Here is a 576,716-nt window from a genome sequence, read left to right on the forward strand (position 1 = left end):
CAGTTACTTATGTAACTGATCCTTTGCACATGCTATCCGGTTTGTACATACAGCAGTGACTACTGCTCATACAAATTAGCCCACAACTGGTCTCCTAATGTATTTTTCACAATGTTTCCAGTAGATTTTGTTTCATTTTCAGACTCCTAAATACAGTCTATGGCACTATCTGTTGTTATGATGTTGGAGTACATTTAAGTGACATCACAAAGAATGACTTTCAACTACTAATTTTCCTGTTCCTAATTAATCAGTATCATCTTTGAAGGATAGAGATGATAGCTATCAAGGTAGATCACAGGTCTTTTTGGGTAGTGAATTCCACCACCTCAGAGATGAATTATGCATAAAATAGTTGGATGAATCTAACATATTTTTTTAGAAGACTAGCCAAATATAGGTATGACCTTTGGATGTGAGAAGCCACTTTTCTTACTTGTTGGTTCACATTTATTACACACAACATTGTACTTAATCATTTTATGGTGCATCTTATCGTGATGCATCACCTTAATACACAGTGTGACTGTCTATACAGCCAATAATAGAAGGGCGAAATGTAATGTGCCAAACTCTGGCTCAGATAAAACATTGACAGTTGGCAGAGGAAGTACATTAAAGTTAAATAGATTATTTTTGGAAAGCAGGAACATCTAATGCCATTCTTTAAGTAATGTTATACATTCTCACATGCACTCTTTGTACGAGAACAGTGGGGACACCAGCTGTAATGTTCTTAAAACACAAATAACTGCACCAAAGGGCAGATAGTATTTGCCAGCAAAGGACACATCTTAATCATCCACTCTGTAAACCTTCCAGGAAGATGCATGAGGTTCTGTCATGGCACACCAGACTTAATGGGGCATCTAGGAGGCCACTTGGCCAATGGATTATGTATATAGGGCAATAATTCCACTCCCACAATAAGAATCTAGGCTACCCCATTTATGCTCATGTCTCCACCATCCCCTAGTGATTAGGTTTTTCTTTAATATTTGAGAGGAGTGAATCCTCCTGCTTCCCAACTGCAACATGGAGTGCAATTATCTTGCTCCTTGCCACACTGGCAGATTTCTGCCCAGTAGAACTTAAGCAGCAGGCAGAAATGTATCACATTGTGTGACCAACTGGTGGTCAGAATGGCTGAGTTACCTCTAACTAGAAGGAGATTTTGCAGAGAACTTAGAAGGCACTAGTTTCAGCAATGACTGCATTTTGGAAGACAGAATTAGATTCGGCATGTTATTGATAAATTGGAGAATTGGTCTGAAATAAATAAGATAAAATTCAATAAAGGCAAGTACAAAGTACTACACTTATGAAGGAAAAAATACAAGATGGGGGAACCATTGGGTAGGCAGCAGGAGCAGAAAAATATCTGGAGCTTATAGTGGATCACAAACTGAATATGAGCCAACAATATAATGTTGCAGTGGAAAAAAGCAAATGTCATTCTGGGATGTATTAACAGGAGTCTGTATATAAGAATTAGGAGGTAATTGTTCTACTCTGCTTGGAACTGGTGAGGCCTCAGCTGGAGTTCTGTGTTCAGTTTGGGCACTTTAAGAATGTTGTGAACAAACTGGAGAGAGTCCAGTGGAGATCAATAAAATAAGAGATAATTTATTCTAAACTTATGAGGCAAGACTGAAAGGATTGGAAATGTTTAGTCTAGTGACGAGAAAACTAAAGGGGGATGTAAGTCTTCAAATATGTGAAATGTTGTTATAAAGTGTCCTTTGAGGGTATGACAAGAAATAATAGGCTTAGTTTTCAGTAATGGAGATTCAGGTTAGATATTAGATATCTCTATAAGGAATGGTCTAGGTATAGTTAGTCATGCAGGAGACTGGACTAGATCACCTGTCCAGGATCCTTCCTGCTCTATGTTTCTATGATGTTATGAGAATTCCAGGGTCCAATTGCAGACCTAGATGCAAAGGACAGCTGAGCAAACAGACATCAGCTAACACAATTATGAAAAGCATGTAGTTGGGTGGCATGTCCAAGTCAGCAGGTACAAGAAAGGAGTTAACTGGCGATTCCTCTTCATTAAGAAATACATTGGAGATTATTCAGAGACCCCACTGGGGAAAGCTCGTAATGGTGGCTCTCAAAGGTTCCAGATCATGGTGGACTTTGGTGTTAGCCCTCAGTGACTTCCTTAGGTGTTCAGTCGAATGAGGTGAGGACAGCAACAGAAAGCCAGAGACTTATCCAGTCTATTGTTCATGATCAGGCTGGCTGATAGGCGACCGCTTTTGCTTCTCTCAGTGGTAGGAGTAATCTGAAGCAGTATGAGGTGGCATTGCAACCTCTCCCCCTCCTCGTCCAGAATAGCATAGGACAGCCTGAGGGCTGCTATGCTGAATGGTCAAAATATCTGCCACAAAAGGGGACAGGAGAAATCTATAATTTAGAGAATTAAAAATATGCCATCTTGTTCTACCTTTCTTTGTAGCTACAAAACTATATACTAAGGGCTACATTGTGCCTTAGCTGAATGCCTTAGGCAAGGATCATTTTGTAGCTGTGCCACCAGGGTGGACCTTTAGGAAAAAATTGCTGCCCTGCTCCACCTTGTCTCAGAGAGGCACAACATTTGTGCCACTCTTTCCCAGGTGAAGATTATCATCACTCTCCCACCTCCATCCTCATCCTGAGGCCTTGCTAGCTCTGCTGACTTGTGCATTGGGAGGGCAGTCATGTTTCCAGCTATTAACTTTCCTCTCCACTGACTACAAACCCACCCCTTTAGGAAGCGGGGAGTGGTGAGGGAAAGAAGACTGAACATGCAGCCATTCCCCTGTACCTGAGCTGAGATAGAGCCAGGCAGTGAAGAGGGGTGTGTGTTGTGTGATGGAAGGTTGTTATGCCCCATTGTAGCTGTGTTAGTTTCAGGCACAAGCTAGCCCACTCGATTTAAGAAACATAAGAACTATTATAGTAATTAGAGGTAGGAATAGTAACATGCCAAGGTTTAGACAGACACTTGAATTTGCATTTATAGTATGCTAGGAATTACTTATATGCTAATAATAATAATAATAATAATAACTGTAGGGTAAATTTCTGCCAAGTTTGATCAAGATTTCCAAAAGGACACAGGAAAATCCTAGTAGGATTATAAAAACTAGAGAGAGAGAGAAAAAAATACACATTACAGTCACTCCCTGTTCTCTGTGAGCAAAAGTTATCCCATTGTTAAGAAAAACACATTCCTGTGCCATGGATTAGACTGGCTGATTTATGTGTGACATTTATGTGTGATATTAGCCCATAAATCTGAACCCATTTCGCAAAACCTTGTATTACTACCAGTTACCAGCAGGCATATGATTGCTATATTTTAACAGCGGGGAGAAAATAAGGGGCTACGTGGTTAAAATAGGCCAGTTTCTCAATTGTGTTTGTAATATTTGTGGGGTACGTCCTTTTTGCATGTACAAATCCCCATCCTAACACCTGCTGCTGTAGGCAAAACACTTACCTGATCCGTCAGAGAAATTGCCTCTTTGCATGCTCCAGTGTGTGCATGCAAATGGAGGTTCCCACAGATACCCAGGAGGAAATTAAGGAGGTCCATAAGTAGGGCTGTCTGAAAAAGAATAGTATTGTTTTGCAAAAAATTCCAATCTGTATTGGAAAGCAACCCCATCTGGCTGAGAGTAGTGACTTGAACCTGGATCTCCCACATCCCAGGTGATATCAGCTGTTCTGGAGAAAGTGGGTGAATTTCTCTCTTTCTCAGATTAAAAGTTTCATCCTGGAGCTAATAAACCTTCTGTGAAAAGTTTCAGTTTTGCTGAATCTGCATTTTCCAACAGAAAATGTTGTTGAAAAATTCCTGACCTGCTCTAAAAATAAGACACAATTAGGAATAAAAAAGATGCTGTTTTTCACAGCTCATGTTCTGAACACACTTCTCTTATAACTAGGGATTTTATTCAATATTCAATTTTAGCTGAATTAATTAAGAGATTGGGGGGGGTAGTGATCCCACTTTCATGTAGTTTGTCTTGCCCATCATAAGAGCTACTGAGATTGCTTCTTAACTTCTGGGGATCTTTCATTTAGTCTGGCCACCCATCATGAGAGATACCACGGTTCTTTCTTGAAGTACCAAAGCTGAGTCTTACAAAGCTTTTATATAATTTCAACATAGATTTTAATATTCATAGAGGGAATAAGCCAGGCTTCATAGAGAGAGAAGAAAGGTGCTTTCGGTATGACTGCTTTTAGATATTGTCTCTTACACTGCATTATTCAGGAGACAAGAATATAAATCAGACAGAGATGTAGCCTGATGAAATCTACCAATCATTTCTTTCTCAGCATCTGGTTTCCCATATCAAGTACGATTTTGTAATTCAAACAGCTGAATATATGTTTTATCCATTAACGAAGGAAGACCATGGTCTAATGATGACAATTAAATATTGAAGATGAAAGGAACATTTGCAATAGTATCTTTTTATTCAGCACACTGGAATGCAAGACAAAAACAAATGGAATGGAAAAAATATGATTTTGTGGTACAGGTAGGTAAAATATCATTGCTTTAAAATAAATGGAAATTTGTACTGAATCATAGGCAGGAGTTTTTGATTGTGTGTGTTCAATGAAGCAAAAGTCTGATTGAGCGCCATGAGCTCTTTAAGAAACCCTCCACTGACTCAGGAAAGTGAAGGACATATCTGATGTAGTGAGAAACATACAATAACTCGTGCTTTGGGGTTTCTCTTTCTTACTTTGGCTGTGGCTACATCTTTCATTTTCTGTTCCTAAATCTCCCTAATACCCACCTCACACCAAATCTAAATTTCTACATCAGAAATCCCCCCCTTAATGATATGTTCTCCACCCACATCACATTAGGTCACATTCTTAATCACCTATCAGTATGCTAACACCTGTCAACTGGACCATATCTGCCATTTTTGTTGGAAAAGTTCCACTCTTGTTTGACTGTCTCCTCCAAGACAACAGTGGGAAGGTTAACTTTTTTATTTACCAAACTTCTTTCTCAAAATGTAATTGTAAATGTGGAATCATCATTGAGCAGTGTTTCTTGTTCCTGTTCTCATTACCAACTATGCCACCATAGGTCCTAACCACATCAGCCACACCTGCACATCTACTAATGTGATATATGCCATCATGTGCCAGCAATGCCCCTCTGCCATGTACATTGGCCAGACCAGACTGTCTCTACGCAAAAGAATAAATGGACACAAATCAGACATCAAGAATGGTAACATTCAAAAACCAGTAGGAGAGCACTTCAGTCTCCCTGGACACTCAGTAACAGACTTGAAAGTCACCATATTTCAAAAAAAAAACTTCAAAAACAAACATCAGCACGAAACTGCAGAGCTGGAACTCATATGCAAACTTGAAACTATCAGACTAGGCTTGAATAGAGACTGGGAGTGACTAGCCCACTACAAAAAATAATGTTTCCTCTTTTGGCATCGCACCTTCTCATCAATTATTGTGAATTGGACTCATCCACCCTGATTGAATTACCTCGTTAACACTTGCCCTCCTCACTGTGATGTAACTCACCCATCCTTGCATGTGTGTATATACCTACCTAACTGTAGTTTCCATTTCATGCATCTGACGAAGTGGGTTTCTGCCCACGAAAGCTTATGCCCAAATACATTTGTTAGTCTTTAAGGTGCCACAGAACTCTCATTTTGTTTCTAGTGTGGTTCTTCAGGGATCAGTTCTTGATTCTACACTATTTACAATTTTTATTAAGAACTTGAAAAAAAAACAAAATCATCACTGATAAAGTTTGCATACAACACAACAATTATGGGAATGGTAAATAATGAAGAGGACAGGTGACTGATACTGAGAAGTCTGGATAGCTTGGTAAGCTGCGTACAACAAACAATATGTATTTTAACATGGCTAATTGTAAATGTATATATCTAGAAACAAAGAATGTAGGCCATGCTTACAGGATGGGGACTCTGTCCTGGGAAGCAATGACTCTGAAAAAGGTCTGAGGGTGGCAGAGGATAATCAGTTGAACATGAGCTCCCAGTGTGACGCTGTGGCCAAAGGACTAATGAGATCCTTGGATGAATAAACAAGGGAATCTTGAGTAGGAAGTTATTTTACTGGTGAGGTCTGTGACCACTGTTGAAATACTGTGTCCAATTCTGTTTCCACAATTCAGGAAGGATGTTGATAAATTGGAGAGGCTTCAGTGAAAGGCCATGAGAGAATGATTAAAGGTTAGAAAACATGCCTTAAGGAGCTCAGTCTATTTACCTTAACAAACAGAAGGTTAAAGGATGACTTGGTTAGTCTATAAGTACCTACACGGGGAACAAATATTTGATAATGGGTTCTTCAGCCTATGAGAGAAAGGTCCAACATGACCCAATGCCTAGAAATTGACTCTAAACAAATTAAGACTAGAAGTAGGGTGTAATTTTTTAACAATGAGAATAATTAACCATTGGCACAATTTACCAAGGGATTTCCATCACTGGCAAAATATTTAAATCAAGATTGGATTTTTTTTCTGAAAGATATGCTCTAAGAATTATTTTAGGGAAGAACTGTGGCCTGTGTGTTATTCAGGATGTCATGCCAGATGGTCACAATGGTTCTTTCTGCCCTTTGAATCTATGAAAGGAATATACAGAGCTCCCATCTCCTTCCTTCCATTGCAGGCCCTTCATTTTGTGAAGTAGACAATTCCCAACTGCATCTGGCGACCAAAAAAAAAGGGGGGGCTGGAGAAGAGAAGTGTAAAATAATTGTATTCTTCAAAAGAATGTGTAGATATCTTAAATTGTTAAAGACTCCGGGCCAAATTTTCAAGCCTAGGGCCCCAGTTCAGGAAAGCACGTTACCAAATGCCTAAATGCTTTCCTGAATAGGGATTATTTTTGTTTCTTTGTTTTCCTAAATCAAGGCCTGGGTACCTTCATTTAGGTTCCTAAATTAAAATGGCTTGACTTTCAGTGGTCCTGAGCACCCATAATTCCTATTGAAGTAAAAGATTTTAGATTACAATAACCATAGCTATTATGACAATGATTTAAAAAAAAGAAAAAATGGAGCTGAAACTATTAACCATCATGAAAAATAGCAATACTTTCAATACAATTATTTACTTAATGCTTTTGGCATAATTAAGTAGACTTTACAGCTTCAAGAAATAATTCAAAATAAGAGACGGAAGATTTATTTATTTATTCTTATTATTTTGGTATGGTGCTCTAGGCTGAATGTGACAGAAGCTACACTGGTCTCATGCATTTTATTTAACTTGTCTAGGTAGGGCAATAAATTAACAATGAACTAAAATATGTTAGGAGAAGATGTTTATCCACATCCAGAGTGGTCATTTGGGAAATAGTTGATACAAGTTGTGGAGACTTATCAGTTAATTTGTTTACTATAAATGAAACAATAGAGAACCAATTCAATACAGAGAAAATGGCTAATGAAGAAATTTGATTGTCAAACTAGTCGTTGAACAAAACAATCATGAACTCTTCAGTTTTCACGTCTTTCACATCCAAAATTCTTTCAAACTAGCAGTGAGATCATACATATGTATGTGAATTAAGACACCACATAAAATGTATCTTTTAAATGAATAATATATCAAGATGATGAGACAGCAGAAATCAAGATTTTGTCAGGATCAATAAGGGAGTAAACTGCTGCTGCTACTCTACTAATTCAAGATACAAATTGTTCATTTCTTTACTGTTGTGAGAGCTACTGTCAGAGAACCATTATACAATCAGGCAGCATAGAGTTTATGCAAGTGTATATACACAAGAATAAATTTAAACTGCACCCATTACCTGCATGTCACTTGAGTATATTCCTAGTTGTCTGGGATATCAGTGTACTGTACTATATGAATCTGCCTAACAAGTGATGGATGCATTAGGAATATTAGAAATTGAAAATGAAATATATCTCTGTATCAGTGTGTGGGTATCATGTCTGAAAAGCTATTGTTACTAATTTTGCAAAGTCAAGTACTCAAAAGTTAGGACATGCCACAGGTCTCTTTTCTTATTCAGTAGATACTGTAAGTGAATAAAGTAAATTTATGTAGATTCTGATTATCTGAAGAATTCATAATCACAGAAAGGAAATATTTGTTCAATTGTCTCGAACCTTTCCTAACTTAAAATGCTAGTTGACAGCCTCCAAAAGGAATGATCCAGTCTCAGTTTGCAAAAGGGGCTAGGACTATATTACATCTCTCCTCTTTGTAGCTATTTATAGGGTCCCATAGTATCCTCACAACAATCCTTTGATGCATGGAAGTATTATTTTGTATGAGGGATGAGGACCAGAGGAACACAGAGATTATATAATTTGCCCGAAGTCACACAGGAAATGCATGGCAGAGCTATACATTGAAACCAGGTCTCCTGAATTCCACTCCCATACATTAGTCACAAGACTTTCCTTCCAATTCCAGTTTGCACCAGGTGAGCATCTAGTCCTTTATCTTTCCAGGTTTTAGGATACCTAATATAATTTCAGATAGGACTCTAAGGTTGTATCATGGTTAAAATATACCTTAGTGTGGATGCAAGTGCACCACTATAAATGTGCTTTTATTGGTAGATTTTATTCCCTTACAGGAAGAGGCATAAGTTATATGGGTACAAGCCATCTTTACACTAGTATAACTGTGCCCAAACTAGAGGCCACACTTGTAAAACTACTGTGTTAAAAAAAAAAATCATACACCTAATCCGCAATGTTTTATGCCAGGATAAAATCTGTCTGCCTCCCAGAACTAACTATGCTGTTTAACTCTTAGTTCAAGTGCATTTTACTTTATTCTCATTTTACACAAAATAATTAATGTATATAGAGTCTTAATTAATATTGTTACAGTAGTTTGAGAGGTAACTAACAAACAGTATGTAATTATTTAAGTAGCCTTTTATCTGTTTTTGTTTTTCCTCTGAAATTTTTACTGCTTGACTTCATTCCAGAGAAGCAGAAGATTCAGGGCTTGTCTTCACTTACCTCTGAGATTCGGTAGCAGTCGACCAGAGTTACTCAAGCTACGCAAAAAACTTGCATAACTCCCATCGACCTCTCTGCTTCTCTTCTGCACACCGTTTTCACTGCACTGCGCAGTGCTACACCACTTGAGGAGGTGGTCTTAATATGTGGATTTCTGGATCGACTGAGCGGATCTTTACTGACTGCTCAGTCGATCCAGAGAAGTCAATCTGATGATGGCGAATTTGCCACTGTCAGTGAAGACATAGCCTCATAGAGTACCTCCATGTTCCTACTTTCGACTGTAGCTGGGCCCAGGAAGCTCTAGATGAGTTTGAACTGTGGGTTCAAATCCAGACTGCCTAGATAAAGTCTGTAAGCACAGAATTATGACTATTAAGAAAACCTTTGCAAGGATATTCAAGTAAGAATACTTTGTGTGGTCCCATTTTTCATTCCTGGCTAACCCAGAACTCCCAGTGAAAATAAGGCATGTTTGAGGTGTATAAGAAATGCAGCACTGAGCTATTTAGCAATAATTTTCTTTTAAAGCTGTTTTCTCACCTGTAATTTTCTGATCCTGTTCTTCCTAAATTACAACTATTTGGATCATAAGAAAAACAAATTGTGCTGTTAGAAGCTAGTTTTACTTTACGATTCAGGAGTGATTATTGTTCTGTGATTTTTTTTTAAATTTATCTTTTAATCCAGATATACATTTTCAGAGCAACATTCCATAGGCTTATGATTTTTATCTGCACTAAAGGCTAAATGTTATCAGTTTATTTCTCCTAATATGCCTGGAAGGGAAATATTGTTTTGGCCAGAGGGATTGAGAAACATTTTACCACACCCAGTTAAGCTTTCCCTCTGCTTCAGTCATAGTGCACCAAGGATGGATTAAGATTTCTTATTCACACAGAAGAGTTTCAACTTCATCCCCCCTAAACAAGACAAAAACGACTAAATAATGATGCTTATAAGCACTTTGAAAATGTACAAAAATGTATTTTCTTCTTTCTCTTTTCCTTTCACATCCCCTAACCTAAAGTCCAAATACCTATAAGATAAAGGATGTATAATATAACAATTGTTTATGCCTTCTACCAAGTCGGTACATTCTGTAACTTGGCACTTCTGACAACCTTAGGGTATTTCATTATGGTGCTATTTCCTATTTTAAAACCAAATTTTATTTACAACAGCTCTTGGTAGCTTGTGTGCTGCAGTAGGAAGGTTTCAAGGGATACAAAATCAAAGTTCTTCCATAACTAAAAATTACGGTCTCAAAGATACTGAGGGGGTGAGGATTTGTGTATTTTGTTTTAAATGAAGGGTAGACTATAGTGGAATGGAAAACTGAAGCACGGCTCTACACAGAAAATAAAAGCAGCAAATGGCTCATTTGCTCTCTTTCCATTTGCACAATGGTAATAAAAATGCCAAACAGATTGATTTTTAGGCAAATACTACACTGCAGTAAAGTCAAGATTACAAGAGCAGATGTATTAATACACAATATTTTTCTTGCAATCCTGCCTTTGTACCACATTTTCAGTTGTGTTAGGGAGGGGTTGAGAGGGGTATCATTTTAATTTAAATTGGGGGCAGCCGTTTGAGTTTTACATTAAAAAGGAATATGACTTTCTCTGAGAAAGATGCATAGAATATGAATTTTGTAGTTCACACAAGGCTTTCTAGGTAGAATAATTAGACTTTATTAACCAGAAAATTCCACACAAACTGAAGAGGGGAACAAAATCTAGTATGTTCCAGTAAACAGACCGCTAAATGAATTAGGTGCATACATATTTTAAGGTGCTGTGATACAAATCCCATTGGTTTTAACAGAACGTAGTGTATGTGTGTGGGGGGAAGGGTTGTTTTGTTTTTCCCAGCTATATTATGATCCTCTGTAATGCAAATTAAAGGTTGAATGTTCAGCAGATTCATAAAATACAATATGTATAATATTTCATAATTTCACTATTTTCACAGCAGTAATTCAGGTCATATCAGTAATTTCTTAAATATAAACTTCTGGTTTCATTATATAGAGACTCACTGTGGTTTCACTCTTGGCGTGCAGAGTGTAAGCTTCAGAGCAATTAAAATAAAAATATCCATTTAGCCGTTTTATTAAAGGACAATAGAAATAAAGGCTGAAATGATCCCACAAGTGCTCAGCATATTCATTGGGTCAGTGCAGAGAGCGCTTGCTGGTTTAGACTCGATGGGCTTGATTCAAAGCTACTGCAGTCAATCAGAATAGTTTAATTGACTAAAATGGGCTTTGGATTTGCTTCTAAGTTACAGGTCACATTAGGAATGTTCATTAAGTATATAACTCCAGGCAGCCTCAGGTACACATGGATTGCTATTTACTTTTTCTTTCATGAAGTCTAACCAGAATTTTCATCATTAAAGAGTATATGTATTTATTCATTAGTACTGTATAAGTGCCAAACAAATGGGATGTTCATATCTGCTAAAAGACTTTGAAATATCTTTTCCTTAATGAAAAATGGAAATTCATATCAGAAAAACATTAAGGGCCTGGTTATCTGAAGTGCTGTACTAACTCTCTTGTACCTTAGTGAAATGTAGGTGCTGGAGAAGGCTGAAGAACAGTGGACTGATGTTTTCAATTCTTGTTGTTTTCATTAGCTGTTCCATATTAAGCTCCAGGACAAGATTAGACATGAGGATAGCCATAGCTGAATCCAGCATCTGTCTCTTCAGCAGTGGTTCAATTTCTGTAGCTTTCTTCATACAGACGTGTTATTAGAATGGCAGACCAATGAATTACGAAGTGTGTTTATCAAGAAATGCCACTATGTGGCTTGAGATCTCATGGTTGCTTTGGTAAGATTGCCAGTGACGGAGAAACTGAGTATTCAGCCAGATCACATTAAGGAGCTAGCTAGAGATTAAGCTGTGGGGTGCTCACTCTGCAAGGAGGCTACGACCCTTTGGGATTTGCCATGGCAATGATGATGATGAGTACCCTAAATTCCCTTTGATTTTCATGGGGTTTGAGGATGCTCAGTACAGCACGTGATTAGAACCCAAATGTGAAATCCTGGCAACGATGAAGTCAAAGACAAACCCCCCATTGACTTCATTCGAACTAAGATTTTAGCCCATATCTGCACTATTTAGACACAATAGGATTCCACCTGATTAGCTAGGTATTGAAGATTTAAGGCCACGTGCTGTTCTCAATTCATTGTCTCAGTCATTGACATTGATAGAATGATGTGTGAACAGAACTCTAATGGTGAATGAAAATAGCTTTTTAATACAAAGATGTAACATTGGTGTCTTCATCTGAATGCCTGAATTAACTCCTTAATCTGAAATTTCAGTATTTCCTCTCCCCCTTTTTTTTTAACTATTTTTTGATGTGTCTGTCCATAGTCACATGACACTTTGCTCATGCTCAGATGTCTCATTGTGCTTCAGACTAGTAACATCCATACAAATGAATTCTGAAGGCTGGAGTCTGCCTGTGAAAATCACTTATTTTTTTTCTTCCGTAATGTGGACACAGTTACAGTTTCCCCCTTATACTTTCGTATAAGGAGATTAAAACCAATTAACTAAACCTGAAATAAGTCTTTACATTTGTGCTCATCCTTGATGTTCTCATACTACAAAACCTAGGCATCTATGGATACAAAACTGCTGAAGCATCAAAATAAAGGGTGGGTGTGTGTGTGTGACAGAGAGGGAGAGCGAGCATGTGTGTGTTTTTAGGGTGCACAGAGAATCATGAAATGAGAATCATAGGCAGAGAAGGTGTTTTACTATGCAGGAATCTAGACATATTAGCAACCATGGTTTTAATTCATTACAAAGGCAATTACACAGGAGACCAGTGAGTAACAACTGTAGGCATAGTATCCTATATTTCCAAGGAAAATATTAATAGAAACAAGACAAACCCTCATTTGGTTTTGTTAAAAGTCCCATAATAACATATATTTGACTGGGAAGTGAGAGAAAGGGGTATGTTTCTTCAAAGACGGAATGAAGTTAGGAAACATAATCCTCTTCCATCCCTAAAAAGAAAGTAGCACCAATCTTGTGAAAATGCAGGAAAAAGAAAACTTAAAATTTTGCCAAGCTTTCCTAAGCTGCTCATACTTCCACCATGACTATATTCACTTATCTTTTGTTTGTTTCTTTAATGTAAAATATGTAATCTTAACTCTGTTTCTTGTGTGTAGGGACTATGATATATTCTTCAGTAACATGACCACTTACTGTGTTATGAGAAGCAGTATTTTCTATGACCTTAGATATACATTTCTGATATCTTGTACTTCACATCTAGTAGTAATTTACTCCTAAAATAGTCCCATTAAAGTAAATGAGATTCCATACAACAGTTTTTCCTGGGGACTGCTCTATCTGGCTACAGCTATATACCCCTTGTGTAATGCTGTGGCTCTGGAACAAGTGCATAGTGTTTCAGACACTATTGAATCTGTATTCATATCCTCCTACCTTCTTCCCCTCTCCTTGCTGCTGCTTGTGCTGAGATTGCTACCTCACTTCCAAACACATATAGTGTATATCTTTATATATGGCCAGATAGACCATATTTGTCCTGAAGGTGATTCACCAAATATGCAGACAACGAATATGGTTGATAGTACATACTACTTCAATCATTCATGAGAATAAAAAAAACAGAACCCTCAATGTTTGTAGAAATGGCAACACAGCAGGTTTGGATTTAAACATAAATTGAATTTAGCAAACATCTTAGTGAATACATTTTTATGTTCTTCCCTCATTTCTAAGTTTGGTTTTTTTTACAGCAGCAAACTATTTAGATAATGTTATGAATCAAATGAGATGGTGTATGGTACTGGACCTAATGATATGATAGTAAAACATAAATGTACAAAAAAATCTAATTAAGGCCTCGATTCAAAGAGGTACTTAACCATGTGCCTAAATTTAGTCAGACCATTAAATGCCTAACTTTGGAAATTTCAGTCTTTTTAGATGACTATTTTATTTTGGATGATAACAGTACAGAATTCCTAGAACTATTTAAACTTGTCAGTTGTCTTGGAGACGAGCATCTAAAAGTATAACTTCCTACATTCTGGGGGCCTGACATCAACACATTCACATTTTCATGTTGTCTTTTTGCTGGAGGCAGACATATAATTATAATTACACAAGCCTTAGCCTCTTGATGGGATCAGGTTAGACAGTCAAGGACAGAAATTATGGCTGGTTATAAAAAAATATGATGTGTGTTTAAACCAAATTGAGTTATTTAATGAGCAGCTTTAGAAAAATGGATGGTACCCCATCATGCCACTAAAGCATATTGAGTGGCTCAAGGGAAAAATGTTGTGCGTAAGCTTTAATTAATTTTCACTTTAAAATCCTCAGAGATAAAGAAAAAAGTCTGTGACACGTGCTGTTAATAGTATACGCCAGTTCCGAGGACATACAGAAAAATGAAAGCTATTCTGATCATGCTGACACATTTTTTTCTGGACAGTTTGTATTATTTCTCCATTTATGCTTTAGTTCATGTTTTTAAATTGTGGCATGTTAGCAAAAAGTCATTTGGATAGATTTTTAACTGGTATAAATTAGCATAGCTCTTTGAGTCAAACCACTGAAGCTCCGTTACAGCAGTTGAAGATCTGGACCATTGTGTATTGACTAAACCTTTTGATTGCTAAATAATTTGGTGCCCAGATACCACCTTAATAGGCACATTAAAAATACCTAAGATAAATTAGATTTTGTGTTTAAACTATTTTGATTCACAGTGGTAATTTTATTGATATAGAAATGTTAAATATTTTCATATTTTTCAAATCTTAGTAATTTCTAAAAAAATTTTAAAAGAGTGATCTCAAAGAAACAACGTTGTTCATTGTGTGGGGTACCAGTCAATAATAAGATTTAGTGCAATTGTACAACCATGATGAGTTTTGGGGGTTTTACTGACTGGGAGTTCAGAATTTTTTTTCATTTTTTTTAAAAATTTTTTTTCTAAATAGGTATAAAAAAGTGCCTGTCTCACATGCTAGATGCTTTTTAAAATGATTTCTTTTTTAAATAAAGGAATATAGAATCAATGAAACAACAAATTATGCCCAACAGCTAATCCAGCAGCAACCCCCAAGACAACATAGCTGTAGTAAACCTCCCTTTCTCCATCTTGCCCCCAAAACAATCCTCAATAAGCCCCTTCTTCCTCCACTGCACAAATAAAACAATAAGCTCTGATTGTCAAGAAATTCAGGCTATTTCAGACCAAAGGAGAAGCATCAGGTTTCAAAGATTAGGGTGCTACCACCAGTCTTCCTTCTATCAGGGGTCCTATCTTGAGCCCTTCTGCTGATCAGTTGTGTTGATATGGCACAAGGAAAATGACAGTTTCTTAGGCAGACAAGGATCCTACATCAGTTTGGCATTGCACTGCCAAGTACAGCAATGCCTAAATAGTTTTTAAAATCTGTGCCTTAGTGGCTTGGGTCCTAAGTCACATTTTCACAAAGGATTTAGGATTTAGTGCCATTGACTGTCTAGGCCTTAGGGCTTAGTCTTTTAATGTCCTGTGAACTCGGGACCCTATCCAGAAAAACACATATGCACGTGGTTAACTGTAAGCATACTGAGACTATTAATGTGCTTAAAGTTAACACGTGCTTTGCTGAATCAGGGCCGAGAGCATATGATCATCAAGGACTGAGCACTTTTAGGCCAAAAGCAGCACCTGAAATTCAACCCATTAACTAAAAAACAGGCAAAACACATTGAAGAGCACAGGCTTCATGTGCTCTCACTGAGATGTACCACTTAACAAGCATGGGCTACCGTGCTCTGTGCCTATGCAAATTTCAAAGTGCTAGTGTTGTTTTCTGGTCTAATCAGCACTGATGAAGACTGTTGCATAAACAGATATGACTTAAATTGAGCTACCTCATCCTGAAATAACCAAAAAAAGGAAATGCATATTAGGAGCTCCCAAACCGTAGGTCTCATCCTACAAACCCTCACCCACCCAAGAAGCCTATATACAAATAGCCCCATTGTCTTGAATTAGAGTATTTGGATGAGTGAAAGTTTATAGGATTGGGCCCCATGCTCCTTGCATGCTTAGGGTACATATTTTCAAGGCAAATAGCATATTACCCACAGAGCAGGAACTCAGTGTTGTTGTATTCCAAATATTCTTAGGTAAGGGTATTAGCATATCTTATATCAGGATCCCAGACTAAATTATTTAAGTTATCACAAGTTCTGCTTTGTCCATTTCCTAGTTGTTATACAAAAGCATATTTTCCTGGAAATAATGGACCTATGTATTATTTTTATGCATCAGCCGTATAAAACTACTATCTTGTACTATCTCCAAGGTATTAAAGTACCATAATATCACTGTTAAATTTCTATGTCAACTGTGAGCAGTTGGAATGAATTGAGATTAAGAAAATGACTGTTTTGCAGCAACTGAGAAACTTTCCATGAATAACTTTCAGATGATTTATATTCCCCATAAACTTGTAGTGATAAAAAAAATCAAGTTAAGGTTTATCAGGTAAAATTTTATTATACAGTTATTTTGAAATGCTGACCTAGAGTACTATTGGAAAAAAAAAACAACAATTCCATTGTAAATTTTTAGCTTTGCTGCTGAACACCATTTTCAGTTCATCCTGTTTATGCCGTGCCATGATAGGCTGTAATCTAATCTATAAAATGTAATCCATAAAGAAAAATAAGTATATTGAAGAAAAAGATACAGTGACAACAAAGAATCATTGTGACTAATATATGTAGTGCCTGATGATGTAATATGCTGAGCACCTCTTGTGAAATACAGAGCACCCTCAACTCCTGTTCAAAAGGACTTGAGGATGCCAGGCAGTTTCCAAAGGATCTCAGGACCTACAGAATTTGATACATCGAGAGAAATGGAGACTATACCTCTACTTCACAAAGCAAATTAAACTTGTTTTTTAAAAAGTGATCATATAATTAAAAAATACCTATTGTGAAACATAACTGTGAATCAGTGAGGAGATCTCAGAATTTTGAAGTACTTAACCTCAAAGGAAAATGTATTCTGTGTGACAAATTTGTGAAGTCTGTTTCATTAATATTGTTTTCAAATGAACATATGTTTAAGGAGCTGACTTAGGGTAAGCTTCAGTTTTTTTAGCTGGCTATGCATGCTTACATGTGATTACACTATAAATTTTCATTCAAAGAACACAAGTGTAAGTTTTTTTTATTTATGAACATCATTAGTCTATATAATGACATTAGAAAATAAATATGTTTTGCCTTTTCTGATTTTTAGATTACATTTCTTTTTTGGTGCAAATGAAAAGTAGGGTATCAGTTCAATAGCACTGCAAAATGAAGTGCTTTATCCACAAAACTGATTCAGGATGAGCAGGAGAAATGTAGGCTTTATAGATGGGAATTTCCAAAGTGCTCAGTATTACTCTAAATGAAATCAATGGTAAAACATCCACTGGAAGCAGAGTTAGGTCAATGCTGCCTGTTTCTGATATATCCCTTCATGTCAGGGCCTCGTTCTGTGCCGATTTCGGCCTTATCCTGAAAACACTTACTGGTGAATGTAGCACTTCTGTAGCTATAGAAATTCCCATTATGGGAGTATTCAGGGTGGTAAGTACTACATTCAGGTTTCAAGTCCAAGTCCTATAAATACTTGAAACCTATGCTTTACTTTAAGCACATGAGTAACCACAGTGACTTCAATGGGATTATTCACGTATATAAAAGTAAGTACATTCATAGGAGTTTATACAATTGGGTCATTAATCTTTGGCTTCCCTTCTACAGTTGCCAACAAGGGACCAATGTGATGGTAGTTTTTGAGGAATAGATCCCTTTCCACTAGTAATTTAATTGATACGAATAACATATTGCACATACAGTAGGCCACTAAGGCTTCTCATGTGGTAGTAATCCTTGGCTACTACTAGATGTCTGTAAAATAGTCACAATAAAGTCTGAAATGCTCAGAATTAGAGCATTTTTGTATTTCATAGTGAAATCAGAACTGGTCCCATTTTTATTAAATTCACAGGCCCGCTTCAAGTAAAATTATTTTCTACAAAATTGTGTAAATCTGTGACTCCTCCCCCCACTATATAGTACTTCCCACTTCCCCCCACAGACAACTGCATTGTGACTTGTGATAATTTAGTGATTTTCTTCGTCTCAGTTCCTAGAGTCCTGGGTTTATTTGAAAATCTCTGCTTGTATTGTTAAAGTAAGTTTCTGGGCTTCATATTTGTGGAGACAAGTAATAAAATGTGACCTCAATATATCCTTAGAAGATCAAAAGGCCAATAAAAAGAACAGAACAGATCTTTTTAAAAATCTCATGTTTTTTAAACCAGTTTCATGATTTTTTGGGAACTGACATTTGAACTTTTGCAATTGACCACACTATTTATAACACATACCGAGTAAAAAATCTCAATTGTACCGAATAGCTAAAAAGCTTTTTGGACACAGAAGACACCAAACGACACACATGTTCACTTAATCATGCCCAGTTTATCTGTGTGAGACAAGACACTGGCAGAATTAAGGGTTGGAACTAAACAAAATCAATGGTTATCCACACTGATAGAGGTTATCATTGTGAAATGGCCAAAAGAAAAATAATTGTGCCCATTACATATAGATGAAGCTCTTGGATCTCTGCAGAGGAGGTAAACTCTATATGGATGGAGTGGTTGCTCCATCTCCTTCTACCAGTATTGTGCCAAATAGCCCATATTTCCCAAGCCTACCAGATGGACTACCACTCAGGATAACCCATTCTGATGGACACCATCTTCCCAGAGCAAACCATCTGTTCCCTCCCCAACCTCTCCCAAATGTTTATCAAATTTTTTCTTCTCTTTTTGTTCTCTTATTTCAGTGGGGTTATATTCTGCTTAGAGGGTGGTTGTAGGATGCATACTCTGCAGGAAAGCCAGTGAGGGGCTGCTGTTTGGAGTACCTGATTTTTAAGTGAGTGACAAGTTGGTCCACCACTACTGAGATGAAATGACAAAACCAATTCACATGGTACTGTAGTCTGATAGTGAAAACACGAGGCCTGAGGGGGTTTGCTAACTAATCTTAACATGAAAGCACAAATTGAAGAGGCTTTGAAATCTCTGGTTTATCAACAGCATCACATGACAAATATTAAGCAGCTTATCATCCCTTAGAACATGACATTTTATCCACGATGAAAAGTGACAGCAATCACCACCTTTATGACATTTTCCTCCTCTGCAGGAACATAAGAACCTCATGGAATAACCATGCATTTCAAATCATACAGAGAAAAGAATCACTAATTTCATCTAAGACACTGGAAAACAAAGTTCTACACTTAAAACCAAAGTTATCAATCTAACTACAACACAAGAAAAACTTAAGGCTAAGCCTTTTCACCAAATAAAATGTTACATTAGGAACATTAAGGCTTACCTCTTCTCCATGATGGAGAGAAGGAATATGAAGAATCCTGGTTGAGTTGAAAACTGGCATTGTCAAAGATAAAACACACACATTGAGATCCTATATATACACACAGAGTATGGAAAATGTTTAGATGCAGTTGCTCAAATCACGAGGATTTAACTTTAATCCAGAAACTTCTATGTATGACTCAAAACCAGGTGATAATCCTGTTCAACAGGAAGACTTTACAGAATCTTTGACCACACTTTAAGTTTTGTGGCATTCAAAGACCAAACGAGACCACCCCATGGGTTGAATTTGTTAAAGTAGGCCTACCAGAAAAAGCTGGTCAAATAATGAATTTTTTGATTTGCTGGCAATTCCCAGAAATCAAAAGAAACTTTGGTTTCAAGTCAAACTGAAAACAATGTCTTTAAAAAAATTTTGACACCTCGAAAAGTAGGAAAATATTTGGAAATGTTTTGTTCACCCTGATTTGTAATGTGTCATTTTGATTTTGGGCAATTCCTCCCCACCCCATGTGATGTGGAGAAGGGATTCAAATTTTACTTTCACACTGCAGGAGAGTGCCCTAATTACTGGACTATGGGATATTTTGGGATAGGCCTTCTGTCTCTCCTATTGAAGCTGTTACACTATGTGTAAATAATAATTGAAGCAGGGATTTTAATTTTGTTCTCCCACATCCTAAGTGAGTTATCCAAACCACCATGCTATAGCGTTATTCTCACTCTCTTTCCCTGGCCCAATGACTATTCATTGTCATGAATATTGGCAGTTCATTGTCATTCATAATTTCCATTTCCAGAGCTTGGGAGAACATGGGGAGTGCAGTTTGGCTGGCTGCTTGCGGAAACACAAAGTGGGAGAAAGCTGTTTGTGCCATCACCGACTTGAGCACCTGCACATGCTCCAGCCACCACTTAGCCTTTAGACTGTACAATAATATGTATGAAGGTATGTAAAATGAAAAGGACTATCCTTCTGGACAAGCTGTGAGTTATTTTTTTTTACCTTCCCTTTTAACATTTTTTCACTCCTTTTTGTTCTTTTATCGCTACTTCTTTCTCAGGGTTCACCCAATGAAATTAATAGGCAGTAGGTTTAAAACAAACAAAGGGAAGGACTTCTTCACATGACACACAGTCAACCTGTAGAAATCATTGTCAGGGATGTTGTGAAGACCAAAACTATAACTGGTTTAAAAAAAGAACTAGGTAAGTTCAGGGAGGGTAGATCCATCAATGACTCTTAGCCAAGATGGTCAGGGATGCAACCCCATGCTTTGGGTTTCCCTAGCCTCTGTTTGCCAGAAGCTGGGAGTGGACAACAGGGGATGGATTACTCAATAATTGCCCTGTTCTGGTCATTCCCTCTGAAACACCTGGCACTGGCCACTGTTAGAAGAGGATAAGATGGACTATCGGTCTGACTCTGTATAGCCATTCTTATGTACTTTGTTTGTTCTCTCTTTCTGTTTTCGGCCTCGCTTTCATTTATTCACATTATTCTCTCCTATTATTGTGTTACACTTTTTTTCTTCTTTATAAAATATATTCTGCCCAACTTGCTGCCTTCCATTTTTCCTGTAGCATTGAACTTTACAGCCCTCTGATGTCCTCCTTTCTTATTAGTATGTGTTCTCCAAAGAACTGGTGCCATGTAATGTTTGATCAAATGGCAAATCATAGATTAGCTGCATCTGCACTATTGTTTTAAACTTAGCAAAGCATTTTAGGTACTAGTAGACAAGAAATCAGCATAAAATAAAGCACTGTTATTTAGGAAAAGTCAACAAATACTTTCCTCATTGTCCAATTTAATTTTGGTGTCACAGGAAACAGTGATACCCTGTCTGACTGAGATTACCCTCTGGTTCTTGTCTATGCTGATAAATAGTCCTGAAACGGAAAGCTCTGTCTTGTATTGGGCAGATTCAATACACTGTTGTATCACAGGGAACTGTTTGTGCAATTTCCTCCTATTATAACAGTAACAAAGCTATGCTGAAAGACACTTTACACTGTACAATGGTGGTGATGGGATATTGTGAAGAGCTATTGTAAGCATGAAAACTTATTCTATTTTTTATCATTTCTCAAGGATGGCTTTCTTTAAAAAGTACTGGTCCAGAAATGTACTATGTGCTTTGCTATTTAATCCATCCTCTTAAGGATGGGCAAACTGAATAAGAAATTTACTGAAGAACACTTATTTTAGTACTTTTCAATCAGATGAATATTGCCCAAATTAATATACTTGTGCAGTATATAAGAAATGAGATGTAAAAATGAGAAGAATGACAATGAAGGGCAACAAAAATGATACAGGGATTCTAGAAATGACTGAGGGAAGATAAATTTGCACAGTGTAGAAATGAAATGAAAAGACTCAAGGGATCATGATCATAGCCTATAAATACCTTCAAGGTGACAATATAAATGAAGAAGGAGAATAATTCACTAGAGCTGTATGGAACTTTCAAATCAAAGGACAAAATCTGAATGTGTACCACAGAGAAGTTTATGATTTATACCTCAATCAAATAGTTAATTTAATGCAGATGAAATAGAAGCATCTTAAAAGTTTTACGTTCATAATTTTCAACTCCATAATTTTTAATTAAATGCCTATGTAGCCTTCTTAGAACCAGAAAAAATAAGGATTAAAGTGAAATGCTTAGGAATCCTTTTCACATCATACTAACACAGAGAAACAGATAAATTGTCATTACTCAAATGATCGTCAGCAGCCACACCATACTTAAGATGGCAACTGAGTTTCTCTTTTAAGTATTATTTCTTATTATGCTTATTTGTGTTACAGCTTGTATAAAGCTAGGTCCTCATTATGTTAAGTGTTGTACTAACATACAGTAAAACACTGTCCAATCCCAAAAATGTTTTCTATGTTGCTTTTATAAGGTACATTTCATATTTGTGATGAGAAATATATTTAGAGCCATAAAAAATATTCCTTATTTTAGCCACAGAATAAAAACTACAAGTTCTCACTCTACTGTACTTCACTGACATGCTCAGCTATGATCTGGTGGAACCACCTCTTCAGGTAAAGGCATAACTTGCCCATTTGATCTATTTTATAAGGCGCCCATTATCATAATATCTGAGCACCTCATAATCTCCAAACTATTTTCCTTACAACAGCCTTGTGAGGTAAGGAGCTACTATTGTCCCCATTTTAGGGAAGACCCAGATCGTTAAAGGTATTTAGGCTCCTGACTTCAATGGAACATACTTTGAGGATCTGGGCCCAAGTGAAATGCCTAACATCACACAGGAAGAATGTGCCAGAGGAGGGATTTGTACCTGAATTAGACTAGTGTCCTAATCCCTGGACTATCCTTCCTCTCCCTCAGTCTTTGGCTTCCTCTCCTGTGACTGCTAAACAAGAATGCCCAACTGAGATAATAGTTGGTATGTGGATGCCTATCCACTGTGAACTGGGCTGAAACTAGTAATTCATTTTACACATACTACCAAACTGTTGTTAGATGGTAATAATTTTTAATGGTATTGAACTGGATTTCAATCAACTTTCACATTTCTTTGAAATGAGAAACAAAAAATGAATTATTCCTGAAGGCATATATTATTGCTACTTTTATTTTTTCCTAGGTTCCCATGCCTATCTTTTTTTATATCTAAGTGTGGTAATAACAAGGGAATGCTAAACATGTCCTGCTCTAGCAATACAATGTTGAGAAGAAATAGTAAACAATTGCTTTAGTAAACTAAACAATGCCAACACTATAGCAGCCTAATAATACCTTTCCTACAGGAAAACATAAGCAAAGAAACATACAAGGTATAATTTAATGATCTGTTGCTTTTTGTTGTTAGACAAAAGTCTGTTTCTGAGGTTCTTTTTTCTCCAATTAGGAAACATGTTAGCCTCTAAGCAATGTGATCCTTTTGTATCCTCTCATAGGGATGCACATTTTGTAGCAGTGGCAACAGAAGTCTAATGTGACACAGGCATTTTGAAACACTAAGATTTCTCTTGAGAGCTAGATTTCAGAACAAATTGGGCAGCTGATAAATATTTAGTCTCCAGATCTCAGAGTGATAGTTAAAATTGGTGATTTCGGAGTACTAAGAGAAAACAATTACCAACACTTGACTTGGAATGCAAACTTTTTTTTGTGAATGCTTTCAAAGACTATGTATGGGATTTATTTGCTTTTCCCTATAGATATTTTGCCAGCCTTGCCAAAAGTTGGCTTCTGAACAGAATTATGCCTACATCTTGCTAAGCAATAACCCTTGAACTAGAGAGCAGTGTTAGCAGTTCACTTGAGTGGGCTATTTTGTTTCTATTTTATAATTGGAAAAATGAAACAAACATGAATTTAGTCAAACTGTAATACTTTGAACACTATTCTGTAAAAAAGCTTTGATAAATATATTTTCTTAATTTCTTCACAAATTGCAGTAATTATATTCCAGTCAACAGTGAACACAGAGTAGGCCAACAAGAAGTTGAAGGAGATACCAGTCATTAGAGTACATAGAAAAGGTGCTTACACTAGCTATCTTTTCTCATCTTCTTTTCAATGGTGTAATGGGAAAAAAGTGGTGCTTGAAAGATTGATTAGAAAACATCATTTTCATTCTATTTGTACAATAAATACTTCAGAAACGATGGAATAAACACAGGTGTGCGGGTCAGAGAGTCCTTAGTTCTATTCATGTCTCACTGTTTGCCTTTGAGCCAGTTACTTCACTGCCCTGCCTCATGTTTCCCAATAAAATAGGTATTCGTCTAACTATTGCACTTAGATGGTCCCCCTTACTGAAGAATTTGAGCACTTCACACCCTTTAAATTATTTATGCTCACAACACCCCTGAGGTAGGGAAATAGATTTATAAATTATAAAACCTGTTGGGACCATTGTGATCTTCTACTCCAACATACTGCATAACATAGGCCATAGGACGTTACTGAAGCAATTCCTATTTGAACTACAGCATATCCTTTAAAAAACTATCTAATCTTGATTTTAAAATTGCCAGTGATGGAAAAAAATTGACAACCTTTGTTAAAATGTTCCGATGGTTTGCTTTTATTTGCACATTTATTCATAAGGGGAAAACATTACAGAGAAAACATATTTAAAACAATAGAAGAACCTTCAGGCATGCTAATAAGCTTACCTGTAATCACCCCTCAACTCCAGCAGAGGCCCTGGTAGGAGTCAGTCCTTCAAACCCCACCAACAGAACTTAGAACATAAAGAAATTAGAACTGATGCAATGGATAAGACAGAGTCTGTCTGGACAAAAATCAAATTGGGGAAGAAAACTGCTAGAGCTTTCCCTGGGATAGTGCTTGGGGTGTGCTATAGACACTGGGATCCAATTTGGATATGGATAGAGACCTCCTTAATGTTTTTAATGAAGTAAATATTACTTGGAACTGTGTGATTATAGGAAATTTTAATTTTTCATATATAGACTGTGTAGGAAGGCGCAATGGCCTTCCTCCGAGCCTGGGCCCAAGGAAGGGCCGCAAGGGCACGATCAGGCCTTGAACACGCCAGCAGCCCAGTCTGCCGGACAACCGGGCAGCCGTCCACCGATAGGTTCTGCCGGCCGGCCAACGCGGCAGCAGGGGGGCGGAGTCTCAGTAAGGACTGCAGCTACAGAAAGCAGGCCCTGTGGCTCAGAAGGGGGAGGGCTGCCAGTGGAGGCAGACGTACTGTCACGCCGGCTACAGCGAAGGTCCGAAAGGGGCCGGGCCTCCGCCCCAGGCGACCGCCTCTCAGCATCAAGGCCCCGGGAGCGACCCAAGTGGCCCGCCTCTAAGGGCTGGATAGGGCCTCCGGTCCCCCTTGACTGGCTGAGGCCTACAGGCCCGAAGGATTGGGCCCGGCCTCGGGGCCAGAGCGACTGGGACGAGCCCCCTGAAACTGAGGGCTGGGAGTTCCCCCCGGAAGCTGGCCTGGACTTGGAGGAGCTGCCGGACGCTGAACCCCCAGAGGCAGGACCAGACCTGGAGGAGTTGCCGGAGACTGAGCCCGAGCCCTGGGACCTGGAGAAGCTGTTCCTCGCCGAGGAGCTCCCTGCCTTACCGCCCATGGACGAAGAGGGACTGGCTGGTCTACCCCGGGCAGTGTATCCCGGCGACCCGGAAGAACTGGCAGACACAGGTACCGGGGAATACGGGGAGGAAGGAGCCCAGGGACAGCTATAGGTGTGGCTGTACAAGGGGTAAGCCCAGTCGGCGTGTTGCGGCAGGAGCCCCGCCGACTGAGTGGCAACGCCTTTGCCACTGCTAGGGCCCTGGGCTGGGATGCAGTGGAGTTGGGTGGGCCTGCGTTCCCCTCCCTTCCCCCTATCCTTGCCACCCCCAAAGAGCGAATATCATCTCCTGCCCACTTGACTCGAGGTCACTGCTCCTTACTCGCCCGCCCTGCTTGAGGGCCGGGGTGAAAGACTCCTGTCTCGCCCGCCCTGCCTTAGTGACCTTCTTCCGAGACTGCGCCCGAGGAAGGGCCACCAGAACCAGACCAGGCAGGAGCCCATTCTACAGACTGGAAGATTAGTGCTAGTAATAATAATAGGGCTCAGATTTTCCTGTATGTGATAGCTGACAGATTCCTTCACCAAATAGTTGCTGAACCAACAAGAGGAGATGCCATTTAAGATTCGGTATTGGTGAGTAGTGAGGGTCTCGTAGAAGAACCGGTTGTAGGGGACAGTCTTGGTTCGAGCAACCATGAGCTAATTCAGTTCAAACTAAATGGAATGATAAACAAAAATAGATCTGTGACTAAGGTCTTTGATTTCAAAAGGGCTAACTTACAAAAATTAAGGGAATTAGTTAGGAAAGTGGACGGGAACAAAGAAGTCATGGTTCTAAAGACGGTGGAGGGCTTGGAATTACTTCAAGTCAAAATGTCAGGAACTATCTGAATCCTGCATCCCAAGGAAGGGGAAAAATTTTATAGGCAAGGGTTGTAGACCAAGCTGGATTAGCAAACATCTCAGACAGCCAATTAAGAGAAAGCAGAAAGCCGACAAGAAGTGGAAGATGGGAGGAATCAGCAAGGGAAGATATTTCTTGGAGGTCAGAATGTGTAGAGACAAAGTGAGAAATGCCAAAATCCAAGTAGAGTTGGACCCTGGGAAAAGGAATTAAAACCAATAGTAAACGATCCTATAGCCATATAAACAGCAATAAAACAAAGAAAGAAGAAGTGGGACCGCTATGCACAGAGGATGGGGTGGAGGTTAAGGATAATCTAGGCATGGCCCAATATCTAATCAAATACTTTGCCTCAGTTTTTAATGAGGCTAATGAAAAGGTTAGGGATAGTGGGAGGGGGACTAATGGGTTTGAGGATATGAAGGTAGCAATTACCCCATCCAAGGTAGAAGCCAAACTTGAACTGCTTAATGGGACTAAATTGGGGGGCCCGGATAATCTCCATCCAAGGATATTAAAGGAACTAGCACAAGAAATTTGAAGCCCATTAGTAAGGATTTTTAATGAATTTGTAAACAAAGGGGTCGTACTGTATGACTGGAGAATTGCTAACATAATTCCTATTTTTAAGAATGCGATCTGGGTAATTACAGGCCTGTTTGTCTGACCTCAGTATGCAAGGTGTTGGAAAACATTTTGAAAGAGAAAGTAGTTAAGGACATCGAGGTTAATGGTAATTGGGACAAAATACAATATAGATTTGCAAAAGATAGATCGTGCCAGACCAACCTGATCTCCTTTTTTGAGAAGATAACAGATTTTTTTTAGACAAAGAGAATGCAGTGGATCTAAATTACCTATATTTCAGTAAGGCATTTAATATGATTCCACATGGGGAATTATTAGTTAAATTGGAAAAGGTGGGGATTAATATGAATATTGGAAGGTGGAAAAGGAAGTGGTTAAAGGGGAGACTACAAGGATGCATATTCAGAGATGAACTGTCAGGGTGGAGGAAGGTTTACTAGTGGAGTTCCTCAGGGATCGGACCAATCTTATTTAACCTTTTTATTGCTGACCTTGGCACAAAAAGCAGGAGTGTGCTAATAAAGTTTGCAGATGACACAAAGTTGGGAGGTATTGCTAATACAAAGAAGGACTGGGATATCATACAACAAGATCTAGATGACTTGTAAACTGAAGTATCGAAATAGGATGAAATTTAATAGTGGACTGTGCAAGGTCTTGCACTTAGGGACTAATAACAAAAACTTTTGCTATAAACTGGGGAAACATCAGTTGGAAGTGACAGAGGAAGAGCAGGGTCTGGGTATATCGGTTGATCACAGGATGACTATGAGCTGCCACTTTGATGTGGTTGTGAAAAAAGCTAATGCAGTCCTAGGATGCATCAGGCGAGGTATTTCCAGTAGAGATAGACAGGTGTTAGTACCGTTTTACAAGACATTGGTCAGAGTTCATCTGGAATACTGTGTGCAGTTCTGGTCTCCCATGTTTAAGAAAGATTAATTCAAACTGGAACAGGTGCAGAGAAGGGCTACCAGGATGATCCGAGGAATGGAAAACCTGCCTTATGAAAGGAGACTCAAAGAGCTTGGCTTGTTTAGCCTCACCAAAAGAAGGTTGAGGGGAGATATGATTGCTGTCTATAAATACATCAGAGGGATAAATACCAGGAGAGGAGTTATTTAAGTTCAGCACCAATGTGAACACAAGAACAAATGGATATAAACTGGCCATCAGGAAGTTTAGAATTTAAATTAAACAAAGATTTCTAACCATAAGAGGAGTGAAGTTCTGGAACAGCCTTCCAAGGGGAACAATGGGGGGAAAAACCTATCTGGCTTCAAGACTGAGCTTGTTAAGTTTATGGAAAGAGTGGTATGATGGGACAGCCTATTTTGCCTATTTTGGCAATTTACTGATCTTTGACTACTGGTGGTAAATATGCCCGATGACCTGTGAAGGGATGTTAGTTGTGGTGGGTTCTGAGTTGCTACAGATAATTCTTTCTGGGTATCTGTCTGGTGAGTCTTGCCCAGATGTTTTACTAATCACCCATATTTGGGGTCAGGAAGGAATTTCCCCTGACGGCAGATTGGAATAGGCGCTAGGGTTTTTTTGCCTTCCTCTGTAGGATGGGGCACGGGTCACTTGTTGGTGGATTCTCTGTACCTTGAAGTCTTTAAATCATTATTTGTGGACTTCAATAACTCAGTCTTAGGTGAGGGGTCTATTACAGATTAGGTTCTGTGACCTGTGTTGTGCAGGAAGTCAGACTAGATGATCATAATGATTCCTTCTGACCTTATAGTCTATGAGTCTATGAACAGTTTCTGCTCAGAACAAATACCCAGACTACAGAGATCAACCTGTATCTTCATACAGCGTGGGTCTTTGATATCCAACTATCAGGAACAGGAATCAGTAGATAATATTTCTCTCCCCAGTATGTTTTCTTTGAAAGTTTGGGTTTTTGAATAACCAGAGGAGTGCATTTGTTTTCACCTCCCCTGAGATATTTCCCAGGAATTCTACTTCACATGTATTGCCCCAAAACAATTGTTTGCCGCATTGTTCAGTATAGTCCTTTGATCATCCAGGTCCACAATAATATATAACCTTTTCATTTAATACAATAGACTCCAAAGATACATATACCTTTTCAGTATGTTTTTTAATGGTAGTGCAAGAAATTGCAATATCTATCACAACTATTATTTAGCCAGTTTTTAATCTATTTAATATGTACCATTTTGATTTTATATTTTTAGTTTCTTAATCAAAATATGGTGCATTACTAAATCATATACATTATAGAAGTTTATTACATTCTTTTTTCAACTATATTTGTAATCTCATACAAAAATTCAAATTAGTTTAGCAGGATCTATTTTCCAAAATCCCATAGATTAGCATTAATTATATTGTCTTCCTTTAATTCTTTATTAGCCATATCCCATATCAGCTGTTCCATTAATCTGCCTGGGACTGATGTCAGGCTGACAGTACTATAATTACATGGGTCATCTCATTTACCTTTGTAAATACTGCCAAAACATTAGCTAACTTCCAGTCTTCTGACCTTTTCAAGTGTCTAAGACTTATTGAAAATCAACATTAATGGTCCAAAGAGTTCCTTCTCCAGCTTTTTAAAAACTGTTAGATGCAAGTTATCCAGGCGTGCTGATTTCAAAATGTCTGACTTTAATAGTTGCTGTTTAACATCCTCCAGAGTAACTGTTGGAATGCAGAGTATTTTATAATCATCATATGATATGAACACATGATGTGGCTTTTTCCCAAATACAGAACAAACATATTTGTTCAACATGTCTACCTTTTCTGCATTATTATTGAGAATACTATAATTTCCATCTAGTAATGGACCAATACCATTTTTAGGATTTGTTTTGCTCTTAATGTACTTCAAAAAATCAAACAAACAAACAAACAAACAAAATCAACTTTTTCTTCATATTCCTTAAGTCTTCTGGCCATAGATATCTCCTTGTATCCTTTTGTATCTCTTATGAATTTTCCACTTTTCCAAGTTTCTAATTAATATTAATTTCTATCAATTTCCCTTTTGTCATTTGTGTATTCATAAATTTTCTAGACATTAAAGATCATGGACTGAATAGAAACACTGGTTTCGATGGTTTATTATAACAATCTATAACCCATTAACAATGACCCCGCATCTGCCTTTTCCCCTCTTTCCCTCATGACTGGAGGGGTGTTAATGATCACTTCACCTTGAATGGTCACTTGAAATATGTATTAACTGTTTATGTTAAACAATCTGATCCACCTTGTATTTAGCTGTGACAGTCTTTGTACATGTCCCAGACATGAAGTAGAGCTCTGTGTAAACTCGAAAGCTTGTCTCTCTCACCAACAGAATTTGGTCCAATAAAAGATATTACCTCACCCACCTTGTCTCTCTAATATCCTAGGACTGACACAGCTGCAACACCACATACAATATTTCTCAGTTGTGGCTTTTTTGGTATCTAGGATATGTTCTTAAACAGTTCCCAAGTATCATTCACATTTTTCTGTTTGATCCTTAATAAAGCTGAGATTTTACTTGTATTCAGTGTTTATATATTTACTCTAGAAATAAACCAAACTAGATCCAGATATGTATTGTAATATGTCTTCCCTAGAACAAGGTATTTTTAAATGTTAATTTCTTCGCTTAATTTTTGGGTTTTTTAGATGTCCACAGTCAGAAATTCCAATATTTGGATCAACTGTTTTTCATTAAAAAAAAAAAAAAGACCAAAAAACACTCTCCCAATTCATCCACACATCTTGCCCTGAAAAAATTGGAATGTTGGTAATGAAAGATTTGAGGGATCAAATGAGAAATACATTATCAGTTTCTTGTAGAAATTATGCTACAAGAGATTATTACAAAGTTTTTACTAAAACCAAACAGCCTCTGAGCAGTCGGTATTACTATAGCTAAATTTTCCCTTGCCAGGTTTGTAAATGTAGCTATTAAGTCATGTGTGATACAGCACAAATCACAATCAGATAAGTGATTACTTCCATTCTCTCCAACAGAACGGACTCCCTTCTATTTTTAATTTTCCATTATTCAAAAGAAGAGAAGGCGATGGAAATTCTGAAAAGATTTCCTCTGTGTAGTGAACATTTCCCCAAACCTCTCAAATGTTATGACAGGATTAGTTGTTTCAGCTGGGATTTACAATGGAGTCTAAGGGAGAAAAATGCCTAAATCCCATTGAAATCTCTGATAGTCCCATCCTTCATAGATGAATCTAGCCTTATCTGAACCGGTTAATGTTTATGTAGTTCCTAAGTGGGGGGGGGGGGGGGAGGTGTGGGTGTGTGTATAAACATATAATGTAGCTTCCTTTGGTGGGGCAGCAGCATTGGGGCCCCAGAGACAGGCTCCAGCCCAAACCCAAATGTCTCCTTTGCAAATATGTAGCCCCACAGCTGGAGTCTGAGTCATCTGACATGGGCGAGCCATGAGTACTAGTATAGTCATACCCTGTGTGACCCAGCCACTGGACAGTGACAGAGCACCACACTGTGTAAGCATGGATTGCAAAAACATTTGGGAAAAGAGGGGCCATTTGATTGTCATGTGCTATATAGCACTCAGGCACTTTGATTTCACTGCTGTGCTAGTAAATATTAAAACCCCTACAAAACCCATCCTGATGTGGGTGTATGTGTCTGAGAGAGAGAACCAAAATCCTGTTTGTATAAACCTAAGTGTTTTGTATCTATCAAATCCAGTCCTCTGAACCTATTAAACTGAGAAGTTCTTTGTGTGTTGGTTGGACCACAGTGGATGACCAATGAATGAATATATATATATACAATCAATAATAGAATGTATATAATGTCTTACTTTGACCTTGCTGACCTGTAGAGAATTGTGCTCACATGTCCAGAGAGGGACCTTTGATGTTTGGTAAGGGCTGTTTATGACGTCTCACCAATTAGAGAATACTGGTGATTGATAAGAGACATGTTATTGCAGAGGTCATCTGTGATTTATGAAATTACCCATTTTGAAGGTTTTAACTCCTTTGGAATTGCTTGTTACCAAGATGTTAATAATGATAATGACTGAGTTAGAAATCCCTTTACCTTATCAGTAAAGTAGCTTCTGTTCCCCACAAAGGAATTTCTTTATCCTATACCCTATGAAAGGGAAGAGTTTGTGGCAATTTAGTTCGAAGTGGACAAGCTGCTATCACTTCAGCAATTACAGAGAGTTTGCTAAAGTATGCTTTACTTTCTGTATTCTGTATTGTACTATGTTAATCTTTGGCTAATAATCTCAGATTAAATAATTCCAATAAAGACAATTATCTGACATTGCATATTATTAATATCATCATATTAAATTTGAACACGCAACAGCAACAACACAATTAATCTTAGCCTGTGCTAGGTGAGCTCAAGCATCCAGTGACAGAGGTGCCTGTGTATGTAATGGCACTGTTGAATCCAAATTTAGTGATGTGACTCAGACAGACACTCAGACACAGCAGGATCCTGACCTAGATTATTTGAGACCAAGTCTCCTTACATTTTACATTTATGTTCTAGCCGATCTAGACCAAATTCTCCTCTGTTAAACCAGTGCAACTCTTTTGACTTAAGTAGCATTGCATCAGTGTAGATGAGAGAAGATCATGGCTGTCCAATTCTTATTGCTTCTCACTAGTTAATCTCAGTTTTCAGTTTTTTCTGAACTCATGTCCTGAACTCATACTGCTTGAGGCTGTGATCTCATGAAATGTTATAAACTAAACAGGATTACTGGGAAAGAAACCCCAAGGAATAAAAGGGTCTGTAAGAAGTGATATTGTTGATTCATTAGGTGGTACTTTTCCCACTGAATCTGTACTGAATCAATGCCCCAATATTGTCACAGGGCACTGTGCAGCAGGATATTTTGGAAAAGTGAGAAACCTGGGATCCTGATCACTAAAAGATCCCAAGACACTTTCTCCAAGAGCCAGAGGATTAACCTTAGTGTCTTGGGTAAGTCCCAGCTGGGGCATGTTGGCTACCTAAATTTGTCCTGCTGAGTTTTACTTCTTTCAAAAAGACAATTATACCAGTTTTACACCAGTAAAATTTCATTAACTTAAGTGGAGTTACTCCAAATTCATATCAGTGCAAGTGAGGTCAGAATCATGCCCAGTCTCTAACATACTTTTGGATCCTTCAGAAATGATTGTACAATAATCTATGACTAATTCATTTTAACTATAAGAACTTTTAAATTATTACAGTTCAACTATAAAAAGAAAATAAAAGAGAAAAATTAGTCTCTTTAGTTAATTCAATAATCTAAAATAAGGAGTCTGTTCATGTATTTATTCCATTGAAAATGCAATTAAATACATTTATTTAAAGGATAAAATTTAGTGAAGTTGAGAAATATCAATAATTAATTGGTAATTAAATGTATATGGCTAATTTATTTTAAGATATTGATGTTAAAAGAATTAATTACATGTTCTTTATTAATCTAAAATGCGGTATTTTAAGTTTATATCCAGCAATAAGGTTTTTTCCTAACAGAGAAATGGACTTGTTGCATTATAATGGTGTTTTTGCAGATGGAACAACATAAGGTTTTGTTTAATCTGCATCTCATTGTTTTGTTTCTTCAACTAACTCACATTTTGTGGCTGCAGTTATCCCTCTGGGAGTCAAAATACGTGCAGTGGCAAAAGGCATGCATAAAGATATGCTGAAAAGGAAACATAGAACCTTTAAAAAAACAAAACAAAAACAAAAAAAAAAGGAAGGAAGGAAAAGCCAAAACATTACTGTCCTCTGAAATATACACTAATGTGCCAAACTTTTGGGCAAAGGAATATTGACAGACCAGCCATGGAAGAGTACTGCACATGCAAAGATCAAGCCACGAAGTAGACTTGGCAATGGTAATAAATCTGGTACCAAACCACAGCATAGGAAGCATCTCAAAATCCACCAAGGGTCTGCAAAATATATATATATTACTTCACATATGTCAAGCACTTCAGGAGGTGACTCTCAGGAAGCACCAAAAAAGTCAGGAAGAGAAACCAGAATGCCCAGACATATGTTTGGTGAGCATAACTGGTTTACTCAATGATGCCAAGTTTGCAGCTGCAAATTTGCCAAACCCACAATGCTTACTGAAAGAAGATATCATGAGGTACTTAACTCCATTAGCATTGGGGCTCTCATTTGTGTTCTCTTTAGGCATATATATTTGTATGCACAAGAGCGTATATTTCATTACAATCCAAAGTTAGAGAGGAAAGTTGCTTTATGAGAATCTACCTCATTATTTCATGATACCATCATAGTTACCACTAAATTAAAATGAGATTCTTAGAATGTGAAAGAAATAAACCAGCCCATTAAAACACCAGAAGTCTTTGATTATTTGAAATAAACTAAATGTTTTATTGCCTTTCTGTAGGAGACTCATTTTCCTTCCAAATTAGTCAAAAAATGTAGCTAAGAAGGAAGTGTCAAATGTAATTTTCTAAGAAGGTTCCTCAGAGCTAAACTCAGAGGGGTTGTAACTGTACTTAATGGAACCCTAAATGCTCAGGCTTTAACTTATTGCTCAGAAGACAATGGCAGGTGGGCTGCACCTCATCTCCAAACACAAAGCAAGGATATTATACCCTTGAATGTAGTTGGAAGTGATGGAGGGACCCAAATTTGCTGCACAGCAGATGTGCAAATAAGAAGAGTTGTAAGGAACAGTTTGTGCTCCTCTGCAGGGGCAATATGGAAATAGTGTCTTTTTTTTTTTTCTCCTTGCACACTGTAGCATTCCTAAAGACAGGCATAAAGACTAAATGAGCTACTGCTGGGAATGGGTAATGTTCTGAAACATACCTGTGTGGATCGGTGATAAGCCTTAACCCGCAGCATGTGCCAGCCTAGCAAATGCTCCCAATTAGTCATGATTTGCACCTGGAGAGGTGAGTCTCTAATTGGCACCTGGCTAGAGGGGGCAGAGCTAAGCCATAAGAAGAAGACTGAAGAGCTGGGGGGAGGGGTAGGAATATAAAACTGAGAGGTCTGTTTAGCTTGGAAAAGCCTAGGGTTAGAGTAACAGACAGAAGTGAGAGTAGGGCAAGCTTCTGCAAGGGAAGCCCTTGGATAGGGTTGGTGTAAGTATAAGGACAGGACTTCAGTAGCCTAACGGAGGAAGGGGAAGTGTCTAGATTCGTTTGAACTTGTATGTGATACCCTGGAAGGGGTTTGAACTTGGTTGAAAGACTGAATTAGAGGAGATCTGGAGTTAGGGGCAGGTAGGCAGGCAGCTATGAAGAGGCAGTGAAAACAAAGATAGGGATGACATCCTGCACTGATGTAAGGGAGCACTCCAACAATCAGTGAGCCCTACTACAGCATTCTAATGTCCTGCTTCAGCCAAACACATGCTTAACTTTAAGTATGTTAGTAATTCTATTAACTGTGGTGGGGTTTAAATGTTTTAGTGAATTGAAACCTAAGAAGTGATTCAAAGCCCACAGAAGTCAATGGCCAGTTTCCCATGGGCTGTGGGAGTTAGGACCTTTGAGAAGGGTGGCCTAAAAAAAGCCTAAAGGGCACTACAGATGAGTCTACAACCAAACTTTCACCCAAATACCTAATTCAGGTTTAACTCTAACTCAAGACTCTTGTTGATTTGCAAGTCTGTATGGATACACTCATTTTGGCTGCAGTGTCCTAGCTCAATTTAGTTTAAATCCAATAAAATATTGAAAGTAAAATTAATTTCAGTATAAATAGAGAACTCTTCATCCATAATAAGCATGTCCATATGCCCAGTTTCACATACTTTGTTAATTTGTGCATTAAGACTGATTTAATTATCTAGGTGAAAGTTAGTATGTGGTCATGCCTTAGGGCAATTGGTTTGACACCAAATATAAATGTAATAAAAGACCAAATAAAAAAATCAATTATTCTGGTTCTGTGTTGAATGATAAGTACAAACAAAATCAAAATAAACAGCTAGATACTTAACTAGCAAACAAACTACATGAATGTCAAGAGAAATACAAATAAAATTAATGTAATCAGTTTTGACAAGCTAGAATAAAACTGCAAGAGAAGATAAAAATATTTGCTGAAAAGTTTGTTACATTTGACCTCAAACTATACTAATCTGAAATGGAATTTCACCCAGAGGCATTTTCTAAAGTGGCAATAGATCATGAGAAAATCAAGCACTTAGATCTCAGTATCCACTAAGAAAACTATAGCTGCTATTAAATTCCTCAAAGCTCAAAAAGGCTCTTGAGGTTAATGGTTCTTTGCTCAGTTTTGCATATCCTAAAAAGATACTCGTTCTCCTAAACTCCTGAGATTATAGTCTGATTTTTAGTATCAAACCCTCCATCTGGCTTCTTCAATGAATCACTAATTATTTGTATAAAAGTGGTCAGTGTAGAGATTTTACTGATTGCAAAACAAAACCCAACCCCTTTCATAGAAAGATTAATACTAAGTTTCTTGCAACAAGATAGGATTTGTTGAAGCAAACTGTATATCCAGACCAGATCAATTTCCTGAAGTGTAGAATTAGCTGATTCTGTGATGCAACTTGATGTCGACAAGGCATTTGATACATACAGTGATAAATATTATGCTTATAAATGGTTTGGGTTGGGGCAAACTTTCATTTATCCCATTTGTATATGATTATAGTGGTACAACAGCCTAGACATATGCAATAATTCCCAAAGTGAGTTAAAAGTCTCCTCATAGGGATATTCAACCTTTCTTTCACAACTCCCATTCTCTCTGGTGTTATAAACTCTGGCAATCAAAATTAGGAAGGTTGATGTATAACCCAAAGACCAGGTTTTTAAAGGCTGAATTTCCTTTTTGCAACAGTGTGTGGTGACAATGTTTTGCTGCTTGATTGTACTTATATATCACAGTAAGATCCCGATAAAGTGACTTGAAGGTGTGGTATATTGCCATGGTAACAAGACAGCTTCCTGAGGCACTCTTATCTATACAACTATTTGAGTCTCAACTTGCAGCACTATGTTTTATGGCACTGCATTTCACTACGGAGCAGGCAGGCCATTCATCCAGCTTCAAACTGGACAGTTCTCTTTTTTGATGGTTTGTCTCCTGTCCAGTACTGAGACAACATTGGAGTGGTTTTTGACTGGTATCAAAAGGGGGATGACATTTGGAAAAGCACACTGCTCCACCCTGCCATTGTGACATTGTACAAGCCATGAGTGCAAAGTGACGCCAACTGGGGTGGGGCAGTGCACCAGCTTCAAAATACATTTTTTGTGCAGTGTGACCATGCATGCACTGTGCCTAAACCATTCCTGGGATTACTGGAACGTCCCCTATTCTGTGAACGCATGAGTGGCCACCTTCCTATGGAGCTGGAGAGAGAGTGGGTAACATGACAGATTTAAATCAAATCATAAGAGCTTCTGGTGGACTTATGTTGCTTATTTAGTAAATACATGCCTAACCGTTCTTACAATTTTTTTGTATATATACAGATTTTTATCTTTTCGTAATTAGCTTCTGAATTCTTGAGTTAGGCTATGCCTCACATTCCTAGGATGATAAGCTCCCATTGATCACACCTCTCAGCTGCAGCATAGATATATCCTAAATGATTTTATCATAGTCACAAAGAAAGTCTGTGGGGGAACAAGGACATGCACTTGGGCTTTCTGAGTCTTAGGCTAGCACCCGAACCACTATCCATCTGTCTTCTCTAATTTACAAGCCGGTGAAACTGTCCAGAGGAGTGATTGTTTTATTCTAGGTATTTGTAGCCTGTTTAAAAAAAAAAAAATGTTTCCCCCTCCTTGAATCTTTCTGAACTTGTTCTGCTCATCTCTAAACAGGAATGCATTAGCATTTATTACTCACAGGAATTAAGTGCTCAGGCATCCATACATCAAAGAGACAGTGGTGATTTATATCAGATATTCCAAATAAGGTTAGTAAGAATAATAATGTCTTGAACCATTATTTGATATAAAACTGCCCCCATTAGGACCAATATAAATATTGCTACAGACTATACGCCATACACTAATTTCTGAGAGATTGATAATTCAGTGTTCTGAACCCAGCTATTAAAATGTAATGGATTGGGGATTGAATTTATTACCTCTCATTTTTAATATGCACTGCCCATAATGCTTATCAAATAAAATGTTTTGTAACTTATATGCTGCTACTACTACCTTGGAGAAGTAGAAGATTACTGCATTTCTATTTTTCAAAAAAGAAAGGTGATAAATATATTACCTTTCCAATATTGCCTCCACTAGTCTTCACCTATCTGCAAGACAGTGTACCTTAAACACAAGTGATTTGATACATTGTTTCACTGAAAGAGTTTTTTTGAAGGCTAAATGTTAGTGGAAAAATGTCCTGAAATCACATTCAGTCAGTGAGAATAACGACAATAAAATAAAAATCCCGGTAACAATAATATCCGATTGTGTTTCCATATCAGATCTACCAAGAACAATTCAAAGATCTGGACTATTTAATGAGTAGCAGAAAATTCTTCTCTTTTATCTTAATTAACACGCCACCACTGTGAAATATACAGTTCTTGAACTGAGATAACCAGCTAATTATCTATTCTACAACATCAAACTTTTAACTATGTCCTAACTTTTTACCATTTCAAATGTCTTTCTTATTATTCTACTATTGTACTCCTGTGTAATCTCTCAGCATGACAATTCTCATTTGAGTTGGATAAAGTCTAGTATGTGATATATAAAATAAACCCACACAATGCTTTAATTTTTTCCTCCTTTCTGAGGGTAGATTTGCATTCAGAGAGAACATGCCACCTTATCCTGGATAATAATTTTGTTGTATGTGCAATGTTGACTCCATAAGCAAAGGCATGAAGACACTCCAGTGATTAAAAATAAAATTTGTATTATACCTCTGGAGGTGATAAATTTTACTTGGAACATATCTATATAGTGTTTAATTTATTTCCACTTTGTTCTATTTGGTTGGAATACCTCCTTTCTTTTCCCCATGTCATATGACGCATTTTTGGTGAAACGGTTTAAATGAAATGATAAATGCTGCTGACAGCATTGCTTCAAAATCTGGTTTAAAATGGATGTCAGTGTACAGAATATGTACAAATTATGCATGCAGGAAGATATGTGCCTTTCTTTTTTCTCTTTTGAACACTATGTACAATTTATTTATTTAATATTTAAAATGTACCTAATTGTCAAATCTCCATGTGCATGTACAAAATTGAGATAAGTATATAGAACCAGATTCTCAATTAGTGGAAGTTGGTGTGGCTCCAATGAAGTCAGTTTCTGCAGTTTTCAGAAAAGAATCATACATTAGCCCATAAATTTAAAATGCCAGCCACCCATCCATCCCTTGTCCACTGACACTTGTTCAGGAAAAATCCAGAGGATCAAGAACCATCCCGAAAGGTCAACAGATTTGGGATCTACTCAGAAAAGCAGGTGAAATGAATTCCAGAATCAAAAACCTTTGTCTAAGAATACTTTGACAAATGTGAGCTTAAGTTCCTCAGATGATCTCAGATACCACAATACTACCTAAGAGCAGCAGACTTATCTCTCCTAGCCAGAATCTAAACCATTGGGTGCTTTTAAAATAAGACATCACCTTGAATTGCTCCTGCAAGTGAATAAAGAGCTGGCATGGTTCCTGGAGAACTTGTTTAATATATTATCTGCAGTTAACACTTCTCAACAAAATGGCAGCAGCATTCTGCTTCTGCTTTAGCTTTGGGGGGGTGCTGTGGAGGACAATCCCTTGTACAGCGTATTCTGATAATACAACCTAGAAGTCCCCAAAAGCTGGCTAATCATCAGACGGTCCAGGTTGGAGACAAATTATATCAGCCATCTAAGAAGAAGTAGATGAATAAAAACAACGAGAGTCCTGTAGCACCTTAAAGACTAACAAATTTCTGCAGGCATAAGCTTTCGTGGGCTGCAAGCCACTTCGTCAGATGCATGAAATGGAAATCACAGATAGGAGGTATATGAATATAAACAAGGGTAAGAAACATAACAATGGGGAGGTCAAGTGCTAACAAAGTCAATACAGTTAGGGTAGATGAGGCCTATTCACAACCGTTGATTAGAAGGTGAGAATGTGTGAACAGTGACAATTACTTCTTGTAATGAGATAACAATTCCAAGTCCCTATTCAGACCAAGTCTGATTGTGTCAAGTTTGCATGAGTTCCAGTTCTGCAGTTTCTCACTGAAGTCTGTTTTTGTAGTTTTTTTGTTGAAGTATGGCAACTTTCAAGTCAGCTACATAGTGTCCTGGGAAATTAAAGTGCTCTCTGATTGGTTTATGGATGTTACCATTTTTCATGTCTGATTTGTGTCCATTTATTCTTTTGCGTAGTGACAATCCGGTTTGGCCAATGTACATGACAGAGGGGCATTGCTGGCACATGAATGGCATATATTATATTAGTAGATGGAACTTTTAGGTGAATAAATATTCTTTTGATCAACAATGGGTGGACCAAGAACAATTGTGGTTGCAAAAGTGCATCCACATCATGAATGGTATGGTGAAGGATGAAGAAACCTCCTTAAAAGTGAAAATAGAAACCACCCTAGCTGTACACTCAAAAACCTTATTCGAACCAGTAGTCATTACTTTTGCTTTGGGTGGATTAAGTTTCAGTTGTCTCGAAAGTCCCAGTCTTGGCCATGCACTGGGAAAGCAAAAACAGTGAATTATCCAAGGTTGATGAAAACAAGAAATAGAGCTGTTTGTTTCACTGCCATATTTGGTAACCACACAGTCCATGCTCACTTTTTTTGTATCCACTGATAGCCTCATCTACATGTTGAACAGGTAGGATAACAAACCCTATTAAATCCCACATGACAGAGCCATTGGGGCAGATGAATGATTTCCGAAAGAGAAAAGAACAATTTAGTACTTAGGATCTGCAGTCAGATTAACAAAGCTTTATGGCCTCTAGTATCCAAAGTATTTGGCAGATTTAGAAGAACCAGTATGGACACTCTTCCTCCACAAAGATATGGTGAAGTAACCAGTGTACCCAGGCCAAAAGTGGAGTGAAAGGGATTAAATAAATCTGAGAACTCCAGATGACTCTCACCAGCACTTTTTGCATTACAGTTCCCCAAAAGGGAAAATAGAGAGAGGGCAATAACTGGTGAGTTGGCTATGATGGTTATTTGAAGGTAAAAAATCATGATTATTTTGTTGAGGTAAACTGACATACCGAATTTTGCAGGGGGTGCATGAAAAATATTAATGAGCAATGAACCAAGTACGGTCTCTACTCAATATGATGTGTCAGCTTAAGTGCCTTATGTCATCTTAGCTACCACAGTGGTGTGTCAGGAGAGAAGAAGTCTCTCAAACAGCTAAGATCCAAGCCTTATAGACAAAATACAGTAACTTGAATTGCAACTGGAAGCAATTAAGAGCATTAGTCCAAATTGCCTGTTCCCAGCCAAAGTTTCATCCTGTCTCTCTCTATAACTTTACATAGTGAAACTGTCTGAAATTCAGCCAGTCAAATTTGCAGTCGATCTCCTACTGGTCCTTCTCCATCTATCTAAAGCCTTGAGCAAGCAGTTCCTCAGGCCTACTCCTGCATCATGCCCCAGTCATGCAGGAGTCACTTGTCCTCCGCAAGTTCCTGCTGTTTTCTGTGTGGGGTGTGCTCCCAATCAGCATGAGGGACTGCCCCAGGGTGCATTTGGAAGGACTTATCTACCAACACCTCGCTATTGCTGCTGCAATCCTGATGGTCATGCTACCTTTGCACTACTTTTCTCCCATCCGTCCACTGCTCTCATTGTCCTGGCTGATGGAAAAAGGGAAGATAGCTTTTCTCCTTGCCAACAAACCTTCAATATCACAACTGACAGGCAACCATGTGGCTGTAAGATCACAAACATGCCCCTGTCTGGCAGGTAAAGATGGCTCAATAACTTGTCCACAGCAATTGGTCCCTTACCTCAATATTTGATCACTTTACTCAATGTTTTGAAGTCTTGAATAAAAACAAAGTGTCTCCAGGCAAGGGACCTATCTGCTCTTTTAGTATTCCCTCTTCAAACTGCTGTCTTCTCCTATACTCCTCACTGTTGCTCATTCTGAGTGATTATTCAGCTATTCGCATGAAATTCCCTGTTTTCACTCTCCTGTCCTCTTTGTGCCTCTTAACACCCTCGCTACCAAACCAGTATATGTTGGTTGGGTGTGCAGGTGAACATTTAGGTGAGTACATGTGTATTTATGTACCCATATACATGTGAAAAAATGTTTTTACCTACACATTAATGCAAACAAAAGCTGTCTGCATCAGTGATGACAGAAAGGCGCCAAAAAAAAATCATGAGTGATAGTGGTTAGGGCACTGGCCTAGGATTTGTGAGACCTGGTTCATAACCCTGTTCTGCCACAAACTACCTGTGTGACATGGGACGAGTCACTTACCCAAGCTGTACTTCAGTTCTCTAGCTGTTAAAAAAAATCCCATTGAGATCCTTTCTTATATCAGAGGGGTATTCTGAAGATAAATGTTAGAGATTGTGAGGCACTGAGATACTATGGTAATGGGGGACATAGAAATACCTAAAATAGAACATGGCTGAATAGAATTGCAATTTCAAAGTCACCAGCATGTTTCTATTTTTCCCACAATTAATCCAGCTGCAATAATATACCATGGTGATGAGAGCAATGCAAATGGCGGGACAGACAGAGAAATATACAACAACTCTGGACTACATACAATGTACATGTCTCCAGTAAGAGGTAAAGACCAGGCAGCAGTGAGGCTGAAAAGGATCCATTGCCCTGGTGATCTGTAGGATTAAGGGTGGTTCTTGGCTAGGGAGAGAGAAACAAGGTTAGGGATCTTTGGGGAGAATCTGGCTAAGACTAGATGATGTGTTTGGGAAGGATGAAGCTAAGAAAAAGAGTTGGGTGGAAAGGTAGAGCAGTGAATTGGAAAAATTGAGGACCAAATTCCCTTCTGTCTATCTCTCTTAGGATTTTATACTGCTGCCCATCACCACCATGATATCTTCCAAGTAAAATGAATAGTACAGTCGGTCAAAAAAAAATTAAATGGAAGCATTTTCAAGCAGAAAATGTTGTCCCATTGAAGCTGAAACAGTTAGTAAAATCATATTGATTTTGCCCAAATTTCATTTTTGGAAAGAAATGGTGGTAAAAAGTTCTTTTGACTTTTTTTAATGTTTAGATTTGCAATTTATGCAATGTTTAGATTTCTTGTTTTGAAACAACTTTTCATTTCATTTGTTTTATTTTGTATAACATATAATATAAAATTAAAAATACAGTTGAAATTGAAACAAAACAATTCACTTGAGCCAAAACAAAAGTTTTTCTGGAATTTTCTTTCATGGAGAATTCCAAAATTAAGCTCTAATTTTCAGGAATATTCAAGTTTTCTTCCTCTTTTTTCCCCCCTCTTTCATATCCTGATTTTTTAGGTTACAAATAAAAATATAAATGAATCTTGTTTGTCAAAAATGTGTCATGTCAAAACACTCATTACAGAAACAATGTTAATAATACTTAATTCTGATTGGCTCTGAACCATAGCCCAATGACGTTAACATTTAAAAATTCCTACAGTGAAATCCTCATTGAAGTCAATGTCTTTTTGTCAGTTTTAAATAGGGGTTTTCAATAAGGCCCATATATTAGATCTCTCTCTCTCTTTTTTTTTTTTTTTTTTAAACTATGACCAGCATCTCCCTGAGATCTACAGATGAAAAAACACTCTAGGTAGAATTTTCAAAGGTGCCTAAGGAAGTAAGGCTCCTAACTCCTGTTGACATTCAGTGAGAGTTAGACTCCTTTGAAAATCCCACCTGGAGTATTGTTCATCTGTAGGTCTCTTAGAAATGTTAGTTAGATCATGAAAAAATAAATCTACCCAATTTACCCTAGGGGTAAAGGTACCATGACCCGGAGAGAAAATTCTGTTCATACCTTGGAAAACAAGGCATTAATTGTGGTGAAAGTACAACCTGTGATTGGGGGACTTCTAAAAAAGATAAATGGAAATGGCATTTGTACGAGTGCTGCATAAGGGCATCCACGCATATGAGCATTTCAAGATAGCAAGCACAGTAAATCAATATGCAGCCTGAAAGAACTCAAGGAAAAGCTATTTGGCTGGTGTATATATAGAACTAGGAATATTAAGTCTAATCTGCAGATGTAACTCTTCTGGGAACCTATGATGGGAAACAGCAGTAATTATTAACATAGAAAAGTCTCTGCAGAATGTAGGATTAGTTTGAATGAAAAAATGAGTATATTAGTGGCATAAGCACACTGGTTTTCAAAGCATAATGTAAGATGTCAGGGTTTTTGTGCGGGGTTTTTTTTTTGGTAGTTTTTTTGTTTGTTTGTTTAAAACAAAGCTATTTGTGCTAGTTTAAAGGATAATTTAGTATATTTGATTACATCTAGTTTTTGCTGTATTTCAGCAGTAGTATTTTTGCTTCTTTGTTGTAATTACAGGTTTGCTGTCACTTTCTTTATAGAATTCTATTTTCATTTGCTTATAGCTCAACAGAAAACAATGATTTTGAATTTAAACTTGGAATAGCGTGCTGCAGATATGATTTAACTAATGAGGACCATATTTGCATGGATTTTGTGTGCATATAATTATGCATTTTCAGTCACTTTCACATCAGTTTCCTTGTGCACTATTAATTAAGTGCTTGATTGATGGATGTACACAAACAAAAACTATATGTGTATAAACATGGGGATAAGTGAGAGTGGTCAAAATTTGTATTTGTAGGTGAGTGCATGCACACCACAAAAAGCCATATTTAAACAACTTGAACTTAATGCCTAAGACCAAAATTTTCAAATATAATTAGTAAATTTAGGTGCCCAATTTGAGACATCTTAAAAGGTTCCACATTTCAGAAAGTGCTGAGAATATGCCATATGAAAATCAGGCTGCTTGAAGGTGTCTCAAACTTGTAGGATGACTGGATATCCCAATTTTATAGGGACAGTCCTGATATTTGGGGCTTTGTATTATATAATTGCTTATTACCCCCCTTATTATATAGGTGCTTATTACCCCATCTCAATTTTTCACATTTACTATTTGGGCACCCTACAAACTGAGCAATCAAAATCACTAACTAGAGTGTTTGCTGGATTTGTTTTAAATCTTGGCCATAATTTTCAAAGAATGCATTGCAAACTCTTTTATTGGTTTGAGAGCAAAAACCATCAGTCACTGGCTGACTAGGTTTGCAAAATTAGTTACTTTAACAGGAAAAAAAAGCAGCCAGAGCCACAGCAGTACCAGGGCTCTGCTAAGTATAACTAGGGAGGTGGAAGGAGAAGAGGCAGAAATGAGACCTTAATCCACATTTGTGTTTTCTTGCACGTTAGGGCTGCAGGCGACCAATTTGACCACTGAATAATTTAAGATATATGCACATTGCACCTGGGAAGTATAATTACCCAGTAGGGTAGACACACATGCACTAGCTCTGCTCAAGCTAGCACGTAAAAATAGCTGTGCGGATGCGGTGGCACAGTCAGTGACTTGGGTTAGCTGCCCAAGTGCATACATACCCAGGGGGTCAGGTGTAATTGTACTCAGGCAGCTAGCCTGAGCAGCTGCCCATCCCACTGCAGCCACATTGCTATTTTTAGCATTCTTGCTCAAGCAGAGCTAACACAGGTATGTTTACCTGAGCAGGGAATAACACCTCACAGCTCCTGTATAGACCATCTTAGAGTAACCTCAGGACTGATATAATTTCATCCAGTTTGTAACAGCTCTCTAGAAATGAATATACCATTCCAAAATTGCCAGAACACTGCATGCTATGTGCACACCCAACTTCTTTTAGAGGACCGGGTGAGATTCCATCATACCAGGGAACCTTTCTGGCCCCTTTCTGAAAATGTTGTGAAGAAAAGAACCCACTTCAGGTGTCAGAGCCAATATACTAGAAATAACTAAATAAAGGAAATGTGAAACAATTTAATTAAAGGGAAAGGAATATTTATTTCCCTAACTAAAATCCTGTGTTACAACAGATATCCTTACTATAGCTGCTTTCTGTTGGAATTTGCATTCAAGCATTCATTTTTTCTACAAGAACAAAGACACTTAGCTTTTGTCTCTTTGTTATCTTTCGTAAGTTAGGACAATTGGAGCACCAGTCTATGGTAACTCTCAATCAAACCTAAGCTGGTGAGCAACAGCATCCGAATGTTACTGCCAGGTGCAGCCCCCTTCAGGACCAGATCCCTTAGAAGAGTCATAGCCTTCTGTGCTCTCATCCTGCAATGCCATCAGTTCCTTTCCTCTATCAGAAGCCTTGTCCCAGGAGCCAGGGAGCTGGGGTGAGTACAAACTCTCCCAGACACACCCTGCTTTCCACAGCAGCCACCCTAGCGTACCACACCCTAACAGATCCCACTCTACACATATCACCCATATGGAGGCAGCTTCCAGGGTGGCCTGTGAAAGGCTCCTGACCCTCAGAACCACCCCTTTCACCACAAGCCCCGGCAGCACCAGAATGCATCTTCAACAGTACACAAAGTGCACTAATGAACTTTTAGTGCAGACACACAGACCGTTAGTGTACAGCATGCTACAGTGCTGTAGATTTACCCCCACACTTGCCAGATGCTATCTCTCCATAGAGACAGCTTTTGTCATATATCTGTCATATATTGTTTTGTGTTGTATGTGTAGTGCATTGTTTCATTTTGGTAGGGTTTCTTTTTTTAAATAGGCATGCTGTTATGTACTTATGTTAGAGAAACGAAAGTCAAATAAATGTGCTTTTTATTTGGAGTAGAAGGTGATGAGGTTTGTGATGGAAGTGTTCCTGTGAAATGTATGTTTGAGTTTGGGCTTTTCTCTCTGTCTATGATTGAAGGGCCCAGTCCTGTTGACTTCACTGAGAGTTTTACCCTCAGGAAACTGTACAAGATAAGAGCCAATACATTCTGCCTTTTAAATAGCCTTGGCCTCAGGTCTGGCCTCTTATTTCTGTCCTCTCCTTTAGGTGTGTAAAACTACACTGTATTTTTCTCTTGTACATTTTAGCAAGCAGATTTAGGGTTTGTGACAGGTGCGAATGCCCTGGAGAGTGAAGTCTTCAATTTCCTTCCAGAATGGGTTCAGCACAGGTCAGCAGTGTTTATGCTCTTGGGCATCACTAATAAAGCATGAAGCAAATCCAAATGCATGCCCAGTTAGATACACAATTGCCTCTTTTGAGCATGCAACTCACAAGCATCTTTTCTTAAACAAAGTCTTAAATGTATCGGCTGCTCATTCTATAGTGTTCATTTGAAAGACACTTCGGATATGAAAGGGATACGGACAGTCATACAACAAGTAAGATTAAATCAGAGTTAATTATATGAGAAATCTAGATTTCTTTAAGGTTCACCTGTCTGGCTACAGATATAATGTCAGCTTATTAGATATATAGGGACATTAATTCCTCCTTTCTCATCTCTTATACAGTACAGGCCTAACTTATCCAGCGAGGCCCTTTCTGTTTTATCTTTCTTTTCCCTACCCTTTGAATCCCTTGTTGTCAGGCAAGACACAGTAACCTCTTCTCTGAGCCCAGCTGTTGTAGTTCTGCAATCTTGTACACTGGGACTTACTTAGTGCTTGTGACCAGTGTGTGCTCTTTTGAATTGATGTAAAGGGTTGGCAGAGCACAGACTCAGATATCTGAGATACAGAGATCTGCCATTCTTATATCTCAACCACATGTTTGCAGACAAACTTCTACTTGTACATTTGCATTACATTACAGGTTTGCCAGAAGTAGTCTCAGTAGGTTCAATACATATTACTCTTTCATATACATTATGAACTGTGGTCCCAATATAACGGGTCTGGAGAAATGTGTACTTTCTGTGTGTTGATGCCTTAATACCAACATACAGTGAACCATGCATATTATATAAAATATTAATATTAATTTGTAAATGATTGAATTTCTCTATATTCAATAATTCCAAAATATTTTGGAAAGCTTCTTTAGTTATTAAACTCTGAAATAAGTTTGGCTGACAAACCTATATAGGTTCTTACACCACCATCATAGAATCATAGAATATTAGAGTTGGAAGGGACCTCAGGAGGTCATCTAGTCCAACCCCCTGCTCAAAGCAGGACTAACCTCAGCTATATCATCCCAACCAGGGCTTTGTCAAGCCTCAGCTTAAAAACCTCTAAGGATGGAGATTCCACCACCTCCCTAGGTAACCTATTCCAGTGCTTCACCACCCTCCTAGTGAAAAACTTTTTCCTAATGTCCAACCTAGACCTCCCGCCCTGCAACTTGAGACCGTTGCTCCTTGTTCTGTCATCTGCCACCACCGAGAACAGCCTAGCCCCATCCTCCCTGGAACCCCCTTTCAGGTAGTTAAAGGCCGCTGTCAAATCCCCCCTCACTCTTCTCTTTTGCAGACTAAACAAGCCCAGTTCCCTCAGCTTCTCCTCATAAGTCCTGTGCTCCAGCCCCCTAATCATTTTTGTTGCCCTCCGCTGCACTCTCTCCAACTTGTCCACATCCTTTTTGTAGTGGGGGGCCCAAAACTGGACACAATATTCTAAATGTGGCCTCACCAATGCCGAATAGAGGGGAATAATCACTTCCCGTGACCTACTGGCAATGCCCCTCCTAATGCAGCCCAATATGCCATTAGCCTTCTTGACAACCATCATTACTATAGTATTTGAGTGCATTCAAGTACTGCATGTCATCCAAGGTTTGTTCTTTCTCTAATCCTCTTGACATGGTGTTTGTGTGTAGGGGGGGAAACAAATTCAGTATGCCACATAGTTTATCCATTCTACTAATACGTCAATCATTAATACAAAGGACAAGAGCTACGGGTACCTGTAGATAGTATATGATTATTGGGAGTGGTATAACAGGTCTTGTCAGAGTAGATAATTGCGGTGGTGGTCTTAGAAAGGCTTCATTTAATACTAAATGATTTTACTCTAACCATTACAGAACTCTAAAGCAATAGAAATCACACCTTTGTGCTGACCACAGCCTGCAGTTCCCTGAAATTCAAAGCCCCAACTTCCAAGAGGGAGAATGATTTTGGTCTCTGCACTCATACCCAGCACTCTTCAATAACAGTCACAGCTGCTCCACACACTTACAATCTGTCTCCCGCTCAGGACACAGGAGCCCTTTATTTGTTGGTATTATTGTATTTATTTATTTCTGTTGATTCCTGATTTCTACAATGTTGCCCGAGTGACTGATTTTCTCGAACTGTTAATGTTTGGAACTGGTTCCAAACGTATTGGATGCATTAGTCCTAGCTGCTATGGATGAGTGACTATACCAGTAAGACACAACCTGGCTGTCTTCTGAACCTCACGTGAGGTGAAATTTTGGCACCACTGAAGTCAATGAGAGTTTTGCTATTGACTGTAATAGGGACTGGATTTCACCCATACTGTCACACTGTGATTAAAACTCAAACAAGAGGGAAAAACTGAGTTCTCCAGAAATTCATAAATTATTTCTGATTTATTTGTTATAGTGTTAAAGGAAAAGCCACAGGAATGAAATATTTCTTGGACCCTGTGTGTGGCTGGAAAATCAGATTGGGGGTTTATAATACATTCACCTTTTGTGAAGGAGTTTTAAAAAATAATCTGGATACCATTTTACAGAAATGTGATGAATACGTACCTTGAGAACAAATATTACATGTGAAATTCAACAGTTCTTCACTTGTGTTCACTGAAGCTATAGATCAGCATAGGGAATAGACCTTAAAACAAAAAGCAAATCTTGTAAACTTGACTAGATCAGCTTGAATAGCTAAAGACAAGACTGCTTAGAGCTTCAGCCCTAGTTTGAAAGAATGACTGTTAAGAGATACACACTTAAGACTCCAGACTTAACATTAACCAAAGCGGTGCAGTATCTGCAGAGTTGCATAATTTATTTAGTAAGAAATTTTAAAAACAGTACAAAGCAGGATGGTGATGCAAGGGGGAAGGGAGCAGCAGCAGCTGAGTTGGATATCATTAAAGAAATGATACCTAAATAGTGTCACAGGAGAACTGCATAGATGGTCTGGCAATAGAAGGCAGGAGTGGGGCTGTGATGCTCTTTCTGAGTTAATATAAAGGGTGCCAAAAATATGAGAATATTACTGATTCAATGGGTTAACCTATCAATTATGGCTCCCAGACTAGAGGATTTTCTGTTATGCGGAAAATGCATCCAGTAAAAAATTAACACAAGTGAGGGATATTGTACAGAAATATGTTTTTGTATAAGGAACAGATTGCAGAAACTGTAACAGAAAAAACATTTTCCAACAGATGTAAAGCCAAGGAGGTTACTTAAGTCACAAGAATTCATGAAGCAAGCGTTTGATGAACTGTGTGTTGGAAGTGTCCCACATCAATACTGAAGGGGTGAAGGTGAGAGAATGGAAAGTAACTTAGGAAAAAGATGGAGACCCTGTTACAGCTAAGCAAGATACTGGAGACTAATCTAATATAAAGGAGCCTTTTGCCAAAAAAAGATAATGCCATCAAATGAAGAATAAATCCAAGAGGGAATAGGGTTGAGGGAAGGTTCAAATTATTTGGGATATCAATTATAGTATCTTCTCCATGTGGACAGCACCAGAGAAACTTTTTTTATTGCACCTTTCTAGCAAAAAGCACCAGACTCCATCTGACTCATGAATGAGCAGCAGGGGAGAGTGGGAGTTCCCTCCTTGCACATCCTGAAAGAGGTAGAATAGCAGCCCTGCACTGAAAGAGTGCAGGCACTGCTCTCTTAACACTCCTCCAAGGGTGTATATTTCTGCAAAAGAGGCCAGAGAAGTGGAAGGACCATGAGAGGTTGGGCCCCTTCCACTAACACCATCTAATTGATTGGCTCAGCTACGTAAGGGGTAATAAACTGCATGCCCAACAGGAAATAGCAACAAAGGCTGAGTGCCAGGGAACTGTAAGAGGTGTGTTCCCTTCCTAAAGTGGAATGCTTCCCAGTGTTCCCTTGTAGAGCACTGTAACTCAGCATTACTCCAACACAGGGCTATGCCTAATGTGTTTCCAATACTACTTCAATAAACATTTAGATCATCTTTTTTATTAAAAAAAAAAATCCCAAACCCTTCACCCCCTTTTTAGAAAGGCATGACATTTTTCAAAATAAACCCCCCAAACTTGAGAGAAGTATCCCTTTTGAAAAACGGACTTTTTTTTTTTTTTTTTTTTAAACTAAAATATTTGTATCCAAAACATGTTGATCAGCTCTAGCGCAATTGCTTGCCCACTGGAATTTAAGTGGTGAATATGTGGAAGAAGCCCTCTAAATAATAATGTGATGACTTTTCAAACTCGGGTGCCTACATTTTTATTTAGGAACATAAAGCAGCAGCCAGGATTTTAGGGCCTGAGACATGCAGTAGAATCAGGTCCTACACAGTGACAGCCCCACCCTCCCACAGATCACTCTCTTGTCTTCAGCCCTGTATCATCCCTGTTGGAAATGTCCACTCCCCCCAGAGACTCATCCTCCCACTTACAAGTTTTATTACCCCCATATCCCTTTTGTGTGTTGTTTCCCTCTCTGTTCCCGGGGATGGTGTTTTCCCCAATGTCTGTTTTCCCCCTTTTTTGCTGCCCTTTTCTCACTTTCTTTTATACACATACTTGTCCTCTTCTCTTAGTTTTTATTAATTCTCTCCATTTTTCTCCTCACTTCCCTTTTGCCTTCCCCAAGGTTTTGTTCTCAGCCCCTCCATTTCATGTCCCTACTGTTTATCTTTCACTACCTTGCCACTGCTCTATATGGTTGCCTTGACTTAACTTTAGGAAACAAAGTTTGAAAACCAGGCTCAATCGTGGCATGTCTCCCTCAACCTCCCATTCTGTTTACTCCTGATAAATGTGAATGCTTTTTTTTCTTTTTTTATAACCAGCTGGTTTCGAAGTTAAACCACCTAGTTCAATGAACTACATGTGGGCAACTCCAAATACTGAGGTATAGTACTCCCACTACTTCAGCCTATCTCCATTTCAAAGGGTTTGGGATTGTAAAAATGGCAGTGGTGTTTTCTTCCTGGGGAAAAAAAAAAGCTCCAATTAGTGGAAAAAGTGAACTTCTCATATACCTTGGTTTCCATTAGTCTTCATTATTAATAATACGTGCTAATGGCCATAAATAATAGATGCCCATAAAAGCTTTTGGAACACAGAAACCTAATGAACCCATTATACTTTACAAAACATGAGTTTTCTCTGCTTTTAAGTGTTGACAGGCTTTTAAAGGCACTTTCAATCTTGGAGTTTTCTAGTAGGCGTAAAACATTATTTCCAGCAACAGGCTGAACTTGTTTAAATTTCAATGACCCAAAATTGACAGCCAATGCATAGCTGTTTTTGGAAGCTGTTCAGTATTGTTGGTCTGGTTGGAAATGATGTTTAATTCCATTTCTGAGATTTATATGGAGATACACTGTAATAAATTAGATGCTTCTTTATTTTTATAATTAAACATAGACACAGAACTGAGAAACAAAAGTGAAAGAGGGTGAAATATCCAGTACCTCTTCCAAAAGAGTTTTAATCTTAGTCAGTATTTACAGTTGAATTCACTATTGATATGCTGTTTAAAGCATTGCATTGTATTCATTTTTTTTCATATTTAGAACTCAAAACAGTCTGTAGTGCACAGGGAGTTTAAGGCCTAGATCCTGTGAGGTGTTGAATCCCAGGTACTTCTGTGAAAGTGGAGCTGCACTGCCCCAGCGGGAGGATTACCATTATGCACTGGCAGTGTCAGATTTTCTTATTGTATCTAAGGAACATACACATTGTTACATCTCTTTAAAGCATGCAGCATTCTGTCCCCTCACACATGGGGCACAGTGGGGAAGGTGCCGTGGTTCAAGCCGCTCTCTGTGCCTCCTATCTCCTTCTGGCTGTGCACCACCGTGGTTAATAGTTGAGGAGTACTCCCTTAGTGAAGAGACTGCAGTTCTGCTGGCCACCTATGCAAGTGTGCACCCCAATAAAGCTTAGGCAGAATCTAAGGGCTTCCAGCTGAGGGCTCAAAGTGGAAGGCACCTAAAATTAGAGGACTCCCTTTGAAAGTGTTGGCTTTATGCATTTTTTTGAGTGGAAAAAGTTTTTGCATGATGAGCAAAGCTGGTTTGACTCAGCCCTTCTTCATTTTCAAACTCTCCCACCAAGTGTCAGCCGTTCTTTAAAAGATCATTTCAAACAAGCAGGAAGGCATTTAAAAATGGCGGCTAAGAAAACGAAGGCAAACTGGTTGTCAGAATATCTTTCATTTTGCCATATCTGTTTCATGAGTGTGTTGCACACACACAGAGCCCCGCAGGAAGACCCCAATCCTTTGTCAAAATGGCACAGACAGACCCCTGCACATGTGGAGCTCCATTGAGGTCAACAGAGCTCTTTGCAGGGGCTCCGGTCCCCCCGCGCAGAGCTCAGTGCTGGATCAAGGCCCAGGAGTTTGCAGTTATGAGTGCTCATCCGCTGCTGACTACTGTGAAAGTTATTTTTTATTAGTTGGTGTCCCAAGCCTGCATTTTTACACAACCCAAACTCCTATTAAACAGTGTAAAATATCTAAGAATGGCAATACCGGGTCAGCTCAGTGGTCTGTCTAGTCCAATGTTCTGTCTTCTGACAGTGGCTGGTACCAGATACTTCAGAGGGAATGAATAGAACAGGGTAATCATCGAGTGATCCATTCCCCATCATCCAGTCCCAGAATCTGGCAGTGAGAAGTTTAAGGGTACCTGGAAGTTTGGGGACACATTCCTGACCATCTTGGCTTAATAGCCATTGATGGATCTATCCTTCATGAACTTAAAGTAAGTAATGTAGGATCTGCACTTTGCTGTGTATTAGTTTGTCAAAAATATTTTCATGGCATAGTTTTCCACTGGAAAATACTGCTTTGTTGAAATTTGACATTTTTGTTGGTGATTTTTCCATTGAAAATTTCATCAATTTTTTTAAACGATTCAACATCTAAGTGGAAAAGTTTATGTTCTGACTTTATCGTTTCATTTTGTCTTTTCATTTTGTTTCACTTTGTAGAGGGCTTCATTAGGGCACCAGAAGCCAAACAGGCTGCAGTCAAACAGTCTCTCCGAACCTTCAGGTGGCTCTTCTGGGCTATCCAGGGGCCTGGCAGCAAGCCACAGTTCATCACCACCCCCAGTATTCCTTCAGGATCACCCAGGAGGCTGGAGCAAGAGGGAAGGATGGGGAACCCAGGCCCTCCCTTTCCATCTGTTTCCAGCCCAGGGCCCCAGGGGAAAAAGGTGGCTTAGTCCCTTCTAACTGTAACTCCAGATCAGCCTCAACTGGGCCACTTCCTGGCTTCCCTGTTTTCCCTTCTGCTTTACACAGTCTCGGTAGTTCAGGGCTTCAGCTGGGACTGGGGTGGGGGAATGCTTCCAGCTCACCCTCAGAGTCCAATTGTCCCATCTTAGTCAGGGGAAAGGGAATCCCGGCCAAGTCTTGCTCACAGTCCCGATCCTCCTCCTGTAGATTGTTCTGTCTCAAAGGCTGCCACCTGCCTTCCTTCATGCAGCCAGTCTCTCCTTCACACTCCCCCCTGCCAGGCTGTTGGGGCTCCCTTTTATGCGGGTCCTCCCTAGAGAGCATGCCCAGCAGCTGCTGAGGGCTGGGGCCTTCTTGGCCCAATATTATTCCACCACTCGTGTAACCTTAGTGTGGGGTCTGTAAATCCATCACACACTATAAATATTTTTATATGATATTGTATGTATTATATATAACATAAATACAATATAATATAAACCTAATTATATATATTATAATACATTTGAGAATGAAACACTTTCATAGGGTCAGTATGAGGTTTTGAAATTGAAATATTTTGAAATTTCCATTCCACAGAATATTCTGAGGTTTTGATTTTTTCATCCTGAATTAGGATATATTTTTTTAAAATGTTGGCATTTCCCATGGGAAGGAAACTTCATTTTCTTACCAGAACTATCATGTTTGTTTAATAATGATTGAGCAAAGTCAGAGGAGGGATGGCAGCAACATACCTGAAAATTTTACACTTAAAGTCCATGTCTTCTCTTTGGCAGCTAAAGCTCTTCAATTTATAGTGGGTATTCCAATAACACAAGTTGCAAAGTGCTGATTTGTAACTGCATTTATTCCCAATAATCACACTTTAAAATACAGTGAAAATAGCATGCAGAAGGACATAAATGATCTTTCTGGAGATGTGGTGAGATCTTTTTATTTACTTGTAGCAAAGTAGCACATTACTTTTATGAATGAACTCTGTACAGGTGTCCCCATAGTACAACTTCTTCAAAAACAAGCAAACAAAAACTGTTCTCTTTGTTTCCCTCATTGGAGACCCTACATATTTTCAATTAGCAACTATGGAACTTGCAGCATGACGCATGCAGTTGTACAGCCTTGGGCAAGCCATGTAACCTTTCTCTATTTACATGAATGATAATATTTACCTATTTACACAGGGTTCTGGTTTACATTAGTTCATTAGATAATTCTTGCCCCGTGATTCAAAATGAAAGTGCTAGCAATAAGCATTATCTCTCCTCACCATATGCAGGCTTCTGTCAGATATCCAAAGGAAACATGTGCGGTTTCAGAATAAAAATCCACAACAACCCCTACATTCACGGACAGTGCATTAAGTATAAAATATAATGTCAGATGATGTGTGTTGTATGAATGCATTATTGTGATATAGACTATATTATCTGTATTATTACAAAATGCATTTACTGTAACAGCGAAGGCTACATTTTAAAGTGTGCCTACCAAACCAACCACCCACAAACGCCAAAGCACATACACACCGTTTACATTTTGGCCTCTGTCATTTGTTTCTTAATGCATTTGTATGATATCTATGTTATTCTTTTAAAAAAATACATATAACTACTAGCAGTGAAGGTCAATAGACTAGTAGGAGGCACACGTTGCCCAGTAACAGACAAAACAATAGCTTTTGGTTGGCTGAACTTATGGAGGTGCTATTCCCTCCCTTCCTTTTCAGTCAGGAAAAATAGCCCATTACAAAATGAGTGATAAACCTTATCACAATATTACCCTTTGTTTAAAAAGTTGCTTTCTTTAAAAGATTCTTTCTTAGTTATATTTGCCATTGAACAAAGGGTGTATTGTTACAGTATTTGGTAATGAAGACTTAGGGTATGGTAAGTAATGTACCAATTTTTTCATTGGTTGCTCTACACAGTCCATGGCAGTGAGTCTCTGAGCCCACGTTGACAGACTCATGGTCACAGAGCTCATGCTATGGCATGTTGATGTTGTGGCTCCGGCTCTGTCACCCGTCCCCCCGGCCTAGGCTTCAGAGTCTGAGTTCCAGCCCGAGCCACAGCTTTAAAAGCACTGTCTTCACAGCTGTTTTTTTAGCGCCGTAACATGAGCCCTGTGACCCTGAGTTTATCAACCTAGGCTTGGAGTCTCACAGCTGCTGGCTGTGTAGATGTATCCTTAAGGTGGAATCCTGGCCTCACTGAAGTCAGTGGAAAAAGCTCTCTTTGACATCAGCAAGTTCAGGATTATGTCACCAGTAGAGTTAGGAAATGTGAATTTGATTTCTAACTGGGCTTTAAGACATTGTGGGCCAGTTCCTCAGCCGCTATCAACTACCATCCACCCCTATCAATGGGTGAGGGACCTTGATGGGGACAGTCCCAGTATCAAGGGAGGGAGACCTGGCCAAAGTTAAATAGGCAGCTCCTCCCCTGGGCTTCTCTGGTACCCATTGGCCAGCATTCCTCAGCTCTCAGGATTTAGCCCAGAGCAGGGGCCATTTGGAGCTTCTTTCAACTGTACCCATCCTTCCCACCCAAACTAGGGATGGGAAGATGTTGTGGGTCTAGCCGATCGCCTGGTCAGGAAGAAATTTTTTCTCCTATGGGCCAATTGGCAGAGGGCCAGGGAGTTTTTTTGCCTTCCTCACAGCACCTGCAAGCCACAGTGGGTTGAGTAGGAATGGGCTTAGTACCTGACTGAGGTAGCGGGGTGGAATTGCTTATTCATGACAACTCGTGGCTGGTTTCCAGTGTGGTTAAGAGACTAAAATGAATGGTTCCCATAGATAAAATACCTGGGGTTTTGGTGTTGAGCCTTAGGTTCATATGATAGGGTGAGACCTTGTGGCCTTTGTGATCCAAGATCAGATCATGTGGACTGAGGTCCCCACCCTGCTGTGCCCTCTGTCCCCCTTGCAACGGGGAGGGTGCTAGAATTCAGAGAGAGCTGAGTCCTGGTGAGTAGGCTGAGGAGAACCTACCTTGCGTTATGGGTTATATGGTAAGGAGCCCTTTAACCCTGGGGCCAGTTATGGGTTATATGGTAAGGAGTCCTGTAAATCCAGCACTGGAACCAATTAAATGCCTGGTATAGGAAAGTATAGGTTGTGCCCCTCCCTGTGTTAAAGTTTAATAAAAGTTGTGGCCTTCTGCTTAATGACCTACATGTATCTGTCCTCAGGTTGCTGCTGTGTCCATCAAGAGTCTTACAGGAGTCTTTCCATTGACTGCAGTGGATTTTTTGGACCAAGCAGCTGATGATACTTTACCACATGTTGAGAAATGAGAGTCCTGATTATTAATTCTCTGCTTTGCGTCTGTGTAACTACATTTACTTCAGTGGAGTCACTCCTTTAGCTTGGTGTCAGTGAGAGCGGAATCAGAGCTCATGTTGCCAAGTGGCTTCCTATAGCAAAGCCTGCACAAACAGCAACCCTTATGCAGGGCTAATTGATTATGCAACAATTTTTAAAAGACTGCCCCAAGATATCCCCACATGCACAGAGTACAATTCTGCTCTACCTTTAATAGAAGGTCACATCCATTAAGCAATTTTTAGCTTTGCAGTATCCAGAATGAGGGTGGAGAAAATAAAAGTATTCACAAAACATTTTAAGTGAAAGGATGAATCATAACAAAAAGATACAATGCAACTCATCTTTTCGTTTATATCTTGAGAAGGATGTTATGTTATGTTGGATGTGTCCATCCCTCTCCTTCAACCTGTATGTCACCACTGACTCAGCTGGAGTGAATACTTCACCTGCTCAACAGTGTGAATATGTTTCCCTCTAGTGGTGGCTGTAAACTTAATACTAAACTGCACAGATGTCACAATTTTACCAGAGACCGCCCGTGTATCATTGGTATTAAAATAAATCAGGGTTGTAGTCCAACACTGTGCCATGTAATGGTTAATAAATACATGGCTATAAAATATGAATGGACAAGATGGAGTGCAGATTAGAAAATGACTGCTATTTACAATTTTTGAGCCTGCTAGGAACAATATCTCCTGTCTGAAAATTTCAAGTAGTGTAACTAATACTGACTACGCTGCAGAAAGAAGGAACACAGTTTGTTCTGATGCTCTCTGTGGGATGAATTTTAAATGCATGCCAGATCAATTCTAACCTGAGCAAGCAATGAACAAATTGGTACATCACTTATCATACTTGCAAAGACTGGAAAACATCAAACACATATTTATGGCCTAATCCAACACCAACTGATGGCAATATGAGTCTTTCAATTGCCTGTGATGGGTTTTGTATCAGACCCTAAATGAACTACAAGTAGACAAAGTGGATAGTGCAATATTTTTTGTTAAAGATGGTAGAAAGAACTCACTGAATAATTTAGTAGTTTAATAAACAGAAGACTTTTAATAAGTTAAACAAATTATTACCCATTTTTCACTATTTGTGCAGCTTATAAATTGGGTGCATCATACATATATATTTAAGTTTTACAGAAATATTTAAATACAATATTTACAAGTAATATTTTTGTCACTATTCACATAGCTCAACACTCTATGACTAATAAATTAACAGAGGCTTTGGGGCAAAAACATCCTTGTTGTAGGTATTGGCAGGTCTTGCAAAAAACCCCAAAACATATTTATCTACCTTATTTAACAGTGAGTGACGTCATACCACCTAGGCACTTTATATATTTAGAAGAAGAATGATGGTTGTCATAAAGAAGCCCTGCCTGATATATCCTCCTGGAGCAGGCCTTGGAACCATAGGCACATCTGCCTCAGTTTCCTTCCTTCAGAGTCTCCAGAAATTGTACAAACAATTTTTCTGAGTACAAATAGCCCTTGTGGGGCTAATTTATTACAGAAGAAAGCACCATTTCCCTAAAGCATAATCAATCCCATAGTCATAGTCCAGATAGTACATCAAGTAGATCCCCGTCATCTCTCAGCATGCCCCAACTCTCCAGTACAGCTCTGGTGTCCCTGACACACTTGTGTTCAGCCCTTTTTCACCCTTCAGCTTTAGCTTTGTGGCTCAGAGAGCCAGCAGGCATCATCTTCCTCTGCTGCTCTCAGCCTTTCATCCTCTCCAGCCTTCTCTGGCCATGACTGTCAGGCTCAGGAAGGTCTGGCTTAGGTGTTTTTGAGTTCTGTGTACATAAATTATATTACAAAAATTATACCAGTCCATATTTTTCAATCGAAAATATTTTGCATAACTCAAATGTGGTGGTGTGAATTTTGCTGAAAGGTTGATTGCTTGGTAGCTCCCAATGAGAGTCAAAGAGCAAGGAAGGAAATTGGTTTCATAGTTTGTTTTTCAGTCTGAGCATAGGCCCAAATCAGCAAAGCATTTAATCATGCGCTTAAGTCCCACTGAAGTCAAATGGAGTTAAGCACATGCCAAAAGTTAAGTTCTTCGATGGACTGCTTAAGCAGGGCCATAGTTCTCTTGTGTTTTTGTCCTGTAAGGTTGCCTCCTCTGAGGTCTCTGATGCTGTGCATTTCACAGTATAGCAGTACCTTATTAATCATCTAGTAGAGAAAAAGAGAAGAACCAGTGGCTGGAAGTGAAGCCTGACAAATTTAATTGAGGAATTAGGCACACATTTTTATATAGTGAGTGTGAGTAACCCCTGGAACAGCTACCAAAGGAAGTGGTGTCTCCTCCATTTCTTGATGCTTTCAGATCAAGAGCGGATGATTTTCTGGAAGGTACACTTTAACTAAATGCATGCTAGAGGGCTGAGAACAGAGGTAACTGGATGAAATTTGCTGGCCTGTGATATACAGGAGGTCAGACTAGATGATTTAATGTTTCATTCAGGCCATAAACTCTATATCTATCAATAATTTTATTTTAATTCCCTAATGCTTTTTCTCTTCCAGTCTTCTCAACATTGCTATACTGATCTCAAGAAGCAGTCTGAGTGGAGCACAGTGACAATTCAGGGATCAATTTGCTTACATTTCTTAACATGTTCATTAATATTTGTTTCCTTTTTGGGGAACCTTACTGTTTGTACAATAGTCTGCACCTTACAAAACAGTTAATCCCCCCTTGCATGAGACTGGTGTGAGTACCCACTGATTCCAATGGCTGCCATTATAAGATTGGATGTGAATGTTAAAAAAAAAAAATTTTTGGTAATAAATTTTCTTTTTCTGGGCCATAGTAACAATTTATGATTTTTCTATAAATGTTGACCAAAGTACTCTGGGTTTCCTTGCAATTTCCATTGATAATTAAGGCATTTGCAATGCAGACTGTTTTCATAATGGCAGTAATAATGAGTAGCGGAGTAGCAGAGTAATAAATGAGTAGCAGAGTAATAAATGAGTAGCAGAGTAATAAAAATATAATGGCATAATAAAGTGAAATGCAGAGTAATAAAGTTATCTATCCAAAGTTAATAACAATAAGAAGAAAATAAATAATAAGTACAATCAAAGGATATCTAATAAAAGTTACAATGCACTTAATAAATAGTCACTTCTTTTGTTAGCAAAGAAATCTTGCTAAGATACTATATTGCATCAGCAATTTTATCAAATATCCACAACATTAGCTAAAGACATCCACATAGGTATTAAAGCTTTTAAAATATCTAAATAAAATATCTAAATATTTATATAAAGAACTTAAATGAAAAAGGGATGTTGCACATAAGTCCAGGTACATGGACAAGTACCTTTAAATATTCACAAATGCATCACTAGCATGGATATTTGGCTAGATTTTCCTGATAAAATGTTGATGGATTCCTGACACTTATCTTGTGATGCAGTATATTTGGCCAGCAGCAATTCCTACATTTACCCAAAGCTCTTTTCACCCTTCTACTGTGGCATTTTTGGGGGAACTGTTTGTCTTCAATATACCTTAAAGGTAATGATCAGGGTCCTTTCCTCCTATTGTGGAGTCTCAATAGAGTGGAGTCCCCACTGCTGACTATCCCCAGAGATGGGAGATGCTGCTCCTGTCGGGCTCCATTAGGGGTATCAAAATCCTTGATCATGCCCCTTCTGTCATCTCTAGGGAGGTCTGGGCTGTTCTCTTTCCCTCAGATCTTTGCTACCTGTTTCTGCCATAGCAGAAGGGGAGGTTTCTCAAAAGGGCACAACAACAACGATCCTTTCATCCCATCTGACTGATCCTGCCCACTGAGACAAGATGGAGATCTGGGGGAAAAAGTCAACCATGGCGTGGAAGGACTATCTCTATGGATAGGTGAAGAGTGCAAGCTTCCCCTCACACTGCATCCTTCAAGAGCACTTGCAAACACAAAACAAAATTCTGGATGAGCCCATATTAGTAGGGGGACGGGGGAATTGGGATGCCTGCAGAAACCCCTACATTTAGTAAAATTTGGTGGATGCCATCTTGGGGATTGATCTGAAGACTTGCTAAAAGTATGAGCTGCTACCGATTGAGCAAAAGTTCCATGCTGTTGTGGTAACAAATTCATATCCTCGGTGAATCAGTACAGAGTAGGACCTGTCGCACATGTTCACTAGCGCGTAGCATCATTTTCCTACTAACAAATCTGTAAGGACTTTTTTTTTAAATATCACTTTAACTATGTGGTAGCCTAGTTATTATTGACCCAGTGAGAGCATAGAAAGATACTAGAATAATTAAGCATTGTTTTTAACTAAGGCCTTGTCTACAGTAGAAAGTTTTGTCAACGAAAGTTTTGCCAGCATGCAGCCATCACTGTAATTAAATCGCTGTTGAGTGTCTTCACAGTCTTCTTTTGACAGTGGAGTACATTCACACTAGCAGCTATTTTGTTGACAAAGTAAGCAGTGCACTGTGGGTAGCTATCCCACTCTGCAACTGCATGCAGGGTGCTTTGGGAAGGGTTTGCAATGCCTCATGGGACAGACACAGCATCATATGATGAAGGTTTCTGAATCGCATCATTCCAAGAGCATCCTACTAATTTGATAGCTGCTTTTAAACTGCTCTGTCAGCCAAGCTGACACTGCTGAACACAAACACAAGAATCCCACAGAAGCGGGGTGGGGGAGAGAATGAATGAGTGAGTTTGTGTGTGTGTGTGTGTGTGTGTGAGAGAGACACACACACACATATACATGTAGAGATACAGACAGGAAGCGTGTGTTGGGGGACAGTGAATGTATTTAAATTCATCCTGTCTCTTTAAGTTCAGACAATAGCAGCTGGAAGCAACCAATCCCAAGGCCGAAGCTGCTACACAGACAGCTGATAGCTGGAGTCCCCCATTCTCCCACCCCCCTCAGCAGAGATGGCTCTGGTACACACTCAGTGACAGCCCCCCCTCCCTCTCCGTGGCTCTACATGGCATATCAGGAGTTACATCCTTCCCTTGTAGCTTAGGACAGGTAGGAAGGACTGTGTTTGCTGCACTGTGGAGTGAGCTCCACGGTGAATTAACTTGAAAACATCCTGGGGCTTTGAAAGGGGAGGGGCAGAGGCGGATGGCTGCAGGGCAGCTGAGCTCAAACTGCTTACCAGAGCGACAATCACAATGGCATGCTGGGATAATCGGGAGGCTATTTTTAGCGATATAACCTAAAGGGAGAGTCTACACATGTGCAAAAACTTTGCCAAAAAAGGCTCTATGCCTCTCATCTTGGTGGTTTTATTTTGTCACCAAAACAGGGCAGTTTTGTCAACAAAAGGGTCATTGCAGTGTATACGCCAGGATTGTTTTATCGACAAAAGGTTAGTTTTGTCGACAAAACTCTCTAATGTAAACGAGGCCTAAGTCTAAAATCTTTGCCTGGCTTCTGTGTCCATTGTCAGCAGCAGGAGTAGGAGTAAGTCTGGAAAAAGCTTTTTGTATGTTTGTGTTCTTGTTCAGTCTGCTTTGGCATGAGTATCTACTACACTGACATGTTGTTAACCATCTATAGAACAACAAGAATATACAGTGTACCTACTGCCAGCAGCAGTGGTTGCGGTGTTCCGGTGGGGAAGGGGAATTTTCAAAAGCACCAAAGTGACTTAGGAACTCAAGTCCTGTTGATTTTATTTTCACCTGTGCTCCTATGTCACTTAGATTTGTTTAAAAATTGTACCTGTACGTTCCATAGTAAACAGGTAAACAAAACAAAAAACCCCACAAAACAATTAGCTAAATATTCTAAAATATAAGATGTTGAGTCCTTAAAAAGCCTTAAATAAAGAAACAAAATGGTAATGTCGGAAGAAGTTTAAAATATTTTGTGAAAGGTGCCTCTTTGGGTCTGGCTTACGTTTACTGAGGCAGTAGATTGTAACTGAAAGACTTACAGGATATCTTATAGCAGTGTTTCTCAGCCTTATAAGTAGCAAGTACCCCCTAACTTCTGAACATTTTAATAAGTACCTCCCAACACTCAATTTTCCACAGGATTTTATATTTACAGACTAATATGAGCCATATGTTGGAAGAAGGGCTGAGTATATAAGGCCATGATATGACAAATGTCAGATCTAGTGTGGGTAGGGTTACCACCTTTATTTACACAGGGGTGTGCAACTCAAGTATGTACCTGGACTAGAGGTGATGTTGGCTAAAGCTAGGAGGCTTTGAGTGGCATGTCAGTGCTGGGGAATATAAAGTACCGTGCCAAATTTTATGCCATAGATTTGAGAGGAGGAAGGGGTGAGAGAGAAACAGGAAAAAGGGTAACTGGTGAAATCTGGGGCTGTCATAGTTGTCAATTTCACTGCTCAGCTAGAGCAGTGAAATTGACAAGTTTTCTGAGCACTGGGCTTTGAGCCAGAGAGGGAGGCTGCCACCTGGGCAAGTTGCAGGCAGCTGAAACCTGGCTGCCAGCCTGGGAGGTGGGCGACTGCCACCCAATATGAGCTGGGGCAGAGGAGGCTTCGCTGGGACCAAGGGATGTGTCAGGTGGCTGCTGCCCGTCTTCAAGCCGGGGCACTGAAGGCTGTCAGCGTGAAGCCGGGGTGCAGATGGCTGCCACCCAGCTGTGAGGCCAGCTCACGAGACTCAGGAGGCTGCCACCGGGCTCCCACCTGGGAGCTGGGACCTGGCGGGAAGTGGGGGGCTGATGCCCACCTCCCCTAGAAGCTAGCAGCTGCCGCCCGCCTCCCAGCTGGGAGCTGGGACCAGACTGGAAGCGGGCAACTGCTGCATGCCTTCCCCAAAAGCCAGCAGCTGCCGCCCACCTCCCAGCTGGGAGATGTGACAGGGCAGGAAGCTGCCGCCTACCTTCCCCAGAAGCCGGGGGCTGCCACACACCTCCCATCTGGGATCTGGATGGAAGCAGGCTGCTGCCACCCAGCTTCCCCAGTAGTCGGCAGCTGCTGCCTGCCTCCTCTTCACTCTTTTTTTCCCTGGGTACCTCCTGCCTGTATCTCGCGTATCCCCAGGGGTACACATACCACAAGTTGAGAAACTGTTTTATAGTACTAAACAGGCTGTCTACAAAGAAACCAGGGAACTAAATAATTAAAGACAAGACACTTTCCTAAAAGATAGTGTGTGATAAAGAAAGTTTCTGTGTCCTTAAAGGGGTCTTTCTAGTTGAAATTGGTAGCTAGGAGAAAAATGTGCATGTATTTCATTATTTATATACAGCTATATTTCTAATGAGGCAAAATTGCTTGTCTTCCCATCTGTTTTCAGTCTTTTCCTGGGGATAGAATAAAAACCCTTTAATTCTTGCTCTCTGGAAGAGAGCAGATAGGCTGACTTAAACTATAAAGCAAAGAGCAGCTGAAGGTGTTAGAAGCCTACTGACAGAGTGATTTTAGTTGATTTGGGTCTAAGTAACTTTTATAATCTCTGCCCTGATTTAAGGCTGCATGCTGAAATTGTGTGTATATGAATTTATTCTATTAAAACACACACACACCAAAGTACACTAATAAATTACTCTTCACCTGAAAATTAAGACCCATAGTCAGTTCGCCACCTCTGTACCTTGTGGGTTTGAGAAATGCTGTTGTCATATGAAAGTTCATTCTATTTCCATGTTGTAACTGTAAATATATTATACTGAGTTCATTCTTATCAACAAATGGAAATGCATATATGTGTCCCCTGTAGCAAAAGGAATGATCAAACACACATAATAAATAAAATAATAATTAATAATATCTAGCTCTCGTATAACACCCTTTGTCTGAATAGCCATGTAATTCTGTACATAAGACCAAATCTTGGTCCCTCATTATTCAGCAGAAAAAGAGTGTGCAAGCCCCTTACTGGCCACATGCCTGCTCCACATCCGGTTGAGTGACTGATGCTGAGGATGCTTGTCTAGATGCATAGAGGGAGTAGAAGGAATCTGCACCCAACCTTCAAAAGCAAGTGTATTCATAATAATAAAATTGCAACCTCTAAGTAATCCTCTGCAATTCTTGCCTTCATTCCATCAAACCAAGCATTGGGAGGATATTGCAGCCCTAAAACTTCAAAGAGAGGGCTGGAAAGTGGGGGCCTGAGTCATGGAAAAAAATGTACATTCTGCCAGACAGGCTTGGAGTGCCACTGGGGACCCCTCTCTTTTGTCCCACTCATGTCTATGTGGAAATGGCTGTGTAAGAACTGTAGTCATGTTATGGACCTGATTTGGTTCCAGTTCATGGACACAAGCCTGGTCAGGATTTGGCCCATCAGTTCTCTGCAAATAGCAATTACTTTCAATACATTTATTGTGTGCATCAGTGTAAAACATAGAAATTGGAGTTGGGGGAGAATTTAAAACCAAAGAGAGGAGGAAGGCACCTACCTCCTGCTGACTTTCAATGGTTGGGCTACTGCCCTTTGTGACTTGAAAAATTACTCCCCAGTCAATAAAGACACTTAAGGCCATTCATTGTGCTGCAGATATTAGTTAAACATAGCATTTTAATTTCAATACAGTGTGATTAATACAGTAAGTTTGAGATGTTTCAAAATAACCTAAGGGATTTGGAAGCCCAGATCCCATTTAAAGTGGAAATTGGGCATATAAATCCCCTTGGCAGCTTTGAAAATCTCAGCCTCAATAAGGACTGTGAAATGGGTCAACTGCTACAATTTTTTTTTTTTTGTCCTCAAAACAAGAGAGCCCATCAAAAAGAAAAATGCTGAATTACTATTGGGAGGGAAATATAGCTGAACATATTGTATGGGGTTGGATTATGCCACATCCTATGAAGTATATATTGGGTGGAGAGGTTACAAAAAGGCTAGGTCCAGGCCTAATCTCAGTCTTTGCACTTTGTAAATCAAAGAATTTGAAATTGCACAGAGTGGGGTATGCGTGTAAGATACGACTGTCCTTTCCCATACCTGTTCTACTGTCCAGTGAAGTTGGTCCTACAGGATGTACAAATGGATGCTGCATTTTTTTTTTTCAAGGATACTATACTGACCAGCCCCACTCTGTATTGCAACCACCTATCCCTCACCCCAGCACTCCTAAGGCACATCTACAAGGCATGCTTCTTTCGCAGGCATGGATAGTACATATAGCAGAGCCTCCCTAGCATGGGTATAAATGTAGCCAAGGAAGAATGGTTTAGGAAAGTAAAGATATGCCTGACAGATGTAGGTATATAGGTGAGTACGCACCTGACCCATATTCTACTTGCCCAAATTGTGCATTGCCGGCTACACTGCTATTTTTAGTGGTCCTGCTGCCTCCACACTGCTGGAGTCTTTCTCTTCCACAGGAAAAGACTGCCCCAACAGAGAAAGGCCCTAGCAGTGGGGAAAAGACTCCGGCTGAATGGAAAAGCTCAGCCTTTCCCTGCAGCCGCAACCCCTTACTTCCCTCTTGCCAGTGCTGTTCTTTGCCTCCCGTTCCCCCACAGTGCTGTTCTTTGCCTTTCTCCACTGCCTCCCCTCAGACAGAGACTTTCACTATCACTTGTGCTACACACCGTGTAGTAGTGTTGATGCAGCCTGCTTTTTACTGCACCATGTAGCTACACATACACTACATGCCGCTTGCCAATCGTGTATAGTGTAGACAAAGCCCTAGAACATGTGTTCTTGTCTCAGGTGGCTGCTATCTCAGACAGCTTCTCCTCCAGAAGCTCCCACTAAGATGATGAATATCCACCTTGTAGTGTTACCCGTGAGTGTACGATAGATATATAGAGAGAGAAAGGAAAAGAGTAGATTATGAGCTTTTGGAGAAGGATTGTCTTTTTATCTTGTTTTGTGTATTGTACCTAGCAAAATGGAGCCCTGATCCCTGATCGGGGGTCCAGGCACTACTACAATACAAATAAATGCTTTAGCCAAACTAAAGTTATTGAGCTAAATACAGGGCTAACAGGGTGACGTTTACTGGCCTGTGAAATACAGCTCAGGCTCGACAATCTAATTGTCCCTTCTGGCCTTAAATTCTATGAATAAATAATATTCTGACACAAGTAATGATGCTGGCTTTAGCTAGCAAGGAGTTCTAATGACATCTCCATTATCATGCGAGAATTGCACAAGTGGATTGTGGTTACATCAGCTCCTCAAAAGGTGTGTGCTGCTTTGTTCAACTGTCTTTGTTTATGAATATACTTGACATGAGAGTGTTTTGTACTTTAAAATTGTCCCCATTCTACTGCTTGTACACAGGCCTATCTTTTTATTTCAGTGGGAGATTTGCTTACTTAGGCATTGAAAGACTGTGTCTAAGGAGTGCATTATAGTCATGCATCAGTTTTAACAATTTCTTTTCCACTAGGTGGAGCATTGTTATTGCGACAGATTTTTTGAAGCTGAGAGGAAGCTTGAGTAGAGAAAGACTGAGCTAGAGATCCAGAGCTGAACCAGAATCTTCCCAAAGTTTGGGGGATGATGCAAGATCCTGTATTGCAGTTGGGTTGATCTGTCCACTTCTCTTGCACACTCTCTCCGTTTAATCTATCATTACCATTCTCTAAGCTTAGATAGTAAAAGTGAATGGTTTAAAAGAAATGATACACAGAAATATGAAGTTTTTTTACATTTTCAGGAAGAAACCCAGTATTGTTGTGTTTGTGTGTGAGATGTGGGTTGCCAGGAGGTGGACTTAGGATATTGACTAGATGTTTAAGGAGGCAACATTTAATGACTGTTTTTTATACATGTGTACTGCATCATACCAAAACTTCATGAGATTCAGGGTCTGACAGACTCCAGAGGGAGCATATTTCATAGCCAAGAGCCCTCAACTGAGAGTGGCCTTTTTAGATGGCCATGTGTGGTATTTTGAAGAATGTATTTAAATTACCAGGGATCCCTTTAACTTTGTAAGGCATTTCCTGGTCCTGCTCGAAGCCTATGGGGCTCTGTAAAGCAAAGCGTGATCTGGGCCTTGAGCAGACAGACGGCCTGGAGTAAGGTGGGTTGAGTTGTACCTCTCTGTTTTAAGGAACAGACTTTTTTCTTTCTCTGTTGTGTTTTGTGTGTGTGTGTGTGTTAGGGTTCTGAGTTCCAAGAAATAGAATAGTATTGTGCTACAATCTTCCAGCGCAAGTATTTATGTTTTTACCTAACTTCTCTGTGTGTGTGCCTGATATCATGGAGTGTTAGATTCCAACAGCAATTATTTCCTAACCTAGCATGAAAATGGTGTGTGTAGTGTGTTGTTGGTGGCAGTGTAATGGGTACCAGCCATAACAGAGCACTGGCTGAGACTGGCACTGACCATTTATGGCTTAAAAGATCACAAACAGCTGTAATTGTAGTTGGAAGCATAAAGACTAAGCAAATTGCAACAGCTAACTGAGCCAGAACTACTTTTGACCACTACATCTACCTGAAGAGAGGATTGCTTTCAACTGGATATACATAGCTGTCACTGAGTTTGATTCACTCCATTGTCTTCAATAATTTCCTTAGCTAAAATCAGCTAAGTAGAACTGATTACTTGAAATGACCTTACTATCAATAATGGAGGCCTTAGACCCCACATGAAAATTTCATGAAATATTTTTTTTTTTTCTTACTTGCTAAATTTGTCTTTTTGGTAATCTATGATAAATGTTCATTTCCAAATAAATAGCCAAATGCTAAGGTGGTATAAACTCCCAAAAGCTCCATTGAAGTCTGTAATGCTACACTGATTTACACCTCCAGAAGTTCCAGGCCACAGGTTACTCAACCGTGGTCTTAAACATTTCAAGACTGCAATTCAGAAGGGCACCTGAGTCTCTGAACTTTGGTGAGGGAGCCCAATGGATTTCTGCCAACCATTTGATTGAAAGATCAAGACTGGGATCTTTTGTGTTCAGCAGCTAATGAAGAATGAGTGTACAATACTTCAAGATATATGGGATAGACTTGCATAAAGGTTGTGCAACTAAATAGGTCATATGCCCTCATATCACTGAAGTTCTCTTTCAAAAGAAGGTATGAGTGGGGAGCAAGTGGAATCTAAGTGCAAGCTGTTGTCCCAGGCAGGAGGAGTATGTAAAGGGTGTGGACAATGCAATTTACCCAGCATAAACTTTTCAAACAAGTGCACTTGGGTACAAAACTCTTTGGTGTGCAAATAATTTGCACCAGAAATTGTGCCTATAATTGCTTACAGCATGGGAGAAGTCAAGAGCAGCTGTTCTGCATTGCCTCATCAAATAAGCGATTCCACCTATGGCTCAAAAAAAGGGAGGAGGTCATGGCCCACCAACCAACCATATCCGCATCAGAATTCACAGGAAACAGGTTATCTTCCAGAATATGCTACAGAAGCAGCTCTTGCAAGAGTATACAACGAGGCACACAGATAATCCTGGACCTGCTGAAGGGCAGCAGCAATATCTTAAAAGTCACAAACACAGGAGGCAAGCTGTTGTAGTGGCTAGTGGTCATCGCCCAGTTGGTTTAGAATTCACTTATTGATGGCTACCATCTGCATAGAGCAATTTTTTTTCTGTCTTTTTCGAAATGTATAATAAAAAAAAACTGCTGTGAGTAAGACATCTGAATGTATTATTACTGATATCAGGACAAAGGAATGCCACTATAGAAGTGTATTGCTTTTAGGATTTAGGTACTGCTTTCTTTTTCCTTCCAATTTTGAACAGTGCAAGTTCTGAGTGAGGTTGTTAGCAGCATTAGTCACTTCGAATGGCCCCATGAGAGGCAGCAGCAACAGTACATCATGAGACAGGTCACCATGTCACAGAACTATGCCTCCTGGGCACTAGTTCCAGCACTCATGTTCTCTGCCTCTGGAAAAGAGGGAACAGGAAGGAGTTCTGTTCAGTAGAGCACATGTCAAATCTCTGATCAGAGGTGTGTCACGCCTCATTTGTCTCACACTTCCAGGCTGTGTCCATTTCCTGTCACTTCTTCTTCTTCAACATTTCCAGAAAGCAAAACCCTCATCAGTGTTCTCAACATCGCCCATATTGATTACCACAATCCTTATCTTACTATCTGGCCCCCTTGATACTTCCATCACCCCTCCAGCACATTCAGAATAACTGTTGAGACTATCTTGTTGATCCATCAATCTGTCAAGCTTGAATCTCTCCACTGGCTCCCCACTTCTTCACTCCATCAGGTTTACAAGACTTGCCATTGTCTTCAAAGCCCTGGATTATTGTCCCCAGTTTATTTATCATCCACACACCACCAGTGAGACAGCTGTATTGGAAAATAGAAATTCTCCCCCTTACAAAAAGGGGTACAAAAAGAACGAACAATTAGTGTTGTTATTCATCACCAATAGGTACACATTTCAACCTGCTGGTGAGTGAGCATTAAAGGCTCAGAACTATGAACCTTAGGTATTCTGATCCCAGTTGGGAGTATGGACCTGAAAGTGGAGAGCTCCAATAATATTTTCTTTTGGAGAATACTTTATTTTCACTCTGTTCCAAGTGTTTGATTCAGTCTTGTGACTAGATGTTTGCTGATAATTTTCTAAAGATAAGAGAACACTAATGAAATGGCTAAATTTAATGTTGGCTCATTATACAGTGTGTATAATAGTACAGTAATCTGTAGCTTCCAGCCATATCTAATTAACATACCAGATTCCCCCTTTCACTCCTATACGTCCACACATATTTGGAAAGTGGAAAATATATTTAGCAACCTAGTTGGTACCTCACATACTTGATACATCAGACAAAATTATATCTCCATTATTGCCTTGTGCACTATATACATCCTATCTGAAACATGACTGTTCCACTGGAATGTTAGCACATGAAATATAACAATTTTTAAAGAATATTAACAACATTCTGTCAGCGCACAGTAGGCAAAGTGGAAGATATCAGCAAGAAGGCTTTCATTGGACTCCACATGTGCATTTACCATAATTTACCTGTCACCCTAGTGCAGAAAAAAAATTTGAAGAGCTAAGTAGAATTTAAAAAAAAAAATGTATAGCATTCTGTAACTCACCTAAATTGTCTGAAATGATATGAATGGTGGCTGAAAAAAACCTAAGTGTACGCTGAATTCATAATGAACACCATTAGCAGCTGTGAGAAGCACAATGTGATGGAGCTTTTTAAAAGATGCGTAGATAAATGGAGTACCAAGAGGCAGGACAAGCACAGCTCTCCATGAGCTTATGGGATCCCACTGGCTTCCCCATTGATTATGTTAATTTTGTTAAGATATTAACAAAATCTTTTTCTTTCCTCTTACAGGGCTAACAAAAAGCACACAATATGTTTAATACAAACACTTCATCTTGCCTTAGCCAGTTGGGTTCCTGTTCACATAATGGTTAGTTCATTATTTAATGGTAATTGAGAGCAGTTGTGTTTAATGAGTTGGAATACAAGTAAATCAATAAAATGTTTATAGACATTGTTAGAAGAGTACAGTGCCTACCACCTATTGAAATGTGACGAGAAGTCTAAAACTTAGGTTCTGGAAATATAATGCAATTAATTTTTTGCAGTATTTTAGTCTTTAAGGTGTCACAGAATGTTTCAAAACTGATTACAAAATAGATTATCCATGAAAATAATATGCCAGCTAAACCATATGTTAAACAATATAAAAATTTCTGTTACTATAGCAAGACCGAAGTGAAATGGGTAAAGTGAAGCCCAGCTTTCATGGAAAATGACTGAGCAAATGGAAAATGTGGAATGAATAAAATTGGACTGTTGATGTAATAGGGTTTACAGACCACAAACTAAGGTTAAAGGTATGTTGGAACAGTGTAGAAGACTCTACTCCTCAGCAGCTGCCAGGCATGGTCCATATGAAGGACTTGCTTAAAAGGAAGCCCTATACGTCATATCAGAGGAAGAATGAAGGAGACTGGCTGCAAGAAGGCAGACATGTGGTATCTACTTACGCAGAGCCATCTGCGGGGTAGGACTGGGACTGTAAGTAAGACTCTGTTAGGATGCCAGCAGCCTGACCCTATCCCTTTCCCCTGATTAGGGGGAACAACTGAACTCTGAAAGTGAGATGGGAAGCCCCAATCCCACTTTTAGCTGAGGTTCTGAATTACTAAAACTGTGCAAGCAGAAGGCTGGGCTACGACCCAAACTGAAGGGAAAACTGGGAAGGTACAGAGATGTCCATGGGAGGCTGACCTGGAGTGGCTGCTAGAAGGGACTGAGTCACTACTTGTCTCTCTCCCATAGAGACCTGGTGGAGAGGGCAGGCCCAGATCCCCCTATCTTTCTTTCCTCCCCTCAGCCATCTGAGAGATTCCAGAAGACTCCAGGGGCAGAAGGGGAACAATCTGTGACTTGACCACTGGGCCCTCCTGACTGCCTGGAAGAGTGGTTCCAAAGCTCCAAGAGACTGTTTGGCCACAATTTGTCCACTTGACCTGCTGTCCCCCTATTGAAACCCACTACAGTCATATTAGAGAGGCTTAGGTAGTATAGTTCAGAGAGAAGAGAGAGGAATTGAAGCATCAAGAAGTCAATTAGATACAGACACTTATGGGGAAAAATAGAACAGTTTAAAACAAGGCTGATCTCCAAAGAATATAAGAATGCTACTGTAAACTGTAGGGTCTTGGTTAATTACTGTAGAATGTCTTTTTATAACATTCGAGTGTCTTTCCAGGCAATGGGGCAATATCAGAAAAGGATTTACCACCCACTATGGAGAGAGAACTATGATATTAAGTGGCTGTAAATGATGGGCTGAAGTAGCAGTGATGATATCAGAAAGCTGAAGGGATAGAGAAGAAGAAGTGAGGTACAAAGGCTGGAAGTTAGAGCTTGATAAATTCAAGTTCAAGGTGCACATTTTTACCAAAAGGTAACTAACCATTGGAACAACTTGACAAGGTATGTAATAGATTTCTCCATCACTTGAAATCTTTACATCAAGTGTGGATGTCTTTCTAAAAGATATGCTTTAATTCAGTCACATGTTATTAGGCTTGATGCAGTAATTACTGAGTGAAATTCTATGGCTTGAGTTATGAAGGACATCAAACTTGATGATTATAGTGGTCCTTTCTGGCCTTATCATTTATGATTTAATATATTATCTTGAAAATTAGTAGTGTGGTTTGGATTGGATTCTTTAATTGACAGGAATCATGTCAAGTTTCTGAAGATGAGACTGTTCCCATACCACAGATCTAATTGAACACATTCTCTTGGGCACCCTTAGAGTGCCTAACAAGACTGCTATTGGGGGGGACAAACTTCACTGGGCCTCATGTACTTATAAGCCTCTGAAGTCTGAAACAGGTCCAAGTATTGGCATTGGTTTGGGGTGCAGAGCCTCAGTCTACCACCTGCTCCTGAGAACTGACAAGTTGTGGTCCAACTGCCCAGTCCCTGGGACCAGTGCTGGCCCCTCAGAATCTCTCTATAGCTTTAGTACACTTTCACCCAGAACACCAGCTTTGTGGGCCTTCTGGGTCCACAATTTACTTCTTAAGGGACATATGAGAGGTGTAACCCATATAGACAAACAGACTGCAAAGAATTCAAAACCAGCATTGTTTTTCCTTTAGAAGCATGAAAAATATATTGTGAAAAAGTCAGATTAGATGGCTACAAGAGGGTGCTAGAAGGCCAGTATGTGAGCCCCAGAATGTGAAAGGCCCTTTTCCCACAAGCTGGGATCCCAGGAGATTACCTCAGGCCAATTAGAAGCACCTGAGCCCAATCAAAGTCAGCTCCAGGCCTATTAAAAGCCCGCCTCTGGTAGAGAGAACAGTGGAAAAGACATAAACTGTTGGAGAAGGTTTGTGACAGCAAGTAGGCAGACCTCTCTAACTCAGGCAACTGTGCTTCTCCCCCCAAGGGGAACACCCAAAACTGAGCACCAGCCCGGGGGAAGAACTGATACCCTCTCCCCAAGCCGCACTGCCGTGACTGCAGCTCCACAGAGGGGGGACCAGGGAAAGGTATTTCCCCAAGGTCTGGGTTTATAGACATATCTCCTCTCCCGCCCCTCCCCTCCCCTCCCCATATGTCAGAGGGGCATTTCTCAGGCCCGAACCAAGGCCCACCCCAACTGCTCCAAGATGGAAGCATTCAGGAGAGAAGCTAAAAGACTTGTCCAGGGTAGGTCAGATTTACCCCAGGCTTCTTTCACCAGAGAAGGGAGCCCTAGTCCATAGGACTGAAGGTGTGTCTTGCCACACTATATAAATATAATAAATTCAATGTGCATGTCCCTGCCTCAGTTTTCTCATACCTCCAGATTCTCCTTTAGGCTGGGATCAGAGTCCTCTGGAGCTACCCAGAGTTGTCCTGTGGCAGTGCATCGCTTGTCCTCTCAGCCATGGAGACTCTATCTCTCTATCTTTTCCAAGTTAGCTTTCTTTTAGGTTGGTTGGGTCTGCAGCTGAACCAAGCCTCCCCTGCAATGAAATCATGCCTGTCTCTTCCCGTCTGCTTCCCAAAGCTTCCTGTTTCTCTCTGAGTCTCTTGAGTTTGCATGCCGCCCTCCACCACCTGGTTTCTTTAGCCACTTTCTGGTAATTTTCCACCTTCCAAGCTGGAGGAAGTGGCTTCTCCCAGCTCTATCCAACCTCCTTAGCATGCCTATTGAGTGGTCAGCATATCTAGTCCGGGAGAAACTTGCTCACAGGTTTGTCAGCAGTGAAGGATACACAAAGTCATAGATACATTCTATAACACAGCAACTTCAATAAGAACAGCTTCACAATATCAACCAGAATTCATAAGTTGTACAGACAAATTGTCTGTTTCTGAGTATGGGTGAAGAGATGAGATGCTGAAGTTTGGGAATTAGGGCTGGATGGAAAAGACACTAGATGGTCTGAATCAATGTTAATCATAAACCAGAGTTTTGTCAGAACAGTAACTGAATTAAGGAAGTTTTATGTGTACAGTATTTCAAATGTGTTAACTGGCAGGTATAAGGACTTGGAAGATGCAGGAGTTAAAGAGAATATGGAATTAAACTGAGCCATTAAATATCTTACCCTACAGATGAATGTAAGATTTTTGCCAATGGGAACTGTGGTGATGCTGGAGATTTGACTGAGAATGGATTTGAAAAGTATTCATTTTGAGTTAAGACAAAAAGTCATAAGAGACAGATTTTTTTTAAAACTTATCTTTTTGATGGAAAAACTAAACTATATTATTGCTTTTTAGCTGTTTAAAATTATATATTAATTTATTGTAAACTCTCAAAAGAAAATGTTAAATCTCCAGCAAAACACTTCAGCATGAAATTCCACTGAACAAAACAACGAGTATAAAAGGTAAATCACAAACATGTAAATTAATTAAATACCATGAATGGATTAATGGACTGATAGAGTATTTTACATGGATCACTGGTACTGAGTGGGAGGCTAATATGTAGTAAATATTTGGACCCAAAATAATAATAGCCTATTTCCCTATCTCTAATCCCCTGGCGTGATCCCAAGATGTATTGGACCCATTTCCAGTAACCAGACAGTTTCCTTCCTTGGCTGGGAAGGAAGTGGTCCCCTGCTGCCCCTTGGTAAGTACGTAAGGGGGAGGGTGGAAGGAACAGGATTTGTAGATAAGGGGTTGTAATTATGTTGGTACCCAATATTTCTTCACTCACAATGGGTTCCATTTTTCCTATTCACCTTCTCCTCACCTTCAGGAAACTATTCTAATGGACTTAACACTCTATTCCCCTGATGTCTTTGAGAGTAACTACCCATTGTAGAGCACAGGATGGGGGAGGAAGGGGAAGGTAACAGACTTAAAAAAACCTCATGTTCCTCCTCCTCCAGGCTGGCTCTTTAACTATGTGACTGAGAAAATTTAGACACTAGGGCCCAGAGTGCACTGAGCTAAAGCGAAACCCCAATACTTAAGCTAGGACGAGGACTTTCTTAGTTCAGCCATGTTCTGGGCTACTGTATCTTATTCATAGACTTTTAAAGCCAGAAACAATTATTGTAATCACCTTGTTTGGCCTCCTGAATAACATAGACCATAGCACTTCACCCAGTAATTCCTGCCTCAAGCCAATGACTGCCGTTTTAATTGTAGCATATCTTTTAGGAAGATATCCAGTTTTGACTTAAATATTTTCAGTGATGGAGAATCCACCATATCCTTACATAAGTTGTTCCAGTCGTTAATTACCTTCACTGGTAAAAATTAAGTAGAACCTCAAAGATATTAACACCTCTGGAATGAAGGTTTTTCGTAACTCTGAAATGTTTGAAACTCTGAACAAAACATTATGGTACAGTACCCTGCAGTCAGTATCTTCCATCTGAGGCTGGGAGAGATCTCTGCAAAGGTGGCACCTGGCAGCTCTGCCTGGTTTGCAAGCAGCTTCCTGCCCTATTCCTGTTTCTTGCCTTTGAGCTGAACTGGGGAGGCCTGCCCTGAACCCTTGGCACTACAAGCCCCAGCTCTCAGCCACCTCTCCCTAGGGCTCTCCCTGCTCTGTGCACTGCCCGCTGCACTCCAGCCAGCTGCATGCCTCTCTCCCCTGCCCTTTGCATTCCCAGAGGTTCTGGAAGGACCCAGGAGTACAGCCATGGGCAAAGCTTGGGCCGCATCAGAGCACAGGCTGTGGCCCTTTAAAACTCTTCCAGAGTGCAGCGTGCAGACAGCAGCTCAAATTCTGGATCCTCGCTTCAAAATTCTGGCCAGGATTTTTCTGCAACAGCAGCAGCTCTCTGCAGCTTGGACTTTCCCAGGCTCAGGCTCTTTGGACTGAGCTTGCAAGCTTGTTCCCCTCCTGAGAGGGTTGGGGGTGCTTCTGCTCTGCATGCTCCAGTCAGGCTGCCTTGGGCTGGCAGCAGAGGTTGGGGACAGGAAACCCAGATGTGCTGACCTTTAAGTTGCAATCCAGGCACAGTATAGTATTTGCTTTCTCCTCCCTCCCTCCCCCCCATTGCTGCCTCATTGCTTACTTCCCGTTTCGCATAGTGTTCGGTTAACCAGCCAGTTCATAACTCTGGTGCTCATATCTTTGAGGTTCCACTGTAACTTATTTCCAGTCTGAATTTCAGCTTGCAACCATGGTATCTCTTATGCTTTTTTGGTTAAAGAGTTGTCTATCTAGAGTTGTCTTCTGCTAGATTAAAGAGATTAGAGAGACAAGGTGGGTGAGTATTATCTTTTATTGGACCAATATCTGTTGGTGAGTAAGACTGAGCTCTTCTTCAGGTCCAACGTGGCTACACCAACACAGCAAACACGATTAAAGAGATATCTCCTGTTTCTTCTCCCTGTATGAACTTGTAGACTGTGTCCAAGTCACTCTTCTATTTTATATAGGTCCTTATACCCTCATCAGTGGAGTATCAGAGCGCCTTCCAGTAGTACCTTAGGTGACATGGCTGACAGCTGTCATGTGTGGTTCATCCACTCTCTCGTCCTCTCCACAGGGTGCATGTTATGTGTGCAGTGTAGTGTTTTGTTACTAATTGCTTATTTAAATGTACATGCTGCTACATGTTCATACTAGAGAAGACAAGGTTGAAGAAATACACCTGACACTTGAAGCAGAAGGTAGTGTGGTTTGTGATGGTCCTTAGCTCCTGTGGAAACTTATTCCACTGTCTTGGTCCAGCCCCACAGAAATCTGTCTCCCACACAGACATACTATGGTTGAAATGTCAGAGGTGCTTGAGGAGCAGGATTGTTGATCAATATTAATCCTGGAACTTTAGATGATTTATTTTTTAGATATCCTATGCCTGAGCCAGTGAATGTATTCAAGTTCAAGGTCTTGGTCCTTATCTTCATCTCTACTCCATGGGAAGCGAGTGTAGAGAGTGGAGGATGGGTTGAATGTACTTGACATAGCCAGTGTTCCTGAGGAAATGCATTACAGTGTTCTGTAGTAGTTGGAGCTTCCTAAGTACTGAAGGTTTCATGCCTATTTAATCACTTCTTAATGTTTCTCCACAAAATTCCCAACTCAGCTGTAATCATAAACAAACTTGGTCAATTACCCATTGACAGCATTGCTTCAACAGCCAAGTAAGTATAACAAAAACTCATCAACTAAACTGCCATATTTTCCCATCACCCTGCTTTCTGCAACCCAGGGAGAAACGGTGAGCCTTGAAGCAAGCCATATCTTTTGGACTCTATACAGTCAGACTCACTCTGTTGGCTTTGATGCAATCTGGCTATTAAGATTTTAAAGGCCAGGCATTGTTTGCATATTGCACTGTATGTTAATATATGTCCGTGACTCACCAGTTCCACCTGAATCATTCACTCTCAGATAGTAACTTGTAACCGTGTGGCTAATGACTCCTCTCACAGATTTCCATATGCTATAGTTCCCCCCCACCCCCCAAATGCCAGTGAGATATGCTAGGTTTTACTATACTATGTAACTTGACATAATTTACTGGTTTTGTAAAAGACAAGAAGTTTCAAATGTCAGACTTTGTAAAATGTCAAAAGGTCTATGATGAAAATATAAATATGAGTTTAGGATTCAAAGTGCAGTCTTATTTGCTTTTTGCATTTCCAACTAGTTTATTGATTGATGCACAAGTAAGTGAGCACAAAGGCAAGTGTAAGACTGCGAGAAAGAAGATCTTTCAAACTGCACACACACAGAATCAGTACAAGTTCAAATGAAAGTGTCCCCTTTTTCGTATCTCTTCATTGCAAAAAGAGTCCAATAGAAACAGTGTGATATCCCAGAAATAATGGAGGCAGTCCCAGAGGGCAAGCTGAGGTACAAAAAGGAAAGCAAAAAAATTGATCAGTATATAATCTTTTTTCTCCCTGCACTCTATGGCTTTCAACAGGTATTGCAAAGGCAGACGATCAGTCTTCAGTATATGGTGTTTTCAACATGTTGAGCAAATCAGCATGTCAGTGGCATGGATGCAAGATTTTAACTGGGGAAGGGATGAGGTGGCAGAAGGAAGGATAAACATTCCAAGAAGAAGGATTCCAAAATGCCAGTATGGATTATAGTATTGTTGCATGACCTGACAGGCTCCTTCTTGATGGGTTAGTAGAAACAGGCAGAGTCCCTGGAATGGTGACACGGGAATGGGCTCAGTATTGTATTGTATCAGAACATGTATTTATTACTGGAGGAGGGGACTCATGGTGCTGTTGATTCCAAAACACTTTTGCCTTACATGCAGGCAAGAAGGACCACCCTGCTCCCCACAGCTTCCTGAGAACTAGGTCCTTTCCCTCTGGAAGAAGTCACAGCCTTGAGATGATATCTGTGCCACATATCCAGCCAGCCCAATAAGTCTGCCACACTGGTCGCATAAGGTTGCCCTGAGGATGGGCCCTAACAATTTCCTAGTGCTACCCTGGTGACAATTTTCCATTGGCTCCACAACTGCTCTCCATTCCAGTCAGTACAGCCTGGCTCTGAGCTTCTCTACCCGAGAATGTCTCCCACGTGGTTATAGTAGCATTTGTAACACATGGAGCACTAATAAAAGGGATAGATGGACTTTCCTGTCTTAAGTTTTGACACCTGACTACATTAGATAGCTAACAGGCCTCCTTTTGATTTGTTGTAAGAGAGGATCCCTGTCTTGCTCAGACTTCATGACCATCCCTGACATACTGTGTCACCCCTCTCAAAAATCATTATGGCATCTGTATTTCCATAAACCTTCTTTTCAAAATCTGATTGAGGGGGTATGTGCACCGGTCTTGGGCCCATTTTGCTAAGCTGGCTATTACTTGGTTTCTCTTTTGTTTTTATTTCCCCAGTTTAGTGCCATACTTTAAAATCAGAAGTTCTGTTATTAAATTAGCTATCCAGGCCAGTGTAGCTCCTTTTTGCAGTTTCAAGAGCGCATGCCAGAAACAAATCATACCTTCCCACCCAGTGGCTCCATAATTCTCTTAAATTTGTCAATATTTGCTATTCCTATGATCTGTCCTGGGATTACCCTTTCCACTCTTGAGGGGATTACTACATTCTCTGCTGTGGTTAACCCTACATACACCAGAGGCATCATTCAGACAAATTACAGGAAGATGTTTCTAATTATAGTGCATGTTTAATCCCCCATAATAAGGTTAACTCTATACTTCATCAGTAAATAAATCCCAACCACTGTCTCTTGATGAGAGTTCTGTGCCCCAATAAAGTCCCACACCAATTTAATGTTGCCAGATTATATAGTGGTTTGCCAGTTACCTATGACATCCAGCCTTTGGCCATTTGCTGCTCTGCCCACTCCAGATCAGGGAGTTGTTTCTGTGTTTTTTCCCTGGAAGCTTTCTATAGCCTTTTACATAATACAGAAATTTGTGCCTCAGAATTTATTAGGATCTTATATGAGACATCCCAACCCTCTCAGGGAGATAGCTACTACTCCCTGCAGTGACCAAGTTTATCTACAATTTGCTGATAGATTGTTTGTGGTGCTTTTTCCCAGCACCAGTCTGTCCAATAGCAGTTTTAGTCAGTGGGCAGTCCCATTTAAAATGTCAACACTTTCCACATTTCCAGCAGGCGTGAAACTCTGTGGCATTTGATAGTTAACTTTTTGCCCCATTGAACTCTGAGTAGGGCGTTGACTTGTTCCTCTAGACCAAAAATCTTCATATCTTCATCTCAGTGCCTTTTTATAGCTCTAGCGTTACCTGCGGTCTTCCCATTTGGAGCTGTCTGACTTCTCTGGTCAGTATTTCCTCTGCTTCCTGCAGAATTTTAATTGTATGGTTGATCCTTTCACCCTCTCTACTGTGTCCCTGAACTCCCTGGCCCCAGATCCTCGATGCTGTCCCCCCATGCCTTTCCTGCTCATGAACCTACTCTAGGTCACTTGCTAGCATCATGGCTTCAACAAATGTTTGCAATTTTGCACTCTGTAGCTGTATCTGGACATCTCTTCAGTCTATATTAGCAATGAAGTAGTCTCATGCTAGGCTGTCCCATCCTGTCCTGCATTCTGGATAGGCTTTTGCTGCTGGCTGCTTGAGCTGATGCTCACAGTCTCTGAGCATTTCTCTGGTCTGGAGTTTCTTGTCTGAAAATGCTGCTTGAGCCTAGTCTTCGTGTGAGAGAGGCACAAACTGCTGCTCCAATGCCTCTTTAAGGACTATATAATTGGTCTGCACTGCGTGGGGAACAGGCACATACAAACCTGTCATGCCCCACTTTTCAACAGCATCACTTCAAAAATCCACCTTCCCTCTCTGAGACCATTGATTCACTTTTACAGCCTGTTCAATGTATCCTATCCAGGCACACCAATCATCCTCACCCTGAGTATATGGTTCAGGCATAAAAGCAGGGCATTTTGGTCTGCATATTACCGTTCCTGAGCCCCCTGCTGCATGTCAGTCTCTTTGTTGCTATCATATGCCATTTCCCTTCCTTCGCCTACTACATGCTGCTCCTAACCTGCTGCCACGACTGTTGTGTGACCTCATGGTCTCCTCCTTTGTAGGTTAAAACAATCAGATAGAATCCCTGGAATGATGACACTGGCACAAGCTCAGTAACAACGGAAAATGTATATATTACTGGAAAAGGGGATAAAGTCAGTTCCCTTGCTGCTACTGATTCCAAAAAACTTCTGCCTTCCCTCCAGGCAGGAAGCATATCCCACACTCAGATGGCACTACATGGACACTATTTCTCCTCAGACATGAGTGATTTTTCTGACACACCAGAGAGAAAGAGGAATCAAATCTACTTAGGTCAGTGACTGGAGAGTATAGCTTACTTGCATGCTATCCCTATCCTCTCTAGGTCTCAGTGGGCTCTGACCATGGGACAAAGGCCTGATTCAAATCCCATTGGCTTCACTGGGCATAAAAGTCTAGGTGACAGCCAATTTAGCCATCTCCTGGATTCGTCAGGACAACATGGAGGTCTCCTTTGAAACTCTAAAGGGCTTGCATCGGACTTTGGATTTAGGCCTGTATATTTAACCATGGAAAACAAAAAACTAGATTGTATGGTCCCAACTGCAATCAAACAGCTGTTGTATATTCTTTGTGAAATAGTTATTTCTTTTAGAAGGAACTTCTTGGGAACACTTGGAATTACTCGTGTTAAAAGTATGTGCTCATATTTTTCCTTTCCAGCTATTCCCGATAAGCATAGTTCCTCCAGCAGTAATCTAAAGCAAACAGCCAAGTGACCAGCAGCTCTGAACCTTGCCACTAATTAGTTTTGTTCTACTACTGTGGATGGAGCATTCTGTTTCATATTGTTTGTATTTTATTTAAGTGTAATTGAGTAACATTGTGTGATATTTTTTTCCCTGGGACCTTCACATTAAAGAAATGTGTTTCTCATGAGACGTAACGTGCATTTTGAAATCAATAAATCTGCTCTAAATATGCAAAGTTACCTAGGTTTACATAGAAATGGTAAAAATTAGTCCCTGACAATCAGTACTAAGAGTTCTCGGTATTTAGTTTGATCAAAGTCATAAATGCCAGACACTCAAGTTATTTACTCATTAAAAGGATATATATTTTATTTTAGACAGAGTAACCACAGTGATAGGAAGGGCTTACTGTACACAGCAGAAGAATAAGCAGCAAGAAAGAAGTAACTCAAGAAGAAGATTGAAAGCTTACTTTTTGAGTTCTGTGGTCCCTGTAATTGTATTCAAGAATGTAAATGCATTGAACTTTTTTGGTTTTTTTTTTTTTGGTGGGGGGAGAGATTTCTTTTTAATAAAATTTACATCATGGAAAGAGATCTTTTTTCTTTTTTGGTAAATAATGACTTTTCAATACTTCAATTTATGCCTCACATACCAGATAGTCTCATCTTTCCATTATATTTCAGACTCATGCTGAATGGTTTTCATTTGCTAGTCTTCCTACTGTAAATGGAATTCATTAATCTGAGGCAAAAGTAATTATAACAAAGAACATAAAATATCAGATTATTAAGATGATATCTTTCTCTGTCTAGATGGGTTACTTCAATCCATTCATCATCTCACGAAAACACTGTTACTTCAGAAGGAATGTGGTCTGAATATAAATCTGGGGACATATGTAATAGTATGGGTTGTACTAAAGAAATAGAAACACTCAGGAATGATACATGCAGTGTACCTGATCTAGTGATAGGTTGATTATTAAAACTCTTGAAAGACAAATAGTAATGTCCAGGCATTTCACTTTTGTCATTGTGAGTTTTAAACTGGGACTCACATTGAATCAGATGTCATAAAGGATCAATTTCATGCCTTTGAAGACAGCCAGCATGAGGTGTGAACTATGTCCTCTGAGGGAATCTGACAGGCCATGGCAGCCATGCACTTTCAGTCTTGGACAGAGCCACCCACCATTCCAGCCTCCTACAGCTTCCAATGGTTCGACTGACTTTAGTTCTTTGTGGTTAAAGGAGAGCTAACATCATGGAGTTATTTTATTTTACTTTTACTACTTAGGACTTTTTCTATGACTGTCCTCAAGGTACAGGCTAGCCATATTCTCTGAAATTACCTCAGGCACGGGCCATGCAACCTGCTTCACTCACCATCCTTGAGTTAATGCCTCCAGTATCCCATTAATGCAACCTTTCCTTAACCTTTCTGTTAAGCACTAGAGACAAATTCAATAACTTGCTGAACTGATACTGCTGAGTATATTGATTCATATTGACTGATACTACTGAGTATATTGACTCTTAGGTCTCTGAACTTTGTTACCAAGAAACAAGGCTGAGGGACTTACCTGTGCATGGAACCCAGTAATATAAATGAGGCCATGGCATTAGATTGGTATCCATTGCTCACAGTGGTAGAATTAGCTGCCATGTTCTGTTCCCTGAAAACTCTTTTCCCAGATGAAACTAATTGGGTTAAATTGGTAAAAAGTTTCAGGCTGACCAAAACTCTGTTTTTTGGTGAATAAACTATTTGTATTTATAAACTTCTACCAGTTCTGTATCAGAGTGATTTTTCTGTAACTTTTTGCTCATGGTGATTTGCTTTGAACTCAAATAGATTGTCAGTGCAGATTTTTGTATGATCTTTTTGGGTGTCCTCTGTTTGGCAATATGTCAAATATCGTGTGCACTTCTTCTCCACAGCAATGTATTACTTGGCTTGCTTTCTCTCACGAAAGTCTAAAGCAGGGAAGAGACTTTCAAAACCATTTTTAACAGTTTTTCCCAGTAAACATCAAACGTTTTTGCCAATTCATGAGTGTCAAAGGTAAGAAAATGTAGTTGATTTTTTTGCTGTGTGTGACAGGTCTATTTACTGCTTTGTCGGTGTATGTGTGGTACATGTTTTTTTGCATGTGTGCGCATATTCAAGCAGACTTTAAAATTCAGACCTCCACATGTGAAATTATTTCTGTCTCTGACAGGTAGCTTCAGAAGTACTACCTGTGAGATTCTTAACTGATATTATTTAGCTGCATGATCACATCCCTGTTTTCAGATGTGTTGTCTACTTGTTTCAAATTAGGTGACTACAGGAAAACAGGTCCATGCACCCTGCTGCTTGGTTGTGAGCCTTAAATGACATAGCTCACTAGCACTGAAATCTTTTACAAAAAGGGTATATTTCCATGGAGCAGACACAGGGTGACAGCATATATATGTGAAACCTCTGCATAGTAGGAGTGTGTAAGAACACTATGGCTTCCAAAGGGACATATTATTGACTGCCCGTTTGTAGCAGAGGGTTACCTGTTTCTAATAGAAGAGGCTAGTGTAGGTAGAGTTTACAGATGGTATAGATAGTCCCCAAGTGTTCAAAAATCATTAATCAGTTATCCCTTCCACTCTAGTCTCATGATTCTTTAGCAAATCTCATGATTTATTGACTTTTGCCACAGCCATGAAGGATAGAAACCAGTTTTACATGACAGCTGAAATGCTCAAATAATCATATAAATCCAGGTGCTGTAAGGTAAACACTAAATATTAGTAGTCTTGCAATAAAATAACAGGTAGCTACTTTGTATGGGTGAAGTAGTCTCAAAGGAATTAACCTTTCTGTTTCATGAACACACGGTCCTTCCCACTCTGATTGGCCTGCCACAAAAACTGAGCTGTTGCTTCACCAGAATTCTGTCCCCAAATAAAACAAGAAAAAATCATTTCAACACAAGTTTTTCTTTGTAAGTAATATACAGGGTTTCAGCTTGTGGACTGTTGTAATACTGCATTGAAGCTCAGAGCAGAGTCCATTGTGCATAGGTAGTGATGTATCTTTTTGTCCTAAGGCAATTGCAAGGATGGTCTGTTTTCTTCTATCTTCCACAGTCTGAATGCCAGAAGTGGCTAAGAAGGTAAATCATACTATCCTGTTTTCTAAAATAGACGTGATGTGGCTAAGCAAAAATTGGAAATAAGGTCTCATGAAGATTCTGATATTTTGATTTGTTTTTAAATCCTGAATTGGTCAAAAACAGTATCAATTTTTTTTTTTTTAATGGAACAAAACATTCTGATTTTTTTTATGTCAAATGTCAAAATATTTTTTGTCAGTTTGACATTGAACTGAATCTGACCTGATGCATTTGTGCCTCATGAGGGTCACCTACTGTCTCTTCTCTATGACGTGGGTCTCCCTGGCTGGATCTTATCTCCCATGATGCACAGTAGTCACATGACTCCTGTAATGCATCACATAGCTTGGGAGACTGTGGCGTATGATGGGACAAGTAGTCCAACCACAGAGCTTGGCCCACAGAATGGCATGGGGACATGAGGCACCAGACTACAACTTCCATAAAGCTATGTGGCACCACAGGCTTGTGCAGTTTAATACTGAACTGATTCAAAATGAAACATTTCATTTTGTTTCAACAAACTCAAATATTTTAACTCAGGTCAAACTCGCTGGAAATGAAATATTTTGTTTAGATTTTATGTTGGGAAAATTTTTAAAAATTGAACAAAATTGAAATCTCCATGCAGAAAGTTTGATTTTCCAGAAATTGCTTTTTCTGTCAAAATCATTTCAATGGGAAAATCTCAGTGGTCGGTTTCATACAATGCAGTCATCTTGTGGAACTCATTCCCAGGGCATGTTATAAGGCCAAAACTAGAACAGAATTTTAAAAAAGAATGAGATAAGTTCACGAAGGATAGGTACATCAATGACTAATAGCTAAGATGGTCAGGGATGCAATGTCCCTATGTTGTCTGTAAGCTTTTGACAGACAGATGCTGGGACTGGACAACAGGGGATGGATCATGTGATAATTGCCCTATTCTGTTCATTCTGATGCATCTGGCATTGGCCACTATCAGAAGACAGGATACTGGGCTAGAAAGACCATTGGTCTGACCCAGTATGGCCATTCTTATGTTTCATGGTATAACAGTTATAAAGGCAGAGTAGAGGTAGAGACCAAAGAGCAACTGGCATTTAAGAGGAGTTAGATTTTACTGTTCAGGTAGATATCTCTATAAGCTCAGTGGCCCAATTCCAGTCTTTACAAGTCTTATTCACGAATGATTCCAGTAATATCAATAGAGTTAGTGTTTATTGGTGGGAGGCCAATAACAGATACGGACTGTCTCCAGAGGACAGTGTGCTATAACATCACAGATGCAAAGGTTGGGGGCATGCACAGTGCAGGCCAACAACCTCATTGGCAAAATATAGGGCTTCGTTCTTCTTTTACTTACTCCTATGCAACGCCATCAGCTGTAATAAGGTTGTATAGGAATAACTGGACAGAAAATTGGACCATTATGTTAGTAAAAAGATGGCTCTGAACTTTGCTGGAACACATCTTCAACTTTAGACTTTCAGCTACTAAGACTCTCGACTAGAACAAAAAAGACTGCCAAAGTTTCCACTACTTTTCATCTGACCATTGAACTGCCTGTGATTTAAAGCTCCATTATACTGCTGTAGTACTACTTGAAAACTAACAGTACAATGCCATCTCTTTCTTACACGCACATCACTTAGGACTTAGAAAGAGAGGCTAATGGAAAAGAAAGATTTCTGACTGAAAGCATCTTTTTGTGTCTTTGCCTCTCTCTGTCTCAAAAATAACCCCAGTAACATTTTTATTTTCAAACTGCCGATTAGAGGTCTTCCTTTTCTATGCTTTGAGTGATACCTTGCTGAGTGACTATTTCTGGTGTAATGACATCAGAGGCCTGATCTTCCCCAGTGCTTGGCCATCCTGTAGAATCATTTAGTCCCTATACCCAAAAAGCCCAATCTTTCAAGGTTCTGAGCAGAGTCTGCTCATGTTTTTTCTGACACACATTACACACATTTCCTTGATTAATTCTATTATACTTGTAAGGAACACAGCATAAGGGCTTTTTATATTTGATTGTAAAATATGAACTCCCCTGCAAAATCCATTACAATGGCTAAAACCACTATGATTAAACTGTTGTTAAACATGGCTAAACAATATGATAAAAGATACAGCCAACTTCCCTCACTATTCTATAAATATTTAATAAAACAATTTTTAAGCATTGTTTGTTAGAATTGCCAAACCATTGACAAATAATTGCTGTGTGCTCAAGAGAACCAAGAAAGTTTAGAGTGAGCTGCTGACAAACATCTTAATTATAACTCTCTGGAGATATGACACACATTAATATGAAAATCAAATTTAAAAGGGGATAATGGTGGACTGCCCATTTTGTTATCCTTCATCCTAAGAACTTATGATTTTTCTACACAGCTCAAATATCTCATCAGTATTCCAACAGATTTCCTTTATTTTAGTACAGAAAGTGATGGCCTATTTGCTTAAATATTTAGATGAGAATCATTACTGTTTCAGTCAAATATTGAAAATTGCAACTCTGGTGCAACATCATTGAAACCAGTGGAGTTACAAAAGGGGTGAAGTTAGCTCTATGTGCATCACACAGCTGAAACTGCACAGCGGAAGTCACAAATATTGTCTTTGGCTAGTTATTTAGGGCCAGATTCTGATATACCTCTTCAGATTGAGTATTACCATTGAAGTACAATGGAAGCATTTGTGGAGAAAGGTGCTGCTCATTGTGGGTAAGGATATCAGAATCTGATCCTTAATGAGGGATTTCTTTATATAAATGAGATTTCAGTTTTGGTATTTATGGGCCAGATTCACAGAGGGAGTTAGGTGCCCAAGTCTCAGTTTTACACACCGCTGCAACCCACAAAACCCTACTTGGCTGCCACCTAACCCTGTAGGCACCTACACTCACTCAGTGCCTAAATGTAAAACTGCCGAGGCACCTAAATTTATGCCTCTGGGCACACCTCACTCTAGGCATCCAGATGACTATCTCTTGCCTAAATCCCAGTGCAGTCCACAGACTGGAGGAAAATAGGTGCTTCTCTGCCTATCTTCCTCATGGGGCCCAATCCATAAGCATATGCTGAGCGTGCCTAACTCCACACAAAATAGCCAGTGGGAGAAGGCGGCCTCCATTATAATCTTTAGTCCACTGATTAGGGCACTTACATTGGAGAACCTGGTTCAATTCTTCCCTTTTCCTGGAAAGGAGAAAGGGTTTGAAAAGGGATTCTCTACCTCTCAGGTGAACGTCCTCACCACTTTACTATGGGGATATTCTGATGTGGATCATTCTCTTGCGGAACCCCTTTCACTGTAATTAAATATAAAGTAGGACAAAGGGTGTGAGAATGTCTCCATAGTCAAGTGAGAGAACTCACCTGAGAAGTGGGAAATCCCTGTCCAAATTGCTTCTTATCAGAGAGGGGAGAAATGGAACAAGGGTCTCCCACATTCTGGCTGAGCTCTGGGCTAAAGGTTACAAATGCATTATCCTCCTCTCCTGCACCTCAATTATTTTGTGTGGAGTTTCTTAGCATTGCAATGCTTGTCTGCTGAAGCATTCTGGGAGCATCACAAACAAACAAAAAATAATACATTAAAATTATAACTCAAAGATAATGTTACAATTCTGACTTATAGAGCTGGTGGTTTGGGGATGATATATATTACTCCCACCACATATCTGCTGCTTATTTTTTTAAAAAATCTAGAATATTTTCCCTACTCTTTTACTTCAGTCCCAGTCCTCCAGAGACTTAATATAGTAGAATGGACAATCTCAATTAGAGTTTGTTGGGGGAAAAGACACCTCTGCAAAAATTTCCATTTTGGGGTGTGGGGTGGAAGAAGGTCAAAACATTTTTGAAATGTGATATTTTTCAACAAGCTGTACTATGGATATGATATCTGCAAAGTTTTAACAAAAATTTACTTTCTGTGAACATTAACTTGACAGAAATTTGCTCAAACACATATTTACAGAAAGCAAACATAAAAGGTGGCCAAATATAGTTAAAGCAAACTTACTTAAAATATATATGCAAATAGCTGAACTTTTCCTCATATTTATTCCCCTTTAGTTAGAATATTACCTGTTTAATATGAAAAAAATAACTTTGATTGTCACATAAGGAATCCTATATATTGCATTATTGGCTCAGTGATGTAAATCTAGAACACAAAAAAATCTTGATTAGTGGCACTTTCTATATTTTAAGCTAGGAAAATCATGCAAGTTTTACACACCACTGCAATCCACAGTACCCCTAGCAGAAATAAAATTGCTCATACATATTTTAAGAAATAAAAGGCTTGTTCTTCCTCAGGAAATAAGATCATAAATAGACTGTTAGACGTTCATTAATGTATATTGTGCCAGGTGGTGTAAATCAGCATAGCTCCTTCTTAAGTCAATGCAACACTGATTTACAAATTGAGGATTTGGTCCACTGAATAAAAATACATGAATGTTAAAACTAAAATGTTAATTTCAATCTGCACTAGAATCTCACATCTTAAAATCCAGGCTTCAGGTGGAGGTATGAAATTTTCTTATGTTAGGTCCCAAGTGAACACTTGCCTACTGTACTTCACAAAAACAGTTTGGCTGACACATGAGATTTTTAACTGTTCCCCTGCTATCTGTCTTTTGCTTTCCTGAGAAATAAACTCAACTCCACAAGTCCATATATCTCTTCAGCACCCCAAAATGTTTAAAACAAAATGTTTGACTGGAAATATGATACCGAGATCTATTCAGCTCAGTTCAGGGAATGAACAAAGTAAATGTTAACATTTTTCATTACACATATATGTACACATTATATGAATCTCAAAATCCTCTTCAGGCACCAGCAGTTTCTCTGGAGAGTTTATTACACTTGATTATTCCACTTAAGTATTCATAAATATTTATTCACCAATTGATGTTCTAGATGTAATCTTTCAGTGTCTGGTACAAATATGTCACTAAAAAGAACAGTGAGGGAATTTGTAATTAGTAATTAGCGATCCAAACATATCACATGGAAATTTGAAATCTCAGTAGTATGCAGTAATCTTCAGCATCATATTTATGGATATTGTCAGTTTTCAAACACAAGCCACAATTACTGAATCCAACATGCATACCAAATGAATTATTGTGAAACTAAAATACTATATAACAGTGTAAATGCCCGATATGAACTACGATCTTCCAAAAACAAGGATACAAAGGGGCAGGGGATGGAGCAGAAGCAGATGATTATATCAGCAAAAAAGCAAAACTGAGGAAGAAAATAAACCAGAATGTTATAGCTGTAAGATCCCTAGACAAAGAAAGACAATTAGGTGATGCCCTGTGAAAGTAGCTAACTGGATTTAAAAAAGGTTAAGGGACATAGTAAAAGCCAGGAGACTATGAGGGGGGGATTTTTTAGCTGAACTTAAAAACAAAGAGCAAACTAATAACCTTCTAAATACTAAAATGCTAGGGAAAGTTTAAATAAGTTGGCAGCTACCAAAGTATTTGACTGAATCAAGGGGGTAATTATGGAGTGCCATTAGAACTAAGCAATGATGGGATAACAAAAAGCATTGGAGAAGATTAAAACTTGAGTGAATAATGACTAATTAGTAAACAAGAAAGAGAAAGCAAGCCATCAACAGCAGTTCTGGTTACATTTAAGGGAAGGACTCTAACTGAGAGAGTAATGTTAGTGTTTCAAATCTTTAGAACAAAACCATATGTCCTTCCTCCTCTAAGGTGCTATGTGTGCCAATATTATGGACATATAGCAAATGTTTGAAAAAGGGAAAATGAGATGTGGTAAATGTAGGGATGAATATGTCTATGAAAGTTGCAAAGAAGGAGCAAAGGTCAAGTGTACTAGTTGCAGTGGAACTCAGTTTGACAAACAGAAGGTGTACTGTGGCAAGACAAGCTAAGGAGATACAAAAGGCAAAAAATATTAATAACATCTTATGAAGAAGCTGTAAAGAGACTCACAAAATATCAGGCAGAGAAGGAAGAGAAAATCAGTACAGGAAATGCAGAACTGCGGACACTGCTTTACTCTACAGAAATATGATAAACACTGTAGAAAAAGATGATATACTAGTCATGCAAAAAGAAAGGTTTATTGTATTTATGATAGAAGTGATAAATTGCACATCACAAATATGGAAAAATCAGAAAAAGTGAAAATTATAGCATGGGCAGCAGAAAAGTACTTGTAGGCAATCTGCCAATGAACTGTAGTCATGCAATTTTCAATAAGGTTAATGATGAAATATGTCTAGTATGGGGATCACTATCTTTTGCTGGAATGCGCAAGTTTGATAGCATACGGTCAAGAACTAAAAGAAAATATCCTGGAAATGAAAACTAAATCAGATGGCATATGTATCCAGGAAACATGGTTTGTTAAAAAGCATACTTTTAAAATTCCAACGTGTATTATCTTTAGGAAAGACCAAAATCTAGGAAGGTTGAACTACATAGCAGTAGAGAATAAAGAAGTAGGTCTTGAATATAATGCTTTTGAAAACCCAATGCAGAGGAGAAATCTTTCTTTAAAGATTTATATCTATAACCCAGGTAGGAAATTTGAAAGCTTGGAGTTACAAGAAATAGTGAAGAATGCTAAGAGACCATATAGTATATGCAATGACCTAAATAGTCACATTAAATTGTGGGTCAGTAAGACAACTGACAACAATGGTGCATGCTTAGAAAAGTTCGCAGATGAAAACAATCTCGTGGTTATAAATTATGGCCCCCCAACTAGATTTAATGCAGAACACAATAGTTTATCTTGTTTAGCCCTGAGAATTATAACAGCAGATATTGCAAGTAGATGAAACTGGGAAATATATAAGGGAAGAAAAATGGGGAACGATCCTTTTCCTATACTTATTACTTTTCAAGGGCAACATAAAGTTTAAAGTAATGGTAAATTAACCACCAGGAATTTTAAGAAAGCTAACTGGGAGCTATTTACAGGTGTACTGAATTTGTGAATGTTCTTTGTGTAAGAGTTGACAGAGAATTTCAATGACAATGTAATAAAGGGATTAATAATAGAAGCCCTCATAGCCATACCTAAGATATTGAAGTACTTCAACACTAAAACCTCACTTCCATGGTGAAATGAGGATTGCAAAATGACAATTAGAAAAAGAAACAAAGACTACAGAAAAGTAAAACAAAAATACAATAAATAGTAAAGATGTGTAAAATAAGTAAGGGATCAGCACAAAGAATTATAAAACAATCAAAGAAAGTACTGCAGAAGGATAAATAAAGAGACCAAAATATCAGAAATTTACAAACAAATTAGAAGAATTAATGGAACTCAGACTAAGAGTAGTCACAACTCAGGTCTTATTGGGACTGACAAAATAGAAGTTCTGATAAATGAGAAAGTAGAATTTTAGCAAAAACTTTCTGAGGGGTGAGTAAAAATGAAAATCAAAGTGCTGCTTTTCCACCAGAGTATTATGTCGTAAACATGAAGATAGTATACTGAATGAATGGTTTTGAATGTGGGAACTTGAGAAAACTATTGATATCAGCAAGAAAACGTCTCCAGGTAAAGATAATATATGCAACATAATGTTTAAATATCTCTCTGCAAGCAGTTTGAGGATTTTTTTTCTATTATATACATATATCTATATGGGGAAAGGAGTGATATTGGTAGGGTGGAATCATGAAGTAGTAATTCCAGTATGAAAACCAGGTAAACTATCAACAAAAATAGATGCTTATAGACCTATTGCTTTGTGTCCTATCTGGGTAAAATTATGGAGAAGATGGTGAATGAAAGCTTGGTTGCCTACTTGGAAAACAATGGCATTATAGAGATGTTGCAGAATGGTTTTAGAAGAGAAAGATGCACCATTGATCACACTGTTAAATTAGAAACTGAAATAAAAAATAGCACGAGGCACAATGGTTTCATGATAGCTAGATATTGAAAAGGTGAATGACATGATATGGAGGGAAGGCTTCTTGTGCAAAAGTAGGTGCACTAGGGATAACGGGAAGAATAAAAGGACCATGAATAAAAGAATAAAAGGACCATGCAGTTCACAGTTGGGAAAGTTATGTCAACTATATACAATATTTAAAATGGTACACCACAGGGAAGTGTTATCAGCCCAACTTGATTTTATCTTATGATAAAATGATCTTGAAAAAAAAAATGTTGGTGTAAGTGTCACGCTCGGTGCAGATGAGAATGCTTTATGGGTTAGGAGCAGGAATACTGAGGTATCAGAAAAGAGACTCGATGAAGCATTATGAGAGACCCCTGACAGGGGAAATGAACGGGGTTTCGAGTTCTCCACTGCTAAAGCCAAAGGACTGTTCTTTACAAAAAACAAAAATTACAAAAGAATGTAAACCGCATCTGAATGGAGAACAAATAGATACAGTTAAAAGGTTTAAACTCCTAGGGGTAATGGTTGATAAATTACTTTGGAAAGATAATATAGACCGTATTAAAGATAAATGTAAAGGAAGGATTAACCCGCTGAAAAGTCTTGCCGGGAGTAACTGGGGGGAGGATAAGAAAATGTTGCTGATGGTATAAAGAGCCCTAATCAACCTTGTTATTGACAGTGGCTGTCAAGATTTTGCATCAGCATCAAAATCAGAACTTTAAAAATAAGATGTAATACAAGTCCAGTCACTACGAATAGTATGTGGTGCATTTATTACAACACCTCTATGCACACTACAGATACACTATGAATGAAATGACTGAACCTAACCTTCTGGGCCAAAGTAAATGGGAATTATAACGAGGAAAGAACCAAAACTAATTTGTGAGGATTGTTGGGAATCTGATTTGATAGGCAAACTAAATCACACAATGTTAGAATTCCACATGCCATTCAAATTAAAGCTTGGATACAGAAGCTGAAAGATAAGGAAAGGATAAAAAAACCTAGAAAAAGCCATGAGAAAATTAGTTATGGATGGAATGTTGCATGTCCAAATGTGGATTTAGATTTATTTTATAAATGTAAGGGTAAAAATGAGACCAGAGGTATAAAAAAATAAGTGTATCAACATATAGATGAAAAGTTGTGTCAGTTTTGTCAAATATATACAGATGTCAAATATATACAGTCAAAAAAAAAGAAAAAAAAACCAGGAAGTGTGCGTGGCGGTTTTAGACTATTCAGTCAAGTCTGCTTTGCCATTAAAAAAATGAAAAGAAGAAAAAGAAAGATAAAGAAAAGGAAGGGTGAAGGGAGTGATTGGGACAGATTGTGTCTGGGGAAGGGAAGCCAAGGTGGAGTGAAGCTAACTCCTGAGATGGGTCCCTGGAACAAGGGTCATGGTGCTTAGGGAAGCAGATCTGGGGCTACTGGCTGGCTCCAGGAAAGGTGCAGAGATGGGAAACTGTTGGGAGCAGGAGTGCCAGAGACCCTTGGCCAGGGTGGCTGTGAAGCCTGAAAGAAAGGAGTGAGTTAAAAGACTGTTTTACTTATTTGTGTTAAGAGAATAAACCTTCTTAAAGGAGACAAGGCCTGATTTATCAAAAGTACTGAGTGTTCACAGCTTTTATTTCAATGTGAGCTTCAGGTCCTCAGCACTTCTGAAAGTCAAGCCAGGTACTTAGGTGCCTTAAATATTGACTGGATTGCCTTTGCTCACAGGAAGAGTAAAGCTCCAAAAGATCCCTGCATGGAATTTCTCCCCAGTTATTGCACTGAAATGGGATCAGCCCTCCTTTCCCACAGAATTGGTCCGTGATCTGGCCCCAACCACTGGGTCCCCAAGATACATAGGAAGCCAAGGCTTCCCTAATGGCTCAAGAGTTCAAGTACCCCCCAGTCCTCCAGCCTGGTAATTACTGGCCCAGAAACTCTCATAGAAGAGGAGCCCAACCATGGAAGGGGTTCATAGGAAAGATAATCTCTGAGAACCAGTTGGGAAATAATATGTAGCCATCTGGCCATATTCCTGCTTAACAGGGAGCTGATAACTTCCTAGTTCTTATAGCCTCACCTTGCATGGATCCCAATCTAAAGGACTACTCTCCAGGTTGTGCTACCATGAAAGTGTCTGATTTCCACCCTCTCATGTATGGAGGGTACTTTCTGTACTCTGATCTTGCTAATACTTTGGTTTTATATACTCGGCTTTAGGCACCCAAGTTATAGAATATTGGCCATGCTGAACTTTTAGAGTTTAAACATTCAGTTTGATGATTAGAGAAAAAATGTTCTTTCAAAAACTGATTTTTTTTTCAAAAGTCCAATTTAAGTATATATTGTAACAGTAATTTTTTCTCAGTACTGTAGAAAGATGTTTATTTTATGCTGTTGCTCTCTCCCTCAGTTGACTTTCATAAGTGGGATAAGCTTTTAGTGATCTCATTTGCACACTGATCAGTACCTTCTTGCTCATTAACCTACCTGCTGTTTTCAATGTTTGCTTTCATTTGCACTATGTAAATATCTTCTAACAACTCCTATTACCCCTCCATGTGTAAGCAAAGAAACTATGGCCTGTCTACAAAAATAGTAGGTGAAAACCTATTTTTAATTATGTTGATAAAAGTTGTTTATCTTAACATATGAAAAGTCCCTTGAATTCCTCCCAGATACTGGTTAAAATAGGACAAATTCACAAATACTTATTCCTTCAGAGTTCGAAAGCTAACCTTTGCCAGGATAGCCTATACACTAAATGGGAAAGAGACCTTTTTTAATCTATTTTTTTCAGTATACAGACAAAAATATAAAAAAACTGTTGGAATATATATGAATATATATATAGGCAGATTTGGCAGCCTTTTCGTATTTACCTTGGCTGTGAGAAATAAATTGCATCTGGGGCTTTCTTACACCAGGAATATGTTGTTTATTAGCTGAATTGGTATAGATTAGTGGATCAGACATAGAATTATAGAAATGTAGGCCTGGAAGGAATCTCAAGATGTCCAGGCCCTTATGCTGAGGAAGGACCAAATATACTTAGATCATCCCTGAAAGCTGTTTGTCCAACCTGTTCTTAAAAATCTCAATGATAGGGATTCCATAACCTCCCTTGGAAGCCAACTCTACAAATTATCTACCCTTATAGTTATTTTTTCCCCCTAACAACTAATCTAAATCTCCCTTCCTGCAGATTAATCCTATTACAACTTGTTTTACCTTAAGTGGACGTGGAAAACAACTGATCACTTTTTATAGCAATTCTTTACATATTTGAAGACTATTATTAGGTCCCCACTCAGTCTTCATTTCTCAAGATTAAACATTTTTTAGATTAAATTTTTTAACCTTTCCTCATAGGTCAAGTTTTCTAATTTTTTTCTAATTTTTGTTGCTCTTCTCTGGACTCTTGTTACCGGGCTGTCCTCTTCGGCCCAGCCGCTGGGGGCCATCCCTTGGGTCCAGACTCCGGGGGAGGCCACAGTGCCTTCCAAACAGAGGGAACAGTTAGCTCTCTGAGGAGGCCTAACCCGACCCTCCGGCAGGGCTGGCAGCCAAGCAGTCTATCGCCCCGGCCCTCAGGCAGGGTGGGTGAGCCAGCGGTCTAGTGCTCTAACCCTTAGGCAGGGCGAGCAGGCAGTCTATTGCCCTGCCGGGTGGGCGAGCAGTCAATGGCGCCTGGCCCTTAGGCAGGGCGGGCGAGCAAGCAGTCAGTTGCTCTAACCCTTAGGCAGGGCGAGCAAGCAGTGGGTCCGCTCTCGGGAGCGGTCAGGAGGAGGAGGCTCTGCTGGGGTGGCTAGGGAAGGGGGACGCAGGCCTACCTGTCTCCACTGCGTCCCAGCCCAGGGCCCTAGTAGTGGCAAAGGTGTTGCCACTCAGTCGGCGGGGCTCCCGCCACAACACGCCAACGGGATTTGCCCCTGTCCCAGCCACCGACTATGGCTGTCCCTGGGCCACTTCCTCCCCGTATCCCCCGGTACCTGACTCCTCCGGGTCACTGGGGCACTCCGTTCGGGTAGGCCCGCCAGTCCTCCTCATCCACAGGCGGCAATGTGGGGAGCTCCTCTTCGAAGGGCAGCTCCTTTAGGTCATTGGGCGCAGGGAATGGCTCAGTTTCTGGCAGCTCCTCCAGGTCCTGTCCTGACTCAGGAGGCTCAGCGGCCAGCAGCTCTTCTAGGTCCTGTCCGGCCTCAGGGGGTGTCTTCCACCCAGGTTGCTCCGGGGGCTCTGCCCAGTCCCGGGGCTCCGGTGGCTCGGTCCAGTCCCGGGGTTCAGGTACCTTGGCCCAGTCTCTCTGGCTGGGTTGCCTGGTCCAGCTCCATGAAGGCTCTACCCAGTCTCCAGGCCTGGGTGGGGCCAGGAGTGGTCGGAGGCTCTGCTCCGGCCTAGGCATCTGCCGGTAGGGTAGCACATCTGTCTCCGGCAGCGGTCTCTCCCAGACTGAGCTCTGGGGCCTGTCCTTTATACAACCCCTTCCTGTAGGGGCTCCGCCCAGCTGCCGCTGGTTGCGGCCTGGTCCCTTGGTCCTATCGCAGCCTAGTCCCTTGGTTGCTAGGCAGACTTGTCTGCTGGGCCTGGTTTGGTCCACTCGGGCTGCTGGGGCCCTCTGTCGGGTTCTGCCTCCATGGGAGGCCACAGTGCCTTCTTACAACTCTTTAGACATCGTCCACATCTTTCCTAAAGTTTGTGCCCATACTTGGGACAATACTCCAGCTGATGCCTCACTAGTGCTGAATAGAGAAAGATAATTACCTCTCAGGTCTTACATGACACTCCTACTAATGTATCCCAGAATGATATTAACATTTTTCATAACTGCAACACATTGTTGACTCATATTAAATTTGTGATCTGCTATAACCCCTAGATCCTTTTCAGCAGTACGACCGCTCAACCAGTTATTCCCCATTTTGTAGTTATGCATTTGATTTTTCCTTCCTTAGTGTAGTACTTTCCACTTTTCTTTATTAAATTTCATCTTGTAGATTTCAAAGAACTTCTCCAACTTTTCAAGGTCATTTTTAATTCTAATCGGGTCCTTCAAAGTGCTTGCAACTCCTCCCAGTTTGGTGTCATCCAACAAATTTTATAAGCATACTCTGCACTTCATTATCCAAGTCATTAATGAAAATATTGAATAGTACTGGATACAGGACAGACCCCTGTGGGATCTCACTAAATAAACTCTCTCAGTTTGACAGTAAAACACAGATAATTACTTTTTTTGAGAATGTTCTTTCATCCAGTCATGCAGCTCCCTTAATAGTACTTAAATCTAGACCACATTTCCCTAGTTTGCTTACCAGACTGTGTCAAACACCTTACTAAAATCAAGATTACACCACTTGCATTGCTTCCACCCATCCACTAGACCAATAACTCTGTCAAAGAAGAAAGTTAGGTTGGTTTGACATGATTTGTTCTTGACAAATCCATCTTGGCTGTTCCTTATAACCCTGTTATCCTCTCAGTGCTTACAAACTGATTGTTTAATAATTTATTCCAGTATCTTTCCAGGTATCAAAGTTAGGCAGGGTGTTCTATAATTTGTTGGGTCCTCTTTGTTCCTTATGAAAAATGAGCATTTCTTACAGACTTTGTTTTATTAGAGATCAGTGTTTTATGTCTTCTTTTCATAATTTTTATACACTTAATTTTTTCGTTATTGTCTTTCCCAAGTGTAGTTTTTTTGTGGTTGGTTAGTTTTCGTGGCTGTCATTTCAATTCAGTAATTTGTTAATACAAACAATATTTTATAAATGGGGGGGGGGGGGGGAAATTACTTAAGTATGCAATCAAATATTAAATAAATAGCAATTTGATATATAGGAACTAAAGAGTTATGCCATACAGAATAGTTATTAAATACATAATTCATTGAATTTCTTCTCCTTAGGACTACGGTTTCAGTTTATATAAAGAGATGTCTATGTTCCAGCATCCATCATTATTCTTTCAGTTCAATAATAACTTCCCAATATATGGCCCTGATTCTGATTCCATTAATCCACGAAAAAAGTGGAGTAACTACATTAGCTTCCATGGAGTTACACATGATTTATAATATCATTAATGAGATCAGAATCTGGCACTATGTTTCTAGGTTAAAAAATATCTGATTTTAAAGATTCTGATTACCAGCAAGCTTTTCTTTGCTTAATTTGTGTATAAATTAGTCTCCATGGGCCTAGATTGCACTTGGCATAGTGCAGGAGGTGAGCTGTCAGGGAACTCATTGTGACTTCCTAAATTTCAGGGCAGATCTGCAGTGCTTTGAACCTCTATCATAGGTTAGAGTGGGAGGTTACACTACCTTAAACCAGCTGGCTAGGGACCCTAACAGAATGTTTGCTAGCTGAGCACAGCCAGAGTGCAGTGTGCTTTTGGCCCTGACAACCTTTCTACTGGGATGACTGAAGGATGTGGAAGGGGGCCAGCTAAGTTGGCTTAGTGCTAATTGATCTCTCATGCCCATGGAAACCTCAGATGGCTACACCCAGATGCTTTCTGATGCTTTTGTGTTGCCTGAAACTGACCAGAATAAAACCAAAAATCCAGTCCTAAATCTTTAGCATTGTTAGAGCTTAACATTGTATGCCATCTTAAAGCTTGGTTTCTAGGCTTCTGAATGATCTATTCAATTTCTAGTCCTAATGGTTTATGAAATGTTTGATTTTAAATCTATCACCAAATCCCCTTGGATCTCATGTCAAGCTTGACCTAAGCTCTGTAGACAAGGCTCTCTGTCTGGTTTCTGCAGGATTTTGGCCCACAGGCTGGTAATTCTCTGGCAGTACTAGATGCACTTTTTAAAACGGCCTTTTAGTGAATTAAATATGAAAACCAATAATACAGTTGGTACAGAATTCCTTTTATTACTTTATACTAAATAAAATACATTTTAGTTTAAATCACAATTTCATTTGTGTTACAAAATATTTTATTGACAAAAAATAACAAAGCTGACACCCCAAACCTCCTGAGTCAGTCTAGGGCAATTCTAGGCTCTGGTCCTACAGTGAACTCAGTGATAGTACAGCCTACACAGAGCTCATTTCAGGATCAGGGTCCACATGTGCACACAGTGAAAACCTTAAACTGATTCAGGATGACTGGCATGGATGCACTGAAACACTGATTCATTTGCTTAAGACTTATTGACTTGAATTAATGCTTAAGAGCTTTGTTGAATTTGGGCCTAAAACATTTGTGCTTCAGTTAGTACAAAACAATCAATTCAAGTACAAATGATTCAAGTCTCTACTGTAAACAAGGCCCTTGTATATGACCACTGTCCACATGGAAAAAAGGAGAATAATGTTCAAAATAACATTAAAAGGTGTTAGATCAATACATCAAATAAATCATTAAGGATTATTGTACAACAACATTGTAATTAATTTTGAAGTCATCTTGGTTGCTTAACTCATGCTAGTAGTTATTGTAGGGAAGGCATTCTAAGGAAGCATGTCCTATAATATCCTGAGATATACCGGTTCCATGTATAATCAGGAGACTTTAGTACATTGAATTCAGTCTGCCTCATTTCATTACCACTACACACACACCCACACAAATATAAAAAGAGAGCTCCAAAATTCCATTTTTCTTTAATTTGTAATTTCATAAAGCTATGTGTGATATATGTTCCATACTATGATATTGACTCTCTTAAAATACCTTTCAATATTAGTAATGATGTGGTAATCTTTTTTCCATTAGGAAAAAAGATAATGCATTAAACAGTGGTAAATAATGAGCATTAACTTCAATTATTTATCATTGTAAAGCACTGATTGCGTTTTGTGAAGATCTGTATAGTTTGAGCACAGTCAAATGCTCTGTTTCAAAACAGACTATAAATGTATCTAACTTTATTCTCTGAGTACATATTACTAAAAGATGCCAACCAAGTGTGTGTAAGTCACTTTTCTCCTTTCATATGCAGAGAACACTGTTTAATCTAATCCTTTAAAAGAATGGAGGAGGGCAACTTACTAACTAGTCTTCTAAGCCTTCATCTAATTTTCCTTTTCTCTTGGGTCATAAAATTTCTCATTAAATATGAAACATTTAGTATGACTAATCAATGCCACATCTGATGTTTTTGCTAATATTATTACCATATTAATTAGCTAATTACCCTAAAGCTGCCAGTGGCAATAAAGAGAAAGCAATACCGTAACCATTATTGTTGAGCTAAAAGATGGCAAAACTTGTTCTTCTTAAAGTAGATCTGAAATGAGCATTTAGTTCAAGATAATGTAACAAGGTAGCATTTGTTCATCATACACAACATTTGGTTTTTACAAAAAATGTTGTACAACAAAAAACAAAACAAAAACCAACCAACCAACTGAAACTCTTAAATAGCAAGGAAATGTGTTTCCTTTAGTGATAATTGTTAATTAGGTTTGTTTGTCTCCAAATACATTCCCTGTCTGACCATGGAATATAATCCCTCTGCCAGCTGAGATTCTTCATGTCAGAAGGAAATGGGAATTGCATGATTCTGAGCCCTGGTCTACACCTGGCGATTCGGCGGCAGTCAATGGGAGTTACGCAAGCTACTTTGCGTAGCTTGCATAACTCCCTTCGACTGCTGTGCTTTCCTTCTGCATGGTATCTTCTTGACTGGGTGGATTTACTCAGTCGACTTCCTGATCGATTGAGCGGGTCTACATTGACCACTCAATCAATCCAGAAAGATCGATCTGATGGCGGTGACTTTGCCACTGTCAGTATAGACATACTCTGAGAATTGTTAATAGACTACAGAACACCAGTTCATATTGATAGTGATTGAAACCCTCTGGTAAGTCTTTTAGTGGTCTCATTACAATACTTAATAAAGAGGTGTTCATGTGTACTGTAGGCCCTGATCCTGCAAGTGTATTCATGCAGGCACTAAAAAGGTAATGAAAACTGTTAAAATTACAAGTTATCACTTTAAGAGAGAGGAGTTTCCTCATCCTGCTTGCTGGCTAGGGAGCTCTGTACAAAAGTCAGAGATCTGTGTTTCAGTAGTCAGTGTGGAAACAAGCAGCCTGGAACAAAGTGGGGTGAGTAATGCCTCTCTGCCTTAGGGAGCTTCTCATCCATGTGGGCACTAATGATATGTCAAGAAGGCAGAACAGAAGTGACTATAGAGCCCTGGGAGTGAGGATGAAAAAGTTGGGAGTGCAGGTGGTGTTCTCAACAAACCTTCTGGTCATGGGTAGTGGCCCAGGCAAAGATAGCTACATCCTGGTGGTAAATATATGGCTGTGTGGATGCTGTCAGCAGAAGGTCTTCAGCTTCCTCGACTATGGGATACTGTTCCAAGAAGAAGGAATGCTGAGTAGAGAGGAGGTCCAACTATCAAAGGAGTGGAGGAGTATCTTTGTATACAGACTGGATAACCTAATGAGGGGGCTTGAAACGAGGTTCTAAAGGGGCAGGAAATACAAGTAAGTCCAAAACATGGAGATCTGGATGAAGGGTTGGAATCTGGGAGGAACATGGGCAATCGCAGCAGGGACAAAAGAAGAGACAAAAGGGAACATAGAGGGGAAATCTAATAAACAACTTAGATGTCTGTATACTAATGCAAGTAGTATGGGGAATAAACAGGAAGAATTAGAAATACTAGCAAGTAACCACAATTATGGCATAACTGGCATCACAGAAACTTGGTGGGATAATTCACATGACTGGAATATTAATATAGAAGGGTCATATTTGTTCAGGAAGGACAGGCAGGGAAAAAAGGGAGGAAGATTTGCTTTGTATGTTAAAGATGTATACACTTGCACTGAGGTTGAGATAAAAATGAGAGGCAGACCTGCTGAAAGTTTCTGTGTAAAGATAAAAGGGATAAAAAACAAAGGGGATGTCATGGTGTATATCTGTTATAGAGCACTTAACCAGGAAGAAGAGGTGGTGACTCCTTTTTTAAACAACTAACAAAATCATCCAAAACACAGAACTTGGTGGTGATGGGGGACTTCAACTACCCAGGCATGTTTTGGGAAAATAATACAGTATGGCACAGATTATCCAGCAACTCTTGGAATTTTTATTACAGAAGTTGGAGAAAACAATTAGGGCAGAGACTGCCCTGAATTTGATTCTGACAAACAGGGAAGAAGTTGAGACTCTGAAGGCGGAAGGCAACTTGAATGAAAATGATCAAGAAATGACAGGGTTCATGATTCTAAGGAATGGTAGGAGGAAAAACAGCAGAATAAAGACAATAGACTTCAAGAAGGCAGACTTTGGCAAACTCAGAGAACTGGCAGTTAAGATCCCATGTGAAGCAAGCTAAGGGAATAAAGAGTTCTGTTTTTTATTGTGGCAGAGTGGCAGATTTTTGAACACACATTATTAAGGGCACAAGAACAAACTATCCCAATGTGTAGGAAAAATAGGAAGTATGGTAAGAGACAGCTCTGATTAACCAGATCTTCAGCAACCCGAAACTCAAAAAAAGTCATACAAAAAGTGGAAACTAGGTCAAATTATAATGGTGAATATAAATCAATCAAACAAACAAAAACAACTACACAATCATGTAGGGACAAAATAAGAAAGAACAAAGCACAAAATGAGATTAAACTAGGTAGGAATAAAAAAGGGTACAAAAAAGCATTTTACAAATACATAAGAAGCAAGAGGAAGACCAAGGACATGGTATGCTCATACTCAATGAGAAAGGAAAGACAATAATAGAAAACATAGCAATCACCAAGTGTTAAATGACTTTTTTGTTTCAGTTTCCATCAAAAAAGTTAGCAGTGACTGGACAACTAACATAGTGAATGTATAAATGAGGTAGGATCTGAAGTAAAAATACAAAAAGAACAAATTAAGAATTTCTTAGACAAATTAGATGTCTTCAAGTTGGCAAGGACTGATGAAATATATCCTAGAATACTTAAAGAACAGGCTAAAGAGACCTCTGAGTCATTAGCGATTATCTTTGAAAACTCGTGGAGGATGGGAGAGATACCAGAGGACTGGGAAAGGGTAAATATAGTACCTAGCTATAAAAACGGGAATAAGAACAACCCAGGAAATTATAGATTAGTCAGCTTAACTTCAGTACTTAGAAAGATAATGGAGCAAATATTCAAACAATCAATGTGTAAGCATCTAGAGGAAAATAGGTAAAAAGTAATAGTCAGCATGAATTTGTCAAGAACAAATTATGTCAAACCTCCCCTAATATCTTTCTTTGACAGGATAACAAGTCTTGTGGATGTTGGGGAAGAAGTAGATTTCATATAATTCATCTTTAGGAAGGTTTTTGGTATTGCCTTGTTACCAAAAGAATTTAGAGAAGCCAATTTGTTATTAACGAGAGAACTTTAGAGTACAGGATTACCCCTAAAAACTACTGGTATAGTAGAAAAGTTCCAGAGGGGTAGTCGTGTTAGTCTATATACAGCAAAAACAACAAGAGTTCTGTAGCACCTTAAAGACTAACAAATTTCTGCGGGCATAAGCTTTCGTGGGCTGAAACCCACTTCGTCAGATGCATGGAATGTAAATCACAGATAGGAGATATATGTACACATCCAAGGGTAAGAAACATAACAATGGGGAGGGCAAATGCTAACAAAGTCAATTCAATTAGGGTAGATGAGGCCTATTCACAACCATTGATTAGAAGGTGAGAATGTGTGAACAGTGACAATTACTTCTTGTAATGAGATAACCATTCCAAGTCCCTCTTCAGACCCAGTCTGATTGTGTTAAGTTTGCATATGAGTTCCAGCTCTGTAGTTTCTCAATGAAGTCTGTTATTGAAGTTTTTTTTATAGAAGTATAGCAACTTTCAAGTCAGCTACAGAGTGTCTTGGGAGATTGAAGTGCACTCCTACTGGCTCATGGATGTTACCATTTTTCATGTCTGATTTGTGTCCATTTATTCTTTTGCGTAGTGACAGTCCGGTTTGGCCAACGTACATGGCAGAGGGGCATTGCTGGTACACGATGGCATATATTACATTAGTAGATGTGCAGGTGAATGAGCTCCTGATGGTGTGGCTGATGCGGTTAGGACCTGTGATGGTGTCACTAGAGTCGATGTGTGGGCAGAGTTGGCAACGGGATTTTTGCAGAGATAGGTTCCTGGGTTAGTCTTTTTGTTGTGTGGTGTATGGTTGCTAGTGAGTATTTGCTTCAAGTTGGGGGGCTGTCTGTAAGCAAGGATAGGCCTGCCTCCCATGGCTTGAACGAGTGAGGGATCATCTTCTAGGATAGGTTGTAGATCTTTAATGATGTATTGGAGAGATTTTAGCTTGGGGTTGTAGGTGATGGCCAGTGGTGTTCTGTTGTTTTCTTTTTTTGGGTCTTCTCTGTAGTAGGTGACTTCTGGGAACCTTTCTGGCTCTGTCAATTTGTTTCTTCACCTAAACATTCTTTAAAAATGTTTTATGGAGATCCTGTAGGTGTTTGTCTCTGTCTGAGGGATCGGAGCAAATCCGGTTGTATATTAGGGTTTGACTGTAGACAATGGATCATGTAATGTGTCCAGGGTGGAAGCTGGAGGCATGAAAATGTGTATTGAGGTCAGTTGGTTTTTGGTATAAGTTTTCCAGGGAGACAATCTTCCCTTGAAAAGACACCGATACAGCCTTTTATCAAGATAGAACACATAAGCTGTAATATTTCGAAAACAGATACCAAGTTTATTTAGAAGTGAATGGTTACATTAAATAGAAAGAAATAGAAATAAAGCATGACTTGTAACCGTATAACAATATATATATTTAGCAGAATACAACTATTATAAGATACGGTACAGAAAATAGTATTTAGACTACTAGAACATATACGGTATAAGAAAAACTATAACTTAGCACTGTATTACTTAGCACTGTTAATCTAACAATACATTAATTAATAACACACTATACATATGTTATTATTAGAAATCCTTAACAATCTATCATCCAGCAAACTTTAGCTAGGCGGTTGCTGGATGCGTAGAGAGGGAGAATCTCATTCAGACCATAAGCATCCAACTTTGACATGCAGACTCAGGTGGCCTTTTACTTACTCAACCTTTAAAATATCCCTCTATTCATCAGGGAAGGTCCTTCTGCTCTGTCCAAGGATTGCTAAAAGAGTTATCTCAGGCTCAGTCACAGAGCGGGGACTCAGGTAGCCCAGTTGCCTGTAAGTCCTAGACGTGTCTTTGCAGGATTATACCATAGAATGTCCAGACACTGATACCACTCTTTATTGGTTTAATTAATTACTGTTATTTTTGTTGTAATTTTAAACCCCTTCCGAGGCTTTTCTGCTACCCTTTTCACCTGATTATTCTGTCTAGCAGATTCAAATGTCTTGAGACAAAAATCTCTGGCTACAGTCTCACATGATCTTCTTGTAAACCAACTAGGGAAATATAGCCTAGATGAACCTAATATATGCACAACTGGCTGGAAAGCTGTACTTAGAGAGTAGTTATCAATGGTTCACAATTGAGCTGAAAGGGCATATCGAGTGGGGTCCCACAGGAATCTGTCCTGGATCCGTTTCTTTTCAATATCTTCATAAATTATTTGGATAATGCCATAGAGAGTGCACATATAAAGTCTGTGGATGAAACCAAGATGAGGGAGAGAGGGGTTGCAAGAGCTTTGAAGGATAGGATAAGAATTCAAAATGATCTTGAAAAACTAGAGAAATGGGCTGAATTAAATAGGATGAAATTCAATAAGGACAAGTGCCAAGTTCTACACTTAGGAAGGACTAATGAATTGCACAAATACAAAAAGAGAAATGACTGCCTAGGAAGGAGTACTGCAGAAAAAGATCTGGGGATTTAGTGGATCAGAAACTAAATATGAGTCAACAATGTAATACTGTTGAAAAAAAAGCAAACATCATTCTGGGATGTATTAGCAGGAGTGTTGTAAACAAGATATGAGAAGTTATTCTTCCACTCTACTCAGCACTCAACTGGAGTGTCGTGTCTGGGCACCACCCTTTGAGAAAGATGTGGACAAACTGAAGAAAGCCCAAAGGATTTTCAAAATGATTAAAGGTCTAGAAAACATGACCTAGGAGGAAAGATTAAAAATGGGTTTGTTTAGGCTGGAGAAGAGAAGACTAAGGCTGGACATATTAACTGTCTTTTAGTGCGTAAAAAAATTGTTATAAAGAGAAGGGTGATACATTGTTCTGCTTAACCATTAAGGGGAGAACAAGAAGTAATGAGCTTAAATTGCAGCAATGGAGATTTAGGTTAGACATTAGGAAAAACTTCCTACCTATAAGGATAGTTAAGCACTGCAACAAGTTACCTAGGGAGGTTGTGGAATACTCATTATTGAATGTTTTTAATAACACGTTAGACAAACATCTGTCAGGGATGACCTAGATACTCAGTCCTCTCTTAGTTCAGGGGATTGGACTGGATGACCTATCGATGAGTCTATGCTTCTTTAATAATGTGGAAATAATATCTAGAGTTACTAATACTTATCAACTACTCTAAAATCTCCAGATACCAGATACACACTCTTTTCTGTATATCTATCTGTCACTTGAGACCTTTGAAACCAGACTAGAAAAAGTATTATAAAATATATTGTGTAGGCAGGGGTGGTACTGGAACAGGATTTCCAAATTCTTCATAGTGTGACTGGCATTCCAACACAGGTTATCTGTGGACAGTTCACCTTCTAATTATGATCATGCAGACTATCTTCATTCTCTTTCACAAGTCCATACCATCTCCATTGCAACTACAGCAATTTCTAACATAGAAAGCTATTGCATGGAAAATGTTAGTATAAGCTGTCTTTTAGTGCAATTTTGCAGTGAAAATAATGAGAAGCCAGCACCATATGATCAGCCCATTCTTCACAAATCATAATTTGGGAACCTGTGGGCTAGAAGGAATAAGAACTCTGTATCTTTAATCTTTGTGATTCTGTACATACACACACTTATACACACACATATTAAAAAATAGTCACATTGTAGTATTGTTGCCACTACTATGCCAAATCCTTCCTTGAGACTTCATAGTCACAGGGCCAAATTCTGCTCTGAGTTACACCAGTGTAAAAGCAGAGTAACTCCTGCAATAGAATAATAGAAAGGATAATCTGCCTCATACATTCATATTTGAAATGAAATAGAGCAACTTTCACTACCAAACATAACCGTCCTATTTCTCTGAGTAAATTAATGAAGGTTTTTTGATACATAAGTCACTCTAGCTAAGTTTAAATTACATGGCTGAGAAAGGAATTCTAAAATTTACTTTAATTATTCAAATTTTCTTAGAAGCATGGCACTAAAACACTGAAAATAAAAGGCAAGTAATCACAAGCACAGGTGAAACCCAGGTAGACAAGCTCAGAGCTTCCAGCAAAAACATACAATTCTCTTAATAGCTCTGGTTAAAAAAATATTTTCTAAAAGGAGATAATAGGTCTGTTGCTAGTTTCAAAACAGTTTTTGGAGGGTGAGTGTCTTGAACTGTCACAAAATGTTGAATCCATCTTATCTATTAACAGCCTAGGGAAGACCATTTCCAGAATGCAAAAGTTTAAGACTGGAGTTCACTTCTCAGGGTTACAGCTTTTAATGGACTGGCTGTCACTGATAAGAAAATGATGGAGGAGCACAATGTTCTTGCAATCTCATTAGCTGGATGTATTGTGTGATGTTAAAGTTACCAACCTGCAGCATACTAACACATACCAGCAGCAGAGGAGTGAAGGAGAAAGCAATTTAAAGTTATATATGAAAGTTTTATACTTCAACTCTGGATTTAAAATAACCGTTTGCAACACACTATATTTTCATAATTTCTTCTGTGCCAGGAAAAGTTGAATCTGTTACTGTTTTAAGATACAATTCCATCAGCATTAAAAAAAGGAGAATGTTTTCTGGATGTGTTTTCCTGGAACAATGATGCTTTTTCATAGATTAAAGATTTCAGCAACACTGCCTTCTTCTTGAGAAAGAGACATGAATATACCCAAGTGACAAAGGGGGATTCAATCCTCACAACTGCTTGCCTAATACAGTTATTGGACTGTAAATATGACATTTTAAAAGTATTTACCTAGGGGAAAATCTAATTAGATGGACTGACCTTTAGTCGTTTACCCATCTCAATAAAAGTCCAGTATTTTATAATTGTCTGTAACAGAGATTGTTTAGAAATGACTTTAAAAACAATCTGATCACTTAATCTCCTCTTCACAAAATAAAGCATATGGCATACAATGCAAACTTTCATTCAGGATCCTGAATTATTAATATCTTCAGTCTAGATTGGCAACTACCATAAGAAACAGGCAAGTGGGAAATGAGAAATGCTGAAACATTCCCTTTATAATATTCTCTCCAAATTATTCATCAGAAAGATGGGTTGCCCACCTGTGAAAGGAGGAGGATGTTAAGATCCAGGTAGAACTTAATTATTCATCGGAGACAGAGGTTCACCTGTGTAGAGGTCCCATTCTTCTGCACCAATTCCACAAGTCCTTATAGCTTCCTGGTAGTATGCCTCTCCTTCCCAGGACTCTCCTTCCCAGGGCTGGTCCTAGATAGTCTCTATAAGAGTTCCCCAAGCAAAGAGATCCACAGAAATGTCCATATAGCTTCAAGGTATATTAACTTGCCTCAGTTGCCTATGGAGTTGGTGTAATGATTAGACCTATTCCCTCTGCTGAGACCATTTAGTCTTCTCCACATGTGTGGATTATGGACAACACAGAGACATCTACAGGGTCTTAGTAAGAGAGGCCAATATTGCAGAGACATTGGATATACCTCCCCTTTCCATGTGGGCAGGGGGAGATCAATGTACAGGTGTCCTTTATGCATGGATCTTGTGGGTGTGGGGGATGTTGAAGCTAGCAAAAGTCTTGGGATCATCTGTAGTCAGTGTGTCAGTTGCATGAGAGTATGTTCCTTTTGAATAATTGAAGGGGAATACAAATCTAATTTTAACTTTTTTCACAAAAGGGGGTAATTTTGATGCTGAATTGGGCATTATTATAGAATCTCTGGAAGGATATGGATGACATTTATGGGCCAAAATGTTGGGAGCATGACTCTGCTGTATCACTAGAGTTATAAAGAGCAAATAGATAAACTCCTCTAAAGTCTTGTCTACGTGTGTGTCAGGGAGCTGCCAGAATGTTTCCCTGCTGCCTCCCCACTACCGGAGCCTTTCTCTGCAGCAGGGAAAGGCTCTGGCAGAGGGACATTGCACAGCTAAAAATAGCAGTGTAGGTGGCAGATGCACTGTTTGGGCATGTAGAGAGCCATGTAGGATATACCCTAAGATTCTGGCATGTCTTTAGTCTAATCTCCTAAACAGCACCTCACCATCTACACCGCTATATATAACTGTATTAGGGGGCCATGCCATCTCTGTATTCTACGTGCTGCCATATGTGTAGACACAGCTTATGGTAGAACCACTTTCTGGATCTACCAGTGTTTCTTATCATATTATCAGATCAACTTCTGTTTGAGAGAGACCAGCTTTTGACTCACATAGATCTCTTCGTCAGGTCTGGGAAAGGTACGCCAGTCATCACAGTTAAATGCAAGATGAAAGAAATTGTTTAGCATAAGTAGTTAGCACATATTCTAAGGGACCATTCAAGTGAGAAAGGTTGTTAAGTCCTCTGAAGTGATAGGCCAAAATGGTTACCCTACCAACTCCCCTTTTTGTCCTTTCTTTAAATGGTCCTTTAAAATATGAGCTAACTACTTATGCTAAAAAATACTTTCCATCTTGCATTTAGCTGTGCTGCTCGAAGTACCTTTCCCAGACCTGAAGAAGATACCTATGTGGTTCAAAAACTTGTCTCTCTCATCAACTGAAGTTGGTCCAATAAAAGATATTACCTCACCAACTTTGTCAATCTAATATCTTTGTAGGAAGGTGCAGTGGCCTTCCTCTGAGCCTGGGCCCGCGGAAGGGCCACAGGCACCCAATCAGACTCTAGACGGGCCGGCAGCCCAGTCTGCCGGGCAACCAGACTGCTGGGCCCCGATAGGTCCTGCCGGGCGGCCAACCCGGCAGCAGGGGGGCGGAGCCTTAGGGAGGGCGGCAGCTATAAAAATCAGGCCCTACAGCCCAGAAGGGAGAAGGTTGCCGGCGGAGACAGACGCGCTGCCTCGCCGGCTGCAGCAAGGGGCTGAACCACGCCAGGCTACTGCCGCAGGTAACCCCCTCCCGGCCTTGCGGCCCCGGCGACACGCCTCTAAGGCTTGGGTTGGGCCTCCGGGCCCTCTGGACTGGCCGAGGTCTCCAGGCCCGAGGCGCTGGGCCCAGCCTCAGGCCCGCAGCGGCTGGGACGAACCCCCTGAACCGGAGAGCTGGGAGTTCCGTCCAGAAGCCAGTCCGGACCTGGACGAGCTGCCAGACGCCCAGCCCCTGGAGGCAGGAACCGACCTGGAGGAGTTGCCGGAGTCTGAACTGTACCCCCAGCCCTGCGATCTGGAGGAGCTGCCCCTCGCTGAGGAGCTCCCCAACCTACCCCCTGTCGACGCAGAAGGACTGACTGGCCTACCCCGTGCGGTGTACCCCGATGACCCCGAGGAGCCGACTGACCTAGGTACCGGGGAATCTGGGGAGAAAGGAGCCCAGGGACAGCCAGAGGTGTGGCTGTACTAGGGGTAACGCCCAGTCGGCGTGTTGCGGCAGGAGCCCCGCCGACTGAGTGGCAACCCCGTGCCACTGCTAGGGCCCTGGGCTGGGACGCAGTGGAGTTGGGTGGGCCTGCGTCCCCCTCCCCTCCCCCCTGATCCTTGCCAATCCCCAAAAGGGAATCAGCCTCTGCCGCCCGCTAAACTCGAGCCACTGCTCCTCGCTCGCCCGCCCTGCGTGAGGGCCGGGGTGAAAGGCTCCTCGCTCGCCCGCCCTGCGTGAGGGCCGGGGCGAAAGACTGAAAGACTAACATTCCCCTGTTGTGTAGGAAGGCTCAGTGGCCTTCCTTTGAGCCTGGGCCCGCGGAAGGGCCGCCAGGACTGGACCGGGCAGGAGCCCGTCCTACATCTTCTAATATCTACAACTACACATTATCATTATTATGCATATATTATCATAATATTTAGACGGTAGGGCAGGGATCTTCCCTCTCTTTTGTGTTTTGCCAGGAGCACTGTTGGTACATAACAAATAACACCATGATTTGTTAATATCGGACTGTGTGTGCTTGATTCAAGTCCTATTAAGGTCAGATTTACTTTGAATATTTGTTTTGTCCAATGAAAAATAAAGTACTGAAACCAGTGAAACAAATATGCACAGACACATGAAAGTATATCAGAGGAGTTACATATTTGCTTGCCTTCCTGTTTTGTTACTCTTGGAGCTGTGGAAGCATTACTCTCCCCATTAAGCACTTCATCTCACCCGTTATTCTCATACCCAAGTACTGCATTCTCTGTGGCAATTCTGACAACAATTAGAAAGGGTTGAAAGGGAAATAAAGGTCCATGTTTAAGGACTTAAAACGATCTCTCGCTGTTGGGGAATAAGATGAGACCTCCATGGACTAAATAAAGCACAGCTCTGATCCAGTCTGTCAGTGTTTATGTTCCTGTGATGGGCTTGGCATCTGTAGTATGAATTCATTAAGATAATTCCTTTTTCTCTGATGTCAAGGCTGCAAGCACACAGAAAATAAGGCATCAATATATTGTTTGTAAGATTTAATTTTCTGTTTAGCTTTTTTTTTTCTATTTAAATATTTTAAAATATCATAACCTATAATAACAAATTATAAATACGTCACAAAACATCGCCACAAAAATCTTGCCTTAGATGTGAAAAGTCCTCTAGTCTTCTTACTGTGCTTGACCTAGAGTAGATTGTATCCAGATGCATGAAGGAAGGGAAGATGATGTGAAAAGCTTGCCCATCTGTACTCCAGGGGGTGTAAGACGTCACACTCCCCCATCTCACACCAGCCATGAGAGCTGGTTAGCAGTGTTCTATGCGGTACCCCTATGGAAATGCAGCAGTAGGTTTGCTTGCTCCACACACAGTAGGGAACTGGAGGAAGGATTTGGGGCTAGTGCCTAAAGGGATCTGTTGAGCCCAAAACATGCAGAGGAGTAGGGGGGGAGAAGGAGGGGAGCTAAAGATACGTTTTCAAAAGTGGGTGACTCACATTAGAAAACCGAATCCATAATTAGGCACTTAAATAAAAGTGGCCTAATTTTCAGGGGGTATGGGTTGCCTTCCCACAAAGGAATATCAAAGAGATTGAAGAAGATTAAAAATGTAACAGAGTAAAATCAATTAAGCCCTTTGGAGGAAAATGTTACCAGTATTACCAGCCTAAAGAGATAAACAATTATGGGACCCCAAAAATCATGAGATTGTCCCCCCCAAATGTTATATTTTAAACAATCATCAAATCATGTTTTTTTCTGTCTGTCTTTTGGCTTTTTCACTCCCCTCTGCCAATGTGTGTGTGATAATATCAGGTTGAAGAATCAACTTTTAATGCATACAAAAATGCCTGCCTCTCCTAGGCTGCTAAGATGGAGACTGCACTTACCCTCTCCTCACCCTTGAGATAGGGGAACTGCCATCCATTCCCTATTACTGTCTTGACTCTTGTCTCTTCTAGTTTTATAGTTTATTTCTTTTGCTACAAGAAGGGCTGGCTGATCTCATTTATATATCATGATTCACACTCACACATAGAACTTATATTACTTCTTTTTAGGATTGATGAGTTACAGATCAATGTGTTAAAGAACTTTACATCAACTCCTGCTTTCTGAATTTAGCTGAACAGGGTGCAGAGTGTCAGGAGAAGGGTCTTAGACAAAAATTAGACACTCTACACAGCAGAATCATGTCATATCTTTTTATCCCAACATTGTATGCAACAGCAGAAGAGAAATAGGCTCTGTTACTACGTAAGAGTAAACTCATGTGTTTAAGGAGTACTGCAATAAAAGAAAAGCTGACATATTCACAAATAAGTATGAAATAATTAATCAGTGTAAGCTAATGGACAGCTAATCTGTACCCAACATCTTATGGACAACAGTGATATGTCATCTCCCTTCACTGAATATTTCAAAAATAGTAAGTGCTGAAAGTATTTTCAGTATTCCAAAAATGACCTATAATGACCGTGTTTCTATGCAAAACTTTGTCAACAATTCATATAAATAATAATGTCACAGAACAATCAAGCTGGAATTGGCTGAGCCTTTTGTAAGAAGCAACATCTTCCGGACACTCCTCCCTCTCCCACTTCGCTGGAACTTCTCTGCAGAGACTAAGCCGCATGTCCTGCCTCCTCATGTGGCAATTACTTGCTGTGATATGGTTTTCAAGAATTATCATTCATTGAATGTTCATTCAAAAAAGAAAAGACTTTATGATTTTCTGTAAGTACATCATACTCTTCTGAACTCCACATCATTAATCTTTTTTGTCTCTCTTTCCTTTGGTGTCTGTCTTAAGTGCCAGTCCTGGAAACACCAGTTCACCTGAGATGTTCTTAATCAAGCAATGCTTGTTCAGCCCTTAGATTCGAAATTAACTAGAAATGGTTGAGGGGAAAATGGAAGAATACTTTGTGACAACCTGGCCAATTTGTTTCTCCTTTTTTTGAGGAAAAATTTTCATTGACATTTGAAATTTTGGAAAACAAAGATTCTAGGCAATACTCTACTACTACTACTACTACTACTAGTAGTAGTAGTAGTAGTACTAAATGTTTACTTTTCAGATGAGCCTGAGTTACATGCCCCAGTCCCCATCGAACTTGAATTGGAGCTGGGTAATCCATTCCCTTAGAGAGTGAAAATTCCAGCTTAAGTGTATTATTAAATGTATCAAGTCCCTGAACTGCAATATATGGTTCAAAGTCGAGTGGTAAAAACTGACTTATAAATGTCAACGTCAGATGTCAGTGACAGATCTTTTCACAGGAAGACTCCAGGTTTTTTTCACAAGTGTCTCTCACTTTTGAGCTGTTCACTCACCTAGTGTTAGTGTTTGTTATGGGTTTTTTGGTCTATTTTTTGCAATGAATAATCAGAGACAGAATGATGCAAGAACATTTACATAGCAATTGTCCTTTTACTTTAATAGCTTCTGAAATAGAATGAACTTTATTTTTTCATCCCATGTTGCTTTCATATTGGAAAACATCACTCTGTGCTTGTTATTGAAATGAACCAAGACTATGCTCAGATAGTTTTACTCAGATAACACTAAAACTTTGTTCTAGTCTCTTTCCTCCCCGGCTGGCCATTTGATTGGGAAGAGACATGTGGGAGCCTGACTGTCTTCTCCCTTTTCTTGGTGATAAGCAGGGGAAATGTTGATCTCTGTCTTTGGGCACTGGAAGGCAGATCTTTCTTTTCTGTCTTCTCCCCATTGATTGGAGGGTAGCTCTCCACTTTCTTCCTTATTTCCATCCTCTGTTGTGAGGGATCGGTGAAGGATTTCCCCTATTCCGCCAATGATTTGTAGCTTTTATACCAGATAAACCATTTGTTTAGTACATTTGATACACACTCATTGCTCATCTCTTAAAAGTGATGTACTGTGTGCTCTGGCCAAATGCAGAGGTGATATAAATGTTGGGGTAAATTATGTGTCAGTTAAGTCCCTCTAGTTTAATTCATATCTTTCTACCCTCCTGTTATTTGCTTTCTCTGCTATACTGTTGCTTCTGTCTCTTCACTATGTAATTTATACACATTTACAAATTCTTAACTATGCCATTATTGCCAATTCTCATTATTTTATTGCAAGGCATAATATCAGGTATTTTTCTTAAAGCCCCAGCTCCACAAGTCATGTGAGCACATGGGAATCTTAGCTTTCATTAAAAGAAAACAATTGAGCTCTCATGGTTCCATAGAAAAGCTGTACCCCAAAACCTCAAAAACAAAACAGAAAAGAAGTCTCTCTCAAAAAACCCATGATATTTAAACTACCCTCACGATTTTAGAATGCTTAGTGTTGGCAATACTGCTACTTTCACTTCATGTTTGTGTGTGGGGATTCATTACAGGGATTCTGGCTACAGCTTCTGATGCTTTTATCCATGGTCTTACTACCTCCGAATGTGTTTGGGCAGGGAGAAAGCAACTATTAGCAGTATTTATGATGTGTAGAAGAGCTTGTTTTCAGTAGAAGATAATATACATATCTACACAACAATTCTATTTTCCTAATCTCTTCACTTTGCTAGGGTATTCTGTGTTGTAGGTAGGTCCTTGATGGTCAGTCGAATTGCCTAACATGTTCTGGTGTCTCTTTTTTTTTATAGCTGGGTATGTATCTTACACTGCATGAAGCATAATGTTAGCACAAGTTATTGCTAGTTAGTATGACCCAATGTGGTCACTGGCTACCCAGACATAACTTCTATCTTGCAAATACCAAATCCCAGAAGATTTTTTTCCCTGTCAGTTTCAAATAAAATAGAATCACTTCATCCCTCCTTTTAACTATCTAGCTGACATTATTTAAAGAAAATTAAATAGCTAGGTTTGTTTTGGAGAAATACCATCAATATGTTTGTCGCTTTTACAACGGCTTCTATTTGGCATATCTGCATAATATTTGGGAACAAAGAAGTTGATGCTGTTTGTTCATCTAAGGGAAAAACAGTTCATCAACCAGTCTACACAGAGCTGCTTGACAGTACATTATTATTTTTGCCAACAGTGCTGGAGAAAAAATATATTTTGACTAGGTATTATTTATCCCTAGGCTAGTATCAGTAAGAGCAGCTTCATATAACATGATTATTAAATGTAAATTTTTAATTAGGAGGTATTTGCACTATAAAAGACACTTTCATCTGTGAAGAAAGGATGTTTAAAACATTATCTCTGGTATTTGCACTTTTCAAAAATATTGTTTGAATTGCTGTATTTTCTTATATTGTTAATTTTTGTGGTGCATAAAATTCAAAACACATTCCTTTATAGCACCTTTTTCATTACTACTGTTATAGAGACTAGGAACTATGATCTAAATTAACATGATATAATGTATCATTTAATATTGTATGCAGGGACCAGATAAAGTTTTGTTATAGATCATAAGCAAAAGCCCATTAGTTTAGGATTAGTTATTTCAGTTCAGTAACAAAACCAATACATAAATAAATCACAGCTATTTTATATCACACTCTTTCTACCTATACCAAAGAAGGGAATATTTTCAAATCAGTGCACAGAGATAAAGTCTCTCAGTTGCCACTGATGCTAATGGAAGTTCCCAAATTAAAACCCTGAATGTCGCTTTGAAAATGTACTACTAATGCAGATAAAAGTACAGGTTTCTTCTTCTTCTGGGGCTCGACAAAGTCCTGTAGGATGTTTTTCCCTCCTGCCATTCTAATGTATACTTAGGTGGGCTCTGTGAAAGCTCTGCTCAGACACATCTTTAGTTTCCTACAAAAATAGTTCTCTTTGGTTCAAAAGTAGAAGCAGGCTTCATCAGATTTTTTCTTTCTTTTATACTCGTAGGATCCTGCCTTCCTTACCGTTCCTTCTTTTCATCTTCTTATAGGCCCTTTAAGTCTCCAAAGGGACATTCCCTGGAACAAAGAGTTCCCTGTCTGTATTGTTTCTTTGGGGAAAATTCCCAGTGGTTCCTGAAATGAAAGTGTGTTTGAATGAATTTGTCTGGGCGGGTTCACCTTGTTACCCCACTGAGATGTTTAGAAGGGCCAAACCCTTCTTGAGAAGGAGAACTGGAAGACCTCCTGGGATTGGCCTGTAGGGAAATGCTGACTCAAAGCCAGAATTCTGCCCACAGAGATGGTTTAGTTTTGTTTAAACTGCTTTTTTTCTTTGTCTGTGTTAAAGTTAATAATAAAAAAAAAATAATGGGACAATTTTCTATCTGAAAGAGCAGTTTTGTCAAAATCAAAATATTTTCTGGGAACATATCAATTTCCATTGACTTTTTGACAGACTAAAGTCTGAAAGTCTTGTTTTCACTTTTTTTTTTTCTCAATAAAATTGAAATGAAAGATTTTTACCTTATCATTTAATTGTATTATGTTTTGACTTATGATAATAAATGTAATTATATATATATATATATATATATATATATATATAACTTATTAACATTTGACATCTGTTATGTTTAATAATGTGTATTGCATTGTAACATTTTGTCATTATCAAAAAATAAATACTTGGATGGTTCTGATTCAACTTTTTTTTTAGGATTTCCATTCCACGGATAATTTGGAAATGTCAAGTTTTTGTTCCAATTCAAAAGGCTAACACATTTCAAAATGCCAGAATTTCCTGTGGGACAGAAGTTCCATTTTCTGGCCAGCTCTAGCCTATACTCTGAACCCTGTCTAGCTGTGCAGGATGAATGACTCCTAGACTCATCAGTCCTAAAGATCCCTAATGTGTCTAATGACTATAAATCCTAGTAAAGGGGAAATCCTTTTCTTTCATTTATAGCCTCAGTGTAAAATGTATATTCCTGGTGTGGGACTCCGAATTTCAACAGGATGCTAAGTGATATTCCACTTTTATATGTTGTAGGGCCTACTTACTCCACTTAATCTTCATGGAGAGTTAGGGGAGACTGAAGTACTGGCCAATACCTTGGGCTATTGATTGTATTCAGAGCTGCTGTTTGGTTGACAAAATGAACAAGATCTTTAATTTTAGGTTGTAATTTGAAATAACTTGTAGACGGCTGAGAACCTGTCTATGCATGCTGTTTGTTTAAAACAAAAGTAAATAAACACAAATATACGTCTCTGCTGTTGCAAGACATGTCTCCCTTAACTCAAAACCTTTACTGTGAGATGACAGGCTCTCCACTTTTAAAAATTTGCCACCATGCTTAGTTACAAGCCCCAGAACAGAAAACTTTGGCTAGCAATATTGGTTTGGCCTGGAAACTTCCATGTTTCCTCTGAAGACTAAGGAACATTTCTCTGTAATGTCTGCAGGAAATTGGTCAAACCATTTTTTAACTGTGGATCATTTAAAAAAATCCTGGTTTGAAATTTTGTTTTGCACCTTGCCTTGTAACTAACTACCCTTTCAATCTTTTCAGTTATATATATGGATTTTCAAGGAGATTTTTAGATATTTCAAGAAAACAAGATGCAATGAAACCAAGTTATTTATTTTGTATCTAACTATACATATACTGGAGCATATCTGAGCAGTTTGCTGTCTGGTGGCTGTTTACAGTTTAGAGGGAGCATACTGCGACCTTCTACAGACTGCATCAGCACTGTAACAGAAGTCTCCCTTAGTGCAAGTGGAAGAGCTTTATGGTGTTTATGGGTTTTTCTTTTTAATGTTAAAGACCAGGGATTTAGTCCCCAGACATGCAGTTTTGCATGGTTCATCTAGTAACTGGGAATTTGTAGTTAGAAATAAGTTCAGACTGGCACCCAACTGTGTGTTTCTTGAAACTATGAAGAAAATTGGTTAAGCTGTTTTTAACCACAAAAATTGCCCTAAACATAGAGCTACTCACTCCACAGTTCGGGTTGTAGCCAGAGTCCCATTATAACCATGCACTTTCTCCTTCACATGTTGATTATAGTGAGTTCTGTGATCACTTTCAGGATATATTAGAATAACTTTTGTAAATTTTGAAGGTAATTAATCAGATCATTTGTTATGGTGCCTAAAAATTACACTTTAAAAAAAGTAATGAACATGTCTAACTTTATTTGGGTCTGTACGTCTAGCTAAAATGATTGCAAAATGTAAAAGTTTCATGTACTGTTAAATATCACTAAAATCTAGGCCAGATAATAACTTGAAAATAAACTTGAAAACTTTTGTCCACAAAAGTAAGTGTTATTTGTAGCTGTATCAATGAATGCACTATAAAATCCATTTGGCCTATAGGCTATGCAGGGCAAGCAGAAGGGGAGGAGAAATGGGAATTGTCTGGGCAGAATAAATTCCAAAGGACAGAACAAGTTAGGGCAAAATGAAGATCACAGAAGTCTATACATGTCCAAGGCTTTGTGTGACAAGGAGAAGCAGAAATAGCCAGGGTCCTGTGACTGTATAGATTTCAGCCTTTCCACATGTCAGATGTATCTGTGGAGAGCACACATTAAATGGATTAAAAACTAGCTAACTGATAGGTTTCAAAATGTAACTGTAAATGTGTACATCTTGGAACAAAGAATATAGGCCATATATACAGGAGGGGGCTCTATCCAGGGAAGCAGTGACTCTGAAAAAAGATTTGGTAGGTAATCAGCTGAACCTGAGTTCCCAGCGTGACACTGCAGCCAAAAGAGCTTCTGTAATCCTGTGATGCATAAAGGGGAATCTCAAATAGAAGTAGAGAGGTTATTTTACCTCTGTATTTGGCACTGGTGTGACCACTGCTGGAATACTATGTCCAGTTCTGGTGTCCACAATTCAAAAAGGATGTCAATAAATTAGAAAGGTTCAGTGAAAAGCCACAAGAATGATTAAAGGATTAGAAACCATGCCTTACAGTGATAGATTCAAGGAGCTCAGTCAATTTAGTTTAACACAGAAAAGGATAAGGGGTGACTTTGTTTCAGTATATAAGTATTTACGTGAGGAACAAATATTTAATAATGAAATCTTCAATCTACCAGAGAGAGATATAATACTATCCAATGGCTGGAAGTTGAAGCTAGACAAATCAGACTGAAAATAAGGTGTAAATTTTTAATAGTGAGATAATTAATCATTGAAACAATTTACCAAGGGTCATGGTGGACTCTCTATCACTGACAATTTTAAAATCAAGATTGGATGCTTTTTCTAAAAAACATGCCCAAAGAATTATTTTGGAGAGATTCTATTGCTGTAGAGGGTGTCAAATTAGATTATCACATTGGTTTTTGCTCTGTATCTTTGGATAATTTCTTGAATCATTGTCTACAAATGGAAAATGCAATATATTCTCCAAGTATATTGATTCCCTTTGGCTGTCTGTGGAAAACTGGAATGTACTTGCCTGGTTTACTGAACTGGGATATTCTGAGTTTTATGGCCTATATTCTGGCGGTTTGGATGTGATCCGTGTGCGGAAATTGGGTTCTCTCCCCCACAAATGGAGGATGCATAATCTTCACTGTGATTTCCAGTATGTATAACAATGGTGGGAGCACAGATTGGGTTTTGTGCCGTGGTGGAATAGTAGATGAAGTTTCTGGACTTCATATAGAAAATAAAGAGAGATTTTGTGGTCTCTTGACCACAGTGGGTGGCTAAGCTGGGAGAAGTTTGTGTATATTGCATGTATATGGAGAATAAGAAAGAGAAAAGTTACTATTGTCTGTGGCTACCAATGGCTGTATGAATGCAAGATGGACTGCCTTTCCTTAACTATGAATGTCCATACTTTTAATACTTAGGTGTGTTTTATCTTTAACTCTACAATTCCTTAGTATACGTTCATAATAGCAACCAATCTTAAAGTTTATGACATCATTTGTTTTCTAATAGAAAAGAGAGCTCCAACTACAAAAAAATATTATTCTGGTTTGGATCTGGATTTTGAGCCATCAGCAGCATGTGGGAGGTGGTTTGGTTTGGGTCTGTCTCTGATATCTTGCCAAAGATAAAGACAGAACATGTCAAACTAGTTTTTAAATAACTAGAATGTACTATGATTCTATGATTCAACCTATAGAGGTCAGGGTTGTAAGGAAGTTCAAGGAAGAGGTTCTTATAGGCTGAGATGAACTCTTTTTCTCTCATAGAGATTTTATATCTGTTCTTTGTCTGCTTTCCTTAAACTAAAATTAGCCACTTGACTGAAAGTACATGTTTTGCTCTCTGTGGAGCGTAAAGAGTTACTTGCTTTCAATTCATCAAAATTCCTACCAATATTTTCTTGCATTTCTTGGGATGCATATTATGAACTTTTCACTTTCAAAACTATTTATACATACCACACATTCTTAACATTCTGGCACTTCTAACATCAGAAACTGTGACAATCTGTCCCCGGCAGAAGCTTCAAAAGGTCACCTAACACAATAACGTGCTCACCACCTAATAACTGAGCATCGTGTTTTTGTACTCTTCTTGAAACTTCAGGTCAGTGAATGACAGTGTGAGGTTATGAACCAGACCTTCCAAATGTACAACTAAACATTTTGTTCTTGAAGGACTTTCCTTCCAATGCCTGACTGAAGTCATTAACAATGACAAACTGTAACACCTGCAATCTTATAGGGTGCCAGAAACAGACAAGACAGAAATGCCACACAAAAAGGGACTGTTAAAATCCCACTGAATAAATGTGGAATGAGCAGATTGTACTACACTTCTGTGTTCCAGTTGTTACAGGAATAATTATAATTTTCTTATACTCAGACTGCCTGGCCAGCACTGTTTTGTTATCAGTTCTTCCTGGATTCTTATTTAACAAGGACACTTCTCCAAATGTAAGACGTGGGCTTAAATTGCAAGATTAAAGTTTCTATGCACATTAATATTTGCAGCTTTTGGATTTGGAGTTTGATTCTACCCCAGTAAACATGTCCCCTTTGTATAGGGTAGAACTATATCGACTGGATTAACTATATCAACAATAATCATTTTCAATCCATTTACAGATTGAATATCACTGATTTGTCCTCTCATCTGAACTCCAGCCCTCTGGCTTCCATTTGTCATCTTCCAACCCCTTCCTACACCTAGCTTTTCCTTTGGGTTTCCCCATGATAATTTGTTATCCTAATATTTAAATCCTCGTATTGAGAAGAAGCCATGAAAGTTGCCTTAAAAAAACCCATGCAGCTATGAAATTGGTATCATGGTAAAGCTCAAGAGGAAGAGGAGGGTTTGGTCAATTGTTTTGTTTCTACATTAATAAAAAATAATTCAACTCATTTTTCTTTTTTCAGTTAAAAATATAATCTTTATTTACATGGTTGTTGCTTAATAATCAAATCCCTCTTCAATTTCATGCAGACACAAATTTCTAAATTATCCAGTCTATTTGGATAACAGGAGCCAATTAAATTTGTACTACAGGGGATCTTCTCTGCATGCTTTTCTATTTCCTGTAGGGATTTAGATTTAGTACCTAAGATTTTTTTTCTTTTAAATAAATGCAGCTGACCTATCTAATTCAGATGGGGAACTTAGTATAGAGAACTGCCCCTCCTCTCACTGGCAGCCTTATAAGCCCCTTCATTCTCTAAATGAATTTTTTTCATCCCAATACTCCAGATCTTTGAAGGAAGGAATACAGTAAATTATCTCCTATCTTATAGGCAGCAATGGACCTAGGATTTTTCAGTGGTAATAGTATGCAAATATATACGTTATGCAAATGACTATGTAAATTAGAAGAATCTTTATGAAAGGTAGTCGAATGCATAGTCTCCGTTTTACACACAAAAAAAGGCTTAAAGATCCTAGCTTTTCACAAGGCAGTCTTTTGTATTTTCTATCACATTATTAATGTCCTCACTCAATTCAAGCACTTCTCAGCTAGCCAATTCAAGTGTAGTTTTTTCCTGAAAGTGATGCAAGAGTGTGAAAAACTTCTTCTATAGCTATAGTAAGAGACTAACAAATATTTGTATCAATATATGACTATTGTAAATGAATACTAGGTCACACTGAGCAAGAGTTTCACTAATGGTTTGGATATACACACCTTTCCTTGCCTGTATGGCCACCATTGCTGGTGTTGAACAGGCTCATGATGTTTATTATTAGTTAAATATGACAAATATGTCCCAGTTTACAAGAGCTGTATTGTACAGTACCGCAATGAACAGAGGCAATTTTACTCTGTGGTCCAAATCTTTTTAGCTGCATAGGAAATTCATTCAAAAATGGAAGAACTAATAATCCGCTGTAATATTGTAATACACTGGATGGTAGCTTGTTCCCAGTGTTTGTTATTTAGCAATATATAGCACTGGAAATGCTAGGCATACATCACATCCCATTTGTTTTGGTTTTCTTAAGTGTTTGTCAAATTCATTTTTATGAATTCACCTTGGTGATTAAGCTTGATTTCACTATTTTCAATATGATGGCTTACTACAAGGAACTCACTGTGCTATGCTGTATCCCACTGTTCTCCTTGGAGTCTGAAATCCAGACTCTTTCAAAACTACTGCAAGAATGTTGAAAGAGATAATAAGCTTTGTATTCTTTGTAAAGCATAAAGGAGGGTATTTGCCTCTCCTGTAGTCTCCCAGTATTTTATATGTTTATGAAAAAATTAGGGGAACCAGGGAGCAACATAATGATCAACCAGAAAGTGATCCAGACAGATCACTTTTATTTTGGCTTTGTTATATGTGAATGTTGTTGTTGCTGTTGCAATGGTACCCCTAACTCTACAAATTGCAGGAACCTCACTTGATTTACTGATCACCAGGTTTAGACAGTGATTGTATAATGGACAGAGAATGCTACTGGGAACTTGTATCACAAATTAATGCCTGGAGTCCAGAGAAGTATCAGTGAGTTCCACTAGCACTGCCCAAATTCATAGCCATTATCGTCCACGTTGTTTTCACCAATCGATCATCATCATCTCTTCTTTGATTCCCTGACTTCTGTAAACTGGTGGAAATCATTTCTAATGACCATATTGTGCATGTACCTAAAACGAAGTGTCACTTGTTCCTTTCCTCCTCACTGTATTGTTTTACATACAGTATCATAAACTTAGAATTGTTGTGTTTCATAAGTGCACCTTTTGTTTCTTGAAGAATATACTCATTCAGCCGATTATGAATTGGGTTTTTTAGTGTACTAAGAATTTTTGGGAACTATATTTTCCTTGTCACCATTGCCAATAAATGCATAGAAAATCACAAGCAGAATTCTATCATTTTGAATTATATCTCTTTCTCTGGCTCAGATAGAGTGGATCACCATTTTGTGATACAGATGATACTTCTCTAATAGGCTCTGGTTACAGCAAAATACTTAAACATGTGTTTGTTATTTAGCAATTTAAAGCACTGAAAATGCTTTGTGTATGTGAATAGTCTAAATGATATCAGTGTGGCTACTTGCTTGGTTGAAAAAAGACAGAAGCACCATCACAAAACGTTGTTCTCCAATATCTCAGAGCAAATATTATCCAGTTGCTCATATGATTTCATACATAATTTCTGCTTTGATCTGGCTGTGTTGACTGCAAATGTCAGATTCTCTTTTTTTTTTTTTACTTTCCTCCATGACATTTTTGCCACGCCCATGTTAGGTTGTTTTTTTTCTGATATTCCATTTTGCTGTGGTTTGAGAGTGAATCCAGCACTTTAGTAAAGTTCAGCAAGGCCTTTTCGACTAATATTCCCAACTTTTCTGAAACACTCCTGCCTTCCTATTGCCCTGAATGCATATATTACTTGCAGATAACTCTGTTATTTGCACTGCCATGAGAAGCTTCAGGAATGGGGAAGAACAGATTGCTCCAAAGATACAATATTGCTGTAGTCTCTACACTTTTTGGATAGACTGAAGTATAGCATAGGTGTGCCTTATGTGTGAAAAAGAACGTTGTGACATTCTTGGTCACTAATATAGCTGCTCAAAATAAAAGGAAGTAATGGAAATATTGACAAATTATAAGGTGTTTTCTGTTATATTATCTTATAATGTCCCAAGTTTTTGATTTTCAAGTTATTTAATTTATTTTCTCTAAATAATATTTTTGGATTTTAAATAGGAAATGTTCAAAAATCAATATTTTATATTTAAATATATTGCAAAAAATAAATTACAATATGTTTTAAGGAAAAAAGCAACAGACTACATTTTTACACTTAAATTTTCCATCAAAATGTTGAAACTGGGGACAAAGTAAACTCTCCCCAAAAAGGAAATGTTTTAATGAAAAATACCATTGCCAGAAATAGCTAAATTTGGATGAACCAGATGATGTGGGATCTGAACAGCAGAGTTCAGTTCTAGATTACCGATGAGATTATATTAATGCTAAAGAAGCTAAAAATGAGCAAACAAAAGAGATGGTTTGTCTGGTCACTTGGATGTGATTCAATACCTGGCAGTATCCAACTTTTAATGAAACCCGCTACTGTAATTGTGAAATCCAGGCAAAGGGCAAAGTAGAAGTGTTTTGATACTTGTTTTCTGCCTGCCATGATAAAGGCATCAACATACACATAAACACAGAACAATTTGATCAGGATAGCAAAACTTCTAAAAATATGCCTGTTTGCTATTAAATTGGCAAATAGGAAACACAAAAATAGATAGAAAGCAAGTTATCCTGAAGACTAAAAAAGGTAAAGTGACAATGACTCATTATAAAAAGCAAGGGAACTTGAACTCATATTATAATGCAACAAAGGTCAATGCATACATTTGCAGTGAGAGCTATGAGTGCACAGCATGGCAATATTAACTGGTAAGCTTATCCTATGTACTCGCCCCATAGGAAAAGGAGGCTTGGCAGGTATAATGGCTGAAATCCTGGCTCCACTGAAATTAATTGGGGTTTATGAGACGACAATTGTCTTCTCATGGTCATAACCATGCTGTTATAATGCTAAATCTTGTAAAAATGTAAGTAAAGGCTAATATAAAACAAAATGTTAGACCTGCCCTTCAAGAATGTAAAATACCAAATAGAATTCCATAGCGTGAAGTTGCCTGCCTTCCACTGTTGGTTGTAACCTGGACCTCTGCCTTAATATGAAAAACTATTGAGCTTTTGTTAGATTCTTAGTTGTTTTTGGACTGGGGGGCGTGTTTTTGCATCGTGTTCCAGTTTTCCTCCTGTGATTGGACTCCAGATTTAACCTATTACAGTTAATTAGTCTATTGATTATTCTGACCCTAATTATAGCATAGGACATATATAGATTTATTGTATGAAGAATATCTACAAATAAAAGCCTTTGTAATCCACAAAACCATAGATTTGTACCTGGCTCTAGAAATGAATCACAATTACAAGTTTTTATTGACTGACCCCATTTTGGAGTTGACACCTAATTCATTAAGGTTTTTTCTTTAAAAAAAAAAAATCCACCTATTTAGAGTGCCTCTTGCAGTTGAAAAACCATGCTTAAAATGCTAGCAGGCTGACAAATCTATTGTTCAAATCAAGTATATTATTGAATCCAAATATGCAAATACTGTATATCATGTTACAGAGTTAATTGTTTTTTTCAACATTGTTAAATTATTTTTGTCTTATTCTGCTCTTTGTATTTATAAGCTCTTGTACAGAGTGTTCTGGATACAAAAATAGCTTTAAATGCCTATCACAAATTATAGCTTATTCAAATAGATTAATTTATTACAACTACACAAAGGGGTTTTATTAAATATTCATTTTCTTCTATCAGCACTGATATTAGTAATTTAAGTTTGGCTATAGTGTAATCAATTAAAGTGAAACATGCTGTGAAAAAGGGAGCCTAGCACATTAATTTAATCTATTTTAGCTACTCCTGCTGTCTCAGAAATCATTTCTATGGTTACAAGGCATTTGTCAAAGTTTTCTAAAAGAAAAACATCCTGTGTTGCTGAACCCTCCCTAAATAAGGCTAATATTTTATTATTCTTTCCTGAAATACCTGGTCTGAGATTTCTATATATAATGTGTATCACACATTGTGTAAAACATCACCAATTTACATCTTAAACATACAGAATATGTGGCTGCTTGTAAAACTAACCAATAAGAGTGGCAAATCTTTTTCTAAGTATCCAGGTGCAGGTGACCAGGCCTCATCTGAAACATCAAACTGGTTAGTTTCTACCCTTTCTTGAGTCATGCTAAGAGATTTCAACTTGGGTTATAGGAGTACACGTTCTTAGTTCTAAGAGATGGATTCGTGAATATGTGAATTGTTCTTTCAATTCAGCTCCACCCAAAGACCTAACTTGGTCTCAGATATAGTTGTAACACTATTCTTACATGAAATATAGATTCAGATTGGAATGATGCTTCCTTGTGCCATTTCCTTGAGACCAGCCAGACTGAGCCTTGAATCTTAAGGAGAGCAGCTATCACTGGCTCCAACCAAATAATGGAGAACCAAATCTGTCTTGATCAATAAAGGAACTATGAGATCTTTCCTGGCTATGGCTAGGGATATTTCAATTATCAGAGAGATGGGGAAAAGTTTATTATTGGTATTACTGTAGTGCTGAAACACCCAATCAGGACTGTATATAAATATGACATGGTAACAATGTGTTTACAGTCTAAAAGAGAGAAAAGATTGAGAAAGAAAGACTATCACCTTAGAAGGGGAAAAGGGAAAAATAGATAAGTGAAGTGATCCAGGTATTCTGGGAACACTTGTTTGAAACCAGTTTCAAATTAGTGAACAGTGCTGGGATGGTGCTGAATTACTATATGTATTGAGGTGGACAAATTTGGTAAATCTGAGTACTAGAGGATTCTGGGTGCAGGGCTTCTTAGCATTAGACAGTGGAAAATCACTGAGTAGGCCGAACTTACACTTAGCATTGACGTGAGCCATGCATGAATGTTTACCCAGGCCCTGTGTCTGTAGCTGTGCTGATGTGGAAGACCAATGGTCATGGCCTGTGAACCAATGGCCTGTTCACCTAGTGTGTACATGTGGAAATGGGCAATGGTGAATTTGGAACTAACTGACCTGGATCAACTGACCCTGTAAAATTGTGTGACATTGAGTGCCCAGGTGAGTAGTTAATGAGAAAGTAGCTGTCAGCCGATCCCTGTAGCCCCTTCCCAAATTATGATAAGATATGATACGCTTGATGATACACGAGCGAAGCCTATTTTGGGGACATGTGACTCCTTTGGAACAAGGGCAAGTACTGGGGAATATCACATGTTATAGACTCTCTCGCACACGTATATCAAAAGAGGCAAGTGATACTGTTGGACAGAGGAGGGATTTTGGAGCCAGAGGGCCTCAGGATAGCTTCGAGGGATCCAGAAAACAGATCAAGGATCTGGAGGGAGAAAGAAGAAGGGAAGTAGTCACTGCCTAGAATTCGTAGCTATACTGCTTTGTTTGCTAATCAGGATACTATGTGGGGCCAGCATAGTTACTAAGTTTTTATGCTTAGGAAATTGAGGCTTATTAAGGGGAGGCATTGTATAACCTTTGCTGTTTATCTGTGATGCCTAGCTTCAATAAATAGCTTTGCATTGGAGAAACTAAATCTGAGTTTTCACTGGCAAGGATACTGCATGTTGTATCCAGCTGTGGGTGTGTGAATTGATCCCAGCTCATCATTGGTAGAGAATGCGGGCACTGTGTCAAGTGAAGTTTGGAAGCTATTGACTTTATTGATTTTTGAGTTGAAAGCAAAGTTTGAAGTTTGAAGCCGAAGCTGACTTTGTGATTTTGTGTATTTGAGTTAATGTTACAAAAAGGTTCTCAGATGAACAGAAAGGTTGTATATTTGCAGTCGTCAAGCCAAGAATGTTTTGTAAGTGTAAACAAGGTGGGTTTACCTCGGAGGTAAAGGAAACCTCCAACTCCCTGAAACCTCCAGGTCTAGCTGACAAGTCCCTATTGAAACAAGTGTGTGAAAACTTGGGGTCAGACTCATGGCTGTCTGATACTGTTCCCACTCCACATCAGGGAGGTTCTTTGAATGATTTGTTGTTGAAATATCAAAAGGGTTATAATCCTAAAAAGAAACAGATGATTTGTGCTGATATGTGGGCTATGTATCAAGCTGTAGATAAGCTTTTGGAAGAGCAAGATGTTTTGGAATGCAAACAGGAGATTTTGGAATAAGAATTGGAAAAGGTCAAAATACAGAAGAAAATAATAGATACAGTGGCCTCTGGAAATCTGTTAGTAGTCTCTGTGGTGGCTGCTCTGCTATTTGTGTGTGTGCTTGGAGCATCAGGGAGGAAATCAGTCCTTCTAATTGTGAGGGGAACCTCCCACATGGCCAATCTTCCCCTTACGGTAAGGGGTAATCCTGCCTTTTCATCCTTGTTCAAGGGGATAGTACTTAAGGCAGCAAGAGCAACAGAAGCTAGATGAAGCCCCACATTTCTCAAAGCCTGAAGTGTATATCTTCATCTTCAGGACATTTATATGGAGTTTAGATTTCTTGAAAGACCTAGAAATCTGATTGTGGTATTCATATGAGGGTTCCTAAATTAATGGTGACTTTATTTGTGGTCACCACAGTTTGAAATGGAAGAATCTGAAAGTGTTTTGTCTTTTTTTAGGTATTAAATACAGATTTTGTTGGGTGGCAATGACAAAAGCAGGAGCTGGTAGGGAGAACATGCCCCAGTTAATATAAGGCATAAAATATTAGATTCATAGCTTCTGGTGTGCACAAATTCCCGGTTAAAGTTATCTTTTACTGACTTTATAAAAACAATCAATCCTTATTCCCCCACCCCTCAAAAAAAACCAAATCTGTGTATTGTAGAGCAGGATGTACATATACCTTCCATCTGCTAACTGATATGTTCACTAGATTAATGTTCATTCTTGAGATGTACACAAGAATGACAAGTTATATGAAAAATAATGTTTTTTTTTTTTTTTGCTTTATGTCCATAGTGTTACTACCCTATTAGGGTATTTCTATGTTGAAATGTAAGCCCAGGCTCAGACTCAGTCTTAAGCCCTCCCCCATTCTATTTACATACAAATCTGTCTGACTTGGGCCAGTAAGCCCTCTGGACCCAGGCCCTGGGACTTGACAAGAGGGGTGGGTCCAAGCCCAAGTCCCAGTGGGACCTAGATCCAAAATGCATCATTTTGCAGTGTGAACCCAGTTCACTTATATCCTGAGAGTCTGCTAACACTATCCCATGGACCAGTGTTCCTAGCCTTTCTATCTGCAAGACTAGAAAATCAACTCCCAGTAAGTGGAAGCAACCCTCTGGTTCAGGTATAGCTGCTCGGCATTTTACCTTTCCATTTTAATTTGATCGTTGAGCTGCAAACAGATTGAATCACCTTCCTGCATTAGCTATGGCCACCAACAAGAAGAAATCCTTTGCCCAGGGCAAACCTTGCAACTGGACCAGTCAGATACTGGTAAATCTGTGGTGCAAGGCAAGTAAAATTTTTAATTCAATAAGAGTACCAGAAATTACTATGTGTATCAAGAAATAGTGGACAAGGTGGCAGTGTTGGGATTCAACAGACCGGTGACCAGTGCAGGAAGCAGATTAAGCAGCTTAAAATGACTTCTAGAAAGACAAGGATGAGAACCTGACTTCCGGGAACTTCCCATTATCCTGCCTCTTTTGTGAGGATTTTGACTGGGTGCTGCCGGCATTGCACCGAGCACTAAATCCTCAGTGATTCATGATAGCTTAGTCAGCAGGAATGGCAATCCTGTGGCCCCCAGATCTATTATTAGACCGGAGGAAAGCCTGCGGGGACCAGATCAGGCTAGCAAAGTGATGCTGGTGCTCATACCGGTTCCCAGGAAGGCTTTGCTGCTGGAGCAGTTGCAGCATCTCCTAGGTCCATGACCGGAGAGCTGTTTGATGAGTTCCTGGAGAAGGAGCCTGCCACAGAATCGGCAGCAGAAGAGGTGGAAATAGCCCCAGAGCTCGGTAAGTGTTTGGTCACATATTTGTTGTTCTTAATATATGACTAGGAGGGATGACCCAACGAGATTCTTATTACAAACCAGAAGTAGCAGTGGTATCACTCTTACCACTACCATGTAGAATTCAAAATGGAAACCAGGAAGCACAATCAACAACTAAAGAAGCATTTAACAATAACTTTTTTGCTAGATATGTGCACATTCTTACAAAGATGTGCTGAGGTGTTAAAAATAAGACCCTTATATTGCCTTCCCTGTTAGTACACTCCACTGGAGAAATCGGCAACACTACAGTGTTACTAGCCACCAGTAAACTGTAATGGGGGAGGGAGGAGGATACGTAGTGCATGGGTGACAAAAGCAACGTTTGAAAAATGGTGGGGAGTTGTATTATCTCCAGTAGTGTGCCATAAGTGAGGGGCTGGCTGTGCAGTTCTTTGAGAGTCCATGTTATCCTGTGTATTTTCATGTAGTCCACGGACAGATATAGCTAAAGCAGGCTGTATCAAGAGCTGAAGGGAGGCAACAATTCCTGTGCATGCTAATATAGCATCTTGTTGATTCCACCATGAATTTTGACCCAGTCCCCGGTGCTAATAGCAGTAAACTTTCCCATAGTAGGAACTCCAGATAGATAGAGCCCTGTGCAGATACAAATATATGGATCTGCATCCAATCTGCATCCGCAGGAACAAACTTTTACTCAACTTACAATCCGCCCTCCCCTCTTTAGATTTACCTGCATCCGCATCCACTCATCAGATGTAATGGAGCCAGCAGCCCTCCGTGAGCTGTTGAGCCCCTGCCACCCCAAAGATCTGATGAGCCCCACCTAACAGCTGATGAGCTCTCCCAGCTGCCCCTCCCACATAACAGCTGATCAGCTGCTGAGTCCTGCTAGCAGCCTAACAGCTGTGACCATCCAACTGTGATCCACAAGAAATGGTCCACAGATGTCCGCATTGCATCCGCAGATGTGGATATCTGGAGATATAAATTGGATATTTGCAGGGCGCTACAGATAGTCACATTTCAGGGAAGGGCATATTTTCTGGGCCACCCTTTATAGGACACCAGCCTACTCCAGTCGTAGATGTTTTGCTGAGCCACTATCAGCTTGAAAACCTCTGTGACATGCACATCTGACTTGTCACTGCTAGCTTGGAATAGAATGTCCCTTTGCCATTCAGGAACCTAAGTTTGTTATGTGTTTCAGAATGTGGGATGCCTGAAAGGATTGTTCCCCCAGGCTATAATGGTCTGCAATTTTTAAAGATATAGCATTTGTAAATTTCAACTTACCTTTGTGTGTGCATTCTTTTTACTCTCCTTAACTTGGTTAGACCCACAGAACTTCTGGGAAGTGAAGCATTCCTCTATATTCCTCAAGAATATATTAAACCTGAGTTTTACAAGTATCATCGTTCTGGCCTTGAGATTCTATAGGCACTTTTCTCTGAGGATACAATTAACCTTTTTGGAAGTATTCAGACAATGTACTTTTGGTGTCTGTTTTCAGATCCCTCCATCTCAGCAACTCAACCAGACTCCAGCAGGAGCCTGGGATTTTGAATTGTCATGGACTGGTCAAAGAGGATTTGGTTCTGTGATAAACTTATGGTGGACAGGGCCAACAAGCAGCTACAATAACAAAGGGGAAAGGATTCACAGCAAGTAGAAAGGCACAGACAGGCTGCAGAGCCTGAGGAGACAATTGTAGCATGTTAAGAGAGACTTGCAGTGCAGTTTTCTAGAGCAGGAATGTTGCTTGAGGGATGAAGGAAACAGCACAGCAGAAACACCTGTTTGAGAACATGCTTCCACTAATGGCCACAAGACTTCATGTTCCTGCTCCACCTGCACCATGTCCTGAGTCTTCTTTACTCTATCATGGCCTGCATAACAGGAATGCACTGGACAATAGCATGTTTGGGTGACCCATGCAACTGGGATTGAACACTAGTTGGATAGAGCAAAGGTACCCATGGTAGTCCTCCACTCCCATGCAACAAGCATAAGTGCATACTAAACATGCTATATTAGGAAAAAAGAACCACAGGAGGATAGGGGACATGGAAAAGTAAGGAATTTATTTGTTTGCACTGGTTTCACTGTTTTGTACTGGTCAATGTTTTGTGTTATGCACTTTATTTTATTACTGGTTTTGGTATTGATTTATTATTATATTATATTATATATTATATATTATTAATATATAAATATATTATATATATAATACAACCATGTTCACATATAAAATATAATATATTTTATTTAAAAAGTTTATTACTATCACTGCATCACATCATATAAAGTGTATTTTGAAGAATAAAGATAAAGACATGATAAGGCACAACTGAGAAGTTGCATCCAAACACAGTTTCTCAATACATCTATTCAAATTGATCCATAATGAAAATCCATAACTCATGTCACACATACCATCGTCCCTCATTGTTAAGTAGCCATCTCAACCTTAATTAACAATTCATGACAATCTCACACGACAATCACACACGCTGACTGTTGTACAGCGAAAGTCATATACTGTAAAAAGTTCTGTACAAATACATCTATACATGTCCTATTCTCCCTCTTCCATTGGTCTATGCAATTCATAATGTGGGCAGACAACACATCTCTGATTTCTGGTGCCCAAGTGCATCTTGCTCCAGCTTTGACAGGTGAACTTTCTGACTGACTGTACTAGTTCAGCAACCCATTAACTGTCATAGGTCCTTTCAGGGACAAATGGCTCATCACAAAGATTCACAAAGATTGTGATGAGCACAGCAAGCCACAATAATGCAGACAGCATTGATTACACTTGACTCAAATAGTTCTGTAAACAGTGCCAGCGGGATTTCAATCTGCCAATCACCATTCTATAACTGCTGAGCATGTAATTAAACCTTCTTTTGCCAGGGCCTCTGAGATCAGAAGTTTCCTAAACCAATGTAAAAGTCCCCTAGAATAACAGAGTGGACAGTTACTCCATTTATAACAATGTCATTTAGTGGGAATAATGTCCCAGTCTGTCCAGGCAAGTAGACTTCCCCTTGGTGGAAAACCCTAGCATCACAAACTTTTCCACTGCAGATCACGTTGGCATCCATAAATCAGTCTCTGTGGTCCATGGGGATCTGCATACCAATAAGTAGTACCGTTTGTGATTTATGTACTCATGTGCTCCTTGAGGAAGGCAGCCTATGGACACATGAGTCCTATCAATGGCCCCGGTGTAGTTGGAAACCACATTTTTTCAAAACCAGCAATAAACTTCAAGGATGTTTTTTATGACCGCCACCTTTGAGTAAATCACACACCTGATTTCCTCAGAAACCTCTGCCACCACTTTGCCCACAGTTGACTTTCCAACACTAAACAGATTAACAATTGACTTGAAACAATTTGGAGTTATGGCTATAGCAACCTGCTTGTAGGCTGACATGGTTACCCTTATGTGCATGTCATGACCCAGGAGGGTTGGGGCAAGATGGTCAGAAAGCTCCAGGAATGTAGCTTTCTTCATTCAGAAGTTCTGGAGTCACTGCTGCCTCCAGCAATCTGTGCTTGTGGCCTTGATCCAGAAGTGCCTGTCTACATAGAGGACATCAGTGGCTATCCCAAGAGTTGTGAGAGGCATCAGTCTGTTCAAGTCTTCCATGTTTGTATTGTCCTCCTCCTCCTCCTCCTCTTAATAGGTGCCTCAGGTAGGTCATAATATACTGCCAATATATCCACCATTGTCTTATGAATGCTCTGCCTATTTCCTGAAGCAGGAGTGAAAGCCCAAGCAAAATAAGTTCTTCAAGTGGTGACTCTTCCATGTTGCTGGCTCTTCCATGTCGCCGGGAGCATACAGAACCAAAATACAGCTTGGCAGGATTTGTTGCTGGGTTGCAGCAACTTCCTGTAAAATGCCACAGGATGGACAATCACTCACAGTGTACCACAAACAAATGGTTAGTGCAGCTACAGCTCAGGCGGGCAGGGCTTCAGGAAGCCTATAAGTTAGTTTGACTAGAGTGTGTGCAATGCAGTGTAGAAGCCTGAGTGCAGGTGTGAGAACTATGTCCAGAAATTCTAAACCTACGGTCAATATTCAGTGTAGATGCCTAATCCTGGGTTAACAAATACCCAGCCTGCAGGTTAAGTCCCACAGACCTTGGGCTTACTTGGAGGTCAGGTGAAAGTAAAGCTGTGAATAACCAAAAACTGGAAGAGAGCCAGCCCTAATATAATAAAGCATAAGAAAAATGGAATAAATGTATGTGTATTGTAAGTGGGGTTCTTAATTTGTCCATATAATGGCTTTTAAAATACTCAAAACATGGCAAAAATTACACTAACTCATCCAAGAGTCAAACCATTGGTTTCATCTAATAGCAAATAATTTTTGAAGTTAAAAAGTAGTTCCCACTACTATGACTGTTTCATGGTGAATGCATATATATACCTGAGAGAAACCAAAGTCTCTCTTTAACACTTTTTGTTTTGTTTAAGAACAATGTGTTAAATTAAATATCCATCAAAAGGCATCACAACCATACAGAACTTTTAGCAGCGGTCAACACAGAGCACAGTAATTACACCATCTTAGAAGCATCTAAATACTGTACCATGAACTGGAAAGACAACTTCTTTTAGTGGAAATCCCCTGCTAGTGTTATGATGAATGGGCTTCAGAGGTGCAAGTGCTTCAAAAAACCCAAAGTCATACATTGCAAAATATAAAAATTTCCCAGATTCTGGACCCAGGCTTGCTCCTAGCTGGCTTTGAATATGGAAAACACTATCTGTAGGCTAAGTATTAATATTGGGTGGGATTTTCAAAACATTGGCATAACTCTGCTCTCATTGAAATCAGTGGGAATTTTACCATTAACTTAGTGGGAGCAAAAGTGGGCTAATGATGATTGCTTTTAAAAATTCCCCTCAGTGCTGTTAAATGGCACATTCATTATACATTGTACTGCCTCTAGAGAATACAAGCATAAAGGCCAGATTCTATACTCCTGGTTCAGAAATGATTCCCCCTTGAAGATAATTTTCTCTGAGTATGGAAAGTCTGGGCCCCCAGTAGCTGAAAATAAACTTTGTGATTAGTCACTTTAACACTTCACATACTTTCTAGGGACAAATTCTGAGGTAGGATGTGCAATATATAATGCTTGGATATCATGGCACTATTTTAAAAAATAAACAAAGCCACCATGTTTTAGAAAAGAAAAATCCCTGTGTCCCTTGCGTACGTCAAAGAACTATGGTGCGGGCTCCCCCTCTCTAGTAGTTTATTCCAAATCCCACCCGTCGCCTTGGGGTGAAGAACTTTCCAGCAGGAATTCACCCAGATATCATTTCAACACCCTTACTGGAAAACAAACAGTTACATTTATCAGCACATGCACAGTCCAACTGCCCTTCCAACATTGGTCCCTGAATCAAAGCTCAGGGCACCTCCTTCCCTTTGGGCTCTGGCTGATTCTTGAATGAAATATGGGAAAGAGAGTAGTGACCCCACAGGCACTAAGCTAGCCTCCCAGTCCTAAACCCTAAACTATGGGCCAGCTGTGTCCTTGAAGCAGCAACAGCAGGAGTTTTTGTTCTGCAACCTATGCAATTTCAGATGGCATCTAGTTCTCCAGTTATTGTAGAGTTGGCAGCTGGAAGTAGGGCTGGGATGTACTGGCAGCTTTCTAAGCAACCAGGGTTGTGGAGGTTGTGTGTGTCTGTTTGAACAATGAGCTAATTCTTGAGTCAGCTGTGTATTTCTGTCCATGTTCTCAGTAAGTCTTCCCCACACATAGCACTAGAATACATTCGAAGTTCAATGCAAACAGATAATTTACATATAACATAGTATTGTTATGCCACTTTCCCTGTTCTCTAGAATACAAATATCCCCCCACAGAATCATGGGCTTGTTTCCAGCTCTGTATACAAGTATAGTAACGTACAATGTTTTAGTCCCTCCAGTGTGTGTGTGCGCACACAAGTCTTTAAATACTGTAAGTGACCCCTCAGCATTGCTAAGTTTTTTTTAGTTACTGCATAGTTCGTATTACTATTGTGACTTTTTTGGTTAGACACAACATGTTTTTCATGCCATATTCACCCTTGATTATTCATCTGGCCTACAAGCAAGTTGGAAGAAGTGATTTTTGGGCCCAGTACAGTTATCAGTGATCAGAATATGGCATGGTCTTTCTTACAACTTTCATGTGGAAAGATCTGTATCTTTCCTGGCTTAAACCCAGTTTTTGACTCTTGGGACTTAATTTAAGAAGTAATTTTGATTTAAGATTGTTAATTGCTTTATGACTCAAACTCAATGTGGAAACACTCTGGAAGCAAAATTATGCGACTTTTTAACATTTATGCACTGTGAGAAATAAACAGCTTGGGGTAAGCAGCAGGCATTTCAATATGTTTTATTTATTTATACACGGAACTTTAAGCATATGTCATTTTGATGGCATTTACATCATAATATATGTTGTTCAGTACAGTTATGCAAACCCATCAGAAACTGTCTGAATATCTACTGAATGTCAGGATGTAAACAGCTTACCAAACGTTTTTTCCTCCACATGGTTTACATCCTGTGGGCTCAGCTTTTCTATATAAAGAACGTAGCTAAGGAAATGTAGGTTTTAAAAAACATAATGGCCATCCTCAGAGAGAGTGTGTTTCCTTTTCTTAGTCCCAATGAGATACCGAAACCAAATAGATGTGAGGTTTCAATATGTGCCAGCAGTTAAAACAAAGAGAATGGGAAGAAAGTGGCCATTGGGAGAAATAAGTAAAAGGATTATGTCTAGATTAAGTTAAATACACTGGAAAATGTATTTTTTTGTGCAACAGATTTTGTTAGCAAAATATTCCTATTTCAATATTATAGTTTTGTTATAAATCAGCATATAGATCAAATATATGGGAACATAGTTCAATGTGTTCATTAATACAAGATTTATTGTTTTGTTTGGATATTAATAATATATACATGTTCCAGCTCTAGCATTTATTAAAAATAAATCCAATCCCTTGTTCCTTTCATCCAAGCTTCCTAAAGCTTCTTAAGCTTATAAGTCCCTGAGTTGTGCTGGGAATGATGAGAGTCATGACTTGAGAAGGGATGTCTGGAAATACTATGCCATTTTAATCCATAAAGTTTCATGGATGCTGTTGGGAATCAGATGGTCTCTGGGACTTGCCATATAAATACAATAGGTGTAGCCTGTACTTTGCTATCTTTCCAGTGCAGCAACTCCACAAAACTTTTTTTTTGCAACTCCACAAAACTTCAAGATAGTTCAGACAAAGCAGACTGTGAAGAGGTACAAAGGGATCTCACAAAATTGGGTGACTAGGCAACAAAATGGTAGATGAAATTCAGTGTTGATAAATGCAAAGTAGTGCACATTGGAAAACAATCTAATAATATAAAATGATGGGGTCTAAGCTAACTGTTACCATTCAAGAAAGATCTTGGAGTCATTTTGGATAGCTCTCTGAAAACATCCAGTTAATGTGCAGCAGCAGTCAAAAAAGCTAACAGATTTTTGAGAAGCATTAGGCAAGAGACAAATAATAAGACAGAGATTTTCATATCGCCTCTTTATAAATCCATCATACGCGTACATCTTGAATACTGCATACAGATCTGGTCACCCCATCTCAAACAATATATATTGGAATTGGAAAAGGTACAGAAAAGGGCAACAAAAATGATTAAGGTATGGAAATGCTTCCATATGAGGAGAGATTAATAAAACTTGGACTTTTCAGTTTGGAAAAGAGATGACTAAGGGGGATATGATGGAGGTCTATAAAATCATGACTGGTGTGGAGAAAGTAAATAAGGAAATGTTACTATTCCTTCTTATACAAAAACTATTGCCAAATAAAATTAACAGGCAGCAGGTTTAAAACAAACAGAAGGAAGTATTTCTTCACACAGCACACACTCAACCTGTGGAATTCCTTGCCAGAGGATTCAAAAAAGAACTAGATAAGTTCATGGAGGATAGGTCCATCAATGGCTATTAGCCAGAATAGGCAGGGATTGCTGTCTGCCAGAGGCTAGGAATGGCAGACATGATGATTCACTTGATGATTATCTGTTCTATTCATTCCTTCTGAAGCCCCTGGCAATGGCCATTGTTGGAAGACAGGATACTGGGCTAGATGGACCATTGGTCTGACCCAGTATGGCCATTCTTATGTTCTTATGTGGTCTGTTCACACATGCTCCCTTCCTGGCTGCTAGTGTTTCTGACAGGGCTAGTCAATCCACATCTCTGCCTTTTGAGCCTGATTCAATACTCATTGAAGCAATGGAATGCTTTAATTTGGCTTCAGTGGGAATTTAAATATAATTGGAACTTTCTTATCTAAGATTCCCTATATAAAAACTAAGTTTGGAATCCATTTAAACACAACAATGCAAAAGGGAAACTCAAAGTGAAACCAGCTAATTTCGTTTCATTCTATGCATTATATTTTGAGTTATGAGGTTTCATTAAAATTTGCAAGAATTAATCACAAGCATCCATATGAACTTGGGACAGGGACAGTCTTTTTGTGCTGTATGTATAGCACCTAGCACAATGGGGTCCTGGTCCCTGCCTATGGCTCTCAGGTGTTACAGTAATACAAAAAACAAAACAAAAACTATCACAAGTTTCATTATGAAATTAAAAAAAAATTAGTGAAACAGTCAAAAAATATGCCAGAGATAGTCTAGTTTCAGTGAAATGACATGAGTACAAAACAGAAGCTACTTCTGTTCCCAAGTTCCAGCCACCAAGAATCAACATTTTTCATGGTTTTAATTTTTGTTGTAAAACCTTCACATAAATCTTCTGTCCAATACATACATTCTTTATACCAGGTGAATATGTACTGTACAGAGTGGGATTTTGCTTCTAGGAGAAGAACTCCTCACCCACCTGAAGCAGCCGACACATTTCTTAAAACGTGTTACAGATAAAGTAGAAAGTTCTCCTAGGCTTAAAGTAGTAATATACTTAACCACTATGTCATATCCTACATCATCTACAAGAGCTACAGTCCCATTGTAGTTCATATAATACTATAAAAGGCAGATGATAGACATCCTTTATGGGAATACTCAGACAAATTGAGCCTGTAAGTAATAATGAAACCATAGCAACAATAGTTAGATAACACCCACATATAATATAAAATAATAAGTCTTGTTCCCAGCTGGAAAGCTGTCCAAATACTAAGGAGTCATCTCATTCCATTTTTTACTTCAACCACTGGAGAAGTGATAGGTACCTCTCGTTAAGAAAAACATGACAAATGTGAAATGACATCTGAAATGCAAACCTATGTACAAGTAAGAATCTTCCCCTTATTCCCAATTCCCAAAAGATAAATCTTATTTATTTATTTCCAGGCAATTTTAAGATTTCGGAGACTGAAGTTAACATACACATTTTATCAGAGTAGCCTTGCACTGTGAGTCTTAAGTGAGAAACCACATAAGTGATCTTTGGGAGAGGTCCATCACATAAACAGTAAGAGTTATTGCTTAATAAAAAGTTATTCTTGGCAGACTCCATCTTTTAGGAAGTGCATTAGTTGTGGAATTCTAATTTTAGGGAGAGTTATAAGGAAGTCCTACTTCATTTTTTTGTATTTGTGATACTGGTTTTTTTGGCCTGCAGCAGGAATTTTAAGTAATTTCAATCATTCCATCAGTGACCACATTAATATGCAAACACAGAATTACAGATATTGATGGTCCAACCTCTCTCTCTCTCTCTTTTTCTTCCCCACATTTTCTTCAGTTTATTAATAAGGAAGGACACTTATTTCAAAATTACCTCAAAATATATAGCAAAATGACATCAACTACGGAAAAGAAGTTAAGGGCCAGGTTCTTCAGATTCTTGAGGCCAGATTCTTCATTTGACCCTAGTCTTATAGTGGTATAACTGAGAGCAGAATTTTTCTCTTGATATAATCTGTCATATAAATGCAGATATGATATGAAAACACCAGGAAATGTCACAAAAGCGTTCCTCTAATGAAGGTTGACATGTCCAAATTAGTCCAAATCATGGAATTGGAGGAACTAATAAAGGGAAGGGAATGGGCAGAATAATGGCGGATTAAATTCACTGTTGGTAAGTATAATGCAATGCAGGGTGGAAAGAAAAATATGGACTATTCATATACTGGATGTTAAATTTAACTGTAACCACTCAGGAGAATTACCTGGATGCCACTGTGGACAGGTCATTGAAAATATTTGCTCAGTGTACAGTAGTAGAATTAAAGCAAAGAAATGTGTTAGGATTTATGAAGGATGAGAGAGAACAAAACATTATAGTTCCATCATTTAAATCAGTAATATGTCCCCACCTGGATTACTGTGTTAATTCTGATCATCCTACCTCAACAAGAATAGAAGAAAAATAGAAGGGATCCAGAGATAAGAAATACAAATATTAGTGGCATGGTAAGGAATTCCATGTAAAGTAAATAATATTAATGGGACTAGTTAGTCTAGAGATAGGACACATAGAAATGACAGGGTTATACAAATTATGTTTTTGAGAAAATAAATTGAACACTCCTATTTACCTCTCCTTTTAGTACATAAACATGGGGACATTCAGTTAAATTGAAGGGTAACACACTGAGAACTGATAAAAGGAAATAGTATTTTATGCAGCATATAACTCACCTGTGGAACTCCTTGCCAGTTGGTCTTAGTTTCTTCTGTTTTTTATTTATATTTTATTTTATTTTTTAGGGAGAAACTGCCTACTACTAATTGTATGTGATTGCTTCAGGTTGGAATTCAATAAACACACACAAATGTTGGCCTCCCCCTGCCTGCTGAGGCTTCAGAGTTCATTTATTCTTTCTTAATCCCTTTGGTTACAGGTTATTTTATTCCTCTCTATCTGCCTTAGAGGTGTAGAGAACTGGAGACTAGAGAGACTTTAGCCACCCAAAAAGTTGTAGGCATTTCATTAATAAAGGAAACACTTAGTTTGGAACAGAAGCTTATTTATTTCACTTTATTAAAAATGAACACTTTTATTCATGCTATAAAACTACTCATTGAATGGGTCATTGGGCCAATGAAGAACAAGACAGCTCTGCTGAAAGATGGCAATATCATAACTGATAAAGGGAAGCAACTGGAGAGGTGAATTGAGCACTATGGAATGATATATTCAAGGGAGTCTATAGTAGACCAAAGTGGGCTAGATAAATTACCCGGGTTTAAAGTTATGAAGACTTTGATGGATGCCAAACCTACACCAGAGGAACTTGAACAAAGCATCAAAAAGAATTCCAACAATAAAACTTCAGGATCAAATTGTTTACCTGCTGAAATCTACAAATATGCAAACAAAGGCTTGTGGCAAAGATTGTATGAGGTATTGCTACTCTGTTAGAAGGAAGAAACTGTTCTGCAAGATTTTAAGGATGCTTGTTTCATCCAACTCTATAAAAACAAAAGAGACAGAAATTATTGTGATACCACAGAGGTATATCCCTTCTTAACATCGTGGGAAAAATCATAAGCTACAGCTTTTACCTAGATTTTGAACTTTAGCAGAGAGAATCTATCCTCAGAGCCAGTGTGGCTTCTGTTTGGGAAGGTCCACTATAGACATCTGTAAGATAACTGCAGGAAAAATGCAGAGAGAAGCGTATTCCACTGTACATGGATTTTATAGATTAAACAAAAACTTTTGACATGGTTAGTTGGTCAGGGCTTTACATTGTTCTGAAGAAGCTTGATTGTCCACCTGTATTGCTAAACCTTATGAAATCCTTACACAATGGCATGAAGGCAACTGTAATGTATGAAAACCAAGAGTCTGACTCATTTAACATCAAGAATGGAGTGAACCAGGGCTGTGTACTGGCTCCTACATTGTTGAATATTTACTTCCCATTCCTACTTCAACATATGTTCCGTGATGTTTGAGAAGGTGTCTATTTTAGCACTTGACATGATGGAGATTGTTTAATATTTCAACGTTCGCACTAAGACGAAGGTGAAGGAGATCATCCTAAGGGACCTGTTGTTTGTATATGATGAAGCCTTTGTGTCTCACAGTGTTGATGCCCTACAACATCTTATTATTAAATTCTCTTATTCGTGCAAAATCTTTGGAAAAGAAATAAGCTTGAAGAGAACTGTTATGAACCAAGGCTCTTCAGAACCAATTCTAGATATCATCTTAAATGATATTCGTCTGGTTGTTGTTGACCAACTTTGCTACTTTGGCTCTATTATACCAGCAAAGTAGATCTGAGATGCTGAGCTCACTAGCAGAATTGACAAAACAGTCACAAACACCAGTCTTTTGCAAGACAGAGCCTGAAACAATAACAAACTGTCAACTAAAGTGAAAATTCGTATTTATGAAACGTGTGTTTTATCCACTCTTCTATATGGCTCAGAGACATGGACAATTTATGTCAAATATATAAAATACTAAACTGCTTTCATATCAGATCCTTACATAAAATTCTTCTAATAAGATGGCAAGACAGAGTGACAAATGTGGAAGGGTTAAATTGTGCTGGTATGTCATTTATAGGAATGTTGATTAGTAAGAAAAGGCTCAGATGGCTTAGACATGTCAAGCGAATGCCAGATTACAGGGTCCCAAACAGTGTGCTGTACTTTGAAGCTCACAAAGGGTCTTGAAAGAAAGGCAGACTGCAGTACAGAATTTGGGAAGCTTACAAGGAATCCTTGTATCCTTTGGAATCTCTATGGATGATTGGGAAAGGAGTAAAGAATGACTCTCTGGTGGGCAGAATCAGCTTGTAGATGGAGTGAGGCATTGCGAGGCAAACTGGATCAATCTTTGTGATGACTGGTGTCAGAGGAGGAAAGAATCTGCTGCTGACATTCAGAGCATTGTTAGTGTGTGGGTGTGCCCTATTTGTGGACGGGACTATCACTTGTGCATTGATCTCAGCAGCCAAAGAACTCGTCAGCGCATAAACCATGCTTTGTAAAGAGCGATGGTGCCATTCAGTTTGTTCTTAAAAGTTGTAAAAGAGTAGAAACAAATAATGCTGCTACTAAGCTTCAAAATAATGGAGCCATTGAAGATCATCAGGCCAGAATGTCCTCATTTTCCAAAGCTACACTCAGAGAAAGACTTAAGTCTTGACTGAGGAGGAGCCTCAGAAATGCTAATAGTACAAGGCAACTTTAATCAGCCTTTTTTTAAGTGACTTCATTTTAGCACCTTGAAAATACCTGCTTTCGTTTTATACTTCACTCTGTCACTACTCAGTAAGAATGGCATAGGATTGCAGAATTAAAACACACACACACACACACACACACACTCTCTTTCTCTCTCTCTCTCTCTTTTTGGAAGATTTGTTTTTAATTTTACTTACGTACCTCTCTGGTTTTCTCTCTCATCCACAAACATTGACAAACAAAAGACTACACATAACATGGCATCTGGAGTCCCTTTGACCACAGGCCTAATGGGAGTTAGGTCAGAGGCTGCAAAAGCAGAGCCAAAGATGCATGGCTCCATGATGTCTGGCCTCCCCTCTCACAACATAAGAACATAGAAAGATGAGATTGACCATACTATTTTCAAACTGTGATCTGCAGACTATGTCTAAGATTTCCAAAGGGGTCGGCATCTCCATTGAATTTTTTTAAATATTCCACAAATAAAAAAAGGCTGAAGACCACTCATCTACCCCAGTACCCTGTCTTCCAACAGTGCTTACTGAGAAGCAACAGAACATGGACATTTTCAAATGATCAACCCCAGTCATTCAGTCCCAGCTTCTGGCAATCAGAGATTTAAGGGAACCACCCAGAGCATGGTATTGCATTCCTGACCTGCATAGCTAATAGCCACTGATGGACCAATCTTCCATGAAAATATCTAATTATTTTTTGAACCCAGTTATACTTTTGGCCTCCACAAAATCTTCCAGCAATGTGTTCCACAGGCTAACTGTAAATTGTGCAAAGAAGTACTTCCTTATATTTCTTTTAAACTTGCTGCCTATTAAGTTCATTGGCTGACCCCGGGTTTTTCTGTTTTGTGGAGAGGTAACTAACATTTCCCTATTCACTTTCTCTACACCATTCATGATTTTATAAACCTGTCATATCTCCCTTTAGTGGTGTCTTTTTTCTAAGATGGACAGTCCCAGCCTTTTAAATCTGTCCTCGTATGGAAGATGTTCCATTCCCCCTAATAATTTTTATTGCCCTACTATTTACCTTTGCCAATTCCAATATATCTTTTCTGAGGTGGGTTGTCTAGAACTACACAAGGTATTTAAGGTGCAGCATACCCTGGACTCATAATGTGGCATTAGGATATGTTTTATTTTATTATCTATCCCTTTTCTAATGGTTTCTAACATTCTGTAGCTTTTTTTTACTGCTGCTGCATAATGAGCAGATGTTTTCAGAGAACTATGAATGGTGACTTCAAGATTTCTCTCTCAAGTGGCATCAGTTAATTTAGAAATCATCATTTTGTATGTATAGTGGGATTTTATTTCCTATCTTTTAACCAGTTATTGATTTATAACTCTTATCCCATGACTGTTTAGTTTGCTTAAAAGCCTTTGGTGTGGGACTTTGTCAAAGACTTTCTGAAAGTCCAAATACACTGTATAAACTGGATCACCTTTGTCTATATGCTTGTTGACACCCTCAGATAATTTTAATAGATTGGGGATTCATGATTTCCTTTTATAAAAGGCATGTTGACCATTCACTTTTTAAAAAGAGCACATGCAGCTTGTACAGAAGGAAGGGTGGTTAAAGAAAAAAAAGAGAAGAGCCAATCAGAAGGCTCGGGGAGTCAGTCTCCAAGGAGTAGCATCTGGCTGGGTGCATCGTGGGTCTCCCTAGATAGAGGGACTCAGAAGTTCTCATGCACAGACAAAGAGGTTCTGTAGTCTTCATAAGAAAAGGAGAGGAAACAGCCAGCCGGGGGAGCGGGGGGGCAGAAAAAGTGGGAGAAGCTCAGCTAGGTGAATCTCACACATCAGTTTGGAGAAAGGATTACATCTTCTGTGTTTGGAAGATGCTTAGTACAATTTGGGTATTACACAATCTAATTAATAGTAAAAAGATATAAACAAATGGAAGGTATTATCTAATAGCAGAAAAATGCTCAGCATGTTGAATCGAATTTCAAATTATATTTTTCTCTAAAACTTAAGCAGCAAACCTTTTCTATTCAGTATATTCATATCAGTTGGTGTGCAGAACCTTGCATGATTCATGAAGAGAAAGTAGGTATTTACAGTATGTAAATACTATGTAAATATGTCCCTGCTTGGAGACAGTCGTTGATGTTCAAGGACACCCTTCCTTCTCCAGATGAGATGCAATGAATGGAAAATGTTCCCAAATTCAGCAAACTCCATCTGACAAATTTTGCACCTAATATGCCAGTAAAACAAGTAAATTTATGTCCCCACCAGTCAGGGGCCATGGATTGGGTTTAAAGTATAAATCTAACAAAATGATCTGTACATAAATATAATTAATACAAAAGAGTTGATCTTATTCATAGAGGCCAGAGGTCCTCCCTGAAAAGGTAGCATTATGCAAGCCAAAAGAAGAACAGCAATAACAGTAATAACATAGCATCAGGATGATTCAGTGGTGATGTGGAAGTCCGGAAAGAAAGATTCTATAAATATTGAAGGGTCATGGTGATGAAAAGTGATGACACCTAGTGAAGTACACTCCTTCAGTCACATTCTCTCTTCCATTTTTACTTTGAGGAAATACGGATAGAAGAAATATGAGAATTTTCTTTACAGTTTGTAGTATAAGCACCAAATTTTCAGCTGCTGTCAATCAGTGTAGCTTCACTTAAATTAATGGAGCTATGCTAGGGTGAGGGGCATGGCTTGACTACTTTTAAGAAGTGGTCCTGTTCTAAATCAGAACAGTTGCTGCCAGAGCAGTCCGGAACATGGTGCCGACTGTGTGGTATCAATGCCACTGAAGTCTGACCCAGCCACTCCTCTGTCCAGCTGAAGGGGTGTCCAGACGTTAATCTGGATCTCCTAGGTCAGGTTCCTAACCAGTGGGCTATAGAGAGTCAAATTTTCTCTAAAACTTTCTAAAGGTCTTATTTCAAAACATTAAATTTTTTCATGAAATGGAATTATTTTCTGAACATCCCTGTTCTACAGTTAAAACTTAGGATGACCTAGCTATGTCACTGAGATGCAATTAAACCAATCTAACCACTGATGTAGACACCACCACATCAACAGAAGAACTCTTCCATCAACCTAGTTACCACCTCTTAATGGGGTAGATTTCTTAGAATGATGGAAAAATCCTTTCTGTTGATGTAATTATCTACACTACAGCACTGCAGCAGCCTACTGTCAACCTGACAAGACCGAAATGTGTGACACAGAACAAATATGAAGGACATAAAGTATTCATGCAGCACACAGTGTTCTCTATCCTAATTTCCATTATTTCTGATATTCATCATTTTTCAATGCTTTAATGAGGGGACACAAAATGTGTGTGGGACTTGGATAACCTTGGGACTAAAATGAGTAACATCCATTGAAATGAGGAACATTACTGAGGTATTCCTACATTTTATCAATTATTCCTGCTGTCCCTTTATCTCTAACTTAGGATCCTTTTATCCCAGGGCCTTCCAGGATTCTTGGTTGCTCAGGTCTTCCACAGTACTGTCCTCAGGGATCATAGAATATTAGAGTTGGAAGGGACCTCAGAAGGTCATGTAGTCCAACCCCCTGCTCAAAGCAGAACTAACCTCAGCTAAATTAACCCAGACAGGGCTTTGTCAAGCCGCAGCTTAAAAACCTCTAAAGATGGAGATTCCACCACCTCTCTAGGTAACCCATTCCAATGCTTCACCACTCTCCTAGTGAAAAACTTTTTTCCTAATATCCAACCTAGACCTCCCCCACTGCAACTTGAGACCATTGCTCCTTGTTCTGTCATCTACCACCGTTGAGAACAGCCTAGCTCCATCCTCCCTGGAACCCCCTTTCAGGTAGTTAAAGGCTCCTATCAAATCCCCCCTCATTCTTCTCTTTTGCAGAAGAAACAAACCTAGTTCCCTCAGCCTCTTGTGCTCCAGCCCCTTAATCATTTTTGTTGCCCTCCACTGGACTCTCTCCAACTTGTTCACATCCTTTCTGAAGTGGAGTGCCCAAAACTGGACACAATAGTCTCAATGGGGTCTCACCAATGCCGAATAGAGGGGAATAATCACTTCCCTCGATAAGCTGGCAATGCTTCTACTAATGCAGCCCAATATGCTTGTAATATGGCCATCTTATCCGGCCAGGTTGCTGCGGCCCTTCCTCGAGTCCAGACTCCGGGGGAAACCACAGTGCCTTCCTAAATGGGGAATAATTAGCTCTTGTGTGTGGGTCTTAGCCCTGGCCCTCGGGCAGGACGGGCAATCTAGCCAATCTGGTCTCTAGCCTTCCAAGCCCCCGGCGGCGTGAGGAACGTTGGCAGTCTATTGCCTCAGGCTCTGAGGCCAGCAAGCAGTTTAATGCCCTGATACCTTGGCAGGGTGGGCGAACCAGCAGTCTAGTGCCCCGGCCCTGAGGCAGGGCAGGCAAACAAGGAGTTCAATGGCCCGGCCCTCAGGCAGGGTGGGAGAGCAAGTAGTTCAAGGGCCCAGCCGTTAGGCAGGGCAGGCGAGCAAACAGTCTAATGCCCCTGCCCTTAGGCAGGGTGAGGCAGGCATGGATTCACTATCGGTAGCAGCTGGGAAGAGTACGCTTTCCCAGGGAAGCTAGGGAAGGTGGGAGGAGGATGCAGGCCCACCCATCTCCACTGTGTCCCAGCCAGGGCCCTAGCAGTGGCAAAGGAGTTGCCACTGAGTCGGTGGGGCTCCCGCCACAACACGCCAACGGGGTCTGTCCCCTGTCTCAGCCACTGACTCTGGGCCACTGACACTGGGCCACTTCTTCCCCATATCTCCAAGTACCTGTAATCTCCGGCTCCTCGGAGTCACAGGGGTCCTTGGCCCGCGGCAGGCCCACCAGTCCCTCCTCGTCCACTGGCGGCAAGGCGGGGAGCTCCTAGGCAGGAGGCAGCTCCTATAGGTCACAGGGCTCCTGGGGTGCTTTGGCGTCGGGCAGCTCTTCCAGGTCCTGTCCGACCTCTGGGAGTTCGGCATCAGGCAGCTCCTCCAGGTCCCATCTGGCCTCAGGGGGTATCTCCCATCCGGGTTGCTCGGGGGGCTCAGTCTAGTCAGTGGGGTTGGGTAGCCTGGTCCAGCCACCGGGGCCCGGAGGCCCTACCCAGTCTCTGGGCCCTGAGGCAGGATCAGGGAACGATTGGGGCCTCTGCTCTGGAAGGAAAGCGTCCCTGGTATCGGCTTGGCTCCAATCTAGCCTAGGCTTCAGCTGGCAGGGCAGCACATCTACCTCTGATGGCAGTCTCCTCCCTAGTGAGCTCCAGGGCCTGTCTTTTTATACTGCCCCTTCCTATAGAGACTCCACCCCGCTGTTGCTGATTAGGCTGGCCAGGCGGTCCTATCACTGCCCGGTCATTCAGTTGCTGGGCAGACTGGACTGCCGGCCTTATCACAGACCGGCTCTTCTGTTGCCAGGCGAACTTGCCTTCTGGGTCTTTTTTGGTCCAGCCGGGTCCCTGCGGCCCTGCCTTGGGTCCAGACTCCAGGGGAGGCCACAGCGCCTTCCTACAATGCTATTAGCCTTCTTGGCAACCAGGCACTTGCTGACTCATATCATAGCTTCTTATCCACTGTAACCCCCAGGTCCTTTTCTGCAGAACTGCTGCCTAGCCCGTCAGTCCCCAGTCTGTAGCTGTGCATGGGATTCTTCCGTCCTAAATACAGGACTCTGCACTTGTCCTTGTTGAACCTCATCAGATTTCTTTTGGCCCAATCCACCAATTTGTCTAGGTCACACTGTATCCTATCCCTACCTTCCAGAGGATCTACCACTTCCCCTAGCTTAGTGTCATTTCCAAACTTGCTGAGGGTGCAATCTATCCCATCTTCCAGATCATTAATGAAGATGTTGAACAAAACCAGCCCCAGGATCAACCCCTGGGGCACTCCACCTGTTACAGTCTGCCAGTTAGACATCAAGCCATTGATTACTACCCAGTGAGTCTGATGATCTAACCAGCTCTCTATCCATTTTATAGTCCATTCATCCAACCCATAATTCTTTAATTTGCTGATAAGAATACTGTGGGAGACTATATCAAAAGCTTTGCTAAAGTCAAGGTATATCATGTCCACCGCTTTCCCCACATCCACAGAACCAGTCACCTCTTCATAGAAGGCAATCAGGTTGATCTGGCATGACTTGCCCTTGGTGAATCCATGTTGACTCTTCCTGATCACCTTCTTCTCTTCCAGGTGCCTTAAAATGGATTTCTTGAGGACCTGCTCCATGATTTTTCAGGAATTGAGGTGAGGCTGAGCAGTCTGTAGTTCCCTAGATCCCCTTTCTTCCCTTTCTTGAAGAAGGGCACTATATTTGCCTTTTTCCAATCATCAGGGACCTCCCCCAATTGCCACGAGCTTTCAAAGATAATAGCCAATGGCTCTGAAGTCACATCAGCCAACTCCCTCAGCACCCTCGGATGCATTGCATCTGGCCCCATGGACTTGTGTATGTCCAGTCTTTCTAAATAGTCCTGGACCTGTTCCTTCAGCACTGAGGTATGTTCACCTCCTCCCCATTCTGTGCTGCCCAGTGCAGTAGTCTGAGAGCTGACCTTGTCTGTGAAGGCAGAGGCAAAAAAGGCATAGAGTACCTCAACTTTTTCCACATCTTCTGTCACTAGGTTGCCTTCCCCATTCCGTAAACGGCCCACAGTTTCCCTAATCTTCCTCTTGTTGGTAACATACCTGTAGAAACCCTTCTTGTTCCCTTTCATGTCCCTTGCTAGCTCCAATTCCAATTGTGCTGTGGCCTTCCTGATTTCATTCCTGCATGTTCAAGCAGTATTTTTATAATCCTCCCTAGTCATCTGACCAAGCTTCCACTTCTTGTAAGCTTCTTCTTTTTTTGTTTAATCTCACCAAAGACTTCTTTGTTAAACCAAGCTGGGCGTCTACAGATTTGCTATTCTTTCTGCCCATGAGGATGGTTTGTTCCTGTGCCCTCAGTAAGGTTTCTTTAAAATACAGCCAGCTCTTTTGGATTCCTTGGATGAAAGGAAGCAGTTGTGTTTCTGCTCCACCCTGCTGCTGCTCATGTGTGCTCTCCCCACAACCCTCATCCCCTTCACAGCTCCACTCAGACACATGGCAGAGGAGGAGGAGGAGCAGCTGAGGGCCAGGAAGCCTTCTTTAATCCAGGCAGTAGACCCAGAAGGCTGCCCTACCAGTTACCTCGCAGCATGTTGCAAAGAGACTAAGGTAATATTTTCCCAACCAGTTTCTACAGTGCCAGAGACTAAACAGGGGAGAGATGGAGAACAGTAGAGAGAAGGGAAAGGCTGGAGTCTATGGCTCAAGAGGAAATGTGCTTGAGACCCCTTTGGATCAGTGTAATTTCTATGCACAGAGACTGCAACTATCCTTGTCATCAGGTTCACAGGGATGAAAGCAACCCTTAGATATTACAGTTCTCTGGATATGTGCAAAAATAACAAGCTTCTTCCCTGGATCATAGTTTTATCTCTGTATCATAGCATGCTTAACATACCTAGTAATTCAACTCAAAAATAACTTGCTCATAAAATGTGCTTGAAAGGCCAGACGATTAGTAAAAGTTTACTTTATGCCTTTAAAAATTCTCCTCCTGTCCTCAACTCTCTGACTTTATAACCTCAGGGGATGTAATCCTTAAAATGCAGCTCATCTTCAATTAACAGAAAACATATGTACGTTCTTCATTAAAATTCCCAGGTATCGTGCAATGCAGTTCACTTCAGATTTTACAGTTAATTAAAGCCTCATACACATTTTCTGATTCTCCAGCTGGCACTGGAGAGTTTTAAAGCTTAGATCACTTTAGTTATTACACTGCTGAGAAGCTCGATAATAAACATTAATGGCCATACAGCTTTCTTACTGCCCATCCACAGTTATGGGAAGTTCATTGCTATAACCTCAACTGTTCTCACAATATAATTAGAAACAAATGGGGTCATGGGAGGGAACCTGAGCTGTCTTTGTTGGAATAGGATTGGGAAATTGCAGCTTGAAAAGGCACAAAGTTAGCTTTGACAGAGAAGTGTTGCTAGTTTTTAATCTACTTTTATAAAGTTCTAGGTATTTCTCTGAATCATATGTTCAGATACCATGGTGATGAATTCAGTCCACCACCCCAGGCAGAAAAGGCTGATTGATTTAAAGTTTTTCAATACAGTTTTAGAAATTTTATAGGGGGTAAGGGGAAATTGCTTTGCTTCTTCTTTGACTCCCTGTAGAAGTTACTCAGAAGACCATAAAAACATTTGTTTAAAAAAGAAAAAAAGGATCCTTTTGATTTTGAGTTCTAAGTATTAACCATGCATAAAAGAATCTCTGTTTTTCCTTTCTGCATAGCTGGAATGATCTCCAGAGGTACAATTTCAGTACTGAACCTCTTTGCCATAGTAGACACTTGAACTATTCAATTATTCTTCATATGAGTACTTCTGAATACCAGTGCCTCTTCCTCCAGGCCGTCTCTCTATCCATCTCGACTAATGCTGATCTGTTTTCTGGTTGGCTGCTCTCATCTCCTCTTAAATCTCTTCTTTCTCTGCTTATGCTTCTTATCTTCTTTCTGCATCCTTCTCATTTTCCCTGGATCCTCTTTTTATACTCAGTTGTGTCTCTACTAAATGACCACTCAGTCTGCTCTGAAGGCACCTTGATTTCCACATAACCTCAGAAAAATTTAATCTCTTCCCCCACCCCACCCTGCCCCTCAGTAGGCAGGACTTTCATGTGGCAGAATAACTATTTATATGTTTCAATTCATTTGAACAATGTAGGACCCTAACTCTAAATGGAATTTCCTGTATCTGATTGATCTAGGGTGACCAGATGTCCTCAGTTTATAGAGACAGTCCTGATATTCAGGGCTTTGTCTTATGAAGATGTCTATTACTCCCCATCCCCTGCCCTGATTTTTTGCTACCTGGTCACCCTAGATTGATCACATTCTATTTATATTAATCAGACCATGTAATGCCACTCTACGCAGTGATTCTGCTCTGAAGATGACTTTGTAATAATGCCCTTGCCCTGTGAGTTTCCATTTTAATGTAACGGTGACTTTCAGGTCAAATGTGCTCACTTTATAAATAATAAGATGTGCTTTTTTTTTTTTTTGTAATAATTAGCCTTACAAGCCCATCCTAGCGGCTGAAGGCTCAATTGGGTTCTTTGTTTTTCACTCACAATTACCAGTTTATTGGACTTGTACTTATGCTACTTTAATGTTTTCAAATTACATCCTCATTTATGCCTGGATAAAAGACAAAAGGTATCCACAAGCATAACTGAAGACAGAATTTGGGCATGAATTTGGAATTTGAGGTCTCAAACTACCCCCTGTTTTCAGGAGCCTGTCGCAATCACTCTATACAGGCAGTAAAGGAAACTATGTGTTCACGCTTAGGAGAATAATACTACTGTTTCTACAAGGTCAGTTAAAATATTGCTAAAAAAAGAAACCTTCCATTTCCTCATAAAGTTATACAACACCACACATATGTTATAGCCCTTCCATTGTACATTCAGAGTGCTGAGCCGATTTACTACAGACTTTCTTTAAATGCCAGTTGGGAAGGAAGACAAGGGAAGGAACCAAGGCACATTCCATTTGAAACTAGTTGTTTTTTGCTCACTCAGCTATAAAGTTATTACCGAGTAAAGGGAAATTGCAGTAAGAAACGTGTTCCTTCCCTATCAATCCATGACAACAATTCACCTAAATGTGTGGAATTGAAGCATTTGCTTCAGTCATTTTTCTATTAATCATCTTTTATTTCTTTAGATTGTGGGGGAAATGTGAGCTTTTCCCTCTCTGTGTACTTTCAAAATTTTGTATGCTGGCGTCCTAACCTTAGCTGGTATAAATTGGTATATGTCTATTGAAATTAATGGAGTTACACTGATTGACACCAGATGAGGACCTGACAGTGAAAGTAGCAAATACTTCAGTAGGCTTCAGAAGTGATTGTAACTGAATAATAAGTGGTGAACAGAAACTTCCCTGTCTTTACAGAATTATTGCACTCAGGATTTTCAAGCTAGATAGCATATGAATAAACATTCAACCAATGAAAACAGTTCATATCATGGGATCAAATTCTCATTGGATGTTTTATCCTGAGATCATGGAAATTGTATGTAGCATTATGTGAAAGGTCTATCTAATATATCTGGCCAGTCATTTTGATCACAGTTATTGGCTTAAGCCAGGAAGTTAGAATCTGGATTTGTGTACAAATCCAAACTTTCTGAGGAATGTAACAGAGGTTTTATGGTTCAAGTTTGTGCCTATATCTAGAAATGCATCCATACACAATGACTTTTATCACTCAATTGTCCTTTGAACCTTGCTGTCATGCTCAGAATATTCACAGACCATAAGGGCAATATTTTGGAAAAAGGAGGAAGTTTGTATTGACATTGGAAAAAAAAGAAAAGAATGTGCTTTAAAAGAATCATGCTGCTGTTTCTGTTGAAGATACATAGTTTCTGTTTTTCTTTCTTTCTGTCTTTATTGATAGTATTTACCCCCAACTGGCATTTATCTCTCTCTCTCTCTTTTTGTTGTGTCAAAGAAAAGGGCCATATGATGACTGGAACTGTTCAGGTGGACAAAAGGGGGAAAGGGTGCAAAGATCTTCCCCTCTTGCTCTCCCTTGTTGCCAATGCATACAATCCAGCCACAGTGTCCTGGGGAAGCATATAGGTGGACAGCCAGGGGCACAGAGTAAGTAGGTGCATCTTATTTTTACTCTGGAGCAAGGGACCAAATTGAGACTCTGTCATACTTTTATCCCTGATTTCTGCTTGGGATAGCACATCTACATACTGCATCTTACTCAGGACTCTTGCTAGCTTCATGATTTAGCCCAAAATAATTTCTTTCCCTCTTTGGTGTTTACACCCTTCAGATACTTGTAGCTGTTAATACATTCTTTATTCATTGTGTGTGTGTGTAATTTTCTCAGTCTTTTTCTAACTAATCACGCACACTAGCCCCCGATCATTCATGCTGCATGGCCAGGCAGGCTCCTTTCAGTCTCTGACAGGCCCAAAACAAATGTAAAAAGGTGCTCTGTATGTCAACTACACTTTTTGGCTACTTATCTTATGACACCTTACTCATTTCAAACATGGTGCATTACTATTATTTATTATGAAACAATTTTTAAAGAACCTTAAGTTTTTACGTGGTATTTCATGGTCCCTGCCCCAGGGAATTCATACTATAGCTTAAGACAAAGAAAAAGAGAGACGGGGATTTTTCATACATATTGGCTTGAATTTAAAAAAAAAAAAAAATAAATCACCAGCTTTGCCTGCTTTTGTGCACCTTTAGAACTCTCTCTTTGCTAGAATTTTAGGAAATTACTAAAATTAATGTTCATGGTGATAAGAGAGGTTTAAGTTAATAGAGAGAGTATCTGTGTTAAGCAATTTTTCTACTGGAAATGTATTTGCATCAGAAACCTGATTCTAACACACTCATCCAATATAGGAATATACCATTGGTAAATATATCTAAAAAACTATGTGAGATCTTTTTATCCAGTCAAATCTAACCCTTCTGGAATTCCAAAACTATAGCAAACTGCTTACAAACAGTTACAGAACAAAAAATCATTCACAAAGATTATTTGGAGAAAAGTAACAAATAACAATTTATTTTGAATACCTAGTAAATTGTAAGCTCTTAATAGATAATTCATAAACAGAAGATGAGGCTGAATTAATTAAATAAGTTATTCAGAATGAATTATTTGCTTATGTCTAAAAATAAAGCTATTTCTCTTTTGCCTTTTAAAATATGTGTTAGCTCTTATTAGGTTGGCATGGAAATGTTGGAGGGGAATAGAAAAGTGAGCGAGAATTTACCTGCTGGATAATATGTATGGTATGACATTCCATGCATGAGGCAGCATAGGGGCATTTACATGAGATGGCTATATTCTTAGATTGCTCACAGATATTAATTATATCACTTTTAATTCCCATGTTTATGTCCAGCTCCTTTCTTCCCTTCACAGGGAGACTTCATATTTGTTGTGACAGGTTAAAACTTTTCCAACTGAGTATAAGAATATAAAAATTCTAAATTATGTTGTAATATTTTCTGATAATAAATTTAATTCTTTGAATAAATCACAAATCAGTCAAAGAAAGACATATTTGACAGTTGCCCATATTATAGTAATATGTATGTGTGTATCATATTTGTCAATAAAACTATGCATACTTGACTAATTGATAAAGAAATATGGTTCCCAGTAATGTTACTCCTAGAGGAGACTGCGTAACAGATAAGGATAACAAATGTGTTAGTATGTTTAGATCATATACATTATTTACAGTGAAGGAGTGGAGATTCTTATCTCATAAAAATTCTAATGTTTTTCTCTTGTAAATGTGCCAGATGTTGAGTCATATAATATGAAAGGTTTAACATTAATTATTCAGATCATTTATCTGTCATTATATTCCCATATAGAACTGGAGTTGATAAATATAACTGCGTGAGCGGTGTAAGGATCCAAACTTTGATCAGAGCGAACACTTAAGCCTTTGTAGTTTAAAAATTTAAACAGAATGAAAAGGAACAACTTGTTTTGGAGATATTGGACCCTTTTAACACTGGGTATTTGAAAGACATTTGCTGTTGGAACAAGAAGATGGCTGCTTGATTATGAGCTTTGTGACAGGCTCTCTACTGCCTCTATGTCACTTTAAAAGGCATCTCAACTTACAGAGATGGCACCAAGACCTCCACATTTTAGAGCAAAATTATCTCACACACACACACATACACACACAAAAAAAACCCTAGAGAAACAGTGATCTTCCCCTCATTGAGAACAGAATGGCAGCTGAGCCAAGAGGCAAGGGGGAAAGATTCTGATCTCTCAAAACCATGTCAGAGGCCATAGGGCCAGATCCAAAACCAACTGAAATTAATGGAAGTCTTTCCATTGATTTAAATAGGAAATTGGCCTTACAAAAGCTCTTCAGGGGAAAGTGTTGGACCTAGAAAACAGATCCTGGTGGTGTAATCTGAAGATTCTAGGATTGCCTGAGAACATGGAGAAAGAAGTCTCATCTGAATTCCTACAACACACTGCCTCAGCTCCTAAAGATGCCCTGCGGAATAGGCTTGAACAACCAATGAGCACACAAAGCTCTGGCACCCAAGCTGAGGGAGAGGAGGATATCCTGCCCATCATAGAGCTACTCTATTGGCTCAGTACTCAAGTGTTTTTGTTACTCAAGGTCCGTAAGTTTGTGGGACTGGAATAGAAGCATCTCAAGAAAATCATGCTGCTCTCCAGGTAGAGCAAGAAAATTGTGAAAAAAGCCAGATGTTCCAGTAAACCAAGACTCTGGGTTTGTTTGTTTTTCATTTCCTTCCTGGCCATCTTCTACCTAGGACATGGGGGTCATTTAATAATCTTCAGGGCATATATGTGCTTCACAAAATCTCCTAGAAACACCAGATGCCCAGGAGCCAAGTTGCACACCTCACCAGTTGCTGCCACTTTGATCTTCTGGTCCCTGCCAGCCTTCCATTCCTACTTTCTACAGATGGAATTCTGATGACTCTCTCACTCCTGTTGCTTCAGTTAGTCCCAATTACACACAGCTGTGATCCCCTGCTTCTACATTTGCACAAACATCTCTCTGAACATGTATCTCCTTAGGTACTGTTCACTGAAGAAACTCTTGAGCTGTACTGGCTACTTATTATCTCCAAACTGTTGTGGCAGATATATAGAATGGGTTACAGTAAATGGAGCAATATCATACTCCCTGGAGGAATGGCTGGTAGGTGGAGTGGTTATGATATTGTGTTAGGCCTCAGGAAATCTAGGTTCAAGTTTCTCGCTCTGTCATAGATTTTTTCAGTGACCTTAGGAAGTCACTTAGGGAATGATCCTGTAAAATGCTGAACACATTGATCCTGACCCAGCAAAACACTTAAGCAAGTGTTTAACTGTAATTAAATGAAATAATTCAAGTGCTTAAAGCTAAGCAAGTGCTTTGCAGGATAAAGGTCAGAGTGTTCAGCAACTTTCAGGATCAAGACTTAATCTTCATCTTTGTTAGCCTTACTTAACAAATTGGGTTCAGTAGGGAGGCCTGCCTCTCCAATTTACTCTCTTGTTATGTTTGCCACAGAAATTAGACTAAACCTTTAGGGAATCACCAATCTCAGATAGAAATGAGAAAAAAATAGAGAGCTAGGCATAGTAATTACATGTGAAAGAGACAAACAAATCTGCATAAACAGTGAGCCATAGGTCAACATAAGCGTCCACCTACTGGTAAATTGAAGATGTAGCTGTGGGATGAGCATCCTTTTACTCTCTGCAAATGCATAAGACACTGAAGATTTCATGAAATGTCCAGGTAAAAACTCTTGAAAAATTCCATAACGTTTCAATTCAATGAATCTGCAAGAAAATTGGAACCTGATCAACAGCATCTTGAAATCAATGGGAGTCTTTCCCAACTTGAATGGATTTTGGATCAACCCTGAGTGAATAATTGTTTGAGGAAAAAGGATATATAGCAAATGGCAGCTGAGGAAGTTGGAAAGAAAGAGGATGAGCGTATAACTGGTGAAGGGAAAAAACTGATTCTAAAGGGTTACTGTCACAGACCCAAGTACAAATATTGTAATAGATTATGACCCTAACTCAAGAATTAGTAGTTGTGGGTCAGGACAAAGTCACAACTACTTAAGATTTGGAGCCAATCTATACCTTCAAGACAGTGGCACAGCTATGGGCACCCACATGGCCCCACAGTATGCCAACATTTTTATGGCTGACCTAGACCAGTGCTTCCTCAACACTCGTCCCCAAGCAACTCTACTTTACCTACACTACATTGATGACATTTTTGTCATCTGGACCCACAGGAAAGCATCACTTGAAGAATTCCACCAGGATTTCAATGATTTCCACCCAACCATCAACCTCAGCTTGGTCCGGTCCACACAAGAAATCCACTTCCTGGACACTACAATAGAAATAAAGGATGGTCATGTTAATACCACCCTATATTGGAAACCAACTGACCACAATACATGTCTGCATGCCTCCAGCTTCCACCCTGGACACATTACATGATCCATTGTCTGCAGCCAAGCCTTAAGATACAACTGGATTTGCTCCGATCCCTCAGACAGAGACAAACACCTACAGGTTCTCTATAAAACATTCTTAAAACTACAATACCCACCTGGAGAGGTGAAGAAACAAATTGACAGAGCCAGATGGGTACCCAGAAGTCACCTACAACAAGGACAGACCCAACAAAGAAAACAACAGAACACCACTGGCCATCACCTACAGATCCCAACTAAAATCTCTCCAACACATCATTAAGGATCTACAACCTATCCTATCAGATGATCCCTCACTTACTCAAGCTGTGGGAGGCAGACATATCCTTGCTTACAGACAGCCCCCCAACCTGAAGCAAGTACTCACTAGCAACCGTATGCCATACAAGATGAACACTAACCCAGGAACATGCTCCTGCAACAAACCCCGTTGCCAGCTCTGCCCACACATCGACTCTAGCGACACCATCACAGGTCCTAACCACATCAGCCACAGCATAAGGAGCTCATTCACCTGCACATCTACTAATGTAATATATGCCATCATGTGCCAGCAATGCCTCTCGGCCATATACATTGGCCAAACCGGACTGTCACTACACAAAGAATAAATGGACACAAATCAGACATAAAAAATGGTAACAAAAAAACTTCAAAAACAGACTTCAAAGAGAAAGGGTAGAACTGGAACTCATTTGCAAACTTGACACAATCAAACTGGGTCTAAATAGGGACTTGGAATGGTTATCTCATTACAAGAAGTGATTGTCACTGTTCACACATTCTCACCTCCTAATCAATGGCTGTGAATAGGCCTCAACTATTCTAACTGAATGGACTTTGCTTATACCTAACTTCCCCATTGTTGTTCCTTACCCTTAGATGTATATATATACCTCCTATCTGATTTCTGTTCCCTACATCTGACAAAGTGGGTTATAGCCCATGAAAGCTTATGCCTGCAGAAATTAAATTTGTTAGTCTTTAAAGTGCTACAGGACTCTTGTTGTTTTTGCTGTATACAGACTAACACGGCTACTGCTCTGGAACTTAAATTGCAAAGCACATTTTTGCAAAAAGATTGACCTAATATTCTAATGAGCACCACTGCCCCAAGATGAAGAGGAAAACCAAAACTTTGAAGAATAGTTCAGCATAGGAATAAAACAAAGTGGGAAAAAAAGATAATTTTGTTGATTCATACTTACATTTTTATTGTCAGTCTCCTAATTTATACAGTATGAGTTTTAATTACAGGCATATATAGAGAAGATAATATACCTATTAAAGAACATATCAAAGTGCTCTGGAAGCAAGATTTAAGGTTTACCCAAAGATACTCTATCTGTTTTAAAAATATTCCTCACTTTCTACTCTTAAAGATGAATAAAAAAGGGAAGCTGATAACTTAGAAAGGTTTCAAATTCTCTTATTTGAAAGTGAAGTATTCAGTTTTCTAACACAGTAGGAATTTCTACTGGATATTAAACTAAAGACCTGCCCCCAGTCAAGTAAATGGCAAAACTCCTATTGATATCAATGGGAGCAAAATAAAACCCTAGCTGTACTGCAATTATAAATCTCTAGAAAGTGAGAAAGTAGGTTTCAAGCCAATGTTACGGGTGTGGTTGACCCTTTGAAATAGTGAATGACTCAGTTGTAAGATGAAAAATAAAAGCAATTATTATATTAGTTGGGGGGGGGGAGGGCGGGAAGAATGAAAATAGTAAATAGCTATAGGCTAAGAAGGTGCTGGCTACCTGCAATTTCCACTGATTTTGTCTGGAGTCATGGGAGTTCAGCACCACTTGAAAATTAGGTTAGTGTACAATGAGGATCAGCACCCTGGAGCTTTTATTTGTCTTCAGTATTCCAACTCCTTAACTGAAGTTTGATGTAAAATGGTGTCAAAGCCTATTAGCCAATGTCCCAAAATGGAAATTCATCACTTCAAAACAAACTTGTAACATTAAGGTAGCTTGTTTAAATACTTCTGTAATGCCCTTTCCTCATCAATCAATTTACCTCCCAGCCCCACCATGACAGGATCTGCAGTTCCATGCAAGCTATCCTACTTTAAGTCTTGTATAAAGACTTAAATTCTGGATACAAACAAATGATGTCTGCATAGCATGAATAATTCATTTCTCTTAATGTCAGCCATCTCCTCTGAGGCTATTGACATTTTATCATCTGATTAACACATTGCTTACACTATTAGTCCGATCCTGCAAACCCTAACTCAGGTGAAATCCTACTGAAGCCCTTTGGATTATTCAAATGAATAAGAATCACTCATGTGATGGAAGGTTTTCAGAACTGGGCCTAATGTCTGCAAATGAAAGGCTTTGAAGACAAAGGTTAGGTCAAAGGAACAGCAAACTGTTATTCACACAAGCATTTCCACTGATTTCAGTGCTACTGATTAACCAACTGGATTAAAGACTGCAGAATGGGGCCCTGAATTTGTCAAATTCTAAATTCCAAACATATGAAAAAATCTTTGATGTGTTTTTAGGTTTGTCATGTAGCCAATTCATTCATTTTATCATTTATTTATTGTGCGATGTTATAATTAACTAACATGCTATGTCATATATAATCATTGTTTGCTAAATAGATTAAAATTGTAGGATTATAGAAGCATAAGATTGATCAGTAATTAGAAGGGATAATATGTATTAGGTATCTAACTAAGTAGGGCTGAAATGCAAAGCCTACAGGCTGAGGTCTGTAAAATGTCAGCTTAGCCATATGAAGCCACAGGCTTAAGAAATGCTTTACATAAGTAAGTGACCAAAGAATGACCCAATGCCACATGATTGTCGGAAAAGATGTGCCAATGGGTGGTATTGTGAAAAATTAACGGTAAGGGTAATTTTTTGCTTACAAGATACCTGGTAGTCACATTTTTCTACCAAATATCCTAACCGCAGGGTGTACTTTGTGTGTAAATGCTAATGAGGTATAGTCAGAATGACATTATAAAAAAGGGTGCCCTGATTGGGAAAAATGAGTTTCCTATGGGAAAACTCCAGCAGGAACCATCTCTCTTCCAATTATCAGCCAGCCATCAGACCTTTAGAATATCATTAAGGATGTGAATATAACTATATTTGTAACTTGTACATAGGTCTTTATAGAATTTCTATATGCCTGGGTAATCAAAACTTTAATTGTAACATTAATAAAACAAACTAAACCTTGTACTTGTAATCTATGTGTGGTCACTCTCTTTGGTTTTTATATGTTCCTAATGACTCTAAATCTGAAGCAAGTAGCAAAGGTGACTTTCACTCTGTCAAGTTTGAAACTATAGCCACCAAATACATTACTAAATTCACTTTAAAAAAATTAAAGGCTACAGTCAATATTAAGAATATTACTTCCACTCGTTTACAAATAGATTATGTTTGCTTTAATTAACATCCTGGTCTGATGATAACACACCAGGCTGTCCATATGGTCTGTTTTGACAATAAAAGAGGTATTAACTCATTTCCTGCTTATGATATTGATGCAGATGCAGATATACTTGCCGTTAATGTTTCTTCAGAACCTCTGCAGGCTGACTTTTTCTCTATATATTTACGCAGATATTTATTCAGATTTTTATCTGATATTCGTGACTAGGTATCTGTGAGGTGAGAAAAAGAAAAATGAGAGAGATATGATTCAAGGTAAGCAAACTATGAATTCCCTAAACAATTAAATGTACATTTCTGTTGCAAGGAGAAGAGAACTTCCTTTTTTCTTCTTTTTGTATTGAATGCATCCAGTAATGCTGTCTCTTTAAAACAAAAATAAAACAAAGGGATTTTTGACTTTGAAAGTTCTCTGTCCCACTACTTTCCTGTCCTGTTCTTTTTTTTAAATTTCCGTGGCAGTATAAAAACTAAACAAACAAACATTTCTGCTAGATAATGAGCACAATTGCCAAGTTGACAGCTTACCTGCATTTGGAAGATGAAACCCTAAGATTAATTCTGTGTTTGAGCCTATTCCCTTTGAAATCAATTGTAAAACTCCCACTGGCTTCAGTGGATCAGGATCAAGCCCTGTATCACCTGCCCATTCTTCAAACAAACTTAATACCTGTTGTTGGGTATTGAGCAAGTCACATGCTCCAGCCTTCATTTCACAAGGACATGAGGAATGGAAGAGCAGTAGGACTAAAGATGGCTCTGGAGAGAAAAAAAACACTAAGAATGGTAAGAGAAATGCACTGGAGAGAGAGATAATGACAGTGAGATATTCAGACACAGAGCTTCCTCTAAAACTAACTGAAGACAATAAGAGTATTTTCATTGACTTTAATGGGCTTTGGTTCAGGCCCAGTGAGAGGAGAGAAGGAGAAAAATCAACTGTGGAAAAGTTTTCTATGCAAAAATCTCAACCAAAACATTTTAAAAGAATGAAAAATTATCGAAAAAATTGTGTAAGGGGGAAAAACAGACAGTGACAGGACTTATTGACACTAACAAATGTTATCAAAATAATTTCCGCTAGTTCATCTGTTGCAGTGGTAGCTATAATGGGAACCATTATGTAAACAAGGATCCAGGAACTTCAGACATTTTTGCCACCATGTCAATTAAACTGATGTATCTAATCAAGGTAGCCCCAGTAGGAAATCTTTTTCTGTAATTACCTAAGGCCAACAAACAAATAAAAAAAGGAAATAAAATTGCATTGAATGTAGAAAAAATGTAGAATAGGAAGGAAATTGAGGGAAGAGGAATACCAGAACAACCAAGAAAGACTGGAGGGTTTTTTTAAATAATATTTAAATAACACCTTATACTATATTTTGAATTTGTTTTAATGGCGGTTTGGTTATTTTTAGCCATTTAACAAAAAATGAAGATGGTTGGATTTTGGGAAAAACGATTTTAAATTTAAGTGATTTTTAGTCAGTTACTGCAGATCTAATAATTGATAGCAGATATTACCAAAGAAAGAGTGATGACCATCTTGCCCTGGACCTATTGGTCCTACTCTGTTATAAAATATTACCAAAGTCACTTATGCGAAGTAACACTTGTTAAACTATTATGTCTGCCATTTTGAAATTAAGACAGCAGCAATATCTCAGCAAGGCAAAAGGGAGGAATTCAGCTAGCCAAACACAGTGAGTTGTACTCAGTGTCTCTAATGTTATTCAAATCAATACAAAAAATGTGGATCCCTCATGCCAAAGAATTTAGGAATATTAAAAGCAGATCTTTCCAGTAGTCATGTGTTTAGAACTGTCACAAAATGAATATTTTGTAAGGAGCATCAACTAAGCAGATTACAATTTATCTTTTGAGAAATGCATTAGAAATGTAGCACGTAATAACTAGTTGTAGGCACTATAAGTCCATGCCCTTATAGTGTCATAAGAAAAAAAATAATAAGGAGTCTGTTCCACTTCTTCTTAAAATATTAGGAGAAATCTGATGGCATGAGTTAATTTTACAGTTCTGTGAAACCTACCAATTTCAATGTGTAAGGATGTAGCCTAAAGTTTAGCTCATATGAGCAAGCAACCTGTGAGAGCTGCTTTAATGCTGAATTTACTCACATCCCAAAATTCTAAGTGAACCTTAAGCAATCCCAGTGAAACTTGATTACTTTTATACAGAACCATAAAAGCCACACTATCTCTCTCTTTTCGTACTGGTTTGTCTCTTTCAAGGGCTCCGGACTTCTTCACAAATTTCACCCTCCTTTCATTGTCTAATGGTGAGGAAAGGATGGTGGTCCTATAGTGTTTTCAGGAGAGTTCAGATCACCCAGCTTACTTTTCTAACTCTTCTGGAGGCAATCGATGGCCTGCTTATTCTGTCTTGGTTATGTCTCATCTGTAGACTGACTTGTGATCTATGATATTGATTACTGAAGAATTCCCAGTTAGCACTTTGAACATTGACAGGTTCTTGTCCCAAGATCAATCCTATATTATTCAAATTATGATATAGTTGGCCATCATTCTGGCTCTTCCCAAGGACTACATCTTTTTTTTTTCCTACTCATCCTAGGTTGGAATGAAACTTTTATAATATGTTACACTGATGCCTACTATGTCTGATGCATATTCACTAAGGGTTTTTCCCCTTTCCCTTATTTACATTTCCTCACCTTATTAATGTTGGAATGTCCTTTTATAGGTTGGTTTATCAATGATCTCAACATACAATATACGTCAATTCGTTGCCACAGCCCTTTTGTGGTTAGGTATCTGTGGATGTAGCTCATGTACCTATTATGTAAGTCAATTCATTGCCATGACACTCTTGTGGTTGGGTCATGTTCCTGTGGTCAGAAATTTCCCTTAAAAACTCTGTTTTAAGCTCCCCAATACTCAGGGTTTTTATTATCTGTGCAAAGTTCCTAGGCCTCAAACTTTAGGTAAATTTGTTGAAGCTAATGTCTTACAAGATACAGTTCTGTAGGTTCCTTGCATTACAGCTGAATATAATAAAGGCAGAATACAATGAAGGCAGGGCAGTGAATAAAATAAAGGTAAGCTAGACCTAACGGCTACAGTCGCCTCTTTGATAGGGTCCATTAACAACCACCAAATCATAGAAATTTAGGTCCATACCCCTCTGTTTAGACCCGTGCTTTATATAACACAATACATGGCCGGTAAAGGAGAATTGACATGTGCCCAATTAGTATATGTGCCTTTGTGATATAACAAAAATGTTGTCCTTGTGACCTTGCACTTCAATTGACCATAAAATATGTTTTTGATAATTGGTTATTACAATATTGGAATACTGGCCATAACTACTATATATCACCCTTCTCATAAAAGCCTGTCCCTTGGTTAGCTTGGTAGGCTATCAATAGCAATGATGACAGATTCTATTGGTAACTTCCCTCTGGCCACACAGCGATGTCTTCACCTTAAACATGTTCTTTGTGTCAATGAACTGAAACCCCTTTTCAAAGCAACAGGTCATTGGTGATGATATGGCCTCTACCCATTCATCTACGTCATCTCCCCCACCTCAGGGATAGTGAAGAGTAAAGGGAAACCCTTTTGCACAGCCATTGGAAAGAAAATATTGTTGCATGCATATTTAGGGCTGAATTTTGACCCTTGAAGACTCAAACACCAAAATCTAATAATTTTTTTAAGCCATGCTCATGATTTGTCAATGAATGGGGTTGTCAATATTGCTTCATATTTTCTTCTCACTGCCTGTGTCTGACTTCACTAACAAGTTTTATTCCAATAAAACTTAAGCAAATTAAGTCAGAAGTAGTCTAGTGAGGCTGCCCCTCTCCCCCTCCCCCCCTTCTTGGACAAGATAACTGGCGGTTACAGTCTGTCTTTAAACAGGATTAGAAATCTTTCATTCTTAGAAATCCTTTATTGATAGGTCTTCACACTGATTCATATCTCCAGTGGCATTGTCCTAGCATTAAACCCTCCTTTTGTGTCTCTTAAAGGACTTTGTGTGTTGTGTACTCTGTCTAGCTACCCTTTCTTGTTCAGGTGTCATAATTATGTTAAACAGTAGGTCTCTCTTCTAACCTCTCTTCTAACAATTAGCAGTGGGACACTATTTCATTCACATAATTACATTCATATCAGTCTACAATCTCCATTGTGCCATATGTTCTGGTTTACCAAATGTTTAATGTAAGTCAGTATCCCTTGATATTCAGGCTTTCAATTTCCTTCTTAGTAACATGGTTGCACACTCAGAATTTCAAAGGGACTGTCTTCCACTTCAAAGGCTGCATTCTGAAGTCTGATATCTGAGGTTTGTGAAAGGATTTTTTCCCTCCTCCCATCTTTCCATGTGTGTTTTGAGTAAACACCTTTAGGAGGCTAGTTCAGTTAGTTTTCTAATAAATCCTTCCAGACAAAGTAAAGTAGGTAGGGTAGAGACCTCCCTATTTTTAGGAGCTTTTTCAGATGCCAATTATTTTTCTCACCTGAGGTGGCTTCTGGCATTGTTTACAGTATTGTAGGCCAGCCAGATATTTTACACAGACACACAAATAAACTCCCCGAATACAGCCCCTATGATACTGTTCCAAACCCAGCAAATACATTTCCTAATCAGACAATTCAGACCATCACAATAACAATTAACAAATAAACTTATCATGCATAAATACAGATAAATATATAATGTAGAGATTTTAACCTATGCATGAGGGGTTAATATCAGTTAATCAGAACTGATATAGAAAAGAGATTAGCAGAAAACAGACAGCAACTTCTCTCCCTCTGTGTAGACTGCAATTACCATATTCCCTGATGGGCCCTTAATTATAGAATTCTGGTCTGACATAGCCCCAATTTGTACTTTCTAGACATGCTGCTAAGTCCTTTTTTCCTTTCAGTCAACTTGTGAGGAAGTGGCTTGCTGAGACTAGGAGAGGGATTGTTGATGGGTATTATTATTAAGAAGCTTAGATGAAGATTTAAAAAAATAGGTGCTTAAAGTTAGGATCATAAGTCCATAATTATAAGCCTAAATAAATAACATGATTTTTGAAAGTGCTGAGCAACCAGCAGCCCTCACAGATCCAGAAACTTGGATCTTGATACCATCAGACTTTGTGGGGTTTGAAATCCATATTTGAATTTTGTGACATGGGCCAGCTTTAGTAGATAATATATTAATGTAACAAAAATAAAATACAAAAGGAATACTGTTATGCTGGAAGGCTACTATCAATCATATATTTTTTCTATAAGTCAATCACAGACCCAGTTAAAACTGATGAGTATACTAAGCACCATTCATTCAGGCTAAATGGAAGGAACAATTAAATGTACCTTTGTGCACTGAAAGCTGAAATAATAGAAGCCATTCCCCATGTCACTCTAGCTAGCATGACAAGACTGGAGCAGAAGCTAAGCCACGTGGGCTGAAAGTTTTCCTTGAAGATTGATTGCAAATGCAGGGGGTGGGGTGTTGCTTGGTTGTGGTTGTGTGTATCTGTGTGTGTATGTGAAAGAGAGGCAGACAACAACTAGAAAGCCAAGGGAAAGAAAGACAAGCAGTGGAGAGTATGCCCCTGGGAAGAAGTGTACACTCTTTGAAAATAAATAGGATTGCTCCAAAGAAAGACCTGATTCAGATAATTAATTTCTCCTCCTCATGGAAGCAATCCGGCAAGGCCCCAAAAATTAGCAAACTGCTTGGTACAAAGAGGAGCAGTCCTGAGTCTGACAACTTCATAAAAACAGGAAGAAGAATGCCGGAAATACATTATGAAATACAACAGGTCAACATGATCTATGATGTAATTCTACTCACGTCACTAAGATGAATTAGGGATTAATTGGAGCACTCTCTGCAACATTTTAGAACAAGTGATCAGGTATGGGTAAGACCAATATTCAAGTCATATTTAATCTGATCCAGGAAATTCCTCTGAACCACATTATATACTGATATTTATTTTAAAAGGAATCTTTCACAAATTGAAACTCCAACTAGGTTCTGAATCATTGTATTTTTGCAGCCCTAGTTACAATAGTAACCTCACTGCATGAGACAGGGCTAAAGATACAATCCTGAAATTTAAAAACTAACAAACAAACAAACAAAAACCAGGTAGATTAATTGTCCATTTCAGGACAAATATAATTCCATATCAAAGTAATTCTAACTTCACAGTAATATGGTTGTCAACTTGTCATAGGATTTAGGGCATGAGCCTATTAAGAGTGAACCTCTCCTCTACTCACCCTGCAGTTATCCCATACCCAACATTTGAGATAGGTTTTTAAACTACATCTTTCCAGTTTCTGCATAGTCTTATACATTGCATGCATTATTTTATAACCCATGTTAGTATCATTCAAGGAAATTTTCTAAAAGACAATATTTTTCCAGAAATTCTTTTAGGTAGCATCCTAATATCAACACTAGAATAAATGCTTCCCACAGAGAATTCCTATATGAGCTCCGGCAAATGTGATACATGGGACTACAGGTCATATGAGAGAAGACATTATCAATGATGAGATCAACACAGCAAATGCATACATGGAAGATTTGAAGGAGGACATAGTGAAATTTGTAAAACTATCTGCTTCCCAAGCAAAATGGAGTACTTGTAGAGCTGGTCAGGGTACCCATCTCCAGTTTTGGGGAACAGATAACCAAAAATTTGTGGTAAAATACTCTGCTGATTCCCCCCCCCCCCCACTCTAAGTTCTCAGATGTTCCATTTTCCAAAGAAAAAATAGATTTTAAAAACAAATTAGACACTTACTCTGAAAATTTTCATTTTGTCAAAGTCCTCATTTTCCACTGAAAACCTTTCTGTTTAGTATTTCAACTGCATGAAAGAAGGCAATTCTGATGGAGGGAGACTGAGAAAATAGGAGCAATTAGGAAAAACGTTGCAAAGGGTAGAAGTAAAAGGGATGTAGGATTCAAATGAAGAAATGGAGACAGGTGCAGAGTTGTTCAGAGCTTTGAAGAGTATAATGAGGAATTTGCTTTCCATGTGCAAGGGTAGGCGGAGCTAATTAAACAGGATCTGTTAAAGGGGTAACATGGTCAGAGTTAGCTGATCCATTTCTACCATGTTTTCTTTTTTCCCTTTGCCATTTTGTTTTCCTTTTCCAAAGTCTTTTAAATATGTTAAGTGTTTTGTTTGTTGATGTACATATCAAACTTGAGATGGAGGGGATTGGTAATACAGAACAATATCTTTGTTAAAATTGGTTGAGGCCCCTAACCATAATGTACTTTATAGTTATTAAACATTAAATGTCAACTTTCTTTTACTCTATGGTTTGTTTCTTAAACTACCACTGCTCCATCAAAGTTCACCAGCAGGGAGAAATTAAGGACAGCTATAGCTGAGGAAGCTGTAAAAGAAGCAAGAAACCATTTTTCTGGACTGATTTTGGATTTCTTTCCCCTCTTTTCATCTGCATTAACATAACAAGTTTCCCAAGAGTTCTGATAGTGAGAAAGAGTGAAGTGGGGACAAATCAACTAAAGGTCAGTCCTGCTAAATCAGAGAAAAGACTTGGGTCCCCCACTGCCATGATCATAATTGAGCAGCATACTTTAAAGTGAGTTTAAGATTAAATGGATGAAAAGAATGGAATAAGCACACTGAGAACCAAGAAAACAGAAAAGAACATAACTTTTAGAATAATCATGGAGCTGATGTGGCTATCTCTACATGCACACACAGACACAGCTAAATTGTATTTCAAGACAATATACCAGCTTACTCAATGAACTTTAATTAGGACACATGTACCACTACCCAGAGAAGAGATTCATCCAACACAATTGTGAATGATTGTGTAGTAGTAGATTAACACAAAGTTTATTAAAGATTGTTTTCATTCAGTCAGTGAAAAGGCACCCCAATTTACATAAATAATATACAATTAGTGATGAAGCCTTAAATAAAAAAAAATAAGTTTCTGTTAATGTAATCATTCGACAGTTGGGTATATTTTCCATTACACTACTATCTTTACATAATATTAACAATTAGAAGCTGTGTGACAATTGTGCATATCACTATATTGATCATGTGCTGCTTTTTTTGTCTGCTTCAATCAATAAATAACAGGCAACGACTTGTTTGAGTGGATTATGCCACTAGTCTATTCCTATAATTGGATTCATGCTGTATACTGAACCCTTAGAATCCTATGCTGCCCTTGCAATACAATATACTTATAATACAACCTACACAACTCCGAAGCACGCTCCCAGTGCAAATAGTAGTTTATTATTTATTTAGATATATACACATGCTAAAAAAAGAGCACTTATCTACATGCTCTAGGTGTACTTGACATAACGTAAAAGTACCACAAAATCAATATCCAAGCATAACTGAAGTGCAGCAGTACCATTCATTATAACCCCCTATCAGCAAACCAAACAACTCAAACGCTCAGATCTCTTTTTCACTCCTGTCAACAGTATTATGAGCCCATCTCAGTTGATCAGCCAGGAGGTAATTTAACGCTAAAGGAAGGAAGAAGCAAAGGGCATGGCTAACACTGGACCTCCAGAGCTGCAAGTATTTGAGCTAAAGAAGCAAACTCTCTAGTTAACAGCTTTAACTAAACCATAATCTCTGGAGATTGGGCATAGTAAGTGACGTGTAGCTCCCACAAACCAGTGGGTTAGTGTAGGCAGAAATTTTGCAAATGCAAATTGAAGCTGCAAAAGGTTATGGCTCAGTTGCCAATGTAGCCCTTTTATTTCTGGACTCTAACAAATTAGTTAGTGCGTATACACTGCTGTGTCCACTTATTTCCTTTAAAATAACAAAATGTATAACATCGGAAAATAATCTGGTAAATCACCAGTTCAAAGAGTAATGTAATACTCTGCCTCTTCTAGCAGTGGAGATTTACACTGAGTAGCTATAATGTTGCAGATGTTTTTTACATACTTAAAACTGAAATTCTTGGTTGAAGTCAGGTCAATTTACTGATTTTATTTATTGACTCTGTGTTCCACTTTGAAAGACACATGTCTGAACAGCATTTAAGTCAGGGACTTTTGTGACTATCATTAAACATGATGTACAGTGGAAAAAATGTGGTGATGAATAAATATAGCTTTTATTAATTTATAAGATACTGTGTATGAGAATAGTATTTATTATTGATGAATATTGCTGGTCAGAACATGTTAACAAAAATAGTAGAATTAAAATTCAGGGTATTCTGTGCCTATTTATGTGATTTTAGTGCTTGTTGAAGGTGATGCTCCAGAGATAGTATGGATGAAGCACAGAGGATTCCATTAACAGTATTAACTTGTATTACTCTAGTGCCTAGAGACTTCAACCAAGATCCAAGATCCATTATGCTAGGCACTGACAAATACATTGTTGAGATAGTCCCTGCTCCAAGAACCTTATCATTTAAATTGGTAAGATTGTAATAAGTATTATTATCCCCATTTTACAGATGGGGAACTGAGGCACAGAATGATGAATTGACTTTCCCAAGTTTACACAGGAAATCTAAACCCAAGTCCTGAACTGAACTGAATGCAGATCTCTTGAGTCCTAATCCAGTGATTTGATCACTAGACTATCTTACCATAGAATAGCAACTCCATGGGCAATAAGAGTGAAAGCTTGCATTATACTTCCCACCGAAGTGCCTGAACTTTAAACTGCGGAGGTCTACTCTATATATAAAGGGTAATTAGCGTCATTAACTCTTGTTCTGTCTACTGAACTAGCCAAAAAGAAAGCTAATCAGTATCGATTGTGTTTCTTATTTGTACGATGTAGAACCTTGTCCACTGTGAACTGGATAGGCACCAAACTTATTCCACATAGGTCATTAAACAGCAACCTGCAGCTGTTAAGAACTTTGGTTACTATCAAAGTGACATAGATATAGTTATTTTTGTTAATGTGAACCAGAGTGTTTTTCGCTAAAGCTTTTAAAGCACGTACTCCATAAATTGCAGGAGCTACTTTGAACATATTTAATATACTCATAATTTAAAAGTAACAATTAAAATATATTAAACCTGTAATTGATGCTTTTCAGATTTGCATAAATCTGTTAAATACACAGACTGCTTCTCAATTGATCTCACTACTTTTAAACTTCCTCTTCTATATTTTATTTGATAATGGTAATTCCTGACTGGGACAAAGCTGTAGAAAAAATCAATGCAAGGTTCCAAAAGTCACAAGTATCTACACAGTTCTTGTGGGTCAAGTATATGATAGATTTCATGGCCACCAACCCTGACATTAAGGGTACAGAGGCACTCTCAGTATAAACACATCTTTGGAAGTTTCTCAAAAAATGTCCTTTTCAACTGAATTTTCATATGTGACACAAAAAATGATTTTCTTTCACCTCAGAAATGAAATTTCCCAACTCACACACATATAGAATCACACATTAGTTTGATTTGCAGAATGTTCAATAGTCAGTCCTGGATTAGTGACAGGTTTAACTTTCAATATCTCATGAGCCATTAGAGTTGAAATGGATGTTTTATCATGTTGGCAGTCTCCCTCTCCAGTGGCAGGCAGCAATCATTCCTAGCTCTGGCAAGTTGAAAAATATTGAACCATAAAATCATGACATTGCAAAGCAACCTTAGCTACTGTTTACTCTGCTATTCGTTGTTTATTATTTTTCTCTCTGAAGCTAATCACCTTATATAACCATTTAATTGTGTTATCTATTGTTGTGATTATCTTATATGTAATCAGTGTATGATGAATAGATTTAAGTTGTGGGTTATAGTTATAGGAATAAGTACGATAGTATTATAGGGCTATAAGGCTTACAAGCATTTGTGAGTGATGCGTGTGTATTGGATATATAAGCAAAGTAAGGTTGTAATACAAGGCCTGAAGGCTAAGGTCTGTAAGATTTTACCTAGCCACATTAGGTCTTAGGCCTAAAATAGGGTTGACATGAGGGCGTGACTCAAGAGTAATCCTGTACCGGAAAAGTTACAAGATGATAGTAAAATATGTGCTAATAGGTGATGTTCAGAAAGATATGCCACAATGTACCAATCAATACCACAAGATGCCTGACTGTGACATCATGGGAAATTTTGCAGTGACTGCAAGTTACCATGAGAACTTGTTGACGTAGATGCTAATGAAAATAAGGTGATAGCTTAGAAAAAGGGAGGTATCCAAAATTTTACAAGATATGGACGTCCAGATAAGGGAAAAGGGGTTGGAACACTCATGCATATGCATAAACATTATGGGCGTGAGTATTAAGCAGAATCCATCGGGACACTCTCCACTGGTGGCTACTAGTTGAGAGATCCACCTATGTTTATGGTACCCTTGGGGATGTGAGTATGAAAACATTGATGCAGAATATCTTATGCTATTCCTCTATCATCACTTATGTATCTTTAATTGTGGCTTTGATTATCTGAATAGTAAGGTTTTTAATAAAGGGATGATTGATAACTTGTAAATGCTGTTGTGGTCTCTGCTATCATTCCACATGTGCTCCTAGAGTCTTCAGTCCTAATGATGCTTCTAATAGTTGTTCTCTCCTGCTAATTCTCATAACTGTAGCCCTTAGGGAGTATGAATGCTTCACACAGCTGATTTAATTGGTAATACCACTGGTAATATCAACCCCTCAATAATATGAAGACTACATCTCCCTCTGAAGCCTGCACAGCTGATCTCAAGATGCTAATTCTATTTCTCTACACAAGTAATAAAAGAAATAATACAACTAAAAGTTAGCAAACCCTCTGAAACAATTATGAAAAAAAAATCTGTTAAATATGTGATATAAGCAAAGTAAAGAGGTTAATCTGATTATAATATAGAGGTTTTATTAGCACTTGTATGACTCTACCAAATGACTTTGCCACCTGACTTTGACCTGCCACCTGGGGATAATGCAGTCATAAATCTATATACCACACTATCGTGGTACATGTGTGTGAGTCACACACCCCTAAAGGTGTTATGCATTCAGGCACCAGCAACCAGGGAGTGTGATTCCTTTCCTTTTTGAGGGAGATTCAGGGCTTGTCTATATGGTAGGGTAACGTGGTCTACAGTTGGGGTATGGTTTCTAAAGCATACTAATGTTTTTTGTGCCTTAACTGATACCTGCAGACCCTACTGGAGCCCACTAAAGTTTCCCTAGTGTGCTCTAACATAGTATTGTTTCAAACAGCACAATGTTAAAGTGCACCTAAAGATTCTACATGGACCAATTAACATGCAGCATGTTTGTGCGCCTTAGAAATCATTCCCCTATAGAGTGCATTACCCCACTCTGTAGATAATCTCTCTGGTTTATAAGACCCATATCTTACATCTCAACTACATTTAAAGAACATTACAATTGCAAAGTCAAGTACTCGGAAAGTAAAAATGGCACCTAAGAGGACAATGCTTGTAGGTAAAGGGGAAAAGAAAGAACAGTAAAGAGAGCGGAGTAAGAGGGTGGGAAGACTAGACAGCAAAACATATTTGTTCTGAGAGGCATCAAGAAATACCAAACATGGTATCTTCGATTACACTTTAGCAAAGCCACCTTTCATAATATAACCACATTTAAATGTGTGAAAACACTGGTTTTTCAAGTTTAAAAATAGCCAGATGGAATTTACTTTTTTTTCTAGTTTTCATATGTACTTTTGGATTGAGAATGATCCTGGGAAATTTAACCCCAAAGCATATTTTTTGAAGTTCCAAGCACTGGAAATTAGGGACTTAAAATGAAAGGGCTTTCTTAGCCATGACTACCACACAAAAATGGTACTGCAATGCCATAGTACATATAAAGTATAGTTCAGATAAGTAGCAGATTAATTGACATTAATCTAATGCTTATTATTATTTATTTATTATTATATAAAATCACATACAAATATATAGGCATAGGTATACGTCCTATAGAACAAATATAAAAAACTGTAAATTCGTTACAATTTTGATATATATTTAAATAATATTAGGCAAATATGCACATTTTATTTTAGAGTTCTCAAAATACTTTACTTCAACATATTCTGATACATTTGGGTTCCTAAATTGAAAAGCAGGCAGTGCAAAACCATCATAAAAATGAACCAAGGCAAACTGTGCTCTCAGTAACACTGATACACTTTCTCTGGTGTAAATCAGAGCAAAATTTAGCCCTATAAATATATCTTTAAAGACTAATCAGATAAATCTCTCTAAGAATATCAAGCCTCATTTGGAAAGTGCATAATCCATAATTAGCTGCCTTTTCCAAAAGGGTTTTTAAAAATGTAGTTTCAGAGCAGATTACAGTCCAAGTCTGGTTTATGTGTGCATGAAATAATTGATTTGCACTACAGTGTGAGTTTTAGTGATTACCCACAAATGAATATTAAAAACCACATAATTTAAGCATTTGTTCTGATAGAGGCATTAAGTATTAAATGGTATTATGATTCTTTTTTTTTATCTTTCAGATTTTTATTATAAGCCAACAGTAAAGAACAGGTTTAAAAATTTAATCACTGATCTTTAGAATGAGAGGAAAAAATCACATCCTGTTATTCTCTTTTTTCCTCACCTATTACTTTGTTTTTCTTTACATTTCATTACGTGTTGTGAGATTAATTTCTTCAACTAAGCATAATGATGCTGTTCATCTAGTTTGCCCACCTACGCAATAAACTTTTGTACCCTGTAGTATGTTGCACCTTTACATTTAATTTTATTTAATATAGTTTAATTAAGGTTTGTTGATGGCTGAAACTGTTGTGGGATGCTGTAGCGTTACTCTGTCTTAAGAGGACCAATAATCAAGTAGGCTTCTGTAGGATATCATATTATTACTGGGGCTAGTTGAAAGTAACAAAGGCATTTCTGTAGAATGTTGCATGATGATTTTTATTGTGCTATTTTGCATTATCTGATGTTTTATTTTTCTCCAAAATGCTGGTTAAAAAGATATAGTTGTTTTCCCACGTAGAGTCATGCAAAACACCACATACAATTTTCTTTCGTGTGAAAATTTGTGTACAAAAAATTTCTGCTAGGAAGTTGAAGTGGTAAATCAATTATCTTTAATTCTTTCCTTGCATTAAACTGGTAGGTGAAGGGAACAGAGACATACATATTGAAAGCAGTAATGAGTTTTAGACCTCTGTTTTAACGGGAAAATTGTCTCTTGAAAAAATGTTTGTGACACAGTATTATTGCATATCATAGTCCCCTTACTTTCCACTACAGACTGGCTGCATAGAAGAGGGGACAAGTATAGTTCTTACTTCTCCTCACTCTCTCTCCTGTTTGCTCTGCCAGAACAGAGTGGAGAATCAAAATGGTGTTCTAATAAATAAAACTGAAGTGCTCCACAGAGCAATCTCTGCCAGACATTTAGAGTTGCTTCTGCAGTGCATTGTTTTGTAACACATTTTCAGAGGGAGTAATAACCACAGACTCTTAAGATTGAAGTAACTGTGTGCTATTACTTTCAAAATCCTAGTGGCACCATTATTCTAAGAGCATGTGGGCCATATAAATGCCACCAACCTCAGTTGAATGCAAAACTAGCTGAGACTTGAGAGGGCTCTGACTAAACAGAGTATATGGATTATGGAATTTCATATGAAACTTTGGGCCATATTGTGTCCCATACCTATGTGGTTGCACTTGGACATAAAGGGAGTAAAATGTCCCACAATTCTTCATTTTGTAGCCTCAATGGATAGACACTACAGGCATGTGGATAGACTGGGCTCCGTGGGACCACTACTTCTCCCCCACACATGTGGGCAGAACCTTGAATCTGGCAGCTTAGTCACACATGACGGGGAAATGTAATCTGCTGCTGATACAGGAAGTCATAGATGATTTACTTCCAGGAGCAAGTAGGGGTCAGGGATGGAACTGTGACTGTCTGAGGACACTAAGACAGACTGTCATTGCACAAGCTTTCTCTACAATGTCATCCACACTATTCTTTGTTGCTTATGAAATATAATAGGCTACATTCTTTAGGCTCTGTTTTGCTTCCAAGATCTGTTTGGCATGACAGTTATGGATCTGGTCATAGCTTCCTCATTCTGTGGATCATTCTGAGCTGGACTCAGTGGTTATTAGTGCAACCTTTGGGGTTGTTCTAACTTATGTCAATAGTGCATGGCCATTAAAAGACTATGCACCAGCTGAGCATCAGTATAGCAGAACTCCATCCTGGCCCCTTACTCCCCCTCATGCACCAGCTATGCTCAAGGCCAGGGGATAATTGGCCCAGGAGTTGGCTGTATCAGTTTCATGCCAACTGAGTGGTCTCCTCATCAGAAGAATTCCCAGCGTGCTGTTATGGCCACATTCAAGCTCCTTTACGCTGCCTGAAAACAAAGGAGCTGGATCAGAAATGAGAGTGCAGCCCAGTTTTCAAAATGTCTGGTAACTGCTATACTCTAGATCAGTGTTTCTTAACCTGAGGTTTTAGAGGGGTCACAAGTGCAGAGCTGGTATTGGGGGTGGCAAGAAAGGCAATTGCTTGGAGCCACAGGGGCGCCATGAAACTAAGTTACATGCCTCAGCCCCATGGGGGTGGGACTCAGGCTTCAGGGGTACAGTAGTTTGGAAAGGTTAAGAACCACTGCTCTAGATGAAGCTTTTCTGGATAAAAGGAGTGAGGGCAGGAGGAAACTTATTTAGGGTCAGATTTTAAAAGGTAAAAATAACAGCTAGGAGTCGACTTCCCATTGATCTTCAATGGGATTTAGGCTCCTAACGGCTATTTGTGTCTTTAAAAATATCTATACCTTCAATCTCATCTCTCTAGTGAGATGAAGCTACAACTATGGTTGAGGCAAAGCATTTAGGAAAAACATAGAAGTGTGGGAAACATTGATCCTGGCATTGCTATATTCAAATATATGCAACAGTCTTACTAACCTCAGAAGTGAAAATAAATATTGTGCATAAAATGGATAACTCATGCTTTGTTCTTAGCTTGTTTTTTATTCCTGCTGTCATCAACCCATATTTGAAGGGCTTACATAATTTGTTGTTGTTGTTTCCATGGTAGCAAAAAGATTGATTCTTCAGATATGGAAATCTCCATTTACTCTGAAAAGTATTTGCTGGCAAAATTGACATGGATCTAGCAATGAATGGAAAAGACCTCTCTCTCTCTCTCTTTTTTTCTTAAAAGAAAACAACAAAGATATTTGTCCACCTTACCTCACTAACCATGATATGCTTCCTTTGTGCTATACTTGCTCCTGGTTGAAATTTAGTGTGTCAATTTCTTTTCTGTTATAGGAGGCAGTTATTATCCTGGCCCTCAGACTTATATTACCATTGGTTTTTAATGCATATCTTGGGCCAGATTGTGTTCCGATTAAAGTGAATGGGAATTTTGTGACTTATTTCAGTGGAAGCCGGCCTGCTTCCTTACATTCCACACATATAGTATATTAAGTATTTGATTGTTTTAGATGAATGATGATGGACTTTGCCATCAATCAGTTATTTGGATTTGTGAATTTCTCTTCCAATCAATGTTCCAAAAAGTCACATAGACTATGCTTTTTACTGTATTTATACTGACCCCCTTTTTATTATACAAATCTCTTAATTAAATGTGAAAATCAATGGGGAAAAATCTCTCTGCCTTGGTCTCCCACCCATCTATATATATATATATATATATATATATATATATATATATATATTTTTGTAATTCCTTTTTATCCTTGATTTAAAATTGAAATCAGATAGACTTGCCTGAAAGCATGAAGGAAATTGAGTCAAGGCACCTGGTGAAAGTGAAATTGGGCCAGGAGTGTTTCTGTACTAGAAAATATAGTTGCTCCAATGTGAGCATGGGAAAAAAGTGGATTGGAAGAGTAAGAAGTTCATTGATTAATTTCTAATATTCTGTACATATGGATCTCCCCCATACAAGATGATGTTTTCAGATTTCAAACTATACCACTCTGACCGAGTCATAAACAGATCAAGATGTTAATTCCACTAATTTACTATAGGAAAAATATTCAAATGACTTGCTAAAGGAGAATGCTGTAAAGCACTGCAATTAACACCTCACAAGATATAAAATACTCACTAATGCTTTAAAAAGTTTAGTCTACTAATGATGCTCAATATGCATTAACATATTTTCCCATTTTTATGTGCCACACATCAGCAGTTATAAAAACAGTGATTACCATCAGCTTTATATCACTTTGAGAGTGCAAGTTGGTAACTGCCATTATCACAATCTCAGAAGCACCCCATGTTGAGCATCTCCACTGCACAGCTCTGTCAGCAAAGGCCAATAATGATTCAGCATGTTCTAGTTAATGTAGAAATATTTACTTTATGTAAGAACACATTTTGTAACAGTGAGAACCTCCAAACATTGAGGATCTTAACAAGGCTTAACAGATTTCCCTGCTGGACAAAATGTTCATAGTGATTAAACTGTGAATGGCTTCCATCATTCTCAGTCATAAAGTATATTGAATGACATAGTTCTTTGCACATTCAAACTTTATACTTTGTGAATGAGAATGATTGAATGGCAGCTTTGTACAGGCAAAGATGTGCATAAGGTAAAGCATGCACACACAAAAATATAAATGGCAAGAAGTTGAGAAAGATGTTATAAGCATTGAGAGTATCCTCAAAATTCTCTCAATATTATCACAGGTCTCACAATATTTGATACTTTTTCTTAAAGCCCTAACTCCTGCAGTTATGCCCAATTTTTAGCTTTCATTAAACAGAAAAAAAAGAGCAAGAGTACAGCCCCAATGGCTTCTGAGAAAAGCTTGAAAATGCAAACCCTAAGGTCTAAAAAAAAAAAAAAGCCAAGAAAAATAACCGAAAACAAATTATTTCTAAAAATCTCACAATGTTTATGCCCATCTCATGATTTTTTTTGAGCATTACTAATGACTTTTGAGCTCTTGGAGTTGGTGTTACTGATTTGGTAAAAGCACTTCTACACAAATTCCTCAATCAATTCTGCTAGAATGAACTCCTGTGCTCATGAAGTCTCATTTATGCCAATGAGGGTCCATGAAGGTGCAAGGTTCAACCAGCATGCATGGGATTTCAGGATCCGAGCTCCTAATCTCCTCTTCTGATGTTGTAGAACATTCACAAGCAGGTTGTAATCTCCTCTGTTTCATGCATATTTCAAATGTACACTATTTTAATAGATTTTTATGTCTTGTACTCTTATCGATTGAGTGCAACAGTTGGGATAAAATATCATCTAATTAAAACAGCAATGAGGAGGTTAGGAACCTGGAATGTTGGAACCAGTTTCTACCATATATACTTTGACTTTGCTATAAAGTCACTCTACACAGTAAATAAGGCATTATTAATGGAACTGAGAAAAAAAATTGGAGGACAAATTACTTTAAAAAAAAAAAAAATCTGTATTTTGTTATGACTTTTCATTTGTATAAAATATACCCAAGAGTTTCCAAACCATGGGCAGCAATTACTCTGTTTGATGTTAAAACTCTTATTTTATGAAGATGGATAGAAATCACATTTTTTGCTAGTCAGCAATAGTATTTATATATGGTGGATATTGTTGCATACACTATAAGCATTTAACACATGAATTGCAGGACAAAATTGCAGATTTCAGAGCCCTGTGAGATGAATTTATTAGATATATGTAAAAAATACTGCAGAAGTAAGTACAAATGAAATATGTGGTCCTTGAAGGTGATTAAAACCAGGAAATGGTATTGTGGAGAGAAGTTAGCCTCCATTCATTTTTTAAAATTATGTTTTAGTTCTCACATCTGTTATTTGCTTTTGTATTTTTGTAATCATTGTTCTCTTTCAAGACTGTATCCACAGACCCTAGATGTGAGTCATCTTCCATCTATAGCAGTAGGTGGCAGAATCAAAACTGATTGGATGGCTGACAAGGGACTATCCCCACCTTCTGAAGATCCCCTCAGTTTTGTTATGCCTCCTGTAGCTATTGGCAGGTCAGATGAATACAGCACCTACTGCAAGAGAGAGAACTTTTGTTAATTAGTCATTTAGTAACATTTGGTCTAATTTGGACTTATTGATCACCTCCCCCGCCCCCACCCCAAAAAAAAAAAAAAAAAAAAAGACCAAGAAGGCAGTTTGTCTCTTGCTAGAGTTACCACAGTACCCCTTCCATGACCATGTCATGACAGTGTAGAAGGCAAGACATGACCTTGACCAGACAGTGTAGAAGGTAAGGCTTGTGTTTTGTGCACTCCAGCCTCCTCATCTACTGTGACAGGAAAGGGTTTGCTTTGGCTACTTTCCCCAATGCCACTTCTGCGGGAGTTCCTCACCAGCAGGGAGTCAGACAGCCGAGTTGCAGTGATCTCCATGGACAGCAGGAAGATGAAAAGAGCCATTCAGACACCAAAGTCACTTTCATCAAAGGACAACAGCCCAATATGAGGAAACCATAAGTAGGACAGGCTGAATCTACCACCAACGGAGCAAGGAGTGGCTAATAAGACCATTTAGGGCACACGCCCCCTTCAACCACTCTTCTTAACACCCCCCTTCTCTTCCCTAATTGGGCAATTAGGTCTCAATCCCTTAGCCTCAGGTAAATCAGGAACTGTGAATGGAGTGGAATCATAGAAGATTAGGCTTGGAAGGGACCTCACGAGGTCATCTAGTCAAACCGCCTGCTCAAATCAGGAGCAACCCCAGTTAAATCATCCTAGCCAGGCCTCTATCAAGCTGGTCCGTAAAAACCCCTAAAGATGGAGATTACACCACCGCCCTAGGTAACCCATTCCAGTGCTTCACCACCCTCCTAATCAAAAGTTTTTTCCTAATATCCAACCTAGACCTCCCCCACTGCAACTTGAGACCATTGCTTCTAGTTCTGTCAACTGCCACCAGTGAGAACAGCTTAGCTCCATCCTCCCAGGAACCCCCTTTCAGGTAGTCAAAGACTGCTATCAAATCCCCCCTAATTCTTCTTTTCTGTAGACTAAACAAACCTAGTTCCCTCAGCCACTCCTCATAAGTCATGTGCTCCAGCCCCCTAATCATTTTTGTTGCCCTCCGCTGGACTATCTACAATTTGTCCATATCCTTTCTGTAGTGGGGGGCCCTAAACTGGACACAGTACTCCAAATGAGGCCTCACCAGTGCCGAATAGAAGGGAATAATAACTTCCCTCCATCTGCTGGCAATGCTTCTACTAATGCATCCCAATATGCTATTAGCCTTCTTGGCAATAAGGGCACACTGTTGTCTCATATCCAGCTTCTTATCCACTGTAACTCCCAGGTTCTTTTCTGCAGAACTGCTGCCTAGCTAGTCAGTCCCCAGTGTGCAGCAGTGCATGGGATTCTTGTGTTCTGAGTGCAGGATTCTGCACTTGTCCTGGTTGAATCTCATCAGATTTTTTCTTGGTCCAATCCTCCAATTTGTCTAAGTTATTCTGTGTCCTATCCCTACCCTCCAGAATATCTACCATTCCCCCAGTTTAGTGTCATCTGCAAACTTGCCGATGGTGCAATCCACCACATCCTCCAGATCATTAATGAAGATGTTGAACAAAACCGGCCGCAGCATTGACTCCTGGGGCACTCCGCTTGTTGGCTGCTGCCAACTAGACATTGAGCCATTCATCACTACCCATTGAGCCTGATGATCTAGCCAACTTTCCATCCATCTTATCGTCCCTTCATCCAGCCCACACTTCTTTAACTTGCTGATAAGAATACTGTGGGAGACCGTATCAAAAGATTTGCTAAAGACAAGGTATATTTTGTCCATCGCTTTCCCCACATCCACAGAGCCAGTCATCTCATCATAGAAGGTAATCAGGTTGGGTAGGCATGACTTTCCCTTGGTGAATCCATGCTGACTGTTCCTGATCACCTTCCTCTCTTCCAAAAGCCACAAAATGTATTATTGAGGACCATGGAGGACCTGCTCCATGATTTGGAGAGAAGGGAATCTCCCCCTAAAGAAGGAATTTCCTCTTGGATTAAGGGGCTCCTGAATTTGGCACAAAAAGCACCTTCCCCTCAGAGGCTGCCAACTTCCGAGCCTTGAGTAACAGCTATAGAAAAGAAGATGTTCACAGGACTCCTCATTTGACACAGGTTCCCAATACCCACTGCCCTCCAGCATCTGTAGTAAGGGCTTTACCAGTCCTCCTGCTAAGAGCAAAATAAAACAAAACTGAACAACCAACAAGGGTTGTAAGTGTTACTTGGCTGTTATGTAGACTTGGGGGTGGGGAGACTTCAGCAGGACTGTTGGAAACCCCTTCTGATACCAAGATCACTGAAAACAGCATAGCAGACCTGGTCAGGCCTCTCTGACAGAATACCTCACAGGCAATCAGAGGAATAGAGAAGTTGGCAGAAAAGGTCACCAAATGCCTCAGCTAACCAAACCGTGATTACACTGTGGTTGGCTATGCCACAAATGCCAGACTAACCAAATCCTACTTGTGCTGTGGGTCAGCCATGCCACTCCCACTGGGTTAATGAGACCAGGCTTATTGCAAGTCACCATGACACATACAGCCAGACCTGAGTTCCTTTTATTTCTCTTCCAGGATTTGAGCATTTTATAGTTTATATTTTCCAGCCTAGTTCCTTAGTCATGAGCACTCGAAAAGTTGGTTGTTTTTTTAAAGAAAGCTGAGAGTCTCATGTGATGTCTTGTCTCCAGGCTTTAAGAAAATTACCACTATCACAAGGCTCATGATAAAATTGCAAGAGTTGACAATTCTGAGTTTGACATTTGATTCAGTACAAATATAGTCATTTTGTTGAATTTCACAACAAAGTGCAATCTGATGGGTATAACATCACCTCACATGAAGTGGAAAAAAGTGGAATCCAAAATTTCGTTGAAATATTTTCCTCAGTTTCTCACTGTGCTGTGTCTGCTCTGTTAGATTTTGGAATATCTCTTTCTTATCAGTTTGACAATATTTCTAGATGGCTCAGGAAAGGTTCAAGGGAATAATTTAGCATTGGACTCATTTTATCCAAACCAGTTTGTCTATCCCTAGTATTAATCTTATATAGGACAACAAAATTCTTGTCCAGATCCTCAGCCCCATTCCAGTTCAGTTGAATGGTAGAGGATTCCCCTGGCATTGGGTAATCCAGGGATTATACATAGACTCCATAGCAGCTTCTGTGCCACACCTCCGTTACAGACTCTGTTGCACAGGGTGTATCTGGGATGCCCTTGTGCCATGGTGATATCCTGCTGCCAAAATGATTCTTTTAGGAAGGCAGCATTTATATGTTACAGCAGCGTGAGAGCTTGTCTAACTTGTGGTGGGGTCTAGGCCAGAATGGCAGCCCCAGGATCTGGGGTTCAATAGGAGGCTTGAAGCCACTTTTCCCACTCTCTCCATCATCTCCCCTAGTATGGCCTAAATATTCCCATTCAAAGGACATTCCTGGATAGGTATGTGGCACACTGCACCCCCATGTCCACCTTGTGGTGTGATTGTGTATCATTCATATGCACCTTATAGTGTAAATGTGTATTGTTAAGTGCAAGGTATGTCATGTAAGATGTTTCTGCAATGCTCATGGCATACTGAACATTATCATTATAGTGATATGTTTGATGCAATGTCATGTGTAGGGTTATGAGGCTCTGCTATGTGATATTCCCAAATATGTGTTTCATGGCTTGAGACAGATCCAGGCAAAACTTCCCAAGAGCAGAGGGGCAATTCGCGCCTCAATAAGGCTTGCATAGAAGAAGCCCAGGAACATGCCAGAGACAAAGGACTGGCCCAGACCTCAATAAACGGATCCACAAGGCACCTCTGTGATTCAGGACACGAAGGGAGTCATACAGGAATGTTGTTTGTCACCTGACCCTGTTGGGGAGGTGAGGCCCCAGAGGCTCCATTTTAAAAGGAGGGACATTTGGCTTTTCTCTCTCTCTTCCACTCTACAAACAACATCAAGCAACTGAAGTGTTGATCACAGGGGGAGGGCCTAGCTGGTGACAGACCAGCCAGCCTGTGGTGAGCATCATCTAACTTTGTAAGGTTGCTGAAAGTGTTAAGCTTAATCTAGAATGTGATTTGCCTTTTATTTACTTTTGATAACATTTGACCTGCTTTCCTCTGACTTATATTCACTTAAAATGTGGGAGTTCACACAGCGGAGCAACTGCAAGACGGGCTCCAAGAGTGAGGGATTGGGGTGACACAGCAATACACCAGTCCAGATTGCAGCGGGGAACATCACAAGGTAGTTTTCACTAAATTCTGAACATTGTTGTTTTCCACTTCTGGAATGGTATTTCACCTTTGAAATAACACATGGTGCAAAGGAACAGCAAACAGGTTTTCCTTTTACAGCTTCTGCCAACCAATTGATCATTTTAGATCCTGTAGAGTGTGGTAGATGAAAAATATCATATACTATGTTTTTATTCCTTCCCCTTGGGGTAACCACCATCCGGTAAAAAATGATGGAAACACTGCTGTGTTAAGCACAGTAGCATACCAGCTTTACTTTAACTTATTTGAAAATGGATCTTTTTTTTTTTTTTTTTTTGTAGTAACATCTATGGCACTGTAGCAAATTCAGTGAAACTGGATTAAACAAACACACATTAATTTGTTAATGTATCATATACAGTAGCATGTACAATTAAATGTATAAGGCTCAACATCGGATGTCTAGTGTTTCCTCTGAGGGCCTACTCCGAAATTGTTTGTGCATCCAAAATGCTTGTTGATTTCTTGATGCACCAAGAGTACAGCGTCACCTGTGTTATCAATAATGCAGCCTCCAGAAGGGACAAGAGGGAGTCCACATATATTTGACTATGTCATTCCCTATGGAGTTATGGTATGTATATGTGGTACATTTTTTAGTGTACCCAAGTGATTAGTCAAACTCTGCGGTCTTGCACTTTCTTTCAATTAGGAGGAGAAATTGGTGATGGAAGTCAGGTATCTTTGGTACAATCCTATTTTTTAAAAAGAATGTACAAAGTTCTGTTCCTCTTAACACAGGCGGAATCAAACAACAGGAGAATTTCTCTGTTGACAGTTCCATGCCTCCTTCAGCCAGAACTCAGTCCAAATGGCCTTTATCTGGCCTTTTCTCAGGGACACACTCCCTACGCTTGTTAAGGCAGTGTTAGACTTACTGCTTCTTTTCTGTGTCTGTTTCTGTGAATTTTTCCTTCTTTTCTCTCTCTCTTGCTCACCCCTCCCAATTCAAAACAATACCCAGCAAAACACCCTCTGCTCTCATGTGCCTTTATTTTGGGCAGTGATGTGTCTGTGTTTTAGGCGGAGGTTGCTGTTGTTTCAGAGTTCTAATTCCATAAAGGAGCTCAGTGATTTCTAACAACTATCTTAAATGAAGGATGATGATTACATCTACCAGCTTGTTTCATCCAACCGACAACAACAGCATTACATATATTAATGTAGAGTGTAGGCATTGGATTTCAGAGGTCTGTTTTTTATAAAGTAAGGCCAGAACTTTATGCACTTTTACCTCACTACACTTTCAGGCACAATTGTCAGAACTGCAGCACCAGTACTTGCAACATCATTCGGTGGTTCCCTGGCTGAACCCTGCTATCTTTTCCATCCCCTCATACCCTCTGCTCACTGCCACACACACTCCTCAACGGTGACTAATTTGCTCTCCAGGGCATGGAATAGGTCACATGTACGTAACTGGAGTGTGTGGGTGGAGAGTGGGGAGGGAGAAGTTAAAGAAATTTTAACTAGGAAGTTTTTTCTTACACAGGAATAGGAGGACAGGACCTGTGACATTATTTAGTCCAGGCAACAATAAATGGGGACATGTTCTAACAGTCCACTGAGGGCTATTGTTATTACCAAAGTGTTCTCTGTCAGAACAAAAAGAATCATGCACGTATCCCTAGCACTGAGCATAAGCATCACACTAGCATTTGTTGGATCTCCATGACTTATAGGTCAATTGATGCTTCGGGTTTGGCAATAAGTGGCAGAACAGTCCCTGCGTAATATCCTTCCATATCAGGCATTTGTGTGCTCAAATTAGGAATTATAGCCTCTACATGCCCAGTCTGCATGTGCAATTGCAGTAACTACACATGCAAATGTAAATGTGAAAATATTCATGCATGTCAGGTCTCACTTTATGAAAAGTTGGCTTGTCATGTATTTTATTAAAATTCCAATGGAGTGTTCATTTGATATTATCATAATCTGTCATTCCCAACTCCAGCAAAATTCCCATTGAAGTCAAGAGTAGATTTGCTTGGGTAAGGATTACAGAAATGGGACCCAAATGGATATTTTGTATTACTGATAGACATGTATTATATACAATACAAGTTTTAAACATTAATTTTTAATCCTTATTCTTTCTCCTAAAATAGTCTCTGCAGGAGAACCCTAATGAGGTTCAACTTTTTTTATTTAGTAGGGTCAGGTGACAATTGTATTAACATAATAATTACTTTAGTCATTTTATTTTATTTTATTTTAAATGAGTTTGTGCATTCCCACAGTACTTGCCATATAGTAGGCACAGTCCTAAGACAAGAGAACCACATCCCTACCCAAAAGCACTTGCAGACTAATAGAAAAGCAATATGAGAAGAGTGGGTGGGAGCATACCTGTAAACCTTCCAACTTGTGACTTCTCTATCTCAAGTATTTATCTGCCCCCCATCACCATAGTACCTCAGAATTCTCCTGTGAGATAGGGCAGTGTTATTATCCCCATTTTACAAATGGGGACCTGATGGGCCAAGTGACTTCCCCAAAGTCATAGAGGAAATCTATTGTGGAACAGGGAATTGAGCCCAGGTCTGCCAACTCCTAGGTTAGTACATTAAACACCAGCCCAGCCTTCCTTTCTATGTAATTCATCAGATGCTGAAATGTATGACAAATGACCAGACTGTGGCACATTTATATTGCATTGCACCATGATTGATGGATTTAAATGACTTACCCACAAAATTTGTATTTTATGGATGTTTTCTTTACAGGGATGTGATACTACCTGGGTAATTCTTTGATTAGGTAGCACCCATTTTATATACTCCGAGAAAAGAAAGCACAGACGAGGCTGTAAGCCATAGCTGGAGTTGGACCATTATTCAACGGAGAAAACCCAGGATCTGTTTACACAGTTTGTTAAACTAGGTCAGGAATCTGCAGCGCTTTATCACATTAAGTAACTGGGGCTATCCATATAAGTAAAGACTGGAGAATCAGAGCTTCAGTTTTCTCTTAAGCTTATCAGGTGGTGGCAAACAAGAAAAAAACCTCAAAAACTTTTAATGATGCCCAGAATGGTCTGTGCCTGTATAATAGGCTGGCCTTTAGAGAAACTTGTATCCCAGCTGTATTTTAAAGTATAACTGAACAAATAATACAGGATTTAAATGGCATGAGTTGCACTTGCTACCTAATTTATATACATACTAAAGCTGAAAATGAGGAAGCTCATTTGAAGATTCTGAATTCTTTGTTAAAACGGAACAAAATGTTTGTATTACAGGTGAAAAGGAAGAAATGTGCCTTTTTTCCAGTCTGAGGTGGTTTATTTAAATCATATGATTGCTGTGAAAAGTTTAAATCCTCTTCCACAGTACAATGAAGCAAATGTCTCAAGTAACTGTACTTAAAAAGGTCTCTGTATTGAGAGCCAATCTAGGTTCCTACTCAACTGCCTACGGTAATTAAACCAATGACACAATTATTTTTTTTTAAAAATAGAGTTTGAATTTGTACTCATGAATGTAACGAGACATTTGAGCAGACCAAGCAGCTATCAGTGTCAGCAAAGATTTTTAGTTATATTTGGATCACATGCCAGAGCTGCTGCTAGCATGAGCCACCCCATTTAATGAGTATAGGTTTAATCAAAGCACACAAAATGCCAGATGGGACTGAAAGAGACTGCATCACAGAAAATTATGGCCTCTGATTTTCATACTCCTTTGCAAAAAACCACTATTGTGAATTGCCTTATCTGCAAACCCAATGCTTTTGTTTTAAATCTTGGAGCAATCTGGGATTGTGACATCATCAAGCACCGGATGTCGAAAGCGTGTCAGTCTGTAGTCAATATTGAATTGCAATGAATTTCAGTGTCAAGTGTGCATCGCTATTCACTAGTACTACTAGCCAGGGATCATGTCTTTACTTGGGTGGAAAGCAAAGCTGGGGTGATCTTCCACATGTTGATACTACAGCAGCATTGGAACCTAACATAAAGACATGATTCACTATTAGAGTCCCCTGTTTTGATCTCCTGCACTAATTTTTGGATTCAGGGAGCTGAATACAGCTAGACAAGCCTCCAGAAATGTCTGAAATAGTTTTCAGGCCACTTAGGACCTTCCAGAAGCACTTTGGGAATCTGAGACAGGGAGATGGAGAGTATTTAGGGAGAAGAATACAGCCATTGTCAAAAACTGGAACTATTTCCCCAAGAGCAAAGAAATACTAGATAAAAGTTAATGGAAAGATAAAAGGATGATAAATTAAAATGACATTTAATTTTCATCCATATCAATCAAAATCCTAAATGTTACTGGGCCTGATTCTGATCGCACTTCTACCAGTTTTACACTGGCATAAATCCATTGACTTCAGACTTCTAATTCACCTCTTTATAAATTAGATGAAAATCTAGATCTCTGCTTAGTTTGGAAACCCTCAACTGAGCTGAACAAATGTTAAGTGTTAGTTGCTAATTATATCAGTAGAGTAGTACCTAAAAGCCTCCCTCAAGATCAGGGCTTCATTGTGCGAGGCGCTTTATAAAGACATAGGCCAGGTTTACATGAGAAACATTTGCCAATATAGTAATGTTGTCTGGATGTATGGGTTTTTTATGACTTTTCTATACCTGCAAAATCCCTGGTGCAGACACAGTTATAGCATCATGAATGTGCTTTGCCGGTATACCTAACTCAAATAATTTTCAAAGTATACATCGTAGTGCTGCTGCTGTAAACTAGCCTGGTTCTACTCTCCATCTTTCCTTGCAATTGTTTCCTCTTTCTGTGTACATGAGTCTGGATGAGAATCAACAGGAAGTGTGGCACTACATAATGTCCAGTAGGATGGTGGTGGCTTTAAACTTATTGCTGAAACTAAGCCCTTTACAACAGAGCCCCCTTTCATCAGTGGCATATTGAGGGGGAAGTGGGGAGGGGCAGGTCCCCAGGCACCAATCTGCAGGCGGGCACCGGGCCAGTGCTTCACCATGCTCAGGGGACGGGGGGATCCAGCCTTTCCAGTACCCTCTTTTGGAGGCCCAGTACAATTTGAGTTGCTTGACCACTGTCCTACAGGCCTAGCATAGCTTCAGTTGCTTGCTTGGCTATTCTGACCCCTGTAGTATGACATCTTCCAATTGGCAGAGCTGAATAGGACTACTGAATAACCTTGTAGATGTCTCAGTTTCTGCATACCACGGCACATATCAAGACAAAATACACAACATGTATTGCTTACAGCTACACATAGATAACAACAAGTTATCCTTGAACGTCTGGAGGTACACTGTTTCATTGCCAAGGGGCATACTTTTACTCTGCCCCTCTGATCACCAGATGTTGTTTTGACAACCCCAATTATCATGGTGAGAATGGAATGTAGTTAAGGGTGAAAACCCAATGTAGGTAATTAGCATATATGATAATGAGTAGAGAGATAATTAGGTGAAGGCTGTTTATGGAAGGATATAAGAAGTCACCACTTAGACAAAGGGGGTCGCTCCATCAACACCTGACTCTGCAGGAGGTGCTGCCAGTTGGACCAGAGGATCCATTGACTCCCTGGCGGGGCCCTTGAAGAAAGCCATTCCTGTATACAGCCTTCTGAGTAACTGCTTAGCTCTCCAGGCTGAGTGAACGTGATATATTGTAGTTAATTTTAGGCTTTGTATTTAACTATTATATTTATAGAAAACCTTGCACTTTAAACCTTATTGATCTGCAAATCGGGCGTACTGTGTCTCACTGGTATCCACACTGATCACAAAGTGTCCAGTACCAACACCCTCCACCCCCTGCACGTCATGAAGGGCCAGCCCATTACCACCCCCAGGCCAGGGGGTGAGGCTGCCCTGTCTGCCACGACACCAGGCTGCAGGGCTGGAGCAGCGGTTAAGTGCAGAGTGCTGGGCCAGCCATTCATGAGGGGAAGAGGGTGCAGGAGGCTGAGGGGTGGCTGCTCCTGCACCCCCCTCATGCATCATGAAAGGCCGGCTCAGCCTGCCCCCCCAGGCCAGGGGTTGAGACCACCTGTCTGAGCCAGTGCCAGGCTGTGGGGCTAGAACAGGATAGGTGGGCACTACGTAGCGGGTAAATGCAGGGAGCGGGAGTGGCACAGCCAAGTCTGCATTTGTGCCCCTGTGGCCTCACGCCCTCCACTGCTGGTACAGATCCCCCCCCCTTCCCCGAGCAGCTGGGAGGTGGCGCCAGACCCCTCTTGTCCTGCACGGGGGGCACGTGAGGTGTGGGGGGAGGAGATGCAAATGCAGGCTTGGCTCCCAGACACCAGAGACCCATGGTAAGCCACTGCCTTTCATCAACCTTCTGCAGTGTTCCTTTGAGATGTTCATATCCTTTCAGCAAGTGTTCACAGGCAGCTACTGTCAACTCCCAAAGGATCTTCTCTGTGGCAAAAATGTACTTGTTCTGTCAAACCATCACCACCACAATGTAGTACGAGCAGCAAACCAGGTGGTTGTGCTGCTAGTCACTTGCTCTTTTTAAACACAGGCTCAGGGTTTACCCATAATCTCTTGTATCTTTCAGTCCTACTCATTAGAGCTCACAGGTTTCAATGAGAGTGGCCTAGGATACTAGGGGAAAGAGGATGGCTTTATCTTGTTCTCTGCCTAGCCCAGTTTCCAGAAGACCATCTATGGATTTTCCAGAGCCTGGTGAGGATCGGGTTGAGTAAACAACGAGTGCCTGTTAAAGAGCACCTACTATCCTGTGAGAAATTCCAGTGAACCCTTTGACAATATAACATATGAATAACAGACAAATAAACATCCATAGTCATTACAGATGGAGAAAATATTAAAATAAATTTGTTAATTTCCTTGTAGGATCATTCTTATTATATTAGGAGTGGTTTGCTCAGTGCAGTCTTAAATGGCTTAATGGTAACGTTTCCACAACTTCCCTAGATAGGATCATATAAGAGCTACACTTTCATACCTCAAGTATTAAAGGGTAACAACGTTATTTCATATTAGTCATTTTGGGAAAGAGATGTTAATTTTGTGGGAATACTCCTTACTGACAATATGAGTAATACACTGAATTTCATGTACACATCGATACATCCATGTGTATGTCTAATTTCACTCAACAAAGGGCTACAATAGTTTGGAAAATATTTATTTTGTACTTTATGTATTATCCAAAGCAAATTTAGTGACAGGTTCAGGGGGAAAAAAAAAGCACATTGCCTGATTGAACTGCCTAGGCAAATCAGAATTATGCTTTCAGGCCCACCACCCTCTTCTATCTCCTTTTAAGACTGGAGATGATGGACTATCCCATGTAGGCATTAATAACACAGTTAGCAAGTATGCATATATTCTGTTTAATTCATCACTTTCTTTCCAGCGGAGTAAAACCCAAGAGAATAAATGTCCTGTCCAAATCAAATGAAGTATCATTTACAAAGTTTCTTTTCAACATGTCTTCAGGGACAAGTCTCTTATGAAGAAAGACATCCTTTGATTAAGTCTTAGAGTATTTCAAAACAAAGTCATATGTATCACTAATACAATCTGCATTATCAAAAAACAGAAAATATCCAGTCTTGTATGTCTTAGTTTGTGTCCTTCAGAGATTAACATTTTTATTCAGATAACTGTCTGATCATCTATATTTCAATTTTTAACTTTTTATATATTTCTCAGTCAAACAGATTATATTAAAAATTAGGCAGTCCTAAATATCTTATTTTTGTTCATATTGGGAATCCATGCATCTGTGTGGGTGCATTTGCACACACACACATACATACACACACAAAATCGTAGAATATAAAAGAATAGTTAATGGGTTTGTGCTTTAACATAGAATAGCAAAGTATATAGCTTGGGGAAAAGGCCAAAGGGACTTAATAAGGGCCATCCAGGAGCTAGCGCAGCACAAATAGAGGGAGGAAATAAGAACGCATGAGCTGACCACATGAGCTGACCAAAACCGGCTGGGCGAAAAACAGGAAGTGCCAACATGACATGTCACTTTGACATGTGGCAAGCTGAACAAGTAAACTGATCAGGTTGAGCAAGTAAACTGATCACCTTGAGGGTATTTAAACCCCAAAAGTCAGTCACACTTTGGACTGCAGCCCTCTGGGATCCTCGGTAGCTGGACTGAGCCCTTCTATGAGCCAGCAGCATCCAAGGGACGGCTAATACTTATTAGAGTCGACTCGGCCCAAGGGGCTTGGAAGAAAATGCATTCTGGGTAATGTATGAGAGTACATTTGCTTTAAGATAACCAGGAGTTTACAAACGACCATCTGTCTGTAAGCACGAGGGAGTAAGTAATTGAATTGTGTACTATAAGAAATGATTGCATGCATGGGAAAATATTAAGCCTTTGTATCTTTTTCTGGTTTTGTGTTTTTATTAGTTATGTCTATGCACTTTGTTATTTACTAATGAATAAATAAATAAGCAATATTTTTTCAGTTGAAGCCTTGTTCGCATTCTTGTTCGGTCACCCCCGTCCCTTGATCGAGGCAACTCCTCTGCTCCCGGAGCCCCACGACCCTAGAGTAAGAGCCTTACCGGCCGCTCTGGGTTCACGAAAATGTATGACACTGTGTTACTGTAATATTAAGGTCACAGTTTGAATAAAAAATCAAGGGATAACCCCCACTGAAATCAATGGCAAAACTGACATCAGCAGAGCAAACATTTCACACTAAGATATCCAAAAGTCCAGTTTTCAAAAGCACTGACTTTACTATTGAGCATCTTATAAAACAGTACATGCAACTAATTGTTGAAAAGCAAGGAATATTTTATATTATCTATTTAACAACAGAAATAGTTGAATATGAATTCAGGGGGTGGAGTATGTGTGGAAAATCACAAACATTTTGTGAATTCTAGGGTTTCAGCCATAGAGGAATCCAATAGATCTTACAGCAAGTCTGTGGATGACTACGACAGTTTCATAGAATGCATAGATCATGCTGAACAGTACATCACTGCCACTGAAAAGGGCCAAATATGCTGAGGAATCCACTTATTGAGCTCAGACCCACCTCTCTCCTTGCTTCTTTCTCTTCAAAGCCTCCACAGTCCTTTCACCCCACATTTTGTTCTTTATTCATTTTATTAAGTTATATACTGTCTTAATGAAAATCATGAGAGTAGGGTAGAGAATGAATGATTACATAGGAGAGGGGCCCAAAACAAGTGCCACTAGGGGCCCCAGATGTGCTTAAACCTATTCTGCCTGGAAGAAGAAAACTAATAATAATAATTAATAAAATCAGTGCTTGGTATCATCAAGGTAATATATAGATTCCCATTTCTCTTAGAAGGAGTGACAATTGTTTTCTAACTGGATTTTAAGCCATAACTGTGACTTAAAATTTCAGGCAGACTAATATAGTATATAAGTATGCTCCCCTCTTAATTAAGGATATCTTTCCTACATAGATAAAGAAAGAAAGAAAAAGAAAGAAAGAAAGATCACAGCATCAGCAAGACAATTTTTATTAGTTTTAATTAGTTGGAGAACCCTAGAGTTACTGGGCCAGATCCTCATTTGCTATAAATTGTTGTAGCTCATTCGGAGTCAGTGGAGCTTTGACAATTTACACCAGATGAGTACCTGGGCCATTGTGTAATAAGTTGTTACTTTATATAACAGAACTATGTCAATATACTTCTAACAAGACTTTTTTAAATTGTTTCACATTGTTTCCGCAATTTACAAATGTTTTCAGAAGATGCCCGTGAAAAGATAATGTGATGGCCAGTGACTGCTCATATAAGAACTTCTTCCTTTTCTCTTTCCCCCACCTTTTTCTTAGGGACAATCCTCAGTTGGTGTAAATCAGCATGGACTTTGATTGAGCTCTGCTGATTATTTATTCTTTATACTTAAATTCAGTTCTCCCTGATTTTGATAGTTTTATTCTCCACATTCCCTCAAATGATCCTTAATTTATATTTGCTGAAGGTGATGTTCCCCATGAGTCAGGAGAAACAGGCTGGCAAACACTATCTAATGAGAGGGAAAAGACCATTAGCAAACCAGGCCACTGACAGTTAATGTAAGCTCTTGTGATACCGATCTGTGATCCATGGTATTAAAATGAGCTGAATAATTCCTGATCTCTGAGGGCCAGATTCAATGTAAATTCCATCTGGCTTAAACTTCTCAGAATCTGTAAAAGTGTTGAGGAATTGACACCTACCAAAGAAATGTTCCACAACCTGGGAGTCCCAAACAATGAGAGAAATTGCTGATGAACTAATCTGATTGAACATAGGGAGAAGTTTCTAATGCAGGACATCAACAAAATGAATTGGAAAAGACGATGACAATCACAGATTACATTATGCAGTTTCACATGTAAGGTATTTCTAGCTGCATTTTAAGTAGGCTGAGAAAATTACAGACACAAAATGAGGAATTCAGGGCTTTTAATAACAACTAAAAGAATGACAAGGCCTGTAAAATTTCCTGCAGAATAAGTTAAATAAAACATATGGGGATTTGTAACAAGGTAAAATTTCTTTTTAAAAATAAATCCTTTGTACACCTCCCACAGGGCTATCTTGTGCCTTTTCACACAGTCCTGCATTTAGGGAGGTGTGCACGTTCCACAGTTCCTTTCCAATTATGCCCATGGCTGAGTAAGGCAAGGCCACAAGCTGGTCAACTGTAAATTTGTATGATCCCAATCTAGCATGCCTTACTCGCATGAGTCATCGTTGGTCACACAAGTGGTCTCATTGAAGTAAACGGGAATACTCATGAGAGTGATGATAATTCATTATTAGTATTTATTTTTTTATTATTTGTATCATCATAGCACACAGAAACCCTGGACCCATTGTGCTAAGGGCTGTACAAACACAGAACAAAAAGTCTGTGAATAAAATGAACATTACAGTCTGTGAATAAAATGTACAGGAGTGAGTCCTTAATGTGCATTTTGAATGTTAAGGAGAAAAAATTGAAACCATTTTCCTCTCCCCTCTCTCACCAACTACCACTCTTTTAGCTAAATCTCCTATTTTAGAAAAGCAGAAATTTCTCTCCTTAGTGCTCCATTTGGGTCATTTTTTTAATGTCAGTTGCACAGGTGGAAACCTGAAGTTACTCCACTGAAATCAATGGAGTTACACTGAAATCAGAATTTAGCACTAGACCTCCTTCTCTTTCTACCGACTTCAGATTAGGTTAATCTCTAGTTTAATCTTGATAGGCATTGGACATTATATTTGTTATTTAGATTATGTCTATGCTACAAATCACTTCAGTAAAAGTTATGTTGCTCAGGGTTTGGATTATTCATATAAGTTATACCAACCAGCAGCGCTGAGCCTGCCTGATGCCCAGCGGATGCAGCTGTGGGCAGCTAACTCGCGCAAGCTGAGCTCCCAACTCCTGGGCAGGGAGTCCTTCAGGGCCAGAGTTCTTCACCGCCCAACAGGGCTTCCGCCAGCACCAGCCAGTACGCCTTCACTTCCTATGGGGCTCCCGCAAGGAGGTCCCTGCCCCCCCAGGAGTGCTGAGAGCGAGGAGAGAGGTGAGGCATCGGGCACTGGGGAAGCGACCGTGCAGCCAGGGAACAGTGCAGGGCAGGGGGAGCTGGTCACTGGGGCAAGAGTAGGACGCACAAAATGCACCAAGCAGGAAGGCAGCTCTGCACGTCGCCTGGGGGTGCCTGGCAGCCTGGTTGTGTAGCCCCAAGTAGCAGCCATGCTCCTATTCGGGGGGGGCGGGGCTGCCTGGCCCGCCCCTCGCAAGAGACCCACACCAGAGAGGTGAGATCTGGGCCCCATCTTGGACCCCCTTGTGTGAGGGGTGGGGTGCTCCCCCGAGGGGATTCCTTCCATCCAGGCAAGTGCCGCAATTCAGGCTGAGAATTCAGCGATTGGGGTTCAGGTGGTGGGGCCCGCAACCCCTTTGTATAGGTGTGGTGGGTCAGGCGGGGTGGAAAATGAACACCCCCCCCACACACACAATGAGATAACGATGTTAATGGGAGTGTGGGGGGGCAGCACTACTCTTCCACATCCCCTGTCCCATTTGGTAACCAAAGAATCAGCCCCCACAAGACACCATCGCAGGGCATGGGGGGTATGTGTGGGGTGGGTGTTTGTGATGGAGTGTAAGTTGGGGAATGAATGGTGGATAGGCAGGCATAGGGTGTGTGTGGGATGCGTGGGATTGGTGTGCATCAATGCTTAATTTGTACACATTAACCACTGGCTACATTGGGGGTGCTATGAAGCCACACTGCCCCGGAAGGGAGGGAACTCAAGTAGGGATTGAACCTCAAAAAGCAACAATGTGCAGGCCGCACCTTGTGAAAATTTGCAGGCATACCATTCAGGGTATGTTCTGACATGCTTTCTTCCATACTCAAGGACCAATGCACATCTGCCTCTTAATGTTCAAAGTGCCTCTATCCTATCAGTCAAATCGCTTGTGAAAATTCAAGCCTTCCAGTACTAGCACCCACATAAAACTTTGTTTACTGAACAGTACCTATTTGTGTAATTCAATTGTAAGCTATTTAAAACATAGAACTATTGGTTTTTGTTGAAGATATTCTGTCTGCTGGAAAGTGCTGTGTATAGTCACAGTATTAATAATACAGGGACAGATGCTTTTCTTAGTAATGTTAGTGTAAATCTAGGATAACTCCTTTAAATTACATAGTAGAACTGGACACATGGAAAGATTTGATGAGAACAGAATTTGGCTGAGAGATCTTATATTTCTGATGGTTCTTCATCCCTTTGTATTCAGCTATTTTATTGTATGTTGGAAAACACTTCAGTAATTCTGTCTGATTGTTAACAGCTGCTCACTGCACTTTCCTGTATTTGGCTGTGCACTCCGCAGTTGCTTTTCTTCAGGTCTTTGAACTTACAGAAGTAAATTAGAAATGTAAATGTAATGCTGCAGTGTACTTGCATTTTTGAAAAATCTGTGTCCAACCAGCATTCATTTTAGCTTTATGGGAAACAGATATTTGTCAAAACCTACCAGGCTTACTGAGCTTTGAGAAGTCACAGGATTTAAATGGCTTGCTGTGGGGGAAATTGAGTGTGTGGGAGGCCCCTTAGGCTCCATCCATCTAATTAAGTAGAGCTTTCTTCTTGATCATTCTCATGTAAATATAGAATAAATCATCAGACTAGAATCACTCTGTTTACAAACCTTCTGCCAATCAGGAAGACAAATGATAAGAACAAATATTTTATGTTTATTTGCTGAATATGGTGTAGAAGATCATCTAACAGATTTCATGAATAAGAGTTGAATCTCTCCATGTAGTCTTGAAGACCTGCAGTCATTCCGAATGCTCTTAAAACACTATTTTTGCTGGGAAAATGCTCAGGTTTGAAAGTTCTAGAAAACTGGATTGGACAAAATTAACTGTTTAAACTTGTGAATCCAGGATTTGTTACTATTTTCAATCATAGCAGTACATTTTGTAATCACAGATTCTAGCAATGATTTTTTTCTCCTCTATCTTTCTCCCTCTGCTTCCCCCACCTACTCCTTTGGCATTAACAATGTTTTTAAAGCAGTCTCACATCACCAAAATAACAAAGCAAAACACTTTGTAATCTAGTAACAAAACAACAAAATAATTAAACATTATTAGTACTTTGTTCTGAATCAGCACTACATTAAATAATGAAGTTCATTTTATAAACCTCCAAAAATGTGTATACAGAGACATGTTCAGCCTGTCTTTAAAATAGTATCTTTAAACAATTTAGAAAAAAAGAAGTAAAATGCATGAAATGATATTGCATGACTTAGGCATAGAATTTTATATGTGGTCATATCATAGAATCATAAGTCTGAAAGGGACCTCGAGAGGTCATCTAGTCCAGTCCCCTGCACTCATGGCAGGACTAAGTAATATCTAGACCATCCCTGACAGGTGTTTGTCTAACCTGCTCTTAAAAATCTCCAGTGGTGGAGATTCCACAACCTCCTTAGGCAATTTATTCCAGTGATTAACCACCCTGACAGTTAGGAAGTTTTTTCTAATGTCCAACCTAAACCTCCCTTGCTGCAGTTTAAGCCCATTGCTTCTTGTCCTGTCCTCAGAGGTTAAGAAGAACAATTTTTCTCCCTCCTCCTTGTAACAAAATTTTATGTACTTGAAAGCTGTTATTATGTCCCCTCTCAGTCTTCTCTTCTCCAGACTAAACAAACCCAGTTCTTTCAGTCTTGCCTCATAGGTCATGTTTTCTAGACCTTTAATCATTTTTGTTGCTCTTCTCTGGACTTTCTTCAATTTGTCCACATCTTTCCTGAAATGTGGTTCCCAGAACTGGACACAATACCCCAGCTGAGGCCTATTCAGCACAGAGTAGCGTGGAAGAATTAATTCTTGTGTCTTACTTACAACACTTATTACACTGTTGATTAATATTTAGCTTGTGGTCCACTATGGCCCCCAGATCCCTTTCTGCAGTACTCCTTCCTAGGCAGTCATTTCCCATTTTGTACGCGTGCAACTGATTGTTCCTTCCTAAGTGGAGTACTTTGCATTTGTCCACATTGAATCTCATCTTATATACCTCAGACCAATTCTCCACGTTGTCCAGATCATTCTGAACTATAATTCTATCCCAACAAGCACTTGCAACCCTTCCCAGCTTGGTATTGTCCACAAACTTAATAAGTGTATTCTTTATGTCATTATCTAAATCACTGATGAAAATGTTGAACAGAACAGGATTCAGAACTGATCCTGCGGAACCCCACTCATTATGCCCTTCCAATCAGTTGTGCACCCACCTTAGAGTAGCTCCATCTACGTTGTATTTCCCTAGTTTATTTACAAGAAGGTCATGCGGGATAGTATCAAAAGCCTTACTAAAGTCAAGATATACCACATCTACCGCCTCCCCACTATCCACAAGGCTTGTCAACCTGTCAAAGAAAGCTATCAGGTTTGTTTGACATGATTTGGTCTTGACTGTTACTAATTACTTTATTATCTTCTAGATGTTTGAAATTGATTGCGTAATTATTTGCTCCATTATCCTTCTGGATACAGAAATTAAGCTGACTGTTCTATAATTCCCTGGTTTGTTGTTATTTCCCTTTTTGTAGACGGGCACTATATTTGCCCTTTTCCAATCTTCTGGAATATCTCCTGTCTTCCAAGACTTTTCAAAGATACTCGCTAATGGCTCAAATATATCCTCAGTCAGCTCTTTGAGTATTCATGCATTTAGAATCATAGACTCATAGAAGATTAGAGTTGGAAGGGACCTCAGAAGGTCATCTAGTCCAACCCCCTGCTCAAAGCAGGACTAACCTCAGCTAATTGAATCCAGCCAGGGCTTTGTCAAGCCGCAGCTTAAAAACCTCTAAAGATGGAGATTCCACCACCTCCCTAGGTAACCCATTACAGTGCTTCACCACCCTCCCAGTGAAAAGCTTTTTCCTAATATCCAAACTAGACCTCTCCCACTGCAACTTGAGACCATTGCTCCTTGTTCTGTCAGCTACTACCATTGAGAACAGCCTAGCTCCATCCTCCATGGAACCCCCTTTCAGGTAGTTTAAGCCTCCTATCAAATCCCCCCTCATTCTTCTCTTTTACAGACTAAACAAGCCTAGTTCCCTCAGCCTCTCCTCATAAGTCTTGTGCTCCAGCCCCCTAATCATTTTTGTTGCTCCTCACTGGACTCTCTCCAACTTGTCCACATCGTTTTTGTAGTGGGGGACCCAAAACTGGGCACAATACACCAACGTTGAATAGAGGGGAGTTATCACTTCCCTCCATCTGCTGATAATGATCCTGATAATGCAGCCCAATATGCTATTAGCCTTCTTGTCAACCAGGGCACCCTGATGACTCATATCCAGCTTCTTATCCACTGTAACCCCCAGGTCCTTTTCTGCAGAACTGCTGCCTAGCCTGTCGATCCTCAGTCTGTAGCTGTGCATGGGATTCTTCCGTCCTAAATGCAAGACTCTGCACTTGTCCTTGTTGAACCTCATTAGATTTCTTTTGGCCCAATCCTCCAGTTTGTTAAGGTCCTTCTGTATCCTATACCTACCTTTCAGGGTATCTACCACTCCCTCTAGCTTAGTGTCATCTGCAAACTTGTTGAGGGTGCAATCTACCCCATCCTCCAGATCATTAATGAAGATGTTGAACAAAACCGGGCCCAGGACCGACCCCTGGGGCACTCCGCTTGTGACCGGCTGCCAGCTAGACATCGAGCCATTGATCACTGCTTGTTGAGCCCTATGCTCTAGCCAGTTCTCTATCCATTTTATAGTTCATTCATCCAACCCATACTTCTTTAACTTGCTGATAAGAATACTGTGGGAGACTGTATCAAAAGCTTTGCTAAAGTCAAGGTATATCACGTTCAGCGCTTCCCCACATCCACAGAACCAGTCATCTCATCATAGAAGGTAATCAGATTGGTCAGCCATGACTTGCCCTTAGTGAATCCGTGTTGACTGTTCCTGATCATCTTCCCCTCTTCCAACTTCCTTAAAATGGATTCCTTGAGGACCTGCTCTATGATTTTTTCAGGGATTGAGGTGAGGCTGACCGGTCTGTAGTTCCTTGGATCCTTTTTCTTCCCTTTCTTGAAGATGGGCACTATATTTGCCTTTTTCCAATCTTCAGGGACCTCCCCTAATTGCCACGAGCTTTCAAAGATAATAGCCAATGGCTCTGAAATCACATCAGCCAGCTCCCTCAGCACCCTCAGATGCATTGCATCTGGCCCCATGGACTTGTGTATGTCCAGTCTTTCTAAATAGTCCTGGACCTGTTCCTTCAGCACTGAGGGATGTTCACCTCCTCCCCATTCTGTGCTGCCCAGTGCAGTAGTCTGAGAGCTGACCTTGTCTGTGAAGGCAGAGGCAAAAAAGGCATTGAGTACCTCAACTTTTTCCACATCTTCTTTCACTAGGTTGCCTCTCCCATTCCGTAAACAGCCCACACTTTCTCTAATAATCCTCTTGTTGGTAACATACCTGTAGAAACCCTTCTTGTTCCCTTTCATGTCCCTTGCTAGCTGCAACGCCAATTGCGCTGTGGCCTTCCTGATTTCATTCCTGCATGTTCAAGCAGTATTTTTATAATCCTCCCTAGTCATCTGACCAAGTTCCACTTCTTGTAAGCTTCTTTTTTTGTGTTTAAGCTCACTAAAGCCTTCTTTGTTAAGCCAAGCTGAATGCCTACCATATTTGCTATTCTTTCTGCACATCAGGATGGTTTGTTCCTGCTCCCTCAATAAGGTTTCTTTAATATACAGCCTGCTCTCTTGGATTCCTTTCCCCCTCATATTAGCCTCCCAGGGGATCCTGTCCATCAGCTCCCTCAGGGAGTCAAAGTCTGCTGCCTCATTTTCACAGGCATTTACTATGTTAGACATCCAATTGCCTCCAGCCTTCTTCATGAAAACCAAAACAAAGAAGTCATTTAGCACCTCTGCCATTTCCAAATTTTCTATTATTGTTTTTCCCCCCTCTTTGAATAACTGGCCTACCCTGTCATTGGTCTTCCTCTTGCTTCTAATGTATTTGTAGAATGTTTTCCTGTTACCCTTTTTGTCTCTAACTAGTTTAATCTCATTTTGTGCCTTGGTTTTTCCAATTTTGCCCCTGCATACTTGTGTTATTTGTTTATATTCATCCTTTGTCATTTGACCTAGTTTCCACTTTTTGTAGGACTCTTTTTTGACTTTTAGATCATTGAAGATCTCCTGGTTAATCCAGGATGGTCTCTTGCCATACTTCCTATCTTTCTTACCAATGGGATAAAAACACAAAGCTGTTCTTATTGTGGAGACTTTCCATTGTGCATACAGCAATGCACAACTAGAATTCATTTTCCTGTGATTTTTTTCTGCACTTGCCTTCTTATTACTGTTTATCATTAACTTTATTTATTTCCAGTGCAATCATCATCATATTTCTAGCTGGCTTATGATACCTACCCTGCCTTTTGTAAAATCCCTTTTCACATAAACAGGAGTTTCTTTTTCTCAGCACAACCTAAAGTTTCTCAAAGGTATGGAAATATAACAACGAGTGAGCCATCTTTTGAAGATCTACAAAGGATTAAATGAAGTATGAATGATACTAATTAGATCCAGTAACTTTAAAACAGTTTGACGATTCAGGAACTTCTAAAGGAAAGATAATCTCCTTTCTTCTTAGTTTGCCTTTTAACCTTTAGTGGTTACTTTTTATTCTCTTTCTATAACCAAATAAATAATTCCAGATAAAGATAAATCACATTTAGCATTTTTATTGGGGACAACTGGCAATTTTTTGATGTATACTATTGTTATATTTAACACAGTGCTATTCAAAATCTTGTTTCTTAAAACAAGTCTATAGTTCAGTTCTCTGCCTTCTGCTTAATGGTAGCAGAGAGGCTGCACTGAAAGATTAAACTTTCATAAGGGAGCGGTTCTTGAAGGACCTTACTTAATTGGACCCGATTCTGCCACTGCAGTGAGTGTTGCACATAAGTTATTGGACTCAATGTACACTTATGTAGGAATCACTGGATGAGATTCTGTAGCCTGTGTTAGGCAGGTCAGACACGATGATCATAGTGGTCTCTTCTAGTCTTAAAACCTATGTATCTGAGGATAAATTTTGACCCATGGCATCTGAAGGAAAGGAATATTGAAGAATCAATACTTCTCCTATACTTAAAGTAATACTGAATTGCTTTGAAACTAAAGTTCAAATTATATTCTACTGATTAGAAATGAATATGCTTCAGATTTGTAAAGATTTCCTTCTGGATAGTTTGAACTTGCCATTCTGTCACTCAAAGTATTTCTAAAAACAATACTATAACATGTCAAGATATATAGGTTGTCCCTGGAATTTGTGTCTTCATGTTTTGTTCTCTGTTGCAAAATCAGCCAGCTGAGTGTCCACACATTAAACCACAGAAACAGTCCTATTCCCAGAGAAGGATCTCCATATTCTTGCATGGCCCGAGTAAGAGCCAGTCAACGTCCTCAGAAAGAATTGTGATATTTCTCCTGGCAATGCACATTAACATGCCTGCAGTGCCCCCTTGGAAGAGCATGCCTTATACTTCCATCTCTGTGTCTAGACAACTCTACTCCCTTTACCCTTACCAGCAATGTGACAGACCCTCTGCTGCCTTTCTCCTTCAGCCAGCCTGTATTACAAACAGGGCTACAAGAAAGCAGGGTTCCAGTTATGGTCAGCCCAAACACAAAATCTCAACGGATGGCTTTTTATTTGCCTTTCCTTGAATGTAATCCAGAATTAGGGCTTGATCCTACTACCACCAGAGTTAATGACACTTTTGCCGTTGCCTTCAGTGGCAGCAAGATCAGGCCTTTGGCACTGATTCAGGAAAACACTTTAGTATGTGCTTCCCATTGGCCTTTAAATGTCAAGGTATACAATGAAGGACAAGGTGGCCAGCGAGGTAATGCGTTTTATTGGATCAACTTCTTGGTGAGAGAGACAAGCTTTCAAGCCATTCAGAGTTCTTCTTCAGGTCTGGGAAAGATACTCCCAGCCTAATTTAGTGCATCAGGGACATTGAGAATGAGACAGTAAAAATACTTGAAAAGTGTCATTAAAACACCAAACAAACAATTGGCATTATGCTTAGAACTTCACATTATGCATCATGAAATGCTTCATGTTGCACCTAATGCTCCAAGGTTTAAGACAAGCTCTGACTGGTTTAGAAGGAGACCTAATGTGGGGACAGATTATCTCACATCTGCCTAACACAAAGTTTCTTGCATTTTTCTCCGAGGTAACTGGTACTGGCCACTGTCAAAGACAGGACACTGGAGAAGCTGGATCACTGATCTGATCGAGTATGACAATTTCCAGGCACCTAACTAAGAAATTATGTTTGCTGTTATATATACCTCTACAGCTCGTGTAGCTAAAAATACATGTAGAATGTGTACAGTAATGTGGCAGGAGTTTGAGTGCCTTTTATTTCATGATAGATAGAAATGAAAAGAAAAGGCATCAATGCATAATGGCATCCAGCATGAAGCTTTAAATTGACAACTCCAACTGATTTCAAATTCCTTATACTTACAATTAAAGCTCTTTTATGACAGAAGATGAACCTTGAAGAAAGACAAGTGGAATGAACGAATTAAGTATCACCACAGTTATTTACCATTATATTGTGGTAGTGCCTAGAGGCTTCACCCAGGCCAGCACCATGTTGTGCTAGGCACCATACAAACACTTCACAAAGGACAATCTCTGCTCCAAAGAATAAATACAAGCAATATAAAAATAATATAAAAATAAAATAGTAGTTAGTAGTAGTAGTTAGCACTGTATTTATTTAGCAATGTATTTATTTAATTAAAGTCCTGCCAATAAGCCATTAATTTTTCTTGAATAAACTTGTCCGATACTAATAACTAGAATGTATTAATAACACACTATAAAAATGCTGCTGTAAAACACTGCAGGAGAAGTTTTTTTACTCAGAAAGATTCCAGCTCTTTGTTATGCTGCTAAAAGTAAGTATAAAAGAGTGTCCTAATTATATGGTTGCCGCAGTTACAGGGCTAACTGCAGCTGTGTCCCCTTTCTGGTTGCTCTGAGTGTTAACCCTTCACGTGTCAGCCTTTATTCCTTTACTTCTCCGGCGAATGATTCCTCAGTTCTCCTACATTTAGACTGAGTCCTGGGCTACTGTACCTTGGGTATCAACTGTGCTTACCCAGCAAGTCCTGCTGAGTTCAGCACCTGTTTTCTTTCCTTCAGGAGTCTGTGGCCGATGGTATGTATATAGTGACCAGAGAGCCTTCTTTAATCCAAAGTATTGTTTATTTAGACAGTAGGAACAAAGAATTATAGAAAAAAGGATTTTTAAAACAACAAGCAGTCTAACACATCTATCTTACCTAAAAGGTCACCATCCCCTGATGGTAACTTAGTAGGCCTAGTGTCTTCAGTAAGTCCCTGTGTTGGTCTGGCTCCCCCAAACAACTCCCTTGAACAATTATTTCTCTTGAGAGAGACCACTTTAAATTGCTATAGTTCATATGATCTGTATTTAACTGTTGTATGTTTTCTTTTTCTTGTTTAAGAAAAGGAAAGAAAGATTTAAAATGAGTTTTATTAAAGAAAGAAAAGAAAAAACCAGGCAGAGTGAAAACAGTTCCAGTCAGATGGGTTCCCTTTGATTGTGTCAACAAATATCTGAATGTTCCCCAGATAAAGAAGAACTGATAGTGGTTAGTAAATTTAAAGGTTTCTGAACAGTTTCTGAGTTCTGCAGTTCTAGGGGGGGAGAAGAGCAACCATGAAGGTCATTTTATTCCAGCATAAAGCATGTGTTTGTTTGCCCCTTTAATTTAGTCCAGCTGTTGCATTAAACCTATCAACCAATCAAAGAAAACCAACTAAATCTGAATTTTCTTTGTGGAGTTTATGAGATCCTCAAAGAAACCCACCTCCTTGATAAACTTTTCCTGTAATATGACTCTGAATTTTGGAAATGTTTGGTTAAAAGGACAATAAGATTTTTTTTTTTAAAGTGCGTGGGGGGGACTGAGCCACAATCACTGGCCACACTCCGACTCCTCTATGCCAGGCAGAAATGCTGGAGCAGCATAAAGGGGATCTAAAATCCTGATTCTGGCTCTGGGAAGATTCCCCTCCTACAGAAACTGAATAAGACAGCAATAAGGCTGTCTTAACAGGACCTCCTCACAAGCCCTGTGAGGGGGCATGCCTAGGGCAGGAGGGTCATATGGGGGCAGAGTTGCAGCATGCAGCAGTTCAGAGATTTCGGGCAGAACTGTAGCAGCCCTGTGAGATACTCATAACTTAAACAGGCCCCCATGTCTGCCTCAGATTTGCCAGTGGCTTCTACAGCCATTGCATCAGCAGCAAGGGATTGATAGGGTGCTTGAGTGGCTTAAAGCCATCGTACAGGCCCTAGTCCTTGGCTATGAGTGCTGTGGTGCATCTCTTAGAGCTGCAGAACAGAATCTCATCCCTGACTTTGTGATGTTTTCACTCTAAACATTTGTGAAAATGTATGCAATAACATTTCTGTAGTACATGACAATATATAAAAAATGAGCCTAAATGAAAAGTGGATGCCTAAAAACAGAATGGAAAATATTACACATTTTATGTCAGTTCATATTTACGTCACAAAATTTAAGAAAAATTATTTGAAACTTACAAGAAAAATAAAGATACTCAGTGAAAAATAAATAAAAATTATCACCCTCTAGAAAATTTAAGAAAGGTGCTCAAGCTACAAAGATTGAACCAGGATCCAAGATTCCTCTGATGCTGGGAGAGGAAACAGACCCAGAAGTGAGTTATATTATTATTAATCACCAGAGGGCATTATTAAAATTAGACTCACAAGTTCTGTTTAACAGAATGAAAAATTCTGGTTATTTGTGATATAGTTCCTATAGGAAGCTGCACACATAACTAGTAAATTTTGTTTACTGGATGGGTCTCTCTGACTGGAATTAGTTCTTAGGTGCAAAGCTACTGTCTACCAGATACACCATGGACACAGAGATCCGAGTCCTGCAGACGTATGTGAGTAACTTCTCAGAGGCAAGAATTTAATTTACTTCAATGGGACTATTCATATGAGTAAAAATCATGCATGTGCCTAAATGTTGCATGATCATAGCCAAAAACATTACAGTATCAAAAAAATACAGTTGACTTAACCCATGATAGATCAGACTGAAATGTATACAGCTGTGAGCATTAAGTTCTTAAATCTATAGCTAGGAAACATAAGATATTGTTTGTTGATTTTGAAAGATACTGAACATAGGCAACTCCCATTGACTTCAATGCAATGTGTAGGTATGCTGCACTCTTGAAAAGTGAGCCACCAGACGTGTAGCCTTTGTTTTTCAAATGTCTTCACTGGATGTATTTTGTAGCATGCGGCTTTGTGGAAATTCCAGTCAGCACAGTGGTCCATAGGAGAGCCCAGAGATAGGGAGCCTTCCATAACTTACATAGGCCCCCAGATCTCTCATTAAATACTGTCATTCTGAAACAGTGTATAACAGTGATTCTCAACCTTTCCAGATTATTGCACCCGTTTCAGAAGGCTAATGTATCTTGTGTACCACCAGCTTCACCTCACTTAAAAACTACTAGCTTACAAAATCAAACATAAAAATACAAAAGTGTCACAGCACACTATTATAAAAAAATGCTTACTTTCTCCTTTTTACCACATAAGTTTAAAATAAATTGCAATGCTCAGGTTGAGAAACACTGACATAATATATAGAGAAGTATAAACAGGTTATTTTCTGTATGAAATTATAGTTTGTACTGACTTTGCTAGTGCTTTTCATGTTGCCTGTTGTAAAACCTGGATATTTAGCTGAGTTGACATACTTCCTGGTAGGCCTCTGCATACTCCCAGGGGTTTGAGAACACATGGTTGAGAACCATTGGTGTATAACATGCTTTGGTTTATCAAAAGCCAGCTGACTAACCATTGTGCCCAACTCACACACCTTTTTTCTCTCTCATTCTAATGTTTTAATAAAATCAGGCCCATTTAGGGAGCAGAGTGAGGAGTGGAATTCACGAGTGCTTCTGTATGTTTACAACACTGCACCTTCATACACTGGCAGCTCAGTGTCAGACTTCAGAAATTATCAGAGAGCAAACCACTGATTGATATTTTTAATTGCATACTGTCAAGAGCCTACTGAGAAGGAAACAGAGGTATGAGCTCATGCTTTTTAGGTGTACGGACACAAGCTTATTTGTCAGAGATCCAATCTCCAGTGAACATCTTGCTGCAGCTTTTATTTTCAAGCTGATAGTAATATCAAATTAATGTTGCACTAGTATGCATTAAGACAGCAAAGCAAAATGTAAGGCCGTTTAAAAAAAATACAGCCAAAAAGGAATGGAAGAGGGAAGAAAGTTAATGATTTCACACAGCTAAAAAAATAATACTTTTCAAGACATGCTGTTACATATATACTGTATCAGGCATAATGCCTCAAAAAGTACATTGCAAACTGAGCTAAAATGCTGAATTCTTTCTCTGAAAGTAAAACTTTTTGTCCTTTGACTCTACAATAGGATTTTGGGAAACTAACCAGATTTTTGGCACTCTGGAATATAGTTCAAAAGTCAGCTGTTTGATTTTGGGCCACAACCTGACATCCTTACCCAGGAAAAAATTCCTGCAATCAGTGGGAATTTTGCTTGGGCTACAGATTTGGTCTCTTTAAAGGCTGATCAGGTCTTGAAACACAAACAAGTATTTATGATTATTTTCTTAAGTGTTTCCAATGACATAAAGATAGTCAAGCACTTATGGTAGTCATCTTATCCTTGAAAGTCAAGTGAATTAATTAATACATTACCTGTTATTCCATCCGTTGCACTTAGTATCCACGAAGCATACACTCAAATTCAAATATTTTGCTATTATGATATGTTAATAAGAACACTTTATATAAAAACTGAGTAATTTGGAGGCTGAGTGGTAGGTAGATGGTTAAGTATAATGAAAATACACTTTTATTTGAAGAAGTATAGTTCAGATGTTAGCAGTCCTGTGAAGATTCATTTTGAGAATTGCCTATCTTATTCATTTGGACCATGTCCCTCAAAGTATTATGTTTTGGAAGTACACCCAGTTAGGGTAGTATTTCCAAGCATGGTTTTACTGCCATGCTGTATGGATGTGTTCAGGGATGCACAGCTAAGAAAGTTCTTAAATCATGGTCAGAACAGTTAGTAGATACAGGGCAAGGAACACATTTTTTTTATTATTCTTATTGTGGAGGGGAGGAGTTGGAGGGTGTTGCCTTGTTTGTTTGTTTTTATTTCCCTGATTTCCATTTGAAATTACAGAAAGTTTACCTGTGTTGGGCACTAGCAGGCCTTACAGAAAATATCTGATGCTTAAGGTAGTGTCTCTTTAGTGACATTCTCTTTTAAAAATATTTTATTCAGTATTTATATTACAGTTGTGCTCATGACCAGAGTCAGACTGCGCTAGGTGAAAACAAAGACTGCCCCTGATCTGATTACTGAAACCTCTAATTACACAGTGTTTTTTTGGTGTTGGATGTGGATTCTCTGCAAGATTTCTGCAACTCAGCTGCTGTAGAATCTAATCCTGATTCAAAGACAGAGATGATGGTTTATTTTAAATTATGCTATAAGGAAGACAGAAATTTGATCCAGTCAATAACTGAGAGAAGATAAAGCCAGCATGTTTAATCTGAACCCTTTTGGAATTGCAGGGATTGCTTCAGATTTGGATCCCAAACTCCACTTTTTGTGTCTGACTGGGAACTAATTCCAGATTACAAATGAAGAGCAGAACTCTTTTCTTGTTCTCATTTGGATGCAGCCAGAATCTTCCAAGAATAGAGATTTTCAATTAAGATGATAAAATCTTGTGGCAGCACCTGATCCTTTGGGATTTCCACCATCTGTGGCCCAAATCTTGGAAGAAGACAGCTCAACATTTTGTCACTACTGAATGGAAGCTTGAGCCTGAAACCTGACCCTAATTTTAGCTTAGTCCTAATCAATATTGGGATCTTAAAAAATACCACTTCTGTGCCCTGCCTCTGGTTTGCAGAACTCAGGGATATTAGCTCCCTCAATAGTTTGATAACAATACCCTCCTTGCCTAACAGGAACATAGGAATGCCAGAGCAGAGCAGAGATCAATCTACCCAGTATCATGTCAGTAACCAGTAACAGCTGCTTTAGAAGAAGGTGCTACTCTTAAATAAAGGGAATAACCTGAGCACAGGGAAATTTTATTCCTAACCTCTTCCAGTTAATAGTTGGTTTTATGGCTGGAGCATGAGACTTTATATGTCTTATTTTTTATCCGGTTATAATTTGCTGGGATCATCTAAGCATATCTCACTAAATCAATTCCCTGCCATTTCAGGGGCTTTGGACATTGCTGCATCTCAGTGTCTCCTGTTATCTCCTTTATTTTAATTTCCTGAGGGGTGTAAATAACTTGGTCTAAGGCTATGTCTTTACTTAAGGCAGCATGTAGAGTATAGGCACTACCTGCATATCTACCTGTTTGAGTGAGGGAAGGCTCTGGCAGGGGAGAAGCAACAAGGATACTACATTGCTAAAAATAGATGGGAGGTGCCGTTTCCGTGTGTAGAGAGCCCATGTAGGTTATGTACCCTGGAGGGCTCAGGTGTTTAGCGCACACTACTCCATTCACGTACCTTGTGTCTCACCATCTCCATTGCTGTTTATACCTGTGCTAGCTGGGTGTGCAATATCTGTACTCTACACACCACTGTAAGTGTAAATGTACCTTAATTCTGGGTGAGGAGCTTGCTTTGGAGGTGGCTGGGTAGTGTTTAGTGGCTTGTGTTACCCAGGCAGTCAGACTAGATGATCTAGTGGTCCCTTTTGGCCTTAATCTTTGACTCCGTGTCTCTTACTGTGGATATTCTCATTATCCATAGTGTTATGGGCTGGCTGAAACCTTGTTTGGGGTTGAGTTAAACCCTTGTTAGAACTAACACGTAAGTGGCCACACCTAAAATAAGACCTAACAAAATCTGCCCAGAAACTAGCCTCGTGGGCAGTCGGTTCCATCGGGTATTGTGACCTGGGACAGGGGAGGAATTGTGCATGTGAGAAGGGGAGACAGAGGGAAAAGACAGAATACACAGGACCAGAGAAAAGACAAGAACAGAGACAGAGGCAAGAGAGCCAGGCAATAGCCAGTGAGCACAATGTGACCCTAGAAAAAGCTAGAGAGAGCTTTTGGGTCTGGTGCTGGCTAAAGAGGCTTGGGGCTGTAAGTTAAGAAATTGTTGTTTTTTTGTTCTTGGATGCTCCTGCGTTTGCAGGATTCTGTACATTCCTTGTCAATAGACAAGGTTGCATCAAAAGAAAAATATCAGACCCCACCTATTTCTGCTTCCAACAGTAACATCTCCAGGGCCCCAAAACTTGACTAGCTGCTCAGGTCAAAAAGGTATAACAATACCAATGTCTAATCCTTTTGAAATCCTGCTAAACTCTTGGCCTCAATGATATCTTCTGGTAAGAGGTTTCACATATTAATAATAGGCATTAGACAAAACAAAAAACTAACAAGGTCCTTTTATCAATTTTAATTTTTTTGCCTTTCAGACTCAGTGAATGTCCACTCTGGAGTGTAAAGTGGTAGGTAGGCAGAAAACAACACATAGTACAATAGCAGGAATGAAGGAAATGTTTGGCAAAGGACCCAATGGAATTTCTTTCTCATACAAAATTTGAGTGGTCTTGATTGCACCTTGGCTTTTAAAGTCTCGAACTATTAATGAGCAGTTTCTACGTTTAAAGCACTTCACAAACATTGACTAAGGCTCACTGAACAATAAGTTTCATAGACTTCAATTTACCTGTCTGAAAAGAATGCATTTGAACATGTGATTCCAGGGAGTCAAAGGTATGAAAACCCAGTGCTAGGAGAATCCTATCATCCACTCAACTTCTGTTTACCTCTAAATTAAAGCCAAGATCAAAAGCACACAAAATATCTACAGAACCCTTTATCTTTCTTGCCCTGTGTATTATGACTTAGCTTACTCTATTGCTCACTCATCTATGTGATCTGGCTCAAAATGAAATCATTGAAAGATCCCCAATGACTTCAGTAGGAGTTGGAGCAGATCCTCTGTTATGTATCTTCTGGTAGTTGTTCTCTTCTTAGCACCATTACATACATTGCATCTCAAGCTACGTTTGTTTGTTGTTGTTTGTTGACTTGTTTGTTGTTGTTTGTTGACTTGTGGTGATATTGTCTATTACAAGACTGGCTAAATACAAAATTGCCATTACATTTATTTCTAGAAGTTAGCATCATCTAGCAAGGGGCCTGTTTAATTGGCCATTGGCCATTTATAAAGAGTCACTAAATATCAGTAAGACAGTTGATACAGAAAAAAATATTCACAGAAATGTCACCAACAATGCCATGTGGGTGACCAGACTATATAGATATACTTTACTACAAGGTCATTCTTCCTTTGTCCTTATAAAGATACTGAATTGGGATTAGGAGACCTGGCTTCAGTTTCTGGAACTACCATACACTTGCTATGTGACTCTGGGCCAAGTACCTTAGACTTCTCCAAAACCTATTGAAGTCAATGGAAGTCAATGGAAAGCCTCCAGCAGGTTTGGATTAATCCTGTAAACTCCCTCTGTGGCTCAATTCTTATCCTGTAAAATGGGGGTGATATTGCATGCCTACTCATTGGAATTTTGTGAGGATATATGTTTCTGAGATATTCAGATACTATGATGTGGGCAACAAATTGATAGACACTCAGTATACAATGCTACTCACAGATATCTAGTGTAGATCTTTTGACAATGGATATGTCATGAACACAGAATATTGTATCTGAGATCTGCTTGCTAATAATCCATTAAGAGAATTTTCCCTACATTTATTAGGGACTTTTAAAAAATATAGACAAGATTTTCTGTAATTTATTTCAGAAAAGCTTAATCAGTTAAAATTTCTGAAAGATATAATTATATCTCACATAAAAATGTGTAATCACATTTTCAAAGGTGAAACGAGCTTGATGCCTTTCTTTTATTTAAGCTTTGCATATGACTCAGGCAATATAAATAATTGTCAAAGTTTTCCTTTATTGTGTTCTGCAGGTAAATTAGAGAAGTACACACTTAGGGTTTGAACTCTCAAAGTAGCATATCATCCTGTCTACCAAAGACAGAGAATAATAATTATTCAATCTATATATACTACATGCTAGTCTTTTATCCACCAAGTATTATCTAACTTCAAAGAGGATTTTTGTAAAAAATTACTGACAGAAACAGCATTCACCATGTTAGTTGGGAAAGATACAAAATAAGAAGAAAGGAGGCTGAAATATTACAAGCTATTTAACCCCCCTAAACATTTACATTGTCTTCTCCTCCTCCTCTCCCAGCTCCATTTTTTAAACAATATTTAACTTCATAAAAGAAAAGCGGAAAAGAGTGCTTTGGGCAGTGTCTATCCTGTTCTTTGTGATCAAAGAAGCTAACGGCCACTACACACTGTATGTATACCTGTGAGTGTTCTGAATTCCTGGCTTGTCCAATTCATGGTCAATACAAAACTTTACAGAATTTTTGTAGTTTATTATTCCTGCCTTCCTACCAGTTTGAGATTGTTTGGAGTGATATATGGCAAAAAAAGATTTAGGACTACATTGTCCCTTAATCTGCCCTGAGGAAGTGGCACCATGTAGTTTGGATGCACTCTAAAGCATACTGGGTGACTTTCAGTCACAATCCATATTTTGGACCTCACTTCCTTGCTTTGGAAGGAAACAGTTTGCTATTTGTCTGTATCATTGATAGATTACTTTCCTGTTCATACTGGCTCAGCTGTACTGGCCAGTACTTACATATAGGTATGGGGGGCAAGGAATGGAGATTTGGAAGTGCTCTTCAACTCACAAGTGTGTTCAGCACCTGACAAGATTGAGCCCTTAATGGTAAATGAATATATTTTAACTTAACAATTTCTAATTAAAAAAAAAAAAACCCTCAGTGGTAAAATGATCTTCAAATACATTCTATTTAATGTATTTATATTAAGTGTCTGACTGCTTTTTCAGGCCATATGAGAAAAATTATTTTAGAGTACATCATCATGGGACTAGAAATTATGTTGGAATGAATTAGCAAAATAACACATTTGAAAGAAATCATAGTTAATATAGAAGATGGAAGCAAATTATTTATTACATAATTAAATCTCTTTCTGCTTGCAATAGTGTGAGGAGATCACCATTTCCTGTAATGTATTCCTTATTCAACAAGTATCTTTTTGGAATGTTTTGCTCCATAGGTCGCAAGTATCCATGATATGTTGGTTGATTGAAATTCACCAGATAAATCATGTAAAATTGGTTCTGTTCTGTGACTGAATGAGTTCACAAGAGTGAATACTTTCACTGCTGACTTCAAACCTCTGGGGCAGATCCTCAGCTAATGTAAATTGCCATAACTACATTGAAATGAATGAGGATATGGCCCGTTTACACTTGTGATTTTAAAATTCTCATTTTGCTACCCTTTGATCATTCAAGTGTTCATGGAAACTAAACATAAAAGGGACAGGACATGGCGAATTCATTAAATATTTGTGGACTTCTGCCCCTCCCCCAATTATTTGTTCAGATCACATTAGAAAGTTCATCATCTTTACCTTTCACTGGATATAAACTATGCTGTGTGAACTCATTCCTTTTTATAGCATTACCAGAGATAGTGGCTGGTGGAAGGAGGAGGAAGTGAAAGGATTTTATTTGCATAAGCCTGATCTTGCTCCCACTAATATCAATGGCAAAATTCACATAGAAGTGATAGAATAAAGAATTGGGGCCTTACTTTGCCATTTATTTCTGTTCTACAAAGAATGCTTACAACAGAAGTATGGTTGCTTATTCAAGAAGATTATTGAATTCTCAGAAATGTCTCAGATTCATTAGTCCAACTGCAAAAAATATAAAAATGGATCTATATCCAGCATAATGAAAGGAGTCCACCAACACATAGCCTGATACATTATAGATATGTTTTTATTATATCTCTTCCAATACATTGATCTTCCAATAACTCATTGCTATTTGTTTTGCTAGAGACTGTCCTCTGATACATCTTATTTGCTAGAGACTGCCCTATGGTATGTAGCTTGTTGTTTTATGTCTGTTAAATTTATCCACTTACACATAGAGCAAATCCTGAAGTCCTTATTCAGAGAAAATGGTTTGACTAACAGTTCTCTAGCAGAGAATAGAAACAATGGACAGACCTGGGGCATAGTTTAGGCAGACATTATGTATGTATCACTTTAGAGCTCTGATTCTTTATATGTGTTATTAACTTTTCCAGGATCAACGTCGTTATTCACATACAATATATAGTATTAAAACCAAAGCACTAAAACCACTGCATACAGTTATAGAATGGCTCTGCCCAATCAATGTTCCATGGTGAGATGCTCAACTACTTTACACCAAATTTTGGAAGCACAATTTCAATCTGTTTTCTTTCTCCAGTAAATAGTTTTCAGCAGACATAGCATCTGATACCACTTTTTTCCCCAAGAAGCTTATGCAGAAGATGTACACTTACATTGTGAACACATTTCTTTTCAGCCCACTCAGTTCCTGTTTCCTCCCCCCCACCCATTATCTTAAGGTGCCCTTCAGATATATAATTAAACCTGAAGGAAAGATAAGTTTTATATTAAGTGTTTAATATACAGCAAGATTTTTTCCAGTGACTGCACAACTCCAGAACACATGGGGTGAAATCCTGGCCCCATTGAATTTTATGAGAGTTTTTCCAATGACTTCCGTAGAGACAGGATTTCACCCTTATTTTTTCAGAATAATGTAATCAATCAATCATTTTGGCAAACCCAAGCAGAGCCTCTACTGTTTTTTATGAACAATATAATGCTAAACTGCTCTAATTCAGAATCAGGGAACCCACTCCTTTTCTGCACCAAGCAAGGCTTGCCCAGAGAGTAGAATCTGGATCTATACCATTCATTTTATTCTCTAAGCTATTGCTTTAAAATAATTACAAGATTTTGTCCACGTTGTCCATGTTGTCTACTGTGAAATAAATGAAACTTTCACTGGGTAATTCCATGGATCATTGTCAATGAGTATAGACAAATCAATTTGAAAACCAGCATGATACTTTTTCTTTCACTCAGATTGAATATGAACTTTTATCTCCTTTCAGATTAATTGATTCCAACCATCTCACCTTGACTTAACACATTGCAGTAGTTGCCCCCACCTTCTACCCACCACAGTTCATCAATAACAAATGGAAGATATTTAGAAATATATAACCAGAGGAAATGTTTGTCATATCAGTATAAAGGTGTTAGGTATATGGGAACTAGGTATCTCCATTTTTTGGTAACTTTGAAAATCTCAGCCTCAAAGACTTATTCATGGGAGGGCTTTTCTTCTAGCCACCTCAAAAAGGAAATAAAAATTTCTTACCTGAAACCCAGGAGCCCAGATCCTCAGTTGATGTAAGTTGATGTAGCTTAATTAACTGTGTTCCTTTTTGCATCATCAGTCTTCAATTTATAAAAGCACTTTTAAGAAGTATTCTGATACAGGTGTTACATAGTTGTATCCTAGAAATATAAATTGTTATTAAAAATTTTTATTTGTAAAATGCAAATAACTTTGTATTGTTTTGTATATCACTGTCGTTAAGATTTTTGTGTGCTCTGGTGTTCAAACAGTTATTTTTCATTCTAAAAGTTAGTTTACCAATTCATATATTCAATGAAAGCCCCATCAGACTTGTATTGTTTAGTCATTCTAGGAATAATACAGTAATAAACCTATTGATTCTAGATTAGATTTTAGCCAAAAAGCTTGTTATTGTGCTGACAATATTTCAATAGGTCAATAAAATGAGGAAATACTGGGTAAGTCAGTCAATAACTTTAACAACGACAATTTGTTTACAAGCCAAAACTCCAAATCACTCAAAAATGCATGCAAATAGCTCTATTAAATCTAATCTGGGTTGAGAAGAGAGGATACTTAAGAGTATAATGAAAATTGAAGCTCTTCTTTAATTATCTCTATAAAGTGCTTCACCCTCAGCATAAAAAATACAGTTAATGCTTGTTGGGTAACACTCAACTTCTTAAAGAATGAGAATACTAGGTTTTGAGTTATTTTGTGTGTTTTTTCCCCTCAGTTTATGGCCCTGATTCAGCAAGGTACTTGCTTACCTTTAAGCACATGACTAGTAATATTAACAGTAACAGAACTACTTAGGTGCTTAACATTAGACGTGTGAATAAGTATATTGCATATTCCAGGGATTGGAGACAATGTTTTTATTTCAGAAGGTAGAGAAAACAACTAGGGGAAAGACTGTTCTACATTTGATTTTGACAAATAAGGAGAAACTGGTTGAGAATTTGAAAGCAGATCACAGCTTGGAGGAAAGTAATCATGAAATGATGAGTTCATGATTCTAAAGAATGTTAGGAGGGAAAATAGCAGAATTAAGACAATGGTTTTCAAAAGGCAGACTTTAACAAACTCAGGGAATTGGATGGTAATATCCCATGTGAAACAAGCATTAAAATAGTTCGAGAGAGATGACAGCTTTTCAAATAGACATTATTTAAGGGCACAAGAGCAAACTATCCCACAGGATAGGAAAGATATGAAGGAGGGCAAGAGACCAAAGACAAGGTAGGCCCATTACTCAATGAGGGGGGAAGACAATAATAAAATATATAGAAGTGGCAGAAGTACTAAATGTCTCTTTTGTTTCAGTTTTCACTAAAACATTTAGTACCGATTGGATGTTTAACCTAGTGAACACCAGTCAACAGTGTAACACTGTTGCAGAGAACACAACAACAACATTCTGGGATGTATTAGCAGAAATATTGTAAGCAAAACATGAGAAGTAATTCTTCCACTATACTCAACTGGAGTATTGTGTCCAGTTTTGGGCACCACATTTCAGGAAAGATGTGGACAAATTGAAGAAAGTCAAGAGGAAAGCAACAAAAGTGATTAAAGGTCTAGAAAACATGACCTGTGAAGAATGATTGAAAAAATTTGGTTTGTTTAGTGTGGCGAAGAGAAGACTGAGGGGCAACATGATAACAGTTTTCAAGTACATTAAAGGTTGTTACAAAGAGGACGGTGTAAAATAGTACTCATTAACCTCGGAGGATAGGACAAAAAACAATTTGCTTAAATTGCAGCAGAGGAGGTTTACGTTAGACATTAGGAAGAACTTCCGAACTGTCAGGGTAGTTATGCACTGGAACAAATTGCCTAGAGAAGTTGTGGAATCTCCTTCATTGGAGGTTTTTAAGAACAGGGTTAGACAACCACCCATCCGGAATGGTCTAGTTATTACTTAGTCCTGCCTTGAGTACAGGGGACTGGAGTCAATGACCTGTTGAGATACTTTCCAGTTCTACATTTCTATGATTCTAGGAATAACTTCAAGAGAGAACACACAATGGTAAGTGTCCTGGCAATGAGCCAACCTTTGAAAAGTCCAGTTTGGATAAGCATCCATAAGTGTAAAATACTTCTAATTGTTATCCAAACATAGGCCCTGATCCTTCACTTGAACTTACTGGTGTGGACTTCTGCTTTTGTTTGGAGCCCGGAGAGAGGGGAAGTTTGGCAGAAATATTTTCTTGGAGAGAGACAGAATCTGATTCTATCCCCTTTGTAGTTAGAATTACAAAATAGTTTCCACTCTAATCTTGTTTTTAATGTCTCTTCAATGGCTATCACTCATCTTTTCAGACTGGCATTTTCCAGTCTTGGGTTCTATCCAAACATTAATATCTTTAGAAAGCTTGCACAAAAATTTAGTGTTTTATATCAAGAGAATGATAAATAAATATAGTGATGTCATCATTTTAAACATCTTGGGACCTTTCTTTGAACAGCCAACAAAGCTGGTAATTCAGGCCATATCCTGAGAGCTGCTGAGTACCTGCAATTCCCATTGAAGTTGCATTAGGCCACACAAAGGATTTTTCCAGTCTCAGAATAGATGTCCTGAAAATATTGAAATCAATGCAAATTGAGAGATGCCTAAATTTAAATGCTTAAGTTTAGGGGCAAAAAATTAATTTTTTGTACTTAACCATGCAATCTTAACATTCTCTCAACACAGGCCTTTTAACTAGAATACAAATAGACTTGGAAGTTTTAGACTTTTATCTGTAAATGTTAGTAAACATTGATTTCACTGTACACAAACATAAATCAACAAAAAATATTTCTATAGATAATTGAAACTTATAGAGTAAGAAAAATGCTGCTTAAGAATTTTGTTCGATTTAAGGATATTTACTTTTTGTATTTTGATGTGTGATGTTAACAATTTGTTTTTTAATGGTTATTAAGCTAGAATTTTTCAATCTCAAAGTCTATATATAATAATTGTATTATTATATATTTTATTATATATAAAATAATTGTCTACCCCCCTATTGTATAGTTTTGAGAAACTTAACATTTACATCTAAATAGATAAAAATCTAAAAAATTGCTTGCAAATAAACATGGATTTTATCCATTGAAGTTATTAAAAAAATAAAACAAATTCTGTCAAGCATTATAAAATAAAAGCCAGGCAAAGAGAGTTAAAAACCCTCAATGTGAAATAGTTGCCATTTAAATTAAAACTAGATAAACAGAGGATTTACTCTAAATACAAAATCTCGCCTCCCCCCCTCACTCCCCCTCCCCCCAAAACCCTATGCTTTATCATCAGTCTTAATACTTAGAAGTCCCAAGCAAGATGGAGGTCCATTTTGTGCTCAACCAAGAAATAAATTGTCTATTTAAATTGTAAGCTGTTCCAAGCCCTGGAGGAAAGAATGGGGCATTATCACATTATTCACACGCAGAATTTGCCACACAGAAAGTCTGTGGCAAAGTCAGAAATTGAATCCCAGATGTCTTAAGTCCCACTTCAGTGGCTTAACCACAAGACCAACATTCCCCTCAAACGTTGAAGTGTGATATTGGTCCTGGGAACAAGCTGTACATATCCATGTGACTAAGTTATTTTATGTTCTGTAGGAATGATAAATACTGAGCATTCTGTACTAGTGTCTGCATTACTTCTATAGTAAATGTGGGTAGTGTTAAAAAGTAGACTAAAAAATCAAGTGTCCATAGTGTGTGGAGGTGGTGTATTTTATGCTGCGTCAGGATTTCAAAAAACAGTAATATTTTGATCATTTTAATAAAAATAGTTTTGTTAGGCAGCAAAAACTGCTGTTCTGGGTTGGAGTGAGGAAAGATATTTTCTTTTTGTTACCTCTTTTCACCCAAGCAGCCAGCCACACATTCAGGATCTTGTGAGTTAGGAGGAGAAGTTGGTGAGAGTCAGGTGTTTGCTTTAATGCAATGTTGCTTATTATATAAAAAAGTGTTTCTGTGAACATGGGAATGATCAAACAGGAGAAAGTGTCCTTGCTCACAGGCCTAAGCAAAAACAGTTCCACCAATCCAAACTCTAGCCCCATCATTTGAAACCCATTGGGCCATATGTTTCAGCAACTGCATGTGCCAGTGTTTTGGCTGCTACTGCTATTGGTTTAGCTACTTCTGTACATTTACCCTGAATGAAAGATGATGATGTCCAACCCATAACAACAAGGTATTATTATGATAGTCAAAAAATCTGAAGTGTCATTACTATTTTATGTGTGGCATGTCTTTACCTAAGCTAGCCAAACGGAAAATGCCAAACCAAGGGGTGTGTGCTAAGCACTGCCTCTTTCCCAAGGTAAGCGCCCAATTCCAGGCTGCAGGGAGGCACTTTGCATTGCTTGGAATTCTGAGCTACAAACCCTCTCTTGCTGGTAGGTGTTTATGCTGTGTTTGCAAGGAGGAGGAGATGCTCCTTCCCTCATAACTTTTGGCCTAGTGGTTAAGGTACTCACCTGTGATGCAGGAAGCTACCAGTTCCAGTCCCTTTCTGCCTCAGGGGAGAAAGGGTTATCTTCCTCCAGCTGAAGCTGTTCCACTGTGGATAAATAATTTTAAAAGTTAATGGAGCAGAGAGTTTGGATTCTGGGTTTCCAACCTCACAGGTGTGGACTTTAATCACCAGATTACAGAGTCACTCTCTCACCCAATTATTCTTCTGTTTTTTATTCACAGTGGAACAGTTTTGCTATGTGAGACTGAGGGAGCGCTACATAAGAATATCCCTTAGCCCAGTGGCTAAGGTACGCATTCTGGGGATTAGGCATCTAGGTGTTTAGCATGGAGCTGCAGTGCATATGCTCAGAGGGAGAAACATAGGCGCCAAAGGAACTTTCACTGCAAAAGTTTAGGCACCAAGCAGGTTTAGATGACTACAGGGTTTGGTGGCAGCTCAGCAGGGGTTTGGTGAATCCCAGTGGTGTCTAATTCAGGGATTTAGGTGCCTAAAATCCTTTTGTGGATCTAGTCTTAAATGCCTAATACTTAAGGACCAAATTTGTCTCTCAGTTACATAGGTTCAAATGTTGACTAACTTCAATGAAATATAAATTAAAGTAAATATAAATTCCCTTTACTCTGCCACACCAGTTACAAGTGAGTCTTACTATGTCTGAGAGTTCAGGGCCCTCCTCTGTTAGGCTATGAAGATTTCCAGCACTGATAGTGGTTTTCGTAGACTTGTATGGAGAGGTGACCTGAATAATCCATCCCTTTGCATCAGGACGGGTCTGATTTTGTTAATCCTGAACTACCTCTAATAGATCATAGGTGTCTGTTCCACCATGTTCCACCTGTCCATACAGGTGTCTATTCTGTACCCTGAATATCTCCAGTAATCCACCTCAGTGTTTTTCTAAGTATTGCCGAAGTATTCTCACATTAGGTAAAATATTTGGGAAAGTGTTACCAAATATTGCTTCCTCTATTTTAAATTTTTCAGGTTTCATAAACTCCCCTTACAAGATACCATTGTGACCATCTAGTCTGACCTCCTGCAAAAAAACACAAGCCATGGAACTTCCCATCCCCAAAGCATATCCTTTAGAAAAAACATCCAATCTTGATTTTCAAAAGTGTCAGTGATGGACAAACCACCATGACTCTTGATAAGTTGTTGCAGTAATTACTTATCCTTTAAAAATGTATACCTTATTTCCAGTCTGAGTTTGTCTAGCTTCAACTTCCAGCCATTGGATCATGTTATACCTTTCTCAAGAGCCCATTATCAAATATTTGTTCCCCATGTAGGTACTTCTAGACTATAATCAAGTCACATCTTAATGTTTTTTGTTAATCTAAATAGACTGACTTCTTTCAGTCTGACTATAAGGCATGCTTTCCTAATCATTTAATCATTCCTGTGGCTCTTCTTTGAATCCTTTCTCATTTATTATAATCCTTCTTCAACTGTGGACACCAGAACTAGATACAGTATTCCAGCAGCAGTTGTTTCCACCAGAAATGGGACTCTATGTGAAGTGGATTCCCTAGAAAGCACTGGGGAGGAAATGCAAATTCTCCCCTCTAAAGTCCCCATATTGAAGCTACACCCTGAAGGGAAAGACCCATTGCTGCTTATTACACAGCATTTCCTATATAGGCCTAGTTTATTCTTAAGGTAAAAGCACTATAGAGAAAAACACAAACAATAAAAGAACCTACATATATGCTAATAAGCCTACCAGAGTCCCCACCATCTGTCTTCAACATATGTTCTAGCAGACAAGTCCTTCAACATTCTTCGCCTCCCTCCCCCACCCCTCCAAAAAAAAGGGTCTATTTTGTGGTTACATGTTCATGACAGCCTCAGCTCAGAACAAGCATACTCATGAAAATTTAGTCAAGCCTTTATCCTGTTTGGGTTTTTTTGATCTGGAGTTTTCAGGAAGAGGTAATAAGCAGCAATGGGTCTCGCACCCCACCCCACAGGGTTAGCTTCAAAAGGGATACTTCAGAGGGGAGAATTTGCATTTCCCTCCTCCCAGATAATTTCTAGAAAATCCACTTCACATAGCATGTCCCAAAAAGACCTTTGAATCTCCTAAAACTTTCCATAGGTTTCATTAGTTGTTCTCTAGGGAAGTTGCATACAATTCTACAATAACACCATAATGGGGACATTCACCACTGAGCACCTCCCAGTGGCTTGGTGTGGTACCACAGTCCTTTTTTCACCCCTGGCACCACCTACAGGCTGCCAGCTGACCTTGGTGGGTTTTTGGTGGTTTTGGCCCTCCAGTCAAGTCATAAAGTCCAAATGAACCCCTTCCAGGATAGTAAGGAGTCCAATTAATGAAGCAGTAAATAGTCACGTTGCCCTCACTACGGTCTTCAGCTTTGGCATTGGGCCCTTTAAATTCAGCACTTTGTTTGGGGTGTCCCCTTCTTGGGATTTATACTACTGTGGCCAGTAGGGGAACCCAGGCCTGGCCACTATCCCAGATTCCAAGCCACAGACCCTATAAACAGCAGCTACACACTGCTTGATTTCAGGTCATTGCTATTTCTTCCCTGGGCCTCTTTCTATCTGGCCCCTTTTAACTTCACTCTTCCTTCAGGATTAAGATTCCTAGGTCCTCTCTCTCCCTTTGTTGCCAACCAGAGCATGGACAGTCCTGTCTAGTGGTGAATGTATGAGTTTGGTCTATGGGTAGAGCTGGGTCCAGGATGGGGAGAGAGTCCAGGAAACAAGCTGAGGTTCAGTACCAGAGGGACAGAATTCAAATGCCAGCGGGTCGACCAGATTTGTAAGCCAGAGGCAGAGCTGGAGGTTCGAAGCCAGAAGTCAGAGGACAGCAGCGACTGGAAGCAGGCAGGGACTGGAATAAGGGCAAGTACAGCTGCAGATGTGGTACACATTGAGCAGCCACTGATCTGCTGGGAGGCCAGGGTCATAAGCTGGGCTGCTAAACCAACAGCCAGTGAGGGGCTGTGGCCACTCTGTTAGTTTTAAGGCAGGGCTGCTGGGCTCATTGGTTGCCTAGCAGTGCAGTTAGTCAGGGAGCAGACCAAGAGCTGGTCCTAGGGGTTCCAGTCCCTAACATGCAACAAACTCAGCTTAAGCAGATGCAGCCAGAACCAAACTCTAACCTCAATCTCCTTTCACCAGAGCAGAGAACACCCTTCTGATCCCAGACTGGAACTGATCTACTAATGCCCTGCAGCAGCTTTTATCTGAGACTTCTGGGCTCTGATTGGCTGCTTCCATAAGACCTCTCTAGGCAAGCCTAGAGGACCCTTCTTCATTGCTCCTTTCCTGGGAAAGGGTATAGTAGGGCCATGGGGTCTCCTGTAGAGAGCTGCAAAGGTCAGATACACCCGTCACAAACACATATACAATTGCATTTTTAATACAGTGGTCCTCAAAGGTATTGAATTCAATTGAATAATATTGATCTTAATTCCATAATATTTGTCCAGGATAATAGAGGCTATAGAATGTCACAGTACACATTTACATTTAGACATATTAAAATGCATATTGTTTGCTTACATCCAGTTTACCAAACAATCCAGTTCATTCAGTATCAGTTAGCTATCCTCTTCATTATTTAACACTCCCTCAATATTTGTATCATCTGTAAAGTGATGATTTTATGTTTTCTTGCAGGTCACTAATAAAAATGTTACATAACATAGGGCCAAGAACCTATCCTCATGGGGCCCCACTAGAAACACACCCATTCGATTATGATTCCCTGTTTACAATTACATGTTGAGATCTACCAGTTAGCCAGCCTTTAATCTGTATGCAAGGTTACTTTTATATCATTCTAGTTTTTTAATCAAAATATTGTGCCAAATAAAACAGTCTTCAGAAGTCTCAGTATGTTACATCAACACTATTACCTTTATCAACCAAACTTGTAATCTCATCAAAAAAAGATATCAAGTTAGTTTGACAGGATGTATTTCCCACGAACCCTTGCTGATTGGCATTAATTATATTACCCTCCTTTTAATTCCTTATAAATCAAGTACTGTATCAGTTGTTCTATAACTTTCTCTGAGATTGATGTCAGATTGACGGCCCTATAGTTACCTGGATCCTCCCATTTATTCTTTTAAAATATTATCACAATATTAGCTTTCTTCCAGTTTTCTGGAACTTTCCTAGTGTTCCAAGACTTATTGCAAATCAACATTAATCATCCTGCAAACTCCTCAGTTTGATCTTTTAAATTCTTGGATGCAAGTTATCTAAATCAGCTGGTTTAAAAATGTCTAACTTTAGTGGCATGTTTAACATTCTCCTGAGTTGCTAGTGGAATGGAGACTGTTGGGGTAAAAGTGGGAAACTAACATCCAATTTAGACTTAATCAGTTTTGATATTTAATTATACAGTTTCAGACATAATTACTGTCACTTATAGTCTCTGAACATGCATTTATGCCAGGCAAATAATAACAGACAGGACTGAATTGGTAGGGACTCAAGTTACCACATTCATACCACCTTCATTCCTGTACTTCTGGATGGTCATTGACTCTTCTGATCCCTTGGTCTAGTTCTTCAGTCCCATTCCTTCAGTTTCTTGTCGAAAGTTTCTTTGATTTGGACCTTGTGTACTTAAGTCTTTTATACATTTGTACATTACAGATTACTTAATCTTTATCCAACGATTTGTAGCACATCACACCTTTGATTTTTATGTAATCCATATATTACATAGGAGAAGCATCAATGACCCAATTTCTGCATTTTTCCTGTGGGTTTTGAAGTTTGTGTGTTATGTTGTTTTGTTTCACCCTACCCTAGATCTTTCCAGAAAAAGGGTTGTTTTTATTATAACTATCATTACATGTTTGTGTACCTCTAATTACACCTTACACCATGGCACGTTACTTATTGTGCCCACAAAAATATTTTTTTAACAATTCAGCAATTGTCTATCAAATAAGAATTACCAAAAACACACCTAATTGTTACCTTATCTTTTCCCATTCTCTATTAATAATTACTAATTATTAAAATATAGCTCTCAAAGCTTTTAATATTACCATTAGCAAATATTCATTTTTATATTTTAGTATACATATGTGTTATCCTACTCTACCCCTAAATCTATTAATGGAGTAGGAATTGGAAAACTTGATAATTCTTCAATATCAACATTTCTTATTTTCTTTAAACATGGGTTTTCAAAAGCCTGTTTCATTCAAAGCCCAGTTTTGTTTGTGAATCAGTCCAAAAATAAACTTTATTAGAAATGTTCCAGTACTGCATTTTGAGAGATATCTCATTTTTAAGACCTTGATATTTAGTTGCTTTTAAGGGTACCCCAACAGAAAGAATATTATCATATGATATGAGTACATAATATTTTTCCCCCCAAATACAGAACAGAAATATTTATTGAGCATTTTTCATCATTATTTTGATAATTCTACCATTTCCATCCAGTAATGGATCAGTTCCATTGTTAGGATTATTTTTTCTTTTTAATACACTTTAAAAAAATCTTCTTATTGTCCATAACTCTGCTGGCCATAGATTTGTCCTTGTGTATCTTTACTTCCATTAATGATTTTCTACAATTCCTAGCTTCTGATTTATATTAATTACTGTCAACTTCCCCTTTCTTCCATTTGTTGTCTGTTATTAATTATTATTATTATGTATAGCTGCCTTCACTTCCTCTCTAAATCAGATAATTGTTTTAACCAATATGGCATTCTTCATAATTTGTTACTTTTTAGGCTTCTAGTAAAGTGTTCTTAAATAATTTCCAAATTTCCAAATACTTCTTTTATTAAATTCTTCTGCTAGCTGATTGGGCTCATAATTGTTTTCAAATTTGTGAAATTGGTCTTTTTAAAACACCAAGTATATTACTCATCTGGTCTTTATTCTGTTTGCACATTATAAACGTGATCCAATCAGGATCACTTGTGCCTAAGCTTCCATTATTTTTTAGTTCTGTGATCAGTCCTTCTTTATCAGTCAAGATGAGGTCTAGTATAGAATTCCCCCATGTTGGATGCAACACTTTTTAAATTAGGAAATTGTAATCTATAATATTTAGAAATTCCAGGAATATTTAATACTGAAAGCATGAGATGAGATCTCCAGCATATATCACTCAAATTTAAGTCCCCCATAATCACACAACCTTTTTTCCTCTACACATTATAGACAAGTGATTAAGAAGTCTGTCATCCTCTTCCCTAGTGTGATTCGGGGGGTCTGTAGCAGTTCCGACTAATACCCCATCTTGTGCTGTATCTGTTAGGACATTGATCCATAAGCATTCAAGATAATTTTCTTCCAAGTTATCAGTGACTTGGAAACAGATAATGTCTTTTTTTCCCACATTAAGTGCCATTCACTCTTCCTTTTTGCCCATTCAATCCTTCCTAAGCAGTTTATAACTATTGATATTAATATTGCAACCATGCAAATCACACCACTAGGTATCAGTAATACAAACTAGATCAAATTTATACTCACAAATTAATAATTGCAAGGTTAAATTTCTTCAGCGAAAATCTGGGCCTCTGCTAAGAGCAGTGCCAGGCAATGTGTAAGCTGCCCTAATCAAACAACTGAAGATTCATCCAGCATGGGGAATTATTTAAAGAATTTTAAAAAAAATAATAATGTAGACATTACAGGTATTAAGTAGCTATGGAGATTATTGATGGGTCATAAAGTCTATTGCTGCTAGACCACTTCAAATCCAAATCATTAATGGTTAAAAGTCACTATCATCTGAGAACTAGTTGGCGGCCCATTTGAAATTGAATCTGGTGTTCTCATTTCAGTGCTCAATATTCTATCTTTCTAGGTATTCATATGGCCTTCATTTCAACCTAGTGTGAACTGTCTCAGCAGGTAGGCTGGGGCTGACTGGGAACAGAGAGTGAACTGCCCTGTAGTGCTCGTACCAGTGGGATCGGGGTACCATGGTAGGGCAGTGTGAAGAGCCTGACTGCCCTGCTGTTAATCTTGTTGTTAAAATAAACAGACATTTTCAGTCTCCAGGCCTGGCAGCCTGGTGCTTTCTCAAGCACTAACTAGACAGGATCTATACTCATGGCAGCACCACCTCTGATTCTTCAGCCAATAAATGGTTTTTGGCTGTCAGAATGTGAAAGTGCTTGACAGCGATGTCTGCTAGTTCATTCCTTATTATCAATATAATAAAAACATTGGGTAGGACATATACTTTCATTAATGTTTGTAAAATGTCTTGAGGTCCATGAACAGAAGACACTATATAAGAGCAACATTATCATTTTGATGCAGTGAAGACTAAGACCCTGATCCTAGAAGCACTTAAGCATATGCTTAACTTTAGTCCCATTGTCATTCTGTCCTTAATCATGTCCTTATTTTATATAATTAGAACATGTATTAAAAGTTCATCCATTGTGAGTCAACCTGTGCAGTATCCTGAGTAAAAGCCTAAACTTGTGGGGGAGGGATGTTGCACTTATTTGTTTAAGTGACAATTTTCAAGTGCACTCCTTTAAAGTGCCTCCCAAATAATGACCTCAAGATCATGTTTGCAGAGATCACAGTTCAAAACCAGTTTTATTTTAAATGCCATCCACCCTGCAAGCTCAAATCAGGGTCTGAAGATCAAATTGTTCTTTGCTGGTTCTTTCATCATCAGTAGACCTGACTCAGCTAATGAGTAATGTAAGTCCAGTTATGAAAGGCACCTCAGGTGAATCTATAGTGCTACTCACTTAAGTCAAATTGCTGGTGATGATGTAACAGCCAGGAAAACACTGCTGGCCTGACAGTTTAAAAAAATTAAAAAGAGTGCATTTAAATTATAAACCTAGCAAATTTAGTCTGAAAAGCTTTGAAACAATAAACACTGAGCCTTAAGATGCCATTTTTGCAGTCCCTTTTTATAAAATATGGCTTTTGGCTTGGATTGGCCACCCAAAGGGAGGCAAGCACCTAAATCCCATTGACATTCTGCATCCTGAAATACAATGGAATTAAACTTCTTAGGCTTCTGTGACAATCTCAGCCTGAACATTTTACTTTATTCTATTGTCTCTGAATATATATAGCAAGTTGCCTGAAGACATGGCTTGTGTTGCATTCAGCTACCAGAATTCCAATCTTAAAATAAACATATATGCATTATTTAAGAGACATAGGGTTATAAGTTTTTCTTATTTTGTTTAAAAATATGTATTAAACCTCAAAAGGCTCTTCATTTAAAGCCTGAGAAATCCCAGAGCTATTTCCTACATTTACAAATGCTATCTAAGCAATTAAAAAGAACATAAATTATATCTATCTATATCGATATATAGGTTTTTAGATTAGCTACTGGTAAGGAATTAAACTGGAAATGTATGTTACTTGTTCCTATTACAAGTGTATGATTGGCAATGTTATTAAATACAGATGTACATGCCGGGTAATGTCTTCAGAATCACCTAAGTGATTTAGGAGACTAAATCCCATCTTTAAAAGTGGCTTAAGATTTAGGAGCCTAAATTCCTAGGCTCATAGGTCACTTAGATTGTTTTGAAAATTTTGCTAATAATGCATACATATTTAATTTTATTTGTCATTGATTTTAAGACAAATGTAAACACATAACAAATATGCTGATCATTTTTTCATTCTCTCTATAAATGTAAAGGCTACTGTGTATGTGAGATTAAAATTAATGGGGTCAAACTGTGCTATACACAGAATTTAAATTAACAGGCATATGGGATAGTCGTTTCATTGATTTGTTTAATTTGCTTTATGAAGTGTTCAAATATATTTAAACATTTCTCCTTGCTGTCGAACCCTTCATTTGTGTACAGTATCTATCCATCTATATACCTATATTTATAACTATTTGTAAAGATTCAGGTTTGGCTCAGACATGTAGAAAAAACAATTTCAGTTCACCTTATTTCCTTTGACATTGTCAGAATAAGTTTGTTTTCTTGTCTCTCATTTTCTTGTCAAGCACTTCCCTGTTTGCCTATTCCTTCTGTCTTTATGTCTCAGTTTCATTATCTTCTTTTGAATTTTAATCGTGTAGTGAAATATGAACCTCAAATGGTCTTAGGTGAAATTTTGACCCGACTGACTTCAATGGCAAAATTCCCATTGATTTCATCCTGGCCACGATTTCACCCCTGCAGTTCAGATCCAATTCAGATATATGCAACCAAGAATTCAGTGACTCATCAAATGTTCATTCATATTATCTGGTCCTCTTATCTTCAAAACTGGGCTGAAAATCTCAAATGTATGGACTTTCTTACGGGACTTCCAATATTTCCTTTTTCCAGATGGGCTGGAAATAAAATTTGAAAATCCTTTCTCATTGTATTTCAGAATTTCCACTTTTGGTTGAAGCAGAATCTGAACATGCCAGACATGATAAAGAATGCAAGAAAATGAAAAAAGAAAGTTAACTGAGTTTTTATGAATTGCAAAAAACATTGGTTTGAATTTGGGTTTGTTGAAAGTTCAGGGCGAGAGAAATGATTTTATCCAAACTAATATGTTCATCCATCCCTAGGTTTAAGTAATATGTCTGTTTATTCTTCCCAGTTAAGATTGAAGTCTTCTGTGCCCAACAGAGTATCAGTTTTATTATTGACTTAACTGTCGGAGGGGTTCTGAAACTTGAAAATTAAAGGAAACTCAGATTGATTTGAGTGAACTGCGGCTGAATGCAGTGTGAAAGTTGGCATTTTTTTCATACGAAAACCTTATCAGAAAAGTCCATTGATTGAACGATGATTTTGTACTGTGATCCTTGGTGGAAAGCACAACATGTACAGAAAATACAGGGGCTTGACAACTACTAATGCTGTTACACTGTGCTACCATGATACGCCCATCATTTTGCCCAAACTCACTCCATTCAAATCACAAAGGTTGAGGCGATTGCTGCTAGCAAGTGCTGTAGACCTGAAGTCAAGCAGTTCCATGACTTGAAAATCAAGTTCCCTCTGCTGCACAGAGTTTTATGTCACCAGCACAAACCATGTTTCATCACCATTAGACCAAATGCATTCTTCTAAATGCAAAAGATGCTGTTTGTGCTGTGTTACAATAAAGTTCTCAGTGAAAAAAAACCCCTAAAAACAGTCCATTGAGCCAGGCTGCAGGGGAATCTAAGATCTAGATTGTCTATAGCACCTTGTTTCCTCACCCCACTTACTGCTCAGAGATTCCCAACTTGGAAATGAAGATATTCCTATAGACCAATATCCTTTGTCTTTGCCTCATTTTCACTACTTATCCAAGAATCAGAAAAAATCTCTCAGCATCTTGCTCATCATAGCCCTGGTCTACACTTACCTGGAGATTTGGCAGCAGTCGACAGGAGTTACGCAAGCTATGTAGAGCTTAATTCTCGTCGACTGCTGTGCTTCCCTTCTGCGCGCATCAGTGCGTTCCCATCAACCATGTTCCCATCAATGCAGTTCTATGCCACTTGAGGGGATGGTTCACCAGCATCAACTTCTGAATCAATTGAGTGGGTGTCACTGACCAATCAATAGATCCAGATAGGTCGATCTGACAGCGGCAACTTTGCCGCCGTCGGTATAGACAAACCCATAGTCTAATTAGCAGTACAAGCAGTATTGTACCATGTACAAGCAGTATTCTGAGCCAGCTGGGGTGTGACTTGAAATGGGGAACTAGCACTGAATGTGTCGAGGACTAACGACTTGAATGCAGCAGAGACTGATACTGAGCACATCTTTGTTAGGGATGAGCAGCTCTCCTTCATCCTGCAATGTGCCCATATCTTTTGGTGACTGATTTGCTGTCTTTGTGATGTGCCATTTAGAAATATTAATTCAGTGAATTGTACATACTCACCATTTTCCAGTTTCCTTCTCCCTTTAGCGGGCCTGACTACAGCACAAGCATTTACACACCTTCGATTTATTCTCCTGGGACACACTACTTCTGGATAGCAGAACTCAGTGACAACTGTTGGAAAGGTGCCTTGGGTGTCCCACAATGCAGCGGTACATCAATGGGTGTAGAGAGTGCTGTGTAGATCCAGCACAAGATTTGTTCCACAAACTGATTTGCACGGTGTTCTCATAGCACCAATGCAGGCAAAGGGGAGGGCAGGGAGGACACCAACATTTCTGTGTACCATTTGTCCCCATAATGATGCACTTCACAGTGTAAGTGCATACTGTTGGTACTTGAGATAATAGAAAATAGGGATAGATGAATCTCCTAATATGTTAAGTTTTGATTTGGATAAGCCCCTCCCCCCCAAACTGGAGCGTCTTATCCAAACCTTTCTCGAAATATTTTGATATCTAGAGTGGTGCTGAGGCCATTCTGCATCACACAACCCCTCTCCTATAATGACTCCTGTTGCCTCCTACATGAAACTGTTTACATGAGAGAGTGTACTAGTAGCCCATTACTGTTTTCAGCACATAGTGGATATGCTTCTTCACTGTTTAACATCTTCACTAGACAGCCTTATACGTCCACTTCGTGTTATAGCCAGCAGGAACCTTCACTACTTTTCCTCTTTACATAGTGCCTGTAAGGCCTTCCCAACCCTCCTCTACCTTTTTCACGGGATTACCCAGTGGGCCTGCTTCCTCCCAAGTCCCAGCATGGAGGTGTCAGAAAATATAAGAATGGACTTTTTCAGCATTTCTAGTTCTGGTTCTAGACAGAAGCTGCAAGTGAAAACAGTATTTCTGAAGTTACTGCAGAAGAATGTTTAGTTCTGAAAAATGTGGGGAGTTTTCACAAAATTCTTGTTTTTGTTCTCCTAAACCTGTTCATATAATCATAGAATATTAGAGTTGGAAGGGATCTCAGGAGATCATCTAATCCAACCCACTGCTCAAAGCAGGACCAACCCCAGCTAAATCATCCCAGCCAGGGCTTTGTCAAGTCACAGATTAAAAACCTCTAAACCTGGATTTCCACCACCTCCCTAGGCAACCCATTCCAGTGAAAAAACGTTTCCTAATATCCAACCTAGACCTCCCCCACTGCAACTTGTGACCGTTGCACCTTGTTCTGTCAGCTACTACCATTGAGAACAGCCTAGCTCCCTGGAACCCCCTTTCAGGTAGTTAAAGGCTGCTATAAAATCCCCCCTCATTCTTCTCTTTTACAGACTAAACAAGTCTAGTTCCCTCAGCCTCTCCTCATAAATCCTATGCTCCAGCCCCCTAATCATTTTTATTGCCCTCCCCTGGACTCTCTCCAACTTGTCCACATCCTTTTAGTAGTGGGGTTCCCAAAACTGGACACAATACTCAAAATGCGGCCTCACCAATGCTGAATGGAGGGGAATAATCATTTCCCTCCATCTGCTGGCAATGCTCCTACTAATGCAGTCCAATATGCTATTAGCCTTCTTGGCAACCAGGGCACACTGCTGACTCAGATCCAGCTTCTTATCCACTGTAACGCCCAGGTCCTTTTCTGCAGAACTGCTGCCTTGCCCGTAGGTCCCCAGTTTGTAGTCGTGCACGGGATTCTTCCATCCTAAGTGCAGGACTCTGCACTTGTCCTTGTTGAACCTCATCTGATTTATTTTGGCCCAATCCTCCAATTTGTCTAGGTCACTCTGTATCCTATCCCTACCTTCCAGGGTATCTACCACTCCCCCAGCTTACTGTCATCTGCAAACTTGCTGAGGGTGCAATCTACCCCATCCTCCAGATCATTAATGAAGATGTTGAACAAAACCGACCCCAGGACCGACCCCGGGGGCACTCTGTTTGTTACCGGCTACCAGCTAGACATCGAGCCATTGATTACTACCCATTGAGCCCGATGATCTAGCCAGCTCTTTATCCATTTAATAGTCCATTCATCCAACCCATACTTCTTTAACTTGCTGATAAGAATACTGTGGGAGACTGTATCAAACGCTTTACTAAAGTCAAGGTATATCACATCCTCCACTTTCCCCACATCCACAAAGCCAGTCACCTCTTCATAGAAGGCAATCAGTTTGGTCAGGCATGACTTGCTCTTAGTGAATCCATGTTGACTGTTCCTGATCAACTTTCTCTCTTCCAAGTGCCTGTTGATCCATTTCTAATAGGTGAGGAGGAGAAGTTTAAAGGGAAGCACATAATCTGGTTTTCTGTACATCTGAGAATTTCTTTCAACAATGGAGGCCACAAGATTTACAAAGTGCTTAATAGGACAGTTGCAGAGATGTAGGATGATAAAGATCACACAGCCATTTGGGGTTGACAGAAGTGTGCTTTTATAACCTTATGACTAGAATCAGTGATTAGGCCACTCTTATACTTCCTTGACAATTCTGTGTTTTTAATTGTCTTTAAAGGTTGAAATTTAGCACCTGACATTGTCATGTTGTCATTTTTGCAGCCCCATTTACCTGTAAGTTCTGGCCTCAGCTGTTTTGGTTTTTAATCATGTGCAATATACAGTTTCTCATACTCAGCAAAAGTGCTAATACTGTAACTACCGTTTGGATGTCATGGCCACTCTATCACTGAAGCAAGCTGGCAGAGTGTGGGCTTATACTTAAGTAAGCCTTAGAACTTTCCCCAGTATGCATCACAAGCACGACTTACCTGTCATCTTACTTATATCAATTTGAATAATAAATCATAGTTGCTTTACTGTGATAGAATTCAGGAACATTTTCTCATTTAATAGCTTTCATCTTTATGATGTTCTATATAATGGATATCACTGTACATTAATGAGTTTGCCAGCAATATCACAAGATGTATGACCATCTACCTACTTCCTTTTTATCCCTGAATAGACGGCATGAATTTATCAGTTTTATAATTTCTCTTTACTTATATGGATTATATGGGTCTTTAAAAGTACATTGACACATTCTTCTTATTTAGTAATGTTTTCAGTGTACAGTCACCTTTGTGTTTTCTCATTTATAATGATGTACTATGTTTCAGGCAATATTCAGTATTTTGGTAATAATAGTGTGACCACACATGTGAAGTTATTTAATTTTAAAAATAGAATTAAAAATAGAGCTGGAGCATAAGAGACTTCATGTATTTTATTCACAGGATATTAAATGTTCACATCTGAAAAGCAATATTAAAAATAATGGACTGAATTTCTAATGTGCCTGTGTTTTAGAATCACCAGATGTTTCTGTAGGGATGCAGTACAAGGTCATTTTTTAGATTTTTTTTTTTTTTAAGAAAAGGTGTGAAACAAATCAAGGCAGTCTTGGAATACAGGAGCATAAACCAAGCAGATGGAAGAGTATTCTTCTCCAATAGGCTTTTAAACAAGCATTTGTGTTTTACATGAAATAAAAAATAATAAAATGGATACTAAAATATATGATGTAGATTTGAAACTTTTAATAACATTATTCAATGTGAACTTTGTGTTTAAAATTGCCATAGACAATGACAACAGCGAGTCTCTACTCTTGCTGGCATGACCTGAGGTGAAATATAACTGCATGAGCAATAGGCCAAAGATTATCCAACATTTGCTTAAAACATGTGATAAGAACAATGAGACCAGTGTTTCATAGCAGTAGTAGCTCTTGGGAGGTAAGCTTGATAGTTTTGTGTAAAACTTTGATTTTCATATTAGATGAGCTAAAGAACAAAAATGTTATGCCTGTGAAAAAGGGGGAAAAAAGCCACATACTCCATTGGGATGTTTTAAACATTTCCAAGTGGTTCCACAGTGACTGATGTTGCACTTTCACCATGGTTTTCCCCTTAGGTAGCAATTTTGCAAAGTTTTATGCACATAATTAATTTTACGCACTCTGAGTGGCCCCCATTGCACTGTTCATCTGCATCAAGTTAAGCATGTGTATAAGCTCTGGATCACAACGTTAGAAAGGCCCACTCTGCACAGGGATAGTCTATAGTTGAGAGAATACATGCTGTCATTTTTCTTAATCTTAATTAGAGCACAATCCTGCAACCATTACTCAGGCAAGTATCCCTTACTCATGCAAGTAGACTGTTAGCTCCTTGCATGAGTAAGGCTTGCAGGATTAGGAGATTGGTCCCCTTTGTTTTAGTGTAGAATGAGAGAGTCCTGATACCGATTTCAGTAAGGTCCCTTTACACACACTGGCAGTGTGAAGGGGCATTGAGGGGAGCAGAATCAGCCTCCTGTCAATATCTTCAGCACTGGTGATATCTCCAATCGGTTGAGAACATATATCATAGACTTTTACTCTGTGTGGCTTAACAGCAGCCACACTTTAGTGGCATAAATCTCTTGCACCTCCTCTGCTGAAAGATTTTTGAGCAGGGTGAGCAAAGATGAGCTATAATAGCCTGCTCTGGTCTGGATGAGGAAAAGACTGCTAATCCGGATTTTTTACAAAACTTTACAGAAATGAGATTCCCTGTTGTGCTTGATGTGTTAACATGGAGAAGTCTGTGTTACCGTATAAGTGTTTATAAATTACCTTTTTATTTGTGTCTCTAACGTTTGTACAGTATACTGCCAATACGGTTCTTAGATGTATAGACAAATTCAACAAAACAGTAGAATTGCCTGCAGGCTTTTCTATTAATATGCCACTTGTGGACTCTTTTGCTGCTCTGTGAATGTACCTCAGGATTCTTAGACATGTGGCAGTCTACATAGAGGAGAACAGATGAGCAAACCACTGATGATGGGTGATCAGTTTGGGCACATTCAGAAATGGTTGTTTGCTCCTTTGAACTTACTGCAAGTTCTCTTCTTCCAGTCTCTCTCCACTCACGTTAACCAAATCTTTCTTCCTTCTTCCCTACCCCACTCATTTTCAATGTTTCCTCCTCATGGGTCCATTTTCTGTATTGATAGATACGTTGGCTATTTATTCTTGTATCACATTTTTGTGTCTCTGTCAATGTTTTTGAGCATTTAACTTTTTTTTTTTTACTAGTTAATTTGTTCTTGTGCTTCCTGTGAAGTTTTTCCACAGTGAAACATGCAGTGAAGGAGGAATAGAGTTTCCCATGCCACCCACTTTGCTATCAAGGTAGGGGGCATATTCAGAGGATAGGAGGTATGGCTGTGATGCTCCTAAGTGGCATTTCTTGCCAGCTGTGGTCTCAGCTACTTGGCTCATAGCAGTAGGTATGATATTATTATTATTAATATATACCAGTAGTACCTATGGACGCTCAGCTCAGATGGGAGCCCTGTTGTGCTAAGCATTATACACACTACAGTAAAAGATAGTCCTTGTGATACGGAGCTAACAGTCTAAATAGAGAAGACAAGAAAAGGGTGGGAGGGGAAACAGAAGCCCAGAGAGTTTAAATGACTTGTCCAAGGTTGTGTGCTAAAGTAGAAGCAGCAGAAGTGGGACTAGCATCCAATACTCCCGACTTCCAATCCAGCACCCTACCTATTAGACCTATGCTGCTCCCCTCTGGCTGCTCTAACATACACCTGGGCACCTAGCAGCTCCAGGAATGGGGAAAATGTACATGTAAATCTTAAGTCACCTTTGGACACCTTCCCCATTAATTTGTGATGTGTGTGCCTCTGTCATAACACAGAATCTGGCTCATGAAGAATATCACAGTAATTAATGTATTTTTCTGTGTAGTGGTTTGCACAGTTATTTTATATATCTATGTTTTCTTTTCCCACACCCACTTTTTAAAAAAATATTGTAAATGAAAATCATGTACATCTAAGTAAAGGACAGTAACTTTAAAATGTAATTTACCCTTCCTATTCTACCGGCTATAAAATTCAGTAGCTCTGAAAAGCTCTAAATGATGCCTCCTAATCACAAAAGACAAGGCAACAATTGCCATTTTTTTCTTAAAGATTAAAGTTTATTACTTATTTACTGTGTAATATTTTGTCAGTCACCTCTTGACTATGCCTTCACAATCTTTATTTCATGGTATGAAATAAAATTGACCAAGTAAGTGATTTTTTTCTACATGCAGATTGCATGAATAATATTAATGGAAGCAGAGATTCATGACAACAAAGCAGTTAGGACCTGATCCAAATCCCACTGAAGTCAATGGAGAGACTCCCACTGACTTCAGTGGACTTTGGTTCAGACCCTTAATTGCTCTTAATACTTGATTGCTCAATGCATAAGAGAAAATGCAGTGTCTTTTTCGATCAGTTTCTTTCATTCATTCTTTCTCTCTCTTACTGTTACAGGCTCTGCTTTGTCTGAAAGAGATGAACAGAATGCTAAAGGCCAAATCCTCACAGGTATGGAGAGCCCTCAACTCCTGCTGACTTTAATGTATCTTGCAGACCTGTGCTGTCCATATGTAAGGCTGGAGAGCTTGCTCATCTTCTGTGATACAATAAATGTTACCTTAATCATGGCTAACTGGAGAGTTTTTAAAGATAACACACACACACGCTGTATTATGTACATTCAGTTCTGTGCCATGTTCTTGGAGTCCTCTGATTGGACACATAAATTGATTGCTTTCCTCTCTGTTGTGTAATTATATGATCTCCTTTGTACTTTTACATCTCCAGCCATCAGGAATCACTGCTGATTACCTCTGAGATAGTCAAAGAAGCCATCAGTCTGTCATTTTGATGATGAACTCAATCAGTTCACGTCTTTTAAAAAAGAAGCAAAAAAGCTATATTTGATGCAATGACCATTCATATATTGGGCACTCCCAACTAACTCAAAAGTTTAGGAGCTTCAGCACATTTCCTGAGCTCCAGATATCTATTCTGCCCATTTATTTAATATGAACATATTCTGTTTTGGAAGTAGAGTTGTAGAAGGAAATAGGGTGCTGGATAATTTTGAATTCTAATAGATTTTTAATTCCAGAATGATGCATTTTTACATGTTTAATAATATAAAATCTCATGTCCACTCCTGAGTAATGTAAATATGAGAATTGTACCTTAAATTGTCAAGTGTTCACTAATTTGGGGTGCTGAACCTCAGACACCTCAGGCCTGATTTTCAGCAGCACTGGACATCCACAGTTGGATCTGTGAGTGCCCAATATCTCTGAAAAGGAGCCACTATATATATTTAAAATTTGGGCACCCAAAATGAGCAAATCCATTTGAGAATGTTGGCCTTCATTTATACTAATGAAAGCATCCATCTGAGCAATTGGCTAATACAGTGTGCCAAATCTTGGGGGTCAGTATTCTGTCCTGTCTCAGGAAAATCTGTCATTGGTTGTAATGGAAAATTGACTTGTGTAAAGACTGAACATAATCTGAGACCCAGAAAGCATCCCCTCCCATGGAAATAGCTGTAGAAGGGAGCTCTGGTTAGGCAAACTCTGTGACATTTCTCTTGCAAAGGTCTTCCTGAATCACTCAAGGGAGAGAGAGAGGGAGCGTGATTTGTCCCCTCATTGAATAGACAGGGGGTGGGGTTTTTCTGTTTCCAAAACCTGTCAATCTCCTAAGATTAGTGTGGATCTCAGCAGAACTGACTGAGACCTATAGCCATCTCCATGGGGACCCCTGTCTCCACAATGGCTCTGCATGTCCCATGGAATGCTGCTACCAGAAGGGGCATGGCTCCCTGTGAGAGTCCCCTTGAAGGAAATTTCTCTAAGCATGGAGAGGATCCACAGGAAAAAGATAATGCAGGCTTGAGCTGTATTACCCATAACAAATACTATAACCTTCTCAAGACTGTGAAAAGATACCATGCAACCTCACCCCAGTTCCCTCTTTTTGCTGTGCAGAACCTGGACCTCAGAAGGAGGACAGGGAGGGAAAAATGTAGGTCTAAAGAAAGACGAATGAGGGATGGTGCTGTGGAGGCAAGTAACACCATCCCCTAAACATCCCATCTATGCACAGATCTGGCAGATAAAATTGCAGACTGAATAAAGAGTTTAGGTTTTGTCCCAATGTAAAGTTTGATTCTAGAGACTTAGTGCTACTGATTGAGTTCATTCTCGTAAGTTAATACAATTCTATTTTGTTAATTGTATATTTGTTTACCACATATACCTGGAGATATTAGCAACGCTTAGTGCCTCACCAACAGGGTCCACACAAGCCAGTTAGTGTGCAACATGTTGGTACGCACTCGAATTTACACCCCTCTAGTGTAGCCTAATGCACTGTGTAGAAAAGGCCTGAGATCACAAGTCAAATCCAATACATAAACTGCAAATCTAAGTTATTTTTTCCCTAATAGCTCACAGTACAGCATGACCTTCCAACTTCTAGTATGAGAAGAGTTCACTCCCAATCAGCCACACTTTGAATTACAGTGATCAAGTTATGCATGATGATTCCCCAGATACTACTGCAGGATAAAAAGGATGATTATTGCTTTTCCCTTTCCCTTCTTTCATACTATTTCTTACTGATTTGGTAATGGTAGCTGCACAAATGTCTTTGCATGTTTCATTGTCATCATTTTGCATTTCCCTACCCTCCTTTTTGGGTAAGATAAGATTGGCCTAATTATCCAGTGATGAAGATACATGTTCTGAGAGTGGGAAGAGATGGATCTGAGAGGTTAATAAATCAAAGTTACTTTTACAGTGGCTAATACTGATGTGGATAGGGAATCTTGTACTTTGCTTCAGCAGTAAAGAAATGTTCCTCAGCCTATACTCCATTTAAGGGGAATCCAAAATTCAGCATTATAGATGGGTAATTTACTATTAATAATTATTTATCTAGTGCTTACGAGTGCAGCAGTGTACAATACATAAACTTAAAGACAATCTCTGCCCCAAAGAACTTACATAAGGGTCAGTGTGATAAAGAGCTGTATTAAAGTATATTTCTTAATAGCTGAAAGACCCTTTTCTTGGATATCATTTTTTTGTTTATTTTTATATTTAAACACACACTTTCTCCTCTGTAAAGTGCCTCTTTGCAATCCCAGTTCATTTTGCCTTCTTTTTCATGGTTGCTGGTGGTGTAAAACGTTACTTGAAATACTACCCTTAGTCCATATATTAAGACTGGGGAAATTTTGCTATTGGCTCATCTAGGCATTGCTCCACTTGGGGAAAAAAAATTAGAAATTAAAAATCAAATTAAAAGTAATTTACCTTCAGCCCAATTATGGTTTTGATCCTAAGCCAATTGAAGTAGATGGAAAGCCTTACATTAAGTTCAACAGGTTAGACCTTGTTGGTACTTTTCTCAGCTACTGAACTCCACTGTTGATTATAGCATAGTCATCCTGTTTTCCAGGATGCACCAACATTTCCCTACAATTAAATGATTAGGTGTCCCCCATTGATCCCTCCCTCTTCCGCAAAACTTGAGATTCTACTGTACTCACAATTAAAAAAAAATTGATTTCATATTCAGTAAAGGTGAAGTTTCTCTGCTATGCCAAGGAACACGCACCACTTAAGATTTCAAAACAGGGTTTAAATGGAACTTAAGTGTGTATAAGCTTTCTACTAACCTTTTGCACGGAGGTGAATTTCACGCTTAGAGCCCAATCCTATAAGCGTTATTCATATTACACTCAAAAATCCATCTTAAAAGAACAAAATTAAGGTTGCAAAATCAAACACTCAAAAGTTAGGAAATGCCAGAATTAAGATGGTCGGTGCAACTTTCAGTTATCCCTCTTGTGTATATGCATGATGATACAGACTTTAATGACATACAATTTTGCCACAAAAAGGCACATCCCTCATACAATGGATACCCTCCTGTCAAATTTCGTGTCCCTGATCCAAAGTAGATGGGCACCAGAGCTTCTCATAGAAAAGATCATCAGAAATTTTTAACATAGGCAAAATAATATTCCTTCCCCATACTCATTCACCAAAACAGCAAAACCATTTGGATGAAATTTTCCAAAATAATCAGCCTAATGCAGATATTCAGCATGGAAAAATTCATCCCAAATGGTTGTCTGCCAAAGTTAACAACTGAAAACAAGGTCTTACAATGGAAAATGTTGGGCAACCCAATGCTACTGCTCCCACCTCTACTGAGTAGCCCTTTCTCAGGTGAGCTATTCCGTGGACTTCAAAGGGTCTATGTATGTGAGAAAGGACCACTCATAGAATATCGATATCAGGATCAGGCCCTAGATGTGTGTGACTGACAGACCATAAATCTTCTGTCTTCAGAGTAGACCCATGGACAGAGGATAGCTGAGCTTTCTCACACTGCCATGAAGGGACCTACCTTGAAATGTTATGAGATAATTCAACATTCATCCCCAAATTTCTCATTCAGCATGTAGCTTATCTAGTGATACTTGAGTCTACCAATGAGACTGTATTTCAGTTAGTGCCACAGTGATGATGGTCACCAGAGACTACTAATTCTTTCTGCATAGCTCATATTTTACAGCTGTTCTTTGTCACTCATATAAATTATTGCCTAGCTAAACTACAGACTTAGTATTGTCGGATGCTCCCAGGTCTAATTTCATTAAAATGAATCTTATACACACATATATGGGAAATGAGTCTAATGATATTAGCTAAGGAACTTACATCTGCTTCTTTGTACTAATGTTGCATGGCATCTGTGAAGGCAAAACTGGTTCTCATCTAGGATGTTAACCTCATTAATTTTTCAAATGATCTCAGAGCAGAAAACATATGTCTCTTGGCTACTGCGCTTTTGTATATGTTGTCAACAATAATATTGATCACGGTTCTATTAGATAAACAATTTGGCATAGTGCTAATTTTCAACTCTTTCAGTACACTGAGATATTTACAATGCAGTATATGTGCACATACATACACATATATGTATAATCAGTATGTTGGCAATCTATGGATAGTGACTAAGTCACTTTACTCTTGACTAAAAGAAGGACCCATTATTTGAAAATAACTAATTTATTCTTATTTAATTGCAGTTCATAATTATTTCAAACTCATCAAGATGACAAAAAAAAAGCCATGCTGTATTTTAAATATCTGTTTTCTCTGTTTATTAGCTTTTCATTTACACTTAAAATTTTGGCACAGCAAAATTTGCTGAAATAAGACACCAGTTTTTCAATACATGCCACCTGTTGTGTTATATTGGATGGTCTCATTATATTTTTTCCAAATAATCCCTGATGTTTGTGTGAAAAAAGTAAGATTTTCAGTATTACTTCAGACTTCAAAAGTATGGCTTCCTGGCACTTTGAGTTTTAAACAGGAGGTGTTGGTACCTCATTACTACAGGGTAATTGGCTTGGGATAGACACACAGTCATAGGGATGGTACTTCTGGTGCCTTTATGTTTTCTTGTTTCTGTCATTCTGAAATAGAATTCACAAAAGGCTGGATTATTCACAGTGAATCAGAATTCAGTTTAAATTGGAGGTGGGTGGACTATTCACAGCAAATAATTTGTTCTACCAATTTAACCTTCTTTTCCCCATATATTATCTATGAAGAAACTTTGATTTATCTGAACTTGTTTGCTATTCAAAATTGTTTGAATAATTGTTTGAAAACATATTTCAGCTTATGGATGTGGAGACAAAATCACATAGTGGTGTCTGCAGCGCTACGTGTACTGCCCTCCCCACGCGGATAAAGAGGCAGCCTGGGGAGGGTTGACTCAGCAGCACGAACCGCACACACCTGTCTCCTTATAAGGGGATGAAAGAACCTCACCTGCTGGTGCGTGGTCAGCAACTGCCAGGGAAAATTGTAATCACCTGGTTGGCTGGTCCATACCTGCCCGGGAAATCATGAGCACCTGGTTGGCTAAACTCCAAGCCATGACCTTAGAAGGTCATGCAGCAAATAGCAACCAATGGGGCTTAGCCTCTGCTGACCAGGGGAAACTATAAAAGTTCAAACCCAGGTGGCAGAAGGCAGAGAGGACTTGAATCCACCCGGCATCCTGCATATCTCCTGGTCGTGTCGGCTCGGCAGGCTGACGCATCTTCACTAGCCCGCTTCACTGTGAACTGATCACTCACAGTGGCTCTCTCCCGTTTGCAGTATCTAAAGCAAACGACAACTGAATTTGGCCAGCATGGTATACCTGTATATAGTGTTTGTGAGTATGGATTAACTGTCTGTTGTGTTTGTCTTGTAACTTCTTTGGGGAACTCCAAAACCGGGCACCCTAGTGTCACATGCTGGCAGCCATGCGTTGATCCAGGAGAGATCACAAAACGCTAAAGTCTTGGGTGGAGCATTTTGTCCTTTTGTGCATGGAGTTCTCCTGCCCTTTGCTATCACTGTTTGCTGTGCAATTGCTTGCTGTGAAACTGTTTATTATAGAAATAGAACTGTTTTATTATAAGGATAGGATTGTTTATTGTAAAATAAAGGGTTTATTGATTAAGCAAATCCCCAGAATCATCACTGTCTCGCTAACCCCCCGTATCCCAAACCGAACCTATCAGAGAGTTTTTCTCTCCGTTTCCACAATGGATTGTTCTCAAACTATTTCCTTCCTCTTTTATACTGTGGTGGAGGGTTGGGATAGTCAATGCAGGAAATTAAAATGAATAGGTTCGTGTAGTAGGCATAAACCCAGGCTGAGATGTTCAGTCTTAATTCCACTGGTGGTATTTTGAAACAAGCCTCAAATATAAGGTGTCTGACAAAAGATCCAGGCTCTGCTTCTTTGTGTCTTGCTGTTTAATGCAAACTTGGTTGCTAATAAAGTTAGTGTCATCAATGGCTTGTTCTGAGCTGACTTTGAAAAAATAACTGAGACTTGATTGGATAATCCAGCATGACTACTGTTGATATCACTGTCTCTAAACACAGGTACTGCTTAGTCTAAGACAAAGAGGTGATCGGGAGGTGCTGCAGCTGCATATTTTTTTCCATCTGATTGCACATACATAAGACCTTTTGTGTTGCAAAATATGTGTGTATATGTCCATTAGAGTCATCTTTTTTTCCAAATAAATAAATAAATACATTTTTGGAAAATTTTATTGTTGCAAATGTTACATTTGCATATTGTTTATCATTTATTGTTTCCAAAATTTTCTAAAAATGATTTTTTTTAAATTAGAACCAAAAAATCTCACCAGATGACTAAAACGACAAAAATCATTTAAAAATATTTCATATTTTGAAACTGGATAATGAGAAAAGGAAAAATTTTGATGAGAAATGTTCATAAAATTTTATGAAAAATGAAACAATACTTTAGAGATTTTCTTCCATATTTTTTTCACTTTTCATCTAGCTCTAGTTTCCATCTTGTATGAGATTCCTACAATGGGGTGAAGATGGGAGTCTGGTTGGTATACTGTCACACTGTCAGTAGTTGCTCATGAGCATATGTGCCAATCTCAGGGCAGACTTTCAAGAAGCAGGGCAAAAATCCCGACTGGTTGTATGTTCTATAATTAGATACACCAACTCAGTAACAAGTGTGAACTCCTAAAGCATCATAACAGTTTTACCATGGAATCAAAGACAGTCCCTTTTGGCACTCCAGTCTAACTTGCCTCCCAGGTAAACTGGATTTGGGAATAAATAGTCACTTACAGCAAAAATTACATCAATATTTAGGTTATTCCCAATCCCAAAGGATCAGTCACTTACCCCAGGTCAACTGTATTCCAATTTTCAAACCAAAGACAATACTTGTAGTCAATCCTGTAATAAACTAACTAAAGCTTTATTAATGAGGAAAAAAATAAGATTTATTTACAAGGTTAAAGGAGGTTAAACATGCATATACAAGTGAGGTGCAATCTTAAATTTAAAAAGTAATAGAAGCTTCTATAATAAGCAAGCTTTTATGTCCCCTAGGGCAAACCCAAGCCAAGCAACTTGGGATTTTCTTACTTATGGTTAAGAATCTTTGCTCCTCAGAGTCTAGACAACATAAAGACACCAATTTCTCCTGAACAGGCATTCCTTCCCCTGCATTCAAACTGTGATGGAACTCAGGCTTGTGGATCTACCCTCTTCAGGGGTATGGAGGTAGCAGTCAACAAAGTCTTGTGTCCACAAGGCTTGTCTGTAGACCTTCTTTTGTAGGAGAAGAGATACAACCTCTTGTGGTGAACTAGCATTTCACATTTGATAATGCTTCTCCCCTGACTCTGGGAAATTTGCGGTCTTAGCAAACATTTTTTATAGCTACAGAGCAAATATTTAAATATGACTTTATACCGTGGGATGCAAATATTATAAATAGGATTAATACATGCAGCATCCTACAAGCATTCCATAAAGTTTAAACACTAAACACATTTTTATAAATCTAATATATATTTAAACAATACCAACACACAGGTAAACCAGACGGGTTTCCAGCTATGCATTTGTCAGTGTTCAGTAAGGCTGAGGGCCTTGCCATGAGCTGGCACCTGGACTGCTAGCATCGGATGTGGGATTCCTACACAGGGGTGAAGATGAGGTTCTGGCTGGTGTATCTCTTTTCACTCTGCAGCCATGAAAAAGGAATCCCTTACTGGGCTGATTAGCTTCTCCCCGATGTGACATTGGAGTCACTGAAGCTGATCAGTTTCATAGTCATGTAGCTGATGATTCTTGTGGATTAACTCAGGATTTCATGCCTCCCCAGACAACTATGAGACTATCTCAGACAGGTTGCAGAAGGTTCATTTTAAATCTAAAAGCGGCAGTGTTACCTACCTGAGAGCACACTGGACTGGAACTCCTTGGCTTGTATTCTCAGCTCTGTCACTGGCCTAATGGGTAACCTTGGGCAAGTCACTTCAGTGCATTGTGTCTCAGTTTCTCCATCTGTAAAAAGAGGTTAATTTGTTAAATGCTTTGAGATCTATTGAGGAAAAGTACGTTCTAAGAGCTAGATAGTATTATTATATTATTGTTTGGATTAGCGGTAAATATCAGGGAGATGGAGATTATAGCATTGTCATGGACCAACTTTTACACTTTTAGGGCCTCAATCCACAAAGGCACTCACACATATGCTTAATATCTTTATTTTACTTTGTAGATAAAAATCACCCATATCAGGCCAGAGCTGTCTCCTGCCATGGAAGGAACAAATGCTGACTTTAAGTTACAGCCAGTATTGCTACCTGACATTAGTGAAAACACTTTTTTACAGAATTCACTGAGCCCTAAATTAGACTGTCATGAGACCGATTAGTTTCACAATGCTCATGATGTGATGTTGCAAGAAAAATCCTGTTTAGTATGAAATGAACTGCAAGTTGAGCCATTCACTCTATGAGTTTGGCTGAAGATTCAATGGCGGCATATCTATCATTCAGTTTATGAGCGAGCTGCTCTAAGTCAGAATGCCATTCATACCTAACAACACCACAGCATGATGGAATCCTAGCTGACCATAGGTTGTCAGTCACATCCTCTTGGTGAGGTAGCCAGGCCTGGCTGCATGGAGCTGTTTGTCTCACATGTGGATTGCAGACATAGATCACTACATGTCTGTGGGGACCTGGTACTCAATATTTCATAGGCAACTAGTTTTTGAGATAGAGTATCATACGTAGTAGAGCACCTGCCTTGCTGACATCTGCTAGCTGTCATCTTTTGACATCCTTTTGAATTTGTCTCACAGACATGTGGTGGAGGTGTGTACCCAGCGGAAGGCACAGCTTCCTAGACTACAGCACTCACCAATGTACTTCCACCTGCAGAAGGAAGCAGCGCTGCCTCCTCCTGCTTCCTTTAAAAAAAATCTAATTATACTATAAAAAGAACTTGAAGTTCTTTCTCTGTCCTCTACACTATAACAATGTACACTTCCACTCTTTACATGGGGGGAGGGGGGAGAATTAAATCACCTTGAATGTAGACAACTATTCAGGTATCATCTATAATGGATTTTTTATTTTATTATTAGTGAAGGTCATATAGGAATTTTGCTTTACCCAGTTGGCTTCTAAAATATTGAAGGTTAGAATTATTTTCCCATCTCAGAACTTCAAGAACAGCACATAAGGACCAAAGAACGCTCCAGTCTCATTAATTAATCAAGTCATGTCACAGCAGATCTTGTTAATCCATCCTCAGAGGAAACTCAAATGATGTTTCAATTCTCTATGCAAGAATAGACAGAACAGAGAATGGTGATAATGCTATACGATTACAGAGAGATGGGCAGCATTGGTGATACCAGAAATTAAACTAAATTATTTTTTTCCCCTCCAGCAACTCAAAGATTTATTTTTGGATGTTATCTCCATGAACTAATCTATTCAAAGGATACTAGTAGGATTTTATGTTGGTGCTGAATATTTCAAGGTGCTTGTATGTGGGGCTCTATAGAAAATAACATGAGTTATTAAATTTTAAGTCATTTTAGTGGTACAAGACTCAGCAAAATGTTTTGCCCATTACTGTTTCCATTCCAAGTAAGGAGAAAAAAATGTGTATGTTGGCAGGCGGGGTGGGGTGAAGAGGAAGAAAGGGAAGAAAAGTAAGTTGCTATGTATTTTCTTCTAGCTAGAAGCCCTATTTTTCTAGAATAACAAGAAGTAACAAGAATAATGAAGTTCAGCAGTTAGGTTATCTGAAGTGCAGTAGCTTAGTATTTCCAAGGGAGGTTAGGTTGGACATTAGGAAAAACATCCTAACTGTCAGGGTGGTTAATCACTGGAATACATTGCCTAAGGAGGTTGTGGAATCTCCATCATTGGAGATTTTTAAGAGCAGGTTAGACAAACACTTGTCAGGGATGGTCTAGATATTATTTAGTCCTGCAATGAGTGCAAGGGAGTGGACTAGATGACCTCTCGAGGTCTCTTCCAGCCCTATGATTCCATGATTTCATCATTAATAAATCTTTAAATTCTTAGTATATGCATAGTTCCCTTGAGGTTAATAGGATTTTTCATGTGTTTAAAGTTAAGCATGTGTTAAAGTAGTTGGCTGGTTTTGGGCAACGTGCAGAATACACACACAAACACACACAGTTCATGTAGGACATTAGTGCTGCAAAGTCCTTGAACTGGTCCTATGCACATGGGTGAATTTCACCTGTCATAAGGCAAGTGTGTTGTAAAATAATAAAACAATCCGACTGAGTGTATAATTCATTCACTGCTCATATTTCAGTGTCTATATCCAAACTGAAATGTTCTTTCCCAGCCTTATACAATTTAAGTTAGATGTAACTGGGCAGTTGTGTGGGACAGTGTAGTAAAGAAGACTTTCATTCCAGTTTTAAATATGAGAGAAGCCAACGTGTACTGTTGACAATTTTACATGGAAATTATCAATACGCTTAGAACAGGGTTGCATCTCCAGCATGGGCCTGATTCAAAGATCACTGAAGTCAGTGCAGAGACTCCATTCAACTTTATCAGCTTTAGATCCAACTCCAAATAAATTATCACTGTTGAAACATAAGGTAAAATCTGGCCCCAGTGAAATCAATGGTAGAACTCCCATCAACTTCTAAAAGGTCAGGATTTCATGCATAAACTTTCACAGACAGTTGTGCATAATCTACAGATTTAAATTTCTCTCCCATTTATCATTTCCCCTGCACAAGTCAAGCTCACCTGCATTTTTTCCATTAGTCCCAATCTTTCTAAAACAGCTACTGAGTCCTCTGAATTCCTGTATCATGTCATTTTGGTATATGTATCTCTTCAGCAGAAATAGAGCTGGGTAAATCATGCAACAAAGTTTCTGTGAGTACTTGTTCAAATTTGTAATTGAATTCACTTTGGCTGTCCCTTTGTTTATATTGCAAATATTTATGCAGTTGAGTTTTCCTGACGTGAGTGTTCTTGATGGGTGAAATTTGGATCCCAAATTCAAATACACACTGAGTCCAAATTTTAAATTCACATATATGAGTATTATCACAAGACGTGCTTGCACATTTCTCTAATCAAGGACCAAGAAAGCAAAAAACATCTGACCAATCAGAATTTACCAGCATAGCTGAAACAATTAAGCCAGCTGGTGTCTATGGGCAAAGCTTAATTGACATCAGTGTTTACACAAGCTGCGGATTTGGACCTGAACACCCAGCCAGTTCACTGTGAAGAGACCCAGAGTTTAAACATTTAGCAGAAAAAGCTGTTGAAAAACTAGAAAAATTGAATAAATCTGAGATGACTGAGATCAACTCTAGGATGTTTCATGATTATAAAATGAGACTAAATTTGTTACATAATTACTCATTGTGAACAATTTACTCAGCTCTGTTCAGGCATGCTACAATTGTCCTCATTCTTGGCCCTCAAAAGAAGTTTTCTTAGCTGCTGCTTCCAAGAATATCACCTCAATCATGACTAATTCATTAGCTTAATAAGCTGCCTCGTTCTAACATAATTAAATTTAATCATCCAATTCCTTCATTCCTAAGTGTCTCCTCGCTGGGTTGTTTAAGAACACAAACATACAGCCTATCCAAATGGCCCATTGATTACATAGTTCTGTTACACATTATACCAGGTTCTGAACTCCTGAACTGTCACCAGCTAAAAAGAATCCTGTTCAGGACTGCGGTGGCAAACTCCAAGGAAACTGCAGAGTATCAGAGCCGGTGCAAGGCATAAACAGACTAAGAAATTGCTTAGGGCCCTGAGCAGTTCAAGGGTTCCCCTCTATTTGCGTTTTATTATTATTATTTTCATAAGAACTTGCCTGCTTTGCTATTGGGTGCAAGGGGCAAAAATATTCCTGGGTAGGGCCCCAAATGGGCTAGCACCACCACTGCCTAGTATTGACGATATGGTAGATAGTACTTTCCCCTAAGAGTCCATACTGAGCCCAGGAATGAATACTACTGTCAACCTGGCCCATATTCAGCTTTGGTAGAACCCTACAGATTACAATGGAATCACATTAGGTATATATTTTGTCCCTATACAGAGGGTGCTGGTATCCTTCCTCTGCTGCTGCCTCCTCTCCATTAATTGCATCACAACAAACAGGCTATGATTTGTTGGTTGGCCCTTTCCTCAGAAACTCTTCTGGGTCATTCCCTTGCTCCTCTTCCTACAATCCCCTTTCATACTCCCACCCCCCATAAACCCTGCCTAGCTATTGAATCGAGGCATTTATACAGGGCTCCCTTTTGTGGAATGGGAGTGCTTGACTTATTCCTCTTGCCCTAAAACCCATCTATCCGACCCTTCCATGAACCCACCAAACACTTCTCTAGTACTCGCTCAGCTGGGTGTGTGGTGCTTCACAACAAATCTCTTTTACACAGTAGGCAAAGACCCAGCAGCTAGTGGAGAAGTGAATGGAGCCCCTTCATCTTATCTCCTGATTGACCCATGACTAGCTTGCAAGCTCATCAGCCAGTCCGGGAGCCAGGCCTTTGTCCAATTCTGAAAATACAGAGTGGGCACCCATCTTTCTGGCCAGGTCACAACCAAATACATTTGCCATTCAATGTCCATCTGCATGCACACTCCAAGCATCCATGATATAAGCACCTAGTGGGGACTTGTGTACTCATGAGTGTTTGAAAACAGAGCCCCTCAACTGGGTGTGACACTAAAACAGGAATAATTGCCTTACAGACCTCCTGTGGGTGTTAGGAGTCTTCTTGAATTAATGTTTTCAAAGTGCATTTGAATCCACAAGTACAAGGCACCATAAAGTATTGAAAACCAACTCTGCTTTTGACACTGAGGATCCTTGGCAAAGGGTCTCCTGCTCTGTGCAAACAGCTCTCAACTCCAACCTGACAAACTCCCTACACCAAATGCATGTCTTACAGGATATCTCGCCACAAAGAGTAACATGTATGGTTTCTACAGAAAACTCATAACTTGTCAAGACTCATAACCACTGTGAAATGAATATAGAGGTATTATTTAAGGTATAATGTATTTATATTGAAAGTATGCCTTATCTACTTGGAATAAAAATTAGTCACCTGGGGTAATGTGTCTCAGGGATTACCCATTCAATCAAGAGGGAGTCAACACCCCTCCCTAATGAGCTGGCTAGGTAATGCAAAGTTCTTTTGTCTGTCTTGCCACATCCCAGAACAGTCAATGGAAAACTATCAGAGACAACTGCAAGCAATCAAAACTACTTGGAGATTAAAAGAAACATTCTATCGGGTAGGGAGACCACCCTGGCTATGAATAAGGAAAAAAGACTGTTTATGTATAACCGAGCCCTTGTCTACACTACAAAGATGAGTTGATTTATGTTAGGTTGATTTACAGCCACTGCATAAATTACTGGGGTGGCTGATGTCCATACTACCCTCCTTGGGTTGGTGGTGTGCATCCCCACTAGCAGCACTTCCACTGATCTAAAAGGGGCAGTGTGGAGAACCGAGAGCCCAGACTTTCAGCTCTATTGACAGATCCCTGCTGGGAGCCCGGCTGCCCCACAAGCTCACAAGCTCTCCGCAGACCACTGAGAGCTGGGGAAAATGGCCTGGGGCTTCTCTTCTCCTTCTTCCCTGTTGGGAGCCAGAGGAAGCTGATCGTGGCTTATTCCCTCCTCCCCACCTGTAGCCAGGGGAACCCGCCTGGGAGTAGTTTCTTCTCTGCTCCCTACCAGGAGTCAGAGAAAGCTGTCCAGGACTTCTCCCCTTCCTGTTTCCCACCTGGAGCCAGGGTCCAGACCTCAGATCTTCTCCCTTCCCTGTTCCCCACTGGGAGCAGGGTCCAACTCCTGAGCTTCTCGCCCTGCTCTCATACTGGAGTGGGGTCCAGCAGCTCAGCTCTCTCGGAAAGTGGGGGGCAGCTGGGCTCTAGCTGCCCTGTTTTCTTTTAAAAAAATGAAGCCAACAGCCGATATAAGGAAAGCGTGTCTACTCTGCTACTCTGTCACCTTATCTACATCAACATAAGCCCTACACCTCTCATTGAAGTGGTTTTATTATGTCAGCATACCAGGAGAATTACACTGGCAGGAGAAGCATTTCAATGTGTACACCTCCACTGTTTAGTCGACAAAAACTGACTTTTGTCTACAAAACTCTATAGTGTAGACCAGTCTCAAGTGTAGGGACTCTAATCCATTCACTGAGGCAACACCTAGGAAGCAGGCAGCTTTCATGAACATTTTGATCCTGGTTCTTGTGAAACCAGCTAGCTCTGTAATAGGCTGAACTTTGTGCGGGAAACCTACTTTATTAGATAGGAGGGGTAACTATTGATAACTAGAACCAGATTAGAATTGTAAGATTTTATTATCTGTTGTAACTAGTTGTATCCGTCACTTTCTCTCACTTCTGGTTAAAGCATTATTAGTTCTTAAATAAACCTACTTTTGCTTTATAATAAGTGTTGTGTAGTTTACAGGGAATGGTAGTTTAAGCGGTAGTTTACAGAAAGCGGTAAAACTGATTAATTGGGGTACACTGCACCTTTGGATGCAGAGGATCTGGAATATCTGTGATCAGTCAGTGTCAGGGGCTGGATATTACAGGCAAACTGTTCAAAAGGCACTTAAAGATTGGAGTGCATACATTGTTAACCTGCAAGGTGAAATGAGGGCTGGCATAGCCCAGAGGGGAACTCTTGGGTGTCTGAAGAGCTGGCAGCATCAGGGTTACCACAAGAAAGACTAATGAAAACATTCATTCAGTGTGCAGCAGCAGTCAAAAAAGCTAACAGAAGGTTGGGAATCATTAGGAAAGGGATAGATAATAAAAAAAGAAAATATCATATTGCCTCTGCATAAATCCATGGTACGCCCACATCTTGAATACTGCATGCAGATCTGGTCATACCATCTCAAAAATATATATACTGGTACAGAAAAGGGCAACAAAAATGATTAGGAGCATAGAACAACTTCCATATGAGGAAAGATTAATAAGACTGGGACTTTTCAGCTTGGAAAAGAGACAACTAAGGGGGGTATGATAGAGTTCTATAAAATCATGGGTGATGTGGAAATTAAAGTAGGGAATTAGGAAATTAAATTAGGAAGTGTTATTCACTTGTCATAACACAAGAATTAGGGGGTCACCAAATGAAATTAATAGGCAGCAGGTTTACAATAAACAAAAGGAAATATTTCTTCACACAACACACAGTCAATCTGTGGAACTCTTTGTCAGAGGATGTTGTGAAGGACAAAACTATAACTTGATTTTTTTTTTTAAAAAAAACACTAGATAAATTCATGGAGGATAAATCCATCGATGGCCATTAGCTGAAATTTCCCTAGCCTCTGTTTGCCAGAAGCTGGGCATGGGCTGGAGGCAGCGCTGGGGACAGTTGGTAACAAGGAGACTCAGTTTCGGGTACCCTGAGAACTGTCACACTGCTTCATATATTTTTAGTGCCCTTTTATATGCATTTTTTTTAAAAAGCCTCCTTCCAATATAGCGCCTGATTCATATTTAACTTACTCCAGTATTAACTGGAAGTAACTCCATGGAAATCAGTGTAGCTTTATTGGTGTAAAATTATTATCAGCGAGATGAGAATCAAACACCATACACATACTATATAAAGAAGCAACAGAAAGAATGGTAACAAGCTCGTTCCTTCTACCATAGTCTTGAATAAAAGCCACCTTTGTCAAATATTGTAAAGAGGCAAGAGGAGAATTGAATAAGGAAAGGCCAGCTCAACATACCATTTAAATCTACTTTTCCTCTACTGCACAGAGATGTTTAGTTTATGTTCTAGTGGTAACTATAATTAAGAATACAGGAAAATATAAAAAAGTGATTTCCACATCATTTAGAGTTTGCTGGCTTGGTTTTTTTTCACACATTTCATTTGGGCCATTTGTTTTCCACTTTGAAAGGGAGAGCATTAAACATAATTAATTTTATTAAGGCTTTTGCATTTTGTTCACTAGTCAGTATTATATTAATTTTGGTGCAACCACTGTTTGGAAAGCAGGGTTTAGGGTCAAATCTTGGTTACTTGATTAACATAATCAGTCTAATTATTTATAATGGAACTATTTACATATGTAAAGCCAGCAAGATTTGATGTTTTTCCGCTGTCAGCATGTTTTTTTGTCTCCATTGTAGGTCTTCTCAGAATTCTTTCCATTTTCAAAAGCAATACTTTAAAAGCATATTCACATAGTTTTGCTCAAACCAGTTCTTTTATCCTATTGGCCATTTGTAGAGAATCATCACGTTTTTAATGTGTGTTCAATTAATGTGTGTTCAGTTGAATGTGTGTTCACTTCAATTAAAATGTACTAGCAAATCAATATTTTTATTTCAGTCCAAGCAAATTCATATTTTTCTGATGTGTTTTTTATTTTATTATTATTATTATTATTATTATTGCTTGATTAGCTTCTGAATCAGGACAAAGTCCATCCACATCTGCACAGTCTAGGTAGCAAAACATAGCTGGATGTGTTCGTTTGTTAATAGAGACATCTTGCTGTTGCTGAGGAGGATGCCATTAGAGATGTCTGCTGAACATGCTGTGGGACATTGTTTGCTGATCTTATTTGTGTAAAATCAATGTGTTCACTGTGATTGGTGCCTCACTCTTGCAAACGCTTGCAGTGCAGCATGTGCACAGTTTGGCTTAGTCCTAATCCTTTTTTGGTTGTTACTTACATTGTGGACATGGTGTTTCTGTTCGTGGGGACAAGACATTACCAGTGGTTAAAGCAGATTGAAATAGAAGGGGGAGCTTTCACTGCACCTGCCAAGAGAGAGGGGTATTATGGGGAAGTAGTTCTTAAATAATATAGGGGGCAGAGGGGGATCTCCCTGCTACTTAAAGCAGAGGAAGCAGAGCTATGCTCGCCGCACACCCTACTTCTTCTTACTTTAATCCCTGAGTGTGACTACTCCAGTGTAACTTCAATACATCATAGCTGAGTTCCCATTGGAAGTCCAAATATTGTACACTCCTGCTTGCTTGTTGTTTTGTCTGTTTCTCTCCCTTTTCTCTTTGTACAAGTGTACAGCTGCAGGCTATACTTTCAGCTCTTTTTAAAAAAATCTATTTTACTAATTCTATAAATATGTCTAATTTTAATTTAAAGGGTTCCCCCTTCTAAGGCACTGCATGATATAAAACATTATAATACAATAAAAAGCACCCCTTAACAGAAAGAGAACAAACCATTCAGGCCTGTCGCAAAAAGAAATATGCGGTGAATGTAATAAATATGAGGCCAAGAATGGTTACACTAAACAATATACTCATGCTTTGGGTAAAAAAAATTCCATTATTTTAAACATATTTAAAATATTGAGAAAGATATATGGATGCCATGGAAAGAGATTCCCAAATGCTGGGGCCTATCACTGTACAGATGTGATCAACTGATGGGCTAAAATATGATGCTGGGTCACTGAAACGGGTGTGGTGTCTGAACACAGAGATTTATAAGAACGAAGCTAAAGGAGCTACAGCAATTTACGTCAGCTGAGCTTCTGGACCCTTAAGGCTATAATATAGCCAAGGTCTACATCACTGGGATGCTAACAGTCCCAACTTCAATTGCTACTGAATGTAGAGTGTGAAAATGTCCACGATGATCACAGGCCATTTAGACTGTGAGTAAACATGATGCAGCATTCTGAGCAAGCTGCGAATGATAAATAAGACCTACTGTGAGGGAGCTGCACTGTTCATACACCTAACCAGGAAGAACAGGTGGATGAGGCTTTTTAAACAACTGACAAAATCATCCAAAGCACATGACTTGGTGGTGATGGGAGATTTCAACTACCCAGACATCTGTTGAGAAAATAACACAACAGGGTAAAGATTGTCCAACAAGTTCTTGGAATGTATTGGAGATAACTTTTTTTTTATTTCAGGAGGTAGAGAAAGCTACTAGGGGAGAGGCTGTTCTAGATTTGATTTTGCAAACAAGGAGGAACTGGTTGAAAATTTGAAAGTGGAAGGCAGCTTGGGTGAAAGTGATCATGAAATGGTAGAGTTCATTATTCTAAGGAATGATAGGAGGGGAAACAACACAATACAAATAATGGATTTCAAGAAGGCAGATTTTAGCAAACTCAGAAAGTTGGTAGGTAAGATTCCATGGAAAGCAAGTCTAAGAGGAAAAACCGTTCAAGCGAGTTGGCAGTTTTTCAAAGAGACATTATTAAGGGCACAAGAGCAAATTGTTCCACTAGATAGGAAGTATGGCAAGAGACCACCCTGGCTTAACCAGGAGATCTTCAATTATCTGAAACTCAAAAAAAGAGTCCTAAAAATAGTGGAAATGAGGTCAAATTACAAAGGATGAATATAAACAAATAACACAAGTATGTAGGGACAAAATTAGAAAGGTCAAGGCACAAAATGAGATTAAACTAGCTAGAGACAAATAAAGGATAACAAGAAAACATTCTACAAATACATTAGAAGTAAGAGGAAGATTCAGGACACAGTAAGCCCATTACTCAATGGTGGTGGTGGGGGAAACAATAACAGAAAATGTGCAAGTGGCAGAATGCTTAATGACTTTTTTGTTTCGGTTTTCACCAAAAAGTTTAGTAGCAATTGGATTGGAATATTGGAAGGAAATCTGACTCCTGACTTCCTGCTGCCAGGCCACTGGAGAGGAGGAAGGTCACTCCAGGCATAACCAATTGGCCCAGAGCGAATCAGATGTCCTGCTGCCAATTGACCAGCCCAGAGTTGGGGCTAGAAAAAGAACATACAAGCTGAGGCCTGAGCACATGTTGCTGCTGCTGTGGCTGATAAGAACAGACCTATCTTGGGGCTTGGGGATTAGCAGCCAGAACCTGGGGCCAGGGGACTGGCCCAGGTATCAGGCAAGGAGCACAGCTACCACAGCAGCTTAGATCCAGCTGAGTCATCCTACTGACCATTACAGTGACCACAGGTACTGGTGCCAGACAACACAGCAGAGGCTAAGAGTTCATACTCCAAGCTTACACTCAGTCCAAGCACCAGTGACCAGCACAAAGGTTTAGGGGGCTGGTTACACTGTTAACTTGTTAAAAGAGCACTAACCTGTACATTTAGGCATCAGGGTCTGGATATGTTGTACTGTTGCTGGGGTGTTTTATGACTTACCATAGCCCATCCGCCTTGAATTGTCCCTGGTACTGACTGAAGTATAGGCTCTGCTCAGATGAAAGGGCTTTCGTTGCTGAGTGCAACATTTTTTTCTGGGGTTTGTTCCTGCTTCCTGAAGTCTGTGGAAGGAAACCAAATGGTTTGAGCTTACACAGAGGCAACTGGAGCTTCCTCAGGCATGTGGTTTGGGATCTGGGATTCACTTAACCAGGTCTGGTTACCACATAGCAGCCAAATTTAAAATGCTGGACTACCCAGCAGATCGTACTATACATCATAACCCATCTCTCTAACTAATATCAGAAAATAGGTGTGTCTTACCTCCCATTTCTATCTTGAGAACAGGAGTTGTTCTCCTCTTATAATCAGCCTCCATAATCAAACAGTCTGAGGACTATTCAGCACTGGTAAGGCCTCATTTACCCAGTTTAGGGGCCCCGACTACAGAAGTGGGTGGTGAAGCACTGGATTGGGTTTCCTAGAGAGGTGGTGGAATCTCCATCCTGAGATGTTTTTAAGGTGCAGCTTGACAAAGCCCTGGCAGGGATGATTTAGTTGGGGTTGGTCCTGCTTTGAGCAGGGACTTGTAGTAAATGACTTCCTGAGGTTCCTTCCAACTCTAATCTTCTATGATTCTGTGGAAAAGCTGAGGTAAGGGAACATAAGTAAGTTGACAGGCGATATGCAAGGTATGTACCATAGCCACCGGCAGTGTAGACCAGGCCCGAGTCCCATGCTAGCATCTTAACTCCATTGAACTATCTTTCCCTCTCATTGCTTCCCCACCACAACCCACACACTCTTTGGTAGTCAGTTTTACCTTTCTCTCTTCCTTCCATAAGACAATTAAATTGTTCAGAAACAAACCCCCTAAATCAGCTTTTGATGTACACTATGTGAATTATTTGTATAGATTAATGGCAATACTATATATACACTTAACACTTTTACATCTCTTTTGAAGAACATAAGAAGTATGGACAAAAAGTAAAGGTGCCAAACCACTACCCATTGAAGTTAGTGGTAGTTATAGCATTGGCTTCAGTAGCCAGTGCATCTGACTTAAAATGTGTTATGAATTCTTTTGTAGTAAGAACTGTTCAAACTAAATTGTAAGTTACAGAACAAGTCATTTATCATAGGCTGAAATACATTAGCTTTGTGCAATTGTCAACAATCCGTGTCATGCCCGTGGGCGAAATAGTGTGATTATTATGAGCTTTTAGCTAGCAAGAAAGGACTAACTTTTCAAGTTTATATGGGGAAACATTCAAATGTCAGATTGTCAAGAAGTTTTTATTGTATTTTATTCTCGGTAATAAAATATGCTAATATTAGGGTTGCAGGATTTGCAGTTGTAGAGAATGGCCTAACACAGATACAGCTGAATAAAGGATAGGAGACCCTTAATTTATGAAGTTCCAAAGCAAACTTTTAAGATTTCAAAAATGCTAAACAAAATCACAAATCTAAAAGGAGATGGATTATAGGAACAAATTAGAAGTACTACATTTGGATTTTAATAAAGCATTTGATATGGTCTCATGAAATCTTGAGAAATTAATTCAAATTGGCTTGAATAAGTATGCTGTTGAGTGGATTGAAAACTCTAAAAGAGCATAAAGAAAGTGCAAGGAAAAACAGCAATATATCAAGTTCAGTGTACTTGAACAATGTACTTCAGAGATCAGTGTTAGGAACAGCCTGGTGATGCACAGGAATCAGTGGTAGGGATCACCCACTAACAATCTTAAATAGGAAGTTAAAACAGCACACTAATGAAACTTGCAGATGGTAGTAAGAGACAGAGTGTGGTGGATGGGTGCCCAAGGGAGCTAAGGAACCAGGAACTGGAGATCAGGATGCCATGAATCCATCTTTCTGGGAATTATAGAGGGATCGTTGAAAATGCCCCCAAAATACTCTCATGAATTAGGATGGTTGGGGAAGAAACCAATGCCAAATTAAACTCCAATTGTCTCCTTTTCCCCAAGCTAGGGGACAGAGCTGTGTGAGTATTTTGTAATGAAACCTGAAGTAATTTTGTTTGGCTTGAGATTTTGTTATGAGTCTGAAACAAACTGAATTTCAGTGCAACTGTTAGCCAGAATCAGAGTTCAAAAACAGGCTTGTACACAAGTAAGTTTTGCTTGATTTTCGATTTAGTTTCTCTCCAAATGAGTAAGGAGGAGTCCCTCCCTATAACTTCTCTTCCTAAAAGTTCACAGGATGCTCTTCCCATAATCCTCTTCTAGACCCATATCTGCTTTTCACTCTTACCAATCATGAGGCTCTTTATAAAGGAACAGAAGGAAAGAAAAGTGGAGCTGCAGTATCTTTAAAAATCTCTATATTCTAATCCATATATAAGTTACTAAAACTTGAAGAACATCAGTCCCTTTTTTTTCTATGGTGTAAACATTGGGGGGAGGGGCGGGATGGATACAGTGTGTGTGCTGAAGGGGAAGGAGGGAGGAGGGAATAGTTTTATTCAATCTGAACCTTGCTTTTTTCCACAAAAAAATGATTTGAGCAAAGCAGCCATCTGATAGCATTTATAATAATGGCAAAAGGTGTTTCAGTATTCAGTGATACATTGGTTCCTTTAGTAAATGAAAGAAAAACTCTTGTTTGTCAAAAACTCAGGAGGGAGATGGGCTTTGTTTCAAGAAAATCTAAATCTCTTGACAGCCTCACGCCTGCTGCAGTTGCAGAAGTTTCCAGTATATCTGAATGGAGGGAGAGGGGAATCAGAGGACACTCTTTGCCACATTTGCAAGCCTTGATTCCTACAGATGTTGAAAGAACAGTTTCTCTAATTTTACCCTCATTATGAAATGCCTTCAGGCACTAGCTGCACAGTCTCCTTGCCGATGAACCATTTCCTCCGTGCTGTGGGCCTCTGAGGAAGAGGCAATGGCAATCAGTAAATAACAGTGCATAAACTGCTGATTAGTGCCGAATCAACTAAAAGGTTCTCCATACATCGAAAACTATAAAGACGATCATACATATAACTTATCTTGTTTTTTTCTTCAAATGTCATTTGAAAGTCTTAAGGATCTTGTTATTAATCAGTCGTGTGTGGTGCTTTGCAAAGGTTTTCATGCACTTGCTCAGAAAGCAGGGAAGAGGGGGCATAATGAGCCTCTCCTGAGAAAATTAAATTAAATCAGTATTCATCAACATGGTCTTTTGGGTACAAAGTTTATTCAGCATGTACGCAGTGAAGGGAGTGAACTAAGAAAGATGAGAAAAGGGAAGTAAGGAGAAGAGGAGGATTTGTCCTCAAAGGACATGATTGCAGATGTCAAAACAACAATATAGTGTACCAAATCATGCCCACACTTACATACCTGCAAGAGCTCAGTCACTGGGTCTCTAGTCTTGCAAGATTCAGCTCACCTGCAAAAGGACTTATCCCAGGCGTACAGAGTGACCAATGCAGGTCCCCATTCCCAGCATATAGCCTTAAGGTAAGTCAGGGGAAAAGAAAGGAGGGAGTCAACAGAGCAGGGAAGAAAAAAAACATAGGTGAAAGTAAGGAAAACAATACAAGAAAAGAAGAAAAGAATGGAGCCAGAAAAGGAGAGAAAAGAATAAATAGACAAAAAATGTTAGTCATAGGGTATGCAGCAAAGGTGTGTTGAGGATAAAGCATCCTTCCAATAACCTGTCACAAGATTTTGCCAGTAAGATAAGAAGATGAAGGAAAATATCTAAAAACAATTGCAGAATTTTGCATTCTTAGTCAAGAATAAATGTTGTGTCCCCTAGGTTGGGTTTTAAGTCATTTTCATGATACTTTTTCAAAATAAGACTAGAACTGATGATGAGAAATCTATGCAACTTAGATTCCCGGTTTCTGGCTTAGCCAAATTATACAGAGCCAGGGGGAGAGGTATCAGAAGAAAATGGCCTAAAATTAAATTATTTGTTGCTTCTTTGATATCTTTAATCCTTGTTCCAGTTTCATAAGCTGCTGGAGATAACAAATCAATGTTAATGTCTTTTATAGAATTGATATTTTCTATTAACATATATAAGACAATAAATCTTTGAAAAGATTCTTTATCTCTTCTGACACATTTTTCTCCTTTAATGTATAGCCTTATGAAAAAAGGGCAGAAGAAATATAATCCTGTAAAAAAGATGATGTTCCTATTACTCATGTAAACTAGTATTGTTAATATTGCAAGCAAGGACATTAAATTAGGGTGCAGCTCCCCCACTGACAGAATTGTATTTTCAAGTTAAAATAATAAAGGCTGAGACAAGTAATAATTATTAGTGATAAATAGAAAAACTAGATTTTAACATAGATAGTAGTATCTGAAATACTGAATATTTAAAACTCATGTCATATTTAAAGGGAAGCAAGTTCTTTCTATTGATTTAATTAAATGTCTGATTGTTGACTTTTTCTTTTTCTTTTTTTTAATAAAAAGGGGTCCACCGGGTTAGAACTTGGATGTGAGAAAGGGCAAAATCTAAACCTCCATGCTGCAAGAAGTAGTACTAGTGACTGTGTAGGTAGCAGCATTCCTATTAGTTGCTACTGAATTAATGTTTCATTCGGTAGTATAAGAGCAAAATGGTGGTGGAACTGCCATGTGACAATGATAAAGAATTACAGAAAGAATAACTTCTTTCTAAAACCAAACAAGGAACTTTATTTATCTCTAAAGAGACTGCATCTCTCTGCAAAACTTCTGCCTAGAACTTACCCTGCTCCCTCCTGCCAGCAGTCCTGCTAATGTCTTAGAGTACACGTTCTCACAAATGCTGTACCCTCCCCCGAGACAACATTACATGGTAATGAAACCTGGACCACTATGGCCATGAGACATACTGTGGCATTTTTTCAAAAGCCAGGGTATCCTGGGTGAATTCCAATTAGGATAATTATAGTTTGTCTGTCAAATTCCTCTGAAGTTTTAAGTGAAGAAGTGAAGAGTAGTGTGAATAGTAGCATCAGTCACAGAACCATAGAAAATTAGGCTTGGAAGGAACCTCAGGAGTTCATCTAGCCCAGTGGTTCTCAGAACAATTTTTTTGGTGACCTCAGGGTGCAGCCACCAACTCTTACTGGTAGCCGCACTGACATTTTTTCCTAATATACTCAGTTAGTGTTAGGAAAATCAAATAAACATGCACATATACATGTCCAAATAATAAGTTCTGGGTTTTGCTGCATCAGTTGTGTGGATCAGAATATTAGGAAAAGTTGAGGAGCTCTTTGAATAGAAAGGCTGCTTCATTTGCCCCACTCACTTTTCAGGTGAGAAAGGTGAGTGGGGTGCAGGAAGAACTGCAGCTCCTTCCAGGTGGCTGAAGGGAGTTACTTGTTCTTCCCTGCAGAGCAGTCAGTCTGGCAACATGTGCAGCAACTGCCCTGAGCCACCTGGCAAGAGGCAGGGAGGGGGCCGCTTTGGGGGGAAGAACTGCAGCTTAGGGAGGGAGCTGCTGGGAGTGGGAATCACTTGCACGGTTGCAGGGAGGAGAGGATGAGTGGGTGAATGCAAAGACCCTGGAGGCAATCGAGCGACTGGCAGGGATGGAGGACTGAAAGGGGGGTGGGTGCCAGAAAGGCAGGGAGGGAAGGGGGTGGGAGTTGGGACCCCAGGCACAGCCAGTGGCTGGCAGAGAGGGTGCGGACCCCAAGGCAGATGCGGGGGCAGAGTGGAGTCACTTACCCCTCTCTCCGCAGCTGCGCATGGCTGCACAGAAACCCCCTGGTGGCCGCATGCAGCCACGGTGGCCGCATTTGAGAGCCATTGATCTAGTCCAATCCCCTGCTCGAAGCAGGATCAATCTCAACTAAATTATCCCTGCCAGGGCTTTGTCAAGCCACACCTTAAAAACCTCTAAGGATGGAGATTCCACCACCTCTCTAGGTAACCCATTCCAGTGCTTCACCACCCTCCTAGTGAAAAAGGTTTTCCTAATATCCAACTTAGACCTCCCCCACTGCATCTTGTGACTGTTGCTCCTTGTTCTGTCATCTGCCACCACTGAGAACAGCCTAGCTTCATCCTCTCTGGAACCCCCTTTCAGGTAGTTAAAGGCTGCTATGAAATCTCCCCTCATTCTTCTCTTCTAATGATTTCTGTTGCCCTCCACTGGACTCTTTCCAGCTTGTCCACAGCCTTTCTGGACTGGAGGCCCCAAAACTGGACACAGTACTCCAAATGAGGCCTCACCAGTGCTGAATAGAGGGGATTAATCACTTCCCTCGATCTTCTGGCAATGCTCCTAATAATGCAGCCCAATATGCCATTAACCTTCTTGGCAATAAGGGCACACTATTGACTCACATACAGCTTCTTGTCCACTATAACCCTCAGGTCCTTTTCTGCAGAACTGCTTCCTAGCTCGTTGGTCCCGTCTGTAGCTGTGCATGGGATTCTTCCATCCTAAGTACAGGACTCTGCAGTTGTCCTTGTTGAACCTCATCAGATTTCTTTTTCCCAATCCTCTAATATGTCTAGATCACTTTGTATCCTATCCCCGCCCTCCAGTGTATCTACTACTTCCCCAGCTTAGACTCACCTTCAAACTTGCTGAGGGTGCAATCTAGCCCATCCTCCAGATCATTAATGAAGATGTTGAACAAAACTGGCCCCAGCACCTGAGACACTCCGCTTGTTACCGGCTGCCAGCTAGACATTGAGCCGTTGATCACTTACCGTTGAGCCCAATGATCTAGTCAGCTTTCTGTCCACCTTATAGTTCATTCATCTAAACCCATACTTCTATAACTTGCTGATAAGAATACTGTGGGAGACCATATCAAAAGCTTTGCTAAAGTCAATGTATATCACATTTATCCCTTTCTCCACATCCTCATAACCAGTAATCTCATCATTGAAGGCAATCAGGTTGGTCAGACATGACTTGCCCTTGGTGAATCCATGCTGACTGTTCCTGATCACCTTCCTCTTTTCCAAATGCCTCAAAATGGATTCCTTGAGGACCTGCACCATGATTTCTCCAGAGACTGAGGTGACGCTGACTGGTCTATATTTCCTGGATCCTCCTTCTTCCTTTTTTGAAGAGGGGCACTATATTTGCCTTTTTCCAATCATCGGGGACCTCCCCCTATCATCACGAGTTTTCAAAGATAATGGCCAATGGCTCTGCAGTCATATCAGCCAACTCCCTCAGCACCCTTGGATGCATTGTATTCAGCCTCAGGGATTTGTGCATGTCTAGCTTTTCTAAATAGTCCTGAACCTCTTCTTTCACCATTGAGGGCTACTCACCTTCCCCCCATACTGTGCTGTCCAGTGCTGTAGTCTGGGAGCTGACTTTGTCTGTGACGACAGAGGCAAAAAAAGCATTGAGTACTTCAGCTTTTTCCACATCCTCTGCCAGTAGGTTGTCTCCCCCATTCTTAAGGGGCCCACACTTTCTCTGACCTTCTTCTTATTACTAACATACCTGTAGAAACTCTTCTTGTTATCCTTCACGTCCTTTGCTAGGTGTAACTCCAATTGTGATTTGGCCTTCCTGATTGCTCGTCATGTTCTTCGATTGGAGGCGCCCTCCAGTCGACACAGTCTAACTCTTTTCAGGAGGGTGGACTTATTGCATCGATTGGGGAGCACATCCGAGATCACTTGAGCTGGTCTTCCCTGCCCACTGAGTTGACCCGCTGCATTAATCTGTGCAGCCCTGGCAGTGTAGACATACCCTCAGGCAACCTGGGTTCAATTTCCTGCTCTGCTGTAGACTGCCTTGATGTCAATGGAGGTTGGGAGCTTAAATATCTTTGAAGATGAGGGCCTTAGTTTCTCTGTTCCTTTGTCCCCCATCTGTACAATGGGGATAACAGCACTTTGCTACCTCAGAGGGTTGTTATAAGGATAAATACATTAAAGATCGGGAGGTATTCAGATACCATGGTAACGGGAGCTATATTAGTACTGCAGATAGCTTTCTCCTTCCCCCTTGTTCTAGCAGGGGAAACCATTGAACTTTTGGCTGCTATATACTCAGCTAGTGTCTGTCTTAGGATCTTATCTGTCCCTCAGCATAAAAAACTGGAATTCAGAAGGACTGAGCAGGCATTTCCTGCAGCTGAGTTAATAATGAGTGTTCAGCACCATACCAATGAAAGCACTAACTAGCCATTTCAACATCCAAAACTAGATCTGTTTGTCTCTAACTTAACTTGACAAATTCCCAGGGAAACATGGTAAGTTGTGTACAGTGATTTCCAGCTATGTGAAAAGCAGTGAGGAAAGTCAGTGGGAACTGGACACTTAAACACTCTTTGTGCCTTTGAAAATTAACCCCTTTACTTTGGCTTCAGTACTTGGGTTCTGGAGGAAGACATCCCAGAAGACTTACCTTTTTTCTCTCCTAGAAAAGTTTCAGAAGGTTAAGAACATACTGGGAGATGAAAGAATTAATATCCTCATATTTGTTTTCAGTTTTAAATCACTAAATCCATTTTATCCTTTCTCAGGTACTATTGTGTTCATGTTACCAAAATCAACAGCAGTTTCAAAAGTTTATTTTATTTCCACCGTCATGCTGTCTGGAGTGGCTCATGACTGAGTGCCTTCCTCAGGGCAGATTGTAAAAAACAGGGCAGACATTCCAAACTGGTGGTATGTTCTATAATTAGATTTCACCAACCCATTAACAAATCTGAACTCTTGGATCGCTATAGCAGTATTACCATAGAGTCAGACAGTCCTCTTAGGCACTTACCACAGAGGCAAACTTGATTTAGTGATAAATGGTCACTTACACCAAAAATCACAAAATATTCAGGTTGCTTCCAGTCCCAAGACATCAATAATTTATCCCAGATCAACTGGTATCTTAGATCTCACACCAAAGACAAGTCCTGTAGCTAATTCTGTAATAAAGTAACTACAAGTTGATTAATTAGGAAAAAGAAAGAAAAGTGACTTACAGGTTTAAGCAAGCAAACATATAACACAAATAAGTTGCAATCTAAATCCTAAAATTGTCAGAGTTGTAGTGATCTGACAATTCAAAACATTTTTTTCAGGGCTAACCCATGCCAAGCAGCATGGGAATCTCTGCATTTATGTTTAGGAATTCTTGCCCCCTCAGAGTTTAGAAAACATAAAAGAGATTCAGTTTCTCCTTGTCAGAGATTTTTATCCCCTCCTTTCCAGAGTCCAAAACAGATGGGATGAGTTCATCTATAGGTCTCTCCTTCCTGGAGGGAGTTAGGAATGCAAATAACAAAGTCTCTGTCCTGTGATGCTGCAATATTTGTCAATTGCTTTCAATGGGCCATTTCTTATATGCAGGGCGAGCACTTTACCTTAATCGATGCATCTTTTCCTGTTTGTTGAGTTGCACAATTACAGAGATTTACAATGCAAACACTCAATGAACTTTATACCCTGGGCTATAGAGATTATAAGTGAGATCAATACATTCAGCATCCTACCAGCATTTTATGAAGTCTAAACACTAAACACATTCTTACCAACTTAAAGTCTAATATCTATTTTGATTATGCTAACACACAGGTAAACAAGGCTGGTTTCCAGCTATCCATTTGTAATTGTTCAGTGAGGCCTCAGGCCTTGGTATGAGCTGGCACCTGGTCTGCCAGCATCACAACCACATTATAGTTGCACCTCTGATATTTTATGATTTACATTTTCTGTTATCTGGTATGCAAGTTGTGTACATAACAAGAAAATATAAAAAGGTATTTAAGTTCTGATGTCTGAGAGATCAGAACTTAGATACCTTTTTCTACTTTCTTGTTACATACACAACTTGCATACCAGATAACAGAAAATATAAATCATATAAAAGTAGTGTCAATGCTGGCAACCCATTATCAATTTGGAGCAGATGTCACCATCTGGCTGTCTTTAGTAATATCTCTGTGAGACTATGTAAGTCTTCTGACTAGCTTACACTCTGATAGTAATTAGAGTGAAACACAAGGGATGGAATCCAGATGTGTTAAAATCAAGGTGTTTTTCTTCATCTAACTGAGAAATGAAGACAAACAATAGATGATAAATGAACAGACAATTTTAATGAAATGTACAGAGTCCTATCCCTCACCTGAAATATAATAAAAATCACTAATTCATAAGCTTCTTGTACTACCTGCAGATTAGTTTAAAAAATCATACTCTACTAAAACCTTTGATCCTATCCTTGTAATTCTTTCACATTCCTTGGACAGCTGATATCCTGAAATAATTTGATTTTGCCTTTTTTAACTAGCAGTCCTAATATTTAAATCAGCTTACTTTCCATATCCTTTATTAGAAGCAGAAATTTTGTGACTTAACATTCTGGTTGTGTGATTAGTACTACAGAATAGTACCATACTGAAACTAAATAAAATAATAATTATGCTGATTTATTAAACCACAGAGAAAAAGCAGAAGCAAAAACAAACAAAACCCACCACCACTCTCAGGAAACACTTTTAATCAGTGATGTCTTGAAGCTCCAGAAACATCATCTCTTTTCAATCCTGTTCAGCTGAAGCTGCCAAAATTAATCCCATGGTCAAAACAGCATCTGGAAGAGGACATCTCCATCTTTGGCTCTGAGTAAACACCTCCATGACAATGTCTCTTTGGACATAATTGTTCTTTGCAGCCTTTCACCAGCCCCAGGGCATGGAGCTGTTTTGTACTTGGTAGCTGAAAGTTTTGTAAGACTTCTAGAGCATGTGTGTGTGTGATGGGTCTATCAGAAGAAACGGTAGCTAATGGGTAATCAGTCTGGCATAGAGTTTTCTGCCTCATCAAGTTTCTGTTGTATTTATTACAACTTTCTGCAAACTGAAGTGAGAGTAACCAGTGCTTGAATCTGTTGTTTGGATCACGCAGTGTGAGAGGATTAACAAATGCATTATAGAAAACAGCTCTGCCAATTGAGATTATTTGCATCTGTGATGTCATAGGGATGAAAGGTTCTCATTGCTTCCTTAGTGCAGAGGTGCAGTGCTATTGGTGGATGACCTGGAATGGAGTGTGTTGCTAGTGTCATTCATTTTTCAGCTTCTGTGCTCCCTCACGCATAGGTCTCCAAAAAGTCTTGGTGAATTTTTGAAATAAGTAATGTTAAGCAAGAGCTAGAAGGGATTGACTATATAGCATATACCTTAAAAAAACCGCAGGATTTTATATAGAGAGTATTCCTCTGGCTGGGGGGAAAGGTACCTGAATTGGACTCCTGAGGCCACACACATCAAAAGACCATGGCATTCATTACCTCCCCAGTTGCAAGCTGTATAAATGAATGATACTTATGTGCTATATACAGCATTGGCTTCATTTTTGTAATGAAAAAAAGAAAAGATAACAGATTTCTATGTGTATTCCATGAGCTAATTTGGTCAATATACACTAATGGGATCTCTCCTCAAGTGATCCAATCTAATTTACTGCAGCAGGATCCTGAAAACCCTAGTAATCAATGCCACCCTGAAAATGCTGCAGAGATGACCAAATACCATAAACCAGCAATATAAGACTCATTATATGTCAAGATAGGTCTCCTAGAATTCATTCTTGGCCTGGAGGACTCCTATACTAATTTCATATGTTTAGAGCCCATTGGAAACGTCTTTAAAATGAGATCATAGTGAGTTTTGACTAACTCAGCATTAAATTAAAATTGCTCTGTTGGGATTTTTGCATGTATCTCTGCACCTCACACACATTTTTCAAGCCAAAGTCAGAGAGACTCTACCTTTTTCTTGGGACTCAATACAAAAAGTACATTAAACAGTCTGGAATTCAAAATTCTGGAAATTCTGTGAATTCTGTGAAATATTTAACTTTTAAAAAAGGCTTTTGCTGTCACATCGGCAGGGAAGGGGTGGAGCACAGAAAGGAAGATTTTACATTATAAATAAATAACTAATTTGGTCATGACAACATTATGGTGCAAAATTCTTCTGACCTATAAATCAACATACTGGATCAGGCCAGTGGTCCAGCTCATCTGTACCAGGTACTGCAGTGGAAGGTGCAACACACCCCAGATTGGACAAGGAGTTGGAGAAAGAACAGGAGATTCTTTTATTAGCCATTGCTGCACATAAAGTTATATCCTAAACCTTTGGTCTGCATTCCAGCCCTAACTTTTATATGATGGCTGATAGAATCCAGGTCACATTTCAAACTACTGTGATTTATGCATATAATTGAGAACACGGTTTTATCATTTGGGTCACATTTAGCTTGCACTTCAAGCTGAGGAAACAGCACTTAAACACAGATTCTGTATTCTCTGAGTTGCCTATAGTTATGAAAATATTTGATATCTTGATTTAAGACAGTTAGTATGGCATCATGACAAATCATAGCATTCTTCAAGTCTAACTTTCAAATCCGTTCCAGAAAACCTGGTGGACATAATTTGCATCTTATTGTCTGTAAGAGAGATTGTCTAGAGTGAATTATTCACTATCTAATTGACAACATCTGACATTGCTGACATAAAATATTTGTCAGATGTAATCGGGTAAGTTTTATATATATTATATGTATGCATTCATCTTTTCCAGGCTAAAAAACATACCAGATACAAAACATCAAATAAATGTACTGGCAAATATGGCTGGTTGTGGAGAACAGTACCTAGCGTGTCCAATTGTTCCACTTGTATGCTAGAGTTTTCATCAGCCAGCTGAGACTTTGAAGGCAGAGCTGTATTATTTATGCATTATAAAAATGCTAATTTCACAATTGTATCTTTTTTATTTTCCATCACTCTTCAGCTAACTTCCTGTACTTATTAAAATATATATTTTTGTTATGCTATATTTTTTGTTAAAGTGGAAATATATAGTTAGCCTAGTAATCTTAATTCTTTTCATTCAGAAAACATTATTCATAGTACTTAGTTAAAAAATAACACCTAGTACAACTGAAAACTGTGTGTGTATGTCTGTACATATGCATGCGCAGGGTACAGAAAGGATGCAGCAGAGTGTCATTGAGAAAAGATGAGTTGCAGCCTAAATCGAGTTTATCCTGGAAGTATTTAATACTTCCTTTTAAATTGAACCTAGGGGCCAGTTCCAAGTTATCTTCGCTTTTGCCCCAAACACATGTAAATTAACGCTACAAAAGTAATATCATTTTGCACCCATGTTCTGGCTGGCACAAGAGTTGCCTAATGCGATGACACACCTTTCTCAAATTTAAACACATGTTTAAGTACTTTGCTGGATCAGAAACTAAAAGACACATATCGGTAGTGTATGTAACCCCAATGAGAGATTACAAATTGCACGATGGATATAGGAGGTCACAGGGTAAAACTCCAAGGCCAGGCCCTCTGAAACCAGATTAATCTAAAAAACACCCAGCTGCTGTCACAGAGGACCTTTAGGATGTGAAAAGGAAGATTGTGTTTGGCACTAGATGAATACAAAGGGTGGGATTTTTCAAAGTTCTCAGTGTTGGTCTAACTCCGCTTCCAGAGCAGTGAGGCCAATGCTGAGCACTTTTGTAAATCCCATCCATAAAACATGTTTGTCCAACAACAACAACAAAATAGAGATAGAGAAGAACTGCAAAAAACTAGAAAGTTCTGTTCAAACTGTAGGTGGGTAGTGGAGCACATCTACACAGTCCTGTTCCACAGCATGTGGGCACTCAGCACCTCCTCTTCTTAATACAGAGGGAGAGCTCTACCTCATCTCCTCCTCTTACATTTGTGGGAGCTAAGCTCTATCTCCTTCTGCCAGTTCACTGACCTGGGAAATGAAGATTCTTCAGATGAGAGAACCTGAAGTGGAAGCAGAAGGAGGAAGAGCTGAGACGTGATTTGGAAACTTATGGGCACCAAGGCTTTTGGTAGAATTGTCCATGGTAGGTGTCCCTTATATGCTTCATGTATTCTACAGGAAGATTTGCCCTCTTCTAGATTCCCTTTCCCTACAGAAAGAAAGGGAGAAGGAAAACTGAGAACATGATCTCCAATTTACCCTTTCCTTCAGAGGTAAAGCAAAACCCTGCCAGAATCTTCCCTTTCGCCTAGCCAGACTGTAGAGGAAACACTTGGCCTGAGAGTTACCTCTCCCTCCTGGGACATGATAGTGATGTGAGGTGAGGGTGAGGAGAGTGTCTGGAGCACAAAGGATGTTTCCCTACACAGGTTTTCATTCCGTATGTGTACATACACAAATACATTTGTTTTGCTGGCAATGGGACTTTTTGGAGAAAAGGACTTATTTCAGATACATTTTTACCCTTGTTCCCATTCTCTTCCCCATGACATGTCCTACCATGCACGATGATGATGTGTCACTGCAGCCCATGATATCAACACCCATGATAATATACAGCTATCAGAATTCATGATCTCTCTCTTCTGTTTTGATCTACTTCAACAGTTGTGCACACAAGTATAAAAACACAAACCTCCGCCTCAAATATAAATTCTCCCTCTGTCATAAGTGGGTAGTACCATAAATGGTATGGCAGTAGAGCTGGGTTGAATAATATTAATCAAATGATATATTCCAAAAATGAAATATTTTAGAAGAAATTAATGAATTAGTATTTTCCCCTGTTAGTCATCCATTTCTATTTATCAGCAAGCTGCTTTACTTATTTAGTACTACACATTATACTTTAATACAGTGTGTCACAGATCCACAGGATCGGTCCTGTGACTCCAGCTTTGGAACAGCTTTTGGGAGGACTCTTTCAGTGAGCCAGAACCCTTTGGAGTCTTACTCTTTCACTAGGTTAAGCCACTCGGATTCACCACCTTGTTTGGAGTGAACCTTGGGGCTTTCAGCACCCCTGCTTCACACTATGAGCTCCTTTCAGTGAGTTTACCTGAGATAGGCACCTGAGGGAAACTTGTTCACCCAAAGGGAGCAATGCATCGCCATCTTCAGCATTTGCAGTGACTCTCAGCCAGCACTGTCAAAACAGAAGGGTTTATTAGTCATCTGGAACACATCATAGAAAGCCCTTGGTTAGCACAGGGAGACAAAAGTTACAACATGGTCCATTCGGGTTAGCCCAGAGCCCCACCCAAGTGGTGCATCCTCCTTGGCTCTCACTCTGTTTCCTCTTTCTTCAAGTTCTCAGGCCAGTCCCACCTGGCCCCTCCTTAGTCCTGATGTTCAGTCCTACCAACTGCTGCTAGCAATTGATGCATGAGATTTACCAAAGAAGGGACTCTACTATTTATACCTTCATGGTCTGTGGGTGGGTGGGTGAGTCAGAGTGGCTTGTTCCACTGTCCTGCTCTTACACAAGTGTAAAAATTAAATGAACACAAATTTAATTGTAAGGTGGAATACCTCCTACCATGTTACTGTGATTTCACTAATTTAAATAAACAATGCATTTTTACCACTTAAACTATACTGTTTATTCTACCCCTATTGGATTTTGGTACAGCAGTGTACCTATTGATTTGATTGACCTATGCCATTTACATCATCTGAGGATCTTGCCCAATTTTGTGCTGCAATTTTGAAAAATATTTTAAGAAGCTTGCAAAACCTTGATCTCTATTGCACCCACCCATCTCTCATGAAATTTCCAGATTATTAAGAGTTTGTAATCTTAATCTTATATTAACATAAGCATTTGTCTTTAACATATGTATTTCTGAAATGTCAAAATCTGAACCACTTATCCAAACTTTGGACACAGATAAAAGGAAAAATGACCCAACAAATGATCCCTGGATACTTTTTCGCTTTGGAAAAGAAAAAAAAAATGATTGAGGCGTCACAGAACTGTAGTCATTTGTTTACTAAAATGCCAGCAGGTGGGAAAAATTGATGGTTATACAGCTTCATGAAGTTAAGTTAAAGATGGGAGAGAATTGCTGACAACAGTTGTCTTAATTTCCTTTAGATACAAAGAAAAAGAAGGGGAGGAAAGCCATTCTTTCCTGCTGCTAAAAAAATGACATTTCTGGAGACATTCTCAATAAACTAATAAAGGCTATCAAGTGGAGTGTTTTTTCACACTTGAAGAAAAAGGAAATAAGTAAGAGGCTTTTGTTTTGAATGTACTACATTAGTCTGAAGTGTAGAACTGAAAGTTCATGTGAAAATTTGAACAGTATAAAACTGAAATTGAAGAGAGGGCTACTCAAAAAAATCACTGGAAAACTTTTCATGTTTATTTGCCATTGTAGTTCACAGAATTCATTTGGAAACTGTTAACTTATTAACTGGTTATCAGATCCAAACAGAATTTGTTTTCTGTTTTATATTTCTAATATAACATGTGTGCTGGTTTTTTATTTGTTATTGCTGTAGACTGAAACAAAACTTTACATATAAAACTGAAAAAAAAAACAAATAAATAAAATAAAAGCAAACCTGAACAAAACACTGGCAAAAACATTTTCACAAAATGTCCCCCCAGTTTTTCTCAATCAACCATACTACCGGTTGACATTTTAAAAATGTGGACATTTTGAATTAAAAAAACCAAAAACAACAAAACCCAGCAATATTTTCCTAAAGAATTCCTTTCTATGTTCTCCTCTTATTTTCACCCAATTCTACACACCACCGCCCACTGAAAATGTCCACAGAAAGGCAATGGGCAGGAAGTTCTCTCTGCTCTGTCCCTTCTAGTAGGAAGGAAAGTTAATTCACTTCCCTACAGAGACACAAGCTGTCTTGAAGGCCCACTGACTCCCATATCCCTGGTTACATGGATCTCATTCTTTCCCCTGCTCTGTCTGCCTACAACCGCAAATAACTCAGTGTCAAAACCCTTCAAAGAGGTCATTTGAAAACAGCCAGTATTTCACATCAATTGAGTGTGGGAATAATGAAGAGAGGACACTAATGATTTTGCTTATTACGTATGAGTAACAGATTCACTACCTGCTCTTGACCTGTCACTGGAATGGAATATGTTCTAGAAGTAAAATTGCAACGGTCGGTTAACTTAAGGAATCAAAACTGGATATGCAACAACCTAATACATTCAAGTAATTCTCTCACACTTCTTTCTTAAAGCCAGAGATCCTTCACTCTGGAAGTCAAAGGGGAGTTGGGCAGTGACTTCAATAGGTGCAGGATCCAGGGCTTAATGCATAGTGCATAGGTTCCACCGCACTGCATGCAGATGAACAGTGTCTGTTGCTTGAAGCTGTGTGAAGGGCACAAGTCTGGATTAGCACCCAGTTTTAAACATGGTTTAAAGAGTGAGATAAATGTTTCATTTTGCCTTCTTTATTCACCATTTTACAACAAAGATTCTACGTTTTGCTACAATTTGAAAGGCTGCAAATATCAACTGAGCTAACTGTATCAAGGGGAAAAACTTGCTATCGCTATTCAAATGCTAGTCAAGATCAATTAGCTCAGGTCTCAGAGGACAGAGGAACTGCTTCTCACTTGTGTTTGAATTATAGTGGCTGCAAATTATTCAAAACTTTTAGTTTGACTCACAAGCTCTTCTCATTTGTTTACCACAAGACTGTCCTTACGTTTGTTAAAAGCACTGAATTCTAGTCCCAGTTTTGTTACAGACTAGTCGTGTAATCTTTGGCAACTTTCATACACCAAGGTCCTCAAAGGTATTGTTAATTACAATGGGAGTTAGGTGCCTAAAAGCTTTTTGACGATCTGGGCATTAATCTTTTTGCAAAACATTTTTCCAATTCAACGAAGTCCCATCGACTTTCATTTGAAAGGCTCCTAAGTGTTGTAGGCTCTTCTGAAAATAAAACATAGGCTTCTACATTACTTAGGTGTTTTTTTACTGATTATGTCACAGTTTCCCCATCTGTTGTTTCTTGTTTTATACTTAGATCATAAGGTCTTTGGGGAAGAGACTGTCTTTTGGTTCTGTGTTTGTATACTGTGTAGTTCAGTGGGGTCCCAGTGCATGACTGGGGATCCTAGGTGTTATGGTAATACAAATAATAACAACAAAATAAAGTTATATTATACTATTAAAAATGGCAAAGCTAGAGGAATGATTTTGTCATAAGCTAAATAATTGGTTCTGTACAATAATATCCCACATCCCAGCTGAGATTATTTTTCATTTTTCCATTTCCCCCCCTTTTTCGCATTTTAAAATTCACGTTCTAAAACCTTTCAGTTTGTGAATTTACATTTGCTGGGGATCTGATCCACAGTATTAACCAGTTGCAGGTTAGATTTACAAGTGCATTGATATCCTAGAATCATGACAGCATCTGATTATGCTAAGACTATCATAGTTAGCAGAAGAAACCACTCCCCGTCTCACTGAACTGATACAATTAATACAAAATTAAATACATAATTAATACAATTCATAAAGTCAGTGGAGGGGGAAACAGGTACTTTCAAAGTGTTATGTTGGGCTAAAAAAATAAGTATTAATGTTGGATTTGCCTAGTGAAGGTTTTATGTTCAGTCTCTGATTCTTCCCTTCCTCTTTTCCTCTTTTTTTTATGCTATTAAAATACTTACTATGTTTTTGATTGATTTTCTTTCATAATCAGCAGAGGAACTTACCCTCTTCTCACTCCTGGCTGGTTTGCTAAATAACAAGCCTCCTGCCTGCTCTCAGAAAACAAACCAAATGTCATCTCCTGAATGAGATATCGGCCCTTGTTCATAATAGAAGGCTGTTGTAACTGTTATTGTTATTATGAGCATGATCATGCATCATTAAAGTTAGTGGGAGTTTTGCCATTGATTTCAATAGGTGGAAGATCAGGAAATAGGGGCTCAACTCTCAACGGGTCTCTTTGGGTAGCTGGAGTCTCTCAGGAGTGCACGGTGCTGGGGTCCCTCTGTGGAGCTGGCTGAAATACAGAGTTCTGGGGTTTCTCCAGGCTGCAGGGGTCTGGCTGCAGAACAAAGGGTCTCTTTGGCAGGAAGAGGGTTTTGCTGGGTGGCAGCATTCTGGAGTGTCTCTTGAGATCTGACTGGGAGGCGGCAAACCTGTGGTCTTTCTGAGGGACTGGCCAGGGGTCAGGGGTCTTTCTGGGGGAGGTTTTTGGCTGGAATCAGTCTGAGAGAGCCTAGTGCTAGTACTGAACTCCCCAACTTCTATCCCAGCCAGTTGATTGGCCACTGCTGCTGCCATCTGTGAGAACTATTCCTTTCTTTTCAACATGGGAAGCAGCTAGAGGAGAAGCAGGCTGGCTTCTTGAAGCCAGACTCCAGAGTCAAGGCCAGTTCTAGGAGATTGGGTGCATGGGGCAGATGCCCTGGGAGCTAACTTCCGGGGGGGGAGGGAAAGGGAGAAGAGAGGGGAAGGAAAGAGGGAAGCTGCTGTGCCACCTGGGGGTTTTGGGGGGTTTTTTTGCTCATCCGCTCTGGGGTGGTGGCCACTGAAAACATTTTCCTCTCTGGCCAGCAAAACGGCTAGGGCTTCTCCTATCCACGGCCAACAGTGGGAGAAGCAGCTTCTGCTTGTAGGCCAGGGAAATGTGAAATTCAGGCTGAGCTGCAGTAAGTGCAAGAGGGTTGCCAAAGATGCGATGTGTGACACTTGCAAGTGGGTGAAAGCCATTTAAATTCCTTTAAACTTAAGCATATGCTTATGCCTTTTTACTGATTTTGGGGCTAAATAAATATTTTATTATATCAGCCAGCCTCTTAAATATACACCACCTCCCAGCATCCCATGAAAGGGGAAAATATTCATAGGCAAGGGTTGTAGACCAAGCTGGATTAGCAAGCATTTCAGACAGGTGATTAAGAGAAAGCTGAAAGACTACAAGGAGTGAAAGATGGAAGGGATCAGCAAGGAAAGCTACCTCTTGGAGTTCAGAACATGTGGAGACAAAGTGAGAAATGCCAAAAGCCAAACAGAGTTGGACCTTGCAAAGGGAATTAAAACCAATAGTAGAAGGTTCTATAGCCAATAAACAGGAAGAAAACAAAGAAAGAAGAAGTGGGACTGCTAAGCACTGAGGATGGGGTAGAGGTTAATGATAATCTAGGCATCGCCCAATGTCTAAACAAATACTTTGCCTCAGTTTTTAGTGAGGCTAATGAAGAGCTTAGGGATAGTGGCAGGGGGGGCTAATGGGTTTGAGGATATGGCGGTAGAAATTACCACATCTGAGGTAGAAGCCAAATTCAAACTGTTCAATGGGACTAAATCGGGAAGCCCAGATAATCTCCATCCAAGGATACTAAAGGAACTGGTATGTGAAATTGTGAGCCCATTAGCAAGGATTTTTAATGAATCTGTAAACTCAGGGGTTGTATCATATTGACTGGAGACCTGCTAACATAGTTCCTATTTTTAAGAAAGGGAAAAAAGTGATCCAGGTAATTACAGGCCTGCTCATTTGACCTCACTTGTATGCAAGGTGTTGGAAAAAATTTTGAAAGAAAAAGTAGTTAAGGACATCGAGGTTAACGGTAACTGGGACAAAATACAACATGACTTTACAAAAATTAGATCATGCCAGACCAACCTGATCTCCTTTTATGAGAAGATAACAGATATTTTAGACAAAGGGAATGAAATGGATCTAATTTACCTAGGTTTCAGTAAGGATTTTGATATAGTTCCAAATAGGAAATTATAAGTTAAATTAGAAGAGACAGGGATTAATATGAAAATTGGAAGGAAGTGGTTAAAGGAGAGACTACAACAAGTCATACTGAAGGGTGCACTGTCAGGCTGGAAGGAGGTTACTACTAGTGGAGTTCCTCAGGGATCGGTCTTGGGACCAATCTTATTTAACTTTTTTATTATTGTCCTTGACACAAAAAGTGGGAGTGTGCTAATAAAGTTTGCGGATGATACAATGTTGGGAGGTATTTCTAATACAGAGAAAGATCAGGATATCAGACAACAAGATCTTGTAAACTGGAGTAATAGAAATAAGATGAAATTTAATAGTGGACAGTGCAAGGTCTTGCACTGAGGGACTAATAACAAAAACTTTTGCTATAAACTGGGGAAACATCAGTTGGAAGTGACAGAGGAAGAGAAGAACCTGGCTGTATTGGTTGATTACAGGATGACTATGAGCCACCACTTTGATGTGGCTTTGAAAAAAGCTAATGCAGTCCTAGGATGCATCAGGCGAGGTATTTCTAGTAGAGATATGGAGGTGTTAGTACTCTTATACAAGTCGTTGGTCAGACCTCATCTGTAATACTGTGTGAAGTTCTGGTCTCCCATATTTAAGAAAGATGAATTCAAACTGGACCAGGTTCAGAGAAGGGCTACTAGGATGGTCCGAGGAATGGAAAACTTGCCTACGAGAGGAGACTCAAAGTGCTTGGCTTGTTTAGCCTAACCAAAAGAAGGCTGAGGGGAGATTCGATTGCTCTCTATAAATACATCAGAGGTATAAATACCAGGGAGGGAGAGGAGTTATTTAATTTCAGCATCAATATGGACACAAGAACAAATGGATATAAACTGGCCATCAGGAACTTTAGACTTGAAATTAGGCAAAAGTTTCTAACCATCAGGGGAGTGAATTTTGGAACAGCCTTCCAAGAGGAACAGTGGGGGCAAGAAACCTTGCTGGCTTGAAGACTGAGCTGATAAGTTTATGGAAGGGATCGTATGATGGGACAGCCTAATTTGGCAATTGACTGATCTAGTGGTAAATATATCCAATTGCATGTGAAGGGATGTTCTGGGGTGGGTTCTGAGTTACTATAGAGAACTCTTTCTACGTGTCTGGCTGGTGAGTCTCGCCCACATACTCAGGGTTTAATTGATCGCCATATTTGGGGTCGAGAGGGAATTTTCCCCCAGGGCAGATTGGCATAGGCCCAGGGGGTTTTTGACTTCCTCTGTAGGATGGGGCACAGGTCATGTGCTGGTGGATTCTCTGTACCTTGAAATCTTTAAATCATAATTGAGGACTTCAATAACTCAGTCTTAGGTTAGGGGGTCTATTAGAGGAGTGTGTGGGTGAAGTTCTGTGACCTGCATTGTGCAGGCGGTCAGATTAGATGATCAGAATGGTCCCTTCTGACCCTATATAGACTATGAGTTCATCTCTTGTGAAGAGAATAAGCTTCCAGTAATTGAGGCATTCAGAGAACATCAAGTAAGTTAGATTTTAGTATGTTTCAGACCAAATATACTAACTTGTCCCCTTCCATTGACATCACCTCTGCAGTTTCAGATATAATAAAAAAGAACTCATATTATGATGGCCATTACTACAGCTGATCATTATCCCACATTGTAGCATTATACAAGTCAATAACTTAAACTAGAAAGACAGAGAATTGTAAGCCACTGGATCCATAAATTTGTAGTGTTTACTGCCTGGGGGATATTCAGAAACTAATGCTGAAAGAATACAGGTGAAATAAAAACAAATATGGTTGCAATTTGTAAAAACTGAAAGCAACTTTTCTTATAAAAACAATGCTTTAATTGAAAATGTTGTGTCTGATTTAGTATCTGAATTGAAAATATGTGCCTTCAGGAGGATAATATACAGTTACTCAAGTAGCAAAAAAAAGAGGCTTGACTGGTCTTTCTAAAATCGAAGCAGCAACCTCACTTTGAAAGATAAATTCTTGTTTCTAAAGTTTTACATGAAAACAGAAAGCTCTGTCCATACTCTATGAACTTTATATGTCAGCAATAAAACAGGAGACATTTCCAATCCATTATAAGGCAATATATTTTTATGTTCTGTGGCGCAAAATCTGAAAGATTTGTGACATCCAGGACAGGAAATATTTAGACCATTTTGACATCTATAAAAGGGCAAATGATTTTACACAATGTTCATCTCTTGCAGACTGATATTGTAAAGGTAAAACTTGGCTGTTAAATTTCAGGTAGGTCATATTTTAATGATCTATGTTGAATGCATGGATATAGCCTCAATCACTTTCTTGCAATTCATTACTTCATTAACATATTGGCCCAGAACCTGCTCCCAGGAAAGTCAGTGGGCACTTCAGTAGAAGTAGAACTCTTCGTGCAATATAGATCTGACCCAGCAAGGTAATTATGTATATGTCTAACTGTAAGCATGTGGATAGTCCCATTGACTTCAATGAGACTACTCACATACTTAAAGATAGGCATGTGCTCAAGTACTTTTCTGGATCAGGGCCTACAACTGTATCTCTTATAGCAGTGGTTGTCAACGTTTTCAGTCCTGTAACCGCATTTTACAGCAGAAAATGTTTCAAGAACCACCACCCCCTCCATCATCTAGTTATTAAGAAAAGAGGTTGGTACAGACCAGTTGAAGTTTAAGTTGAACAGCATCTGGTAATTCAAGTAACGCTAGAAATCTGGAACTAGATCTGCATGTCAGTTGTGCATATAATTGAGCTATCCAAACATACAAAGTGGAAAATCGATTGAGCACAACCATCGCTAGTGAATTCCACATATTCCTAGATTCATTGGCCCTACGGTAGAAAGCAATATTATGCCATTTTTTTCTTAATGAGAATTCCATCATCTTTATATTTAAAAAAAAAAAAAAGAAGAAGAAAGAGAGAGAGAGAGTTTTATATCCATGAGTGGAAATTTGGCTTCTCTAGCACAAACTTTAAATTTATGAAATGTCAGGCCACTTTCTACCCCCAAGAATGTTATAAAAATGTAGTTACACTTCAGATAGACATCCATACAGGGCCTCTCATTGATCATCTCTATTTATAATCTTAAAGACATGTTCCTGCAGTTCTTACTTAGGTGAAATTATCACTGACTCTAAGTTCTCAAGTGTCCCTCCTTTCAATTCCAAAGTTACATCTGGTTTTACAAATTTGTTTTCTCCTCACTTTCATTGCTGTATCACAAGTAAAGAATCATGAAACTGAGGATATAGAGTTGTTTGCATTAAAGGAATGAATCCCACAGCAATTTTTTCTCTGCGTGAATACATCTATTTCACTCATCATGAGTCTGTCACAAACTGTGTCCTACATTTGGGCCACAGCAGGTTCAGAGGTAGGAAGTGACTCCAATGGGTATTACAGCTGAGTAAATACAGTAGGCACATATTCCAAATTAACATAAACTTTCATCTGCACTCAAATGATAAGTTTATTGGGCAAAATTCTGGACTGGAAGCTATGTTATTGACTTCAATTGAGGCAGGATTTCACCCACTGTATTTTCTTTATACAATTCATTTTTTTTCCTTTATTCAATTATCTTGTAACTATGTGACTTTTACTTTTTCATTTTATGCTAATTTGGCATGATATAATTTCAAATATTTTCAGTTTTGCTAGAAATTTTGGCTAAATGAAAAATTGCATTTTCTTCCACTTTGTCAGAACTGTTTGATGCATTAAAATTTGTGAAGGACACTGTAAAAGAAAGATAGCTAATGAAATAGTGTTATGTGATTAGAGCCATGCATGTGGCACAATGATTTTTGTCTTTTCCAAAGTTTATTGGAAGAAATAACAAAAGGAAAGAGAATTATGAGAGAAAATGATAATGTTCCAATAATAATAAAAGACACTACTTTCTTATCAAATTATTACACTTGTCTCAGACAGAATTAAATCTGTGAGATTCAAATGTCATCTGTACAGGTCTGTATTTTATAAATAGAGATAAATTTGAAACATATTTAATACTTTAATAACTGAACAGGTCCTTTAAACTTCAGAACATTGTATTTTAAATTTGTAAAGAGTTACCCAAAATACATCCGAGGCTTATTCAAATAATTAAATCAACTAGAAATTAATTTACACTGTTATATGAAATGTTTATCCTCTTGCTATGAATATTCTGTAGTAGATTGGTGTCTGTTAGAGAATTACTAAATATGCTGGTTTTAATCTCTTTTCCCATAGGCAGGCTATCACTTGGTGGTGGTGTGGTCTAAGGGGCTAATTCAGAACTCAGCACCCAGCTGGGCCAAGTGCTGTTCAGATGCACAGAGGGCCAGAAGAGGGGAAAGAATCATCTCACCAGGCAACTGTGGAACGACTCTGTGGAGAGCACTATAGTACAAAGGTTGGTGTAGCCTTCAGGAATCCATATGCACCTTCAATCCTATCTGGAGGGCATGAAGAGGAGGTTTCACAACATACCCTTGCACACTCCTCTCCAAATCTAATTCCTTTTGCCCAAGTTTGCACAGTGGTATGACACCATTTTCACTGTAAAGGCGCTCAGGCACAAACTTTAGCCCCTTAGACATCATTGTTCAAGTTGCTGGAACTCTTGAGTCAGCTGGAGCTGGAAAAACTTCCCAGAACCAAGGTAAATTTAGATCCCCATGATTCCAATTTTTCTGTAGTTCCTCTTAAGAAATTCCCACCACATTCCTGGGACAACAGATAGTAGTGAGGTAAAATCAGCTGTAGTGTAACTCCACTGACTTTAATGGCTGCTACTTAAATATCATACCAGGAATATAATGATCTATTATATCTATTTTGTAGATAGGGAAAATGAGGCAAAGATTAGCAAAGTGACTTCTAGAAAGGAGTGCAGTGAATCAATTTTGAATCTTCATAACCTTTCCAGGGTTCTCGTATTGTTTACTGGAGAGTTCATAGAAAAGTTCTGTCTGTTGCTCATATAGAGAAGAATTTGGTGAGGATAGACAATAGGAAAACCTCCAAAGCCCTTACATGGATGCCAACATACACAAATAGTTTGACAACCAATTTATCAACTCCAAGTGAATTGATGAAAAAGTGTCTGACGTTAGACCTCTAGATGTAAGTTGAGGGCTCGATCCTGCAGACATTTCCATATGTGAATAATTTACTTACTTAAGTAGTTCTATTAAAGTTTATTGGGACTGAACAAATTAGTAAAGTTGTCCGAGTGCATAAATGCTTGCTGCATCAGACACCACATCTCCACCTTGCAAGGAAAAATCAACATTTGTAAGGGATTTGAAATTGTCCAGGACAATATTATGGCCAAACCAATAAATGTATAATTGAGTCTTATTAGCTCTCCCACAAGCTGTTAAATGGATGACTGCAGTTGATGCCCACTCAGAAAGGGGAATATTCTATTGTACCTCTAAAAAGGTAACATCCCCCACAACACTTTGCACATATTTCCAGGCTCATCCTTACAACTAAAAATCCACTAATTATGATAAACCAGAGTAAACATATCAATGCTGGTAGGACTAGAACCTGGTTTTTGCCAAAGATAACACCATCCATATAGATTAACAATCACAACAAGTGAGAATTTGTACAGTCAAATGCTGATGCAAACAGCAGGGAAAAAGTGTGACCCTACACAACACACCAACTCTATTTTTATAAATTACAGTATTACAACGGGAAGAGCCACTTCATTAACATGAAAGATAATTCACCAATTTATCTCTAAACTCTATCTGGTTCTTCAGTGATCCCAATACCCCACATACATTCAATAGGAGAAGGAAAGTGTAAGTGACTCTGGGTATGTCTTCACTGATGGTGGCAAATTCGCCGCGATCAGATCGATTTATCCAGATCGACCGAGTGGAAGTGAAGACCGACTCAATCGATCTGGAAGTTGATTCAATAAAACCACCTCTGAAAAGAGAGTTACGCTGTGTTGACGGGTATGCATTTCCTGTTGGCACAGTGTAGTGGAGAAAGCATGCAGAGCAGACTTTAGGAAGTCGACATAAGTTACGCAAGGTACTGTATAGCTCTGTGTAGCTTGCGTAACTCCTATCGACTGCCACTGAATTTGTTGGTAAGTATAGACCAGGCCTCTGATAATCAATTCCATCTGAAAAGATAAAAAGGATACGCACTTCTAATCCTAGAATACGTCTAGAACTCCTCTTTCTCTTCCCAGTTTAAGCATCACTCTGTACACCTTTGAGTGCTATGACTGACATCCAAGCTACCCAACGTGATGATGGAGTTCAGGGATAGCATACATTTATGAAAATATTATACACTATGGTTTGGGTTTCAAAATGACTAACCCCCATTGTATTTCAGTGGAAAATGGGTACCTAATTCCCAGAGGTTCCTTGAAAATCCCAGCTTATATCTTCTTATTCTTGCCCAGCTCATATCAATTCACTCTGTTCTCAAAGAGTAATGATGTAATTTTGGGGAGGATATATAGCAAAGTGGTTGAATATCTGATTTCAGTGCAAAACTCAACTCATAATACATTGTTATGGGAAAGATGATTAGAAGTCATGTTTCCATTCTTCCTGCACAGTCTATTGTCTTGCTGAAGAAATGGTACATTCAAAAGCACCATGGAATCCATTAAATAGATTAATTTATATTAGAGATGGTTGAAAATGTTAAGATGGGATATTTTTCTGTTGAAAAATGTTGTTTCATTGAAACTGAAATTTTCTGTAGGCATGCCTTAATTTCAACAACAAAAATTTTGTTTAGAAAAAAATGAAATGAAGAAGCCTTGTTCGAAGGGTGTGTTTCAATTTTTGGTTTTGAAATTTAATACAATACAGTTCAAGAAAACTGAATTTGGAAAGAAATATTTTGATGTTATTGTAATGGAACATTTCAATGGACCAAAAGAAATTTTGAAATGTTGGAATTTCCCATGAAATGGAAATTCCAAGTTTCAACTGGCTCCAAATTATGTATCCATATAACTTTTTTAAGGGCTTATTCTTCTTATGAGCCCCACTTTCACCAGCTTTGAAAACAATGATATAAGACATATGTACTGTTGTTTTATTGTTTCCTTGTATAATGTAAGGCATTTTACAAATTGTCTTGAATAGGGCTGTACTCAAGGATATTTTAAGCTGCACTGATTCCCTGGTGACTGTTACAGTAGCTCATTATGAAACCTCAAAGCAGTGTTGCCACAAACTGTGATGTTGGACTCCCTAGGGACACATTAATTTCTTCATGGGATACTCAAGCAGGTCAAGGGAAAATGAAAAGAAATAGAATGTTCTCTTTCTTGTTTAATTGTTTTCACCAAGGATTCAGCAAAAGTAGAGCTATCTACTGGTTACCACATTCACTTCTCTGTTCTGTTTGCACCAAGGTGATGCTGAACCAGCAGAAAAAGAAAAATGAACAGGATGCCAGGAGTCTCATTTACAGTAAGGCCACTTTACACCACTCCAGTAGTTTAAATGAAACCTACTGTTTTCCTTAAAGTATTTCTGGCTCATCTATTTTCACACCCATTCTCCAGCAGCTCTATTTTAAAATTATTTATGTCAATGATGATCTGATTTTACTTTGTTGTTTAGAAACCCTGTTTCTTCACTGAGCTGCACACAACATACACTCAGCTAGACACCTACAATTTTCTCATTTTCACTTTCTCTAGTGTAATAAAGCAAGGAGAATACTACCAACAAAAAGTAATGTGAATGCTCCAACTGAGAGACTATAAGGATACGAACTCCCCTCTCTCATTTATAAAAATGCTTCTGGGTTTTTTTGTTTCACTTTTGCAAGCAAAAAGAGGCATATTTCATAACACGTATACTAATACCAGAAATGGTGATAAAAAAGGCATCTAATAAATACACTTTAGTGTAAGATTCAAAGTAGAGAAAAGAGATAGTTCAGTGGGATAAAGAATGAAAAAAGAGGAAAAAGAAAAGAACTGAATATGGTAGATTTGAGGTTTTGTTTGTGTGTTTGTTTTTCACTTGCATTGCTAATTTTCCAGTCTATGATGCTCTTAAAAATTAAACTCAGAAAATCTTCTACTGCATGTTGGGATGATCTTTTACATGCATTAGCATACTAGATGTAGTAAGTATTGTGATATAGCAAGGGCAGAAAGCTGTAGGAAAGTGATTTACGGCAGATACGTAAGCCTCAGAATGCTCAGAGCTCTGTTCCCTGCAGATTAGCTGAGTCTCGTTAGGGGGCAATTAGGAGCAGCTGAGCCAATTAGGGACCAGCCAGGTGCTCCATAAAAGCCCTCCGCCCCAAACAGACAGGGCATGAGCTGGGAGGAGTGGGAGTGCGAGTGCTGGTGCTGGTGCTGGTGCTGGTGCTGGTGCTGGTGCTGGTGCTGGTGCTGGTGCTGGTGCTGGTGCTGGTGCTGGTGCTGGTGCGAGTGCTGTGCTGTGCTGTGCTGTGCTGGTTGCAAGGAGGAACAGACCAAAGTGCAGAGATTCTGTGGAGGAACAGGCTGGAGAAAGGTACCAAGCTCAAGAAGCCAGAAGGAGGGGGAAAATTAGCCCAGGGGAAGAGAAGTGCAGTTGGGAACATGGTGCCAGCAGCACCTAGTTGCTTCTCATAGGGCCCCTGGGCTGGGACCTGGAGGAGCGGGTGGGCCTGGGTCCCTACCCCCTCCTCGGGGAAGATGAGGTGACTAGAAATGCCCTGACCCACTACAAGCAACCAAAGTGTGAGACCTGCTAGGGGGAAGTTGGCTGCCTGCCACAGTATAGAAGCATGAAATAGCAGGGAAGGTGTATCTACTCCATTCAAAGAAGAAGGGAATTGTGAGAAAGTGCAAATTCTCCTAAGCCATGGAAATGAGGGGAGCTGTGCTCTCCCTCCACTCCTCCTTATGTTAATCCCAGCTATATGGATACAGTCTGAGAGAAGGAATGGCTAGTAAAACTTGGTTTCTACTGTGAGATCACTCAGAATATCATCAAATAAGTACTGATCCTGAAAGGACATCCAAATATTATAGTTTTCCCAAATATGACTCCAAACTCCCACTGAAACCAAATGAAAGTCTCTCCCTGACTTCAAGCAGCTTTGGATCAGGCCTTTATTGTGCAATTTAGGCAAAGGAAAACTGGCCTGTAGTGTCCTTAGGGTAGAAAAGAGAGAGGACTCTTTTTAGTAAATAGAAAGGGATTATTTAGGCTGGACAACCAGTCACCATTTCTGCCTTCTCCTTAGCTCAGAAACAGAGAAACACTGTCTGCACTTGAGAGGGTGACTGTACAGGGTCTTCCTAAATCCCTGCTCAGGAGTCATGCAATGGAATGATGACTAAACTACACTGCCAAACAACATCCTTTTAAACACCCGACAGACACCTAGAAAGGAGAAGACTTGGAGACATATTCACTCACTGGCTTCCATTTTCCAAATGTAGGCTGCAGCTGCTTACTGGTATAACGTCTGCTGGGGGTTATTATTGACTGGATATTTGACTGGCTCCTCTGAATTATGCAAAAAGAATACAAATGCTATTTGTACAGGCAATTGTGATACACATCATTTTAGGTGGTGAGTTTTTGTGAATTAATTTTTATTTTTAATCACGAGATCCAGATGATTTTTACTCAAAATATCCTAGACAAGAGTTTTAGCATGACTGAATACTGGAATAGCTCCACAAATATATTTTGGTGTACAATAAGCCCCAAAAAGGACTATTTTAAAAATAAATTTAATGCTCAAGGTGAGTCAGTTTCCATTTCCCCAAACAAATTAACATTTTAAGGGTTTTCAGACATATGTTGCAGTTTGTAAGTTAAGTCTTTCAGAAAAACCAAAACAACCAAACTACTGGAGGTAAATCAGTGAGAATACTGAAACCTCCCATTTAATAAAGTCTGCTCTGTTGTAAGACAAAAGGATAAGTAATATAGAAGGAAAACACGTTTTTACAAGCAAAATGGTTATAACAGATAAAATAAGATACCAAAGGTGTGTGGGAAAATAAGATTTTACAATGGATGATGAAATATGTCTTGTTGAAAATGTTTTAATAATCAAACAATGGGAGGGGAATAGACAGCCTTTCATACTTGGATCACAAAGTGCTTTTATATATCAATTATCTCAGCCTTATAATATTCTGGTAAGATAACCAAAAATTGTAATCGCATTATACAAACTTTCACAGTATTTTTGAGAGTAGTCAACTTTTAGTGCTCACAGAATTATGTATATTTTGAAAGATTTATGTATATCTATCTGAAAATTAGGCTGATAAGGGCCAAGTCAAGTGGCCAATGAAGTCAATGGCCATCCGTCTTTCCATTGACGCCATAGACCACCAAATCAAGACCTAATATGGCATGACCATATTTTGTACGTCCACATCACTGGGATTTTGAAAGGGAGGTTCTGCGTGCCATTGAAAAATCACTATTCTGTCCTTACCTTGCTTTTCCAAACTTGCTCAGCACTGCAGCTACATGCCTCAATAACTTTAGTTATATCAAGAAAGAGATATTTTATCATTTAATAAAATATTGTCCTTTAATTTCCACACTTGGGTAATAACAAGTTCATGATTTTTTACAGAACTTAGTAACAAGCAGACTAACTGTGTTTGTCAAAATCATTGACCAGTGACAGGAACGTTAAAAGAAGACTCAGCAGGATTATGGAACATTTAAAGATTTGATTAGATATTTTTGAATCAACCAGAATCCTATAAAGAAAAAAAAATAACTATACATTCAGAGCATCAGGACTTCAAAACCTTGTACAACACTTCACACTTCCTATAAATTAAGGTGTTATCTATCATTAATACTCTAATTCAAGGACATCACACTTTCACTTTGAGTTTCCAATTCTTTTCTTCCAAATCTTTCTCTGATTTTTTTCATTTAGTTGTCAAAAATTAATAAAGAAAATTGGTGTCAATTTCAATCAGGTATATCAGATGTAGTGAATGAATTTCACAACCAAAAAGCTTTAAATAAGGGAACCTTGGGGGGGAAAGAACCTTTCATTTATCGATCTAGAAAAAAAAACCTTTCTGTTTTATTACTTTGCCTCTCCAACAGTCCTAGATAATGGAGAATTTGAAGGGGAGTGTGAAGGGATGGATAATCTTACCCCCTGTGAAGAAGCACACTGGTATAAAAGATGGAGGACCTGCCAGGAACTCTAAAAACCTGTTCTATTCCCTGCTCTACCAATGACGCGATGCCTGAGCTTGATCAAGTCACTTGAGATAGGTCCACAAAGAAACTTAGGCATTGCAATACTCAGTGTTTCTATGTCAAATTCTTAGGTGCCCTGCCACCATGTGGAATTCTCAGACCAGTGGTACCTAGTTTCCCTAGACAATGCATGAAAAGTGCTAGATACCTAAGAATAGGATTCACAGAATCCAGCATGCTTAGCTGTGAGCCACATATGCTAGCCAGTAGAAATGCCAAGGAGAGGGGTATAGCCTATGTTCCACCCCTTAAAAGTAGTTATCTATCTATCTCTGTACAGCCAGGAACCCTCTCTAGGAGTCAGGAATCAAAGCCAGGGCATGTCTTTTTTTGGTGGTGGTGGTGAGAAGAACAAAAAGACACCCCATCCCAGTCAAGGCATTCACAGTGGGAGATCTGCCTGATTTAGAGCAGAGACCTGAACTTTGGTCTCCTATATGTCACAGGTGCATGCCTTAGCTGCCTTAACCACCAGGCTACTAAATAGCCTTGAGAGGAGACCTCTCAATCTTTCCCTTTGAAGCTGTTCCACTTTGTAAAATTAACTATTCATTGGAGCAGTGACTTGAATTCAGGTCTCCCATCTCCCAGCATGTGCCCAAACTACTAGTCTAGTGGGTTAATCTCACACCTACCCCCTGGCTCAATAAATATTTAATTATTTTTACAAAGTGGAACAGTTTCAAAAACAGCCATCCCCAGAATACCCAATAGCCTGGTGGTTAGGGTGCTTAGCTAGTATGTGAGACATTTCAGTTTAAGTCCCTTCTGCAGAACAGGCAGAGAAGGAATTTAAAAGCAGGTCTCCAACATCCCAAGGGAGTGACCTAACCACTGGACTATTGGGTATCCAGGGACACAGCCAGTCACTAAAATTCACTGTCTTGTTTCTCCCAGCTATCTTTTGGGTAAGGGTCATTCTGGCAGGGATGCTCCTAAACCATGGGGGGTGGGAGGATGCCTAACACAAGAATCCTGCTGGGATTAAGGGGAAATAAAAATTAGGCAATTTTGCACTTGCCCATCAACATAAATTTAGGCGGTGTGGGAATATAAACAGAGTTAGGTGGCAGCTGAGCAGGATTTTGTTGATCTCAGGGGTGCCTGAATATTAGCGTAAGGCATCTGAAGTGGCAGTTAGACCATTCAGTCTCTTGATGGATCTAGCCCTTCCTGCTTCTATTTTTTCTCTCAGCCTTTGTCCATCTTGTGTATTTAGACTGTAAGCAATGCAGGGATGGATTGTAACTAACTATGTGTTTGCACTGTGCCTAGGCAAAGGGGGCCCTATCTTGGTTGGAACCTTTAGTTACTACCATAAAATAATTAACAACAAACATCAGTTCCTATGGATATTGCTGAAGATGTTGTAGCTATACATTATCTGCTGCATTTCTCTTCTGACCATTTTCTTTTGGAAGATATACTGCAAATAGGCAGAAAGAAAGAGGAGAAATAGGCCACCACAAAAGCACAATCTGCCAGAAAACCATCTATTACAAATTCCAGGGAGGAAGGTTGTGAATGAGTAAGCAGTTTTTAAATTAGCTTGGACCCAGCCCATTTTCCCTGAGCACAGTGGAATGGTAATAGCTGTATGTTCAGAAGAGTGCTCTAGGATCATTATAATTTGTTCAGTAAGAATCGTGAAAGATTCATTTTTAGTTAAATAATCATCAATGTGTATTCTGATTTTAAGGTGCCTAAGTAACATAGAATAGAATGTATGGCAGACAGAACAAATTTACAAGGGCATAAAACATACCAAAATGGGATAAATTGGTTAAGCAAAAAGAGGAAGATATGTCACAATGTAAAGCAAGATTAGTGAAGGCTTGGAATGAGTTATTGGTGACAAAGATCAATCATCAAATACTTGGTGACAATGAAAAGGTGGAAACAGTCAAATATCTATAGGGGTCTAAAGCAAATCATTCATTTTTCAAGGACACATGAGAAATATTCAAGTAAAACAAGATTAAGAATGGATTAGAGATAGCAATCTGTCATTTTTATTGATCATTTCTTGCACATATATTCATATTCAATAATAGCAAAGCATGAAATACACATAATATATCTGCTGCAAAAAAAAAAAAATATATATATATATATATAGACACAAATAGGATTATTATCCTTCTTATATAGACACGAATGGAAATAACATTAACAGGAATATAAATAATAATTATATATTAATTACTATTCATTATCAATTTTCCTTACAATATTTCATCTTCCTAAAACCTATTGGATCAAATTCTGCTGTCAATTATTTCCATGCAACCCTGTGAATTCATATTTTGCTGAGAGAAGAATTTGGCCCACTGTATTTTAATATACTGTCACTTTCTATTCTGCTTTCATGTGGATGAAACTTCTTGGTTTAAATGCTGTCACTGGTAAGAAGACTCAGTGCCAGATAAACCAACAGGACACTTTCTTCAAAGGGGAAGCCATCATTTTGCTCTTTGACAATAAGAAAAGAAACAATCAAATCCCGTCATTCTGGTTGATGATCTCATTAAAGATATGTCCAACACCCTAATAGCAACATTAAATGTAAAACAGTAATTGACAAAGGCATGGTGGATTTACTAAATATAAAGAAGTGGTCCTTAATGTGTGCCATATTTGATACAGGAAAATAAAAATTGCCATAGTAGATCAGGCCAGTGGTCCATCTAGTCTAGCATCTTGTCTTGGGCAGAAGACAGTGTCATCTGCTTCATAAAAAAAAACCCTGGATTTTGAAGTTATTGAATAACCCATCCCAGAGATTTTTAAGATAATTTGTGGCTCAAGAAAAAGGACAAAAACTATATCCAGTTGAGTGACAGCATAAGTACAACTGAATGGAAAAAGAGTAACAAAAAGTGAAATAAGAAATGTATAGGCAAAATTCTACTCTCAATTACAACCATCTAAAAGCAGTTCCTTTTAGATCAGTGGAGTAGCTTCAGATGTAATCTGGTGTTAGTGCCAACAGAATTTGAACCTGGGTATTGATTTTGAAGACCAATAGATGACAGTGGAAATAAATGTTAGGTGCTTCACACAATAAAAGAACCACACTGTATTCCAATTGAAAATGAATTATTTTGACTTAAAAGAAACATTGAGATGCATATTATGGTAATACTGTCATTTTTGCCACACATTTGAAGCGTTTGCAGAATCTTGAAGTCACTCAGTGGACTATTTTCTAATAAAAATCATGATTATCCTAGGCTTGCTATGTCTTAATTTGAGCAAAACAATGAAAGCATTGTCGTACTTGGAAACAAGGTCTGCAACTAGTGGAATCATGCCAGATAGCAAACAGATGTTTACCCACAACTGACAGTGGTTCATAAATATAAGATGAAACAACACAGTGGTGGATGTAGGTTACAAAGGACTGCACCAGAGTGGCAGTGCCTCAGGAAAAACAAAATACTCTAATGGTATCAAGTAGATGGTTAGATAACCAATCAAAACTTCAGTGTAATGGATAGAATATCTTGTAATAATGCTGTAAGCTCTGAGAACCAAAGCAGCAGATGGACTATGGTGTAATGTTGGCAAGTGTTAAGAAAATGCATGACCAGTAATCACAAAAACATTCAATGAAGTAGCTGGATACCATCTCCTACCGAGGATAGAACTCTGAAAATGCAAGATAAAGTTAAGTTAAATTTCACAATGTAAAGCTCGAGAAAAGTCACTGATACAGCAAGGACCTTCCTATGTAAATTGCCCTGCAAAAGACAAATAGTTTCCTTCATTAAGGAATCCATCCAACAAACCTCTCAAAACATTCTCTTTATCAGGTCAGAAGTACTGGACGTACTTCTCTCTTTGAATTCTCATTGTGTGTCACAAGCAGTAATCCACTTTTCACTTGCTCAATGTTATATTACATTTCTACATGTGCCTGCTATATGTTGACATCTGAAACCACATAAAATATACTTGCTTAGCCTCTGATTCTGTCAACACTTATTCATGTGGAAAATTACAAGCAGTGGGACTAACTGTATGACCACACGTGTCATGGTTGCAGAATTGACCCCTTTTGTAATGAGTTTATTGTTGAGCATTCCTTGGCATTAAGGATGAGAAAACAGTCATCCCAAGCATAACCTCCAGTAGCTTCTTTTCTCCTGCCATAAGAAAGTGTTATGTGTTGGGGTGAAGTATGAAGCATGTTCAATGAGTGTTCAGTGTAGTAAGGGACAGCAGAGAAGAAAGTGGTACTGGAACAAATCCCTGAGTCAGTTCAATTACGATTGCTCTAGCATGGCAAAAAATAGGGTTGGAAGTGCCTATTATGTGATCATCCATACAATATATATATAAACAGTGAAGGCTGCATCTGAGATTCACTCCCTAGCTGTTTGCTTGAGTTTATTGGCCACTGAATCAGACTAAATATGCTGTGCTGCTCTTTTCAGTTTTGAGTGAGTCTTTAAAAACCATAATCCAAGTAGGTGTATAAAACTGATTCCCGAAGCCAAAAACAACACTAAAATTTTATGGAAAAACTGCTGGGACTTTAAAGCATGGAGATGGTCTTTTTTTCCTGTTTATTACAGATAAAATATCACAGAGTGAATGTTAGTATTTTCAACTGTAACCAATGCTGCACTAATTGCATATTACACACCAGATGCCAGAATATACATTTATGTGAATATGTATGTGTATGTTGTGCATGCGCGCACACATACACACGCACACACTTTCCTATTGCCAAAAGCTGGCTTTTCAGAGGAGCTTTAAAAAATCAAAATGTAATGGGGCTTGGGCAACTTTCTCTTTTATGTTTCTCTGAAAAACCCAGTCCTACAATATCTGATTTTAAAAGACATCAATCTACAGAACAGGTATAGGAAAGATAGTAACAGTGTCTCCTTTCTGCCCCTACAAATGGCCATCGAGCCTATTAGAAAAATATCTTCTAGGGATAAAAAGATACATTTGCTGAGCTTCCACTGCAAATTCATTCATTGGTTTCTCTGTTGAAACTTACAAACAAAATGCCAGTTAATTCTAGCTGTGGTTGTTTCTTAAATCTCTATGAGCAGCTGGACTGAGATCACGAAACAATCAACAGATCATTAATAACTTTTGGTGTCTGGTACTTTTGACTTGTTCAGAATCAGTCACTTAGAGAGGAGAGTTTTCTTAAAAACTGATAAAGAAAGATAATACTTTCTACTCACCGTATATAATAAATTTCATCCAAGGATCTCAAAGCATTTTCAAAAGGTAGGTAAGTTCTTGTATTTTATGCCCATTTTATGGATGGGAAAACTACAGCACAGAGTGACTTGCCCATAGGTTACATACCAAGTTAGCAACAAAGTCAAGAACTGAACCCAGATTTTCTGACTTCAAGGCTAGAGTCTTAGCCACTGTAAAATGGCCACCTGCTGTAAAAGACCAGCCATACATATACCTGCCCGAAGAGTTGTGAGCTTTGTATTCTTTTCTATGTTATTATTCAGTTAAAGCTACATTGTGAATAGCCCTAGCATGTAGAGAAGTAAGGCCCCATCTTACCCTCTGCATAGCCAAGTTAGGGAATCTGGAACTGAGGAGATCAGGGACTGACCTCTGAATGCTCCAAATAGGGAGAAAGTAGGCAGGGAGGGAACAAAGAAGGACAGGAGGTGGGTAAAGTCATAGCCTTCCCTCCTAGCACCTTTCTGCACTGCTGGCTGGGTATGCAGGGAGAAGTAAGCTGTGCCATTTCAAAGGCTTCAGTAGATTACTCTCCCCACAGAGGAGTGTGGAAACAGTTGTGATTTGCTGAGAGTCAGTTCCTTCCAAGCTATTTCTGGGTGGTGCAGTTTATGCATCTCCCCTGATAAACAGCTGTTCTTAATGGTACATTCTAGCCCTTAGGTTTTGTTGTACAAATGGGAGCATTTTCACTTCCCTTTTGAAAGGAACTATTATTGCTGTTAAAGCACTTTAACATGGGATGCCTATACTCCATTTGCAAGGATGGCCCAAAGGGTGTCAGTTTGACGAAAAGGCTTTGATCTTGGGGAATTCCCATCATGGACCCAGGAACGATTACTTATCACAACAAAGATACATCCTCACTTGGTATAAATTGACCCAATTCCACTGAAGTCAGTGGAGTTGAACGAATATACACAGTTGAGGATATGACCCAGTGTCTTCAGAGAGCATGTAAGGTATGTAATCTTAATTTAATTTTTTTAAATATATATATTATATATATTTTCAATACTTATTACGTTATTGTTGAAATATTACTGCTCTTATGCCTAACAGTTATATAAAAATAACTAGAAATATTTATTTTTTTCATTTATTCTCACAAAAAAGTATATTTCAGTGTCAGGCAATTAAAGCAGGGCCTAAACAACTTGATTCCAAAATTGGTTTGTATTATTTTCTCTAACCTCCTGTCTTTCTACCATTGCTGAATATTCCTAGAGGTAAAATATAATCTGTCAGGCAAAGAAACTGTACAACAATAAACAACGCATCCCAGCTCAACAATAAAAAAGTATATTCTCAGAGTATTAAAACAAACCTAGAACAAAAAAAGTCAATAAGGCTTAGATTTGAATGTAAGTGAAGAGAAAGAACAGCTTTTGCTTTGTACTACTTGTGTGAATATCTTGACAGGAGAATTTTTGCTTTTGGTTGATAGTAGCAACAGAGAGCTTGCAGCAGAAGTGCAGTGACAGAGAAAGAAGATCTGCTTACTCAAAATCCGGTAGAATTAATAGCTTTGGATTGTTCAACAGTATGTCACATTATTCTGAATTTCAACCAGTCAAATATTATATATAAGTTTATATCTATATAAACTTTCCTCTACTTCTCTAGGTCCTCATTTTGCCTTGAGGAACCAACTGCAGAGACATGAAAGTGAGAGACAAAAAGTTATTTTACAGTAACACGAGTGGTAGTATTCCACGTAGATCATATCTCTTGAGCTAGGATCTCATAAAAAGAGGTAGAGATGGACAAGTACCTATATAACTGTCTTTCCTAATTGACTATGAGTATCCCATAGGCTCATCTTACCTGCAAATATAGTAAATTTGGAACCTGGTATACAAGAGATTGACTTTACATACAAAATAGTGTAATGTTAATATGGGAGTGACTATGCTAATATCTGCCCAATATCTCTGGGCGTGCCCAATGTAAAAATCAGAATGGTGAGCAGGACTAAGACTGAACTGAGCACTATTGTAGCTAATAAAGGTGCTCTGCTTTGCCTTCTTAAGAACATGGTTCCCAACTATTTTTTAAACATTGCACTGAATATCAGCATTCACAGTTTCCTAAAGCAAGTAAAGCTTTCAGGGGAAGTACTTTTTGCAGTGAACTATTCTACAATGTTGTACACTAGCTTGGAGGACAGCTAGGAAATCAAATATGTAACGTATGTGCAATGCCTGTGTTGTGTGTATAACAAACTAGCCATTAGAGGGAGTAGATAGTTAAACAAGGAAATGTATGGCTGTGCTAGATTTTGGTTTGAAGCATTGTTGAGAAATGCAGCAAGTGTGGGTCTGCTGAGTTTTTTCAAAGTCATATGTTTGTTGCCTGAATAAACAGACTGTTAATCCTGACGGAAGTTAGAGTATGTATGGTTTATGATACAACATATGGCAATGAGATGGAGCAGAACTCATATGAAAAAAAGAAAAGAAAGAAAGAAATAGGTCAGGGAAGTCATCTGTAAGTAAGGCCTACAAACCCTTATAAACACAGGGGAAATGGCTGCAACATTTGAGATGATTTCACCCTTTAATCCTCCATACCAAACTTGGGTAGAATATTGCAAAATATCATCTTATTTTTTCACTGCTAATGACATTACAGGTGAGGGTAAGAAGAATGTTGTCATAATTCAGCAGTGTAGGAGCCAAGACTTATAGTTTTTTGAGAAAACTGTTAACCCCTGAAAATCCTGGAGATAAAAGTTTTGATGAGTTAGTAAAAAATCATTTCAACCCAAAACAGGGCAAAATAACTAAACAATTTCAGTTTAACTTTCAGTCAAGGAGATCCAGGGCATCAGTAGAAGAATTTGTGGCAGAATTGAAGAAGTTCACTCAAGACTGTAACTATAGTTTGACCCTCACACAAATTTTAAGAGCCAGGTTAGTTTGTGGCATCAGTGATGACAAAATGCAAAGAGAGGACTAAGAGGGGATATGTTGGAGGTCTATAAAATCATGAATGGTGTTGAGAAAGTGAATACGGAAGTGTAATTTACCCCTTCACAAGAACTGGGGTCACCCAATGAAATTAATAGGAAGCAAGTTTAAAACAATCATAAGGAAGTATTTCTTCATGCAACACACAGTAAACCTGCGCAATTCATTGCCAGGCAATATTGTGAAGGCTAAAAGTATAACTGGGTTCAAAAAAAGAATTAGATGAGTTCATGGAGGATAGTCCATCAGTGCTATTAGCCAAGTTGGTCAGGGACACAACCCCATGTCCTGAGTGTCCCTAAACTTCTGACTGCCTGAAGCTAGGATTTGACAACAGAGGATGGATCACTCAATAATTGACTTGCATTGTTCATTCCCTCTGAAGCATCTGGCATTGGTCGCTGTCAGAAGACAGGACACTGGGCTAGATGGACCATTGATCTGACCCAGCAAGGCCATTCTAATGTTCTTATGTACAATCTGAACCATGTGAAACATCAATGAAATTTGTCCAAGCGATGGAATCTACAAATAAAAATGTACAAGATGTAGAAAAATAAATTCACAGGAATCTGGAGAGATGAAAATATCATGAAGGAAACATAAGGTACTGTGAACAAACTTGCAAGGCAAACTGGGAAATAGATCCAATCAGCTAGCAGAGAGTGTCATTGTGGAGATAAACACACCTCAATGGTTTGCAGATTTAAAAATGAAAAATGTCACATTTGCGGATTGACTGAGCATATTTGAAGAGTGTGTCGAAACAAAACCAAGAAAAAGAGATGCAAAAAACCATGATAAAAAGCAGTCTCACAGCCATGGTACTTTTCATGTACATGAGGAGGAAAATAGTGAAAAAGAAGTGGAGGAAGTAGCTTATGCTATATATTATATAACTGAAACAAATATTCCAAAAGTAGGTCCCATTCATAGTGGACTGACTCTAAATGAGGTGGGGGAGAGGAAAATTGTAGCTCAACACAGATGTAGCATGACTATTATGAGCCAAGAAGTGAATGACACCTTATGGAAAGATAGTGGACCACCTCCATTGCAGATATGTAGGATAAAATTAAAATCATACACCAAAGAAGCAGTAAAGATATTGGGAGCCACCAACATGAAGGTTTGTCACCAGACCCAGTTAAGGCACCTACAACTATTGGTGGTTTCAGGCATTGGTCCTGAGTTGCTTGTTAGAGGGCTGACCTTTTGCTGGATTGGAAAGGTAAAGTTCATCACTTGAAATCAGAAGATAATTTAGTTCTGGGAACTGTTTTAAAAACACATAAGGAAGTATTTCAAAATGAACTGGGAAATTCAAAAGGCTCTACTGCTAAAACCTACATAAATCCAAATATACCAATTTATTTCACACTTATATAATTTGCCATGTAAGAAGAAAAAGTTGAAATTGGGTTAAAAAGACTACAGGCAACTGGTATTATTGAGCCTGCAAAGTTTTCTGAATGGAAGCACCAATAGTACTAGTGTTGAAGCTGGATGACTGCTTACACATATGGTGACTATATGTTGATTGTAAACAGGGTTTCGCAATATGACCAACACCTAATTCCAAAAATTGAGGATTTTTTTGTAATTTTAGCTAGAGGCACTTGTACACAGCATTAGACATGAGCCATGATTACCAACAGATTGTTCTGGATGAAGATTCCAAGCAGTATGTCACTGCAAATACTCACAAAGGACTGTATAAATATAATTGGTTACCTTTCGGTGTGCCCCCAACCCCTGCTATTTTCCAAAGAACTCTGGAGTTACTGATTCGAGAAATTCCACATGTGGCAGTACATCTGGATGATATACTAATCACAGATATCACAGAAACAGAACATTCACAAAATTTAGCAGAGGTACTAAACAGGCTAAAGGAAGCAGGTCTGTGCCTAAAAGAAGAGAAGTGCTACTTTCTGGCACATTAAGTGATATACTTGGGTTATAAAGTGGATGCCCAGGGGCTACAACCAGTCAGAGAAAAAGTCAAAGCAATTCTGGCTGCCCCTCCACTGAGGTATATTTCAGAGCTGAAGGCTTACTTAGGCTTGCTGAATTACTGCACTAAGCTTTTGCTAAAAACTTAACTCTTCTCATGCCTTTGTATATGTTACTTAGAAAGGGTTATGTGGTACTGGAAATCAGCTCAAGAACAAGCATTTCAGGACTCAAAACTATTGCTGCCATTCTCAGAAGCCCTGGTACATTATCAAGCTGACAAAGAACTGACCTTGTCATGTGGTACACCTCCTTATGGAATTGAAACTGTTTTAGCTCACCGGATGGAGGATGGGTCAGAGGAAACAACAGGATTTGTATCCCAGACTCTGTCTTCTGCTGAACATAATTTTTCCAGTTAGATAGAGAAGGATTATTCGTTATCTTTAGTATGCAGAAGTTTCACAAATATATATATATATATATATATATATATATATATATATGTAAACTTTGCTATATATATATATATATATATATATATATATATATATATATATATGAGCAAAGTTTACAATTTGCCTTTACCAGAGACGTGAAAAAGACAAAAGTGAAGAGACAGTTTTATTAATGGACTATCTTGATACCCCTCCAGTGATAACATTACAGGTAAAATCATGGACTGGTAAAGATTTGGTATCAGCAACAGTTAGAGAGTTTGTGCTAAGGGGATGGCCCTAGACCAAAGCTGATCAGGAATTCACACCTTATTGTAAATGTTGCAATGTGTGCAAGATGGCTGTGTATTGTCAGGAGCACAGGTCATCATTCCATAGCAAGGACAAGAAGTGGTAATAGAAGCACTGCCTCAGACACACGTAGGCTCTATTAAAATGAAAGGATTAGCCTACAGTTACATGTGGTGGCCAAATATGGATACTGATATTGTTTTCTCTATCAAGGGAGTCACAAAGCTCCTACTGTGGCTCCACTCCAACCTTGGGAGTGGCCAGATAAACCTTGAAGAAGAGTACATATCAATTTTGCTGGATCATTCTTAGGGGAAAAATGTTTTTAATACGTGTAGATTCACATTCCAAATGGATAGACAACTATCCCATGCATATATCCCTTCAAAGGACCAGTTTTATTCCCATAGTTTACCTGAAATGCTTGTATGATAATGGAAGTTCTTTTACTAGCATGGAATTCCAAAGATTTATGAAGTAAAATAAAATTCAACATACTGCATCAGCATTCTACCCTCCATCAACAAATAGGTTAGCTGACTGTGCAATTCAGTCATTTAAAAACTGAAGGGATATTAAAAGAATACATGGAGGTATTTTAGACATGGAAATGTCTTATTACCTGTTTAATCTCGTTTCACAGTCAACCACAGGCCTGTCTCCAGCTGAGATGTTGACAGAAAGGAAACAAACCTTATGCATCCATACTTAATCGGAAAAAATATAACAAAAACAACAGAAGCAAAAGCAGCAACATGACAAATGTGCTAAAGAACGTAGTTTTACTGTTGGAGAACTTGTTCATAATAAAAACTTTGATCCTGGTCCCAACTGGATGGCAGCTGTTACTCAATTAATCACAAAACCAGTTTCTGAGGGATGGAAAGGCTGTACACAGACTATGTGGATTAGCTAAGAAAAAGAATTGTGGTTAACTCCAGCAATGTTAGTACAGCAGCAATGGAATTGCCTCCTCGGAATGCATTACTCAAAATCCGGTAGTCGGGAGGGGCAGCTGCCGGACACAATATCAACTATTACAGATAGACCTCATGAACAGTCTGTTCAAGGTACCACATCACAGAATGACAGGTTTGAGCCAAAAGTTGCTCCTGAAAAGGCAACGTTGAAGGTGGAGTTACCTTTTGCAGAAGTTGAACTGAGGTGTTCTATAACGGAGAAATGTACACCTGCCTATTTAAAAGATTATACGTGCAACAGTGACTGAGTTCCTGTTTATTTATGTTGTTGTTTATTTATTTATTTATTTATTATTAATTATTATCATTGTTTTTTGGTTTTGTAAATTGTAAAATATTTTAAACGGGGGGAAATGTTATATTGTGTATAGCAAACCAGTCACTAGGGGGAGTGGACAGTTAGTTAAACAAGGAACTGTGGTTTTGGTTTGGTACACTGTTGGGAATTGCAGGAAGTGTGGATCTGTGGAGCTACTTCAAGGTTATATATTTGTTGCCTGAATAAGCAGACTGTTAATATTCACAAAAGTTGGAGCAAGTACGGTGTATGATATAACAGCTCGCAAGTGTGTGAATGTTCCTGAATAAAAAAGACCTCCTTCTAAAAATGGGAAGATTTTACTCTATTTGTAAATCACTTCACTGTGTCGATGTACCTCAGGTCATTGTGTAAGCATGAAAGACATCATAACATTTTGCTAAATTAAGTTTTGCTGTTTTCCCACTTGTCTCTGAACAACTCCCGAATTCTAAATGTTTGAATCTAGGTGGGGGGGAAAGCATCTCCACAGCTGCTTTTCCATCAAAGTAGCTCAATGATCTCTCTCTAAATACTCCATCTACTCTAAACACAATCCTTTCAAGACAGATTTATGCTGTTTAGAGCAATACAATGGGAATATGATGATGCAAGTTTCAGTGAAGCCACTTCCCAAAGACATGCTCATGCTTAAATTAGAACAGCTGAAACCACCTTTAGAAAGTTTTGCCTCAGTACACAAGAGGAGCTCTAGTACAAAAGTAACTGTTGTGAACAGCTGGGCAAAAATGTTTGTGCAAATAGTATTTTTGGCCAAAACAATGTAGGGTCAGGTTGACTGAAATCATTTGCAAAGTTGAGTCTGACTCAGCAAAGAGTTTTGACGTATTAATATTATGCCTTAAAGCCTCTTTGGTGTATTAATATTTGCTTTAAGCATTATTATGTTTTCAGTAGCTCTGGTATATGTCTAAATTGTCTTAAAAATATTGGGGGCCTGATCTGTCCACTACAATGCACCTTGTGTGGACATTTAAAAACTATATAATTTGGTAGCATGTAACATTTGCTTTGGAATCACTCTGCAGAGGTATAAATGACTACACAACGTGCAAAGCAGTGGAAAAATAAGGCCTATTTTGTGCCTTTCTCTGCTTTTATGCTTAGAATTATTACAGTGCAGTTGTCTTGAAAATACTTCATGCCTTAGGATTGCAGGTTTCTCAGAAGTCCTTTCTTGCCTAAGAGTTTTTTTATTCTTAAATGAAGTACGTGTCCTCTGTAGAAACATTCTAACAAACTGAGAAATGTAGTGATTATAATTTTCATGAGCGTATGCCTAGCCTAAGTATTTCTGAAAACTTTTTTTCTTAAATGCCTCATCTCTTTGAATGTTTGAAAAGCACCTGTTGTCTAATGTCTCACCTACTATCACATAAGTGCACCCAATATCTCAGAAGCTATTGCCGTTTATTTGTCTCACTTTAACAAGTAAAGATTAAATAGAAAAATAAATTAATAAAGTAACCGTATTTAAGATTGCTCTCTTAAGATCAAATGTTACTTAATGAGAAAACTCAGTTGTAATAATAAGCCAATGTTCCCCCTGTGCTAACCATAAAGTAGTTATTACTGGTATGTATAAGAGCTGAAATATTAAAGGAACACTGACATTTTTCTTATTTTTCTTTAACATATGAAGTCTCCCTAATCAGTGGAAAAATCCTGCACAATAATTCAAGCCATTCATGCTTACAATAAGTTTAGGACCTGATTCATCACTGTATTACTCCAGTTTTATGCTGGTAAGGCTTCATTGATTTTAGGGATGTATCAGGTCCCTCTTAATGAATAATATCATCCCATTAAAACCAACCCAGAAACTATTTTAATGATGAAATCTAGTAATAAGGTTATAAAAAGCCAGTGTCCAATTATTCTGTTGTTCTCTGTGTGCTGATTGTGCAAGATGCACAGATGCAGATGAATAAAGAACAAAAACAGAGACAAATTACACTAACTGAACTCCTCTTCAGTGTCTCCTACATACATATCTTACACTATGACTACTGCTTCCAACATGGCCTTTATGATTACCTCAGATAAACACAAGGTGTAATTGGATGATTCAGCCACTACATGTTACTGGACAAAATTAAAATATTGTGAACTCAAATGAACTAAATTCATTCTTGCACTATTCAGAGTTCCTTTGAACTCAGTGGGGAGAACACCAATCATTTCCATGGAAACCTGAATGATGCATAATAATACATAGATTGTAAAGTTAAATGCATTACAAATAAGATTCAACATCCTTTCCCTGGAGGCTGAAGTTCAGGGTTGCAGCCTCATACATCATCATCATCATTCATATCTTCCGAAGACTGTGTCAGGGTCCTGAGGCAAGAAAAAGGAAATGAAAATCTGGTCATTCTAATGTTTAAAAGAAAAATAAAGCATTTTTTTTTTTCTGTTGGGTGAAAACTTTTTGAGGTTGTTCGGGTTTTTTTTGTTTTTTTTTGTAATTCATCTTTAACGTGATGGCTGTTGGTAACTGACTGTTGAACTGTATAGCTATTCCTTCAAACACTAATAAGCTTAGTTGGAAATGCTGAGTTGTTTTTTTTCCCTCCTCCTCCAGGTCTAGGGGTATTTGTTCATCAATGTCTGGATAGCCTATGAACTGCTTGTTGCAGTTCTTCACCAGATGTTAGATATTTTGAGTGTGTTCACCACACAGCATTAAAAGGTCCCACAGTCTGTTGAGAGATATAAATTGCCAGGATGGAAAGATTAACAGCATTTTAAGAACAATTTGTAAATATTGATTGTTTTCTAAAGAAAATTCCAAGACAAAAAGGAAACTTTATAAGGGATTAAAAGTATTTGAGGGTATTAAATGAAAATGGTATCTATTTTGGTCATCCTAGTAATTAGAAAGTTAAAAGGTACTTTTAATGATAAATAGTCTCTGAAGCATTTTAGAAAATATGCTTTATTTTACAGAGAATAATTGGATCAGATTCTTAATGGGCTTAAATTGGCATAGCACTGTTGAATTCAATAAAGCTACACCAATATCCTTAGCTGAGAAATTGTCCCAACTCATTATTATTACTTATATGACAGACTTATCATATGAAATCGTCCATCCTCCTGTTCTAAAGGCAAGAACCCTAGTACTACTTAGATTCAACCCCACCCCCTCCAAACAAGAACAATCACCATCCTTTATAGCTTTTCCTGATATAACACTCAAAAATTGATGAAGGAAACATGACACTCTACTAAGGTCTGCCTGGCGGTAGAATCAAAAAGAACCACATGCTAACAAGACCTGCTCCAAAAGCTCAAGGAAACTCCTAATGTGAGTGACTTTTTTACATTCAACACCGACTCCCACTTTCCCAATTTTTCAAATATGGAGTTTTGTCAGTGAAAAATTGAGTGAGTTCTTTAAGGTAGAAATGACCTCACTACCCCAGATATCTGCCTTCCTTAAGCACCACAAAAGAGGACAATATTAGCTGCAAACCTCCGAAAGGTTCACTGGATCTCCATCGAATTCTTGGACTACTCTCTTCCATTCAGGGAGGATCCGCTTTAATGGTTGAGGGACATAACATTTTCTAGAACCAACCTAGTATCTTGGGTGATCAACAGAATAAAGTGTGAATGCAGAAACTTCCTTAGTGGCTTTCCTGAAGAATGGCTGTCTCACTGACCATGACGCTGGAGATGACTGCAGATCACAGTGAAGGGGTTCCCATTCTGTCAACCCTATAGACAACCAGTACATGATCCTATTGAAGGAGGAATGGGCAATAGAAATGGCAGCTATATCTAGAAGCTGTCAGATGTCTGGGTGTAACATACTATGACTGCATATACAGACAGATACTGTGGTTGTCAACAGGAACTGAACCCATGCTCTTCATCACAAAAAGCATAGGCATCTACCTCTCAAGCTAAGAAGTGTCTTAGTGTCATGTGGATAGCAGGCTGCGGGACTTCTCAGACTAGCCAGTAGACAGAGACATGATAATACACACAAGACCTATGCATTACATGGGCATAGAATTGACCAAAAGTCTCATTTGGGTGGGAATGGTATCAAAAGATGATCAGCTTCTTCTGGGTCACCTTCCCTGAAAAAGAGGAAATGGGAATTGAAGCATTAAGTGGGGAGGTCATCCAAATGTATCTCACATTCAGGAACCCCATGCCAATCTAATATAAGCAGAAGCTTAGGTGGATGGTTAGCAACATTTAACTCAATTGCCTACTCACTTCTTTTGTCTAGTGCATGGTATCCAGAAAGGTTATTAATGACAGAAGAGATATAGACACTACATTAGGAAATACTGACAGGGCTTTCTCCACCATTCAGAGGAAAGAGGCACACTTTGTTGTTCCCTTGTGGACAATTCTGGATTACAGGATATTGTTCAGTAGCCAGGGAAATAAGACAAATTTATACTATTCCACACCCAATGCTGGGTAACCAGGACCTACAACGATAAATGAATTAAAAACTATTCTAAAACTGCTACTATAAAGGCATCCAGACTCAGAGGGATATAAAAAAGCAGCAGAAAGAAACCAGATATTCCAGAGAACACTAAAAGAAAATAAAAAGTCACAGCAAACTGATGTAACAATAATTATATCAAAAATAATGGTGAAAAGTATTTATAACCTTTTCCCTACTATTTTCCCTTTTCCTATTGTCTAGTTTTTGCAGTGGAAGGATACACCTTAGAGACCCCTGGAAGGAATATTAAAAAGGTTAAAACCAAAATTATGGTTCTACATGTTAACAGCTATATATGTCATGCTAGATTGGGCATTAATAAGTTATTGGAGCACATCTCAACTAGCTGGAGATCACTTCTAGTGTGGCTGAAAGTTGTAAATAAAATAATAAGGTGAACATTCATTCAAATAAAACCTGCTTTGATAGAATTTACTTTTGACCAAAACTTGTAACAGCAAATGTATGTTCAAAAGAACATTTGTGGAAACAGAAAGCGTCATGAATGTCCATGCATATTTGTGCTGGAAGTATTTGTGTGGCTATCTTGAATTTGGGAGCAGGAGCAATTTAAGGTGATCAATAACACACACAAATACCAAACTCTCAACAGCAAATGCTATATGCAACAGTCATGACAAATAGTTCAGGAGCAATCTTTACACTGAAATACATTTGTACAAACAGTTTGTAAAATAATTTCATAAAACTGAGAGCACACTGGAAACAAGTACTGATAATATATTAAAGCACACCCCTGTTGCACTTATTGGGATGTTGTCCTATGTAACACTCACAGCGCATTCTTCAAAAGATATCGCAGAAGCTGCTACTAGCTAAAGGAGCAGCAGTAAGCTTGTATTTTAGGTCGATTGCCTAAGGGTGGAATTACATGTGTACGCTTGTTGCTGCTTTTGAGATCTTTGTTCTAAGGAAATAGGAGTTGTGTAATTACTGAGCCAATTTCTCAGCTGGTGTTCATCAGCATAGCTCCATGAAGACCATGAAACTGTTCAGATTGATGCTAGCTGCAAACCTGACTCAATTCTGTGAATCAAATAAAGCAGGAAAGAGTATCTTGAGTTTGTGCATCACTCCTTTCTTTCCCAGTGACAAATCAAACTGCTCTAGGAAATCCTGAAGTCTGTTGTGAGTACTTCAAAAACCTATATTAGGCAATAAAAGACTTAGAAAAGTATTAACTTTTATTTTAAACCGGTATACTTCTGGGGCCCCTCTTTGTTTCTTAAAATTTCTCATCAGTGTAGACAGGCCAAACACATTTTAACCACCATGTCCTTCTAGAAGTCATTGGGCAACTCTCAGTGAGAAGCACTACACTTAATAGTACATGTCCACATGACTGAGCTATGTATATATTCAGCACTAACATGTAGCCATATCTTGGATTTAGGGAGGCAGCCAAGTGAAAAAACAGTGGTTGGCACTCTCCACAACAGTGGGAGATGGGGAAATTTTGGTTTGGGAAACCAGGGAAATATTTTTTTTTAAATGAAAGATACCATGGGAATTTTCTGTGTTTACCCAGAACAAACAGGACCCTAGACTTTAAGCCTAAGTGACTTAGGCTACCGATATGCTGGTAGAATCACTGCCTATCACCAATATTCTCATTATTTCCTTGTATCCTGTCTGTCTATGCCCATCTGTTGTCTCTTGTGTTATATTTAGATTATAAGCTCATTGGGGCTGGGGCTTTTTGTTTTGAGCTTGTACATTGCCTAGCACAATAGGGTCTCTGACGGTCTCTGACTAAGTCACGTAGTCATATTGTAGGCTACTGTAATATAAATATTAGGCACCCACATTGAATGGAAGTTGAGCATTTAACTCCCTTGGACTCTTTTGAAAATTCCAACCTTCATGTGAAATACCTTTCTTAACACAGTTCCCCAAAATGACAAAAAAATAATTCTCATAAAAAAGTAAATAAGTGAGCTATCCTCATTTTTGGCCAGAAACCACTAGCTGGGATTTCTAGTTTTCTCAACTGAAAAAGCCTGTAACTAGTGTTAGTGATGAAGCTACAGCCCTATGACTCTCACAGCACAAGCTTCTCCCCTAAGTTCACAGACAAGGGAACAGTCTGCTTTGCCTATCTTTAGTCAGCTTCGGAAAGTATAAAAATAAAATCACAGCCACTAAGCTACAGAAGGTATTTAAACCAGTTTGAAAACTTGAGTGACAGCAGGGAAAAAATACAGCTTCTCAAAGATGAGTAAGATTAGCACAAAGACCAAGTGACAGACAGATCCCATCAAGACCAAATCTGGGAAAGCTTTTTGAGGACTGAGAATATGGTGACTGTGTGAGCCCAGCAAGCCCCCAGGAAAGCTTTGCAAACATGTAAGTACTGAACTGGGTTCTGAAGGATGAAGCACTGAGCTTTATTTATTAGCGGTACCTGATATTAAAGACGGTGTGAAGAAAAAAAAATACTGGAGAAAAGGTCATTTCTGAAATAGAAACTTGCAGTTTCTTTAACTTTATTTTTTTTTAAAGGCAAGACTAACGTGTAGAAATGTGAATGCATGTAATTATGTAATTATATATATGCATTCCCTTTGACAGGAAGGGTGTAAGCTTTGGACTGGAGAAACTCAGATATAATTCCCTGCTCTGTCACAAACTTCACATGTGACTTTGGGTAAGTCAGTTACATCTGCTCTACACCTAAAACTTAGGTTGACTTAGCTACATTACTCAGGGTGGTGAAAAATTATGGGCCCTGTGCACCATATTTACGTCATCCTAAGCCTCATTGTAGAAGCTGCTAGGTTAACAGAAGAATGATTTCATTAACCTAACTACCACCACTTGAGGGTGTGGATTTACTACAGCAATAGAAAAACCCCTTACATCGCATTGGTGTAGCTACGGCACCTGGCCCTTGTTGTGCAGACATAGACATAGTTTCTCTGTGCCTCTATTCCCCATCAGTAAAATAAGGATACTAGTACTTCCCTGTTTCACAGGGCTGTTGCGAGGATAAATACTGATTATGAGGTGCTCAGATACCATAGCGATGTGGGCCATATAAGTACCTAAAAACACATTACAGTAGAAACTCAGAGTTACGAACTGACCAGTCAACCACACCCCTCATTTGGAAGTAGAAGTACACAATCAGGCAGCCACAGAGAGAGAGAGAGAGAGCAAATACAGTACAGTACTGTGTTAAACATAAACTACTAACAAAATAAAGGAAAAGTAGCATATTTCTTCTGCATAGTAGTGTTTCAAAGCTGTATTAAATTAATGTTCAGTTGTAAAATTTTGAAAGAACAACCATAACTTTTTGTTCAGAGTTATGAACATTTCAGAATTACGAACAACCTCCATTCCCGAGGTGTTCATAACTCTGAGGTTCTACTGTATATAGTATGTGTCAGATCCTCAGCTGGTGTAAATTGGCATAGTTCCATGGATGTCATGATAATTTACAACAGTTGAGTGTCTGGCTCTATTATCTTCTAAGCTGTAAAATCGCAAAGAAAAGCAAATAGATGTAAAGTTGGACAGAAAATTCCTCAAAGCAGAAGAGAGGACAGCCTGACATAGCACATGCTCCCTCAGCCTCTGAGCAAGTGGAAATCCCACTGTGTTGGGGACTCCATGGGATTTCAAGTAATCCACTGGAAGCAGGAGAGCGTGGAGGTGAAGACTGGTCATTCTTCAGAGCACACTTCCCTCAAGATGCCATGTCATTGGTGCTTTTTAAGAAGAGGTTTGACAAACACCTATAAGGGATGGTGTACGTATATTTGGTCTTGAGGTTCCCTTCCAGCTATACATTTCTATGATTCTGCATTTCCAAGAGGAAAGAAGCATTAGCATAAAGGTCTCCATATGGCTTTCAACGATAATCCCTGTAGAGAATAATCTAGCGGCACAGAGGATCAGGAAATTCATCCAAAGGCCTCCGGAAGTTGAGAAGAAAGTTCCCAGTAGATTCTCTTTTTCTATAGGTTAGAGGGTGCATCTCAAAGCTTTTGCCCCTGCTCAAACTTCTGCCACTTAATGGGGTAATAGAAGGAAACGCTAACGTCATGCTTGTGAAATATCCGCTTATGGATAGCAGATTACTCCCCCTGCTCCAGCCCACCTTCTCCGTCTAAGGGAGGGAGCCCATTTAGTGTCTCTCTCTTCACGTTACCCACTGACCTCTGTGTATGGCATACAGCACTGATCTTCATCTGGAAATGAAGGTAGGGAAAAGGCCTTATTGAAGGGTAGGCTGTCCTTATATTAAAATAAAAATTGTGCCCAAATTTTCAAAAATCAGTGTCTAAAGTTAGGCTGTGTTTGGGCCACTTATTTAGGTGCCTATCTACGGATTTAAATTCCTGATTTTAGACACCCATTTATGAAAATCTTGTCCTATGTCTTCTTTTACCTGTCCAAATTAGGAAAAGTTGTAAAACAACACAAAACAAAGCAAAATAAAAACACTGGAAAATTCCAAAACCAGAAACTTACTTAAAAACAAACAAGGTTGGTAAGTGATGACAACATAGCACACAGCATGATCTTTACAAAACCCAAGTACTTAAAAGCAAGGAAATTAATAGTTAAGGTATCATATATCTTACACTGCCCATATAATATTTTTTTTTATCCAGTATAAAGAAATGTACATTTCATCACACAACATACCTTAACTCTAACCCAAAATACTATTAGTTTTCCACCAAAAATCTCACCAAAATCAGTGCAAAAGCAGCTCCTGAGATCCCTTCCAACTCTAATCTTCTATGATTCTATCTATGCAGCTGGTTCTTCAGAGAAGCGGATTTCTTTGCCTGTTGATCCCTGAGCTTCCTGGTAGTGGCAAGAGTGCATAGCCTACAAACGCATGCTCCTCTTGCAAGTACCTCTCACCAAAAGGGAAATATTCAAGGAATCCTCTGCCTTAGTTTTGCCTCAAAGGGATAGATATGACCAATGGAAAGGAAGTTCTTTTATTACTAACTCATACCTTGTAGTAATTTCAGAAATGAGTTTGAGCAGAGGCCTTCCAAATTGGTTCATGCCATCTCTAATATAGCCTTCTGTGTATATGAGTATGATTTTCTTAGTACATTTTATAGGCAGTCTGTATTATTTCAGAGTTTTTTCTAGCACTTTGAAGTGTATCTGGAAGCGTAGTTCTCCATTAAAGATTAATTTAATTTGACCTAATATGAAAAAAATATTTTAAAATTACACACAATTTCTCATAAGTCACCCAATGAAAACATTGTTATACTCTCCCACTCCCACTATGAATAATACAACGAGAACCAATTAACAGAAAATGTACTGAATTATGAATTAGTAGCAAATTAAAAATGTAAAAATACAGGAAAACAATAGGTACTTGTTTGAAATCCTCCTTCTAGACAGGTAACCATTTTTTAACTATGTTATCCACTTTTGATCTATATCTTTATCTATTCTTACGGCTAATGAGGAACAAATTACTTATCACTCATGAATGACACTAACTACCTGCTCTTGCACAAAAGGAGAATATTACAATTTACATTTAAATGAGATTTGAAATGTTAATGAACAGAGCCAGTATTCTAATTATCTCTACAAATACATTAAATTAAGGTGAACTTTAGGAGATGAATTACTTTCTGAATCATATTCTAGGATTGCCCAGCAGTACTGCTCTATTTAGTCTGTTGGCATTTGCAGTATAAACACCAATATTCAGTGCTTTAGAACTTGGTTGTTTCTACAACATAGCATGCAGTAACATAGCTCAATATATCAAATATCAGACCATGGGTTTCATAGGGGACAGGAGATTAATTTCTGTTTTGTAGCCGTGATAATGGAATTTCATCATACTATTTCAAAGAGTAACAGGGCATCAAATGCATGAGTAGTATTTCCATGTGCTTTTATTGCCACCTCTTGCTAAGCACCTGCTCCTCAAATATAAATTGTATTTAAAACAATGTCTTAGGAGTCATTCTTGCTGTGAGCTCCATGTCGGCAGATCCCTGAGCTACTGCAAAAGCCCCTTGACTGGCTTGTAGTTCTGCCAGCTCAGAGCTCGCTGCAAGATCAGGGCTCAAGCTCTTAATGAGCTTTAGTGTCCTAATATGTTGTGAAAGAAAAAAAAGAGACTATGAAATAGCTGATTTAATTTTCAGATATTTAGGAGCTGCTTGCCTCCTCCCATGGGAAACCCAAGGGAGGGAGTGAAATGAACCTAGAGCAGGTTCCTCCAGAATTGTTCTGTCTCCCACTCCTATCCACATGAATCTTCTACACAAGTGCTGTGACCTCCTTGCTACCTCCAGTGGACCTGGCATCTGTTCCTAGGACCCCGTTATTAAATGGAGATTCCTCAATGCATAAAGGGGTTGGAATGGAAAGATAAGACAGCTAAAGGCTCTGTTACCACACGGCTATTTCACCTCAGTTCTGCCTCAGCCCTCCCACTCCCAACCATCTCTATGGTAGATTTCCAGGCCCTGTGGAAACCCCTCCTCTGTGGCTGGGAAAAGGCATCATATTCCTCAGCGGTGGCTGAGTCCACTTTTTATCCAAAAGTGGATCATGCCTCACGCAGATCTGGGCCATAATCAGGCCTTTAATTATTTGATTATAAACATAGCTGCTGCTAACAGTAGTTTTTTTTTCTCATTTGAACTTAAAAATAGGTCAGTGCTTGCATGGTTCCCAGACAAGGAAGTAGCAGCAGCTCACACTCTTCAGGTGGATTTCTGAAATAATACTATTCCAAGGTCTGTATGATGATTCAAAATGACACTCCAGATTTTCAATGGGATAGCCATATCAAGTTGACAAAAAGAGAAGAAAATAAAAAATAATAAAAATGCTCAGCATATTACAACATTTTTGAGTTAATTCTTATTAATGGGTCATCTTTTAAATTATATGAAGAATTACATGTCAGTTTGAAACACGTTCTGTTGGGTTGATGTTAGGTAACATTCTTCTTATGACCTTGCAGCTGGCTACCTTCTTTGGATTCTGTAGCATTGAAGAACATTAATTTAATTATGTGCTCAAAAGTTGCATGCATTTTGTTTGTATTATATGTCTTTGTAAGAATAAGGGGAACATGCTCTTAGTTTTAATTATACACAGAAGCAACTGCTAATGCCTGGAAACATTTTTTAAGCCAAGGAAGGTTTTTTTAATAAGAATATTGAAATGATTCACAGGTACTGAATTATTCATGGATTTAAACTCCCATCTGAGTCTACTTTAAAAAAAAATAATTATCAGTACCTCTATCCTCTACTTCATCCTTTTAATAATAAATTAAATAAAGAGATTTGCTAGCCAAAAAGTTTTCAAGATTTATTTTTAGGAAAGTGAAAAGTTCAACAATCTCAAGGCTGACTTGGTCAATACCAATTCCAGTGGCAATAACCAGAGACAGAGCTATATAAGTGGGGAATAGAGTTGTTCATTATTACAACTAAAACGACACTTGTAGGTTAACTGCTAATTACTCACAACATTGGGTGCATATGTTCCGCACCCAAGAAAGACAGATAGGATTTCCTTGACCATCGAAAATTGAAAAGGCACATTAGCAAAAGATAGTTAACCACTAAAATAAAATCAAGTTCTCTTTGGGACTCTTTTATTATTCTAACAAATATGCATCAATACCAGTTGAGGAAGGAAGACATGAAATTACAAGAAAAGGAAAGCAAAACATAAATGGATATTACAGCGAGACAATGGGTCCAACGCTTTACCACCTTGCCTCTTCTGTAGCTATTTACCTCTGTGCAAAGTGAGCGTAAGATGCTATCATTCTATGCTGGTAACACTTTGCATTCTCTTTGTACAGAGGTAAGTGAATACCGTGACATTGTATGATTAAAATATGACTATGCATATCATACCACTGTTATATATTTGCAACAAATCTTATACAAAGTATTTAATGTAAGGTATCAATGGAAAAGTCATAAATTGCTGAGTATGATTATCCTGATTATATGCATGTATCATCTTTGTATCTGAAGTTGTAAATATGACTTTCCATCTGGATTTCAAATATGTTTGCTCCTGGGATAACAGTTTGAATCCAGTCTAGCTACATTGTTAATGAACAATGCCAGCTGATGGCACATCAAAGAACACTTTGCTCTCAATGGGCCATAGAAGGAGCTTATCCCTATCCAATGAGCTTTCCTATGGATGTTTTAGCCCGAATATGGACAATGGCTGCTTCCATGACTCAAAAAAACATTCAAGGACATGTGACTTGCTCATGTGACCTTGGACTCCATCTTGTTTCTGTGAATTTCTACAAGCTAAGACAAAGAGCATTTACTCACATGACAGAAGGTATGCAAGGCCCTGAAAATATCTCCATTTTGTCTTCATTTCCTGCTTCATTGCTCTGGACTGGATATCTAACAAAGAAGCTCTAAATAAAGATTGATGACCTGCAAGCTGTTTGGGTAATTTCCAAAGACTTTTGCAAATTAGCAGTTTATTTCTTCTCTGCTACAAATCTAAAAGAACTTTGCAACTCAGTTATCATCTCTACTTTGAAACTGACTTATGGACATTACTCTCATCTTTATGTATATGAACTTTTAACCAATACTCTATCTTTTAAAAAATAAATATTTGTTTAGTTAATAAGTATTGGCTTTAAGTGTGTATTTGGGTAAGATCTGAACTATTCATTGAACTGGTTTATACTGTGTCTGATTCTTTGGGATTGGTAGAACTCTTTTTTTTTGTATGATAGACAAGATTTTCAGTAATCCCTATCATATTTGATTTGGCTGTCTAGGTGGTAGTCAGAGGGCTGGATAGGTTTAAGGGAACTGTGGTTTTGTCTTCTGTGTAACCAGTGAGATAATCAGGAGTTGTTTGTTGCTGGTGTGATATAATTTATGAAAGTATAGTCATCAACATTGGGGGTTTACCTGCTCCATTCTTTACAGTTTTACCCTAATTAGGTGATCTCCACATGAATCCCCTAGATGCCAATGTCACAACTACACATGGTGAAAGGCAGGAGAGAACACCACACCCTGTTCATAGGCATTATGTCTAGCAAAATTAATTTGGTTCCAATCTTGCCAAGTTTATTTTGAAGGCTAAGAAAAAAATACTGCTATATCTGAGGAAAACAAAGGCCCAGATCCACAAAATGACTTAGGTGTTGCAACATTGAGCACCACAGAACCTAACTTTTAGGCACAAGAAAAACAAAGCCTGAGTTAGGAGTCTAATCTCCCCATATAGAGAATGGGTGAGATGTAAGAACCTTAGAATGAAATCTGCAAAAGCCCGCATGCTAGATGGGGAGCTAGTCAATGGGAGATGCCAATGATAGGGTTGTGTTCTAAGCCCCTCACCTCTCGTGGGAGATGGCGTTCTAAATCCAGGCTGCAGGGACGTGCATATCTCTGTTAGTGATCTGCAACCAGGAACCCCACTTGACTATTCAAAATCGTCAGAGGAGGAGAAGTTAATGGTTATAATATGGTGCCAGCCTTATGACATTTAGCCCACCACACCCATCTCCTCCTCCTTTCCCAGATTTTGAATGGGAACTGATCAGTTAGCTGACCTCGGAGCATAACTACCAGATAGGGCCCACATGTGACTTAGGGCAGCTGAATGTCTGTCTTTCCTCAGCTAATGAATCACTCTGTGGCTTAGGTGGGAGATGTCTAGACACCTAGACGGAGGCAGCAGTGCAAAGGCCCAGAAGCAGAAACATAGGGAACTTTTACCCTGCAAACTCAGGTGCTTAATGAGTTTAGTTGCCTAAAGAATTTAATGAGAGTTCTATGGATCACAGCAGAGCCTAAAACTGGGACTTAGGTGCCTAAACTCAAGACATAGATGCCTAAATCTGCAGTTTAAGTGCCTAAGTAGCTTTGTGGATTTGGGCTGTTTTTGGAATACACGTTGGAATGCTTGTGTAAAGACCGAGTGTGTTGGCAATGTAGAAAAAAGGAACACACTGAGCGTGCCTGCAAACATAAGAAAAAAAGAGTCAAACAGAACAGGCAAGCAGCAGAAATAGAAGCCTGCTATCTGGCAGACCAAAAAAAAAATCTGCACGTGGTAGAACAGACTCAGGATGATCAAAGTGACATCCAGTCAGAAGAAGACGTGCCATTCCATGTCTTGTCCATGACAGTTGGCTCACATGAATACAGGGTAACCCGGCTGTTGGAAGGTAAACTTGTACCCATGGAACTGGACACAGAAGCAGCAGTTTCGCTGGTCTCAGACACTGTGTATAAGGAGAAGTTAAAGCATCTTCTGCTTAAGCTGACAAAAATTGTTCTGAAGATGTACACTGGAGAAGCTGTATCCATGTTGGACGCTACTGATGTTAAAGTGGAGCTCAAGGGGGACACTGCTAAATTGTCACTGTTTGGGTGGAAGACAATTACCCTGCCCTAACTGGAAGATCATGGCTTAAGAAGATATGGCTGAATTGGGCAGAAGTGCACATGAAGACTGAGAGAGAAACAGGTCTGGCAGCTGTATTAAAGAAACATGCTGCTGTTTTTGGAGGGGACCTGGGAAATATGAAAGGAATCACTGTGAAATTGAACATTAAGCCTGGCAGCCAGCCAAAATGTCTGAAAGCCAGAACTGTGCTGTATGCCATCAGGCCAAAAGTTGAAGCAGACCTGGAGTGCCTGGTCAAGATGTTACCGGGAAGAATTTAGGGAGGCCAAGCTGCAAAAACTACTGGTACGGTAGTTCGTTCTATTGGAATTTCCAGGGAGACAACCTTCCCTTGAAAGGACACGGATACAGCCCTCTGATCAAAATAGAATACGCAAGCTGTGATATTTCGAAAACAGATATCAAATTTATTTTGAAGTGAATGGTTACATTAAGTAGAAAGAGATAGAAATCAAACATAACATGTAACCATATCTCAGAATACAACTGTCAGAAGATATACAGTACAGAAAATAGTACTCAGATTATTAGAATATATACAGTATAAGACTATAACTTAAACTCTATAATACTTAAAACTATTAATTTAACAACATATTAATTAACATTCCATCATAAATATCTATATACTAAAACATCTATCATCCAGCAAGCATGGATCAGGTGCTTGCTAGATGGGTAGAGAGGGAGAACTTCAATCAGATCACAAGCATCCAACTTTACTGACATGCAGATTCAGGTGATCTTTTACTTACACAACCTTTAGAACATCCCTCTGATCATCAGGGAAGGTCCTTATGTTCTGTCCAAGAATTGCTAAGAGAGTTACCTCAGGCTCAGGCTCAGAGCAGGGACTCAGTTTGCCCTGTTGCCTTAAGCCTAGGATAACCTGTGTGGTTTCTTAGTAGAAGGATTACCCTGGCTTGGACATAAAGTGGGGACTCTGTTAGCCTGGTTATCCAAAACCTCAGGCGCACCCTTGCTCACCATTGTTCAAGTTGGTCTTGATGTCCTTTTCCTTGGTTCTCTCGATCTTGTTCTCTCTCTACAAAGCTGGCTTGCTAACAGTTGTCTATTTATAGCTTGTCAGAATGTCAGAATGGATAGAGGATGGTGGACGTTAGGAGCAAGAATATCAGAATGGATGGGGAGGGGGTGACGTTAGGAGGGAGTTCATTCAAAGGTCAGCCAAGTTTAGACAACAATTTGAAGGCTACTCAATATGCTAATCAGGTTATACCTGGGATGTTAATCAGGTTCTGATGTCAAAAGGCTCTTAAGCTAATCAATACCTAATATGCTCGCCTTTCATCTAAATTAGCCTCACCTTTCATGCCAGTTAGCCTCGCCTTTCATGCTAATTAGAAGGGTGGGGCAAGGAAAAAGGGAGAGGTTATATTAGGAGTGAGAATGTCAACAATGGGGAAGGGAGAGGCTAGGAGTGAGGAGGGAGTTAGGAGCGAACAGAGAGGAGAGCTATTTTCTAATTGCCAACAGCAGATTCACTTATTACCTTTTTATCCTAAAAGATCCTTTTCCTAAAACTTATCAATATTTAATTACCACAGAAAGTCTAAACACTGATACCACACTTTATTTATCCAATTGATTACTGTTATTGTAGGGATTTTAAGGTTACTGTTAATACAGTGTTGTGTGCAGATCTATACCCTCTTCCCCACATTGATGACCTCTTCACTGACTTGGCTGGTGGACAAAAGATCAGCAAGATTGACCTGAGTCAAGCGTATTTACAGATGCAGATTTATGAGAAGTCCCAAGAGCTGTTGACTATTGTGACACATAAAGGACTGTACCGATACTGTCGCTTGCCCTTTGGAATAATATCTGCTCCAGCTTTGTTCTAGAGGACTATGGACCAGATCTTGAGTGGCTTGCCAGGAATCAGTGCTATCTTGATGACATCCTGGTCACTGGCAAGAATGAGGAGGATCACCTTAAGAACTTGGATGCTGTCCTGCAAAGTCTGGAAGAGTACAGCTTATGAGTTCGCAAAGACAAATGTGAATTTTTCCAGCCCTCTGTTGAATATTTGGGACATGTCATAGATGCTACTGGTCAAGGCTATTGTGGAAACTCCACCTCCATGAAGCATGAGCCAACTTCGCTCTTTTTAGGGCTATTGAACTATTATGGAAAATTTATTCCACAGTGAGCAACACTACTAAAACCACTAATGAACTTCTCTGCTAAAACAAGACCTGGAAGTGGACTGAAGCCTGTGATGTTGCATTTAACAAAGCTAAATGTGCATTGCTAAATTCAGAGGTTCAGACACATTTTGACCTGTCCTTACCACTACAGTTGGCCTGCAATGCCTCCCCTTATGGCGTGGGAGCAGTCGTGTCACACTGTATGTCTTCTGGAGAGGAGAGACACATTGCTTTTGCATAACACACCTTAAGCAAGGTGGAAACTAACTATGTCCCAAACCAACTTCAAGCACTGGGAATCATTTTCAGAATTCAGAAATTTCTCCAGTACCTGTTTGGACAGATGTTCACACTTCTCACTGATTATTGACATCTAACATCAATTTTTGAACCACACTATGATATTCCACCATTGGCTGCTAGTTGTATGCAACGATGAGCATGGTTGCTTTCCGCGCACACATATGAGATTAAATATCAGAGATCCACTCTGCACTGCAACGCAGATGATCTCTCAAGGCTACCTTTACCAGTTAAACATCAAGATATTGGCCAGAAAGGAATCTTCTACTTTGAACAGGTAGAGAACACATCCATCACTGTTACTCAAGTAAGGAGGGCAACTCGTGTTGACCCAGTACTGTCTAAAGTTATGGACTTAGTGATGCATGGAACATCCCTATGGGACTCTCAGGTCTCACCCGACCTTCATCCCTACATGTCCAGGAGGATGGATTTATCAATCCATTCTGGTTCCTTGTGGGGAATGAGCCTCATTATTCCACCACTACTGAGATCGCAGATGTTAGAACAGATACATTCCGATCACTGTGGAATAGTGCTCATGAAAGAAATTGCACGAAGCTACTCTTGGTGGCCTGGCCTGTACAGTGCTATTGAAGAGAAGGCAAGAGCTTATACTTCATGTTGCTGTTTGAGGAACACACCTCAACTGGCGCCCCTACACCCATGGGACTGGCCTGAAAACCCATGGCAGCATACTCACATTGATTTTGCTGGCCCATTTGAAGGAAGCATGTTCCTGTTTGTTGTCAACAACCACTCCAAATGGCCAGAAATCTCTGTAATGCCATCCACTAATGTTGAAAGTACTATCCAGTGACTGTGTGGAATTTTTAGTCGTTTCGATCTGCCAAAACAACTTGTGAGCCACAACAGACTGCAGTTCATCTCTCAGGAATTTTCAAATTTTATGAAAGCAAATGGGATACATCACATCACTTCAGCACTGTATCACTCATCCACCAATGGATTAGCAGAAAGGTTTGTGCAGACAATGAAACAAGCTTTAAAATCTGCATGGGGACATTTGTCCATTCAAAAGCATCTGGACAGCTTCTTGACACCTTCTTACTATCCTACAGAAACACACCTCATGCTATGACCAAAGCATCTCTGGCCTTTCTGATGATGGGATGACAGCTGCACACTTGCTTTGATCTGCTGAAACCTGCTAAAGCATGACAAGTTGTGCAACGTGAACAGCATAACCAAGTCATCAGACAGGCACACAGAGCAAAAGACCAAAGGTTTAGTCCTGAACAGTCTGTCCTAGCTCAGACCTATGCTTCTGGAGCTACAGTCATCGCCCAAACAGAACCTGTTTCCTACACTGTCCAGACTGCAAATGATCTCACCTAGTGGCGGCATGTAGATCAGTTGTTGCCAGGTCATACAAGTCCCAAAGACACATCTCCAGTTGAACAGCCTGACCTCACCATCACAGGTGAGATATCCTCAAGGCAAGAGTCACCCTCGAGTTAAGAGATACCCATTCTTGACTCCCCTTCTCCATCCACCTCTGCGGCAGATACAGCTCCCTCTTCTGTTTGAGCTACAAGTCCTGAGCCCATTGTTAGACCCACACCAGTAACACCTTCTGGTGCAAGAACACCAGAAATCCACCATAATCCACCTAGAGAGAGAAAGACTTCTCAAAGGTTAAATCTTTAGCTAGGGCAAACCCATGTTTACGGGGCAGATCAGTCTCCAGAGTTTAGCTGGGAAATGAAGCAGTCTACCCTCATTTCCTTGTTTAGTTATTGTTCTGTTAAATAGGTGTTTTTATTAAAGGAGGAGGCACATGTTGTGTATTTTGTGTCCTGCCTAGCTTGCCGTAGCTAACAGAGATAGACTATTATGGAATAGCTCAGCCAGTTCTGTTTGGTCTGAGAGTATGAGAATAAACTCAGTCTAGGTGTGTTTACATCTCCCTGTGTTCCTAATCTGCTTGTTTCTTTCTGAATGCAAGTAACTTCTTTCTGAATGCAGACATAACAATTACCTGCTGCTGAAGTCAGGCACACACCTTGCTTCTGCTTCTGTCAATATGCATCTACTCTTTCTATAATAGTAATTGTTTTAAAATCTCCTTTTCTCAAGGCAGGGTCCAATGGAGGAAAGTTGAAGCTAGACAAATTCAGACTGGAAATAAGGTGTAAATGTTTAACAGAGTAATTAACCATTGGGACGACTTACCAAGGGATGTAGTGGAGTTTCTGCCATTAGAAATTTTCAATTAAGATTAAATGTTTTTGTTTTTTTCCCCTAAAAGATGTGCTTTTGTTTTAACAGAATTTATTTTTGGGAAAGTTCTATGGCCTTTGTTTTACAGGAGGTCAGATGATCACAGTGGCTCCTTCTAACTTTGGAATCTATAAATCTAAGAAGAGGAAGAATTGTGTGATCTTTAGGCTCCACTGTGAGCAGTATCCAAAGAGTTAGATGGCACAAACAGGAGCTAGAACAGAGACATTTTGTGTCCAGAGGAGTATTAAAGGGAAGATAAAAACAACAAGAAGAAGGAAGAGAAGTTAAAATTGATCCCCGGTTTTATTACAATAGTAGTGGATGGTACTGGCTACTTGCATGATGGGAGTTTGTATTTGAACTGTGGTATTAGTGTCATAAAATGAAGTGTGTTTAAATAAATAAGTGATATGTGAATAAAATTTTTAGATTAAATCATGCTGTGTACTGTATCATACCTTTATATAAGATAAGCCTCTCAGTGACAGCTCCAATATTTAAATGGATAAAACAGATAAAATATTTTAAATTCTCGTTATTCCTTTAGAGGGAGATTTTCAAAGGAAACCTCATTTTCTGTCAGGAAAATGTTTCTGTTTAATTTTTTCAACCAGCCCTCTGTCTGTAATTTCTTTGTGTCCTTCTTACTCAAAAGTGGTGTATTCCTAGCCCTTCAAGATCACCACATAAGTCCATTTCCTTGAAATACTTTGCATATTTAAAGTAAACAGGTTGCAGGTAAGCCACATTACTGACAATTATGTTGAATTGTAATAGCTATACAGTGAGTTTGATCAGTTTGACCGCTGGCACTTTCCATGAATCCTAGAATTGTATTCAGACCTATGCTTCCCTATTTCCCCTGACATGAAAATGAGTATCCTGCCAAATAACAACATTAGTCATGCCAAACAGCAAAGGGTTTTATTATTGGATGTGCACAAGAGCTCCACATTTTACATTGCCAGACAATTTTTCATGTTCTCACACCCAACCACAATAATCATCATCAACATGTTTCTTATCTATTATTACACATTTGTTTATGCTGTCAGGGTCAGGGAAACACTTTTAAATCAGACATCCCCTCCCGCTAAAAGCACAAAAACAAAAATAACCCAACAAATTTCCCCCATTTGGCAATTTCTAAATAACAGTGTAAATAAATTTAAAACATGACCTAAAAAAGGCTTCCTAAGTTCTCTAGAATTTACAAATAAAACTCTAACTACTCAACTGAAATAGGTCACAAAAAAGCCTTCTGGCCAGGAAAATAAAATGAAACTTTTAAAGTCTTTCACATTCCCACAAAAAAACAGCTTTAAAATGGCAATGTTCCACATGAGTGACCTGATGACAGAAAGCAAATTCACACCGCAGTCATTCATTCTTCTGATCTCCCCATAGGTCAAGAATGGTGCCAGTTTCACAGCTCTTCCATGACTAGCTGTGAAATTGGATATAGGAAATTTTATTTCAATTGTATGAAAAAAGGCTTCTGGATAAACTTCAGCTGAAGATTGTCCAAAGGGTGAATTAGACTTCAGCGTACAAAAGGTCAATTTCAACACAATAGCAGTGGATGGCATTGGCTACTCTGTATGTGGGAGTTTGTATTTGAACTGTGTTATTAGCATCGTCTAATGAATAAAAAATTTATATTTAATCCATCTATGTACTGTATCATACCTTTCTATAAGATAAGCCTCCCAGTGACAACCACAATCTTTAAATGGATAAAAACATAAGAAAATATTTTAAATTTGCATGATTCCTTAGAAGGGAGTTTTTCAAAGGAAGTTAGGCAACTGATGCCCAGTAAAAATAAATGGAGCTGAGTGCCTTCCACATTTTGTGCCTTTGAAATTTCATCCTTCCCCATAAATTTTAGTGTGCACTTACACGTTGTCATATGTAATCAGTTCGGACCTTTGTAATATGACCTATTTGTACATGACTGTGTTAATATCAAATGCTGTGCTTTCACCTTAAACAGCACAAATCTGTTTGTATTCAAGAGTCCTTAGGGACCTGAGGAGGCTCTGTTGGCTGTATGTTCACTTGAGGTATAACCTTTGTCTCTTAATGTGAACGTCAATTTATCTGCAGCATTGAACTTCCAGATACTGTGTCGTGTTCAATGACACATTTGTAAAAGTTCTTTGTGGAGCAAGTTTTGGTCACAGGGGCAAACATATTGGCTTCCTGACACAGGATAGAGTTAGATGAATGATCTATTTTAAAAGTGTGAACATTCATTTACATAAAAAACCTGCAGATTATTTAAACGCAACTCCACAGCTCCTTTAATTTGTTTCCCATAAATGCTTTATTTACATGAAAGTTGTGTAACTAATCATTTCTACACTAATACTTGCATGAATGTGTATTCACAGGAGTATTCAGACCAGAAAGATTTATGTGACTCTAGGGGCTGTTCTAATTTACAGTTTTATCCAGGCTGCCTATGTTGCTTCAGCCTGAAGCAGGCCAAAATCATTGAAGTGCTGAGCTACCAGAGACTCCCTTTCGTACTCTTGTAATGGCCCTTCAGCTCCCAGCCCCAGCACTAGAGGCTGGGGTTTTTTGAAGTGAACTGCATAGGGCTATACAAGGTGGCCCTACGCTGCTTCCTACTGGGGAAATTCTCACCCAGCTGATTATTAGTGAAAAATACACAAAGAGAAAAGGTTGATGTTTGTTCAATGCAAATCCTTTGCACAGTTGCCATGAAAATGGCAATGCTTTTAAGTTGTGTCCAAAGGAAGAGGTAGTTTTGGAAATTCCTCATTAGATGGCACAAAGTAGTGGACACTGAGCAAGTAGTGTGTGAGTGTGGGGAACCTATCCATGAATACCATTAGAGCTGGAAAGCTCATTTTGATTTGATCATTTTTGGAACCCTTTCCTATTTGCTTTCCATGAGCATTTGCATATTAAAATTTTACTAACGTGCATATTCAGGACAGTGAATTTTAAGTTTAAAAGCTCATTAGCGAATTTTGAATTGTATATTTAATTGTAACAATTAAATATGTGCATTGTGCTGGTTCATTAATCAGACAACTGAAACAATATCAGGTGAGCATTTTAACTCAAACATATGATTTTCAAATATTCAAAATAAATGGTTCACAAATAACCTGCAGCGAAAGAATTACTTGCTGCAAGCATTTTAAAAAAGAAATACACGCAAGAATTTCACAAGATTGATTTGTGAGCACACATAAAAAAGGCAAATATTCATTGAATATCCATCACAAAGTATTTGCTCAGCTCCATTGGCAAGCATCTATTGCCCATCTATTTACTATTGATGTAGTGCAAAAAATTATCTGTCATGCCACAAAAGCTAATGCCATTATCAGAAGTTTAAGGCCATGACTCCAAGGTATAAATTATGTTGCAGCAGCCTGTATACTTATTTAATCCTTCAGGGACGCACTAATCCGCTCTCCATGAATTTTGAAAAATATTTTAAAATGATTAAATAAACAAACAGTTATGTGAATACAATTACGTGACAAGAAAATTATTCTATTAAGTGTTGTGCACTGTACTATTACTATAAATCTATGAAGCGTAAAAGGACTTCAGGGAGAATGCTGCATCTCAGTGTCCCTTTTATTGTGTGCATTAAGGTTTGCTTTCATTGTATCAAATGTGTCATTCGCTGAGTCAAATCAGACAATTCAGACATTGCCACAAAATCGGTATTGTAATGCTTTCCGTCCTATCTTCTCCTCTACTTTTCTTTTCCTCACTCACTGTATTTCAGTTTTCCTTCCCACATACCCCAATATTATGTACAATAACGTAAATAACATTACAACTCAATGATATCAAGAAAGAAGCAGACACTCGGGCTGCCACTGAGTCAGAGTGACTTGGTGCAGAATATATTAGCATATAACAGGGATGCTAAATGATTTGAATGACATTTGAAAAGGGCTGAACACTGAGATTATGAATTAGAAACAAATTTCTACCCTAGCTGCTACCCTAACATCTAACTAATAAAATAAATAAGCAGTGGGAATAGAGATCTGAACAGTGAAGGAAAATATCTTACATTTCCTTCGATATTTGAGTGTTATTTTTAAGATTTCGTTAGATCTCTTCGGTATGTAACATTTAACTAGGAGTTAAAAGCTATGAACAGAAGCAGCTAACAAGGGAGATTCACAGGGCACAGTTGTGAACTGTGTGTTTCAGGGTAGCAGGACTTGGAGTGGTGCATTTGGTCTATCTGTGGGTTTGTTTGACAGTTTATGTATGGGCTGTGTAGCTGGGCTGGGCCCCTGAGTAAGCAGCTGAGACAGGTCTATTTGCTGGTTCCTTGGTAAGGACCATGTGGCTCTGACCCCTCTAGCTTTGATCAGCCCTGTTGTTTGAAGTCTTTGAGAAGTTAATCACTCCCTCCTGGTGAGAGGCGGAGCTGAGCTGAGCTGAGCTAAGCAGGGATACTTGATATAAATCAATATTTGCTAGGTGAATTTGAGAGCCACAAACAAAGGCAGCTAACAGGAGAGTTGTGGAGGGAGTTGAAAGGGGGATTTTGAGAGGCTTTCCTTCTAGGTCCAGCTATACATTCAGTTGCATAATGGCCAGCAATGGAGCAGTGATGGTGATTTGCAATGGCTGTGTCTTGTTTTCTTTCCTGCCTGAAACCACAAGGGACTTCCTGTGCATTAAGCACAAGTTGGTGGCTATGTTGGAGGAGAAGATTCTTGGATTGGAAGGACAAGTAGAGATACTTCAGAGAATCAGAGAAGCTGAGGCATTCCTAAATAACTAGGTACAGGAAATGTCAGTACTCCAGATTCAAGGAAGAAAGCTGGACACCAAGGAGTCCGAGAGAGAGGACGTAATTACCAAAGACAAAAGGTCATGGTGGCATTCTATGTAGCTGGAGACAGACAAAAAATGGGCAAACTGTAGCCACAAGAGCAAAAAGGACAAAGAGGAATTGGACCTGACCCAAAATTCTTTCCAAATTTTCTGTTCACAAACATTTTCAAGACTGACCTTTAATCCCAATTCAATCTTTTATATCTCAAAATTTTTCATGGGATGGGAAAACCATTTCCCATCCAGCTCTAGTTAAAATGCAAAAGAGAAATATCCTGCCTCTGTTAACAATTTTAGGCCCTTACACAGCAAAACACTAAGGCATGTGCTGTTCTGCACCCTCCCACACTGGAGAGTGAGGAGGACACACTGCAGCTTGGCAGAACCTGCTTCTCCTGTCACATTGCTATCCGTGATGTGCAAAGCATCCCACTATGCCTGTGCATGGCCATGACAGCCGGACCACAATTGGGACCAATGCAACTATTTGTTGGTATAAATTTCATGTGCTTTGTCATGGCTGAGGCTAGGAAAAGGGAAGGTTGTGTGTGTGGGTGAAAGGGGCAGGGTTGTATGAATTCCTGGCTTCATTAAAATTAATGGCAAAGATTCCACTGATCTAACTCATTCTTTTTGATGGCTGCTACTTAAATAATAAAATGTTCCAGCCAGACTCACCCCTGCAGACACAGGAAAGCAAACTGCGGACGCACGCACGCACGCACGCACACACACACACAAAAGCAGCAACACAGGAGGTAAAATCGCCCTTTGGAGGAAGTGGATAATGGCACCAATGCCCTTTTCCTTGAGGGGAGGGAAAACCTTGGAGAAGCAGTTTTAAATACTTAAAAGAGCTCCCTAGGATCCATGGCAGATTAAATCAGTGTGTCTCCTCCAGCCGGGCTGACCTGGGCACCTCCCAGATTGGCCCTACCCATTTTCAAAGTGGTACCAGCAGCATCAGTTTCCCCATTTGAGAATATATTGGAAATGGCTTGCAGTGCTGTGCTTCTCCTTCGGATGGTAGGAGAGCAGTAGGACAGATGTGGTATAACACACACATAGGGTAAGTAATTTTGACAAACCACTTATTCAGAGAGAGCTTCTGACAAGTTCACTAAATTTAGGTTAGTGAAGCTAAATTACATACTCAAGACTTCACAGACATGTATATGTTTTATTCATGACATCTCGGGACTGGGCTTTAGTTTAGGCACCCTGAAATTCAATTAATTCAACACCAATTGCAAATGAACTTTTAGTAAGATATACATTTTTGTAATCAATATTCATTTTAAAGAGTAATAAAATACAGAAAATAAATTAAAGATGCTTATGTCATAGTGTTTCACAGTTAAAAATGAATGAATTTAAAGTAATTAGGAAGCAACAAGTCTAACTGGGACATTATCACAAAGTGGCAAGCTTATATAATACTATACTACTCTGAAGAAGTGATTTTAATACAAAACAAATATGGGTCCGTAGCACAGGTCTTTATCACTCATATTTTATTCCAAATTAATCAATCAGTGAAAATAATTTAATTTAAAATAATTTTAAAGTTAGAAATATGGAAATTTGAACAATTACTGAACTAACAGAATGTCTAAATTATCCTTTTGGATACTGATAAGTCATAGTTAAACGTGTTCCTTGCATATATGAACATACAAACATCACACATTAATGCCAGGTATGCATTTTGGCTCTGTTCATGTGAAGACATGTGCATGTGCTACATATTAAGAATGATTAATTCCACTGAAGTAATTGGTGCTGTTTATGTGCTTAAAGTTATTTACATGTTCATGTTTTGCTAGATCAGTGCTCATATAAATAGTGAGGTAGTCCAACCAGAATATGCTTCATGTGCCATATTTTTATAATACAAATGAGGAAACAGGCCATTTTTTAGTAGTTTTCTGTGTTTCAACTTGTTTACTGTTACTGTGAGTTTACTTTCAGAACCCCATCCAGTAAGTCTTCACCTACCAATATGTTGAGATACCCTAGTTCCACCCAGTTTAAGCAATTATGACCATTCATTCTGTGTTCTTACTAGGATCTCCTGTTTTCCCATATACAGGTCTGTTGCCTTTGAGAAGTTTACATGAGGCTGCTCAGTTGATTGAAGTGAATGTCCTAGGCTGATTTGGTTTCATTTTGTTTTTCTTCTCATGCTGCAGTTTCTCTTCTTCATAATGCACAGTATTTTTGTAAAGTCTCTGCACATTCTTTGAAGGTTTTATAACTTTTAAATTGTTCACTAAACAGCAATATAAAGTCATTTCCATCATGCTTTTAACAACCTCAGCTTGGTTCAGCACCCGACAGATGAAACAGCTGTATAAATCTTTAATCTCTGTCCATTCCTGTTTGTTTTCAGTAACAGTTATGAGGCTGAATGAATCATTTTTTTTCTGAGGTGTGTGTCTGTATACTTCTAATGAAGTAGTTAACAAGCCCCTCTGGTCATTCAATTCCTTATGATACACTTTGATTGGGTTAACCTTGAAGATTTTTAGTCCATTGGCTTTTTAAAATACATACATTAAAATATTTCACTTGATCTTTGATATAACAGATACTGAACAGATAATTAATGAATGTATCAAAGGTCTATTCATTAATCAACAATAATGATTTAAAATAAAATGAATTTGTGATTACGAACTTCTAGCAACAGAGATTGTTTCTTTTAAGACTAAAGTTAACACTTGTCATTTCAAGGGCTGTGTTCATAGTTCGAACCACATTTATGTAGAGTTATACTGAAACTTTTAATCAACTTCTTTGTTTATAAATTTGGGTTCCCATCAAAATGTTTTAAGTGATTGCCTGAATTTACCAACTAAATATTCTATCAAATATTACAAATCAATATTAGACCTTTATAATATTAACATGTAATTTTATTTATTTGAACTGAATCATGAAAAAGGGAAGTTGCCTTCAAGTTTAACATGGACTCTTGTGAAAGATTGGACCAAGTCTGCCATTACATCTTTTTTAATAATTTCTTCCCAAGGTTTATCTTTTCTCTCCAAGTAATATTCATTCTTGGGCAATTCTTGATTGATAGTAATTCATATGTTTAGGCATGTCACTTTCACAGCAGACTCTAAGGGCTGCAATAAGCATCTCTTGTTTAAAACTTTAGGGGAATCAGGGAAGAGGGCTGAATCTTAACTTTCACCTTCGATTGCTATTATACTGACAATGTACCTCTGTGTTTTATCTGTAGCTGCTGCTGTTGCAGCCTTGAAGGGTTCCTCCACAACACCTGCAGAACGCCTGGGCCAGATAAGAAGAAAGAAGACTCAGGATGATATATCAGCAAGATCCTGCAAGTCAGTGCTGTATCAGCCATGAACTGAGGTCCTGGAGGGTGAATATTGCAGACAGTATGGAGAAGGGAAGAGCATAAAGGAGAAAGTTGCATAAGTCACAGCAGGAAAAGGGGAGGGAGATACACCTGGACATAATGGAGCCCCTCTGGCAGCAAACATAGATACCGTAGATTCTTGTAGACCTACAGGTTCAACAATAATGAGCTCACCGCCCTTTTTAAGTCAATGGAGAACTCCATTAGAGCACCTCCCCCTTACATCCTCTTGAACAATACACCTTGCATCATGGGCTGCATCCCTACCCCTACCATTCTACACCAGAGGACATTAAGGACAACCACAGCTTCACATACACTGACCTGTCAGAGCCACAGTTGCTGTATGTTAGCTAAAACAGACATGGATGTTCTTTCCTCTTGTTAAGTTCTGCTTCATAAATTTATTAAGTTTTTTATGTATTTGCTTTAAACTTGCACAGAGATTTTTTACAATGTTTTGGTTGCTCAATAAAATTCTATTGTTTGGAAAATAATTCATCTTTATTAGTTCCCAGCATATGCTGCAGAAATCCTAGCAGTACTGAAAGTACCCACTTACTTGTTATCATACAGTGTGACAACTCATAGGATCAGTGAGAAACACAATGTAATAATCATAAATATACAGCAAGCAACACAAAATTAATTGTTGCTTGACAGTGTTAAATTCATAGATGTACACCAGGCACCACACAACTCCAAACAGGCCCCAAAATATCAGGCCAGGTAGAGCACAGTACCTCACAGTGCATTACTATAGCTCACTGATAAAGTGCTCTATCAAGTCTTCCCTGAGCTCAAATTCAGCAAACAGCCACTCACCCTCTGACCTCCTTTGCTTCAAAGATACCATGAAGCCCCTATAACAGCAGGCAACTATAACTGCAATTTTTTTTCCACATTGAGATCCAATCTGGTAAGTGGACAATGCCAAACTTCTTTCAATCTACCAAAAGCACACTCAACTGCCATAATACAGCTGCTGACCCAGTAGATGAATCTTTCCTTGATACTGTTGATGTGGCCGATATAGCGCTTCATAAGCCAAGGGAGCAAGGGGTAGGTTAGGTCCCCCAGGATCACTACTGGCAATTCAACATTGCAAGTGGTCATCTATTAATCAGGAAAGAAAGATCCATCTCGCAAATTTCTGAACAGTCCTGTATTTTTAAAGATGTGAACATCATGTACCTTCTCTGACCAGCCAAGATTTATTCATTGACATTGATGTCAGTGAAGTATCCCTGGTGATCCACCAATGCTTGCATCACCATAGAAAAGTAGCCCTTTCTGTTGATGTACTCTGTGGAAAGATGGTCTGGTGCCACAATAGGGATATGCATGCCATCTATTGCTCCACTGCAAACCCAGTTGCTATATCCTGCACATTGCTGAGAGTCACAGTCCTGTGTAACAGAAGACTTTTAATAGCCCTACTCACTTGCATGACAAAGGCCGCACAATGGATTTTCTAACTCCAAAATGATTTTCAACTGACCAGTAATAATGTGGCATTGTAAATTTCCACAATGTGATCTCCAGTCACTTCTCCAATGTCAGTGCAGCTCTCATTCAGGTGTCCTTCGCTAGAGGGCTGGACAAGCTCATCAGAAAGATCCAGGAATGTGGCATTGCACATCTGAAAGTTCTGCACCACTGTTTGCCATCCCAAGCTGGCGTTACAATATGATCCTATCAATTAGTTCACATATATTTGGTGCAGATATGCCACTCCATCAGCTGCAGCTGCTCTGTGAAGACCTCCAACATCCTTGAATTAGTTTTCATTATGTCCCACAGCAATTTGTTCTCCAAAAATTGTCATGTTCTTCATGGATTCAGCTCTTCTTGCAGGTCTGCAAATACCAGAAGATCCTGTGCTAACAACACTCATGACAATAGTGAAGAGCTGTGCAGGCTCCATGCTTCTGTCAGTGATGATGAACTGTGAGGAAGGATGCAAAGGTTCATAGGATTTTTTAAAAAGGTATGAAAATTATGAGATATAGATGACATTGTAAGAGGAAGAAAGTTGCATGCTGGGAAGTTGAGCCCTGTGTAACTTATTTCTGACCCCATATACCTTTCCAGAACTTCGCAGAAGTCCATGAGTTGCATGGTGGCGAGTTGCACACTGGGTACCTACCCATGGTGCACCCTACTGTGCATTGACACAAACACTCCTGGTGAGTACAAATATTCATGTGCACAGACTATATACTAATTTCAGCATCTTTATGCTGACGTAACTTACGTTCTCAAAAGTTTGTAGTAGACATGCCTTAAAGGCCCTGTGGTCCTCTCTATGGTGTATGTGTTGGGGTAGGGGAGGTCAAACACTGAAATACAAACCAAATGTAGCCTGGAAGTATGAAAATAGGAAATCAGAGGCAACTAATCAAGCTCCATTGACTCTCAAGCTGGCCAGTGGTGCTGCTATCAGCACAATATGACTGCTTCCAGCAATGGAAAAGCCAAGAGATGGGTAGAACAGTGAAGAAAAAACAAAAACAGCTTGAAAAATGGTATCAGTGTCCCTGTCTATACTTACCTGGGGATTCGGCGGCAGTCGACGGGAGTTACGCAAGTTACTCTGTGTAGTTTGCATAATTCCTGTCGACTGCTGTGCTTCCCCTTTGCATGCTGTCTTCACTGCACTGCACCAGTTCCCGTCAACGCAGCGCTACGCTACTTGAGAGGGTGGTTTTACTCAGTCGACTTTCTGATCGATTGAGCGAGTCTACACTGACCGCTCAATCAATCCAGAAAGATCGATCTGGCGGCGGCGACTTTGCCGCCGTCAGTATAGACATACCCAATGTCAAGGTACTTATAACTAGGAACTAGCCCAATCTAACACCTGGCCGAAGGTCACAAAGCATATTGTTAGCCCAGTGGGAAACAACTCTGACCTCCTAATTCACAGTCTGGTATCTAGGCATTAAGCACTGTGAACCACCTTCAACCCTAGTGCATCTCAGCTGAAGTGGGATTAGCTATGTGTATTGAAGTCAATGGAATTAAATGAGAAATGAATTTAGTCCACTCACTCTAAACATTTTTAAAACATCATGTCTTATGTAGCTTCATCTGAAAGCTACCAAATCTGAAACAAGTGCTCCATAAATTGGCCAAAGAATAAACAAATATCTGCACATTTTCTCTTTCATCTATTGCAAAGGAATGTGTGCACTGATCGATGGCATCATAATTCATGACTCTGACACAAGGTGTTAAACTATCATCCTTAAGGAAGTCATGCATTAGAAGGCTTGATTTTTTAAACCAAATATTAGGGAGGGATATGAGCAATGGCTGTGGGAGTTCCTGAAGGTAGTGCCTGACTCAGGAGCACTGGAGAAGTACAGGAAATCAAAAAGCACTTAAAACCCAGAGGAGGCCTGAATGGGGGTAATTCAGAGCTTGAGAGAATGAGACAGGAAAGAGATTGAGGGCAGGCACCATAATGGGACTGAGACTGCTGGGGACAAAGCAGTAGTCAAGGACCCCTTTTCACTCTATGTACACCCCCCATCCTAGTGCAAGCCCACAACATCACGTCCACAGGGCGCTTATCACCACAGACAGCTTGTGCTCTCTCCTCAGTGATAGGGAGGAGGTAATTTCCATAGGATACAGCATCTGCTCCTTCCATGACGACCCAGTGAAGGGTGTGTGGCCATAGTGCTGTTCATGCCCTTCAGTTGTAGGGAGGCTGGTACTCCTATTATCACTCTCTGTGTGCATTTGTTGCAGTCTGTGAGCACCTGGAGAGCGATTATGACTAGCTTCTCAGATAATATGGGCACAGAGGTGAAAAACATTTCCTGCATTCTCTTCCCCTCTGCACCCCATGTATTTGTGTGAGTCTGGGAATGCTCCAGCTCAGGGGTTCTCAACCATTCCTATACAATGAGTTAGGCCATCTATACACTAGAGATCTTACAGCGGCGCAGCTGCATGCGTACTGTAAGGTCTCTAGCCACTCTAAGCAGACCGGAGAGAGCTCTCCCTTTGACATAATTAATCCACCCCCAACGAATGGTGGTAGCACTGTCTACAGTGGTGCTTATGTTGGTGTAACTTAGGTCATTCAGGGAGGTGGTTTATTCACATCCCTGAGTGACATAAGTTATCCTGACATAACTCGTAGTGTAGACATAGGCTGAATGTTACAGCAGAAACAAGATTTGGGACAGTCCTCCCACAATTCATCAAGGAGGACAGGTCATTGATGCAGAGCAATCTGTATAGTTCGGTAAACTTGGCACAATAAAACACATGTTGTTTGAATATGGTCAAATGTTATATGCTTAGGAAAAAAGAATGTAGGCCATATTTACAGGATGGAAGCTGTATCCTGAGAAGCAGTGACTCTGAAAGATATTTGGGGTGGGGTTGAGGGTGGATAATCAGCTGAACGTGAGCACCTAGTGCTATGCTGTGGCCGAAAGGGCTAATGTGATCCTTGAATGAATAAAAGGGAAAACTCAAATAGGAATAGACAGGTTACTTTGTCTGTATTTGGATGTAGTGCCACCATTGTTGGAATAGTGTATGCCAGTTCAGGTGTTCAGAATTCAAGAAAGATGTTGATAAATTAGAGAAGGTTCAGAAAAGAGCCACAAGAATGATTAAAGGATTAGAAAATCTGCCTCATTGTGATAGTCAAGGAGCTCAATCTATTTAGTTTAACAAATACAAGGTAAAGGGAAAACTTGATAACAGCCTGCAAGTACCCACATAGGGAACAGAAGTTTCATGATAGATGGCTTGTCAATCTAGAAGACAAAGGAATAACAAGTTATAATGGCTGGAAGTTGAAACTAGACTAATTCAGACTAGAAATAAGATGCAAATTTGTAACAGTGAGGCTAGTTAAGCATTGGAACAAATTACCAAAGACTGGGGTGGATTCTCTATCATTGGCAATTGTTAAATCAACACGGGATTTTTTTTTTGCGAAAAAGATAGGCTCTATTTGAACCAGAAGTTAATTCAGGAAGGACCTATAACCGGTGTTATACAAGAGGTCAGATTAGGTCATCACAGTGGTCCCTTCTGGCTTTAGCATCTTTGAATTCCCCCTGCACCCTATTCAGTCTGGCTATCTGTCTGAAAAGGATGATCTAACTCAAACAGAAGCTATGGGCTTGATGCAGGGATCACTGGGTAAGGGATCTATTGTCTGTCATCCAAGAGCACAAATTAGTTCATCATAATATTCCCTTTTTGGCCTTAAAAATCTATGAACGGAAAGGGAGCAATGAACCACCTACACCCGTTTGTAGTTCCCCATTGCCTGGTAGAGAACTCATTCTTTAGCTTGTAGGACATATGTATTAAATAACATATTTCTTTTTTTAAATTAATGTCAAAGTAACTCAGAATTGGAACCCCGTTTACAGTCTCTCACAGTGTCATTACACAATGCCAAATAGCATCACTTTTAGCCAGAAAGTGTTGCCAGAACTTTAATGTGAACTGTGGCAATTAAAATCAATCAATAATAATGTTTCCCAATTTATGCATGCAGACAGACACTCTGTACCATGTCAATGTTTCTGATCTTGGGCAGAGAAAAATGGGTGCAGTTTTTCTTTAAAAGATTAAATAATATTACCAATTACTATAGTTGAAGATTTGAGTGATTCTTGCAATGCAGCTGCTACTCCAGAAGACCAAAAAAAAGAAGGCTGAATAGCTGATGCTGAAGGATTACTGGAATACGAATAAGACTGAAGAATGAGGACAGCATTTGAGTTCTGGTGACTGGAGGCTGAAAGAGAAAATTTAGCACCTTCTACAGCTGCTGTTGCACCATCTGCCTCGCCTTTTGATGAAAGAAACTAAGCAGAAATCTTTCCTTTCTTGTGCTCCCAACATTTTTCCTTCTCATGAATATCTTTGCCTTTTTCTGTTTTCACAAATCAGATGTTATGATATTTAAAATCAAAACCATAAAAGTACACAGAGGTAAAATCTGCCTTCTGTTGCACCACTGAAATTCTGTTCACGTCAGTGGCATTGCCCAAGAGAGGAATTTGGCTCATGGAGCCTCAGAGCGGTTCCTGTCCTTTTAAAATTGTTATTAAATCACATTTTAATCTGTTTCCTTCTTCCTCCTTTACATGCTTCCAAAATAAAACTAGGCACAACAGAGCTGAATTATATGCATTATTATACTCAAAAGGTGAAATAAATACGGATTGCAAGTATTCTGTACATCTCAGTATCGGACTTTAAGGGCCAGTCTACATTAGGGAATTAACACAGAGAGACTAGCGCAAATATCTAATGTAGATGTGTTGCACCAGTACAAAATTGGGTTTCTGCTTAATTACTGGAGTCAGATACTGGTATAAAGTGGGCCTAATATCAGCATACGATGTACCTACATTGGGGTTTGCATTGATGTCACTGCATTGATTTACTTCCAACTGTGCAGGTTTCTCCAGCGTGGAGAAGTCATTTAAAAAAACAAACCAAAACAGAGTTTTACCAAGCTTGTTGATACTTTGTCAATATTTATCAACTTTCCCAGAATCTCTGCTCAGGTACTGATCACATAGACAGTGATTCCTCTTACAAAAATGTGTTATGCCTCATAAAAGTTGCTTTTTGACTTCACTGGTTTTGGATTTGCTTGGTTTGGATTTTCATTACAAATCCTGAAACTCAGTCCGGGTTCCTGAAAGCAAACTGATCTCAGCTATGCCAATTCTAATCAGCCTGTAAATAAGATGTAAAAGGATCAGGTCAAAGTTTGCAACACACCTATCCAGATATTGCCCTTGCTTGTAACATCCTGCACCAGTTTCCCTCAATAGATGTTTTTGGTGGTGGCAGGAGATTTGTTTTTGTTTCACTTCTGTTCCAACTCAACATCAATGATCCTTCTGACACAAGCACTGACAGTTTCTCATTTTGTTTTTCTTTCTCATTGGCCTTTTTTTCTTTTAAAGCGGCTGGTGCTTTATTTCTCTTACCTATTACCTTCAGCCCACTAGCTGATTATATTTAGGCTGCTCTCCTCATTTCTTACAACCACAGTGAGATTTTGGGTTTGACCAGTTTAGATTTAAGGGGTCAGATTCTGAGCCGGTGTAAAGCAGCATAGCTTTATTGAAGTCAACAGAGCTAACATACATCAGCCAATGATCTCATCCAAAATTTGCATGAGGGGTGTCTGCACTCCCTCCGACACCCCAGTTCCCCAGCATCTAATGGACCTCCATTATTACTGCAAAGATAATAATTCCAATGATCCTTTGCTTTTTATGGTGCATACCTGCAAAGCTTTTATTCCCGTCTTTTCCTCCATGTTAACATCAGATCTAAACATAATTTAAAAGATAAAACACAGCACTTAACAGACTATTGCCACCAAGTGCTTTGCTATTCCTGGGCGTCTGCAGGCATATCACCATCAAAAATGCATGTGTCAGGAAAGAAGGTCTGTCAGACACAGAGATACAACTGATGAAAGCTAGCACTAGAAGTGTTGTTCTGGAGTTTTGTCAGTTGTTCTCATGAATTGCTCTAGGAATAAAAAAGGAGTAACTGTAAAAGACTACAAGTACTCTATTATCTTAAAAAATGCCACCCCCCATGTTATTTAAAATCCATGATTTTGCATTTACACATAGGCTAAATCCAGATTGCCTCAATAACAAGAGTAGTTCCACTAGAAGAAATGGGATCGCTCAGTCATTAAAGAGAGAGGGATTTGTCCCACAAAGTGTATTTATCACATTTTCTCTATTACATTTGACTGAAATAGCATCATTTGGCCTACATTTAGTGTTGCAAATTTTTTGCTTGTACTTAAATTTTCAGTGAATAGGAGCTCAAAGCACTTTAAACAGGACAGAAGGGGTGGCAGTATTATTAGCTCCAATTTACAGATGAAGAAATAGATAAAAAGAAGTGAGCCGTCCAGGGTAGCAGAGCCAGGAGTAGAATAAAGTAGTCCCCATTTCCAGGCCTCTGCTCTAACCACTAGACAATCCTGCTTCCACTGAGTTTTGTATATCTTATTCTCAAAACCATAACTTGTGAAGTGACATGAGATTGCAGAGGAGATTGGTAAAACAGTTTGGAAGTAGCTGCCACTCATTTTATCCAGGCAGATCTCATCACAGGGGATGACACAACAATGTAATGATATCAGCAGCTCATCCCTGATATAACTTGTCACGGGAGATGATGGCAACTTTGAAGATGTCAGATGTTCATGCCTGTTTGCTGCCTAGCAACATCATAACATTCTGGTTCCAGAGAGCAGCAGAACTAACTAAGCCTGGAGGAGCTGGGGTAGCTTAATCCATGAATCTTGACTTCAGGGACAACAAAGAGAGGGAATTGGCAAGGAGCAGAAAGAAAGCAGCAGCAGCAGTGAAGAGGTGATGAGGGAGGAACAGTGAAGGATGAGAGAGGAGCAGTGAGGGTGAAGGATTGAGGGTAGAAGAGTCACTGACAGGAGACATATGAAGCTTCATGCCTTTATGTTTGTGAAGTACTTTGAGCCTCTCAGTAGGGAAAGACAGAATCTTCTGGTTATTCTGTGTCATGTTTGTAACTGAAACAGAAACAAAGTTCCTTATGTTTGTATGAGGATTTTCTCTGTGGTGTGTTTCCCAGTCCTCAGGGTTACCTTGGTGTGGTGTTTGGGCTTCCCTGCTTTCTCTTCTGAAACAGACAGCACCAAAGACTATCACCTCAATCATGGTTCCACACGTGATAGTCCAGATTTCATGGTGGGTTCAAAATACCCTAATGTAACCACCATCAGGGGAATCTGATGCACTCCTTTCACAGTATTGTTGAGGGTTATCTGTTCCCATGCTCCACAGTGTTCCCAAATCTTAACCCCAGAATAGTCACTATAGGTTTCTGTGAGATAGGGATAATGCAACACACACTGACACAAAACCTGATATGTTCAACATATGGTGACTAGTTACTAAGGCCTGTCACTCTGGAAGACAATATCACATTTCCATGGGATAAGTAGCCTGCAATGCATAAAAAGGCAAACAATACTTATTACAGTACTGAGCAATTTGTAGAATTCTCAAATTTGCCAGCATGTGCCTCCATAAAACACACCTGCTTCTGTACTGAGCATAGTGTGGTAACAATGAAGGTGATGGGTAATATTTTCCAAAATGCATGACTTGAAAATTAGACTGTGGCCCAGATTTTTAAATGTATTTAGGCACCTAACTCCCTTTGATTTCAAAACTTCAAAATCCAGCCCTTTGGTTCTAAGCCACTTATGAAAATGTGGAAAGAAGTGCCTAAGTCACTTTGGAAAATGAGATTTCAGCTTCTAAAACTGACTTTAGCACATCTGAAAATATTATAGTATTATGTTTGGTCTGCTCTCCTCATTTCTTACAACCACAGTAAGATTTAGGAGTGGAAAGGCATTTACATTTGAGGAGCCAGAGTTGCAGCTGGTGTAAGAATAAGAAGTGCACAAGACGCAAGGTTATAGATAGTGATGCTTTTTATTGTTAGTTGTTTATAACCTTGCCAAAATTTATTCCAACTGAAATTTTCCATTCTGGATTCTACCTCAACCTGAATTTTTTTTGGGGGGAAATGATTCAGCCATTTCCAAGAATGAGATTAGGGGAAACTATGTTGTGTCATCCTTCCTAAGTATATATAACCTTCCTTTTATCACCATTTCACTGAAAAGCTCTATCACTTCTATGCTTTGTCACAGGAATTTGACATTTGGCAAGAGGGTATGCCTGGTATCTGGGATGTACCTCTCCCAATCTGATGAAAATTCATCTATATTCTGCCAAGTTAAAACTTCTGAAAAATCTCAGTTCACACATGCTCAATAGAGAGTTAAGGACTTACACTAAATTCTTGAAGGGCTTTTCTACACAACCAATTAGTTTGAGACAGTGGACTTTGAGCTAGTCCTGTTTCAAAGAGGAAGGTTACTGTGGGAGATTCACACGCCAATTTGTCACAAACTAAATTTTCATGTAGACGAGTCCTAAGATTCCATCTGCACTGAGCATACTACAACCTGAAACTGTGAGTGCACATTTTCATGCAGTTGTTCCTGGGGCTGTGCCATGGTGCTGGGTACCAGAACTGAAAGCAGGGAGATTCATTCCTGTGTTTACAATGCTCCCCCTGCTGGCACCCAAGGTTCATGGAGAGAGACGCAGCTTGTCTCAAATGCAGAGGGGAACCCAGGTACGGGAAAGGACAGCAGATAGGAGACAAGGAGACTAGGACAACTGGGACTGGCTGGGCCAGGAGATGGGACTTGTAGCCGTGGGGAACAAAACTGGGGTGGGGGCACTGAGAGCCAATGGAGTGGGAGGAAGACTTAGATCGGATACGAAACCAACCAAGGAGGAGATGGGGACTGTCTGAGCAAGGAGACAGGCTGGGCTGGGGTGAGGAGAAGACTAAGATGAGGATGTGGGTTGCACAGGAAACCTTAATTCTGCCATTTCCTAAATTTTGAGTGCCTGCCTTTGCATTCTATTAACATAGGGCACCAGTGAGTGAGCCACCACCACCGTCAGCTAATATAGAATCATAGGATTCTGGTAGCAAAAAGGAAAACTGTGCTGTCAGCTATCACAAAATAAAATCACATGAGCGAAACAATCCAATGGGCACCGTGGAAATAGTACTTTTTTCTATCATATTTACAATTTTTTTCTGATTTCTTATTTGTAACTTGATATAGTCAGTAGAGAGTTCCCTTGCTATTTTCTCCCTTCTTTGACCCTGAACTAACCTTACTTGAGGATAGACAATAATTAGTATTTTTATTTTTAAAAATGAATGTATGTTTCCTAAATAACATACAAGTTAAAAATTTCCATTTCAAAGTATCAGTTAATTAAAGTAAAGCCATAAAAGCTGTTCACCCTCCAATCTGGTTTTATCAAAAATTGGCGGGGGCAGCAAAACTCGCAAATTAGAAGATTCATTTAATGAGAGGAACAGGCTCACATCAGATGAAAGCATTAATTCTTTCCAGGTTTTATTATCTGTCCCTGACATACAGGTGAAATTTTATAGCAATAATATAATAGGTTTAACATCAAACTCACAAAATTAAAATTATGGTCACTTAAGTGAATTCAGGACTTTGATGATAGAGTCAGAAAAAATATTGCTAGAAAAAAGAGACTAATTTTAAACACCTTTGAATGAATGATGCACAATCCTAAAGTGGGGCAGAGTTTGGGTTAGGTTTCTTTGTATTATCCACAGCTTCTCTGATTTTTCCAAAACTTTGAAGGCACCATGATTCTGCACCCCCAGGGAATTCCCTGTCACCTACCTGGTATGTCGTCTGCTGGAGGTGGTATCAGTTCAGGAGTCTTCTATCCCCCTCCAAGAAAGGGAATCAAGGGAAATAAGGTGAGCCTTTCCCTCACTCTGGTTGGATTGCTATGACAGGCAACTCATTTCTTCCCCCACCCCATGTACTCAGGTCTCTTTTTATGGCCTGAAAACTACAATACCTTTCTATTGCAATGGGACCAAGTAACCTCAATTCTAGTGAATGTTACCCTCTGCCCTTTAAGATGTGAAGCAACAAGGAGCTTATTACACAATTTGCACCATAGTGTTGTAAAAGACACACAATGTTAGAGACATTAATCCTGTGGGAATCAAAGGAGGTAGTGAGGAACTCCTCAGTTCATTGCTTATCACCAAGGAACCATGAATTCCGGAGAATGGTAACAGTCTGCATAGAATCACTAACAAAAAGATAATGCAGCTGGCTTGGAGAGGTTGTAGCAAGAAGGTATAAAGTAACAAAGGTCTTTGTCTGGGGGGGGGGGGGGGGGGAGGAGGCTGTGACACAGGCAGACCAGCTGAAAGCTCATGTCAATGACCAGGACCTCACAGAACACTGACAAATGCATAGCTGGAAATTAGTCAGGCTCACCTGTGGGTTAGTATAGTTAGAATAAATATTAGTGTTCTAAGAATGTTTTTAGTGCTTAGACTTTATGGAATGCTTGTAGGATGCTGCATGTATGAATCCTACTTATTTCCTTTGAATCCCAGAGTATAAAGTTATATTGAGTGTTTACATTGTAAACCTCTGTAATTGTGTAACTCACCAAACAGAAAAAGAAACATTAATTAAGGTAAACTGCTCGTTTTACACCAAGATGGCCCAATGAAGACAAATAAGGCATTTTGTAGCCACAAAGGACAGATACCTTGTTGATTGCATTCCTCATTTCCTCCAGGAAGGAGAGGCCTGCATATGAACTCATCCCATAAGCTTTGATTCTGGAGATAAAAAAATCTCTGACAAGGAGAAACAGGGATCTTTATGCTGTCTAGACTCTGAGGCGTAAAGATGTATATCAACGAGGAGGAGATCCCCTTGCTGCTTGGCATGTGTCAGCAAAAAAGGACATATAGTGCTGATTATTATCGACTCTTACCTTTTTAAATCTAAGACTACATATAGGGTTACATTGTGACTTAGCCTAAACGTGACTGCATGGAAGAGTAAGAGCACATACGGCCCAGATTGCTGCTTTAAGGAGGGAGATGTATAGGGAGAACAGATTCTTAACCAGTCCAGTTTATACGCTTGGTTCCTAATAAATGATTTCAATTTTAACTTAATGTTAAGAATAAGTGATATACATTTCATATTATATTACAGCTTCAACCACAAACAACATACTCACTTAAATCACATTATTCTTAAGGGTTAGTGACATATTGTAAATTAAAAATGGGGCTGTCCAAAGCTTTTACAAACTCAAACTAAATCTTAACAGATTCATTTCAAGTCCAAAAACATTCAGAAGTGCCAAAATATTGTGAGAAAGATTTTTCTTGCAAGAATTCAAAAGATGTAGATTCAAAAGGGTCTGAACTTCAGATACGATTTGGATGGACATCCAGATGGAACCCTTGATGTTTGACCATCACTAGTTATTAAATAATAAAATCTTATTATTAGAATTGGGCAACATTTTTCACACAACTTTGTGTGTGTGTGTGTGTGTGTGAAAAATGCAGATTGGGTGACATTGAAACTTTTGGCAATTTGTGTTAACTTTGCAGAATTATTTCAACTAAAAAATAAACCTAAAAGAAATTCAGGAAAAAAAAATCAAAATATTTCATTGTGACATTTTCAAAACCAAAAATTTCAATTTTTCTGTTTAAAATTACATTTTGTTTCAAAACATAATTTAATTTTATTTTAAAAATGTTCAAAATTTAAAAAAAATTCAGGTTGAATGTAATGTTTTGATCTACCGGCAATGATTTTTTAATCTGTTCAATTCTCTGTAAATTAAAAAAAATAATAATGTTTTCAGTGAGACCTGAAACTATTTTTAAATATTTTTTTTCAATTTGTAGTGAACCAAAAATATCTGTTATTCAACCAACTCTAATTATTATGAATATCATTATATAAATAACTGTTAGGCTATGATGGACCAAGACATTTTTCAACATTGACTCCAGTTTCATTTTATGCTTTCATAACATAAGCAATTTTATTTGAGTGAAAACAGTTATTGAGCATAATTGGCAATGCTGTAACTTGCAGAAAGAGAGTTTTAGTGAATGTGTCACCGAGCTTTAATTAGGGGTATCAGCAGACTTTACCAAAGTTTCCAATTCCAGTTGACAATGATGTTTACATAAGACTTGTCAACCTCATTGGTCCAGGTTTTAAAAAATAAACACAATGAAGTTCAAGCTTTTTTGAAATGTGACTGACTAACACAAGAAGGGAAATTATTGTACCCCAAAGACCAGACTAATGTGACTCAACTGAGAATGCTTGAAGAGAACAATATTAGCAAACAGACCGTGTTTTCTGAGGTGCTGAACCAGGCTAACAGCTAGTTAAATGAGAGCCAGATCCAAACCAGACTGAGGAAAATGAAAATCTTTCTACTAACTTCAACCGGCTTTAGACTGGGAATTTAATAACAAAGTGTCATGCTGGGTAGATGAGGGGGAGAGCATTTGTCATATTGTTTAACATCAGTGTGTCAAAATCATAATAATTCACGTAAGATATGCCATGTCAGGTACTGTTAGAAAGGATGTAATGGTCTGAGTAAGATGACAATACTTATGTTCATGTGTTATATCTGTAATGGAAGTTATGGACATATTTGATGTACCTGTGTTTCAAACTATGCTGTATAAGATACACCCCAGATAGGATGGCAGCAGGACGATAGCCTGCTTAATGGCCCATTAAGACAGTCACGGATGCAAGTGGCCCAGGAAGAAACTAAAGGCCTACCTGAAGAGTTACCAGGATTTGCCCATTTAACTCTGGACTCCATTTTAGTTCCTATAATATTCCACAAGACCACATGGCCAGGACCAGAGGGTATATAAGGCCAAGCTACAGAAACCATTTTGTCTTTGTTCCTGTCCAGCTGCAGATACACACCTACCTCTGGATCCATTCATTCTGCAACTGAACCGAAGGACTTAAAGAAGTTAAAGAAGTATGGGTTGGATGAATGGACTATAAAATGGATAGAGAACTGGCTAGAGCAGAGGGCTCAACGAGTAGTGATCAATGGCTCGATGTCTATCTGGCAGCCGGTCACAAGCGGAGTGCCCCAGGGGTCGGTGCAGGGGCCGATTTTGTTCAACATCTTCATTAATGATCTAGAGGATGGAGTAGATTGCACCCTCAGCAAGTTTGCAGATGACATTAAGCTACGGGGAGTGGTAGATACCCTGGAAGCTAGGGATAGGATACAGAAGGACCTAAACAAACTGGGGGATTGGGCCAAAAGAAATCTGATGGGGTTCAACAAGGACAACTGCAGGGTCCTGCACTTTAGACGGAAGAATCCCATGCACAGCTACAGACTGGGACCGAAGAGCTAGGCAGCAGTTCTGCAGAAAAGGACCTGGGGGTTACAGTGCATAAGAAGCTGGATATGAGTCAGGAGTGTGCCCTGGTTGCCAAGAAGGCTAATAGCATATTGGGCTGCATTAGGAGGAGGATTGCCAGCAGATCGCGGGAAGTGATTATTCCCCTCTATTCAGCATTGGTGAGGCCGCATTTGGAGTATTGTGTCCAGTTTTGGGCCCCCCACTACAAAAAAGATGTGGACAAGTTGGAGAGAGTCCAGTGGAGGGCAACAAAAATGATTAGGGGGCTGGAGCACAAGACTTATGAGGAGAGGCTGAGGGAACTAGGCTTGTTTAGCCTGCAGAAGAGAAGAATGAAAGGGGATTTGATAGCAGCCTTTAACTACCTGAAAGGGGGTTCCAGGGAGGATGAGCTAGGCTGTTCTCAGTGGTGGCAGATGACAGAACAAGGAGCAACGGTCTCAAATTGCAGTGGGGGAGGTCTATGTTGGACATTAGGAAAAAGTTTTTCACTATGAGGGTGGTGAAGCACTGGAATGGGTTACCTAGAAAGGTGGTGGACTCTCCATCTTTAGAGGTTTTTAAGCTGCGGCTTGACAAAACCCTCGCTGGGATGATATAGCTGAGGTTAGTCCTGCTTTGAGCAGGGGGTTGGACTAGATGACCTCCTGAGATCCCTTCCAACTCTATGATTCTATTATTCTATGACTTAGACCCATCCAGGTGTTGGATGTATACCAGAGGAACTGTACAGGCTTGCAACTCCATAATTCTTCTAGAAACCTGATGTATATGGACTTTCAATCATTTGTATGTATCTGATTTGCTTTGACCCTTTTACATTTCTCTTATGGTTTATTTCTTTCCTTTTGCAATAAACCTTTACTTTTAGTTACTAAAGGATCGGCTGGCACCATGGTATTTTAGGTAAGATCAAAACTTATATTGAACCGGTATTGTGGCTGACCCCTTGGGGTCAGAGGGAACCTATTTAGTAAAGAGCATAGAGTTTAAATAACTGGTCTCTTTACTGAAGCTAGTGCTGATTTGGGAGCCAGGAGCTGAAATGCAGTAAAGGGGGGTGTGTGCATTTGTATACTGGCTTCTGTGGGGATACAGAAGTGCAGTTTGTGGCTGGTCGGGAAGTCTGGCTTCAGTGCCACCCACCAGTGCTGGAAGAATCTGCTCTCTGTTTGCAGCCTGCCCTGACCTTGGCATTTTCAGGTGGCTACCCTGGGCACAGAACGGGTCACACAAAGTAAGAAGGTCTTTCCTCTGGGTTTGTATCTTCATTAGCATATCACATAAACTGGATTTTTTTTCTCACAGCCTGATCCAACGTGCATTGGGAATCTTTCCAATTACTTCAGTGGCCCTTAGAGTGCTCACATTTCTCCCACGTTAGTTCAGTGCAAGTTTTCTTCTTTCTTTTAGACTGATTCGGAAGATTTTTGCCTTTTAAAACTAAAGCAAATGATTTTAATAAGCAAATGAATCCAGGAGTGGAGAGCCACAGCTTTCTTTTGTTTTAAAGTCACCATTTTCCCCTCCCTCCCTTCCTTCTCTCTACCCAAATATGTAACTGTGTTCATGATTCTAGTAAACTGGAAACCTACCCTCATAGTTATTAAGTGGAATAGTCAACTTCTAAAGCTAATAGTCACTCTGGTTATCTTCCTTAATATCATTCCAATCAAAAGTGTTCATAGAGCTAAGAGGGCAACTTTCCTTCCACCATCTCTCAAAACTGAGAGCTCAGATCTCCTAGCTTCCACTTTCTCAGAGAACAAAAATTCCTAAAATGAATATTAAAAAATGGTCCCATATTATGCTATTGAGTTCATAGGCCAAGTGATAAAATACTGCAAAATTCCAGAGAATATCGACAGGAGTTCTATGCAGTGTCATTATCTATGCCACAATTATAGTCACTTAAATCATATTAGATGCATAGAAATAGGAAAATTAAATATGTCTTTGGAATGAACTGATCTAATAATTTTCCATTTAATTGAATTATTTAGGAATATTTAGATACTTTTCTTATATACAATATACATATATTTCAATATACTGCTGTGTTTTGTTTTTGGTTTTTTGCTGAAAAACAACAAAGATAAAAGAAACCATGCATTTTGATTATGTAGATCATAATCTTGCATAGCAGTGCAATTAGCTGTCTGCTGATCCAATAACATTGTTTAACCTCCAGCAATGAAGATACCCACTGGATTAGAAGTTTGAGATCCTGATGGAATATGTATTTTCTATCTAGAGTTATTACCTCTGAACAGCAATTGGCAAACCAATAATCTTTTTCACCAGCACTGAAAATAAATTCAGCCAAGGACAATAACTGGCCAACCATGAAATTGTGCACTTAAGCGGACTTCACACTGAAAACAGAAATGCCAGATGAAATTTATATAGGACTGCTAGTCTGACATCTGCTGAATCTTATTCTCCAGAATCTTCTTACCCAAAATCCATTTGTAATGAAAGGAGCAGTCAATCCATTTGCTGTATCAATGTCAGTTTTCAGCCGTATATTGATCAAATTTTTGTTTCTAAAGTTTAAACAGCAGAAATTATTCCCTTCATTCCAAACTTTTTAAAGAAAGTGGCAGCTTACAAGCTTTGTATCTGAATGTCAGGAAAAGAACAGGTACCTTAAAGAAGCTACTGTACCTTGTCGGTATTACTATAATATGTGATAAAACTGGATATAATGTGAAACACCATGATTTGAAAGGCTGGGTAATTGGAAAAGAAACATTTTATGAAAAACAACACAAAGTACATGAGTTAAAATGTGCTTTGAATGAATGTATGTATATCACTGGCAAAAATGACTTCTCAGGTAGGGAGACACAGTGATCTTTGGAAAAATACGACTTTTTCTTTTTGCTTTAAAAAGACAGAATTTGATAATGTTGAATTTGTTCTTGTTGTTTTTTGTGTTCATTTTGTTATTTGCTTAAAAATAGGGGAAAACCTTTAAAATGTTTTCCAATCAAATAAGGGTTTTAAGCCTACTTCATTGTTCTTAATAAGATACAAAAGAATTTTCAATTACTACATTTTTTCTTGAGCACTTATAATGATAGTTTTGGGAATACCCATTACATTTACACAGAATCTGGAGTGCTATAGCTCATGCTACACATAAGGTTGAGAAAATATTTTTTTGCAATACAAATAAAATATATACAGAGGCGTGACTATGGTCTCTCAGAAGTCTTATTACAATAGATAGTCTAGACGTGCCCATCATAAACAGCATATTCCACACAAGTCATGTAGTTGCATGTCTAACTACCCAGATTCCATGCATAAATTTGAGGTTTTGGGCATACGCAAATGTGAACACTGAATACAATGAACCCACATTTAGCCTCCAATTCTGCAACTGATAGCGTGTGGTCATAGTGCTGTGACTGCATGGAGCCCCACAGAAGTCAAGAGGGCAAAGTAATCCACCCACACATTATAACTGCAGGATCAGGGTCATAGGAGGCAGGTTAATTCCATTCTGAAAATATAATCTACTGTGCCTGATCGTCAGGTGGTGTAAACAGGTGTAGCTGCATTAATTTCAATGGAGTTGTTCTGCTTTATACCACCTGAGTATCTGGCCCAATTACTATTTTTAATGTGTGTTATAAAACTGAACTAAAATATAAAATGAATTTTCATTCCTGGAAAATTTATCACAGCTTCTATTGGCTCACTCTGTGGGAAGCTTCCTAGTGATTTCCTGCCTCTACACCACAAGGGTGCCAGCTGGAATCTCAGCACCAGCCAACACCCCCTCCCTTCCAGTCTCCATTTGTGCAGTAAAACAGACTGTGGCTCCTCCTGTGTGGGTGAGGGATGTGAAGGAAAACCCTTGTCTTACACCCACTTCCTCCCTAGAGCACCTGGCAAGGGCCTGCAATAATACGGCCCAGAGAGTGCATCCACTGGGTGAAAAATTACACTTAACTCACAGTGACAGAAAAACTGAGGGCAAACCGTACAGTTACCACAGCCCTCTGTGGCAGTGCTTAATTACACCGACTGCCCCAAAAGCAGACCAGAGACCGAATTTCAACTCAGAAAGAGAGTTGGTACCCTCATTCCACTTTGCTCTAAGGAAGAAGTAAGTTGCACCATAGTATACCTGATATAGATTAATTATTTCCCCAAGCAGGCTCAACTACACTGGCCTCTGAATTGAGTCAGGGGAGCAGAGTCCAAGTTTACCCTCTCCCTGCTCCTGCCTACCTGTGTGGAAGAGGGAGTAGAAGTCCGATGGAGGTTATTCTCCACACTGTGCTGCAACCTGTGATGTGTACAGCCTGCATAAGGGCATAAGGAGTACCTTATACGCTGTTAACACACCTGTGCTGGCATGTAGGCTGTCATGGTAAGCTCATCCCAAATTAGTAACTAAGCAACAATTTAATGTAGTTTTGATCACAGTTTTCAGTTAACAAATCCTGATAATAGTTTTCAGTAGCTCTTGTAACCACATTAATATAACCTATGCACAATGGAGACAAAATAAACCGTCTGAAACCATTTTAATTGGTTTCCTAACATGACCTTGTTAGCAATGTAGACAGGAGTTAGTTGGCAGATACAGAGCTAGGACATGAAGAAAGACCAAATAAATGAGTGTTGTTCTGCTTGCATTATCCATTTCTGCAAATCCTGGGGCTGAATTTTATCTGGCCTCATTCAGAACATCTATAATAGAGTATCAATTTTCTATGACATCTTACACTAATCCAAGGTTGGGGCTAAGAAAGGGATATACTAACATCTTATCTGGATGTTGTTTTAAAATGTTATTTTAAGATCCCCTCTCACACCCATATAAATCAGGGATTTAAGTCCATGGAGTGACACCAATGTAAAACAGGGATAAATGAGAGGAGCATCCTGCCCCTAACAGCCATTAGCACTCCTGTTATTACTCACTAATAACATTTTCATTTAAAAAATGTGAACGGCACTTGGTACTGAGCATATTAACAAAAAAACTTTCACCTCCCCAAAACTATCAGTGGATAAACTGTTCATTTCCAATCCTTGAGGTGCAAACAAACAATGCAGTATAGTGCTGCTCTAGATGTGGGAATTAATCACCTCATGTTATGAAGTAACACGGAAGGATGGCCAAATTCACAGGGATGTGGTAATTCTCAGGGAAGTTGCCTGATATTTAATATGCATTTGTTTCATCAAAATGTTCCCAGTGAAATTTTTAGAGCTGGATGCAACTAAAAAAAGCAAATGATCCACATTTTTTAATGGAAATCTCCAGAGATTTTTTTAAAGTAGTTTAGTGTGTGCATAAACTTTTCTATGCCAATCCCAGTTCCATTTTTGTGACTCTGTAGATTTCTTTTCTTTTAAATGGTGGAAATTCGCACATAAACCCAATTAAGTTAGAATACAGATTATTAAAGTAATAAATATAATTCTTATTCAAAATACATCTCTGAAGCATTACCACTTTAAAAAACTTTTAAAAACCCCTACCATCTGCACTAAAATACTGAAAATAACTAGGTACAGTCATTTACATGAATATTCATTACTATGGGATTTCATACATTTGGTTAATGGTATTGCTGATCTATGAAACACCCCTTGCACATTCCAATAGCAATGTTAATTCTTATCCATAAGATGCACTCACAGACACTTTCAACACATACATTGCTTGTTATAGCAGTGTTGGTAGCTCTGACAACCCGTTGGATGAGGAGAAGGGGGGGAAGAGAGCTGCTGATGACCCATGGGGTGTGTATTATTCCACATCATGAAATTTCTGTAATTTTAGTTTGCTTTTTAAAAAAGGTTGGAAGTTACTGGAAAAATAAAACAGAAACCCTATTAGGGTGACCGGATAGCAAGTGTGGAAAAATTGGGACTGGGGTAGGGAGTTATAGGTGCCTATAAAAAAAAAGCCCCAAATATTGGGACTGTCGCTATAAAATTGGGACATCTCTCACTCTATGTTAAAAGAACATTAAGATTGCAAGTCAACCACTCAAAAGTTAGGAAATGATGGTCTAATATAAAAGTAAGCCACTGGCAAAAATATGGTGGGGAGGATGATCTTTGTAGCAGAAAAGCTTTAAATCATCCAAGTTACTCAGTTTGAGGACCAAAGGAAATGCACCTGAAAAGAACTTACACAGAAAAGTCCATGGTGATATTTTTAGGACCTGATACAAAGAATATTGAAGTTAATGGGATTTGTAGTCTACTTGAATAAGGATCTCAGGACCACTCTTCTGATATTAGAGTCCACTCTAGAAGAAGCAGTGATCGCATAATGGTCCAAGAAAATATGTAAGGGTGACCATGTGGCTTCCCTACAAACATCCAATATGGAATTGTCATTGAGGAATACCACCAATGTTGCCTGTGCTCTAGTCAAATGTGCCCATATCTACTGAAGATGCACAGCCAACATCCAACACTATCTTATATGCAATCTTGATACATGACATTATCCATCTAGAGATTGTGTGTGCAGAGACTGCTTGTTCCTTCATGTGGTCCACATATGACACAAACCAATGAGGCAGAGCACAAAATTGTTCAGTCCTGCTCAAATAAAAGACTAGACAGCATCTAACGTCTAAAGGTGTTGTTCCTCCAGAGAGGAATGTGGCTTAGGGAAAAACACAGGCAAATACACCTCCTGGTTCAAATGAAACAGAAACCACTTTGGTTACAAACTTTGCGTGTGGCCAGAGTGTAACCTTGTCCTAGAGAACTGCGTTGAGGAGGCCCAGCCATCAGAGCCTGCTACTCACATCCTGTCTTGACAGAGGTAATGGATACCAAAAATGCAGTTTTCTGTGACAGAAGGGGTAACTGACAGAAAGCAAAGGCTTCACATCGAGGCTTCGTTAGAGATGCTAAAACCCTGTTCAGTTCCAGCATGGGGACTGGCTCTTGGACCGGAGGATGCAGGCATGGAAGTTCTTTCAGAAGTCTCATCAACATGGCATTGTAGAAAACCAATTTCCCTTGGAAAGGTGAATGAAATGCTGATACTGCTGCCAAATGCCAGAGAACTGAATGCTAAGCCCAATTCCTAAAGGTTATCGCAGGTAACTCCAAGATGTCCTGGATGGAAGTCTCCACTGGATGGGTCCCACAGGCTCAGGACCACAGAGAAAACCTCTTTCACTTTGCCAAGTAGGCTGTTCGAGTGGAAGGCTTCCTACTGTTAAGTAGAACCTGTTGGACAGCCTCCGAGCAACACTCTTCTTCCTTGTTCAGCCATGCAACATCCACACCGAAAGGTGCAGGGAGCAAATGGCTGGATGCGGCCATGATCCTGTATAAGGAAGTCGGGAATGAAAGTAAACAACATTGGAATCTGAACTGACTGAGCGAGGAGATCAGAGAACAGGTACTGACTCGGCCATACTCGGTCATCCTGGAGCTTGACAATGACCTGGGGAATGATTGGGATAGAAGGGAATGTGTACAGCAGAGTTGACTACCAGCTGCAATGGAAAGCATTGGAGAGGGAGCCCAAGCTGAACTACTTCTGAAAGCAGAATAGGTGACACGGTTTTCCATCATCACAGAGGTCAATCGTGGGGATGCCCCACATTATGAAAACCATCCAAAGGACCTCCGCTTTCAGGGATCATTTGTTACTCAGGGGGAAAAAAAAACCTGATGAGATGATCCAAGATGCAGTTCTGGACCCCAGATAAGTGGGCAGATAACAGGGTGAAGTCCTCTTTGATGCAGAACTGCCACAGGTTGATCACCGACAGGCTGAGTGTCCTGGAACGGGATCCCCTTGATTTGATCCCATAGTACATCACAGTGGACTTGAAAGTGAGTATGTGAACCACTGAATGCCTGATGTGGTCCCAGAAGGTATAAAACATATTGTGGTCCAAAGCTCCAGCACATTGATGTGGAGTGAGGCTTCCTGTTCTGACCACAGGCCCCGCACCCTCCACAAGTCCAGAAGTGCTCCCCAACCCAGAAGGGATGCGTTGGTAACCACTGACTTGGTTGGAGAGAGCTGAGCAAAGGGAACTCCTTGGCATACATTGTGTGGGGACTCTCATCAGTGCAAGGATTCCAGGACAGATCGAGGAAGGTGAACCAACCTGTCTAGAGAATGCAGGGAAGGGTGGAAAATCATTGTGAGCCACATCTGAAGAGGGCGAAGATGCAAACTGGTGAGATGGACCACCTTAGTGCAAGTGGACATGTGGCCCAACAGGCTCATATACACAGGGACTTTTGTGAATAGCTGATTATAAACTGAGGCACAATTCTCAAACTGCCTGGAAGCTGTAGATCAGAAGGAACACCATTGCCCTAGGATTTTGGTATCAGGAAATATCGAGAGTAGAACCTGTGACTCCGATGTTCTGGTGGAACCTCCTCCACTACTTCTAATTCTAGCAGAGAGCTGACCTGCTTGAAGAGAGGATTCCCAGAAGAGGGATGGGGAAGGAAGGGTGGGGAAAAGGTATAAAGAGGAACTGGATGGCTCAGCCTTATCTGACAGTGCTAGAACTCAACTGTCTAAAGTAATCAAGATCCAAGCATTGTAAAAGTGGGCCAGCCTCTCCTGAAAGGAAGGAAGGAATGATGGGGGAAAAAGAACAACAGGAACAATGCTCTGGATCTACAAGTCAAAATGGGCACTTAACAGGCACTGAGGAAGGGCAGGCAGACTGGCTGGGCCCCAAGATTGAATACTTCCTCTTGTGAGACCTATTCTTCTTCCTGTGGTAGTCTTGCTGTCTCAGGGGGGAAGGGGAGGGTAGGGAGGTCTGCACAAAAGGATGCTGTGGCCTGAATGGCTGTTGTGCCCTGTAGTGGCGTCTCTGCGTGGGTGGCAGAGCAAGCACCTCGTCACTATTGGGAATCACCACTCCATATGAAAGATAATGCTTGGACCCCAGTAAGGGCTTCACTGGGGAGCACTACTGCTACCACTCTATAACTTTTACTCCAACACTAACAAACTAAACTAACTATTAACGATGTATAATAAAACTAGGCCAAAAGGATGAATTGTGAGGTTTTGAAATGACAACCACACAGAGCTCCGCCTCCAGCTGATGGGTGATGAAAAAAACTTGGGAGAGAGGGGGTCAGGCGGTGCCACCTTAAATAGCTAGGAGAGGGGCTACAGGCACAAGGTATGAGTGCTGCCCCTTTATGGATACTGTTAGGCAAAAGTCTCCAGCTCCAGTGCCTGGGGCATACACACACGTACTTGGAATAAAAGTCTGCATCAATTTGAAGAAGAACTAAGTCATTACTGTGAAATAGAATGATCTAGCAGCAGGAGATGGTTGAGTCAGGCAGCTTGGGTTGGTTCAATGGTTTACTGTCCAGAACAGCTATGCCATCTGAAGCACTTCATAAGTGATATGAAGGAGAAAATCTCTTAGTTAACAGCCTGCACATACTTCTTATGTCACAAATGTCCTATCCAACAATCAATTAGATTTTGTTGCTGCTGCTCCAGTTCGCTGAACTCCTGTTTTATTTATTCTAGGTAATTGGAATAGTGTATCAATTCATGAGGTCTATGAGGTATTGGGGAGGGGAAGCCTGGGAACCAGAGTGTGGACAAAAGATTATTGGAATATAGAAAGACCATTAATGTGCTGGTATTATCTCCCCGATTAAAGTAAGTGTTTTCAATATTTTACGCTACTTGTGTTAAGTTCTGAATTAAGCAAATATGTTATTGTGTAGGGTGTATCTATATTTATTACGTTTGCATGGTCAACCATTACCTGGGATACTCACAAAAATAGATTGTGCATTAAATCAAATTATACTGGTGAATGAATGTTCATGTTCACTAATGAATTGACTGGAACAAACAAGACTATGGACCTGGTTCTCCACTGCTTTGCTCCTTTTCTAGTTATTTGCACCTGTGCAAAGTGAATTCAAAATAATTATAAAGTCCTTCCATGAGTGAGTGGAAAATTCTGATTTGGTACCATTTCACATTCATTTTGCACTCACTTTGCGCAGGTATAAGTGACTAGACAAGGTACAAAGCAGTAGAGAGTCAGGCCACAGGAATCTTCCTGAAGTCTGAGCTTGATTCTGTTTTAACTTAAAATGATTTCATATGATCGTACCTATTGGCTTGCATGAAGTAACTCTTGAGTCAGTCTGGTGTGAAGGCAGAATCAGGACCACTGTATAAAGGGTTTTTTTTTAAATGGTAAATTAAACAAAAAAAATTGTTGCTTTTAAAAATCAAGATGAGCAAACTAAAAAATAATACAAGTTAAATTTACAGAAAATATTAAGCAAAGCAAAAATGAAAACCTTTAGCCCAACTGTTAGCTAATATTTGAAAACCAAATGAAGTGAGTTTGGAAAATAATGCACCAGATGGAGGAAATATGTACACCCAGGGAATAACTGTGTTTCTTTATCTATCATTCTAACTTAGTTTTGGACATGTGCTTATCAGCAAATAAATGTGAGTCTGAAGAAAACTGCTTTATACAGATGCAACCCTTGCAATGAAGTACTACCATTCATTTCACGCCCATTTTTCTCTCCGATTGTAGGAAATAAAATAAAAGAATAGAAGAAAACAGTATGAACATCTTTATTTCAAACCTGAAGTCTGTGATTGTCTATTGTAAGGTGGAGTGCTAAAAAATGAAAGTAGAAGCTAAAAACATGTTTAGAGGTGCTGTTTAAATTACTCATTTCTCGTTGTGGAGGGGATTGTCTTGGATGAGCAGACCTAACTATGAACTAAGTAGAAATTGATGTAGTTGGCAAGTATTTGGGCTGTCAGTAAGTTTTTGGCAACACACTGAAATATAAAATGCATATGCTGAAAATGATGCTGTCAAACAACATATTTAACTGGAACAGGAGCATGACAGTTGTGCCAGTATGAAATATGTTGCTACCAAAGGATTGGAAAATTATAGGTAATATTTCAAAATTGTTTACGAATAAATTTCATTTTTCAGCTTTCAATTGTTCCCCAATACTATCCACTGAAAAAGAGATGATACGCTACACTCTGAGAAAGCAATTGTGTGAAAAATAAAGGGCACCATCCTCCTCTGCTGTAAATCAGCCTAGCTCTCGTGGCATCACTGAAACTATGCTCTTTGACACCAGCTGAGAATCTGGCCCCAACTATTTTTGTCACACAGATTTCAGGGCCAGATTTTCAGAGACAAAGAGTAGTGTGCACCTAACAAATGCCAGATGTATATAGGCAAAGAAGGTATTATCAGATGCACAAACACCAGATTTGCACATGCACATCTTGACACTGGATGCATTAGGTAGGTCCACACACAGCTGACACACTTATCCTGGACTAGTTGGCTTCTGGTGCCGTTAATCTAAAGAGAATCTCTCAGACCATCTGACTATGCTAAAAACTACAGGAAGACTATATTGCATCTATATTAAGCAAACATCAAATAGAAAGAAAGTTTTATATTGTATCTTTTCCTCATTTGCTATTTGTTAAACTAAGAATGTGTTTCTTTGTTGTCAGCATAAATTTTACTGTTGCAGTGAAATGAAATTAGCACCCAATGTATAGAGATAAAAAAGTAGTAAGATGTTTTGTCTTGTTTGTGCTATGACTGGGTAATGATTTTGTGTAATCATTGCAGCAAGTTGTGAAAGAGGCAGGAAATGAATAGAACCTGCCAAATGCACAGTGAGAATAAAGTCGTTGCTGTGAATTTTCGAATATGCCGCACTGTGCTATTTACTGCATGCTACTCACACAATGTTCAGTTCAGATGTAGCCAGAAAAAAAAAGGACTCCCGACTCCAGATGTCTGAACACTAAAAACGAAAGTTAAAAAGCTGACATTTTTTAAGTGTTAGTATTTTATTTTTAAATCTTTTCATTTATTTTTTCCCCCCTGCAGGCACCATTTACTTTCTCCTCTCTTCATTCAAACCACCAGATGGCTGAAGCCTTGTGGACCTAGAACGACTCACACTTTGTAATCTCTTGCTCTCACAGTTTGAACCAGATTTGGTAGACAACTTTACATTTCTGCTTTAAAAAAAATCAATTTCTCTTTTGTAATAAAAAATATTGTTTTTACTAAAATGAAAAGGGAGTTGGGTGACAATCTAAAGTTAACGTATTTACCTCATCTCTGAAAGGTTGAATCCAAATCCTGGATTAAAGTGAATTTGCTGGCTTCATGTCACTATATGTCAATTTCAGAGGTACCACAATGACACAATCCAGCACCATCGTATATAATGCTGTAAGAACCGGAACATTTTGGAACTGATTCTCATCTTATCCAAACTGGGGTAAAACACCCTTGAGTGATGTAAATTTGTAGTGCCGACCTGGCCTCAATGTTAGTAATGTGAGTTAAGGACACACGTTTTAATTCTTACTGAAAATGTACTCTTACTTTGTTATCTTGATTGGGGTTTTTGTGTTACTTTATTTCCTTGTTATTTTGATCGAAGTCAAGCCATTGCAATTAATTTAAAAGGAATGATTGGCTCAGTGGATTTGGGACAATAAATCCTCATGAGAGGATCATTCCAGGGTTTGATTGGGAAAGCCATGTAGAGATGTTTGCACAGTGCTTGAACACTTCTGCTGGTGTGATTGGGTGCTGTTCTTCACTTTCATGAGCTCTAAAATCTCATTTAAAAAAAAAACTCATGATCAGTCAAACTGTTTGGAAAGGATGGAAATAAATCCATATGTGTGGATGCTCAAAAAAATGGCTTTTGCGTTCCCATCCTCACTCCAAAACTTGTTTGAAAGGTTTTGTTTGTTTTTAAATTGCTATCACCTTATGTGTTACTTCTTCTCAGGACTCAGAAAAGGGTCTCATAGGAATTGCAATATGCCATCCACCCTGAATTCTCTTTTTCTGAAGACCCTGTATCTAAAAGCCTCTCATTACTTATTCAGGTCAAAGAGTGGAACTTTTGGAAATCGGTTCCTAATGCAAGACACAACTAATTTCATTGGTGTTGTGACTTCATTCCCAGATATAACATGTTAAGAAGAGCAGTCCAAAAGGAGTAACTAATATGCTTGTGTCAACCAAAGAACATCCTTCCTCCACTCAAGAGGAGCAATATATATAGCAATATAAGCATCCACAAATACTCTAGCTGAATTGAAACCTTTCAATCCTCTTTCTACAGCAGACAACTTATGGCACATACAGTTTGTTTCTCCAATTTCTATCTTAGGAGCAATAGGAATAGCATTAACACTTGAAAATGTTTTTGGATTTTCTCTTGACTCTCTTAAGAGCTTAAAAAAAGCCTCCTGTAGACATCAGTAATGCTTTAAGAACATTTGTGAACATGAAGGAACATGTCTAAGTATTTTATTTTTTCTTGTTAGAACAGAATTATCCTGTCTGTGCACAGCTAGCTGCTGCATTTAGCATGCACAATAATCATGGCTCTATTTATAGGTAACGAAGCAATCAATGATTCAGGTAGAAATGCTGAAGATAATCTGCCTTATGTCCTTGGTTTGATTTCTTTCAAAATATGGTTTGTTAAAAGCATGGCAAAATTAAAGAAAGATAGTATTGAACTATAATCAATTATTAAATCATGATACTTTTCATTTACATAGTGTCTTTAATCTGAAATCCTGATAATGCTTTAAAAACCTCTATGATTTAGTTTGTACAGACAGGAAATCTGAGATACAGGGCAGTGAAGTTACTTAATCAAGGTCACAGAGCAAGTCAAAGGCACTGGAAATAGGACTCTGTTGCCAGATTCAGTCCCTTTCTCTAACCACTATTTATTGATTTATATGGCCTTCATTAGTGTAGCCTTTGAGCACCACACAAACATTAATTTGCCCACAATCATCTTGTGAGGTATTGAACCATTATCATTATTTTTAACAGATGAACAACTGAGGCAAAGAGATATCGAGTGACTTGCCCAATTTCAGACAGGAAGTCTGTGGCAGATCTGAAAACTGAACCTGGACTCCTTAGTCCTCATCTAATGTCTTCATCACATCACCACATTTTCTTTCTAGACCACACTGCCTCACATGCAGCCTGCTCTGCTGTAGGTTTACGATGAAACAAATGTGGCAATCAGAGTAGGGAAGATGCTTCATTGTCCAGTCATTAGGAAGACAGATACATTTAGCTGTGTCATCAGCCTCTCTCCCCATAAAAGATCGGCCAGTTAATAAAAATTGCTGGTCAAAAAATAAATTGGATGTTAGGAATGAAATGTAATGTTCTAAACCTCCTAAGGAGGAGAACAAAGATGAGAACATCCATCTGATAACTTCATGATCTGAAAGACAATCCTCTCCTTTCTAGCACGGTAGACTGTCTGGGTGGCACAGGAATGACAAGGTGATACTAAAATTAGGTAACATCATCAGTAGGAAATTAACAAAGTAGCTTCATATAAGGAGTGATAGTTTTCCATATTAAACTATATTTGCATCCAAGAAAAATAGCTTCTGTCTTATAACTGTGTTCTGTGTAGATGTTTTAATCATTATCCTACCTCTGTTTCTCATATTTAAGGTACATAGTTATTGTCTGAATGGTTTGCCATCATAACGGATGACAAACATCATGATGCTGTCATTATCATAGGTGTTTAGTATTCATCCTTTTATCTAAAGTTTGGTTTTCTCACATTTAGCTAGAAGATATATCCAGGTAGCCCCTTGGGACCATGTGCTCTCCCCTTACTATTCAAAAGTAGTGCAGAAGCCCCCTCTTTGTTGCATGACTGTTCTCCATCACACTGGTTGAAAATTTTCATGAAAGTGAAATTGCACAGCATTTTGCTTGAGAAACACCAAAACATTCCACAGTGAAATATGCTCCCCAATATTTCAGGAAGCCTGGGCTCTACATATAAGGGGCCCAGGAGCTTGGGGCCCCAGCCTCTAAGCTCCAAGGAACCCGGTCGATGGGTGAGCAGGTCAGAAACTAGGCTCAGAAACCTGCCTGGTTTCCTTCAAAAGTTTATTTGAAAGTAACATTCCCACAGGACATCTGCTTTTGACGAATCACTATTCTCGGACTAAAAAATGTTCTATCAGAAAATTTCCAATCAGCTCTATTGAGTGCCCAACTTTCAACATCCATAAAGGGATAACATAAATCAGATAAGAAAAGCATAACATTTCAGAGCTCAGGATGCCTTCACTTTGTCATCTCATGCATTGTGCCATATTCTTTCAGTTCTGCTTTCTCTCCTGCTCAATAAATTCGGCATTCAATGTGACATCTTCTATATGATAGAATGATGCTTTGAGGCACAGAGAATATTTTTGTTTGTTTGTTTCATACAATAAAAATACCATTGCCGTTCCACTGACTGCAGGAGTCACTAGGTAATATTGTATAGACTCCGCTATGCAGGAGGTCAGACTCGATAATCATGGTCCCTTCTGGCCCTAACATCCAATAATGTTACAAGCATACTTATTGTCATGCTCAGAGAGGTTAATGGAGTCATGGAGTCTGAACTGCCTTCTTTTCTGCAAAAGGGATCTCTCTAGGTCAAGAGTGAGGCACATTGACAGAAGAAGCATAGAATAAGGGTGCATTACACTTGCACATGCTAGTCTGTTGAGTGAATAAAGATCTTCTTTTGCTGATGCTTGATAGTATGTAGGATATAGATATTCAGGCCTGCCTGTAAAGGCCCATGTTTGTAAGTATATCCTCATCATTTAGCTGGTTATAGGGGTATAAAACAAAGAATCAAAACCACAGGCCTTCTCTCACTGTGATAGTTTGAGGCCTTGTACTTTGGCTCAGATGCAGGAGTGGCAGCCATAAGCTGGGAAGCGTGCAGTCACAGATGCACATTACAACATAACATCTAATACCAGGCTGTTAAGACGGTGATCCAGTCTAACACTTCCAGATAAAGCAAAGATCCTAGAATGTTTAAAGGAAACTTGGTCTGATAGCATTCCTTCTGACAAAAGAGTTACTTAACAGTGGTGGTTGTAAAATCTACACTCATTGTTTTTTCTTTATGGTAGTCAATTCTCTCTTATCTATTTGAATGATTTCTGTCTGGTTCTTTGGTTGTTTCTGTCTGTTGCATAAGTAAGTGTGATCAATTAAGGTGTTCGGACATGATTGGTTAAAGAATTATGTTACAATATGTTAGGATTGCTTAAAGAATCATCTCGTAATATTGTTAAAGAAATGATTGGTTAAGAGACATTATAAAAACTGAGGTAAAACAGGAAGTAGGGGGGAAGATTTATTGGTGTAAAGGACTAGGGGATCCTAATGGATGCTTGCTTGAAAAGATCCCAATAAACCTGTCATATTGCCCATTGCTGGACTCTCGACTTCTGCCTCTGTTAGCGAACGAAGAACTGAAAGCACTGTGGGGGTCCTAACAATGCTGTCATCTTACATCTTTTTAAGTACATCACACTCTAAATGATTTAATAAATGGAAGATTAAATTACATTGTTAAAGACCTGTAATTTTAGAGTAGACAGAAGACATAGATCTGAAGGAGGACACACATCCTTATGGGTGACAGCTGGTGATAAAGGCAACAGCAGATAGTTGTCAGTGGCTGGTGATGACAATGGCTGATCAGAGAGACTTCAGTTCTTGATGAAGAATAAATCACTACAGTTTTTGAAAACTGAAAATACAGAGTCAGATAGGGCTATTATTGTTGGATTGTCTCATATTACAAACCTAGTGCATGATCATACAATGAACTCTGTACAGCCAGACCCCCTGCATCTGCATGAAGTCCCATTGAAGTCAACTGGGTTGCTCATGTGTATATCCTTCCACCTGCATTGAGACTTACTGATTTCAAAAAAATTTGTGTGTATGGCAGGGTTTGCCTATCCAGAACTTGTTTCTTAGTCAAGGTTGAAATGGCCAAATTCTTCCCTTTCATGCCCATGCACTTTTCCCATTAAGGACAATGCCTTGACAGGTCTTACCTGTATTTGAAAGTTTTATTGCGAGATTAGAAAGACCTCCTAATTCTTCCCCAATCCTAAGGTGGAAACAAGATTTATCATCTATTCATATAATGGAAAAACAAATCACCCTCTCTAGAAGAGACACCATGTATTTATTCACAAAGTCCTAGGAGTTGCTGCCATAGAATTTTGGATTGTAGAGCCACATTTTATTCATGATTATTTCTATCACGGCAGCAACCTAAAACCCCAGTCAATCAGGATGTCAGTATGCTGAGTACTGTTGAGAGAAAGCATGATCCAAGGGCTAGGACACCAGACTAAGACTTGGGGGGACCATAGTTAATTTCCCTGCTCTTCCACAGCTAATGGGAGATGCTGACAAGGGTGTGTGTCTGTGTGTCTGTGTGTGTGTGTGAGAGAGAGAGAGAGAGCTAAGTTGGGGGGGGGGGGGCTTGCTAAGTCCTTCTCCTCTCTAGGATGCAGGCTTCTAACTCCAGGCTTTAGGGACACACCTATCTCTGCTTAGGGATCAAAGAACAGGTACATTCCACCTGGAGTCAGATTGCTTGGGCACTTAAAGAACTTCTTGAGGGAATGATTTAGGCACCTGCCTCGCTCCACACAAAACAATAGGTGGTGGCAGTGGTGGGGCCACCTTGTAATTTTTAGTCCAGTGATTAGTGTACTAACCTGGGAGGTTAAAACTCAGGTTCAATTCCCCATTCTGTGGTAGAGGGGGAAAAAGATTTGAAGAGGGCTCGCCCACTACTCAGGAGAGTGCTCTAACCACTGAGCTATGTGATATTGTGATACGAGGTTCCCTCAGTCTCTCCTATTGACACTGTTTCATTCTGGATAAATACTTAAACAATCATTGGGACAGAAAGAGGAAAGAAACCTAAACCTAAACCTGCTGGTCTCGAGTAGGAACAGGGAGTGGGTTATAAGCAGACAGAAGCTGACACTCACATTGAAAGAGACAGAGGGAGTATGCTGGGAACAAAAGAGGCTCTCTCTTCTCCCTGAACTAAGCTTAGGGAAGGAAATAGGAGTCTAGGCCTTTCATTGCATTAATCAATTTTCATAAATGCTTTGAGAAATGAATAAATAATACTTTCTTTTGAAGACTCTGTTTCTTTGTCACTGCCAATGTGCACTCTCCCAGTCTCCAAATGGGAAGCTCTTACAGGTCCAACACCAAGTTGAGAATTGGAGGGTCTGAAGCCCAGAGATCCTGTCTTAGAGTGGTTGGACTTTCTAGTTCCATCCCTGTGAGGTGTAGGAAGCCAGGCCTGGCACCTGAGGGGTGTATTCAAAAGGGACTAAAAGGGGTCTAAGGCACAGGTCACCCTGTAGCCTTGACAGAGAGTAAACATTTTTTATGCCCTTCACCATGTAAAACACAATTCTGTGCAAGTTCTTAGAATTAAATGCTGCAGTTCTTAGAGATGACCAAATATTCTGTGCAATATGTGCATAGCTACTTACAGTGTGGTTCTATTCCATGTCCTATACTCTTCATAAAAGGGAGGGTTGGGGAGGACAGATGACCAGTCTTAACCATTGTAAATATATTTTCTTATTACTTTTAGTGGCTCCCATATGACCCTTTCCCTTCCTCTTTGTGTAGAAGAGTTACACCCCTTGCCCAGCTATTTTATTAATTTTGATTTATAACTAAAAGAAAAGAAAGTGCTTCCCCAGGAACGTTCATTTTAGAAGGGCAGTGACAGACCAAAAAAACCAAGAAACAACAGAGAAGTAATTAAGCAACCAGTGATAAATGATTCTAAACAATACCCCATCATACCTACAGATACCAGATTTTCTTGCATTTATTCTTTCTGAAAAGCCTGTATAAGGAGATAGGTTTTGTAGCATCCCCAAAGGGCAACAATATGGGTATTTCAGAGTTAATTCTAAAGTGGAGCACTAATCCTAAAGTAGGGGATCCCTTATGGAGAACGCTCTGCTGGCAACTCTCTATTTTATATTGAAGGGCTCTGGTTCAAGCACTTTTGCTGATCCCAGCTACAGCCATGTCACATGGGAGGAGTATCAGTTAAAAAGATCACAAGCCATTTAAGGCTTTATAGAGAAAAATAATCCACATCACTTAAACTTCTTCTGGAGACCTATACACTATCAGCAGGGCCTGGGGCCTGAAGAGGCTGCTGAAATAGTACAGCTGCTCCTAAGAGAAGGCTCCTTAAGATTACCAGAAGTATCCCATGCAGATAGACAGGGGATTGTGTTGCTCCAGAGAGTCTGGGGATGTTTCAGGACCTGGGGACAGGCTATCTATAGTTAATTCCAAACACAGTCATCTAATCGCAAAGCCTAAACACAGGTCTCTTGTCCCGCACAAACTGCACTAGTAAGATGATTTGCCAATAGATAGGGAACTCCCCGAGATGTAAGCCCTTCCCTCAGCCCCAGAAAATAATTATTGCATTAAAACCCATACACCTATTGAAGAACTTAGAATGTCAGAAAAAATACAAACTTCAAAATAAAATCTTGTCTCTTGTAAGTAAAAAAGTCTATCTTTTTGAAAAGCAATGAAATAGGACTTTTCTGATTTACCTTCCCAGGATTACAGTCCATGATTCCTCCCTTGCCCCAAAAACATCAACAACATATAAATTAAGAAAGGTTTTCCAAAGCGCTGACATTTACAGTACATTTGTCATTTTACTTTGAACAGCAGATGTTTGAGGAATCACCTAATGATCTCACCACATGTATTTATAACAACTCTAAACAATTCATACTGTTAACACAGCATCTTAGCCTTGATAATTCAAACAAACTGGCCTAGTAATGATCATTCCAGTAAATTCATTGAAGATTTGCTAAATGATATATGATGTAGACAATAAAATATTTGACACCTATTATGTGCAGAGTAATTTTTCATAGCTTTTCATAAAAAATTACACTGCTGCCACCACCAAAAGTATTTAATATATTCTTATGCTAGATTCTAAACCTGAAAACAATTTTAATACAAAAAGTTACCTTCTAAATTGTCTTTCTTTAGCAAGACACAAGTTAGAGAGACAGGGATTATACAAATCAGCATAACCTTGTCTTTTAAGAATTTATAAGTTAGTTTATCTACCACAATCCATAATGAACTGTTTTATAACCATAAGTTACACCATCTAGTCATGAAGCTGACCTTTGGTCTTCAGCACAGCTTCTCCAGCCTCTGCTCATTTTCAATTCTACTGATAAGCCATTAATATGTAGCACACACTGGCCAGCCCACTGGCAAGAGTCTCAAAAAACCTTACAAAACAATTATGACTGCATAAGAGTAATCATACACTGAGACATTCTTTTAGCAATGATTCTATTCCCCTTGTAAAAATAAATTGGTTTAACACAGTCAAATTGGTTTGATAGTCTCCAGCACTAGTAGCTGGTAAATTAGTTCATGCTTGAGGTGGGCTGAATGTGTGAATAGAATGGGAGAAGAATAAGCAGCAAAGATGCCGGGGGAGGAAGAGGACAGTAAGAAAGGACAGAGGATATGATATGAAGAATGTCAAGAGAAGTTTGAAGACAAAGGGACTGGAATGCCAAGGCCTAAGAACCCGTGCCATGGACCAGAAGGAGTTGCAAGAAATCATGGGCACCTCTGACACCATGCAAATGGGAAAAGGAGTTGAGAAGTGAAGTGTAGTTTCCAGTATAAATTAAAAAACACAACTCCTCCTGTTGTGGTTATACCTCTCAAAATTTGCCAATCATGCCTTGTAATTTAATCACAATGACGTTAATAGGATCAGAATGGAAACAAGAAAAATAAGCAGTAATTACGTTAGCAAGGTGCAATTTCATACAGAGCCAAAATTCAGAGAAGATGCACAATGTTGTGTAAATTAAACTCCCTATCTCTTCCTTGTACTCAGTTGTTATTATTCTGACTGCTTTTAAAAGGTACCAACCAAAGTTGATGACTCCACTATAGTAAGCATTCAACACCTATAGAATAGAAGACTGTCCTTGCCCAGATGACTCCCTTAGATCTTCTTGCTTTCAACTCTGATGTTGAGTAAAATACTTTAAGGGCTAGATCTTGCAAATGGATCCACCCAGGTGACGCACCCTTATGAAGGCTACGGTGTTCTGTGTGGATGGAGAGGTTCATTATGGTGATCCATTAGCACAAGGTAGCCATAGGCTGGTGTAATTTTTGCACCAAGTAGCTGTGCAGCAGAACATTCCCTTAACATATTTTGTGGCAACAACTTTGCCTGTGCTCAGCAGTGTTTTTAAACAGACAGTTCGGTGAGAGATGCCCTTCAAATAAAGTTTCTTTTACAATGACCTTGGGTTAAAAACTTATTGTAGAAGCCCAATCTTAGCTTAAATTAATGTAACCTGAAAGTTCAGCAGAGGGACATACTCAGGCCCATAGCCAGACAAGGTAAGGCAGAGAGGCTTTTGGGTAGTGTAGGAGGCAAAATTAATTAAATCGGAAAGAGGCACTCCAGAGATCACCTACCTTGGAAAAATTTGAAATGCCAGATACAACTTAAAGAACAGACACGAAATGTAGCACATTATATTGACTAGCTTTTAGCTATGAACAATTCAAAGATTGTTGGGATTGTGACAAATGAGATTCCTATCTTTTTCTTCCTTTCTAACCTCTTTGCGCCCTATCATCTCTTTTTTCTTCTCCTCTTTTCCTTGTCTCTTTCCTATCCTTCTCTTTGCCTCCCTCTGTCCTACCACTTCTGGTATATTTTCCCTTCTCCTTTACTTTCCCTTTTCTGCTGTTTCTCTTTTTTTCCACTAGTTCCCTTCTCCTTCCTCGTCTTTAATAGGATTTATGCTCAAGCCATACAGACATGCTCTATCCATTAGAGTGCTTTGGTACATACAAATGCTGTGGAAAAGCAAACACCTGAAAACCTCACCTAGACTTGTGCAGATTACTTCCTTGTGAGTAGTGCTCCCTCTAGTATCTAGATTTTTACCCTTTGCCCTGATATAGCTACCACTCTGAGAGGCGTAGCAGTTTTGTCAGTTTTAAAGAACACAGTTCAATTTACACCACTGAAAAATTAAACTGTAAGCTGCTTGGGGCAGGGACTTGGTGCTAAAGTCAAAAAATAACAAACAAACAAACAACCACTCATAATTTAACTCTTTCCTGATTTAAAACTGGGCTATTTTAAAAGCTACCATCCTGACAGTTGAGACAATTATTATTAATTATTTATTGTAATAGGTGCTGTATTAAACAATGGTCCCTGGAAGACAGGAAGTCTCTTGGTAACAGTCCTAGATCTGATCTTGTGGTAGGAGGCTGGAGGCAGAATGTTTCAATGGTGGCCTCTCAACACTCAGATTTATTTCCATCATTATTTGGCAAAGCCTATGTTTCTTAACCTTCAAGATATGTTGCAAAGCTGATTTATTTACTCAAACTTTCCCTGAGTTAGTGTTATGAATGTGGTGAAGTCATTTTAGAGGTTGAAGACCTCTTTTTAAATCAAATTATTTCAGTCTTTTTTTATTATGATTTCAGTGTTGTGTGTGTGAATATTATTATTTTATCAATAAATAATCAACTGTCAACAATGGGAAAATCTGTATTGTATGCTGCAGACCGAAAGTCTCACATCACTTTATATATGTTTTCTTAGTTACCAGCTCTGCTCATTTCGCCCTGGTCACACAGCACTGGAACCTAAGTATAATTAGTATGTTGAACTGGTCTGAAAGCATAATTTCTAAGGGTTTTCTATTACTATTTGTATTTTGCTAGTGCCTATATTACCTCCATGTTGGTCCTATTCTTGTGATCTTATAACTTGGAGAAAGATTTTGGATGTATATTTAATTTTTTTAGATGGGACAATCACTTAATATTGTGCTTTGTAATAGGAAAGGTTCATAAAAATCAGAATAAGGCAGCTGATGTCTAAATCACAACTCCCTTTACCAAGTAAAGTTCCACACTTTGAGACCATAAAATAGAGAACTTTGGTTTTCAACAAATTACAAATCATTTACCGAGGATATGATGCATGAATTGTATGACTTGTAGTCCAATAAAATTTAAGCATTGGAACAGCACAAGAGAAGTCAATGTGATTAAGCCAAGATGTAAAGAGAATAAGAATGAAAAAGATCATTAGCGGCATAAAGAATTTAGTAAATAGGATGATTGGACAGATTTTCTGAAGACGCTGAAGCCAGCAAAACAAACTAATTAGAGACTGTATTACAAATGAGTGTTAAAACAGTAAGCATCTTAACTAACAATGATTACTTCAAGTATATGTTGAATATAGATTGTGAAACTAAAGATTGCTTCTCTTTAGAAATTGAAGAACTCTTGAAGTACATTTCTGACACTCAGATCATTTGGAGTGCATTTCTAACTCAAATATTTGTGGGTTTATAATTTACCCAAAGAACTGACTCTTCTACAAGATGATCTTCCAACTGTACACGTTGTTTAATTTCCAGAGGCAATGATGCTCCAAGGTTATGCAGCTAAATAAGTGTTGCAAAGCCGAAGTTCAGCATGCTATGTAATCCCGCTTGTATCCAGAAATATAAAACACAGGAATTTCAATGTTAGCATAAATCTGAGAAGCATGTTACCAGCAGACTGGTCAGAAGCCCCAAAGGACTCAATTTGCAAGGTGCTTGGAAGCTCAGGTAAACCCGGTCATGCAGACTTTTAGGGGTTAACAGTGACACAAAGTATTACAGGCACCTGGAATGGCTATTGGTGTAGCAGAGCTCCCACCATGCTCCAAGGGGAACTCTCTTATACCAACAGTCATTCCGTCTGTACCACCCGTCTGTACCAGGGGTACCAACAGTCATTCCGTTTGTACCAAGGGGTTTCCAAGTTCTGGGTATTATGGGTCATCTTTACCAGTGAGCTCTTCTGATCAAATGTGGTCAAAATATTTCCATGCTCCTGCTGACCTACTGAAGGTGAGTACATCCTCCTCACGAGGTCATTCACGATTTGGGTGAAAGAGTCCATGCTGAAGAATTTGTTGCAAGGTAATCTTCTCCCTAGTGCCCACTAAAGGCCAGACATAGGCAAAGGTAAATGCATTTACAAGGAAATATAAAAGGAGGGAATTTTTGGGCTTGTAGAATGAGGGTAGCTGTTGATGGGGGGAAGGAGGGCTGCAAATAGGTCCTGGAACCTCAGTCTATATTCACAAACTTTATTATGATAATTGGCTGAGTTTCTACAACACAATCTGTAACCCAGGCTAAATCTGAGTGAGTGTGGTTCAGTGCAAATGTCTCACACAACTCTGCTGTAGTAACATCAGTGAATGCACTTCTGCACTTGGGATGACCATTTCCACAGCTGCCAGGCTACAAATAGCTTTTCACTAAGGCCATCGTGTGACACACCCTTGGCTCTTCCACATGTAGAACCTCCAACAATCTGGTTTATTGTTGAAGTGTTATTAGGCTTAGTTCTCAAACCAAGTCTGTCCAGTTGAGAACTGAATGTTGATCACTAAGGCCATGCTCCTTATATAAAATGAGGAGGGAGTTCAAGGTTCTTGTAATCCAGTAGCTGGGTTAGCAGAGGATGTGCAGACACATACTTAAACTCCACCCTCAGCTTTTCCTCTTAGCCTCACTTCTGCTAAGAGAGAAGAAGAGCTTTAAAATTTGGGGTCCTCAGGACACTAAATTGTTAGCCACACATATAGAAAAGCCACCAATACCTGAAGTCACTACAATGGCAAGAAATTGATTGGGGGAGAGGCCCATACAGTCTTAGTGGACAAACCCCATTCAGAATTAATCAATCACACTTCGGGCATGACCATTCTTTAACAATCAGTGTGGAAGACGCTAGAGATAAAAGATTAGTACACTTCACAATGTTATTTTTCTCTCATGTTTAGAAAAAAAACCCTTTGTCCATGATATGAGACTCCTAACACACTCCATCTCCCTTTTTTACCGTATGCTTATAGCCAGAGCACGATGTCATTGAAGGAAAAAAGTGGGTAGGTCCCTGATTGGGTTCTTACACCCAGGTATTCCATAAACTCCTGATACAGTTCAAGATGCTGGAATAAATTTCAGAAAAATAGCTCATTTAAATAAGTGGACTTTGTTAGTGTAGGGAATGAGTATCCCCTGTGGGGAAAATGTTAGATCTCAGCCACTGGAGGATATATTGTCCTGATTTGAGCAGGGGGTTGGACTAGATGACCTCCTGAGGTCCCTTCCAACTCTAATATTCTATGATTCTATGATTCCATATTGTGACCATCCACAGAATGCATATTTTAAGGGACAGCCCTGTTTTTGTATGCTGCATCTGTTGGGGCAATACATTTACTTCTTTCCAACTTCAAAGTCACAGGACCACACGCTAACCTTCTTAGCTGCTGATTCAGAACCTTTTATAGTGCATGTGGCAGCAGGCAGGATTGCTTTATCAGCTGGGCTCCATCAGAGTACAATCTGCTTTGCTCTAAAGATCTCTGAAGGCACCACTGCTGTACTAGGCCACTTAGGACAAATGTCACTCTGTCTCCATGTGAGAACCATGGAACGTGTTCTGTTCTTCCACTAACTCATCCCTTAAGACTACATCAAAAGAGAGGCCACCCTCCAAATCCACTTTTACCCGTTAACTTTCTTTTAGATTTCATATCTCTGAGCTCAGGGAAACTTCTGTTTGGTTTAGCAAATCCCCACTGTAGGGGGCAGCATTTTGACTGGATCCAGTTACTGTGCCCTGTGGATCTCTCAGTACCCACATCCCATAGTCCTAGTACTTGAAGGGTGTTTCTTTTATTTATCAGGATGGATAGGAGCAGGGTGCAATAAGGGCTAATATCTGTGAATTGGTTGCCAGGGTCGCTGTCAGATCCTGCTTACCCCTTTGCTTTCAGGCTTAGGTGATTATATAAAATATCACATGCTTTGAATACCCAAAACTTCTCTTCTTTTGTCTATTTTCCATTTCTAAGGGTGTTCTGGAGATGATCTATGTCATACTAACATATGATAGTGTGCGTGTCTTTGTCTGCCCTATGACTCTGTTTTATCCTTATATTGCTTATTCAAGTATTTCAGTGTTGGACACATACTGTTTGGACACATACACATACATTCAGTATGGAGACATACTGGTCTTTTGGTTTGGTAGCTTTATGCTTGGATTCATTCATAGGCCTTCCCAGAACACCTTCATGAATTGCACTGAATATAAAAAATCCATTATTTTCCCCACGATCTCTGCACTCATCCTCTTCATTTCCCCAAATTATTCACTATTCGTTCCCTTAGTTCAGTGGAAAACTTCTCACAACTCCTTTCAGGATCAACTGACTACAAAGCTCTACTGTCTGAAAAAAGTCAAGCTTGTATTAAATTTAGAGATGGCAACTACACACAAAGTACAATTCACCCTATAATCTTAATGTACCAAATTTGGCTCCTCAGGAGACAAAACTGGTAGCTACAGAAACAGGATGGACTGAGGCCCTTGCAATGGCAGGAAATTGTTAGGATGAGAGTTCCAAATGGTCCTAGCGTGCCTGAGGCTGCTGAGGAAGACAAAAACCCTGTAAGGTCTTGGCCAATCCAACTTGAAGAAGAATTCTTCCCGACCTCAAATCTGGCAATCATTTTAACCCAGAGCATACAAGCAAGACTTATGCAGCTCAGCTTCTAAGACCACTATATTTGCTAAACTGCATTAGGCCACTGGTACATCGAGCCTGGTATGCTGCTACTAGGAGTAAGCCAGACCTTGATGCTTCAGAGAAAGGTAAAAGAAAACATGATTCATTCAACCATTTATGAACTGTGGAGGAGAGGGACCTTCCTGACCCATGTGCAGGCAACCAAGTGCAACCATGAAGCACGAGATTTGATTCTCCCTGTTATCTCAACTACACAGAATTAAGTGTTATCACTGTGGGATTAAAGCAGACTGTAATATGCTTTTATTAACGTGCCTGCCATTGGGGAAGAGAGGAAGTGAAAGGGAGTGGTATTAAGTCATTGCACACATTTTACTCCCTACTCACACTGAGTTGTACCTTATTTCATGGGTTATTCAATGGATTATAATGGGACTGTTGCAGGAGGAAGGCACTACTTGAGTGACTAAGGGCTTGTCTATATGATCACTTAGTTCATGGCAAGCTGAGATATATATCTAACCGACACTAGCCTGCCATACACAACATCTCCATGTGGATCCTTCTGTAGCACACTAAAAGTTCCCTAGTGCACTTTATTTTTAGCACACAGCATTGAGCAGAGTATAGCTGTGACAGTGTGAGTAGCAAGAGAGGCTAGATGCCCTCGTCATTACTTGTCCTGGTGCCACACTCATTTTTAGTGCACTAGGTTGCTCAGTGTTAGCACAGGTATGTATCCTCAACCTGGAATTTACACCTCCACACTGAAGTATAGACATGCCCATAGATTGTTGCACTGAAGTCCATGGAATGTAAATAACATGTAAATAACAGCTCCCTAGTTGGAGTAAAGTGTTAATTCTATGGTCTGAAATGAGACACAACAAACAAATATCAGTCTGGCTTCTCTACATGATATGGCTGCAAGGCGGGTTTCTTGGTAATTCCATGAGGCTATTCAATGTCATGTAGTTCACGCTCTCCCTCCTGCTCTCTCATTTCTTTATTTCTGATTCTCCATCTCTCTCCCTCTGTGCACAGATTAAGGATGCTTATGACTCCTAGACATGTGGAAAGAAATGCCCTTCTAGCAATCATGTTAAACTGAACTTCGGTGTTGGCCATGCCCTCACTTCTCCCTCCTCCTGCTTGGCCTTCCATGACTGAGAGAAAGAGCACAGTAATGGAAAGATGGGTGCCATCTCCATTTGAGCATTTCAGTGATACCCTCTCTGCTATAATGACTACTTAGAATTATAGCTCAACGATGAAGTTGCTATATTTTGTCTCAACTCTTCCTCCAATCTGCTATTTGGATTTACTCACCCACTCAGCTTTTGTGTCCTCCTTTTCAAATCTTTACTCTTTGAAAGAATTCATTTAATAAATCTTTAGGCAAGTCATTTAATTAGAGGGAATGTATGGATGTTGAAGAGAAGATAAATATAGCAAAAAAGATATAACGGAAGCAAGATGGACAGTCATATAGGAAATATTTATGACAACAGAAAAAATATATACAATAAACAAGGGAGAGAATTTTTGGAATAAATTGTTCAGGGAATAGTCTGTTGTTGTCTGTGGCTGACTACTGATTGTCATTTGCACTAAAGCTTTTTCTTACTTGTTTTTCAGTCTCTATAGGAACCTCATTTGCTAATTTATTTTACTAACCATTTAAAAAAAAAAACCTGTGCATACATTTTGCCTAATTTCTCAGCTACGTTTTCCCCCTCCTTTGCTTCAGGCCATTTCTGTCAACTCCACCACCCTTCAAGGCTGTGAATAATTCATTCTTTCTCTATACTGCTCTCATGATTATTTATGTCTGATCAAGCTCTAAATCTTCTCTTTGCTAAATTACAGACACATAGTACCCTTAAATGTTACCTAAGTCTTATTTTTGCTCCAGTTGACTTATTTCAGTCTCAGAAGAGCCATACAGGCCAGAGATAGACCAGAAATCAGATTCTAAATCTGTAGATCCTAGCCTTTGTGGAGATCTGGAATCTCGATAAGGAACTTGATCCGCGTTTCAGAGATCTCTGCCATCTATGCAATGGGTAATTAAAAAAAAAACAAAAAACCCTGGTAGCAGGTACACTCAAACTTGGGATATGTGGATGGAGGGGGTGTGGAATCTGTATCTGAATTTTACAACTCAGCCCTAATGAGTATAAAAATTACACATCTCTCAGCATAAAGTTGGGAAAACTCTGCAGCCACATCTATCATTTTGACTCCTACACACCCCAGAAGGAGTGATCCCAGGACATAATGGATAACCATCTCCAGTAATCCCTTCTGCTACATTCAGGAAAATAACTGAACATGTTTAAATGGAGATCATGTGCTTTGAGACCATCCTCATTCCCTTTCTCCATCATTATCACAATATTACATGTTAGATGTGGGCAGGAACAAAAAAACTTCAGATTACCCCATGCATACCCCTTTAGAAGAAAAGGATTGAAATCCAGACCTGGATCTGAGTTTTTTGGTTCTCTCTAAAAGCAATCGACCAGCAATAGTCTGGTAAAGCCTTCACAAAGCTGGAGAAGCAGGCTTCTATTGGCTCCCTCCCTCCTCATCCTGACACTATGGAGCAGATATTGGTCCTGACAGAACATACCAGAAAGATAACATCAGCATTGTGACACTCATGATGCATCCTAGGCTGTTGGCCAATGAGATTACTGTATTTTGAGTGACCTCACAATCAATCCAATTTCTAGTTTTGTTCTCTGCTTCAAATCATTCCTCACCCTCAACGTTCCTTTTGCTTTTTTTGTCTCAGTTCACCTATTTAAGGGCTTGTATTCACTTCCCTCCGAGATTCGGTGGCAGTCGACCGGAGTTACGCAAGCTACACAAAAAACTTGCATAACTCCCATCGACTTCTCTGCTTCTCTTCTGTATGCCGTCTTCACTGCACTGAGCTGTCGATGCAGCGCTACGCTACTTGAGGAGGTGGTCTTAATACGTCGATTTCTGGATTGACTAAGCGGGTCTTCACTGACTGCTAAGTCGATCCAGAGAAATCCATCTGACGGCGGCAAATTTGCCGCCGTCAGTGAAGACATAGACTTAGATTTTTAGGGAATTTAGATTTTTCACCAGCCTTTTAATTTCATTCCCTCCTTCCATCCAGTTCTACAGACTCAGAATAAATCAGATCTACTGATGGATTGGTCATTATTCAATAATACATAGGAAAGATGATAGAACTTAAAGAGTGGTACTGTTACATGTCCTTGCAGTCTCCCTATTGACGCATTAGAACAGCTATGAAGAGCCTGCATATCGATGGCATTGCAACAAGCTCAGTTTAACAGAAGAACAGCAGCTATTTATTACTGGAAATGGTTACAGAGTCAGCTCCCATTCTATTGCTTGTGCTGCTAGTACAAACTGTTTTCCTCTCCCCTCAGAGAGTCAAGACACATCAGCTTCCCATAAGAGTTACTTCATGAGACAGGGTCATTCCCATCTGGGAGGAGCACACCATTTATACAGTGTCTATGGAGATGTCAAGAAACATCCACTCAACCAATCAGCACATTGACTTTGTTACTCCACACTTTAAAATCCCATTTTTCTTTCTTATTTAGGAGCTAAGCCTTTGTCCATGAAAACAGATTCCCACTAGCAAACACACACTACCACCCTGGTGATAAAAGTCTCATGCTGTAGCCAGTTCCTGGTGGTCCTGGTGCCCTGATTGTGGCCTCTTTAGTGAAAGTTATTTTCCTCCCTTATCTTTTGAATGGGACAAGTTGTGTGAGTAACAGACTTCCATGAGCAAAAGTTGCTAATCAAGCCTAAAGGGAATTTTAATTGCATGAATGCTCCCAGTAATCAGTAAGAGAAAGGCATGATCTCCCCTTCTGTTTCTCTTTCAAGTTTCAGAGGGCTATCCAAGTCATTCTTTGAGACCATTCTTCAAGAGATAATTTTGGAGGGGAGATGTACCAAAATCTTTGACAGCCTGGGGATGTTCACAGTGCATCTCAAACTGGAAGTGGGACAGGAGAAAAATATTTGCTTCCTCCTGCTAGCAGCATATTCCCTTCCTCCCCGCACCATGGCCTTTGATGCTATAATAGCATCAATATTCACAAAGGTATAGTCAGTCAAACCCCAGCCCAGTTATATAAAAGAATAACTGGAAAACTAACTTAGAGTGTTACAATCTTTCATGTGATGTAAACCGACCCAAGACATGTGAGAAATAGACCTGATTTTGTAATGTTGAAGATACAGAGCATGAGGGCAGGGGAGGAGCGGGAGGCAGGGGAAGAGAAAGACCATTGCCCAGATTCACCCCTGCATTTAGGTATACAGACTTATACAAGCTGCCGTGTCTTCACTAGGGGATTGGGCCAGGCATGGAGCCAGCCTATGCTTGGAGGAGTGCAAGAGTCTTTAAAGCAACCTGTGCACCCCTCACTGCTATGTGCTCCTTGGCTTCAGTTCAAGATCCAGCACATCTCTCTCTTCTAACCACAGTAATTCATATTCTAGGCAGAAATAAAGCAAAATAGTAGTTTATTATACTAATTATTAAGAAGCTGGAAAATCTTGCTAGTTGATGATAGGCATGGATAAAAATAGGATATTAGAGTGTTCCCATTAAAGGTGATTTGGTTTGAGGGGTATTGACGTTCTGGCCCTGAGTGTCTTCTCACAAGTGTAGCTGTCACTATTCTGAGTATTATCATTTGAAATATAGTGATGGAAACTATGTGGATCATTTCCAGACAGACACATGAAGCCTGATTTGTATTTATGATAAGATCCCTTTCAGGCCCTTTTACTCTGCCAGAGCAATCTAAAGGGAGTGGAAATATAACTTACTCTGACTTAAAGGCGTTTACATTGCCAGAGTGGTGTAAAGTGGCTTTACTGGAAGTGAATATCACACCCATTGGGCCCTTGATTCATATTAGTAACAGGATGCTGCCAGAGTTATAAGTCTCAGCTCTGTAGCAAAACAGTACTTTGTACATTTGACTCCTAAGGCAAATTTAAGGAAGGGCCAGGAAAAACCTCTGGGCGAGAAAATCATCTGAAGGGAGCTAAAAATGTTTTTTTTTTTTTCGTGGAAGCAGGATGGAACTAAAAACACAAGAGACAAAGATAACCCTAGTGATCAAGAGCCTTAAAACTTTTATCTCAGCATGACCTACGGTGTGTACTATAAATGTAAGATCTACTGAATCTTGGTGTCAATATCCATTCATAGATGGGTAGACTGGAGACTGGTGGAGATCTGGAGACTCATGAGATCATCATCTATATTTATGTGGAATTTACTCTTTATATTTATATGGAATTTAATAGTTTGGGCTGCAGTCCAGCAACCCCAGATATGGCATAGCCATATAGTTGAAGTGTCTGTGTTGATTGTGCCCCAAAGAGCTGTGCATGAAGTGCAGATCCACACTCATATCAACTCACCCCTCCCCACACGGGGCTCAGATAACATCATGGCACCATTTCCTACACCTTGGATCTGACTGAGGGCTCTCGGTGCGAGTAGTTTAAATTGGGGGGGGGACGGAGAGGGGAATAGGGGCTCACTGAGGAGAATTTTGACTGTCCCTACCTACAGCCAGAATTTTCCTGGAGTAGTTAATGCCCCCCCAACTTCTATTAACTTTCCTGTGGATCCTCCCCACCAACCTCTGAGGGAAATCAGGGCTAGGGGAGTCCCCGCCTCCCCCGCAACTCTGATCCTCTGGAATGTGCCAGATCCCAAGGCACCAAACACCAACGCCTTCTATTGGGCTATCCACTGGGAAATTACTGCAGAGTTTCTCTCTCAAGTCCCTCTCTCAGCTTTAAGCATGGAAGGAGGAAGACCTGGATGATTTTGTATACATTTCTCCTTCTGTTATGTAAACGAGACCATTTTTTTTTAAAGATCATTACAAAATTCACCTGGGACTCTGAATCAGACATATGTCATGTTTTAGTGCTGAGATTTTTTTTCCCCAAACAAATTGTAAACCACAAAAAAAATGAACCCCTTATAATGAAAATGTAAGTGACCTTCCAATCAAACAACTCAAGAGCTTCTGCTCTAATCTAATTGTCATTGTGAATTGGAAAAGTATTTAATTTGCTTTTCCTAATTACACTGTGCTCTGACCATTCTATACCTCACTACGTGCAGAATAGTTAAGTACAGGATACATTTAAAAATGGTACCATTCTAGTAGAATTATCTTATTGCTTAACATTTTTATTGATTCTTTCTGTCCTTGTGCGAGGAGTTGTCAAGATTTGCACTTGACTAGAGAAAACTTTTAGTGCTCCTTAAAAGAGATCAGAATTTTTGAGTCAAGAGGGAGGGATCTACATTCCGGTACTACAGAAGATATGAATGAAGTGAATTTAGGGAGAGTGAAATGGGTTACTTTGTATTTTTTCCATCTGTGGCCAGCACTAAGATAGAAGACTTTGCAAGATAAACCGCGACAATATAAAATAACAACATTGTCAGAGATTGTACCCATTGCACCCTGTGGGGCTCGGCCCAGGTCCATCTGTATCTTTCCAATTGCACAAACAAGTCTTACATTTTGTACCCATTTTTTGATGAGTCACATTCACATTATCCTGCCAGAAGATTTATAGCTAGCTTTTTAATTCATCAATGTTTCTACTTCCATATGAAAAAAATCTATACACACTATGGAGGCTCTTTCCAGGATGCTAAGTAATCATTTTGATTTAGTCTTCATATACTTTTGAGTCAATTAACTTTTCCCCCTAGTTCTGGTGCCTCATTCCTTGCTAGATTATTGAATGAGTTTATATGAATTTTGAACCATCCTTGAGTCTTTATAAAGGAAAGAAATGTAAGTGATACTGGTTGCCATATCTGCCACTTTAATTAAACAACTTGCTCTATGACTCTGAAGTGAAGGTCAGCTTTTGTAGGCTATTTCCCTTCCTGAGATTTCTCAAAACATCTTTTAGGCTTCCTGTGAGCTTTTTATTAGGAAAGCTATTATTTCACTTGCTATTATGGGGGGGAAACCCAACATGAGTGTTTTCAAGAATGATTCAGAAATGAATTAGAGCCCTGGAGCAGAACGGAAGATTTACACAAAAGAATCCAGGATGCCATTAGCATGTTATCCTTGAGTTTGGTGCCTTAACTCTTTATGACAGTTCTTAACTCAGAGACAAGGTGGGTGAGGTAATATCTTTTGTTGGACCGACTTCTATTGGTGAGTGAGACAAGTTTTCAAGCTTACACAGAGATCTTCATGTCCAAAAAAGAGGTTACCTCAGCCACCTGGTCCTCTCTAATATACTGGGAAAAACTCAACTACAACACTGCCTTTACCTCTGGCATTCAGTGTTCAGACAGGTGTGCAGATACTGCATCAGTGAAGAGCAGAGTGAGCAGGATACTGGCAAGACCAGTTAAGTCTAATGTCCCTTTGAGGATACTTCTGCTTTGTCACAGACTAAGGTGCATAGCACCCTCAAATTCCACAAGGAGTACTCAGATGCAGGATCTATTGCTGGGCAATGGAAGGCTAATAGTGTGTTACTAGGGACGATGTCTTTAAGCACTGAGCTTTTCAGAGTGTCTAGGAGGGTCACTATGAAGCTCTTGTTATGCACAGTCAGAACTGGGCAAACAATAAAGCAGATCCATTCCGAGAACCCTAAGCACAGAGTGATCACTGAATACTCTGCAACTAGGACCTTAAAATCCTGCAAGTCAAGCTTAGTGGTCAAGATATAAATTCCTTTCTTGTAAATACACGTACTGTATTCATTCAAGTAAAACAATCTTCTGGGGTTTGTATTAGGTAACCTGACTGGAGATGCAATTCTCTAGATATTAAATCTACAGTGTGCTATCAGTGAGAGTGTGCTATCAGGATATCATGATCCTGGGATTAGATATTTGAAAAGATTTCAGCTGTAGGACAGGAGTTAATCAGTTCTCAGAAATGAATTAAGGTTGACCTAATTGATCCAGAAAGATATGGCACAATGTCACCTATTACAAGAAAGGCCCAATCCTTAAAACCCTTGCAGATAATAAAACATGAAGATGGGGAGAGGAAAGAAAAGGCATGGAAAGGGACAGAGAGGATAGGGAGTACAACTGAAAATAAAACTTGGGGGATTGACAGCAGATGGCATCCCTCTTCCTTTTTACCTCTGCTGAATCAATGGGCAATTTGCTCATCTCTACCCACACTTCATACAAATACACGTAGGCCCTCAGGATTTGCCTTGCCTCTCAATTCATTTGATTTCACAGAACTCTCTCTCCATGATTTTGCTGACTGAACTGCAGTGATTCCAGCCTATCATTGTTATAGGGCTCTCTTGTGCCATTTAGAAAAAGCCCCTGTTGAAGACCCACACGCCCACGAGGGCTTGGTGAAGTAAATGCCTTCAGGAGCTCCCACTGACCACAGCCATCATGTCACTCTTAAGAAGAGGGGATATGTAATCTCTGCTGCAGCTGCCTGTCTGTACTGGCTAGTACTATTAATTATGCTTGTGGTGTATATGCCTTACACTGAGTGACGGGGCCCAAATAATTGTGATTGTACTGAGCCCCTACATTTGCACGCCAGAGAAGGGGAGAGGTTCCTTGCACTTTGCTCTTTCCACACCTGCATAAGGATCCAGGAACAATCAGTCCCAAAGATAGGGGGATGCTAGTTAGTCATAAATGAGGAAACATAATAAAAATGTTACATTAAAAAACCTATGCTAATGTTACACAATCACATCTTTTAAATACACGCATAATTTACAGTTAGAATCATAAAAGATTGGAAGGGACCTCAGGAGGTCATCTAGTCCAACCCCCTGCTCAAGGAAGGACCAACCCCAACTAAATCATCCCAGTCAGGGCTTTGTCAAGCCACACCTTAAAAAACCTTTAAGGATAGAGATTCCCTAAAAGTTCCCTAAAAAAGCCTGGCTTACCCCCATACATATAGTTTACTTTACTGTATATACTATTCAGTTTTGAGCCTTTATATATATTAGCATCATTGCTGCTTTGTGGCTGCTGAGGGGAGCAAGACACTGAATATCTGCTTTCTTTGGACTAGATCTCAAGTTTACTTTGAGTCCTGTAAGTGATCTGCACAAGAGAATATCCGTTGTGCAGGGAGTCTCTCTGCTGGTGCAGGCAGTGACTCACCAGGTAGGCTGAATGCTTTAACACAAGGAGTTAGAAGGAAATATGTATAGGTGAGTTTGGGTGCATGTCAAGGTCAGGACAGGGGCTGGAGGATGCATAGTGGAGCTGAGCTCAACTATTCCTCACACTCCATTGGCTCTTCTCTGACAATATTTGGAGTTTAGCTATTAAATATGAGTGGAAAGTCATATATAGCACAGTACTTGATCTTAAGACTTACAATTTGTTATTTCTAAATCAAAGGCACTTGCCCTTATTGAGTGATAAAATCATGGCTAGTTTGAAAAATTAGATCTTGCTCACAAAGGCTTAACAGACACAGCAGAAAAATGTCCTCCCCTGAGGACTTGTCTTGTCCCAATTTCTGTTTTTCCCCAGAGTATTTAAAAGGTATAAAAACATTCCCTGTATTTCTATATTGTATATGCAAAATCTAATGGAATGTTGTTAGATTATAATTAGGAATGGAAGATAAATTCCTTTTCTAGTCACGGTATGAAACAATGGTGAAGAATCAGAGAAGGACTGCTTTCTTCTGACACTGAAAAAGGAATTTTATTACACTAATGTAAAATCTCTCTAAAGCTATTCTGTCCCACTCTGCAACAGCTGTACTCAGTTCTATCAAGTACATTTCTCAATATCTTCTACCACAGATTTAAAGGCACAGTATACATCTACTGTCAATTTTGAATTTCAAAGCAAATAAATCCAAACCTGCTTCTTTGGTTTTCCAGATCTAGTCATTTATGACGTTTAGGAACATTTTATTTTGTTGATTCACTTATATTATCAAATCCCAGAGGTGTATACTCCAATATACAACTCCCTTCACTAAGGCTGTGGAGTATTATTTATATTAGGGTACCAAGGGAATTCATCTGGGATTGGAACTAGACAAAGATGTTGCCTATTTCTTCAGTATCAAACATCTGGATCAGTCTGAACCATTTAGTATGTCAAGGTGCAGGAACACCAGCTGATGTTGTCCTAATATTTTTCCTCATCTATTTTAAGCTTCAAACTGACAATTTAAAGAGAAAAATCTGAGACCTCTTAAAATGGCATCTCAGTCACATCTTTGAAGAAGGACTCCAGGATTAGGGGATCCTAACAGTAGTTTAATATACCTTTCCCTCTCCCTATCAATCATACACTTATTGCAGGTTCAAGATAGTAATAAACATGATTGTCTTGTTAAATCTATTGATGTTATTGTTGATATAATTCTGCATCCCACTGATTTGAACCTTGGTTTCTCTGCTAAGAAAATATATTCATGTTGATGGTAGTGGATTTTTTAAACATGTACACCTGCACACTAGGAAATGAACTGTGCCTTTTGTGTCTTCACAAAAGTCACTGAGCTGTCAACAGATGGAAATAAATTAAGGACACTTCCAACCTAGTGCTTGCTTTGAATCAGAGACTTAATGAGGAAATTCTTCAACACCAACACACTGAGGCTATGTCTACTCTGCCGCCGGTGCCGCCGGCAGTGCAGGATCGATTTTGCAGGTCCAATTGAGCAGCAGTGAAGACTCACTCAATCGAACCTGGAAGTCGACTCTGTAAATCCACCCTGGCAAGAAGCATACTGCTGCGTCGACGGGAGGGCATTTCCCGTTGGCGCAGCACAGTGGAGATGCCACGGTAAGTAGACATTAGTAGATTTAGGACATATTCTACTTCTACTGTTATCAGGAGGAATTCAAAGTGATGATAATCAACTCTTGAGAGAATATACTTTTACTGCTGGAATTTAAAATAACCAAATATAATTTCCTTTGGCAATTTATTTTTATTTAACACTTCTATCTATAAATCCATAATAAAAATCTGCTAAAATGTCAAAGGAAAAGCTCTCATAAAGACTGAACATTGTTATCTTCAGACATTATATGAATATTTTCTCCATGGCTCAGTGACATGCAAGATCACAATAGATCTTTCTTAAATTCACTGAATTATGCATTGTAGCATAGCACACCTACTGCCCTCAGAGGAACTGTACATCATTGAGTTCACTGCACAAGAATACTAGCCCTGCTTATCAAATGTCCTTATGAAATTGCTGGTGCAAAGTAGTCATACAGAGAAATTAACTAGAGTGATTATGCTGGGAAAAAGCTAAAGTGATTGCTTGGTTACCTGAAAAAAAATCTTTAGCTCAATATGGAAAGGTGCTGATTTCAAGGAAGTTGAGGGTATTTCCAAAGGGGCAATCTCAACTAAGAACTTGATTCAGCATGTTCTTAACTTTGAAATGTGGTGAAAATACTCATATGCTTAAGGTTGGAGACTTAAATGCTTTGCTAGTTCAGTGCCTTAACAATTATACTTAAAGCATGGGATTACCTAAAAAAATTAGTAACATTTTTTTGGGGTGTGGGGAAGAAAGGGATCATACACTTTTGTAACCATCCAAAAATAGACAAGCTAATAAAATAAAGAATTAAAATTCTTCTGAGATGAGTCTGACCTTGTATGTCAAGTTTCAACTAAAAGTTTTACGACCAAATTATAAACCACCAAAACTAAGATTTATAATGGAAATGTTAAGTGACTCCACACTAAAGCAGCAGCAGTTGATGCTGCTATAAAATTGTCTTAGTGATTTAGAAATAGGGTTTAATCTGGATTTCTTAATGATATACTGGACTCTGATCACTTTATAGCTCACCATCTACAGTATGGCAAAGTGAAGGATCCATCTTTTTCTTTTCCACTACTTTGGTGGAATGTGTTTGTAAAGACTATTTTGCACCCTGTAGCTTTCCCACATTGGGACCAGACTAGGAAAGGAAGTATGAGAATCATAATTCTTCCCCCAGCACAGTGGGGGGAAATTTGCTACTCACTCATACTGCTAACAACTTTCTTCCACGTCTGTTCTAATTCAGCTAAGGTGGCTGGTACATTGGGGGTGAGCAGAACCAAGAATGCATCTCGCCCCTATTCCAGCTTGCACAAGGGGAAAGATAGTAAGCAGAATGTCCGCAAATCCTGCTGTTTCTTTGTGCACTGAATATAAGTACAGGGAAGTTGCACAGTGCTCTAAGAAAATTCTTGACTCCCTTACACCCCTGTGCACCCACGTATGGTGACTCACAATCCTAGTCTTTATTAATATTTTTCTTGAATCTCTGAATACCTGGAAGCACTTTTTTTTCCTTTGGTATAAAATACAAAATTGGATGAGACTTATGAGGCGTTCTGTTGGTTATATAGATTTCGCTAGCACTTTAGAAAGTGTCCCGTTAATAAAAAATGACAGCTGCATATTATTGACTAGATGAAGGCTTTTGCGCCTTTATTTTTTTCATTTTATTTTACCAATATCTATGCAGATGAACTGTAAAATATTCAGTGGGAGGCAAACTTTTGCTGCCTCGTTTCCAGATGCTGATCAAGAAGTTAGAGTGAATTATTGCTGGCAGCTTATTCAGAAGTTTGAATAATTGAAATATCCCTTCACCAAGCCTCTATTCCCATCCCTACATAAATTGGTAATTCAGAATTCTAAAAAAAAAAAAAAAAAAAAAGTAGTGTCAGTAAATAAAATGCAAGATTAAAAAAATCTGACCCAAACAAGTAAACTATAAAGTGAAATGAGAAACTAGCCAACATAGATTTCAGCAATGAGTTTTTTTAATATTCTAGTATTTACTTTGTATTTTTCATTAATTTGATTGTGGAACTTGTCAAATTTTCCCAACAAAATGGTTTCATCAGAAAACGACAATTAATTGAACCTCAAGTGTTGCACAGAAATGTGGGTGGTTTGATGAACTGAAAGGAACCACGATTTCCTACCAGCTTGCCTTGCAGGCTATTGGGGAGCCTGGGCTTCCCAGGTCCTTGGCAGCCCTGTTGTTCAGACTACCTCAGGATTGAACACCAAGGGACGCCCAAACTCCAAGACATGGAGCTAGGCACCTGGAAGCCCCACCTCGTGATGAGGGATGTCAGGGCTTCTAGAATCTCTGTTCCCTGGCAGGAGAGACTGCTGGCTCCCCCTTCTACAGAGAACTCGCGGGGCTACTCCTAGGGAGTTGGGGATAGCTCAGAGAGTTCTGGTCAGCCAGTTGCTCCCTTTCCTTTTGGAAAAAATGAATTGAAATGCTTTGATTTTTCCAAAACTAAATATTTTGGAATTTCTTTGTCACAGCAAATTTTTAAATTTAATGAATTCATTCTGGATCAGAACAAAACCTTTCTAAGTGTTGGAATTTCTGAGTTTCAACAACTTTAGCTGAGTATCATTGTTACCTTGAAAACAGATACTTATGTTGCATAAAGGCCATATTCTGACACCCTTTTAATTGTGATGGAGAGTTTTCACTTCATGAATAGCTTTCCATTGGCTTCAGTGCAAACTACTTGTGCTAAGGTGCTGTTCAACAAGAACAAAAGTATCAGAACCTGGCAACAAAATCTTGTGAACAAAGATAAAATGCTAAAAGTCCTATAAAACTGTATGGTTCAGAGGATACTGGTGATGGGATGCACAGAGCTTTTTATCTCTGTTCTGCATCTGAATCTGGCTAGTTTAAAGAGAGTTTTACTCTGCCTAGGTATCCACCAATTTGGAAGCTCCTCTGAAATGTATTGAAGCACATCTTTCTTGTGACCTCCTCTTGGAGGGCCAGGCCTCACCTCTACAGACAGAGTCAGATGAAGTCAACTCTCATGGGAGGGACATTGGCTTGTTCTGCATCTACCCATGCTTGAGGATGGGAACATTTTGTTTCCCAGGGCTTTCACCATGGCACCTTTCGTGAGCATTACATTGATATAAGAAATGAAGAACTGTGTCATCCAAAAGGAAAAACAGTACATTACAGTTACAATACACATGATGTTTTCTAATAATTGTTGAAGGTTCACTTCAGCTGCATTCAGATAATTTCACTACAAGCGTTTTGGAAAATGAATACTGCATCATGTTGTGCTTCAGAATTTTGACTTTGGTAGAAGAATGTTTTTATAAGAATAGGCAATTCCTAATGACTAATCATATCATACAGTTCTTATCTGTGCAATATGTAGGCCAGATCTTTAAAAGGCTTTACACACTGTTTAATTCTATAGTTTTCTGGAATGTTCACTGTATTATCTGAGGCACCCAGCTGTGCTCACATTGAATATCAGATATTAGCAGTACAATTATTAGCTATAAAATTCTTTATTTCTTTAGTACTAATTATGTCTTTTGATAATTTGATGTCTCTGTGCTTCTTCCATGCCTAGGGCAGCCACCTGAGTGCACCAAGTTGAGGGCAGGCTGTAAAAGGAGAGGAGATTCTCCCAGCACTAGTGGGTGGCACTGAAGCCCAGTTTCCCAACCAGCCACAAACTGTACTTTTGATTTCCCACATTGATTATCAAGAAGCCAGTATACAAATACACACAGCCCCCTTTACTGCATTTCAGTCTCCGGCTCCCCCATCAGCCATGAGGTCCAGTAAGGAGACCAGTTATTTAAAACTCTATGCTCTTTACTGAAAAGGTTCCCTCTGACACCAAAGAGTCAGCCACAGTACCAAATCAATATAAGTTTGGATCTTACCCAAAATACCATGCTGCCAGCCAATCCTTTAGTAACTAAAACTAAAGGTTTATTATAAGAAGAAAGGAACAAACAATAAGAAATGTTAAGGATTAAAGCAATCAGATACATACAAATGATTTGAAAGTCCATATACAACAAGTTTCTGGAAGAATTGTGGAGTTTGCAGGCTTGTATAGTCCCTCTGGTATATATCCAGTACCTGGATGGGTCTCAGTCCTTTATTGCACAGCTTCAGCTGCAGATGGCTTGATCCAGAGGTAGATAGGTGCTGAAAGCTGAACAGGAATGATGACCAAAATGGATTCCAGGCTTTGCCTTATATACCCTCTGGTCCTTTCCATGCTGCTTGTGGAATTTCACAGGCACCCAAATGGAGTCCAGAGTTACATAAGCAAGTCCTGGTGACTCATCGGGTATATCCCTGGCTTCTCCCCCTGGGCATGTCTTAATGGGCCATTAAGCAGGCTATTGTTCTGCCACCACCCTGTCTAGGGTGTGTCTCATACAGCACAAATTGAAATACAGCTATATCAAATATATCCATAACTTCCATTACACATATAACACATGAACATAAGTATTATCATCTTACTTAGCATATTATCGCCTTTCTAACATTACCTGACATGGCATATCTTACATGAATTATTATGATTTTGACATACTGATGTCACATAATATAATAAATGCCCCCCCAGTCCCAAATCCAGCCAGCCTGACAGTCTCCAATCCAAGTGATCTGTGAACTATGTTTAGACTTGGAAGGATTAGATTTTATCAGTAAACATCAATTTCACTATACACACACAAAGCAACAATAAATATTTCCATCGATAATCAAAATTTCCAGTTAGACAAAATAAGAATAATGCTGCTTGAGAGTTTGACTTAAGGATATTTTTACTTTGTTTATTTTGACATTAAATATTCATAGTCTGACCCCGCAAAATCTTTTCATAACTGTGAACATTTAAAATCAATACAAATATTTTTCAAAATAGTTGAAACACATTATTATGGGGAACTGAAAATTTAAAACCAACAAGAATGATTAAAAATAAACATCATTATTAAAAAAATAGAAATCAAATTCTGCCAAGTCTAAGTATGTTTAATGTATTGATTTGAATCACGAACACACTCCAACATGGTATGAGGGGCTCCAGAGATGCCTTTTTGGGGGATAAGACTACAACCAAGACATCTTCTGGTTATGAAGGGCCCATTTTTCAGATCCAGTATAATTTTAGTTTAGAGTACTCAACACTTTAAAAATTGTTATAAAAGATTTAGGGCCTGATTTTTTTAAATTAAAAATTAGAACAGATTAACTTCCCAAATTCCATTTTGGGTAATATTCTGCCTACTTGCTCCACCAGTAACTTGAAGGACTGCTGCTTTCGCATCATCCTAGTTTGTGAAGGGTGCTGAACTAGCATCATTACTAAGGCCTGTGCCTTGACAAAGCCCAGAAAACTAGAGACCTGACCCAGTAACCCTCAGAGAGCTTGGACCTTGACATCAAACCAGCAAGGCAGATGCACAGATCTAGAGATCACAAATATCTGTCTTGAAATCAGCCTTGTGACTCCAGACAAACCAGATAAATGGTGACATGTCAGAGTTTCAGAGAAACGAAACCTATATTCCCTCTCTGTGGTCCACCAAGCACAGGAAGTGAAAGCTGTCCAGCTCCCAGACATCATCTCTCTTAAGCAGATGTTTGTGTCTCTCTCCTTCCTGACTAGGGTTTTTTCCAGGATGCAAAGTTTCCTGCTTTACACTGTGATAGCACCAGCAAGCCAGAATGCCTAGTGTCTGCACTTTGCTTTCTCTCCAAAGCCTATGAATAGCTGTAATTGCCCACAGTTGAAAGTTACTGCTCAGTTCTTCTAACCAAGCACATTTATTCTTAAAATGAAAGCATCACGGAAAAAATATTAAAAATAATAAAAGAATCTACACACATGCTAAAAAGCTGATCACCCCCAACTCCAGCTTCAGTCTCTGGCAGGAGTCAGTCCTTCAAAATTCATGACTCGGTTTTCCCTGTGGTTATAAGTCCATAATGCTCTCAGATTCAGAATCAGAAAGTTCATCTGTTTCTTTATACCGCTTGGGCCTTTGAGCTCCCGTCACCAGGAACAGCTAAAAAGCAGACAAAGACCATCTTTCTCGGGGCATAGCTTCAAAAGGAAGGGCTTTTGAGTAACAATAGTGGTGGATTTGCAATAACCTCCCACTAGGTATGCCCCAGAAAATCTACTTAACACTTTTCCCCCAAAGTCTATACTTGTCTGGCACATTTTCAGAACAGTCCTTTGAACTTCGAGATCTCACATCACATCCGTCTCTTAGAGAGGTTACTTACAACCCCAGCCCACAATAATTCAGAAACTGTATTTTGAAAAAAAACAATTTGTATTAAAAGATTTTGCAGGAAATTGCCATATCTGTTGCACAAGTAATTTAGAAACCTGTCACAGGAGCCTGGACCACCATAAATTCAAACTAGAGATGCTGGATCAGTGACATCAAAGGCCTGTGCCCTTGAACCAGCAAGCCGAAGTAGTAAGCCAGAGAACTCATAGGACTGTGCTTTGATTTCAGATCAGACAGTGGCAATTGCTGATGCCAATGAGCTCACAGAGTCCTCTGCCCTCAGACCAGCAAATTGGAAGTGTTCAGCTGGTACAGAAAACCATTCTTTCACATCAAATCAGTCTAACTTTCCTAGGACAACTAACTAAAAGTCACAGGCAGAGTTAAATTTAAAAATAATTAAAATTTCATCAAATATGGAAATTTTGCTACCAACTCCAATCTCAAGCCAGTAAACTCAAAGACCTGAGTTTTCACATCAGCCCGTCAAATTTGTTGTCACAAGGTCTGCACCTCTCCTAGGCCAACCCTTTGACATCATCTTCAAAAAAGATAGCTGGGTAGCCTCTCAGAGGCCTGTGTGTCGGTTTCAGCCTAGTAAGTTGGAAGTCCTGATTAAGATACTTCATGAAAACCTGCTTTTCAGTATCATCCCAGGAAGGCAGTGGTGTGAGCTACTAACCCAAAGTAAAGTCTGCTCAGCAAGCTAGGGATGCTAAGCCAGTGACCCACAGAGGATTTTTATTTCATATCAAGCCCAGTAAACTAGAAGTTATTTTTAATATTACTGTTGCATTTAGGGAACTGCTGTGCTAATAACCTCAGAGGCTTTTAACTTATCACTTCTCACCTTTGCAAACATGATGAAGGTACTTAGCCACTGAACTCAGATTGGTCATACCTGGCAACCTGCTAGCCAGCTAGAGATGCTGTAATTGAGTTTAGAGGCCTGTAGCTTGTCATCAGCCCAGAAAGTTTGAGATGCTGAGCAGTTTTTAAGATGTAGGGGACCACAGTTCCTCTTCTGTTAAAAACAGGTACACTTGGAATAAATCTGGGACTCCAGGAACAACACAGTGTCTAGTAAGAACATAAGTTTGTAGTCTGGTGCCAAGCAGATTCCCTCCAGAGAAAAAGCAGCAATAGATTTTGACACCTCATCCAATTGCCTCTCCCTGCTGAGTTTCACCTCTATCTTATCTAAGGAGGAAAATATGGAGAACATTAAAGAGAACATAAATACTGGAAGGAAAAGAACAGATGATCTTTGAGGTGTAACTAATTAGAAAGCAAGAGTTATTGTGGAAAATACTAGTCTATATGGAATTCAAAGGTTTCTACACTGTGTGTGTTTAGAGTGTGCAATGTGTTCTCCACAAATTACTCCACAAACTAAAATGAAGGGAATGCATACTTTGGAACTAGTGTTTTTGTCCCTATCCATAAAGGAGAGGTTGAATATTTTTGACTCCGTTTCTTTACATTTATGTGCTTATGGGAAAGGGAAAGGTTTTACAAATTCTATTTTTGCCAAATTATCTGTTGCGTAAAACTAACGTCTGCACTGGGTATTCATTGAATCCATTTATAAAGTGAAATTTTTGGCAACTGAGTATTATGTATGGCAGTGTTCACACTACCTGTTATCGGTAGATAATCAAAAAGTATTTCTACATTGCTTCTTTGTATGGGATTCTGAAGACATTTCAAGAGTTGTTTTATTTGATACCAATATAGTGTAGCAGAAACAGAAGCAACCACAATTCAGTTCTTGAGAATTCAAATGTATTATGTTCTTCAAGGGAGTTCTTCCCCTGCAGAGGCCATTGAACAATCCCAAGTTCCTGTTACGGCATTTCCTTCTTGCAGGCAGGGGGGATTTTAAGGCTACATGAGTGTATTTAAGGTTACATAAGTGTTTCCATTTTAATCACTCACTCTGTGTACATTTCCAAAATATTCATGACATGTTTACATTTTTCATGCCTAATCTTTCCTACACATGATTTTTCCCCAACTTTGAACAAGTTTCCCACTGCTTGGTAGTAAAATGAGAAGAAACTTTTCCTATTATAAAAAATTTTTCCTTTAAGAAGAAATTCAAGAGCCAAAACATTGAGGGTTTGAAAACTAAAGTTTAGCATGAAAATAGTCCTCTGATATAGCTGAGTATTCTGGTGAAAACTAGTTTCCATTTGAAAAACCACAATCTGAAAATTTACTTCACTTTTGTCCATAAATTTCTCACCAATTTATGGCTCAGATGGGATAAATTGGTGTAGCTCCATTTAAGTTAATTGACACTAGCTAAGAACCCGACCCTTGACTTATAAACTGTGCAACTGAAGAAAGCCTATATTCACAAGGCAGCATTGCTAACACAGAATGTGTCTTCAGTACAAAGATATTTCAATCATTGCCCCTAACTTAAACCCTACTGACACACAAAAATCCCTAACTTGAGTGTGATGGCACTTCTGAGTTGGCTGGCCCACCAGGTGACATAGGCTACAGTTTTAGATAGCAGAACTCAGCAGCTAACAATCACTCTGTGTAGTTCAAGTATTCGTTTGCAGTGTGGCTGCTCTAATTTGAGTGTATTAACTTGAGTTAACTCTACAGTGAAGACATAGCCTTAGCTACACAGAGAATCATTTGGCAAGATGTGAAAGGAATGATTCAGGCTTTCTGCAGTGTTCCGAAAGTGCACTCTAGTAATGTTCACTGAATTAGTTCCACATACAGTAAATTCAACATCCTTTGGACTAGTTCAGTCCCTAAGGGTACATCTACATTTTGTGCTGGAGATACAATTAATTCAATGGATCTCAACAAAAATCAACCAGCGTGGTATGAGGGGCCAGCTGCTCTGAGTACAATGGTCTGAGAGGCCAGGAATGTACATAAATGGCTAACCTCTCCTGCCTTTCACACCACGGGCTTGATCAGAGCTAGTACAGTTATGTCTCCTGGATCTGAAATGGACAACTCCAGCTCATATTGCAGATGTACCCTAACTGTTGAAAAATTTTGAAGACCCAGTATAAGTGGGATACATTTATTGGTACACTTGAGCTGCTTTGCATCATTCTAGTGACACAACACAACTGTAAACCTTTCATAACAAGTGGTGCTCCTGGAACAGTAAATAGCAGCTGGATCTCCCTAATGCATTTGGTTCATAAGATTTGTTACATGCTGTGAGAAAATGAACCGGGATTCTGCTCTCACCCATGTGAATGCAATTCTTTGGGTTTCCCCAAAGTTGTTTTTGAATTACACAAGAGTGCAAGTGTAGACTCAGGCTCAGAGACTTCACAAAAGTCCACATAAACTCTCATTGCACACCTTTCTGCATAAGGTTTTGTCATATGCCCCTTATTTTTTGAATATACCAAATGAGTGGGAAGTCCTGAGAGTGCAAGGAATGCAAGAGTAAGCCCACAGTGAAGGAAAAAGAAAATGATGCTACTAGGTGTTAGTTACAAATCCTTCCATCTCTTCACCTGTGAATAGGGACATTGTGATCTATGACTGAAGCCATTTAATTGCTGAAGGTGCTGTGTCAATAACCATCTGTGAAAATATGCTGAATTCACCCAGTGGAGTTTGTTTGTCACTCAAATACAATATCCCTTTGTTGACTATTCAGGGTCTTCCATACCCACCTTAAATCTTTGAAAAAGGTTTACAATCTCCTTAGCATTCCAAATTACCTTTAATTTAAATAGCTTTGGGGGTTTGTCTATTTTTGAAAAATCTACTTATCACTTCAGCTTGCTTTCAGAATGCATCATTAATCGTTTTTATCCTTGAGAACCGTGTTGATTGAACTTTGTTCTATTTTCCAAAAAAAGTTAAAGTTTCTCATTAATTTTTTTCTACACTCTCACACCCATTTTCTTTTATTGTCAACTTCCCATTTTGACTTATTACTCATTAGACTGTCGAAAACTGAATCATCTCTATATTTAAGTGATTTTTTTGTTCTGCAAATCAGAAACTCAGTAGACTACTGTCAAACTTCCTGGGACTTTCAGTGAGAGTTTGAGGGCACAATGAATGCAGGATCAAGCCCTATGGCTGTACACTTTTAGAAGCTATGTGAAACTTTTATAATGAAATCCCAAACTGGAGAAATTTACTTTGTTTCAGATTTCATTAGAAAGTGCAAAATGAGACTAGGTTCATCAAGGTTCAGCTCTCTTTCAGCAAACCTGGACTGAGTTTCAAGTGGACCTAACCAATTTGCAGTTCCTATAATGTGTCTGATTTGGAGCTTGTGCTCTGAAAGGAATGTGAGTGCAGTCAATATGTACTGCAGTACTCAGACAATACGGAAACTGAACAGTTTCATAAAACTTTTATTACATGCTTTTGTATTCTGTTTTGCCAAGAAAATGGATATATTGATTGTTGCTTTTTTCCCCTGTGGAGATCTTCTAAATGTTCTGGAGAGGCAGTAGCTTCCTTCAGTTATAAGCCCAATTTATAATGGAAAGAAGCTGTCATATTATGGTGAAGTAATACCCATCTTTGCATTATAAGATTGATTTTGCATTTGTTTCTAAAATTCATAAAAGTCAAACTTTGCCTGAATGTCTGTGGCCACAAGATTTTTTTTTTATTTTATTTTTTTTTAAACCACCCAAATTAAAGAGATTCAGACAAGCATTTTAGAGATAAGGACCTTAGAGAAACTGAATATTTTCAAATATGACAAACACACAAACTTTTAAAAATATGTACCATACAATGGTTAGTCAGGCTCATACTTTTTGGAATACAATTATTTATTTCTGCAATTTATCACACAGATAAGAACACTGGGCCTGATTCTCCTATCTCTTACATTTGCATTAGTGTAACTTCATTGATTGTGACAGAGTTACCTCTGATTTTCACCAGTGTTAGTTAGAGAGGAGAATGAAGCCCAGCCTACTTATAATGAAAAGAACAAAACCCTTAACCCTAATGTTTTGAAATCCAAATTTTGGATTTGGATCCAAATAGTGGCTTCCCACACATCTTCTGATGAGCTATGTCTCAGTCCTTGTACATATTCCTCAGGATTTTGTCAAGACATGAGATAAGACTCCTATCTATTAATACTAATTCATGGCTTAACAGTCCTAACCTCATTTCTAACAGCTACACCCTGACCCAATTCCCCCTTTGGATGATCATTGGTCTATTGTAAATGGACCCAACCACTGTATCCTACATGCTTCTAAGGTTCCTGGGTCAGGGTAGAGTCAAGTCACTGAAAGTTCTGGGTTTCTCAAAACACACTGCGTCTTAGCCCTTTCCTCAGGATGTGGGAATCCACAGGCCAGCTTAAACCCCAATTCATTGCCTCCGACTTCAAGACCCTCAGTCTCTTACACATGCACCCTAGTGTTTCAAAGAGCTTTGGGCACTCTGGCTTCTAATTTAACCCTGAAAGTACTATGTGGCAGGAAAGCAATGAGCACAGGTTTAGCAAAGGAATCTCTTACTTTTACTTTTAAAAACATCGGAGAAATACAAATCTTTGCAAAGTAATTAGAGTCCTGAGACACATTCTCCCCCAGTCTGATCTCATCTCTTATTGACCTCCTGAGGTCCCTTCCAACTCTAATATTCTATGATTCTATGAGTTCAAGCTTCTAAGGTTCCTGGGTTTTATTAGTGTTTCAGGATAAGAAGAGTCCTTCCTGCCTTCTCTCTTTTAACAGCCAGTTCTTCTTTCATGTGAGAATGGATGACTCCCCACATTAAGAAGTACCCCTTACTAAATACAGATTTTCTCCTTTTTGCAAAATGTCCACACTGAGATGTTGCAGATCCAGCAACTGTGTTGGTCCCCATCGATTTCTCTGTACAGGACAGGCCATTGAGACAATTCAAGTTGATAGCTCCAGATTGCCTTATGATGGCTTCTCAATGAGAGTCATTCAACTCTTTGTCAAATACATCACAGTATTTGGTTAAGGTTAGACATGAGTTTAGCGCAAAACAAAGTACAAAATGAAGGTCACAATACAAAATGTAGTTCACAATTTGACCCGCCCCCCTTTTAAAAAAATGATGAAATCATACCTCCTGAGCCTCCAAGTTTCCTCATGTTCAATTCTTCCATTACTCATCTATTTGCAATGTCCTACCACAACTGCCACCTATATTTCATTATGGTTAGACATTTCAATTAGCTATTCACTATTTTGTCCTACACGCTTTATTAATGATGCTTTAAAAAAGTAAACCGGGTGGCTTTGATAATCTCTTATGGCAGCATAGAAAAGCATGGTTGGAGCTGTTCAAAATATTAACATAGGACACTCACTGCATCTCCATGCAAATATTTTGAAACTCGTGTTCCCAAGAGTCTTTTTCCATTAGCTCTATTGTTGTTCTATTTGTAATATCCCCAAGTACCTCTATGTGGAGACACCAAGTGTGGATGGAAGGAACAAGCTTCTCAGGGAGCTGGGCATTACTTATTTTGCTTGGATGGTAACCCTAAAGAGTGTATCACTATTCCTTTTGGCCTACAGCACCACTGGTTGTTTGCTTTCTGGAAGAAAAGAAGAGATGGATGGATATTTATTTAAAGTCATTCTTCCTCCTTTATTCCCTCAGAAAAAGCTTAAGTCTATTTTGAAATAAATAAATTTATCTGGTTGCACTATGGGTGTTTATTTTTCACTCCATTATTTTGATAGTTTGATATATTCACATCGTTTTGATATTTATGTACAATTACATGTCATTGTGGTAGCTATCTGATGATTAACAGTATTAGAATGTAGAATATGTCTGTACATTGTAAATATAAATTGGAAAGATTTTATTTCCAATGCTTTTTATTCTCCCCAAAGTATATAGAAAAAATGCCAAGGGAAATTTGTAACAGATAAATCATCGTAATTCATGGCATAACAAAAGCTCATACAAAGATGGATGTAGTGTAATTTTTTTTAGATAGTGGTTTCTCTGCTCTCCATATAAAACAAAAAGCTTTCCTCATTCAAGTCTCTGACATTTAAGAGGAGATACTTTAGAAGTTGAGAAAGACAAAATAAATTCTAAATTACTAGGTTTTCACAAAATTAAGCTATTATTCAAAATCTCTAATAGAACACATTCTATTTTATGAAAATAGCAAATATAATCTAACAGAAGCCTACATTTGCAAAAGTGGCTAGTGACTTTGGATGCCCAACTTGGTACATTAAATTGATTGATTTTCAGCAGGTGGGGGTGCTCAGCACTTTCTAAAAATCTTTAAAGGTGTCAAGTTTAACACCCAAAATCAGGAAGCACCCTAAAATCAATCCCTTTTAAAAACTTAGATTTGCATTTACTACAAGTGTTCCAAGATTCTTGGCACTGAATTCCAATATTGACACCAAATTATCCATAGGTAGCATTACAGTAAGAGGGTGAAATCATGGCTCTGCTGGAGTCATTGGGAATTTTGCCATTGGACTTCAATGGCACCAGATTTCACTCAGAATGCATACATGTTCATAGAAAGGTGGGTAAACCACCTCAGATAGGATAAGAACAAAACTAACACATATCCATATATCTATATCTATAAACATATCACACAATAATTGATTTTTTATCTTTAGAAAAATTTCATATTTTTGTCACCATTCTTTCATTATTATGCAGCTCCACAGTTCTGCAGCCAAAAATAGATGAGTTGCAATGCTGTAAAATTGTCATGAAAATGATATCAGCTACCCTTGTGAAACGTATGGTATAAGGTGGAAATCTGGTATAAGGAACTTCAAGATTTTCAGGCCAGTTTGTAAACCAAAGATATTTGGATAAGGTTTGATTGTACATGCAAACTTTTGGGAGTTTCAATTAACAAAGGCAAACCAAACTTTGCACAGCATGAGGAAGTTCCTGACTGGATTTCTCATATGACACATTGCAATGAGGTTCTCATCTTTCTTCCACCAAAATAACCTGTGGTTTCCCGCTGTGACCCAAATACATTACTCATATCTATATCACCAATACTGACTATACAGGGAGTACAATAGTTATGTAACCCTTTCCTAGGGCTCTGCTAGCACCCAAGGATGAGAATACTTATTCCTCCCTCTGCAGGGGATCTGTGATCCATCTTAGGACCAGCGGGCCCCCGGTTCTTGACATTTGATTCCTCTGCCCTAGTGGCTGGGTACATAAATTAATAGATTACCCCTATGGCCTCGAAAACATTGCAATTTCTAAGTACACGAAATTAAGGACCAACAGATAGAGAGAGAAATTTCATTCCAGTAAAGGCTAAGAGCAAATTGAAAGAAGGAAATAGGAACAGATAAGTGAAACTAGGATATCAGATTATTGAGTAACCAACAAATCCTATAGTAATGAACACTAAATACCCATAAATTAAGTCAAAACAATTAAAGAACCCCCAAACTCTCACTACAGGGCTTAGCTAGTTGGTGGAGTTGGAGCTTGTGCTCAGCGAGAAGGGCTAGTATCTTTCTGGGAAGCAGTTAGCTAACCCTTCTGGATGGAGTAGATCCCTGGCCATACACTAGCTCCTGATGCAGGGAGGCCAGTGCAACTGAGTCGTGGAGCATCAGGTCAGTCAACTAAATCCTGTGGCTGAGACACAAAATGGTATCTCCCTTCTGTTGCAGAGACCAACTCCATGACAACTTCCCTTCTGGCTACTCTAACCTGACTTCCTGCAGCCAGCTCTCTCCCACAAACACTGTCCTTGCCAGGGCTCAGAGCACATGTGACAGGGTGCCTGTTACGTGCAAGCTCTCTGAGGCCTGAAGCTGGCTGCATGATTTGTCCATCAGGCTCTTGGTTTGGCCATTACAGGTTGTGTGTGTCACAAACTCAAAGAGAGGCAAGCAGCCTGTATTTCAGTTTCACACTGTCTGGCCCTGTGCTATATCTGTGGTAGTGGCCTCTCTTAGTCTCTCAAACCGGCACATTATATAGTTGGGATATTTATAATTCAGTTTTTGGAGACCATTATAATCATTCTGTGTATGAAAAATATATGTTTTCTGCTTAAGACAATGAGCCAAACTCCACCCCTATTTACATCAGTGCAACTCCACTGAATTCAGTGGACGTATTCCAGATTTTCATCATAGTAACAGGTCATGGGCTGACTACAGGAGTCTTATTTCCTACTCTGTTGCACTAACAAGATATATATTGTTGCCTTTCCACATCCTCCCTACACCTCTCCCTCCAGACAGCTCTCTCTAAGGAAGATTCAATCAGATGGTAATTTTTTAATGAGATTTTCAAAATGCTTACTAGTCTAAATCTGTTCTTATTGACTTCAATGGAAGCTTTATCATTGCCATAAATGGAAGCAATATCAGGCTTTTGAAAGCTCCACTTTTTATTTTATTTTATTTTATTTTTAAAGAGGATGTAATTTTACAGCCTTGCTATTGATTCTCTTTCATTTCACCTCCTCTTAAACCGATTGTATGGGATCCAAATCACAAGTTTTCAGAGCTGAGTGTTTAACAGTAAGCAGCAGAAGCATATTCATCTGACTCTGATGTATCCCTGCTGGTGTGTAGAATGAACTGCTATCTTGAATGGTTCTTTGTGGGTCTTCCTCCTTTGGCAAGAATCAGTATGGGAAGATTTAGGCTTCTTAAATCCCTCAAAATTGCATCTTCTGATCAGCCTCATGCTCTTCTTCTTTTGACTTCAATTCTATAATCTTTCTGTAGAAGCGTACTTTCTTCTACACTTTGCACTGACCCCAGCATTACAGTCAGCTTTTTCTCCACTGGGGCAAGATTGAAACTTTCCAGGATTGTTTAAAAGTAACTCCTCATTTGTGAGGTAGCCAACCAATACCTGTTAACAATATGGCACAACGCTTGACTTTGAGAATTATTTAATTTCTGCTCCTCAACTGTTTTTAAAACTGGCCATGTTCCTTCTCCATGTAAGAGTTGTCATCATTACCACATGGAACATTCATCTTAGTTGTCTCACAAACATCCTGCCACCCTAACAGAGGCCTTTGAAGGTGCTAGAATGCCACAGAGGTGGGACCAATCTGACACGCAACTTCTTCTGATATAGAAATTCCTGCTCTCAACCAACTATCCAGACAGATAGAACTATTCACTCATTTAGTGTCATTACCATCATCATGCAGCAAAGACATGGATAGCTTTGATTTTATCAGAATTGATCTTAAGCCCTATGGAGTAAATCTACTCAGCGAATAAATACTGCAATTGGTCTGGGTCAACTGACTCAAACTCACGGGGCTCAAGACTTTGGGGATGTAAAATTGCTATGTAGGTGTTCATGCTTGAGCTGGAGCCTGAGCTCTGGGACCCCATGAGGGGGGAGGGTCCCAGAGCCCAGGCTCCACTCTGAGCCCAAGTGTCTATACAGCAATTTTTCACTTATGAGACCAAGTCAGCTGACCCAAGCCACCTGGGGGTCTTGTATTCCATTGCAGACTCATCCAAAGTTGCCATTTTTCCCACAGCTCTTCCACAATTAGTTGTAGTTGGTCAGTAGTCTCTCCAAATAAGGCAATAATATCATCATACTTGAGAACCACTAAAGACAAAATTAAATTTCACACCACCTACTTTGGCTTTAATCAACTTTGTCATCAGAGAGTCAATTACAACACTAAAGTACATAGGTGAGAGAACACATCTCTTGCACACTCCTGAGTCTACTGACATACAATCTAACAGTAGGCACCTGAACCTATATTTAGGCACCTAAACAGTAGGATGGATTTTCAACCTCCACAGCTCCTGGTTGACTGACTAAAGCTGTGAGGTCCTGAGCACCTTTGAAAAATCAATTGAGTTGTTTAGGAGCCTACATATAGGTTTAAGCCTCCTAAACCCCAACTACAACAACAGTATAGCTTAACTATTCAAGATTGTATATTTTGCTCTAGCTAAATAACTTTGGGGCTAATCTGCAGTCCTTACTCACTTCAAACTCCCACTGACATCAGTCCAAAATTTGGATGAGTATGAATTGCAGGATTTGGCCCGGTATCTTCGCTCTACATTATATGCCTGAAACTCAGCTACCTTTCATTTCAGTCTTTATTGCCCAAGCTACATCTTCAGTGAACTATAAAGGAATAAAGTATTACCTTGTGCACTAGTATACATGTTGCAACAAGATTAAAAGTTTTCAGGGAAGGACAACCATGAAATGATAGGAACCTTGAATTAAAGGGACAGCCCCAAGGAAGTATGAAACAAAATGAAATTTATTTTTCATGCCACAGTTTCACACAGAGATAACCATTAATATATATCTCCAGCTTTATTCATGATTACCATTGTGAAATTGTTTCCACTGTCCTCGGTTCTCCAAAACCCACATTCCAGGGCCAAAGTCAGTGATTTAAATGGGATACTATACACATAGGAGGCAGATCCTGAGATGGTGTAAAATCGATGCAGCTCCTCTGAAGTTAATGTAACTGTTTATTTAAATCAGCTGAATGTCTGCCCAGCCAGGGTGGGCAGAAACTGGTTATAAGTGTGTATAAAGTAACATACCAATTTGGCATTCATGCAGTGAGTTTGGAAAATAAGTGCAACCTTACACATTAAGAGACAGATGTCATGGTATGCTCCAGCTGTTTTGCACCAATTCAGGAATGCAAAGAAACCATAGATCTAACTTAACTGGCCAGTTAAGCAAGGTTTACAGCTTCTGAACATAACCAGATTGCTGCAAAGTAACTGAAGTATACAAATGAATCTTGCCTGGACAAAGCAGAAGGGGGTACAACAAGAAAATATCAGTATGTGTGTTGGCTATACTTTATCTAACCATTTTATAGCTGCTATATGCACCTTCTACCCGGCAGTTTGCAAGATGCTTGGCATTCAGAGGATGTGTGCCTGCCAGTTACTGTATCTTACCGTTTGTATCCATTTCTTGACTTATTTTCATCCAAATTTAGCTTACTCCACTTTTTAAGTGAAAGAGCTCTTTTCCCTGGGAATTGCTGCTGCTTACTCCACATACGAGTTTGGCTCATTACAGTGAAAACGAATTGAAGTCTAGGAGCTGTGTTGAGAACTGCTAGGTAATCAGGCTTTATGAAATTCACAATTGAGGGATTATAATTGAAAAATCTTATTTTTATTTACAAATAACTTCTGCTTATTGTAATGTCATTAAATATTAATTTTAATTGCCTTATGTTCTACAGTTCTGAATTTGCACAACATATATAATTTTGCCAACTGAGAGACTAGCAATTAAGATAGGCTGTGAGCTAGATTTCTCTTCAACACAAATTTAATTATGCTGATGCTTATGGTTTTTCCTTTTAACTTTAACATAGTTAGGGATAATGTGAATGTACCTAGTCATAACCTAACAATCTGTGTGTGTCACATTTGGAGAAGTGGATGCAAACAGATGCTTATAAACACTCTCCCTGGGAAGTTTTTCTAGTTACTACACCATTCATGGTTGGAATTAATTTTATATTTGAACATAAGAGAACGTTAAACACACACATATATTAAAACAATGTTTGACAATCACTCCTGCCCACTCACTTTGTGTCATTTGGGAGCTTTCCCACATGAAAATGACCAATGCCATCAGCTTCTGAGGAATCTCATATTTGAAATGTAAAAATGAAGTTTTTACCCTTTTGGTTCCCCCCACCCAAAAAAAAAAAAAAATCAATAGAGTTTTACCAGCAGAGTGTATGGCAGGGTTGTCTCAATGGTAGCTGAAGTCATGGAAGAGAAGGTGTGAAGCAAAGAAGTGTGAGAAGAAGAAAGTAGTTTTGCATAACTAAAAGCACACATGTCCACCATTTCACAAGTGCAACTCAAGGGGCCTACTGAAAATTTGGCCCATATTGTCATATGGTACAAAAATATTAATTTAATTCATACTTTAACCCTCTATCCTTACCAGCAACCTCATTCTTCCCCTGCAACTTGCCACCTACCTCTTTTTCCTACTTTTATTTATACAAAAGAATTTCAGAACTGTGAAAAAACAGCACTCCTTTAGGCTGATCCACTTCCATCTCGCACTGTGTTGGCTTGTCTTTTGGATCCAGCTCTTTATATCATTGCTAAAGATAAATAAGTCCCTTAGCAGGAGTATTTACTATTCTCAAAAGCTTTTAAAGTAAACAATGTTATACCTCCTCTTAAAAAGGTTTCTTTTTATCCTGCTACCTTAATGATCACATCCTTTCTAATCTCCCTTTTTTTAGGGAAGTCCCTGAAAAATAACTCTGACCTCACTTTCAAATGACCTAATTCCTTTCTGTTATATCATCTTACCCTAGTGTAACTCCTGGACTTCAGTGGAGTTATTCTTGATTTACACCAATCTAAATGAGAGCTGAGTCAAGTCCCATTTTTAGAATGACAATATTTTTTCAAAGTGAATTTAGTGTTCATCAACAGTTTTAGGTTAAAAGCCTAAGAAACTTCATTATCTAGTCCACAGAACAAACAATGTGCAAGGTCAGTGCTAGCTTCTCCACACTGCCCTGCCAATGATCCAAGAGGACCAGTTGTGATGGTCAAAAAGTAGTTCAGTCCAAGCCTTAGCATCTGCTGAGATTGCTTACAAAGTTGCCAGTTTTAATGGACTAGAAAGAAGGCAGAGATTCTAGACTGTAGACACCAATTCAATTTACATGGGCCACTAAAAGGCCATCTGATCATACTGTAATTATCTCCAAGCATTTCCAGTTCACTTCCTGCTCTGGTTGCTGCATGGAAACTGTTTTCCTGCATGTGAGTAGTAATATTTTGTGCTTGCTCTTTTGGACTTTTCTGCTCCATTTGACAGAATTGATCTCATCATTTCCAAAATTATACTGAAACTTGCTGGTACAACTGACACTACACTTTCTTATCTTAATTTCATTGTTATCTTTGAAATGAGTCTCTGTATGCTGCTTGGAAAGTTTTGTCTATCTTTTGACTCTCAATCATGGCGATTCACAAGGACTTCAATGTTTTGCCTTACTATATCTTCTCCTTGGATAGTTCACTTGGTGTAGGTACTATTTGTATTCAGGTAACAACCAATTTGATCAGCTTTTAAAAAAATTCTCATCTCTATTTGATCTGTTCTAGAAGGTATTAATACTTTGTTTTATTTTGTGATATTTCTGGATCAAAACTCTGTTGAGGAGAATGGTGGAAAAATATTCTTAAATATAATGGGCCATATCTTCAATGGTGTACATCATCACTGTTCCTTTGATGTCCCAATATCAAACAGATAACTGAATTATGAAAATTTGGACCAGTTCAGGACCTGTTTTAACAATTTGTTAATAAACCATATTAGGCGTACTTTGTTCTCTAAGCACACTGCCGCTACATGGGCATAACAATTTTGTATTTCATGAGGTGCCTGGCAATGTTGTGTGGCACAACTTCCACAGTACCCACTTGTCTCTATATGGTCCCCAATTTGCATATTTTGTACTCATGAAAGTGTCTGACTACAGTCAGTCTAGCAAAATAGGGACTGTGTCATGGGGTGTGTGTTGTACCCCACGCTGGCTCAGCAACTGACATTTTAATACAGGCACTGTCAGCCACTGCTGATTGGCAACCTCACAGCAGCTGGAAGGATAACAGAATTGGGAAGCAGAGGGACAGGGTGGCTACCAGAGGAGTGAGCAGGCTAGAAAAAGGAACTCCTGTCAGCAAGCTGCTGAAGAGCCATTCAGAGACAATACCCCACTAAGGGATGAACAGTCCAACTGGCTGAAGTACCTGCAGAGGCCTGGGGGAAGGTAGTGAGGAGCACAGAGCATTCTCAGAGTCAGCAAACCCTGATCCTGCTTGAAGGCCTGAGCTGGAACCCAGTGGAGTGCGTGGGCCTGGGTTCTCCTACCAACCCCCTGACGGACCTGAGAACAGAAATGGTTTTCAGATTCCTGGGCACCAGTAATAGACTGAGAACGCTGCTGAGCTGAGGCCACACCCTGCTTGACTAGGGGCGGGGCTCTGTTGTACTGACACCACCTCACAGAGTAGTATATAGTGTGTAGGAATTAGGTAACATCCCTTTAAATAATTTGAGAGCCTTCTATTGGGCCTTTCTGTCTTCTTCTGCAGAAGCCAGTAGAACTAATAGATCAACAGTGTATACATATGTAGATGGGTTTGCATCCATGTCGTTTCCTCATATTCTTAATGTGGAAAGAGCAAAGACAAAAGTACTCAATCACTATGGACATTTACAACATTCAGAATTCCTCATTTCTTACTCATGACATTTTTCTGTGTATTTCAGACATTGGGCAGCTGCATGAACTGCATAAAAGGACCACATTATATTCAACAAACCTCTTCAGGTTCAGGGAAGGAAATAAGTGTTACACAGTGCTAGTTAAGTACCAAGTACTAAACAGTTATACTTATACAAGGTTTCTTTATACCATCTCCATCTCCCACAGTTTTCTTGCTTTCTGTTGACCACTAAGCAAAAAAATGTTACTATTTGTTGAGCACAATAATTTGCTCAGCTCTGAACAAAACAGAGTAAGACCATCTTCCAAATGTTTACACAAATGAGTGATCCCATTGAATTCAGCAGGACTGTCAGGTAAGGTCTACACATGTGAGTAAGTGCTTCCAGGGTAGTGTACTACCAAGGAGAACACTTTTTAATTATCAAATTAACCGACAGATGAACATTTGCTTGGTTTAATTTTAATCTTCAGGTTCATTTTTAGGCCCCAATTCTGACAGGCGCTGAGTGCCTCTTAGATGTGCTGAATACTCTCAATCAAGGGTGCCCAACACCTTGATCACTTGAGCCCTCAGATCTTACTGTAATGATTTCTGGATGTCCTGCATTGAAGTGTTAATTCTCAGGACCCAAGCCTTTATGAAAGAAATACAACAAAGTTTTTTTAAAAACAAATGTGATCTAAAGTTAATGAATAAAATCTTCAAAAGTGTCTAAGGGAAACAAACCCTTGTGTGTGAGAGGGACATATGTTTATGTAGTATCTAAGTCAAGAGTGTTATTATTATTACAGCCTCACCAAGTTCCTTTGCTTCTGTGAACAGTATTTCCATTAGTACAGAAGTAACTACAGCTGACTTACTTTCTCGCTAGTGTACATTGATCATCTGTCTTTTCAAAGCATTACTGACTGGCTGTAAAACAAATCTAGGCACAGCCCACGGGATGCTGATATTGCAATTATATTTTAATAAAAGAAAATCGAAAACAATAAAAGAAAAAGTTGTGTGTGGCGAGGCGGAGGAGGAGAACCACCTTTTGTTTTCATTTCATATCTTGTAAAAAAAGATTGGAATTCCACATGGGCCCATCTGAAAAACAGCTTGGAAGTGTGGGTGTTGCTTTCAATCAACAATGGACAATTGTTTAAATAAGTCTAATTTTGTTAAGTAAAAGTAATTATTTCTAAAAAAAATTGGTCAGTTTTCAACTCTTTTTAAAGAAACACATCATTCAGTTATGCAAGTCATCTATGCAGTTCACACAATGTTGAGTTTTGAGTATATTTGGCTAAATCTTCAACTGATGTCAAACAGTACAGCTCCATTGAAGTCAGATATTCATTCCTTGTTAAAGTTCCAATGATTCTAAAGAAATGAAGCAATCTCTGACTTCAATGGAGCTGTACCAGTATATTCAATTGAGTTGAACCTGGAATTAAGACAGCGAGATAACTGCAATTCCTTTGGAAATAAGATGGAAAGGAACGAATCAGCAAGCTGGCCCCTTGCACATGCTGGACAGAAACATTAAGGAGGAAAAGTTCATCAACATTCAGAATAGCTGATTCTCCTGGCATCAGTGCAATGCTAAAGAGACTTCTACCACATCAGCAAAACTAAGGCCCTGGCAGCACTATGCAAGATATTAATCAACTAAAAAGAAATGACAGTTATTGCATTTCAAAACACCATATGACCTGAACAAGAATTCACTGGAAAGGCTAGGTAATTTCTCTGCTGTATTGGAAAGAGTATAGTTCAGTGAAGACAGGCAACTAATTACTTTTTTAATTCTTACTTTTCTGGTTCACATTTGGCATGGGTGGACAGCTCCATCAGGATCCTATCTAGGCATGGTAAAGACCCTTTAATAAAATTAGAAGGCACTTCATGGATGTGGCCACATTACCATTTCTTTGAATGGTGATGAGGACAATCTTAAGCTTTGATTCGTACAGGATATTTGCACTTACAAACCCAGACTCAGAGCCACAAGAAGTGTGTGCAGACTGTGGGCCAAATAGATGGAAAATTTAACCTCCTTCATTCTCATTAAAATAAAGGGGGAAGAGAGGTGTTTGTTTTTGTTTTTAAATCTACACACTAATGGTATTAAGTTCCAGAGGGGTAGCCGTGTTAGTCTGTATACAGCAAAAACAACGAGAGTCCTGTAGCACTTTAAAGATTAACTAATTTAATTTCTGCCGGCATAAGCTTTCATGGGCTGTAACCCACTTTGTCAGATGTAAGGAATAGAAATCAGAGAGGAGGTATATATACACATATATACATCTAAGAGTAACAATGGGGAGGTTAGGTATGATCAAAGTCCATTCAGCTAGAGTAGATGAGGTCTATTCACAATCATTGATTAGGAGGTGAGAATGTGTGAACAGTGACAATTACTTGTTGTAATGATAGAACCATTCCAAGTCCCTATTTAGGCCCAGTTTAAATGTGTTGAGTTTGCATATGAGTTCCAGTTCTGCAGTTTCTCTTTGAAGTCTGTTTTTGAAGTTTTTTTTGTAGAAGTATAGCAACTTTCAGATCACCATACAACAAGATCACTAATCCAGGAACATACCCCTGCAACAAACCCCATTGCCAACTCTGCCCACACATCGACTCTAGTGACACCATCACAGGTCCTAACCACATCAGACACACCATAAGGTGCTCATTCACCTGCACTTCTACTAATGTAATATATGCAATCATGTGCCAGCAATGCCCGTCTGCCATGTACATTGGCCAAACTGGACTGTCACTACACAAAAGAATAAACAGACACAAATCAGACATAAAAAATAATAACATCCATAAACCAGTCAGAGAGCACTTCAGTCTCCCAGGACACTCTGTAGCTGATCTGAAAGTTGCTATACTTCTACAAAAAAAACCTCAGAAACAGACTTCAAAGAGAAACTGCATATGAGTTCCAGTTCTGCAAACTCAACACATTTAAACTGGGCCTAAATAGGGACTTGGAATGGTTCTATCATTACAACAATTGTCACTGTTCACACATTCTCACCTCCTAATCAATGGTTGTGAATAGACCTCAACTACTCTAGCTGAATGGACTTTGATCATACCTAACCTCCCCATTGTTACTCTTAGATGTATATATGTGTATATATACACCTCCTCTCTGATTTCTATTCCTCACATCTGACAAAGTGGGTTACAGCCCATGAAAGCTTATGCCGGCAGAAATTAAATTAGTTAATCTTTAAAGTGCTACAGGACTCTCGTTGTTTTTACTAGTGGTATTGTTATTTGCAACTTCCTTTCCTGTATATACTCTTCATATAAAATGATCCTTATAAGTCTGATCCCAAGCCACTGAAATCAATGGGAGTATTACAATTGACTTTGCTTAGGAGGATCCATTTTCTGAAAATAAGATGCTTTCTGGCATAAATCACTTCCATCCTTTTCCTTATATCTTGGTTTGTCTGGGTCTGATATTTTACATATCTGCTAGCAATTGTAAGATGGTTTGTTGTTTGAGCTGTACCATACTTCACACATCTGGGCTGAATTTGTGCCCATGTTTGGGTTCAGTTGCTCTTAGAGCCAAGTCTTGAACTCCCAGAGAAGTTAGAGGGATTTATGTATACCCATATCTGAGGGCAGGCTATGAGTAGTTTGCACCTTTCTTACAGTAATCACTACAGTGGCCTTCTAGACTACTTCATGTAGGATGGTTCTATGTATAGTAGTGCAGAGACATTTGGAAGAGATGGACAAATAATTATTTAAGGTTGGCATTGGTGAAGAGAGAAGGGGGAACTGAAATGACTGACAAAAGCAGATAAAAAGGGATGGATAGAACTGGGAAAGGTCTTGCAAATGCCTATGAATCTTGAAAATGGCATGGTGGAAGCAGTGAGGGATTCAAAGTGAGTAGTGAAAAGGTTACAGAAACAAGCAAGGAAGATCTTCACAGCTGTATTTTGTAATTCCAACACCACTCCCCAGTTAGAAGTAGAAAGGGACCTTACATTGGTATGATTGTTGCCCAATTCTACCCTCTCCCATAACTCCTCTTAATCATAACAAATCCTCAGGGAGCTTCATTTCCTGCCGGAGACTGAGCAAACTGATTATTCTTCATCAGATATGCATATGCCACAATGCAATGCCTAGCTCAGGCAGCCAACCAAGAAGGTTGCTACTGAAAAATGTGCAAAAAAACAACACCACACCATGAAGATGGGATTTAAAGTGGATCAAAATAGAGGGGAAAGACACCAGTTCTGGTGGCTCTGTCAGAGTGTTGGCTTCACATGATGAAGTGACCTCACATCACAGTGATCAGACATGCCACAAAGGAGAAATATGAAACAAAGCAATAAGAGGTATCTGAAAGGAGTCAAAGTTCCCATGAACTTCCCATGGGAACATGTTCCCATGAAACAAGAATGAGTGTTCTTAAAGAGAAGATGAACTGTGTGGGAGGAGCATCCCTTTTGTTCCCACCCTCCAATAAAATAAACAAGACTAAAACCTCCCCACCTCTGGTTCCAATTGCTTAAGTGTTTGCTTTCTTTCTGGGGTGCATCTGTAGTACAAAAATGAAAAGGGTGGGATATTTATTTGCAGTGTTGTAGTCATGTTGGTCCCTGGATATTTGCCATTTGTCTGTCTTTTTCTCTAAAAACTCATTGGTATGCTAGACTTTTAAAAATATGAATATTATTGATTCTTCCATAATAGTCTTCCTTGAGATGAGACAATGTAGATTAAAAAAAAACAGGTATATTTCAAAATATTAAAAGGATCAGGAACAATTACAGAAAAAAATGTATTCCTTAACTATAGAGGCTACTTGATGTTGTCTTAACTCAAGTAGTTTTCAAGGGTAGTATTAAGGACAGACTGCAAAATTTTTGATTCTGTGCTTCAGTGTTTAGTTGGTGTTCTTTACAACTTACAAACAGGATATATTATTTATTTTGGGGGAAGGGGATGAAGAGTTTGATTCTGATTTCAGTTTTATGTTGCTATGAAGCTGCATTGCTTCTGATTTTCATGAGGGTAAGTGAAAAGAATCATAGTGTAAAAATGTAGCCTGAGAGTAAACAGACAAGAATAATGTTCTGCTAAAGTGATCCATTCATGTCAAGCATTTTCCCAAGCAACAGAAGCCTTACAGAAATAATGCTTTGATGAGCAAGTGAGGCCAAGTTACCAATGGCATTTATGTTAAAAGCAGAACTTGATCTCAAGATTTCCCAGCCTTTGAGACAGAATATTTACCACAGACATTTTTTTTTTAAATCCCTAAAATTAATTAAAAAAAAAAAACAAAACCTTATCTCAAATTATTTTTTATTGAGGTCATGGAAATTACAAATTCTTTAAAATAAGGCTTTTTTTTTTTTTTTTTTTTTTTAAAGTTGCAAGACAAAAATCAGAGCTCTAATTATAAAAGGCCTAATCCTACAGACCCAATGGCAGTTTTGCTCACAAACATCTCTGTGGCTTTTTTGTTACCTTATATGGAAGACGTAATACAAAAATGCACCATGTTGTATTGCTGTACTCCATTTACAGCACTCAGACTAAATTCACCCACAAATTGCAATCAAAACAAAAGAGTTCACAAAATTGTGAGAGCAATACAACTAGATGGAGGGGCATAATCAACATAGCCATTATGTAAATTTCCAATTTTAGCCCACATTACAATTAAAGCTAGATCAAAGAAAATAAGACCTAGCTCATCAAAAACCAAAACTAAGCCTAAACATTTTTAGGTTCAGACAAGATTGCTCAATTTACAACAAACTTGTGTTGTGTATTAATTTACACCTCAGAACATCCAGAACGAACAGGAAGAGGAAATATCTTAATAGCTCATGAAAGGCAGCCTTTGCTGTATTGTCACTTTCACGGGAAATGGAAAGAGAAATCTTGGAAAAACCGCAGGAGATTCCAAGCCTGAAGTTTTGCTCATTCTAAAGTTTCCAATAATTTGGATAAAATCTGGATAAGCAACTGAACTTTTGAGTCAACCTCAAAATCTTCTGGAGCTCATTCATCTCAATACCAATCTGCAGCACCTGTGTCTGTTTTAGGCCTCTCTTTAATAAGGACTGTCAGAACTAAGATTGGGTTAATGTATCGGCTTTATACTTAGCAACACAATTAGTATGTTTACAATACACTGTCAATATGAATCTACCTTTACAATTAACACAATTTTTATTGTTATATTAAATATTATGGGTTATCTTCTGCAAAGGCTGGGACTTGCTGAAGAAGCACATGGATGGAGACAAGGACTGGGAGCCAGAACAGAAAGAGTGGGAAAAGATCAGACAGGAAATTGGGACAGAGAGTTGAGAGTGACCGTGAAAGAAGTGAGGCAGGTGGGAGAACTGAGTGTGGGGAGGGGGAGAGACAGACTGACTATGCTTCTAGAGAAAGACTACGTCTAGCTGGACAAGAAGACTGGTACTAGGATAAGAAACCTGTTCAGTGGAGACTGGGGCTTTATAGGTAACTAGAATGGAACTGGGACATGGAGCCGAGGAGAAAAAAAACAGATTGAAGGATATAAGGAAGGAAATTAAACTTGGAGGGAAATGGGCAGAAGATTCTATATGCACTAAAGCACACTTATTGGAATGGAACCCAAAATTCCTGAGTCTCACCATACCTCTGTTGTCAGCAAATCTGTGAAAACTACTGCAAAGGTTCTATCAAATCTGTTAATGCTAGTCTACATAAATCCATCTGGGTTTCAATATGGTGCCACACGATGGAATTTGGTTTGTGTTTGCTTTTTTAAGGACCTAGGGAATTAAACAAACAGTATGGTAAAAACAATTACAAGATTGCAAAGAGAAGCAGTCAAAAGTTAAGAAATGTCAGAGTTAAATTTGTCTGTGCAACTTCAATTCAGCCCTAAGCATAAGGGGTCAAATTATAGATGTTCAACCTTAATGCTAGCTTTCCTAAATTTTGTTTTCTCATAACATTCTTTATTATATTTTAGAAAATAGAGGACTACATAGACTACATAAATAGCAATACAAATTAAGTTATTTTAAGGATTCCCCTGTCCCCAATGTAATCCATGTTGATAAATCCCACTATATTTTCCACTACACTATTAGAATTCTTTTTCAGAATGGGATATATACACGAAGGAAATGTTTAATCTGTTTTGGGCAGATGGGTCATCTTCATGGGAAATTCATTTTATAACAATTTCATATCTGTGATACTTAAGAATGATCTTCCAGGATCACAGTATGAAACAGAAATCTTTTTGGGAAATGATATTACATTTCTCTTCAAGATTTAGGTCATTTATATTTTGAAGAACTATGTTTCTGTCAGAATGTAAAGGTGGCCTTAGTGAATTGAAAAGGGCATAATAATAAAACTATCTGCACTGGGGAAGGTGTGCAATAGGAAATAATTTCAGAAGGACACAATGGAACATAAATTGAGGTTAGAAAAGGAAGCATTATAATAACTTTTGAAGAGAGCAAAAAAGGCACCACAACTGAGGGGGGCGGGGGGGGGAGGGAGAAATCAGACCTGAAATACCAGATATTAGTTGTGTGAATACCCTTCCTGTGACCTTTGAACATTTTCAAACCAATCTACTTTTTCTGACACTCCTTATCAATGAAAAGACAATGAGCCCTGCAAGGAGAATACAGTATTATTTTGAAATTCACCTTGAAGCAGCTGATGGCAATTCACAGGAATTTCAGTTACCACAATGTATCCAGGTTTTCTTGATGATTTATTGGGGTGTTTTTTGTTTGTTTGTGTTTTAACTTTAGTGTGCGGATAGTAAAATTTCATATAAAGGTAATATAAATGTATGCTATTTTAAGGCTCACATATACATGCATGCTGTGTGATCCTTGTTAGCTTGCCATTTTTCACTGAAAGCTTAAACTCCCTTTCAATTAAGAACTGTGAAAAAATGTTGTGCTTGTTGCTCTGATGTTTCCCCTCATCAGCATCTGGATTAATTTTATAACGCATAGGTGATGAAGTCAGATGGAGTCAGAATATTTTGCACATGAACAAAGGCCACATAATATTTGCTCCAATTTCGAATAAAGAGATGGTTACAGTTGCAAATATACAGAGATGGTAAGATCTTAACCAATTGATTCCACCATATATGGTTCATACTATAGTTTGTCCTAAGGTAGAAACAACTCTATGCCTGAGGTGCTGCAGCTGAACACTGTTCAACCACTTCTATTCAATAGAAAACTTGTTCATATGGTGACTAAGAGGCAGGTTGGAAAAATGATCTAATGGATAGGGCACTGCTCTGGGGCTCAGAAGATCTGAGATTAATTTTCTGCTTGGCCACAAACTTCCTCTGTGGTCTTAAGCAAATTACTTATTCTATCTTGTGCTTCTGTTCCGAGTCCGTAAAGAAAAAAAGAAAAAAAAAATCTATATTTCACAGGGGTGTTGTGAAAATCAAATCTATTATAAATTGTGAGTAATAAGATACTGGGGTGATGAGGACCACAAAGTAGATAGAAAAAAAAACAAAATTATTCTTCTAAAGTAAAAAAAAATATTTCTGCCATCATAATGGATAATAAATTAAGCATTAATAAAAGAAACACATTTGAAGTTTGGTCACAGTTGTAGCAGCATCAACATTTCAGCACAACAGGACCAATTCTCCCCTTGATGTGTGTGGATAGCTTCCATTAATGGAAATTATCCTAGATACATAACATTATGTAATACCACTAAAAGGTAGATTGACTTGCCCATCTCTGACAGCACATTTCTTGTTTACTTAGAGAGATATGTTAGGTTGCTAGTGCACATATCCAAACAAAGACATTCATTTTTCAGCCTACTTGCTTTCATGACTTTAAGAGTACAGCTGGTGTAATCCATATAGTCAATGGAGCCAGGTCAGTTTACATCAGCTGAGGATCTGGTATTTCACTGTTGCATAGAGGATTGAAGAGCAGCAGCATGTTAAATCTGAGAGAATTCTCACAAATCTATAATGAAATATCATAGCTACCCACAGACTGAAAATAATTACCCCATAGTACAGATTCTCAGAAGACAGTATTAAAACCCAAAATGTAAAAGCTTCGTTTGTTTTATTTTAAATGGAGTATATTGCTTTGAATCCATCCACCTCCATTTCCCACCCTACCCCCCCCCCCTCCCCGGGAGTCTGAGATTGTCCTAAAAATAAATACCCAAAAAATACAACTATGCATGCACTAAGTTCCTATCCAAAGCCCATGGAAGTCAATGGGGATTTCTGAGCAGGCCCTTTGTGTTTGGGAGACATGGCTTCAGTGGTAAGGTTCAAAATTCAGTATTAGAGCTGGTTGGAAATTTTCCAATGAAACTTTTGCCAGAATGAAAACTTGTTCCAATAACATACCAGGTGTGAATTAACGTTGGTTAGGAAACATTTCTTAGGTCTCCTGGGAGAGAGGGGACCATTAATCCTACAACAGGCAATAACCTACTGGTTAGGATACTCACTAGAATGTAGGAGAAGGGAGAGGGGGTCAAATTCCTGCTTTGCATGATTCACATCACCCTTCATGCTCCATGCTATGCCAACCCTGCTCCCCAGTACAGAGTGCCCTATCAACTGGCCTATTGACTATTTTGGGGTGGGTTGGGTCTCTTATTTTTTCATGGAAAACTTCAAAAGGCCTAGATTTTGTCCTGATTTGGATGGGGAAGAATTTTTGAAATCTTAAACCTTTCCACAGGATGAAGAAATTGTTTCCCACCCAGTTCTATTCAATATCTCCCCTGGTAGCTAGCCGAAGACCCAGAATTTTTTTTTTTCTGATATGGAATACAGACAATCATAAGTATGATAAACACTTGATCTGAAAATAAATCAATGTCTTGATTTTTGTCATAATCTTTTTTAATTTAGCATACCTCCAACCACCCTATTCTAAAATTGTACCAAAGTAAACATGCTGTTTATAGACAAACCCTTCTTAAACTAAGCAATACAAATGCCTTGACAATTATTTTCATAACTCCTTTGTGTGAAAGCTCTTGCGTATTTGCACAAAGTTCTTTTCAAAAAATAAAATTAAGGTATAATCAGGTAATGGAAAGAGTAGATTCTTCCCAGGAAGTAGTAATTTTAAATAAAGTATTACTGTTAACACCACACCGGCTTACTTGTTTTCAATATTTCATACCAATAGATTACGCCTTAGAGAATGTTTACACTTCAATTGGAGGTGATTGTAGCACTTTAGTATATTTGAACTAGCTGTAATTCAGCTAAAAATAGCAATGAAGCTATGGCAGCGTGGGCTTCAGCATATGCTAGGAATGTGAGTACGTACTTATGGTGCCTGACGTGCTTGTAAAGCCTGTGTTGAAGCCAGAATCACCACAGTTTCATGGCTATTTTCAGCCATGTCAGGTAGATTAAAGATAGTACAGATATGTCTACCCAAGCTTCAATCACATCTCTGATTTCTGTTAAGACCTAACCCACACTCAGAGTTTGAAACCTGTTACCAAAAAACATTTCCTATGTGCCAAAGATACAGGATACACCTAGACACCTATTTATATAGACTTTGGACTTCTGTCTCAAACTGGGTTCAAGTGGCAATTTCTTTTTCTATATACTTGAGGTGAGACCTCAACAATTCCAATTAGAAAAAAAATCTGTGATGATGTAGCCATGAATAAATTGGTCACTTCATATTAGAGATACATTTATAAATCATTTATAAAGAATTAATAAATAAAGTGCTGTTACAAAATAGTTAATAAAATTACTTGATATAAATGGTTTTAAGCAACCTTCTATGCATATCTTCTACTGATGTGCTTATGTCTACTTATAACTAGAGCTGTCCAAAACGCAAAATTTTGCTTTGCAAAAAAATTATATATATTTTTTGAAGATTCCAGAGAAATGGAAATTCTGGAAAAAAAAAAAAAAAGTTTTGGAAACACTGACACATTGTGTTTCCAAAACAAAAGCTCTCCAGGATCCTGGCAGCTACTGATTGAAATTAACATTCTTGCTACTCAGATACCAACAATGATACTGACAAGAATGTCAATTTCAGTCAACAGCTGCCTGGGGTCTCTGGTTCCCTGTAGCCATGCCTTGGGAGTCAGGCAGCACAGTGAGCCATCTGTCCTAGGAGTCTAGAAGGCCTGAAAATTAATTAAACACAACTCATTTTCATGAAACATTTTGGGTCTGACAAATTTGCATTTTATGACTAAACTGTTCCATTGGAAAATTTCTGAACTGCCCTATTTATAACACGTTTTACTCATGTTAATATCTACTAGCCCTTTATAATTAGAAGTGATCATGAATTAGAAGAATTTTAAAAGTACATGTATGTTGCTTGTTCTGTAGCCAAGACACATTAAGTCACACTGGTAGTCAAAACATCCCTTCTAGTAACTGGATGAAAGTTCTAGAGGTACATTAAAAAGCCATACACAGAGCTAGAGGGAATGCTGAAAACATATTTAATTTGGGACCTCTTGTTTACAAAAGCTTTGAGTTAAATCTTGATCTTGATTTTCACCCAGAGTATGTTCCTTTTATATCCACTTTATACATTCATCAGATCACTTCCAAACTTTAATTTGTTAATATATTAAAATTAGAATGTTATTTGATTATGATTCTGAGTTGTCTATCACAATCTTATAGCAATTAACAGTCCAAATTTTATGACTATGTTTTTCTTTGTTTCTATTCAAATTCAATAGTTTTTTTACTTCCAAATTTCCACTATGAAGATTTACACAGACAGACACGACATAATTGTTCCAACAGAGAGAAAAGAATAATTATGGGGGAAGAAAAGCCCACTGAACTATATTATCTTGTTAGTCTTCTCAGCTGTAAATAATCAGGTCTTCACACATAAATCAGGTAAACTGAGAATGTATAGAAATTACATTAAAACATGTCTCTTAGCAAAAGAGGTATTCTTCTTTTGAAAACCCTATATGACGACACTGGTATGGGAACTTATTTGGGGAATGAAATCTGCTGTGTCCCTCCAGATACAGTGAAGGAGAGAGCCAGTTCTCTGTATAATGCTGTACTAATCTTTGACTAAATCATTCCAATTGAACCTGGTGATCAACAATCTTGAGTCATCTAACTCAGACTTGCAGCAACTGTTAGTTTTCAGAATCTAGACAGGTCAGGGAAGGGAAAATCATTGCAATACTTTGAAAACACATCTACAGTTTCAGTCTTGAAAATTAAATGGTGAAGTATTGTTGATAGCAAATGCATTTACGGGAATAACTATTCTTTGCAATGTGCGTGGAGTTAGCCACACAATCACCATTAACATTAATGGTTGTGAGGCACCTAAGTCCACTCAGCCAGCTGCAGATGTTCTCTTATAAATATATAAAATATTAGTACATTAGACTGACCACCAGCAATAAATTGCAAAGCTCAGTATAATATTGGAAATCAATAAGAAAAGATTAGGCACTTTGTACAAAGAATAGTCTAGAATCACAAAGTATAACAAAAGCAGCAGCTAACTGCTCACCCAGTTCATGTACTCTTGTACGTACGCACTCGCGCACATACACCCTGCTACCTTTGAGGGTCTCATATGAGAGAGGTGGCTTGTGCCTCACAGTTTTAGTTTACCCTTGTATCAGCTGTATGGGCTAAGGGCTACATGGGCATTTACATTTACACAGTCCTGAATGGAATGCAAATGAGAGCTGAATTACAAAAAAGAGTTAAGCAGCAATCTACAAACATTTCACATGTAGCTGAAAGCGTACATCTGAACACAATACAGAAGAACAAGAGATTCAGACAGCATGTAAAGTGCCCAGAAATAGCTGGGAGAGAATTCCTCAGTCTCAGAATTATTTTTTTAAAAGTAACATTCAGAATCTGTGGTCCACTAAGGCCACTTTTGTGCCATGTAAAGTGCCCAGAAATAGCTAGGAGAGAATTCCTCTTATGTAGGTTAATTCTCCACTGGTGGAAAGTTGGAAAAAGAGGGTCTGCAACTTGTATACCCGCCCCCACATGTGGCATACAAGGAGAAGGGGGGGTGCATGTACGGGTGCTCTGCTTCATGGTAGAGTGGAGCTCCACTACATCTGGATCTTCCACTTCAAATCATCACTTATGCCAGTGGCCGAAGTTAGAGTGGTCCCGTGATGCTCTAATTTTTGCTGGGATAGATTGATTAACACTCAGGGATAGAGGTGGTGCTAACCTCCTGGAGGCCTGAGAAGGAATATTTCCCCACCATCACCGAGTACTAAAGTAATCAAGTTCTTATAATAACAATCTAATGGGGAGGAGGAGAGGGCCTTGAGCATAAGGCCCTAAGCAATTGCTCCGTCTGCTTATGCCTAGCGCCAGCTCTGATCAGGGAGCTGCAACCTGCTCCCAGAGGCTGCCATTCCATACTTAAAGGCCATTTTCAGGATCAGAAACTAAGATGACATGTGGCATACGAAGGGTGAGGGGGCAGGGAAGCAATCAAACATATGGCATTTTTGTATACTTACAAATATGTAATTGAAAAATACTTAAATTTTAAGTATCAAATACATATAAAGTGCCAGTGATCATCTACTGTCACTCGATCAATATACTTGGCTGTTTTTTTGTTTTTTTTTCCTTCAGATTTAAGATCTTTTCCTTTCAAAACACTTTTGGAGCAGGTGGAATGTTAGACTATACAACAAATATTTCCAGACAGTGAAAATGCAAGACCTGACATTTTATAAACAGAACCATAACATTTTCATTCAGAACATGCTGCCACCACAGATGACAATGAAACCCGTGAATTTTGTGCAGAGCATGAAATTTTATGACTGTTTGCAACACCGAATACCATTGCTTTCATTGGAAATAATGGGCAGTGGTTACAGTGAAATTCATGATATTGAACCAAGGACATCTAATCTGTCACTGTGACTTTGGACAGTGACAGCAATGAACTGTGTGCCATGTAAGTTTAAGAAAAGACAGAGTTGCACGTGTCATGAATATCACAGCAGCAACACAAAACCCTGAAACTTTAAGTTGCAGATGTCAACTTTTTTTTTTTTTTAAATCATTGTTTTGATTATTTTTACTGTTGGATGGCAAACAGGTTTATTGGCCACTGGTGACTGAGGATATGATTAACTAACCATGTATTTTTCCTTCTGACACCTTAACATATTTCACATTTTCTAAGTCATTGACATCAGGTTGCTTCTGGCACTTTCTGATTTACTATCAAGTTCCTGGACATTACAGAGCATTACATTAAATGAAGCTATGCCAATCTGAACAGCCTGAATATCCATTTGTAATTTACTCTTAATAATTTATCTACAGTTTTCCTCACTTTCCAGTTCCAACACCCAGATCTTCAGCTGGTGTAAATCTGTAGAGTAGATCCACTGACTTCAGTAGAACTGATTTACACCAGCTAAGGATCTGGTTCAAGAATTCCTTCTTAAACTTATGGTCCCCCCTCCCAAGTTAAATTTGCTGTCCAGGAATGTATTCTGGTATTCTTGCAGCTCTGATAGATGTATTTAATCATTCAAAATGTCCAGTGGAAATCAGATTCTGCAGGTGGCAGGTGGAGAGCAAAAAGAGCAGTCACTATTAATTATTTCCATTCCCACTTCAACATTAATTTGATGCAGCAATAGAGTGAGATCCTCCTGAGGCTATACTAGTATAAGTTAACTTAAGTCAAGCACTCTGGTTTCTTGAGGTTTTATTTTTAAAAACAGGAATGACATTTGGGGGCTTTTGCTCATTGCATTTCCCATATGTTCATAGTTCTGATTAACAGTTTCTAAATACAAACAGAAAGGGATTGCAGCTTTGTTAAGGTTTATGCAGATTTACAGTCTGAATGTTAAATACTTGTCTAAAATGACATAAGTAGCAGAAATAAGTTGTCCTGAAAACATAGCAGTAATTCTTCCAAATGAGTTGTTATTCCCATCATAAACCAAGCAAATGTTTTCCATGTTCTATTGGCAAATCTCTTTACTTTGACATGATACGCTCCAAGACATTTAGAGCTAGTTCATCCCTGTATGTTCCCTGTTTCTTCATTATTACTGTGTTACTGAAATCCAGTTTCAAATCCATGAAACTGAAAGTCACACAAACTTGCATTTTGTACAACATAATTGTTGACATTTGAGATTTTGTCTTCTGTTCAAAAGATTAAGGTGACATACATTTCTATTGATTCAGACTTTTCTATTCCATGCACACTTATATTTAATATAGCAATGGAATAAATTACTTTGATCTTATACCCCTCCCTCTAGCCCTTAGTTCAACTGACTTTTCAACTATGTCCCCTTAAACAATCTCACTACAGATCTCACAAGAGCCTTTTCCTTTGCAGCTCATGCTATCTGATCTCTTTTTTATCACTTTGTTTCATCAATCTCATCTGAAAGCCTGATATTTCAACCTTTCACCATGAGGACACTTCTTACTCACCTCAGTAATTCTAGCAGAACTATTACTAAAAGCAAGGGCTGGCTCATGTGAGTAAAAGTTTCAGGAATGTTCTCCCCTTTTTATAGTTTTTAAATAAAATAGACAGAAAGATCAATTAAGTACAGTTTTAAAACTATTGTCCCAATACCGCATCTCTGATCATACAAATAGTCCCATTAGCTTTAACTGGAGAACTCACATGAATACAAAGTTTCAGGAGAGGCCTTATGTTAATTAACTAAATAATTTTGAGGATACAATATGTGAAAGATGCAATACAAAATTTAGTTGCACTGTATGAGGAAGTAGTTATGGTAGAGAGTCTATTTTCATTTAATCTTAACCTTTCAATTAATACCACAGTAAAAAAAAGCTTTTGAACAGAAAACAGGCAATATTAGATCACACACTGTCATCAAGTCCCAGGTAAAAGAAAATTTGAAGCTGGACAACAATGAATGCACTGAAAATTGTAATTAGATATTTGTATACCATGCGAGAACTATGCATACGGAAAAAGTCTAAACCAATTTATTGTAGATCATATGAAGTACTATTGAATTTATCTAATAGTTTTCTATGATAGCCTGCTATGAAACCTACACTGTCTCCCTGCCAGTGTGCCATAAAAATAGCCCTTTGGAAGTCATCTTTTGCATTCTGACATCAAGCAAATTGAAGGATTTTGCCATTCTTGGGGAAAACAGAACATAGATATTGGACCACATTCTATATGTTTGTAAATTGGTGCACCTCATTAACTTCAATGGAGCTGCATTTATTTATGTAAGCAGGGAATTTGACCTGGAATGGTAGGGAAAATATAATTCTATGAGAAAATGCTGAGAACAAGTCATTGGCATCTAACACTGCATTTTGATGTGGTGCTGCTCTGAAAAGTTACTATAAAAATGTCCATTTTTCCCCTCAGGAGAACTGATCCCTTTTTGCTTTCACAGCTGTGCTGATGACTTCAATGGCTAACATGTTTTTTAATCTACTTTTACTCTTGTTACCATCATGAGCCAGAAGGAACCCAGCTTGACTTTCAGATCCCAGGCTGCATTGTCAAGTTGGCAATTACAAAAAGCCTCTTATTTGTAAACTTGAGCAGGTATGATATGGAAGCCTCCAGAAAAAAAAAATTCCGTGGCAACCCCACAAAGCCATTTTTTTTTTTACCGTTGCTTCATAGAGCAGAGCTTCACTTCAGTGTCCCTCAGTCTGCACGCTATTCAATTATAAAGTAATTGCCAGAGCAACAAGATCTCTGCAGAATGCACAAACAACATGGAAGGATCCTGATTTGGAAAATTAATTGCTAATGTGGGCAAAACATGCACAGATATTGTGCTGAGTGGAATTTCATGCAAAAAATAAGTGATTATGTGCCTGCAGTGATGGAAGTGAGATTCACTATATAGGAATTCAACACAATATCCACATACGCAAATTCCCCCAATAGCTTACAACTGTTAAATAGGCCAACCTTAGTCACTGGAAATCAAAATATAATACTGGTTAAAAAAATAGCATATAATGAGAAATATAATGCATGGAGTTGAGACATCAGACCCAATGCACCCAAGGTCACAGTGTACCTTCTTTAGTCATTTACCCCCGTGCAATGTGTGAGCCACGTAGGTGTATCAGGGTACAATGCTGGTTTGGTAGCTTTTTATGCATATTTTGTGCAATGTAAAAGTGATTATACAAGGTAGCAGTGAGTCAGGCCCTTTGTTCGTCAGTTGTAAAGGGCCTGATTCCAAAAACATCTTCACTTGTAATTAAACTAGCCTGTTGCGACATGACTGGAAATGCCTTTCAGAGACCTACTTGGTCAGTGGAGAGAAAACAAATGAAGTTGTTTGTCACTAGAAGCGATCGGGAATTTTTTGAAATTTTTTTCATCCAAAAATGCCAGACTTCCTGCAGAAATGTATTGATTTAAACAAAACTTCCATCAGGATGATTCTCTGCCTGATTCAGACAACAGACTTGAACATGCGTCTTCCCATATCTCAGATGAGTGCCCTATCCACAGAGTATTGACTATTCAGGGGTTGAGATCTCAAAAAATCACAAGGAATCTTCATTTTGAATCAAAATGAACACAGATTTTGAAACCTCAAACGGTTTCCTGAAGCAAAATGATGGTTTCCCATGCAGTCTTACTTGTGACCATCTAATTTTATGATCTCACATAATGCGATAGGCAAATTTGTGAAGGAGGCTGGATATCCAGTAAATAGGGCCTGGTAAATAGGAAGTCAGGAGAAATGGGCTCTCAACCGAACTGTGCAACTGAAACACCATTTTACCTTGAGGAAGACACTTAATCTTTCTGCCTAGTCTACCCTTGTGCCTAGTCTACCCTTGTGCCTGAAAACAGATTCCTAGCAATGGATTCATCTGCATATGATTTCATTAAAGTTCAGAGAACAGGACATACTTTTAAAGCCTAGTTTCAGAAACTATGGTTAAAACCCTTGTGAAGCAATCATTACCTTGCAATTGAGAAGTAATACTACTTTTTATATTGTGTGATTGTACTTAATATTCCACTACAATAATTCATTCCGTCGTTTTTGTGTCTCACACACACACACACACACACACACACACACACACTAAATATAACATATATCACACACACATGCACACGCACGCACGCTAGTAAACAGCCAGCTAATAAAAACAACTGGTTCTACACAAACACGCAAAATACTTAGAATCATATAAAGTATGACCACTAAAAATATAGCAGAGTTCTGAGAACTGAAAGCTTGAAATGAAAGATGTAAAAAGATGGATCTGGAGGATTTGACCTGATCTTTTGCCTTGAAGTACAACTGTTACCTCACATGCTTTTGTTCAGATGGCATTAAGATGCATTTTTTGCTGAATTTGTGTGGAACAATGGTAACAGACTGAATGATTATGTTAATCATACAATCAGTATTCCCTCTGGATATTGCACTGTATAAATTCCAGGCTCTTTTTCCTGTTGAAAAGGCATCATTGTGAATATGAATAAGAATCAACTACCCACTGTTTTAAATGCTGCTTAAATTGTGCATTAACTCTCTCAATTAATCTGCCTTCAACTTTCTTTAAAAGTATCCTTATTTAAAAATTAGTCATTATGGTAAACAGAGTTTGTGCTTTATTTGTCACATACTACCCTTGTAAACTACCTCTAATACTTTAAGGGAGCTATGTGATGATAATGACAGTACACTGCTAGTCTGCAAGTAGTTATAAGACTTTAATCCTTTCAGTGTGACACAACAGCAGTGAAAAACAATTTTTGTGTCAATATTGCTTGGCTGTCACACAGGGTCTGATTTTTTTCCAGGTTATTCAGAATTCGGAAAACAAGTTCTACAGGCAAAACATAAATGATGCAGAACATATTGTTATAGAATTCTGTTCCCTCAGGAGCTGGGTTTGAATGTGTAGGACTAGAGAGGATAAGTGAATAGAAAGTGAAAGAGCCTTGGGGTGTGATGCTATCTGTAGCTAGCTGCCAAAGCCTGGGCACCACTGGATAGATATGACCTTGATAAGTCATGGTGACTGATATATTAAGCACTCAGTTTAGACTGGGTTTGTTGTGCCTAATACCTTGACCAGCTACTACAGTGTTCGTCATGTTTATGCTCAATGCTAAGTTGTGTTTAACGATGTTCGTTACCTTGACCCCTCAACGTCTTATTTTAACAAAGCGCCTTTTCAGTGAATACCAGGATCTGGAGTTGGATACAGGCTGGACCTGGAGTTGGATACACCACCCCAGGTCTTAAATTATAAACCCCTACAACTTTTGCAGAACAACATCCACATACACAAACTCCCCCAATAGCTTACAATTGGACTAATTACCAGTTAGAACAGACTACCTTTCTACAAGTTTAATAACTGCTTCAAGGTTTAACCTGTTCACTCTAAATCATTGTAGTGCAAGCATAAATGCTGACCAGCTAAAAGAACTTAACTATATTACCACCGCTGTTCAAAAGTGCACTGGTCATCCTCTGAGTTTTCCCAAAAAACACCGCTTCTGGGAACTACATTGTCAGATCAGTACCAAGAGGGCATTGCAACTGATTTAGAACAGAGCAAGTGTGGACATAGGCCAAAACTTAGAGATTTGGTGTAGATTTACTAAACTCGTTGTGTTTAACTTGATTCCATTTTCTCTTGTAGAGAAGGCCAAAAACAAAACAGACTTTTGTAGTCTGTTAGCTGTATAAGATTGAAAATATGTATTCTTGTCTCATTCACTTGGACAACTATTACATTCTGTTGCAAACTGATCACATGAAATTATGTGCAATAGGGGATTGTTTCTTCTCCCACTGATGACAATGGCAAAGATCTCACTGACATCAAAGGAAAGAGGAAAAGCAACCCATGGAATTCAGGGGAATTTATTGTTTTATTATATTTATTATTTTATTTACACGCAAAGTATTTGGGGGGGAGGGACAGTATAGACAATTTCATTTCTTAATTTTCTAATATTCTTTCATAATATTTAAAAACTAAATTCCTCTAAAACAGATCCATTCAAATAGTCGAACACAGTATTATAATTATCTAATGAAAGTTGAAACGAACCTGGCTTACTTGCTAACTCATTTTGTGGCTCAGAAAAGAAAAAAAAAATCCTCTTTTTTTAAGGTTTTATTTTTTAGGTTGATCTGCTCTGAATAAATTGCTCTTGGATTAACCAGGATTCATTAAAATATTGCTGTATTGGTATTCAGTAATCTCTCTAATTAGCATTTTAAGCTCTTACATTTGGAATTAAACATGCATGAAGTCAAAGCTCTCTGTAGCTCTAATTAGCATCATTATTATTTATTCAATTAAATACATTTTGTGCTAATGATGAGAAAGTATTGTTCTGGGGTTGTTTATCAAAGGAGAGGTTTCACAGCAGACAGATTATAGAAATGTATATGATATACCAATTTAGAAGATTCTTACTGAATCATTTTTCAAAAAGTCAGCAATTTTAATCTAATTTTTCTCTTCCAGTAATGATTTAGAACCAAATTCTATCAGTAATAACAATGTAACCCCAATTATACATAAATGAAGGCAGAATATGGCCTACAGTGGCAACCCAGTTTACTTTGATACTTCAATACATACCTACTAGTAGCTAAAAGCCCAGCCTGTGGCATAGGTCTGGCTGTTGGCCAAATAATCTGCCATTTGTGCAGTCTCCCGCATACAGCCAATGAAATCGTTGCATGCAAGTTAGATGTTTAGTAAGTGTGGTGATTGGTTGAGTTACTTCTGATATTATCAGTTGTCTACGATGCTTAGAATGACATAGATATATGCCTTATTGTAGCTGTACATGTTATAGGTATAATTTGTAAAGTCAAAATGGCTGAGGCTTAGAAAAACAGATGGTAACAGACTACAAAACCCAGTGATGGTTGAACATGGTGAACAAAAAAGAGCTCTCAGCCATGCTTGTATCTGTTTCCATCACTTCATACTGAATCTACAGGGATTCTAGGCTTCATAGCAACAATACTGGATTCTTATTATATAAATAACTGTCATATCCGCAGTGGTATAAAGTCTTCACACAGCTGGCCATATAAGATCCTGAACCCATGGGAATGAGTGCTGCTCTGCTGTGCAGATTGTGGGCAGAAATAGGGAGAGCATATGACTCGCCCCCACCTTGAATTCCAGTTTGCAGAGGGATATTTGGTGGAAAAGAAAGGAAAGGGAAAAACAATTCAGGGCTAAATGTATCTAATTTCAGTCTCTCCTGCAGAGAGGTGGGTGCAACAACAGGTCCTGCACAGATCTGCCCTAGTCTAGGTCTTAGATCTCATCTCAGTTGTGGTCCTTTTCTCACCTTCTCTACAATAGTGATGTCAGTCTTGCTGTCCTATTTCCTTGCATCTTCCCATATGTTTGTTTCCATGCTGCCTTTATGCATTCAAAGTCCTTCCATTCTCAGTATTCCAGGTTCCCACCTTCCCATCATTCAAATGGTTTCTAAAGATATTTTTTTCTATTACCTGCAAAGTAAAATACCAGTCAACATGGGGGAACTGTGGTGGAACCAGGTCCTAAACCACCCAGGAGCTGAACCTGCAAATGCTTACTATCAGGCTTAGTGCTCGCTACAATGAGTCATGGCATAGAGTTGCTCATGGTAGCAAGGGACACTACATGTGGCAGTGTGTATTTGCAAGATTTGGGTCATTTGTTGAAAAAGATAAAGATGGCTGATCAAAGACTTAGTAGATAGATCATAATGGTTTCTGATCTGACACCAGCATCAGTGAGGAATAATTTGACTGAAGTAAATGAAGTTGCATGAAATAAAGAAAAGGATCAGGACCTGTGTGTGGGACATTTGGATACAATAGGGTCTTTTGCTCTTTCTATTTTAAGTGTTTCACTTACTGTACATTTAATTATTCAGAAGTATAATCAAGCATTACCATTAAAATCCATTAGTTATTAAAGTAATGGTGACATGCATTAATGAGGCACTTGTTAGCGAGTCTGATGTCATTATGATATCCTGCCATGAGTTAAAATGGTGGGGGGCAATTTTAATCAAGTTATTTTCAGACATCCTGTCAGACTATAATTTTAGGGCCTAGCTCCGCTACAATTGCAATCAATGACATTAATGGTAAAACTCTCAATGTGACTAGGAACTGGCTCAGTGGAGACCTGCTCAATTGATCCCAGAAGTGCTTTCCGGTCAACACCATGAATCCACCTCCCCAAAAGGAGTAAGGCTACATCGACCAGAGGGCATTTCCTGTTGACACAGCGCAGTGAAGACGCCACAGGATGGCAACATAAGTAAGTCAACAAGAGATATGCAACCTACACTATGTAGCTTGCGTATCTCCCGTCTACGGCAGTGTAGAGCAGGCCTCTGTATGAGGATCAGTGTATCATTTCATAATGAAACATCTTTGAGACTTTTTTCATACTGGAAGCTGCTAACATTTCTGCTCATTAAAAAGAATAAAAATTATTTTTCCCTGTCAATTCACATTGACATTTGCAGTAGTGAGGAATCAATAGGGGACACACCCATCTACATCTCCAATATTTATTGTGCAGATGGGTGAAATCCTGGCTGAGCTGAATTCAATGGAAAAAAACCCACTCCCATTGACTTTAATAGGGCAAGGATTTCACCTGATGTCTTGCTCTGGAAGACGAGCCACAGCCAAAAATACCCCAAACCTGTAAATTAAGAAAAGACTCAAGCACAGCTCCCATTTCCCAGGATCAACCATTTCCCTCCTTAACTACCACACTGAAGTCCATAAAAGGAATGGCACAGTCAGAGACAGTATGCACATCCCCAACAATGAGAGCATCCAAAGACCTTGCAGTGGAACGCAGAATATTTGTTTTAATTATGTCTAGTAGGCAGTGCAATCAGGTGGCAGAAGCAAAAATTTGTTTTTAGGAATATTTGTATTGATCATAAAGTAAAAGTCCTTTTGGGGACTAACTGGATTTAACAGTTACTGGAAGGAGTAAAGGGGATGATAATGGCATTTGTTTTATTTTTTCTTTTAGTTTAAAGCTTGAACACAAATCATGAAGCTCTAAACAATTAATTCTAAACACTTCACCACCATTGAGTCAACTGGGTAATTAAATATAAGAAATCCCAGCCTTGTTAGAGACCTCAATAACCCCCCACCTTCAATATGATATTGCACGTAAGAATTTTATGAAAGGAGCCAATACCTCCAAACAAAATGTATATATTTCAAGAAAGCAAGCAGACCCTCTTCTAGAGCCCTGTCTATACTAGTACTAGAATTGTCCTGTTCAAAACCATATTTAAAAAAGTGTTTTTGGTAGCAAGATGTTAATCTCTTTTTCCTGATTGCTAACAGAGAGGGATCAACTGCATAATAAAGAGAGAAAAACATAAAATTTAGACTATTACTCAACATTGTCTGCTATCATGTGCTTTTGTGAACTGGTTTATAGCAGTGTTTCTCAACCTCTTAAATAGCAAGTACCCCCTAATTTCTGAAAATATTAATAAGTACCCCAACACTCAATTTTCCACTCTAAGAAATACAATCTTTTCCCCCTTTACCGCTGGATGACTGTATTTCTGGTAAAGTAGGGGAATTCTGAGTTCTGCAGTGCTGTGTGGCTGTGGCAGATCACAAAACCCCCTGCTGTTTCTCCCTTCCTCCTTCCCTTCCTCCATATAGGAGCAAAGGTCAACACCAGCCAGTCACTGTGGCCTGATGGGGGGGGGGGGGGGTCACCTGGTGTTCTCACACAGGCAGGAACTTGTGAGGTAGGAGCAGGCACTAGTGGCCCACCAGAATGGATAGCAGTGCTCCCCTTGGCCGTCCCTAGGAGGGTGCATACCTGGGGCAAATCATACTGTGTGGGCCCCTCTTAAGATTTTTATACTGGTAAAAACGGGGGCTGTCATAGTTGTCAATTTCACTGATCAGCTAGAGCAGTGAAATTGACAAGTAAACCTGAAGGTAGAGCCTGGCTCCAGGACTGGGCAAGCTGCTGGGCTCTCCGCCTGGTTTTATGGGCACCAGGCTTTGAGTCAAGGAGGGGAGCTGCTACCTGGGCAATTTGCCGGTGGCTGCCGCCTGGCTGCCAGCCCAGGAGGTAGGCGACTGCCACCTGCTTCAAGCTGGGGCAGAAGATGCTTCCACGCAGGCTGGGACCTGGGGATGTGGGTAGGCGGCAGGCAGTTGCTGCCCATCTTCAAGCCAGGGCATGCGAGGCTCTCTCTCGGCTCAGAGCCGAGGCACGGGTGGCAGCCAGCCAGCTGTGAGCCCAACTCGCAAGACGCAGGAGGCTGCTGCCGGGCTCCCTCCTGGGAGCTGGGACTGGGCAGGATGTGGGCAGATGCTGCTTGGCTTCCCAGAAAGCCAGTGGCTGCCGCCCAGCTTCCCAAGACTGGGACAGCTGCCGTCTACCTTCCAGCTAGGAGGTGGGACTGGGCGGGAAGCTGGTGGCTGCTGCCCACCTCCCCCAGAAGCCGGAGGCTGCCTCCTGTCTCCCTTCACTTGGTTTTTTGCCACTTACCCCCAGGGGTACGCATACTACAGGTTGAGAAACTATGGTTTATAGCACACCAGACTGTATACAGTGGCCAAGTGATATGAGCTGGCATCCTGCTAGCAGGTGACTAAGCATTACATTTAAACAGGAACAGGTGAAACTGGTGAAAAAATCATGGACGTTTGAAAGACTTTCCATCAGTTTGTTCAGTAATAAGTTGTACTTCAAAGTTTTCATTTCAAATTGTTTGAAACTGACCCATTTCAGTCTTATATTAAAATCATTTTTTCCTTTACCAAAAATCTATTTCCATAAAATGAAAAATTTAAATGAATATTCATTACTTTATAAAAGAGAAAAGCGTCAACTTTTCATAAAAAGAGCTTTTTAAGTAAAAAGCTTTTATTTCCAAAAATTAATCATTTCTAACAGTGAGGCATGGTTGCAGCAACGACTCTCATCTTGTTCTGTGTATGTACAGCATCTAGCACATTAGGGTCCTGGTTCATGACCAGGGCTTCTGGGCATTACAGTACTACAAATACATCATATTTAGGCTCTTTCCCATGCTTTGGATGGGAAGGAGGAGAGAAAAAAGTGAGACAGAGCTTGTAATGGGATGATTGACAGTTAATTTCTATGTTCCCTCTGAGCTACAATCTTTGGAATTTGTTACATGAATTCTTTATGGGTTACTAAATAATAAACAGGGTGCAAAACAAAACCCATCACCTTTCCATCAGCAATCACTAAAACGATATCTACTATTCAAATGCCCTTGTTAGTTTAATTCCTATTCCATGTGGCAGCATCAGCTGTGTGCTTAAAATGACTGGGTTTGTAGGTTAAGATGGTACTAACATGATTTATTACATCTGTTTAGCAGCTACTGGACCTGATGCAGTCACTTATGGGTATGGATGCCAAAGCAGTGCCTCCAATTCTTGTGAAGATGTATACATGCTCATTTTCACCCTGCCTCTGAAAACAGTAGAAGATGTAAATAAACAGTGGCAACTCTTGTTAACAGCATGCACTCAAATAAGTTAGATAAATACTCTTTCTGGAAGGTTGCAACATAAAAACCTGCAAGACATTGTTTGGTGTGGTGAGTTTGTTGGGTCTGAGGTAAGAATTGTTTGAAAAGAGCTGGGGACCCTTTGCCAAGGATCCTGTGCGTCACATTCTCCCTGAACAGGGCCTGGCCACAGTGATCAATATATTCATCATCGCCACACCAGATTACTGTAATTCACTATATCTGAAACGGAATATGAAGACAATGCAGAGATTCTAGGTGGTAGAGAACCCAGCTGACTGCCATCTCCATGGCTTAGGCTTCTCTGAGCACATCAGGCCCATGCTAAGTCCCTCCACTGGCTCCGTCACCTCCCAATGCAAATAAAAAGAGCAAGCAATTAAAAGCAATTAAGGGAGCAAGTCCCAGCTATATCAAAGTCCGAATTTCAATGTATTAATCAAAGGGTTCCTGTGAAACAATCCTGATCACAAAGCTCAGGACAAAGCACTTAGGCAGAAGCTGAGTAACACACACACACACAGAAACTTCAGCCACAGCTGAGGCCTAGGTACGTGCACTGGATCTGAGGAAATCCCACAGGTACTCTCCCACAACAACGGGCACAGGCACTAGCACTAAGGCACAGCCATACATACTCACCGAAACGTTGCTGCAGGGAAAGGGGCGCAGAAGTTCAGAAAGGTGTTTGCACAGAGGCAAGGGCACAAGTGCTCCCACTGAAATAGGGGAACAGACGTTCAGAACTGCTTCTGCTGCATCAAGGGCCCAGGCACCAGCAAAGGTGATGAGGCTGAGACATACGATTATGGAAGCATTCAAGCCACATCAAGGGGCACAGGGGCTAACACTGAACGAGAGGCATGCACTTGCAAAAACACTTCTCCCATCTCTGAGATGGGCCCAGTTGCTTCACCCCCACATGGGCACAGGTGCTGAGGCCAGGCACAGTTGCTGAAGACTGGCCACTGGCTGTGGCACAGATGTCTCACCACTCAATCAAGACCACAGACATTCCCTCCCTATCCCCTCCTCCTGCTCAGGCACTGGCAAAACTACTCTCTCTAGCTTAGACAGGGACACAAACATAGGCTCTGGCTTACACTCCACAGTGGTGAGGGCCCAGTACGTGCTGGTGCTGTGGGACAAGCACTTGAGGTCCAGCAATGGAACACACATCCAGAAGAGATGAGGTGAATACAGATTCTGACTTTCTAAGGAACACTACAAAACCATTATCTTCATGAAGGCCTTCCCACTGTAAGAACGGTACAAAACATACCCTTTCTGCCCAAAAAAGCCAAACTAACTAAGGTCAATAAATCAACCGGAAAAACCATGAAAGTACATTTAAAAAAAACCCTATACGAAGCAGAATTTTAACTCCAAAAAAGGGAGAGCCAGAGACTCAATGAAGTTCACTGAGGACTTCTTCATTGCTATCAGTTTTACATGGAAAATGCTCAAATACTATAGTGATAGGTGGCAATATAAAACCCCAAGGTAGATAGGAGTATCTTCTGCCAAAATTTGATAAGACGAGTTATCCCAAGTGAGCAAGTGCGTTCCTTGCTTATTTGAAGTGTTACTGGTGGTTTTAAGGCATGTTTTCACATTACTATGTGATGCTCCTAAGGCTTGAAACAAATTAATCTGAACCTAACAGAAGTCTCTCGATAACTTTCAAGGGGCTTTAGATCAGTCCCCTGTGGACTTTTGGACATGAAGTGCTTCATACACCATCAGAATTTGTTAGATTACTGTATGTCTCCAAGACAAAGAATGGATGTTGTGAAATCACCCAGGGTCCAAGCTAGAACGTTGAACTACTTTGTCCCTTTAACTCTCCATCTGAGGGTGCCTTTTACACTGCTTTGCTAGTGAAAAGCAGCCTCTCCAGGATCTGCTCTCACACAGCCATTAGCATATAAAATCACCAGCAAAGTTACATGAATGGTCTCCTAGCCACTCATGAACTACACACAGAGTGACACCTGAAAAATTAAGCTCCAGTTTGCACCCCCAAAATGTACACCTTCCGTTGTCCAGGGCAGCACTGAATAATGCAAGGTCATTAAATAGTCCATCATTTCATCAATTTCAATATATTTCAGTAACAATCATAAGTAAAATCTCATACACATACAGTGCTGATACACACAGGACAAAGACTTTCAGTAGATTGAGTTTTCAAATGATACCTCACAAGGCATACTATGTACAAAATATATCATAACCATATAAAAGTGTGAAGATGGGGCAGAGGGTTTCACAGATGTTACTGGACTATGCCAAGAACTAAGTACCATAGAGTAATCTACTAGTGAATTCCACTTCTATAGTGAGTGTAAAGAAGAATGGATTCCCTCAACATTGGTGACTTAAATGTCTAAAATCAAGTTACTTTTCATGTCAAATCTAAAACATTTCATGGAGGAATTAAACAGATATAAAGTATCTTTTTTACCCTTGAGAAAAAGGCTTAATAGACCAATAAACTAGTCTTAAATGGAATACTATTGCAATCTAATACTGCATTGCTGCTGAGAGGATCATTCTTTGTACGCAAAATACCTTAATTCAATTTGTCTAAATTTCAGATAATCTACTTCTGTGTCACTTGTATTATTCTAATCAGCAACGAAAGGCCACTTCCTTTCATTATTGAAGAAATTGTAATATGAAATAAATGATATTTGAACCAGTGCCAAGAAAGATTTATTATATTTTTTATATCAAACCCTCAGCATATTATAAAATAAACATGAATGGTTTTAAAGTGCAGTCCCACAACACAAGTTACTTTGAATCTGCTTTGCTCTCAGGAATCCTATGCCTCTTTCAATTTCATTAATTGGAATTACACATCCTATTATGAAAGCACTTTCTTTACTTTGAAGTGGGATTTTTTAATGTCCTGGGCCAAAAACACCTCCCAAATGGTCTGACAAGTTATTAAAAGCAGGAAGCCTCTGGAGATTAACCAGCAGAATGTTGCAAGACAAATTAGCATAGGATTTCCATAGTTTTTAAGAGGTCTCTAGAAATTCAGTTTAACTGACATAATTGATGTCTATTCTTGTGAAAATAGCTTGAAAATGTTGCATTATTTGTTGGTGTTACTTAAGCAGATTTTTTAATTGTATTGTCTAAATTACAGTCTATACATGATGGACTATAAAATAATGGAGAAATTAGGAATACCACTACAAACGACATCAGTTTAAAGTAGCTGAGAATCTAGTCCTATAAATTTACTTATGGTAACAACACCTAGGACCATAGACTTAAAGATAAAACATCAGATAGTGTAGAGCTGTGTGAATAGGAAAGTCCAAGTAAAAGGAAAAGCATCTAGTAATTTATTTGTCAAATAAGTTATTAAGTGTGTTCAACTGTAAAACATACCAAATTATTAGATTTGTTCAGGATATTTCTAGTACTTCCCCATTTTTTTTTCTCTCTGGATTTGAAATGCAATATGGCAGCTGCAGAGAAGAATTTATGCTATATTTCAATATGAACAAATAGGTAATTAATCCTTCTTGCACTGCCAAAAGTTACTGAGGTTTAATTAGTTTGTACAGCATTCTGAAACTCTAAAGTGCAATATAAATGCTAAGTATTAATAAAATCATCATCATCATCATCTCTTATGTTACCATGTAAGAAGAGGGAAAATGGAGATATAGATTAAAGAAAAGTAACATCCATCCCTTCCAAATAATCAGGTTTAAAGGTGTGCAAGATTGCCATTACATCATATTGCATATTATGCTATGCAGTGTTATTAGGTAAATTCTTGAACTTGTTGGTTTTTAAGTCATGCAGTATGGGCCTGATCCAAAGCCCAATGAAGTAAAGGGAAGACTCCCCTGTTGACTTTAATTAGCTCTGGATCAAGCCATGGGTTTGTGCAGCTATACATTATTATGAACCTCCCTTAAAACTGGATATTTGGAGGGACAATTACCTGACTTTATTGGATCTGTATTGCCATCTTCACTCCCCTTGTAGAGAGAAAAAACTACTATTCTTCTGGACAATCTAGCAAAACTGTTGTCTAGAATTGGCTGAAAATCCAAAAGCGTGAGGAAAATTTTCCTCCAAAATTTTGGAGATTTCTTGTTGAAAACCAAATTTTCAATAGAAAACTGCCCCAAAACCAAAATCTGAAAAAATTTCAACCAGCTCACTTGTTCCCTTAACCAAATTCCATTTGAAAATTATTTTCTCCAAACAACTCATTTATATTTTCCTTCTTTTCCAGCTGATGTTCTCAGGGCCCTAAATCCAAAAGTCAAGCATGGTCCTCTGAAGTTCTCCCAGCTCTCCACAATTCCTTTCCTTGCCACTCTGAACAGACATTGGTTAAAAGAGACCACATCATTTATTAGCAGAAATCACATGTGTAAACTGGTTTGAGTGAACCTGGCTATCTGTATGCAAATAAGTCCAATAGTGTTTCTGCTAATGTATAGTTTAAATTACAGCAAAAGTGCCACTGGAGATTTAAATTTTGTAAACCAATGTCTATTGCAGAAAATATGAATTAACTTGAAGTTTTATTGGAATGGGAATTGAAGGGACTCAGCACCACTTCACAGAATCACGCTGTGAAACAAAGAGAAAGAGATAGGATGTTTACTACCAGCAAGAAGGACTGAGGCAGCGGGGACTTCGCTGTTGTGTCCTCTTGAGCTGATTGGCTACTGAATGCCAATTTATCTGTATTTAGAGTAACAGAGCGTTGAACTGAGAATTAGAGGAAGCAGTCTGGAATCTGTGCATCTCTCAAGTCAGACAATTGATTTCAGTATCTAGACAATTCTATTTGTTTTCATAGCTGTAAAACAGACTTATGGACCTGATCCAAAGCTCATCTTTCCAAGTTCAAATCAGTGAGTCCATGGCATTTATGTCTCCAAAGAAATTTTCAACAAATTTCCTAAGCTGTTTTTGGATCATGATGCTGTATATGATTTTTAAAATGTAAGTAAGCATATGCAAATAAAATCTTTCTTATTTATTTTATTAATAGGCAAATATATACATTTATTCTTTGATTTTGCTCATGTTAGTTTTTAGTAAAAGATACTAATCATTTACATAAATGGATTTCCTAGTAGGATCTTTCCTCCTAGCTGGTGAAATGTCTTCTATACCCCTCCTGGTGTATGGAGGATCCTAAACACAGCTTTGTCTTCCAGTTTAGCCAGCACTCCTCTTTCCTTTATCCAGGGATCTATGTACCTCACTAACAAAATAACTTACACAAACTGTTCTGTTTTAAGTGTATTATAACTGATTGAGCCATCTCTCTCATTTGGACTTCTGCAATTCAAAATTTGCAGATTAATGGACACAAGCCCCTTCTGCCATTTACACAATGGTATGTTCATGGATATGATATTTAATGCAGGATGAATGTATGCAATCTGATCTGTGTTAGCTGCCCCATGTACTTGTGCAGAATTCCAGCAGAAGCAATGGGCACCACATGGGTACAAGGTCCAGGCCCTTGCAAATCCAATTACAGAACAGAGGCCCTCCTCTAACATTCGTTTTACTATGGAGAATGATACAGTGGTAATTAAAAAACAAAAAACCAACAGTTGCTCACAATTGCCTGACAGTGCTCTCCAACATGCAATACCCAGGCATTTTCCTGTACTAAGAAAAAATGGTAACAGGTACCACAGGGCAATAAATTTTGACTAACAATAACTCTAAAAGATGTTAACTATTTCTAATATTGCCTAAATGCTTGACTAAATACAAAGTTGAATATGAATATATTTAACTCTGTATTATGCTTTCTGGCTCATATTTTGATTCCTTTTAAGGAAAATCTCATTCCTTCTAATGAAAAATAAGAGTAATGCCAAGAGCTTGTTTTTTAAAAAGAAATCTCAGGGAAAGTTTCAAAAATGTCATATTTGGAAGACAACTTGTGACCATATTATACTGTGTTTTCTCTTGTTTTTGTACAACTGTTATCACTAGAAGCAAAAATCAAGCCCACTGTTGTTTTTTTTTAAAAGGTCATCTTCATCCTAATCCTACACAAATCCTAATCTCCATTTCCAGTTTTCATAGTCCTCTCACTACTGTAATACCTAAGCACCTCACAGTCCTTCATGTGACATATAACAGCCCCGTGAGGAAGTCGCAGCACTATTATTAACATTTTACAGATGGTGACTGAGGCACAGAGGATGCGTCTACACTGCAAAGAAAAATCCATGCCACTGAATCTCAGTCAATTGACTTGGGCTCATGGGCCTTGGATTCTAGAGCTAAAAATAGCAATGTAGATGTTCCCACTTGAGCTGGAGCTCAGTGAGCAGCAGGGTCTCAGTCCAAGAGACATTTACACTGCTATTTTTAGCTTCTCAGTCAATTGACCTGGGCTCAGATTCAGCAATGTCTTTGCAGTACAGACATACCCAGAGAGGCTAAATGACTTATACAAAGACACACAAGAAGTCTAGGTGAGCAAGGAATTGTACCTGGGTCTATGTTCCAGGCTACTGCTTTAACCACTGGACTATCAGTCATCTCCAATCTGACAGCGATAGCACAACAGCAGTAATAACCACCTACTAGTCCCCACAGATGTCCCCTAGAAATGAAAGTGAGAGTGGGAGTAAGTCAGACCAGGTTAAATATAGGATGTGTGAGAGACAGGCCCCAGTTCCGCAAACACAGAATGTAATTTCACTCACACGAGTAGTCCCACTGACATAAATAAAACTACTCCTTTGGATACAATTGCACATGTATAACGGTTTGCATGGTCAGAACCATATACAACAAAGTTAGATATGAATGTTCACCACTAAACCAAATGCTGTGTGAAACTATTTTAGTCTCCAGGTAAAAAGTCAAAAAATCAGGTTGTTGAAAAGGTCACTGACATTTATAAAGCTGGGCTGATTTATAGTTGTCTCTCCCTCTCCTCCACCCCTCTGCTTCCCAAGTTAAATTATGCAACATTAAAGGTTTTGTGCAAAGTAAGATGCAAGCTAGAATTTGTACTCCTTCAAACTCAGCCCATGGGATTGGAGAACATGTGTCGAAGCCAATCAGACAATTAGATGTTTCCAAAGCAAAAACCACTGTGTTTCACATAGTTTTAAATACAAGTAATTTCAAAAGATGCTGTTTGACCTCATTAATTCACCTGGAAGAAAAAAAAAGAGCAGAAGAGGTTCTTGTGAAGTCACACATCCAAGTCAGCTACTTCGCATAGCTAATTGCTGCATTCTTTTATATATTCATTTTCGGTGGCAAGTAATATTATAACAAAAATAAAGACTTCTTGATTTTCAAGCATACTGAGCAAGTTCAACTCCAGCTCATTCTCTGAGGCCTTGTATACACTAGAGTGTTGTTGGCGCAAGTTACAGTGATGATCAAAACGTGCTCTAAATACAACACTTGTCCCTATTCACTCAGCACTTAGCATGTCGCCGAAGCACGTCCATAGTTGGTGCTCTAGCATTGACAGCGAGAGCAGTGCACTGTGGGCAGCTATCCACTGTGCAACTTGCCCCTTGTGTCACTAGGAGTTATGGGAATATGGAGAGGATTACAGAGCATCATGGATGCGGGCTCAATGGCCCATGATGCAATGATTTCCATACCAGTTTCCTGTGCATCTGCTATCTATCTGAAAGGATGGATCCTGCCATGTTCTCCACAGTTGTCAGTGTTCTGAATATATCGCAGCTGTTCATGCAGTAGATCATGAGCTCTGAATCAGAACTGAAATCTGAGACACCTGACCTACTGTGTGCCATGCAAACAAACAAGCCAGATTACTGTTTGTATTCATAGAGCATCTGCACACGATACACCGCCGCTTTTGGGCACATGAAACAAGCACTGAGTGGAGGGATCACCTCGTTATGCAGGTTTGGGATAATGAACAGTGGCGGAAGAACTTTCAAATGCGCAAAGCCACCTTCATGGAACTCTGTGCAGAATGAGAGCTGTCCTCTCGGTGGAGAAGCACTTAGTGATTGCCATGTGGAAGCTGGCAACTCCAGACTGCTACTGGCTGATTGCTAATCAGTTTGGAGTCGGGAAGTCCACAGTTGGCACTGTGTTAGCTCAAGTGTGCAGGACCAGTAATCACATTCTGCTATGAAGGACAGTGAGTCTTGGAAATGTGCGTGAAATAGTGGATGACTTCACAGTGATGGGCTTCCCTAACTGTGGCAGGGTAATAGGTGGCACATATCCCACTTTTGGCCCTGGACCATCTTGCAACAGAGTACATCAATAGAAAGGAGTACTTCTCTATGGTATTACAGGATCACCCTGTGCATTTCATGGACATCATTGCAGGTTAGTCAGCGAAGTTGCATGATGCACGCATCTTCAGGAGCACTGGCCTGTACAGAAAGCTGCAAGCAGGGACTGTTTCCAGACCAAAAGATTCTAATGAGGGATGTTGAAATGCCCATAGTGATTCTGGGAGACCCAGAGCTTACCCCTTACTGCCATGGCTCATGAAGCCTTATACTGACAACTTGGATAACAAAGGAGTGCTTCAATAACAGGTTGAGCAGGTGACGAATGTGCATTTGGCAGATTAAATGCTCACTGACAATGACTTTGTGGCAGGTTAGATCTAAATGAAGAAAATATTCCCCTGGTTATAGCTGCCTGGTGGGTGCTCCTTAATATTGGTGAAGCTAAGGGTGAAAAGTTTCCCCTGGGTGGAGCACAGAGACGGATTGCCTTGTGGCTGACTATGAACAACCAGATGTCAGAGCTATTAGAGGGACACAATGGGGGGCCATTAAAATCACGGAGGTCTTGAGGGAGGTCATTTTGACAATGGACATAAATAAGGTGTCTTTGTAAACAGCACTTTGCTATGTTATGGCTGCTAGGCAGCTTTCACTGTGTATCAATGTAAGTTGCAACCACTGGGTGCAAGAGAGAAATATTTTTTTTTTTTATCCTTCAGAGAGTACGTCTTTACTAAATAACAATTAATCACATCACACGCAAACAGCTGGGCTGGAGGGGAGAAGGCAGTGAGGCAATTTGAGATATGACAGTTGGTGTAAGTCCAGCTATCATCCTGGAAGCTGTCTGAGGGGGTGGAGTGAGTGGGGTACCGAGACAGGCTGGGAGTTTGGAACGTGTGTGGGGAGTTTGGGAAGGGCATGGAAAGCAGTTCTGAATTGGCTGCAAGGGGAGAGGGAAAGCATGCATGAATTCAATCTGCAGAGTTATCAATCACTTTCAGAAGCTCCATTTGGTCCTCCAAGGCTTTTATCATATGCTTGTGACCTGCTATCACTTGCTCCTGGTTTTCCTTCCTCTCCTGCCTATCAATTTTTTGATTTTTCGGTCACACTCCTTTTTTCTGCTTCAGAAGACTAGAAGAGTTCTTCGAACATCTCATCTTTGTTTCTCCATGGTCATTTTCTTATCAGCCACAGGCACTCAGCAGGTGTGTAGAGGTTTCCCCTCAAGGGCACCTATGTAGCAGCACAATAAACAATTAACAGAAGCATGATTGCAGTGCACTAATAGCATAGATTAATTACTGTAAAACACCTTTTTCTCACTGTCCCCTGGCAAGCACACAGCTCAACAATTGCCCAGGCAGTTGTGCCCAGGGGGAGGGGACACTCAAACTGGGGAAAAAGTTCTGAGTGTTTGTTTGGGGGTATTGATGCAGGTAGATAGGGACAAAATAAAAAACCAAAGGGTCTCTTTGTTGCTTGCCTGTGTGCCGCTTTGGTCCCTGCAGAAGTGATGGCCAACTGGTGCGGGAAAGTTTCCTACAACGGGGGAAGAAACAAAACAGCTCTGCCAAGGAATCTCTGGCAGAGGATTGGCAAGTATCTCCAGGAAAGTTTCCGATATATCTCTCTGGAGGATTCCCATGAAATTTTGGTGTGCATTAACACACTTTCTGCTGCACTGCATAGCTGCACAGGGGAATGGAAAGCACATGCAAATACAGCTACTCTTGTGCATTTCTCTCTTTTCAACCAGCTGCATAATACAACAAAGCAAAGGACAGCTATACCTCAGATAAAAAAATCACTTAGCCAACCTCCCTTCTCCTTCATTCTACGTCCTAGAGCAGGAGGGCTGGGACTGACTTGAAGCCTCCAGGATTGAGACGAGATCCTGGTTTCCCATGTCAGTAAATGACTTGGTCCCCTGCTCTGCATCATCCTCCAACTCAACCTCCGCAACCAGGACTTTTGTCAGGGTTGAGTCTGGTGTCTGCTGCCTCCGGGCCAGTGGAGGTATCCATGGGTGTCTTGCCGGTGCAGGTGAGGTTGCTGCTGACAATGGCTTCCAGCTCCTTATAGAGGCAGCAGGTCTTTGACTCAGAGCAACAGTGACTTCCTAACCTTTTGGTACCTCTGCCGCCGCTCCTTGATTTTTGTGCAGCACTGCAGTGTGTCCCTTTGATAGCCCTTCTCCGCCATGCCACGAGAAATCTGACTAAATATCAAAGTTCCTTTGGTCGGAACAGAGCTGGGACTGCACATTCTCCTCCCCCGCAACTGCTGATTGGATCAAGAAGCTTCGGTGTGCTCCATGTGGGAGAGCGTTTGGTGCGTGGAGCCACCATGGTCATCTGGGAAATTGTGATGTGAGCTCTCCATGCCTACCAAGTAGAAAGTGAAATTTCAAAAATTCCCAGGACTGTAAAGGGGAGGGGAAGATGGCTGTAGGGCAGCAAAGTTCAAACTGATGGCCAGAGCGATCAGGAAGGGCATTGCAGAACACTTCCTGGAGGCCATTTACCACGACATAACCCAGCATGGTGTCTACACTGACAGTTTTTTGCTAAAAGTTCGGTACAAAAAGCTCTATTCCTCTCAACGAGATGGTTTTATTTTGTCACAAAATCTGGGTCGGGGGTGGGAGGGAGGCAGGGAGATTGCAGTGTGTACATCATCACTGTTTTGGCACAAAAAAAGCTAACTTTGAGCAACAAATGTATGTAGTGTAGACCAGCCCAAAGGAAAATTCTCTAAGGTGCTGGCCTACTCTCTCCTTTCAACTGGTGCAGGACACCAGGTGACCATTTAGTAATTGAAGCCATTCAGCCTATTTACACATTTTCATCTGCTCCACCTATAAATCCTAGCAGCTTCAGGCTTGTTCTTAGTGTCCTGGCCCATTCCCCCCTCAGAGTGGGCACGGCAGCCCTCCCACAAAGAAACTGATTTTCTTCCTGAAAATCTTTTGGGAGTGTCCTCTCCAATTTTACATTATTCCTATAAATACTACATTTTTGACATACAACCATACAGTTCCTGGTTGAACATTCTTCTTCTTTCTTTAATGCATCTGGTTATTAGTATTGGGTAATATGCCCTATCACAAAACAAAAAAAGATACATGATGCATGCTGACCATAGAGTTGTCTCTAAACATAACTTTTTCTCTGAGGCGTGAACTTTCATTTCAAACAAAACAGCTTGGAACTACCATATAATTAGCAACATGTAGGTTAATGAGCAGTAAATACCTGAAATTATTTGTTCTATCCTACATAGAAAAGGCTAAGAAAAGAAAACCCTGTGCTTATGCCAAACTACAATTCGTTACGATAAGAGATTAAAAACGGTTCTTTAAGTGCCTTGTCATCTGTAGGGCAAAGCTAGCAAATCAAAGAAGCTTGATATTAAGTAGGCAAATAGCTGTGGATTCCTTATGGCTATCAGTCCTTCTGAAGGAGCAATGAAGCAAAAAGCAATTAAAACAAAACAACTTTCTATCAGTGGAATGCACATAATAAAAGCATTAAACAAGGAGGGAAATAGTATATTTTTTGCATAGTTTAAAGGATTACAGAGCATTATTCCATTTCCTAATTCCAGAAAGTACTGAACTGTCATTATTTTATGGTTTTGAATTAGTGACAGGAATAACAACCCCCCCCCCCCCCAACTGCTTATTAATTAAGCAAACAAAAATGAGTTGGTTATCATGAAATTTCACATAACAGAACCCAAAATGTGATTATGTTAAATACACCAGGCCAAATCCTGTTTATGTTGTTTCTTTGTTGAAAGTAACAACAAAATGTCAGTGTTATTCTAGTGGTCCAGTTATTTAACATATGAGCCAAAGGCACGAACAACAACTTCACAGTTGCTTATTTTGGAATAAGATGGTGACGGGTAACATTAGATATGAGATAACTTCACCTAGGAGACAATTGCTTGGACTCATAGTTCTAGTTATGGTACCAGAGATGGTTCTGTATTTCAACACACTCAGTAGGAGGGTGGAGTAGCTATGGTTGTATGCAGCAGCATGAACCATTATTATGTATTTTTATTCTGTTCTTATGTAATAATTGAGAGAGGATGTGGAATGTTGCACCACACCACTTGAACTTCTCTACATAGTGAAGTAGTGATAGACTTAGTAATTCCCACCCTTTTTCTCATCCTTTAATTTCTGAACAAAATTCAAGTGCATTTAAACAATTTCGAGGCTTGATTTCAAGTCACTTGGGCTTTGCTCATTTTAAATAAGTATAATAATTGCTACTGCCGGAAACTGCCAGGCAGTATTATAGTGTCTCACCGGAAAGAGATTCCTCTTGCTTTCGCAAATTGTGCACCGCTATTCAGAGCAGTCCTTCAATGCTGAATATGCCATGTAGTTTGCAGTGGTTTTTCAGCATCTAGAGGGTAAGGGGTCAGGTTAGTATGCTTGTGTCGGATAGCAGGGCTCAGTAGTTGAGAGAAGGCAGAATGCTTGTCTGGTGAAGGCTGTGAGTGGGGCACTTGTGGAAGGGAGCTGTGGGATTCCTGTGCCACGGGGGGATGTTTCAGGAGGCGGTGTGGCAGAAGGGTCCAATTTAAATAAAAGTATGCCCTTCCCCAGTGAATCTTGTTACAACATTGCAAAAGAATGTGCTGAGCTGAGAAGTGGCCCTTCATGGTCTCCTTTCCTGGTGCCTAAGTTCTCCTCTCTCTTGCACTGTTATAAGGATTCATCTAAGGTGTGGATTCAAAACCAGTCCCCCTTTGAGACAGCAGAGTTTTTTTTTTTTGGCTAGAGCAGGAGCAGGACTGGCACGTTACGGATTATGCAAGTTTTAGGACTTCCATGGAATTTCTCTATGGGTGCATTTTGTGCGCTTTCACTCCCCTATTTGTTTTAAAACAGCAACTCCAGGATCCAGATTTGTCTTTTTATTTGGAAAGTGTACTCAGGCTATTTGTTTCATAATGGCATCAGGTGATGATAATACTTCTGAATACAGTGGGTTCAGAGGAGGAGAGACAGCATCAGCAATTTTCATTTTTCATCAAGCCACTTCAATATACAAGCCAGAAAAACTAAAATATTTTCTTTTTAATGTATATAGGAAATGGTGTTTTTCTCTTTCCAGTGTTGGCTGTAATCATTCTTATTACACAACTGGGTTTTTTTTTACCACAAATAGAATTGTTCTTCAGAGAATGATTTTCCCATTTAGGAAGATGTTCCATATGCTTTCAGGAAAGAAAATTACTCTGGATTCTATTAATTTTTTTCATGGTACAGCAAGGCAACTTGAATTAACACAACCATGCCTATATCTAGCTCCAGGGACAGTGCTGGCTGTTGGCCATACACTCATCATATGTTTCCAAAATGTGAATTGACACCCTCATCCCAGTTGCCAGAAGTTACAGGCTGCATCTTTGTGCTAAGGAAGCAGTTTGACTACCCTCATGGAGTACTGCAAGCTAACAGCTACCTTCAGCTCAAGTACTTATCTCCCTTCCCTCAGAGTGGTCCCCTTAAAGTTTAGAAGCACTTAGGTCCCAGTGTAGCAAAACTTTTAAGTATTTAATTAAGTCCCAAAGATCTGGTTAGTTTTAGCCAAGTACTTACATTCTTAGGCCTGTTTGTAAATGCTTTGCTGAACAGAGATGAATTGCTGAATCTGAGTCCTAGCCAGGAAAAAGCACTTAAGAGAAAGTCATGCCACAGTAATAAGGATGCACAGTAGTTTCACAAACACATTTACTGGAAGTAAATATGAGAGAATATATTTCAGTTTTGTAAGAAAACAGAGAGATCATGCACAATAATAGTGTAATCACAAGGGGATGTGGTGTCATTTCTTGTGATTTGATGATCTCTTAGTAAAAATACTCAGGAGTTAGACTCAAAAGCTGAACAATACCTTAGGGTCCCAGGTGACCTCACCTTTAAAGACTCTTGGTCTGCTGAGGTCTTTGAGGGACCAGGAAATAGCTTCCTCACCAAAAACTGAGCTGCAGCAAGGCAAGAAACAGTTTTGCCTCCTCTGTTGCTTGCTTCATAAATAGCTTGCAAAATGCCTCACAATCCCTTATACAGACTATAATGGAAAATGTGCTATATTTAGAGAGAGATTAAATCCAGATCAGAGTTCAATATCAGATATATATCTGTATAATAAGGGGGGGGGGGTCTAAAAAGTGTTCACTTAAACAATTTAAAATCAAGTAGTTAGACTTCTGTTTGTTGAAATCTGAAACATTTAAGGACTACCACAACAAAGGCCTGGCCTACGCTACAGAGTTTTGTCAACATAAATTATGCCGGCCTACAGACATCACTGTAATTAAACCGCTGTTGCATGTCCTCACTATGCACCTTGTGCCAGTGTAATGCATTCACACTACCAGCTTTTACATCGACCCAGGGAGCAGGTAGCTATCCCACTCACACTAGGTGCTTTGGGAAGGGTTTGCAATGCCTTATGGGGCAGGCACAGTGTCACATGATGAAGGTTCTCATCATTCCATGGGCATCCTACTAGATTGACAGCCACTTTTCAACTGCCGTTATCAGCCAAACTGAGCACGAACACAAGAAGCCCACATAAGTTTGCGAGTTGGGGAGGGACACACACACACACACACACACACACACACACACACACACACACACACACACACACACACACACACAGTGTGTGTGTTGCGGGACAGTGAGTGCATCCGCATACTTTCTCTTCAAGTTCCAACAGCAGCCAGAAGCAACAATCTTGAGGCTGAAGCTGGTGCACAGACAGCTGATGTCCCCCCCCCCCCCCACACAGCTCAGTGGAGACCAGTACACTGGCAGAAGGAGGGACACCCCAACATCAGCCCCTGCCTCTCTCCCTGGCTCTGCACAGCACATCAGGAGTCACTCCCATGCTTCTCCCCCAGCAGCAGCCTGCACTTACTGCATGCCCGCTGTAGGAGAGCAGGATTGATTCCCTGGGAGTTCTCCCATAGCCTCATCTTCCCAGACCCAGAAGAATGATCCACACCGCCCCTGTTGTCCAGCTAGGAGTCTGTTTGCTTCCCAGAGTGGACATGCTCAGCTGGGCTGTAGCTGTGTGAGCTCTCTACCCCCATGAGCAATTTCAAAGCTTCCTGGGGCTTTGAAAGGGGAGGGGGCCCATGCCTGTGTAGATGGAATACAGGGCAGAGCAGGAGAGTCCAAAACTGTGAACAGAACGGTCAGGGCAGGCATTGGGGGATAGCTTCTGGAGCCCATTTATGGCACACAGTATCTGCACTGATGCTTTGTCGCTCTAACTTTGCCGCAAAAAGCTCTATGGCTCTCGTCAAGGTGGCTTTATTTTGTCACCAGGGGAGTTTTGTTGGTGGGGGAGCATTGTAGGGGGGGCACCACCGTTGTTTTGTCACCAATAGCTGACTTTTGTTGAAAAAACTTTGTAGTGTAGATCAGCCCAAAAACAAGCCTTCTAGTGTGCATATATGAGAGATATGAAAGGGTAGCCCATTTTTCCCTTTGGGGTAGGAAAAGTGAGTTTTGCAAAAGAATAGATTCTCAATGAACTGTAGTTTGTAAGATATCCCTTAAATCATTCCTGAATCTGAGCTCTCAAATAATCCCAAATAGCCCTTTTGTAATAAGGTTTGAACCCTCACAGCAGCGTTCTTTCATATACTCTACTGCTTTCATTTTCCACAAGTTTCCTTGCTACTTATTTTTCCTCAGAATATGTTGGAGTTTTCATAGCACCAGACCTTCAGCATGGTTGGACAGAAAATGGCACCCCTTAGGAAAACACCTTCCAATTATTGTTATCTCCTTTCCTTTACTACTAGCAGCAGGCCTCAGTAATGGAAATAGTTAAATTTAGCTTTCCCTCAATGAATATTTCTTGTTTCTTTACTGCCACACTCTCTAATCTCTAGCCCTATTCCAGCTCTGACAAATCTAAACTAAGTATGTCAATTGTCAGCCCCCAAACTCCTGTATATGACTTTGGTGTAACAGTCTTTCCTTCTAAAATCTAACACCTTTTTGCATAGAAAAGGTAAGAAGGCCTGCTAAGATCTCAGCATTCAAGCCTGCAACATTGACCTTCACAGGAACAGGAGCACCCCCACTCCTCTGCATACAGGTGTTATATAGTACTTTGTCACTTTGTACATAAATCTACTGCATCCTCATCCATTACTCTGGGAGAGAAGAGCCACACATTTTTAGTTCATGTTCAATTTTCCACAAGCTCAACCTTCTCAAGTGGTTAAGTAAATAAATACACATTTTACTTGTTGTTCCTGTGACCACACACTTACCTTGCCACACACAGCCATGACTCAGTTTCTCTCTTTCTTCCTGTCAGCTTCCTCTCACTGAATTAAAATGCCACCTTTTCTCAGGTCATCAGTCTTTCAACCCTAAAAAGACCTTTGGTGCATACCATTAGATCCTAGAAGCCACTGCTCTTCAGCCAATGGTCACGCTACAAGCAAGATTCTCCCCCAGGCAAATGGCTTTCTGCTGCTCACACTCTTCCTTTCATAGCTTCCCTTTAATGAGGTCCAGCTGCTGCTGTCTGCTCCTTCCTCCATGACTGACAGATTGCATACTACCCTTAGGGTTGTATGACACAGCTCTTTCTGCCTTCATTAACCCTTTCTTCCCCTTGCTATGGATGAGGTACCTACAGGGAGTCATAGTTCTAGTTTCGCCACAATAGAAGATTTATACTAGATCAGCTCTAATGTAGTCATTCAAGCGACCATATTTCACTGAGAGAGTATTGAATTTGTCCTCAGACCTAGATGAGGTTATCTACAAATGATAAGAAGAGTATCCAACAAGTCTTGAAGCAACATTTCCTATTTTGGGGCTGAGGACAGAACCTGCTCTATCAGACTTTAGCGTACAACTTTCTGTTTGAAAATACTACTCTTCATGTTCTGATTTGCTTTTCAGTAATCCAGGAATGTGTCCAAATGGTTTCCAGAAAGTTCCAACTGACTTCTTTCAGAGAAATAATCAGAGGCAAAATATATGATACATTGAACATGACCACATGAACTACAGAAAAATATTGATGGACTTCAGGATGCAAAGCCCAGCCCATCAGGGTCTATCTCCCCTTTATATTAATTTTTCAAATCAGCACACTATTAATTTGGAAAATGAAAAACAACAAGAAGAAATTCAGCTCTAAAATCTTATAAATGCACAGGACCAGGAGTAAAATGGAAGGAAAACTGATTCCAAACCATCATTTCAATCCCCAGTCCTAGGCTAGCTGCCAACCTGAATAGCCCCCCAACATTAAAGCAGCCTCTGCAATACAAAGCAGGCAATCAGGGCTGAGAATGTGGCCCTTAGTGGTGCACGTTTCCAAAATTAAGCTGGTAAGGATTGTTAAGATGGACAGTGAGAAGAAACAGTTTGTCCTAAAGAGGACAATAAGAGGATGCAGAAACTGAGGTTTTTCCTGGGTTAAACTTTGTAATGTATGACAATAAAAGACATTTAAAAACAAAGGACTCAATCCTGAAACTACTCATGCATGTGCTTAACTTTTCTACCATGAGAACTAGCCATGGCCATTTCACGGTAATACAGTTAAGCATGTGCGCAAGTGCTTACATGACTAGGGCTAAAGACAAAGAAAAACCTGTCCATTTCACTTAAAGGGCCAGGTCAGGTAGGTGAGCTTTAACATATGCATCGAGGAAAGTTTACATATTATTCTATTGCCTAAGCAGGAAAAGTGAAGAACATATTATACGGTCATTTTATTCCACCTACAGCACAATTGGTATTTCAAAGAGTGTTTACTTCTTCAAAAGAGTCTAATTTTAAATGGGTCTCAGTGGTATTTTTTTCATTTTAAAAGCACTCTAAGGCTCAACAGGGGGTGAACAGTTTAATATTTTGTGGTGTTTCATATTTATATTTTAATTTAAGTTATTTATTGTAGTAGGCATCTTATCGGGCAGTGTCCTTTAAGCAATGTTTGCCTCCAAGAACTACTGGCTGCTTCTTTCTGGCTTTATAGTACTTTTCAGGATCATAACATTGGTCATAAATGTTCATGGACAAAATAAAATGGATATTCACTTTGGTGATTAAATCAGAATTTGTACACAAAATAGATTTTAAAGATACAAGAAGCAGCAGCAGCAACATGTTCTGCAACACTGGGCCAGATTTTTTGCTGAGTGGAGTTTTCATATGGTTCACCACAGTGGTTGTGGTGATGCCATGTCAGACAGCCTATTACAGTGCCCTGATTTTCTCTGCCCGGCACCAACATAGGTTAGAGGTACTTGGGAGCTGCTATAATATGAACCAGCTGGTAACTGTCCCCTGGGAATGATCCACCAGCTGAGGATAGCTGAGATGTAATTTGATGTAATGTACTTTGACCACATGGGCTTCCTGATATTGCTCACTTCCAACACTCCCTTTTGTGTCCCCTCCCTGTTCCTTGTATCAGGAGGTGTGAGGAGACTGGCATAGCAGTCATTTATACGGATTCTACACCCAGGGAGATTTCTCCCATAACAAGGCTTCCCTAAAGTGTTATAAGATCATATTCCAAACCCTTAACTCCACCACAACAGTGCATGGCAGTGAAACTGTCCATTCTCATCTCTGCTGGGGGAATTTGTATAGAAGCATATCTGATAAGATTAGAAAAAAACTTCACAGCTGAAATTTTGTCCCTACTGATGCCAAGGGGAATTTCACCATTCATGGCAATAGAGCTAAGATTTCACACCATGAGTTATGTTCTCTTACCCCTTTCATATGCATATTAAGTGTTTTATCCAATCTGTTTGTTACTTCTGAGGTTGGTGCTTCCACAATATCATTACACAACCTAGCTGTTTATGTATGTGTCTATGTGTACATGTACATGTTCTAAATGTTCTCATTCATCATTTAAGCTAATCTTTCTCCCCTGTATTGTATTGTTGTCTATTTATAATCAGCCCCCTATTTTTACATCATGTCTCCTCTCTCTGGTCCATTGGCCAATATCTTCTCTACACAATTTCATTGATATTCAAAAGCATATTCAGGCATTCTTAATAGGTAATGCTCAGTATTGTATGTGCGTAGGAAGGGGGCGAGTGGTAAGAAAAATGAAAAAGGACAGTGTGTTCTCCCTAACACCTATTATACTGTGTTTGGCTTAAATATTTCCATCCCTGTCTTTCCTGAATTTTCTAGGTGGCTTTATTTTCTGGCTGCCCTATGGGCTCCACAAACAAGTTCAGCTTTCTGGGCATCAGAAGAATGGTTCAAATTCCAATCACCCATACGGGGGAACTGAGATGTCCGAAGATAATATTTCTGCAGGTCTTGAGTCTTTTCCACTTTTGGCACTTTGTACAAACTGACATGAGGCCAGAAAAAAAGGACGTTGCCATAACTGAGGAGAGAGATGATGGGAGCCTGGACAAGCGTTCTAGCTTGTGAATTAATAGGACATTAAAGGCTTTCTCTACACTTACAGCAGTGTGTGGAGTACAGATACTGCACAACAAGGTTCCACAAGTATAAATAGCAGTATAGACAGTGATACACAGTTTAGGAGACTAGAGCACCCTCCACACTTGAATCCCCAGGGTATATACACTACACAGCTCTCTACATGCCCAAGCAGTCAACACTGTTATTTTTAGCAGTGTCATGTCCCACTTTCTCCCCGCTTCCAGAGCCTTTCCCCACTGCAATGAAGGTCTCTGGTGGTGGGGAAAGGTTCTGGCACAGGAGAGGCACTGGGAAAAGGCTCTGGGAGCAGGGACACAGCAGTAAAAGCCTCTGGCAGCTCCCTGTTGCCAAATCTTTTACCCACTGTCTCCCCCTCCCAGAGGATTTCCCCACTACTAGAGCCTTTCAGTGAAGTGTATAGCTATACACTACAGTAACAAGTATGAACTCAGACTGCCTTTCACTGCAGCACATAGCTACAATTTAGTGCTTGTACTCTACATGTCACTGTAAGCATAGACAAAGCCTTAGAGAAGTTATTGGTCACAGGGGTCTGCCTGTGTGGATTGAATTGCAGTATTGGGGGACTACGTGATACTCCTGCTGGCAAACCTGCACTGATGGAGATGATATATGGATTGGTACTTTTGAAAATGATGGTAACCAACAAGGTAGGTCCTACTGATTTGGGGAAGCTTGAATGAGTCAAATGCACAACCCAAAATACCATCTATAATTCATTGCTGTTTATTTGATCATACATGTACTGAATACTCAGTAGTAGATATTATTGCTGATAACTCCAGGATTTTCAAGTACAGGTATTCAACAGTGTCTATATGCATATTATTTCTCCTTTACAGATAGTCTAGGAAATGCACATGATTCACTTAATGCAAATGGGGGATTCAGCAGGTTTCCTCATATACCCATGATTACAATAGCGACCACAGTTTGGCCTTCCTACAGAAATTAATTTTTTTCCCCACTGACAAACAGTACTTTGTGTTAATATTTACATAACATCTTCTGCATTGTATGTTCTGTTAGGATTAGGTAATGCATAGCTAGAAGAATTTCATACCATGACTTTTTAAAAAAAAATTATTTGGTTGGGGAGTTGAACTGGAAAAACATCACTTCCATGTTAGGTATCTGATTATTCAAACTAAAATTAAATGGGGGGACTGCAGTTTCATGACCATTTTGTTTAGTAAGTGTTGGGAAATACATTTCAGAGATGTAGCTGAAGCAAATCTAAGTGGCCTGAGAAAATAAATTATTTATCACGTCACTCAACTTAGATTTTCTCATGAATAGAGGTGTTAAAATATCCGTTTGACAACAAAAAGTGAAAATGTTTGTTTTTCACCTAATGGCATAAATTGTGAGACATTTTAGACTAAAAGACTATGGAGAAATGTCAAATATTATAGAAAACTGTTTTGCAGATGACTTACTGCACTGTGAGCTAGCTTGGTGACCTAGTGGCTGTAAGATACACTGCCACTCGGAGAACCAAATTTAAAACTTAAATCCAGTCCCCAATTGCAGGGCTAGGGCGTTCTGTAACCCCATGAGACTGGGTGCTCACCCTCTGGAGTGAAGGGAACAATTTCCATCACTATTTAGTCTGACCCTTTAAAGTCAATGCTAGGATGAGTAGTGTAGAGAGAAAGGACGGTTCAATGATTAGGGCACTTGATTAGATCTTGCGCATCCTGGATTTAAGTCCTGCTCTGCCACAGACTTCCTGAGTGACGGTTGGCAAGTCACTTGGCCTCTCAGTGTTTCAGATCCCCATCTGTAAAATGGGGATAATAGTATCTTGCTACCTCATAGGGATGTTGTGAAGGTAAATACATTAACGTTTGGGAGGTTCTCAGATATTATTGTGATGAAGGCCATATAACTAACTAAAATATACAGCATTTGTAATGAGCCTTTGAGGCAAGAGACAAAGGAAAATGTAAGCATTTTATAGGTCTGTGAAAGGGAGACTAATGAGCCTGCTTAAAAAAATCCCATTAAAAACTTGCAGCACTGAACAATTTTTAGAGCAGTAAGGATGAGTGTTTTAGACCAGAGCTGGCCATAGAATAGCAATTCTGTTTTGAAACAACTTTCAAAGTTTTGAAATTTCTCTTTGTTCTGCATTGGGATGAAGACAAAACCTTTCTAACATTTTTGCAAATGCAAATTGTGTCCAAACATCCATTTTCATTTTAAAAAGCTCAGGATTTTTCTCTCTCTCTATCTCTCTCCCCCCATCCGCGCCACCTCTGGAATTGACCAGAGAGTCCCTCCACAGAAACTTTCCCTTCGTAAACTTCACTGAATCTAATATGCACCCACAAAACATTTTGGCTTCAACAAAACGACATATTTCAGTGAAAAAACAATGTGTGCCTCACTACCATTTCTTCCAGATATCCTGTCTTCTGTAGTATATTTATAAAGTGCATCTGAGGTATATGCTTCAAAGAATAATTAGCATGATTCAGTCATGGGTTATGCTCAGAATCTCTGCTCTTGAAGTTACAGTGCAAGGTGTCCATAATTCACTTTCCTGTGGAATCCCATTGCATGCTAGTGGTATCCCAATAGTAGATGGTGCTGGATGAAGGATAGGGGCAGATAGTGTATGTGGAGCATGAGCTGGTTCAGCACATCTGCTGGGCTGCCATAATTGGTAGAGCTCTTGTCAAGCCTCGGTAACAAGTAAAATCTGGATTTCCCCAGTGGAATCCCTAAGGGGATGGTGTCAGAAACAGTGCTTGCCAGCCCTGGGTGGGCCCTTTCCAAGATGCATTCAGGCTTATTGCTGCAGTAAGATGCCATTTGAACCTGCTACGCCAGAGGGGGATGAATGAAGTCCAGTATTTTTCCAGATTAAATGTAGGCAACTCAAACAAATCTTTAAAAGTGTAAGAAGACATTGCAATGTTGAAGTGCACTTTTGGTATATGTATACAGTATACAAGGTGTACACAGCAGTTTAGTAAGATTATATGAAAGTACTAGGTATTATATAGTGTACTGTATGAATCACATTGCATTTCACTGACCTACTGTATCATCTACATAGCTCAGCTAACAAACCTCTTTGGTAGAATAACAATTCATGAATAGTAATAATATTTATATAACATGCCATATTTACAAAAAGACTTAGGGCCAAATTATGCTACCCTCATTCAACATTGATTAGTATCTTATTCCATGAGAAGACCTTAGGGATAAGGGGTGAGAAGTAGAGGAGGACGGAATGGACTATGTGGCCTTGTAGCGTCTACAGGGCTGTTAGTGAGAAAGATGCAACCCATAAGGATTCATCTAGTGGTCCACAGGCATTGACTCAAGCTGAGCTACAGAGTTCCACCCCATTCCACACATCCTCTAATCCAAAGTTAGGATCTGATCATGCCTGAGGAAAGTCTATCTAATTGTATTTTAAAATATCACCCTACTCTAATATACTACGCATGCAGGTGATTAAGTCACTTAAGAGCACAAGTCCCATTGAAAGCCAGTGAGATTTGTGCTCTTATGCACCTTTGAAAATCCCACCCCATAGATTTTGCTTTTTAAAAATATAATAAAATGTTATTTTGTTTAAAACGTGACTGTAAAATGTAAAGTAAGTTTAGATGAAATTATTAACATTCATATCTTATTATTTCTATTTGGTCTAAAATAGTATTCAATTGTGGGGCAACCCAGTTAATTAGGATCTGGTAATACTAACTTCACATTAAAGCCACGCATCAATAAATCTGTGACTAACACCAATATCTATGTGGGAAATGAACACACAAGGAGCATACAATTGTACTGTAATGTGACAGAGAGACTGGGAGAGTAGATTTCGAACACAGAAATGGGGTTCAATATGAACAACGATAAAGTCATACTGAGAGGAAATAAACAGCATAGTTGGGATGTCAGGAGAGGGAAGCCACATACAAAATGTGATGAATAGTAAAATCTGGAATGCTCCAAGGGCCACATTGGTAGACTGCCAGAAGCCTGAGCGTCACACCTAATTTGTATATGTATTTACATGTTGTCAGTTATGTAAGCTTTAATTACCGCTAAGTTGCTCCAGGCTTAATATCCATTTCTATTATAGTAAAATCAAATAAATAAATAAATAAATAGCTGTCCCAATGCATCTTTACTTGTATTTAAGCAACAAGTCAACCTAAGAACTCATGAGCATAAAAAAATAGGATATAAGTAATTTACACTTTCATGTATAGTACAAACCACACAATGCACCAGTTCTATTATCTTTGCCTGGACACAAAAAGTGGGAGAGGAGAAATCCCTCTGGTGCATAATAAAAAAATCTCTAATACAGAGTCATTAAGATGAAACATGCATTTATTTATGATTCTGGAGCTGTAAATCATTTTACTGAAATGTGATCATTCATACATCCTCAATGCTAGAGCCACTGCTATGGCTCAGTTTTGAGTTTCAGTAGACTGAGTTTCAGCCAGCTAAATTCCAACCAGTTCACAATTTAAAATGGAATCTTGAGAGCCACACCTAATTTTAGAGAATAATGACAGTACATAATCTGGGACTGATGAAAAGGAGACTGTCTTCAACAGGAAGAAGAACTAGATGAAAATCTATGAGGGCTTTTGGGGGGACTCTCAGTGATCACTTAGAGAGGAAGGAGTGAACCTAATATAGGACCATTCCATTCATCCCCCACTATATCCTACAAACTTTAATGATATCTTACAGTATATGGCATTCTAAGTTTTTGACAAAACTCATAGGTTATCCTTATCTGTCACTAGAAGATCATCAATGATCAATGTCAATATAGTCTGTTGTCCTCATTTTTTATTATAGCTGATCAGCACTTGGGCATACTGGAGAGTAACGGCAGAAGAAAGCTGGTTGCAGCTCCCTGATTCTTGTCTGCCTGCCCCAGATGGAAGTTAAAGCAGGAGGTCCCTACTTTAACATTCATCACTGATCAACAGACTTTACACCCAGTGAAGATCAGGTGTAGAGGAGCTCCAGTCCTACCGCCCACACCTAGCCCACATGCCAGAATTCCCTGACACTCCTCCTACCTCATGATATGTTGGGATGGAGGGGAGATGGCTGTTTTAGGAAGTGACAGAATCTCCTCTGCCAGCATTCTGCTGGGGGTGAGAGTTCTTCTCTGCCAGGGGAATTCTCCATTACCTGGCTTTGATCTTTAGAGACTGAAGAATCCAGCTTACTGTTTCATAATTGGATCACAAGGTGATGGTGACATAGTCTAAGAATCTGAATAGAAAATTATTGTATAGAATTTTGAATAATCAATGGAGTCTAGGTATAGATGGGGTTATCTATATAGATAATAGTTGTAAGGCACTTTGGGATCTTTAACTGTATAGAGAGCATATTTCATAACACATTCATACAGGAAAGGATAAAATGCCTGACTTTAAGAGCTTGATTTCTAAATTTTACCATTGCAATAACACTATTTTTTAAAAATATGGAACTTTTAAAAAATATGGTGAGTCCTTTTACAAGGATGCTGAAAATTCAACTCTCCATTGTACCAGGCCCTTTTATGGCCCTGATAATATCTATGTTACTCTGCAGTGTTGTCTCATGCTCCAGGTCTATATTTTTCTAATATGCCATTAAGATAGATATAATCTTTCATAAAAAATATAAAAAGGAATCTTAAAATTCTAATACATTTAGAGTTATATTATTTTAGGTGGAATGTGTGGGGTAAAGGTATTAACGTAATCCAGTCAACATCCAACATTATACAGTTAGAAAAATGATTTAAGGTTTGATATACAGAGACCTCAACCTGCTTATTATGATGACAAACACACCATAAAAAACTCCTTTAACCTTTTGTAAAAATGATAAGAAGGAAAAACAGTTAAAGAATTTGAAATGTTAAATTGAAAGCCTCATTTAATATTTTACAACATCCCTTGTTCTCTTTTCCTGTAGCTGGAGAGAATTTTAGAAGGCAAAAAACTCCCACCATGTTTGACAGTCTCTTAGATGCTATCAAAGATGGTAATCACTGTTCTTTAGGGAAAAAGAGAAGAAGGTAGTTGAGATGGGTTGAAACTGTTGTTGCTGATGCTGTTGTTTTTAAAGTCCAATCCCATTTCATTTCTGGTGGTGTTTTGGATTCAGATTGAGCTGGTAGAGATGCCTGTGTAATCTGGATCCCCCTCTCTTTCTCAGTGTGGTCAGGACATCTCCCAGGATTAGGACGATGAAGTCCCAGGATCAGGCCATGATGGTGAAGCTCATTCCAGTAGCTTCCATCAGTTCTTCCATATTTTCCCCAAAAATCTTTTTCTTTAAGAACCATCATTTTGTCTACCAATTAGGCCTATTTTTTCACACATCAGTTTTGGTTCACTGATTTTTGGACTCACATTTTTTTTTTGTTTAACCAACACAAGTTCTTTAATTATATTAGTAGGCCTTTTTGTTTAGTCTAGTTTAGTCTGTTTTCCTTTCAGGTCTTTTCCCATCAACATTTGTTATTATAGGTTACTGTGACATCTTATGAACTTTTACATATTTTCTACAGTTGAGCTCACAATTAGAGTGAATTTGTAGGCCCAATTATCACAACATAGTCATCATGAATAAAAGCAGGGAGTAAAAAGAAGCAAGCACAAAGTAATCAGCAAGTATAAAGATGGAATTCTACAACTGTAGGTATAGAAAGAAGTTACATCTGAAAATATAAAAGAATTACACTCTCCACTGCACAAAATATAAAGCTTTACAGGGAAAAAAGTATTTTCTCAGGATATCACAAATGGTGAAAGATTCTTTGCTCCTGAATGATGATGAGAATCTAGCTATCACCCTAGGGAAAAAACAGGAGCGAATAAATGGAAATAGCTGAAGAGTGAGTGACATATTGTCACCCAATATGAAATATATAATATACAAGCAACTAAAAATGTCACTCATTTTCAGATTGCTATTGTTATGGTGTATTTACAGCATATGTGTTTGAGTATATTCCTAATGCACCAAAGCTTAAAGTCCTTGTTATGTTAAAGGATTGACATTTTAACTAAAATCTAAGAGCTTGTTTATGGTGTATGTTGCTATAAAAGTTAATAAGAGTTATCTACAATCAAACTCTAATTGTGTGAAGATAACTTTGTTCCCTTAGGAAAGACAGGGATATTGAGAACTGCAGTTCCCATTTCTTTCTTTCTTTGTTCATTTCATCAGGGCTGCAATGCTTTTCACTATGTTACAATTGCTCTTCACTGAAATGAATAGTACTTTCTGGAGAACACATTTTTTTTTCTGCAATGACACAGAAACATAAGAATATACTGGGTAGAATCCCAACCCAGTTGAAGTAACTGGCAAAACTATTGACTTCAAGGGGACCAGGATTTCACCTATTGTTTTCAGGTTGTGACATTTGTTACCTGAAAAATGAACAAGAGCCTCCAAAGTTCTGTAGAGAGCCTGAGAGGAAAGACCGCTTCATCACCTGAAAGAGTTTGTATCACCTTCTCCCCTCTGTGCATAGTCAGTTCTTTTGGTTGGTTTGGAAGAGGGACCCAAGCCTTGACTGAGCCACTTTCATGCCTCCTTTGAAGAGGGTACTACAATAAACTACACTAATCTCATACACCTCTTGCCATTCGTTAGCATGTACCTCACCTCTGTGTGGAAGCACAAAGGGGAAGGCTTATTGCGCCTTCTGCCTCATTCCTTTGTGCACCCAAATATGGAGCAAGCATAACTGAGTCCTTAGTGAACAATGCAATGTTATTCTTTTCAGTGTTGTTGTAGCTGTTTGGTCCGGGGATATGAGAGAGACAATGTGGGTGAGGTAATATGTTCTATTAGACCAACATCTGTTGGTGGAGGGGACAAGCTTTTGAGATCACAGACCTTTTCCTCGGGCCTGGAGAAAGTAACCAGACCTGATGCAGAGGATTGTGAAACTCAAAACTTTCCCCCTCACCAACAGAAGTTTGTCCAATAAAAGATATGTCCTCACCTGCCTCAATAAAATATATAGCAGTAATTTCAGGTAACAAATCAATTCACAAACAGCAGTGATACTTATTACACACTCAGCACCAATTTAGCCAGGTCTAAACTAGTGAACTGCCAGTGAGGACAATATTAGCTTTGAATGAAATTGTACCAGGGTCCGTGGAAAGTTCCATTTATTTCAGAGAACGGCATATGTACAACAGGAACAAGCATAGAAAAGAAGAGGCCAGCAGTTCAGCCTGGACTTTTCCATTGGAACAAAATTCACTGACTATATCCTGGAGATTTTTACCTATTTTAAAATTTAAATTAGCAACACAGTTCAGCCCTTGGTATCCATATTGGCACTTAGTTTCCTTTAAAATAACATTGTAAATAAGATGATTAAAAAGAGATAAACTTTTTTTCTTTATTAAAATTTATTTTTATTGAAGCAGGGGGAGTAACATGGCATTCCATATAACCTTTGCAATCAAATCAGAGGCATATTTTGCCAGAAAACCCTGAAAATTCTGACTTTGTGAGGAAAATGTGTATCATGATGAAAGGGAAAGGTAGAGTAGTTGGGTGGAAAAATAGAAGCTACCAATGTCAATGAGGTGAAATAATTCACTCAAATGAATTTGGTTCTGTACAAGTCAGCTTGAAGCTAACATTTATCTATGTTGCATGAAAGCACGATGGTCACCTGGGTTGAATTTTTTTGAGCCTCTGGCTGAAATTTGCTGGCAATAAAACCTAGTTTAAAGACGGCTCTTGTAAAACCTTGGAGCAAATGTGAAACTGATGTAGTAAAACACCTTTTAGGATGTTGTCTCTGTCAAGAAATCATGAGCAAATGGATTTCACAGAATGGCCTGTATATGTAGATAACCCCTGTGGATTTGCTCCTGTTTTTATAGGGCAAATGAACCTTTAATACATTTTGTCTTTATGAACTGAACCATAACATAGCCCAAAGCATCCAGGGAATAGAGGATGATGGCATTTCACCTCTTAGTGTGGAGTGATAATGACAAACTTTTCACAAATCCAGGGAGGACAACCTACATTGAAGGCTGAATGACTAGAAACTGGTGAAAGAATTTTGATAAAAACAACACCTGATCCGAATCTTCCCTTGGACATTTGAAAAAGTTCAGTTAAACTCTTCCCCTCCCTCCATTATTTTTTTTCCCAGCATCTTTGTTCTTTTTTTACTCCAGATAGGACCAGTCGGATGATCAAAATGCTCATTACTGGAACCTACCTTTCTACCAACCTGCTTGCCTGTTTCCTTGTTCTGTTTCCCGTTGTTCAAACTCTCAGCTATCTGAAAATATTGGATGTTTCTCCAGTGGTATGGATACTCAGAATTCTGCTAGACCATAAAACAGGTTATTTTTGCTGAATTTCTGACCTTAGTAGATGAAAGAATTATTGGCAATCTCACAAGAAAGCCTGTTCTCATGAGATTCCCAGACTTAGTTTAGAAGTTACACTTCTAGCTAAGGTAATTCAGAGGTGCTATCATCATGGCATCTGGACACCAATAAGCATCCTTATTTTTGAGGGCTTAAGTGAAATAAATGAACCTCTGAAACTTTTAGAGCTTTCCCACCACTAATAACAATAACTGTTTTCAAAAGGTAGATAAATAGCAGAATATAAAAAATGGACTCTGACAATAAAAAATGTCTCTTTCACAAGTGGGAAAACACTCCATTATTGACTGAATTGCTGAGTTTTAGCATTAGCTTTTGCTAACCCAGCAAAACTGCAGGCTGAGTGTACCCAGCATATCATATATTAGGCTGATAATGGATTACTCTAATGTATTCTTCCAGGAGTTTTAAAGACTCAAGCTCTTGTTCCTGTACAGCCACACATGATAAGTAATGTTCATTTGGAGCAAAATATAAGTAACAGGATTAGGACATGCAGACAGCTCTAATGTTCCTTATGCTTATAAATTCATGTAAGAGATGGCATGTGCCCCAGAATGCTTAGGAAATGTTTAATACAGTCTGCAGAGCAAAATGACACAATGGGGGCCTTATCCAAACTTCATTGAAGTCCAAGGAAAGACTGCCACTGACTTTAAGAGGTTTTCAGTAAGATCACTGAAAAGTACTAAAAAGTAGCTGGCAGAGGCTAATGGAGCTCACCCTTGACAAATAAGGGCAAAAGAATTGTGAGGGAGAGGTGGCAAAAGCTGCCCATGATAGTGCAGGTACTGGAAACCAAAGTGTGGGGTGGAACCAATCACCACCAGGCTGTATCCACTATGGTGCAGCATGGACATCCAGAAAGACTGAATGATTTGTTTATAATGAGGAGAATACTGTTAAGAGAAGATTCTATGGAGTGATGGAATATGGTGCAGTAGTGTCATTTAGTTACTCCTCAAGCGAAGGCAGAGTTGTTCATTGATATAATCTATGCATTCATTTGATTGAATAAAACAGTGTGAGCAGCAGTACAACATACAGTAATCACTCTCATCCTTTGTTTTAAGCTCCATTTGCCCATTAATGCAAGTTTCACATTAGGCCAAGCTCTTCTCTGAATTATACAAGTTTAAATTCAGAGGGATGTCAGAAGAATTACTCCATATTTACAAAAGCACAACAAAGCAGAATTTTGCTCTGGGCTTTCTATTCATTGCAAAATGGATGTAGTATGGTTCTATGGGTCTCATTCTACTTCCACTTGCAATGTTCTTACACCAGTGTAATGGTTACACTGGTTACAATTGGCAGGCAATGTTCTTTTGTATGTGTGTTGCATTTCTGATAGTATATAATTGCACTCCAGTATGGGTCTGTTCTCTCATGGACATTCACTTCAACAGGAACTGCTGGGTGCCCGGTACTTTTGAAAATCAGCCATTAATTTTGGAACCTAGCTGCAGGCTCCTATTTTAAAAAAAATCTTGGATTTTGCCCATTAATAATGATGCAAGTTTCACATTAGGCCAAGCTGTTCTCTGAATTATATAAATTTAAATTCAGAGGGATGTCAAAAGATTTACTCCATATTTACAAAAGCACAACAAAGCAGAATTTTGCTCTGGGCTTTCTATTCATTGCAAAATGGTTGTAGTATGGTTTTATGGGCCTCATTCTACTTCCACTTGCAATGTTCTTACACCAGTGTAATGTCATTGCCAATAATAGTTACCTCTGTTTTCCAGTGGTGTAAGCAAAAGAAAATTTAGGCCCTCCATGTACAACTTCATTTACATTATCCTTAGTTTTGTCCAGAATATTTAATGGAATTGCATCTGCTTTCTCCAGACTCCAATAGAAAGAATTTGACTGTGATTCTCTCTCTCACACTTTTTCTTTTTAAATTTAATTTAGTAACATTCCACTAGAAAAAAAAAAAGGTAACTGGGTGGATAAGCACATATCTGCTGCCTCAGAGTAGGAGACTCACAGATTCGAAGGGCAGGGACCAATGTGATTGTCTAGTTTGACTTTCTGTATAACACATGCCATAAAACTTCCCCAAAATAATTTTTAGAGCATATCTTTCAGAGGAACACCTAATTTTAATTTAGTCAGTTGTGATGGCAAATCCACCCTGACCCTGGATAAATTGTTCCCATAGTTAATTACCCTCACTGTTAAAAATTTGTTCTTGATTTACAATCAGTGTGTCTAGCTTCTGCTTCCAGAAGGCTATAATGACCCAGATTATTAGATAGTGTTATACTCTTGTCTGCCTGAACAGAGAGCTCATTATCAAATATTTGTTTCCCATGTAAGTCCTTATACACTATAATCAAATCACCCCTTTATCTCTTTTGTTAGGGTAAATAAATTGAGCTCCTTGAGTCTATTGCTACAAGACATGTTTTCTAATCCATTAATTGTTCTCATGACTCTTCTCCAGACCACCTCCAATTTCTCAACATTCTCTTATGTTGTAGACACCAGAATTGGACACAGTATTCCATTAGTGGTAAAATACAGAGGTAAAATATCCTCAGTACTCCTACTCAGAATTCCTCTGTTAATGCATCCAAGGCTCACATTAGCCCTTCTGGACACAGAGGTCATGTTCAGCTGATTATCTACCAAGACACCCCAAATCTTTTTCAGATTCACTGTTTCCCAGGATAAAGTCTCGCATCCTGTAAGTACATTATTTTGTTCCTAGATGTATACATTTACGTTTAGCAGTATTAAAATATCTATTATTTGCTTGCACCCATTTTATCAAACAATCCAGATCACTCTGTATCAGCAACCTGTCCTTTTCGTTATTTACCATGCTCCCAGTTGTTGGGTCATCTGCAAACTTTATCCATAATTATTTTATGTTTGCTTCCAGGTCATTGATAAAAATATTAAATAACATAAGGCCACAACCCCACTAAAAACACACCTGCTAGAGGGTGATTCCCAATTTTACAGTTACATTTTGAGATCTGTACTTTTTAATCCATTTAATGTATGCTATGTTCATTTTATATTGCTCTAGGGTTTTTTTTAATCAAAATAGTGTGAGGTACCAAGTCAAACATCTTATAGAAGTCTAAGTATATTACATCAACCCTCTTACCTTTATCAGTCAAACTTGTAATCTCATTAAAAAAACATATCAAGTTAGTTTGAAAGTATGTGTTTTCCATAAATCCATGTTAATCGGTACTAATTATATTACCCTCTTTTAATTCTTTAATGATTAAGACAATTATCAGCCACCCCATTTTCTTGCTGAGGATTGATGTCAGACTGACTCACCTATAATGACCCAGATCATCCTCTTTTCCCTTTTTGAACAATGGCAAAACATTAGCTTTATTCTACTCTCCCAGAACTTCCTCACTGTTTCAAGGCTTACTGAACATCAGCATTAATAGCAAGCACATCAGCCAGATCTTTTAAAACTCTTCACTACAAATTGTCTGGACCTGCTGATTTAAAATGTCTAAATTAAGTAACTGCTGTTTAACAATCTCCCAAAACTCTGGTGGAATGGTAGGATGACTACATCATCTGTTTTTTTATACTTGAAATACACTTGAAAAATGCCTTATTGGCTTTAGCTCTGCTGGCCGTAGATTTCTCCTTACGTCCCTTTACTTTCCTTAACAATTTTCAACAATACCTAGCTTCTGATTTATATTCATTACTATCAACTTCTCCTTTCTTCTGTCTGCTATATATATTTTTATTATCGCTGCCTTTACTTCCCCTCTAAACCATCAGCTGCTTTTTTTATCAGTACAGACCTCTTCCTTGATTGTGGAATTGTCTTTTTTGGGGGGCATCTAGTAAAGAATTCTTAAACAATTCCAAATTATCCTTCAGATATTTCTCTTTACTTCTTCCCAGTTTTGTGAAATTGGCTCTTTTAAAGCACCAAATATATATTTGGGCCAATATATATATATATATTTCTGGCATGGACTTTATTCTGTTTGAATACTATAAATGTGATTAAGTTATGATTCCCAATAGCTAAGCTACCATTAATTTTTAGTTCTGTGATCAATTCTCTTTATCTCTCAAGACAAAGCTTAATATAGAATTAGCCCATGTTGGATGTAATACTCTTTGAGTTAGGAAATTGTCATCTATAATATTTAGAGATTCCAAGTATGTTGTAGCATGAGATCTCTGGGAAACATCACTCAAATTGAAGTGCCCATGATCACACATCTCTTTTCCTACACTTTATAGGTAAGTTCATAAAGCATTCATCCAATTCCCCAGTGTTATTTGGTAGTCTAGAGGACACCAACTAATACCTCACCTTGTGCTTTATTTGTTAGGATGTTAATCTAGAAGTATTCAAGATACTTTTCTTCTGAATTATCAGTTATTTGGAAACCGATAATGCCATTTTTGACAGAGTGCCATTTCCCATTCCTTTTTGCCCACTCTATCTTATAAAGGATGGGCACATTAATGCCACCCTATACCGAAAACCAATTGACCACAATGCATATCTTCATGCCTCCAGCTTCCACCCTGGACACATTACACGATCCATTCTCTACAGCCAAGCCTTAAGATACAACCGCATTTGCTCTGATCCCTTAGACAGAGACAAACACCTACAGGATCTCTATGAAACATTCCTAAAACTACAATACCCACCTGGAGAAGTGAAGAAACAAATTGACAGAGCCAGACGGGTACCCAGAAGTCGCCTACTACAGGACAGACTCAACAAAGAAAACAACAGAACCCCACTGATCACCACCTACAGTCCCCAGCTAAAATCTCTCCAACACATCATTAAAGATCTACAACCTATCCTAGCAGATGATCCATCTCTCGCTCAGGCAGTGGGCGGCAGACCCATCCTGGCTTACAGACAGCCCCCCAACCTGAAGCAAATACCCACCAGCAACCATATACCCTACAAAAAATCCTACCCAGGAACCTATCCCTGCAACAAACCCTGTTGTCAACTCTGCCCACACATCGTCTCTAATGATATCATCACTGGTCCTAACCACATCAATCACACCATAAGGGGCTCATTCACCTGCATATCCACTAATGTTATATATGCCATCATGTGCCAGCAATGCCCCTCTGCCATGTACATTGGCCGAACTGGACTATCACTACACACAAGGATAAATGGACACAAATCAGACATAAAAAATAACAACATCCATAAACCAGTGGGAGAACACTTTAATTCCCTAGGGCATTCAGTCTCTGACCTGAAAGTTGCTGTACTTCTCCAAAAAACTCCAAAAACAGACTTCAAAGAGAAACTGCTGAGTTAGAAATGATCTGCAAACTTGACACATGGAAACTGGGTTTAAACAGAGACTTGGAGTGGCTATCCCACTACTGAAGGTAAATTACTTTGCTCACCCATTCTCACCTCCTACTCAATGGTCATCATTAGGTCTTAAGTACCAGACTCCACCTCCCCCATTGTTCTCAATGCACCTGGATATCTATAAGATGCCTCTGTGTTACCCATTTTCTGTATTACTGCATCTGAAGAAGAGAGCTGAAGTCTCTCGAAAGCTTATGTCTGCAAATATTAAATTTGTTAATCTTTAAAGTGCCACAGAATTCTCATTGTTTTTCCTAACTAAGTTATTACCATTTATTTTAACATTCCAGTTGTGTGAATCATCTCACCAGGTTTCAGTAATACCAGCTAGATTGAATTTATGCTCATAAAAGAGCAATTACTTTTCTCTTGTTTGTTTCCCAGTTTCCTAGCTTTGGTCTATAAGCAATTAAATAATTTCTTGTCTTCTTGGTCTTTGGTTCCTTCATTAATTTTGACCACAGCATTTTGGTTTTTGCTAGATGTGTGCTCATATCTTCCCTCTTTTTACCCTGTCTTTTTATTACTAGTTTAATACCCGCCTGACTATTCTGCTCAGCCTGTTTCTGAGCAGATTGGTTCCCCTTCTACTGAGTTGGATGTCATCCAGACTGCATAGTGCCCTCTCCCCATAGAAGGTGGACCAATATTCCATAAAACCAAAAGCCTCCATCCTCCACCACTTACCTAACCAGTGGCTGACTTCCCGAATCTTCTGCCTTCTTTCATCCCTTGCATGTGGGAAAGAAAGATCTCAGAGAAGATCACTTGGACATTCTTCTTCTTCAGCATGCTTCCGAGTTCCCTGAAGTCATCTATCATCTGTGAGATATTCCACAGTGCAATGTCATTAGTGCTGGTATAAGCCATCAGAAGTGGATCTTGTCCATTGACTTCCGCAGCCTACCCAGTCTTAAAGTGACGTCTTATGTCTTGGATCTGGGAAGACTGCACACCATCCTATTGTGTGCACATTTCTTGCAGAATATTCTTTCAATTCTTCTGAGTATTGAATTCCCAACAAAGCCTTCCTTGTACTGTTGGACATTTGTTTGTGGCAAGCTTGACTTTCTTATGGGTTGAGCCAATTCCCATCGATAGATTTGTCCTATTGTAGGAAGGCGCTGTGGCCTCCTCCGAGGTCAGGACCCGAGGAAGGGCCTCAGCAACTAGGCTGGACAAGAGATAATTCCACAGAGCAGCCTGGACAACAACCAAACGGCCGGACTGTGAAGGGGCCGGCAGGCTAGTCTGCCCGGCAACCCAGGAACTGGGCTGTGATAGGGCCACTGGAGCTGCCCAATCGGCCCAAGAGGGGTGGAGCCTCTTAAGGCACGGGCAGTATAAGAGACAGGCCTCAGAACTCAGTCAGGGGCAGACCACCGCCGGAGGCAGTTGTGCTGCCCCGCCGGCTGAGACCTAGGCCGGAGCCGAGACTCCGACCAAACCAGGCCTAGAGACTGGGTAGGGCCGTCTTGTAGCTGGACCATACAACCTGGCCAGAGAGACTGGGCCGAGACCCCTGAACCGCTGTGCCGGACCCAGGCCCCCGAACTCCAGGACTGGAGTGAGCCCCCGGCGCACCCCGGATGGGTAACATCGCCTGAGGTTGAATGGGACCTGGAGGAACTGCTGGCCGCCAAGCCCCCAGAGTCGGGACCAGACCTCGACGAGCTGCCTGAGACCACACTCTTCCTGGAACCCAGTGACCTGGAGGAACTGCCCCTCAAAGAGGAGCTCCTCGCATTGCCACTGCTGGACGAGGAGGGACTGGTGGGCCTACCCTTGACGGTGGACCCCAGCGACCCTGGGGAAGCAGGTACAGGGGGATACGGGGAGGAAGTAGCCCAGGGGCAGCCATAAACGGTGGCTGAGTTGGGGTGGCCCTGCGGCCGTGTTGTGGCAGGAGCCCCACCGGCTAAGTGGCAACACCTTTGCCACTCTTAGGGCCCTGGGCTGGGATGGAGTGGCCTGCATTCCCCTTACCCCCCCTTTTTCGTAGCCACCCTGGGAGAGCCTCAACCTCTCTACTGCTGCCAGAGCAGAACCACTGTTGGCTCGCCCGCCCTGCCCCAGGGCCGGGGCCACAGACCGTTGGCTCGCCCGCCCTGCCCCAGGGCCGGGGCCGCAGACCGTTGGCTCGCCCGCCCTGCCCCAGGGCCGGGGCCACAGACCGTTGGCTCGCCCGCCCTGCCCCAGGGCCGGGGCCACAGACCGTTGGCTCGCCCGCCTTGCTGATACGGGCGAGAGACTACTGGAGAGCGAACTTTTCCCCTACAGGAAGACGCTGTGGCCTCCTCTGAGGTCCTCTATGACTTTCTCTGTTTCTGACTCCTTGGAGGTGAACTTCTTTCTTCCGTGAACCTGAGGTACTGATATTTTCCAAATGTGTGTGTCTAGGACCTTTTCAGCTTCTCTGATTCTCCATAGCATGTCTATTCACATTTCCAATCCAATTATCTTTTCCAGGCAACAATTTATACTTCATACACAAGAAGTACCTTCTGGCTTCAGGCATGAAAGAAAACATGATACATCCATTGCCGATCACTGCCACTGCTCCATTGCTGGCCATTGTGGAATCAAACATATAACTGAACCTGGAAAGAAAACCCCTCACACTTCCTATCTGAACTTCCTCTGAAACTCTTTTGTTAGCTGCCTCTCAATTTAGTATAGCAAGTGATTTTTTTATACCAAGTCTCCCTATTTAGCTCAGCTTCACTTCTCACTAACAGGGAGCGATTAACCTGAGACTTCACATAGTAGGGCTGATGAAAGCTCCCTGGATCAGAGCTACACTGCTCTTACCAAGATCCAACAAACAGATCCATCTCAGCTGCTTACTCAGGGCCCCACAGTTACATGGTCCAGGCACAGAGACCAAACAGCCAAATAAACAAGCTGCAGATGGACTAAATCCACTGCTCAAGTCAAGAATCCTCAGCTACACCATCCGAAAGTTTCCTCTTAGCTGCCTCTGTTTGCAGCACTGTTTAAGCCAGGCATATCCATGGATATCTCAACAAGAAGCACATCCTTATTACCAGAATATCAATAGCCTGCACAGAGTTCTGAGCTAACTTTATTGTGCTATATCACATAGCTGTCCATTCTAGTAGCCCATAATCCTAAAATGAAAGAACCAAAAATGATATTCAAGACTAAATAATTTGTGGCTCAAATTACTATTGCAATGGCATAACCATGTTTCCCTTACTAAGAGGATGCTATTTAGATTGTTTACTTTTCAGTGCAAAAGCATTGGTATTTTGTCTGCATGCAGCCATCTGCAACATTTCAATTTCAGATAGTCAATATCAGCAATTCACATGGTCTGCAGAGAGCTGGACAAGAATACAGTTGTAGTCATCAGTAAATTCCCTTTCTGCAGGAATTTGTCACACAGTGTAGATTTTGTAATGGACAAAACTTTGTATTTTAACTTTAACTGCCAATACCCATTTTATTTGTAGTGACATTTTTATCCTCGGAAATGTTGTTAGTGTATGTTTCCCCTTTTCCAGGTAACAATGTGCATTACTGATACACCCTTACACAATTAATCTGCCATATTTATCCAGGTTGTCCTATTTCCACTTCCTTCAAACCAGACATATGACTTTTTCCCTTTTCTTTTCATTAGTACAGCTTTAAAAATATTTCCAAAAGACATTTATCACTTTTCATAGGGGAGGCCAGCTCTAGGACTATATACCACTTGAATCTCATTCAAGCACTATTTTGAGGGCCAAATTCATGGACCAGAACCTCTTTGTATTAGGCACTGTACAAACACAGAACAAAAAGCTGGTCCCTGCCCCAAAGATTTTATAATCAAAGTATAAAACAAGAGACCATAGCTGGACACAGATCTATGGGATAGTAAGATGAAACAGTGAGACAATATTTATCAACATGATAGTCAGTATGTCCATACACCATCACCTAAATGTTATCAATTTTTGGAGCCATCACAGCGAAGAAGAGTTTTAAGGGAGATTAAGGAGTATGAGTTAGTTTTGTTGATATTTATGAGGGGCAGCGTTAGAGAAATTACAAAGGTGCCTGTTTGAAAATTTAGCAGGTGGGTGATTGAAGTTGACATTGACCTCTCAATTGTGAATGAGAGATGATAGGTATGATAGAGATCGGTTGTAGAGGGCCTTCAAAATGAAGACAAATAGCTTATGTTTGATGTGATAGTGAAGTGGGAGCCAGTGGAGAGATTCAAAGAGGGGTAACATGGTCAAAGCAATGGGCTGGGGAAAATGATCTTTGCAGCAGCATTCTGAATAGATATGTGCAGGGCAAGACTGAGTTTGTCAATACCAGAGAAAAGATTGTTGCAGTAATTTAGAAGGAAGATTATGAAAACCCGGACAAGAGTTTTAGCTTTGTGGATCAATAGGAAAGGCTGTATCTTGTAGATGTTATGCAGAAAACAGGCAAGATTAAAAGATAACCCAGCTGTAGGGAATTAGACAGAGGTCAGCATAAAAAATGACACCCAGTTTATGGACCTCAGCGACAGGCAGTGTGGCGCTGTTGTCCACGGTGATTGAAAAAGAGGAGAGTGCAAAAGGTTTTTTTGGGAGGGAGTTGGTGGTGGAGGGGGGGAGATTTAGGGCTCTGTTTTAGCCAGGGTGAGCTTCAGCTGATGGTTAGACATCCATGAGGAAATGTCAGAGAAACAGGCTGAGATTTTAGTGTGGACTGGAGACAGGTCTGGAATAAAGAGGTAGATCTGTGAGCCAACAGGAGGGAGATGGCAGTGGAATTTGTGTTTGCAGATGAAATTACCCAGAGAGAGGTTATAGAGGGAGAAGAGAAGGGGACAAAGACAGAATCCTGTGGAACCTCCACAGACAGTTTTGGAGGGAATGGTGGGTGAATGAAGTGGATCCTCCAAAGATTATGCTGAAAAAGCAATTAGAGAGGTAGAGGAGTATTAGGAGATGACAGATTCATGGGAGCCAAGGAAAGATTTCAGGAAAAAGAGCATGGAAGATGGTATAGAAAGGCAGCTAATGGGTCAAGGAGAATGAGGACAGAATATTGAATCTGAGATTGAACTGGGAAGAGGTCATTTGAGATGTTGTGCTGTCTGTATGCATAGAGGTGAATTTCTCCCTTAATAATAAAATAAAATTAATAAATAATAAAAATAAATAATAATAATAAGTAAGTTTTGGCCTTCCCCTGCCTATAAATCAACACAAATATTTAGTCTAAAATCTATTTATGTAATTGCAAATTATTTATTTATCAGTTGGATTATCCATAGCATATAGGTTTTTTCCAGTTCCCAAGCACATATATATATATATATATTACAAAAAAAGCGCCATCTAATATTAGAGTGAATGTCCAGATCACTGATTCTGATCTAGGATATTGTAAAACTATTCTTTTTTAAAAAACATATGTTTTGGAAAACAACACAAGTACTAAAAGAAGCATTTCTGCCATCTAAAATGTAGTGTTTTGAAATTGTGCCACATGAATTGATCGCAATTTCACATGAAGATTCATTATAAAGTCCAGTTTCTTCCAGCCCTGAAATTAATGTAAGAATATATATTTAAATAGCCAATACCTGGCTCCATTTGCTCTAATAAGGGCAATAAAGGCATAACGGCCACATTTTCAAATTTGGATGCTGAAATTTTGGTACCTAAATCTGTATTTAGGCAACTAACAGGTGATTCTGGTATCCAGATAGGTTGATAAAATACATAGGATGAACACAAATCTCAGCATTCATGGAGAAATGCAGTCACATTCACTGTTTCTTCTGCATGGTCACTTCTCCATTTCGTGACATTTCACCAATGGAGAAGATTTCACTTGAAAATGAACTCATTTTCATAAGACATTTTAGAGAAATTGGGTCTAATTCTGAACTCATCAACCAAAAGAGAAAGTGATCATATTTCAAGCATTTCAAATTCTATTAAGGACATTTCACATATCTCTAATATTTTTCAGTATATATATTTTAATAGGATGTTCTTTGTGAACCATCTATTTTTGGTTTAGCTTTTTACATCTTAAGCCAACTTTCCTCTTTACTTCATTCAGCTTTGTGGTATATTGAAAACTGTATTGAAACTGTAAGCTATTTCTTCAAATGCTTAAGGATTTTTCCTGCTCTTGCTTGAAGGCCAGGGAATTCTGCAGGGAAGCATGTGATCTCAATCTAGCATCAGTCAGTCTGCAAAGAACCAGCCGAAAGCAAAGTGCGGTGAATAATGCCTCTAAACATTACAGACCAGCCTGGTCTCTTTCTCTGTTTTCGGTTCTTGTGTGTTAAAGTTCTAGACTTTAAGAAATGAAGTAGTGGTATGCTACAACCTCCCTAAAGAGTATTTTCTATTTTGTATCTAACTTCTTTGCTTGTATGCCATGATCATAACAAGCTTCTGTTTATTATATATGATTCTTACTGTCATCGTGATTAGAAATATGAAGAGAAAATTGAGATAATATGTTGCAAATTTTGCCTTTATGGAGCTATTTTTTGTTTCTCACATCAACAAACATTGAATGTGAATTATTTCCTGCACTTTATTAAATAGTCAATCTATATACAAATGTTTGTCACAGGTGGCTGACTGACAATTTCCACTGAGCTACAGTCTTGTGCTTGTTTATTATGGATCATGTACATAGGGGAACAGAGAAGAGCAACAGAGCACTTTCAATTTTCCCTCCCAAATAAGAAGGGCTCAACAACCATGCGACACACTAGAGAGGCGCTTTTTGGATATAATCAATATTTGCGAGATATTATAAATCAACAAATCCATGTCATGTTTTTGGGAGTGTGGTTCTTTAAAAAAACACCGTATCCTAGGTGTAATGTGATATATTCTTAACTGAAACAAACACGGACAGATCCTCAGCTCATGTAAATTGTCAGGGTGCTATAACAATTTATAGCAGCTGAGGAGCTGCCTCCAATGTGTTGAAAAACCCTAGGAGAAATCCTGTTGCCACTGAAATCAATGGGAGTTTTGCCATGAATTTCAATGGGGATAGGTTTTCCACCTGTCATGTTTGTGCTTGTGACTGGACTGGCTGCCTCTTCAATGAAAATGAAGAGGATTAACTCTAGCTGTGCAACCAAGATGCAGTATTTTAGTGAGACTGAGCTGTGGAATAATGAAATATTAATCACCTCTTCAATGACTGCATTTGGTTGAGAAAGATTATTAAATAAATTACCCATTTTGTTCTTAACTGCATTTTTTACACACCTTTACTGGTATTTCTACCAAAGAAACACTGTCATTATTAGTATTCGCTTTGTAGTAGACAAGAATATGAAAGGTTTGTTTCATGGATTTGGTAGTCACAATTCTGTAACTATTTAACCTCATACCATTGTATATTACTACTGCATATTCATATTTAGTTGGATCTGCTGTCTGGTACCCTATGAGGAGATTACAGAAAGAACTGGCATCTAGCAAATAATATTTCCCAGCTGGACAAAATTCAGGTTTCATTTACACTAATGAACCAGGAAAAATCCACTAATTTCAGTGTAGTGTCTCTGGATTTACACCAGTGTTAATGACATTAAAATCTGACCTTTAGAAAGTGTAGGTGTATCCAAATATTAACTATAGCATTATATTTCACTCCTTGTGCTTCTACTCAGTGTGGGTGATGTTGTGGGTGCAGGTACAATAACTAGAAGAAATGGGATGAGGTTAAAAGGGAAATTTAGGTTGAATTCCTTGTTAGGCAAGACTTCTTCATGGTGAACTTTCTTAGACTATGCAGCAATTTTCCAAGGAAATTGGTAGAAGTCCGACCAGTGATTTATAATCAGAGGGGTTACAGCATTAACAAATGTAACCTAATGAACAATCATGAACTCAGGCCAAATTCAGCAACACAACAAATGACACTTAACTTTAGGCATGTGAGCAATCATATCGGAAGACCAAATTGAAAATCTAATAGCCCTTTTAATAAATTATGGTCATTTTTAAACATTTGCCCCATTTCAAATTCAAATTATGAAACTGCTGTAATACTTGTCTGCAGCTTATAATAAAGTAACTCAAAGTTCAAGAAGATTCTTTGTAATGTTCTTGCACTCCAATTCATCTTTTTTATTTTTATGCTTTAGAGCTTTTTGACAGTTCATGTTATAATGCTGTCATTGCAAAACTTGAGAGTCTTTACTGGCCTATTGGAGACCTCAAGTAGGTTTCCAAAACTATAACCTGCTGAAATCATGGTAATGACTAAAGCCAAGAAAATTCAAGCTGATTGAAAAGTGGAACAAAAAACTCAGAAATTTTTATGAAAAGTATCAAGGTTTCAAAATTTGAAAAAATATTGACTAGCTGTGAAGAAAATGTGCAGCATAATACAGATGTACAGGTAATTCTGCCACACACTATTCTTGCAACAAATTCATTGTTTTCCAGTGGGTTGTGAAGGTGCAGTCTGCATAATTTTAGTAAGACTTTGTCATTCCTAACAAAGTCAGAATGTTAATTCGGTTTGTCTGTTGGTGTTTCCATGATAACTTCACATTAGAGTCCAGTTCCCTAACTGCTCATCTCTTACCACATTACCCTCCACATCCCATCAATGATACCAGTCTTGGTCCTCTTTGTTTTTACCACAACTGTCTTTGCTCTTCCTTCTGAAAGACCTCTACACTTTCCTCCTTCAAATCTTTCCTGAAAATTCACTTCTACTATGATATTTGCAAGACATTATCCAGCTAATAGAGGCTAAGTTGAGGTTCAAGTGATTATGCGAGAAACAAATCCACATGAGTGTATACTTTATTCAGCTCCTTCTTTTGTTACGAGCACTTCAGATCTTTGCTTAATCCACTAAACAATGCTCCCCCTCATTTGGTTGAACTGCCCTTCCTTGTTAATAGGGCATATTGGGCTGCATTAGTAGGAGCATTGCCAGATTGAGGGAAGTGATTATTCCCCTCTATTTAGCACTGGTGAGGCCACATTTGGAATATTGTGTCCAGGTTTGGGCCCCCCACTACAGGAAGGATGTGGACAAACTGGAGAGTCCAGCGGCGGGCAACAAAGGGCTGTGAAAGCCTCCAAAGGCTTGCCTAGCTTTAATAGTTCTTTCCATCTCTCCTGTGATACTGTTATTTTTTTCATCACGTTAGATAACACTGTCTGGAGAACCTGTATGTGATATTCATGATAACAAACATTTATTACAGATTGGGGCAAAACAAAACTTCAGATCCAAACTTCAGATCCTCTCAAATATAGGAAGCTTCAGATCTAGATTTGAGCTTTGTAATTTTCCATCTGTAATAATAGAGAAGTATTTCCATAATACCGTCCTCTAAGGTGAAAAAGGCTAATGTGGTCCTAGGATGCATTAGGTGAGATATTTCCAGTAGAGACAGAGAAGTGTTAGTACCATTATACAAGGTACTGGTGAGACCTCATCTAGAATATAGTGTACAATTCTGATCTCCCTTATTTAAGAAAGATGAATTCAAACTGGATCAGGTGCAGAGAAGGGCTACTAGGAATGGAAAACCTGTCTTATGAGAGAAGACTCAAAAAGTTTGACTTGATTAGCCTATTCAAAAGAAAGCCGAGGAGAGATATAATTACTCTCTAGAAATACGTCAGAGGGATAAAAGCAAAGGAGGAAGAAGAGTTATTAAAGTTAAGTGCCAATGTGGACAAAGAACATCAACAACTTTAGGCTTGAATTTAGACAAAGGTTTCTAACCTTCAGAGCAGTGAAGTTCTGGAACAGTCTTCTAAAGGAAGCAGTGGGGGGCAAAAATACGTAACTGTCTTCAAGTCTCAGCTTGATAAGTTTATGGGGTGGATGGCATGTAGGCAATCTGCAACTACTACCACCAAATATCACCAATGGTTGGTGATGGGACACAAACTGGGGAGGGCTTTGAGTTAATACTGAGAATACTTTCCTAGGTATCTGGCTGGTGGATTTTGCCCAAATGCTCAGGGCCTAACTGATCTCATATTTGGGGTTGAGAGGGATTTTCCCCCAGGTTAGATTGACAGAGACCCTGGATGTTTTCACCTTCTTCTGCAGACGGGGCCTGGGTCAGTTGAATGTTTAAACTAGTGTAAATAATGGATTTTCTGTAACTTGAAATCTTTAAATCGTGATTTGAGGACTTCAGTAACTCAGCCAGAGGTTAGGAATCTATTACAGGAGTGGGTGGATGAGGTTCTGTGGCCTGCAATGTGCAGGAAGTCAAATAGATGATCATGATGGTCCCTTCTGGCCTTAAAATCTATGAGTTTTCAGATTATTTTAAAAACAGAGTGTGGCCTTGATTCTGGAAAGCACATAAGCACATAAACAGCCCAGTGAGATAAGGCAGATATTTTGGGAGTGTCTTGAAGAACCTGTGAGTAATGGGTATTTGGCCAGCAGACTTATTACTAGTCAAGAGGCTTTGACGTCATAATTGCAATATATACCTTCTCCAACAGAATCTTTTGACAAACATCTGCATCTTTGTAACACTGCATTTAAATGCAGAGACGTATTTAACTGAAACAAATATTTGCTTTTGGCATTGCCTGTTTTTAAACAAGAAAACAATCTGTACCTATCAAGCGAATGAGATCAGTCAGAGCTGGAAATGGTTAATTTTCTATGAAGAACTGAGCAAATAAAAAGTGGGGAAATTGCAAGAATATTCAGACCAGGAGAGAGCAGATTCTTTTTCCGGAGCACTAGACCTCAGTGGGTCCTCTATGGCTACTTCCACCATTGCTTATGGGAACCTTTCTTAATAAACAATTTATTAGTTCCAACATTAATTGAACATTTTGCATGAACTAAGTCAAATTCAGGAAAACCCCAGCAAGGGTTTTAAAAGCATTTTGCAGGGATTCAATAAGAAGAATTGGCAGATACAAAAAAACAACTCCATCAGTTTTGAGCTCTTTCAGAAAACAATGCCTGGGAGGAACAGTAAGAAGGAAAATAGCAGGAAATGGCTATCTTATCCAGCTTCACCAAAAACCACTGGAATCTCCAGATGGCTAGTTATCTTCTGAATAAAAGATCTGGCCATTAATGGAAATAGCTGCAAACTCTCTATAGTAAACTGATATTAGTTTGGGGCATAATACAGCACATCACTTCTCTGAAATTGAATTATACCTGGAACAAAACATTCACAGGAGGCTGACTATGATTCATTTATGTTACATTTGGTGTCATGTTATAATACAGATTAATAAAATTTACAACAAGCTAGTACATTCATGTGAGTTTCTATTTGTTCTCGCTATTATGCAGATCCCATGTAAATGCTTTATTGTCCGTTATAGTAGTGATAATAAAAATATTGGTTTTGGAAAGATTCTGGGAAAATGATTTCGTAAATCAACTACCGTTGTTGCATTTAATAAAATGGTGGTTATATCCATACGACAATATCCACATGCCACTGTGCTTATAGGTCCTTTACAGGGGTTACTTTGGGTCTGATCATGTTCCCCTGAAGGCATTATGAGTTTTGCCCTTGACATCAATGGGATCAGGATAGACTCCCTTACTCAGATACATCAGAGATGGCTGGATAGATTCCTGAGTCAGAGATCTGGACAGCACAGAGTGTTTTTAAGCAAAGACAGAGCTTTTTCATTCCTAGTTTACTGGTTCATATCCACTTTGCTGTGGTACTGAATTAATATTGCTGCTGTATTATGCCCTAATTGTGAGTCAGCCTATTCACCTGTGCAGGGAAGCAAGGAATCATAAGGTACAAGCCAGGTCACAATGTGGGGGAAAGGGGAAACAGCTGATCCAGTGCTTGTGGGAGGTATACTGTACCATTAAAAGGCCTATCACAGCTTACTTTCCCCATGGTCAAAGGGGGAAACAGTGACCAACTAGTGACTCCCTGATTCCCGAATCAGTCCCTCCTGCATTCCTGGGGAGGCACATCATGCAGGGGCACATTGCAAGTTGCTAATCAAACATGACACTAGTTTGTGATAATTACACATACATATTTTTCCATACACATTTCAGAATTTACCCGTAGGTCTCTATAACATTTTCAAAGTCCTGGACAGACGAAGCTTGCAAGAGATAGTTCCTCACATAAGTCTGTGTTCAAAATAAGTTTATGAAATGGCAGCTGGGAGCATTCAATCAGACTTCAACCTAGCCTCTGTTTTTCCAGGTACATTTTGCACCTACAACTAAATGCAGCTGCATTTGTATGCCAACAAATAGTACTAGTTCAAGATCTACCTCCCTGACTTTCAGGAACAAAATGGCAATTACATATCTTGGCCAACATTTTTTTTAAAATGACCAATGATTTGGAGTGCCTCTGTTTCTGGGTACCCTCAAGACAAAGTAGAAGGGTCTGAATTTCACAGGCTGGGTTCTCAATGCCTTCTGAAAATCAAGCCCTTTTAAGGTGTCTCAAGTTGGACCCCCTAAAAATTAAGGACTCAGCATGGCTAGTTACTTTTGAAAATCTTGATGCCAAGTATGCTCTAGTTCAAACATGTATTAAGAGATTAGAAAACATGCTTTATATAGTGATAGACTCTATGAGCTCAATCTATTTAGATCAACAAAGAGAAAGTTAAGGGGTGACTTGATTGTAAGCTGTACCTGCATTAAGAACAAATATTTGATAATGGGCTCTTCAGACTAGCAGAGAAAGATCCCATGGCTAGAAGATCCAAGAAGTAGGAGCTAGATAAATTTGGACCGGAAATAAGGCATACATTTTTAACAGTGAGGGTATTTAACCATTGGAACAATTTACCAAGGGTCACAGTGGATTCTCCATCACTGGCCATTTTAAAATGAAGGTTACATAGTTTTTTAAAAGATATGCTCTGGTTAAAAAGCAGGTATTTTGGGAGAGTTCTATTGCCTGTGCTATACAAGAGTTCAGACAAGATGACCGCAATGGTCTTTTCAGGCCTTAGAATCTATGAACTACTAATTAGTCTAAAAAAAACAGGCCAAAAACGTAATTTAAATAATGATTAATAATAATAATTATAGTAATAATAATAAAATAATTATATTTAGTATTACAAATTAGCCCTCACATATGGAACAGAGGACTCCAAAACATGTAGCAAAGGGACAAAGATCGCATTGCTAATTTTTTCTGCTTATTCTGTGCAAATGATAGAGGTCTGGGGATTTCCTTACTTCATGAAATGCACAGCACCAGTAAATTTGGCTTTATGTAGTTATTTTTGTTTTTATGAATACTGAATATGAATTAGTTTATTTTACATCATTACATATTTTAGCTCTGAACTGAATTCCATTGATAGGCACCTCTAAGAGGTGACTGGCAGACAATTAATTTCCATGTTCTCACTGAGCTACAACCTTGAAATTCAGTGTGCTCATTTATGGCTCAAAAGCATGAAGGGGGAAGTGCGGAGCAGCAGAGCCCTTTCAATTTTCCCGTCCAAACTGGAAGCACTCCACACACTGTGGAGCACTTGACCATTCTATACCTGGATCCCATTCAATATGATTTGCATGTGGCTGTGCCATGTGGAGATTTTTTTTACTCATAAACTTGCCTGGGCAACTGACAACACCGAGCCAATCTCACTGTGACCCTGGAGTGCTGCCAATTTGAACCCAGATTGTACATACAGAGACAAAGAGCTCATCACAAACACTGTGAGGACACAAAAGACTAAGCCAATGTACTCTCAATGGGAGCCTTAATTCGTCCTCCAGGATCTCACTAATGAATGGCCTTATCCCTCAAATTTTGTGTTCTCTTTTCTCTTTTATTTCTTACCTGTTAATCTCCCCCTATCTAATATGCTACATATTTTTTTCCTCACCAACGCTTCCTGTAGTTTCTTCCCTCTCTTTCAGTCTTCTTCAGCCTTTATCTATTACTCTCTGCCTTCCTGGAGTCTCTTATAATTCTTTTCCCCATTCCCCCTAAAATGTCATCTTTTATTTCCCAGAATTAATTTCCTTTTTTTTCATTCATTGGTCTCGTCTTCCACTGTCCTCTCCCACCGTATCTCCTCTGTTTTATGCTCGAGGGTAACAGCATGTTTTTGATGGCTCTTTCCCTCATCACACCACCTGTCAGTGGATCATTTCTTCCCCCAACACCTGCAAGCAGGGAGATGACATGGCTCCATTTGAATTGAGGAGCAAATTGAGACACACACTGCTGTCCATGAGCCAATGCAGAGCTCATGCACAGGGGTAGGAGCACATTGAATGTTCCTCCTTCTGCTGGCTGCATGGGAAGCAGTCAGTGCCAGGATCCTAGAGTGCGTGGGACCAGACTGCTAGAGGCAGAAGAGTAAGGAGACAGGTTTTTCAGACAGGTTCAGCATTTACAACCTGGGCCAGATTTTCAGAGTAGCTCAGCTGCTAATTAAGCACCTGACTAAACAAAGGACAGATTTTTTTTCTGAAATTCCGAGCACTCACCATATTGAGCTCTTTTGGAATTCCGCCCTCAAGACACTGCAGATGATGAAGCACTCTTGTGGGAAAAGTGGGGGGTATAGAAAAACTAAGCAAAGGGGAATTCCTCCCAACCACAGGTGTTCTACTTAATTCTCACATGATGATGGTGGTGGCAACTCTGTCCAATAAGTCTTCCACTTGCAATCCCTTACAGAGTGCAATGGCAGGTGCTGCACTTGGATTCTTCTACTGCCACTTTCTTTTTCATTGTGTGGCTAGGGTGGGAATTATTTGGAAGATGGAGGTAGGATTTTCAATATAGCCAAAGTTACTTAGGAGCATAAGTTCCACTGAGACTTTTTCTATTTTGTTTAGGAAATTCCCAGCCTTGAGCCTAAATCAAAGAAGCTCTCAGAAGCTCACAGGTTTAAACCAGAAATTATAAACTAGGATCCTGATTCAGGAAAGAATCCTTGTTCGTAAAGGGTGCCTAAGTACCTGAGTTGGGGTCTTATTCAGCCGGAAGTATAAAGAATATTTGAATGCATGTGACCCATGGAAAGCAAATATTTAGTCCATTGTTATTCATTCAAAAATAGAAAGAAAAGGGTTTTTATTATTATTTTACTGCACTGAAATAGGTTTCCCTCCTACTGTTTCATTCATTTGATAGACTACTGCATTTAAAGTTATTTGGTCTTATTATTGCATATGCTTCATTTTAGCAATATGCATGTCTCCGGACAAGATACAAAGATACAATATACATGCAAAAGCAAAGTAAGCATAACGCAATCTACAAAGTGTGAAATTACTAAAAAACATATTCAGAGGAACCATATCTTTAGGGGTTATTTAATTTGTTTAGTGAAGGGTTTTTTTTTTGGAGGGGAAGGGGGTGGGGGGGGCAGGGAGAGCACTACTATCAAGTTTAAATGCAAACACTAGGTCAATAGCAGTCCTGAGTGTACCTCCACCACTTATAGAATCCTTTCCACAACTATATTTTGTTGACATTTTCATTTCAGGTACACAGTCTTTGTTATTTTCTAAAATGTACCCATATCTCTTCCCTAATATATCTATTTTATGTATGTTAATATTTATCTTATATCAGACATGCAGAATATATTAAATGTATGTAATATAACTGTCTGATGCAAAGTTATAATAAAAATAAATCAAATTAAGATGTATTAAATGTAATACAATTGTGATTATTACATACTAACTTTTGATACGTTTAACAGTAATGAGATATGAATATTTGATTTCTTTAGCAGATGATATAGTTAGTTAGGCTCTGATCCAAGAAATCAAATAATCAAGTACTTAATTTGAAGCATGTGAATAGTCCCATTGGAATAAAAAGGACAAAAAACATTAAAAGGATCAATAAAATACCACCATGGCTTAACAACAGAGTAAAAGTGTTTAGAGGCAAAAAGGAATCCTTTAAAAATTGGAAATCAGTCTTAATGAGAAAAATAGAGCATAAACTCTGGCAAGTCAAGCGTAAAAGTATAATTTGGCAGGGCAAAAAAGAATTTGAAGAGTAACTAGCAAAAGACTAACAGCAATTTTTTAAAGTATATCAGAAGTAGAAAATCTGCCAAACAATCAATGAGACCCATTGGACTACCAAGGTACTAAAAGAGCACTCAAGGAAGAGAAGATCATTGCAGAGAAGCTAAATGAACTTTTAGCATGGGTCTTCACTGTAGAGGATGTAAAGAAGATTCCCACACCCATTCTTTTTAGGTGACAAATCTGAGGCACTGTCCCAGATTGAGTTGTTAGTAGAGGTACATTTGAAACAAATTGATAAATTAAACAGTAATAAGTCACCAGAACCAGATGGTATTCACCCCAGAGGTCTAAAGGAACTCAAATATGAAATTGCAGAACTACTCACTGTAGTATGTAACCTATCACTTAAATAAGCCTCTGTACCAGATGACTATCAGGTAGCTAAAGTAACACCAATTTTTTAAAAGACTCCAGAGGCAATCCTAGCAGACTAGTAAGCCTAACTTCAGTACCAGTCAAACTTGTAGAAACTACATTAAAGAACAGAATTATCAGACACATAGATGCACACAATGTTTTGGGAAAGAGTCAACACAACTTTTATAAAGAGAAGTAATGTCTCACAAATCTTTTAAATTTCTGTAAGGTGGTCCAAAAGCATGTGGACAAGGGTGATCCAATTGATATAATGTACTTGGATTTTCAGAAAGCCTTTGACATGGTCCCTCACCAAAGGTTCTTAAGGAAAGTTGACAGTCATGGGGTACCAGGGAAGGTCCTCTCACAGATCAGTACATGGTTAAAGGATAGGAAACATAGGGTAGGAATAAATGGTCAGTTTTCACAATGAAGAGAGATAAATAGTGGTGTCCCCCCAAGGATCTGTACTGGGACCTGTGTTGTTCAAAATATTCATAAGTGATTTGGAACAAGGGACAAACAGCAAGGTGGAAAAGTTTGCAGATGATACAAAATTACTGAAGATGGTTAAATCTAAAGCTGACTGTGAAGACTTGCAAAGTGATCCCATGAAACTGGGTGACACGGTAACAAAATGGCAAATGAAATACAATGTTGATAAATGCAACCTAATACACATTGGAAAACATAATCCCAACTATACATACAAAATGTCAGGTTCTAAATTAACTCTTCCAACTCAAGAAAGAGATCTTGGAGTCGTAGTGGTAAGTTCTCTGAAAACATCTGCTCAATGTACAGTGGCATTCAAAGAAGCTGGCAGAATGTTAGGAATCATTAGGAAATGGATAGATAATAAGACAGAAAATAGCATAATGGCATTATATAAATCTATGGTATGCTCACACCTTGAATACTGGGTGCAATTCCAGTTTCCCCAACTCCAAAAATATATATTAGAATTGGAAAAGGTTACAGGGAAGAGCAATGAAAATGATTAGGGGGAATGGAACAACTTCCATACAAGAAGGGATTAAAAAGACTTGGACTGTTCATTTTAGAAAAGAGATGACTAAGGGACAATAGTATCGAGGTCTATAAAATCATGAATGATATAGACAAAGTGAATTGGAAAATGTTATTTACCCCTTCACAAAATACAAGTACCAGGGATCACCCAATGAAATTATTAGGCAGCAAGTTTTTTAAAAAAACGTAAGGAAATACTTCACACAACACACAGCCAAGCCTCTGGAACTCATTGTGGGGAATGTTGTGACGGCCAAAAGTATAAATGGGTTAAAAAAAGAATTAGACAACTTCATAGAGGATCAGCCCATCAGTGGCTATTATCCAAGATAGTCAGGCATGCATCTCCATGCTCTGGATGTCCCTAAGCCTCTGACTGCCAAAAGCTGACACTGATCAACAGGGGATGGATTACTTGATAATTGCCCTGGTCTATTCATTCCCTATGAAACATCTGACAAAGATCTCTGCTGGAAGACACTGGGCTAGCTGGACCATTAGTCTAACCCAGTATGGCCTTTTTTACATTCTTGGGTACCTGCTGAAGAACCTAGTCCTTTGCCTTTCAAGTCAATGGGAGTTTTGCCATGAACTACAGAGTGCATGGGATCAGGCCCTAATTGCTTTGCTGGATCAGGGCTATAATCAGTAACTCAGAAGCCAAGTAGTGCTCTATAAGAGATAATTTTGACATAGCCCTCATCTTGTGTTTCAGTAGAACTATACGTGTAAGCAAACCTGCTCATATAAGCACATATATTCGCATTTGCAGGAGAGGCGCCCAAAAGTTTTCAGATATTTATAACAGTTATTTTTAAAATAGCATTCACTAGTGGACATACAAATATTCAGACTTCTTATGTTGACAGTTATCATACATATTTACAAGTGAATTCCACCTAGATTTATTTTAATATTTGCTGTGTTCTAAGTGCAAATCCACTACTTTGTAATTTACATATAAATGGGAACATGTTTTTTCTCCTTAAATGGAACTGACCTCATTACTGTTACATAAATTGCTCTTTCTAAATAAATATTGTTTCTTGATATTTTTGAAGAATGTTAAATATAGACATAATTACCAATTACAAAATCTAATTTTATGCTTCAATTAAACTAGTGCATAGCATACAACGCTGTAGTTTCTTTTTTCCTTTGTAAGACAGAATCATATTAAGTATTTTGAAAGTTTATACACTGGTATTTGTTCTATATTGTTACAAAGAAATTTCCAGCAACCAGTTCAAAAATGATGTTATAGCATGGCTATTAGTTACCAGATAAAAGCAATTTTATTTCCAATAACTTCTTTCCTGTTTCTCAACTTCTTTTTCCAATGGGATCCTTCATCTGAAGTTATTGATGATTCTGTCCAAAGACAATCCCACGATGAATTGTGTGGGACTGCCACAGGCTTCCTGAAGAGCCTGATATTATGTGATCATTTGGGGTCACATTTTCAAGGAGTTGTCTGAACAGATCTCCAGCTGATAAATAACTACAAGGCTTTTTGTCTCTGCATTGCAAGGCTTTGCGCACACAAAAACTTGTCCATTTAAACTTGCTGGGTCAAATTCAGAGGAAGAACTGAGGCCCCTTTTGAAAATTTTGTCCCTTGACATGTTAAATCAATGGCAAATAATAACACTTTCTTTTTTCTCTTCATTACCCAATGGAGAACTACAATGGATAAATCTGGGCTCCTTTCAGTAATGATGAACTGATTCCATATTGATCCAGAAAAGAGAGAGAGAGTGAACAGGGGTGTGTGTGAATGAGAGAGTTTTCAAAAACAGAGTACATTGATTTTTATGAACACATTGCAATTGACCGTGCAATATAAACTGAATTTGTTCTATAGATGAAAGTATGTTTAATAATTAGGACTATGAAATATTCTGCTAAACTTATTCTTCATCCAGGAAAACAAACGGACCTCTTGGGCTGAGAATGCTATTAACATACTAATAAGACTTATTGTTAGGGCGCGCAAGACTTTGTAACGCGAAATCAGTATAGTTTGACAAGAGCAAGGCCCTAAAAGCAATGCTAAGCTTCTGCAGCCAGAAAAGCAAAAGTTAAGACCTCTCAGGAGCAGAACCCAGACACTGCCCTCTGCCTGACCTTAGGCCAGAGGAGGAAGTGCCTTGGGGTCTGGAGAATCCTGAGACGACCACAGACATTTGTTAATGCTTGATAAGCTAAAAGGTTCCTATTTTAGTAATAATAAAGGGGAAGTGAGGCTATGGCTAAGTTCTTTTTGAAGTAAACAACTAACGTCACTTTGTTCCAGAAGGACCCTAGCTAACTACCAATAGACTAATAGCAACTAAGTGTTAAGGCCCAATCCCTACTAGGATTGAGATATACGTCATGTATTACTGGGTAAGGCTTGCTGCAAGGTGAGGGGGGAAAAGGGGTATATCAGTCCCCCGGGAGCCTCCCCAAGCGGAGACTCTCCGTGAATCCGTGGAAACGCTAGCGGATGCCTTCGGTCAGGACGGTTCCCGTACGCCACCCGCTTATCAGAACGAAGTATGGGTCTCCTCGTTCTTGCAGTGGTAAGCATCCCTGCACACGTTTAGATAAGGCTAGCTCTCTTACATTGATGGGCCCCCAGAAGTATATTGCTGTAGGTATCCTCTTGGCAAGTCTCTTCCTTGCTTTATAGTTCACCTCTCTGTTCACTAATTGTTGCTGCTGTTGCAGTTGCTCAGCTCATAATAATAATAATAAGTCCTGTACCTATAAGTTGCTACTTTATATCCTTGTGGTTAATTGTACTTTCATTGTACTTTTCACCTTAAGACTTGTGCCGGAGCTTCAGTTCCTGTATGGTAAAGGACTCCCGCTCCTGTCTTTCTTATGCTATCTCATGTAATAAATAAGCACTTTTGACATCCTTTTGCCAGTGTGCTCCATACCGCCACCGAGATAAAAATACCGAACACTACACTTATTTTTAACAGGATGGGAGTTCATACTCCAGCAAGGAGTGGGATATCTTTGGAAGAGAGAGAGAGGTTTTTACTAGCCTTTGAGAGGTGTTCTATATTGGATGTGTGAGCAAGAGGTTTTTTTCAGCTTAAAAGACTAAGGCCATGATTTTCAAATTTGGAAGCTCAAAAATAGCCTAAATACCTTAATGGATCTGGGCCCTAAAGGCATATTTAGGCAGGCTAGATTTCAGAGATGCTGAGCACCCTGCCACTCCCAATGAAGTCAACAAGTGTAAGTACTCACATGTGAGTTTGTTGACTTGCTATGGAAGTGACAGATTTATAGGCCAATGTATAACAGTGTACGTGTGCTAAAGGCAAGCAAGGCTACAGTCTTGGTTATAAGACTGTGTTCCAAAACTCTTGCAGAAATAATGGTGAGTTACACTTTTACTCAAGAGGATATTTAGCTTGCCCAACAGTTGGAATGGAATTGAATTGTGGCCAGGATAATCACTTCAAGCCATAATGTTCAAGTCACCAAAAGGAAATCCACCTGTATTAGACAAGACAGACATACAGGAAGGTATGGAAACTCCAGGTCTATCAGGCAATTGCTGACTTAAAAGATGCTAAACATGACTAGAGGAAAGCTTATTGCCTATCAGAAGTGCAATGGTCTGAAAGGGAGAACTGAAAAAGCAAAAAGAATCACCTAAGGATCGCCAGCAGCTTTTGCAGAAAGAAAATGTAAAACAAAACAAAACAAAACCAACCCAAAAACAAGATACTGTGAAGAAATCAAAGTGAAGAAGATGCTGTGACAAAACAAAATCAAGATTTCAGGCAGCTGCAAACAGAGAAGAATACTTCAGAAGAATTCAAGAGACACGACAACAAATTAACGGATATATCCAAGGGAAGAATATTAAGATATTAAAACATGAAAAAACGTAAACCTCTTGTGGAACAACTCTTTCACACTATGTACTTATAGTTATTCAGATATAAAGAAATGGAAATAAGGTGGCCCTGATTTTACAGGAGATTTTTTTTTACCAAATTATTTTTAAAACCTTTCATCAATATATGACCCAATTTTCTCTTTGAATACAAGTTTTTAGTAATACTTCAAAATACTGCATTGGGTCATTTCCACTCAGAGAGATGAATGCACCACTTATCTAATGAGATTGTAATAACAAACATGTAGATGTAAGCATTCTAATGTGTTACATATGCTCATTCTGACAAATATATGTAATGGACAAAAATAAATACAAAATACAAAAATAAATGCAAAAAATGCATGGTTTGGGAGCTTCTGTAAAATTGGAAGATCTGGAGATTTAGTGTGCATTAACACTAAATATAGCAATAAATGTAAAGTACATTACTTAATTTTTATCTGTATTTGAAGTCCAAAATATAGAAAAAAGTAATACATATCAGAGATTCAGAGATTTAAAAGGCATAATGGAACATTGTGATTATCTAGTCTGATCTGCATAACACAAGCCAAAGCACCACACTCACAGAAAAGCAAATGTTAGAAATATATTATAAAAATACACTGGCTTATTACACATATCACAGCATTGTACAAAACTACAAAAACACTGGAGAAATATACATCAAATAGCGAATGAACAATTTGAATAGAATGAGAATTTTCCTCTATTTTCCAGGAGGAACTTTCACGGGTATAATAAGAAAGGATTATTCTCTTGGGTATAAAGAGATATACTTTTTGCTCAATGTGTAATATAATCTGTGGAATTTACTGCTACAAAATTATTGTTAAAGTCAACAACTTAGCATGATCAAAAAATGGTTAGCTAGGTATACTGAAAGAAACCACATCCACAGTTATATAAGATATGAATGATTTTAGGTTATAATGGATATAAACTCTTATGCTTCAAACAGAAGCCAGTCACTGTCAGGGATTCAATAGAAGCTTTCCTATGAGCCAATTATTCTACAATTAGACATTCTGAGGAATTGTTGCATTGGGAGCTGGCTCCTGTAAGAGACAGGATACTGAAGTCAATTGCTATTGATCTGATCTGGCATCCTATTTCTGTATTCCTTCATACTATATACCTATGGCAACATAGGACAAGGCAGAAAAACCCAAAATGAAGGGAAAAAATGGTTTTATTCACTGATGTATAAATGTTAATGACCTGATTCAGTAACTGGTGAAATTGTTTTGTCTAATCACAAGAAATTCCTGATGATGCATAAGTTAAACACCATTCATGAGATTCACAATGTTCCGTTCAATCAAATTGTAGATACTAATTTTCACTATCAGGCTGAATGGTAGCATCTTGACACTTGAAACAAACAAATACTGTATACTCTTGATATTTTCAGAAAACTCAGAAAATATCCAGAGGGTTTGCTGCATTGATGAACTGATACTTTCTTATGTCATTTCATTTTTTTAAAACTCATTATTTTCAATGAGGCAGACAGATGAACATTCCTTTGCAGAAGGACTGAGTTCATGACTGTCACAAAACACTGGCTCAATTACCATGCTGACTTCCACATTCTGTGGAAATGAACTCATTAATGATAATGTTTTGCTCACTCCCAACTGATTCATGAACTCCTTAGCAAAATTCAAAGAAGAAGAAAGGGGGAGGTGTCATAAGTTGTGAAAGAGATGAACAAAGAACCAAGTGTTTGTTCCACACACTACTTCCAATAATCTCCTGTTCTCTGAGGATAAGACACCTCCTCTCTGCTCACAAAAATAGCCAATGGTGAAGGTTTCTCAGCTTAACTATGCAGATGCTTGTACAAAAAGTGATGCATCTAAATTAAAAACAGAAACTTTTGATTATTCCCTCTTTTTAAAGTTTTTTTTTAAAAGCACTTTTTATGCTTTCACATTTGCTGGTTTTCTAGTAGAAACAACTAGGACTTTTTATTTAAGATAAATTGAAAATAGCTATCCAAGTTCTAGGATCTAATATACAATTTAAAATAGATAAGCAACCTTAATGCAAATGACTTTACTGCCCAAGGCTTCATCACAAGATAGTTTATTAGTACACAAATAATAACCCCTTTAACCAAGCATAATTATAATTAGAACATTCTACAACAACCAACCTGAAATGCATTAGACCATTCCTTCCTCAAAAGTCCCTGGGATTATCTCAGTTTTATAGCATCACTGGTGAGTGAAACTTCCCTACCTCAGAGGAGTGTTGCACAGGTTAATTCATTAACATTTGTACAGCACTTTGAAATCCTCAGCTGGAAAGCAAGAACAGAAGAGTAGAGTTCACAAAATTCACATAACATTTCAATAAACTCAAAGACTAGGTTAGAAATGTCTTGCTTCGTGTAATGCTGGAATCAGGTAAAAGTACATTACATTGAAATGTAAAATATTATTTTAAAGAATATCTAATTAAACATTTATAAACATCAGAAAAGATTTGAGTTGTTGGCAAAATTTGGAGTTGGCTTTTATTTTATATAAAGCCTCTTCACCATGAGAGGATTGTTCCCATTTTCATTGCAATCAGTTTTAAAAACAATTTAGTTAAACCATTGCAAACCCTCATGTGGATGTTCTTACTTCAGTTTAAGAATGCCTTATTTCACTTTAGCTTAAACCAATTAGTTTAAATCAACTGAAGTGAAAATGAAATAAGCCTAGGTGAAATTGAAATTATCATCTCCCACAGGGCAGTTTCACAGATTTAACTAAATTGGTTTAAAAATCACACTCATAGTAAAAGAGATGCAACTTTCTCATGTAGAGTCCTAAGCCTATTCGCTCATTGAAGCAAACTTTTGTTTTACTTTAGGACTGATCCAAAGTCAATTGAATTCAGTTTTCAATTACTTCAATGATTACAGATCAGAATCTTCGAAAATGAACATATTCTTCGCAATCAAAAGAGCAGCAGATGGTCAAGAGACAAAACCTACTTGTTGTGATGTTGTCATGAGCTACATCAACAACCATAAGACCAGAACCATTCATACTTTTAATAAGAAAAGTTTGGTGAAAGAGTGAGCGTAAGGGCTGGGCCGTGGGCAGCCTGTGTGCACCAGTCAGCTACAAAGTTAGAATCAAGAGATGAATAGCAAGGTCAGGGCTGAGCTGGGTCAAAATAACAGGAAATCAGAGTCAGGAACCAAATTGCAGGTGGAAGGCAAGTAGTGGTTGAGCTGGGTCTGGATTCCAGGGAATAAGGGACAGTCAGTAGGTTACTGGCAGCAGACAAGTAGCAGGGTTGCGGATGAACCAAAGTCAGAAGCTGGAGCCTATGGTTCACAGCAAGGCATGGTCTGGAGAGGAAGCAAACAGGCAATCTGCATCATTGCTTCAATAGCTCCCTATGATGTGGTTACCTGAATTAGCCAATCAGTGGACTGCCACTCAGACCCTGCTGGGTGGTACTTCCTTCAGTGTCTAACCTCCCCAGGTCCTCCAGAGGAAATCTAGCATAACCTTTTAATGGTAATGCAGAAGCATTACTGGCCCAGAACCCCTTCTCCGATAGACCCTGCTACTAATCCCACAAGCTCTTACCAGGAGCTTGCTTGTGGCAAATAACAAAGAAAGAAATACTGAAAAAATGTGATTACAACTGATCAGCCATCTGTGTTTTTTCTTATTTGTTTTTTAGAAGTTTGAAAGAAAATTGAGATATTATTCTAATACATTTAAGAGGGAGAAGGTGTATGGATCAAGCTGAAGAGGATTCTGAATCTGGCAACTACAATATGAAGGAAAATGATCATCTCGTAGTCTAATGACAAATATCATCTCACTATGTTTCCTTTCCTTATTTAGCTAACATATTACCCAAAATGCATTCATTTTCTCTTTGGCTTATAAATGCTTATAAAATGTAAAACATTTGCTGATAGTTTGTATGAGGATAATATAAACAAGTTATGTTAGTGATATATTCATGTGTAATTATGTCTCTTCTGTCCATGATTCTGTCAGGCTGGATTTTCATGTTAGAGACACAGCCATGAGCAAACGGTGGTGCAGAATCTTCACTACTCCAAAGGTAAGCCAGAAGGCATTTTAACTCCAAGTCACACTTACTTGTATCCATGGGTCCTCCTTGCTCAAGAAATTTAGCCATTTGCTCTTGGTCTATGCTATCAATAAATAAATCTTTTCCCTTTACTGAGTTCAATTGAACATTATTTTACAACAGTTGAGGATCTGGTCCAACATATCATCCATTCAGTAACAGCCAGGTAGTGATGGGTAGCTTGAATTATTTTTTTACAATGTCATTTACATACCAACCATGATTCATTCCTGCTAGGAAGAGCAGGTATAGATCTCATTTCTCAGAGCCAGTGGGAGCTGCTGCACTTCAGGGGTAATTCAACAAGAAGAAGGCAGGTGCTCCACAGAGATATGTTCTGCATACTTGGAATATTTTAGATCCTAATTTGTAATTTTAATGATAATTTTCTCAGAACACCAGTGATTCTTTGCCCTCTCATATAGGAACATTTCTGAACTGTGCATAAACTTGAAAAATACAAGGGCATTCAGAATCAGGACATACAGAGCAGTTCATGACAGTGGAAAAAAGAAATATAATTTTATTTAAGGTTGTAATAGCATAAAAGGGTTTTCAGTGGGTATTTAGATATTTATTTCTAATCTTCATAGATTACTTGGACAGAAAATTCAACTTTGAAATAATTAAATTTGCTGACAGCACAAAATGGGGGAGAGTCAGGAAAACAGAACAAAATGGAAACTCTAGCTGTCCCCACAACTCAGAAAATAACTTGGATTGTCATGTATAGTTTGACAAATGTCAGATGCAAGTAATGACTACAGATCTGGAGAGAAAACAACAACATTGATTGATAAAAAAGGGACAAAATAATTGGGATAAAATTAAAACAAAAGCCTGGTGTACTAGGTTTGGCCATTTGGTTCTTTAGCCTGGTTATGAGACAAACTTAAGTGTTGATGTGAATTACATTTTTATCCAAATGAAACAGAAATAATTTCAATTTGTTTTGCTTGAAAAGAGCATTTTTGAGTCAAAACTGGATCATATTTACTTAGGAAAAAATCCATTTTTTAAAAAAACCCTAGATTTTGGGGGGGTTGTTTTTTGTTTTTTAATGGAACCACTTTCAAAATTCATAAAAAAAAAAAAATCTTTCTTTTTTAAAACAGTTTTAAATTTTGTTCTCAAAACTACAATAGTAGTTATCCACCATCCCAAAACTTAATGTGGGATTAAACAAGATCAAAAACCATACGGCACTCTACGTCAGTTTTCCAAAGATGTGTGCCTTTAAATCTGCCTCAGGCCCTGATCCTGAAGTTGACAATACATGGTTAAAATACTGTGTCTGCATGGAGTCCCACTGAAGGCAACATGCAACTGGGTGCAGCAATCTGACCACTGAAAATCTGCAGGATCAATGTGTTGTGTGAATATGTGATGCAACCCATGGAATGACAATGCAAATGTTATGACACTGCCATTACCATGTGACGAGAATTGGATCAGGGAAGGGGACAAGTCTAATCTTTGTGAGAGACAATAATATATTGAAGCCAAAACAGACAGCTGTGCAATTAAGCAGGCAACTGTCAAAGCACAACACATGGTGGTGAGAGGAACATTAGCTCCATAAGCCTCAGGCAAACAAGTTTTCCTCTCCTCACTATCTCAGATCATTTTTCAAAATCATTAGTCAGGTTGCCGTTCACTTTTAAACATATTTTATTTCTATGAACCAGATATAAAAATCCATAGATAACCAGATCACATGTAAGAGATAAAGAAGCAGGTAAACTAGCAGATGAAATATTTTTTTAAAGAATCCCTCCCTGCCGCTTCCTGAAAAAACAGAGGAATTAATTTAACTTTTAGAAACAGCAGGTAATTAAATTCTCTGTAGAATAGTCCAGAGCCAACTAAAACCTCCCCATGACTCCTGTGATATGACAGGAGAAAACTTTTACTGACACATTCAATTAAACAATTTTGTTTCTACTTAGAAAGGCCATTCATAGCCCTCTTTTAGTCAAAGCAGAATCATCTTCCTTGTCTTGTTTCTAGCTAATTAAAACTTGACATATTGAATTTTTGAATGTCAATAACCCTTAATACATTTAAAAAAACTGTACAGGATAATAGACAATTATTCTGGCACACTACTATTTCATTTAAAAAAAGATGGTGGGGTGGTTACAGAGAACATTCTACTGGAGACTATTTTTTCCATTGCACTCAGTGCATTATATATCCAAACTCAGCTTAATTTCATACCCAAAATCTCAGTCGAACAGAGAACATTTTTCAGTTTCTTAACAAATACTTTTTCCACCTGTGATTACAAGAGCACCATCATCTCAGTCTGTTTGTCCAGATAGAGTGTAAGGAATTCACTGAATTTGGGGAAAGTAAATAGTAGACATGTGAGATTCTGTACAACATAGGAAGAAGATTATCTGCCCATATATGATCATCTCCAACATTTACTACCTGCTTCTGGGCCTGTTTGGATGTGCATTAGTGTACCGAGGAAAGTTAGTCAAACTATCTTGAAACTCAAAAATATGATTTGGGTTCAGTTTGACCTGGCCCCCTATTTTATTGGCCAAGCTTCATCCACGTCCCGGTAAGAATCTATTTGTGCATGCTGAAATTGGCAATAGTGTAATATTTTTAAGTTTGTGCTTGAACATTAGATATGAGTTGAATCAGCTTTTAGATATTTATCTTACAGTTTGAACAGACAGGGACAAGAACGTTAGTTATCAGTTGAATAAATAGACTATTGTTTCTAAGGGTTGTTTGGAAGCTGAGGTAGAGATGGGATGTGTCCTTATTATGCAGTCTTGTATCTAATTAAACATAACTCATATTTTATGTTATATTTTTGAAGTGAGTGCTGTCTAAGGGCCATATCATGCTATTATGTGTAATAATTATAATAATAATATAAGCACTTTTTTAAATGAACCTCAAAATCATTTAAACAAAAATAAGTAAATTAAGGTTCACAAGACCCCTCTGAGGGAGGTAAAAGACTTTCTTGTACCCAATTTATAGACAGGAAAACTGAAGCATAGAGAAGTTTCTGTAAGTGACTTGTACACATTAATACAGTGAGTCAGTAGCAGAACTAGGTACAAAGTCCAGAACTACTGAATTGTGGTTGCCTGCTCTTATGACAGACAGCACTGCTTTTACAGCAACATGTTTACTATCAGCTACTGGAAAAAAAAAGTTATCAGAAAACAAAATGTCAGAAAACAATCAGAAAACAAAATGTGTTGGCTGTAGCATTATAGTCCTTATATATGAATTTTTAAAGAATGAGAAAAACTTTATATAATATAAACAAATAGGGCTATGCAATGTAAATAGTATATAATCAATTGCATGATGATTGGCTGAGTATTCTTTAGCATCAGAACTCATAACCCAGCAAAGAATTTTTCAGTTGATTCTTTTTTTTTTCCAGTCTGGTTCATCCATCCCTGTTGTTTGCATGATGAGCCTTGCTATATCCTCCCATTCTTTAGCAGTAACTGGCATATTACATATTTTTTAAAAACATGCATTTTGATACATTTTGTCTGCATTAACTCATAGATCCAATTCCCAGTGGAGCAAATAAAAAGAGTCATTAAGTTTTTTTGCAGGTACAGCTCAAGGGAATTTACATGTATTTCCCATTACTGTTTAGATCTGTAAAATATATAAAAGAGACAATGATCTTGGAGACACAGAAAATAGCTGTTGTTAAAACGTGTACTGTGAAGGATATCCAAATCTGAGCAGAGATGCTTTTCTTACACAACTGCATTGAAAGAAATAGTTCTGTGCACTATAAGATAGTCCAACATTTCTGATAAACTGGCAGCTTTGCAAATTAATCAGTTTATAATCTTATTCCTACTTTGTACCTATTTTGGATTTTAGGACGGTGTAACTGCACACTGCAAACAAACCACTGCTTTTCTAAAGTTTATAAATGAGAGGTCATGTAATTGTTTATCATTTCAATAAAGATCAATTTTGTGACAAAAATCTATATTTATCTTCTTCACATTCATGCAGGCCATGTCATTTGGAACACTAAATAGCTGTTTAATAATTATTTTGGAGTACTTATTCTCTTATGCAAAGCAGTAATAATAATGATAATAATTAATGATGTTGTAGCAACTTTATTTACTTTTGTTTTACCTTTAGGCCTACAACGTCTGCTTAGTGTAGACACAAAAATTTAATAGAAATGCCAATGGTAGCAGGCACAAACATATTGTTCCTTTTAGGAGAGTTATATATCTTTAATAGCTTCTATATATCTTTGCCAGCAAACACAGTGGTAAATAAGAATTCTTTGTAATAATGTCATTTGTGTCATTTATGAAATGAACAGCCTAGAGTCATGACTTTATTTTGTGGCCTCCTGACCTAGTCTATTAATTTTGTTTCATCCAGCACTGGTGATTTGTATCCATATGGGTTGCTGGAACAAATAGTTAATTTGGTAGCCAATGTCATTGTCTAACTGCACACATGTAGGCAGGAGTTCTTTATTGGTTATTTCAGTGAATTTCTAAATATATTTATTGATTGACTGTCCTCCACATATTTTATAACACTGTTAAGAAAATCTGGCTGAGATATTACATGTTAGGATTATTAGTATAAAATTTTGGTTTCTCTAAGCATTAAGGCCTCTGTATAGAATTTTGGGCATGCTTGCCTGCCTGAAAACTAAGGTCTTCAAGATACACATGTAAACTAAGAAGAAAGACATTGTGTGTTACTCTTGTCTACCCACAACCAGATGTTTTTTATTTATTACTGTAAGAAGAGATAAGGGATGTAGTTAAAATGTTTCAGGGTGTAGTGGGGGTTTGATATATAAATGTACAAATGAAGGAAACATCTCCAAAACAGACTCCAGAGCAAGGTCGAGCAACTGAAGCAAGGGGGGAAAAGGGAGGTGTGAGAAAGAAACACTAATGGGCTATAATGTGACCATGGCCAAAATACAGCCTTGCTCCCTACCTCTCCTATGGAATACAAAAGAGGTGTTAACCAAAGCCCCTGGACTCAAGACCCTCCAAAACGGAACACAACCATAAATTGGAAGGGATGGTAACGGGGGTGGGCATTACAGGTATAATTAAGCCTACCAAGAAGGAGGAGGGGGAGGAGGGATCTCTGTCAGCATATGGAGCTATAGTTAAGGGAAGAGGGAGCTCTATAGGCATTATAGATCTATGGTTAAAGGGGAAGGAAACTCTACTGGCATAGACAGATATGGTTATGGGAAAGGAAGACTGACTGGCGTGAAGGGTTATGGTTTTATGACTTCCTTGTTTAGCCACAATAAATATCACCATTGCCTGCAGTTTGGACTCTAGACTGCTGCTTTCTGTCTGCTGAAGTGTCTGGTGACTGAGAAGGACAGGGCAGGGGAGCCCTAATATTACATATGCAATGTTTTGTTATATATATATATTTGTGTGCGGTATACAGACCCTATTTGAGTTGGGCTTCAGAAAACATTAGCTGTTTAATAGTAATGAAATTATTCATATAAAACTATAAAATCAGCTTATATCATCAAGTTAGAAGTTGCTAGGGCAAGTTATGAATTTGTCTCTATCCATTTCCCAATTTTTTTCTGGTAAAAATTCCAGATTATTTTAAGAAATGCCGAGAACACTGAGGTAATTGTCATGAGAGGATGTGAATGAATGCATATGCTGATTAGATTATAGCTATTATATATATATATATATATATATATATATATATATATATATATATTATAAAACAGTTTTTGCTGACCATGTACCCCTTTCCCATTATTTAAAAGTGTCTATATTCTGTCTTTTATATTTCCGGACAACCATCTCTTACTGTTAATTCAGTGGATATTACAAGGCCATGGACATTTGGAATGGGATGTTCCACAGTGACCTAAGACCTCAAGTGTGTCCATTGCTTGAGGACAACTGAAGCTTCATGCCCCTGCCTTCCTTGGACAGGCCAACCAGAGGAGCCAGAGGAAGAAGAAGTTGAAGACTTGAGTCATTGGTTATTGCCAGCCTGAACAGTTTGCTACTAATAGAGAGATCCCAAGAGCTCTAACCTCTTCTATCACCTACTACTAGTCAACAATAACTGCGTGACTTAAAGATACAAAAGCGTTTTTATTTGGCTGTCAACCCCTTGAGGCAAGACACCTCCTCTAACCGCAGATGTGATATCCCATCTCTTTAAATTTGAGCACAACCCCTCTTCCAGTGAAAAGCCTCATTTTTGTGTTGGTTTCAGTTTTGTTGTGTAAACAATAAAAACTTCAATGTCAGCTAGCTGTGTTTAAATGTGCTTCTCTGTGTCCTTCTCTGCAGGCTCCAGATGTAACATTTGGTGACAAAGGATTTGTATCCCATGAGTGTTCAGTGCTGCCTTTACCTGAACAAGAAGAAGAAAAAGTAAGCAAAAAATAATATAGAAAGAAGGGAAAGTTCACGTAGAGGTACAAGGTGACAGACTGCTGCTTTTGCTGTGAACCAGACAGCTAGAAAGGGGGGAAATGGCAATTAAAAACAGAACAAAGGAACAGACTGCTGCCCAGAGCATGTGCAAACTAAGCAGTGAGGGGGAAGCAAGCAGCCATCTTGACTGAATACATGCAATCAGGCACACAGACAAATGACTTAGCTTGCACTGAGGCTCTATAGCCAGCTGAGGGAGACCAAGTTACAACCAAAGGAAAAATTCTGCAGTTTTCAGTGTTGACACTCATCCAGAAGAACCAGATCAAGCACACAGAGTTCAGAAACAAAAAAAAAGACAGTTTCCCTATGGAACAAAAGGTGCCCAGGAAAGTGTAAAGTCCATTAGGAAAGGAGAGAAAATGGCAACTTATATGGGCAATGTTGATGAATTGAAGAATGAAAGCAAATCACAGATGGTGTACTTTGAACATTTTGAGCAATCTGTAACCTGCAACACCATTCCAGACAGACAGACAAGTTTCAACTTTACTGACAGTGATGAGTCCAAAAGCAAACCGATTGCTGTGTGACCTGTTGTCTCCAACTGTCCCTGGAACTGCCATCTTTGTCACAATTACTGCAACAATGTAGGAACATTTTTTTTGTATCTCATCCCATTGATGATAGTAGAATGATATCAGTTCTATCAGCAATGTCAGGGAAGTGGAGAGTCAATAGCAGAGTTTGTTGCTGCTCTAAGATAGATATCACATTGCCATGAGTTTGGACCAACAAGTGATGCCTTGAATGACCAATTAATATCTGGATTACACAATGACCAGGTCCAGAAAAGGTTGCTGACTGTGTCAGCACTTACATTCAAGAAAGCTGTTGAAGTGACAGTTCTAATGGAAACCACAAAGAAGGATTCTCTGGAATTTAGTGTGAATCAAGAAGTTCATTTCGTGAATAAACAAGGCAGGGGATCATGGGAATGTAAAGACTTTCCATGTGGCTGTTGTGCACAAACCATACATTCTTAGAAGGGTTGTGCACAAACTATACATATTGAGGATTGTTGGGCATGCCAGGTTCTTTGCAGAAAGTGTCAGAAGAAAGGACACCTCGCTGTGACATATCACACAGTTCAACGACCAGCAATGCAGAGTAACCATCAATCTAAGAAAACAACTAAGACTGAACCTAAGAAAGGATGCAAGTCTGGAGTGCTTAATGCGGAAAAAACCAAAATCTCTTTTGACACGTATCAAGATCTAGCTGCACATTTTATCACAAGCTGGAGTCAGAGATGGCATCTGGGTTATACCTTTGATCAAGGAAATTTCTCTGAGGTTGGAACTGGATACTGGAGCTGCCGTTTCACTGATTTCTGCATCTACCTATGACCAGACTTTGTCACAAGTTCCTCTGAAAGAAATCTCCACATTTTTTAAGATTTATACGATGGAAAAGTTAGTCACAGAAGGGATACTCCAGGTGAAAATTCAGCAAAATGGACAATTAGTTATTTTATTTTTGTATGTGATTGAAGGAATGTATCCATCATTATTTGGCAGATCTTGGCTTGAGAAGTTCAAGGTGAATTGGACCAAGATCAAAGCAAACATGAAAGCACATTGAAGCCTTCAAGAAATAACGAACAGATTCCAAAGTTTTTGAAAAAGAGCTTGTACAGATGAGCAATGTGTCAGTGAAGCTCCCTGTTAAATCTGACAGCCAGCCAAAATACATTAAGCTCAGAATTGTGCCTTATACTCTGAAGCATCTGATGGAGGCTGATATAGACTGTTTAGTGAACATTGGAGTCCTGTCCACAAGATTCACACAGGTAGTGGCTTATACTCAGTAGTACCACAGTGATCAAAAAGGATAGTTCAGTCCCAATTAGTGGAGGTTTCAAAGTGATGCTGAATCCAGTTTTATGTGCAGATCAGTATCCACTACCTCATTTTGCAGCATGAACACTCAGTACTCCTAAGAACTATAAGCAAATAGAATGAGAAGCTCTCAGCATTGTTTGTCTATGCCTGAAAGAGAACAGGAGACACTGGATGTGGTTTACTTAGGCCACAACTTCATTCTTAAATATCTGGGAGTACGTGAGAGATAAAAGTGTACAGTGCAGGTTATTCCATCATCATTTCAATATATACTTGGGGGGGGGGGGGGAGGGTCGGATTCCTTTAGCCCTCCCACCTTGCTTTACCTCATTGGAGACACATAGAGAGTTGCCTTCTCTCCTATCTGGAAGGCAACCTGTTTTTTCCTGCTTGGCCACAGACTTTAAAATGTAATATCATTAAGTATCTATATTTCCTTGTATAGTGTTAATACATACATTTCACAATAATATTAATCACCAGTGTGTTATTAGCTTTCATACGCTATACACTTTTATAATACAGTAACATTGTATTCAATCAGTTGATTCAACTGCTTATCACTTCAGGTTCAGACCTCCTGTCTTTATAGACCAGTAAACCTTTGCAACATATTATTTTAAAATTAAAACCGAAATCAAGCTTCTCTGTCCTTCTGGGGATATAGATACTATGCTGTCTCCTCCCCCACTTATTAGCTTGAGAGCTTTGTTCACCTAATATGTAAATGGACTTTCACTGCCTCTGCCTAATGACCCAGGCTGGTCAAAGAAGCAAATACACGTCTTTGTCTAGGTTAGACCTGTTCATCATCTCCCCTCCCCCTTCCCAACATACCTGGTTTAAATACACTTTAGTCATAATTCCAGCATATATCCATAACTTTAATATATATTGCATACATACATCATGTAAGAATATTAATGATCGGGAGTTATTAGTTTTCTAATGACATATTACATGACACCTTTTAGATTCAAATTATGATCATTGTGTGTCGGGGTACACTGAATTGGTTAGGACAGCTGAAAATCACTACCAGATATCAGTGAGCCCCTTACCCTCTGGAACTGGGATGCTCTTAGGGTCACATCTTCCTCCTTATAAAGCTGCAGGAAGGTTAGCCTCTGGCTGACTGAGAAACAACAGGGTAGAGTTCCCTTTCCAGAACAGGGCATCTCCCACCAAACTTTTCTTCCCCTCACATAGAAGAAGCCTCTTTTGTCACCTCTGTTTATGTAGAGTCTCTAGGATATAATATCAGAGACTATCCATAATTTAACCAACAGAGTTGTTACAAACATTTCACAGTGATATTAATGGACAGTGTGTTAGATTTCAAATGATATATCACGTCACCTTTAAAACAAATATCATGACGCCTGGTTAGGAGGTTTAATCAGTATATCAAGCCTGACAAGCATTGCTGACATAGTAGTGAACCATAAACGGGCATCGTGTCACACTTCTTCCTCTAAGATATAGTGGGGTAGGGCTGATAGAGCCCACAACAGCTTGTTAACCCTTTTCTGACCAGTGTGGGGTTGTTATATCCCATCACAGTTCCAAAGTTCAATTCAAATGTAAACATTATTGGTTTTGTATTTTTAAGATGTCAGGCTGGTGGGGAGGAAGGAGCAGAGAGAAAACATCCAACGAAAAAATACAGAGAAAAAAAGAACAGAGGGTAAACTGACAAACAAATATAGAGAGACTAGAAAACAAGCAGAAGGAGGGAGTAAAAATTGTTATTTAAAAAATTGATGCAGTGCAGCAGAGATAGTATACTGTTTGTAGGTCACCCACATGTGCTTGCTTAGGTTTCAGGGGGCTCTGTAATTCTGATTCATAGCACAAACAATGAGAGGCCATCCTAGGCCCTCAGCCAGCTGGTGCATATTCTATCCACAGGGATGAGCGCAATCTTAGAATTACAGGATCATAGAAATGTAGAACTGGAAGGAACCTTGATAGGACATCTAGTCCAGTTCCCTGAATTGAGACAGGATTAAGTATTATCTAGACCATCCCTGACTAGGTGTTCCTTTACCCTGTTCTTAAAAACATCCACTAATTGAGACTCCACAACCTCCCTAATTTGTACCAGTGCTTAACTACCCATATAGTTAGGAAGTTTTTCCTAATGTCCAACCTAAATGTCCCTTTCTGCAATGTAAGACCATTATTTCTTGTCCTGTCCTTGATAGTGAAGGAGAACAATTTATCATCCTCATCTTTATAACAACTTTTTAAGTACTTGAAGACTGTTTTCATGACGCCCCCACAATCTTCTCTTCCTCAGACTAAACAAGCCCTCTCCCCCCGAATCTTTCCTTGTAGGTCATTTTTTTTCTTACCTTTAATAATTTTTTGCTGCTTTCCTGTGGACTTTCTCCAATTTGTCCACATTTTCCCCAAAGTATGGTGTCCAGAACTAGACACAATACTCCAGCTGAGGCCTTATAATGCTATATCTTATTGAACACTAGGTCAAATTATGCTTTTCTTCAGAAGGTCATGAAAATGTAATCCCACAGACATTCCCCCCAGCTCATGATTGTGGAATGCTGCCGCGTATTAGCAGGGTTCAACAGTAGAGGTCACAGCTGCTAATGTCCCTGATACCCTTTCCTGAATGGTTCCCTCCACCAAGAATATGAGGTTATGTCTATATTGACAGTGGCAAATTCGCTGCCATCAGATCGATTTTTCTGGTTCGATTGAGCAGCAGTGAAGACACGCTCAATCGATCCAGAAGTCGATCTAATAAAACCATCTCCCAAAAAAGTGTAGCGCTGCGTCAATGGGTACGCATTTCCCGTCAGCGCAGCGTAGTGGACACAGCATGCAAAACAGATATTACGAAGTCGATGGGAGTTATGCAAGCTACTCTATGTAACTTAGATTGTGTCAACTGCCACCGAATTTGCCGGTCAGTGTAGACAAGGCCTAAATTACCCTTATCTTGTACAGTTCAGTCCCTTTGTCACAGGATATTGTAGGCAATGGGACTAATCCTTCCTGGTATAAACTGTCATAGCACCACAAAGCTGAGAATCTGACTCATGTTTCCTATGCACCTCTTTAAATACCACTAAAACTATTTTTATTGGGGGTATGGTGGAGACCCACCAAGATATAACAGATACACCAGTCTAGTTAATATATCTGAGATACTATCTCCGCATCCCGCATCATTCACAAACTTATTCCCCATATCATATATTAAACTGCTGATATGGCATTGACTTTAATGGGAGTTACGATGATAATATTTTACACTCTATTGGAGTAACACTTAAGCTTTCAACTGCTTATGTTATTTAAGTACTTAAGGTTATGTACACACTATGAGCTAAGAGTATGATTTCCAGCTCTCCTACTTGCACTAGGTTGATGAGTGCCAGTGTGAGTATAAATAGCAGTGTAGCCCCAGTAGCATAGACAGCAGTGGCATAGCTTAGCTGTGCTGAGTACATACCCAGGGGGTTCAGGTGGGTTTGTACTCAGCATAGCTAAGCCATTCTGCACTACTGCTGTCTATGCTACCAAAGCTAAGCTACTATCAATGCTTGCACTAGCTCTCATCCATCTAGCGCAAGTATATGAATGCAAGCTGGGAATCACACCTCTAATTTATACTGTAGAAATAGCCTTAGATACATAAATACCCTAAAAAAAAAAAAGTAGCCTTAAAATAAGGTTGCTATGTTTTTACTTAAAATTAATGAACAAATCAACTAACAAATATGGCAATGGTAAAAATAATACCTATAGTTTTTATATAGCACTTTTCATCCACAGATCTTAAGCTGCTTTTAAAAGAAGGTCAGTATTTTTATCCCAGTTTTACCAATGGGGTTTGTGTACTCTGTGTACTCATATTATACATGCTTTTTACAGAACTATAACATCAACAACAACAACATGCATTATCAAATTAAAACCTTTAAGTCTGACCTGTAGCTATTTAGATAAATCTCTGAAAAATTAGGGCCAGATCCTGCTCCAATTGAAGTTAATGTGAATTTCTTCATTAACTTCATGGAGAGAAGGTTCAGGCTCTAAAATATTCAGCTAGCACAGAAAAACTGTAGTGTCACTAATAACATTTTTGCATGCATTTTATCCCTGGAAATATGGATAGTTATGGATTTGTTTTAAAGGCTTCAGCTATACTCTGTAATAACATAAAATATATTACATTATTTATTTTAAGCATGGTTACTCAAAATATAAATTTTTTTGTGTAATTTCACCAGTACTTCAGAATTAATTCTATGTGCATTAATATGTTGCAATTGTAAATGTTAATCATTCTTTTCGAATAACACTGGTATATATTATGGGAACAGCAATTGTTTAGTCTAAAAAATGATGTTTTAATTGTTTTTTCTATTGTGTGTCAGTTAAGATTGTGATATGGGTGTGAATATTAACAGTTCTGATGTCTACATTTCTAACAAACAATGGAATGTTATTTGAGATATATATGGCCTCAAATGTTAATTGCCTTCCTTCTGAAGGTTTTAAATGACAGAGAATAGCAAGCCTGGGTGAAGTCTTGGCCCCATTGAAATAAATCAGGTTTTTGTAATTTCAGTGGGGCCAGCATTTCACTCCTTAACTTTAAGCTTAGTTGTAAAACTACCTAAAGTTTCCAATGTTAAAACAAAGCCATTTGTAAGTTGGGGGAGGAGGTCGGAAAATAGTTAAGCATCTAATCAATTTCAAAAGAGAATTGATGCAACCCTGGTCAGATCCTGATCCAAAGCCCTTTGTAATCAATTGGAGCCTTTCCATTAGCCCCAATAGACTTTGGATCAGTCCCTCAGATGCCTAAACTACTGAACAGCTGGATGAAGAACTTTGAAGAAATATAAACTTTACCCTAAGGGTTGCTGTTGTAATTTTGGTTATGATAAGCATTTGTTTTCATTCTTAACAAAGATTTAAACCTCATTTTAATTTAATGAATGCAATGGAACTGAGCAAAATCTTAACTATAAACTTGCTACCAATGCTTGCAAAAAACACAGAGTATAACAAAAAACCACCAGGAGTTGTTGAGTAATCAGCATTCTTAAATAACTGACAAGATAAAGTCAATTGTTTCCATCAAAAGGTCATCTTACGAATAGCAGCATGAGATATGGGGAGCATTGAATATATTGTGTATTTTCCTAGACTATGAGAGCTATAGAATCAACTATATTAAGGTAACATCCACTATAAAAAGACTCATAGATCAAAGGCTAAGCGGCTGTCAAATATAATTTCTCAGTGTATGTTTGCTCTTTTTTGTTCCTCAGGAAAACAACATATGAAATCTGTAAGCATGAGTTCATTCTTATGACTAAATGCTGGTCAATTAGATTTCTTTAATTTGACAAAATAAATAAATCCTCTCAAGAGCAGGATTTGAACATCAAGACTTAGCCTAGAGCATAATTTCCCTGTAGTTATATATATTTGAAATATCTGAGTATAATGCTGATAGACTGATCTTAGGATTGGAAAGAATGCTGTTGGGACAGGGCATTTCAAATTTTAAAGCCCCATTAAGAGGCTCCCAAAGGAAAGCATTATTTATCTGCTCTTGGTATATAGGAAAATCCTCAACTGCCAATACCAGGTGAGCAGAATTAATTGGTTCCTCCCAGTGCAGTACATGAAAGAAACTGGGATTTAAATTTTGCTTGATAGTCTGGAAGGAAGAATAGTTCTGGAAGAGGTCTAGAGCTGAGAAGAGTACTGCTGATCAAAGTTTTGTTCTCAAAGCTGTTTTTTTATTAGAAGTTGTTTCTGTTTTTGACTAAAGAAAATGGTTCAGAAAAAGTGCTGCTTCCCACAGAACATTTCAATTTTTCCTCAAAAAGTGAAATGCCCAAAAACTGAAATATCATCAGGAGGGGCGATTATGCTGAATTATGGGAGGTGTAGTCTGTCTGAGTAGGGAACCTGGACTACCGAGGGGATGGGAGAATGAGGAGCCTAAACTATAATTCCTATGGTGGCTTTCACACAATATTTTCGATTTTGATTAAATTTTGAAATAATGATTTTTTCCCTTCATTTTTTCAACCAGCTCTAGTTAAGAGTAATGGGGGGTTTTAGTTCCTCTTCCTCTCTGAACTTGAGTGAAGTGAGTCACAGCTTTGGTCTGGGCTGAAGCAAACCATGCCTTTTAAATTGGCTTTTGCTAAGGGAATCCATGCGTTAGCTGTGTTTTGTCATTATAGATCCAGGAAATACTTGATATTTACTTAGTCTTTTATAATAAAAGCATCTAAATATTACGTACGCATGCAGAATTCTCTCCTGTTTCAACCTGCCACAGCAATGGAAAAGAGATGAAGACAGACCTTTGTTTTGTGGATCATATTTGCTGAAGGATTACGTATCCTGAATTTATCATTCAATGAGGAAAAATCAACACTCATCGTTATTCTTGCTTTCCACTAACCAACCTCAGGGCTGGTTTACACTTACCTGGAAATTCGGCGGCAGTCGACGGGAGTTACGCAAACTACACAGAGTAGTTTGCGTAACTCACATTGACTGCTTCTGCACGCTGTTTACATTGTGCTGAGTCGATGAGAACAGTGTTCCCGTTGGCTCAGCGCTACATTACTTGAGTGGGTGGACTTACTCAGTCGACTTCCTGATCAATTGAGTGGGTCTCACTGACTGCTCAATCGATCCTGAAAGATCGATCTGGTGGCGGCGATTTTGCCGCCATTAGTGTAAACGTAGCCTCAGTGTTTCTTTTGTATAAGTGGTGTACCCGAATGTTTGAATGCTTATATCTCAGCTGTATCACTGACACTTAATATGGCATATTATGTACTCTTTGTATTGTATGGCTTTTGAACCTAACTTTGGACCTGTTGGGGTATGTCTACACTGATTCCATTGCATCGGGTTCCACGAATCAATGCAGCGGGATCGACTGAGCGGTCAGTGGAGACCCGCTCAATCGATCCTGAAAGTACTCTCTGTTCGACACAGTAACTCCACTCCCCAGAAAAGAGTATAATACCGCATCGACTAAAGGGCATTTTCAACAGCGAAGCGCAGTTAAGATTCCATGGTAAGGGAGCGTAAGTAAGTCGACAGAAGATACGCATTCTACAGTACATAGCTTGTGTATCTCCTGTCGACCCAGAGTGGCAATATAGACCAGGCCTGGGATAATCTATGCATTATTCCTAGATGTACAGAAACTCTTTCCTTCAAAAACTCTATATTTGATCATTTTATAACATTAGCTTCAATAAGAAAAATTTAAATCTGAATGCAGGGGTAATGAAATGTTGTTATCCTTATTTTATGAGTAAAGGGCAACAGAAATATACTTAGAATACCCTGACTGAGAGGGTCACCCTAAATTAACCTCACTCTCTTAGCAGTGCGTAGAGATGCAAAATCGAAGTCAAAGAGAGAGACCACAGCTTATCATGATGACCAATATTGTCTCATTGTTTTCTTGTACAGTTTCTATCCCTCTGTTGTCATTTGTTTTATACTTAGATTATAAACTCTTTAGAGCAAGAACCATCTTTTTGTTCTGAGTTTGTAAGCACCTAGCACAATGGGTCCTGGTCCATGACTAGGGGTCCTAGGAATTATTGGGCTCTCTAAGTACTAATGTAGCTATAATAGGATCCTGAGAAAAGGAAGAAAGGAGAGCAGCAGAATACAGATCCTAGACTTCAGAAAAGCTTGGACAGATAACTGGGGAGGAGTATAAAAATACTGCTCGAGCATGCAGGAGTGAAATCAGGGATGCTAAAGCGCAATTCGAGTTGCAGCTAGCAAGGGACGGGAAAGGTAACAAGAAGGGTTTCTACAGATATGTTAGCAACAAGAAGGTCAGGGAAAGTGTGGGTCACTTACTGAATGGGAGAGGCAACCTAGTGACAGATGATGTGGAAAAAGCTAAAGTACGCAATGCTCTTTTTGCCTCCATCTTCACAGACAAGATCAGCTCCCAGACTACTACACAAGGCAGCACAGTACGGGGATAAGGTGAGCCGACCTCAATGGTGAAAGAACAGGTTTAAGACTATTTCAAAAACTGGACATTTACAAGTCCATGAGGCCAGATGCAATTCATCCGAGGGTGCTGAGGGAGTTGGCTGATGTTAGAGTCATTGGCAATTACCTTTGAAAATTTGTGGTGATGGGGGGAGGTCCCAGACATTTGGGAAAAGGCAGATATAGTGCTCATCTTTAAAAACAGGAAAGATGAGGATCTGGGGAACTACAGACCAGTCAGCCTTATCTCAGTCCCTGGAAAAATAATAGATCAGGTCCTCAGGGAATCCATTTTGAAGCACTTGGAGGAGAGGAAGGTGATTGGGAACAGTCAGCATGGATTCACCAAGCACAAGTCATGCCTCACCAAACTGATTGCTTCTATAATGAGATGACTTGCTTTGTGGATGTGGGGCAAGCAGTGGACGTGATATAACTTGACTAGTAAAGCTTTTGATACAGTCTCCCACGGTACATACTTATCAGCAAGTTACAGAAGTACTGGTTGTATTAATGGACTATAAGGTGGATAGAAAACTGGCTAGATCATCGGGCTCTATAGGTAGTGATCTAGTTGGCAGCTGATATCAAGCAGAGTGCCCCAGAGGTTGGTTCTGGGACCAGTTTTGTTCAACTTCTTCATTAATGATCTGGACGCTGAAGTGGATTCCACCCTCAACAAGTGTGTGGATGACACTAAGTTGGGGGTAGTGGTAGATACGCTGGAGGGTAATGATAGGATACAGACTGACCTAGACAAATTGGAGGATTGGGCCAAAAGAAATCTGATGAGGTTCAACAAGGACAAGTGCAGAGTCCTGCACTTAGGATGAAAAAATCCTATTCAGACTGGGGACCAACTGGCTAGGCAGCAGTTCTGCAGAAAAGGATCTGAGGGTAGAGTGGACAATAAGCTGGATATGAGTCAAGAGTGTGCCAAGAAGGCCAATGGAATATTGGTCTGCATTAGTAGAAGCATTGCCAGCAGATGGAGGGAAGTGATTATTCCCCTCTATTTGGCACTGGTGAGACCACATTTGGAGTATTGTGTCCCATTTTGGGCCCCCAATCTAAGGAAGGATGTGGGCAAATTGAAGACAGTCCAGCAGAGGGCATTAAAAATGATTAGGGGTGGAGCACATGACTTATGAGGAGAGACTGAGGGAACTTGGCTTGTTTAGTCTGCAAAAGAGAAGAGTGAGGGGGGATTTGATAGCAGTCTTTAACTACCGGAAGGGAGGTTCCAGGGAGGATGGAACTAGGCTGTTCTCAGTGGTGGCAGATGACAGAACAAGGAGCAATGGTCTCAAGTTGCAGTGTGGGAGGTTTAGGTTGGATATTAGGAAAATATTTTTCACTAGGAAGGTGGTGAAGCACTGAAATGGGTTTCCTAGGGAGGTGGTGGAATCTCCATCCTTAGAAGTTTTTCAGGCCTGGCTTGACAAAGTCCTGGCTGGGATGATTTAGTTGGGTTTGGTCCTGTTTTGATGACCTCCTGATGTCCCTTACATCCCTAATCTTCTGTGGTTCTATCATTCTATGAATACAGTGTGGGAGAAAGAATGCATTACTATCTCATTTGAGGCACAGAGAGGTTACGTAACTTGCCCAAGGCAACACAGGAAGTCTAGAAGACCTGGAAATTGAATCTGGGTCTAATCCAGTCTAGAGCCCTAACATCACAAGACAGTCCTTCCTGTCTGGTTTAGATTGTATTCTAAGTTGTGAACTTTCTAGAATGCCATCTTTAAGAGACTCTTTTAGGGAGTCAGCAATGGTCCAGCAGATAGACTAGACTATGAGACAGGTGAGCTGTGTTTTGTTCCTGACTACCACTGACTTGCTGTATGTCCTTGGACAAATCTCTTAATTCCTCTGTACCTCATTTTCCACAAATGTAAAATGGGGGTAATTGTACTTTCCCTCCTTTGTGAATCTTTTTGAGATCTACAGATGGACATTGTAAGATAAGAGCTAAGCACTACTGATTATTTATATATAATTTCATTCATTTCTTTTTTCAAATTCATTGTGACAGTAAGTAAAAAAAAAATCAAACACACACGTCTTTTTGCAGTCTCTCTATGTCCTACCAAAATGATATAAAAATAGTATTGACTTATTCTCATAGAACAGCCATACTGGGTCAGACCAATGGTTCACATAGCACAGTATCTTGTCTCTGACACTTGCCAGTGCCAGAGCTTCAGGGGAAGTATACACAGCAGGGTAATCTTTGAGAGATGCACTCCTGTCTTCTCCTCCCATTCATTTAAAATATGATACCTCAACATTTGGCAATGACTACTTGAATCTATTTCAGTGAGCATCTTTGAGAACTTGTGAGATAGGACAATCTTTTGATTTAAAACTTTGGTACAAAAGGTAGTATCACTGCTTTGTTGAACCAGAAATATTCTGATATAAAAACAGTGAGAGGAACAACAGAAGAAGAATGGGATTTTTTTTAGGTGCACTAATTTTAAGGAGGTCCTGTATTAAAGCCACAATGAGACATTCTCCAGAGGACTGGAATCTTGCGAGATCTCTCTCTAGACTCACTTGGAAAATACTGGCAAACTCCTTACTTTTCTCTCATAAGGTTCATGCTGAAAAGCCAGCTGAAAAACTGTCATTATTTGTACAACTGAAGATGTTTTATGAGAGAGAGAGAGAGAGAGAGAGAGAGAGAGAGAGAGTGTGAGGTCTGGGAGAGAAAATGGCTATGTGCTCTAGAAATAAAAAGAACACTTTTATTTAATAGGCTGATTTTTCCCATTTACTTTATCTAAGCTTTCCTTGGGCTTGTACGGCAAACTGGGAGAGACTTCCCTCCCCCCCCCCCCCTTTTTAACAATAATGAGTGAACTTGCTTGCCAAGGCATGCCTTTTTGAGCTTTCAAAGATCTAATTGTCACAACTTAACATAATAACTTCCTCAAAAGATTCTCTGACCAACTCCAGACTGTAGTTGACTTCAAATGTGTCATTGTGGAAACAAAATGACAACTATTCCTGACATCTGATTGCATTTGTTGCTACCCACAAACAACAACAAAAGATCCAATATATTTCAGAAGTATTTTTTTAGGCTAGTATAGGAACATGCAAACTATTCAATTGATATTAGATATTAGCAATTCAGCTCCTTTCGTCTTTTAACTGGGTCACTATTCTGAAGCGACAAAGTGAAAATTGCCTTCTTTCTCAAACATCCCTTCATTGAAAGCACTCATTATAAAAAAAACATATTTTTCTGCTATTTGAACAAATAATGAAATAGATCTTGGTTCTCTTCCTCCCACCTTTATATATTTATATACTTAAATAATATTTAATTAGTTTTGAAATGCATGACAGCAAAACCAGGTAAAAAACAGCATTTTTGGACTGGAGGCTCACTAGACTAAGATAAGAGGTACCTGACAGAACACTCCTTTGCAGCCCTCCCACTGACTGAGCCATTATCCACAGCACTGTTACTGTCTTCAAAGGGAGACGAACCGTTGCCTCCACAGTAGGTGGTGTGGGGAAATAAACTATAGGAAGGAAAAAGAATAACAACAACAATAAAAGTAGCAGCAAGCAATAATATTAAGGATTTGCAAGGCAAGGGTAATGTGTTCCTATTTCAAGCTTGCCAAGTTTGCAATTTCGCAGGTTTGGATGGATACGTTGATTTAAAAAAAAAAGAGAAAGCTTAGGAAGGTGGGGTGTGCGGTCACTGATATTCCAGGTTAGTTTGTTGCACAGCAGCTCCCTCTCTGGTGGTCTGTGGGAACTGTTCTCTCAACCTCTCCCACCAAGGTTACAGGCAGGATGTGCAGCAGGAGCAGAGGAATAGACAGGTCATGCATCTTGTGCACAAAACCAACCAAATGGGTTGAGGATCTGAAAAATCTATTGACTATAGTCCAAGTACTAGGGTGTGACAAGGTAAAGGCCCTGCAGCCTGTACAGGGTTAACAGTCCCAGTTGGTCACATGGCTGCTCCAGAGAGAGTATAAAAGGAAAGGGAAACTGGGTCAAAGGAAGACTAAAAGGAAAAGTGTCTCCCTCCTCTCCTGGATGGCTGGCATGAGAAATACCTCTAGGGATTATTTCCTAATGCTTTTAAGTTGATTTGCTTTTGTTCTGTGACTGTTTTGTGGATGATAAAACAAGCCCTGAAGAAAGGGTTTGAAAAGGACGAATGCCTGGAGCTTCATTTCCCTTCCCTAGCCTGTGAAACCCCTTTGCAGATTACATGGGTGGTTTTGATGTTTTCAAGGTTAGAGCCATTTCAGTAGATGCTATCATTGTTAGGAAGCCCACAGCATATTGTTTCAGACGGTGTTCATACACTCAATCCAGATACAAATGTTATTCCTCCAATTAGGGTGTCAAGTGTATGGCTGGGTGAGACTTTCACAAGATATTTGCAGGGTTTAATTTCAAGGTAGAGGCAGACCACAAGTAACTCATATCATTAATAAAAAATAATGACCTAGATGAGGTACCCCCTTTGAGGATTGTTTCAGCATTTGGCATTTAAAATTATTGCAGAATAGTCACAAGAGAAGCTTGAAGTGGTAGGCCTATTTATCACCCAATTTTACTACTGGTTCAGAATCATGTAGAAGCCATTTTGATGTAGGTACATAATGGTGCCATTTTGAGTAGGTAGCCAACCTCACCATAACATTTAGAACACAATTAAGAGAACTGTGAGTGCTGGTACATTACCTCAAACCAGAACCAGAGCAGGGCCTAAAGTCCATCCAAGTTTAAACAAGCAGTTAACCTTGATAAACTTGAATGAGGAAAAATATTAGCCAACACCCACCTAATGACATTGTTCACAGCTCTGCACTGATATCCTACATGGGTGAGACTGATCAAAGTCCTCAGTACAGAAGAAACACTTAGCCCTGACTGTGTGACTTGACTATCAATGGTGCTCACACCACAGCCTAAATGAGGGGATATAATCTTCTTGAAGGAAGGATAAAACAGGCCTGTACAACTGCTGGGATTTGATCAATTAAGTGAATCAACTGGACAAAACCTTGTGTAAGGCCAGAGGAGGACCAGAACTAGACAAGCAGTGAAGGCAGCAGCTTCTTTGGATTATTAATGTGTTAAATATAAATTCCCCAAAGAACATGTATTATTATTTACAACGGTGGAAGATACGAGGATATGAGAGAGAGAATGGTTTTAAGGATAGTTCTGTTTTCTTTATTCTAGTCAAATTCTTTGATTACTGTTAGAAGAAATTGACTTTCTGTGATTCTTTGACACTGTCACAGAATATCCATTGTCAGGAAAAAGGAGCCCATCTACCCACCCATGGGTCTTCAGACACACCTGCATTCAGTACAGAAGGTACAAAATTGGAACCATTTGTCTAGCCTACCCCACACCTTGGAGTAGGGAGAATGGGGAGGAAGCATTAAGTAAAATGGACCCATATACAAGCATCTCCTAGCTTTAGTTTCAGTTTTACAAAACAAAACATCAGTTAACGACATTTTCAAAAACCATCTGTTCTGTCCATTTCTGGAATTCAGAGTTTCAAACAGCTGGGATAGGCCTATTTATTTCCATTTCTGCTTGACACCTTTCTAAAAAAAAAAAAGGTGTGTTTTTTTATTTATAACAAAGTGAGTCTATTAAAGTGCCAAAGGCTGAGAAATGGCAGACATTTGTACACTTATCAAAACTTTTTTTACTTAATACGTGTTATATTTTAAAAGTAGATTAATTGGAAGGGATTATTTATAGACCCTGTCTTCAGCTAGCCTGACTTTAATTTAACTTGCTTCGTTAGGGTGTTTTTTGGGGATGGGTGGGCGGGAAGTTGATTAACGGAGAGCACAGTTGTCTAAGCATTAGCATGGACTTCATTTATTAATAACTTTCAGTACCTTTATTTTTGGTACCATCACTACTATCACTACTGGTAGAGATTAGGAAAATATCCGTAATAACCCTGTTCAAAATATAATTGATAATCTGAATGTATCTTCTTCTTCTTCTTCAGTGTAGTACGAGTGCATTACTTTTAGCTTGTTGGTTCATGGAATATTGTTAGTATTAACTAATACTGTCAGAGGGAAAGTGGCTCAGGATTTGTTCATTGTTATTTCATTTACAAAACTATCTGTCTGTATTCCTTTAAAAGGCAGAATAAAAATCCACTCTTATTTACTGTGTTTGCACCTATGTGAAAGCATGTTCTCTATGAAGGAATTTTAATTTTCTGCAGGAATTTAATTTGTCAGCCACAGCTTCAGAATATGAACTGTCAGATCAGCCCCTAACCATTTCTTTCAGAAAAGAGATTTATCACTGTGAGAAGTTTGGCTAAATTGACTGCAGTACTAATAAGGAGAGAGTTCGCATGCTCTTGGCTTTTATCTCATTAGCTGTTGCTGTCTGAAGCAATAACAGGCCTTCAGAATTGCATGCACCTGAAAGAAGGATTATTTATCAATCATGAGTCGGATCAGATAGTTTAGATACTCAAATGGAGAGTGAATCTTTGCAAGATGAAGTGATCATTCCTTCCTGTGTTTCATTCTGCCTTTTTTATTGTTTTGATTTCTTGATATTTCTTTAAAAAAAAAAAAAAAGAAAGAAAGAAAAACCAGAGTTCTGTAGCACTTTAAAGATTAATAAATTTAATTTTTCAGGAATAAGGTTTTGTGGGCTGTAACACACTTCATCAGATGTAAGGAAGAAAAATCAGATTGAGAGTATATATATATACACATACATCTAAGGTTAAGGAAGGATAATGGGGAAGTGAGGTATAAGCAAAGTCCATTCAGTTAGAGTAGTTGAGGCCTATTCACAACCATTGATTAGGAAGTGAGAATGTGTGAACAGTGACAATTACTTGTTGTAATGAGATAACCATTCCAAGTCCCTATTTAGACCCAGTTTGATTGTGTCAAGTTTGCAGATGAGTTCCAATTCTGCAGTTGCTCTTTAAAGTCTGTTTTTGAATTTTTTTTTTGTGTGTGTAAGTAAAGTAACTTTCAAATCAGCTACAGAGTGTCCTGGGAGGTTGAAGTGCTCTCTGATTGGTTTATGGATGTTACCATTTTTTATGTCTGATTTGTGTCCATTTATTCTTTTGCATAGTGGCAGTCCGGTTTCGCCAATGTTCATGGCAGAGGGGCATTGCTGGCACATGATGGCATATATAACATTAGTAGATGTGCAGGTGAATGAGCTTCTTATGGTGTGGCTGATGTGGTTAGGACCTATGATGGTGTCACTAGAGTTGATTTGTGGGCAGAGCTGGCAACGGGGTTTGTTGCAGGGGTATGTTCCTGGGTTACCATCAACCTCAGCCTGGACCAGTCTACACAACAAATCCACTTTTTGGACACTACAATACAAATAAAGGATGGTCACATTAATACCACCCTATACCAAAAACCAATTGACTGCAATACGTATCTTCATGCCTCCAGCTTCCACCCTGGACACATTACATGATCCAATGTCTACAGCCAAGCCTTAAGATACAACCGGATTTGCTCCGATACCTCAGACAGACAAAACACCTACAGGATTTCCATAAAACATTCTTAAAACTACATTACCCACCTGGAGAGGTGAAGAAACAAATTGACAGAGCCAGATGGGTACCCAGAAGTCACCTACTACAGGATAGATCCAACAAAGAAAACAACAGAACCCACTGGCCATCACCTACAGCACCCAACTAAAATCTCTCCAACACATCATTAAGGATCTACAACCTATCCTAGCAGATGATCTCTCACTAGCCCAAGCTGTGGGATGCAGACCTACACTTGCTTACAGACAGCCCCCCAACCTGAAGCAAATACTCACCAGCAACCGTACACCATACAACAAAAACACTAACCCAGGAACATACCCCTGCAACAAACCCTGTTGCCAGCTCTGCCCACACATCGACTCTAGTGACACCATCATAGGTCCTAACCATATCAGCCACACCGTAAGAAGCTCATTCACCTGCACATCTACTAATGTAATATATGCCATCATGTGCCAGCAGTGCCCCTCTGCCATGAACATTGGCCAAACCGGACTGCCACTACGGAAAAGAATAAATGGACACAAATCGGACATAAAAAATGGTAACGTCCATAAACCAATCGGAGAGCACTTCAACCTCATTCCTTAACCTTAAATGTGTATATATACATATATACACACACACACACCCAATCTGATTTCTATTCCTTACATCTGACTAAGTGGGTTACAGCCCACAAAAGCTTATGCCTGCAGAAATTAAATTTGTTAGTCTTTAAAGTGCTACAGAACTCTTGTTGTTTTTGCTGTATACAGACTAATACGGCCACCCCTCTGGAACTTTTGATATTTCTAGTTATCATACTTCTTCTATCATTATAAAGTATCCAACTAAACCACAAAAAATACATTGAAGGAAATCTCCTGCTTCCCTTTTTCACCACTGTACATTTACAATAGCTCCACTGAAATCAACTAAAGGAAAATCTTTTCCCAAGTGTCTAAATTAAAGCCAGAAAGGCAAGCAAATTAAGTTTTGAGGCTTAAAGATTAATCTATAAAAGCATCCACTGGATACATTTTACAGACCTGGTTGAGCTATCCCGTGCTGGGCATTCACCAGGCTGCTGAGTTTGGATCCAAACCCCAGATCTGGCATGTTTCTTGGCTCCTTTGGGTTTCATCAGGCTTCAGACACATTCTTGGGCCTCTGGGCACAATTCCTGGATACAGTCTGTCTAGCATCACTTCCAGGGAATGCAATCCAACTCTCCTAGGCCCACAGACCAGTCCTGACTCCCTGCAAGAAAATCCAGGCACACTCAAGCACACCCTCCCCAGAAGTCCACCTTATGGGTACTCATTTTTATAGATTAACTCTTCAGACACACAAGATTGTTGAAGCCAGGCCACACAGAAAAGGAATTCTAAATCAATCACACTACACTCATAGATGTTCCGACAGGTAAATGATCCCCCAGAGTCAATAATGAATCGACTGGAAATAAATGAGTTTATTATATTATATTTATTATATTATAAACACAGGAGTAATATAGGTTTAACTAGTTATAAAAGGACATAAAAACAATTAAGCACAAAACAAAAACTGATATAAGAAAGTATTAAACAGGCAACTAACTATAAAGACCTAAACTAACATTAAGCAGACAGTGGTTCCCTGACCGGGAATCAAACCCTGGTCTTCTACATGGCAGATAGGACACTTACCACTATGCTACACAGACAACTAGTTGCTGGTAGGAAACAGAAAGGGGTTACACAAACTGTTAACTGAAAAGCATCAAGGCAGAAGCAGTTAATTACACAAGGGAATGCTTTCACATAGAGATTTCACAGCCAATGAGTTAATCACAGGGCACAGAAAGGGGGGGGGCGGGACGGACACACGGGCAGTTAACTGCAAGGGGCAAACGGGGTTTAAAGCAGAGACTAAAAGAGAGAGAGGGTTAGCAATGGGGGGGGGGGAGGCTGCTTCTGCTTTCAGGGCAGGTTTAAAACAGAATCTAAAAGAGAGAGAGGGTTAGGATCTCACCAGTCCCAGCAGGAAGAGTTGCAACATGACACCCTGAAGCAAAAACAGCAACACAGAGCAGGCTTACACATTCAGGCTCGGAGTCCAAAGTGGGAGAGGGAAAAAACAGGGCAGCTGGTGGGTCTAGCAGACGGTGAGTTCTCTCTGGAGCCTGGGGCGTGCCCCGGCTTTATACTAATGGCTTCAGGTGGCCAAGGTTACTCCTGATTGGAGGGGAGACATTTGAATCAGGGCAAACCTTTGGCTGGGAGGTGAGCCGACCGTTAGGGTGGCTGTGCTTTCAGTCAGGTAGACAGCTGCTCCCAGTCACCTGGTCAGTTTCAGGAGGAGCAGGAAATTGCCTAATAAGGTCAGTTTCAGCAGGAGTGAGCTAATGGCCTAATAAGGTCAGGTCCAGGTTTTACTGAGGCACCAGGTGGGTAGGTGGGGGCGAGAGGTGGACATATTAGGTACTGCATTGCAACAATAGACAGCACAATAGATATACAGATCTATACAGATCTCTGAAGAAACAACAAAACCTGCATGGAAATCCCTGCCTCAGTTTCCTCACCACTCCAAGAGCCCTTTGGTATTTGTTCAGTTTCTGTTCAAGGAGTCTAGGATTCTGCAGCAATTCCTCTCCTAGTTCCTTCTTACTGCTCAGTCCTTTCTTCTTGTTCTGGTCAGTGAGAGAGAGCGAGCTACTCAGAATAGACCTTGTACATTTATAACTTCCAGTCGCTCCTGCCAGGTGATTCTTCTGGTGAGCCTCAAAGCGCGCCCCCGCCCCCCACCTATTCCCTTTCAGGGGACCAAGGTCCCCCATCAGGTGGTCACTGTTGCTTGGTTACCACCCATCTGGAGTTCATATTAGAAAAACTGGGTGTACCTAAGTTGCCACTATCCTATTATTTTATTAAAACTGGGCTTATACTATTGTTGATGGTCCTTAATGACCCTCTTATTCAGAGTTAGAGACCAATCCAATCTTCTCCTTAACATAATAAGTATGATACAAATATACAGTAAAGAGAACCATAAGGGCACAAAGAGTGTGATATTACTCAGGGTACAATCCGGACTGTTGAACATCTGTGTCCCCATAATTCTCTAGCTTGCCTTTTACACTGCTTTGCTGTCAGAACATCCACTCCTGGTCTGCTCAGACAGCCTTCAGTATGCAAATTCACTCCCAGCTAAATACATGAGCTCTCTGACGAGTCACTCACGAATTACATACCTGTAAATTCTTAGTCCCAACTTTGTCCTCCCCCAGAACTGTGCATCTTGTTCTGCTCAGTACCCTTCTGAACAGCACAAGCTCTATCATTTGATCAAAGGAAAATGATATATGCCCCAGCCTTGTTTATCCCAAATGAAATTTCCCACACACTTTAATCCAAACATACTGGTTAAGATAAAACAATATGATAAGTTTAATAACTACAGAAAGGTAGAGTTTAAATGATTACAAGTGATGATTCACAAAAGTCAGGATCGGTTACAAAAAGAAAATAAGAGTAAAATGCAAGTTAATATCTAACTTAACAAGCTAAGTGAACTTCAAAGCAAGAAGGGTTTATCTTACCATACGCTACAGTAAATTTCACAGGCTGTGTCTCCTTTCAACCTGTACCCCTGTCTCTTAGTTCAGGTCTTTGAGTCATTGATGTCATGAGCAGAGATGAAAGGTGAATTGGAGGCCAGTGTCTCTCATTTTTATACACTCTCCCATCTTTCAGAATTACCCCCAGCAAGGGTGCAGGTGATAAGTAGTCTCTTGTGGATGTGAGGTTGAGCAGTCCCTCTGATGAAATGTAGATTTTTTTGTTCACACCTTCCCATTGCTGGAGAATGGTTGCTTAAGTAAGTGATAGCCCACTTCATTTTGTTGATACCTGTTTGGGGGTGCCAGTGTGATCTTTGTCTCTGAAAAAACTGGTTTGGGCCTGCCTTTCTAACTCTGGAACATGTTATAGCAATGTTATACAGTAAAAACGTATGACTTTATATACAGTGCTGATACACATATTTTAACAGGACAATAATGTTCAGCAGATTACGAGTTTCTAATGCTATCTCACAAGGCATTCTTTGTACAAAATGTATCATAGTCTTGTAGTGACCATAATTGTATACACTGTAACACAGAGCTCCTAATATCAAATAGAATTAATAAATCGTACATAAAAAGTCCTCAAGACTGTCACAATGCTATTGTTCAATAGCCTCTGTCATATCTATGCACAATAAGGCACCAAAATACTAGGGTTATTAGGAAAAAAATACATGTTTTGACATCTTGTTATATTTCTCATAATGTTGAACTGGGATGTCACCATGTCAGGACTTTATAAACTTGAGCCATGTACCTTGTGCCAGGATCTTGCACAAAATAGAATAAATTTAAAATGTTTGGGCTGGATAATTATCTGGGGTGAAATTTTGGCCTCACTGAAGTCAATGGCAAAACTCTCATTGACTTCAATATGGTCAGGAATTCATCCTTGTGACCTCTAAGAAACATAATGACGAATAAGGAAGTGGTGAAGTGATTCAGGAAGTGACATTCTTTCATATGAGTCATCACTGAACCAATGCTTCAACACTATATGCAGGAGCACTGGATTGAGGGCAGGCCCATCCTTCCTATAATATATAAAACCAGGTCTTCACCAATAATGGTAATTAAAGATGACTATTTCATAACAGTAGGCATATTAATCCTATCTTCAGGCTACAATAAGAGAAAGTATGGATGTCTTTCTTTACTCAGTGTCAGGCCATTACTTGTTTCAGTTATAAGGCATGTCTACACTACAAAATTATGTTGACCTAAGTTACATTGTTCAGTCACCATAGTAATTAAATTACTTTTGCATGTCCACCCTATACTTGTTACGTTGGTTGTGCGCATTGTCACCAGAAGCGCTTGCACCAATTTAACTCTCAGTGTGGGACATTGTGGGATGATTTCTCAAAGGTAGCAACAGTCGATGTAAGCAATGCAGTGTCTACACTGAACCTGGGTTGACCTTATTACATTGACCTAAATGCTATGTCTCTCGTGGATGTGGATTTATTAAGTCAGTGTAGCAAGCAAGTTACATTAGTGAGGGCTACATTTTAATGTAGACGCTTACAGAGTTAGGTTGATGTTTATGTCAACCTAACTCTGTAGTATAGACCAGGGTAAGTCTCAGTTATAATAAAAATGCAAAATAACTGCCATTATTTTAGTCAACTGTCAATAATATGTAAAAAGATATCCAAGTGTTTTGAATTCTAAGGGCTCCGAAGCTCACTGGTTATCATAGATTGTTGGGGTTTTTCTTTAAGTTATACAAAATGTAGGCTGGAAGGACTATATTTTGTCAAAGAAGAAAAAAGAATAATTTTTACTGGACTGCAACTAACCTATTATTCCAGATATATTCTCTTAACTGAATAAAAACAGACCGAGGATCAGAATTGATCCAATCCTGTTACATCTGCTTTTTACATAACATTTATTTTCTTTCATTAAAACCACACTGTCAGATAACAAAAAGTAATCATGCAATACAAATGTCAGCCTGTCAAAGCACATAATTGTGACTGTGATGGTACCTGTTACATCAGATTGTTTTGCTCTTCTTTGCATTCCTAAAGTCTCTAGTGACATTGTGACTAAAGACCACGGTTCCTCTCCCTACCAATGACAAAAAAGCGGTTGGTAACTCAGTGATTTTACCTATCTCGTAGAAAGAATCATAAAATCTCTTTCTCCAACATTCATTAAGTATTTCAGTCACTTTTGATTTTCTTAAACAATTTCAGATTCTAGTACCCACTAAGTTAAAAAAGAGAAAACAAATAGGAAGTAAAATCTGAATGCTGATGACAATATATAGAGCCTCATCCCGAGGAAAGATAGAAATATTCCACTAAGTTCATTTTAAAAAGAAAGAGAAATTGTGTAACTAGTTAAGGAATCTTGGGCCCTATTATTCCATGATTTGCACGTGCAACTCCAGTTGAATTCATAGAGGTGGCATACACATGTGAAAGAAGGATCAGGCCTTTCCACTCTGAGTTACCCTGGTGAATTTCATAGTGCTGCAGTAACATTTCAGATAACTTGTGTGCTCAACAGAGACTCCTTTGACCAACCTTTGTCCTCATTTACACTGGTATAAATATGAAGTCAGAACTTCACTGAAATCAACAGAATAATACCGGACTACAGCTGCTTGGAAAATGGGATTTTTCCAGGGAGAAATTAGATATAAAGAAAAACTTAATAGCAGACATTTTTAATTTTTAATTGAAAAATCAAAAACACAAAAACTGAACTTTTTTTTTTGGCAACTGAATAAAATGAATTTTTGGGCCCAAAGCTGGAAATTTTCAAGGAATAAATTTTATTTTTTGGGGGGAAAGCAAATGCTTATTTGTGACTTTTTTTTTTTTTTTTTTTTTTTGCTTAATCAAAAATACAATTTGCATTAAAAGAAAAGTTTGATGGAAATTTTGACCAGCCCTATTCCAGAATTACAGCACTTCTTCTCTCTGCACTCCTCTGCTCTGTGTTCTTTCCTGTCATTGGCTCTCACTTTATACTGTTTTTCATAGGGGATGAGTGGGTGGATAATTCTCAAAAATCCATGTAGATAGCTATCTTTTCTGATTAACTAACAGAGGTTTACATTCAGATAATTAAAAGTGATATTCTCAGTTTCTACCTCCAATATTAAAAATTTATCACTCTACTGAATACCCAGAGACAGAGCTAGATTTAGCCATAAGACCAAGCTTAGAGCCCCAGCACCTGAAATGTAGTGATGAGATCAAATATCAGCTTTCATTTTTTGCAAAATTATGTTTCTAGTCCTCACAGATGTAAAAAAAACCCTTGAAAACATGACTAGACCACAAATGATGCCTGGCTGAGTCTACAGGGATCCTGAAACAATAAATCCAAGAGGTATGAACTATCCCATTCATCTTAACTGCACCCTATTGCCCCCTTAAGAAAGGGGAGGATCACAATGCAGGGCAACTCCCCAAGAGCATTGTGTTCTGCCATTACTCCTGCATGTGACACTCCCCTTCACACCTCCAACTCTCCCTGCCCTCAAAACAATGAATCTCATAGACGTCAAGACCAGGAGAGACCATAATGATCATCTAGTCTGACCTCATGCACATTGTGAGCCATAGAACCTCACCCTCCCACTCCTGTTGAAGACTCACAATCTCTGGCTGAGTTACTGAAATCTTCAGATCTAATTTAAAGACTTTAAGTTACAAAGAATCCCTTATTTACTCTAGTTCATACCAGAAAGTGACCCATGTCCCATTCTATAGAGGAAGCCCTCCAAGGTTCTGGACCCATGTTGCTTCTCGCAAGAAATATGACTCAGTATTAGTTTTATACATTTTATCAAAACTCATTAAACAAACTAAAATCAAATCAAGAAAAATATCACCAAAGCTAAACACTACACTAAACTAAACTAAACTAAGAATGCATCAATACAACAATTAAGTCAATAAATCAAGCAAGCTAGATGCAATACTGGATTGGAGATAAATCATCAAATTAATACAAAAATAATCCATCTTGACAAGTAGACTAAGGAGGTGTCTGTCTATTTGGTCATCTATCTCAACTAAAATATTTTACCAAAGTCAATTAAATGTATAACCTGAAGCTAGTTTAATATTTTAATAATCAAACAAGATTCATATCTAACGTCTCAACCACAACTTTAGACCCTCTTACAAAGCTTCCTACTTAGACTTAAATTCTTCTGTGATTGATAACTCTTTCTTTCCCAGAGATTTTATAATATAGACCTTATCAGAACACTCTTAGTAACCAGAAGTTTACCAACTCTTATTTACCAAAAATTATAGATGACAATCTCAAATTTCTCAGAACCTTTAAACATAGATCACAGAACACATTCTAATTAAGATCTTTATGAGACACTATTTTGGGCTGTTTAAACCTGGAGAATATGTCTTTTAGGTACTTTCTCCATGTGAATTTTACTGGTGCACTCACGCACACGTGCACATAATCAACCACCCTTTCATTTTCACTAATTGGGGGGGAAAATCTAGCAAGAACCAGTCATTAAATGACCATCCGTCAGCATCATTAAAAATAAGTTTGGACACATTTATAACAAGTTTAATCACCTCCAGCTCCTTTTCACAAACAAGGGTTTTACAGTAAGTTCTATTTTGGAACTGGACTACAAATCAAATAATTTATCTTTTGGATAATTTTAATAGAGAAAATATACTTTCAAGCCTAACAAGATGAACCAATTGAAATATAAAATTTTACATTTGTATAAGGTCTGTATTCCCATATAAGCAATTCCTCTCCCATCACACATACAAGCCAGTCTATGTGATGGTTGACTAACCCCATATCCTGAATGGGATCATCTGTTGGAAATTCAGACAGTTAAAACTCACAGGGTTTCCAGTTTTTTCCACAGATTTTTTCTTGGAAGGGATGATTTGGCCTTGAATATATGTCATCCACATTGGTCATTCAGAGCAGTGGGAAGAGGGGGAAAGATACTGGGTATTCCTCCGTCCCTCAACGAGTATGTATATATTTTATAATAGTTTTCCTACCTTCCTAGAGTTGGTAACTTCTACATTAATATTCAAATATACCAGGTACCGTTGGCCTATATGTCATCTATAATGCATGTGTTAATGATCTACTCTGTGAAGGATGGATTATGTTTCATGGTAAAATTAGCATGAAATCAGCAGTGGCACAAATAAGTATTTGCTACTGCAATATCACACATACACACACACACTTATTTCAGAGGCCAAAGATGGCAAGTTCAAGATCCAGATTAGATGACTGTATACTTCTTAATGTTGTATTTCATGCCTACATACTACTGTGACTGGCACCGCTGTAAGTAGGAACTTAGGAAATGGATCAAATCAGTGGTCCATCTTGTCCAGTATCCTGTCTTTGCATGTTGCCAGTATCAACTGCTTCAGAAAAGGTGCAAGAAACTGCAATAGCTAGTTATGGGATAACTATCTGTGCTTGTAATACTCCTGGGAGCAGATCTACCAAGCTTCTCTATTTTCCATGCCCAAAGACCATGGAATGAAACTGTAGTGAATATGCACTTAGAAATAGCTAAGCTGTTCTGGTGGAAATATTCATTCAAAATCATTCCTTGCAAAAATACATTGTTCCCAAGAGAATAGAAAGTGCCTATCTCATTTGCAGCTATCTTGCTTTTTGAAAGAGCAAAGTTATCCTGCATCTCCTTAAATAAAAGAAAATTATCTTGTTTATGTAACTGACCAAGAAATTGTTGATTTTTCCCCCCAGATATCAAAATCAAAAGCATGATGAATGGGGCAATCTATAATTATCTCAAAATGGAAACAGATACAGAGACCATACGGATTTTCAGACTACTGTATGTGCAGTGAAAGGGAATTGTTATAAAAAATGCCAGCACAAAAAGACTATTTAAATAATTGTGTTTTCATAGAGACAAGATGGTGAGATAACATCTTTTATTGGACCAATTTCTGTTAGTGAGAGAGACAAGCTTTGGAATTACACAAAGCTCTTCTTTATGTGTGGAATTTTTCGCATGCAGAATAACTCACATTGTCTTCTATTATTCTTATTAAAAACAGGTGTCTGTTTGTGATGTTTTGTTTATTCTGAAAAGGAAAGTGATGTTTTATAAACAAACTACACACTAGTTTGCTACTTTATTAAATGAAGATCACAAGAAATAGAAATGAATGCAAACATTTTGGTTTGCTTCTATAGTGACTGTCGCTAGTACTCAGTAATTTATTCACAATTGTGAAGACTGAAAAGAGCCATGCTTATTTCAAGGACAAATAGTAACAGGTAAAAGGAATCTGCACCTGTAGCTTTTAAAAGTAAACGGTGGTTTAATGTTTAATACATTTAACCAATACAACTTGCAATGAGGGGGTATAATCTAATGGTTAGAGCTGAAGACTAGATGTCAGGTCTCTGTGATTCTATCTTTGGTGCCACCTCTGACTATCTGAATGACTTTAGGAAATTCATTTTAACTCACTTACTTGAATTTACCAATCTGTGAAACGGATATTATAATATTTGCCTTAAATCATGGTGAAAGTTAATTAACCGATGCTGGTAAGGTGGAGGAAGAAAGAATAGTTATGTAATCATGATTAAAGTACTTAGATGAGATTCCTAAATAATCAGAAACACATTGTCATCAGAAAGAAAAAGATGGTTTTGTGGTTAGGGCACTGGACATAGGCACTTTAAGGATTTAAACTGGAGGACTGCACAACAATTGGAGTAGTTGTGTGAGAAAGAATTGGCTGGCTGGCTGAAGGTTTGAACGGAAAAATATTTTCGAGGATATTCAGATCAATTTTTAAATGAATTAAATCATGTTTTAGCTATACTCCTACTTTTCTTTTATTCACCCTCTGTGAATATACACATTTTACTTGCATGCAAGTTTCTGGAATGCAAATTTTAAATTCACACAACTGCAGTCTGACTTTAAGTGGGCTATTTCACATGCAATTATAGGACTTGACATTGTGTTTCCAAAACTCCACTTTAAAGCCCTGGCACAGAGGTAAGTCAGTGAACCAGACAACAATTTGACTGCAACAAGAACTGGGCATATCCAGACAATTTTTGGGTGTCAAAGATTCTGACACTGATTAACAGACCAATAATTGAAATACAATCAGTATATTATTTTTACATGGGATGGCACACTGCTTACCACTACAACATAACATTACTCTCTTACATAGTGCTTTTCATCAGTAGATCTCAAAATGCTCTACAGCTGGAGAAAATGAGGCATAGAGAGATAAAATGGTTTCTCCAAAGTCACTCAGCAAGTCATTGGATGGGATTGAAATAGAACCCAGGTTTCCTGAGTCCCAATCTAGTGCTCTACCAACTGGATCATACTGCTTCTCAAGTAGACAAATGCAATTACATGCTCCAGACATGGATGTGACTTCACCCTTTGCAGCTAGGACCTGTACACACATATGCAATTACTTCTGTGAGCACAATGAGAGAAAATTCAATTTAAACCCTGTGTCCAGCTAGTAAATCTTACAGTAACCTATTTTTTTTCTAAAAATGATCTTTCCATCAAGGTATGGCACAGAAAGGAAACAGTTTACAATGTTTACTATTGTGATCGATGCTATACACATACATTCCCCTTTCCCTTACAGCTAGATAAGATATTTTTAAAATTCTTGTCCTATACAGTGGTACATTGTTGCTGTGCTGTTAATAAACAGTGATGGATGAAGTGATCCTTGTGTGTAAATCAGTTTGTAAGGCCCTTAGGGATGCTTAGAGATGAAATGTGCTACAGGAAGTTATATTACTGCCTGAGAGTCAGCCCATCTCTCTCTCTTTTATTTTGTCCTCTTAAGATTCTCATACTATGCCCCTCAGAGTGGTACCTCTCCACCATGCTCTGAAGCAATAATTGTGAAGTGAAGCAACAGAGTAGGTTTCATCCCACAAAGGGTTCAGACCAATGAAAGGATTAATTTTACAACCTTCCTGCTGCTTTTCTTTCTCTCAGTTCAACATGCTGCTGGTTGGGTTAGTAGCTAGAAAAATGGGAGCAAGCTATATTTCTTGGAGCCAAGCTAGGGAATAAGTGCTAAATGCAATGCTAATCAACACACTTCTTGAGGAAAAGATTTGGGGTTATTATGGGAAAATCAATGACGCCATCAGCCCTTTTGTATGGAAATGGCAAACAACTTACGGCAGTGGCTTTTACTGACAAAGAGATAAAACACAAAATAAGACATATAATATAATGTAAGACTTCCATGCAGTTGGAATATTTTATTATAGAAAAAATAGAGGCCTTGAAGAGAGTGTAGCATAATGAAACAATGAAGAATCTATCATAGGTACTTATATGGCCCACACTACTGTAGTATCTGAGTGCCTCACAGTCTTTATAGTTCTTTGAGGTACTATTAACTCTATTTTACAAATGGAACTGAAGCACAGCAAGGCTAAACGAGTTGCACTATGGTACAGAGGAACACTGTGTTAGAGCAAAGTATTAAACCTGATTCTCCTAAATCCTAGGATAGTGCCCTAACAATTAAGCCACTGATGGGCTCAGATGCTGAACTGTGGCTGAGCTATACCTGTTGTAGCTCAAGTGGGATCCCATTCTTAAGCCATTCTTATCTTCTTCCCCCTCCTGAGGATGTCCAACTGCTGAGCCAGTGCCCTGTGTAAATAAGAAGCCTAGTGCAAGGACTACTCCTACTATGGACTTGGCTACATGAGAAAGTTGCACCAGTTGACCTTGAATCAACTTCTAAACCAATTTAATTAAGCTGGTGCAAAAAGGCTCTGTGAGACTTATTTCAGTGCAAGAGTGGCTTATTTCGGTTTCGTTTCTAAACCTACTCCTAATTGACATAAGCTAAATTAAAATAAGCCACTTGTGCCAAACTAAGAGTGTCCACATAGCGTTTTTCTCTGATTTAACTATATCTGTTTAAATTCATACCTTAAGTTACACTAGTGCAACTTGTCCATATAGACAAGTCCTCGGGGGGGGGGGGGGGGGGGGGGAAGGAGGGCAAGCAAAACGGGCTCCTAGGTACTAATTGTTAGTATACATAATAATTTTATACAGAAAGGATAAACATATGAATACATTTCTTGAGAACATAACTGAGTACTATAAATGTGTTTAAGATGCAAAGAAAGATTTCTAGGAGAGGGAATTGAGCAGGATGGTTGGGTTAAATAAATTTTAAAAAGGCAAATATTTTGAGCCAGATGGCCTTTGCCTGTTGCTAAATGGTCCTGTGTTCATAGGCATAAGGGAGTCTGGAAAGTGTTGGTGCTGTCATTTTATCTGCTTGGCTAGGAGTACACTGGCACATGTTCTGTTCCACAGTCCAAGCATATATGGCTTTTGAAATAAAGACATCAATATGGTAACCTCCCTGATGCCTTTCCATACTGGATGGCTTCATATGTAGGTATAATAGACAGTAGCTCAAGGAGCTGGCTGTTGTACATTATGCAAACAACCTACTCTTACCCACAACCAGTCCATTATTATCACTAATATTCAAACTGATGCATTTAGTTGCATTTGATTATTAGAACATTTTAACAACATTCATATCATCATGCTCATTTCTCTCTTCATATAGCAAGTTCATTCTCTTGTATCATGTACATGATTGCATCAACTAGCCCATTTGGATGTAAATTGCATATTGCACTGGCATGCAACCATTTGTCTCTAAATTTTGTTTCATAGATAAATGCATTTGCATATGTTGTCCCAGTTAATGATACTGATGTGCATGATATTTAGTGTCTTCAAGTTTATTAATTCGAAACTGATAGACATCATTCAATCAGAGTATAAAACAGAAGGTCTTTATAAATTTAACTATTAATCTAAATAGTTTTTGTCTTGTCAGCCCTGTTTTGTGATTGTCGTCTGAAAACATTGCATGTTTTGATTATCTTGTTTCTTTTCTTTCTCTCTTCCCCGCCCACCCCGCCTCCCCACCACCCCACGTGAGCCGGGGGGGGGGGGGGAGAGGGGGGAATGGCTGTATTTATCCATTTCTGGGATAGAAATTGCACTCTGAGACTCTGTCTCAAAGGAAAATATTCTTCACAAAGACCAATATCATTTGTCAGATAAATTGAATTTTGCAGCCTGATTGGTTTTTATTGGGAAAAAGGCCTCTACAAAGTGACTAATTTAATACATTCTTGTGACACTGTCCAAGGTGGTTAATATTGCTCTCATATACTCTATCATTCATAAAATGCTGCTAAATTATAAAGTGATCTTGTTGATAAGTTACAGCTGTGATCCTGCAATTCTCTATATTAGACTAAACTGTATGCAGACAATATTTTAAACTGTGCTGCTGGAATTGGTGTGGTCTTTTGGAGGGTGGGATTTTTTAAAAATGTATTCATTTTTGATTGCTTGATTTTTAACAACGCATCGATCTAGTGAAAAAAATCACGTCGCTGGTTTTCCCATGTGTTCTTACATAGTCGGTATCTTATGCTGACTAACTTTAAACAGAGTTCTCTTTATTACAAAAAAGGATTCGACAATTTTTAATGGTATTCGTAATAAACAATTATATCTTCAAACTTCTGCATATATAACAGTTTGAAAATTGTCATAGACTCCATTCCCAAAAAGTATTTAAGCCCCTGCTTAACTTTAACCATGAGTAGTTGCATTGTTCTCAATGGAACTATTTATGCTTACATGTTTTTCTGAACTGGACTATACAATGAAGAGGAGTTCTGCCATTGACTTCAAGTATTCCAGGGCTGTCTCAGAATAAACAAGTGCCCTTTCACTTTTCAAAATACAGTCTACTCAATAGCAAATGCATCATCTTTTTCAGACACAGCATTAAAAATACTCTGACATATTGACTTAAAAACATTTGCAAGGAAAGATGACATCCAACAGATTTTATAGGGTAGGCCACCATTTTGCTCATATGCTAATTTTCTTCAGGTCTCTTATTTACACCACTGTTAATCTGGAGTAATTCCATTGAAGTTAACAATTTCAATTCTTACACCAGTTTTACAACATTTCACTGACTTCCATGGGGTTCTAACAACGGGTAAGAGTGAGGCAGAATGAGAGCCAGGGCTATTCTAGATTTCTATCGGTATAACAGACCCATGTAAATGTAGATGAGTACATATTCCTATGCTTCTAAACTAGTCTTTTTGCACACTCACACACACTCTTTAAGGACATGATCCTGCAGAATGCTGAGCACTTTGGCCCTGATCCAGGAAATCACTTAAGCATTCTTTGTGTAGTCCCATGGGTCTCCTGAGATTTTGAAAGTTAAATGATTTGATGGTGCAGGGCCAGATCATTCAGCACCTTGCAAGATATTCTCTCTCAGATGCTCTTATTTTATATTTGACCGAGATAACACATACATCTATTAGACTGAATTGTGGTTAATACAATCCTTATCACCAAAATTAGAAAAATGTATCCTTACATTTAGTGTTCAGTGACTCAATCAATAGCGATTTTTTACACTTCATACTAACACATTATAAAAATAAACTCCAAATAGAAAAATCAAACTACACTCTTATAATTTACTATCAATGGAATAAAGTTATTCTTGCCTCTTAACATGTACCAGATTGCATGAATAATTAGCTAATAAGCTACAAATGAATAATTATCCAACACTAGGGAAGGGAGAAGAGAGAGAGGTTCAAATGTGACTTACAGGCATTTTATTCTCTCTGGAAGGATTACTATCATCGAAAGAAAAAAACATTGTATATATTAAAGTAGTCTAGAATAGATTTGGAGTTGAATACTTCCATGGAGAAAAGTTGCCAGTAACAAACAAACAATCTAACCTTCTGTCAGGTCTGCAATATCCCATGGAGAAAGTCAAATCTATAGATTAAAAAAAAGAAGGATATTTTTGAGTGGAAATCTTCTGAGGAGTGTTAACTCCGGACCTACATCTTCTATCCAATTGTGTGTTGGGAGTAAGATGCAGCCATGTAGGTGAACAATCAATGTACCACTAAAGTTGTGGGAGCAATGCTGCTTAGGGAAGGGTGAACACCCTGTGGAGGATCTAGCTCTCTGTACTACAGCCCTAGATTTGCAACCTAAATACCCTAATATATGTATTCCTATCCTAAGCGGGTGGGCGGTAGGTACTCTTTATAGTGGAGAACAGGAAAGAAAACGATCAAAATAAACCTTGTGCAGATGTCAGTGGACTTCTCTTTCCTCAGGCTTTTCCACAGTAGAGGATGATCACACATGAAGTCTTTAGAGAGTCCTTTAAAAAAATAACAGAACACCATAATAAGCAAAAGGGAAATTAACAACTGCTACATAATGGGGAAAATCATGTGAGAATTGTAATTATATTTATATTTATGGGGTGGAGGACTCTCCACAGACACACATAAATAAGACACACTCTGATACAGAATACAAACTAACTCTTTTGTTGATGGTAAATACCTGGGGTCAGAGAACAGTAAGTCACCAGGGTTTAATCTGTGGTTTTATTTTTGTTCAAACAACTCCCAGGCCACTATGCTTCTAATTATCCTTACATTGTGCACCGAGATTGATTTCAAAAGCAGTATTGCAAATAATTTGAGTGAAAACGTGAAATCAAATAACTTACCACGGGTTTTTCAGATTGTTATGAAAAGCAGCTTAGAAATGGGAGGAAGTGGAATTAAGCAATGCATAATATCTAAATATATAAAATAATTCCATCCAGCTGTGGTAAGAAAAGGATTTAACAGAAAATCTTTGGTTCCTGAAGAAAAAATAATAGGGGGATTTCATAAAGGGAGGCTGGTGTGAGAGAAGGTGGAATATTAGCAAAGGCAAGAGACAATAGTAGTACTTTGGGGTGCTATCAAAATTGTTTTCTAAGCATATTTTAAAGTGGTCTTTTTACTGTTGTTTTGTACATTAATAGTTCCTTTACTTCCATTTGTAATTATATTTACCCGTTCTTTTGAAGCAGAGAAGCGATCATGCTGTTGATTCCACCTGTGACATTATAAAATAGTGAAATATCTGTTAGTAGGGTTTAAGTAGGTAATTTCTGTCTTTTTATAGAGTTTGTTAAAATAATTGTTCAAACAATAAGATCCTTTGACAAGCACAGCAATAAACGGATTGAAGTGTTGTCTTGGGATTATGAACTGGAGTCTTCAGTTAAAAAAAAAAAAGGTAATAGAAGAAGAAGAGAAAATTTTTGTCATTTAAACTTTTAAATATCCACAGCTGGAAAAAGAACCAATAACAATAACGAACAACCAAAACCTTCATAACATAATAAATATTCTTTTTCACCTCCTGCAGCCTCACAGATGGGGAGGCGCTTTGTCTGCACCATCAGGGGAAAGAAAATTCTTCACCCCTTTATGGATTGTACCTGTTCTCCCCTCTACGTGGGCTTGAAGAGGGGGCTTTGAGGCCATTTGATTGGACAGAAGAGTTTATAATCTCTGCCTCCTGCCTGGGGAGCATTATTCTGTGCTGGAAAAAAAAATCTTCCCCCTGTTCCATCCTTGAGTGTAGGGTAGGTCCAGGTTGGGGCCCTGCTGCAAACATTATTAGTTATCTTTTGGGGGCTGAGAAAGAATTTTTACTTCATTGGTAAATTGGCCTCTGCGGTGCAAATTTTTTCACCTTCCTCTCAGCTACCCAGGTACTCAATTGCAAAATTAATGTTGTCACAGCTTTGCCGTATCCAGAGCAAGTACTCATTCAATGGAGTGCCCAGTTCCTTGATAAACCAGAGCTGAAAAAGGATTAGGAGAAGGCAGCTTTTAAAGAAAGTGAGGAATGAGGTTGGGTCTTCTAATGTCTGTTACAGTGAGGGCACAACCTTCTTCCCCAAGCTCCTTCACTTTCATATAAGTGAAGGGGGATGGAGTTCTGCGGCAATGCTGGCACTAAGTTAACAAAGTGGGGGATTGATGGTGGCCCTGTATCAGGTGGAACAGACTACAAAGGAAGAAAGACCTGCGTTGGACAAGTTATTGCTGAATATTTAAAGTGAAGGAAACACACTTTTTGCCCCCAGTGTCCTTTTCCTACAAGTTTTTCCCCTTTCTCAGGATGCAAATTTTAGACAGTTCTTGTATAGTTGATTTGAAAAAATTCCAAATCTCCTCCATATTTCAGTTCTTGAGCTTTCAGTCTAGCTGACTTCTTAAACTAATTCCCTTAATTTTCCAAAATCTACACTTTTGAAATAAAAAATCATAGTTGATGACTTGGTTTTGATTATCTTTCCATTTAATTTAAATTGAATCAGCTTGTGATCACTTGATCCAAGGTTATTTCCAATGACCAGCTCTTCTATCATGTGCTCTCTACTTATGAAAACCAAAACTAGAATTATATCACCTCTTGTTGGCTCAGTGATCATTTGTTGAAAAAAACCTGTTATCTATCACATCTAGGAATAACTGGGCCCTACCAGTATCAGTAACATTTAGTCTCCCATCTATATCCAGGAAGTTAATGTGTCCCATTATCACACAATTTTCAAAAGTATTTCTCTCTCTAACAACATTAAGGAGGTCATTATCCATATCTAAGTCTGACTCTTCAGGGTTTGTAGCAGATTCCTTGCACTATCCAAACATAACCTCTTTTACAATCCTTCTCCAAAGTAATTTTTCACCCAAACGAGATTCTGTTTTGTCCATACAATTACTTATTTCTTTACAGTTTACTGCTTCAATGATGAACAACAGTACCCTGCCACCTTGTCCTTTATTTCTATCTCTCCGAAACTACATCAACACTTCAATACCTGTATTCTCGTCATGAGTGCTATTCCAGTCATGAGTGCTATCCCACCAGGTTTCCATAATTCCAGCAACATCTGGTTTGATCTCCTGCACCAGTAGTTCCAGTTCCTTCATTTTATTACCCAGACCCCCTACCTTCAAATACAAGCATTTCAGTTGTTTCACTCAGACCTCACCCAGTTTTCTATCTTGTGGTGTTCCACTATTCCCTACTATATCTTTATTTGGGTGATTTTCTTGCACCTGTGTATTGAATCCAGGTGTGGAGATTTAATGAGTCTTTCACAATCTTCTCCCCTCATCTCATAGTTTAAACTTTAAAGCCCTTCTAATCAATCACACCAGCCTTGATCCCAGAAGGTTACTACCCCAGATAGTCATGTGGAGTCCATCAGTCAAGAAAACGTCTTCTTTCCATAAATGCCTTCCAGTGGTCACGCATTCCAAAACCTTCCTCATAATACAAGTCCTTGAGCCATTTGTTAGTCTTCATTATCTTTTCCCTGTCGTTGCCAGGGTCTCAAGCACTGCTGCACCTTGGCCCTTCCTATTCTCTGTCCATGTCATACAACAGTATAATGTCTCCTGGGTTGTAATATTTTGGTCTTATTTCAGGTTTTGAGCTTAGTGTGTAGGTGCTGGGTGGTCATTTAGAATATACAGGGGGTCAGATGACTTGGTGGTCTCTTTTGACCTCAAACTGTATAGCTATGATTAAAGGACCGTGAAGGAGTTTCTCTCACCTTCAAACCAGGTGCAGGGTAGGAGCTATCATTCGGTCTGGCAATCCCTGCCAATGGTGATTCTGTTGCTGCAGAGGGCTCTCTTCCCATAACTTGGCCCTCCAGCCAGGTCACAATGTCTGCACCTTTCAGAGTAACAGAAAATCCAATAAAAATGATGTTCTCACAAGAAGGTCTTTGACCCCAATTTCAGACCCTGGTCCTCACCTCCTTACCCCTGGGTTTTCCAATGTCTTTGTCCCAGTTTCCAGACTCATGCCACCTTGCCAGTTACAGGCTCCAGCCAGAGATCCTATAACTAGCAGCCAAGCACTTCAGAGTCGTGCTCCTTGCAGCTGTTCCCTTGGGTTCCTTCCGACCTATCTTTTTCAAGCCTTCTTACCTGAAGCTTCTTGAGGTTGACCCTTCTTTCAGACCTAGCATTCCAGAACCTATTCTTCCTCTGGGTTTCCTCCTCACCATCCCTCTGGTCCCAGAGAGTGACTCCATAGCCCTCGTCTGTTAGAAACTTCCTTTCTTTATGCTAACGAGACTGCTCCTGTCCAATTGGGCTTCATGATTAATTAAACCTGGTTCTCCCTCCAGGTGGATCCAGACAACATAACTGGCTTTACAGGCTCACATTAACGCATTCAGGGTCAGTGTGGGGTACACACACTATCACAGTGAGATATACCCAGATAATCCTGGCAAGTGACGCACACCCACATGCTTTGGAGGAAGGCAAAAAAACTCCAAGGTCAAGAGGCTAGAATGCAATTCAGGACCCATTGGCTTCAAGCCCTGTGCTCATTCCTCCTAGGCTCTGTAAGTATTTTGGTTTTAGCAGGAAAAGGCATCAGGTTTAATACGCATCAGGGTATGTGTGATGATCTCCAAAGGTAATTGTGTGGCACCTCACCACTTCCTCCTCTTAGAGCAAAGGAATCCTGTCTGTGCTTGCTGTGGATCAGCTCCCTAAAACCATCAGTCTCTGGCAGCACAAGCACTACCTTCCAAGGCCTTGCTCTCTTTGTATACGTAGAAATAGGCACACACCAATCCCTAAGTCATCAGAGAATTCCCTGAATGTTCAGCTCCTTATTCACTGGACAAACTACCAGGTTTGCTATTCCCAAGGAAACAGCACAGCACAGGTCGTAAGATTAAATGCAGGGTCATCGCTTTGCTTAATACAACAACACCTCGATATCTTTATAATGAAAACAAGAATAAGTTTAATATCAAAGATTCAAGATTCAAGTAATAGTGGGAAAGAATACTGGAAACATATGGTTACATAAAAAACAAAATCATAACACACTTTCTAGAGACTAAATTAAATTAAGAGGTTAACCTCCTGTCTAAAGAAGTTTATCTCACCTATCTCAACATTGCAAGTTTATCTGCACACTTTTCAACCAAGACTGGTTGAAACCTGCTTTCAAGAATGCAAACCTGCTGTCCATTTATTTCCTAGCACAGAATCCCACGGTGTCCTTTGCCTTCTAGACATACCCACCGCGTTCAATGTCTTTATTCATAGACAGGCCAATGACTTGTTTTTTCCTGTGTGTGCCTTTCCTGTTGACTTCAAATCTCTTTGTTAACATTTGACTTTGTATATAAATGGGTATCCATTTTGTTGGCTTACAATGCTTACTTTACATTCTGACAGATATATTTCTTACCTCCTGTCTGGAGGAACCGGTCTAATGCACATTACCTTTTGGTGACCTGCTTTTTTTAATTTACATGCTTAAGACCATGATTTTCTGGCACAGCTACGTAGCTCCTTCCATAATGCATGTACTTACATTTCACAACAATATTGATGACAAGTGAGACACTGACTTTCATTTGAGATCTCACATGATTTTCTCTGGTGAACCAGAATGTATGTACCAGAAACAGGAGATTCCAGTTTCCTCACTACATCCCCTTCTCAGCTTGCTTTAAGAGGTTCTTGGGTCATAGTATATCTATACTGGAGGTGGAGTTTTCATAGTAGCTTTGATCTAGCTAGCATGCTACAAATAACATTGCAACTGCAGTGCAGGGGCAATGAGATGGGATAGCTGCCCAAAAATAATGTCATCTGTAATCCTAAATACATACTCAGGACAATTAGCCTGTGACCACCATAGCTACTCTGCTATTTTTAGCACACTTGCTTGATCACAGCTAGTGCAGATATGTCTATCCAAGCTGGAAATTATATCTCCAGCTCCAGTGTAACCATACGCTAAAGGACAGCATATTTGACAAATACCAAGCACACCGTCAGCCACATATGCAGACAAAGTGCTGTAGCATTAAAATATGAATTACAGGTACAAATCTGTGTATTGATCTCTCAATCGATTTTATGCTCTCAGTTAGGTCATTAGAGGTACAAGTACTCAGATTTGCAACTGCAGTTCAACAGCTTGCACAATAATGTGGATATATGGTTTGCAGATGAAAATTGGACTTTCAGATGGGAGGGTGCCTTTGTGAAAATCTACCCCAAAATGTACATTTTCTCCTTCAACAGCAATGCTAAAAGTCTGAGACTCCAATAAGAGATACAAGCAAGCAAGAGCAGCTACACTAAGTAGCCATCAAGTATGTAACTTAATTAAATGAAAGTCATTTCTCAGAAGGCAACAATTGCTCTGTTTTGTTTTAAGAAGCTGGAAGACAGTGAATCAGAAATCAATGTTTCTCTTATTTTCAGAATGGACTCTGCATTTTCCAAAATTCTTTTTCTTTGTGTCTTTCTGTCTGGGAATGTATGATGTTGAACTTGAAATATGTATTGCATTATTTTCTTATCCACTGCTATCTTGGAAAAATCATGGTACACATGGGCATTTTTCTCTGTTGTAAATTGTTTAGCTTTTGTGTTTCATAAAAATGTGCATTTTTATTAAAGTAAAATAAAGCTATAGAATTTACTGATTTTAATCATTTTGACCTCTCTCCTTTTATAATTGTTTCTATTTTTTTCATTTTATTATGCCACTTTCTGGCACCGTAGGGGTTTGTGTGTTTAAGTAACTCATTGGATTCATTTAAGTTATCTGAATAGATATACAATTAAGGAAATCTCTCTTCTTATACCAGCATGTGAAAACAACTCTAGGGATGGAGAAACTGTTTGGAATAAAGTAGAAGGCAACTTCTAACACCTGAACTCTCACCCTAAATTCAGTCTGCCATTATAAGTCATATAAAAGTGTGGCTAACACTCTACAACAATATTTTCATTTTCACACATTTCCATTTCCCAGGTTCTGACTGGAACTGGTAGCTGCAGTGACAAAATACTAGCCAAAAGGTTTTCTCATGGCATTTTTCATCCTGGCTGGGAGCAAGCAGTTCCAAAATACCTGCGACAAAATCTATTGTCAAAATATTTCCAGCCAATTTTGAGGAACTATTAGGTTTAATAAACAAACTTTTGGATGCTTGTCTGAAGTTAAATAAACCGAATCACCAAATATTTGGGCCCTCAGCGTCTGGTCTGACTAAGCCATGCTCAGCAGAGAACCAAAGGAATGGGCAAAGGAAGTTTTACACTACCTTTCCAGATTCTTCCACCTTTCTGTACCAGATGTGGGGTACACTTCCTCAGATATTCACTGTGGATGGTATGCAATGATCAGACACATGGCATCATCATGTATGGGCAAATCCTGGTGTCACAGACCCAGCCCCTTTCAAGCCACCCACTGTGGCTGTGGGGGAAATCTAAGCCTCTGGCTCCTTAGATCCCCAGGTGTTTTAAGCTTCCTTGGGTCTCAGCAGACTGCAACATTGTTTCTCCCATTAGACTTTCTGACACATTTCCTGGGCACTGCTACCGCTTCATGGAAATAGGACTCCTCAGCCCACTCTCTTTAGGCCCCCAGCACCAGCACTGGCCCCCAAAATACCCCAGCTGCTTAAACTCATCCTTTCCCAAAACTCCACCATAACAGTATGAAGCTTCTGATTTACAGTTTCTCTCTCTCAGGAGGCAGTAGTTGTGAAGCAGATTCCATACACAGACACTTTGCAGAAACCTAACACATTTGCTCCTTTATTTAATCATCCAAAGCATAAGATCATACAAAACTATAAACATTTCCTTACCTCAAATTCCTCATTGCAAGCATTCTTTCAACTGCAGCTTTTGAGTTGTCCAGAGTCCTTCTGTTTCAGGACATGACTTGTGGTCTGGAAGATGGAGTCTTCTTTCCCTCAGATCAGCTTGCTTTCTTTGCCTTTGACCAGTCTGACCCCTTCCTTCTTCCTGTCCCCTTTGTTCCTGTGTGGCTTGCTATTTAAACCCTCATGGCTTGCTGTGTTTTACATTTTGGGTAAACTCTCCGCTGTTCTTCTTTTCTCCTCTCCCTTCAGGGGAGTAAGCTAAAACTGGTTTTCCAAGGATGCAGCTACTTTTCAGCATAACTTTTGTGTGGTCAAAGCACTTTCATTAACATTAAATATTCTTCATTGTCCCTCATCTGGTACGTACTTGCTACAGGTCCTGAGAGCAATGGTGGATCCACACAGATAAATGCACTTATGATATAATTAAATGATAAGTATATAATCATTTATGATACTTATGACACTTAATACTTATATACTCATCACTTATTATATATCTCCCAAGGCATATTTTGAATAAATATTATTACAGTAGTGTGTGTGGTATGAACACAGGGGCTCTTAGTGTCACAGCACCACAGATTTTGTTTCAAGTAATTTTACACTGATCTAAATCTTCCTTGTTGTTTTGTATAATTTGGTCCTAATTATGCATGACAAAATTTGAGTCCATTTCTAAATAAATTAGATTAGTATTTAGCTCTTTAAACCCCTAAGACACAAACATGTAGGATTTTGTTAAGGATAACATTTCTGATTTTGAATTGTTTATATTATATGTAGAAAGAGCACCATATTTTACCTTGATATTTAAGGTGGCAAGGACAATTTTTTATTTTGGTCTCTGACTAATAGCAGCATGTCCTCAGCAGTCTCTCTCTACAATTCCTGTTACACCTTCTCTGTTTCTGATAGTGATCATCACCAAAGATTCTTGAGCAGTACAAAGCGCAGTATTGGTGACAAAATGAAATCCTGCCTCAGAGCATGAATATTGTATACAAGTGTCACAGGGCGCCTCCATCTCTACCCACTGAACCTCACTGCCGGGCCAGTTCAGAGGCTCTCACACACATAAACACATGCCTTTATGAAAATGGAATAGTTCCCAATAACTAATATGGTAGACTAAAAAATAGATTATAAACCCTGTTTAGGTACAAGATCAGCTCCAGACAGCTTTCAATCCACATGGAAACTTTCCTATCCAAGTCATTTTTTAAAAAAAAAAAAACATGTGGAATCAAATGCTTTACTAAAAAATAATATAGATGTATTATATTTCCTGCATACCCTTCATCCATTAAATGTTTGTTCTCCTTCTCATGGAAAATTCCTCACTAGCTCTACTGAGAACAAAGGACCTGACTATGCCATCTTACTTTTGCTAGTTAGCACTTACACACATACACTTACACACACTTACACACTGATATCATTGGGATGATGCACCTGAGTAAGTACTCACCCACCTGAATAAGGTAGCTCAATCAGAACTATACATTTTTATAGAAAATACCATTCAAGCACTCAAACACTGTTTAAGGTGGTTACTCTTGGAAATTGGCATGTCTTCATTTGATACCATGTTTCATTTTAGGTTAGAGATGGATTTCATTGAAACACATTTCCGTCAGCATATTGTCAAAGATAATAAAGGTTTCTTCATCTCCTTTCCAGAGAACTGATATGTACTATACTAAATGTCATTTCACACTGAGGAGATACCTGGATAAACTTCAAAGGGAAAACTTTCTGAACATAGCATTTTCTCTCCAGTTTTAAAAAAGGCACTGTTTCCACATCATCTCAAACATTCTTGCTTCTGGCAGATGTTAGAGTCAAGTAGCAGTGAATCTCCCTAATTTAGATCTAAATTGTGGCATCGAGACAAAGACCTGTGTTTGGGGATGGAGGGAATGATGGGTTCATGGTCTCCTCATTACTGCTGGTGCTCTGCCATGACATCATCCTTAACAATGGGGCATGCAAGCTTTACTGGTTGAGTATTGAGGTGGCAATAAGACTGCATGGTCTTCACCTCTGCCCAGGACTTTTACAGGTAAGCACCAATAGTGGCATGAGCCTTGTAGAGTCCTTGCATTACCTGATGACCAGCATGTCCATTACGCTTGGTGCCTGCAAAGGAAATGGAATGGCTCCAATCCTTGCATGATGACACACAAAATGATTCTATATCTATATTGTTGTTCAAACAACTCAACATTTTTCAATTATTTTTTTTACAGTTTTGGTCTGTGACTTTTAATATAAATGTATGCATATAAAGTGTATTTATTTCAAAGAGACAATTGAAAAGAAATCTTGAAAACAGATTTTCTACTCTAAATATGTGTCATACTAAAATAACTTAATACAAGAAGAAATTGAATTAATGATTGCATAATATTAAAGGACCAAATTCCAACATATGTTCTACTTGGTATATTTTTGTTTGTTTGTTTGTTTGTTTAAGTTAAGCAAAGGTCTGAAATCTTCTTTCATTTATTTTGCAATTCACCAAAATATTCCCAACTTCCAAAACACACACACTTCAGATCTCCATATTTTCAATGTATGTTGAAACAACTTAAAATACAAGTTTTTTTCTCCCCCAATGGGAACAATAACTGAAATTCTGTACTACTTTAGTACTTTATAAGCAAATGAGACGTATTTCCCAGGTGGATTTGAATCAAGAATTGAACAATGGAGTTACAACCTTATCTTTGGAAGAATAACTCACATTTTTTAACCTCCTCAGGTATTTAGCCAAAAGGTATGTGTTCTTAAAGCAGCTGAACATTTCCCTAAATATTTCATTATATTCTCTTGGAAAGTTGTCAATGTTTATTGGCATTTTTCAGCATAATAGGTATAATAGTTGTGGTATATTACTATACAGTTATTAATGGAATACACAGCTCCATTAATTTTACAGTTTTATAGTTAGATCTAACTTTATCAATGTTTCCTATTTTTAATCTATAGCTTACTAAAAACACAATAAGTGAAAACATAACACCAGGGAAGGAAATTGCTTATGGGTAATGCATCAATAAAGATATATCAAGTGTTTTATAGAAGCAAGTTTTCTTTCAATTGATCCCACAAGGGAACTTGATTAAGACATAGGACATTCATACAAACATGCTATACCACTCAATTCCATATTTTTTAAAGATCTTCACATTGATCTGCCTATTTCTTTCTAGTGTGAAGTGGGTTACCTTCCCAGAGTTCTAAAAGTATATTATTAAATGTCAAATGTTGTTTAAAAGGGAAGTATACACATGCAATAGCACTGAGCAACTTAATTTAAAAATATATCTAAAGAACATCATTGTTATCTGAAACTTCATGGTTTTAAACTAATCAAGCATTATTCAAAAAGGACTCCTCGACTCTATACAGTGATTTAAAGGTACATGCTCCATTTACAAACCTGCAGATTTAACCTAAAAATTGTGTAGGATCTCTGTGGAGTTATGTGGCTTAGGACATACTGAAATCCTGAAATCTGAAACAGATAAATTAGAATCGGAGAAGTTAAAAACTGAAAAGAGATTTTAGTATTGGGTTATCTAGTCCATCACCCTGCCAATGGAGGAACATTCTGTTTTGTACATTTGCAAATGTTTTGTCTAGTCTAGTTTAAAATATCACAAGCAATGGGGATTTTACCATTTTGCATGGAATAATATTTGGTAGCACCTTCAGGGAAATTATTTAGGATGGCAAAATGGAGTGTATCTAGGAATAATGGGATATAATTAAGATAGAGACACACTCCATCCCATTGCTCCATTTAACATCCTAAATAATGTCCCTATCTTTTGGGTGTTTTTTCACCTTCAAATATTTGTAGACCTTTGCCACTAATCCAGACTATACATATTTAACTCCTCTAATCTTTCCTTTTAAATATTCCTTCCATCTCCTGAATTATCTCTGTTCCTCTTCTCTGAAATCTCAATATTTTTATGTTAAAGAGGTGCTCAGATTTACTGCAGTGAGCCAGATATAGTCAGACCAGAACTACACTGCACTTGTGCTATGATTCCTCTGAGAATATAGCCCAAAATTATAATGGCCATTTTTTTTATAATGTCACTTTCTACTCTCAGTCAAATTTCCTTGTGCTATCACCCTTACATTTCTTTCTATATCATTGCTTCCTAAACGTATACCTTCACTGAAGTCTTTATCCTGCAGGTCCCTGTATGGTGTGTAGCAAGCAGTGAGATGCTGTTGCAACTCATTGCAAATGTGAGCAGAGGTTATGTGTGAGCACAAGTAAAGTTAAGTACTAGGTAAGGGTGAAACCTTGGCCCAGTTGAAATCAATGGGAACATTACCATTGACTGCACCAGGTCCAGGATTTTGCCTTACTCCTAGTCCTCTACACTGAGTGATACTAAAAACATCAGTGTGGATGCTGTTGGCAATTACCAGCCTGTCTGCCCCCTGGGTACATATCTCAGTGACTAGCCTGAGCCACTACCTGTGCTGTAACACACACACTGCTGTTTTTAGCATGCGATCTTGAGCAGAGCTAGCGCATCTGTCTACATGGGCTGGGAGGCACACATATTCTAAGGCTCAAGCACTCATTTAAATATTCTTAAGAATGCACATTGGCGGCAGAGGGAAAGTGTGGTTTGGGGGAGATAATGGGCATGTTGGAGAAGACAGGCTTAATTGTGATTCCCAACTCGTAAATGAAATAATCCCCTCTCCCTTCTTCTCCTTAATCTGCCTGCTAGGAGGGAGTAACGTGGGCCTCACACAGCAGCACTCTCGTTAATTCAAGATCACTTTTTCCTCTCACTGACATGCTAACCCTTTTTTATTTTAACTCTGCACCTGTGCTGTACAGGATTAAGCCCTCAGTTCAGCAAAGCACTTGAGCATGAGCTTAATGTTAAGCATGTGCTTATGTGCATCCTCATGCAGCAAAACACATGAGCATGTGATTAAGTGCTATTGAAGTCAACAGACTGAAGAACTTGTTTAATAGCTTTGCTGATTTAGGGCACAAGCCTTGATTAGTTGTAATTTGGATAATTTCCTCTGAGATTTTCTAAATAGCATTTTGCTGGGATTTTGTCTCTGTTTCTAGTTTCTCTCAAACCCTTTGTATTACACCTTTGAAGACATCAGTGTTCATAGTTCCTCCCAATGTAGTATCATCCGCAAAATTAATTCATGTAGGGTTTACTCCTGTTTCTAGGTCATTAGTGAAGAAATTGAATACAGCCTGACTTTACTCTCCTGCACTTACCCACTAGTCACTTCCACCCAACTCAGTACTTTGCAATTCATCATTTCCCTCTGTTTACAAGCTTTCACCAGTTTTCATTCCACATATGGTATTCATATCCAAGAGAAATGAAATCCATGTTAAGAGAAAGATTTTATAGCATGTTGCATCAAATTATTTATCAAAGAAATTGCAAATGTATATTATATATTATCCTTTTATTTTGCCCATTAATTTTATAGTTCTATCAAAAAAGCAGTCAAGTGGTATTATCCATGAAAGTGAGGTTGGCAGGATTAGGTTTAGGTCTAGGATTAGGCAATTTTTTCTCAGTTAATTTTTACCAAAGTTGGGAACATTTTTCCTTTATTTTTCCCCTGTGTCTATCATAGTTACAGAATATTTTGAATATTAAATAAGAAAAGATGGCAGCTAAATATATTGCTCCCTGTAAAAACTCAAAAGATGTAAATTACTAGTAATATGGCACCCAAGTGCTGTTTTACTATAACCAAGACAGTAGAGGAAGGCTGGTCCAGTGGTTAGGGTGCTAAACGAGAACTGGGGTTCAATTCTCTGCTCTGTCCAGATTGCCATGGTAAGTCACTTACCTCTCTCATTTCCCCATCTGTAACCTGTAGTAACCTCCTTAACTCATAGGGATGTTCTGAAGACAAATGATTTAAAGATTGTGATTCACTCAAATACTACGGCAATGGGACCATATAAGTACCTTACGTACATAGATGACACACTTCCTTTCTTTGGACATTATTAACTAAACGGTTAGATTCAAAGCAACTGAAAGTTGCCTCATAAGTGGTGTGGATGGTACTACAATATGTCAGAATAAAAATTATATAGATTTATAAAATACTCTTACCAGTAAAGAGCAGATGTACAAAATCTAAAAACAGTAGCTAAACAAGAAAATATTTCACATTGGCAAAATATAGTGATTCCCTACAGGTAGTAACTATAAATAAAGGTACATGATGGGTGAAGAAAGCGTGGGTGGAGGTTCTAGGCTCTAGGTTCTTCCCAGAGGAATACTAGGACTGGACTGGTAAGGAGGGAGAAAGGGATTACTGGTGTTTTCTTTTATAATGCCCTGATCAGGGCCTTCATAGGATTCAACTTTGATTTCACTTATCAGTAACATAGCACTCAGGATAGCAAAGTGAAAACTTTAAAGAGAAATGAGTTTGCTCAGTAAACTCAGACAAAGGAGTTATTGCTTTGAAGTTAAGTTCTTATCTATTGAGGGGGAGAGTTTGTAATCTGGTGCCCTCCAGCAATATTGCCAAACCCACATGTTCAAAAATCATGAATCAAGCTCACCAGAAATAATGAGATTGGCTTTAAAATCATGAATTTATGTAAAAATAATAGGTTTTGTGTTCTTTTTATTTGCTGTCTGTTTTTAGAGCCATTAGGGTGCACTGAGGTAACATTTTGAAGGTTTCTCCACAGTCACAAGGCTAGAAACTTACTTTTTCTTTAAGAATGAAGGCTGAAATCATCACATATCCACTTGACTCCAGGAACTGGGGCTTTAAGGAAAACAATAATTATCATGAGACTCCTGACAAAACCATGGGAGTTGGCAACACTGCTATAGTTTCAGTTGGATCAAAATCTTCATCAAATAGCAGTCTACACTGACTACTAAGAGAAATATTGACAGTAAGAAGTGACATGTACAATCAGTTTGTAACACTCTTAATCTGCTTTAATTAAAGAGATTCCCCTCTCTCCCATTGAAAAACTGGTACAGCTAACACTATAAAATATCATACTGAAACCATATAAAGGACCAAACACTACCCTTCTTTACATTAAAGCATCTCCACTGAAATTAATGGGTTAAATTCGGCTTTCAGTTTAACTGGTATCAATCCAGAGAAACTTAATTTATTTCTGTCAAGCTACTCTATATCTATATCGGCATAGATGAAATCAGAATTGGCTCATGGTGTTTGTATTAGTGTAAATGAAGGCAGTATTCGGCCCAAATGTACCTACCTATGACTGTTTTGAGCCAGATTCTATTCCCATATGCATGAAAGTTACACCAGCTTTATTGAAACTCTGTCACCGTGCCTGTAGTAAATGAAAATATACCTCTCTTTGGAACAATCCTTTCCTAGTGCCTTAGTGTTTTAAATTATAATCTAACATGGATTTTCCATTTGGCTGCTTTCTAAGATTTATTACACACAAGGACCCTTTTAAATTAAGCATTTAAACTGTGTTTCAGTCTCAGATGGTTAGCACATACAACTCTTTACACAAGTTTTTCGGAGTCATGCAAAAAGTCTTTACATTCCCATTTGCTTTTAAATGTGGCTGTTGAGAAATGTTTTTCAATCAGCTTTGCTGTTTAGGATTAATTTAGACATTCCTTTTCCAAACCATTCTGATTCAAAGGTTGATATCTAGTTAATCCTTAAAAATTTTGAGTAAGGCTTCCTGATATTCACTGTCCCATGTAATTAACTGGAACTACTTACTCAAATATAAGAGATGTAGAATAGATCTTCTTTTAATATTAGTAGTGTCCTATTGTACATATTAGATTAAATGGGTATAATTGGTAACAATAATATAAAATTTGTGCAAAGGAAAATGTATTCTCCCATCTTCTCCCGATTACCAACCCCTGAAAGTGGCTTGAAAAAGCCAACTGAACTCAATGGAAAGATTCCTACTGACTTCAGTGGGCTCCATACTCTGGATATATGCCTTGCTCCAATTATTTCTTGCTCTTATTGTTCATTTCTCTCACAATCTCTGGTTTGCATGATCTCCTGGCTCCTCTTCCATCCTACTTCTGACAGTTGAGCTTTCTGTCAAGCCCTTGGTCATTTGACTATAACACGGGGTGAGTTTAGATAGATAAAGTGGTTCTGCTGATATGAGAATCAATGCTCTGTCCTAGCAAACTTATCACTCAGCATGGAAAAGTTATTTTTTTTAAACAAAGGTAATTTAGGCCATTGTTGCACATTTCCTTCCTTTCAGAAAGACTGTTTACCTTTTTGAGTGCAACTCAATTCACCTACTGTAAATAGAGGGCTTATTGCAGTAATGATTCCCTATTGTTATAATAATAGAAAGGAGCTCTTCATTTAACCAAATTTAATTGGTCCATGGCATTCCAGGATTTCAGTATTTGTTCAGCAATAACCCAAGGCCCATGAAGTCTTTAGAGTAATAAGATCCAACAATAATTCTGAGATAAAGAATGAAAAGTTCCAGAGGGGTAGCCGTGTTAGTCTTTATAGAGCAAAAACAACGAGAGTCCTGTAGGAACTTAAAGACTAATAAATTTCTGCAGGCATAAGCTTACCTGGGCTGCAACCCACTTCATCAGAAGCATGAAGTGGAAACCGCAGATAGGAGGTATATATATACATTCAAGGGTGAGAAACATAACTATGGGGAGCGCAAGCGCTAACAAAGTCAATTTAGTTAGAGTGGATGAGGCCTATTCACAATCGTTGATTAGAGGGTGAAAATGTGTGAAAGTGACAATTACTTCTTGTAATGAGATAACCATTCCAAGTTCCTATTCAGACCCAGTCTGATTGTGTCAGGTTTGCATGAGTTCCAGCTCTGCAGTTTCTCGCTGGTCTGTTTTTGAAGTTTTTTTTGTTGAAGTACGGCAACTTTCAAGTAAGTTACAGAGTGTCCTGGTAGACTGAAGTGTTCTCCAACCGGCTTATGGATGTTACCATTTTTTATGTCTGATTTGTGTCTATTTATTATTTTGCATAGTGAACAGTAATTGTCACTGTTCACACATTCTCACCTTCTAACCAACGGTTGTGAATAGTCCTCATCTACCCTAACTGAATTGACTTTGTGCATCCTCAAATTGCTCACCATATTGTCTTTCAAATGATTCAGACAGTGCTAGGGGGGAAAAATTACAATCACTTTAATTTACTGGTCCTAAGGTTAAATAAAGGTTTGTTACATAATGGCACTTACATAACCTCTGAAGTGACATTAGCCAATTTCTTTTCATTTTGGGGGATTTAAATTTATTAAAATTACAAACTGATTTGTATTCTGGGGGGGAGAGGCGGACAGTTGGTAAGTTCCAAAAAGTGGTGTCATCATCAGAGTTGCATCACACCGCCCCAGTCATGCTGAAGTTAATGTAGGTCAGGGGACAAAAATAGCAAGTTCATGTTCTGACTTTCTCTTTGGCTTGAAAGTGACACAGTGAAATAATTTAAATACAAACTTTGATCTGCTTTAAAATAGTTGGTGGTGGGTAATTTGTGCTCCAGACTCTATTTTTTCTTTTTTTAAATCATATCTTCTTTCTTGTTCTGTTTTCTCCTCTCCCCTTCCCCCCCCACAAACTAATGGTTAAATTCTGCCCACTTACTCCACCATCTACCCAAACTCTAGCACGAACACTCTTCTTTTGAGCCAAATGAGCCAAATCATGCAACATTTACTTAAGTGTGTTTTACCTGAAAAGTCCTATGGAAGTCAGCATAAGGAATGCTCACAAGGGTAAGGAGTAGAGTATCAGGCACCTATAAAGTAACTGTTTCTGAAGTAACTGACAAGAGTTCTTTTTAGGCCAATGTCTGTTTGCATTGAAATTAGTGGCAAAACAGCTACTGACATCAGTGAGAACAGAATTTCACCCTGAATTGTAACAGAGCATGTGTGTCTTGATTATATATAGTCTCCTGTATGTGCTTCCCCTCACCCGCCACCCCCATTCTCTTCAGTAAAGCTGCATTATAATTTAACCAATTTGGAAAAGAATGCAAGACAAAACAGATATTTTCTTTGAACAGCTGAAGGCACAATTTTAAGGAAGAGTAAAGAATTCACTTCTCTTAGCTTATTTTATTAATGATTAAGTATTATTATTAACAATATTATAATAATACTTAGCAAGAATGCAGCAGTTTTCATCTTCAAAGTGGTTTTGATACATTAAGTAATGAATCCTGGACAACAATCCTGTCTCCCCACAAGAATACCTAAACGTTATCCCCATTAACAGAAACAATAAAGGTGACCCGTAAAGATTTTTTTAAAATGGGGCTTGGTAGGCTTTCATGTGTCTATATGATGTATCAAGACCGCCTCATATTTTTTTCTACTTTTTTTTTAACATGAGAAATAACTATAATGTCAACTTTAGTCTTATCTGCTCTTGCTGGAAAACAATATGGGTCTCAGAGGATGTACATTGTTAGCTGTCATGGCTTAATTAGAGTGGTGGTGGTGTTGGGGTGTTGTTTTTTAACAAAAAGTTTATTTTGCCAAAATGTCAATTAATCATTGAAGTTAAATACACATTCACAGCAAAGAGTTTTAAGCCTGACTTAAAAACAAAACAAAACATTTTTCCTCAATTGCCCAATTTAAACAATATATATTACTAATATTATTATCAATCTTATATGGCTCTTTTTCTTCAGTAGACCTCAAAGCATTTTCTCTTGATACTATGGTATCATCATTTCACTAGTTTTCTAGTTATCAGAGACTTTTCTGAGCTAGATGAGAACTGAATTTCTGACTTTAAAAAGAACAAGACAATTCTTCTCCTTCATCACCACCACCACCACTTGTATGTGGGTGTGGGGGAATCATAAAGGAGCAAAAAGTGCACAACACTTGTGTCTGCTTTGGTAGATTACCTTTTATCAACTTCATCAAGACAATACCGAAGTTTCTTTGGCCCACTCCCATACACGCTAAACACACCTATCTGTTTTATCAATCAGTGGATAAACCACATTCTGCAGATACAGAATAAGATATTGTGATCTATGATTTAATCTTGCTTTATTGTGATGCTGGGAATTAATTTGGTTTCTGTAACACTTACACTGGTAGTACTTTATTTGTTGCTAAATTACAATGGAAGCATACATATATCTACACTGATACCACATTATATCATCCTGATTGACATTTTCATAATCAATTCCTAATGATTTAATAATGACTGCCTAATTATTTCAGTGTTACTGCCTTACAACAGTCCAGCAATGATTTCAGTGATCTAAATATATTAAAGAAGGACTGGGATACCTAGAGAAGTGCCAAGAGATAAAAATCTCTACTGTGTGGGTTAAATCATCACAATAACATTACACTGTACTTCCTTCTTTACAACACCCCAATGCATTATATAAATGAATCCAAGCATACAATTGGATTAGATACTCATACAGTGATTATGGTGATGATAACAGTTGGACAAGAGGAGATTGTTAGCATGGTATTCAGAGTTGGAGAATATTGCCAAAAATATTTACAAATATTTGTTCAAGTATTTAATCTAAATACTTAGAATGTAAGTGTAGGAAGTCGCTGTGGCCTCCCCGGAGTCTGGACCCGAGGAAGGGCCGCAGCGGCCTGGCTGGACAAAAACAGGCCCAGCAGACAAGCCTGCCTGGCAACAGAAAGGCCAGGCAGTGATAGGACTGCCCGGCCCGCCCAATCAGCAACAGCGTGGCAGAGCCCCTACTGGAAGGGGCAGTATAACAGACAGGTCCCAGAACTCAGTCTGGAAGAGACTGCTGCCGGAGGCAGATGTGCGGACCTGCCGGATGAGGCCTAGGCTGGAGTGGAGCCGAGCTGACCCCCAGGGACGCTTGCCTCCCTGAGCAGAGACCCCGACCATTCCCCGATCTTGCCTCAGGGCCAGGAGACTGGGTGGGGCCCTTGGGGAGCTGGACCAGGCCACCCAGCCAGGGGGACTGGACCGAGCTACCAGAATCCCGGGACTGGACCCCTGAGCAACCCGGGTGGGAGATACCCCCTGAGGCCGGACGAGACCTGGAAGAACTGCCGGACGCCGAGCCCCCTGAGACGGGACAGGACCTGGATGAGCTGCCTGAGGCCGAGCCAACCCCCGAGCCCTGTGACCTGGAGGAGCTGCCTCTCGCAGAGGATCTCCCCGCCTTGCCACTGTGGACGAGGAGGGACTGGCGGGCCTACCCTGGACCGAGTACCCCAGCGACCCTGAGGACCTTGAAGAGACAGGTACCTGGGAATACGGGGAGGAAGTGGCCCAGGGACATCCATAGACAGTGGTTGAGTCTGGGGCAAGGACCCTGTCAGCATGTTGCGGCAGGAGCCCCGCCGACTCAGTGGTAAATACCTTTGCCACTGCTAGGGCCCTGGGCTGGGACGCAGTGGAGACGGGTGGGCCTGCATCCTCCTTCCCCCCTTCCCTAGCCACCCTGGGAGAGCCTCCTCCTCCTTACTGCTCCAGAGAGAAGACCCACTGCTTGTTCGCCCGCCTTGCTTGAGGGCCGGGGCGATAGACTGCTTGCTCGCCCACCTTGCTTGAGGGCCCGGCTAAGACCCGCATGAGAGAGCTATCTGTTCCCCATTCAGGAAGGTGCTGTGGCCTCCCGCAGAGTCTGGACCCTAGGAAGGGCCTCAGCGACACGGTTGGAGTGGATGGCCCTGTAACAGTAAGCTATTTGGTGTAGGAACTGTCTTTTTATTCCGCATTTAGATAGCATCTAACACAATGGTGTCCTAGTCAATGACTGGGCTCGGAGCTACTACTGCAATACAAATAACACTGTTTGAATCCCTTATTTGTTCCCTTTCAGTTCACACTCTAGTGATCACATTTACTGCCAAAAATGTTTGCTAAACAGGTAACTTTTAAGATTGAAGAGATTCCTGTAGAATAGTCACAAAAGATGGATTCTGAAATCAGGGTATTCATGTCAGAAACCTTGTCCAAAGAATTATATTCTCCAATAAGCAAACAGAAATGTCTGTACGTCTCCACTCAAAACAGATAATTTTGAATTGCAAGTATCAAGTGGCAGGTTTCCAAAAGTCAATGAGATTTGTGTTCTTCGAAAATGTTCCCCACAAATACTTAGACCAAATTTCCTATTTACATACATTCTTTATAGTAGCCATTATAGTGGTTCTGAATGCCTTTCAGCACACATTTTGCAAGCAACTCATAAATTGAAATATTAATATAAAATATTCATCAAATAGTGTTGAGAACAAATTCCTGAAAATCATGAGATGTTCACATACAATCCATGAATAAAAATATAGTAATAAAGCTAAATTTGGTGAATAAGTAGGGTTTTTTGTTTATAGTTCTTCAACTCTACTGATAACTTCTTGTGATTTCCAGCAATTTAAGCACCTCTCTCCCTTTTTTAAAAAGACATTTTATTTCAGAAATAACTTTAGTATCTTTAGATAAAAAAGGGACATATATACATTCTACAATGACCCTAAGCTCTTTGTATCAGCAGGAAAGAGGGTCATTAAAATAATTCTTTTCTCTTCTTCCCTCCTGAAAAACTTTGAAATTACAGATGTTTGCTGTTATTTTCGTACTTCAGAATAAGAGATAAAGGCCAAGATTTTCAAAAGTGACCAGTGATTTTGAGTAACTTGAGATCCTTTAAAGGACCCTTATTTTCAAAAGGTAGGCACTAAGCACATTTTGGAAGTGTGTGTGTAGCTTTAGCCCTTTTATCTTGTTTCGTTCTGTTAGCTGATTTTTCTCCTATATCTTCTTTTCTGCTGACAACATGAAAGTTTTACTTGGTTTGTACTTTTAGGTCCCAATCTCCCAAATGTGTCATTTTTCTACTATGAATATCTCAACTGAAATCAAAAGGACTACTCACAGTAGTAAAGATAAGCATAGGTGTAAGTGTTTTCAGGTATTCAGTACAAGATTGTGGAAACAGCACTAGTTCACCCCACTTTAATCATCACTCAATTTGGTCCACTATTTAAACATACTTTTGAACTGACTAAAATACATACAGCAGATAAAACTCATATGAAATGGTCAATGTAATGTCCATCACAGAACAATGGCAAAGCTTTATATATTATATGTTAAATCAGTGAACCATAACCCAGGTACAGATATAGGACATAACCTAGATAGGCCTTGACCTGCAGCAGTCAAATCAGTAGTAATTTTACAATTGACTTTGGAGAGAAAAGGACCAGGGCCTCAGTGTGATTTAAAAAAAAAAAAATTTATAAGATATTTTAAGACACAAAACAGTTCTACTATATTAATTATTAATTAGCATAATTAGTGCAATAATGATCAACAAAAAAGTGTGGTTTTATATATTGAATTAAACACTTCATAACATTTGTGCACCCACAATTAATCTCAGGTGACGATGGTAGAGTTATCTGCCTAATTAACTGAATTTCCCTGCAAATTAGATAATTAGACTCCTAAATCTAATAATTTACACCTGTAATTAATTATTATTATTATTAAGTATGTATTAATTGCATGCACAAAATTGCACCTATAAAAATACAAGCTGTCTTATAGACCCTACACATATATTCTTCAAATGATTTAGGATTTTCTGCATATATTTTTATAAAATCATTTTATGTCACCATTAAGTTGAAATTCATTAAATGCCTTGTTAAAGAGTGCTTTGTTTCAGCTGGGTTTTAAAAGGCTTGGCTCTTCCACCTCCCCACACAAATGTGTCATTCCTGCAGTGCATTATGCATGCTTATGCTTATGTCAGTCATGTTTTAGATTGATAGCACTTTATGGTTTTAAGGATTTGTGATCACACTGGAATAGATAGGGAGGTAGTTTATTAACCAATATTCATGAGGTTTAATTGCAGCTATTTCCCTCTTCTTTTCACTGATGTAATGTCACAGTGGCTTCTAATTGAACTCCTTTTTCTAAAAGAGAGAGCTTTTGTTACTGCATTTTCCCCACATTACTGCTTTAAAATCTTTTTGACAATTTACATACTTTTTGAATGGATCTGCTGAGAAATGATTTATGGAGAATTTAAAGCTAGATTAGCTGCCTTTAATGAAGTGAAAGGAGTAACTGGAGCTGTCCCTAAGCAAAGATTAGTCTTTCAAGAAATGTTCAGAAGGAGGAATTGCCTACAAAAACATTATACAACAATCAGTATTTCAATACCACAGTGATGGGCACATTAGAAATGCATAAGGCAGGTAGGTCAACACATACTAATGTTTTGTTATTACCTGTTGGAAGCCTAGTGAGGCAGACTTGATTGGACTTGTGCATGTAGGTGTGGAGATAAATGGAGACATGAGAGTAAGGAGCAGTAACGTGGATATTGGCTGGGGGAAAGAGCAGAAGCAATGAAGGAGAAGCTGGCACAGAAAGTGAGCTGGACAGGCTGCTTATAACACAACAGAGAAAAGGAAATCAAGGAAAAGGGGTCTGAGAAGCAGGGCCAAATTATAAAATAGGAATGGAGGAAGATGGTATTTTCAGGTGTGGTACCAAAGAAGCCATATGTCTGAGCTGATGAGGGAGGAGCAGACATCAACTAAGGATTCAGTGCTGTACCTTTTCATCAAAAAGAACTAACAAAACATCAAAGTGACAGCTTACTGGAATGGAGGGGTTAAAAATGTGCATTTTATCACCACAAAATTCCTTTAAACATTCTGTACTAGTGACAAGCTACTTACAAAAGCTCTCAAAAGCCTTTCAAGCTTTGAGAGAGGGGAGAAAAGAAATAATTTTACCTTAGGCAATAAATAAAGGAAGAAAAATCCTACTAAGGCAAAAGTAAGTTGTATACCAGACACCACAAAATACATTTTTCAAAGCAAATGTATAAACCATACCTGTTGGAATTCACATACAAAGAATTATTATAAAGGGCATGATGTATATCCTTACACTGTTGAGTATTTTTGGATGATATTTTGTTTTACTTAGTAGTAGATTAAACAGATGTGATTATATTTCCAATTAGAGGAAAAATCAGTGACATGGAGTCTGGGTACTTTCTTAGAATAACCTTTTCATTTTACATATATACACACAAGTTCTGGACCAGAGGAAGTCACCAACTGCAGGCAGCACAAAACACAAGAATTGACACTAGTTAGAAAAATGAAGGTGAAAAGCAAACTCTTTCAGCTACTTTCAACAGCTTCTGAAAAAAGAAACATCATCACAGAACTGACAGCAACACTGCATTGCTTAAGACCAAATAGTGCTAAGACTCTAATAAAAAGAATTTGTAACATGGTGACTCTCACCATAACAGAAGATTCCAAAGTTCAGATTTACTCCAGAGAATGTGGCAGTCAGCAGATTGGGAACAGCGATGTAAGACACAGAATACTCTCTCTGATTATTCTCATCTTCTCCTTCGGGGTCTCACTGTGTCCTTTTTTGGTTGTATTTTATTTAATCGTATTTCCAAAGACTTTAAGAAATTGTCAACTGTATCCTTGTCAACTGTACATTGAAGATTGAGAGAAATATGCTCCAATTTTTATCCAAAACTTCTGATGAGAATCCTGCTTATGAAATGATAGCAAGATATTTTTTCTGAGATTTTATTATATGGAAATACAATGGAGACAGTAAAACTAGTGGTCAAGTTTTTAAAAACAAGGGGTACCTACAGTTAGACTCCTAATTCTATATTTAAGCATCTAAATAAGTGGTCTGATTTTCGAGAGTGTCTAGAACCTAGTGATGCCTATTGATGTTATTGAGAGCTACTGAACGCTAAACATTTTGGAAAATCAGCCTACTTATTTAGATGTCTAAATACAGATTTAGGAGTCTGTGACATTACCCAGGACACGATCTGGACTGATGGTCATCTGTGTCCCCTCAATTCTCCAATCTGGGATGCCTTTTACCTTGCTTTGCTGTGAGAGCAGCCACTCCTGGTCTGCTCTTACACAGCCTCCAGCATGTAAATCACTCCCAGCTATACTATATGAAGGCTATAGCCAGCCAGTCTTAAATTACTTTGCAGAGCAACACCAGCAATATCCCAATTCTCCTGGACAGTACAAGCTCATATAAAGTCCATTATTTATTTATAGAAAATGACGTGCAGAAATCTTGTTATCCCAAGTAGAGTTTCCAAAAAACTTCAATCCAAACACCCTGGTTTACATAAAACAAATTTATTTATTATAGAATGATTGATAGATTTTAAGTGACTATAAATAATGAGCCATATAAGTCAGAATTGATTACAAGGAAATAAAAGATAAAACACAATTAACACCTAACTTAACAAGTTAATGAATACAAAGCAAAGGTTTCTCTAACCCAATATTCCAGCAGTTTTACTGGAGGAACCTCTTTCAGTCAGGATCTCTCCCCCAGCACAATGCTGCTTCCTTTGTCCTTCAAGTGTTGATGATTCTGGGGGTAGACAGCAAGGGATAGATGCTTTGGGGCATCTGCCCTCTCCTCTTACAGCCTTTTCTCTTGCGCAAAAATCATCTCCACCAGGACCATTTTAAGACCTTCGTAGTCTCTAGGCGCACGTCGTAATTTGATTTTAAGTTATTAATAAATAGTTTTTTAAATAAAAATGAAAAATTATATCTAAATTTTTTTTCGTAGGCCCTGAAAGTTTCGTAGGCCCTAGGCACTGTGCTTATTGTGCCTAATGGATGATACGGCCCTGTCTCCACCTGATGTTCAGGAGACAGAAAGTCAGCATGGCCAGGAACCTTAAACTGCTTAATTGTCAAATTATAGATCTTTAGCCCACCCGCTCTTTCCTGCTAAAGAGTGGCCATTTAATCAGGTGATGGTCTGTTTGAGCCCATTGACACCTGGCTGAGGCATTGGCTACCCTTTTGTCTCTGGGGGACTTGTCTGTGACTGTCTCCAGAACATGTTGGAACATGTCTTGTTAATATTATACAGTGGAATCTTATATCTTTACATGCAATGCTTTACCCGGATAAAATGATCAGCAAATCATGAGTTTTCAAATATCTTACACAGTATGCTTTGTACAAATTTTAACACAGTGTTGTTATAGGAGTACAGATTGTCAGAGAGTCTAACTGTAGGCACTCAAATTTTGGCTCAAAATCTTTGGATACATATGAGACTGGATTATTGGGACAGCAGTCCAACCAAGTCTACAGTTCCTCCAGGCCTACAGTTAATGCAGAATAGTGTTGAAACAATAATAATTCAAAATAATTTATCTAATTAGTGTAGCCTCTTTTACTGTTTGCAAGTTATCTGTGAGCAAATAGCAATGTCCTCACATGATTCATTTTTAAAATTGATTTGATAAGTTTAGTTGTTTTTTCTGCTCTATGTATCAATCACACACCAGTATTTACTAGGAATATTCCAAACTTGACAGTCAAATTTTGACTTCCGTTACTAGAGTTTGATTTTTCAGATAAGTAACATGGCAATATTCCTTTTCCCTGATTGGAAGAGCCTTTGAAGCACTTATACCAAAAGTACTTATGCATGCAAATTTCAAATTTGATTTAGGCATATAATCATGCGTGTGACTTTCCACAAACATTGTGCCAGTATACAAAGGATGCAAGTATGGCTAAAATTAATTAATTTAAAAGATCAAGTGAATAGTTACAATTTTTTTGTGGGGGGAGGGGTCTGTTTTGCACTTCCCATTCAGTTCTACTTCAGAATATGTCTTCTTGTCTGGCTCCCCAATTTTATTGGATACCTACTGGCTATGTGAACTAGATGGCTTTAAAATGGATGCACTTCAGCTAGTTAGGCCTACTAACTAGCCCAACCTTGGGGCTAGTTGATCTACAAAGTTGTTTGATGTTTGCCTTCACTGTGATCTAGAAGTGTGAACTTGGGAACACAGCCCAACCCAATGCTTCCTGTGCTTGGCAAAGCCAGCCAATGGCTCCTCAATGTGTTCCAGGCTTGGGATACCCAAAGAAAGAGTACATACCAATCCCAAGAGACATAAGGATGTTCTATCCCCTCTAATTTCATTGTACTTCTGACACCAGTAGAGAAGTATTATTTTTTATCCTTCTATATGAAATATACTGCAGTCCTAATAATGGTTTACCTTCCATAAAAATATTTTTAATTGCTGCCTTCTAATCCATTTCTCACATGAAACTTCCAAGAGAGATGTTTTATCCCCTTTGGAGCTACCCTGAAATGTATGTATCCACACATATTAGCTCTTCTATATTGGTGTGTCTGACAGTCAAACACATTTTAGGTCATCTTTCAAAGATGCTCAGGACATTCATCTGACCTGGCTTACACTGCTGTAAATGTGACTCACGGAAACCTTGATGCCAACTGGCAGAGGTCAAAGGGGATGCTAGAATTTTACAGAGATATCCTAGGTCAAATATATGCATAATAATGCACAAAAGGGTAAGGGTAAGGTTTGTATCAAGATCCAGGTGCCCATTAGTCATGCAAAATGTATGTAAGGATAATATTAAAAAAAATATGTATCTATGCTCTACATTATGTTTTAAGTTAAAGCAGGTAACAAGCAGATGACACATCTCAGACTGATTCCTTGCAAGCAGGAGGTAACAAATGCTTATCTGTGTTTGATCAAGTGTGTACTAAGCACTCTGTGTCTCACAATGAATGCCTGTTTGCTTACTCAGCCAATTGCTAATCAAGAGGTTGAGAGGAAATGTACAGGAAGAAATAAACAGCAGAAGGGAACCCTGTTTGCAAGTAAAAGCAATGGATTCTTGATGAATACCTGTGGGGGGGGGGCACAGGTACTCCGTGTAACATTTCTTAATGAGACGTTTTGGCATGTGACTTGTCTCATGAATGGGAGATCATAGCCAAGCCAGGTTGTAGAATGCTGGAAGGACTTTGGGTGAGCTTTGCTCTATAAAACGTAAAAGTATCTAATTAAGTCTAGGTTCTAGAATGTATGTTAATTTTATATGTAAGCATTTGTTTCCAATATTTTTAATTTGCTCTAATTTGAATCTCTATACTTTGAGAAATAATCTTTAACTTGCTTTCACCATAAATATATCTCAATGAGGTGTGTTAAGCAGAGTGGTGATCTGAGGCAGAACTGGTAAGCTGAGGTGTACTGCTTCTTTGGAGGCAGCTAATCTGTAAATACAGAGTGTGTCCAGTGGAACAGGGCAGGGCTCGACACTCCAGGGAGATGCTTCAAGGGCTTGCGTGTTGGACTGTGCCTATTGATCATCTGCAGAGGAACAGTGGAGCCTGCAAAAACTGAGAGCAGAGTGATTATGGTGCCTGAGGCTGATGGTATCAGTGAACTGACCTCTAGCAGGCACTCTATAAGATAAGATAAGGCTTCCTCGCACTAAGGGCAGGTGGAAGCAAGGTGCGTTACAATGCTGGATATTCTGAGGAAATCCACAATAAATCAGGAGTAACTCTAGTGAAGTCAATGGAATTCCATATGTGTAAAACTGGTGTGAGATCAGAATTAGGCCCTCAGTTAGTAGTGTCCATGTAGCCTGAATTTATACTTACTTGTGAGGTAGGATTTCAATGATACTCCTAGCTGATGATCTCCTGTTATGAGAGGACCAAAGTGGTGATCTTTGCAGTCTGATAACTATATTAGCATTGCTCCTTTGATGCATTTTCAGCCATCAGGTAGAGTGTGCTGTTGTTCTGAGTTGCTAGAGTGAGATTATGTGAGAGAGCGTGTGTGTGTCTAGACATAGCTCTAGGAGACAATCTAATTGCTTCCATTTCTTTTCCCCAGTAATGTGGTGTTCTTTATTATACAGCCCCACCTGTTCTTTTTCAGTACCCTAGTGAGTACATTAACTTATACCTGTACATTTTGTAATGATGCTTTTTTTTGGGGGGGGGGGGGTGTTATTTGGTCATGTTCTTTTTAATATACAGATGATAAACAAGTTTCTGATTTAAAGTGTTTCACCAGTTCTTCTGAAGAGCTGCTGTGCTTTCCTGATAGAAGGTTTTGCACTCTCATCTTTCCATACACCTAAAAAAAAAAAGTTAACAGACTGCCCAATAGAAGCCCCACTAGTTTTATCTCAGTTCTTTGCTGACACAGCATGAAGACAGCAAGGTTTGTAGAGAGTGGACCCTGATTAGTAGTCCCACTGATTTCACTGGGACTACTAGTATGGTTAAAATTAGGCACACCTTTTAAGTATCTTGCTGACTCAGAATCTGGGGACATAATGCCCATCAGTGTGATATCTGAACACCTCACAGTCATTAATGAATTTATCTTCACATCACTCTTATGAGGCAGGGAAGCACTGTTAAATCTCCATGTTACAAATGGAAATTTGAATTAAAAGAGTTGCTTAAGGTCACACAAAGTCTGTGGAAGAGGTGAGAACTGCAAAAAAAAAGTCTTCTGGAGACCAAGTCCTCTCAACCCAGAAAATAGAACCACTGAGTAAGATTTAAGTCCCTTAGCACTCCGAACACACAACATCCTGTAGGTTCTGCATAGATAAACATCCAGAATGCTAGATCATTATCTAAAATACGTATAGCACCTGGATCTGCCAAATGGCTTTGAAAATCTCCAGATTGTAAATTTGGTCTTGGGTGTTTTCTGTGGCATTTCAGTCATTTTGCTTTTGCTATCAGCTGGCACCTGCAAGTGCAGAAGCACAGGAAAAATAATAAATAATTGATTTCAGCTGATGTATTTTCCCACAAAGAGATCAAATTTTCTGTGAAAATTTGAAGGTGGATTATTACAGTGGCAGCGGTCCACTGTTTCCCCTCTCCCACATAGTTTCTTAGAGTTAAGGAAGCTTCCTTTCTGACAAAAAAGACCATGTCCACTAATATGTTACCTTTTAGGGCTTCTTAGCACCTCTCAAACCCCTTCATGTGACCTTGGCATATTTGCATCACTGGATTTACTTATTTGATCTTCCACCTTTGAGATTTGAGTCATTCTTTTCTCCAAGACATAGTAAAAAATTTGCCATTTAATATTAACAGTCAAATCGAAATTGCAATTGCATTTAAACCAGACATTTTATTTAAGAGAAAGAAGAGGAAAACAGAAAAATAAAGAAAATCATTTGCTTTTACTAATCTATAGAGTTTTCTGTGGGAAACAATGACATTATGAATCATAAAATACAAGAACCGATGTTAAAAGTTGGCAATGTTTCTGCACCTATTTCACTTTAATCTATCTCTTTGTCCTCATTCAAATTTAAGAAAATCAAAATGAATTTTCTTGTGGAAAAAAATGAAAAATTCAAAAACCAAATTGTTGAACAAAATGAAAATATTTTCATTTCACTTCAATTTTTTGTGGAAATCAATTTAGATTTTTTTAAAGAAATCTAATTATAGTGGGGCAGTTGTACCTCTACAATCATGTTTGAGACAAGCAGCATGTTTTACAGCCAAGATATTAACTGCTCCAAAATATCTATAAGGACATAATGATGAGTTCAGCAGAGGTGGAAGACACTATCACCTTGACATGAAACTATGTTGGGTGACTGGCATAATTGCAGACACAAGAGATGTTGAAAAGGGTGAGATGGATAGAGTAGAGCTGGCAAATTTTTGCACTGAGAAGTGAGTGATATGGGAGAAAAAAGCTCTCCGAAGGAAACAAAAATGTTGGTGAATATGTTTATTTCCTTCAAAAATTGTCAATTAAACAATGTGAAAATTTTCATTCACAATTTCATTTCTTTACTTTTAAAAAGTGGGGTTGAACATATTTCCTCCTCTCTACTCTTTTCCTCCAGAAAGATGCTAGCGTGAAGTCAGATGTTTACTTGTTCAAGGAAGGCAGAAAGTTGACAGGGAGGATTCGCTAAGGAAAAGAAGTTTCTTTTCCCTATCTCGCTTGCTGCAGGGAACTCTGGGGCCTTTTGATAAGCTACATTTTATTTTCACCATGACCCTGTGTTTATGCCCATGTGACTGCTGATAAATATAGATTGATACAATACAAAACAGGAAGGAGATCCACCAAACTCCCTTGATATTTAAGGTTTCTGTTAAATAGATAACAATATTTATGGATTTGATTTTAAATAGCATTGTGGAATAAGCTCATGGTCCATAATTTTCCTCTATTATTATAATATTTATACCTTGAAGTCCTGACCTTTTAATATACTTTCTATCTTAAAAGAACAGAGTATCTGTTTACAGCAGAGCTCATTGTTCTATTGTGGAATTCATTCCATGAGGCAAGAAATCTCCTGTAGATAAAGAAGAACTGTAAAGGGTCAGGACTCTGTCTAGTGCTTTACAGATATACCTAACTGAGTATTGCAAAACTCCCAAGAGATATGTAAGTATTATTATCTCCGTTTTACAAGCAGGGCAACTGAATTAGTAACTTGCCCAAGGCTACACATTAAATCAGTTGCACTTATGACTCAAGATTAGAAGTCAGGATTTTTTTGATTCCCAACCCTGAGATCAATCTCTACTTTGTTGTGCCTGTTTATAACATATAAGAACCCCTAAACACTCAGATTCCTCACCTAAAACAAACTATACAAAAAAAAACCAAACAAATCTGAGAAAAATAAAATTGGATAGGATACTAACATTGGGCCACAATCTGGCCGGTTCCTGAATGCATGCTGTACTCTGCCGAGACAGAGGGTTCGTGGTTTGAGATCTCATTGGCGAGAAAAGAGCAGTCGGGCGAGCCAGTGCCTACAAGATTTGTTTATTTAAGCTGCTAGCAATACAATTCAACGCTTACCAAAATGAGGGAGGGAAGCCCCATTCTCCCTTAAGCGTGCTGCCCCAGGAGCGGACCTGCCACATGGCACCCTCGCAGACTGTGGATCCACAGAGAGCTTCACAGCAGTGTGTCATCCCTTACCCTGATATAACCCTTTCCCTCATCCTGACAACTGGCCTATTGGTTACTTCTTAATTCGTTAAGGGATTGGTTGCTGGCACCTGTTATTCTTTTTACTATTGGTGTTTTTTCAGTGCCCAATACGCTATAAGCTGTGGGTACTTGTTTACTTCTTTAGCTGCTTCAAACCAGTTTTGTGGTTAACATACTTCTGCTTTATCTCAAGCTCATATCTCGGTCATCGAGCCTAGCCTTGTTATATTCACATCACAATATCTTCTGCGCCCTACACATGCACAACGGAGGAGGGATGCCACTTCTCACCTTTTTGTACACGTGTACAGGGCCTTTTTAGTATCCCTATGGGGAATATAGTCCCTCCTACTCATGCAGTTACTAGGGCTAAGGCTACACTGACAGCAGCAAAGTCGCCGCCGTGAGATCGATTTCTCTGGATCAAATGAGCGGTCAGTGAAGACCCGCTCAGTCGATCCAGAAATCAATGTACTAAGACCACCTTCACAAATGGAGTAGTGCTGCGTCGACGGGAACGCGGCTCCCGTCGGCGCAGTGCAGTGAAGACAGCGTGCAGAAGAGGAGCAGAGAAGTTGATGGGAGTTACGCAAGTTTTTGCGTAGCTTGAGTAACTCCAGTCGACTGCTGCCGAATCCCGGAGGTAAGTGTAGACAGGGTCTAGGTGACTGAAAGGAGATAGAGAGGGATTGGACCGTAACCAATTTCCCGTACTCACCAGCTAGTGGAGCTGGCTGGGTGCAGAGTGAGAAGTGTACAGACTATCTTTCAAGAATGATGTACAGAATGAATGCATCACTGTTCATTGCCTGTGAGCTTGGAAGAGGAATTTGTCTGAGTCAGCTAACTGGAAATCTTCCTGGGGACTCAGCCTGCTGCAGGTTTCCTATACCACCACTTCTAATGTTACATCTAGTTTAAAAAAAAAATCCATGGAAGTGTTGGGTTTTTTTCTGTCAGAAAATGCCTTTTCCTACAGATCAAAGCTTTCTGCAGGAACACACCAATTTTGCAAAGATTACATTTCATTTAAAAAGAAAACATTTTGATAAAGTCAAATCTGAAGATTTCAATTTTCATTTTTGAAATGTCTGTTGAATTTTATTTTGTTTTATGTTTAAAGATTTTTTAATTTTTTTTTGTAAAATAAAGGTGTACTTTTTTAACATTATAGAAATCGAGTATTCCAATGAATTTGAAATGATTTTTTTTTAATTCTGTTTTCTTTTGCTGAAAAAATTGAAATGTTTTTTACAAAATAGGAATAAAAACAGGTGTTAAATGCTCTCTCCCTCTCTTTTCGTGTGTGTGTGTGTGTGTGTGTAACAGAAAATTCTGATTCCCACACAGCTCTATCTAATGTGCTTGATAGTGTATGCAGGTGCAGAATCTTGCCAACTAACACTAAATTAGTAGAACATCATTGTGCCAAAATCATTCCACCCAGTTTTGTGCTAAATCCCGGAGGTAAGTGTAGACAGTGGCAGCAGGGAGCCCAAAGACCAAGTGGGCATGGAGGATGAAGTACCTCACATCTAGAGGCCATGCAGGGTTAAAGCATGTTGATAGGGCAGTATGGGGACAGTATAGGACTGTGGCTGTCACTGAGGCAGCTTGCACAAGCAGTATATTTACTTTAACAAAAATTATTATATTTTAAAAAGTAAAAGGACAACAGATAAGAAGGGAAAGGACAGAACATGAGCAGAGCTGGCAGCATAGATTCTGCAGACACCTTAGACATTTGCAATCTACAAAGGGGAGGAGGTTGTGGAGTTTAGATATTTTAAGGTTCAATCTTGTGAGAAAACTGGGCTTTTATTATGACTGTTTCTGAGAGAGAGCTTTCTGAGCTCTTAGTAAAGTTTACCTGTACATTTTTCTTTAAGCTAAGTGCAATTCCTTAAAGTCTAAACTCTCCTTAGATTTAAAATATTTTGAACATTACAAGCTTTCAAGAGCATTTTCTAAGCATTGAGTCTACAACTTTTCTAGACTTGAGATACTCAATCCTAAAATTTCAAATTATTCACATCTTTAATGGTGTGCAAATTCCACACCTTTTTTTCTTATGTTTTTTTCTTTTCTTTGTTTGTGATTATTCTGATCATTTTCTTTTTTAAAAAACATGTTAGATCAGGAACATGTATAATACTATTCTCATTCTTGCAAGGGGACAGAATGACATCTACAACTGTCTCCGAGAAGATCACATAGCCCATCCTCTAAGGAAGCAGAAAGTCACAGCTGGCAACAGGAGAGGAAAGGTAAAATAGGAGGAAGACTGATTTTCCATTTTCAGGTGCCTGAGCATTTGGATTGCTGGTAAAAACTGAGAATCATACTAAGGATATGTCATACATACTTCATACATCTCCTTTTCATATATCATTAAGTAAATGTAAGCATAACTTAGGGCTTGATCTTGCATCTGCTTATTTTCATGAGTAGTCTTCAATGGGCGACAATGGTGCTAATAGTCTGAATAGGATTTGTGAGATCAAGCCTATCAGTTTTAAAGGCTGGGCAAATCACTTTAGATTAAATTCTCATCTACCTACCCATATTAAAAAACAAATACATTTTTGTAGAGGTTGTTATATTTTTAGATATTTCTTTTTTCACTTCCAGTTCCTGGTCAGGACAGAAAGCATTAAAATCTGTCCCCATCAAATTTCCAAGCCAGTTGGCTAACTACAGAAATTTGCACAAGTGTCAGATAAGCATCCAAAAGATTACATGCCTTTTTCAAAGAACCTGAACTCAACATGCTTGACCATTTGCATAGGTCTCAGAAGTACTGGAGGATAACAGTAGAGTTTGTGTCTGATTGGTAAGGCTGTTAAAATCACTGATTAAAATTCCTGCTCTGAGAATGAACACTGATTTACTGGCATGGTTGATTTTACAGGTATAAGTCACTGTGACAGACCCCCAAAAGAAAACCTTGAATCCAAATACTCCTGAACTTCACAAAAGTCTAGAACAAGGTTTAAACCCAAACTCTGAAAGTCTGGGTCTCTTCTTGCATACACTGAGGGTAATAGATTACACCACAGTGAGAGGAGAATCATATCTCAAGGATTGGGCAGATCTGTACAACTTACATGTACAACATAAAAGTAATCAGTAACCTATACTTCCTGAGTCAGCAGTGAATCCTAAAGGATTACAGTATTTTTTTTCAGATCCAGCAACGGGTATTTTGGAATAGAGTAGATCACGTTTTCAAAGTAATTTAAACCACCCTACTGAGTGGATAATCAAACAATGCCTGCTCAACTTTCTATTTATGAATTTCACATTCATTTTTAATTAATGTCTTACATTACTTTGGCTTTTATGCAATTACATAATAAATTATTCAATTTTTGATGTTATGTTTTAGACAAATGTTAAATCAAAGAAGTTAATGATTAAACAGATTTTAATAGATTTACCACTATAGCCTTTACTCACTTTACAAATATTTTGTATTGAATTTGGTACTCATGAAAGTGAAGGGCTGAAAACCACATTTTCAAAGGGACCTTTACCAGCCTCTTACTTGGATCTCACAGTTCTGCATGCATCACAAATTATGTTCCATAAACAAAAATTGAAATAAATTAAAGTTCATTAAGTATAACATCCCCCCAATGCAAACTCTTAAAAGTGAGGAAATGTCAAGTTATGGGACATCTCTTCCCCTTGCCCTTATGTTTACTCCCCCACATACCCACTGACAGACCCCAGACCTTTATTCCTGCCTCTAAATCGTAAACACACACACTAAACATTCATCTCGCTTACAGAATAAGGCAACATTTTAATTACAACTTCTCTTTGGGTGTTATGCCAGCTGGAATTGCCAAAGCTCAATATTGATCTGCCCATGCTTCCATTCCGGCACATGAGGAGGCAAATGGGTGATAATACCAGTTTTACATCAGCTGGGAAGACTGTTACATTGAAGGAATCCCCAGCTGAGCTGGCTGTATTCACTACCTTTCTGATTCTTTGCAGTGCTGGAGCAGTACAAAGCAGCCAGAGCGAGGGCCAAGGATCCATCCCACAGATATCTATTTGCTTTAGCGAAAATGGGCCTAAATGTTATTTTGTGTGACTTCATTGACATCTGTGACGATACTACTGATTTTCTATTGGTGTAACTAGAAGGAAAATAAAGCCCAGTATGTTTACTTGCCTGCCACTGTTCTGCAGCTGTCTCTGGGACAAAAGGCAGCACGCACAATCATTACCCAATGGAACTTACATTCTAAAGCCATCTGAGCTTTCAATGCCACTAATTATAAGGATCTCAGTTCTTGATTCTCAGGCACCTTTGCCTTCTCCTTGATATGAATCCTGCAGGGCAAAGATGAGGGTGCAAGAATAACTTTAAAACATCCTCAGAAATGTTCTAACCTATGCTCAGCTTTCTGTTGCTTTGTGGAGCCATTGAAACTGGAAATAACTGAAACACAAAGGCAATCTAGACATGATCACTTTCACAAGTCATGTCCCTTATGCTAGGGGGTTAGAAGCAGGTATAGAACCAATGCTCTGGTTGTATGTTACTCTAGAATTCTGCCTACACCAGAGGAATTTCCACATAAACAATTCAATTGGATTTATAGACACTGTGCAAATGGAGTGGCATGAATGACCACATCAGACACTAGACGTAGACCCTCCATTTTATATGTAATCTTTGAGATGGCACTAGAGATTAGTCAGTATCCTCTATCATTATAAAAAGGCAATAAATCATGTAATGGGATGATCATCAATCACGTAATACCTTCCTCTGTAGCATGGGTCACGGCTCACTTGTTGGTGGACTCTCTGTTCCTTAAAAGTCTTTAAACCATGATCTGAGGATTTCATTAACTCAGTCATAGATTAGAGGTTTATTACGGGAGTAGGTGGATGAGGTTCTGTGGCCTGCATTGTGCAGGTCAGACTAGATGATCATATTGGTCCCTTCTGACCTTAGAATCTATGAGACTATGAGTCTAAGGCCCTGTCTATACTTACCTCTGAGATTCGGCGGCAGTCGACTGGAGTTACTCAAGCTACGCAAAAAACGTGCGTAACTCCCGTCAACTTCTGTGGTTCTCTTCTGCGCGCCGTCTTCACTGCACTGCGCCAACAGGAACCACGTTCCTGTCAATGCAGCGCTACACTACTTGTGGAGGTGGATTTAATATGTCGATTTCTGGATCAACTGAGCTGGTCTTCACTGACCACTCAGTCAATCCAGAGAAATCGATCTCATGGTGGCGAATTTGCCACCGTCAGTGTAGACATAGCCCCAGTGTGCCATCTACAAGAATTGTCAGCCCCACTTTCTGTAGTACCTTTCTGTATCAAATTAACTGTATAAGAAAGATTGTTCATCCAAATAACTTTAAAACAATACTGAAAGTGGGAAAGCAATTATATTTGAATATAACCTAAAGGCAGATATTAAATCTTGCTACCTAAATCATTCTAGACATATTCACAGGCTTCTTTATGTAATATTTTCCTTTGATCTTCATATTTTGTTTTGATGCACACCTTAATTCTTTTCACATGTTTACTTTTAATTATGAAAGTGAATTTGTAAGTACCTTTGCCTTAAAATATGTAGTTCATGTGGAAGGACAGTACTTTTCACAATTAAATGCAATTAGCAGGATGTTATGTGACATGACTGGTAGTTTCTTCCATTTATATTATGCTGACACAAAATCCATTATGTTGCTCCAGAAACTTCTCACCAGAAAAAAAGGGTGGAGGGAATATTCTTCACTGCTAGCACAGAAATACAAACTCTCCCACAGACATTCAGCATTGTGCTCTGCATGAAATCATACAGGAATTCTTGTGTTTGTCTGATGAAGACATCTGATGTCCTTACTTTCAATATTATGACTAGAGGGATCCAAACTAAGACCTCAAAACTGAATCTCCCCCCAAACAAAGTTTGTTGTTGACTTGAATCCAAACCCAGATTTGGATCCAAATTCTTCAGCAGCTTTTCTATGTCAGTTAACAACTGACTCCAATCATTCAACAACCTCACAGACTGATCCCTTCTCCAGTTAGGATTTTGCTGGTTTGTCTTAAATGAATTGTAGCATAAGTACTACCCTGATGAAACCTAGTAATATATTAACCTAATAATATATTGGCTGTTCCTATCATTTTTGAGAACTGAAGATCACATTTAAAATCTATCCTGGTCTATTTGACTCTGTAGAATGACTCAGTTATAGAGAAACAGTTTGTTTTGATATTTAAACAATATTTTGATTGCATTTTTAAATAGCAGTGGCTAGAAGAATGAATAGAAGGATATTTATAAGTTGGAGAATTCAGAGAAGAGCCACAAAATGATGAAAGGATTGGAAAACATGCCTTAAAGTAATAGACTGAAGGAGCTCAATCTGTTTAGTTTAACAAAAAGAAGGTTAAAGGGTGATTTGATCACAATTTATAAGTACCTACAGAGGGAACAAAAATTTGATAATGAATTCTTCAGTTTCTCAGAGAAAGACATAAGATCCAATGGCTAGAAGTTGAAGGTAGACAAATTCAGACTGGAAAGAAGCCACATATTTTAACTATGAGAGTAATTAAATATTAAAATGATGTAGTGGGGGTTTTCGAGGATTTTCCATCACTGGCATTTTTTTAAATCAAGATTGGATACTTTTCTAAATTACATGTTCTAATTCAAACAAGAATTAAGTCAGGGAAATACTATGGCCTTGTTATACAGGAAGTCATACTAGATAATCACAGTGGTCTCTTCTGGCCTTATAATCTATTAATCTATGGCATTTGTTTCCATGAGTGGAAGGGTCACTGATTTGGCTGGCAATGGGAGCAATGTTATCTCCATGGCTTCATTAATCCCTCTTTGGAAACACATTTGCTCCACAGGGATTGAATTCCACGGGTTTCTCTCTCAAGAGGAGAGAGAGGAGCAACTCACCATGGCATTATTCTTCATAGAGAAGGCAATTAACCACCTTTACCTGCATCCTCATCAGTGTGTGTTTTGGTGCAGGTTGCTTAGCCAGTAGCAATAATCACTCAAGAGAAATTCTGCCAGAAGGAAAGGGTGCTAGTGGAACTCCATGGAGGTGACAATTCTCCATAGAACTGAAGGGATTTTTTCATTCATGGTTCTCCAGGTTCCTCACACTTCAAAGGCCACTCATTATTTCCCTCACAATCCTCCAAATCCATGCTCTTGAGGAAAATTTAGAAGGAAACATTATGAATTCAATCTCTTGGAGTTCCCTGTCCCTCTTAGCATCCACCATGCATATCTCAACAAAATGGTATATTTTGACCCAATACCATAGTGAATTTCTATAGTATCTTTTGTCCCAGGATCTCAGTGCTTTTCAATTATTAATTCAGTTTCACAATACCCCTCTGAGGGAGAGAATACAAAATGTGCACGTGCACACACACACACACACACACACACACACAACTATACAAAAGTCTGTCTTTTCCACAGATTTCACACATCTATATATTGCAATTTGTTTTGGGCTATTTCAAGACCCAAGAATTTCAGCAAAATGAATACCCTAAACAATCAAAATGCGAAAAGTCAAAGTTTCCAGAGTGAATTTTTTTTTATTTGAAAGAAAGCTTAGCCTACACAATTTCACAAATCTAAAGCCTTCCACTTGACATAATCAAAATGAAATGCTGTGGTCCGGAGGATGGAATACAACAGGCAAGACTTATGCAAAGAAAACCTTTATTTAGGGAAAGGGGAAATACAAAACGCGTCTAGAGACGACTCACCCAATCACCGCGCCAGCTTACAACATAAGCCAGGTCTGACAAGCTTCGGTGGGCTATCAGAGACAGTCAATGTCTGGGTCATCTGAAGCACTGTCCCTCCCTGCCGCAGGAGTTTTATTAGATCCCAAGGGACGTGTCTTGACTGCCCCCTTCTGGTCCCACCAATACTGATATGATTTGAGAGAGTCATATCTTATTTCCTGATACGTGACTGCCCGCTATCAACCTAATGGTGGATAGTAAGTTGTTTGATGCATCCTGACCATTTTTCCCGCCATTAGAAATTAACATGGCTTCTCCCCCTCCGATCCTAATGGTACGCTGTGGCTCACTCCACCCTTTGATTCTCTCAAATCATTCATCATAGAATAACAATAAAAGTTACAGTAAAAATGGTAAACGCCTGGAACTGTAATAATTAATGCATAAGGAACCTTTAAGCCATAAGGCAAACTGGCGAAGAAGAAGAGGTGATGACTCATATCCAGTGGTGTTCGTATCCCACTGTATTTATAGGTGCTTGTATAATTCGGATATTAATAAGGTTTGCAGTACATCGAGTAATTAACATTTTTAACAAACTACACAGTATGATAAAGAGTAAGAAAATTCCCACTCCCCAAAGTAAGTATTCAAGAATATTTTGTCCCCACAACCCTAGTTTGGTGGCAGCCCATTCCCAAAGTGACCATCCTCGCATGGAGTAAATTTCGGAGGCTGTTTTCCTTATATTTTTAACTACCTCAGTTACATTACCAGAATAGTCAGGTATGAAGGTACAGCATGGCCCCCCTTTTATTAAAGCACACACACCTCCCTGTTCTGCGAGGAGATAATCCAAAGCCAAACGATTTTCCAAAGTCATTTCTCTGTTAGCTTTTGCTTCGTCCTTAACTAAAGTCAAACCGGTAGCTGTATCATTAGCTATGGTCTCTAGGGCGTGAGCCAATTCCGTAACTCGCTGATCTACAATGAATGACCCGACACCTGGTGATAATAAACCGAGACTTCGAAGCAGATTCTTCCACCATGCTGGTGCTCGTTTTGGTCGTGATGGCCACTGTTCAGGGAGTTCAGATTCATTAAACAACGCCCCAGGTCCTAGCAGAGCTAAGCACAGCGTCCCGACCAGGCTACGGGCCATCCTGAATAACCATGCTGGCCACAAATGAGGAGATGTCCGGCCCTAGTTGATCGAATAATATTAGGGTCAGTACAGTAATATAATACAATAATATAATACAATAATATGTTTCAGCGTCAGAATTAGTATATCTCCATAAACAGACCTGTCCATCAACAGAACCACTGGGGGCATTCCAATGCCAAGTCTCGTTTTTATCGGCGCAGCTTAAGGCTCCAGCCATAAGATTCCAGACGTATGGCAGCCTATGAGTGCAATCAGGATTGGTGATGTTCCATGGCAATAAACCTCGTCTAGTCACTTCTGCAGCTGATAAGATAGAACCATCGGTGAGGGCAGCATGAGTGGCGTTTATAGTTAAATGACATCGTTCCTGGGTTCCTAAAAATATTCTTCCTGGTCCGGGTGCCACTTCCCAACATATTTCAGCTTGAGACAGATGGTCATTGAAGAATACATGATGGAACAAGGGGCTTATTCCCCAAGCACGATCCTTAGTTGCAAGCTCTTCTGACCACTCTTCAAAGTCTGTTAAATTTCCTTCTATAGGGGAGAGGGGGAAAGGGGATTCATTGGCTGACGGGGGCTGTCGCCCACATACCCAACATCTAGATAGCCTCAGGGCCTTGGCGACCGCAATAGTGGTCGTCACAAAGGTATTATCCCGCCAATCTTTGTCCTCCCCTGGGAATGAGCGCCACCAAGCTCCCTGTATCGTTATCATTGTTACAGCAATAAGTGCGAGAATCATCCCGCCCTTATAATCGTGGTTTGCAACACACAATGAAAATGAGAACAATTAATACAGCAGTAGTAAACAAAATAATAGCTGGAGGGTATGATAAGTCAGTCCAGAACTTTAAGTTGGTCCACTGGTCTTGTTGGGTCCACCAGTCGTTCGGTTCACTAAAATTCATACTCTGAAATACAAAGAGATACTACCTCTAGGACAACCACCTAGGAGGAGATTAGCACTTCCCTCCCTGAATCATCAATAGCCACCCAGTGCCCTCCCCGAATTGGTTTTGCCAAAATCACTGACATAGATCCTCGTTTTGGGTGTTTAACTTTCACCGCCTGACCCACACATAATTTTGAATGAATGTTATATTTCATTGTTCCCGGTGCTATGGGCTCATCCGTAGAGGTGAATGCCTTCCAGAGTGGAGAGCCTGTACGACCTTGTCGGTTATTTAAGGCAGTTACAGAGGGGTATAAGACTGCTCCCCATCCCTTCAGAGGGAAAGAGGTACCGGGTGGCAACCGATTAGTCATCTGTGATTTTAACATTCCGTTCCAACGTTCAATAAGACCATTAGATTGCGGGTGATATGGGATATGATATACCCAGCGTATACCTTGATTATGGGCCCACTGTTTTACAATGGCATTTATAAAATGCGAGCCATTGTCTGATTGTATCTCAGCTGGCCAGGGAAGGTGAGAGAACCATTGCGATAAACCTTGGATAACTGCCTCAGCAGTAGCTGACCGACATGGGTATACCATGCCGAGTCCGCTAAGGATCTCAACCCCGGTAAGGACATAACGCCACCCCTTGGAGGCAATTGGGAGAGGGCCAAGAAAATCAACCTGCCATGCCGACCAAGGAAATTTGCCATCTCGAAGATTAGCAAAAATCTGGCCATCATGGGTGGTCTGTCGACGATTGCAACATACCGGGCAAGCTGAGATTACATCCTTTACGTCTTGCCAAGTGAAAGACCAAGCTCTCAAACTCGCTTGTGTCATGAGATCTTCCTCCCCGGAATGACCCAAAGACGTATGAAGCCACTCTAGTAAATTGCGATCAGGACTAGTATGAACAATGGCAACCACGGCGTCGACCATATTATTCCAGTGGGCAGCATCTCTGGTGTTAATAGACCGCTGGTGAGCCGAGACATGGCCGATTGCAATGTCTCGAGTACGAGCTATTGACAACAGCTCACGCCACCACTCCTGTCGCCAGACAGCCTTTCTTCGCAGCTCCCACCCTCGGGCTTCCCAATCTACTACCCACTTAGTGGCCCCTGCCCATACAGCAAAAGAATCAGTGTAAATGTAGTCTGCTCCAGCACGAGCGGCCAAGAGAGCTGCAAATAATTCAGCCTCCTGAGCAGTGCCATCAATTTCTTCATGGAGGGTATGACCCGTTGCGGGTTCAATTGCACCAGCTACCCCCTTCCAGGTGGCTTTAATTCGTTTTGCACTACCATCAGTAAACCAGACACCTTTCCAATTTTGGGAATCGGGACCAAAAGATGTGACAGGAGGAGCATCACGAATAGGGGAAGGGGGAGACATAGAAACACCGGGTTCACCTTCCCGCCAAGGAATGTAAACTTCTGTAAGTTTACTAGTCAGTGTGGGTTTACCTTCTGTCCATGCTCGATGAGCGATATACATAATCAGTTTATGCATAGTACTGGCATTAGCAGTACCTTGTGGAATGGGGCGTGATTCTCTGATCCCCTTTAGAATGGGAATAGGAACTCTAAGTTCAACAGGGTCCTCCTGGGTGATGTCAGCAGTTCTCAACAGAGCTGCATGTGTGGCCACGACCATCTTTTCCCATGGAGAGTATCGCTCCTGAGCTCCCTGCCATCATTTGCTACCAAACATAATAGGGAGCTCCACTGGTTTTCCCGACCCCCGTTGCCATAAACCAAAGGTATAACCATGGTTCGAGATATTAACATGTAGAGAAAAGGGAAGACCAGTTTGTATCGGTCCGAGAGCTTGGAATTGCTCCACGGAGGTGAGTAAAGTACGTAGGGCATTCTCGTGTACCTCTGTCCAATGCCAGGTTGATCGCTTCTTAAGAAGATCATAAAGTGGGCGTGCCACAAGGGCAAAAGCAGGAACATGGTGCCTCCAAAACCCCAATGTCCCGAGTACAGCCCTGAGGTCTTTAACTGATTGGGGAGTAGCCAGGGTTTTTAATTCAGACAGAGCCTCCTCAGGAATTAGCTCCCTACCCCCAACCCACTTAATTCCTAAGAAAATGACCTCTCTAGCGGGCCCCTGACGCTTAACGGCTGGAATGACAATATCCAAGGATTCCAGATGGGAGATCACTGCAGTCATGGCATGTGTCACAACATCCTCGGTGGGGCCCCCAAAAAGGATATCATCGATATACTGATATAATTTCACCCCTTGAGGAAGTGGGATCGTTATTAATTCTCGGGCAAGCATTGCATGGGCGATAGTGGACAAATCCCTGGGGTAAGCGAGTAAAAGTGTATTGGAGCCCTTTCCACGTAAATGCAAACCGCTCACTGTCTCCGGGCTGCAGGGGGATCATAAAAAACATATCTTTAATATCGATCGCAGCCAACCATGAATGGTTAGCGCGCTCGATCTCAAACTTTAATTCTAGTATGGAGGGTACGGCGGCATGTAGAGGGTCGGTAGCCTTATTTACTGCTCGGTAATCCACCGTTAATCGCCAACCTCCATTAGGTTTTCGCACAGGCCATACAGGAGAGTTGTATGGAGAATGTGTAGGAATTATAATACCCCTCTGCACAAGGTCAGTAACTAAATTGGAAACAGCCTCAGTGGCTGTAGGATCGATTCGATACTGTCGGGTATGGACCAATGCGGTGGGAGGCAATGGTGGGGCTGGCTGAAGAAGGTAGACTGCTGAGTTAGAAGCAGCCTCAGCAGGAATCCACTTTCCCCATGTACCTGACAAAGCATGACAGCGCAACAGATCCATTCCAATAAGGCTAATGGGACCTAGTGCTAAATGAGCATGGGTATCAAGACCAGATGGAAAATGGAGTTTAACCTTAGCCACTGGATATTGCAAGGGTTTTTGACTCACTCCAACGACTGTAACAAACTGCCCCTTTTCAGGTCGGACTAGGGGAGTATGATCGTGTGCGATCATAGAGATTTGCGCTCCAGTATCGAGAATGAAGTCAACAAGGAAATGATCATTAACGAGTACCATGAGCTGAGGACTAGGGTGAGGGGATAGGAGTCGGGTTTGCCAGAAAATAGTAACAATAGGTGGGTCCCCGTCCGGCAATCGAGTACCCACTACCAGTTTTCCGGCGACGGTGGAGCCGAGGGGGTAAGCAAGTTCGGTGGAGAGCTTGCCTGATCTAAGTCTGATTCCGTGGCCATAGCCATAACTGGCTTCTGTCCTGTTAAAAGTTGTTGTAAGACAGGGTTGGAAAGTCTATCAATTTGTTGGGGTGTGA

At 39.1% G+C, this 576,716-nt stretch overlaps 2 long non-coding RNA genes across 3 annotated transcripts; one reads left to right on the forward strand and one right to left on the reverse strand.

Annotated features, from left to right (window-relative positions):
• The first annotated feature begins 289,882 nt into the window (after window positions 1-289,882).
• Window positions 289,883-291,166, forward strand: LOC137166270 (uncharacterized). The gene is made up of 2 exons (XR_010923610.1): window positions 289,883-289,941; window positions 290,660-291,166. It is a non-coding gene; the product is annotated as an uncharacterized lncRNA (long non-coding RNA).
• Window positions 291,167-443,257: 152,091 nt separating this feature from the next.
• On the reverse strand, window positions 443,258-449,126 carry LOC137166278 (uncharacterized). Of its 2 annotated transcripts, none has more exons than XR_010923622.1 (3): window positions 448,955-449,126; window positions 444,954-445,053; window positions 443,258-443,732 (listed from the first exon to the last, which is right to left on the reverse strand). It is a non-coding gene; the product is annotated as an uncharacterized lncRNA (long non-coding RNA). The 2 variants fall into 2 exon arrangements; XR_010923621.1 differs by lacking the exon at window positions 448,955-449,126 and adding an exon at window positions 446,256-446,346.
• Between the last annotated feature and the right edge of the window lie 127,590 nt (window positions 449,127-576,716).

The sequence above is a fragment of the Emydura macquarii genome, unplaced genomic scaffold (genome assembly GCF_026122565.2).
Source record: "Emydura macquarii macquarii isolate MOO-44397 ecotype Brisbane River unplaced genomic scaffold, CSIRO-AGI_Emac_v2 contig_2825, whole genome shotgun sequence".
In the NCBI taxonomy this organism is placed as follows: Eukaryota; Metazoa; Chordata; order Testudines; family Chelidae; genus Emydura; species Emydura macquarii.